General features: G+C 34.0%; 1 protein-coding gene, 1 long non-coding RNA gene and 1 pseudogene across 2 annotated transcripts; 2 read left to right on the top strand and 1 right to left on the bottom strand.

Annotated features, from left to right (window-relative positions):
* Positions 1-66,351: 66,351 nt before the first annotated feature.
* CA8 (carbonic anhydrase 8) lies at positions 66,352-219,026 on the bottom strand. The gene is made up of 9 exons (XM_074278741.1): positions 218,800-219,026; positions 216,663-216,854; positions 195,547-195,671; positions 139,147-139,242; positions 132,123-132,185; positions 130,666-130,714; positions 129,194-129,306; positions 111,824-111,993; positions 66,352-67,585 (listed from the first exon to the last, which is right to left on the bottom strand). The coding sequence occupies exons 1-8, from the start codon at positions 218,903-218,905 to the stop codon at positions 111,859-111,861; spliced, it is 879 nt and encodes a 292-aa protein (XP_074134842.1). The 5' UTR covers positions 218,906-219,026; the 3' UTR covers positions 66,352-67,585; positions 111,824-111,858.
* A 127-nt stretch (positions 219,027-219,153) lies between these two features.
* Positions 219,154-315,389, top strand: LOC141549317 (uncharacterized). Its single transcript, XR_012484322.1, has 3 exons — positions 219,154-219,284; positions 301,836-302,037; positions 313,008-315,389. It is a non-coding gene; the product is annotated as an uncharacterized LOC141549317 (long non-coding RNA).
* Positions 315,390-470,473: 155,084 nt separating this feature from the next.
* On the top strand, positions 470,474-471,944 carry LOC141549705 (peptidyl-prolyl cis-trans isomerase A pseudogene; annotated as a pseudogene).
* Positions 471,945-534,021: the final 62,077 nt, after the last annotated feature.

Consider the following 534,021-nt stretch of genomic DNA (forward strand, 5'->3'; position numbering starts at 1 on the left):
TTAGGTATTCCAACCCAGTCACCTCAGTTAGATTAACCCTATTCAAGACCCTCAAAATGAGAGTTTTAGGCTTCTCAGGAGTTCTAGAGACTGAAATATATTTACATTTAATGAAATAAAAAGGATTTTTAATATTTGGCTGAGATTTAAGCCCACAAGAGCCATGAAATGCAGAGTAAATATTCCCATGTTAATTGAAATTTTTATTGTCAAATATATTTCACGGTTTATTCATGCAGAGAAGTGCTTCTTGTCTTTGAACCATTCAGATGGCTTTGCTGAGATACCAGATGCTATTTGCCTTTAAATGCCAATTTTTGGGGTGCCAGTGTTTTTTTTTTTTTCTTGCATGTTAAAATACTGATTTCTCCTCTTGAGTTGAATATCATAAACTCACAGAATTCAGGCTAAAAAGAAATCCCAGTGATTATGTAAATTAAAATCCCTTTGGAAGACCCTGACAATTTTTTAAAGATTTCCTGTCTACTACCCATTACCTCCCAATGTATTCCACTGTACTTTTATTAATATCTCAAATTATAAGGAAATTTTTACTTCTATCAAGCCTAACTCTGTCTCTCTGAAATTTCTACTAGCTATTTTTAGGTCTGAGGCTGAGCAGAAGAAGTGTAAACATTTTTTTTCCACATAATGATCCTTCAAATACTTGAAAATAGTTATCTTACTCATTCCTTGATTCCTCTACTTTGTGATTCTATATAAATTATCCAAGACAGAATGAAAATAAAGACAGATCAATTCATTGCAACAAAGGAATTAGCTTGTTTAATTAAAACACATTCAAAAAGATTCAATTAAGAAAGTATTTAAATACTTGTCTATAACTTGATAAAATTATTGAAAATACTTTGACTTCAATACTTTAAGAAAATACTGTGTGTCATGTAAGTATCAACAGGATGACCTAAACTTCTTGCAAGGATATCTGTTCTTTATTCTTCTAGTGATTCCTAAGTGTGTAGCTTGTCCCCTTCTTCCTTTTCCACTGAACCAAACTGTATTTGCCTGTGTTTAGAAGAACTAAGGCAAGACTTTGGCTGATGAAGCTAGAATGATGAAAGTTCTGATTATTGTTTACTTAGATTGTTATTTTCTTTCTTCTGTGGCTAACCTTCTTCACATAGCATTCAATTCTGTTTACCTTCCACCCTTCAGCTTCTTTACCCTTATCTTTGGTATGGTCCAAAGGCTCAGTTGAACCAAACACAATGCTTGTAAAGCCAAATTTCTGAGTTAAGTTTCTGTATGAATCAATTATCTTGACTCTTTTATGTGGCTGTAGACTATACTCCCTAACTCCACAGTTTCCTTAAAAAGTTAATGTTGATTATGAGGAAAAAAATGTTCAAAATGTAAAAATTAATCAGTACTACTCAAAATGTGTATCTTACCAATTTGGGTTGTCGTCCATCTTTATACGTAAAGGATAGCACTATGTATATTACATACATTTTCCTTGAAATATCTCTTTCAGGTAAATAAAAGACAGGACAGTTATCTATATTTTAAACCCAAACAAGATTATAAATGTTAAGTAGTATTCCTAAGATGACATAACTATGCAGGAAAGACATACTTATTTTCAAGAACAGAATGCAAAAGTCACACAGTCTGAAACTCTCAAGTCTGTCAAATTATTTTCAATTAGAAACAATGAAACATGACCTCAATCCTCATCTATAAAACAAGAAGGCAATACCTTGCTGGTTGAATGATCCTATGACTATTGGAAAATCTTTGTCCCCTCAAGAAAACAACTCTCTGAGCTTTACTGCAATGGAATACACTATTTTAAAAATAATATTGGGTCCTACATTTAGTGAAAGAGTCAATAGAATACAGGTCTTCTGATTTTCCCCATCCAGGGTTTTATCTAAGTGAACTACTCTGTACAGAGACTACAGTGTACATATAAGAAAATAATCATGCAGACTAGAATAAGGGCACTTCAGATAGGCTCGTTCATGTTCCAGTTTGTGCTGACCAAATACAATTTCTTGATTTAAATGTTTTTACAAAGGCTTAGTAAAGGCTCATAAGGCTCCTTGGAGATCAAAGAGCTTTTTAAAGACAACATTTTGATGAGTCAAGTGTAAATAAATCAAAAACATTCAGATTAAATTTCCCTTGAAATATACAGGAGAAAATAAATTAAGGGGGAAAAAAGTGCTTAGGGCCAAATTCATTTGGGCCTCCATCAAACCCTAAACCATTTGGAAAAAAAAAAAAAAAAAAAAAAAAGTTTATTTTCCCAAACTCATCTGTTGTCACGTCCCAAATTGAAAACTTCTTCAACTTAGCAGATGACAGATTTCATTCAACTCCTTCTCTTGAGGTCTAGTTGTCTTAAAGATTTACCATATGCATAAAGACATTGAAGTTCTATCCAATATACACATAATCATAAATCACTTGAGACTAGTGATTTATTCTCATGGAGCCAGTCTTAGGTGGCATCATCTAATAGGCTCTTAGAGTTGACAGATTGTCAACAAAATTGTGAAATCTATTTTTTTTTTTTGCTTATTTATATTTAGCAATTGCATATTCAAGAATTGTGCTCTGGTCCTAACTACTAAAATATCACCTAGTTTTAACAGAGATCTTTCTTCTCCAACAGTTTAATATTTAGCCATTTAAGTGATTTTGCTATGGCACTAAATATACTTCTAATTAATGCTGAGATGGAATCAATTGACTGTCTAGCACTCCTGGTCATGAATAAAATCACTATTATTTTTCAGAATTTGTTAGTGAACAATAATATAATCAAAGTATTCATGACACTTTTCTCTTGTTGGAAAGTAGAACATGGAATCTGTGGATAATAAGTGAAATTTCTGCAATTCTCTACTTTTGAAAGTTTTTCCATATAATTCTCTTTCATTTCAGCAATATCAATAGTAATGCTTACATTTCTAACTCCCATGATGATTTGCTTGTCAGGATTCAGTATGGTGGAATTTTGGTTCATATCTAAATACTTTTCTTTGGTTTTTGTGTAGGGAGGAAAGGATTAGATTTTATACTCAAAAGACCTAGCTCAACCTGAGAACTGACCCCCTTATCTAATTGTTCTTTTGAGTATGTTTGTTTGTTTGTTTGTTTGTTTGTTTGTTTTTTAACCAGGTACAAAGAATATGAACCATTTAGGATATATGAATTAAGTAAGAAAAGTATTCAACAAAGTGGTAAAAACCATATAAAATCAGTCTGTAAGGAAGTTCCTTGTAGTCTTAAGAACTCTTTACCAGTACCTTTATATGCTTCTTTTCTGTAGTCATAATTAGGTCTCAGATTCATCTGCCTAGGGCAAAATTAATTCAAAATAACTCAGGTCACTTTACAATTTATTGGCTGATAATAGCCCCAATTGGTGATATAGGAATGAGGAGATTAACTCAATTTACCCCAATTCCATTAATGTCTTGTTTGCAAACAATGAAGGATCCATGAGCAAATCATTGACCTATAAAATGGAAGTAAAACTAAGCCTTTCTATCTTACAAAGTTATTGTAAAGGCAAGATGAATAACATATATAAAATATTTCATAAATGGAAAAGATCCACAAACATGTAAATTATTGCTGTGTTGGTGACTATGACTACAATTCTTTCATTCAGCAAATATTTATTACATACAGAAGATGAAGTACACAAAGAGCTCCAGTAGCTAGTGTCTTTCAGTGTATCATTCCTTCCTCTTATTGAAACCAAAAGACTTAACCATTGAGTCAAGGATTCCAGAGCTCTAGAAAAATTCTTCTCCTTGTTAATAGACAGCAGGCAAATTTCTTTGATTTAAATGAGACCACCTATTATGCCTTATAGCTAAAAATATACATTTTTCCTCCAAATATAATTTTTTATTATCACTTTTATTTTACAAATACCTTTCTTTGTTTCACACAATGTTATTCTCAGTAATATTTAGTTTATGAATGTTGTAAAAATCTGTATGTAAGAAGACTCAACTCATTGAATGGAGAGGGAAACTGTTCCCTTTACTGAAACTGTATTCCCTTTTGATCTGTGATCCCTTTTGGAGTCTGCCCCCAGATAAGTTATCTTTTGAGGATGCCAGACCCTTTGATTCAATTAGAAATCTTGGTCAAAAAGCACCCCTTTGAAGTGTTGTTAAATCCAATAGGAGATCTGGACCGGATACTTATAAGCATCTAGGCCTGGGAACTTTGGCTTTCTAAAATCTGAAACCTCAAGACCCCTTTTTCTTTTTCTGCAATTTCTCTTGCAGAAGGTCCAAAGCAGCCCATGAGAAGGCATTCTCTTCTCAGTGCCAGACTCCATTTCTCTAACAGAACTTTGACACTAAAGAAGTCAGTCTCTTAGCAAAACTGGCCTTCCTATCCAACAATAAATTTTCATTTTTGCCAGTTAATATCTTGGATTTCATGAATTCTTTAATGAAGAACCTGTGCCAACCATAAGGAGATTTTAACAACTTTCTAACTGCCACTAACTTCATCAAGATCATGTTCAGTATAGATTGTTCATTTTGCAATCTGCTTCTACCTGCTAGAATCAACAGCTACTTGCTTCATTCTTAATTGACTCCTTATTGCTATTTTGCAAGCCTGACCTCAAGAACTAGATTGGTAAGTGAGGACCCTTTGGGGTCCTTAAGAAATTTCACTATATTGCTTTACTAAGCTGAGTTCTATGAGAGGTACAAAGATGTACTAATGGATTCTGACCTTAAAAAGCTTATTATTCAATAGAGTTGTACATAATGATGATAGTAGCTTTGGTTTAGGGATCAGCAAAGGGTCATTAAATAATCACTAATGTCTCTTCCTAAACTTGAGAATTTTCAATAAGTATTTGTATGACTGTAAGACCAACACCAGCTGCACATTTTCCCCAGGAAGTAATTTTCCTAAAGAAGTATATCCAATACCATCCTTTGTGGATTGGCTTTCAGAATTTTTTCCAGTCTTACAATGTTACCTTCAAATTTAGTTCTAACGCAATAGTACTATTCATCTTAAAGAATGCTGTCATCTTCCTGAAGCACACTAAAATTATTACTACATGGAGCCTGTAAGAGTCCAGGGAAATAAGAAAGAATATCTAGAGAGTAGCAGCAAAGTTTAGATCTCTCTTGATCAGCCGTTTTCAAAGTGTGGTCTACTCAGCCATGGGAGTTCTCAAGGCTTTTTCAGGGATATGTATGAAAGCAAAACAGACTTCATAATAATAATAATGTCTACTAAATTCTTCCTTCATTTGCCAGCAATATATATACCTATATATAATTATATATGTATGTATGCATATAATGTGTGTGTGTTTGAACAAACTCCTCTTAGATTTACTTCATTTTTAGTTGATGGAATTCCTGCCTACATTAAAAGTTTTGCTAGGAAGAATTCACTTTGAAAGGTTTGGAGTCTATTTCCATTCAGTAAGATGAGCTTCATCACCTTCTTCAGGGGCCACAATATTGAATCAATTTGGTCCTGCCTATTTCCATTTTAGGAAATCTCTTTCCTGGGACTCATTAAACATCATTTCTATGCTGCCTTGTCCTAGGTGAACAAGAGGCCTGATTGCCAATCTATTGCCCAACTTTCCATTCAAACAACCAGATGCCAGAGATCAATCATAGCAGCCCCATTAAAGGTGGAGAGTTTAATATGTAGCTGTTAGTTGTAAGTTATTAATTTCAAAATTACCAAAGAAAGTAGACTAGGAACAGCTGATAACACTCCTCTCTATTGATACTTTGATGGTATACAACATCACATCCACCACATTACCAAGAATAACAAGTGATAAGGATAATGATAATAATTTGAAGATAGAGAAACAAGGCACAAAATAGAAAAGGAAAGAAAATTCAACATTTAGAATTAAGTAAAATGTATGAACCTTTTCTGGTAGAGGAAAACCTGAATGTTTTTCCAGATGAAATAGTTTCTAATTCTTCAAGGGACAACACTTTGGTTGCATAGGTAGTTACATGAGATAAAGATACAATATGCACAAGATGAATAAAAGTAGCAGCCAAAGATTGTCCTAGTGAGGGATATCAAAAGGATACAAATTATATGAAATCTTTTATAAATAGGAAGGACTGCCATCCTCCTAGATAACCCAGACCTTTAAATCTGATAACTATTGCTCACTTCTAGTGATTCATGTGGAGAGATAATATCACCATAAGGCATTGCTAAATATTATGAACTTATTAAAGAAACTCATGAAGAGTTATTGGTGGTTTTTTGATTACCACTATTGATTAAGGTAGAGATATAGAAGTAAAAAGCAGATTGTGAAGGTGAGAAATTAGCTGAGAAATTGGTGTCTAACAATGGAATAGGAATTTTGGGATTATGACTTAATAATACAGGAGCAATAGGGTCTTATCCAAGAATGGAAAACACTTATAAAGGACCAGTAAGAACGTATTTGCCTGAAATCTTCTTAATCTAATTCTGAAAGTTTTAAACTAAAATGGGAGGATAAGTGAAAAAGCAGCTTGATAAATCTTGTACTATGGAGAGTCAGGGGATACAACACAGGGGAAATAATAGCAAAAAAGACCAATAATTCCTAAGAGAACATATGCCCCCAAAATGATCCAACAATAAAACTTGTTGCTTCAGATACCTACATATAAATATATATATGGAAATATATATACATATATACATATGTATATATATATATTAAGTATAGGTAATAAAAGGTATAAAGTAGAGATATTGATATAAGAAAATAAATTTGACCTTATAAGCACCTCTGATGCCTAAGGAGATGAACCTTGTGATTAGAAATTTACTCTTGAAGGATCTACCTGATTCAAGAAAAACAAAATGAACAAAAGGGGTGAAAATATTAAGAATCTATACTTGAGTGAAAAATTTAGGAGCCATGACTAGAAACAGGAGACTGAGTATTTTAGTGAGGATGAATGAAGATAAAAATAAAAGCAATCTAATTCTAAGAATATATAGAAAAAAAAAGAATTAGGTAAGGAGTTTGAGGTACAGAACACAAACTGGGCATACAAACACTTTTTAGCAAAGTATTTCCACAATAACTGATAGTGCTGTTACTATACCAAAAGCAAAACAGATAAGGAATATGTGATTTGTATTAATGATATTTTCATTCTTCAAAAGTAAAACTACGACTAGGAAATGATCTTCTTACCCTCATTCTAATACAGAGAAATTTATTGTTCAAGAAGAAATTTCAAGAATCTTGAAAGAATCTTGACTATTCCATTATAAAGTTCATATTAGAGAGTAAATCCAGATATAGCCAGATGTACACCTAAATATTAGAAAAGCTAATTCTGACATGTTCAGAAAAAGGATAAATAGAATATGCATATCTGGTCTAATATTTTGAAAGAGAAGTTATCACAAAAGATACAGGAAAGTCTCAGGATTTAAATTCTAAGGCCAAAAATAAAATTAATTCTGATCAGAGAGAAAAAGATCAATCAAGAAATTGATCTTGATACACATGGAATCCATAAATTCAGATTTTAAAGATATTTGTAGATATGGGACCAAGGGCAAGTAAGCAAGTTGTCTTTGTGGGAATGCCAGAAATGCTAAAATCTACAATAGTATAAAACTTGTGAGGATGGTTTGGACAATAACAACAAAAACTTTAAGCTATGTTGAGGTTGGAGGGAAGGAAGAGAGAGAGGAAAGGAGGAAGGAAGGAAGGAAGGAAAGAAGGAATGAAGGAGGAAAAAATAAGTAAAAAGAAAGATTGTTGCTAGGTAGTGTAGTGGATGAAGAACTAGTCCTAGAGTCAAGAAGACTTGAGTATAAATCTGGCCTCAGACACAATAGTTATATGACCTAGGCAAGTCATTTAACTTTTTTGCCTCTGTTTCTTTCTCAACTGTAAAATAAGGATAATAATAGCATCTAACTTTCAGAGTTATTGTGAGGATCAAATGGAATAATTATAAAATGTTTAGCACAATGCCTTACACACAGGAAACACTATATAACTGTTAGCTATTATTATTAATATAATCAGGGATTTATTAAATGTTTACTATATACCATGCTGCATGCTAAATATTAGGAATTCAAATAATAGAAGCGACAGCTCCTCCTGTCTAAATGAATTTACATCCTAATAAAAGACAACACATAAAGAATAGATATATAGGGTGGGTAGTATATGGATACAAGAGCAAGAAATCATATCTGAGAAGTTTGAGGAAGACCTATCTCTAGAAAAGATAAGGCATTCTTTCTTCTATCAGCACCCCAGTGGTTCCATAGGAAGAATTCAAAGTTGAAAGGTAAAATGAGGATTAGAATTCAAGTTCAAGTATTATAATCTGGAAAAATAGGACTGATGTATTCAGGATAGCAATTCCTAGTTCCAAATGGTATGTTTCAGATTAAGCACAAAATGATGAGACTGATGTAGGCATCCCAGTTACATAATTCCCAATGGCCATTCTCTTTGGCAAAAAGTAAGTATATTTAGAAGAGGTCACAGACAAAATGAAGAGATTCAATAGACACCAGGAATGGTAAATATGAAATAAATTTGGGAAAGCATATAGCTAGCAAGGAAAGGAATTTTGACAATTAATGATGGAAAAGACAAGTTCCCAAGTGAAACTTACAATTAACCAGGAGAACAAAAAAATATTCCATGAGGTGGGAATGTGCCTTTAACTGACAGACTAAATCCATAGAGATATTTAGCATCATAAAAGAATAAGTTAGCTATAAGAAGAAGAAAGATACCATGAGACATGGTGGGGGAATGAAAGGAAAAATACCATGTGGCATGGGGGAAAGGGAAGGAGAAAGACATCAGGAGGCAAAGTACTGTGATAGACTGACCTAAAAGGGAATCATCAAAGATAGCATGACCTATAGAGAGATTTATAAGGGAAATTTAATCTCAGGAGTTTTACATAACTCAGATTTCTTACTGGACATAGCAAGTTGGAGATATCCACATCCTTTACAGAGAGTGAAACTATAAGGTTAAACTGATCCCTACCAGAAAGTAATTTTACCAGTACTTCTGGCTCTCTTTGCCAGTTTATGTCTCTTCAGGATAGAAGGCCCTGAAGTTACTCATTATTTCATTAGTCGTAGAGCAAAGGCTGAATAGGATGATCATAGCAAATGATGTTTTAAAAGTCTGGATCATGAACTATTAAAATCTACTATCTCTTGCTTTATTTTTTTCCTTATAGGAAAATAATCTTTATATGTAAACAATTGAACACAAATTCTTATTGGGAATAGAAATCCAAATTAAGTGATAAGATAGCTAAGAAACATTCAGTTTTCTTCTATGAGTTCAGCTCACCAGGACCAAATGAACCACATCATAGAATAAGAAAAGAATTGACAAATTCCCAGTAATCTTCAACAAACCTTAAAACATATGAATTGTGCTGCAAGGGAAATATCAAAATTTTCAAAAAGGGAAAAGAATGAACCCTTCAAATTATTATTCAATGAATTTGATTAAATCCTGAAAAAAATTCTAGAATACATTTTCAAGGGAATAGTTTGTGAACCTTTAGAAACAGAAACAATGATCACTGGAATCAAGCAGGGTTTATCTGGAATAGATTAGTTTAGCCTAAATAAATTTCCTTTATAGATAGAATAACTAGATGTGTGTATCAGGTGAATGCTATAGATATAGTATATTTTTATTTCAGTAAAACATTTAATGTCTTTCATGATGTATTTGTGGATTCAACATAGAAATGTGGGCTATGTGATAGTGTTCAATTGATTTGGGAATGTTCATTTAAACCAAAAGAGTAATCAATTAATTTCATTCAATTTCAAATTCAACTAATATTTTCATGTGTCTATTATGTATAAGGCTTTGTGTTTATAGGAGTCTTAGAGATATTAAAGACAAAAACCAAAAGAACTTATATTCTGTTAACTGACTTGGAGAGAAGTTTCCAGTAGAGTACCCCAAAGATCTGTTGTTGGCCAGTTGTTCAACATTTATGACTTCAGTTATATAATATTTATCAAATATACAATTATACAAAGCTTGGAGGGAGCAATTAATACTTTCAATGTAAGGGTTTGTATCTGAAAAGACCTTAACAGTCTAGAACAAGAAACTGGTGAAATAAAAAATGAAATTTTATCAGGACAAATTTCTATAGTTTGATTCCAAAACTCAATTTCACAAATAAAGGTAACACTTAAAATGAGCCTTAAAAGATGTATACAAATTAGAAAAGTAAAGCTAAAACAAAAGACTTGCAGACTAGAAGGTCAAGTTTAATTGTTAAATGTATTTTATTCAAATTCTCTGAAAATCAGTCTTTTATTGCATATAGAGTAAAACTCTTTCATTAATAAATATATCTGATTAATCAAATGCCCTATTCCTCGCTCATTTTATATTTCAGTCTGGCCAAAGATCTCGTCAATGTTGGAATTCCAGATTCAGAAACTCCCACAGCAACTCCTTAGCAAAAGATATTCTTTGGGAAGTTTTCAATGGTACTTGAAGGAGAAATGATTTGCCCTTGTTGTTGACAGTATATTGACAGAAGCAGGACTGGAACTCAGATCTTCCAGACTCTAGAGCTAATCCTGTTATGCCACAGTTCTCTTTTATTGTCCTGACTTAGTTTCCCTAATTATCCTGACTCAGTCTTGCCTCAGTTTCCCAGCTTCTCAGTTCTACAAAACGTCCCCTCCCTCTTTATCAGAACACTTGCTAAGGATAAAAGATCTTATGTTTTAGAATATCAGAATGCCTCTCCCCATCCTAAGTTATTAGAATATCAGATACTGTCTTATCAAGATGCCTCTTCCCTTGTTGGGGATGCCTCCCCTTGATTATGTCATCTCATCTCCAGTGCCTTTCCCCTATCCTGTCAGAGTGCTGTTCCTGCTCTCAGCACCCTGAATCCACTCCTTCCTCAGTCTTCCCCCTGCATCTGAGCCACATGTATATATATGTCTTTGAGAATTTACAACATTTGCTGGATTCTTGGAGACATAGTTTCATTCAGCCCTGGGACCAAATCATGGATCCATTGGGTTCCATTTTATCTCTCCAATTTAATATTAAATACTCTCTAATTTCTATCTTGCTCAGTTTCTCCAGCATTACAATACTCTACCCACTATGTTACACTGCTTTATTCCTTACCCTACGAGATATAAATTTATACATAAAATCATAGTTATCAAAAAGCTAATCTTAGACTCTGTTTTCTACCAAGATGTCCTGGCATCATTGACTTAAAATCAATCAATTATTCAACATTTATCAAATGCTCATTATGTATCAGGCACTATGCTAAGTGAGTGTAACTAGTACTTCTTTTGGCCAGAAGCTCTGAAGGTCTTCCCCTCCCAGACTAATGTTTTGTTTCTTTGCCTCCTTTCTTACCTGGCTTAAGGGGTGTTGCCTCAGTCCATCTGACACTTGTTAAAGACCTTACTTTAAAAAGACCAAGATCTCCCACTCCAGGGCAGTAGATCATCCTAATCTATATCTTGCTACTGGAGCCAGATAGCTCTGGAGAAGAAAGAGAGAGGCTTCTGATATTGCACAGCCCTCCCTCAATTAAATTCAATTCACTTGCTTGTTATGGCATTACTTCCTTGATGTTATAGTCATCTTCAAAAACAAAGGGCAAACTACAAGTACAGGGGATATAAAAAGAGGTAAAAGGCAGAGCCAGCCCTAGAAGAGTGAACAACAAACTATATGCAGAATGAATAGGAAATAATTAACATAAGGGAGGCACTAAGCTTAAGAGAGATTGATAAAGATATCCTGTAGAAGGTAAGATTTTAGTTGGGACTTGAAGGAATTCAAGGAAATTAGAAAGCAAAGACAAAGGAAAGAATTCCAAGAATGGGGACCAAAGAAAATTCCCAGAAACTAAGAGGCAGAAACTCTTGTTCATGGAACAGCCAGGAGATGTGTCATTGATTTGAGAAAATTATGCAAAATGCATTGTGAAATATTATTATATAGATGCTTTTAACTAATACGGTAAGGAAATTATTCCCTAAATTTTCCCTATCTGTAGTAACCTTTCTACTCCCCACATAGGCACAAATACATCCCTTCCCACTTGCCTTTATAATAATTTCTACTCATCATGACTTCAGAATCAGTGGGAAGAAAGAAAAGAGATTGGTCATGAGAAAAGATAATACAATATAATTGAAATAAAGAAAAGACTGCATAGCCTAGCATATCCCCAACCTGAAAGCTACAGAAACCATCTCTGATAACCCAGAGTGTAAATCCTTTATCTAGTAACTGACATCAATGTGAAAGCCAGTGAAACAGAGTAAAAAGACAAAAAGCAAGGCTTTGGAAGAGTTGTTAGTTTAAAAAAGTGAAATGTCTGACCTGGAGTTTTTGTAAACAATGGTGACAGACATATATAAATTACTAGCAAATAGAAAGAGGTCAAAGAAGGCTATATGAACTAATTCATTCTTATTAAAATTTATAAACCCTCATTCCTCCTCATATGACAGATGACTTTGAGTTTTGTTTTGTTTTTATTTGATTTTTAATTACAACTATTAAATCATGAAGTTGGAGAAGAGGAATGAGTGCTAAACTAGCCATCAAAAAATCTTGGTTTGAAATCAAGTACAGGCACTTATTGTATGACCATGAAAAGATCATTCAACTTCTGTAAGTCTGTTTGCTCATCTACAGAATGGAGATAACACTTGTTCTTTCTGTCACAAGAGTGTTTCTAGAAAAGGGTTTTGTAAATCAGTATGTAAATGCAAGTTATTTTATTAACAATTAAACCATCGAATAAGATGATTCACATTTGAAACCTTTTCTTTAGTCCTTTTAGGAATAAGAACTATTTTCTAAGGAGTAAGAACTTACTCTAACAAATTTTATTCCAATTAACTGGTAAATTTTCTAATACAAAATTATAGTTTTGAGCTGTGCATACCCTTTGATCCAGCAGTGTTACTACTGGGCTTATATCCCAAAGAGATGGAAAGGGACCCACATGTGCAAAAATGTTTGTGGCAGCCCTTTTTGTTTGGCTAAAATTGAAAACTGAATGGATGGATACCCATCAATTGGAGAATGGCTGAATAAATTGTGGTATATGAGTGTTATGGAATATTATTGTTCTGTAAGAAATGACCAACGGGATGATTTCAGAATGGCCTGGAGAGACTTATATGAATTGATGCTAAGTGAAATGAGCAGAACTAGGAGATCATTATACACAGCAACAACAAAATTATACGATAATCAGTTCTGATGGATGTGGCTCTCTTCAATAATGAGATAATTCAAACCAGTTCCAATTATTCAATAATGATGAGAGTCAGCTACACCCAGAGAGAGAACTATGGGAAATGATTGTGGACCACAATAATAGCACTTCCACTCTTTCTGTTGTTTGCTTGCATTTTTGTTTTCTTTCTCAGGTTTTTTTTTTTCTTTTCCTTTCTTTCTAGATCAGATTTTTCTTGTGCAGCAAGATAACTATAAATATGTATACATATATTGGATTAAACATATACTTTAACATCTTTAACATGTATTGGACTACCTACCATCTAGGGGAGGGGGTGAGGAGAAGGAGGGGAAATGTTGGAACAGAAGATTTTGCAAGGGTCAGTGTTGAAAAATTACCTATGCATATGTTTTATAAATAAAAGCTATAATAATAATAAAAAATTATAGTTTTGGGGGACACTTGAATGACACAGTGGAAAGAGCACCAGCCCAGTAGTCAGGAAGACCTAGCCTCAGAATTTACTAGATATATGATCCTAGGCAAGTCATTAAATCTTATTGCCTCAACACCAACAATAAAAATAAAATTTTTAAAAATTATTTTTAAGATAAATGATGAGACCACTTGGCTTCTCATTACCCACCTCATTAAAATTTCTCTTATAATAAAGAAAAAAATTAAACAAAGCCAATCTAAAATTGATCTCATCTGATATATGCAATATTCTTCACCTATAGATGTCTAATTCTCTACTAAAAAAAGGAGAATATGTCATCAATTGTTCTCTGCAACAAACACGACCATTGCAATTCATCTACATTTTATTGTTTTTTGGGGATCGTTTTAAGAAAAAGGATCATCTATATGTTAATTTTAATGATTATTAATATCAGGTTAGCTCACTATCACCTGGTGAGACAGAACCCTGATAGAGGTTTTAATGCCAAAGAAGAAAAACAGTTCCCTTTGAAGGGCAGTCCTAGATGGTACAATTCAGTGGACATCTTAGATGTTCCATGAAAACATTGAGTGCCTATTAAACTAGAGGCTTAGGGAGTGTAGTAACAAAGCATCAGGAATATGCCAAAGACAAATTTTCTCTATTTCACGGTTTTGCCTAAGATTGGCCCTGTCAACATCAGAACTGATAGCTTGTTGACATTAGTAAATAAAAGTAGATTACAATATATCTCTATTAAAACATATGTGAACCAGATTGAGCCCTAGGAATTTTTCTTTCACTTGGAAGGAAGTATCTGTCAATAAGAACAGTGACAAAGAACAGTGAGACATTGCATTTACAATAGAGATGGTGCATGATTACATATGCCCAATATTAACATCGAATCCAAAATTCACTAGAAAATATTTTCTTTGCAAATGAAACTAAAGCTAATTTAATACTCTATCGACACAGCAGGTAATAAGTTTTTAAATAGCCATATTTGCATAGGAATCTGACTAAATGTCCCAGCACCATAGCATCAATTACTTCTAACTAGCTAGAGATAACTTACCATTCAAGACACTTTCCATCTAGTAGGTACCAGTTTGCCTCCATATTTGTATTTGTTTATATTAAGAATCATATTTTATGTTGTTCCTAGAACCCAACTCAATAGATTAGATTCTTTTTTAATTGTGCCCAATTTAGGACTCAAATTCTATCTAACCATTCACAGAGGAAAACAATTCCTTTGTCTATATATAGTCCTGCTGAGTCATAGCTATCATTGATGATGCTTCTAGGACTATGATTTTTTAGGGATTACATTAAAGACAAAGACCTGCAAAATTTATCCATATCAGCTAAATAGTGAAGAGTTCTGGGATTTTTGCCCAGGCTATTCTATTGAAAGAAAAGGGTGGAGAGAGGGGGAGGAAGGAGGAAAACTTATTGAAATGAAACCCTGTAGAAAAGAGAGCTGTTTAATAGAAGGAAATATTGGCACCATAGCCTTGTGCTGATACTAGGCCCAGGCCTAGTCATAGAAAGAAACATGGAGTTTGCTCCCTTAATTTCCATTTAGCATCCTCTTCAGTTTGATTCTAACTCACTGAATACTCTATCTCTTGGTATCTGTCCAAAATCATGCTTTGTCCATAACTTACCAAGGTCCATTATCTTCCTATACTCTCTTATACTTCTCCCCAAAAACCTAGCCTTATTTCTTATCTCGTCTCTTCTTTCTCACTGTACTATTTCTTTAAAGCTATAAGAACTTATAAATTTATAAGTATTGATATTCTCTCTATCCTCACAAATCACAATCTATCTTTAAGATAGTCCTTAATTATTGCTGGACCTGAAAAATCACCCACTAGTCAACTCAGTTATAGGGATCTCCAAACCTAGCTTCTCTGGATTAATGACAACAAACATGTTATATCATTAGGCCCAGACTCAAAGTCTTTTCAGCTTACTAGTGAGGTCCTGGCAGTTTGAGCTTTGCTGAGATGCTCTTCAAGAATGGTTTAAATCCATGCCACAATGAGGCATCAGAATAGAATTTACAACAATAATAATAATTAGCATGGTTCATATTCACTTTATTAACATAGCACTTTAAGGCTTACAAAGTAACTTTCTTATTTTAACCTAAAACAATAGGTTATATCAATGCTATTACCTTCGTTTTTTTTCAGACAAGAAAGGAGAATTCAGAGAGTGATTGAACATGGGTTACACAGATTAATCAGTCTAAATACCTAGCTGTTAGTTCCTTTTCTCAGGATCAAGTTATCTCTACCTAAAATCTCATTTGGAAACTGAGCCTATGAAAATACATGAATGAAGTGGGGATGAATATAAGGAAATCCAGGTTCCTTCCCTTCTCTCACCATAACCCCATGTTTTCTTATCATGATCCAAGACATTTGTACTTGGATCAAATCCTTCTGGACATAATCAAATGCTTTTGTTGCTAATGAATGAGGCCATTTTGTGCCAGGTATTACCTGAGGAGAGAGAAGAAAAAAAAAAAGAGAGAGAGGTATTACCAGAGTAGGCCTACAGGGTAACATCTTTAAGCAGGATGGTATTTGTACTGTATGTCATGATAACCAAAATTTTGGATTTGGTGTCAGAAGACCTGGATCAAATCCTTAGGTTACTACTTACACCACTCATGTATTAGTAGGCAAGTCATTTCTCTGGGTCTCAGTTTCTTCATTTATAAAATTTTTAAAAATTGCCTAGGTCATCTTTAGGTTCTTCTCTAGCTCTTATTATCTCTGAATTTGTTCAAACCTTAGCTCAAACATGATTTTCCATAGAGGTCTTCCCCTAGTGCTTCCAGTAGAATTCTTATCTTTCAATGGTGTTTTATTTATATTATATGCACAGATTGTCTATCCCCATTAGGATGCAAGTTTTATGAAGGTTGAAACCAGTTGCCCTTTTTTTTGAGGGGACAGGAGGGCAGAGAGGATCCTGAGTACTTAACACAGTTCCTGGAAAACTGTAAATACTTAATAAATGCTTGTTGGTTGAATGTAAATTTAAAGCTCAAAAGGACTTACTTAGAGGCCATATCTTCCAACTTCAGGAAAATGAGGCCCAAGAAGGTTAAATGACTAATTTAAAGATGGAGCTTTCTAGCATCAGAAACAGGATTTGAACCTAGATTTTCTCCAGAGTTAATATTTTTTCTACTATGTGACACTACCACTAAGTTATATTAGGTATTAATCTGCTTTCATGTCCATCCTATTAGTTGAGATCTGTAGCCTTTATTAGAGCTAATTAATTAGTTACTTTTACTCCGAAAATTTTATCTGTTGGTATTATGCCAATTTCTATGAAACTATTCATTTCTATTGTGATAACCTTGTAAGAAGAAATAACCCTCACCTCTCAAAAGACAGAAAATCATTCCTATTTGTGTGTTATATCAAGATATTGGCTATTTTTCCTGTTTAATCTTGGAAAAGATGGGCTCTTAGTTCATCTATTCCAGTCTGATTTAAAACAGAAGAAAACATGAATACTTGTAGAGAATAGGAGATGGATCTTTGAAATTGTATTATATGCATTAGTACGTTGTGTTATACATATATGCTTTATTCCATGGGGCATCATCTCAAGCATTCTTGTAATGAGCCAAAACATTTAATGCAGAAAAAAATGAGGAAAAATAGGTGTCTTTTCTGCTAAACATGTATATCCTCTTGAGCTGACATAGGATTTGGCCATTAAGACATCTCTGACATCTGCTCTGATAGCAGCAGGACTAGCTCCAAGATCGCAGGTGTTCTTTCCTCTTTTCTCATGATATTTTTATAGCTCATTTTCCCTAGGATTGTGTGAAGCTTACCCCTCCTCCCCTTCTTTCCCTAGTTCTCCAGTCTAGGGAAAGTGGTACTACCCAGTTGATTTTTAGACCATCCTTCCCCCCCGCCTCTTCTTGTCCTTTTTCTTGCCAGTTTTGCCACAAACATCACAGCAAAAACACCAACTAAAATGGCTGCATCCCTCGCCAGGATCGGTGAGGGGAGTTGTCCTATGGAAGGACAATTTTAATCTTTCCTCTGTTAAAAGTATAAGCTGAGGCCTCCGGCTGATAGGACCTCAGAAAAGTCTGGCCTTCGCTAGGTTACGGGGAATCAGAAACAGTTAACTGCCTCGGACTTCTTGAAAGCCTGAAACCGCTACTGTAGCTCGCCCTGAGTTTTTCCACATCTTTAGGGTTCCGAGGTTGGCGACTGTGGGACTGCTGACAAAAAAGCGGACCAAGCCCGTCCTCTGGTGGCCGCAGTCCGCAATGACAGCCCGAGAAGCGCTTGCAGGAGCTCCCGATATCCTCGGATGCACTTGAAGGAGACATCATTCTCTAATGTTTGCAGAGCTTGGAGCCCTCTGTAGCAAACGCTTCCCTAAGAATGCCCACAGCCCCGGAGAAGAGACGCACTGTTTTTCAACTGAAGTGATTTTGCTATAAAGGCTCAGGACAGCTGATGGCACTGTCACACCACGAGTGTGACTTAACCCTCTGACACTGGGGTTCGCCTGCTCTACCCAACCTGGAAGTCCTCATATGTCTCAAGAAAATAAAGGAAGGCTAAAATCAGGGGAGATTCTTGTGAAAACTGAGTCTCTAGGAAGGTGTCTTTATGTGTTTCCCCTGGAGGAAGCCAAGCCTTTTATGAATTTGTTGTTGTTTTTAAAAAAAACCAGGAGTCTTCACAAGATCTGCCTAACTATGAGTTTGAGTATTTGAGTCTGGAAAGTGGCAGTCCCTCACCTGCTCATTGGGGTACTCAGGGTTTTCCTCAGAGCTGCCTCTCACAGCATAGGTAGCCTTCCAGAGTCAGTGCTAGAAATCGCTCAACAACAGTAACAGTATTGTGAGGAATGGGAGGGCTAAGGTGGCAATTATGAATTAATTAAGCTTATGTGCAAATAGAAAACTGTGAATTAGGTGTGAAGTAGCATCATTTTAAATTGGCACTTACTGAATGTCTCTGCTGCGTTATTGGAAATAACCTGCTTCCAGAATAGGATACTTGTTCATTATGTCTTGTTATGCATCATAGAAGGAATTAATACTAATGAGGATGACTTATGGTACTGATTTCTTTGATGATTTTGATTAATGTAGGGCTTAGAAGATGGACTATATAACTATCTGGTGAATGTCAATGTAATACCAACATTTTATAGGTCACTTGGCTGCAATAGGTTTCAGTCCAATTGGGAAAAATTATAAAAGGAGAGTAAAATTATTTGATAGGCGTTATTTACACATGATACACCGATTGTTCCATATGTCCATTGATTGCTGAATCTGAATGTCTTCATAGATATTATTCATACTTTTTATAGTATAAATTTGGTGACATTCTTATTCTTGGTTTTTTAAATATTAAAAGATTTTGATTATATTCTTAAATCTGCCATAATTATTGCCTGTCCTCCCTCCATAAAAGTGAAATTTAAAATTAGGTAAATATGAAAATAAGCTAATTCCTCTGGTAGGACAACATATATGCCACAATTGGCTGAAATAAAAAAATAATAGAAATACAGTAATAATGATGATGGGAAGGAAATAGTTATGCTTTTCTGGGATTATTCAGTCTAGCAATGACAGATGCAAATCATGTCTCCTGAATCACAGTTTCTCCAAGGGTTACATATCTTTTCAAAGTCACCAATCCATTGACTATTGAATTGTGTAGGTCTTCTTAGCCATATTTGGTTACAATTGAACTAATATTTGACTCCCAAAATATCCTCTAGCCACGTGGAATATGTGAGGCAGGTGTACAATACATCACTCTCCCTTCATTGGCTCAAAATAGCATAAAAGATTTATAAAAAGAGTGGCTGCCAGTGGGTTATAGATTGAGATGATGGTTTTCTATTATAAATAAGGAAGGAATCTTGATTCAAAATTGTTTTCTTCAACTTGTCATGTGGACTAGATTGAATTTTGTTGTTGATTTTCTAATAAGATTAGAGTTATCAGGCACATCAATTGATGAAAAAATTGCTAGATTCTCTGAAATATTCTTAAATTCTGGATGTTGAAGATCACCTCAATTTAAAAGTGACTTATTCCTTAGAAAAGAGAAGCCAAATTATTTGCTTTTTAGGGCTACCAAAGCTTGCAATGTAAATGATGAAATCGATTTCACTATCAGAAGAAAAGCTAAGCAGCAAGGCCTTTATCACAGCCATTGACATGACTTGGTGAAAAAGCAGGATGCTAGGGCATAGGTCTTCAGTTTTTTTTCTTGACTTTAGTCTTTCTTTTTTTTTTTTTTTTCTATTTATACAAGAAAACAGAAGCTTGATTTTGCTATTTTGACTTTGTTTTCTTTCCTCCTGAAAAGTAATCCATGAAAGTAGTCTTTTGTCTCTTTTAATTGCACACTTTCCTTGATCAGGTGGACAAGAGAGCTGAAGATTGTTGTCTTTGGTCTCTTCACAATAACATAGATACATTATTATTTCATTTTCCAGTTGAGGAAACTGAGGAAGACAGAGGTTAAGGTTAAGAGACTTGTCCAGCCTCATATAGCTTCTAAATACCTAAGACTGCATTGGAACTCAGGTCTTCTTGATCTTAAGTCCAGAGTTTCTGCTGGGCTAGGGATCTCTTATTATTGGGTAAAAGACTCCAACACCCCTTTGGGCAATGTGCAAAATCAGAAAACCAATCAGCCAAGTGGTGGTTTAATCTAAATGGTAAAAGACTCATGAGAAGGAATTAAATTTTTTCTGTATGAGAAGGAATTAAATTTTTTCTGTCTCTGTGTCTTTCTCTGTCTCTCTATCCTATTGCTCCTAAAATTCTCATTGTTTCTCTGTGTCTCTGCCTCTGTCTTTGTCTCTATCTCTGTCTCTCTCTGTATGTCTCTGTTTCTGTCTTTCTTTCTCTCTGTTTCTGTGTCTCTCTCCATCTCTAGCTCACTCTCTGTCTCTGTCTCTCTGTTTCTCTGTTTCTTTGTCTCTGTCTCTCTCAGTCTCTTTCTCATTCACACACACGCGCACACACACACACACACACACACACACACACACACATTTCCTTCTCTTCTTTTCCTAGGGCCAGGTGGAATATTCACTGCCTTTTCCATTTTAGTCACTTTCTCCTGTGACCATGTGACAAGTTCTATAAACTTAGGACAAGTTTCAGTTACTAATCCATAGTCAACTACTTTTCAAAACTCTTTCTTTGACATAATTCAAGATTATTGTTAAGGATGTTGTTACAAAGATGTCACTTTTGATAGAGTTGTATCTTTAAACTGAGTAGAAACTGCCCTGACTGGATAAAAACATTCATAGATAGCATGCTTAACAAATTTGCAAACAATGTCCAATGGGGACTGACTGATAGCATGTATGCTGACTGAGTCAGATTCCAAAATAAAAGATTAGAACATTGGGATAAATAAAATAAGATGAAATTTAAATGGAACAAGTCATATACTTGAATCTTAAATATTAGCTTCATATGTGCACAGGGGAAGTTATGGCTAGTCAGTCTGAAAAATACAAAATACCTAAACGCTAATTAGGCTGAATTAAGAAATATGTGGCGACAGGTTACATGTACCTTCGGAATCTAAAGTTTATTGTGCAACAAGAAAATGGTATTTACACACATGTATTGTACCTAGACTATATTGTAACACATGTAAAATGTATGGGATTGCCTGTCATCGGGGGGAGGGAATAGAGGGAGGGGAGGATAATTTGGAAAAATGAATACAAGGGATAATATTATAAAAAAAATATATATAATAAAAAATTTAAAAAAAAAAAAGAAATATGTGGCGAGATGACAGTCTTGATATACATGTTTCTGGTCTGAACACATCTAGAATATCATGTTTAGCTTTGGACAGAATAATTTATGAAGAACTAATGTTTCATTCTACATGACAATTGGTTGAATGAACTAGGGAGATAACCTAGGAATGAGAAAAGAGGAAGATAAGATACTGTGATTAAAAGGGTTATCACATGGGAAAGGAATTGGATTTGCTTCCTTCAAAGCTTACTTTAGGCACTATCTCCTATACAAAGGTTGTCTCCTGTTCCCACTGGTTGTACACTTTTTCTTTCTTCTGCTTATTTAAAATATTAGTATTCTATCCTCAGTAGAATACATCCTCCTTGAATACACGAACTGTTTCATTTTTATCTTTATAACCTCAGTCCCAAGCCCAGTGCTTTTCATATAGTAGAGGGAGGTAGGTGGCATATGTATATGAAATGTATTTATAGTCTTAAGTATACAGTGATGATGGGATGGGAAGAATGATGGGAAATGATCTAGGTATTAAACAATAGAAACGTAGATGGACACAGGTAAACATCTCCAATCATCCTGATCTATATCTGGCCATTGGACTCAGATGGCTCTGGAGGGAAAAGTGAGGCAGATGACCTTGCACAACCTTCCCTCACTTAAATCCAATGCACTCCCATGTAATGGCATCATTTCCCTGATATCAAGATCCTCCTCAAGAACAAAGGACCAATAACAACATCAATAATTACATGTAAGCACCTAGAAGGCATGAATATCATTTTATGTTATATATATTAAATCAGGTAATGTGTTTTTTGATGATACTCTTTTTACTCATATCAGAAAAAAATAGTTGTCTTTTATTCTTAAATTATCTATATGGATTCCATTACTGAGCATATGTAAAAACAAATAAACAGATAAAAGCAGGAAAAAAAGATCTTATATATGCTCAAAATATCCATAGTATCATGTTTTTGTGAAAGAAATGGATACAAAGTTGGTGCCCTATATAATGGAGAATGGTTGAGTAAATTATGGTAAATAGTTTTAATGGAATAATAGTATGCTGCTAAAAACTATGAAGAAAAAATGAATAACTTATGTGAGATGATATAAAGTAAAGTAAGTTGAACGAGGAAAGAATATATAAAATGACTACAGTTATACAAAGGAAAAGAATATTAAAATGTAAATAAACACTGTAATTGGAATGACCAATCTCTCTCCCAGAGAAGAGATAAGAAAATGCTTATCCTTTCTTTTATTAAAAAGATAGGGAACTATAGGCACAGAATATTACATTTTCAGGTGTGATTTCTGTGTCAAATTTCCTTAGGTTTTCCTTAGGATTTAAACAAATTTGTTATAAAGGAATGCTCATTGGGTAATAGAGGTAAAAGAAGAGTATAACTGTAAATAACTATGATGTAAACAAAAACTAAACATATCAGTAATTTTAAAATTTATGTAATTTCATATCTTCCTCTAAAAGTATAAGACAGCATCTCATAATTTTTATACTCAGATCATTGACAATATGTAGTATATTAAACTCACTAACTGAGAACTGTTATCAATTTTATTCCCTCTTAAAAATCAGTAATGAAACCATTAAATGATACCCTTTGAACATTCCATGGAAGCAGACCTGCTTTTTACCTTTATTCACTGTATTTCATCATTATTCAGTTCTCACGCTGCAGTCCTTCACAACTTCAAGGTCTGTGATTTTGATGAGGTGGGAACTCTCTCCACTCATGCAAATTCCAACTTTGCTATTATTTAAAGGATAGTATTTAATAGTGATGATGCCCTACAAATTCAGCAAGTCTGGTCTGAGAAAGGGTAGGGAGGAGAGAGAGAGAGAAAAAGAGAGACAGACACATAGACAGACAGGAAGAGAAAGAGAGTGAGACAGAGAGAGAGAGAGAAAGAAAATGTCACAGAGATATATTTAAAATCTTTCTATCTTGATTAAAATTGCAACAGCTTGTAGTCTATTGCTACAGTTTTTGAGAATCCACAATCATCTTCATACCATGATTGAAAGGAGGAATAAAAATGTAGTGAAAATCTTGCAAACTATGACAACTTAAAACAATTGCAAAAAGTTTGAATACCATTTTCTGAAACACTGGATGAAAACCATTGTGCTCTGGCTAACCATTTTGAAACTAATTTGACAACATTTTATGTTTGACTTTGGCCTTGTTTTGAATTCTGATATCACTCATGTTCAATTGACCTTTTTTCGAACAATAAACCTGTATGACTTGAGATTCTGGTCTTTTCCCAATATTATGGACATTCCTACATATGGTTGTTTTTGCACACACACACACACACACACACACACACACACACACACACACACACCCCAGAACATGTAAGAGATTGCATTTAATAAACCCAATCTCCCTAATTCAAAGTCCCATAAATACCACACTGACTCCTACTATTATTCTAATTTTATAACTCTTAACTTGAAATAGACTCCTTTCTATTCAATTCCATGGACTCCTTTCTAAGTATTCTCTTTTCCCATCACGAGACTACTGTGGCTCCAGACTTGGGTTAATTAGATATTTACATCCACCAGAGTTTGATCATATTACACATACATTCATACACATATATCTTGATCATTATTATTTCTGAGTAGTGATTCTAGAAGACAAAGCCATATGTGTCCAACTTTCCAGCCAAAAGTTGTCTTCCTGAGCCTGATGCTAGGAATTGTTCCCCATAAATCCTTCAATGAATCAGAGAGTAGGCACTTGGAAACCTTTCTTTCACTTTCCAGTACTTGATACTAATGCCATGTGCTCTAAGTTTTAGCTCATGCTCCATTCTCTCCTCATCCTTCTCAACACATCCAGGGTACTACATTCAGTGTTAAGTCACTGTGTTATCACCAACCAAGACCAGGAAAATAGTCTGATTCTCTCTTTGGTCTAAAAAATTCTTGATCATTACACTCAAGGTCAATATAAATTTAAAAAGAAAAACTTTGAATTTTTCGGCTCCCATTCACCCCAATTACTAGGGTTTAGTAATATCTAGTGCCAGAAAAGATGTGTTCAATTTAAAGTCATAGATCATATATGAGGTAGACAACTAGATATATCAACTAAATATTCCATTATTTTGGGATCTCACTTTGGAACCAGAAAACTGTTCATTTAATTTGATTCACAAGTATTTATTAAGTACTCATTATAAGCTAGATACAGGCTAAGGGTTGGGAATACAGTGACAATAACACTTAACTTCATTGCAGTGCCTTTTTGTACATTAGCTCTTTTGATCTCATCACAATCTTCATTTTTTTTTTTTTTTGTATTTTTATTATCTCCATTTTAGGGATGGGGAGATTGATGACTTCATTGATGTGAAGAATTTCCAGGTAAGGAAATCCCTTCTATAATCAATGCAGTGCTTTGTCAAACCTCTCACCAACTTATTCTCTTAGAGATTTTCCTGAGAGATAAAGTGATTTATCTGGGGTCACACAGGTAATATATGTCAGAGGCGGAGCTTAAATTCAGATATTCTTGAATTCAAGGTTAACTCTCTCTCCACTATACATATTTCCTCTCTCTATGTTACAGATGAGAAGACTCAAGAAGGTTGCAGTTTTTCCATCATTACTCAGGTAGGAAATGTCCTTGTTCCATTCTACAACATTACCTCTCTTCCAGTTCTATGACTATATCCAAATAGACCACTTTCCATTCCATTACTACATTTCCTTTCCTTTCTAACTTGTTATCCTATCAGGAAAAAAAAAAAAATAGGTTCAACTGACATTGATTTCTTCTTAATAAACTCATTCTGTTTATAGCTCAGTAAATCTGACTTGCAGTATTTTGAATAGACCATAAGAACAAATTTCTGGAGTTAATGAACTAAAAAATTACCATTAATTGAAATACAAGCATTTATTTCAATTAGTGGATGTCACAATATTTGGTTTACATCTCATAGCTACTTCCATAAATCTAATCAATGACATCATTTGGAGAAGAGAGCAATTTGAATAATTTAATACACTGTACTTAATGTTGGTCATTAGATGTGATTGCAAAATTATACTATTATAATTGCAATATGTGCAACATTTTTTCTTGTTTGTTTTCTGTGTTGCTTATTATGTGATAATATTAATGAATATAATATGAGAAAAGATTACTTTCTCCAACAGAAGTAAATTATATATAGCTTCTCAAACTTCCAAGCCAAAATTCACCTATTCACAACCCAATTGTAAGATTCTTAGAGACAAGGATCATATTATCTATTCCTTGGATATTCATCAATGCTTCCTCCTTACCACACAGAACCAAACATACTGATCCATCTATAATAAGGTTTCAACAAATGTTTGTCAGCTAACATTTGTCAGAAGTGTCAGAACTCAATCCATAATATTGTGGTCTCTTTTAAGTGGTGTTTATCTATTGGCTAGAAGGTTAGCCCTGGACCTATTGATAAATATATTTGTTATACATAGGATAAAAAGAAATATTGTCATAAACTCCCCCAATTGTAGCTGCTAAGGTTCTGCTGTCTTATGGTTCCACTTATACCTATCTGACAACTCTTTTTTCAGTTTTATTTGCTGCTGCCTCTACCAGGTCACATCCATTTACTATGGGTGTGTCTCAAGTCTAGTCTGATCTCTTATTTTTCCTTTACTCTATATCTTCATTGTGTCAAACATCCCACTGGATGTCTGATGTAGCCTATTTATTCCTTTCTCTGAATAGTATTTTTTGTCATTGAAGGAAATTCTAAATTGCAAGTTAGAGATTAATTAAAATAAGATGTATTATTTTTCCCACCCAAGTCCAGGGATCCTCTGGTATCTATCTACAGAATGCTTGAGGGTCAGTATATATTGGTTAAGAATCTTGTTCTATACTTTCTTATCTGATCTTGCTGGCTCCCATGAATTCAATTATTCTTTCCACAAATACTTCTCAGATCTATATGTCCAACCCTAGTCACTTTTCCAGTTCTAGTATCATGTCACTAACTGCCTTTTGGATATCTCAACTTGAGTGTACCAAAGGCATCTGAAGCTCAACATATCTAAAACTGAACCCTTTATCTTTCTCTACTCTACCTCTCTCTTCCCCTGAACTTCCCTATGACTGTTAAGGGCAGCACTATCTTCCCTATCAACTAAGGCTACAGTCTTAATGTCACTCTCATTCCTAATTCTCACTCATCCTACATATCTAATCTGTCACTTCTGCTGTTACAAAATCGCTTGTATAGATCTACTTTTCTTCACTCATATGACTGCAAATTTAGCTGTCTTTTATCCCCCTATTGCCTGCACTAATGCTTTTAACCAATCTCTCTGCCTCTTTCACTATCCTCTCTCAAGTATTCTAATCCACTCAACTTCCAAAGTAACACCCCTCCTAAAAAACGGGTGTAACCTTATCACAGACACCATTTCCCTCAATAATCCCTTAGTGCCATATAAGCTCTTTAGGGCAGGGTCTAACTTTAATTTTTGTTGCATATCCAATCTTTAATACAATGCCTGACACACTCTTAATAAATACTTGTTGACTGATTGACCACCAAGTGCTTTGTGAATCCCATAATGTTATCAGTTTCAATTCTTTAACTATAGTTTTTTTTTCCCCTAATATAATTCTGATCTTTAGCAAAAGCTTTAAGTAAATGTGAATCACTAATTATTTCTTGCCTGTATTTACAATAAAATCTTCATCCAGACTATGAGATCCAACTAAAAATAACCAATATATTAAAATTACATCAAGAATATGATATACAAAAAGTAAAATGAATGAGATGAGCTTCAAGAGATTAAATAGAAATGTTTTGTTTTACTGGTAGGGAAAGGAAATTAAAACCACAGCATGTCCTGAAAGATTTCAAGATGTTTGGGGACTTATTTATGTTGAAAAAACATTGGCTTGTACAACCTGGAATAAGTAAAAATAACTAAGTAAATGCTGTCTCTATTGTCCATATAAAGAGGCAAACTCATATATATATATATATATATATATATATTTTTTTTCATTGTACTGTTATGGAAATGCTTGTTTTAAATAAAATTTTAAAGATATTTTTATTTTAGTTGATTGACATACACAACACAATTAATCTCTTTTTATAAGTTGTTTACAAGTAAAAAGTAAACAGTAAACAGTAAAAAAAAATACAGGGTCATGAGGATTTTATTTCTCCTCAGAAGATTCACAGGATCTAAATTGCATAGCTTTCATTTGCTTGTTTTTTCAGTCATTAATAACATCCCATGGCCATGGTAGCTAATTTCTATTTGTGATTAGGGTTCTCAACTCTGCACCTTATTCTCTATGTAGTTAACTAGAATTTTTTTAATTATGAATTTTGAGGTGGAAACTCTATTCTTTATGACTTAATAGATAATTCTTAGGGAACAGCCAGAGATACAGAGATTTAAGTTACATAGCCTTGGGTTCAACACTGAGGTCTTCCTATCTCTTAGCTAGCATTCTACCTGCTATACCAAGGCGATTCTATTCAAAATTTTGAGACTTTGAATAATCTCCTCATTATTCTGAGACTGAGTTTCCACATCTGCAAAAAAAAAAAAAAAAAGAAAAGCTATGTTATTCTATTCATTTCAACAAATATGTATATATATATATGTGTGTATATATATATATATACATATATATTTCTATATATTTTTAATATTTGTGTGTTGTGACCTGCTTTTTACAGCCCCCAAGTTGGGGTGACAAAACATACCATGCTTTCTAGAGCCCTCATGCTGGAGTAGTAAAAATATATACCATCTTAGTGGAGGAATAATGAGGTGAGACTACTGAGGATGGTGAAAATATGGAGTCCCTTTATTCCAAGGTCTTCCCTTTTAATATACCCTAATACATATGCTTTCAGTATGTAGTGAGCACGTGGGACCACATAAACAACTTGCTATCATATGTAGATTTACACCTGGCATCACTCTGCTTCAATCACAACACAGGTTGTCACCCCCTCCCTCCGACTTTTCAGGAAAGCCAAGAGTCCTTGGGGAGAGGGGAGCCGAAACCACACATTGTGAGCAGGTTCCCTCTGGACTGAAGGGTCTTATACCTCACCCAGTGTTCCTCCACTGTCTGCAGCCCTCTACATTTGTGTGTATATACATACATACATGCATACATACATATATATATATTTGTTATTTATAGAATAACATAGTCTTTTTTGCATTCAACCAAGACCTCTACATTCATCTCAAAATTGGAGTTTTCATTCCACCTTGAAATATTACTAGGAAACTGTGAAAACCACTGGAGCTTGAGAGCCTACTATTATCCATTGGGTTGGCAGTATGTCTAGTAACAAAAACTAATATAGAGTTTTAATTAAAAGAAACTAAAAATTGACCTTTCTTTATGTTTTCCCTTATCCCAAATCTCATGGAGTCCTAGTTTTACAGAAATATAAAACTTTGAGAATCTTAAGAACAATCTGGAAAATACTGAGGTAAGGTAAAACAACTTCAATCCAATATACATACAAATAGTTTCAGAAAAACTAAGTGACTTGCTAATCAAAGTTAGATCAGAAACAAAGATGAGTTAGTATAAGAAATAGTGAAAAACATATTTCCCATCATTTTTGAATGATTGTCTATTGTAATGTTATCTATATTTGTGTTTTAACCCTATAACAATCTGGATAACTAAACTTCAAATCTTCTCCATCAGCAGCACAGAGTTCTGAACACAATAGGAATATAATAAATCTTTTTCAAATGAATGAATGTTGTTTACATGGAGCTGGCTTTTTTAATGTACTTAAGTTGGAAGGCCATGAAACCGAAAAAACAAAGAGAAAGAGGATTAGAATAGAGAGTTGATGGGGATTTTAAAATTATTTTTATTCCCTCATTTTTAGATTTTCCTTCAAAACAAAATAGTTCAAAGCCAAATTTTCCTTGAAGACAACATTATAAATGGAGAAGAGGAATGTTCCTGAATAACTAAATAAGACTTGACAGCAAGGTGTGGGGACTGAGCAGAGGCATCTTTTGAGCTGTAGCTTCACAAGCTTTTTGTTAGAATGAAGATTAGATTCAAAGAAGCTCAATTACCTGTAGACTTCTTGAATAGATATGAGATTAAAAGATTGATGATCCATGGTAGCTATGATTAATACATATAAATACCTTCAAAGTAACCTGTAAAATGCATTTATTTTATTTCTGGGCTCTTATGAGCTCCAAAATTGCATCATTTTGGTGCAGTCTGAAGACCTTTGTTTTAGAAATATCACAGACACAGAAACTCTATTGGATGTTGAAAAGTACCTGATGGACAAACTACATTGCGAAATTTCAATAGTATCACTTACAAAATGTGTTATCTTTTCTGTGGAAATATTTTAATTCTGTGTTCTAACCTAGTTGAGAATGCATATGGAAAGAATGGGAGGCATGTTAAACACTTTGGGGTAAAATCTTAGTTATAATGATATTCAGTAATCTCCCAAAAATAGTCATTTGGATTTATCATGCTGAATCTTTGTTGCTGAATTATTTCAAATGTCCAAATATTTCAAATTTATGACCCTCTTTGGGATTTTCTTGGCAAAGATACTGGAGTAGTTTTCCATTTCCTTCTCTAGCTCATTTTACATTTGAATAACTGGAGCAAAATGTGGCTTACTCAGAGTTACATAGCCATTAAGTATCTAAGGCTGGAATTTGAACTCATGAAGATGTCTTCCTGATTCCAAGTCTAGTGCTTTCTATCCACTGTACCATTTGGGTGTTCCTTCTAAAATTAGCATTAATCAAAAAAGATTAGTGCTACTCAAGGTCATATTTATGTAGTTTTACAACTTATGAAAAATTTTCATGATAATATCTCTGACATAGTTTAACCATTATTCTGTGAAGTACAGAGGAAAAAAACCAAGACTCAGAGAGGTGATAAGATTTAATTAATGTTGCTGAACTACTAAATTTAAGAAGAAGGCTACTGCAAAAAATACTCATCAGAAATGGTCAAAGTTTATGAACAAGTTTCAGACAAAGAAATTAAAGCCATTTCTACTCATATGAAAACAATGCTCTAAATTATTATTGATTAGAGAAATGCAAATTATGTCACCTCTGAGGTCCCACTCTCAGGTTGGCTAATATTACAGATAAAGATAATGATAAATATTGGAAGGAAAGTGGGAAAACTGGGACACTTATACATTGTTGGTAGAAATGACTCAACCATTCTGGAGAGCAAGTTGGAACTATGCCTATAGAGCTATAAAACTGAATTTTTCCAGCTTTGTCACTACTAGATCTGTATCCCGAAGAGATCACCAAAGAAGGAAAAGGACCTACATGTGCAAAAATATTTATAGTAGCCCTTTTTAGTGGCAAGGAAGTAGATATTGAAAGAATACTTATCAATTGAGAATTGCTGAAAAGGTTATGGTATATGAATGTAATGGAATATTATTGTTCTATAACAAATGATAAGGAGGATGATTTTACAAAAGCCTGGAAAGACTTACATATACTGATGCCGAGTTAAGTATGCAGAACCATGAGAACACTATACGTAGTAACAGCAAGATTATGTGATGGATTTAACTCTTTTCAACACTCAATTGATTTAAGTCAATTCCAATAGACATCCACATCCAAAAAGAAAACTTTGGAGATTAAATATGGATGGAAGCACAGTTTTTTCACATTTTTTTTTGTTTTCTTTCTAGTATTTATTTTTTCCTTTTGGTCTGATTTTTCCTGCACATGCCAAATATAAAAATGTTTAAAATAATTGCACATATTTAGTTTATATCCGATTGCTTGCTGTCTTGGAGAGGGAGGAAAAAAATGGAACAAAAGTCTTATAAAAACAAATGTTGAAAAATGTCTTTTCAAATGCTTGGATTATAAAATATTATTGAAAATTTTAAAAAAATATTGATCAGTATTCAAGTCTCAGCTTGGCAAATTATTAGCTATATGACCCTTTGCCAAGTTACTTAATATCCATGACCCTCATTTTCCTTACCATTAAAATTAAAACGTTTGATTAGATGTTCTTCAAGATGCCTTCCAACTCTGTTGGTTTATGATTCTTAGTTCAAAAACTGAAGCTCTTCATTTACATAGACTAAGTTCCGTCTTTTGAACATATCACTTAAATCATTCTTCTGTTCATGACCCTCCCTATGGTCTTCGTGATAATATTAGATTACAGCTAATTTATGAGTCTCAACCAAAAATATTAAAGGGTCATCAGCTTCCATGTAAGCTTTCAGGCTAACAACATATTGAATGTAGAACTTAACCTGACCTAAAGCCACAAAATACCAAAGATTCACATCAAAGTCTAAGAATTGTTAAAAACAAGTTTTCTTTTCTCTTAAAAAGGCCTGTGTTATTTTCAGGGACTAATAACAGAGTTGTGCTTCCACCAAAAGAAGAACACACTAGGGGACAGTAGAAATTCTACTTTTACCCAAGATCTACACATTTTACATTATACAAAGTAATGGTAGCCATCAAACTTTGCTTCTCCACATTGTGACTCTGTCCTGCACTGGTCCTGTTTGGTTCAGAAGTCTATCTATTTGGTCTAAAACAAAGTACAGTCTTACAACTTTTCCTTTTCCCTAGACTTTGTCTAAGAATTCATTCAAGTCTTATCTAAAATCTCACCTATAGGAATGAAATCATGGAAGTCAGAAGATAGAGGAGAGAAAGAGAATTCCAGGAATGTGGGACACCAATGAAAAGGTCCAGAGTCATGAGATCAAATATTTTGAGGAAAGAACAGCAAAGAGGTCAGTGTTATTGGACCATGAGGAGAATAAAATGTAAGAAGACTGAAAATATAAGATAAGATCAAGTAATGGACTTTTAAAAAGCTAAAAAGAAGATTTTATAAATTCTCTGATATTGTTTTCTCATTTATAAAATTTAAAATAACGTGCTAGTTTGATAACTCAAAAGGATGCTGTGAAGAATGCACTTTGTAAGAGATTTGTTTTGAAGAGGTTTATGTCTGGGACTTTGGAATTGGGGAGGAGATTTGTGAATGCATACTATGAATAAACATTCAAAAACTTTATAATACTAATTATTTTAAATAAATGGTGTCAATTATGAAATCTGATTCAAAAAAACACAAGGCACTGTGCTTTATTGATTATTTTAAATAATCAATAGAGTACAACTTATCTTATAAATATCCTATTGGTATATATTTATTCACATGTGGTCTCCTCCATTAAACTGTAAGCTTTGGGGGAGCATAGATTGTCTTTTACCTTTTCTTATCACAGTATCTGACATATTATAGATAATAAACACATGACTATTTGTTCTGAAAATTGAGTATATAAAGACAATAATAAATTAAACAATTATTGGCTTCAAGATCCTATGGTGGGATGTAGGAGGGAAGGTGAGGAGGAGTGATAACATAACATATATAACAAGTAAGTTAATGCAAAGTGCACACAAAATAATACAAAATGATTTCAAGATGTTGCTGAAAAAAAAACCCCAAAACAAACAAACAAAAAAAACCAAAACTCCCTTCATTATGCTAAGGGCAATAGAAGGATCAAAGATAAGTGAGGAGCTCTCTTTGGGTCAAGATGATAACAGATGGTAGAGAGAAGGCAGAATGCTAATTTGCTACTAGAAGAACTGTGAATTGGTTCAACCATTCTGAAAAACAATCTGGAATCGTGCAAGAAAAGTAACTAAATTTTTCATGTGCTTTGAACTCAGTGATTCTGGAAATAACCTACATGGGTTACTGAGAAAAAAAAAAAAGGCAAATCTATACCAAAACAAAACAAAACAAAAAACAAAAAAAAATCATTCATAATGGCATTATTTGGGTTAACACAAAAGAGAAAAAAGCACAAAGAGACAAACTATGTTCCCCAAAATTAGAGCATATTTTGACAAAATATTTATAACCTATGGTTTAGGATCTAACAATCTAGGCTTAGAAAGAGTCTTATTTTGTGTCTAGCCCCTAAAATAATTATTTTAGGCTTCCTTTGCTTCCAACTTGAGTTCCCTCTGGAAATAACTTAAATATAGTTCTTCCTTGAGCTCCACAGATGCATATAAAAAGATTCTCAGCTGCTATCCTCACTCAAGGTAACAATGAAAACAGGATACAGGATAGCCTTTGACCGCAAAGAAAAATGCAGCAAAAATATAAAGGACTTACAGTAGCCCATAATCAGCTACTATAATTCTCCATACTCTCTGATCAATCCCATATTTTTCCCAGTACCTTATACATTCACCTCTACACATAATGAACCTTGTACTTTCTAGGAAGATAATAGCATTTTTAAGCTGCTATATACATGCATGCACACACACACACACACACACACACACACACACACACACACACACTCTCACCACAGAAGGAAGGAGGGAGAGAGAGGAGGGGAGAAGGAGGGAAGAAGGTAGGGAAGGAAAGAAAGACACAGAGAGAGACAAGAGACACAAAGAGAGAGACAGAGAGACAGAAAGAGATTAAAATTCTGACATTCCACTGAATCTCATTTTCAACCCGAAATTTTCCCCTAAAAGTCTCCAACCTTGTAGTATAATGTTAAAGAGAGTCTGAGTGCCACTGAGAAGGAAAATGAACTTAGGTTAGTGGATGGACAAAACTCTTATCATTAGCTCTATACTCTCTCAATAATTCATGGTAATCACAGAGGACAAAATTCAGGAGTTAGGCTCTCCATATCATGACTAAGTTCCTCAATAAGTGCAAATTAACATCTCATTATTTGTTAAGAGTTTTAGTGAAAGAAAAGAAGAAAGAGAAGTAAAGAGGAAGAGAAGGAATGATAAAGAAAAGGAGAGTAAAAGAGAGGACAGGAGAGGAAAAGAGGAGAGGGAGGAAAGAAAGGAAGAAATCAAAATTACTGACAATAGTTTATATAGTAAGGTTTAGAAATGCCCAGTGACTTTAATTAAATATTTTACCCTCATTGGAATATTTTAGAGTTGTCAGTACTCAAAACAAATGGAGTATTTGTTTAGGAAATGTTATTTTTTTTTCCTCATAAGAATTGAATCTATTACATAATATCCTTAAGTAAAGGCCACTACTTCCTGGAGAGCATTCAATTATTTTTACCACATATGTAAAAATATTTTCCACCACAGATGAGGATTTCAAGTTCCACCAACTTCACTAGATAGCTTAAGCAAGTATATGGTGATAAGTCTCTTAACTTAGTTCTCTGAGAACCAAAATAATCCATCTCCTGGTCATACTTGAAATCATTGCAGTTTGGTTGAACCTACCAAATTTTTTACTCTATCAACAAGTTTAGAAATTAATTAAATAGGTAGTCATTAATTGGTCCGATGTCAACATAGAAAGCAGGTTTTGGTCAAAAAGCCAGGACCAATGATAGGATCCTTTACAATTGAAAATTGTTATCAATGACTTGTGTAAAGTTATAGATGACATGCTTATCATCAGGTTTCCAGTTGACAAATGTTAGAAGGGATAACTCATACAATGAATGAGTCAAAATTTGAATAATTTATGACAAGCTAGAACATTGGACCAAAAGTTAAAATTTCATATGATAAGCCAAAGTTTTATATTTGTATTTTAAAAATAAATTTCAGAAATACAATATGTGGTTCAGGAGCACAGAGCTAGGCAATCTTTCATTTCAAAAAGATGTAGAATTTCAGTGGACTTTTAGTTCATTTTGATTCTGTGATTTGCCACCCACAAAAGCTATTTTCTTTTAGAATTTAAAATTGAGAAGAATAATAACCAACGTGGAACAGTATATAGAGTGCTGGACTTGGTATCTCTTAGTCAATATCTATTTATTGAGTGCTATGTGCTAGATACTATGCTAAGGGCTGGGGATACAAAGAAAGGAAAAGACAGTCTTTGTCATTAAGTATTTCACAATGAAATGAGGGAGAAAACATGCAAACACACACACACACACACATACACACACACACACACACACACACACACACACACACATATATATATACAAATATACAAATCAATTCTATACAAGAAAAATAGGACATAACTAATAGACAGAAATACTACAATTAAGAGAGATTGGAAATACCTTGCTGTAGAAGATGGGATTTTAGCTGGGATTTGAAGAAAAACAGGAAATCCAAGAGGTAGAGAAAGGAGGGATAACATTACAAAAATGAGGGACTATCAGAGAAAATTCCTAGAACCAAGAGATGGAGTGTCACTGAAGAAAATAATACATAAGGAAATGTATAGTATAAGAAGACAAGATATAGAGGTGGGAGATAGATTATGGGGAAAAATGGGTTTTATATTTTTGATGCTGGAAGTGATAAGGAAACACTGTAGGTTATTGAGCAGCAAAAGAGTTTGAGGTAAGAGTGAAGGGTTGACATAGTCAGTTCAAATCCTTCTTCAGACACAGCTTTATTACCTTGGTCAAGTCATTTAATTAATCAATTTGCTTTTTTTTTTTTTTTTTTTTTTTTTTTTTTTGGCTGAGGAAATTGGGGTTAAGTGACTTGCTTCCTAGCTCACACAGGTAAGAAGTATTAAGGGTCTGAGGTCAGATTTGAACTCAAATCCTCCTGACTTCAAGACTGATGCTCTATCTACTGTGCCACCTAGCCATCCCAAGGCATTTAATTTAACATATGTATGCCTCAATTTTTTTCCTACCTATTAAAAGCAAATATAATTAATAATTCACTCTGGGTTAATAAAATCTGCCACACAAGTTTGCTGTGAGGATCAAGATAAAGTGTAAAATACATTGCAAACTTTAAAATGCTTTTGAAATGTTAGCTCTTATTAATATTATTGATTAGGGAAGTGATCATCCTTTTGTACATTTTTCTGGTAAGACCTCAATTGGAGTATTATGTCCAGTTCTGGGTGCTATATTTTAGGAAGAATATTGATAAATTGGACAACTAGGGAAAGAGGACAAAAATGTTAAAAAAAAAAAAAAAAACTTGAAATTATGTCACATAAGAATTAGCTGAAGAGATTGAAGAGATTGAGAATGTTTAATTTGAAGAAGGGGACATTTAGTGAGACATGATCCTGTTTTCAAATACTTGAATAGCTTTGTACTTGGCCCCAGAGGACAGCTCTATTATCAATGGGTGGTAGTTGTAAAGAAGCAAATTTTGATTCAATGTAAGGGAAAGTTTCCCTACAATGAGAGTGATCCAAATGTAGAGTGGGCTTCTTTAGAAGGTAATGCTGTCTCTTTTTTAGATGCCTTCAAGCAAAGTCCAGATGACCCCTAATCATAAATATCATAGAGGGGATTCTTGTTCAGCAACAATTTGGATAGGATTGATTTTCAGGTCCCTTTCCAATTTTGAGATTGAGTCAATTATATGGTAGTTTGTTATTATTTTTGTTGTTCATCCTTTGTTCTCCAAAAGGACCAATAACATCATCAAGATGATATTGACTTGCTCATAAACTAGATTCAACTTGATTTTGTGAATTCTGGATCTCTTCAAGACCAGGTTTTCCTCAGACCTACAATAAGATATTGGATATGCCATAACAAAGGCACTTAGTCAAATACTAAAGAATATTTTTTTTAAATCTAGATGATGAGAAATAGAAAAATTCAAAATGTTTAAGTTCTTTTGATTTAAATGTAGAAACATATGTTGTCTAAATGGATCTGATATTTGCTCTTCAAAGTCAAATTTGACAACAAGAGAATACTTTCATGTGACTTTTGTTTGTTTTGTTTTCTTCTGTTCTCTCCTTAAACAACTTTTCTACTATTACCTTCCATTCTGTCAAAAATATCTGCTTAGGATTATAAATTTTCAGCAATAAGTTTTATCAAATGGATAAAAAGGTACATTGTATTTGACATGCAGCCTACTACCTACATTTAAGAAATAATTTAAAAATTTAATCTGTGTTAGTCAAGAGGTTAAAGATTGGCAATTTCTGTTATAAAAATGACAATACATTACTTGTCACCTCCTGGATCTGAATCATTCATATCAGTCTGATAGCTGACATTTTTCAAAATAGATTCTTCTTTGTGATTTTTTTCTCTCAGATTTATTTTGCTGTGTCTGAGAAAACTGTCACAAAGAGGCAGTGAGTTCATCCTTTCAGTAACCAGACTGGGTAAATATTAATAGAACAGTTTGATTTAAGCATAGGCAGATGAGCATAGAGGTAAAAGGCAGGCACATAATAATAAAATTGGGAAAACAAAAAGGAAAAAAAAGTTCTACTATCAGTCCTCTGGAAGAAAAGAAGATTTTGCCTATGGAAATTTTTCAAAGGTGTAGCCTCATCTCATTTAATGTTGTTTAGTGAAAAGAGCCATTAGATATGACTTTGGGCGAGTTACTTCACTTGTGCTTAGAGGGAGGGGAGAAAAGGCCAGTGGAGAATGGAGCTCATTGAGTTTTCTACTGCTAAAATGAGAAAGTTGAACTAGAAACTAGGAAGACTGATTCAGAAGTGAGAAGAGCCAAGAGAATAATTTATATAATAATATTATATCAACAAAACACAGTGAAAATTTTAAGAACTCTAGTCAATGAAATAATCAATGATGATTATGGAGTCTGATACTGAAGCATGCTACCTATGGTCTCAGGTTGAAGACAAACATTTTTTAGACATAGCCAATGTGGCTTTGCTTGACCATGAAGATTTATTGGTAAGGATTTGGTTTTGTTCTTTCAAAGCAGGAAGGGGAAGAAGGAATAAGAGAAAATAGATTTTAAGTGAAAAAATTAAAATTATTATTATTTAAAAAAAACTCAGATCCTTAAGCTCAGAGGGATGATGTGGTCCAGTTTCTTATGGGGAAGATCAATTAAAAACTTCAGCTCAAGCCAGAAACTAGAAGCAAAAAGAAGTTCCCTAAATATCTGCCCAACTGAGCTGTAATTGGCAGCAAATAAAGGCCAGAAGATTAATACTATCCAAAACCAGTAATGAGCAAGACCCTATAGAGATTACATACCATACACCGATATCCCCAGAAGAGACTAGAAGTTGCATACTATGTGAAACCAGAATATAACAGACATAAAAGATACAACTATTACTCAGAAGAATCAAGGGCTCTGATGGCATTAAAGGAATAATTTGATTTTTACACATGTTCTCAGGGCATATATATTGGGTTTTCACTTCAGTGCCCTAAGCATATATTCTCTGCATGTGTCCATTTATGAAATATTGGGAACTGGGGTTCATAGGAAGAAATGTTTTACCACCCAATTCCTTCCTACATCCTCTGGATACTTAACAATTAGCTATAGATACATACAATGATAGCTTGTAAACTATTATTTTAATAAATGTGGGTTTGATGAATTCCTTAAACTTAGTATACCTTTTTTCTGGCAAACCTACATTTAAGTTTGCAAGAGGTGCTTCCTGATACAACACTTTAAAAATGGTAAACATAACTATTAAAAAAAATGGACATAATCACTGGATAATGCACTCAATTTTTTTTCCTTTCTTCCTTTGTTTTTCTTTCTTTGGGAAAAGAATGAAAAATTTTTATACTAAATATAACTAATTTATCATTAGTACATAAAGCATACCCTAATAATGACTTTCTGAATGTATTTTAATGCAATGGATTAATAAGCCAAGAAAAAAAATCTTCCATGTGCCATAATTAGCCTATGCAAGAATAAAATGAATAGAAATTAGAAATTAAAGTCACTTAAACAGTCAATTTAATTTTAATAAAGCTGATGGTGTCTTTTTCTTAGATATTCTTAATCCCCTAGTCAAGTACGATGTCAATGAATGCCATTAAAAGCAAGATGGCTTAAAAGAAATTATATTACACAGTATTTTCACCTTTGTTATTGCTGTTGTTTACTTGCTTTTTTTCTCTCAATTTTTCCCTTTTTGATCTGATTTTTCTTGTACAGTGTGATTAATTTGGAAACATGTTTAGAAGAATTGCACATGTTTAAACTACATCAGATTATTTCCTGTCTAGGGGAGAAGAAAAAGAGGGAAAGAGAAAAATATGGAACACAAGGTTTTTCAAGGAGGATGAAAACTGTCTTTGAATGTATTTTGAAAAATAAAAAGCTATTATAAAAGAATATATGTATATATTAAGTTCTAAAGTCAGTGTAAACATATTAGTATGTTTACAGATACTGTAAAATGCATGTTTTCTCTGGAAAGAAAAAATTTAAATAAAAAGAAAATACTGCTACCAAAAAAATGAAATTATATCTATATAAGGTACTCTTTATAAATATAAAAACTCCTTATTATATTTCCCTTTAGTTTTTTTTCCAATTCTTTGTAACTCTTCTTGGACATGAACATCACAGAGGAACCCTGATTAAGAAGGAACAGTCAGAGAGGAGGCAGAGCCAAGATGGTGGAGAGGACACATGTGTCTTTCTGACCTTCTCCTACAACCTTCAGACTAATTAGCAAACCCAGCCTCTGAATTAGTTCTGGACTGGAAGAATTCACAAATATTGGGAGTGCAACAAATTATCATCAGAAGATAATTTTGAAGATCACCAGAAAAGATATGTTTCAATCAGAAACGGAGGGAGGCAGGCCAGACACTGAGCACAGACACCAGCATAGGCAGTGCAGGGCTGGGGCAATGTGGACTCCACAGGGCAGTGCAGACTCTGTGTAGTAGAGAATCTATAAGGAAGAATCTATAGGAATCTACAGCAGTGTTGGCAATTCTGTCCTGGTTGCAAGCCAATAGATCAGCAGAGAAGTTACAAAACATCCAACACAAACACAAAAGGTAAATAGTGAACCATAAAATCCAGAATCTCACAGGACCTGGCCATCCCAACCCAGCACTGGGAGTGAGTCATCACTGAGCTAGCAGGAGCCAAGGCTGCTTCTAGAGGAAGCTGTAGAGGAAGCTTGAAAGACCTTCCCTGCCCTAAAAGCAGATCTTAAGCTTTTAAAAAATGAGTAAAGTAGTAAAGAGAACTCTTTTATGGTGAAAGAGAACAGATTTCAAACCCCAAGGAGACTAAAAGCAGATCATCTCCAGATGAAGCCCCAAAAGATGACCAGTCCCCATCACACAAGGCTCTCCTAGAAAAAATTAAAAAGGATTTTAAAAGAGAGCTAGAAGAAAAATGGGGAAAGGAAATTAAAATATTGCAAGAGGATTTGGAAAAGGCGTGTAACATTAAAAAGATAGATGTGATAAAATGGAAAAAGAAAACAATTCCCAGAAAAACAGAATTTGTGAAACAGAAAAAGAAAATAACTCCTTAAAAACAGAATTTATGAAATGGAAAAAAATTACATAGAAGAAAACAACTCATTTAAATATTCAATTGGACAAATACAAAAAGAAGTAAAAAATGGTAAATGAAGAAAATAATTTACTAAAAATTAAGAACTGATCAAATGAAAATGAATGACTCAATGAGACAACAAGAATCAGTCAAGCAAAACCAAAAAAAAAAAAAAATGTAAAATACCTAACTGGGAAAACAACTGACCTGGAAAATAGATCTAGGAGAGACAATCTCAGGATTACTGGACTCCCTGAAAACCATCATGAAAAAAAGAGCCTAGACACTATTCAGGAAATCATCAAACAGAACTTCTCAGATGTCATAGAATCAGAAGGTAATATAACCATTGAAAGAATTCACTGAACACTTCCTGAAAGAGACCCCAAAATTAAAATTCCAGGAATATTGTGGATAAATGTCAGAACTATTAGACCAAGGAAAAATATTACAAGCAGCCAGAAAAAAAAAAAACAATAAAATACCAAGGAGCCACAATAAGAATTATTCAGGACCATTCTGGAGAGCAATTTGGAACTATGCTCAAAAAGTTATCAAACTGTGTCACGTGTTGGGACAAGGGATTTACTTTGCAAACCTTAAAGTAATCTATGAGGTATTGAAATACTTTAAATGTGAGCTGTTCTTATAGGTGATATTAGAGGTGATATACTGAATCCCAGACACTTGAAAGGATTTATATTATATTATATTATATATATATATATATATATATATATATATATATATATATATATATATATATATATATATATATATATATATACATATTGCCTTTAATGTAAAAAAATTAAATGGAGGAATTGCTAGCTGACCCCTGAAGCCACTGCTAGCTGGAAAAGTCCATGAGTCTATGAATTACTTCAATTGGAGTTGCAAGGAGTTGAAAGGATCCAGTTGATATCTGACTGACTACAGCGAACTTGCATCTCTCCTTTAATAGATGAAGGCTACCTATGAATATTTGCTTAAATTTTTGCTAAATTTGCACAAGAAAGCAAGAGTAGAGCAGAAAAGGATTGCAACTAAATCATGCAGAGACAAATGACCAAAAAGAAAAACAAGTTTACATTGTATCTATGACTAATTAAAAAAAAATCCACTAGAAAAAGTACAATAATTAGGAAATAGTGAAATAATATACTAATGTAATGAATTATTCAAATAACAAATGAATACAAGAAATATAAAGAAATCAGAAAGATTAATGTAAATTAAACAAAATAAAATGCAATAGCCAATGTATATTTTTGTGGATTTGTGATCTCATTGTGGATTACCCTGGAAGCAATACAAGATGATATCTCATCTTCTTTGTCTCTTGTCCAGTAAGTCTTATTTTTTTTTTTTTTTTTTTTTTTTTGAGGCTGGGGTTAAGTGACTTGCCCAGGATCACACAGCTAGGAAGTGTTAAGTGTCTGAGACCAGATTTGAATTCAGGTCCTCCTGAATTCAAGGCTGGTGCTCTATCCACTGCGCCACCTAGCTGCCCCTGTCCATTAAGTCTTAATCAAAGGTCTATCCACTTTGCTTTGGCCATTCCTTAAGGTTTTTTTTTTGTTTTTTGTTTTTTGTTTTTTTTTTGACATTGTTTGGATACCAGTAGAACCCAGAACATTATCTATCAGTTATAGTATACCCACCTCTCACTGAATTCCCAATCTAACTTCTTTTCCAATCATACATCTCTTTAATTTTGGCATCCTTTATAGTTTACAGCTTTTCAAACTTCTTCCATTCATGACCTCCTTCTGCCCAAGAAATTTTTATGCAACCCTGGGTAGGTATATAACGTAGGTGTATGAATCAAACATTTACTGATAATAAATCACAATTTCATAACACTATGTTTAATTATGGTATACCATATAGAGTCACAAACTATAGTTTAAGAAGATGGGCTTTATGCTATAGCTCATAATTGTGGCAATTTTACCAATCCATTATCAAGACTACTTAAAAGCAAAAATGAATGCATAAATATTTGCTAATAAATGGACAAAAAGAAAATTACAGAACAGTAGTAATGACTAAGCTGTTTCATACATTAAAATTTATTTCTTTCAAAATAAATAGGCTTAAAAATGTTTTATTTATTTTGTGGATATTTGAAATTGTTAATAAAACTTAGTTTTTGGTTGTGGGATTTTTTGTTTGTTCTTAAAGAAGACAAAAGTTTAGTTACAATTAGTTTATAGGAGTTGCAAGGGTATAATTCGAGCAGGAAATGATTTTGCTTTTGTTTCTGTATCACAATATGTAGTAAAGACTTGAATATAATAAAGGAAAGGAAGACAAGGAAGAAATAAGTATTTTTATAGCAATCATTATCAATCAATAAATGTTGATTAAGCTTCTACTTTTTGCCAAGTACAATGCTAATCACTTTACAAATATTACCTTGTTTGATCTTCACAAGAATCCTATGAGGTAGAAGCTTAATAAATGCTTTTAAAACTACAATGAAAAGGTTCCTCATTCTTTTCTGTTTTTCAGAAAATTGGTCCAATTAGATAAAGTGATTGGATTTCTCAGCCACATATTTAAGATCTAAATATAGATTCCCAAGGTTAATATATATATATGTATGTATGTGTGTATGTGTGTATACACACACACACACACACACACACACACACACACACACACACACACACATATATATATATATATATATATATATATATATATATATATATATATATATATATATATATATACATGCTCAGATATATATAAAAAGAATATATAAACTCAAGATTTTTTGGGAAGCTTCAAAACTTTCTTTTGTTAATGAATATTACTTTTCCCCTTCCCAATTAGTTCTAATACTGTGTCATTGACTAAGAACATCTTAGAGAAAAATAACAATTATAGTTGATAGATACAACATTTTAAAATATTTAAAGTGCATCATCTCATTTGAATCTTATATCAGCCCTGCAACATAAATAATATAATTGTCTTTAGCCATATTTACAGTTGAGGAAACTGAGGTTCAGGATTTTACTCATGATAACATAGCTAATAAATAATAGAAACTGAATTTAACCTCAGGTCTTCTGGACTTCCAAGAGGAAGATGTTATATCCATTATAACATTCTGCCTTTAAGTAAAATTTAAGTAAAAAAAGTATTAGTTTGGAGACCAACTAAGAAACTAGATAGAGCCTGGAAGATCTGAAGTCTAGCCAAGTAACTTAACTTCTGTTTGCCTCATTTTCCTTAACTGTAAAACAGAGAGATAATACTAGTGTGTACCTTGCAAACTCATTCTGAAGATCAAACCAGGAAATATTTGAAAAATCTATGCCATAGTATGCAGAATATAGCAGATGTTACATAAATGTTTGTTGCCTTTCTCCCTTTTCTTTAGAACTTTAGAAAACTTTATTAATCATTGTTTCTCCATCCACTTCATCAGGTGACAACCATCAAGCAGTTTTTAATAACACCCATAAGAGCAATTCCTTCAATTCCCACTTGTAATGCTACATATGAGATTTGTAACTCATTGACTATAAGCAATAAAGGTTTGCTAACTCTTCTTCACATATATACTACAAATTTTGAACTTTCTGTTTTACTCATTCATTAAATACACCTCATTCCTAGTGATTGCAATGACAATTCACCTCGATAAGAAAGAGAGATTCTTCTCTTCTAAAAGCTAAATAGTACCATCAATGGGATATTATCTTCAGTGTAGAAAGCACAACTTCAAAGGGCTGGCCATGTTACTCAAATGCCAAATGTATACTTGTCAAAAAGACTATTTTAAGGAGAATTCATCCAGGGTAAGCACTCACTTGGTGGTCAGAAAAAATGATACAAGGACACTTTGAAGGTCTTTCTTAAGAACTTTGGAATTGAGTGTGTGTCATGGGAGATACTGCCATAGAACTACCAATATTCCATGCTCTCATCAGAGACAGTACTATGCTCTATGATGAAAGGAAAATTGAATTAGCTAGAAAAATGTGGTTTGAGCAAATTTAAAGAATCCACCCCAAATCTCCCATGTTATATGGTGAACTTTTTTTTTCTTCTTTCCATTACTTTCATTTTTTCTTTCTTTTTTTTCCTTCCCTTTTCTTTTTCACCAATAAGAAATAAAAGGGAAATATTAAAGGAAAGTAGTTTATGCAACTGGGATTTTGTTCCCTAGGAGTCATTTACAGCAAAATAGCTGACAAGAACAACTCAGTATATCTAGAAGCAGGGCTATTTCTCAGGACAGAGAGAATTACCCATGTATTACACAAGCTTATCAAGAAAATTCATGGTAATTTCACCTGTGCCTTCTTAACGAGGGGTAGGAATGAGGAGAAAGGGAGAAAATCTGGAACTCAAAAGTTTAAAAAAAAACAAATGCAAAAAATTGTTTTACATTTAACTGGGAGGCAGAATAAAAATATTAACTAAGAAAGTTCTTGGCGCAATAACCAGGAAATGTATTAAAGCATATCAAGACAAGAGAAGTGAGGAGGGTCATTAAAAGCTGCCAACTTCAGGAAATTTATCAAAATCAGTCTCTGGGGTTCATCTGAGAGGAATAGGGAGAGATGATTTTGTGTACTTCTTATATATTTTTTAAATATTTATTTAGTTTATTTTTAATTTATGGATTAAAACAAGCATTTCCATAACAGCGTATTTTTTTAAAAAGATGATTGCCCATGAAACTGCATATCTATTATGTATAACTTGCTATTCCTTTTAAATATATGATAAATCTATAATGTAAAATTATTTTTCCTCTTTATTTTTCCTTTCTCCCTCTACTACCCTAGAGATGGCTAACATTAGACATAAATATATGTTTTTACGTACACAAATGTTTGTGTATATATATATATATATGTAATCATTTTAATCATACTTCTTTTTATCTTTCTCTGGATGAAGATAGCATCTTCCTTTGTACCTAGGGTATCTAATTTGGGTATTTATAACAGTCAAAATGACTTATTCACTCAAAGTTGTTCTTAGAATAACATTGCTATAATTGTATACAATGTTCCCTTGGTTCTGCTCATTTCGCTCTTCATTATTTTATGCTTACATTCTAAAAAGGGACAAAAGTGGAAAGAAGTAATTGTTTGGTGGCATAAAGCCAGACAGTGAAGAATGGCTGGTTTGGGCTCTTCCTTAAGATGGAGCTTCCAAGAGGAAATCAACTGGAAAAGAAGACTGCAGGAGCAGAGGAAATAGGCAGCTGAGGCCTGGTGACAAAATCTAGAGAGATCAAATATGTAACTTTCATTAACATTATGGGAATTTTTTTTCCCACAGAGAAAATAACTTCTTTGTTTCTTATGGCTTAAGTGGGAAGTCACACTAAACTGGGGAGCATTTTTTTTTCTTTTTGTTTTATCCAATGTGTTATAGCTTATATCCACTGTTGCAATAATAGGATCACCAATCACAAGTATAGTTTGTCCTTTTTATAGTTTATCCTGTTCATAGTAATTTCAGAATTTTTGTGTGGAGAGAAAGACATCTTCGAAAAGCCATGGCTTATTGATGACTTTGACATAAAAGGAGAAATCATTTAAACACTAGGGCTATTGAAAGAAACTGCTATTGGAGATGTAGTGGGCAGGCACCCTGCTTTCCAAATGGGGAGATAATTATGTAAAGGAAAGTTAAGATAATTGAAGCACTGTTTGGGGCTTTCTCCTTTCTCTGGTGGATTTAAAGTGAGAGAAAGTAATAGTATCAGATCTTCGTTTCTAAAGGCTAATGGCTGCCCATGAAATGTGTGCCAACAACAAAATCAGGGGGACTTAGCTGTATTTCAGAACTGAAACAGGAGAAGTAATTTTTGTGTATTCACTCCTAAATGAGAAAAAAGTAATCTTCCCACTATGCTAAGAAAAGCAGAGTTTCACATTTGAAAGACCCATTCTACACATTAAGGTTTCATGATGGCTTTTAAAAGATGCATAAAGAAGAGGATTCTGTAGAGTATAACAATGTTTTTGTGATATTCTGAGGTTCAGAAGAAAACAAAAATGACTGGAATTAATTCAAAAAATAAACACTCACTAAGTTAGTTGCATTGAATAATGTATAGAGAACCTGATTTAATCCTTAGTGTAAAATTGACATATTTCTTATATTGCACTCCTCTGGAAGAATTTCCTAACTTTTAGAAAGAACTGTTTTTCTCAAAAGTAGTGATTCCAGTGATTCAATGCTGGAAAGATGGAAAGCATTACTTCTCTAGTATTCCCAAAATTCAAATTCCCCTTGATTTTAGCCCATAAAATCACCAACTCTAATCCTGGTTAGAAAAGTAATTAAACCCTTTCTCATCACCACTACCACCCTGACAATGGGTCAACAATGTGACATTCCTCACACTGGTCTTACATTTAAGGATCTACCTAACCATCATTCCATTCCCATCCTCAATCACGTTCCAAGTCTCCCTAATTTCAGAGTTTTCTTGGGAATGAAATCATACTTAGTTGGCAACTAAGTGACTACCAACTAAGATAATTGGCTAAGATAAAATCCTGCCTCAGATAATGGAACCATGGATAAATTAATTAACCTTCAGCCTCAGTTTCCTCAGCTGTAAAATAGAATTATAAATATCATCTAATTCACCAGTTTATTGTGAGGGATAAATGAGATTTTATATATATATATATATATATATATATATATATATATATATATATATATATATATATATATATATATATACATATATATAAAATGATTTGTAAATGTTAAAGTATTATATACATGTTAGTTAGTACATTATTACAATCATTATTATGAAATCTACAAAAGGAGTCTATTGAATTAATGTGGTATAAATGGTTACAGGATATTGATGATAATCTGAAAAGGTCAGTGAGCTTGTTATTCATAAATGACCTCTGTCTCTGACTTGACAAAACTTTTAAAAACAGAAATAATGTTATAAGCTGATAAGGCATCTGCTACACTCCCATCCTGTGTGTAGAGCTTAGACAACTGAGATTTCAGCAAGTTAAAGAACCAAAGAACTCTTTGTTGAATTTCTGATATATAAGCTTTCACCTTATCTTACCCTGAACTAAATCTCTATACCACATCTGTTGTCTTCTCAATTAAGACTGTAGGCTTAAGATCAGAGACTGCACTTTGCCTCTCTTTTATGCCCCCAGTACTTAGCAAAATACCTGGCACAAAATACGTTATTATGTTTATTGAACATAAACATGTTTATTGATTATGTTTATTCCTCAATGAGAATGTGAGTTCCTTAAAGGATGACTTTCTTACATATACTTATATCTCCAGGACTTATCAGAGTCCCAAATACAGACCATATATAGCTATCTATGTATCCATCCAGAATAACAATGAAAATCATCAGATTCATTTAATTTCTTTCCCAGAACATACCTTTTAAAAAATTATTCCTGTAATGAAATCATCAATGAAAGCAATGATTGCCTAGAAAAGATCAGGCTGGGGAAAAGTATCAATGATTTTCGGGAGCAGGAGATTTATAAATAGGAGTTGCTGAGTTTTTTTTCCCTTGCATTTATTTATATTATTGAACTTTTCTGTAATTTATCTTTCAGGAAAATTTGTCAACAAGAACACATCAAGAGTATTGTCTTAAGAGTGTGGTATTCCTATTTATCTACTCCCACTGAATCCTAAGTTACAACCTTTTGTTCCCTCTCTAGAAGTGAATTTTTTACTCAGCTTCCTGTCTCTGTGGAGAGCAATGGGGATTTCTATTTTTCCTTTTCCAAGCCTCCTCTGAAATTAATGTAAAATCCTTCTTTACTTTTTTAAAAATGATTTTCACTGATAATAATTCACTCCAAGAAAACATAGAGAAGATTAAATAGTATGACACAAAAACTTAACAATTAACACATTTCCAGAATAGGAAATATGGGATCCATTTTTTCCTGTCTCTGTCATCTTTGATTGAAGTACATGTGCGTGTACACACATATGCACACATACTTAGTTTGTTCATAGCCATTAGGCTCAGATATTGAGTTCCACATTAGTTACAAATTTCAAATCTCTAGGTCAGTGTAGCTCAATTTTGACAACTTTATCAATCTAACATGAATGAATGAAAGGTGGTTTCAAAAGGGATGATGTATTATATCCACTCTCTTCTCCACAAAATGATCCTACTCTCTGAATCTATTCATATGATCCAATTTGATTCAACCCTTGAGATCCTAGTTTCTGAGTAGAGGGGACGGATCCTTTTTTCTCACCTTGTATAGCATACTAAACCCCCTGTCACCTTGGAGAAAAAATATTTCAAATGTAGGTCTAGGACTCATAAAAAGTTTTCCTTCAAGTAAAGTGAAACTAGAGATTAAAAGGCATTCATTACACAATATCAACTCAAGTATAGGTAAAGCATTGATTTCTTATACATAAAATAAATATGAAATCACAATACATAAGTGTAATTTAATAGAATAACTTAAAATAGAATGCAGTACTTTAATTTATATTGCCTACAAACTATTGAGAACCTATTAAAAGACTATTGATAAGGTAGTTTGCATTTCATTTAGGTTCTGTACTATCTAACTCAAAGTTCTTATCTTCTGCAAACCAGGGCAAGAACTTGATTTTCTTTTATTGGCTGTCATCTTCTCCAATAGAGGAGATCTCCTCATCATCAGTTAGCTTCATTCAGGGGTCCCTGAACCTCTAAACCTCTTGAATACTTGAACTTGTTTCTAAATGAGCATCACTTATTCATTTAATCACTTAAGTAAAATAAATATTATTGTTGCTCGATTGCTTTGCAGTCATGTCCAATTCTTCATGACCTCATTTGGGGTTTTCTTAACAAAGATATTTTTGCAGTTTTCCATTCCTTCATTTCACAGATGAGGAAACTGAGGCAAACAGAACTAAATGATTTACCAAGGTCATACAACTAACCAAATTTGAACTCAGGTCTTCCTAGCTCCAGGCTCATCACTCTTTTCACCACATCACCTAGTTGTGCATTCAAATAAAGGGAATACAAAGTAAAAAAAAAAAAGCTGCCAGAGATTCAAGTTCAAGTCTGCCCATAAAGATCCTCTACTCTAGCTATTTTACAAAAGTTACCTCATGCTTCTGTTGTGGGGAAAACTCTGACTGTGATTCTTCACTGAAGGATAGAAAAAGAGAACTAGCTTCTTGCCTGATGTCCTTTTAACTAATACTTCATTCTATCTCCCTCCCATTGTCATGGGGTGAGAAAAATCTAAATGGTTTTCTATATCATAACAAAGCAATATGTCCTTTCAGCATTGGGCCACTGTGTAGTCAGAGGCAATTACTAATCTTGTCATCTCCAAAAGGTCCAAACATTAAGTAACCCTGTATCTGAAGTCTATGGAAATTTTTAGGGGAACTCTGGGAATGCATGCCATAGAAAGACTTCCTTATAGTCTATTTCAACCTCTTGTACTGTAATGTAGGACACCAATGCAATAATTTTCTTAATCAATTTGATGAGTTCAGAGAAAAGTGAGCCTTTTGAAGAGACTTTGATAGTATCTTCCTATAAGTCATATAGGTATGCCCATTCAAGACCTTAAAGAGAATGGTTCTCAGTAATCAGAAACAGATTGTTTATCTTTCTTTTGTTACTAGATAGGAGGAAGAGAGGAAGAGAGGAAAGGATCAAGGAAGGAAAAGAGGGAAAAGAGGGATGAAGGAAGGGGACGAGGGAGGGAAAGAAGGAAGGAAAAAAGGGAGGAGGGAGGGAGGGCAAGAGAGAGAGGGAGAAAGAAGGAAAAAGGGAGAGAGGGAGGAAAAAAGGCATAAATAGTTCTCAAGGAGCAGGAGATTAAATAAGTGGTATTAAAACAAAAGAAAATGGTAAGATTATAAAATACTAATAAGATATTATTCATATAGTACTTTCTATGTGATAAAAAAATTTGGCCTAGATTAACTCATCTATCAACACAACCATACTGTGAAGAGAACCAAAAGATTTGTGTGCCCTAAAAAAGTTCTGAAAATTCTTCCCTCTTTGAATGAAGGCTTTGCACTTTCCTGATTAAACATGAGTCTTGACTTGGCACAAAAATATTTTCCATATAAAATGAAATTCTTTGGCATTGAAATGTATATACTTTTTTAAAAGTAGCATTAAAGTATTTCTTGTTGTGTTTCCTTGATGGACCACATACTTGATTACAGTCTACCTTGCCTATCCCCTGGTTCTGGTTTTGTCAGTGTATCCATCTTTACATCTGAGGAAAATGAGGCTCAGAGAGTTTAATTAACTCACCCAAGTTCTCACACGTAGTAAATGTGGTGACTGGTGTTGACCCCCTATGAAAGTCTTAGGAATCGTCTTGTTCACATCATCACCTTTAGATTGAATTTTAATGCTACTTAATATCAACCTAGCTTTAGTGTTTCCAGTAAAATAGACCTAGTCTCATATTTTATATGGCAAGCTGAGTAATCAGCAATATGAATCCATTTCCCCTTTTGTGATTCCTTGCATTCAATCACATTCCTGGACCCTTTGTCAAAAAGAACATCCCAATTGAGAAAAAAAAGCTGACACTTGCTGACCAATATTTATGACTTTAGCCAAGATCAAGGGTGTTTACATCCTTCCCTATTCCCATGAGCCTGAGGCTCAGGGTATTTTGTAAAGAGGAAGACTCCAAGTTTAGATTTTGCTTCTGTCATTTACTGCTATTTAACCATGGACAACTCACTTGGACTTTTTGTAACTGTGTTCTTACTTGTAAAATGGGAGGGGGGGGATTGGATTTGATTTCCTTTGTTTCCTGGCAGCTGTAAATCTATGATACTATATTCTCTTTAGCAAAGCTATCCCTGTTACAAACTAAGGTCATATATGAATTAACTTATTTATGTAACTTATTAAATGTACTGATTTAAATAACAATATATATTATGGCAAGCTGAGTAACTAATAATATGGATCCATGTCCCCGTTCTGTGATTCCTTTCTATTCAGTCAGTTTCCTGGACACTTTGGTCAAAAGAACATCCCAAATGAGAAAGAGAAACTGACAGTTTCTGGTCAGAATGCTGACCAGTATTTATGATTTCAACCAGAAATAAATACACATCTTATAAATGTATGCATCTTTAAAGAACTTTTAATAAAATCTCCTTTCATAATCATCAATTATTTCACATAAGTACCATTGAGTTAATGAGATTTTGCCAGATGTTATATAATTCTCGCTATGAAATCACACTTTCATGAAATTGGATAGTCTAGCCTAGCTCATAGCCTACTACAAGGTCATAAAAATGTGTTCATATCCATCTCTTAGCCTTTCATGGCATGTATGCAAGGTCATATTGCAGTATTATAGCTTCATTTGGGACTTTCTTTAATTCTAGAACAATTGTTGTTCGTCATATGTCAATATATTTCTCAAAATTCATGATCCTTTCAAGGGGACAAGAATACTGGGCTATCATTTAAAATTGTCCTTTTTTAATTTCCAATACTCCAATAATTTTCTTATAATGCCTATGATAAGCATTACTTTTTATTTTAGTAATTGCTAATAGCTTTTTAAAAAATTATCTTTTATTCTTCCAACTTTAAGAAGCCTATGCTAAATTAAAGAGGAATTATTAACAACCCCTCCAGTCAGTCATTCAGTCAATGTATTAAGCAACTACCCACTATGTTCTAAAAACTCTAATGGTAGCCATCTCTGAGGTGGGGCAAAGATGTGGAGGAGGAAAGAAAAAAAAAGAAATTTACATGATAACTTTATTACATATTTTAAAAGAATAACTAGTTATACATAATAGATTTGCAGTTTCACATGCAATCATCTTTTTTATTAAACTATGTTTATTAGTTTTACTCCATAAATGAAAAAAATGTTCCTGATGTAAAGCAGCTTACAATCTACTGGAGCAGATAACATGCAAATAAAAATTTACAAATAATATATAGAGAGGATAAATTAAAAATAATCAATAGAGGAAAAATACTAGAATCAAGGGAGAACAGTGGAAACCTCCTATAAAAGGTGAGATTTTAGCTGGGGTTGGAAGGAATCCTGAAGGTAAAGATGAGGAGCATGAGTATTCCAGAGACAGCCTATGAAAATAACCAGTCCAGGGTAAAGTTTCCTATTCATGTAATAGTAAAAAAAAAAAAAAAAAAAAAAAAGTCAGTGTCGCTGGATCACAGGAAGGTAAAAGGGAAGGGAGATATAAAGGGGGAAGGAAGAGGAGGATCAGCCAGATTGTGAAAAGCTTTGAACACCAACAGAGTTACATATTTGGCCTGGTGACAATAAGGAGGTATTGGAGTTTAATTTAGCGAGGGATGAGAGGGGATAGTGACGTGATAAGATCTACAATTTAGAAAGATTATTTTGACTAATTGCATTGAAAATGGATTAGAGTGGGGAGAAAATTGAAGATCTGAATTGGATAGCAGAATCAGAGGAAAGAAAAAAGATGCTCAAGAGATGTACAAAGATGAGATCAACAAGTCCTGACATCAGATTGGATATGGGATGGCAGAGGAGATGAAGGACAAGAGAGAATGAGAAGCTGAGAATGACACCTAGCTTTTCAGTCTGGGTGAATGGGAGATTGGTTAGTAACTTCAGAGAAAGAGAGAGAGTAGTTTCAGTTGGATAATTTCAGAAGCTAGATTGGAACTGTCAACTCTTTCTGAGGGATCTTTGCTTATTTACTAGGGATTAATTAGGCTGTTTTAAAGGAATAACTTGTCAGTATTTGCTGTTATTTTTAATTTTTGATAACCCTAAATCTTGATCCTATTCACCATGGGCTTGAATTCCCAGAAACTGTTGTCTTCTCTATACCAACAAACACTGTGATGTTTCTTAAAAATTATTGAAATGAGCTCTTTAAAGGGATACATTTTTTGCACATTCATTTGACATAATATCGATTCTTAATAATCATGGAATTAAAAACATTAAAAGGGAATAAAGAAATCAGTTGGTTTGATATAAAATCTAGCATTGACAGAAAACTAAGTAAAATTAAGGAAACTAATTCATTCTGATTTCATCTAATAATGGTCAGATATTATGAGTCACTTGTACTAATAAAAACACATGCACGACCAAATATTGTCACAAAAGATCGCCACATTAAAATTTTTGCTTTGTTAAATAAATTGTGCACTATTACATTCAAACTTCAAACTTCTGATAGCTTACTCAGAAACTTCCAAAGATGTATATGTTTTTAGTCCATGTTTTTTAATCTGACATTTAGAACCCTTTTCAATCTCTTTCCTATTTGTTTTTCCACCCTTCCCTGTCACAAATTTCTTACAGCAGTGATTCTCAAATTTTTTTTGCTCTGTGACCCTTTTACACTCTAAAAATTATTGAGGACTGCAGAGAACCTTTGTTTATGTGAAGTATGTCTATCAATATTTATAATATTTGAAGTTAAAATAAATTTAAAAATATATATTCACTTAAAATATCAATGATAAATCTATTGTTAGAATAATATTTTATGAAAAATATTTCCGAACAAAATTTTTAGTAAGAGTAGCATCATTTAATATACTTTTGCAAGTTTTTTTAATGTCTAGCTTAACAGCAAATAGTTGAATTCTCATATCTGCTGGTGTTTTCAATTTCTTGTGACTTTTTTGTTTGCATGAAAAAAAAAAATCTATCCTCACAAAGATATGAAGCTGGAAAATGGAGCAATAATTTAATAACCAAACTGCACCTTAGCATCATTATGAAAATAGTTTACCTTATGGAATCTTATGGGAATTTGGATTATACTTTGAAAACTATTGTTTCTACCCTTACCTCCAAAATAGTTGGTCCATTCACTATCCCTCAAAATTTTGAAGCTAATATTAATATTACTGCATATATGTGAAAATTTCCTTCACTTACTTCCACTGATCAAAATTTTACCCATCCTTCAAAATCCAGATCAAGATGCCTTGATGTATAGCATTTACAGACGTGAGATCTCTTTTCTCTAAATTTATTATCCATCTCATCTACATGGCACTAACAAACTGCCATTTGTTTTCTCTTCTTTCCCCTAATAGTTTCAAAAGTTTTAAGCAAGAACATTGTCTAATAAATAACACACTTTTATATTCTCACATCACCTATCATAGTTGTCTTGTACATATTTGGAGCTCATTAATACTTCTTCAATGCATGAATTTTGTTGCTTTTGTACAAACTTGTGATTTCATCATCATATATTAAACTGCTTATGAGGAAACTCCCTTTACCAATGGAGATAAGCCTCTGGTTTGAAACCTAAAGTTTGAGAGGATTATCTATGGCACTGAAATATTTAGTAACTTGTTCTATGTCAATATATAAAGTCAACATATGTCAGAAGTAGAAATTCAACTCCTAAATGAGCTCTTTATAACCACTATGCCAGCTCCCTCTCAAATGGATGATTTGTCAATGACAAAAGGTAGCCCCAAATTCATCTCCACTAAAGATCACAACTAAAGAAGAAATTACAGAGACAAAAATTATATTTGAATCATAGAGTTGGGGGCAGCTAGAAGGGGTGATGGATAAACTGCTGGTCCTAGAATCAGGAAGACTCATCTTAATGTATTCAAAATTGACCTCAAACACAATAACTATATGACAGATCACTTAACTGTTTGCCTCGGTTTCTTCATCTGTAAAAAGAACCAAGGAAGGAAATGGTAAGTCCCCAGTATTTTTGCTGAGAAAATCTCAAATGGAATCATGTAAAATCAGACATGACTGAAAATGACTGAACAAAAACAAAAAGGAAGAGAGGAGTTGCCAAAGTAAGTCCCTGGCCTGACAGTTCTTCCCCCAGCATCACTCCTCCCTACCATGTAATATTTTCTCTATTAAAGAATACAGTGAGACATTCACTAGTGAGATAGAAAGATGTCTCACTATACTGAACCAAAGTGCAAATAATATATTTACCTATGATTTCAGAGATAGTGAAAGTGAGAAACTTGGAATACAAAGTTTTGCAAAGGTGAATGCTGAAAATTATCTTTGCAAGTATTTGGGAAAATGAAATACTATTAAACGTTTTTAAATGTTTAAAAAATAATATGTGCCTGGGACATGATATATAATTAATAAATGCTTTTTGATTGATTGATTAACTGGTCATAACAAAATGTATTGTAAAAACTGAGTGATGTAGTCATTGTAAACTTTCCTCATACTATTGAACCAATAGATCCTATCAAAGTAGAATTAGATATGAGTTTACCTTCAACCCAAGAACTTCTTTTTAAAAAAATAACTACTTTTCAAACATTTTATATGCAGGCAACAAGGTGGCTCAATGGGTAGAGCTTTGAGTCTAGATTCAGAAAAACTTGAAATTAAATCTTACCTCAGTTACTTACTAGCTGTGTGGCCCTTGGGTAAACCACTTATTCTCTGTTTGCTTTATTCCACCAGAGAAAGAAATTATAAACTATTCCAGTATTTTTACCAAGAAAATACCATGGATGTTACAGTGCATGAGGTCATAAAGAATTGGATACACCTGAACAATAATACTTTATATAAAAACCTCTCTTTAAGAGGTCACTTTGCAGCAGCAGCTTTAAATAGTGTATTTAGCATTTATTTTCATCTTGTAATAATTAATTTCAATTTCACAGTATTAAGTAGAGAAGGGGATATTTATCAAGCACTTCTAAGTATTGAGGATATACTGCAAGAAATATAATGGAAGTTACAAATCTTCAAAATTCTTTGGTCTGGGAGTGGAAATTGAAACAGAGTATATAAATGGTGATATATTAAATTGAATTTTAACTCTAATGAGAATTATCTTAACTAATACTAAAACTATGCCAAATAAGGGAGTGGTCAGAGGGTAAGGTGGGGCTAATCAGAGAACCCTAGGGACTTTTGGCTAGGAGGCCTGATTGTCCAGGATTCAAAGTGCTAAAGTTAACACCCACCCATATACTGAATCCCCTCGCATACACCAGCATCCTGTTCAAGAAGGCAAGGGTTTATTATGTAAGTTAATGAAGATTTTTAAGTCTCCAGTGACCTCCTCGGTCAATCCAGAATTAGCTCTATACTAAATTTGTTCTTCAGAAAAAGGCACACGCATTTCCTAATTATGCAACCCAATACCAGTATACCTTAACTATGAATGAAAGAGCCCTTTTAAAATCCAATTTAAATACAGCCACAAGCCCAATTTAAATGTACCATATCAAATTCTGTGGCCTGCTACAGCTAGCCCCCAAATCTATTCACAGGAGTGCGGATCTTATGTGTTTCATCTGTTTTTGATTCCTCCCTTGGATGTTTGCAAAAGAGGCACTTTGGACAGCTCTGTTAGAGTTGTATATTTATTTAGCAGCCTAGGGGCATCAATGGATTTACCTCTGTGAAAGATTAAGCAGTTTTTGTCTCTACCACACACCAAGATGAAGGAAATGAATTCAAGCACCGAGTTCTGCTTACATTCACTGCTCTGTTATTATAAAAGCTGTCTGATTGATAAATATAAGATGGGCAATTTAAGAGCCTGCTTTCATCATTCATCCAATCATAAAGGAAGCCTCATTAGTGTGGGGGATGAACAGATCTCAGATATGGTCTAAATTCTGACTCTTAAGTGTATTCAAAATAAGGAACTATATAGTCTTGAGTCAATTTGGGAATGAATGAATAGAATCCTCCAAGTTTTAATAATTCAATTTATCTTTTGGTGCTATTTCCAACTCTAACCTAACCTCCAAGGACTTAGCAAAGTCTTCCTTTCTAATATTTTGAAGATGGAAAAACCAAAAGTTTTTAAATATATGTGCACTTACATTACTTACCTGTGTGATTCCCTGTTGCCTTTTCCATCTGCATATCAGCTTTTATAGGCTCCTTTTATTCCTCTTGTGAATTTTTTATGTCTGGTTTCATCTCTGCACTTGTACTAGAGTCAACCTTTTCATTTATATCTCTTTCCATTTAGAGCTTGCTCAGCAATCAGCGATTGCTGAGATAGCTCAGCTAACAGCTAAACTGCTAGGCCAGGTTGCATTCCTCTTATGTCAAAGTGTTTTGTGAGGTTTTAAGAGCAAGAATTTCATTTCCTTTCCAAAAAGAGTTCATTTCCCCTCTTTTATTAAACAAACTGATATTTAGAGCATTCATTATCATCATCAATTCACTTTTCTTAAGGTCATTAAAGTACAGTGGATGGAGTCGCTGAACAACAAAAACAGACATTTACAGTATGCAAAATGTGGTAGGTATATGACCCTATTTGATTCTCACAAAAATCTCTATGATAGATTATAGATGAAGAAACTGCAGCTCAAAGAGATAAAGTGATCTGTCTGACATCATATGAGTATGGGTCTGAGAGCATTTGAACTCAATTCTTCTTGTCTCAAAATACACTGCTCACAAGGGTCTGCTCCTTCCACAAATTCAAGAGATAATTCTATAGTGTCTCAAAAGAGTCAATGCAAATTCAAAAACTGGATCACTTAACAGCTAGAGGAAACTTGGGTCAAAAAAAAGTCTTTTGCAGCATCTATAAAATGTGAGACTAGTGTTTACTGTAAATTCTATCACAGAAATCCTGTTAAATAACAAGTCTAGACCCCCAAGCATATATTTGTACCTACTTCCTACCCAGAAGTTGGGTAGACTTCCTAACTTGATAACTTGTGTAGCATATTATTCAATACTTTGATTAACAGAGGGGCAGAAAGTCCAGCCTCTATTTATTTTCACTTACTTCACAGGGTGGTTGTAAGGACTGCAGATGCTGTTGTATATATTTTAAGAGTCTGGTGCAACTAAATTATGAAGATACTTTAAGGAAAAAAATGGCCCTCTCCAGTCAAAAGAGAACATCATTTCTCCTTGGCTGTCTATGATGAAAAAGGAAAATTTGCTCAAGCTCCAATTCTATCATGAGAGCTTGTCTATCTGCCAAACTGTTCATCCAAATAAAAGAAGGTTTGGGTTTTTTGTTTGTTTGTTTGTTTGGGTTCAAATATGTCTTCTAAACCATCACATATTTAGTGGCTAAAGAAATAAATATTTCTTTGATGAGTGGTGGCAGCATGAAAAAGTCAAAAGTAGAATACCCATTCTTAGAAATTCAGAAGTGGAATCCAACTCTAAAAATGAACAGTAAGGTGCTAGTTGTTGGTAACTATGAAAAAGTTATCTAAATTAGGAAAGGATTCTACTGTTCTCTTTCAGGTAACCTCAAATCATTAACTATTAAGAGAAATGCTAATTAAAGTCTCTTTGATCATCTACATCACATTGATTAGGTTGGCAAAGATGATAAAAAGGAAAACTTTAATTGTAGAAAAAGTTATATGAAAACAGGAATGTTAATATTCTATAGAAAAAAGTCCAGGCATTTTGGAAAGTTTTATGTCACTATGCCTTAAAATTTATTAAGCTGTGCATAGTCTTTGACCCGATAATAGTACTACCAGATCTATACCCAAAAGAGATTAAAGAATGTGCAAACATATTTATGACAATTTTTTGTTGTGGTAAAGAAATAAAAATTAAAGGAGTACCCTTGTTACTATTGGAAAAGGAAATAATTATGGGGAGAAAGTAGATTTTTTTATTGAAAAAAGCATGATTTTGTAAAGAAATAACTTGAAACATAACAACAAGGCTAACCCCATTGAGAAAGGCATCATCATGAGAATTTCGGTGTATAAATAAATATCAAGAAATTCGTTTCTGTTATTTAGAAGCTAAAACAAATCTATAAAAATGCTTTGCAATATTTACATCTCACTTATCCTAGCAAAATAAGGTCAAAATGGATATATGACTTAGGCATAAAGGGTGATATCATAAGCAAATTGGGAGAGAAAGGGAGGGATTTATGGACAAAGAAGAACTATAGAACATTATGAAATGCAAAATAAATAATTCTGATTATATTAAATTTAAAAGATTTTGCACAAATAAAATCAAGGGAGTTAAAATTAGAAGGGAAGCAGAAAGATGGGGGTGGGAGGAGAACTTACAGCCAGTGTTTCCAATAAAGGTCTCATTTCTAAAATACATAGAGAATTGACACAACTTTATAATACAAGTCATTCCCCAATTGATAGTTAAAGGATATGAACAATTTTCAGATGAAGAATTAAAACCATCCATAGTCATATGAAACAATGTTCAAAATCACTATTGATTAGAAAAATGGAAATTAAAACAAAACTGAGGTACTTCTTTATACCTCTCAGATTAGCTAAAATGACAGGAAAAGTTAATGATTACTACTGGAGAGAAAATGGAAAAATCGGGACATGAGTGGATTATTGCTGGAGTTGTGAACTGACCCAACCATTCTGGAGAGCAATTTGGTACTATGCCCAGCGGGTTATATAACCTTGCAAACCCTTTGATAAGCATTGCCACTACTAGTTCTGTATCCCAAAGAAATCATAAAAAAGGGGAAAAGACCCACATGTGCAAAAATGTTTGTAACAATTCTTTTTGTGGTGGCAAGAAACTGTAAAATAAGTAGATGTCCATCAATTGGGGAATGGCTAAATAAGTTATGATATATGAAAGTGATATAACATTATTGTTCTTTTAAAAAAATGAGCAGGTTGATTTTAGAAAAGCCTGGAAAGATTTACATGAACTAACGCTGAGTGAAACAAGCAAAACCAGGAAAACATTGTACAGAGCATGAGCAGGATTGTGCAATGATCAACTATGAGAGGCTTGGTTCTTCTCAGCTGTTGAATGATCCAAGGCAATACTAATAAACTTTGGATAGAAAATGCCATTTGCATCCAGAGAGAAAACTATGGAGACTGCATATAAATCAACACATACTATTTTCCCCTTTTTCTTCCTCATGATTTTCTCCTTTTGTTCTGATTTTTCTCTCCCAACTTGATTCATATAGAAATATATAAAAATGAATATACATGTGTAACCAAAAAAAAGTGTTTTTATGTGTAACTGAAAAAATAAATAATAATTTTAAAATAAAAACAAATATTTTGCAAAAGTAACAAATGAAACAAAAAGTAAATAATGACAAATATTTTATGCAAGCCACATACTCTGCTTTTTGGAGACAGTTATTTATCCTGACCCTTTCCATCACATTTTCTCACATTTACACTCCTACTCTTCCTGTATCTGAGTACTGCTTAGGACACTTTCTCCCATTTACTATAGATGAGCTGGAGATTCCCCTGCAAGACTAGAAATATTAGTTTAACTCCATGAGGTAAGCTAGTTTATTCTTCTAGAAAAAGCAATTGACTTTGCCCCTTCCAGGGTTTAAAAAAGTAAACTTTTCTATTACTAAGAACAACAACAAAGTGTTAGATGTGCATTTAAGAGGCTTTGACCCATTACTTGCTTTGCTCCAAATTGTTTTCTATACTTGATTTGTGTGTTAAAATTGTTGTGAAAATCAGAAACTATGATGTATATAAATCACTTTGGGAACTTCCAATAACTTTAAAAATATGAAATTAATATATTCTTATTATGATAATAACATTGTCATTATATTGTTACTATGATTAATCTCATTCTTCTAATTGTTTTTAATGTAGTTCAGATAGAATAAGTCCTGGAACAAGTAACTATCCTGTTATTATTCTTTCACCTTTAACGTTCCATGGATTATTGATCAGGTGGATAAAAAACTGCCATTAGCAATTTAATAAAAGTATTGGGAATGAAATATTTATATCTATACTTACATGTATACAATATATATATATATATATATATATTCAAAGAAAATATGAAAACATCAAAACAAGTCTAGATGCAGACAACACAACAGATACTTCTACCCATAACTTTTTCACACTGTAATTTCACTCCTTCCCAGGTCTGTTTTCACCTTGAAAGATACTCCACCTTTTGACCCCTTACTATCATTTTGAGTTCCACTCAGAATCTCTGTTTCAAAGAACTTCTCCCTCCCAGTGATGTTTACTCCATCCCTGTCTAAACTTTATTCCTGACTTTTTCTATTTCTTTCTCCACCATGCCTTCACTTCTTCCCCTTGTCCTCCCCAACTTCCTTTTGTGTGTCATCTTCTCCATTAGACTATAAGCTCCTGGAAATTAGAAACTCTCTTTTTTTGCTTATATTTATATTTCAAGTTCTTAGCTGAGACATAGTGAGCTCTTACTAAATTTGTGTTGATTTGATGTGGAGTTATCTTGTACTCACATTTTTTAAAAATTAGGTCTCTATAGTTTGAAAACTTCACACATAGGTTGGTGATTATTGCTCTGTGAAGGGTTATGTCTATTAAATATCCAGATGGCTCTGGGCAAGTTTTGTCTGATGATAATCTAGTATGTCAGATTATTATCTGAATTTGCAGTAATAAACTGAGGTCTGTATTTGTTTTATAGAAGTGTAATCTGTTAGCTTATGAAAGTTCATGAGTTTCTAATATCTCCCTTTAACTACCTGTATCAAGTTATGCTTTTATAGATATTTGATAAATGCTAAATTTTTTGCAACTTGCATAAGTATGTTGCATAGTTTCTACGATTTCTTTGAATAATTTGCATTGCTCATTAATTACGGGCTTCTCAACAATCTTTGTGTGACTGTGAATACAATGACCTGATCCTGAAATATTATGATAATTACCTCCTTTTCATATATAAATTCAGATTATTCAGTCATTTGTTTAATTTTTCTTTCTCTATATATTCTGCTTGAGTTCCTATAGTAGCCTATAGAGTGCCACATTAATTTTGTCTATGATGTCAAGTGAGATTTATTAATGAAATATTTCCTATGAAACTAGGATAAGAAAGTTTCCATGAAATGGACAATATTTTCTTAGGATCCTAAATTCAGACCTGGAGGGAATTTTGTAAGTGATCTAGTCTAATACTCTTACTTTAAAAATGAAGAATCTGGAGTTCAGAGAAAGAAAGTATTTTTACAAGGCCCTACAGTCAATAAAGCAAATTTCTGGGGTGAGAAAAAAGATGCCAAATGTATATTCGTTTAATGTGTTACACTTTTTAAAATGAATACATTTTCTATAGTAGATGAGGCAGAAGGAAAAGGACATTATGGAGACTTATAAAGTTGTCTGATGATTCATTTTAGAAACATATTCTAACTCACAAAGTATCTTAAAGGGAAGTTATTAGACATGACTGCAATTTCAAAGAGTCACATTTAGTACCAGTCTTGTGCTATGATAAGACTAGAAGTTTCCCACATCTTATAAAATTTTATGTGACTAAGAGAAATCTCTTCTTTTTAATGTACTGACTTTGATCTGCATGTTAAAAAAAATCCCACTGGACCAGATTCTAATGTAATTCCACAGAAAAAATTCCCATTGAGGCCAAATGGATTTCAGTCTAACTCTAAAGCAATTAAAGCTTATCAAAGGAATTATCCTATAGAGTTATTCTGGGAATGAACCAGGCCCAATGGAACTAATGCAAGCAGATCAGGGCCTTTGTGGCATCTCTAGGAATTTTCTTCTTGAGTTTTGTTCAATAGTTAAAGCTCTACAGGGTTCCAGTGGGGAACCTGTGTGTTAAAAGAACTCAGCTTGAAGAGATTCATTCCATCTTCAGCAATAGAAACACAATCACCTCATTTCCAAATGAGCAATCACATATAAATTAGAAGAGTTAAAGTAGATTTTCTTAAAATCCGTATATTGTAAATTTAGACAAGTCAGAAGGAGAGCTCTAAAGATTAATTTCTTTTTTTTCCTTAAAGAAGTTGGCACTCAAACAATGTTTGAAGGGTCACATCTGATAACCTCACTACCTTCCTTATCCAGTGTAGCCAATTCTGACTGTATGCACAAAGTAACACAGGAAACTACTATAAACAAAGGAAGAGAACATAGGAAAAGGAAATAACGCTCTGTGTGTGTGTATTTTTATGAGTGACATTACATCACTTTCCCTGTCACACCTCATATTTTTCACAATGTGGTAGAATTCAAGAGATATATTTTATTTATATGTTTATATAGAATAAATAGCATTCACATTCCATCATAAGGTTAATATTGGATATATTACAACTATCCATAAAGTGGAGCGAGGGGAGAGAAATACACATTTCCTACTCTTCTATAGATACATATAGTGATTTGAGGGAATAAGCAATATTTAAACAATAACAATTTGAATAACAAGTTCTAATTAATATTTCAATAATATTTTTTCATTCCTAGAATACAATATAAGGTTCTTTCATCATGCATGATCTGAAAAGCATATAGTTGAAAGAATATAATTTTTATGGCTTGTTTAATAAAGAGACAATCAAATTTATTTTTATACTGTTAAAACAAAATGAATGTTCCATAAAATAAAAGATAAAGTTTCTCAGGGATAACTTGGAGGCTACTTACTATAGAAATAAACCACATTAATCATCAGCTAAATCATTACTACCTTTTTCCTAGAAGAGAAATAAAAATACAGACATTATTAAGAAAAATACTGATGAAATGAAAGTTGTCTCCTATAGATTTTCATTTTGAGAAATATTTTTAATTGGAGGTCCAAGCCTAGAACTAATAAGCAGAAAAAATTATATCTGATATTTAATTTTAATAAAAATAATCTTACTAATAATAGAAGAAACCCAAGATTTGATGTGTTTCACTTGCAAATACAGTAATACCTCAATAACCAAATAAATTTGAGGAACTTCCATTATAATGAATGTTAAACACATTTTTAGGATAAAAATCTTAAATCATGCAAAACAAAAAGGTCTATATAACAACTATCTAACAAAAATACCTCAGTGCATGCAAAGCATTTGTCATTTTCATTTGAATATAAACATGCCACATCTTAGGTAAAATTGTAAACTCTTCAATGTTAGTTTCTCTTTTAGAATGTGAGTTCCCCCACAATTTTTTTCACTGAGTTGGCCGCTTCTACAATTTAGTCATCTAATGCCATCCTGGTTACTTTACCCTAACATTACATTAAGGAAGGATTTGATCTTCATTTTTTTGTCTGACAAGTCTCAAATAAAACTTCATACCAAAAAATTACTTTGAAAGTGACATACCTGCTTTTTTAAGAGTTTCAAGAAGGCATTGGCAAGAAGGTAGGAAGAAAATGGCAGAAGGAAGAGAGCATAACTGAACTCATACTAGATTTATTTGGCTAGCATGAAAGTGAATTATGTTAATTATCTTATGAAGATGTTTGTGTTTGGAGTGGAGGCAAAAGGAATGAATAGAAGGGCTTCCAAAACGTATAATCCATAACCTCCTCTACCTATCACAGCAAACTCATCTTAGTTGAATTTACATTCAACTCTTTTGAAAGCAACTTTGATTTTATTTTTGTATTCCCAGAGACTAGCACAATCTTTTGCACAGTATAGATAATTAACAGCAGTTTGTTGGGTTGTTAAATTAGCTCAAGAGTGAACATAGCCATTTCTCTTTGCCATTATCTCTTCCAGGAAATGAAAGCTGCATAATCTTCAGTGGTTTACTGAAAAGCTAAAGATCCCTTCGGATCTTCTTCCCATGGCCACTTTCATGTTTGGATATAGCTCTGACCCTTTAGTTTCCAACACACACATACACATGCATGTGTGCATAGACATCTCACACCATACCACTCACCTAACCTCAACTCAATCCTCCGCTCTAAGAATTATAGATAGATATGTCATTGTTTCTAGAATATTCACCATCATCTTAATAATTTTCTTGTTTGTATCATAATATCCTTGTATCACATTCTAAAAAATATCATTTTTTAAAAAACTAAATTTTAGTGATTTTATTAGTATAGAGAGCTCGAGATCAGGTGTTCCTTCTACAAGTGCAGATCAACACCTTTTCTATAACTTAAATTTTAAAGATTTAAGTTTGAGCTTTCTTGTCAGTTAACAGACATTTATGAAATACTAAGTATTGGGCATTGTGCTACATGCTGGGGATTTCATGAGAGACAAAAATAAAACAAAACAAAATGCAAAAACCTATTCACATTCTGGAGAAACTCACAGTCTAAGGGATGAGACTGAAAATAATATACAAATAACTATAATACAAACAATGTTTATGTTGGATAAATTAAAATAATCACAGAAAGTAAGCATTAAAATTTAGGAGGACCAAGAAAAGCTCTCTGTAAAAGGTAAAATTGGAATGAGGCCAGATCAGCTAGTAGGAAGAGGGTAGTGTCATAATATAGCAAAATACATAGAGGGAAGTAATATGTAAAAAGACTAGAAAGATAAAAATGGGTGAGATAGTGAAGGATTTGGGATTTGTACAAGATCACAAAATGAGTTACATGTCAAAAATATGAATTGAGCTAGTACTCTTAACTGTTAAGCCAATGCTCTCTTTGATAAATCATGCTACCCATCAAAATGCATTCTTACATCTCTATTAGAATTTCTGTTTTTTAGTTTTGATATTTTGAACAAAGATATATTGCTTTGGAATTTATTTACTAATCCATACATTCTATGCATAAGGATACAAAAATTATCAATGTCATTTTGTGTCATAAATGCACACCAAAGCAGGATGATGCTACTATAACTCTGTTTTAATTTTACTAATTTTAACTGCTGTTTAGTAAAATTGTAAATTGTTAAATTTGTCAACTATTTCAAACTGCTATGTTCTGCCATGTGGGGGCTTTGATATGTTCCATGCAAACTGGAAATATGAGTATACTTATTTTAAAATTGAAACTCATTGATAGAAGTATAAAATCCTAGAAACAACAATAATAATTAAACAACTGCCTTAATAACTTTCCACTTTAATTTATGGAAATGAACATACATTTATAAATAGTATGTCCAGTATTATCTATAAAGTACACCTAGAATCTAAGTACATTTTTAAAAAATTCTCTTTCACATTCTATCTGCTCTGTCTTTTCTTATCTATTTATCTGTTCATTCCCAGAAAATTATATAGCATCTCAATCTCAAGTAGTTTCCGTCTTCTTAAAATATAAGAAATATATACACATGTATATTCTATCAGGTTGATAATTACAAAAAATTTTTCCATAGGCCATATGTACAAAGCTAACATTCCCATGTGTATGCCCTCCAGGTACTTTTAGTAGAGAGGTATAGAAATAGTGAGAGAAAATTACACATCATCTTTTTCTATACCACACTTTTATACCTCATTTTGAAGTTATATGCTTTTCTTGATTGAAATATTAATTTTAATATCATGAATTATACCATTTACTGAGTGAGTGGAATTTTCAGTTACAATCAGGAAATGAATTATTAATGTTTGGGGTCAACTTTTTCCAACAGTTTCTACAAAACTGATAAATGCTACATGTTCACATTTCCAACAAACCAGAAAAACTAGTATCATTCAAGTTGCACACAACTATAAAACGCTGAGAAGGAAAAATAGGAATACTTAAAGAATATTAACAGTAGTAACTTGAGAATATAAAATGGTTCTTTTCAACATATAGCCATTTCTAGAATTTCACTGGATTGTACGGACAGAGTAACTGTCACAGCTGTCTATCAAAGTGGAATTAGATGAAGGCAGACAATGCAGGCTTTGTTAATAAACTGAAGCAGCGGCTCCACGTTTTCCATTTCTTATCCGAGTGCACTGAGGGACCATTGTCTCCTCCTCCCTGCAAAAAGAATAGGACAATTATATTATAGAAATTCCTCCACAGCAGGTTTGAAAGTCTGTTTATGTCCAAATAAGAAGACAGTAAAAATAAAAAGCAGAAGCTTCATGACAGAAAAAGATAGAAATTTCAAAAAGTCCTTGACAGTCAGACATTATATCTATAATTACACACACCTAATCCAATAGAAATGTATTTACATATAAGATGATTCATTGGAATTTTTATGGTTTTCAACCATGGCTCAGAACTGCAACTCTAGACTTATAAGGATCTGATATAATACAAAAGACTTCAATAAAAACTCAGTAAGGGCTCAGTCCCTACCAAAAGGTACAGACACTGAAAACATTTGAACTTAACCTATTTCCAGTTCTCCACTGGGGGACTCTTTAGTTCCCCTGAAAACATTAGGCTAATAATATGCACTTAAGCCTATAATAGTTTATTATATGGCATTCAAAGAACAAAAAAAAAAAAACTTTCATTCAAACCTATAAATTATAATCCATCTTTCTAATAATCACTTTTCCTTTCCCCACTCTGCCTAGAGATTCAGTCATAGATCTCCCAAAACATATTATTGGCAAATGAAGTCCTTACAGCATGGGTAAGAATAAAGACCTTAATTAAGAATAATGTTTGTACTTCACCACTCACCAGCTTCCCTAAGAAATCTGCTCTCACCTTTGCTTCCACCTCTGCTACCATCAGGCTGGCTCCTGGCTAACATCATCATCTCTTAGGATAGTTTCAGAGTAATCACATGATTACTAATTCAACCCAGAACCTACTTTGAGTTTGCTTGCCAATTGTCAGTTCTACTGCTGCTGGCTTCCATATATACTGGCCATATAATAAGAAAGAGCCTTTTCTTCCCCTTTCATATGTTCCAGCCCTCTTTATACGGCTCAGCATTTACATATTCATTTACACTAAAATTGAATATCTAACATTATTACTTTTTTTACATCTTCATTTTAATGAATATTAAATCATATTCCAAATCAACATCTATTCCCAACCACAACTGAATAAAAATCTCCATACAACATCATTAATAAATACTCCTTCAGTCTCTATTTGAAGTCTTCTAATTATAGGTAATTCACTGCTTCCGAAGCCACTTCTTAACAACTCTCATCATTATCTTGTATTTTTTTACATGGAGTTAAAAATCTATCTCTCTGACTTCTATTTTTCCCAATTCTTGGTCCAAGAAAAAAAATTCAAGTTATCAAAGATACAGATTTTTCCCAATACATACTCATTTCTAAGTGAAACATTTCTAGTTCCAATCCAATAAACATTTATTATGGACCTATTATGTGCAAGACTATGGTAAGCTTTAGGAATATAATGAAAGAAAAAAAAATCTGTCTCTGTCCTCAAGGAGCTTACAATTTAAAAGAGAGACAGGAAAGGGAGGAGAGAATATAAGGAGCTCCCAGCACAGGAGTGTCTTGTTCCATGGAGTCAGAATTAGGCAGAAGAGCAAATGCCAAGTGGAAAAAGCAAAAAAATCAGTTTCTGTTCTCTACAAGGGAAAGAATTAGGAGGAGTTTGGTACTCTTTTCCTCTGACCTTCCAATAAGAAAGAAGAGGAGGCTGAACACAGTGGTTCATTAATCAAGGCTTCAGTTCACAGTATAATGATGAGATCAGAAGTGATGAATACACAACACTGGCCCTAAATTCAGGAAAACCTGAATTCAAATCCAGCCTCAAACACTTAAGACTTCCTAGCTATGTGATCCTAGGCAAATCATTTAATCCTGATTGCCTCAAAAAAAGTGATGAATATATCCTGGGAGACTTTGGGAGGGCTGTGGGGGAGATCTTGTTCTGTGGAGATACAAAGTGGAGTTCATTCAAATGATCATCATTTGGAAAAGATTCAAGGTCCCTTACTATCCTGGTCACTCTCAACCAATTTTTCTATAAGAAAACTTTGTTAAAGATGATGCCCCAAAATAAAAAATAATATTCCAGATGGTCTGATTAGAGCAGAATGTCAAATCTTCCACATTTTTCCTGCCACCTTACAAGGATATAATGTTTTTGGCTGCTACATCCAACTACTGTCCACTACCAAGTTCACAACTCATGAAAAACATCAGTTCTTTTGGTTTTGTACATTTCCCTTATCATAAATGGGTGTGTATAAGGTGGGGGAGAGGGAATTTGTGCCTGTCTCTGTGTGTTTAAACTTATCTGAGATGTCATATTTGCTATTTTATTAAACATTTCAAAGATCTGTTTCTGGGCAAGCAAATTTTGACATAATTTCCATAAGTCCTCACAACTGAAAGTACCAAAGGCCTTAGTCAGACCTGCAAATATTGTGTACTGGCATCTGCTACTGGCTTTTCTCCTAGAACTATCAGACAGCGAACACCATATCAACTGTTCCTTGATCCCTTCTGTAGCCACACTGGTTCTGAGATAGAAGACCATCTTCCAATTGAGGGATCAGGCTATATTAAGGAAGAATGGCAAGAATCTAACCAGCAATGACTAAGAGAGAGACCCCCTGTGATTGTCACAGGACGATCTAGTCTCTTTATCTTTAGAAATGAACAATGGAGCCATCCTTAAACTCTTGAAGGATAATCTCCTCTTGCCACATAACTCAGAAATATTGAATCATTTTTTATGAGCAATGGCTCTCTCACTTTGTAAATCTCAGCTGGAATAAAATCAGCACTAATCAATCACTAATCAATCTGGATCCATCAGTACTGAGAAGTTAAGATACAGGTCTTTGGAGCCATAGTCTTTATGGCTTCATATAAGTGCTTTGGACTTTTGCTATCAGCATGAAACTAAATTTCAACTGCCTTCCTACTGATCCAAGAATCCTGAATCTCTCTAAACTTTGCTTGTACTTGATTGTTGGTGAAATTAGAGACTACCTTCTTAGAGACTGATGAACTATCCTGGAATTATCCTGCTGGTATACCTTGTGGGGTTCTTTTTCTTTTAGCAGTTTCTGAATTTCCCTTTCATTTTCATCAAACCAGTCAATGTTTGTGAGTATTCTGAACCATATGAATAAATGTAATGATGTATACCAAATCTCTAAAGGCTACCCAATCATTTTCTACTCCTCCATTGCCAACTGTGTGCTGATTTAATTTTCCCTCTAAGTTAGCAATAAATCATTCCCACCCTGGAGAGAAGCACTCTAATCTATTGAGGTCCTTTTTCAAACTAATTTCAAACTCTACTTCAGAGACCATAATTCCATTGAACTGGCCACACTGCTAGATTATCAAATACATACTTGCCACGAAGACTATCTTATGGAGAACTCACACAGAACAAATGCTCAAATGGTGGTCAGAAAAAAGCAATACAAGGACATTCTCAAGGTCTTTCTTAAGAACTTTAGAATTGATTGCATGACATGGGAGACACTTGCATAGGACTGCCTAGCATGGCATGCCTTATCAGAGAAGGTACTATACTCTATGAGCAAAGCAGAACTGAAATAGCTCAAAAGAAATGTGAGATGCACAAAGTTAGAGAATCCAACTCAAATGTCCATATGGATTATTTGTACCCAAACTGTGGCAGAGCATTCCAAGTCCATATTGGTCTGATCAGTCATAGTGGGACATATCTTAACTTGATTCTAACATAATAATATCATTTTGGTCCTCTTCAAGAATGAATAACAACCCATCAAGGATCTATAATTTCATCCCTCCATTGTTGCGAATCATAATCCCCCTCTGACTTACAGATGGTTTTCAAGAACTACTACAATCAAAAACTTCATCATTCAGCATCTAAATTGGTGAGTACAGGAGTTATTCTGAATTAGGCTGATCTAAGGACACCTGACAATATTCCTTACTGGGTAATGATTGGGCATCTATTCTTATTTGAGTGTATTTGTTGCCCCAAACTAGAATAAAGTAGACTAACCAAGATAGGAATTGAATTCATGCCTCGAATTAACCAACCGCTGTTGTTTGAGAGAAAGTTTGTCTGGAAAACATGAATATATTACAGTTGGCGTGATATATAACAACAGTATAATTGATTAAAATTTATAATTTCATCACTAAAAGTAAAATACATTATAAAGCTTTACTATTCCATATCTACAAATTAATTTTTTCTTAAAATCAATGATTAAGCATTTCCAAGTCCATCTTTTCAGGTCAGACAATAAAATTTTTTTATGTTAAATTAATGCATTCCATTCTTCCTCAAAGGGGCCACATAAGCCATTTTTCAAACAATTCAATATAATCTCAACAATGGAAATCAAATTATTTATTATAGTAAAGTATAAAGAACATTAAACTTAATATCAAAGGAACTTGGTTCAAACTTTTTTCAACATATATATAGGATCTTTGATAAAGCATATAAACTCTCTGGACTTCATTTTTCTCACCTGAAAATAAATATTTGATTAGGCTAGACAATCTCTAACCTCAGACTTTTTTGTGTGTATAGATTAGTATAACTATATTAACTGTAGTCTGTTCTAACTGGTCAGATGTAATATTAAGTGCTTTTAATAGCATTTCATTTATTCATAGGTCATCTATCTATTGATAATAAGCAAGAAACTGGAAATAAAACCAAAAAGCTCCAGGGTAACAAAGACAAATTCAACTCATCAACTAATCAACAAACATTTATTAAAAGTCTATTATATTCAGGGCACTGTGATTCATGTTTGGAATAGAACAAAAAAATAAAAATAAATAGTCTCTCCCTTCAAAGAGTTTATATTAGACTATGAGAAACTGCATTTATAAACATATATATATATATATATTGATCATATATACAAAATAAATGCTAAGTACTTTCAAGAAGGAGATACTAACAACTTGGGGGGAAATTAGAAATAGAAGTCATATATGAATGTTTAAGGAACCTAAGATTTGTAAATGAGTGCATTCCAGGTGAGAGAGACAGGGAAAATTCATTGCCAAATCATGGAGGAAGGAGATGGAATGGCATGTGAGAAAGAGTTTGCTTGGACTATAGAGTATGCAAAGATCAATGTCTAAGTTTTAAGCATGGAATAGCAATTTCTATTGCGAAAATATTTGTTTGCAAATGGAGCCCTTATAAAGTTGTCATTTTAAAAGAAGCAGAATTAACAACGTTTGGCAAATGATTGCATATAATTAATGATGCAAAGTGAAGCAAAGAGTGAAGCTGAACACAACATTGAGTTTGCAAGCCTGATTAACTGGGAAAAAATGGGTGACATCTTTATCAGAAATATGTAAACAGAAATTAAAAAGGGGTAATTTTGAGGGAAATGACAAAGAAGACAGCCCCAGAGAAGACAGAAAAAGTAAATATATAGATCTGAGATTCATCACCATAGCGGATATTATAACTGACCAAAAGCTCAAGATAGTCTATATTTGGCAGATGATATACTTTCTCTCTCTAGCAAATGCCATGTCTGTTCTTTCATCCTCGTACCTTGCCTCATATTTCTCGTACGCTATATCGCACAACTACCACTAAAATACTACCCCAGTGTTCAGTAACCAAGATGCTGTCTTGGGATCTACAGTACACCCCCCAAAAAAACTGTCATCAGTACCATCCTTGTACCTGATATTCTATCCCACCCACACTGAATTTGCTCATAGGCATAATTTTAACTATATGTGGCTCTGCTAAGTAAACAAAATGGATCAATTAATCAGCATTAATTAAGTACCTACTATGCTTTATTTGGCACTAAAGTGCTTCCACTTGAGTGATAGGAAAGCTCCTGGAGCCTTTATGTGCAGCCAGTATAATCTGTTTTAAGGGGAAAAATGCAACCAAATTATTTATCTAGTATCCCAGTTCACAGCACAATTAATACAGTGAGCTAGAAGACCAAAAAGAGTTATTGTTAGATATGAATGAATCCACTGAAAGCAAAAAAAGAGGTGACAGCTATCAGCCTGATATGAAAGAAACTGAAAATATCTCAAAAGAAAAAGAGGAAATCATTTACTATAGGCATAATTGGCCCTCCACACCTTAAAAGACCCTTAAAGCCTCATTGTAATACTGAAAATTATAATAATTGAATGTTTCTAATGACAAACTGAGCCATCAAGAAAATAAGAACTTATACCTACTAATTTTGGTTTAAAAAGATAAGTGATTGGAATATATTTAATAATGATTACCATCAATAGTGATTGTAAAAAAAATTTTAAATCATCTTGACTGCTTAAAGCAACAAAATCTCACTTACCTAAATAATTCGTGTAAGTGGAATATCTCATGCCAGATTAATAATGCTATGTGTTACATCATTTGTAATGATATAACATTATATACATAATGGTAAGTAAAATAGAAATAGCTATTATATGATTCCCCCAGATACCAAAACACACTTTGTTTATAACTCTCATACATTTCTCATGTATGTTTTGTACTAATGGCTATTTGTATATGTCATATTTCCTAAACTCCTTGTGAAAAAGGATCCTATCTTAATTTTTTTGCCTGAACTTTGTATCTTTGATAGTACCTAGCATGATACTATACATGTGCTATATACTAGATAAATGTTCAAAACATTTATAAGTAATAATGGAATAGTTACTGATGCTATCATATTACTAACTTACATAGAGGTTTAAAGTTTACCAAAAATATTCATCACAGCAAGAATGAGTTAGATAGATTGTGCAACAATTATTGGCATTTTAAAGATAAGAAACCTAAGGCTTAAGTTGTTTTAGTGATTTATCCACAGTTGCAGTTAGTAAAAGTTGGAGCAAGGATTTAAGATGAAGTTTCCAAACAACAAGTGCAGTGTTCTTCCCAATAAGTGAAGGTTAATTTTTCCATCAAATATAACTTTAAAAATTAAACTAGTTCTTAAAATGAAAGATCATAACTTCAAACATTTATCTTGACTCTAGATAAAGCACCTTTGAAAGAATAAAGGTTTCTTTTGGAGATTCCTCTCTCATTTAGGAACAATTGAATAATATTTCTATTTTTACAGTTTTTAAATATTAATGAAATTCAAATAACAGGATGAAAAAGCTAAGATAGTTAGCAAAGATTGAGAACCCTCAATCTAACCCAACATACATACTTTCATGTACATCTGTAAGAAATGTTTATCATATAAACTATATAAAATACAAATGTTTAATGGTGTAAATGCTATCAAGAATTCATTACTAATAATATGGTACTTTAAAACTAAAAAAAGGATTATTTTCTATCATATTTTATATATAGTATATGTAAATCATCTATGTCCCAAAGGCATATTGTATTTGATATTTAATATTTACCATTAAAATTTTTTTAATTTTACCATTTAAAAAGTCAGAGTTTTCTAAATTGATAGATGGAATGAAGACTTAAATTTAAGATAAAACAAACAAAACTATGATAAATAATAAAAATAAAAAGCTCAAATAACAACAAAAACAAAGGGCAAGTATTCAAGCAACTGTGATCTTCTGAAGGTCGCTACTTGGATTTGAAATCATAAAGACTTATTTTCATAAGTTCAAACCTGGCCTCAGATACTTACTAGTTGTGTAACCCTGGGGAGATTACTTAGCCCTTGCCTAACTTCCTCACTTAAATGAATGGGAAAAGGAAATGGCAAACTACTCCATTGTCTCTGCCAAGAAAACCCCAAATGGGATTACAAAGAGAAGAAACAACTGAAAAATGGCTTCTGAACAAGAAAAAAACTTACTATTTAAAATTTTCAAATAATCCCATGTATAGGACATATGGTATGGTTAAAGGCAGTTAATGTGTTGAATAACAAAATTAATCCAAATTAATACTATTATAGAATTCACATTAGGGCATTGGTCATTTGGACATATCAATATCACTTTCACCAAGGAAGAAACTCTCCAATACTGAAAAAGAGATGTTTATCTTCAAATCCTAGGCACTCTGGTGATCATGTTTGCTATGGTTTTCTGTATTTGTTGCAGATGCTACATAACTAGATGACTAGATCATCATTCCAATCAAACTCTTTAGCAGAACTTGGAAAGTATTTTCCCAGAATTAAATAATAACCATGTTAACTCAAATATCTAGAACCTAGCACAATGACAGATACAATGTGTTTTGTTCAATTGATTTTTCAATAATGGAATGACATGCTAAATTTATTTTACTTAAATCCCCCATAATCAAGTAACTATATGGTGCATTTAGTGCTATCTAGACTCAGATAGTTTCTACTTTGTGTGACCTTAGGCAAATGATTTAACCTCCATCTTCCTCAATTTCCTTATCTCAAAAATGTAGGTCACAGACTTATTGTGAAGACAACATAATATTTGTAAGGCATCTCGAAAACCATCAAATGCTATGTAAATGCTAGCTCTTACTGTTATTATCACCCAGCACTAGGCTTTATATGTGGCAGCCATTCAATAAATACTTGCTGAATAAATTAAGTAAACTTATAGCACCTTATGTCAGATTTTCCTAGATAAAATAATTCCTGCATGTAGAATAAATCCATCAATGTGTGGTTTCCCTGAATTATAAAAATATCTAATCAAAAAATTAAAATAGCCAGAAATGGCATTATAGTGCTATATATACATTGATCAAGGATGCATAGTTGTCATCTTGAAGCTCCACAGGATTCTGAAACAACTGCTAAACCATCTAAGAAAGATTCACTTATTTCAACAGTTTTAAACTTTGAATTATCTTTTGTGAGGAGTCCCTTGGGATAGGGTGTGAATAAAGGAGGATTTCCTCAAATGCTACTGTCCAAGGTAGCCAAGTAAAACAAAAGCATATGTGCACACACTGGTCTGATTTCTCTATTGTCTCTACATGTCACAAAACTTACCCAACTTCAAGAAATATTTGGACCAGTTTCAGAGTTTGTAGATTAAGGCAGAAAAGTTGTATTTTTAAAAGGCCAGTATTAACATGAAAAAACTGAAAGACAAGATTCAAAAGCAAAATCATGTAGGAAAGCTCTCTCTTCACCCATTTACTTCTCCCTACAATATGGATTGTATTGTTATTTTTAGGTAAATGTTCATCCTTTTCATTAAATTAAAAAATATCAGTACTTTTGCCTATTTCTAAAAATTCTGAGATATCTGGCACACTGAATGACCTTACAATTAAGAAGATTAAGGTCCCAATCTTGCTTCTGATGCTTTCTAGTTATATGAACTTAAGCAAATCATAAAGCTGTCTGAGCCTTAAATTCTTTTTCTGCAAAATGGAAATAATAATTCCTAACTTACAGGGGCTTGTGAAAATCATGTGAGATAAATATGTAAAACATTTTGGAAAACGTAAATGGCTATTTACAAATGCTAATGCTAACTATAAGGAGGAGGACAGGGAAAAGGAGGGTGATAGTGCTGATGAAGTTGCATGAGTTATTCTAACCTTATATTCTGAAGGTGAGATCTGCTACATTTCACTCCCATCCTCAGAATTCTCTGGTATCTTGAGGTGGGTTAAAAATTCTCTTTCCTGCCATTAGCTTTATCCTCTATCAATTCTTTTCCCCCATTTTAGGAGCAGTGACAAGCACCCCCAATTCATTTTAACACTTACTAACCCATTAGTTTTTACAAGGAGATTTATTTCAAAGATATTAGAACAACTCTGCAAACATTTTCCCCAATACATAAGGGACATAATTAGCAGATTATTTACAACTTAACTCAGTTTTTACATGGCATTGATCCCATCAAATTCAAATCCAAAGCTTCACCAGATCAATGTGCCAAGGCTTTCTTGCTAGGCTGGATGGATCACCTGGCCTAAATTGTTTGATTCCCATATCCCCTTGTTTCAAAGTCAAAGACTCCATTCTTTCTACCTAGAACTAAAAAAAATGATAAATGAAAAGAGTCAAAACCTAAGGTCCATTTCTCAAGGCCACATAACACCAAGATTATAAACACAAGTTATTAGAATGAATGATAAAAAATCTTGATAGTAAAATGGAAATAAAGAGAGCTAATTTGGTCATGGAAAGATGAGTTAGATTTTAGACAAATTGAATTTGAGATTATGATCTGGAAGTAAAAAAAATCTGGATTCATTTTCTGCATCAGATACCTACTGACTTTGTGACTAAGTAAATCATTCTCTCAGTGCCTATGGATGAATCTTTCAGGTTATAATTGCAGAATAGATAGATACCAACTTGAATTTTGACAGAGAGATATACAGAGACCAAAAAACAGAGAAACAGACACAGAGAAAACTGTTGATGATTAGCAATAGGAATCATAAGAATAGTAAAAAATTAATTTCAAGTCTTAGCTTCTGTACCATTATAGAAATGTAAAAGTGATTGGATTAGTTTTTAATAAAATATATCTCAGTATTTGAATCTACTTTAGAAAGGATAAAAGGGTGAGCATTCTATAAAATTAGAAGTCTATAATTAAAAATATCAAATAGAACTTCTGTGAGCCCTGCTATCTCTTTTCATAAGTAAATAGTTGCACATAATAGGTATTTACTCTAACAAGTGGGTATTTTCTCCAATAATGTAAATCATACCTGATTCATATCTGACAATTATGTGCAACTTTTTAATCGATGTTCTAGAAATTTAAATTGGTATCCACCCACCATACTAGGTTCCTTCATTAAGTCCTTTGACATTGGGAAGATACTCATATAGCTATGTAGGTTGTCCCTAAGTGAGCCCTCACTCCTATTATATGACCAACTATCATGGTATATAGTTTATCATTCCATAGAATTTGAAATGGCATCTTTTATCCCACTTCACCTTCTTCATTCCTTCCTTAAGATATGCTGCAGCCTGCTCACAGTCACCTTGTACTTCTCCATTGCCCTCAATTTCCATTCTTCTGAGACTGCAGTATTCTATGACTTGCAGTTACATGATATAACTGAAAGAATATATTCATTTTTAAAAGGTAGGCTTTGGTTTCAAGGAAAAGGTGAGGTCATATATTAAAAGGAATAACAAGTTGTACACAATAAGTTTGCAATTTCATATACAGTCATTTTATTTTTTCTTTCTATTCTAATATGTTATGGAAATCCTTGTTTTATTTCTTAAGTTCAAAATAAAATACATAAAATAAAAATAAGTAAATGTTTATTGACTAATACATTAATGTTAAATAAGAACAATACCTATAGCACTTATCTAACAATTTTGTAAGGATTAAATGAGAAAACAGTTCATAAATTATTTTTGTAAATATTAAAACATTATATAATTGTCACTTATTATTGTCATGTTATTTGATTTGGGGATAGAAGGGATTATAGTAGAGCTTTTTACGCTACTGATTTAAAATGGTATTGTTCTCATAGTATGGAAAATTTTGTAAATATTTTCTCATTTTCACCACTGTTGCTTTATCAAACAAGAAGGGTTCATATTTCAAAGTGATAGTTTTAATGCAAAGGAAGAACCTTTTTATAACCTTTGTGATGCTGATAAGAAACTTATATTTTTATTTAAATATTCAACTCCTTTGCCACTTTGTACCTATTATGTTAATATAGTGCTTGATCCTCCTTTTATGCATTAATAATATTCTAAAGTAGATTAAGTCTTATTACTTCAAAGGAATTCTATATTCCTTAACTTGAAGGCCATTATAGTAGAGTGTTTTGAGCATAGAAGATGTTCAATGTTTAGAGGAAAAGAGAAAGAAAACAGGGGTTGTCGCTAAAAATTATGGAGTCCCCCAAAAAATCAGGTGAATGTCAGAGGTGAATAAGAAGGGAACAAAATATGGCAATATCAGAGAAGGAAATATTTTACATGATTTACCATTAAAGGTGGGATTGGCAGAATGAGGGAATAAGAGATAGGATTAAGAACCTTAAGGGTAACCATAAGAACAATCCAAACTTTAGGTTGGATAAGGAAGTATGGTTGCTGCAGTGGTACTGCAGGTCCCAGAATATGAGGAGCAGAGATAGCAACAATGGTACTATTACAGAAACCCAAGATATAGGCACCCAAGGGTTAAGGTTTATATATGCTATATGTATAGAAATGGGAAAGGGAGAAAAAGAGAAAAGAAAAAAAAAAAGAAAGGAAGAAGTAAGGAAGAAGGTAATATTTCAATCAGAGGCCAAAATTACATAAACGATTGTTATAGAAATTAGTCAGCAAGGTCCATATTACCCTGCACAAAAGTATCATAAAACTTAAAATTGTGTTTTTAAGGTTCATTTGAGGTAAACCTCTGTTATGAAGCTTTGACACTTTCTCAATCTCAATTAGCACTAAACTAATTAACAAAACTGTTTTATACACTACAGTGAATCACATTTTTCTTCTTCCTTGCCTAATCCCTTGTGTGTTGTAAGGGTGATTGAGTATCTAATTACTTCTTAATTGAATGCACATATTATACATTTTTCACTAGTTCAAGCTTAATGCTTTTGGTCTAGAAATCAAAGTCAATGAAATTAAGTTGAAATGGGATTTAGGCAACTATTGTAATGAGGAAAGGTTTGCATTAAGCCTAATTATAAGTAAATGTGAGTTTTCAATATTGTTTCCTATGAAAATATTTAAAATACAGAAATATGACAAAAAGGACTGCTTTAAATTATTAATAACATTATTATTCATGTTTACAACATTAATTCTATATTATAGACTTAAACCAGTTATAATATTATGGTGAGGATACCACCCAAAAAGTCTAAATGGACATTTACACCTGACAGAAATTATTTTTTTTCCTTTCAGCATGCCTTTGTAAAGAATCTAAAATGGATTTAAAATGATTAAGATGGAGATGGGATAAAGTCAGGAAAATTGTAAAATTAAGATTATAATAAATTAATAAAACTCTATTTATTTACTGCATGTTAGCCTACACTTCTCATTCTCTAAATTCTATGCAAACCTACACTTTCAACTTAATATTTTATGAAAATTATATTGTTATAATATTGCACAGAATGTTTAAAAATTGGAATGGTTTCATCCTGAGAGTTAGCAATGATTTTCATCAAAAATGTTAACAAAAAATTGGGGTCATTTGAGAACAATAATCTCAAATTCAAACAGAAATGAGGGCCATAAACTACCCTGCAGTTGTATATTGACCTAAAAGCCCATATGATTGTAGTTGTGTAATAGCATAGATAAATTTGAAGTAATAATAACCAGGAGGATTTGTTTCTTATGTACAGCAATTAATAAAAACTAAATAATAAGGATAGTCAAATTTATTGAATCATAGAAACTTTCCTGTCTTGTAGAAATCTAATTATCTTTGCCAATTTTCCTAGTTTTTATTTTAAAATTAGATTACAAAGAAAACCACTTAGTGAGTTCTATAAGCACTTTGAGGAGAGACCCTTTTTTTTTTCATTTTTATATCCCAGTTTCTAATATACTGTATTTCCTGTAGTAGATAATTTAAATTCTATTCAATTGGAATGGGGGAAAGATATCTCTGAGGCTCAATTTCTTTGTCTGTAAAATTAGGATTTTGAACTAGATTGTATCTAAGGTCCTCTCCAACTCTGAATCTATGAGCCTCTGATTATATAAAAGTTTCAACAAAGAGAGTATATATCAATAAATTAAGTATTTTATAGATTTGGATTTGATATATATATTTTTGTCAATCAACAAATCTTTATTTGAAATAGCTAGATGGTAAGTTGAACAGAATGCTGAATCTAGAGTCAGAAGCCCTCGGTTCAAAATCAGCTTCAGACACCTGCTAATATATGATTCTGAGCAAGTTAACATCTGTATGCCTCAGTTTCCTTATCTGTAAAATAAAGATAATAGTACCTATCTCCCAGGGATAATGTGAGGATAAAATGAACTAATATTTGTTTTTTAACTAATATTTTAAAGCATTTTGAAAAACATTAAAGTATTATATATGGTTTTATTGTTATTATTTAAATCATCCCCCCAAATCTTCTGACACATTGTGGAATGGAGACTATCAAGAGATCCATCTGTGATTCATTACTTTGCTCCATAGTATTGCTCTATGGTACATAATTTTACCTGTAGCACTTCAATAACTTTATTCTCAGTCTAGCATTTATAAAGTACCCACTGTGCTAAGCATTGGGAAAATAATTATCCCAAGGGGCTCATAGTCTACTAAAATGGACAGCATATAAACAACTATGTATAAACAAGTTATAAATAAGATATAATCAAGAAAAGAAATGCACCTACATTTTAAAAATTATTGGGAAAGACTTCTTGAAGAAGAAACTTTAGTTGAGATTTCTTTGTGTGTGTATGCAATTTCCTATTTATCATCAGATTTTCATTATACATATGAGATACAAGAATTTTTCCTCAAGTTACTCTTTATATTAGATGCATTGATTTTGCTTTCTATTTCACTTAAAAGTCTAGGATGCTCCTATTTTCTACAATGTTATCATTTTAGTTAGAAAAATATGAAAAAGCATACATTAAACTTTTTGAAGCTATCTCCATTTATATTGTAAGAGTCAACATGCATTCTATCCTTTAGACTATACTTTCTTCTTTCATCACTTCACAGACATTTTATATATTTTCTGAATTTCTCTGTATTATAATCTTTATAACAGTATCTACATATCTATATTACCTATAATATATGTATACACATCTCCATGTATACATGGGGAGAGAGAGAGAGAGGGAGAGAGAGAGAAAGAGACAATAATTAGTTTTTGCTTTTGTTAAAAGTGCCCCAAATATTGTTCTTCATTAACTTTGTTAAGGTTGAAGGGGTCCTTTGAAAGCTATTCCCTATGTATATAGGCTTCTGCAGAGTCCTCTAGAAACAAAACATAAGCCTGGTTCTTGGGTTATATACAGCATAGTCTTTGGAACTAGTGAAAGCTGAAAAAATAACAATCCAAGAAAGGAAACAAAATTTTCCCCATATATAAGAAATGTCAGCAATCTTCCTTTGAGATCTTTTTTTTTCCTGTGGAACTACACATCTCAGTTATTGGCATTTATCTCTGTTTCTATATCTTGGTATGAAATCAAGAAGTCAGTTAATTGCTAAAATTTCAGCACAGCAAATTCAGCTTCAATACTTGTTTTGTTCATAAGCTATCCTTCATCTCTTTATTGTGCCTATTAAGTTTTCATAAAATTATACCCTTTAGAAAGCATTTACTGCTAAATGGTGGGGAAAATAAAAATGAAATTCCTGTTCTAGCTGCAACAATGTTTTTTGACTTAATGCTTTTACTTTCAGGGCTGCTCTATAATATGAAATTTGTTGTATCAGATAAGTGATAAGCTTCAATGAAAGCTGTTTCATATTCAGAAATCTTCCTAGAATGAATTGTTTTGTTAGCTTTGTTTGTTAGATGAGATTTCAAAGAATCCAAGTAGTGGAGATAAGGAGGGAGAGAGCTTCAGGCACAGGGGGATAGCCTGTGGACCTGATTTGTCAGGAGATGGATTGTCTAGAACACAAAGAGCAATGAGACAAGTGTCCTATGGTGCAGGGTGGGGAGAAAGTGGGAAAAGTGTATAAAAGAAGGGTAAAATGTAAAAACACTAGAAAGGTAAGAAGGAGGCCAAATTAAAAAGAGCTTTTTAAGCCAAATCAAGGCAAGCATATTTTATCCTATTGCCCTTGGTGACACTGATTGAGTAAGGGTGTTAAGGTAGTCAAACTTAAGCTTTAGAAAGATCAATTGAATAGCTGACTTATAGATCATAACAAGATAAGAATAATTAATATGGAGATCCCAATAAAAATCCACACCTAAATGAATAGTTAATAATGATATAACAAATAATGAGTGAGTGAAAGAAGAAACCATAACTTCTGGTTTTAAATTCCTGACTAATTTTCAATATAACAATCCATTACTTACTCAAAATTTTTCCCTAAATTTCAGTACAAGAAGTTCAAGATATTTATCCCAAATGTCCACTCTTTATACCATAGAGACATAAAAATAAAATCATTAAGAATTTATTGATTAAAAACTGTTCATCAGCTATGGTAGATGCTATAGAGGACATAAATATAGATAACAACCTGGTCCCCGACTTCAAAGATATCATAGTCTGATTGAAGAGGTACAACATGATCATATGAATGGGCTTTAATTCATAGAAGTATTGTCCCAATTAAAATGGATAAACATATTTTGAAGTGAATGGCCCCAAGACATTTTCACAAACATTTTTATGAAGACTTTTTTGGTCTAATGATAGTCTAAAATAAATATCTGATTTAACAGAAGATACTGTGGATTTGCCTTTAATGTACCCTAGAGTTAACATAAAGTTGGACATTTGATGAAGCCTTTCTTGATGATCTTGTAGACATGATATAGAAATATTGGTTGGATTAATGGATTCATTGTTTGCTGAATTATTTCATTCAGGATGACAACTAATGGATCAATGTGCTAACGACATTAAATATTGTCCTGTCATATTTATGAATGAACTAGACAAATGTATAGTAGAAATTCTTATCAGATTTAAAGATGAAACAAAACTAGAATTGAGACCTAGTATGTTGTATTATGGAGTCAGAATTCAAAAAGGTTGCTGCTGCTTACCATCACTCTATCCCAACCTAAGAACCAATTAATTCATTTTTCTTTTTTCTTCTAATGCAGCAACCCTTCAAAATGTCCTATTTTTTTTCTTTAACATTTTTCACAAGTTTCCACTTCACACTGGGTTTTCACCTTCCTGATACCATTCTTTTTGTCCTGTTCTGCACTTGGATTAGTTCTTAGTTGCATGTCTTGGCTTCCATCTTGTACACACATACTTTAAAATAAAAGTAGTTCATGTTTGTAGAATTTTTTTATAATTTACAAAGCACTTTCTTCACAGTAAGATATGTAATATGAATATTATTTCCTTACTCTTGAAAAAGAAACTGAGACTCAGGGAAATTAAATGACTTGTCTATAGTCTATAGTTAGTAAATATCAGACTGGTACAATATTTCCTTTGTAATTATATTCAGATCCAAAGTAGCATTTCTTATTATATCCTCTACCTTTGAAAGATTAAATTATAAGTAAAATAATTCAAAATTTTACCAGATAATCTTACTGACACATAGAAAGACTATCAGCAATTTCAGGGCTTCTAAGACAACTACATCCTGTGTCTATGCCAGTTTTGCAATCAGTCAGAAATTTCACAATTCATTCTCCATTACACTATATACATATATATATATATATATACATATATATACATATATATATATAATTTTTTTTAAGAAGCTGTTTTCTTTGGTCAATTTCTATGCTATCTTTTCTGAGCTGTTGGTTTTTATCCCAAAATTTGTTGACATTTTTTTCTATAAATCTCCTATATAGCACTCATTTCTTTTTCCCAGTTTTTCTTCTATTTCTTAATTGATTTTTAAAATCCTTTTTGAGCTCTTCCAAGAGAATCCTTTGAGCTTGAGACCAATTTATATAGTTGAGACTTCCCCTGAAGGCATTTTGTCATTGCTGTACTTTTCTGGTTTTGTGTTCTGATTTTCCCTGTTGCTACAGTAGCTTTCTATGGTCAGTGCTATTTTTGCTTTTTTGCTCATTTTAAAAAGCTGAGCTCTGCTCCTAGGACACAAAAGAATTTGTTGCAAGGTTTTTTTGTTTTGTTTTTTGTTTTGTTTTGTTTTGTTTTTGCAGGTGGACAAGAGTCTCTCATTGACTTTCTGCACTGGGGTCAGTGGTGCAATTGGCTTTCCCACTGTGCTGGTTTGGCATGGCCTAATCCTGCCTATTATGCCAGGTTTGAGGGCTTACAATATGCATTCTGTGCTTTGCTGAGTGTCAAGAGAGGAGGACCAATGCTGCTTGTCCAAACTTTGGCTAATAGTCTCCCTTTTATATTCCTCACATTGCTCCTGTGCTGAGTCATGTTCTCTCTGCCCAGGTAAGAAAGATCCGAAGTTTTACCAAAATATTTCAAATTGGAAAATTATTTTACTCTGAGTGTTTGTGGGTTTTGCCACTTCAGAATCCATTCAGAAGCTTAATGTAGCATTGATTCCAAGGGAGATTGGGAAGAACTCAGACAAGGCTTCTCTTCAGCATCTTGAGTTCACTCTCACCATTCTCCATTCTCTACATCTGGTTGGTGGTCTGTCATATAATAATAAAACTGTAGTATAATAATACATGGTGATTTCACTTTGGTTTGTCCCTTCTTTATTCTAATCCAAAAAAATCTCCCTTATTTATCATTTCTCAGAATCATGGATTTACCTAAGGATGCTTATATTTAAAAGAAAAATCATCTGGTTCAACTGCCTTACTTTATTTTTTAAATATGTTTATTGATGCTACTTTTAAAAACATCACTCTCAACCCCTCATGACTTCTTCTCGCAACTCCAAAATAATCCTTCTTTGTATGTTTTCCTTTAATTATTGGACCTATTTTATAATTATTTTCCTGTTTCTGCTTACTTCAATCTGATCAGGTCATACAAATCTTCTCAAAGTTTTCTAATTTCTTTAATTTCTGACTCCTTCCTCCCTACTTTGCTATCATAACTTAAACACTCTCACCCTAGAAATTCCTTCTGCTTCTGGGAGCCTTCTCACACTGTAATTATCCTTCCACTATGTTGGTTCTCACTTATGCCATTGGAAAGTTATTTTAAGAGTCTCTATTTTGGGAATGGATTGATGCCAGCCATATTTCATTCCCCATCCTCATGGGCTTCTAATTCTATGGATTCTGCCATTATGCATCTATTTGGATACCTCTTCATTCTCCTATTTTATAATTCCTTTTTATGTGTTGCCTTCTCTCTAAAATATAAGATCCTTGAGGTCAGGGACTATCTTTTTTAATTGTATTTTTATTCCTATCATTTAGTACAGAGCCTGAAATCTGATAAGTACTTAATAAACTGTTATTTGCTTGACCTTGAGTTCATATCTTATTGACATATATACCCTTCCATTGAACAAAGTTTCAGGGATGCCTATGAAACTGTATTTCCTTATGGTAAGATCTCAAATTCATTTTATTATTCATATTGTACACATTGAGACACAGATATTTTTAGTGTGATTATACTATCTTTCCCTCTCTAGGGTTACTTCCTCCTTCTCTTGGATTCCACACTGATATTCTTCTTTCTGCCATCCTTGTTTTCTCATTGTGTCTGATATAGCAGATACTATTCTATCCCTTCACTTTTTTAGTTGTGAATGACTTGATCAGAACATCAAGTCTCCAGGAAAATACTCTTTCAGTTTTTCATTAGGAATGATATATTCCTGCTTAAAGGCTCGTCATTCTTGTATTTTATATTATCATCCAGAAATTCAAATTCCATTCTATCACAATATCTTCTATACAAGTTATTTATTTTCTCATTACCAAAAGGAATAATTAAAAATCTCACCTATGTACCCAGCTCATCTCTAGTCCTTTATTTTCCTTCTCAGATTTTTATAATCCTTACATATTCTTTGCAGGTCTTTTTGGATGGTTCTATTTATTCCCATAAATCACTAGTAATTTTGATATTTGTCTTGAATCATCTCAGGAGGCATTGTATTTTAGAAACAGAAGTGAAGAAAAAGACCAAAGTTGGGATATGAATAGAAGAAAAAGTTTCATAAAACCCTTAGTTTGATGAGAATGAAGAATATGACATTTTTGTATGCAATCTCAATAATAAAAAACAGTAAAATATTTGACAAGATAATGAAAGACAGAAATGAAAATGAAATAATAGTTTGTATGCTTCACTTCAGAAATTGAATTTGTAAGAAGTCATATCAAAAGGAATAGGTGTGGAAAAGCAATAAGTATCGAAATGAAAACTCAATTAAGTATTATTGAGAATGTGGCTTACTGTATATTCATGATGCATTTCACAACAAAATCTTCTTCCAAAGAGCTTTGAGATTTTGATCGTGCAGTATGCATTGACTTGAAAGTGATTTCGACAAAAGCTGATGTCTCTTAAAAGAGAAAACTCTAGAATAATAAATAATCTCTGGCTGAAACAAGAATAGTGATTAATGCTAATACTGAATAAGGGCAAAATTACCTCCTCTTCCACTATTTAGAAGACTCCTGCTTGGCCATTCTTGGCAATATTTTGAATTAATAGCTAGTCGAAATCTAACCATTTGAGATTAAGGGGAACAGATGTAGAGAGATTCATTCCATCTTTACTTGGCTTCATTCAACAAAGTGGGATCCTTTGAGTTATGTTGACTGGATTAAGAAAACTCCGTGCTATTATGAATATGGCCCTCAACAGATAATAGAAAGTGACAAGCTCAGTAAAATACAATGGAAAATTTAATCCATGGTAGCATTTTTCAAATTCAGAGGATTCTCTTTATTCTCTGACTTAGAAGAGTGAGAATGAGTGTTCAATATTGCATGGAAAATTAAGAAATTTGCTTTAGGCTCTAAAGTACACTAGGAAAAAGGAAAACTTCATTAAATTCTGAGGTTAGAAAGTGCTTTTCTTTTAAGTTTGCCACTGTCCACTTTTAAAGTTAACACTGAACTTTTTATCATGTACTATTGTAGTAGTTCAAAAGTAGTATCAACAGTATTAGTGAATGATTATTTTAGTAGGCAAGGGATATGTATTTTCCCATACTTGTCCATTTTTGAAGGATGTAAATTTAGGTAAAATGAACCTTTCTAACTATTTACTTCCTATTATAATTGAGATTTTATTTGGTTTTTTGTTTCTGATCTCCAAGAAAATTCAGGGACCCTTAACATTGTATTGTAACTCAAAAGAATTCAGGTTAAATATTTATATGAGAAAAAATAAATGAACTCTCATTGTCCAGATTATGTTATTTACTTAGATGAAAGAATCCTTGAGCTCGCCCATCAATACATAAAGTTTGAATAGGTAATGCAGGAAAAATATGAGCTAGGAAAAGAACTTAAAAGGATAAAGAGAGAAAGGTATGTTGGTATTTAAGGGGAAGAGTTCACAATAATTTCAACAATCCCAACATATTCTGTAAAATAAAAACCAATTCTTCTAACAATAATCTAATGATATTATATGGCCATGAATCATGGAACACTATAATTAGGAAAAAATCACAATTTAGAGACTTGTCTTAATATTCATCCTTCAAAAGAGAGAGGAATTTATGACAGCTTTTTTTCTGGATTTGATATTGATGGAAAAGCCAAAACTTGTTGCTGAGGTAGATTTAATGTTATTCATTACAGGAAGTGGGATGTGTATGACATTTTCTACTAAATCCATAGTGTACTATATATCCTAGATTTCTAGAGATCAGATTTCAAAGAATTTAAAGAAAAGATAAATAGGAACCTATAGCCTCAAATATTATGGAAGTGAATACAGGAGGAATATGCAGCTGTCAAAGAGAAAATTTTAAGACAAAGAGAAATGTTTTCATAAGGAGAAGAGAGATATATCTGAAGAGATTATGTGGCTACTCAGGCAGTTCATCAAACAATTCTGACTATAAAAGACACATACAGAAGGTAGAAACCAAGTCAGGCAATATATTCTAAATACAAGACTTGCTCCTACACTTTAAGAGCGTCAGAAATATTTCAAAAAATCTGAGACTATTGAGGAAATCTAAAGATAATATTAAAGAATGTCTGGGATTTTTAAAAACCAGTGCAGTGGGGCAAGAGTTCTGCTTTTTTGAGTGTAAGGAACAATAAATAATCTGAAGAGAAGGCAAAGCTATTTTATTATTTTTCTTCTGTTTAAAATGTCAAAGAGAATAACCTTTGAACTCAAAGTAGAGAACAAAAATAATTAATATTGAGTTAATGTACAAGATGAGTGGTGATATTGTTGCAGAACTCCTGCTTGCCCTTGAGTTTCAGTTACCTGGAACAGATGAACCAAATCCTGGAGAAATTCCATAAGTTCTAAAATAACTGGCAGTTGTTATTTTTGAACTATCAATGACTTTTGAATCATTGTGAATACTAGAAGATTTGAGATTCATGACCTATGATACATTGAATTGGTTGACTTTGGTTATTGGAAAAATCTTATAGTATGTTCTTAAAAGGATAGTAAAGATCTAAAAAGGGAAGTATTCATCACAAATAGTCAACATTATTTGTTATTTTGACAGGGTTATTTGGTCTAACAGATCAGGAAAATAATACAGATATAGCCAAAATTCCCAAACTGTGCACCCAGGGAGCCACAAAGAATTCAGACAGTGCTATAGGATGTTCTACACCATGTCTTTTTTATGAAGTTCTTGAGTTTTTGAGGCTTTTATATTTCTACTTTCAACTATGCCAGTAGCATCTCAAACTTTCTTGTTTGTAATGTCACATCTTATAAATGTATTTTGGTGATTGCTGTGATTAAAAGGCAAGATTTTTAACCGAAGCTGAAAAATCAATGTAGCAGTGTTCAAAGTGAACTTTTGATTCAAATGTCTGAGAAGTTGTGCAGTACCCAATAGGTGCATACATCCCATTAGTAAGAAAAAAAAATGAGATTATGGTTATTTAAGAATGAAATATTTTTTCTATCAAGCTATGGATAATATATTTTTCAATCATCTATTGAGTTAATGTTGTTTGGATCTAAATACTAAATTAATAGAACTATTGCATATTTCTTTTGATCTGAATATCATGAAAAAATTGCTGAAACACTAGTGTATGGTGAATTAAAAAATTGGAAACTTTTGAGATAACAATTTACTTCATGCGTATTGGAAAGAGGATATCTCATGGCATCTCAAACTCAATATGTTCAATGTGAAACTCATTACCTTTCCCCTTAAACTCATCCCTCTTTGGGGACTTCTCTATAATTTTTGAGGATATCACTATTGACTCTATCATCCAGGTTTTCAACCTTGGCTCTATCCTTAATTTCTCATTCAGATTATGACAACAATTACTAAATTTGTCAGTTACTGGCAATCAATTATTAAGTCCAGTCATTTATATTTTTACAACATCTGAAATATATGTTCCCTTTTTACACAGTTATTACCCTTGCTCAGACCCTCATTACCTGGACTATTGCAATAGCTTTCTAATTAGTCTCCTTGCCTCAATCAACACCTTCACATAGCTGCCAACAAACTCCAATAGCTCCCTATTACCTCCAAGATAAAGTTCTTTAAAATTAAAATTTAAAGGTCTTCACAACCTGTTCCCTATTAAGTTTACAGTCTTTCTATACTTTTGTCCCCTTTCCAGATGAACCTACTTGCTGTTCTGGATCTCCCAGCATCATGGCTTTACATTGGTTCACCATTGCTAAAATGATCCCCTTTTGAATTTCTACTCTTAAGAATATAACTTTCTTTAGGCTACAATTCAAAAGCCACTTTTTATAAGCAGCCTTTCCTGCTTCCTTCTCCCTTCCCCTCTCCCCAGAACTTTCCTAGGTTACCTCTATCTTCTATATATGGATTTTACAGGTATTTAATTATCTACATGTGAGTTCCTTGAAGGCAGGAACTTTTTAAAATCTTTCTTTGCATTATCAGCACTTAGAACAGTGCCTGGATCATAGTAAGCATATAATAAATAATTGATAATTGATTGGTTGATTAATTTTGGTAAAGCATGTTATAAATTCTTTTATCTTATTCTCATGTAAAAGATAGGAAAAATGTGGTAGACAATAATTGAATGAAGTAGATTTAGATTTGTAAAAATGGTATTCATGCCAGAAGATATTTATTAATAGTCAGTCAGCCAACAAGCATTTTGCTATATATCAGAGATACAAAGAAAGATAAAAAATAGCCTTTGCCTTCAAGGAGTTTAATGTCAATTTGGAAGGGGAATTTTGGATGTAGATTATAGATTTAGAATTGAAAGTGACTGGAAAAACTAAATGGAGCATTCAAATTTTATTGGTGAGGAAATTGAAGCTTAGTCATTTGCCAAGGACACATGGTTGAATAGGGTCCAAGGAAGGCTTTAAACTCAGTTCTTCTTATCTCTAGGATTATTGTTCTATCCATTACACTACCTAGTTCCTTATGTCTTGATCTTATTAACACTTTTATAAATGACTTGGATATAGTTAAAGGTAGGGAGGGAACCCATAGCTATGTACCAGAACAAATGATGTACTCAGATCTAGTTAGACATAGATGAGGGGAAAGACTAAGAATAGAAGGAAGCAATAGATATATGACACTAAACCTGGAGTCAAGTCAGAGTCAATCCACACAGATACACGCTGTGATTTGCAGTTGAATAACTAAAGAAAGGATGTCAGCCTCAAAAATTTTGTCACTCTGAACCTGAAAAATCAATAGTGAATGAGGACTGCCACCAGCAACATTCTACTAGAGCACCAAGAAGTTGACAAGCATACATTTATGTTGCTCAGACACAAACCAAGATGAGCAGTTTGCAAAGCTCAGATGAAAATCAAACTTTACCCTACATTAGAAAGTTTATGTGATCCTGAAAGTTTTTAAATTCCCTACCCTAGGCATCCTTGAGATCCTTGGGAAATAAAGCAGTCATTTCCCAGAGAAAGCAGCAGTAGGATCCCACATTATACAAATCATAACCAAACAGGACTTCTGTTATTTATTCTAGAAATACACAGTCTGACCCAATCATAAAATTCCAATTCAGAAAGAAAACCTATAAAATTGAGTAAATATGGAAAATCCCCATGACAATGACATATTTGGGGTGTTAGAAAAGAGAGAGGAAGAGAGAGAGAGAGAGACAGACAGACAGACAGACAGACAGACAGACAGAGACAGAGAAAGACAGGGAATAATTCCAAAGTATCTCCAAAAAAACTGTAAAAGAAAAACAAAGGTTGGCCTCAAGGTCAACTAGAATTTCTGTAAGAAATTAAAATGTTAAAAGAATTAGAAAAGAAAATGAGGGAGGGAATAATTGGCAGAAGAATTACATTAAGGATCCAATTAGTGTGGATATAAAGAATTCCCTGAAGTAATCATATTATTTGAATTCATTCTGCATATTTCCATTGGGTTGGAACTAATTACTATATTTTACATAATTATAATTTCAAATAGTGCACATTTGAATAGAGTTCTACTTCAGGAAATTTTTTATTTATATTATTCGGGACCTAGCTATAATAGTTTTAGAACAAAAGAGGTTCAAAATCATATCCAAGTAATAGACTCCTTGAAAATTATAATGTATGAATGGATGTATGGAATAGCATGTATTAACTACTCAAAATGTACCAACAACTTAGCTAAGCGTTTGAAATACAAATAGAAGCAAAAGTATGGAAAATATAATAATAATTAGTGTAGAAAGGAACCATAATTAGGATTATTTTCCTTACTTCAGTCAGAATAAATTCAGAAATTTATTTTCCTCCATTTGATCATACTAGCACTTCAAAGTCACTGTGATGCAATCTATCCAATTATGCAAATTACAATTTATCCACATTTTCTTACCTTGTTTCCCATAATTCTATAATCCCATTAAAGTTTTGTCCCCAGTATAAGAAGTCTTTCTCCCAGTATTATATGTACTTCAATATAACATCCCACTTATATATTGATTCTTCCTTGCTCTCTTTAAATAAGCTTCCCCAAAAAAGTAACTTAAATATATTTTGTTTATGGCAACATATCCATAAATTGTTTTCCCTAATGAGATTATAAATTCTTTGAGGACAAGGATAGTTTCATTTTTCCCTTTGTACTCTAGTGCTTAGCATAATGCCTGGCACAAAGTAACCATTTAGCTAGTCTCTTTTCTATTCATATTTTACTAGATGATATAATTCAGTCAATCAGTCAATAAACATTTATTAAGTGCTTACTCTGTGTCAGGCACTGTGCTGAGCACTAAGGAAAGAAAGAGAGGCAAAAGAACATCTCTCCTTATGCTAACAACTATGTTCAGACAAGATATATACAGAATAAATTGGAAAAAATCAGTAGAAGGAAGGCATTAGAATTAAGGAGAATGGGGAAATTCCAAGTACAGGCGACAATCAATGGAAATACCTGAAGTGAGTTTGTAATTTCTTGTTTAAAGAATAGGAATAAGGCCAGTGTCATTGTGTGGGATAGAGATTGGGGCAGGACAGGACAGTATATGTTTTAAAATGATTGGAAAGGTTGGGAGGGGAAAGGTTGTAAAGAACATTGAACATCAAACAGAGATTAGATATTTTATCCTGAAGGTGAAGTATATTAAGTCCCAGAGCGGGTGACATGATCAGTCATGGACATGAATTTGACAACTGAATGGAAAATGGACTAGAATGAAGATAGATTTAAAGCAGAAAGACTAATGAGCTACTATAATAGCTCAGGTGTCAGGTGATGAGGACCTACACCAGGCTGGTACCAGTAATCAGAGGAGAAAAGGAATATATGTGACAGATATTACAAAAGTAAAAATCAATGGATTTTGGCTATCATTTGGATATGGGAGGTATGATGGAGAATGCACATCAAGAATGTCACTTAGATTGTAATCATGGGTTACAGGGAGGAAGGTGGTACCCTCAGCAGAAATAGGGAAATTTAGAAGGTAGAGTGAAGTAGGACTGAGGGTGTGGGGCAAAAAAAGGGGAACTAGAAGGAAAAAGCAGTGAATTTAGGAAATAACATAAGTATTATAATAATATAATAACATGTTAATATATATTAATATATAATAATTAATAATGTATTAATTCTCATACATTCATTGAAAATATGCTACTACTTTCCTGAGCCTATTATATATCCTTCATACAATCTATGATTAACCAAATTGGCTTTCTCACTATCCCTTACATATGACATTCCAGATCCTGTCCTGGCATCAGTCTCTCCCCATATCTTTGTCTTTTAGAATTCCCAGTTTCCTTTAAAGTTTAGCTCTACTTCCTACTGAAAGCCCTTTCTGGTTTCCTCCCTTTTTCCTCCCACCAGCTACTAGTGCTACTATCCCCAGAAAATTGCTCTTATATTTACTTTATGTGTATTTTTGGAGATACTTTTATATGTTACCATCATCTCTCTCTGATAAAAAATGCAAATTCCTTGAGAGAAGAAGATATTTCATTTTTTGAATTATCTTCCCAGAACACAGCACAATATCTGGGCATAGTAATCACTTCATAAATTATCATTTGCTTATCAACATATTGATATGTCCCTCTACTTTTCTTTGTAGTCTTTGGAAATTCTGGTTTTCCATGATTCACAAGTATATATCATCATTGCAAGTATGCTGATATTTTAAAATATTTTATTCTATTTTTCATAGATAATTCCCTTTTTAATTTGCTTTTCACAAATATTTGTAAATATTCAACTCATATTTTCCTTCCTATAAATAAGGTCACAATTTAAAATCGCACCTTTTCATATAGAGTAAAAGTTCTCAGCTTTGTTTATGTCAAGTTCCATATTGGCAATGTGGCAAAGCCTATAGATTCCATCTCAGAACACTGTTTTTAGATGAAAAATAAAATAGGATTTCAAAAGGAACCAAATATACTGAAATATAGTTATGGAACTATTAAAAAACCAGTTCAGAAAACCCCTATTTTTTACCCAACTACTTCTCACTACATATTCATTATAGTGAATAGCTATTTAACCTTTTTTTCAAGATAATATAAACTGAAAGGCAGAGGAAAGAAAAGTACCATCAAACTCATTTCTTAACATAGACAAGCTAGCTTTTAAAGTGTACAGATTATTGAGTTAAATTGTCCAGAAATATTCCTGAGTCAATCCATTTACCATGGCTATATATTTGGCCAAAATTATAATTCAGTTCTAAAAATACCCAATTCCAGGTATAATTTCACCAAAATTTTATAGAAAGTTTTGTATCTTTGCTGTTATTTATTTTTTTATTGGCATTTGCATTATTGTAGCTCATACCACTGGAATTCAAGCAACTATTAGCCTCAGCCTTTGTAAAAAGAAAAAATTCCTAACTCCACAGATTAAGAACACAGGTAATCAACAATCTCATTCTAATTCCAGTCCTCATATACTCCTTTCTTAGTTTCTAAGTTTTTCAATGCAGTGTTTTATACTGTATTTTAATAATCACTAACATTTATAAAAATAAACTGCCAGCATTTTCCTTACTTTCAAGAATTACCTTTGTTAACCCTCAATTAAATACCAAATTTGAAGTTTTGGGGCAGGTAAGTGATGTAGTGGATAGAGCACCACATCTGAAGTCAGGAGGACCTGAGTTCAAATCTGAATTCAGACAATTGACTGTATTACCCTGGGCATGTTACTTACTCCAATTGCCTCAGGGGAAAAAATTGAAATTCTGAAAATAAAAGGCAAGTTTAATAAAACTGAAAATAATAAAACTATTGAATTAAGAAATAAAAGTAAGAATTGGTTTTATGAAAAAACCAAAAAAATAGATAAACCCTTAGTTAATTTGATTCGAAAAAAGGAAAGAAGAAAATCAAATTTGAAAATTGAAAATCTCAAAAATGAAAAGGAAGAGCCTTTCACCAATGAAGAGGAATATAGAACAATAATTAGGTGTTATTTTGCCCAACTATATGTCAATAAATTTGATAATCTAAGTGAAATGGAGAAATATCTACAGAAAGATAGATTATCTAGATTAACAGAAGAGGAAATAAAAGTTTAAATAATCCCATTTTAGAAAAAGAAATAGAACAAGCTATTAATCAATTTCTGATCAAAAAATCCCCAGGGCCAGATGGATTTACATGTGAATGCTACCAAACAATTTAAAAACAATTAATTCTAATAATATATAAACTATTTGAAAAAATAGGGAAAGAAGGACTCCTACCAAATTCCTTTCATGACACAGACATGGTGCTTATATCTAAATCTAGTAGGGTGAAAACAGAGAAAGAAAATTATAGACCAATTTCCTTAATGACTATTGATGCAAATATATTACATAAAATATTAGCAAACAGATTCCAGAAAATCATCCCCAAGATAATACACTATGACCAAGAAGGATTTATACCAGGAATTCAGGGCTGGTTCAATATTAGGAAACCTATTAGCATAATTGACTATATCAATAACCAAACTTTAAAAAATCATATGATTACCTGGATAAAGAAAAAGCATTTGATAAAATCCAACACCCATTCTTATTAAAAAAAAAAAAAAACCACTAGAGAATATAGTAATAAATGGATTTTTCCTTCAAGTGATCAGTAGCATCTATTTAAAACCATCAACATGCATCATACGCAATGGGGACAAACTAGAACCAATCACAATAAGATCAGGAGTGAAAAAAGGTTGCCTAGTATTTAATATAGTATTAGAAAGGTTAGCTTTGGCAAGAAGAGAAGAAAAAGAGATAAAAGGAATTAAAATAGGTCATAAGAAAACCAAATTATCACTCTTTGCAGATGATATGATGGTATTCTTAGAGAATCAATTAAAAAACTACTAGAAACAATTCACAACTTTAGCAAAGTTGCAGGACACAAAATAAATCATCATCATTTTTATATATTACCAACAAAGTCAGCAAGAGATACAAAGAGAAATTCCATCCAAAATAACTATCGAAGATATAAAATATTTGGGAACCTATCTGCCAAGGGAAAGTCAGGAACCATATGAACACAAATACAAAACACTTTCCACACAAATAAAGTCAGATCTAATAAGTTAGAAAAATATCAAGTGTTCATGGATAGGCCAAGCAAATATAACAAAAATGACAATACTACCTAAATTAAGCTACTTATTTAGTAACATACCAGTCAACTCCCAAGAAATTATTTTACATATCTAGAAAAAAATAATAACAAAATTCATCTGTAAGAACAAAAAGTCAAGAGGAGAACTAGAGATCATTATTGATCACAAAATAGAAGATTTTGATTACATTAAACTAAAAAGTTTCTGTACAAACAATACTAATGCAAACAAGATTAGAAGGGAAGTAACAAATTGGGAAAATATTTTTAAAGTTAAAGGTTCTGATAAAGGTCTCATTACCAAAATATATAGAGAAGTGATCCTAATTTATGAGAAATCAAACCATTCTCCAATTGATAAATGGTCAAAGGATATGAACAGACAATTCTCAGATAATGAAATTGAAATTATATCCACTCATATGAAGGAATGTTCCAAATCACTACTGATCAGAGAAATGCAAACTCTGAGATACCACTACACACCTGTTAGATTGGCTAAGATGACAGGAACAAATAATTTTGGTGGAGGGGATGTGGGAAAACTGGGACACTAATACATTGTTGGTTGAGTTGTGAAAGAATCCAGCCATTCTGGAGAGCAATTTGGAACTATGCCCCAAAAGTTATCAAACTGTGCATACCCTTTGATCCAGCATTGCTGCTATTGGGCTTATATCCCAAAGAAATACTAAAGAGGGGAAAGGGACCTGTATGTGCCAAAATGTTTGTGGCAGCTCTTTTCGTAGTAGCTAGAAACTGGAAGACAAATGGATGTCCATCAATTGGAGAATGGTTGGGTAAATTATGGTATATGAAGGTTATGGAATATTATTGCTCTGTAAGAAATGACCAGCAGGAGGAATACAGAGAGGCTTGGAGAGACTTACATCAACTTATGCTGAGTGAAATGAATAGAACCAGAAGATCGCTGTACACTTCAATGTTATATGAAGATGTATTCTGATGGAAGTGGCTATCTTCAACATAAAGAAGATCCAACTCACTTCCAGTTGATCAATGATGGACAGAAATAACTACACCCAGAGAAGGAACACTGGGAAGTGAATGTAAATTGTTAGCACTACTGTCTATCTACCCAGGTTACTTATACCTTCGGAATCTAATATTTAATGTGCAATAAGAAAATGGTATTTACACACATATATTGTATCTGGGTTATATTGTAACATATGTAAAATGTATGGGATTGCCTGTCATCAAGGGGAGGGAGTAGAGGAAGGGAGGGGATAATTTGGAAAAATGAATACAAGGGATAATATTATAAAAAAAATTACTCATGCATATATACTGTGAAAAAAAATATAAATAAAAAAAATAAAGTTCAAAAAAAAAAAAAAAAAAAAAAAAAAAGAAAGAAAGGTCAATAATCTCCAGGGAATTAATGAAAAAAAAAAACCAGTGAAGGCGGCCTAGCTGCAAACTAAAACTATATTATAAAGCAGCAGTTAACAAAACCATTTGGTACTGGCTAAGAAATAGAGTAGTTGATCAGTGGAATAAGTTAGATTCGTAGGACAAAATAATTAATGACTATAGTAACCTAGTGTTTGACAAACCCAAAGACCTGAGAAGAAAAAAACTCATTATTTGATTAAAAACTGTTGAAGTAATTGGACACTAGAATGGCAGAAACTAGGCATTGACCCACACCTAATACCATATACCAAGATGAAGTTTAAATGGATTCATGATTAGACATAAAGAGTAATATTATAAGCAAATTAGAAGAACATAGGATAGTTTACCTCTAGATCTGTGGAGAAAGAAGGAATTTGTGACCAAAGAAGAACTGGAACTTAAAATAAAACACCAAATAAATAATTTTGATTATATTAAGCTAAAAAGTTGTTATACAAATAAAACTAATGCAGACAAGGTTAGAAGGGAAGCAATAAATTGGGAAAACATTTTTACATTCAAAAGTTCTGATAAAGGCCTCATTTCTAAAATATGTAGAGAATTGACTCAAATTTATAAAAATTCAAGCCATTCTCCAATTGATAAATGGTCAAAGGATATGAACAGACAATTTTTCAGATGAAGAAATTAAAACCATTTCTAGTCACATTAAAATGTGCTCTAAATCACTACTGATTAGAGAAATGCAAATTAAGACAACTCTGAGATACTACTAGAAACCTCTCAGATTGGCTAAGATGACAGGAAAAGATGACAAATATTGGAGGAGATGATGCTCAAAAAGTCATCAAACTGCATACCCTTTTCTCCATTAGTGTTTCTGTTGGGCCTATATCCCCAAGAGATCTTAAATGAGGCAAAGGGACCCATATGTGCAAAAATGTTTGTGACATCCCTTTTCGAAAAGGAAAGAAACTGGAAACTGAGGGGATGCCCATCAATTGGAAAATGGCTAAATAAGTTATGGTATATGAATGTGATGGAATATTATTGTTCTATAAGAAATGATCAGCAGGATGATTTTAGAGAGGCCTGGAGAGACTTACATGAACTGATGCTAAGTGAAGTGAACAAAACCAGGAGATCATTGTACACAGAAACATTAATATTATATGACAATCAATTCTGATGGACATGATTCTTTCGAACAATTAGATGATTGAGGCCAGTTTCAATGTTATTGTGATGAAGAGTGCCATCTACACTCAGAGAGAGAGGACTGTGGGAGCTGAGTGTGGATTGTAACATAACATTCTCACTCTTTTTGTTGTTGTTCATTTGCATTGTTTCCTAAATAATTTTCTTTCCTTTTTGATCTGATCTTTCTAATGCAGCAAAATAATTGTAAAAATGTTTGCATATACTGAATGTATATGTATATGTATAACATATAATTGATTACTTGCCATCTAGGAGAGAAGGAGAGGCTATGGAGGGGAAAATTTGGAACCTATACAAGAATCAGTGTTGAAAAATTATCCGTGCATATATTTTGAAAATGAAAAATAAAAAAAATATTTTATTTTGATAAAAAAAATTACCTTTCTTACCTATTTTCTTTCAGAGAATTCAAAAAAAAAAAAACCCAAAACCTAGGATCAGATTAATCTAGTATCCTAAAGCAAATATCATTTTGAGGTCCTAAATTCAGGTGTTTACTGTTTCCAAATGTTTCTATCTAATTTCTATTTTTTACAAGCCATTTTTAAATACAAAATTTTTGGACTTATTTTTCTTGATAGATATTGGTTAAGTTGAAAGCTCAAAAGCTCATCCATAAAGAAGCATTTGTTTCATATTCCTCCTCATTTACCAGCAGGGCTATTTCTCCCCATTCTCCCTTTTCTGTGATATATATAGTTAATAAAGATTTAGGAAAGCATATTCATCATAGAGTCACAGAACTGTAGAATTACTGGATTCAAACAGACCTTGAGAGGTCGTCTAGTCCAAATGCTTATTTCTAGTGAGGTTTACTCCTCAACCTTTCCAGAAAATCTGAAAACAATAGTTTTTAATCTCTTCAAAGGAAATATCATGCCTTGCCTTGAAAACCCATACTAATATTTAACAGCTCTCTCTGTAAAGATAATTTTACTTAGAACTAATGTAGCTTCTTGCTGTAATTTAAATCCACTTTACTTTGTATGATCTGCTAATATTTGCTTCTGTGAATAATCCTCCAGTATATGTAGAAAATAAATAGTGTACAGAAGTACAGCTATTTCAATCAGGAAATCTTTGTTTCTATTAAATCTTATGGTCTTGAAAACATTTAAAAATATCATTAGTGAGTAATGAGAAAAATATCCATTATTTCAATCTAATAGAGACATTATGAGGATCTTTTAAATTATATCATGTTTCTAAAGACACTTTCAGATATCTATGATAAATAAGTTGATTCCACTTTGAATAATATTCAATAAGATAAAATAAATACAGGACATATAGATCCACATAACTTTCAATTTTCATTCTAATCCTGTATATCATATTAAAATATTAAAAAATGGTGAGTTCAAGTACCACTGAATGAAATTATAGGCATAACCCTTTCCATTTATACTGGAAGGATAATAGCTTTTACCCACTTGGTCATTCAGAATTTGACCTTTTCTCTTTTTCCTTATGGCTTTCTGAAATATTTTATACCTTTCTGTCCTATACCTTCTGGGTTATAAAAGAAAATTGATATGAAATTGATGCTGGCTATAGCTTTAGTAAAGCATAGGAAGACAACATTATTAATTACAAAAGCATGTATGGAGAAAGGTTCAGCACAGTCAAGGAGGACTTCAAGGACCAAGAAGGAGAAATGAAGACAGATCTGACACAAGTGATCATTCAGTAATACTAATGTTAGATGTACCCATTTTTATAGTTTTATTGCTCTTCCTTTTCTGGATTTAGATATATTCTTCTCATGAAAAATAAAGACCCTTAAAGGCCTATCATGACAATCTTTTTTGAAAAATTAATGTATTTTAATGACTGAAAATTGAAGAAAATGCAAAACTTGGAAACAGAAACTGATCCCACAAATACTAAGTACCCAGAATATCTAACTTTATTGAGTTTGCTTTGCCTTATGAAAAACTACTCAGGAAGAGAAAGAAGTTCCTAACAATAATAATAATAGTGATAACAACAATAACCTTCAATTCAGAAAAAGAAAGAGATCTTGTCTCAGATTCACCTTCTTTTCAGAGATAAGAGGCAACTATAAAATTTAGACATTTTAGTTGATTTTCTATTCTAAGGCATACAAACATAAGAATCAGTAATGTGAAGTCAAATTAATTGGGAGAAAATGGGATAATTTCAAGTAAATGATCAAAGCTGCATCTTGTAAGATCAGTAAGAAACGTCAGGATTCCACAGGTGACAGGTATAAGTAAAATTTTTTGATGGGAAAGAAATAAATTCATCTTGAGTTCAGTCACCAAGATCTATTCTGGTAGATCTGAACCAGAGGATTTATAGCAACTAGGTAAGTTAAGGACTAATCCTTCAAATAAAGACAAAACCAGGATTCTCATAGTGTACATGGTTTAAAAAAAACAAAAACAAAACACAAATCCTTTATGGAAATAATCAGCAAAGTCCTAGTTATCAGAGCCCCAGGATATCCAAAACTTTCATGTAAAATTCTGTCATCTTAGAGAAGAACCAGCAAGCTACCTTGAGTAAAGCATAGTTAAAATAGATCTAATTATTTAAACATTTTTTTTCAAGTACTGGCATGATTTTTTTCCTTGCCTTTTGAGTTCCAGATGCTTAAATGAAACATTCATGCTTTAAATTCAAAGTCATACTGTCAAATCTTTTCACTTTAATAAAATTTTGAATTACCTGCCTTAGGGCATTATTTAATATCAAATAAAAAAGTACACATTCATGAGTCTGATTTCCCAAAGTAATTTTTATATAGAACTAAGACTAGATTTGTATTACACATTGCAAGATTAAAGGAACAAAGTATGTAATCACAAAAGCCTAAGAAATGAGAGTTTGAGTTACTTTAGAAAGGACTCCTAAAATTATATATAGGATAGAGATTTATTCCTACTATTCTGAAGGATTCCAAGAGAAAACTACTATCTCAATAATCCCTGCCAACAGAGTAGAATATTTTGCTTCCTATACCGAGATTGAATTAGAATCTAAATTATATATAATTTAAATTTTAAAAAATTATATCATTCTTAAAATCCAATGTGATCACATGATCTAAAATATGTGAAATATATTGATATATAAATGTTTCCAATTCACTATACTACCATGATCTTTGTTTTTAATTAGTATAACTGATAGAACTACTAATACTGTTTAGAAAGAAGTGGTTACTGATCTAGGATTATATAGCAGCCAAACCCTCAGGTAAGATTTTTGTATAAAAATATAATTTATGACCACTGATAGTTATCCACCACATGAGACAGTTGATTATTTGTCCTGTCAACTCTAATCACATAAGTATATGCCCATGACTGCACAATCACAGAAATAACTTTATTCAATAATCAGCTGAGTAACAATGTCAAAAGGGGAAAAAACTAGAGCAATATATGCTTATTAATGGGATTCATTAGTTTCATGGAATATGCTATATTCAAATACTTAACTGAAAGATTTCATATATGCTCTTATTTGGTATGATATTGTTTGCATGAAAGTTTGAAAAATTACAAGAGCTTCACAATGCAATCTATGGTCACCCAAAAGAGATCAGCTCAGTCATCCACATCAGAAAAATGATCAGGGCATATTACCCTGATTGTGATATGCATTTGAGCAGACAGCCCACTGAGATTTTCCACTAATATGCATGTCTTTCACATCTACTCAAAGCAGAAATATTCCCCACCCTTTAAAAAAAACTTTTTTGTTGCCTTTAATTTTCTTTATTTCAATTTTAACATTTTAAACACTAGTTTTATAGGACTAAAGCAGATTCATATGCATCTTCTGTAACCTCAGATTGACTTCTGTACATTTATTTTCTAAATATGTTAGTTGTTGAGTTCTCTGTGCAGCCACATTGGTATCTTCAGACAAACACCAATTTTTTTTTGTTATTTTCATTGGTCTTGTTTCCCTTTATGAACTTGGAATTTCAATTCTTGAATATTTCCCAATAATCCTCAAACTGAATTTACCAGAATATTTAGACAATAGGGTCTTACCTATAGTTCCTTTGAAATCTGTTTTCTCAAAATGTAAGGATCATGTCAGTCTCCAGTTTTCCTTTCCTTTATCACAAACTCAAGAATAGAGTGATTATACTACCACCTCCATTTCCTTTGACAAAATCACTTCTATTTCTCCCTTTTTGATCTTCACCCAAATACTGCCCATCATGCTTCCCCCTTCTGCATCTTCAATATCCTTACATGATTATATCTGCTACTACCCAAATCCTCTTTTTCTTATACAATATCCTTTTAATAAGTTATTATAAATGCAAGGTCATGCTCCTGTCATCAGTTCATCTCATCAAATCATCTCACCAAGTCTCAATGATGCTTATGAGGTCAAATTTGCCTTCTTATGTTAGAACACCTAACAATATTTTCCATATATTACTTTAACTTTGGGCATTTCTGCTTAGGCACTTTAGTCTTTAAATTTTTGTTATTGATTCTTTGGGGGGGTATCTCCTGTGAATTTTTATGTCCTCTGATACCTTCTTTAGGAGATATACAAAGAAGGTCTTCCTCCCTTATTCTTTTTAAGTTAAAACCACCAGGATTGAATTTTGATTAAAGATATGTGAAAAATACTTTCTTACACACCTGTCAGTTTGGCTAATACACACCTGTCAGATTGGCTAAGATGACAGGAACAAATAATGATGAATGTTGGAGGGGATGTGGGAAAACTGGGACACTGATACGTTGTTGGTGGAGTTGTGAAAGAATCCAATCATTCTGGAGAGCAATTTGGAACTATGCCCAAAAAGTTATCAAACTGTGCATACCCTTTGATCCAGCATTGCTGTTATTGGGCTTATATCCCAAAAAAATACTAAAGAGGGGAAAGGGACCTGTATGTGCCAAAATGTTTGTGGCAGCTCTTTTCGTAGTAGCTAGAAACTGGAAGACAAATGGATGTCCATCAATTGGAGAATGGTTGGGTAAATTATGGTATATGAAGGTTATGGAATATTATTGCTCTGTAAGAAATGACCAGCAGGAGGAATACAGAGAGGCTTGGAGAGACTTACATCAACTTATGCTGAGTGAAATGAATAGAACCAGAAGATCTCTGTACACCTCAATGCTGTATGAAGATGTATTCTGATGGAAGTGGATATCTTCAACATAAAGAAGATCCAATTCACTTCCAGTTGATCAATGATGGACAGAAATAACTACACCCAGAGAAGGAACACTGGGAAGTGAATGTAAATTGTTAGCACTATTGTCTATCTACCCAGGTTACTTATACCTTCGGAATCTAATATTTAATGTGCAATAAGAAAATGGTATTTACACACATATATTGTATCTGGGTTATATTGTAACATATGTAAAATGTATGGGATTGCCTGTCATGGAGAGAGGGAGTAGAGGGAGGGGGGGATAATTTGGAAAAATGAATACAAGGGATAATATTATTTTAAAAATTACTCATGCATATATACTGTGGAAAAAAATTCTAAATAAAATTTAAAAATGAAAAAAAAGATACATGAAAAATGCTTTCTAACCAAACTTTTCCATCTCTGACCAGTAGTCTATCAATCCTTTATTAAAGCCATGATCCAGAAATACTAATCCTATTTTCAGACATTGCATTCTTAGTGAGTTGTCTACTTCCCAAATTAATTTTTCTTTTTTGCATCTCTTGATTAGGCAATAGGGGAAAAAACCCAACCTGAGTCTCTTTTAACTTTTAGTTTCTTGCCCAAAAAATTTCAAAATCATTGACAATTTTTGAGGTTCCTTCTGGCAGCATTTGGATTTACTTAAATCACTAAAAATGAATAGATATCATTCATTTATATGTCTTAAGAGATTATTTGTTATGAAACGGACATATGCACTCGGAAGACAAAAGACCTCTCTGTGGTTCTTATTGAATCAACAAATAGGTTTCTCAGGATCAATGAGTATGGAACACCCCACTATTATCACCTCCCAACCTGAATATTATTTGGCTTCCAAAAAATATATATATATTTTTAAAAGGTCATAGAAAGCCTTTGGTGAATTGATGTTATTTCATTAAATATTTATAGATAAAATGGTACCTTGATTCTATATAATCTGCTTCACCATTTTCAGTGTATTCTACGTATTCGAACTAAAAATTTTAGGTATTGAAATAATCTACATCTATCCACCATTAGAAGTCCTCTTTACTCACAAAATTAACTCCTTCACTCCTACTAACAAATTCTTAATTGGAAATAAGAAGATGGCATGAAATGGTGCAAAAATGTAGCAATCCTCTTTGTGGTCGCAAGAAACTGGAAACTTTGTGGATGCCCATCAGTTGGAGAATGGCTGAATATATTATGGTATATGAATGTTATGGAATATTACTATTCTATAAGAAACAATCAGCAAGATGATCGAAAGACTTACATGAATTGATACCAAGTGGAGTGAGTAGAAGCAAGAGAACATTATAGACAGCAACAACAAAATTATGATGATCAATTTTAATAGACATGGGTCTTTTCAACAGCGAGATGATTCGGGCCAGTTCCAATGATCTTATGATGGAGAGAGCCATCTGCACCCAGAGAGATAACTATGGGAACTGAATGTGGATCACAACTTAAAATTTTCACTTTTTGTTGTTGTTTGCTTGTATTTTGTTTTCTTTCTCATTTTTTTCCTTTTTAATCTAATTTTTCTTGTGCAGCATGATAATTGCTGCACAATAGAAGAATTGTACATGTTCAACATTTTGGATTATTTGCTGTCGAGGGGGAGGAGTGGAGGGAAGGGAGAAGGAAAAATTCTGAACACAAGGTCTTGCAAGGGTGAATGTTGAAAATTATCTATTGATAATTGAAAATAAAAAGCTTTGAAAAATGAAATTATGGTAAGAGTCTTCTACAAATTTGTTACTCAATTACAATTTGACTGTGATTATAATAATTCTTCTACTATCTAATGGATTCCTTATTCCATTCATCACAGAGGCTATTCCAAATGTTCACTTCTAAAGTCTCCAGTACCATTCCTTCTCCAACCCTCTCAGCTTAAGACCTCTTTTCATGCTTAAGCAAAAATAACAAAAACAATAAAAGCATTCACTTCAAGCTTCCTTTTTTCCTGTTCTGATCTCATATTCCTCTGATATTATCACCCATTTGCTGAAATCTTTTAAGAAAAGGTAAGCCTTCTCAGTACACATAACATCAATCCCATCTTTTCCATTATTTCCAGCAAATTGCTCCCAATATCCTACTTATATCTAATCTTCACTCATCCCCATCTGCAGGTTCTTTCTCTACTATCTACAAACGTGCCCAAATCTTTTCAATTCCTAAAAGTTCTCATTAGATCTTCTAATCTCTGTAATCATCCAAAGAAACTTCTTTTTCTCTTTTTCCTCATTCTTACTACTATAGGAAATGAAAAGTAAACTTTGTTAGCCAGAATATTAATTAAAAGATATCAAAGTAAGTATAGTAAGAAGTAAATTTGTAAGATAACTTTGTCTTTATTATCTAAGAAATTGTTAGAGTTTTTCACTTGTGAAGATCAGTGGCTTATCAATAACTTTGAAATATGAAAGTAGCTATGAGGTACCTTCTTTTAAAGAATCTCCAGCCTTAGAGGTTGTCTAATCCAAAGCTTCTTAAGCTGTGAGTTGTAAGTCCAAATGGGGTCATGTAACTAAATGTGGGTGTTGTGAAACTATGATTTATTATCAGTAAATGTTTGGATTGTATATCTATATACTCAGAGTCATGTAAGTTTCTTGAAAGGGAGACACAAGTAAAAAAAGTTTAAGAATCCATGAACTAAACCAACAGATAAGGCAAGGGAAATCGAGAGATGTCAAATGATTTGTCTAAAATTAGACATGTACTAAGCATGACAGGCAGAAGGTCATGAACTCAGGCTCCCCAGCTCCAGAACCACTATGTCATGATGTCTCTGAAAAAGAGAGAAAGGAACCAAGCTTCTCAAATAGGGGGAAATATTCCTTTTTCTTTTTGGAAAATACTCTTAAAAAATCTTCACAGATAAGTGTGATTATAGTGGAGTGATCATACCATTGTATAACTATGTCACCTTTTCTAGTTCTCTATGAAATGAGAGAGGAAACAAAGAAGTTTAAGTGAACCCTACAGAGCTGTTATAACTGCTCAGGAATGCTAGGGAGACTAAGGCCAAGCCTCTCACTAAGTCTATATCCTAGGAATAGTCTGTCTTTGGTTATAATAAAGGAATGATTCCAGAATCACACTCAGTGCATCAAAATGTTCACAATCTATGTAGCAGGTTTCTCAAATAGAAGAAAAGAGAAAACTTATTTAATTAGGCTTAAAAGTTGGCTCTATGTACCAGTTCTAACATCCTAGTTATGTGACTATGAATAAATCATCTCTCCATAAGTCTCAGTTTCCCCATCTGTGAAAAAGGAAAAAAAGTTCATACTATTTACATCATGGAGTTGTTTTAAGAAAGTTCTCTGCATACCATAAGTTGATTTGCATATGTGAATTATTATTAATCATCATTACAAACTCTATACATCTATATGAAGGCAATTTTCCAGTTAAAAATTCATTTTTATTGACTATTTTCTCTGTTCATCTTTCATATGTGCTAAATTATCATTTTTGTTTTAACGTTTAAACTATTAAAATCATAATTCTATATATCAATCAATCAATACGTATTTATTAAGCACCTACTCTGTGCTCGTGATTATGCTAAATGTAAAAGCTATGAGTTCAAAAAATGAAACAATTTCTACTAACAAGGAGCTTATTTTAAAATGGAAGAGACAAATAGGTATAAAAATATAGACAGCATAATATACACATTTTTGGTTTTGTTTTTATTATTCAGTTGTTTCAGTAATATTTATATTTTTGTGACCTCTTGGCAAAAATACTGCAATGGTTTGCTATTTCCTTCTCCTGCTCATTTTCTAGATGGGGCAACTGAGGAAAACAGGATTAAGTGATTTGCCATGGTTTTTTCTGTAATAGAACAGAAAGTTAAGGCTTATTTTGGATTTTTAGAGCAAAGAAAAATAGTGAGAGTAAAAGCTGTGATCTTCACTCATTGCACATGGCAGAAAGAGCTTGCAGAAAAATCTGTATAGCCAGTTTCTAAGAAGCGAGTTCTTTTGACCATGCCAGACATGCATAGGTGGCCAATCTTAGCCATGGTAGGAAAAAATAGACTGCTGTGTGACTCTGTTAATCAATCTGAACTCATGCAGGCAAACCCCTTATAAACTCTATAAATTAATTAAATAAAAGAGAGTTTGGAAGGGAAGACATTATCTGTTTGGGGGGAATCAGGAAGATGGTGATCATCTTAAAAGAAGAGACAGAATCTATGAGTTGGTGGTAAGAAAGTAATATATTCCAGGCTTGTGAGAGGGCAAGTGCTTAGGAGTGGAGACAAAAAAAAATGGAATATCATATAAGGAGTAGAGAAAAAACCAGTTTGCCAAGGTGAAGGGAGATACTATTCAGGGAGACTAAAAATATCTGTGGGGGCCAACTTGTGTAGGACAAGTGTTAAACAGTTAAACAGAGTTTAACTCTTTAAAAAAGTTAAACAGGATTTTCTATTTTATCCTAGAGGAAATAGGAAGCTGTTAGAGTTTATTGAATAGAAGAATCACCTGGTCACAAGGTTAGATCTGTGCTTAGAGAGAATTACTTTGGCAGCAGTGAGCAGGATGGACTAGAGTGTAAAAAGATTTGAGGCAGACATCAAATAGGAGACAGTTGCAATAATTTAGGCAAGAAGTAAGGAGGGCATGGCTTAAGACAGCAGCTATGTGAGAACAGAGAAGAGATCATACATGAGGGGCATTATCATCATTTAAAATATAGCAATATTTGACAACTAATTTGCTAAGTGGATTGAAGTTAAGTAAGAAGTCCATGTTATTTGAGATTATATAGCTAGTAGACTGGAAGAATAGTGGTACCTTCGAAAGAAATAAGGGAGTTTGGAAAAGTAAATGATTTATGGGAAAGGATAATCAATTTTACATATATGGAGCTCAAACTATCTCTGGAACATCCAGTTTTAAATGTCAATGGGTGATTGATGGTGCAGTACCAAAGCTCCAGAGCTTCAGACTAGATAAGGATAGATAGATAGATAGATAGATAGATAGATAGATAGATAGATAGATAATGATAGACAGAAATATAACTTACAGTCATCTGAGTAGATATGATAATTGAATTCATCAAACTGATGAGGGTCTAGTGAAGATTCAAAGACAGAAAATGTAGAGGAAAAATAAAAGACTTCAAAAAGAATCTTGGGAAACAACCATATTAGAATGATAAACTAGTAAAAGACAATGAAAAAGAGAGGTCAAACTAATAATAATAATAATAAATAATATTTATATAGCATCAGGCACTGTGCTAAGTGCTTTTCAATTATTTTCTAATTTGATCCTCATAATATCCCTGAGAGAGAGATGCTATTATTATTCTCATTTTACAGATGAGGAAACTAGGGCAGATTCACAGACCTAGCAAGTGTCTGTGGTCAAATTTTAACTTGGACTTTCCTGATGACTCCAAGTTCAGCATCCTATCCTCTTCACCATCCAAGCAGAACCTGAGTAAGGGATGTATTATAGTAAAAACCTTGCAGGAAAGAGTTTCCAGAATCAAATGCAGCCCATAATTCAGGAAGGATTAGAGCTAAGAAAAGATCATTAGATTTGGAAACTAAAAAGATAATTGGCATAATACTAATCATTAATATTTACAAATTGATTTAAGGGTTGCAAAACCTTCATACAAATCTCACTCAAACCCTACAACTATCCTAAGAGGTAGAAGCTATTATTATTCCTTTTTTACAAGTGAGGAAATTGAGGCTGACCAAGATTAATATATTTGGCCCAGGAAAAGAAACTTTTATGGTTTATCACTTTATTCACCATGCCACTTAGTGGACTTCAGCTGATGTCTTTGGAGAGAACATCTTCTATGGGGTATCCAAATCCAGAAAAGAGTTGAGGAGTGAGCAAAAGGAAAGTAAGTAAAATTGGCCAATGTAGCCATATCTTTTAATGAGTGTGACTGAAAAAGTGAGGGGAGATGTAGCACAACTGCTTGAGAAAATAATGGGCTCTAGTGGAGACTTAAGGATGGAAAGACATGGGTTTGTTGGATGAGAAAAAGAAAGGAAGATGTTCACAGTGATCTAATTCATATGTAGTGAAGTACTCAATGCATATAGATAATAAATACTTCTGAATAGACTGCTGGACAAATCAAGAAACACTTTCCTAATTTATATGTCTATTTTTCTAAATTATAAGCAGCAATTAGAGGCACTATATTGACCCCAACAGAAAATAAAAATTATTGTTGCCCCTAGCCATCTAGAACCCCCATAAACACACTGGCCATCACTTACTTGGAGAATGAGAGTGAAAATTCAAACTTTCAGACTACATTCATTTACCATTATCCATTAATAATACTTCCTTTGTTCTCTTTTATTTATACTTCTTATTCTTTGCATGATAAATACTGTAACTTCAGTGTAATTATAATAAATGATCAAGAAATCATTTCCCATTATTGTTGTCTTGCATACTTACATATATCATCACCAGTACCATTAGCCATCAAAGGAAAAAAAAACATACACATATGTATGTATATGTGTGTGTATATATATATATATATATATATATATATATATATATATATATATATTATGTGTGTGTGTGCACACATATGTTTATAAGAGAAAGAATTCAAAGAAAGGAAGAGATAAAGACTATTTTTTCCAATACAGAAAATATTAAAATAAACTTAGGACTTTTGTAATTAACAAGGTTCTAAAATGTCACAAGTTTTGTCAAAATGAAATACATTTATTTAACTGCTAAATTATATCAATTACCATGAGTAACTTACATTATTACATGCTTCATTTTCTTTAATGATCCCATACCTGGATGAAGATTAATTCATTCTTGGTCTCTTTGGCTATTGGAATGCAGCTCGGATTACTCTGTCACTAAGTGGCTGAGTGGGTCTAAAGTTGTCTCCTAAAATTCCATCACAGCCCTCTAAGAGTTCTGCACCTTTAACATGGGTCCTCAGTCTTCGAAATTCTTCAATCTAAAAATAAAACCCAACAAAATCAATTAATAGGTCATATAAAATGAAATAAATCAGGATTTATAAAGGCTTTTAAAGAAACATTATTTTTAACTGATTTTAAAAAAGAAAAAAATCCTATCCATCCTTACTGGCCCCAAATTAGCCAACTCCTTCCCATCTAAGAATACATACAAGGGGAAAAAAGCATATACCTATTAGCAGAACAAAGATAATATCAACACAAATAACAAAGCCCTCAGTCTATTCATCAGTCTTTAAACATTCCTAGCTTCTCTTTGTGCCTTACTTAACAACAGCTTAATGACACCTGTTATATTATTAAGAACATAAGATGTTTCCTATTTCCACAACTCATTAGATAAGTTTAATAACTATATTGTAAAAAAGGATAAGAATTTCTCCATTTCATATTAATAGATAAAATGAAAATTTAAATGTAACATCTATATGTCTAATGGAAAAACTTTAATTAATGAAAAGATATTATTAATGTATTATTAATCAATATTTAACAATTATACTATTTTTCATTTAAAAAAGCTTTTCTTTATCAATAGACATCTAGGATTTTTCACATTGCTTCTATAATCCTCAAAGGTCATATATCAAACATATTTTAATATCTCTAGCATTTTTTGATCAAAAACATTCATGTGATATAAACCTAAGTTAAAACCAATTAAATTTGTCTAATAAATTGGTTATACTTCTGAGATCAAATGTGGCTTTTAAAGGAAAAATTTGGAAATCAATTATTTTCTTTTCACAGGGTCAAAGACATATAACTTATTTTTCCCATTGAACTCTGCAATTTTGTGGGCACAGACTTAGTGTGAAAATATAGGAGAAAACTACTAGCTTCTTCTCTTGGATACTGTGTCTTGTAAAGTGGAATCATGAGAATCTAGTGACTTGATTTGTAGATGTGCCAAATTCTAATATTTTTCCAAGCATTTAATAAAGTAATCTGACCAAAGAATTCATTACCTAATAACCAATATACTGGTAGAAATTTTGCAAGCCTCAAACAAAGTCACTATAGAGATGAGAAATAGGTAAATACATAGAGACAGAGGCAGAGACTTAAAATTAATCAACTAAAAACTAACAGAGGACATATGCCAGGGTAATTTCAAAGTTATGTCAACTAATTGATTGGTGATGTTAAAAGTTAAAAAGTCTACCCCAAATTAGAAGAAAGGATAAAGATAATAAAACACTCTATACAATTACAATTATAATAATTAAAATCACCTATTGAAGTTTTTGCTTTAAAAATTACAAATAGATAAAATTAATTATCATAATTTCTTATAATAATACAAAAGCTACCACAATGAAAAGCCTAGGCTTTTCCTGGGTTCCTGAGCTCCCAAATATTTTATCACCTTGTTAGAAAGACAAGACAGGTTTCTAATGGGGATTAAATGAGATAAAATACATAAAGTGTTCACAAATCTTAAAGCATATATTTTTAACTTTTTTAAAAGTAGCATGTTACATCATATGAAACAATGAATTTAAGTTAGGCGACCAGAGTTTCAACTTTACCCTTAACATTTTCCTAGCTACATATCATGAGAAATTGAATTAATCTGTGTGAATCTCGGTCTCCTCTATAATGAGGGTGACAAAATACGCATTACCTTTGTCATAGAGCTGTTGAGAGAATAATGCTATGTTAATGTGAAGTTATCATTATTACCACAATAGACAAACACAAACTTAAAATAAAAATTTAGACATAAATTGTTACAGAAGAATTTTGCAAATGATTACAAAATGTCATCAACCAACCCCAAGAAGAAATGGAAAGAAAATAAGGTCTGAATTGAGTTAGTTAAGATAAGATAAAAACTAAGCCAGCCTCTCCCCAGAATGTTTATAATTGAAACTGGAAAAATTCAATTGATGTGCAAACAGATTTATCACAAGTACTATATCAATCTAGTTTCATAATCTGTGATAGAAAGAACTACCACATTTAAGAATCCTAGAGGAAAATCATTCTTTCTCAAAGGCAATGAAATAAAGTGACTAGAGAAAAAGTAATACTCAATGGGAATGACAGGGATGACTGGGAAGAAGTGACACCATATACACTAAGTAAGGAAAGGAATGTCAGAAGGGGAATAAGGAGCAATTACCTAGCTCTCCTCAGCTCAGTGTAGGAACAGCACCACTACTACAGTGGCACACTTATCAAACACCTAATGCACTTTGCAAAGTACTGAGGCTGCAGAGACAAAAACTAAGAGTCTCTAACCTCAGAGTTTACATTTTACTGGAAAGAGGATATAGTAGACACAGTATAATTGAAAATTGTGAGTGAAAAAGTCAAAGAAAAGATCAAAGTATCCTAGGAATATTTAAGGAAAGAAATACCTCTGGAAATTATCTGGGCAGAGATGATAACTTAACCTGTAGTACATAAAAGAGATGAGATCACTGAATGAAAAAAATATATAAAGAGAAAAGAGCACAGAACAAAGCCTTGGGTGACACCTATACAAAAGCACAAAAGCCCAGCAAAAGAGATTAATAAGTAGAAATCAGATGGCTTTAAGGAAAACCAGAGTTCTCATAGTTTTAATTTGGAAATGTAAGTATAAATACTGTCAAAAACATGAAATACAGAACAGTGGAATCTTGTTGTTTTTTCAAGAGATATTCCATTTGGACTGCCTGTTTTAAGGTTTGCTTTGAAGCTTCTTTTGAAAACAAGTTAATTTTATATTTTCTTAATCTAAATTCAAAATGAACCTTCAAGTTTCAGGACTCAGCCTCAGACAGTTTTCCTGAAACAAGTCTCTTCTATCAGAGAAGAACTGAATCGACAGACCGACAGTCCCAAGTCACTGTAGTCTGGGAGGAACTCTTTCACAAGAAACCCTTCTCTCTGATCATAGCAACACTTTGAAGGCTTTCAAACATCAACAGAGATTGAGGGGGTGCCTCTTTATGAAATGTCAATTTCTCTGAAATATCCACCCCTCAAAATCCTTTAGCAACTTCAAATGATTTCAAGTGCATGCTGAGTTATCCTAGTTCTAGTTTCCTGAATGTTACTGCAATGGAAAAAAAGATATAGTGATAATTGAACAGAACAATATGTCAGGATAAAAGTCTTCACTAAAATATAAATGTCAAGATAACACAAGAGACCGTTACTGTCACATACCTTTGTATATATGACTTTTCTATTCTGCCTCCCCCCAAAATTTTTTATCTAAAATTCAAAAATAGGATAGAAATTCAATCCTTCTATTGGAAATGCTCCTTCTCTGACAGGTAGTACTTAGACTGGCAGCAGCTCACTGTAACAGAGATAAAAAACTACATGCTAATTGGTATAAAATATTTGTTCCATGCTTCACTGACCCAAAAAAACAGATAATTCATAAAAGTTCCTTTTTAAAATTGCCTACAGTATACATGTGGAAGAGAGCTAGTTTGCAAGTGGCTGAGATTTGGTCTTAATTGGCTTCTGGGGTTTTTCTTTTTATCCATACATGTGCCATCTAGTAGTTAAAGAATGGTTTTCACTTTTATTTGGCATACTAAAATTTCAAGAAAATAGAGAGAAATCTATCAAAATACTTTTGTTTCATCTTTCTTATCTTTAAAAAGCTCTACCAATGAGAAAAATCAAAATGTTCTTTCAGTATGCTGTTCTATTATTCCTTATATGCGCTTTTTAATAAATTAAAGATGAACTGCAAATCTTCTGCATTTATGTATAAAGTTATTTTTAGATACACACTCACTTCTACACACACATATACACATATGTGCTTGTGTATATATGTGTGTATGTGTAAAGAAGACATAAATTTTTCTACCTACTCCTATATACTCCACTTCTGATGATTTTCTATTCCATAAGTCCATTGCTACCAAATATTATTTCTTGTTAGAAACTGAAAAATATAAATTCCCAGTACTTTCTTGCTATTCTCCCCAAATATGTCAGTACAGAAACATGTTTTTTCTCATTCTATCCTCCTTCTTGAAGTACCTTTAGTGACATATTTTGTCTTTCTCATCCTTTGATGACTTAAAACATCATGATACAGTGGAAAATAGCATGAACCATATCCTTAAGGCGGGCAGCAGTAACTTTAATGGACATCATAGTATATGATGTACATACAATGTTCCATAATGCAGCCATTGTTTTCTGAAGCTTATCAAATGAACAGATAAGCCAGTTCTCGAGTGGATAGATAGATTGTAGCTCACAGACCTGAAATTGAAAAGATCCTTAAAAATCACCTAATCAAAAACATATTTTTTTTAATTAAGGAATCTAATCCTAAGAGAAATTATGTTACTTGCCTAAGGTAACAAAGGTAAAAAGTCTGAGAGTTACATCAAGGATTTTGGGAAGAGAAGATAGGACTCAACCTGGATCCAGAGAATAGAATAATAGCTCTATGGCTTCTGAAATTGTTCTTTTTAAATCAAATGTACATATCTAAAATACAGATGATTTTAATATATGTTAATGCTGCAATGATACACTATCCAGCCAAATGAATACCTTAGATATCTGTTTTCAACTCCACAAATTTTACACTCCAGTTCTTCTTTTAAAATCCATGATTACATTTGGCATTGTTTATTTCCTCTATTTATATGTATTAAAGACCTCAAATCACTTGGTATGATCTTTGAGAGTTATTCTGATAGAGGGCACATATATAGCATAATGGTTAGATTACCAGCCCTGGAGTTAGGAGAACCTTAAATCAAATCTAATCTTGGATAGTTGACATTTACTAGCTGTGTGACCCTGGATAAGTCACTTAACTGCAGTTGTCTCCCCAAAAAGAAAAAAAAAAGTTACCCTAATAGAAAAAAAAATCATAATTCACCCATCCTGAGATCGAGCCTCTTCAAAAGACCTATCATATGTCACCTATACAGTGATATCTAATTATCATGTCTATGAAGTAGGAAAATGTTGCCATCTAAATTTCTGAGGCTACAAAATGCATCTGAACTATGTAGGCTAGCTGTATCCAGATTTCACAAGCCAATCAAGCCTAGAGTCCACTCTGGTATTGTATCAGATATTTGGGATATTATCTTGATTCCCACCCCACCCAAACTCCAACCTTAAAGTCTAAAGAAGAGAAGGTGTCATCAGGTGGAATGACAAAAACTCAAATTTCTGTTTCCAAGATTTTGATGAATATACACACAAGAATATGGAAATGTTAAGATGTGCTTTTCTCCTCTGTCCTATTTTCTTGATTCGTTAATGGAATGGAATGGAATGGAAAGTGAGAAGAGATGAAAAAAGAGGAAGAAATTAGGTAAATTATTGAATTTGAAATGTGAGATGAACAGAAAAATATATTAAGAGAAGAGCAAAAAAAAAAAAAAAAAAAACGAAAGAGAGGGCAAAAAGAAAAAAAAAAACTAACAAATAATGATAAGCCCTGTCTAAATAATTTATGGATAGAGAGATGTGATGAAAAATATATTCTGGTCTTGGAATCTCATTTGCCAATCAGCCAACATTCTTGCTGAAAAACAGTTTTTAATCTCAGCTTTCTAATTTTTAGGCCACTGTTTCATCTTAAAGTTATTTAATGGTTATGACCATAAATGACTTGGAAAGAAAGAATTATATTCTCATTCAAATTCTATATAGAACAAGTAATTCTTCCAATCTTTTTTCCCTTTTCTATGGCATTTTAACCAGTATTAATATAAAAAAATTTAGCTAAACAAGAACTTACAGTTCCATATTCTATCAATTCTTGATTCTACAGGAGATATAAACGTTCTGTAATGTACTTAATTGTCAATAGTACAGCAGAGTAGAAAATTGCTTCTTAAATCAAGCTGTTTTGCAGTTTCCACAGTGAAGCATCATGATGAATAATTTTTTTTTACCTTGGTAATACAGATGCTGACTCTTTCCCTTAACGATATCCTGCAGCAGACAATGCAACTGAATATGCTGACTATTTACCATAATAATATCCTGCAGCAGTAGTTACCTAAGTTAACCCTATGATGTATGAAGAAAAATATTTTCTTTTACTCAATTCAAATTTTTAATTTATCAGGTGCATCAGATTCCTTGGGAACATTGTCTGTCATTCTTGATTCCTTTTGTTATTTTATATATCAATTAATTCTCCTGCTCATCTTTTCTTTCCCCTCCAAACCAAATAATAGTAGTCTTCTCAGTTTTTTTTTTGTATGGAATCTCATCTTCTGCCAATGCCTCCTATCATTTTTATTGTGCTCTGGACCTTTATATTTTTGCTCTGCCTCTACTGAAATTACATAAGAAGCAATGAATGAAGAATTCAAGTCAAGGATATGCTGATTTATATGCTGCCATTATAATATTTTGTAGATTATCTTAAATTCTCTTCTTAATATAGATGAACATTTTATTTCCCTTTAAAAAATCCACACTGCTGCACTTTGAACAGATGTTTTCATGAAGCTGTATATTAACAGCACCTAAATCTTTATCCTGAGAGGTTATAGCTAACTTAGAAATCATCGATGTGCATGAATAGTTGAAATTAGTACTTCTAATAAACATTCCTTGGATTTGGCTTCCTTTATGAAGAAATAGTTTGTCCTTGGCAAAAGAAAAACATTACTTAGTGCTTTAGGGATGGATTTTGCCAATGGTCTCATTTCTCTGAAGTAAGTAAAAGCCAAATCCATAAAGACATAAATCTGGCCCTTAGTTATTTTATTATATCACTGAATAACATGATAACAAAATATAATATCTCATGTATATATAATACTTTATATATAATTTCACATTAATATTGAAAATGCCATGATACTAAGGAGTCCTTTAATGAGATTCTAAATGAGATGGGAAATTTTCTCTTCTGTAGCTCAGCAAATTAAATCATAGTGATTTGCCATAAACTGAAATCCATTGTGGCTACAGAGCCAAGACATTTGGCTTCTTCATCGAATTCTCTGCCTGAAGAAAAATGCTAAGCAAGTAAGAACAAGGTTTTTATTCCTATCTAAAATATATTAGCAGACATATATTGACTTGTGTCTATCCATAAAGGTAGCTACATGTCTATAGTGACTATGAAAAAGAAAAAGAAAATTAGAGCATGACATGGATTGTAATCCTGAATCAGGATGTTATTTTGAGAGGATATGGTTTAATTCATATATTAGTACAAGTTATGGGGTTTCATGTGACTAATATGGACCCAAACCATACCCCTTCATATGTTTATAATAGCATAAAAACAATAAGTTACATTTTTACAAAGTTTTAAAGTTCACAAAGCATTTTTCTCTCAATAACTTTGTGAGGTAAATAAAACATGCATTATTATTTAAAATTTGCAGAGATTTTATATTCCTGGCACCTATCAGTAAATAAAACAACACTATCTGACTCAAAATATAGTACTTTTTTGTCTTCTTTTACTATATCACTCAATTTTTTAAACCTGCACAAGTTATATCAAAAGACAAACTTTGATTGATTAAAAAGTCCCAAATTCAGTCCCAAAGAACAGATGATAAAACATCAGTAGTAAGGTGGGAGAGTAGAGCTCAATAAGTATAGAATGTAATTTTCAGTGTCAGATATGACCACAGTGATTTTATTTTATTATCTTTCTTTGTTACCAGAGACCATTGCTAGATGGATTCAGTATGTCAGGAAATAATTATTATGTAAAAATAATAGGCAATAATGAATTTTTTTCTAAAAGAGAAAATTTAATTGATTTCAGAATGCTATCAAATCCATGATAGCATAATAATAATCATAATAAACCTGTCAAGTAGAGTAGTATAATATCAATATTATTATCCCTCTTTTACAAATGAACTCAGGTTCAAGGAAGTTAAATAACTCTACAATTCAGGTTTTTGGACTCCAAGATTAAAATATGATTGGGAAATATTTAACAAAAATAAATAAAATACAATAGGACATAAATAATGCTATTATATGACATTTTAAAATCAATATTTGGCCTCCAGAGATCTTTATGTATGATTTTGTGGACCAGTTTCTATAATTTTGACACCATTGTTGTAGGCAACCCTCTTACTGTTGTTTTTCAGTTACAAGATCATTTGGGAGTTTTCTTGGCAGAGATACTGGAGTGATTACTCAGTTTTTCTTTGGATCATTTTACAGATGAGGAATTGAGGCAAGCATGATTAAGTGACTTATCCAGGATCACACATTTAGTGTCTGAGACCAAATTTGAATTGAGAAAGATAAGTGGTCCTGACTCCAGGCCTGGTACTCTATTCTATTGGTACTCCACTACATAGATGTTTTAAGCAACTCTCTAGATTGTGAATTATAGAAAAAATGCTGGACTTCATTGGTATTGGGACTTTTGTCAACCATAAGTTTTATGTACAGATGAAATCTCTGACACAGTCCCTCCACTAGGTACAGTTGATAACACAATGGACTAAAGTAGTGAACTTGGAGTAAGGAAAACTCCCCTTCAAATTCTACCAAAAACTTAGTAGCTGAGGGATCCAAAGGCTTGATCTCTCTCAATTTCCATTTCTTCATTTGTAAAATGGGGGTAATAATAGCACTTATTTCAAAGGCTGGTCATGAGGATCAAATGAAATCTGTTTTGAAAATATTACATTTCTACTAAATAAAGGAAAAATCTTTAAAGTTAGAAGACTAAATTCAATAGTTCTTTTTTTTTTGGCTGATGCAATTGGGGTTGAGTGACTTGTCCAGGGTCACACAGTTAGGAAGTATTAAGTGAGATCAGATTTGAACTAAGGTCCTCCTGACTTTAGGACTAGTTCTTTATCCACTGCATCACCTAGCTTCCCCTTAAAAATCAACAATTCTAAAAAGAAAGTATAATATTGAGATTAGAACAGAAATGAGATAAACAGTAGGAGCAAAAGCATAAAGTCAAAAGTTAACTGTTGTGAAAGCACTTTCCATCCAATGTTCACTGATGACAACAATCAACCTGTACCACAGTGTATGGTCAATCATCTAGGAAGATCAAGATGGAAGCTACTATTTATTGTATCATTTCTCCTTCCTTATACGACTATTATGAAAAACCAACTGCAGTTTTCTTCTGTACTAGTTATTGTCCATCTCATAAATCCCCTGTCCCTTCTTATGCCTTAATCAGCTATTTTTCCTTTCTGTGCACTGACTCATTGAACTGGCATATCCATCTGTCACCAAGTCTTGTTATTTCTGCATTCACAACATCTTTCCACAGGCCCTGGCACAGGCCCTCATGACATCATTCCTGAGTCTTTTGGTTGGTAACCCTAGCACGAGTACATCTTCTCTTCAGCTGTCAAAGTGATCCTCCTAAAGCACAGCTCAGCCCTTCACTTAATGAATTCCAGCATCTCCCTATTATTTCCAGGATCAAATCTAAAACCTTCTGGCTTTTAAAAGCCCTTTATAATCTGTCTCCTTCCTACCTTACCAATCTTCTTAGCAACATTCAACAATGGCCTCCTTGCTGTTCCTTGAATGCAATAAGCCATCTCCGGACTCCATGCCTTTCCTCTAGCCTTTCCACCATACAAAGATGAATGATCTCCCATTTCAGTTTTGTTTCCTATCTCCCTTACTTCATGACACAGCTCAAAAACCACCTTCTTTGTAAGACCTTTTCTGATGCACACACACTAACACACCACTTGTAAGACTTCCTTCCAGTCATACTGTATATCTTGTATATACATAATGAAATTCCATGAAGTTTTGTAGAGGCAACATTCATGGAGAATGATACGGACTTGAGAAATCTCTGCCGTAAGTGTGGGGTAGATGTCGCTATTTTTTTTTTAGCTATTTTGTGTTTTTATATCTACTTTAGGTTGTATCCAATTTGGACTGACTACAGGAATATGTGACCTGTGTTTTTGTTCCTAAGAAATTAGGAACCCCTCCTTTGATGCCCTACTATTTGTATTCCTAACAGGAATTATCCAAGAGACTAAGCAGTTGAGATTGGCAACTATTGAACATAAAATGTCCCCATACTAATCTAATAATTTTTCTGCATGTATTGTTCTAAAGACAATCAGGCTTTCCTTTCCCTAAATACTTCTTGTATCCATTCACAAAACCATATTCTCAAGGAATAATACAAAGGGGAAAAAGCACTACTCTTACTGGAAAGTTATGTATCTGTTCTCTGGAAGAGTACAGTTCCCATGGGGACCCTTTTGGCCTGCTTATACATAAAATATAGAAGTATGTCCACTTTGATAGTAAAATTAACCATTCTAAGCAGCCTATGAAAGTGTTACTATAGAATGGTGTCTAAAATAACTATTTCTCCTAGTTTTGTCCTGCAAGTTTTAAAGAGTAAAGAGGGAATTAAAACCTTTATTCACCAAATTAAATTCTACAGACTTTTCAAAGTACTTGTTGTTTATAAGACACAGTGCTAAATTCTGGTTATACAAATACATAAAGAAAACAGTCTCTGACCTCAAGAATACTAAACCTCATATGGACCTCAATAACTTGTTATCTCATTTGATTCTCACAAAAAACTATGAGGTAAGTGCTATTTTTATTCCCATTTTATAGATAAAATGAGACTACCAATATTTTAGATAATACTTTACATATGTTATTGTTCCTCAAAACAACCTTACATAAAATATATATAATATATTATTCCCATTTTATAGATGAGGAAATTGAGATATGTTAAGTGATTTGTCCAGCAGTGTCTATCTTATCCTAAAAGAAATTGTTCCAGTGTATATATAGATACTATTAAAAACTATAGGGAGAGATAATTATTTGCTCTTATTTCTCCCTATAGTTTTCAGTAGTACCTATATTATAAAGCAGAATTAGTTGAATGCATATTTTAAAAATTCTTATTCATAGTAGGACTAGAACAATGATTTGATTATTATAGCAATCCTGTTATAATAAGCTCCTTAAACTCTTATTGTATCTATAGAACTTAATGATTTTTTTTCACTAACTCACTTATTCATTCAATCATCATCCATAGACTGACTCTAGAATATTACAACAGGTTGGTCATCCTTAGTCTAGGGCACCATTAGATGAGGAGATGTCACTGAAGTTACAGAACTAGTTGCATATATATTATTAACACCATCTCTAATAATATAAAAGCTATATGTCACAGCACATAGGAAAAAGTAAGATATAAATTAGCTGAAAGGAAAGAAGAAGGAAGGAAGGAAAGAAGGAAGGGAGGGAGGGAGGGAGGGAGGGAGGAAGGAAGGAAGGAAGGAAGGAAGGAAGGAAGGAAGGAAGGAAGGAAGGAAGGAAGGAAGGAAGGAAGGAAGGAAGGAAGGAAGGAAGGAAGGAAGGAAGGGAGGGAGGGAGGGAGGGAGGGAGGGAGGGAGGGAGGGAGGGAGGGAGGGAGGGAGGGAGGGAGGAAGGAAGGAAGGAAGGGAGGGAGGGAGGGAGGGAGGGAGGGAGGGAGGGAGGGAGGGAGGGAGGAAGAAAGGAAGGAAGGAAGGGAGGGAGGGAGGGAGGAAGAAAGGAAGGAAGGAAGGAAGGAAGGAAGGAAGGAAGGAAGGAAGGAAGGAAGGAAGGAAGGAAGGAAGGAAGGAAGGAAGGAAGGAAGGAAGGAAGGAAGGAAGGAAGGAAGGAAGGAAGGAAGGAAGGAAGGAAGGAAGGAAGGAAGGAAGGAAGGGAGGGAGGGAAAAGAGAGGAGGAAACACCTTTAGAGTTATACAGTCTAATTTCAAATCATTTATTTTATATAATATCAAAGAGCAACTGTAACTATTAATACAGTAAACATCATAATGATTTAACATTCAATGTATATAAGTAATAATTCTTCAAAGATTCTCTACATATCCCTAATGCTCCAAATTAAACAGGGTCTTACAAAAATGCAGCCAACTTGACGAAATGTTGCATTGTGCATATATTTTCCTTTAGACAAACCAATTTTTCAACTACATATTCATTTATGTATAAGGAAGACAAGGTTTTCCAAACCTATTCCCCAGGTAGTTTAATTTTAAAATTTGTCATCTTAAATTTGTGCACAAGTACCATCTAGTGGCAAAGCTTGGCCACTGCAGGCTTATGAGCCTTTCCAAGCAAAGCTAAAGACTGATAATATTTTGTGAATAATTATTGTTTTTCTTAGTTACTTGCAAAGTCCTACATTGTATTATAATTCAAAAATTTTAATTGTTATTTTAGACAGTTTTATAATAGATTCTGAATCTTATAAGTGATTAATAAAATGTTAAGTCTCATGGAAATAAGAAGTTTAAAGTAGAAATGTATCAAAAAGTATAAGGAAAAGTCACCTTGTGAATTTTAAAGTAATAGTGGCAATAGATTTCCTACAAAAGTCCTATGGAAAATAGAGAAGTCTAGTTCAGCACTGCTCTCCACTGAATTAAAACATTAACAACACAGATAAATTCAAACATTATAGCTAAAGAAACTGAGAAATTTCCAATTCCTTAGATGAAATTCATTATGATTTCATTGAATTTTAAAAGTTAAGAGTGATGAAGACAGTCAAACTGAGAAAGAAGTTAAATATTAATTGAGAATAGGATAATTTCAGGCAAATAATTAATGAAAAGTTTATACCTTATTATAGTTGTAATAGAAGATGTTTGTATATTACATTTTAGGAAATTACTTTAACTCAATCTTTCCTCTGGCAAATATGATACATGCAAATGGACAATGACATCACCAGAAACTTCAGTAGCCATATGGGTAAAACAGAAAGGTAAGTACCAGGAAATGTCATTATATGCTAGTATTACATTTATGCGCATAAATATTTAATTAATTATCCTCCATTCCCTTATGTGGTAAAATGGTTTAGGGATTATGTCATCCTTATCTTTGCATTTTTAGTACCAAGTGAGTCTTGCACATAATAGACCCTTAAGAAATGTTTATTGTGATGAACTGAATTGAATGTAAATGAACTGAATTGATATTAGTACATCAGTAAGTCTGAATGTGATTATCTTTTTTCACTGAAGAGGATACCTTTAAATGTTAGACATTTCTGGCTACAGATAATATTGATAAATCATGGAACTATATTACTGAAAAGGTAATTCTTAGTTTGAAATAAACACATGACAAATTCACAATGGTCTTTTTCTTTAGCAAAAAGTAGATTAATTTAGGAGAAGAGGTTACAGACAAAATAAGATCTAAAATAGGCACCAGGAATGTCAAATGGGAAATAGATTTGGGAGAGCAATAGGGTTACCAAGGAAAGAGTTTGGAAGAATTCATTAAAGAAATATGCCATGTACACCATTGACTAGGATGTTAAATCTATAAAGGAATTTAGCAGATGAACCAGAATTAATTGTTAGGCCAAAATTAGCACAAACAACACAATAGTAATCAAGAAAGTAAAGAAATTATCTGCAAATAAATTGATATGTAGACACTAGTAACTGTAGAAAAGTCATAAAAATTATAATTAGATTATAAAATATTATAAATAATAATCATATTTTTCAAAAAATCTTGTTGAATTTGGGGGCAGTTAAATGATATACTGGATAGAATGCTGGGCCTATAATCAGGATGAGGTGTTTTCTTGAGTTCAAATCTGGCCTCAGATATTTATTAGTCTATGACACTGGACAAATCACTTAATCTTGTCTACATCATTTTCTTCATTTGTTAAAAAAAAAAAAATTCTGGAGAATAAAATGGCAAACTCCACTTTCTTTGCCAAGAAATTCCCAAATGAATTCATGGAGAAGTGGATAGAACTGAAAAAACAATTAGTATTCCTACAAAGATACAGTTGTCTATCTTTCTGTGTTGATGAAATGTTGAAATGTTGGAAGCAGAGAGATAGATAAGATAATCCATATCTCAAAGTTTCTTGACAGTATTTCCACTGTCAGAAAAAATAGGTAAAAATTATTCTAACCCTACTGATTATGAGAGATTCATGTTTCTAGTCCCTCACTTTGCCTTTTACATGGCAAATTTTTAAAAACAGTTAAAGAACAATTAAGATTAATTCAACACATTTAAACTGACACATGGAAAAAGTGATTTCCTATACAATGTGATTTATTGCTACTATATATGCAGATACATATCATTCATTATAAAAGACAAATAGTTTTATGAAAAAACTATAACCAACTTTTGGCATAGTGAAGAATTGAAAGTAATTTCCAACATGGTAAATAGCCCACAGGAAGTCTATAAATGGTTTTAAAGCCAATCTCCTGAAAATTCCAAGAAAAATACACTGTAAAGACCTCAAAAAGATAATGTGACCAAATAGAAACACTGACTGATTACCTAGCAAAGTCAAGGAAAGCTATTTGAGATGGAAGGGACATAAAGAAAAGAAAGGAAACATTTTAAGATATAGAAAGATTAAACAACTGAAGAAAAAAAGAAATCATTAGAATATACCAGATAAAACAATGTGAATTCTAAAGAAGCTCATTCTGTTCTCATGGTCCTATTCTGTTCCTATTATCAACCATAATCACACACAAATGGAGGTCAGTTTCTTTAGACTATCTAGTTAGTATATTTAAGACAGATTCAATTTTCTCATTGTAAGTCTGGTCACACACCAAGCAACTTGGACACAGGATGCATGGGAGTTTGTTCTGGATGAGGCCCTCTCCCTTAGACCACACTAGCTCCTCCCTAATTTCTTCCAAACTCCCTGCATTCTGCCCTTACTTCCCCCTCTCCTTCCTCTTGAGCTTTTAAAAGTCATTCCACTCAAAAGCATGTTGCAAATGTCATTTTTGGATTTTGTCTGTGACCTTTTCATGTGAATAAAAGGTATCATCTGGCTATGAGAACACCTCTGTTAGTTCTTCACATTTAAAACTGCTCTCCCACTTTTTGATACTTCTTGTTACTTCTTCATAAATACATACTAGACTTTGCACCATTCAAAATAAAAGAAAAAAGAAAGAACCTGAATAGCTCAAAGTCAATAATTTTTTTAAACCTTTTGAATATAGATTTCTGTAGTCTCCAAGGAATTTTAAATTGTGGGTCACTCAAAGTAAGACTGATAGTTATACAATAAATTGAGTAGAGTACAACCTAGTTAACCAGTAAAACAATATACAAAAGAAATGATATAATAGATATAATTAGAATACTATATGAGGAGAAAAGGAAATGAGCTTATCATGTAGCACTGTACATAGATTGATACCTATGTACCTTATACTATAGACTAATCTAGTATTCATAAAATTAGAGGAGCAATCCAAGTACATCAGGTGGACTGTATTAAGGATTGATTGAGGTTCATGGATAAAATCTACCCAATATAAGGAGGGAGAGAGGGGTTGTAAGCTTTAACTTTGATCACAAATGCAATGAAGTATTGCATTGTTAGAGAGCTCCTCAGGGAATACCTGAACACAATTGCTCAGCAGATGTTGCTGCTCTTTAATCTCTAAAACTGTGGTTTGCATTATTAGAGATGTCAAATATGTGCTCTATGAACTTCATAAGGCCCACAAAATTCTTGCATGTGGCCCATATCAGATTAAATTTGGATTAGGTAAATGAAGAGATTCTTTCCCTCAATCTCTACCTAACCTTATGAGTGTAGCCTCAGACAAACCAAGACCTGTTCAAGGCCACTGGAACCAGAAGGCTCTAGAGGAGAAAGTAATGCAGATGACCTTGTACAGTCCTTCCTCCCTTAAACCCAATACACTTGCATGTCATGGCATCATCTCCCTGATGTCCTGGTCCTCTTCAAGAAAAAAGGACCAAAAAAAAAAAAATCAGAAAGCAGGGCTGGGAGTCAGAAAGATCAATCTTCCTGAATTCAAATTTGTCTTCAGACACTTACTAGTTATGTGACTCTGGGAAATTCGCTTTAAAATTAAAAAAAACTATTAGCCTCAGTTTCCCCATCTATAAAATGATAAAATGAGTTGAAAAAGGAAATGGCAAAACACTCTACTTTCTTTGCCAAAAAAAAATACGCAATGGGGTCACAAAGAAGCAGACATAACTGAAAATGTTTGAAAAACAAAAATATGATTCTGATATAGTGATATGTTAATAAATATATATATATATGTATATATGTATGTATATATAACCCAGTATACATATATATATACACATATATATACATATACACAAGTTTGTAGGTTTTTTTTTTAATTAAACATGAGGCTTTGCATATGATTTAGTGGCTCTTGTTTCCATTAGATAAGCCAGGGGGCTTACAAGTCAACTTTATAATATCTGTGTCCCTTAGATATTATCGAAGAGGCACCCAGTTAGTTCAAAGGAAGAGCATTTAATGAGATGATATATATATATATATATATGTATATGTATATGTATATATACATATATACATATATAGTATGAAAAGTAGCAACAAAACATTTCTCCCCTTAACCTGGAGTGCAGCCTTTCACAAATACTCAAAATCAATAGGAAAAGTGGATACACACTGGGTAGTCAAATGTGGAGACATACACAGATAGCCCATTTGGGCAAGGCACATGCTTAGAGGAGAAATTTATGTCTCTAATATTAGATGTGCACTGGTGTCTTGTGATGGCATTATCACATTGTTCCTATTGACATTGGTCTTATGGTCTGTTTAATGGGCCTATTCTCTACTTCTCTCTTCACTAAACCCTATGTTTGGTTTCTATAGAGTGTGGTCCTATTGAGCAATCTCATATGATTCTCTGTTGCTCTCTGAAGAAAAGCACTCTGTTGAGTGTGAGTATCTATTTAGATACTATTAGTATCTATATTATCTATATATCATATCTATTAGATACTATTAGGCTATAGTCCTTCCTTCAACTTCTGATTCAGCTGAATTAGCAAAGTATCTGTCAGATAATAAGTATTTTTAAAAGTTTGCTATTTATTGAGAAATTGTTATGTTAAGTTTAAGATGCATTTATTTATTTTTATTGGCTTTTTTGCTTTTCTTTGCAGGAGGAGACATTTTAAATACAAATGATCAAAAATAAATTCATTTTTTTCTTCCCTCAAACTTGACCTTCAATTATTCTCATTGACTTAAAACACTAAACCTTTATTCGAAAAAGATATGTACTAATCTAATGGATCCTTTACAGAAAAACTGTGTCATTTTCTATAGAAAAAAACAATAACCTTTAACTCACAATTATATTTTATAATCAGTTGAAGTACAAAATTTACCTGTATCTGGGATATAGTTAAAGGGTATCGAAATAAGATCCAGGTAACACCTTCACTGCAAGGTGGGATAGTAAGGGAACCTTCATATACCCAATAATCACGCAGAAGAGGATCTGTTATTGTGGGTTAAAAAAAAAAGCATAGTAATGTGTTAAACAATAATAATTATAGCAAACATTTATATAGTGCTTCAACATATGCAAAGTGCTTTGCAAATATCATTTAATTTCATTCAATCCTCACAGGAGCCTTATGGGATAGATGTCTTTATGATCTTCATTTTACTTATAAGAAAACCAAGGCTGAGAGTTTAAATGACTTGTCCTGGTATGCACATCTAATATCTGAGTAAGATTTGAATTCAGTCTTCTTGCCTCCAAGACTAGCACTCCTTATTGCTACCTACTTAATAGAAAGACCAAATAAAATGCCAGTATAATAATCCAAGATTTTACAAAACAACTACTTTTAAAATATACTTGAGATTTTCAATAGAGTAATTCTAAAGTTTTTTTTTCATTCAAGTTACTAGTGATACTGATATAACTCATAGATACTTATTTCATTCTTCTAAACTTCCATCGAGAAAAACAAACAACAAAAACCTGTGATAGATATGCCATTTCTTTGAAATCAGTCAATTTATTAAGATGGATAACTAAGAAAGACATAATCCATTTCCCCAAGAGGGGAAAAAGGGAACAATGAAAAAGTGCTAAGTACTATTTCAACACATAGAAGAGATAGGAAAGTTGAATAAACTAGAAAAATATAGGTAGAGAGAGTCAAATTTCTTGAAAAATCCAGAAAATAAGGGTTTAAACTGTTAATACTTCTTTTTTTCTTATTTCTTTTCTTTTATATTCTAGAGGCAGCTAAATGGATCGATTTATTTGGTGCTTCTTTGTTGTGTATAACATTGCTGCTGATAGAGATTTCCTCACCTTTTCAGTGAATGGTTTGTAAATGCACTTATCATCTCTCACAATGTCAAATCAAACCTGGGATAGAATGGTCTCTAGGACTGGCAAAAGGTCATCACAAAAGAGAGTCTCTAATCTTAAACCTAGAATTGAGTAAAGTATAAGTGGTATTCCTGAAGTTGAAAGGAGTAACCTTTAATGGGGTATGTCCACTTGTGCTAGCTAACTCTCCCAGTCTTGTGAAGATTAAAATAATAAATATTTTATAACTAAGAGATATCTCATAACTATTACTGTTGCCATTATTATTTTCCTCATTATTCATGGAGCTAACAGATTCCCTAACCTATTGACAAATAGGATTGTCCCATGTTTGCAGCTACTAGAATTTAGCGGATACCTTCTCTACTCATAGATGCTATATGATGAAAACTTATAACAAAAGTTTTTGAAAATACAAAGGTATAATTTCAGGAGAAAGTAATGTCAACTTGTGTTTTTAGTTACAATTCATTTTACAAATGTCAAGTGTGTTAAGTTACCACTTACCTGGTAACAAAGTATTTGGATTAAAGCAGGGTATTATTTTAGTCTTTCCCTGGGGGGAAAAAAGAGTACTAATTTATTTAAGTCATGTTATTTTCAAATATGAGGCATGAAAAAACACAAAATAAAGTGGCTGAAAAAATTTTAAATGGCATTCCATTAGTCTAAAATACTTGAAACTTTCAAATAATTGTTTTCTGTTTTCTGGTCAGAAAAATAATTGAAAAATTGATCCAATTAATTCTATTATAAATCTGTTTATTTCTAGTTTTCCCAATATCTAATTATTTTTCTTCTTAATCACCTTGTGGGAAACTTTCTCCAAGAATAAAAGTTTATGGGGTCACTGGCCTAGATAGATATATGCCAGATAGAATATAAGGAAAAGATCTATCCCATTATTCAAAGTTTCACATTTGAGATTCCCAAATGATCTGTTCTGGTATTTATAATTAAAATTAAAATTAGTCCTCTACGTATCCCAAACTGAACTTTAAAATATTAATTCTTTACTCAAAGCTTAAATCTGCTAAACTGAGTTTGTCCACCTTCTGTAAGTTTCATTGAGATTATATATACCTCCAAGAAATTGAACACATATATACATGTGTGTATGTTATATATGTGAATTCAGATCATTATTTTTCAATAGCTAATAGCATAACAGCTGAAGCATAAACATGAGCCTCTATAGCATTACAATAAAATATAAAGCAGGATGAGAGTGGCTCTTCCCAACCCTAAATGTATACCTTTAGACTAAAATAGATCTGAAAATTTATTCTTGCTTAAGTGTATCCTATGAAATCCATTCTTAAAATGACTCCAGGCTAGCCAAAAGAACATCTTAAGAAGTTCTCTATGGTTGTACATTAGGAAAACTCTTTTTCTCTGAAAGATTCTAGATGAGACCAAGTTCCCACAACCTTACTCTAGAGATGAAGAGAAAACATTTTAGTCTCAAAATTAGTTGTTAAATAAACCTGATATCCCTGAGTCCTTTTAAACCAAATAGACATTGCAACCACACCTTCTATGGCAGCAATATAAGACTAAACTAACCTCTCCAGATCCATGTAACTCAATATAAAGGGGTTTGGGGGAGAGCTCAGACAAATCATTGACTTTTCTCTGAGTCTTAGATCTGCCTCTTCACATTGTTTTTTTTAAATGAATATTCTTCAAAAAAATGTAGTGACTGACATTTTCACCTTATGACATAGGCCTATAAGGTAATATGACCCGCTCAAAATTTGATTGCATAATACATTTAAGACTTATCATTTACCTGAGTAGCATCTTTCAGGTTAATACTCTTTTTTCTTAACATAATCACAGAAAGTGTGCCTCATTGTACTTATAAGGCAGTAATTTTTTGATACTTGCCTCACGATTTCTGTAATTTATACAATTCTCCTAAGGTTTGGTTTTGTTTTTCCCCTTTTTAAGTAACTACTCACCTTGTACTGAATATCCTGTAGAACATCAGTCACTGCCTTCAAGCCAATGTGTTCTTTTCCTATCTGAAACATAATGAACAAACAATCTAAAAATAAAGATTTACTTTTTGTACAGTATTATTATACAAAATATTATAAGTTAGTAACCTGTTATAAGTAGCATTTTTTGTTGAGAATAACTCAGTTACTTCCCAATTAGTAACTATGCCACAATAAAGTTACATCAAATAAGATTAAGTGGCTAAGTCTAAAAATGCCCTGAAAATAAACCTGGAGTCAGGAAGACTCATCTTTTTGAGTTCAAACCCAACTTAAACACTCACTAGTTTTGTGACTTTGTGCAAGTCACTTAAGCTTCATTGTTTCAGTTTCTTCATCGATAAAATGAGCTGGAGAACAAAATAGCAAACCACTTTAGTATATTTTCCAAGAAAACATCAAATAAGATCATGGAGAGTCATATATGACTGAAAATTGACTGAACAATAACAACAATACTTATATAAAATCAAAATTGTAGCCAAAACTGACACAGCAAAATAATTAGATATCAAATGAACAATATTCTAACTTCAATTTATTGTATGGAAGGGAAACAGTGTGCTTGTGACACATAAAATCATAATGTGAAAATATCAGTGACTACATTTTTAAATAAATATATTCATTACAAAAACAATGTGAAGGGGCAGAACCAAGACTCAGAGAAAAGTCAATGATTTGTCTGAGCTCTCCCCTAAACCACTCCAAATCTCTTTAAATAATGCTATAAAATAATTCCTGAGGCAGCAGAACCCATAAAATGATGGGGTGAAATAATTTTACAGCCAAAGACAACTTAGAAGGTCACCAGGAAAGGTCTGTCACACCTGAATGAAAGTAGAGCACAGACCAGCACAAACTGGGCCAGCACAGCCTGAACTCAGCACATCAGAAGTACATCTTAGGAGCAACAGGAAGCTGCTGTAACTGCTTCCAGAATTCTCAGCTCATGGTATGGTAAGGGAGTCAAAGAATTGATCATAAGGTCTCTTTGCTAGCACTGAGGCAAGCCTCTGATCTTTGGCCATACTCAGATCCAGATCTCAGTTCTAGTAAAAATTCAGAGCAGAAAAGAGTGCTTGTGGTTACAAATCAGAGCACAGGTGGGGAGAGTAGTAAAAACCTCTCTTTAGACCATACCATCTTGGAAGGAATGAAAATTTATAGGTCCCTAGAAGTAGCTCTAAAAACCGCTGCATAAAACCCTTGAAACTTAGGATAGTGTACACTCTTTACCCTGGAAGCAAAGGCTCACTTTAACAAAGTATTGGAAGTCAAGAAATAGGCTGAGCATCTGCATCCAGAAAGAGAACTATGATGAATGAATGTAAATAAAGATATGCCATGTTCACTTTTTTCCTTTATATTCTGTTTTTTTCTCTTGTGGTTTTCCCCTTTTTTCTGATTTTTCTTTTCATATGATTCATAAAATGTATATTAAAATTAATATATATAACCAAGGAAAAAGAAAGCAATAAAAAAGCAAACAAATGAAAATTCTGGGAAAATGAGCAAACAATAGAAAAAAATTCTTACCTATAAAAATCACTATGATGACAAGGAAGATCAAAAATATCAATAGAAGAAAGAAGAACAAGAACAAGAACAACAAAAACAAGAAGATGATAAAGAAAATAAAGTCAAAGTTCTTACATACAAAGCTTTAAAGAAAAATGTGAATTGGTCTTGAACTATGGAAGAGCTCAAAAAGGATTTTGAAAATCAAGTAAGAGAAGTAGAGGAAAAAATGAAAAGAAAATGAGAATAATGCAAGAAAATCATGAAAAAAAATGTTAACATCTTGGTAAGTGAACACACACAAAAATACTGAAGAAAATAACACCTTAAAAAACAAACTATGCCAAATGGTAAAAGAAGTACAAAAACCCAGCAAGGAGAATGCTTTGAAAAACAGAACAAGCCAAATGGAAAAGGAAGAACAAAAATTCAATGAAGAAAATAATTCCTTAAAAAGTAGAATTGGCCAAATGGGAAAAGAGGCACAAAAACTAACTAAAGAAAATAATTCCTTAAAAATTAGAATTGAGAAAATAAAAGCTAGTAAGTTGATGAGAAATCAAGAATCAATCAAATAAAACCAAAAGAATGGGGAAAAAAGAAGACAATGTGAAATATCTCATTGGAAAAAAAAAACTGACTGGAAAATAGACCCAGGAAAAGATGATTTTAAAGTTATTGGAATACCTGAAAGTCATGATCAAAAAACAAAACAAAAAATAATAATAATAAAATAAACTAGATATTATCTTTCAAGTAATTACCAAGGAAAACTACCCTGATATTCTAGAACCAGAGAATAAATGAAAGAATCTACCAATGACCTCCTGGAAAAGATTTCTAAATGAAAATTCCCAGGAATATTATAGTCAAATTCCAGAGCTCTCAGGACAAAGAGAAAATATTGCAAGTAGGAAGAAATAAACAATTTAAGTGTCATGGAGCCACAGTCAGGATAATACAAGATTTGGCAGCTTCTACATTAAAGAATCAGAGGGCTTGGAATCTGATATTCTAGAGGATGAAGGAGCTGGAATTTCAATCAAGAATCGCCTATTCAGCAGAAATCCTTCAGAGGGCATAATAGACATTCAATGAAAAAGAGGACTCTCAAATATTCTTTAAGAAAAAACTAAAACTGAATAAAAAATTTGACTTTCAAATAAATATAAATATAAGACTTAAGAGAAGCATAAAAATGAAAACAGGAAAGGGATATCATAAGGGGCTTAATAAGGTTAAACTGTTTACATTTCTACAAGGGAAAATGATACTTGTAACTCATAAGAACTTCCTCATTATTAGGGTAGTTAGAGCATATATAGACAGGGCATAGGTATGAGTTGAATATGAAGAGATGGTGTATTAAAATATATATAATTAAGAGGTGAAAGAGCAATGTCCTGGGAGAAAAGGAAAGAGAGAAAAAGGTAAATTATCTCACATCAAAAGGCAAGAAAATTTTTACAGTGGAGAGGAAAAGGCAGGTCAGAAAGAATGAGTGAACCTTACTCTCAGTCAGAATTGATTCAAAGAGTCAATAACATACATAATCAATTGGGTCTAAAATATATCTTATCCCCAGGAAAACAGGAGGGGAAAGAGATAAAATAATGTGTGGGGGGGGGAAGAGGGAGAGGAGAAGTATGATAGAAGGAAGAACAGCAGGTTGGGGAAGAAGTAAGAAACAAAACATTTTAGGACGGATAGGATGAAAGGAGAGGAAGAATAGAATAAATTGGGGAAAATGGAATGGTGGGAAATACATTTAGCATTAATAACTATGAAAATAATTTGAAGCAGGCTTTTCTAATAAAGAAGTATTCTCAAACATAGAATTGAGTCAAATTTATAGGTTTAAGAACCTTTCCCCAATTGATAAACGATCAAAAAATATGAACAGTTTTCAGATGAAATAATTAAAGCTATCTGTTATATTTTTAAAGTGTACCCTTTATTGTTTGGAAAAATGCAAATTAAAACAATTCCCAGGTACTACTTCACACCTATTAGATTCATTAAGAGGACAAAAAATGAAAATTACAAATAGTGGAGGGGATATGGGGGAAAATGAGACATTAATGAATTGTTGGTGGATTTGTGAACCAATTTAACCGTTCTATAGAGTAATTTGAAATTGTACCCAAAGGGCTAAAAAACCATATTATATCCCTTGACATACTAATACTAATATTGGGTCAGTGTACCAAAAGTGAATTTTAAAAAAGGGAAAGGACCTTTATGTATAAAAATATTTACAATAACTTTTCTGGTAGCAAAGAATTGGATATTGAAGCAATATCATGTGAGAAATGGTTGAATAAATTGTGGTATGTGATTATATGACATAGTATTATGCTATCACATTCAAATTGATATACAGGATACTCTCAAAAACAAGGAAAAAAACATAGAAAGACCTCATGAGCTGATACAAAGTGAAATGTTCTGAATACAAAATAATACAAATAATACCAATATTTTAGGATGATCAGCTATGAATGACTTAGCTATTCTCAGCAATACAATGGTCCAAGACAATTCTGAAAGACTTAGAATGAAAAATACTAAATCCCCAAAGAAAGAATTGATGGTATCTGAAAACAGATTGAAGAACACTTTTTTTCATTTCCTTTGTTTCTCTTGACTTTTTTTCTATGTTTTCTTTCATGATAACACACATTTAATCTATATGGAATTGCTTACTTTCTCAATGGGGGAGAGGGAGAAAGGGAAAGAATTTAGAACTTAAAGTTTAAAAACAAACCCTCCCACTCCAGCGACACAGACCTTTCCTGTCATGTCGATTGTACAGCATGGTATCTGAAGTTCTCTTTAAGTCTGAAATGTAATTCCTGAACCCATGGAAGACTCACAGAGGCAAAAATGAGGACATTCAAAGAATAGAAAGAGAAAGCTCAATCAGATGATCAAAGAACATAGATTTTAGAACTTGAAAGGACTTGAGAGATCATTCAATCAAAACCCTCTTCATTTTGCAGAGGACAAAACTAAGTCCCAATTCAGCAATAAACTTCCCTAACCACCCAGGGAAATAAAGAAGAGAAAGAAAAGCAACAAAAAGAACATATGCTGAAGCTTCATGACAGTTTTCAGATGAGTGAGATCCTGAAGTCCCCCCCACCCCTTACCAGGAAGCCCATAGCAGCTTGTCCTCTTTCTCCAGCACTAGCAAGTTTCAGAAAGATTATAATAAGTGGTATAAAGGAGAAAAAAGAATACATGAAAGGGAGGAAAAAGGACATGATGAAAAGAATAAAGTCTTTCATTTTTGGTAAAGCAATCCTTGAAACATTAATTATGTTACCATTATTATTGGAGAGAACCATGCAAATTTCTATAATCAGAGCAAAGTGGTCAGTAGAAGAAATGAGCACAATGCAAGTATGGATGATTTTGCTGTTTTCTATCTGAAAATATGGCGTCATTATATTCTGAACAATCAGGCTCCAACTGATTCACATTCGAATGATGGTCAACACTGGATACCATCTTATTTCTTTCTGATCCTTTTATTCAGCAACCACTGGACTGTGCTTCAATCAGATTCCAAACCCTCAAGTTTATCACCCTTTCCAGTGGAATCCATAATCCAGGGACAGCCCTATGCCCAACTTGGGCAAGAAGAAGTTTCAGAAGAAAAGACCTTCATCTCACAGCCCAAAAAATTTTGGTTCCCATTTGTTTGTCAGGGGAAATCATGGGGTAAGTAAGACCCCAGTAAAAGACCAATAACTCAGTTTCTAGGGGGCTCATAGGAAGAAGCATTGACAAGATTATTTTGCCCCTAAGTGGACCTTGGTTGAAATAATTTCTCACATTGACAGGATAATCTTGACATCCACAGTTACTGGATGGCTTGGCAAAAGGCCAAGCTAAAAAAGTGAAGACTGAGATTATTACCTTCTGAGGTAAGCATACCTTGCATTGAGTCCTTTCCCATAAAAGGTCCCACCTTCCCCCTTGTAAATTGTAAGTTCTGCTTAGGAATTTACCCCAATTTATGGCATCTTGCCCTTTGTGTATTGCAAATTCATTAGAAACTTTGCCCTCCTTATGGCATCAAAATCAAGTTTTTGTTTCTTGAATGAAAGTTGGCCTGAGCCTCCGAATTCTTTCTTGATGACTACCTATCTTTTCATAAATAAATATCAAAGCTATAGACACATTTTTAAGAACATGAATGAACACTTCCCTATCTATTCCAGCTAACATATTCCTGGACTTCTTTAATAGTTAGGAATCCATTATATAATTTGTCATATTTTGGTACCAAAATTGTTTGAAATATGTATGTCTTATTCTCCAACAAGACTGTAAGCTCCTTGAGAGCAAGGTCCATATTCTATTTATTTATACTCGTACCAAACATCCTAACTTAACATGCTTGCTTAATAAATTCTTCTTGATTGCTTGTAAAAGGTAATAATTTTAAGTAGGTGGATTATACATACAGAGCTTGCCAAAATCAATGAGATCACTAATCCATAAAAATAATAAAGATATTGTTTTAAAGCTAAATGGAAATATAGGGCATGAATTTATAAGATATTTATCACTTCATTCTAACCTAGAGTTTCTAAAAAGGAGTGACCTTTTCATCCAGATAAATAAATACAAACTTTACAGTTATATATAAAAAAGCAATAGCAAATTATTAATAATACTTTGAAAAAGTTGCTATAATTTAATCATTTTTAGCCAAGGGCAATTAGATGTGCTGTAAATTCAACAATGACATCCAAGTTAAAATTTTATTGCAGGTCTTCCCAGCCTAGAGAGAATTAGAACAAATTTAAAAGAACAAAAAATAAATAGATGATGAATTTTAAAACCCCAGTTGTTTAATTGACCAATCAGGTAAACTTAGTGGACCTTAGCTTGGTAATCGGTAAAAAAAACAAAGGGATCAGTTTCTAGGATTTCTTCAATCTTTACACATCCTAAAACTCTAACCAGATGAGCTGAAGTTACAACTATTCACTTTGTACACTAACTGGCTCACTGCTTTTAGCTTTAAAAGTGGGATTTATACTTTCTGGCTTTTCTCTAACTTAATCTAATTAACTAAGAAGTCCTAAGATTGATACTTCATAGATTCTATAGTTAGTCTGAGTCTAAGAACATTCCAAAGAACTCTTTCTCACAAAATAAATGAGTACTGTCTCAAGAACATTTTAACTAAATTCTCTCTTTCAAGATATCTGTAGATCCAGAAGAGTATTCTGCAGGAAGTATTATGAAGGAATTATTTATCTATCTAAAGGAAGTTAAGTCGTTTCTACTAAGGAATAAAATCTTTATGGTTCTTGATCGAAAAAAATACACTGGGGGGGGTGAGAAATTAACAAAACTACAAAAAAATCTAATTTCAAGCAAATTTTTAAAACATCATTTGGCATCTCTAAACCATAATGTATGGTCTTAATAGTAGAGCATTTACCTGAACAAATAAAGCAATAATTGCTATTCCATGTGTTTTCCCCACTGCCTCATCAATGCTGCTATAAAGGGTGGAATTCCAGTGGATAAGATGAAGCTGGAAAATAAATGACAAAGATAGAAGAGGTTAGTACCAGATAAAACTCATTTGTAATTTAGAAAAAGGAAAGAAAATTCTGGAATACTTTATACATTACATTTCATAAATTAGAAAAATCAAAGAATTTGAGAATTGAAAGGGACATTGATGTTCCATATAACACCAGCCTATATACAAAAGGATTCTCTACTATATAGAATGCTCAACAAATATTTGTCCAGACTCTCCTTAAAAACTTTCTTAGAGGGAAAATCTGTCATCTTTTGTGCTTGTGCATTCCATTTTTAATAGTTCAAATTATTAGGAAATTCTTCCTTACATCAAACTTAAATTTGCCTCATTGTAATTTCTGCCTATTGCTCCTAATTCTGCTTCCTGGAATCAAGCACAATAAGTCATTCTGTCTTCCATACTGCATCATACTTGAAGACAATTATCATATCATCCTAACACTTCTCATCTCCAGGATATTTCTATTTCCACTCCAGTTCTCAAATGACATGATCTTGATATCCTGTGCCATCTTGCTTGCCCTACTCTGGACACTCTCCACTTTAATCTTCCAAAAACATGGTTCTGACATACGAACATAATACTCCTGGTTTACATATGACATATGGACTTACAACTCCCTAGTGCTAGATATAATGGCACTCAATGCAATTCAGTTCAATTAATTAACACCATTTTAACACCAACCATGTGAAAGAGATTGTTCTGAAAATACAAAGGCAAAAATAAAAGTTATTATCACCAAAAATCACAGAGGTTACATTGATCTATGTCAAGACTGGAGGGGAAATAAAATGAATATAAATAAATTTAAAATTGACAAAGTAATTTCAGAGTAATCATTAATAACTGGGGAGATTTTGAAAAGCCTTGTACGGGAGGATAAGACTTGAACTGATTTTTAATTTTTATTTTCCCCAGTTACACAAAAAAAATTTTGGTTATACATGTATATTCACTTTTTTTACATATTTTCTTATGAATCATGTTGGGAGAGAAAAATTAGAACACAAGAAGGAAAACCACAAGAGAAAAAAAACAGAAGAAATAGAAAAAAATTGAACATAACATGTGTTGATTTACATTCAGTCTCTATAGTTCTCTCTCTGAATGTGGATGGCATTTTCCATCCAAAGTTTGTTGGTATTGCCTTGGATCACTGAATTGCCAAAAAGAACCAAGTCTATTTTAGTTTATCATCACACAATCTTACTGTTGCTCTGTGCACTATACTCTTGATTCTGCTTGTTTCATTCAGCATCATTTCATGTATATTTCTCCAAGACTTTCTAAAATCAACTTGTTCATAATTTTAATAGAACAATAATATTCCATTATATTCATAATAAATTGAACTTTGAAGGGAACTAAGGATTCCAAGAAGCACAAGGAGGGAGAATATTCAATATATGGGAAAAACCTATATAAAAGTTACAGAGATGAAAGATGAATCGATGTAAATAGAAACTGGTAATTGAAGTCAGTTTGGTCAGAATGTAGAGCACATAAGGGAAAGTAAATGAATTTAATTTGTATAGATTACTAAGCACTAGATTGGAAAGAACTTTAAATGTTAAACAGAGGAGCCCTTGTGTTTTCCTGATAAAACCAGGAAATAGCTAAAGCTTCTTGAGCATGGAAGAGACATGTTTAGACTTATTCTTTAGTAATGTCAATCTGTCTTTACTGTGAAGAATGGAAAATTGGGGAAGAGGAGATACTTGAGGAAGGAAGACCTTTTAGGAGGCTATTTAAAACATCCAGGTGAAAGATGATACAACTTAAAATTGTATTTTGATTTCTTGGATGTCATTTCATTGTAGTCCACTAAAATCCCCAGTAGTTTTCACACAAACTACTATCTAACTATATAATTCTTATCTTTAATTAATAAATCATTTTTGATTGGATCTAAATGGGAAGCAGATTAAACATTGAGAATTTGCTCAAATCAAAGAGATCCATCAAAGCACTGAAGATAGATATTCTTTTAGAATTAATTGAAAATGTACCAAATTTTTAAGGCATGAATTTTTAAGATATCAATTCCAATATAATCTAGAGTTAAATATTCCTTAAAAAAAGAATTCCAATTCTTGGATAATTTTCATTCATATAGAGACACAAATCTTAGAATTCTTAATAAAAAAAGAAATAGCAAATTATTAATACTTTCAAAAAAGTTACTGTAGTAATAAATTTTAGCTAAGTACAATTAGCTCTGCTGTAAATTCAATAATAGTAAAGTAAAATCATTTCATACTTTTTCAAGCCTGGTGGGAAAGAACTAAGGCTGATTTATTTTTGCATGGGAGGAGGGAGAAGAAAGAGGAACCTAGCTGTTTAATTGACCAATCCAAGTTAATTTTTTGAACTACATTCTAACTTAATAGATATCACAAAGTATTCTGGTCCATCATGATCTTTGTGAACCCTGATTATCATCTAAATATCACTCCTAGATCTATGTCTCTCATCAGCAATTTGATAAGAATACTACTTAGATCTGTATCTAACTCATGATTGAAATTATTAAATCACAGTGTCAGGGATAGATCTCTAAAGCATTAGTGGCTTCATTTGCAATTGATATTGACATAGTAATGAGTAGTCCTTGCATTCAATAAGTCTAAAAATGATTCAACTATTTGTTGCTATTGTTGTTCAGTCATTTCAGTCATGTCTAATACTTGGTGACCCCCAATTGGGTTTTCCTGGCAAAGATACTGGAATAGTTTGCCATTTCCTTCTCCAGCTCATTTTATAGGTAAGAAAACTGAAGCAAATAGATCTAAGTAACTTATCTAGGGTCACACAGCTAGTACTGAAACTAGGTTTGGATTCAGATTCCTGATTCCATCGTCTATACCACCTAAATGCCTAACTATGCTATTATTTAAATCATATATCCATTTTTTTCATAATAATTGCATGAGAGAAGTCATCACATGCTTTGCTAAAATCTAAGGAAACTATATACATAGCAATCCCTTGTCTATTTGTTCAGCAACCTTGTCAACAAATGAAATGCAGTTAATATGGCATGACCTGTTCTTTTTGAAGCACTTTGATTAGCTTTTTTTTTCCTTTTCTAGATGTTAACTATTCCATTAATATTATTAGAAGTTTGCAATGAACTGAATCACACTTACATACATTTTGCAAAGCCATTCTTTTCTTCTCCTATTCCTTTTTTAAACATCAGGATATTTGCTCTTCTTTAGTTCTATGACACTTCTCTTGTTGCCTATGATCTGTTAAACATTATTACAGTAGTATGCCAAATGCTATTTCTATTTTTAGTGCCCTAAAATGTAATTCATTTGGGTCTGATGACCTAAACTTATGCAGGGCAGGTAGGTGTTCTTTTACTATCATCTCATTATCAAGGTATCAATTCCATATTAGCTGTTTGATATTTCCTTTTTAACCTTGAGATCATTGTACCTGGCAGAGGAAAAAGCAAACAAAATGAGAGTTGAGCAGCTTTGCCATCTTCCTTTCATCATTAAACATCATCCCATCCATTCTGAACAGTGATCCTATTTCTTTTTCCTTAGAAAGCTTTGAAAACCACCGTCAGTTCTCATTAGCTTTTTTTGCCAACTTCATTTCATTCTGAATGTTAACATTCCTGGCACTGTCATTAGAGTATTATGTCACATTTTATATTTATGCCCCATTACCTGCCCTTGTTTCCATCTTCTATACCAATCTTTTAAAAATCTACTTTGGTAGCTGAGTTCCCTATGTATCCACTTCAGTCTCTTGAGACATCTCCTCCTTTTCCTTCTCAGCTGAATCTGTTTTCTGTGTGTCATTAGAACTCCATTACTGAGAGCTCTTCCAGCCTTTCTGAGCTGGATTCTCCTACAAAATTTCAGTCAATGTTTTCCTATCATTCCTTGCTCTTCTGAAACCAAGGGTACATTTTTAAACTAAGTATCACTCTCTTCTTTTTTTTCCTCTTCTCCTTTATCATAAATTCTTTCCCACATCTCTATACTTAGCAAATAGCTCCTCCTCATTGGTGAGAGTCAGATTCAGAATAGAATTTCCTCTTATTGATTCCACCACCCTTTGAAGAAAGGAATTATTATTAAGATAAGTTAATAACATATTAATTGCTTTGTATTTGGAAGAAAAATAAAGAGTTCTAGCAGATATCCAAGAGTGAAGTCCTTTATCATTACTATATATATTTTCTATGCAAGGTTTGTGATCTATTTCCTGAACTCTTCATCCAAATCTACTTCTCTTCTAATGCCTTCAGTTTGCCTTTGTAGTGAATATACTATCTTTACTCCCAAGGTTTTTAGTTTCTTGATCATAACTTTTTAATCTTTGGCAATACTTTCTTGATTCCTTAAAGCATATCCCTTATGGTAAAAGCATAATTGAAAAGTGAGGTCAAATTTGAATTCAAGTCTTCCTGATTCCAACCCAGTGCCCTATTCACTATGCCACTTAGTTGTATAGAGTACAATAATTGCTTTCAATTATGTTGTAATGATATAGTAATACTGAACATGGAGGATTGAGACAGACTGAAGATCTTCTTTGTCTCTTTGGTAATTTCTTATGCTCTCTCTACTCCCAATACATCTAGAAATCCCCAGTTCTCCCTGATATTCAATTCAAATACCACCTTCTAGAAAAGGCCTTTCCTTTTTCTAATATCTTCCTGTTAGGTTCTTACTAAGTGCGAATGAGATAATGAGATATTAAGTTCTTACTAAGTGCTAAATCGGTACTTGACAATTCTCTAGTTCTGGCCTCTACTGGGAGTTTTACTTGTGAATTCCTGGGGAAGAGCTTGCATGCTTAGGAGGAGCAAGTTCATTGGTTGAAGTAATTTTTCCCAGAAGCCCTTGGATTATCCCATGCCCATTCTCTGGGAGGATAAAAGAGGGCAGCTCTGGAGGAGAGACAGAGTTTAGACTGGACGAGACTTGAGGCTGCTCTCTGCAAGAAGGGAAGTCGGTTCTCTACAGGAAGAAGAATCTGTCCGAGAGATTTGAATTGACACAGCAGATCTCCTCCCAGAGAGCGATCGGCAGCTTCTGGAGACAACAGCACGTTACACTCTCCCAATTGGAGAAATGGAGGGGAGATGGGCCACTAAGGCTCCACTTTAAGGGCCATCAAAGCCAAGTCCCTGTAATATGGATATATGTTCTTATGACTGTCCATCTGTGTACAAACATGAATGTATATGTATGTCCTGTTATTATGAGCCAGAACTCTTGTATTTAAAACAAGGTGTTAAGTCAGTGGAATTGACTTAACAGTTCTCTAGTTCAATACATGTACTTAGTACTTAATATAGTTCCACAAGATTCACACCTATGATATGGAGTATATAACAGCCAGCAAAGACAGAGACAGATTAATTCAATCATCCACCTTTGTGTGTATTTGGAAAAATAAAATACTTCTTAAAAAAGAAAAGAAAAGAAAAGAAAGAGTTCATCCCCTTACCTTGCCCTCAGGACTTTCACATTTCCAAACATCCAGAAAGAAACAATTCAAGTATGTCCATAAAGGTATGTCCCTGTAATATGGACATCTTCCCATCTGAAATAACTTTATATTAGCCTTTGGCCTAAGAGCAGACTTCAACCTTTATAAATTAGCAAAAAAAACAAATAGAACTCAGACAGTAAATAGCTTTTATGGAGACAGGGAAGAACAGACTTCAAACCCTGAGGAAACTAAAAACAAAATGTCTCCAGATGAAGCCTCAAAGGGTGATGTGAGTTGGTTATTATCTCACAAGACTTTCTTAGAAGAATTCAAAATGGATCTTTTAAAAGAGAGTTAGAGAAAAAATGTGGAAGTAAATGAGAACTTTTCAGAAGAATATGGAAAAGGAAACAAAGCAATTATCTGAAGAAAACTCCTTAAAAATAGATTCAGCAAAGTGGAAAAAAAACATATAACTCCTTAAAATAGATTTGAAGAAATTGAAAAACAACTCCTTGAAAAACTGAATTTGTGAAATGGGAAAAAAGCTAATGAACAAAACAACTCACCTAAAAGTTCATTTGGCCAAACACAAAAGGTGATTAAAAAAAAAAAAAAAAGCTAATTGAAGAAAATAATTCACTAAAAATTAGAATTGAACAAATGTAAATGAATGATTCAATGAGACATCAAGAATCAGTCAAACAAAAGCAAAAATAAATGAAAAATTGAAGAAAATGTAAAATACCTCACTGGAAATACAACTGACCTAGAAAATAGATTCAGGAGAGACAATCTAAGAATTATTGGACTACCTGAAAACTATGATGAAACAAAAAGAGCCTAGACATGTTTCAAGAAATTATCAAGGAAAACTGTCCTGATGCAAGGGTAAAATAGCCATTGAAAGAATTCACTAATCACCTCCTGAAAGAGACCCCAAAATGAAAACTCCAAAGAATATTGTAGTCAAATTTCAGAATGATCAAAATTAAGAAGAAAATGTTGCAAGTGGCCAGAAGGAAATGATTCAAATATCAAGGAGCCAAAATCAGGATTACCCAGAATTTGGGTTGCAGCCAAGAATCAACTATCTAATCAAAATTAAGCATTATCTTGCAGGGGAAAAGATGAATATTCAATGAAATAAGTGAATTTCATTTATTTTTTATGAAAAGACCAGAGCTAAACTGAAATTTTGATCTTCAAATACAGAACTCAAAAAAAAGCATTAAAAGTTAAAAGAAAAGAAAAAACAAACTGTTTCTTTTAAAAGTGAAAAAGTATACATCCCTATACAGGAAGATGATATGTTTAATTCTTGAGAACTATATCTCTATTAGGGGTATACTTAGAGGGTGAAGTTATAATATGACTTTATTATGATGATATAAAATAGAAACTAGAGGTAGAAAAGAGATTGCACTGGAAGAAGAAAAAAGGGAGGTAAAATAGGGTAAATTATATCCCATGAAGAGGCAAAAAAAAAGGACCTATTACAATTGAGAAAAAGAAAAGAGAGAGAATAAACATTGTAGGAACCATAATATCATCAGATATGGATCAAAGGGAGAATTATCAGATATGTTTAGTTTCATAGAGTAACTTGTCTCATCCTAGAGGGAAGCAGAAGGGGAAAGAGGAAAGGAAAGGGGAATGTTAATAGAGGAGAGAACAGAAGTAAATGGGAAAAAGATAAAAAGGGGTCAGGTAGTGTAAAAGGAGAGGGCTGTTTGAGGGAGATAGTGGTCAGAAGAAAACACTGGGGAGCTGGGAACAGATGAAAGTAAAGAGAAGAGCGTAACTTGGAGAAAATAAGATAGTGGGAAATAAAGAATTAGTCATTTTAATTGTGAATGTGAATGGTATGAATTCTTCCATAAAATAGAAATGGATAGCTGATTGGATTAAAAGCCAGACTCCTACAATATGTTGTTTACAAGAATCACATTTAAAGCAGAGTGACATATACAGAGTAGAGGTAAAAGAGTAGAGCAGAATCTATTATGCTTCAGATGAAGTAAAAGAAAAGCAGGGGTAGTGATTCTGATCTCAGATCAAACAAAAGCAAAAAAAGATCAAGAATAAAACTACATCTTGCTAAAGGGTATCATAGATAATGAAGTACTTTCAAAACTAAATATATATACATCAAGTGGTATTGCATTCAAATTCCTACAAGAGAAGTTAAGAAAGTTTCAAAAAGAAATAGGCAGCAAAATTATACTTATAGGGAATGTCAACTTCCCCTTATAAGAATTAGATAGATCAAACCACAAAATAAGCTAGAAAGAAGTTAGAAGGTAAGTAGAATTTTAGAAAATTTAGGTATGATAGACCTTTGGAGAAAATTGAATGGGGACAGAAAGGAATATATTTTTCCTTAGCAGTACATGGCAGCTACACAAAAACTGACCATGTAGATGTGTGGAGAAGGAAAGAATTTGTGGTCAAAAAAAGAACTAGAGTATATTATAGAATGCAAGATGGTTAGTTTTGATTATTTTAAGTTTAAAAGTTTTTATACATACAAATCCAAAGCAGACAAGATTAGAAGAGAAGCAATAAACTGGGGAAGTTTTTTACATTCATGGGTTTTGATAAAGGCCTCATTTTTAAAAATATATAGAGAATTTTCCTCAAATTTTTAAGAATACCAGCCATTCTCCTATTGATAAATGATCGAAGGATATGAACAGACAATTTTCAGATGAAGAAATTAAAACCAATTCTAGGCATATAAAAAAATTCTCTAAATCATTATTGATCAGAGAAATGCAAATTAAGATAACTCTTAGATACCATTATATATCCCTCAGATCGGCTGAGATGGCAGAAAAAGGATAATGATGAATATTGGAGGGGATGTGGGAAAACTGTGACACTAATACATTGTTGGTAGAGTCATGAACTGATACTACCATTCTGAAGAGCAATATGGAATTATGCCTAAAGAGCTATCAAACTTCATACCCTTTCATCCAGCAATGTCTCTATTGGTCCTATATCCCAAAAAGATTATAAAAAAAGAGAAAAGACTCATATGTGAAAAAAATGTTTGTAGCAGCTCTAATAAAAGGAACTGGCAACTGAGTGGATGCTCATCAATTGGAGAATAGGTGAATAAGTTATAGTATATGAATGTTATGAAATATTATTGTTCTATAAGAAATAATCAGCAGGATGATTTCAGAAAGGCCGGGACATACTTGAACTGATGCTAAGTGAAGTGAGTAGAACCAAGAAAATATTGTATAAAACAACAACATTATTATATAATGATCAATTCTGATGGATGTGATTCTTTTCAACAGGGAGGTGAGTCAGGCCAGTTTCAATGGTCTTGTAATGGAAAGAGAGCCATCTGAACCCAGTGAGAGGACTATGAGGACTAGTGTGGATCAGAACATAGTATTTTCACTTTTTTGCTGTTGTTTGCTTGCATTTTTTTTTCATTCTCATTTTTCCCTTTCTGGTCTTATTTTTCTTGTGCAACATGATAATTGTGGAATATGTATTTAAAAATTGCATATGTTTAACTTATATTGGGTTACTTGCCATCTAGAGGAGAGGGTAGAAGGAAGGGAGACAGAGTAACAATTTGAAACACAAGGATTTGCAAGGGTGAATATTTAAAATTATCTATACATGTATTTTGAAAATAAAAAGCTTTATTTTTTAAAACTGAATTTTTTTGGAGATAAGAGGAAAAAAGAAATCAGTGCATACTTTTTCCCTCTCAAATATTCCTTCCAATTCCAATTATCACTTCCAGCAATTTTACAGCATGGATAACAAGCTATTAAACCAACAGCCATTTCTTTCTATATCTATACTGCTTTCAAATATGTACATATAATCAAGAATTATACAGTTATCCTGCTACAATATGATGGTTGGCTGCACAGTACCCCTGAAATCTGCAAAATCTGCATAAATATTTGGCCTTCCTTTTGTACCTGAGAAAAAGTCTGAATTATTATAGTATTAAAAATATAAAATATGTTGATATTATGCATTACTATACATATATTTTTATACATTTCTGAGATTCTAAACCTTTCTGTATCATCTGCTGGCTTTGACATGTTATTACAGCTTCCACAAAACTCCCCCAAATTTACCATTTACTCTCTTCTGCCAACATGTGATGAATCAGAAACACAATAGAGACAGTTACATAATGGAAGGGATAATTATACCTGTTTTTCTAATATAAAAATGTTGCTGAGAGCAAAGTTTAAGGTATAATATAACAAGGGGACAGAAATGTCAGTCTGGGTCTTTTGGAGCTTCTAAGTCTCACGAATATGTATCCATACACAGAGATACCATAATATATAGAGAAGATCTACTATTATCTAAGTAAGAATTCTAGTGCTCACATTCTAGTGAACTGGTAGTACAAGCCAAAGAGGTAATAAAATTCTGTTTAGTTGATATTTTTAAGTTTGTAGATTTTTTTTAAAATGACACCATGAAATAATGAATTCCAATGTAAATCTCCAAAAGAGGTTATTTCTAACATCTGTGATAAAATGTTATCTTTGAAGTGAAGATAGATAATACAATAGAGGATTTTTTTTCTCCCATAAGTATCACTGCTTTAAAATTTACCTAGGGGCTGCACCTGCTCATTCCACATTGATCAAACATCTACAAATGACTAGATTCATTTTACTGTTGTATAATCAAGTTGTAGCTACTCATTGCTTTGCAAAATTCTTATTATGTGAATATCAATCTTTTATTTAGAATGTTATTTTTACCATGCTAGTCTCCAACTATAGTTTCTTACAACTTGAGAATGCTAAACATTTCAAAATTCAAGTCCCAAAATTATGAATACAAATTCAACTATCATGGCCACTGAGGAGATTGAAAAAAAAAAAAAGTCAAAGAAAATAATTGTCAAAGATGTTATTTTAAAATGCTAATTCTAAGGTATTAATTCAACACTAGAGGGTGCTCTTGCAGTCCTCTTATCATCCTAAAATCTTATTAAAATAAACTAGCTCTATTAAGTCAGGCTATAGGCTGAGCCAAACCAGTAGAACTATAAAGTTCCAATGGATGTAATTATCAATGAATACAAACATCATGATTATGTCTTCAAGAAAAAATAGCCCATAATCTATCAATTCATACTCTGATCAATAACAAATCTCATCTTTTATTCCTGTGAATATAATAGTATAAGAATCATGTAAGAAAAGAATTAGAATTGGTTGCTTTAAATCAACAAGTCAATATTTCTAGAGACTAAAATGTTTTCAGGTAGTAGAAAATAAACTTAATTCTAAAAGCAAGGGAATAGGATGCTAGTTTTAAAGCAAAACATTACTTTTTATATTTAAACTGTTTCTAAAGTATAACCTTAGCTTCACCAAATTAAAGTATGATTACTCACAAGAAGCAGATCTTTTCAGGTCTGACACATTTTTAGAAGCACTTCATATTTGCTGATTAAAACTCTAAGCATTGTGAGAGAAATATGGTATTATTCTATACTGGACGATAGTCATGGAACAGAATGGTTTCTGGATCATCTCTATGTATCAATGAACTACAAGCTCTAGCAAATCCTACTAAAATGGCAAGATTTTGAGGATGGACACAAGGATGGATTATCTATGTATTATCTGAAGATGACTTAAATATATCTGTTGATCTGATATAGATATACACATATATCTGTATGTATATATGTATATGTAAAATCTCACTGATGGATGTAGACAGACAGATAAACATATAGATATATTAGTTATAAAACCTCCCAAAATATCTAGAGATTTAACAGGTAGATTTCTTCCTTAAGAACCATGCCTTATACCCTTTTCATAGTGGCAAGAAACTGGAAACTGGGTGGATGTCCATCAGTTGAAGAATGGCTAAATATATTATGGCATATTATTGTTGTTCTATAAGAAATAATTAGGAGGATGATTTTAGAGAGGCCTAGAGAGACTTATATGAACTGATGCTAAATGAAATGAGCAGAACCAAGAGATCATTATACACAACATCAATATTATTCAATGATCAATTCTGATGAATGTGACTCTCCAACAATGAGATAATTGATGCCAGTTCCAATGATCTTGTGATGGAGCCATCTACACCCAGAAAGAGGACTGTAGGTACTGAATATAAAACACAACATAACATTCTCACTTTTTTTGTTGTTGTTCACTTGCAATTTGTTTTCTTACTCATTTACTTTCTTTTTTTATGTGATTTCTCTTGTACAACAAGTGAATTGCATAAATATGTTTACACATATTGGATGTAACATATTTTAACATGTTTAACATATATTGGATTGCTTGCCATCCAGGGGTTGGGGAAAAAAAGGAGAAAATGAAACATAAGCCTATACAAGGGTCAATATTGTCAAATTATCCATGCATATATTTTGAAAATAAAAAACTTTATTAGAAAAAAAAAAAGGACTATGCCTTAAATCCAAATCACTCTACCTCTCGACTGACCAATAATAAGGTCCAACCTAAGTCTAATTTTAGGTCATTATTTGGGCCCTGATTGACTCAAGAGTTAATGCAAATTGCAATTGCTTCTTCTTTGATCAGAAACTCTAAGGATCTTCCCCTCCAGATTGGATTTATTTTCTTTTTACTGAAAAAGAAGTCATTCTTTGCCTCAGTTCCTACCTCAGCCTTAATCACTGAATGTACATCACTTCAGTCAAACCGAGACTTTTTAAGGGCCCTAGGTTATTAAGAGTCAAAATCTCTCACCACATACAGGGCCAAATCAGTCATCCTAATCTATATCTTGGCACTGGACCCAGATGGCTCCTAAAGAGAAAATTAAGCCGGGGACTTTGCAGAGCAGCCACCTTCCTTTAAATCCAACTCATTTGCATATCATGGCATCACCTTTCTAAAGTAATGGTATACTTCTAGAAGGAAGGACAAACAACAACAATACATATGATGAACAGATATATGTGTGTATACATATATATGTATATACCTATATAAAGATATTTATAGATATATATAGAGAGAGAGAGAGAAATAGCAGTGAGACCTAGATCTACATGAAAGATAATTATCTACTTGTCTTTGTAGACATGTATATATTCAATTTTATGAAATTCAGATTTTTGAGCCAGTGAATGCCTTTTAACTGGTTAGGTTCCTCAGTCCCCAAGACTACACATATGCTGAGATTTAAACTAAGTCAGAGACCACATATCCCCACCACCCAGCTGCTTTGATGATATTGCACAATTTGAGTTAAGTTTCCTGGCTCCCTACAGAAGTACACAGAACCTATTCCTAACATAGTCTAAAGTCAGGAAGCAATCAGGGGAATGGGCAAACAAGCTAACAAAAGGAATCCCACCGTAAGAAAAAAAAAAAAAAAGTTATTAGGGTGGTACAGTGAATAGAGCACCAGCCCTAAAGCCAGGAGGATCTGAGTTCAAATCTAATCTCAGACACTTAACACTTCCTAGCTATGTGACCCTAGGGGCAAGTCACTTAAACCCAGTTGCCTCAGGAAAAAACAAAGTTATTAGGGTGATAGGAATGTTCAAAACACAAATCCAGAAGAAAAGAATGGCTCCATAATATCTACAAGTATAACCTTCAAAACAACAAACAAAACCAAAGGTTGGGCACAAATTCACCTAAAATTCATGAAAGAAGTAAAACAAGAATTGAAATAAAAAAGTTTAAAAATGATTTTGTGAATTAAATGAGTACTAGAGAAAAATGGAAAAGAAATGATAACTATGGTAGGAAGAAATTTTTTTAAAAAAAACTAACAGCTTGTTATAAGCCATATGAAACCTTGTCCAAGCAATAAACTCCATGAAAATCAGAATGGGCTGTCTACATTGACTACATTAGACAACAAGAAATATTAAAACAAAGTCAAAAGCCTGAACTAAAAATGGAAGAAAATTGAAGATATTACTTTACAGCAAAAATAGCTTATCTGGAAAACAAATCAGAGAGGCCTTTATTCTATACTGATTTTACCACAATTTAATATTGATCATGAAAGATCATTTAAATTGGTAAAATGAGCTAGAGAAGGAGATGGCAAACCATTTTAGTATCTTTACCAAAAAAAAAACACCAAATTGGGGTCTCAAAAAGTTGGATGCACCTGAAAAATGATTGAACACATATAGATATGATTCCAATTAAATGGAAAATTACTCAAATTAAATGTTCTTATACAAGAAATTTTGATATACTCAAATATTCATTTTTCTTAAGATGCCCAATATAGCTGCCAATAAGGAGTGGGGGGGAGCAATGGAGGCAAAAGAAAGTTTTATTCCATTTAAAAGTTGGCATCATATTCATCCTGAGATGGCTCTTGTTTAACCTTTCTCTCATTGCATAGGTTTTGGCTTGCTTTACCCACTCTAGGACACTGAGGTCCATATTCTTTCCCTAAATTTCATCCCTAATTCAGTCCTCATTATGAACAAATGCTCAATAAAAAATAACAATGAAATTAACTCCATGTCTAGAATTGCCATTTGCTATTAATTTTTCTTAATATATCTGTCATTTTTTCAAATTAAACAATCTTATAACATCATTAAAATTTGCACATAAATCTTTTGAAGAAAGCCTTTTTTGACTGAAATATTGCTGTAGAGATTCAAAAATTGTGATTCCTTGCAGCTCATTAGGAAGACATATCATTAATACCTGACAGACATTAATCCTAATATGCTTAACTGAGAACAATGAACAAATTTCATAAAGTTATAAAAATGGAACTATACCTCTGGCCTTATAATCATTTATTTTTCACTAAAAAAATTAAGTCTGAGGATGGCATGTCAGCTTAACTTAGTTATCTTAAAGATTGATGAGAAGTTTCTTTATTAATATGAATAATACAATAGTAAAGCACCACAAGGAATGCTAGAAATATACCAAAATAAAAATGTCATTGACTTCATATCCTTGCTTCCAACTTTCTTCTTTCTTAAGCCTCAATTCTCTATTTCCAACTCCCCATTAGATATTTCAATTTTGACATGCACTATCATTTCAAGTTAAAACATACTTAAAAGCAAACTGAAATTTCCCTTTTTGATCACAGTTTCTTGCCTTTCTAATAAGTTTTGTATGCCATGAAAATCACTGAACCTTTTTTCTTCATACTTATCAACCCTTGACTCAACACCTCCCTGTGTTTCCAGTCTGCCCCCAATTTCTGCCTTCATTTACCTTCCTACCACCCTACAATTATCTACTTTAATGATACACTCACTTCCATACTACAGTCCCTTTCGATTGCCTTTTTCTTACTTGTACCCTGATAATTGTACTCCCATAAAAATGTTCCTACACTATATTCTTCCATATTCTTACTCTTGGGAAGAGTCCTAGAAAAGCAAGTCACAAAACTGTGCTAATCCAGACCACTACAAATTCATATGTAATATGGTTAATTATGACCTGGAAGACCAGGTCTATTACACTGTCATATTTCTCTCTCCAAGCTTCTCCATTAGCTGGCAATTGGTTTGAGTCCCCACTGTGTTCCCTTCTTTTTGATTAGTTTGTACAAAGAAATATTTACTTCAAACATATAGAAAGAATATCCAAATATTTCAACTCAACTTTTTGGGAGCACAATCCCCTGTACACATTAACTTGGTCTGTAGGAAAAGCATAGTTTAAGATTTGGAGTCAGTGTTGCATTTTTAATATTGTTTTTCAAATTTTTTTCAAATTCAAATTTCTATATGAAATTAGTTTCACTAAATTCAAGTCCAAAGTTATAGGGCTTCCTTGACAAATTGGTCCAATATCTACCCTCGAATCCTTGATGTCTCAAGTTCCTAAAAGGAGGCTCCACTCCTTACACCTAGAATGGAAAAGGACAAATGAGACAAGAAAACTTCAAGTATATTTCTCAGGGTCATGTGGCCTAAATAAAAGGAGTAGTGGCCATCACATACTGTGTATCAGATGCTGGGAATGGAGTTCTTCAGTCCTATTAGTCATAAATACCAGAAAAGAGACATACCACATTATCACATAACTTTAAAGTTGCAGACAGTTTCAACTACACAGTGAGTGGGAAAAGAGTTCTCCCAACTATTTAATAATCCAATGCAGAATGCCCATGTGTTTGGCCATTTTCCCATTTCCCAGAAGTAGTTCCTCAGCACCTCCCATGTGAACTACCCTATTTAGGTAATCTGAGAATGCACCAACCCCCCATTATACATTCTATCTAGTCTCAGCTGGGGTCTTTCTTCTGATTGGCAATCTTTTAGTTCAGCTACTTTTGCATTTCAAATATTTTCTACACTTCCAAAAGTTCCTAATCTCCCCAACTCCCTATATTTTTAGCACATCAATTTGACATCTATTACCCGAGAAGTCTAAGAAACATCTATTACCAGAGAAGACTGAGATTACTCTAAAATTATTGCTCTTATCTAGATCTATGCCCAAAGGGCTATAAAACTGTCAATACCCTTTGACCCAGAAATGTCTCTATTGGGCCCAAGGAGATCATAAAAAAAGGGAGAAAGGACCCACTTGTGCAAAAATGTTTGTAGCAGCTCTTTTTGTGGTAGCAAAGAATTGCAAAAAGGGTGGCTCCCCATCAATAGGGGAATGGTTAACAAATTGTAGTACATGAAGTTAATGGAATATTATTGTTCTATTAAAAATGATGAACAAGTTGATCATAGAAAGTCCTGAAAAGATTAACATGAACTGATGATAAACAAAACAAACAGAACCAGGAATACATTGTACACAATAACAGCAACACTGTGCGATGATCAACTATATAAAGCTTGATTCTTCTCAATAGTTCAATTCAAAGAAATCCCAGTAGACTTTGGACAGAAAATGCCATCTACAACCAGAAAAAGAACTAAGGAGACTAAATGTAAATCAACATATGCTATGCACACTTCTTTTTTCTGGTGTTTTTTTTTTCAATCTCTCCCATGGTTTTTCCCATTTGTTCTGATTTTTCTCTCCCAACATGATTCATAAAGTAATGTGTATTAAAAATAAATAAATGAATGAAATCAGTACTCTCTTTGCTTTTCCTTTTCTACTTTCCTTCTGTCTCGGAAAAGGAAATAGTTATCCTTCTTAACAAAGCTACTTAACAAACCCTTCCACCATGCCTTTGATTCTAATTCCCTATGCCTTCTTTGGGAATTTACTTAACTATTCCCTCTCTGCCTTGTATGTTTCCCTTCTCCTTCATATGCAACAACAAAGACCTTCTCTTGACCCCTTGAACTACAATGTTCTCTCTCCTCTAAATACTATTATATTTCTTTTTTTTTTTTTTTTTTTTAATTTTTTATTTTATTTTATAATTATAACATTTTTTGACAGTACATATGCATGGGTAATTTTTTACAACATTATCCCTTGCACTTACTTCTATTCAGATTTTTTCCCTTCCTCCCCCAACCCCCTCCCCCTGATGGCAAGCAGTCTTATATATGTTAAATATATTACAGTATAATTTAGATACAATATATGTGTGTAGAACCGAATTTTTTGTTGCACAGGAAGAATTGGATTCAGAAGGTAAAAATAACAGTTTACATTCATTTCCCAGTGTTCCTTTTCTGGATGTAGCTGGTTCTGTCCATCATTAATCAATTGGAATTGGATTAGCTCTTCTCTATGTTGAAGAAATCCACTTCCATCAGCGTACATCCTCACACAGTATCATTGTTGAAGTGTATAATGATCTTCTGGTTCTGCTCGTTTCACTCAGCATCAGTTGATGTAAGTCTCTCCAAGCCTCTCTGTATTTCTCCTGTTGGTCATTTCTTATAGAACAATAATATTCCATAACATTCATATACCATAGTTTACCCAACCATTCTCCAATTGATGGACATCCATTCATCTTCCAGCTTCTAGCCACTATGAAAAGGGCTGCCACAAACATTTTGGCACATACAGGTCCCTTTCCCTTCTTTAGTAGTTCCTTGGGGTATAAGCCCAGTAGTAGTATGGCTGGGTCAAAGGGTATGCACATTTTGATAACTTTTTGGGCATAATTCCAGATTGCTCTCCAGAATGGTTGGATTCTTTCACAACTCCACCAACAATGCATCAGTGTCCCAGTTTTCCCACAGCCCCTCCAACATTCATCGTTATTTGTTCCTGTCATCTTAGCCAATCTGACAGGTGTGTAATGATACCTCAGAGTTGTCTTAATTTGCATTTCTCTGATCAATAGTGATTTGGAACACTCTTTCATATGAGTGGAAATAGTTTTAATTTCATCATCTGAAAATTGTCTGTTCATATCCTTTGACCATTTATCAATTGGAGAATGGCTTGATTTCTTATAAATTAAAGTCAATTCTCTGTATATTTTGGAGATGAGGCCTTTATCAGAACCTTTAACTGTAAAAATTTTTTCCCAATTTGTTACTTCCCTTCTAATCTTGTTTGCATTAGTTTTGTTTGTGCAGAAACTTTTTAATTTGGTGTAATCAAAATGTTCTATTTTGTGATCAATAATGGTCTCTAGTTCTCCCTTGGACACAAACTCCTTCCTCCTCCACAAGTCTGAGAGGTGAACCATCCCCTGTTCCTCCAATTTATTTATGATTTCGTTCTTTATGCCTAAATCTTGGACCCATTTTGATCGTATCTTAGTATGTGGTGTTAAATGTGGGTCCATGCCTAGTTTCTGCCATACTAATTTCCAGTTTTCCCAGCAGTTTTTGTCAAATAATGAATTCTTATCCCAAAATTTGGGATCTTTGGGTTTGTCAAAGATTAGATTGCTATTTTTATTCACTATCTTGTCCTGTGAACCTAACCTATGCCACTGATCAACTAGTCTATTTCTTAGCCAATACCAAATGGTTTTGGTGACTGTTGCTTTATAATATAGCTTTAAATCAGGTACACTTAGACCACCTTCCTCTGACTTTTTTTTCATTAGTTCCCTTGCAATTCTCGACCTTTTATTCTTCCATATGAATTTTGTTGTTATTTTTTCTAGGTCATTAAAATAGTTTCTTGGGAGTCTGATTGGTATAGCACTAAATAAATAGATTAGTTTGGGGAGTATTGTCATCTTTATTATATTCGCTCGGCCTATCCAAGAACATTGAATGTCTTTCCAATTATTTAAATCTGACTTTATTTTTGTGGCAAGTGTTTTATAATTTTGCTCATATAATTCCTGACTCTCCTTTGGTAGATATATTCCCAAATATTTGATACTATCGACTGTTATTTTGAATGGAATTTCTCTTTGTATCTCTTGCTGTTGGATTGTGTTGTTAATGTATAAAAATGCTGAGGATTTATGTGGATTTATTTTGTATCCTGCGACTTTGCTAAAATTCTGAATTATTTCTAATAGCTTTTTAGCAGAGTCTTTGGGGTTCTCTAAGTATACCATCATGTCATCTGCGAAAAGTGACAATTTGATTTCTTCATTTCCTACTCTAATTCCTTGAATCTCTTTCTCGGCTCTTATTGTCAAGGCTAGAGTTTCTAGTACTATATTGAATAGTAATGGTGATAGTGGGCAACCTTGTTTCACTCCTGATCTTACAGGGAAAGGTTCTAGTTTATCACCATTACATATGATGTTTACTGAAGGTTTTAAATATATGCTCCTTATTATTTTAAGGAATAGTCCATTTATTCCTATACTCTCAAGCGTTTTTAGTAGGAATGGATGTTGGATTTTATCAAATGCCTTTTCTGCATCTATTGAGATGATCATATGGTTTTTATTAATTTGATTATTAATATGGTCAATTATACTAATAGTTTTCCTAATATTAAACCAGCCCTGCATTCCTGGTATAAATCCCACTTGGTCATAGTGTATTATCCTGGGGATGATTTTCTGAAGTCTATTTGCTAATATCTTATTTAAGATTTTAGCATCAATATTCATTAAGGAAATTGGTCTATAGTTTTCTTTCTCAGTTTTCGATCTACCTGGTTTAGGTATCAGTACCATGTCTGTGTCATAGAAGGAATTTCGTAGGACTCCTTCAATCCCTATTTTTTCAAATAGTTTACATAGCATTGGAGTTAGTTGTTCTTTAAATGTTTGGTAGAATTCACCTGTAAATCCATCTGGTCCTGGGGATTTTTTCTTAGGAAGTTGGTTAATAGCTTGGTCTATTTCTTTTTCTGAGATGGGACTATTTAAACTACTTACTTCTTCCTCTGTTAATCTGGGCAAGCTATATTTTTGAAGGTATTCTTCCATTTCATTTAAGTTATCGAATTTATCGGCATAAAGTTGAGCAAAGTAGCTCCTAACTATTGTTCTAATTTCCTCTTCATTAGTGGTGAGTTCACCCTTTTCATTTTCAAGACTATCAATTTGCTTTTTCTCTTTCCTTTTTTTAATCAGGTTTACTAAGGGTTTGTCTATTTTGTTGGTTTTTTCATAAAACCAACTCTTAGTTTTATTAATTAATTCAATAGTTTTTTTACTTTCAATTTTATTAATCTCACCTTTTATTTTTTGAATTTCAAGTTTTGTGTTTGTCTGGGGGTTTTTAATTTGTTCCTTTTCTAGCAATTTTAGTTGTAAACCTAATTCGTTGGCCCTCTCTTTCTCTATTTTATGCAGGTAGGCCTGTAGAGATATAAAACTTCCCCTAATTACTGCTTTGGCTGTATCCCACACATTTTGGTATGATGTCTCATTATTGTCATTTTCTTGGGTGAAGTTATTAATTATGTCTATGATTTGCTGTTTTACCCAATCATTCTTTAGTATAAGATTATTTAGTTTCCAATTATTTTTTGGTCTATTTTCCCCTGGCTTTTTATTAAATGTTATTTTGATTGCATTATGGTCTGAAAAGGATGCATTTACTATTTCTGCCTTACTGCATTTGATTTTGAGGTTTTTATGCCCTAGTATATGATCAATTTTTGTATAGGTTCCATGAACTGCTGAGAAGAAAGTATATTCCTTTCTGTCTCCATTTAGCTTTCGCCAAAGATCTATCATATCAAACTTTTCTAGTATTCTATTTACCTCTTTGACTTCTTTCTTATTTATTTTGTGGTTTGATTTATCTAATTCTGAGAGTGCAAGGTTGAGATCTCCCACTATTATAGTTTTGCTATCTATTTCCTCTTGCAGCTCTCTTAATTTCTCTTTTAAGAATTTAGATGCTGCACCACTTGGTGCATACATGTTTAATATTGATACTGCTTCACTATTGATGCTTCCCTTTAGCAGGATATAATGCCCTTCCTTATCTCTTTTAATTAGATCAATTTTTGTTTTTGCTTGATCTGAGATGAGGATGGCTACTCCTGCTTTTTTGGTTTTGCCTGAAGCATAATAGATTCTGCTCCACCCTTTTACTTTTAGTTTGAATGTCTCATCCTGTTTCAGGTGTGTTTCCTGTAAACAACATATAGTAGGATTCTGACTTTTAATCCAGTCTGCTAACTGCTTCCTCTTTATGAGGCAGTTTGCCCCATTCACATTTATGGTTAGAAGGACTAATTCTATATTGCTTGCCATCCTATTAACCCCTGCTTATGCTTTTCCCCTTTCCTTCCCTTTTACCCTCCTATCCAGTATTAAACTGGTAAACACCACTTGCTTTTCACAGCCCTCCCTTTTTAGGATCCCTCCCCCACCTTAAAGATCCTCCCCTTATTTTACCCCTTTTCCTCGAAATTACTGTATTCCCTTCCCCTTAGCTTACTCCTTCCCTTTCACTTTTCAATGAAGTGGAAGAAGTTTCACCATAAATCGAATATGTCTATTGATACACGCTATGTTCATCTCCCTCCTTTCTTTCTCTCAGATATAATAGGTTACCTTTGCCTCTTCATGAGATGTAGTACCACCACTTTGTACTTTTTTATGATATAATCTCCTTTCCACCTCTATTTTCTAAGACAAATTGTACATATGTTCTTTACATATTTTTTTGACAGAAGTATAGTTCTCAAGATTTCTTTTTACCTTTTTTAGAAGTCTCTTGAGTTCTGTATTTGAAGATCAAACCTCTTATGTAGGTCTGGTTTTTTCATCAAAAATAGATGGAATTCATTTATTTCGTTAAATGTCCATCTTCTTCCCTGGAAAACGATGCTCATTCTTGCTGGGTAAGTTATTCTTGGCTGCATACCAAGTTCCTTAGCCTTTCGGAATATCATGTTCCAGGCCCTGCGTTCTTTTAATGTGGACGCTGCTAGATCCTGTGTTATCCTTATTGTGGATCCTCCATATCTGAATTGTTTTTTTCTAGCAGCTTCCAATATCTTTTCCTTTGTCTGATGGTTCTTGAACTTGGCCACTATATTTCTTGGCGTTTTGATTTTAGGGTCCCTTTCAGTAGGTGATCGATGAATTTTCTCAATGTCTATTTTACCCTCTGTTTCCAAAACGTCTGGGCAGTTCTCTTTGATAATTTCCTCGAAAATGGTGTCCAAGCTCTTTTTTTCCTCCCATTTTTCAGGGAGTCCGATTATTCTCAAATTGTCTCTCCTGGATCTGTTTTCCAGGTCTGTTGTCTTTCTGGTAAGGTACTTGACAGTCTTTTCAATTGTTTCATTTCTCTGGTTTTGCTTGACTCCCTCTTGGTTTCTCCTTGAGTCATTCATTTCTACTTGTTCCAGTCTAATTTTCAATGATGTATTTTCTTCACTCACTTTTTTTATATCTCTTTGTAATTGTCCAATTGAGTTTTTATCATCTATGGAATTTTTTTCCATTTTATCCATTTTATTTTTTAGAGAGCTGATTTCTTTTTCCAGCTCACTAATCCTGTTTTCCTTGGAGTTGTTTACCTTTTCCAGCTCACTAATCTTGTTTCTCAATGATTTGATTTCTTTATCCATTCTGTCTTTGAATGCATGGGATGACTTCTCCAGGCTCTCTTGCCAAGCTTCCCTTTCCTTTTCCCATTTCTCTTCCAGCTCTCTTGTGAGAGCCTTTTTTATTTCCTCTATGAGGTTCTTTTGTATTGAGGAGCAGCTTATATCCCTCCCAGGGGATACATCTGGGGACATTCTGTTCCTAGTCTCCTCAGCATTTGAAGTCTGCTCCCTCTCCACACAAAAGCTGTCAATGGTTAGAGCCCTTTTGAATTTTTTATTCATTTTGTCAGAATCAAAGAAAACAAACTGACAAGAGAAGCAATTGGTCTGTTTTGCGGGGGATAGGGCTGGATGTTATTAATGGGCTTCCTCTACAGACTGGGGATAGGGCAGCAGAGAGCCACTAACAGAACAGCAATGACTGTACTGAGTCTGCGCTCTGAGGCTCCGAGAACGCACCGAGTCAGTCCAGGTGGGGATTGGGGGTGGCCGGGCTCTGAGAGACGCTGGCTTTCTGGGGTTTTAATCTTCACCTCCGGTGTTTACACCCTCTCTGCTGCTCCTGGCTTGTTGCCAAGACGGAGCATCCACACTGGGGCAAAAGCCCTTTCGCAGAAACTGCAGAGATCACACCCCTCCCCCTCCGGTCTGAGCTGTGTGAGCTGCCTGTCTTGCTCTGGCTGTCTGCCCTCAGTCTGCGCCCAGTCTGATTGACCCTCCCCCGAGCAAACACAGACCTTTTCTGGCGACTTTCAAGGATGTCTTCTCTTGGTGATAATTTGTGGATTTCTTTCTGGGTCAAGCATTAAGTCAGAGGCTTGTCATGAAGTAAGTTCTGAGAGAAAGCGAGGAGCTCAAGCAGCTGTCTGCCTCTACGCCGCCATCTTAGCCGGAAGTCTCTATTATATTTCTTGAAAACATAGTTTATATTCGTTGATTCTATTTCCTTATCACTAATTCCTCAATCCTTTTCAAACTGGTTTAAAAGATATCTTCCTATTTGAAGACAAAATTATAATCTGGAAAAACACATGGGTTTCATTTTTAAAAATTAAAAGCAAACAATAAATATCCCATGTAGTTCTGAGAACTTATTTTTTCATGCAAACTACAATCTTTAAGGACTTTCTTCTAGGATGGGACTTTGTATAGGATGAATACACAAGGAAATAAACTCATCAAGAAATCTTAATTTCTATGTTAGCTGTTTTTATAATATTTTTCCAATTATATGTAAAAATAATTTTTACATTCATTTTTTTAAAATTTTGAGTTCCAAATTTTCTCTTTCCCTTCTCCTCACCTCTCCACTCCCCCAAAGGGTAAGCAATCTTATAGATTATACATGTAAAATTATATGAAACATAAGTCTATGTTAGTCATGTTATGAAAGACGACACAGACCAAAAAAGTTAAAACAGTATGCTTCGCTCTACATTCAGACTCCATCAGTTCTTTCTCGGGATATGGATAACTTTTTCTAAATCATTCACAGTTTATTGCATAATAATCTGTTACTGTGTACAATGTTCTCATGCTTCTGCTAGTTTCATTTTGCATTAGTTTGTGTCTTTCCAAGTTTTTCTGAAATCATTCTGCTAATCATTTCTTATAGCATTGTAGTAGTATTCCTTCAAAATCATATACCATAATTTTTTCAAACATTCCCTTATTGATGAGCATCCCCTCTATTTTCACACACACAAAAAACAAAACTGTTTTGAAAACAAAATATGTTTGTACAAATAGGTCCCTTTCCCTCCTTTTTTGAAATCTCTTTGGAAATACAGATCTAGTAGCAATGTAGCCGGATCAAGGACTATGCAGAATTTATAGTCCTTTGGGAATAATTCCAAACTGGTTAGCTGTCTTAAAAAAAAAAAAAAAAAAAGAAAAAAAAAAGTGCCTTTCACATTAAACATAAAAAATTCAATTATAAAGAGTTGTTTCAAGTCCGGGACTTAATTTTGAGTAACAGAAGAAAAATGTCAAGTCCTATCCATGTCCCATGAAAAGCAGCATAGTCTAAGAGAAAGATCACTGGGCTTGGAAACTTAACCTTAGCTCAACAATTGCTTTCTCCACTTAACAGCTATGTAGCATTGGGCAATTCCTTTAACTATTCTGGACTTGGGTTCTTTGTCAATTCAATAGACATAGTAATATTTGCTCTACCCATTTCACATAGGTGTCAAGAGGCATTGTATTGTGAATGCATTTATAAAATGTGTTGTCTTTCACTGATGTGAATTCTTATTGGGCCTTCATATATCTTCTGGAAGAGCCTTTTATGAGAAAAAAAAAACTATAGCTAATTTTATAATTTAGTAATTAAGGGAAAGGACAAAAATAAGCCTCAAAAATTTAACAACAAATATTCAAGAGAAGGTGAAATACACATTGATAATTGTTTAAATGAACTGTTTAAGTAAGCAGATTAGGGGATTAAAGAATTAAATTGGCAATACAGAAGCCATCTGTCTCTCAGCAGATATGGTCCTAATTGCATACAGTAATTGGTCCATCTACATGCAGATAAACTAAAGGAATAATATATATGACTTAAGAAAGGTGTTAAATTTTAAAATTACTTTTTCAGTAAATCATATAAGTATGACTTTATAGAAGGACATTTAAGAAGCAGATATAATAGTAATAATGAATTATAATTATAAGACAAATTTTCTCATAGTCTAAGAATGGAATGGGATAATCAAGAATTTTATCTCCAGCCTGTCATCTAACTTGCTAAATCGCCTTAAGCAGGCATTAAACTTTTCTTTGCATTTTCTTACATGTAAATGGGAGACAATGATGCTTTCTATTAGGAACGTTTAACTCTTTTACATAATTAAAATATTAGTACTAAGGTCATGTTTATAGAGTTTTGAATATGACTCTCGGGACAAAAAGGCATTGGATATGCTTCATCTCTATAAAAATATAGCTCAAAGAAGGTTGTAACTTCCTTTTTCATATTCTTAATTTCCTTTTGTTATTATTTTCTGCACTCTTAGGATCAGGGCATGATATAATTTGAACTGAATAATCAACAAAAGATGTTTCTCTGGAAATTTCTGCCTTGATAAGTTAGAAGAAGGTTGTGAGAAGAAATCATCTAAATAAAACTGAAGATAAATTTTACTATTTCAAAACATTTTGTACTTGACAGGAAACCAATGGCATTCCATATTTATTGATTCGGAATTAATTTCTGCTTTTCTCAGCAACATCATTGCCTACCACAATAATAAGTCTGATCACTAATTCTGCCAACAAACTAATGTTATTATCTTTCTGTAACAAGTCAGAGAAGGGCAAACCCATACTTCCTAAGTTGATATAAACAAAGATTTAGTACATCCAGTTAAAAACTATATTCCACATGAAGTCAGAGGCCACAAGAGTTGAGGCTATTTGTAAGGGAGGAGAGAATGGAAATGAAAGAAGTTGTTGAATACTGTTAGGATTACTTAAGTTAGTTGTTGAATACTGTTAGGATTACTTAAGGATCTTGGCTAGAATCATAGATATTTTGTCCTGCTTAAAATATAGGAGAAATAGGATCTAGAAGTTGTGCCATATCTGTGAAGACCAGTTTCTAGAACAAAAATCACAACAGGATAGACTGCTGATTAACTGATAAAGAGAATATGAGCCAGCAGAGATGTGGAAATTGCTATAATCTGTGTTATTACAGCTTCAATCAAGGTTAAAATGATGACTACAGCCTATGGGTGCCAGAAAACAAGAATAAACAATATGATTAACAAAACATATATATATATATATATATATATATATATATATATATATATATATATATATATATATATATATATATATATATATATATATATATATATATATATATATGTATGTATATATATATACACACATACATATATATACTTACAGAGAGAGGAGGGGAGAGAAAGAGAGAGAAGAGGGGAAAGAGAAAGAGGAGGAGAGACAGAAAAAGAAAGAGACAGAGAGAGACAGAGACAGAGAGAGAGAGAGAGAGAGGAAAGACAGAGAGAGAGAGAGAGAGAGAGAGAGAGACAGAGACAGAGACAGAGACAGAGACAGAGACAGACAGAGAGAGAGACAGAGAGAGAGACAGAGAGAGAGAGAGAGAGAGAGAGAGAGAGAGAGAGAGAGAGAGAGAGAGAGAGAGGATCAAAAAGAGAGAGGAGAGACAGAGAGACAGAGACAGAGACAGTGACAGAGAGAGAGAGAGAGAGAGAGAGAGAGAGAGAGAGAGAGAGAGAGAGAGAGAGAGAGAGAGAGAGAGAGAGAGAGAGATGGAGAAAGGCTGCAGAGAATTACACTGATTTCTACAATTTAACAGGTGAAATCTGCCAAGAAATTTCCTTACACTGTTCTAGGGATGATAGGCATGAGGAGATAACCATTTTGAAGAATAGATCAAAAAACGTTTCTTTTATTTTTTGTTTCCATTTCTATTCCAATTAAATACTTTTACTACTCTGTTACTTTAGTTTCCATTAGCACAGTAGTAACTTGAGAAGTTCCCAGCCTCTGAGTAGAGTGAATCATGACAAAGAATTACTAAAACAAATTAAAGTAATGGAATAATAAAGTTATCAAAGGGCCTATGATCTGTGGTAGAAGATATGTACAAACATGGCTAGATAGATAGATAGATATACCTGTGTGTATACATACATATATACATATATATCTCCTTATCTCTATGTATATATATATGTCTCTATATTTAAGTATTGCTGTATATGTATATATATATATATGTATATGTATATATATATATGCAATATTTTAAGTGAGTATTGTATTCCCCCCAAAAAAAATAAGGCCAAAATATAACAGTCATTTAGCTTCATTATGTCTATAATTTTGATTTAAGTTTCATTATGTTTATAATTTTAATAGCAGAAATATATATATATATTTCCCAATACTGGCAATATTTCTCAATCAAAAAAATCAAATAAAAAAATCATATGGTTGTTTTTCTCTGCAGTTGTTTGGCCTTAAGTTAGACACATTGACATTTCCAGTCCAATGGCAGCTATTTAGTGTAGCATAAAAAATAATTAACACCTCTCTCTATAACATTAAAAACTATAACAGATTTAGATCATACATTATATTTTTAGATATCTATAATCATCAGAAGTGATCTTAAAGATCATCTATCTGTTACTATTATTACTATCTATTACTATTATTTTTCAGATATGGAAACCAAAGCCCTGATGGAGTTGTCTAAATGATCTGCCCAAATTAAGATTCAAAAACTCCTGTCCATTTAGTCCCAAAAGCCATATTCAAATTATAACATAATTTTAACCTTAAAAAATTTAATAGTTTAAAAATCCTTTTTATATTAAATTCTATTGCAGTTTTCACATTCAAAAATTTAATGTGCCCAGTAAAATGTGTCTACTTAACACAAAGGATAACAGAACACTTGATACAAGTTTCTAATTAAAGAACTTTTTTTACGATGGCTATACCATGCCAAAAATATTTCTATTAAATAGTTATATACGAAAAATATTTTTCTTATTATTCTGACCATTTGTGGGAAAGATTTTATACTATTATATATGTCATGATCTTCACTTTGTGAATTATAATTATATGCAGTTAAAATGAGAACTTTTTCAATTTACGCTTAAAATTGTACTTCTAAGAATTGCCACAAGAATTATTAGAGCTATAAGCTGTGGATAGAAAAAAAGTAGTGAGAACAAAAACATACTACACTTTGAAACAGTTGTGTGAAACTGATTTGAACAATCACAATTTCTAGAATATAAACAATATATATATATATATATATATATATATATATATATATATATATATATATATATATGTCAATATATTTTTAAAACACTAGTAAATAAAACCTAGGGAGGAAAAAGCCTTATTATGTAAACAAAATCAAACTGAAAAACTTCACCTGTGTTTTTCCCAAGAAGTCCTTCATTATTTATACAAGTTCTGTGATTTATTTTAAAACCATAATAGTCTAATCCAGTCCTCTTGTTGCCAAAGAGATGCACAAAGGATCATTTCTTTTACAATCCCACTATAAACCACTCCACTTATTTCAATGAAGAAGAGGATCCAAGCCCTTATCTTCCTTTGCATTACTCTGTGCCTGAGCTAAGGAATATTCTCCTGCTGACTTTAGTTCAAGATTACAAGAATCAGTGACTGATTCCATCAAATAAGATCTTATTAATGAAATCCAAAAACTGGATTTTATGCTGGTAGTGGAAAACACATATAAAAATGTGCCCCTGTTTTTCTTTCTTAGCCCTTGCCTATCTTTTAATGATCATTGGGTTTGATTTGTATTAGTAGTCAAAACATAAATGAATCAAGAATGAGAAGAAGTTTAGTAGATATGCTACAAGAAGAAATAATTAGAGAATCACACATGTTTGTGTTTTTAAAACCAGATACTTCAAAATATCATATAACTAAGATGAAAATAATACATTTCTGAAACAGGATTCATAAATATACTTGTTTGTATTCTAATATCAAAAAGTTCTTTGAAGAAACCTGTTTAACATACGTGCCATGTTAATAATTTTGTTTGTTTTAAAGTGGGCATAAAAATGAAAATATTGCCTTTAAAAAAATCAGGTGAAGAAAACTGGAACAGCTGGAGTATATACAGTAATGACTACATGCCTCCTCTTTAAAAAGCAGAGACACAAAGGAGATGGAAAAAAGAGAGAGACCAACAGGATATTTGAATAGCCAAGTATGAGAGCATGCATGGATACACTGAGAACTGAGACTCAAAGCCAGATGGCAGTAAAAGCAGAAAGCAGATGTAAAAGCTTAAAGCTAAGATTGAAGATGTGACCTATGCTGCAAGAACTTAGGAGCTTCTTGAACCTTTTAATGTTCAGAATAATCTTCACAGGGGTGCTGATGAATTACTTAACAATAATCTGGAAGCTACAATTTAAAAGTATATGAAGAAATAAATCAGAAGCATATATACTTGGAAGGTTTTTCTTTAGTCTTATATTTACTAAAGATAAGAGGTTTTTAGCCATTCTCTGTTTTTTGTTTGTGTGTGTGTGTGTGTGTGTATGTGTGTGTGTCTGTCTGTCTGTCTGTCTCTTTCTATCTCTGTCTGTGTGTGTATGTTTGTGTATGTGTGTGTGTTTTGTGGTGCTCTTTAATAATCTGGTGAAACCTATGAATGCCTCCTCAAAATAATGTTTTTAAATATACAAAATCAAGTACATAGGTTTATCAAAGAAACCAATTATGTTGAAATGATGATGCTTTTTTTTTCTTTATCTAAGTTCACAGACCCCCTCCAATATCTATCTATTGACCATAGAGTAAGGAAATGCTTTGCCTTCCTCATACTTGATATTAGCACAATAAGAAAAGAAAAGCTGTTTGTCAACAGAATTAAGATTAGAGCAAGTGAATTTTTTCAGGGTGTGAGAATTTCCAGCCATAGTCAACTAAATTCAGCCATGGTATTTAACTTAAAAGAAAATATACTAGGGGCAGCTAGTTGGTGCAGTGGATAGAGCACCAGCCCTGAAGTCAGGAGGACCTGAATTCAAATGTGGTCTCAGACACTTAACACTTCCTAGCTGTGTGACCCTCTGCAGGTCATTTAACCCCAAATGCCTCAGCAAAAAAAAAAAAAAAAAAAAAAAAGTAAGAAAGAAAGAAAATATACTAAATTTTCTGATGTTAAAAAAAATTACTATTGCTGAGTATTTAAATACAAGGAATGAAAGGACCAGAACTAGGAAATTATTTTAAGTTCAAATGAATACATTAAATAGGATGCCATTTTGTGGAAGTTTAGGCTTGGGGGTGTTACTGGGACTATATTATACTAATGAGCTGCACCTAATTTAGAAGCAACCACCAGGGGTAAAAACAAAGTCTATTTTGTTGTTTAGTTGTTTTCAGTCATGCCCAACTTGTGAACCAATATGGGGCTTTATTAGCAAAGATACGAAAGTGGCTTGTCATTTCTTTTCCTTACAGATGAGGAAACTGAAGCAAACAGGATGAAGTGACTTGTCCAGGGTTACACAGCAAGGCTGAATTTGAACTCAGATATTCCTGACTTCAGGCATGATGCTCTATCCACTGCACCATGTACAATTCCAAGGGTAAATTTTAAAAACCCTCCCAAGTCTTTCTCAGCTACATTTTTTTTCAATCATGGCAACCTCACATTAAAATTATTCTCTATAAAATATACCAGAAGACTCCTCAAACAAAAGAAAATTTCAATATCAAAGATTTCATATTGAAATTTGTCCAAAGGAAAAATAACTTTAAACTTAAAAATGAGGGGAAAAAATCCACTATTTCTTAATTTAAAAACTAGCAAGCAGAAAAATATTGAACTATAAATAATCTTTAATATTTAAAGCTAATCCTAAAAGAAAATTGTTCTTATTTAGATAGTTCTTGTTTCTCTGGATAATTCATTTTTAGGAAATATTTCAGGAAATAATAAGCATCTCCATTACCAGGATTTTTTTTTCTTTTAAATCACATCACATGTGAAAGGATATAATAAAGAGAACTTTATGCAGGTTAAAAATTAGGAGGAAAAGGAAAGCAATGGAAAGGAATAAGAGAAAAGAAAGGAAAAATGAGAGGGAGAAGAGAATAAACAACATTTTTCCTAATACTTTAAAAGTTCATTATTTGTTATATGGATAATTCCTAAAATAATGTGTTTCACAATGCTTCTACAACTTAGGACATGGTATTCTGAGGATCTTGAAGAATATAAATTTAGAAATTGAATATCTGGTTTCCATCCTTCTGGTTTATATAGTTCTATGAGTCCAAATAGGCTAGAAGATAGATACACAGACTGGCCCAGATGGCCCTGGAAGAGAAAGTAAGGCTGGTGACTTTGCACAGCCCACCCTCATTTAAATCCATTTCACTTGCATGTCATGACATCACTTCCCTGGTGTCATGATCTTCTTCTGAGAACAAAGAACAAACAACTTATTGAGTTAATCTGCCCAATTTGGGGTCCAACTGAAATGGTCAATTGAAAATGTTTACTATGCCTATATTATACTTTTCTAAACATTCTACCTTCTCAGTTTCTTCATCAGACCATGCATGAGCAATAACTAGAAAGGAGAGCTGATATGAAGAAAATGAGGTGACAATTCTAATGCTGTTTTAAAATAAAAAACAAACAACCCTGACGTTGAGATGAACAAAATCAGTCATTAAACACCATCATCACCTAGGTGCTCCCTTGGTGCCAGTGATTGTCTTCCTCTCACCCTTTCCAAAGTCCTCTCTCTCATGGTGACCTTTTATGACAATATTTTTTCCCTTTAACACTGTTCCTGATGTTGTTAGGAAGAAAGGATAGAAGTAGGAAGACCAAAACAGAGGAGGTAAACAAGTTAAAAGACTTTTCTTCTCCAGAACCCCACAATTAAAAGTTTTAATGATGTCTTCAAATATTTAGATGTTAAAATAGCTATTTTAAGAAACTAAAAAAGGGACAGCTAGATACACAGTGGATAGAACACCCCAGCTGTGGAGTCAGACACTTAATATTTCCTAATTGTGTGACCCTGTACAAGTCACTTAACCCTAACTGTGTCACTAAAAATATTTAAAGAACTTATTCTAAATGCCTTTTGCTATGGAGAATTTACTGAAATAAAAAAGGAAGCTTAAAGTACAAACTTTAAGGGAAAGTTTCTTTAAGAAACATGTAATATTAGCTTGGTCCTAAAAAATGAGAAAATATACAAATATATCTAACTCTGTAGAGGCAAAAGACTGCAGAAATGTGTTATTAATTATATTATCAAATTTAATAGCTACATTGGCTAGTTTTGTTGAAATGCACTTTTTTTTCTTTTTAAAAATATATGGTACAAGGATTGCTCACTGAAAAGGAAAGGGGAATGAATATATTCAGAAATAAAGATAAAGCAGAAAATATCAATTAAAATATTTTAATGTGATTTAAGCAAATAATTATTCTTCCTAAAGTCTAATAAGACAACTATCTTTAAGTAGTTTTTATACTTAGCATAGTTTTAGGTCAAACATATTAGAGATTATGGTTAAATTTTATTTATGTCAAAAATACACATTTTCTTTCTTAATTTTTATAAGAAAGTCACTCAACCTCTCTTTGGCCAGTTTTCTCATCTATAAAATGGCACCTACCTCCCAGACTTGTTGCAAAGATAAAATGAAATAAAAATTGTAAAGTGCTTACTTAGCACAGAGCCTGGTAAGCTCTCCACATATATTAAGATATTATTATTAGACATCTGTGTACAAAAACACTCTATATTTTAAAAGGGAAGGTAAGGTAAAACACAGAACCTACATAATTTGCACAGCTGACTTTTTAATGATTGGTTCTGGCCTCAAGTCAATTCAATTTTGATTAGTATTTAATATTAAATAAGTTCTGTCACAAAGCATTGCACTAGATACTAGAGGTACGAAGACAAATGACATAGCCTGCCTTTAAGAAGCTTACAATTGACTGAAACTCACATTCTACCAATTTAGCTTACACAAAATTAGTTGTCACCAATATCAGCTTTACTCTCTTAAAAAACATTTGTTTCTAAATAGAAAACAAAAAAATACACAAATACAAAAAATTGTAATCTATTTTAGTGAGACCTTATAGAGTTTGTCTTCCACTGAAATATCTTTCATAAACTCAAAGTTTTGATTTTGTTTTTATAATAGTATTTCTTATCCCAGTTAGTGGTTTTACTATTATAAAAACACGATCAAAAGAAATCACTAGCTATTGTTTCATCCACTGTATTTGTATCACCAGCATCTAATACAGTACACTGCACATAATAATCACTTAATAAATACTTTTTGGTTTATTGATTGAATGATTATGGTTTATATAAATTGTGAACTATAAATTATTATGCAATTAACAAAAACTTGTTAAGATTTTACCTTTTTTATTTTAAGAAGCCAAAAGAAGGAAAAAAGAATAAGGAACAAGAAATAGAAGGAAAAGGAGTCAAAATTAAAAGTTTTTGTAAAAAAGGACATTCTAAATATTTGCAAGAAAAGTGAATGATATTTGCACAAGGTATAGTACAATACAAAAATGGCCATTTCTTGTTCTGATAGTAAGTTCCTTTTTTCATATATGGAAAATCAATGTAACTACTAGTGTAGGCTTCAGTTTCTTCACCTAGAAAATGAAAGGATTGAATTAGATACCCTTTAAGATTCTTTTCAATTCTAAATCTCTGTTTTTGTGATTATATACTTCAACTTCTCAAATACATTCCTATATAGACAAAGTGGGAATTCGTCTAGCTTTCATTGATATGATACTTAGGCTGAACCTGAATTATGGTCACCACAGATTCAGTGATAGATACATATACACATACATGTAAGCATGCACTCACATATGCACATGCATATATAGCTAGTATCTGTATATGCATGTTAAAATTACATATATGTTACAGATACATAATTACAGATAAAGATATTTATATACATATATACACATATATGTATGTTTGTATATCTATTTCTATATACAGATACATATTTTATATGTCTGTATCTCTTTTTCCAAAAAACACCACTGCCCCCCCCAAAAAAAATCTACATGGCGTCAGGGAGCAATTCAAAATGGTAATACAATTCTATCCTGTCTATAAGAAGGTTTATTGTGTCATATCTTAAAGATCATAATCTCAATTTGCAGAACTTATTTTGAAAATTTTTTGCGTTTGTTCCTAGGTGAGACATTTCTCTAAAAATCTATATGTTTGTCCATATTAAATAACTTCCCCTTTCTTTTCTCTCCCTCTCTCCTGTCCTCACTGTAGAAGACATCTTAAAGGAAAGAGAGCACCTGCCTTCAAAAGATTTAATGAAAAAAAATCTACAAGGTCTTGACAACATTTCTAGTGGGGAAAAAAGGAAGGCATAGAGAGTTTTTTCAAAGAAGTATACTCTATAATACATTTCATTGCAACCTCTCAAGGGGTATCAGTGCTCTCATTTTTATCCCCACTACAAATCATATTGCATTTCATATTCTCAGGATCCTATCTTTAGTAGATAAATTCATTCTTGTGGTTGGGAGGCAACTTACAGTAATGGATTAAGTGTTCAAGTTGACTTCAGAAAGATCCATGTTTAAATACTGTATCAGACCCGTATATCTGAAAGTCTTAGGTAACTCAGAACCTTTCTTAACTTCAATTTCATAGGGAAAAGAATAGTATCTACTCTACAGGGTTATTGTGAGAATCAAATAAAAGTTTAGTATTTTAGGATGTTTTCTAAATCCTAAAGTATTTTATAGGTATTAGTTCTTACTATTGTTGCTATTGATTTTTGAGGAAATATTCTTCACTGAGAAAGAGATATGAGGAATCTTCCAGATTTTAAGTTCTTTTACTTCATAAAACACAAATTTCAATTACTAAGATATCTTGAACTATCTTAAATGTTATCTAAGGTCAGAGAGTGCCTTAAATACAGGGAAGTATATATGATGTAAAAATTTTTGGCTTCCTAGTTCTAATAAAAGAAACACTTTTGCTCTTCCTTACCATTTTATCCTACCCATCCACCTTTTCCCGTTCCTATTCCCATTATAATTTGATTATATCTTCAAACATTTTTCCAAATTGTTCAGCAGTGCCATTTGTTGAGTCTTGAGTTTATTCAATAGGTAAAGTAGAGGAAAGGATCATAAAAAAGTGACTATTCAGAATCAGAGTGTATGTTAAAATTTTTAATAAATTCTACCACAGAAGGAACCAGACACAGTCATACCACAGACATGCATTGCAACAAAGAAACTATTTGATATATTGATCCACATCTATTTGTCCATTTGCTTGGGAGTGATAGGTCATAGATTATAATAGCTGAATTCTAAACATTTTTTAATTTCCAAAATTTAGCTTTGAACTATAGTCTGTATTTGAGATAGCATATACTAGAAGCCCATGCTGATGAAAGATCTTCCTCAGAAAATAAGCTGCCTATGAAGGAAATGTCATTCTGAAGCATGGAATCAAGTAGTAAATTCTAAAAAAGACAATTTACCACCACAAGAATGGTATTTTCCCTACAGATTATGTCATTTTTAACAACCCACTGGATGTCATATTTATCTAGGTTTTGTCAAAGAGTTAAAGGAAATTCCATTTATTGTCCATTGACGTCTCAATACAGTAAGCTTCAAGCATACCCCTTAAATATAGTAGTGGTAATCTTATGTGTTTGTTCACTAATTGTATTGGTGAATTAAGTTCTTGTTTCTCCCTTTTCCTATCTGCCTAATAGAATAACATAGAAGCACATCAGCTTGATTTTTTAAGAATTATAGAATATATACCTTTTGAAGCAGCATTCTATCACATAACATAGTGATTTGTACATAACCGAGGTTTAAAAGACTTTTGTTCAATTGAATTAGTGGTATGCAAACAAGGACTTCAATATAGTTTTAACCAGGCCATCCTCAGTCAAGGTCCACTGATGTATTTTTTATCCTAGAACACTAGTGACCACCTAAAGGGTGAAACAAATATAACAATGCCCAATAGACATATTATCCACATAAAAATCTAGACTTCCTTAAAACTGACTAAAATTTTGTGGTCATTTAGGATCCTAATTGAATGTCTCATTCATTCTAAATAATGACCATAGGTCATCATTTAATCTGAGTCTCAGTTAATTCATCAGTAAAATGAGAGTAATAACATCTATAATACTCAGGACAGAGGGTTGCCTTGAGAATGTACACAGCCATTCAAACTTTAAAAGTGCTATATTAATGACATTATTATTGTTTATTATTATTATTATTATTATTATTGTTATTATTATTATTATTATGCCTAGTATATACAGGGCAGATTTAATAGCTAATAAGTTAATTCTCTGATGGCTATTAGCCATTATAGAATACTTCCTTTCCAGTCAAGTTAACTGACAAAGGTTTTATGCTACTAGGAAATGTAGAGCTTTTTGCTAATAATTCACTTTCTTCTGCTCCATATTCTAACACCTTTCAGAGGCCTCTACTTCCTCAAAGAGAGGGCAATTTGGTTTCAAATATCACAAGGACAAAGCCACAAAAACCCTCTTCATAGTAAAAAAAAAAATCTTCCTTTAGTTCAACAATACACTTATACAATGTTCCTTTCTATATATTAAACAGGTAAAGCTCCATTAGTTTTAGGAATCCTGAAATCTATGATAATAATAATAATTAATAGTTATATCACACATTAAAGTTTGCAAAGTTCTTTACATAGATGATTCCACTAGCCCAAATTACAGATGGAAAAATGAGGCACAATAAATTAAGTGACTCGTCCATTATCATACAGCTAGCATCAGACAGGATTTAAATTTGTCTTTATGATTTGAAGTCTATCCAATAATATATTGCCTTTCTTTGTTACTAGGAAACCCTCCAAGTCTTTGATTCCTGCCAGCAGTGCATGGCTTGTTCCCATTTGTAGCCATTCCAATTCAAACACAAAGTCCAAGTGAAAAATACACTTCTCAATCTTGCAACATAAATTGTGGCCAAGAAACTAACTGAGTACTTCTTGAAACTGTGACATGTTCCTGTTCATTCTGAGAAACAACTGGGATATTATTTAAATAAGACATAACCTATTTGGCAAGAAAATGTGCCAGAATCTCACTATTGTTATTGGAAAGTCACAAATACATTGGTTAACCCCAAAGAGAATGAACAGGTGCAGCCAGCTCAGCTGTGTTTCAAAATATGGGTTGCTAAAAATCACTATATGATGCAGAATCCTGAATTAAAACCATAGGGCTCATGGGTGATATGGAGTTAGAGCTGCAACTTCATCAGTGACATAAAAAAATTAAAACTAAATCGAAATGGTAGTACATTTATGTGCATGTTGAATGATTAAAAAATAAATATTACAATAAATAGTTGTAGTATCCCCTGCCACAGACTGTTATACAGCCTGTACCATGGTTGCCATAGGGTCAGGCTGGCAAAGTTTAGTAACTAGGGGGTTAGTGAGCAAAAATTCTGGAACACTTGGGACTGAAGCATTGATGGAAGAGGAAGAAAGGAGGAGGATCAAAACAGCCCATCTCTACCCACAGCTGCTTTTGTACCAGAAGATACACAACAAATATAGAACTTTACCTTGAAGAAAACCTGAAATTAATTTAAGGAAGTGGGCATTAGAAAGGCTGAAGCTTGTGAGTTATTATGAAGTTGTATAGTATTCTGTATGAAACTTTGAATAAGCAAACACACAAAACTGACATTATATGCTAATTGTTCCTTAAGAAGTCAATCACTTTGGAACATGTTTAAATTTTCCAAATAATTATTATAGCACAACTGACTATATTCATAATGTACAATAAATTGTCTAACAGGCTATATTGTATCTATCCCTATCACTAGGTTTAAGAAAATTATAAAATCTCTATAAATTCAAAATAATATTTATAAATACATATTTCTTAATGCTAAGAACTAACATTTATATACTGCTTTTAAGTTTGTGAAGTGCTTTACCTATAATTTCATCCTCACAATAACTCTCTGAGGAGATATTATTCCTCACTTTACAGATGAAGAAACTGAGGGAATTTAAGTAACTATCCTAAGATACTCCAACTAACATATCTAAGATTAATGAAAATAGCTGGTAGTTACAAATAGCTATTTGTTTAAGTCTTGGAAATTAGTGAAGTGGTGTAGCCTGCCTCTGTTTTAGAGAGAAATGGAGAAGGGGAGAGACAAACAGAGATAAAAAAAAGATAAAGTGATAAAAAGATCTTAGTAGTCAGCTTCAACTACCAAAGGAGAAATCAAAAGTCTAAGATCATACAATCATTTGATAGTAAAGTAGGTCCCAGCAGTATAAAGCACTAAGCTCAGTTCTCTTTCTCTTACATCCAGGCTGGTCTTTCCAACAATAATTAAAGAACAGAATTTACTATCATGAATTATTATTGAGGGGAATGGCTTAATAATTTTCAAAAATGGATTAGTTATTTATGGGAATAAGAATAGCATATGCTATTACTGTAGCCAAAATTATGCTTAAGGGCATGAAATAGTCATTAACTAGGATGAGAACAAATTTTCCCTGTAGGAAAGTATTGAATGATTAAGGTCACTCAAAAAAATTAAATATTCTCTAGCACTAAATACTGCTAGTGGCTGACTAGCAAAGTAAAATGTCATCTATAAACTTCTGATGTTAGCAGATTTGTTAAAAATTTTTAAAAAGCTACTTTGATTGTATTAAGTAATATATTTTAGGCAGTAGTCAATTTATAGTCCTTTAAATATTCATTATGATAGTGAAAGATTAGGAGTTAATTGAATCCACTTTAAGTGAATAATATGTGATATGAAAAACAAAAATACCTTCAAAAGTTATGAACTATCCAAAAAAAATCACTTCTACAAAAAGGAGAAGGAAGAACAAGAAAAGAAAGTAAAAGAATTTTCTAGTACATAATGTGTTATAATTTTTGCAAATTTGCTAAATATGGTTAATGATACATCCACACTCAGATCATAACCAGTTTATTTTTCTCAATATAAAAAGGAATGTTTTATAATGTAGCTCTTAAGTCACTTAGCAAAGAATAAATTTTTAAATGTCTCTTAATTGGAAAGTATTTACTTAAAATATTCTTTTTAAATATGGCCAAAAACTCAATGAAATAACTTTTCAAAGTTAGCTATTTTGTAACTTTCATGGGGTGATAAAATAAATTCCTAACCTCTAACTTTTCCAATTTATTAAATGTCAATAAAAAATTAATGTGTCATCATCTGTCTGTTATGATAACCAAAAAGTGAACTGGAGTTAGGAGATTTTAATCTTGCTTCTGACACTTAACTAGTTCTGTAATGTGTTTCCCCTAGTATTTCAGTTGGGACATAGTCTGATGACTCAGGACCCTCAATAATGAAGAATCAGGATGTCTAAACCCAGAACCATAGAGTAGGCATTTTAAATTACCTTTATTATTTTATCAAATTTTTTATTTTATGCATAAATATTTATAATAATAATATAAAGTATATAAATATATATTATAAATATAAATATTTATATTGATTTATAATTTTATTAATGTTACATCCAGATACTTCCATTACCTTTATTAAATTATCTCCAGGATCCAAATTCTTGAGGCCCACCTTACCCCAGTGTGTGCCTTTCTCCCTCTTCTTTCTGAGGGTTGCAGAAATAGGAAATGTTAACCTATTGAAGAGACATAGGTTAAATGGTCTGAGAAACAGGCCACCCCATCTTTTAGAATATTTGCATCTGGAATGGACTGTTCTCTCTACTCCACTCTCTATCTTTCTGAAAAGAATTTTTCCATAGCATTAGAATTCCTAGTTATAGCTCTAGTCCCTTTAGAAAATCAGACAAATACCTAATTCTAAAATATGTATAGCATGGGCAATTCTCAAATGTTCCCATGGATCTGTGATTTCATTAGAGTGAATATTCCCTCCAATAAGGCAACATGGATGAGTCACAACTCATTCTTGTCTGCCCATCATATGTAATTCTTATTCACATGTATCCAAATAAGGATTAACCCAAAGTACTGAAGGGAGGCCTACCTCGATTTCTCATGTTTGGAGAATAATAAGATACCCAGACTGCACAAGGTTTTTCCCAGTAAGAACCTCATCATTTTTTAAATTAAGAGACCAGATAATCTCAGATATTCAATAAAAGAAAGACCTGTCATAACTGCCAAAAATCCCTTTTCCCACCTGCAGAGAGTCTGAATATCACACAGGTACCAAACCTGAGCTTTTATAATATTCAGAAACAATAAATATATTGAGAGCTTGTAGCCAAGTTCTATAACATCCCATAGGCATCCCTTCCCCATCCCATCATGATTTACTACCAGCCCCAGCTAGACTACTAGCTCCTTCTACACTCCAAGTCTAGCTCTGTTTGATCCATATAAAAATACTCTAAAAACCCATCAGATTTTACTGGTTTAGACAAATCTATGCAAGATTCTGGGGCTTCATGCAAATGGTACAATATATCAAATGCAATTAGGAGCATCTGAAGAACTTCCACATCTTCAAAGGAAACTCTCATCAAATTGGATTCATTACTGGATAATTTCCACAAAAGCTTTGAGCACCTTTCAGTGTGTTTATTAATTCCTATCATGCTTCACCCAATAATTAACAATCAGCGGTTCATAAAACAAAGCTTTATTATATATTTCAAGGGATTTTTCATGGCTTTGACTTTTGCATGGGAGACATATTGTAGGACAGTCTTTAAGGCAGTGATTGCTCTATCAAATCAAATGCTTTTATAATATTCAGAAACAATAAACATATTGAGGACCTATAACCAAGTTCTATAAAATTTTAGCCAATTGTATGATGATAAAGATGTGATTTGTTGTGATTATTTACAAAAGCCTACCTTTTTCCTACTAACACTATCAAGGATGTTCTCCAAGAGTTCATAAAATTATGTGATATAAATAGTTGATATTCTCACTCACTTTTTTTTTCCACTGAAGCAATTGGGGTAAAATGACTTGCCCAGGGTAACAAGTTAGGAAGTTAGGAAGTGTTAAGTGCCTAAACCAGATTTGAACTCAGGTTCTTCTAATTTCAGGGCTGGTGCTCTATCCACTGAACCACCTAGTTGCTCCTAGGTCATTTTTTTTGTTGTTGTTATTAATAAGATACATTATATTTTTCATGCCACAAAGCCCACCCTTGTAAAGTATACTTCAAAGAATCTGAATGTATAAACAGAACTGTGGAAAGCATACTGAATTTGAAGTATAAAGAGGAGTTCTAATTCTAATTTTACTGCTTATTACACCAGGTCTGAAGTCAGGAAGACTCATTTCAAATCTAGCTTCAGACACTTATTGGCTATGTAATCTGGAGCAAGTCACTTCACCCTGCTTGCCTCAGTTTCTTCATCTGCAAAATGAACTGGAGAAGGAAATGACAAACCACTCTAGTAACTTTGCCAAGAAAACCCCAAATGGGGTTATGAAAAGTCAAACATGACTGAATGACTCAATAACAACAACAACAACCCTAACTATGATCTTTTAATATCCTATACTAATTTTCTTGCCATTTATCTTTCCAGGTTTAGTTAATTCAAAATAGTTAATGAACTTTCTAAATGTGAGCAATCTATTCCATGAATGAATTTAAGTCCATTGTTAACTGTCTTTAATTCTCAGATCCCTGAACCAATGACCTCATGCATACTATTTTCATATTTATTATGTTTATAGCTGGCTATCTATAAAATCTTAACCTTAATTCATAGCAAATTATAAAATACTGCATTAAATTAGTTTCTCCTATGCTACAATATTTATATTCTGAATATCCAATTATGCCTTCAAAGTGCTTAGGGGAATCATTTGAATGAAATATATGAAAGAACATAAATTTGTATTATACCGTGTTTTGTTTAATAATGATAATTTCCATTATCATCCTCTGAGCTCAATACATTTCTTAAATTGTCACAAATCCTAACGGCATTCCTCTAAAGGTGACTGGGATGAGTTTAGTATTATTATACAATAGGTACACATGAAGAAATTGAGGTTAAACAATTGAATGAAAGTCAAATAGCAAAACCCATGATGAACTGGGATTATAATGTAGCTCTTCCCTACTAATCTCTACCTACCAGACCAAGTTACCTCCTCAGGAAAAATGTTAATGCCAAAAATTAAACTTCCCATTGATTCATTTCAATTTTTATATCCAATTTGCCTTCATTCATAGAGCTTCATAATGACTCTGTTGTGAACTACCCTAGGGATTCAAATACAGAGATGGAGCAGCAAGAATACAATTACCTTCTTAATGTCACCATGCCTTTTTTGTTCCCTAATAAGAACTTATTTCTTAAGACTAAAATAATTCTTATACAATTTTATATATACACACATACATATATATGTATATATATGTATGTATATGTATGTGTTTCTTGTATGTAGCCAAATGTTAGATTGATAAGGTTTTAATAATTTGCTGACATTACTTTATTAAAATAGAAATGATAATACTGAGATGTACTTTGATTTTTTAAAATCAGATATTTCTGTTTTGTCATTACTATAAAAGAAGATGATACTTCTACCACATCATTATGTCTAATGATATTATACACATACACACATACAAGTAAGAGCAAATGGCTCCTCATTTATCTGTTATTACTATCTAGCTGTAGCTATACAAATTTGGATAAGTAGAGAATATAGATTCTACCATTTTATATGTTGAGTACCAAAAAGGAATTTTTTTTTTCCTTTTGATCCTATCTTAACCTGGAAGTACTCCTTATTCTGCACATTTCTCAACTTCTTCCCCTTTATCAAAAGACATTTATATTGTGCCATATATCCTTAGGTTCTGTCATGATGACTTAAATTACTCTGATAAACAAATTCAAAAGAATTACACCTAACATAGTTTCTAGCACAAAATAGGAGCTAAAAAAAATTATTGATTGACAACAGTTTACCTCTCCCAGAAATATAAATTAAATATTTTTATTCTAAAAAAAAAAAAAAAAAGAAAAGACATTAAAGCCTATTGACTCAAAGGAATGATTACATAGCTAAATGGCACAGGAGACAAAACACTAGATCTGGAATCAAAAAGACCTAAATTCAAATACTGATTATTGATTATTTCCCTCAGTTTGCTCAACTGTAAAACAAGGATAATAATAGCACTTTCCTCCCAGGTTGTTGTAAAGAACAAATAAGAGAATATTTGTAAAATGTGCCTGGGGCATAGTAGGTAAAAACAAATGCTTATTTCCTTCCTTCCTACTAACAGAATTTCAAGGACTATGACAAATAGAGGAGTTAAATTTGATCAGGAATTTCTCAATGCTGCTCATACCATATCACTTAGATAGAGATGGGAAACTGACAACCATAAGACCACCAATTGTGTTTTCTTCATTGTTGTCGATTCAAAGTAAGAAAAAATAGTTTGGGAAGTGAAAAGTTGGTTAAGAAAATGGTGGCTGAGAACAGAATCTGAACATCCAGGTCACAGATCATGATGAAGGAATGGCAGATTCTTGGCCAGAAACATAGTATACTTATTTAGTAAGAAAGTTTGTACTAAGTGCATGGGAGTGGAGAAAATTATATAGATAGACAGACAGGCAAACAAATGACAAACTCATGTAAAGAGCCACCCAGAAGTGAAATTAGATATTTCACAAAGCAGTGGCTTCTCATAGAGTAGGGATATGAAGGTTGTTTGCCCATTATGATGTAAAGGGAAACCCTCTTGAGATATAGATTAAAGCAGGTAGCTTTGAAGTCTTATTCAATTTGAGGATTTTGTGACATCCAAATAGAACAATATTTTGAAGTTTATATTAGTTGAACTAACTCAACAGATGAACCAACTAAGATTGAGGAAAAGGCCATAATTTTTTTTTCAGTTCTTTCCTCATTTCCTCTATGTTTAATAATTTTTGCTCTATAATATAAAAATGAAAAGAGAAAATGTGGCATGGTGAACACAAAGTTAGACTCAAATCCAGAAAGACTTGGGTTCAAGTCCCAGGTTTTCAAAGGCAATAGCAGATAGAATATTAGATCATCAGGAAGTCCTCATTTTGAGTCCTATCTTAGACACTAAGTGACCCTGAAGCATGATACTTGACTTATCAACACTCTAAGAAACTTTCTGAGACTATATATTACAGAGGAAGATGACATCCTGCATTGGTCATTGTCATTCATCCTTATCCTGGACTTCCTTATATCAATGAAATTATAAGAAATTCACAAATCTAGTTCCTATCTTTACCTTAGTTTATGTGCATGCCCAGGGTCACAAAGACAATATGCGTCAGAGGCTGGACTTGAAACCTAGTTCTTCCTGGCTTGGAAGTCAGCTTTTTAACTATTACATCTTTTGAAAGAAGAAGAGGAAAAATAGACATTTATTATGTGCCAAATATTGTGTTAACCATCGGGAATACAAGAGGTTGTCCCTGCCCACAAGGAACTCATTGTCTAATAGGGAATACAGCATGCAATCAAATCAAAAACAAACTATATACTAAATAAATAGAAGATAATTAACATAGGGAAAACTCTAGGATTAAGAAAGGTTGGGGACAGTAGAATGTGAGATCATATTTGGGACTTTAAGGAAATCAGGAAGGTCAATGGTCAGAGCAAAGAAGAGAGAATATGTTTTAGAAATAATTATTTTATTCCATGAATATATATCAATTTAATAAAAAATAAAGAGGAGGAAAATAGTAATAGTAGTCATGGTTATAATGTTTATATAATACTTTTTAAATGATTTTACACATATATAAATATTGTGTTCTAACAGTAGCCATCTCTAGGATATGTGTGCATTGTACAAAATAGATTGTACATAATTGATATGCAGTTTCATGTACTATCATCGTTTTTTGTTCTACTATGTTGTGGAAATGCTTGTTTTATTTAAATTCAGAATAAAAATTTTAGGAAAACCTTAAGCTTTTGAAAGTGCTTTCCTCACATCAACTCACTAGTATAAGTAACATGATTACCCTCTTATAAAAAATAAACTAAAGTCAAAATAGGTAAAATTGCCTACAGTCAGACTACTAGTGAGTAGCAGAGCCAAAACAAAATGTCATTACATTCTTCCCTGTAAGAGTTAATTATCTTTGCTCTATTGCATGAAAAACTTCACCCATAGCACCTGCCAGCCATCTGACAAAAGTATATCTTTAAATTTGGGGACTCAGGTGAGTGTATGGATGGTTCATTGCCAATCTATCACAAGTAATAGAAAAACCACTTACAACAGATAGTCTGCTGATAGTGGCTCAGTAGTATTACCTTTATATTTTGAGCACATCATAATTATTTAAAAATAGAATTATCAGATTCTTCCTAGAAATGTTACCACTTTCAGGGACAAATAACTCTTAAAGCCACTAGGTTACCAAAAGCAATAATTTACTAAAATAGCTTTAATGTTAGCTACTAAAATTTCTGAAATTGCTCATATGCCATATTTCTTACAATCTGTTAACTGTATAATGGTAGCTCTTCCTGTCATTTCAAATCCAGTTTCATATAAACAGCTCACTGTGACTCTGTTTCCTTGACACTTGCACCCCAGCTGGCAGCCCTGCCACCTGAGGGGACATGAATGAATAGAGTAGTATAGACTTCAGCTGAAGGGTTCAAAATCAGCATGAACAAGAATGTACAGGACCCTGCTAAAATGTTTTTTGGGAGGCTAAGCTGGGATACAAGCAAAAAAGAGTTGATCAGTTACTTCTCTTGTACTAGCAAGGTTGTAGACTGACTATATAATTAAAATGAATCTAGTCACTGGAAGATCTAGGAATTTGGATTTGTGTCTTTCAGACATTCTGACAGTGCTGACAAAATCCAGGAATTTAAAGAACACATATAGGATAGAAAGTGGATAGATTTACAAATGGCCAAAGCTTTAAAATGATAGGATACCTCCCTCCCCTGAAAAAGTATTTTGGAATAAATACATCTGAATAATTAATCAAAAAACATTTTGGAACATTTGATAAGACTGAGAATGTTGGATTTTCTATGCACAAAAAAGTGAATGAAAAAAAGATTCCATTTTATTATATATACAGATGAAGAACCATTTAATGAAATTATTAGAAAACAGATATCATCAAGTTGATTATGGGAAGTATAAAATTTAAAATTGCACAGCCCAAGAAATATGCAAGCAACAACAGAAAGGAAGGATGGGTATTACAGCTGGTGGACCATATGATATTACAGGTCAGGGTGAAGTCAACAAATCATGTATAGAAAAGCATCCCAAAGGAATGGTAATCAGTCAGCAAAACAATCATCATCTAGTTATACTAAGGGAAGCCTAAGAGAAAGCAGGTGCAGATACCACAGTAACCCATCTTACAGAATGACAACATTGAATGGAGAATCATCTGTTACTGATCTGAAATGACTATTTCATAAAGGACTTTGAGTGTAAAAGACACAACTCTGTCCAATATATAATGGCTCATTTAGTTTTCTTGTCTTTACTTTGTTCTTTATTATCAGAATTATAACATTTGGATTTGTTTATAAAATGTTATTTGAATAATTTCATGGTAAATGATTTTCAAAAAACAAAGTGCTTGTAAAAATAAATATGAGAGCATATGTGTGTGAATCTACACAGATATACAGTATCAAAAGGAGTTCTCTTCCATGTATCATTAGCCCTAAAAGTAATTATCAAAATCCTACTTGATCCCCACTGCTGCTTAGATACTTAATAGCTCGACAATCCTGGGTTACTCATTTATAAAATGGAGATAATAAAATCTATCTCATAGAGTTATGGTAATCACTAAAATATATAAAGCACTTTGTAAACTTCAAAGTGCTAAAATTTGTTGTCTAATACAGATCCTAGTGGTAATTAGATACCATCCCTCAGGGCATTCTTCCCTCTTTCTCAATGACTTTGGTTCTACCTCCTCTTCCTGCCCTCCCTCATACTAGGGCACTTCAACATTTTTGTTGCTGTTCCCTCAGACCCTAATCTCCCAGCTTTTAAATCTTCTCAACTCCTATGACTCCCTTAGATGGTTACCCACTTGATCTTGCTATCGTACGCAAGTGTTTCACTTTCCAAAACCAAGAATTCTGAAATTACTTTATCTAATCACAGTCTTCTATAATTTCCTCTCTCCTTATGCTTTGCTCCTCACAAACTTAGCTGTAGTCATAATCATAGCCTATCTCTCGTTTCCTCCCTACTCTCCAAATTTTATGAGGCCATTTCCTTTATTTCTGTCTATACTCTCCTCCTTTCTACTCACCCCTGAAAGAACCACTCAATCTCTACATTAATTTCTATTCTCTAATTTTTTGTTCTCAAACCCTAATTATGAATTATTGTCACTGTCATCCTAAATTTCTAATCACAAGCTATTGAACAGAGCTAAATAAATTCACAATTTCTACAACAAATTTTAATTTTAATTGTGCTATCACTAAAAGCAATTGATTTACTTCTTTGTAAATGATTATTTATCCCTACCTACCATAACAACAGTTCCAAATTTTCTCTTCCCTCCTTAATCTTCCCTCAGTACTCCTTTCAACTGAGGTTTTTGCCTCACATTTCACAAAAACAAACAAACAAAACAACAACAACCCCACCATGGTATTCACAAAAACTTCCTCTTCTCCCCTCCTCCTCATCTCACCTAGATATTATCTCTCCAATAGTATTTCTTTTACTCCTGTTTCTATATAAACTTTTATTCCAGCCTTCTACATAAACCTTGATCCTACCATCTTTTAACCAGCACTATCACTAACCCCTCTCTAATCTTTAGTTTTTCTATTCCTTTTCCAGTGCCTACAAAGATACTAAGGCTTACCCTCAGTCCAAAAGAATCCTCACTTTAACCCACTATTTCTGCTAATTACTATACACCCTTCAAGCCTAGGAATTTGAAAAAGCCATCTACATTTCTTTTCTTATCACTTCTTAACCTTCTATAGTCTGACTTTTAACCTCATCACTAAATTGAAAAAGCTCTCTCCTAAATTACCTCTTATATAAATTACCTAAATCAATCTCTATTTGACAGATCTAATAGCCTTTCCTCAGTACTTATCCTGATACTTCTTCATTTCTTAGATGAATTTGACACAGCTGATCACCCTATACTAAATACTCTCTCTTATCTGGGTTTTTGTATTACTATGCAAGACTTGCTTGGCTCTCCTTCTCCCTATCCAACCACTCCTCTGTCTTCTTTGCATCATCTATGTCTAACTTCCTCTGGGTGAATCCCCAAATCTTTGTTCTAGGTTCTTTCCTCTTCTCTTTATATTCTCTCACTTACGGACCTCATCAGTGTTCATAGGTTCAATTTTTTGTCTTCAGTAAGATGACTGAGCTCTGTAGCCCTAATCTCTCATCACTAACTACCTATTAGACTTTTTAAACTGGATATCTCTTCTATTATTTTTCTATTTTGGTTTTGTTTGATTCTTGATGTCTCATTGAGTCACTCACTTCCATTTATTCAATTCTAATTTGTAGTGAATTATTTTCTTCAGTTAGCTTTTTTACCTCCTTTTGCATTGGGCCAACTGAACTTTTAAATGAGTTGTTTTGTTCATTGGATTTTTTTTTCCCATTTCACAAATTCTGTTTTTCAATGAATTGCTTTTTTTTCTATTTTATAAGGAGTTATATACTTTTTCCATTTCATCATATCTATTTGTAAGGAGTTATATGAGCTTTTCCTTTTTTACTAAATCTATTTTTTGTTTTCTTCGGATAATTTGTGTTTCCTTTTCCAAACTCCTGCAAAGTTCTCATTTCCTTTCCCCATTTTTCTTTTAACTCTCTTTTAAGATCCTTTTTTGTATTATTCCAAGAAAACCTTGTGAGATGGAGACCAATATCATCCTTTGGGACTTCATCTGGAGATGATTTGCCATTAGTGTCCTCTGTTCTTCTCTGTCTCCATAAAAGCTATATGTGATCATAGTTCTTTTTGCTTTTTTTCCTTATTTTTAAAAGATTTATGTTTGTTCTTAGGGCAAAGGGGAGAATCCTCTACAAGTGACAGTGACAATGGCTTTACACTGCCCTGGGCTGGTACTGCTGACTTCCTTCAAGTACTGGGTAGGCATGGCCAAGTCCCATGATGACTCACAGTAATCTGCTGATCCATTGACTTCTGAACTAGGACAAAGTAGCCAAAGCTGCTATATTTTGGCTAAGAACCTCCCAGTAGATTACCCAGCCATAGGATGCTACACCATCCTGGATCCCTGTTAGGATTCTTACAAGGTGCTAAGTGGGTTGTCTAATTTAGCATGGTACTTAACAATTCTCTAGTTCAGAGTTCACACCTTTAACACCTTTAAGAGAAGCATACTTTTAAGGAACTCCCACAAGCCCAGGGAGTACCCACAAGCCCATTCTCTGGGAGGATATAACCCACAATCCTACACACTTGGAGGAGAGTCAGAGTCATTCCCACTTCGACGTTCATGCTGGCTGGAGACATTCTGACAAGAGCTCATTGGGGAACCAAGGGGAAAGATAGGCTTCTATTAAAGCTAGCACGACAACAGGAAAAGATTCAAGACTTTGAAGGACACAATAAAGGATCTGGATTTTAACTCCTGGATGGATTTGGGATTGAATTGAACTGAAACTAAGGCTTCCTCCAGAAGCTCCCCAAGAAACCTGCCCCCAAGAGAACAATCATAACTTAGAGAAACAGAACATTACAGGTCCTTATGCTATGCCTGCACTTATTCACCTCTTCCCCCTCCCCCATGCCTAGTTGGAGTATACCTTTTCTGAAGTTCTTCCAAATTTCTGCTGGAAATTTGTTATACTCCAAATATTTGTTGGTTGTGTCACTCCAAAACAAATTCAGAAGCTTGATCTGGCATTGATCTGAGGGACATCAGGAAGAGCTCAGATAAAGATGTATCTATTCTCTACCATCTTGTTTCCACCCCCTTTAAACTGGATTGGAATCTTAAACTTAATTAGTACAAAACAAAACTCATTATCCCACACACACCTAAATCCACTCTTCCAAACTTTTTTGTTATTACCAAAGGTATTATCATCCTTCAAGTTCACAACCTTGGTTTTACCTTCAAATCCGTATTTACTGACTTAAAATATAAAAATCATTCACCAATTACATTATTTTTACTTCCACAACATCTTTCAGACATTTCCTTCTCCACTCACTCATCTACCACCAAAGCTCAGGCCCGTGGTACTTCTCATCTGAACTACTGCAAAAGCCACATATTTTTATCTCCCTGTTTGAAGTGTTCCTAAAGTATAGGTTATAACAACATTACTATTCTATTCCCAAAAAAATCCAATGAATCCCTATTACCACTAAGAATAAATATAAACTCCTCTGTCAATTAAGACTCTTCAAAACCTGATCCCTTCCTACTTCCAGTCTTCTCATATATTATGTATACATGCTTTCTGAAATCCAGTCATACTGTCTACTCTCTATTACATACAAAATACTCAATACTTAATCTCTGAGATCTGTACCTTTGTACTCTCTGTCCCTTATTCTTGAATGTATTTCCTCCTCATCTCCACCTCTTGTAACCCAAATTTCCTCCAAGATTTGGTTGAAGAACTATTTTCTATATTAAACTTTTATTACTCTTTTCAGGGGCTAATACCCTTCCTCCCAAACTATCTTGTATTAATTTTATACATTATTTTACACTTCCCCATGTATGTATAGATTTTCTCCCACTGCAATGTAAACTCCAAGAATAGAAAGCATTCCACTTTTCTTTTTGTATCTATAGTGTTTATCACATATTAAGCACTTAAAAAATCTTATCTGTTTATTGATTGACCAATGTATAGAAGGCTGAGCCCAAGTGCTACTTGTTCAAATGAGACCTTGCCTAAGATATCCAACTTTTAGCAGTCTCCCCACACTCAAATAACTATATTTGTATGTATCTTCTTACATTTCCAATCCCCCCTCCCCAATATGTAACTTCCTGGAAGAGTTGCTATTTATTTTTTTCTTTATCTTTGTGTGTCCAATGCCTAGCACAATGCTTCATACTTACTTTCTTCTCTAAAATCCTATAGCCTGAAATACCCATGACCTAAATCTAATTTTTTTCTGTTCCACAAAATTCATTTTCTCAGTTACTTAGAATTCTATGGGGCTCTGGGTTTGAAGAAGTTCTATAAAAGTGAAAGCACAGGAGAGCTCCTTAAGCAGGTCAAACACCCTTGAAATAGCAATTCCTTCTCACAAATTCCACCAGGAATCTACTCACAGTGGTGAGACAAATTAATAAAAATAACCCTGTTTTGCCAGAAGAATATTTGAGTTGAAGGTCACAAAAAAAATGGATCATCTTTCTTTGGAGGTTATTGCAATATCACTCTAATGAGAGATACTACTATTCTAGTAAAAGGAAAAAAGAAAATATTTAGGATTTAGAAGCTAGTATACTATTTTTGCAAGCACAATGACCTAAATTCACTTAGTCACTGGGGAATTAGATCACAACACATGATGTAGTCCTTGTCCTTTGATTAAACAGGTGCTTAACTATTGGGACAAACACTTCACAAAGGGCCTCAGTTTCCTCATCTATAAGCAGGTGGCCTTTATGATTTCTAACATTAAGTAATTATGATAATCTCTAGCACTTCTGTTTACCCAGTTCACCTGACTCTTCACAAACAGCTGGTATACTGTATTAACAAGCCCTATTAGGATGTAAAATAATACCTTCATGAATACAGTGTAAATATAGATAAGGCTTTGGACTATAATACAGCAGACCCTCTCTCATGAAGATGATAACATTCTGCCTACAGAGCAGAATAAGAAGTCAAATCTATCATACAATATGCTAGCATATTAAAGAATACCAATAATTTAAGAACTAAGAATAATTTAAGAACTAAGAGTTAGGCTATCTCTTAGAATTTCATTTAATAAAATATAATTTCATAAGTTAAACAATATCTAGTTTTAAATTTACAACAGCAACATGCCATTCCAAAGCTGAACTTCATCATCTCTAGCTATTTTACTACTATGTTTGTGATAACCTTAGGCCTGGTGACTATCCCTAGAGAGCTAATGAGGCTTAGAAACGAACTACAATTATCCCAGAAAATTCAGGCCAAACTTAGATTAATGGAAGTTAATAAGATTAATCTAGACTGTCAGAGGTCCAAAGGATCCTACACCTGTAACTATTTGTATATCATTTCAAATACCATTCCTTCCATGTGGCAGGTCCCTTCTCTTTCTTAAAATCCCAATGTAAAACTAACTCTAAATAAATTTCCTGATTTGGATATTTCTTTTCCCAACTGCACGTACCCTCAGCACTTAGGTCCTGAATATTACAATGATCAATAGATACCAAGTACTGAATAAGTATCAATAATTATTTCCCTAAAATTACTAGAAAAGAATATAAGGAAAAATAAAACATTGTCCTTTAACTGCTTTGAAAAAAGATGATCAGTAATTCCATTATCCAAATTATAAACATTTTCACAGAAATATAATTTCAGTACTAAACTTTAATTTTCACTGAAAACAGATCATGTTAACAATGTTCACTGGACTAGAGTTATAAAGTAATAGCAAAGGACTACAAATGTATGAGTATCTGTAATAAAAATTCTATTCTGTGCTGAACATAAGCGGTTGAATTTTATATTCTAATTAAACCTTTCCAAAGTTATAAAAAGTTGTTTTCTGTGGCACAGGCAAATCACAGACATTTGTTCCATCCAGAGCTGATACATACCCAATTCCTCCTAATCTTCCTCCACATCTTAGAAAACAGAGATTAATAGTCTTCAATGTTAAGAGACAGCTAGTGATATAGCATTCAGTCAGAAAGAGTGAGTTCAAATCTAGCCTTAGACACTTAGTAGCGATATGATCTTGAGCAAGTAAATTTACTTTTGTCTCCCTCAGTTTCCACAAATGTAATATGGTTATAAAAGCGCCTGTTTCATAAGGTTGTTGTGAAGATCAACTGAAATAATTGTTGTAAATTATAGTGACTGACACAGTCGGCCCTTAATAAATGCTTATTTTCTGTAAGTTAAAATTTCTGAGGAATCACTACACACTTGTCAGATTGGCTAAGATCCCAGGAAAAAATAATGATAAATGTTGCAGGGGATGTGGAAAACTAGCATACTAATGCATTGTTGGTTAAGTTGTGAACTCATGCAACCATTCTGGAGAGCAATTAGGAACTAGTTCCAAAGGGTCATCAGGTTGTACATACCCTTTCATTAGGCAGTGTGTCTACTGGGCATATACCAAAGAGATCATTAAAAAGGGGGAAAGCACCCACATGTGAAAAAATGTTTTAGCATCCCTTTTTGTGGTGGCAAGGAATTGGAAACTGAGTGGATGCCCATCAGTTAGAGAATGGCTGAATAAGTTATGGTATATGAATGTTATGGAATATTATTGTTCTGTAAGAAATGATCAGGGGGATGATTTCAGAAATGTCTGAAGAGACTTGTATGAACTGATGGTAAGTGAAGTGAGTAGAACCAAGAGAACATTTTACATAGCAACAACAACATTATATGATGATCAATTCTGATGGACTTAGCGCTTTTCAACAATGAGGTAATTCAGGTCAATTACAATGAACATCTACATCCAGAGAGAGGACTATGGGGACTGAATGTGGTTACAACATGATATTTTCACTTTTTTGTTGTTGCCTGCTATTTTTTCTTTCTCATTTTTTTTTCCTTTTTGGTATGGTTTTTCTTGTGCAGCATGATAGATATGGAGTTATGTTTGGAGAAAATGCACATGTTTAACCTATATTGGATTGCTTGCTGTCTAGGGAAGGGAGAGATAGGGAGAAAGGAGGGAGAAAGATCTGAAACACGGAGTTTTGTAAGAGTGAATGTTAAGGCTATTTTTGCATGTATTTGAATATTAAAAGCTATTATTAAAAATAAAATAAAAAATAAATTTTGTATTTTACATTCAGTAGAAGGAAAATAAGAAAATCTCTCCACAATTGATAAAGGTACCCAAAAAGCAAATATATAGCAGTGATATCAAACTCATATACAAATAGGAGATCACAAAACCATACATAATCTTTGTAAGACATACATTGGCTTAGAAAAATCATATATTGATAGTATATATATTTTATTATATTTTTATTTAGTTAAATATTTCTCAATTATATTTCTTCAGGCCACATTTAAGAGTGGTATGGGTTGCAAGCAGCTTATAGGGTATATGTTTGACACTTTTGACATTTACCACATCATAGAGTTTCTACTATTCAATTTGTTCATCCTAAAATCCCTATATTATAAGACTGAGATTATTCTTCTCTTTATTGTGATGAGATTACTCATCTCTTTACTTTGTTTCCTTCCATCTCTTTCTCCATGCCTCTCTCATTCTCTTTCTCTTTTCTTTGTCTGTCTCTGTCTCTGTTTGTGTGTGTGTGTGTCTCTGTATATCTGTCTCTCTGTTTCTCTCTGTCTCTTTCTCTTTGTCTCTTTGAATCTCTCTGTCTCTCTCTCTCTCTGTCTCTCTCTCTCTGTCTCTCTCTCTCTCTGTCTCTCTCTCTCTTTCAAACCCTTGTTCTAGCTACCCAATATCCCTCCCCAAAAATGTTTGCATAGCAACATACCAGATTATTGTGGAAAAAGGAACAATTAAAACATCTCTAATATATGAGCCTATTGTGGAAGGAAACTATATTTTCCCACAAACCACTAAATATCAAACTTCTTATCTTATTTTGTATGTCATTTCTTTCTAATTACTATAGAATTGTAGATACATCCTAGAAGATTCAGAGTTTCAGAGACATTAAGTGATTTAGCCAAAATCACATAGTTTGTATGTGTCAAAGGCAGGATTTTGAATCTTAGTCTTTCTGACTCAGGTCCAATACTACTATTATACTATACTGCTAGAGCTTATATTATAAAATACCCATTTAAAATTTATGTCTCTCTTTAATATTGTCCTTGTTATAAAAAATTACATTACATGTTTTTTAAAAATTTGAATAAAATAAAATCACTGAATTTGAGTGTATGGAAATTAGGGAAATTAGGAAATAATCAGGTTTCTCTTTGGAATCTGATATATGTCTCTAAGTTTATCTAGACCCTCCTTAAAGAATTCAGTTTATATTTTCAGTTTCACAACAATCTCTTGAAGAAAGGTCATATTATGGCATATTTAAGCATTTTCAATACTTAGGCCCAACAAGAATAGACCTAAAGAGTGTGATGTGGTATGGGTTGTATCTCTTTGTGACTCCTAGACATATTTAAAGTTTTGTTTTTAATCTAAGTGGGGGAAAAAAACTCCCAAAAGGCTTCTGGGGAAAAAAACAACAACAACAAAAAAAAACCAAAAAAACCCATGGGAATTAAAGCCATCTTTTGAATTGGTGTCTAGCTCTACTCTAAAAGATAAAGCACGCATCATTTTAATAAAACTGGGCACTTCAGTAGTTTTCAGCAATAAATTCCATAACAGGCCAGCCTTGAGTAATTTAATATTTAATCAGACAGGCTTATAATTTGGAGAAGATGATTGAAAGCACCTCAAATCCTCTATCTCTAAATCCCCTTTGTAATACACACACACACACACACACACACACACACACACACACACACACATCCCTTCTATGAACTATCTCAAATTTCTATTCAGTTCATAAGGAAGTATAGCTTTATATGTAGCTTCATAAGGAAGATGTAAATGAGCTCCTGGAATTTCTGTGAGGCCTTGTCTCGACTCATGAGACAGCTCTATGAAAATCACCAAATATAGAATATCCTCACATTTTTAATGGCCTTAGGTGATTAAAATCAAGACCACCAATTTTAAACAGATTTAAACTAGACTTTTAATGACTATGGAAAGTCTTCTAGGAGCTATTTGTTTTCAGTTCATCATTTACTCAGAGTTTGTTAGAACAAAGTGGCTCACAGGATTTGCTGAAGTAGCAGAAATTTTAGAACACTAATAATATTAAGACAAAAGTTAATAGTGCTGTAGGTTAACTTTATGACCAATTATTCATGCAAGACTGAGCATACTCAAAACCTATTACTGTAAATGTGAAGAGCCATTTTCTTCCCCAAGCTCACATTTCATAATGGTACTTTTTATTTTAATGTGAATGAAGAAAATATAAGACCAATTGGGAAATCTTTTTAAAATAAACTCTTTTCAGTAAATTACTTAACATTTTGTAGTAACAACAAGTGCTTTGTTGGATACGATGTCATTCTTACCTCCATAGGGAAAGCTTTAAAGTTAACAGTATGTTCAGAACCACGCTGGTTTTCTCTTCCCCAGTGAAATCGGACTTCATATAGTTCAAATTCATGTCCTTGAGGTAATGGTCCTCCTGTAAGAACTGAGGGAAAAACATATATTTTCATTGATTATTAATTTTTTTATCAAATACATATATTTCTCAATACAGCACACTATCAACACGAGACATATTCCGAAAAATAGTTCTAGTTATATGGCTAGGATAAAGCAGTTAGACATTATATGGAGCAGCTAGGTAGGACAGTGACTAGTGTATCAAACCTGAAGTCAGAAAGACTCATCTTTCCAAGTTCAAATCTGGCCTCAGAAACATACTAGCTGTGTAACTTAACCCTGTTTGCCTCAGTTTCTCACTTATAAAGATGAGCTAGAGACAGAAATAGCAACTACACCAATTCTTTGCTAAGAAAACTCCAAATGGGGTCACAAATAAGTTGAAATTCACTGAAACAACTAAATAACAAAAAAGATGACTATGTCTAAGAGGCTTATGCATATATTCAACAAGCCAAAAATTCACAATGAATAAGCAATTTTTTTTTTCATTTTGCCAATACCCAGACTACTTTACAACAATTCTTCAACCTGCCCCACCATTGATACAGATTTCATCCCTCCATTTCTCAACTCAAATAGGTAAGCCCTTGTCCTATTTTTTTCAGGGATCAAGTCTCCAACTGTATCCCCTCTTTATACACCATTTATCCTCCCCTCCCCTTCCAGCTCCCCTTTATGTGTTATCTTCTCCTAGTAAAGTGTAAGCTCCTTGAGGACAAAGACAATCCACCTGCTTATATTTTTATCCTCAGTACTTTGCATAGGGTCTGGTGAATAATTAATAAATAATTTACCTATCTTTCTATCTAACAATAAAATTCAAAGCTGATAATGATAACAATGCAAAGAACACTGAACTTAAAAGTCCCAAGTCCTGAGTTTTAAATTCAGTTCTGTCAGTAAGGACTTGTGTAATCTTGGATAAGTCATTAAATTCTTTGGGACTCAGTTTTCACATCTATAAAATGAGTTATTTAAAGTTCCATTCCAACTTTAGCTTTCCAATTCTTAGTCAAAATAAAATATTTAAATATACTTAATATGCAAAAGTGACTTCAAAGTGAACACCATATTACCATCTATTTATTAACTATTATAAAGTCAAAAGGAAAGATAGAAATCATACTTGGTCATAAATACAGGAAACATTTTTTAACAATATATAGTCAAAAGGGAAACAATAGCTTCTAGATAAAATACTAAGGTATTATACCTAACACCAGAAATTAACATAAGGAAGGCTGAGGAGATATAACAAGTTAAGAAGAGATAAGTAATAGGAAAAAGAAGATAGGAGAAATGGGATAAGAGATAGAGGTTAAGGTGGTAGAGGAAAGAGACCAGATCTGTGATTTCATTGATATAAGGAATAACCAGATAAATGAACTCCTCTATCAATGCTAGTTAACCCATTTTGTACAATTTATAGAGTTCAAAAAATGTCCAGGGACACAGACCCTAAATGTGTAACAGAGGTAAAAATGTGAACCCAGGTCTTACTAATTTTATGGTCAACTCCTCATAAAATATTCCATGTTACCTATCAATATGCCAGATCAATAAACAAAACAATTTCCATTGAATATAGAATTCCATTTCTTAGTCAAGATAGCTATCTGAATACAGGCAAACTGTTCATTTCCCAAATACCTATTCCAGTGAAACTTACTTGAAATAGTAATTAAGAAATCCAGTGAGGAATGCAGACAATAACTTCTTCCACCACAGAAAAGTGCAACAAGTCAGTCAAACCCCAAAATCATTATAAGAATAAAGGCCAGGTCCTTTGAAAGCAAACAAGCATCTCAGCATGACCAGAGATAAACCTGAAAAATGTACAACCTGATATATGTAGATAGTAAAAGTAAAGATTTCCCTGAAAAAGACTCAGAGAAGTAAAAATTCCCAGGGTTGTCAAAAAGACCCAGGCAAGAGATCTTAAAATTCTCTGGGAAACAGCAACAATGGAGCAGAGTTCAACATTTAGTGATCTCAGGTATTCCACAAGGAAAAGGTACTCCCAGAAACCCAATGGATCCATTGTGAGATGAAGAGCTGATCTGTCATTCAGAAAAAATCTCAGGAAGAGATAATGCCTTAACCTGGTACAAAATTTTAATTCGGAAAATAAAACTAGTGAGATGAATGGATCAAAGAAAGCTCAAAACAGTATTTTTCTCAAATTATGAATTCAAAGAATTCTAAAAGGAGTACCTCCACAAGAACTACAATTTTTTTTTTTTTTACAAAATAATTAAGATAAAAAAATTAAAGTTCTGGAGGGAAAAATTGGAAATATTATAAATAACTTAAGAAAAAATATGGTAAATATCAAGTCAAATAGCAAATTATCTAAAAACCAGAATAGACATAATAAAATTAATGATTTCATAAGAAATATTGGAACTACATCAAGAAAAATAGGAGAAAATTTTGTAAGATATTTAATTTTTAAAAGCTAAAATGAAAAATAAACCAAGTAAAGATAATTTAAGAATCAATAGAATTCCTAAAATGATGGCTTTAAAATATTTTATTTTTTATTAGACATCATATGTCAATAACTTCTAAATGAAAACTACTTAAACTTAATAAAGCCAGAGAATAAAGTAAAAATAGAAAGAATATCTCCAAATACATTCTAAAATATAAATACACTAGGAAGATTATAAGCTCAAATCCAAAGCTCCCACATCAAAGAAAAAGTACTGCAAGCACCCAGAAAAAAAGCAATTCATATACCAAGAAACCCAAGCACCCAAAAAAAAAAAAAAAAAAAAAAAAAAAAGAAATTCATGTATTACTATATGACCACAGACAGGATCACACAGGGACTTGCAGTTTCATAAATGAAAGTAGATCTTAGAATACATTATATCAAAAAGAGCAAAGATATAGGCTTACAAGCAAGATTAACTTTGCCTTGAAAGCTAAGTATAAATCCTATGAGGGGAAAAACATATGGATTTTTAATGGAATAAAACACTTTCAAGCATTTCAGATAAAAAGACCAGACTGAGTAGAAAATGTTAAATACAAACAAAAGACTCCATAAAAATTTAGGTAAATTTACTTGAACAATTGAAAGGAATTTAGGAATAATACACTGCTAACATTTTAATAGGAGAGAAGAAACAAGTGTTTTCAGAATCTTAATGTTGACAAAGGATCTGTGGGATAGATTGATTCTATTCTGACTGTTTTTGTTTAAAGAGGGTAAAAGAAAGAATATACTAGTGTAGAAAAAAAGAAGAAAGAAGCAAAAGTGATATTTCTCATTATTTAGAAGTAAGAGAAAAATTCATAATGTGGGGAAAGGGGTAAGAAGAATAAGAATTAGATGAACTTCACTTTTATTTGAAAAAAATGAGAATTGAACACACTGGTTGTAGAAATACATAGAGCTCAACAGGAAACAAACAGGGAATGAGGGTAGGGGTAGAGGTGTTGGTGGGTTGGGAGAAATTAAGAGAAAGGATATAGGAAAGGAAATACCCTGAAGGCAAAATAAATCCTTTGTCCCTGAAAAAGAGATTAATAGGAGGGGAGGGAAAGGGAAAGGAGGGGAAGGGAAAGGAGAGGAGCCTTCATCTTTATAACAACAAATATTTGGAAGGAGATAGATGGATAGACAGACACAGACTTTTAAAGATAATTATATAAATTTTCATATAAAATATTAAATAAGAGTCTCTTGACATTTTTCATTTAAATAAAAATGCCATGCATAATTTATCATCTGTTCTCCTTATGTTTTACATTTTCTTACTGAAATTAAGATCAGATGCCATACTCAGATTAGTAACTGTTCTACAATATATACTTTAAAAGAGTTACCTAGGGGAATGAGCGATGAGTAATTTGAAGATGTTCACTTATTCAGTATGTGTCAGTGACAAAACTTGAAACCAGGTCTTTCTAGTTTCTGAAACTAGTTCTAGATTCAATATTTCATGCTACCACTTCATTTGATCTAATTTGTTGTTGGGTCATTTAAGTCATGTCTGCCTCTTCCTGACCCCATTTTAGAGGTATTCTTGGCAAAGATAATGGAGCGATTTATCATTTCCTTCTCCACTCATTTTACAGATGAGGAACAGAGGCAAACAGGGTTAAGTGACTTGGCCAGAGTTATACAACTAATCAGTGTCTGAATCTGGATTTGAACTTGAGTCATTCTGACTCCAGATCAAGCACTCTAACCACTACCATCATCTAACTGCCCCTCCTTTGGTCTAAAAAAATAGAAAAATTCTAAATCCATTGCAAATTATCCATCAAATTTCATGAAAATAAACATTTTAAAATTAAAGGTCCCTTTTTTATATATCAACTCAATTTTAAATTTGTAACTCCTAAGAATTTTAGCAACTTATTCTCTGAGGATGATAAGAATCTCTTGAGGATTGTAAATCAACTAGGCTGCACAGTGTGAAATTTATAGTCAGAAAGACCTGAGTTTGAATCCTGCCTCAGGTATATATATACAAGCTGTGAACCAAATAAAGAATTCTAATACTTATTTTTCTTATGACAACATTTATCTTGTTGACTCTAGAATGGAAAAACTAAAAGACTTACTTTGGCAGAAAACTAATCCTTGCCACTCAAGAAGTAGCAGTAACTAACTTTATAATTCTCAGAGATGATTTTTTATGTGTATAATATTTTGAAAAATTAAAAAAACCAGAAGAATGTTCTTTACTATGATTATAGAAAGACTTTGATCTTTTCAAGTAAATATATAATAATGGAATATTAATTTTAATTAACCTTTTATACCTGGAAAAGCTAGAGATAAGTTATTTATCTTGAAGATAGATGCATGCTAATGACTTAACCAAACTACAATTATGAGCTCAGAAAAGTACTACAAAGAAAAATGATGGCATGGTGCCCAATTTCATTGTCAAGACCTTCACAGCAGGTGAAGCATCACTTTAAGATGATGGTACAGGAATACAAAATTAAATAAAATTAAATGTCATTTTGTTAGTTTGTTATAATAATTTACAAATTCGCAAGTTTGAACTTGAGATCTTGAATGCCCTCAATTCTCATTACCAGTAAGGATGATTAATAATATTATCAATACTCAGAAAAAAACTAAATTAAGCTACAAAGATAGAAAGTGTTTCTGGATATTCAAAAGCTTAATATAGAATCATTCTATACACACTTTGCACAAATCTCAATTCTGTGGATTTGAAGAGTTTCTGATTTTTGATATTCAGATTTTTAAAATAGTCTACTATTGTCCCATATTCTCTTGTTAATCACATAGCCCTCAAGACTTGACCTTAAAGCAAATAAGAAACATTATTTACAGAGTGAATTCAATTCTCCCATCCAAGTTTGATAGAAAACAAGAAACAAGTCCTAGCAAATTTCTCTATTCTTTGGTCAGCTCAGCATTATATTTAAGAAGCTAGAGGATATTACCAAGGCAACCATTTGTTGTATTATGACTAGGTACTAACAGAAGAGCATGTATGCACATCTTTAAAGCAAGGCAATAAAAACTCTCCCTGGGTAACACAGCATGGTTGCTATGTAAGAGAAAACATGAGGGTTATAGTTATTGTGTCTGGAGAAAATAGAATGAAGAAAAGATAAGATTTTTTCCAACTCTACAATACAAATAGTCAAAGGGTTATCAATGGTCCAGATGTATGTCACTTCACTATAACCCCTCTGGAAGGGATTAAAAAAAGGTTAGCCTAAGGAATCACAGACAAACAGGATAGCTTTGAAAGTTACATTTTGAATTTATTATATATTTCTTATATATTTACAAAGAAAAACAATAGAGATTCTCAATTTCAGATATAATTCCCTTCTGTTCTATTTTATATGGAAATTTTCATTTGGTTTGATATTTGTTAAGTTCCAATTTTTAAAAAAGTTTAACAGTTTTTTTTTTTTTTTAAAGAGGAGGAAGAGGAAAAGAAGAAGAATGAGAAGAAGAGAAGGAGAAATAGGAAGAGGAGGAGGAGGAGGACGAGGAATAGGAGGAGGAGGAGAAACAAACAAAGAAACAAAGTGTTATTAATTATCCTGACTCAGTGTTTCTGATTCTCAAAGCTCAGGCCTGTAAAACTTCCCCTTCCTCTTTATCAGAATATTTGATAAGGATAAAAGATCTTATATTTTAGAATATCAGAATGCCTCTCTCCATCCCAAGCTACCTGAATGTCAGATACTGTCTTATCAAGATGCCTCTCCCCATGTCCTGGGTGCCTCCCCCTATTATGTCATCTCATCTCTGGAGGCTCACCCCACCCAGTCAGAGTCCAGTTCCCACTCTCAGCACCCTGACTCCACCCCTGCCTCAATCTATCCCCTGAGTCTGAGCCATGTGTATATAGGTCATTGAGAACTCACATTGTTTGCTGGATTCTTGGAGGCAATAATCTCATTCAGCCCTGGGACCAAAATATGGATCCATTTGGTCCCAGTAAATCTCTCCCATTAAATAAATTATTAAATACTCTCTAATCTCTATCTTGACTCAGTTTCTCCAGCATTACAAAAGAAACAAAGAAAAAAAAAGAAGAAGAAAAAGAAAATAACTAGCCTAAAGCTGCTATTAGCAAGATTTCGGGGGCTCCATAAGAGGGATCCCTCTGCCCCTTTCAAAATATTTTTTGTAATTTGTTTTTAATTTTTTAATTTAAATTATTGCTTTACACTTTAATTATCATTTACACTTTGGATTCCCTTACCAAAAAGGTAATCCTTTATTCCTTTATTGCAAGATAAAAATTAAAATTGAAAATCCAAGAAAAGATGACACATGGCTTTAAATTGGCAATGAGATATTCTTTAAATCCGAGGAAAATCACTAAGAAACTGGAAGAGGGAAAGAGGAATCCAAAGGAGAAACTAAATGGACACAAATTTTGCCTGAATCTAAATTGAGTAGAGATATGAAAGGGCACCAGACTCGGCAATATTTTCTATTTTCTCTAGAGGAATTAAATCACACTAACATCCAATAGTTCTACCAAGCCACATAAAAGAAAATCAAAATCTAGCATTGTATGAGATATGAGGTGTATGCTTACTACGTTTTCATTTCCTTAGAGTGAATGAGTTAATAGACTAAGAGCCAAGTGATCCTCTGATTCATTCACTTGACAATACCTATTTATGTGATGGTTCTGAATGATTATTTCTTAGAATCTCTGAATTGGAAAGAATCTCACAAATCATTTGGTCCAGACTATAATCTTCCCAACAAAAATGTTATCCAGGCTCTTGTTATTATCAATATACAACACTCCATTTACATTTCTTTGTTTCCCCAGTGATTAGCCAGTACCTGGTGTATAACATGCACTTAATAAATGTATATTGATTGCCTTAGTGAATAACCATCTCAAGTTTCCATGATTTTGCTTCTGTGATTATAATGCATCCCTTCTTATTCACCATCTATTCAAATCCCTGAAATTCCTTTCAAAGTTCACTCAAGTGCTACCTCTTCAAAAGGTCTTTGCTAACCTTTCTGGATTTTGGTCACCCAAGCATAGGCTATTTATTTTGACTATGCTAGATTATTTTACATGACTTATGATTTAAAGTATATGTATAAAGATATTTTAATTATGGAAACCAGGAATAGAGATCATCAAAGGTCTACTTTGAAGGAAAGTCTTAGATAAAAGGTTACCAAGAAAGGATATTCTTTCCCTTCAAATTTGACAAATTTTAATACCACATGGGTTAATGTTCTTCTTTTCTTCTTATTGACTTGAAAGAATCTAGTAACCTGAAGGGCTTATATCATTATGTATTAAGACTCACAAAATCTTGAATTTAAAAGAGACTTCAAAAGTTCTCTAGTCCAAGCCATCTCTAAACAGACTCCCCTCTACAACCTATAAAAGTCTTTGCTTGAAAACCTCTAATCAAGATGACCACATTATCTCTCAAGGTAGCCTATTCCACTTGTGGATACTTCTAATTATTAAAAAAGATTTTCCATCAAATAAGCTGGAAACACTAAATCTGCTTCTTTGAGACTTTTACTTATTGCTCTTAATTTTATCCTCCAGAACCAAAAAGAACAAATTTGATTCTTCCACCATGGAAGTCCTTCAAATATTTTAACACAGTTATCATTTTCCCCCTTAATCTTCTCTTCTCCATGTTTATTAAGTTCATATATATATGTATATATATATATATATATATATATATATATATATATATATATATATATATACATATATATATATGTATATATACATATATAAAGTTTATTCCTTAAAATGTGTATCTAATCCTGAATATAATATACCATATGTGGTCTAACAAGGTAGAACTCAGGAGTCTTGAATACTTAATTCAGTATAACATTGGAATCAATTTTTGTTTCTCCTTTGTTATTAATGGCCCTCATATAATTGACTTATATTGAGCTTGCAGCAAAATTTCTATAAAATACATTCATTACATAAAGGTTAATTAAAAAAAAAAAAAGGTTCTATACTTTTGAAATAATGTGCCTATAGTCTAATTGCATATTTTTTGCATATTTTGTTTGTAATTTAAAATTTGATAAACAAGTTAATCCTTTAAATATGTACTTTGAAATTTAAAGTTTTGAAATTTATGAAGAACATATATATATATCATATATTATATATAATATATATGCATAATATATTATTTTCCTGAAATAAAAATAATCAAATGTTTGATTTTGATATTGAATGTTCAATAATTGTTTTTAGGCCATCCAATTTGCTAAACTGATTTATTATATGTGAATAAATGATACATCTAATTAGACTACTAAAATAATGAGATTTTAAAAAACAAATAAGGTATTTTGCTTCTATCCAAGAGCTTTAAAAAAACAAGACTTTTTCAGTAGTATTGCTTTCTAGGCATGTCTACCCATCTTAGACTTTTTAAGTTGATTTTTTTGAACCTACATTAAGCTATATATTTATCCCAACTGATATTCATCTCATATAGAGTTAAATTTTCTAGCTTGTAGAAACCTTATGGGATCCATACTTGTTATTCCATGTTTACAATACTTTGTAAATGTGTGTCACCTAAAAATTTATTAAGAAAGCCGTTTTGTTTTTTTTTTTTTACTTTATTCAAAACATTGATAAGTTGTTATATGGAAAGGGGATTATACTTGTGTTGCTTGGTTCTGGAGGAAAGAAGCAGGATAAGGTAAAAGATTTAGGAATATTATAAGCAGGATAATTTCAGAAGGACTTGGAAAGACTTACATAAACTAATATAAAATGAAGTGAGCAAAACAGAATATTGAACGCAGCAACAGCAATGTTGTGTGATAAATGTTTATAAATGACTTAGCTATTTTCAGCAATACAATGATCTAAGACAATCCCAAAAGACTATGCAACTCCAGATAAAGGGCTAATAGTATCTGATATAGATATAAAATACTTTTTTTCACTTCCTTTCTTTCCTCCTTCTTTTATTTATTCCTATTTAGTTTGAATTTTCTTTTACAAAATAGTTGATATAGAAAGGTTTTACTTTTACATGATTGCACAAGTATAACTAATATCAGATTGCTTACATCTCAGGGAAACAGAGGGAAGGGAGAAAGGAATAGAATTTGTAACTCAAATTTTTTAATGAATGTTAAAAGTTATTTTTGCATGTAATAAGAAAAAAACCAAAATATTACAAAAAAATTTTAGGAAGGTTTAATATAAGAGAACACTTCTTACTAATTATAGTTGTCTAAAAGTGTGAGGGACTGCTTCAAGAAGTAGTTTGCTTTATTGGAGGCCTTCAAATAGAAACTGATGGTTATTATTATTTGGCAAGGATACTGTAAAAAGGTTTCTAGTTCAGGAATAGGTTAGATTCAATTTTCTCTGAGGTTCCTTCCCAATTTGAGATTTCTCTGATCTGTGCTCAATCTCTTTTGAAATTAATTCAATAATTAATCAATCAATCAACCAATAATCAGTTAATATCTACTATATGTCAAGGAACATGAAATCAAAATTTAAATAGTGCTTGTCCTCAAAGAGTTTACATTCTAATAGGGAAAGTATGTAAGTATATACAATATGTATATGTTACATATTATATAAGTATATACGAAAGAGATACAAATATATGTGATTACTCAACTCCATTCAAGACATAAAATGAATACAAGGTGGCTTGGGGAAGTAGAGCACAAGCAAATGCTGCTTCAGTAAGATTTCATGTGAAAGGTGGAGCTAAAGCTAATTTTAATAAAAATTCGAGAGTCTAAGAGGCAGAGATGAAAATGAAGTATAATCCCTACTCCCTAAATTAGAGTCCCTAAAGCATAATGCTAATTATATCTCCCCTTTGTTCAAAAATTTTTACATTAACCCAACACTGTCATCTGACATTCCAAAATTTCAAAATTTGTTTCCAAATTAATTGCACCACCTTATATACTATTATTTATGTATTATATAATCCAAACGATTCAATATTTCTTGTTCTTCAAATGTGTTACAAAGTTTCAGATAATTACACTGTCCATCTCCCTGCAATGAATGCCCTCTCCAAACTATCTACCCAACTATTACACATTCTTCAAGATAATTCTGTATTTTATTCTTAGTCATTAGCACCAAGTAAAAGACATTGACCTTTATTTGATTTTTCCTGCCTAATCAACAAGAAGATGAATTGACAGAGAGCATAGAGAAAGAGAAAATGAGCATTTATTAAGTACCTACTATGTGCTAGGCACTTTACTAAGTACTTTGTAAATATTATGTCATTTAATCCTCATAAGAACATGTGAGGTAGATATTAAGATGATGTCCATTTTGCTGAGTCAAGAGAAAGATAGAATGATTCTACCAGAGTAACACAGTTAATAAGTGTCTGAGTTAAGATTTGAATTTAGGTTCTCCTGACTCTAAGCCCAACTGCCTAACCATTGTACCATTGAACTATAGAAAAAGAGACTCAGAGAAAAGACCCAAAGATAGAGATAGAGACAGACTCTTCATTACATGGTCCCTAATCCATACTGAGAGTAGAACTTTAAATTCCTCTAAAGATCTCCATGCCCTCAACTTGGAAACTGTTTTCTCTAGTCTTCACTTAACTTCTCCATTCTTGTTCTGTTTTGCTTTGATAATGAAGTCATCTCCTCTTGATGAAGGTTAAGAGCTGTTACCAGGCTCCTGGGCTTCTGTGAATGAAGCAACCAACAGTCCTCATCAAAACATTCTCTGTCATCTCAAACAAATTCACTGTATACCTCTGCACTCAAGCTGATCCTGTTCCTAATTCTGCAGTCATTGAGAGTAGAATTGAACTGACAATTACTTCCTAAATAAGATTTTTGGAATGGGAGAAACTATATCCTTATTCACTTCATTTATGTGCCAAGTCATTGATCAACTTTGATCCCCACTTCCATTAGAATGGACATTCAGAATTATGTACTTTTTGCAATGTAGAAACAAAAACTTTCTCAGCAAATAGAAATATCAATATGCTCACATCATCCCTCAATAATTAAAGAGTTTAATTTTACCAGTCTGCTAGATAGCAATGAGCCCATAGTCCTTCAACTAATATATCTTTTTATTCTTTTTTCCAACTGTATTTTAACATAATGCTTTGTATTAAAGCTGTATGATAGAAAGTTTGTATCTTTCCTAGGAAAAGCAGGAACCATATTTATTTCTTCTTTATCTCCCACATAAAACCTTGTATGATATTTAATACTTAGTAGGTACTAATAAATATTTATGATTGAATTACAGAAAAATAGAAATTAATGTGATAATTTCTTTTTTTAAATATATTTTCTGTTTTGTTGTTGTTTAATCATTTTTAGTCTTGTTCAACTCTTTGGGACTCCATGGGGTATTCTTGGCAAAGTTACTTAGCATTTCTTTCTCCAGGTCATTTTATAGATGAGAAAACTGAGGTAAACAGTTAAATGATTTACGAAGGGCCATATGCCTAAGGCTGAATTTGAACTTCAGTCCTCCTGACCCCAGGCCCAGTGTTCTATTTACTGTGCCACCTTGCTGCCTTTTTAAAATATTCCATATACTAAATAAAAATATAAACTTATGATGCTATGTAAATTTAACAGGCCATATGCACATCTTCTGAAAAGGAATAAGAATTTATTTGCTGGCAACATTTTAAAATTTAAGCAAAATTGCTGAATGATACTGGGTGTCATATATCTATGTGAAGAGAAAAAATCCTGACCCTAAAATTAGTGTGGAGAATTACAAAATGCCCAGAAGTAAAAGTTTCCAATTAAGATTTCTATAATAAGTTGCAAGTAAAGGGCATAATGACCTATCCTCATTAGCACTTCCTTCTACACAAATAGTACATTTTTAAAAATTCATTATCTTTAATAAGTTTGTCTAATAGATGGAATATATAACCTTGAGAGATCTTCTATTTTGCTTCTTGAAAATGAAAGGGCACAAACCTAAAAATCTACATTTTTAAATTTTTACCTTTAAGTTCCTTTTTATATTGCCTTACAGCAATAAAATTAATTTCAGTTTTTTGCACATTTATAAATGTTTCATCCTAGGGTTACATGAACAAATTTAAGCTCCTTAGAGACAGTGATTAGTGTGTGTTACAGAAAAATTAAGTCATATACTTGTCCAGGCATTTGTACTAGTCAGACTGGAGAATGGAAGCAATGACTAGAAGTAAATAGAATCAATCATAGCTTATACTGGTTATATTTCTGGAGTTCTCCAAGAAAATCTGATAAAACCAATAATTCAGAAATTTCCCATAAGGTGTAGATTTCTCCAAGGTAATAAAAGTCTGGAAAGAGGAAAATTCTACCTCTTAGATGGAGTCTAAAAGAAATATAAAGCAGTATCTTGTAAGAACTGCTTTTTCATATAATATATTATTTTAATATAGTCTAAATGAAAAAATAAAACCTTGGGATAGTTTCTCTTCTTAAAAGTTCAACATGAGCATCTATCAATAATCCTAAAACCAATTAGCTTGTTCTAAACTAGATTAGGAGACCTGCTTTTAAGAAATTACTTAGTGTGGTATTTGAGGACCTCCAAATCAGTCCTAAATTTACATTTTCCACCTAATCTCAGATATTGTCCCCTCTTATCTTTCACATTAAACTACTCACTGTCCCCTGAGCCTATCTTTCCTACATTACTGCTTTCACTTGCACCATTTCAGGCTTTTCTCTATCCTTTCCATCTGTTTATCTTTCAAAATTCAAATGAATTCTTGATTTTTTCCATAATGGCTTCCCTGGTCTCCCTATCCTGAAATGATATTTCTTCAAACCCTCGAGTACTCATTTATCTATATTCTTCATTCATCATTTAATAACATACAAAACTTTTAATTGCTGAGAGAGCAAAAACTGTTTTAGTTTTATCTTTGTATTTCAAATGACTTGCTCACATAGGACTTAATAAATGAACTAAAGTCTTGCATGCTCTCCTATTTATATTTTATTTCCCCAAATATATTGTAAGTCCTTTGAAGTCAGAGACCAGGCTTATAGACTTCTTTGTATTCAATAATTCTTTACAGAAATGATTTGATTTGGGCAAATGTAATACCTTCATTACATTATTAATTTATATATTAAGTCCTTTTGAAATTTATAGCCTTCTTAAATATATTATTGGGATGGAGGAAAACACATTCTTTACAAGGATAACACCTAACATTGAAAAATTGCTAATTTGGTATTGATTAGGCAATCTGAGTTCAGTTCCTCTGAACCAACCTAATTTAATGATAAACTAAAAAGTTTAAATATTAACAGAGTACTGTTTCTTTTTTCTTAGCTCAAATGCCAATTACTACCTTCTTTAGCATCAATCTATGCTAAAAATCCATGATCCCTATCTCCAAAGATGTACAATTAATAAAGCTATTAGACAACTTTTCAAAGCAAACACTAGATATAACCAAAATACTTGAGATTTATAAACCAGTCAATTTCATTATAACCTACTTTGAAAAGTAGGAGCCGTTACTAAACTTGCAACTCCTTGACCTTCATCTAAAATCAGGACAGAAAAAATCAGAGCCTTCCTTGCCTAATCAGACTTCTCTAAGTATTCAACAATAACATTTAAATATCCTCTCTGCAGTTTTGAAATGCTCTAAATGTTGCCCTTTTTTGTTGCCAAATGTCCTTTACAAATCTACATTATTCACTGGCAGTTAAGAGTGAGCTCAGATTCTCATCAATTTTACAAATGTCAAAATAGACCCTATGTATCATTTGTTATATAGTCCAGTCAAGAAGCAAAGCATTAGGCTTAATTGAATATTCTAGTTAAAAGAAGTTATCATACAGACCAATTCAAGAATTGCTGATGTTGAGATGATTCAACTCAGATAAATCCATGATCCACAATTGTACCAAAAATAATAGAATATTTCACTGATGATTCACAAGACATTCCAATATCTATCTGTACCTCTGGGCAGAGCCAAGACAAAGAATAAGAAAGGCTGGCAGCTGCCTGAGGGTGAAAAATGTAAGCAGGGAAAAAGAGAAGCCCTCTCTTAAAATTTCCTTTTCATAAACTGAAATAACCATCTTCCACTTCACTCCTCAGACATTAGTTTTGGGTCAAGTCTACATAAATGTGAAGTTAATATTATTAACCATAAAAACTAGAGGGGAAATTTATTTGAAAAATAGAAAAAATAAGAAACAGTAGTCTGAAAAAATAAATGGCCTTTGTCTAAACTATCAGTTTGATATTCTGTCTCTTGAGACCATTCAATCCCCTGGAAATACCTTGGTACTTTCAATCCTTTTCTCAATGTCACAGATTCTGGGAATCAAAAAGAGTCACAGAAGTCATCTAAACTAATCCAGGAATGAATAAACCATTCCTTTTACAATATTCCTAATAAGAGATAATCTTGTAGATCTTCAATGAGGTGAAGTCTTTACTTCTTGAGGCAGCCCATTTCACTTTGAACAATTCCAATTGTTAGTAAGTTTTCTCCTTATATAACATATCTACAAGTCTCTATGAAATTTCTACTCTTTGTCCCTACTTTTGCCTTTTGGAGGAAAGCAACATAATTATAAACATCCTCTTCATGTGAACTACCTTGAAAGCAGCTCTATGGCCTTATCTAAGGCCAATCTAAATATCCTAAGTTCTTTCGAATGATCTCTAGATCCTTCACCAGGTTATATTTTACAGATGTTCTTCAAGTAATCAATGTTCTCCATCAAATGTGTTCTTAGAAATGAAAATAGTAATCTGGCAATAGTCTGAGTAGTACAGAGTAGAAAAGGACTTCTACCTCCCCAGGTCTGGGCACTCTGTTTTCAATGCAGCTTAATATTACATTACTTTTTTTTTTTTTTTTTTTTGACTGTTAGATCACCTTGGTGACTCTTAAATGAGACTGCAAACTACTAACATGGCCTGATATTTTCCAGATAAATTGATACATTTCCCACCTCTTATATTTTTAAATAGACTTTTTAATTCAAATGTAAAATTTGACATTTGTGTCAATTAGATTTTTTTCTTATCAAATTCAGATAATGCTAACTGCTCTCTAGGTTTTGGGGAAACTTTTTTCTCTTAGTTCTCCTCCTTTATGTCTGATTACTCCTCTTTCTACTTTGATAGTTCTCCATTCAGAGAACTACCATTCAGGTTACAACCCTAACATGAGTAAACCCCAAAGTTCTGTCCCAAACCCTATTCTCTTTCCATTTTATACTATCACAGTTGGTGATCTTATTGAGTTTCAAGAGTTCAGTTGTCATCTCAGTACAATTGACTCCCACATCTACTTAATCTAGCTTTAATCTCTTTCTTGAGTTCTTAGGTTAAATGCACTCTAAGCCAAGCATTTATTTTCTCTTTCAAAAAATTCTAAGATTGAACTGTCACTAACCTACCAACATTTCCATCAGTTCTATTTAAGTACTAGTTTTTAATTACTCCAAAACCCTTCATGTTCTACATTCTCTGTACCATTAGTTCTGGACCTGTGAACTTTTAATATAATTTGTTTCTTTTATAATTTCTGTGTTTGAGTTTGTTTTTAAAAACATTATTTTGAGATATTTATGTTTACCAGATGTCTAAAGGGCCTATAGTATTAAAAAAAGGTTAAAAACTCCTGTTCTAGCCCCTCCTGCTGTATTTGACATGAATATCCTCACATTTTTGCAATATCTTCATCTCTCTATTACTATAATATTACAGAATTCTAATTTCCCTTCTATTTATCCATTTCAGTTTTCATTGACTTCCCAGACACTCTACTTTTCTTAAATCTCATAATTCTAGGAATCTGATACTTTGCCCAATAATCTCTCCTTCTGTGAGTTCATTTATTCTTAACTTTTAATGACTTATAAATATCATTTCAAATCTCTCATTTGAAAAACTGAATAGTTTTCTGCCCCATATCCCTAACTGCTTTTGGAGACTAGCAGTTGGAATACCTACCATTCCTTCAAATTTATTATGACCACAGCTGAAATCATTAGAGAAAAACAGCATCCCAGATTTGAAAGGGAGTCCAGAGGTGATCTGATCCCACTTCTATGTAAACAAGAGGACCTTATATCACTGACAAGTACTTGTATATCTTCCATTGACTTCTGCTAGTTGGAATAAACCATTATCTCCCATATGGAAAGTCTTTCTTTAAATGAACCTAAATCTCCTTTTCTTCGTCTACTTAATTCTTACCCCTGGAGACAAGCAGAACAAATCTATTTCCTTTTTTATATAATAAATTGTTGTTTTATTCTAACTGCTATATTACTCCAGAGAAAGAATGAATGGATTGAAGCAAACTATTTTCACTTTATTTTTTTTTGGGGGGGGAGGAGTGTTGGTCTATTTCTTCTTTCACAATATGACTGATATGGTAATGTTTTACATGATTGCACATAAATAACCTATACCAAATTGCTTACCATCTTAGGAAAGGTTAGTGAGGGAGGAAGGCTGAAAATTTGGAACTCAAAAATTTTAAATCAAGGTTAAAATGTGTCATTACATATAATTATAAAAAATAAAATACTATAAAAATAAAAATTAAACTTTTTTAAATAAGTATTTTCTGTTAATATTTTCTCTCCCATAAAAAAGAAAATAGAAACTTGTGAACAATTTATTCTATAAAAACGTTATAAAATTGAACAACTCTGAAAGACTTGAGAATTTAATCCATACAATAACCAACCATATAACAACTTCAAATACTCAAATAAACCTGTCCTGTTCTGAAAGCTTTCCAGCTTAACAGTAACAACCATACATTATTTTTTCTCTTTTGCTGTTCTTTGATCATCTCTGAATGTCCATGGGGTTTTCTTGGCAAAGATACTAGAGAGTTTTGTCATTTCATTCTCTGGTGTTTCTCCATTCTTCAAATGAGGAATTGAGGCAAATGAGGTTTAAGTGACTTTCTAAGATGACACAATTATCTGAAGCTGTATTTGAATTCATATATTCTTAACTATTCTAGTTCATCAATATTCTTCCTAAAATATGAAACTCAGCACTATTCATAACAATTTAACACTGTACACAGCAACAAGATTATGTGACAATCAACATGATAGAGTTGGCTCTTTTCAACAATGAGGTGATTCAAGACAATTCCAAAAGAATTGTGATGGAAAATACCATCCACATCCAGAGAAAGATGGATACTGAATGTGGATTTGTATTTGTATTAACATTTGTACCTTTTTTGTTGCTGTTGTTTGCTTGCTTGTTTTTTTCTTTCTTATTTTTTCCTTTTGATATAATTTTTTTCTTGCACAGCATGACAAATATGGAAATGTGTTTAGAAGACTTGCACATATTTAATCTATATCAGATTGCTTGCTGTCTTGGGGGGAGGGAGAGAGGGAGAGAAATTTGGTACACAAAGTTTTTCAGGGGTGAATGATGAAAAAATTTTTACATAAATTTGGAAAAAATAAGTACTATAAAAAATTTAATACTCCCAATTTATTATGTCAGAGCAGAGTACAGTAGGTAAGAGATAATGTTGCATAGTGGAAAGAACAATTGATTTCAAGTCAAAGGACTTGGATTTAAATCCCACTTTTGTCATTTATTCACTATATTACCTTAGATAAGTCATTTAACCCTCCCTGAGCATCAGTTTTCTTACCTATAAAATATGTTTGACTATATGGCCTCTAAGGTTCTGTTTAGCACTAAATCTACAACATTATGATCCTATGAGTATCATCTTTACACGTAGTCATTTCTCTCCAGCCACCCTGATACTGTACTATAGACCAGAGAGCATTTTATTGTTGTTCAATACTGTTCAACGTTTTGTAAACTCATTTGGGATCTTTTTGGCAAAGATAGTTTGCCATTTCCTTCTCCAGCTCATTTTACAGATGGGGAAATTGAGACAAATAGGGTTATATGACTTGTCCAGCATCACATAGCTAGTAAGTGTCTGAGGCTCAATTTAAACTCAGGTCTTCCTAGATCCTGCTCTCCATTCACTGCATCACCTATCTCCTGGAGAATTTCATCTTCTCACTTCCAAATCCTGATTGATTGGTGCCTCATGTGGCTTAGGTAGGTAGCTTCAGTAGAACTTCTTCTTAAGATCTAAGTCATCCTCTCCCCGCCCACCCCAAGTGTCTTTCCTCCAGGTGTATACCTTGGTATACTTATCCTGTACCACCCACAGGATAAAGTAAAATTCCTTGCAGGGAAAGACCTTTTGATCTTCAAGTATTTTATTTTATACTATTTTGCATTTGTTTTCTAATTGCTTCAAGTGTGCAATTGGTGCTATTCACCATAACCATCACCATCACCACTTACAAGAGCTTGAAAATTACCTGAAGTCAGGGACAATGTCAAAAGTTTTTTGGGGAAGGTCACAGAGTGGAATTTCCTTTGGTATTTGGTATAGATAAATAAACAAATACATGTTGAATCATATTGGCCAATGAAGGCAAGGAAGCAAAGTGGCACAGCAAATAAATAGTCCCAGGACCTAGAAAGATTCATCTTTCTGAGTTCAAATCTGGCCTCAGATACTAACTGTGCAAACCTAGACAAGTCACATAACCCTGTTTGCCTCAGTTTCCTCATCTGTAAAATGCGTTGAAGAAGGAAATAGCAAACTATTCCAATATCTTTGTCAAGAAGACCCCAAATGAGGTCACAAGTCAGACAATTAAAACAAGTAAACAATAATGAAAAGGCATAACTTTAGAAACAGAAAAATTAATTGATCCCTGTCTTAATGTACAACCTTAATTCCAGTAATTTACCAATATTCAAGTATTTTTTTTATTTCTTAAAACAAATCTTCCACAAAATTCAATCCCATTCCAGTAAACTTGAAATGCCTATTCATGTCACAAGCAAAATAACTCTGATTATAGATTGAATTCAAAATTACATCTGAGATATGAGCAAGGTAATCAAACAGGATCTTTTGTTTAGCAAGCACAAAAATCTATATTATATTGGATATAATGCATGTACTTTGAGCAAACTTGAATAAGCATGAAAGAAAACATGAATCTACAATTCCCTGATGGAATATTAATTCTAGATTAAGGTTCAAAACCATCCATAATTAATGACTAATCTATAGTTAGAGATCGATGCTTGAACCCAGTAATGATAAATCTAAGGAATCTGTCATTTAAAATATCACATATATTGATTTTGAATTAATTTAACTACATTTAGGCAGTGTTTGTCAAACACCTTATGTAATTCAAATATATTCTGATTTGCCACCCTTCCCCAAGTGTTTTCTAGGAAAGGTCAGCTTGTTTTGGGGGTTGGAATGTGTGTGTGTGTGTGTGTGTGTGTGTGTGTGTGTGTGTGTGTGTGTGCGCGCGTGTGTGTGCCAACTTTTCTTGATATACTAAGGAATAGAAATACATTGTTATATGATGAATAGGAAGCCACAATTTCAAGACAGAAAAATGTGGTTCCAAATCCCATCTCTGATACATACTGTCTGTGTAACCACTTTATAGACAGATCACTTATCCTGACCATCCACTAGGCAAATTGTCTTAACATTATAATATTACCTATAGGAGTTGGTTTAACATTTTCAATAGTCCAAAGCAATTCTCAAGGGAATTATAAATTGAAGAGCAACAGTCGATCTGCATTAGCAGAGGAACTTTCCTCCCTAAGAATTTCCCATAAAATCAGAGGTCTGTACACTTCCCTAAAAAATAACTCTAGGGGCAGCTAGGTGACACAGTGACACACCAGCCCTGAAGTCAGAAGGACCTGAGTTCAAATCTGATCTCAGACACTTAAGATATATTATAGCCATTTCCAAACAAAATTAGCCTAGTGAGATAATAAAGGGTAATGGATGGAATTTGTAAATCTTTCCTAAGGGTCTTTGTATTGAATACGGTTGTATCACCAATTAGAGAAATGCTTTATTATACAGCATGGAACATGACATCATCCTATGTGTGGTATAATAGAAAGATTCTGGACTGAGCTGAATTCAAATTCCTGTTCTACTGCTTATTTCTTGTGTGACTTTAAGCAAGTCATAAAGCCTCTCTCTGATCTTCATCTGCGAAAGGAAGGAGCTGAATTATAGAGCCTCCAAGGTCTCTTCCAGTTCTAAACCTATCTATCTGATAATCTTATGATTCCTAGGACTCTCTTAAAGATTCTGGGGGGAAAAAAAATCACACACACACACACACACACACACACACACACGTGTATGTATATATTTGTGTGTATATATGTTTGTATACATACATACATAATTTCACTCTTGTACAAATAATAGTCTCTAACACAGCTTTTCAACTCAGGGTGGGGGAGAAGAAGGAAATATGATGTGTAAGATAAATTCATATATTTCCAGAAAATATAGAAATGTTACTCTGCTTCTTTACCACAAAAAATTTTCAATTCATATTTTGTAAGTCATAATAACAACAACTTGGTTTACATGAGGATAAGAGCAAGAATATAGAGTTTTAAAATACCTGATTTTGATTTAAGAACAATCTGAATTGTATGTCCATCATTAGTGACTTCACAATCACGACACACCACATAATTTGGAGACAGACGAATATCCAGCAATGAGGGATCATATCTGGCTTCTCTGGAATTCAAATTGATAGGAGACTGATATTCTCCATTAGCATCAGGAAACACTAAGCCCCACTCAACTCCTAAAAACAAAATAAATAATAACCAAGTTGAAATAAAGTGATCTTTTTTTAAAGGTTAGATACATAAAAGTGTGAAACAAAAATCATTATATTTTCTATTTAGGACACTTCCATCAATTAGATACAGCTTGTTTTATGGCTAGTTTCATGGCCATAAAACTCTACAGAGGTAAAAGAAAGATAATTTCATTATATTTTGAAGCAATGTTTTACTTTCTGAAAAAGCTACAGAACAAATATTCCATGTTATCCAAACCACTAATTTTAAACAAAAAAAAAAACAAAAAAAACAACCCCATAATATTTAATTGATTTATAAGGATACTTTTATTTCTTAACATAGAAATACAATTATATGATTTGTGACATTATAAAGGAAAGTTTTCTTAAAATGACAAAAAAAAATCACTACAATATTACAGATTGCTGGTAATAGCAATACTCAATGTGACACAAGTAGAATGACAATTGTCAAGTTAAAAAATAACACTTTTGAAGATAAATGGGAAATGATAACTGATATCAGTGAGTTAATATATAATGCATGTATGTATATGTACATATGTATAATGCATATGTATATAATCTGTTTATGAATATGAAAAAATAACACACAAATTCATTATATGCTTTTTTAAACTGACATAATTATACATTTCATAAGAGCATGAATATAAGCATTGTATATATTGGTATTCATTCAAAATGATATTAGCATTATATATATATTAGTTTGCATTCAAAATTATATTAGTAGCCCTAAATGGAGAGAAAGTTAGGATACTAAATTCCAAGAAAGCCTTCCTGCATTTCAGATTCTTTCAGTTTGAAATTGACATATAGAAAGAGCTGGTGTATTCATAATTCATCACTCATTCCTATTAGGAAGCTAGAAATGTGAAATTTCACTTAAGTAACAAATTCAAAATGCCCAATAAAAAGTTGCCCTGAAACTATTTTGAATAACCTGGAGCCATTAATTTTGTTAGGTTCCTATTTGGTTTTATGGTCCTAACTTTTAAAGGGATGTAAATCAGCAATTCATACTTGTAGAGTCATCTGGAGCAATGAGAGATTAAGTGATTTTCCTTGTGTGACAGCCCTGAATGAATGTCTGAGAAAGAATTTGAACACAAGTCTTAGGAGACCCAGTGTGGAATCATAAAGAGCCGGACTGGCACTCATTAAGATAATTTGTCTAAATTTGGTGAAACTAAGACGAACTACAGAATGTTTGTGTGCCTCCCTGGTTAGATTTAAATACACAAAAACATATATAGATCAAGTTTATACAGTGATACAGTATTGTACAATTATAAAGGGGGAGGGGAGGAGGAAATCCAAATAATGAAGTATCGGTTTGTTTTTTGTTTGTTTGTTTTGTTTTGTTTTTTTGTTTTTATATAGTGTATAAGGAGCCACTGGGGAAAAGAAAATTCAGGAAATTAGAAGAGGAATAGATAAAGAGCTCTTCTCGCAGGTGCAAAAGCTTTTTTACTTACAAAAAAGTCCTCGACAATTATATTAAATCTCAACTACAATAAAAATCAGTCCCTGCTGGAAAGCGAGCAGGGACTCCAGGAGTTAGCGGCAGTTTAGCCGGACCCGCGCCCTCTGGGCCTTCTCCCAGTTCCCAAGGGCAGGATCTCAGCGCTCAGCTGTCAGCCCAGAGCAAGCAAGAAAAGAAAGGAGCAGAGCTGAACTGTTGCCTCTAAGCTGCCCATCTCACCTCTCCTGTACCCTTCAATCCCCGCTAGACGTTGCAGGGCTGCCCGTGCCTACTCTCTTCGCCACCAGCCCTACCGACCCCCACTCCTCTGGTTTACATAAAAGATCCAAAACCACACTGAGGATTAACACTGCCCGGATTTTCGTAGCCTAGCCATTTGTCAGGAGATTTATTCCCCGCCACGATAACCCAACTCTTTACCGGGTCTTCTATTACCTTCCTCGTATCCCCACTCCACACCCTCCTCCTCCTCTTCCTCTTCATCATCTTCCTCCTTTCCAGTGTAGGGTTCAGAATCTTCAATGAAGCTCAAGTCAGCCATGGGCAGTTCGTCCGCACCTTCCTCTCTCCGGGCTGACTATCCTGACTTTACAGAAAGCTTGTTGTTCTCTGCCGACCAATTAGGCAATACTAACTTCCCCGGCTCTGAATGCGTGTGTGTGTGTGTGTGTGTGTGTGTGTGTGTGTGTGTGTGTGTGTGTGTGTGTGTATCTGTGTCTGTGTTCCCCTCGCGTTTGAGTGCTCCCAAGTCTGTGCCCGCGTTTATGTATATGTGCAGCTGCAAGACCCAGAGGTTTGTTTTGCAGAATGTGAGTGTGTGTCTAAAGTCCTACTTTATATAACTTAGAACCGTAAAGGTAGACAAGAGAAACAGTGAAAAGTACGAATTCACTAGGGGTGGAGCATGTGTTCCAAAAGAGGTAAGTCTTAATAAGTCTCTTTGCCTTGGGAATGGAAAAATTATCAAGAAACATCCCATGGGAGTAATAGTATAGTACTAACTAAAATGAAAGAATACACTAATGCTTGGGTGTTTTTTGTTTGTTTGTTTGTTTGTTTGTTTTTATCTTCGTCCTTTGTTATTTTTATTTTTTGAAATTCTTTCCCCACCCTTAAGATTCCTGGCTCACTCCCTCCTCTTCCTCCTTATCCCCTCACTCCCCTAATATTAAACTTCAGTCCAATTTTGAGAACAGCTAACAGGTGCTGTAGCACCTTAATGACTTAATAGGTGCTATTTATTTATTGAATAACTAAGAGAGAAATATCAATCACAGAATCATAGATTTTGAACTGAAAATGACCTAAGGGATCACTTAATCTCTGATTTTAGAAGAACCACTAATCACTGAATAAGCATTGCCTCCATCATGAAAACCTATTAATTAACTTAATTTTACAAAGCCAAGGTATCCCACTGCATCAGTCATCCTGATCTATATCTGGCCACTGGACCCAAATGGCTCCAGAGGAAAAAGGGAGGCTGGGGACATTGCAGCCTTCCCTCACTCAAATCTAATTCACTTTCACAACATGGCATCACCTCCCTGATGTCATGGTCCTTTTTCCAGAATGAAGGACAAACAGCAACTAAGCTCTTCAAGGTTAAATGATTTGTCCAAAGTAACATGCATTATTATTATTATTATTATTATTATAGCAACAAAATCAGAATTTGAATCCAATCCAACCTATCTCTTTTCCCCTTACCATGCTGCTTCCTGCTTCTCAGAAATAATCCCTAAAGAGGGAAGATAGGGGGAATAAGTGAATAGTCTAATATATCAGAAACTGCTTTGAATCTTTCTTGGTCATGTCAAAGAAAAAGAATACGGTTATTCTCAGACGCTAACCAAAATCCCCATGGTCTTTAGGAGAAGATAGGATAAACAAAAGAGATTTGTAACTGCATAAAAAGCAATTTGCACATAGTAACTAATTTTAAAATATTTGTTGAATTGAATTGTTTCTCACTTCAGAATTTCTATTACCTAGTGCTTCATTTTTATATGCTCAGTAGAAATTTTGGAAACAAAGTATAGCCAAGGACTTTGTGGATGGGTAAAAACAGCTTAGTGACTTTTAAAAAAATAAATTAAAATAGAAAATAGTCATTGTTCTTCACAGAAAACTCTGATACAAAGATATGAGTAATATAATTATTTTATTCTCAGAGGCTGACAGTGTTACAGTCAGGACTTGCTATGTACACAACTCCACAATCACCTAGTGAAATCATGTAAATAATGAAATGTACACATTGCATAACAAACAGGAACTTTCATGTTTCACAGTGGTCACATTATACCTCTTAGAATCTGTTTCAGAGCCTAGCCTCCTTTCCCACTAAAGAGCTCTTCAACAATCCTTATTCTAGCCAGCTACATTTTCATAAGAGGGTATACAGGAATAACAACCTTAGATTTCCATTGGTATGAATTTTATTGGTCTCGCATTAAAAAAAAAAAAGAGTATCCTTATGAATTCTTAAGTTTTGATTATTCAGAGCTTGGCTTAAGGGGTTTCAGCCTCCATACTCTCTTCTGCTATCCACTTCAAGATCACTTAATTAGTAATTAGGAAATTCTTTAATGAATGGATAAGACAAAGAAGCAGCAAAATCTAAACCAAATCCAATCCAAAATCCAAACCAAGGCAACTAAGTGGCACAGTGAATAAGAGTGTCAAGTCTGGAGTCAAGAAAACTCATCTTCCTGAATTCAAATATGGCCATGAGCATTTCCTATATGTGTAATCCTGGTCAAATCATTTAGCCCATTTTGCCTCAGTTTCCCCATCTACAAAAAGAGCTGGAATAGGAAATAACAAAACACTCCAATTTTTTGCCAAGAAAGCCTCAAATAGGCTCACAGAATTGGGCACAACTGAAATGACTGAACAAGACTGAAACATATGGTAGACTCAGACATAAACTGAATCCCAAATTCAATGAGGGGAAGAAATCAGAAAGCATTGCCCAAGAGAATTGCTCACAGAGTTGCAGAACATCTAATGTAAGAAGAGAAGGAAAGTATCATAGGCAATATAATCTTGAAATATAATCTTCTAGAAGAGAAGGGAAATGTCCTGAGCAGAACCAATCTTGGTGGTAGGCTCAATAGTATCTCTTCAAAGTTTACAGGTTCAGGGATCTCACTTTCTAGAAAGAGAAAGAATTTCTGAGGAGAAAGAAAACAATTATTCACTTGGCCTTCAGAAGTGGAAGAGTTTTAAAAGACAAAAGCCACAAAATGGATACATAAAAAAACCTGTGATTTGTTTCCTGCTGTTACTGTAAATTATTCAGACAATACAATTCTAATGAAAAAAAAAAAAAATCCTTTCCTGTCCACCAGCCCCAACATGTGCTTTGCCCTCTAGGAGGAAGCAAAATCATAATTTGGAATTTGGAAGAAATTCTATAAAAAGCTTTAGGAGAAAGGGATTCCACAGAAGTGTCAAAGTATTTCCTGGCAAACCCTTCCATTTCCTTCAAAAAAAAAAAAAAAAAAAAAAAAAAAAAAAAAAAGTTGATAAACTACTGAGTGCTTTTTTCTCTATATATGTTAATAAACTCATGTTAGTCCTTTTTGCATCTTTTGCATTTTCTATCATTAAAAATAAAGAATGGATGCTACTAATATGAGCATGATACCATTAGTTCTTAGAAATTTACATATAAGCACAATTTGTAGTTTCCCAGGAAAAAATTTTCAGTGAGGACAAATGAGCCAAAGAAAATATGACCTTTTGAGATCAATAGCAAATATCAGTCTCAACTCCATCAGAACCCAAGCTTTGGGAACCTCTAGGGCAGTGATCCTCAAACTTTTTAAATAGGGGGCCTAAGACTGTTGGAGGACAGGATTATAGTAAAAACAAAAACTCACACTCTGTCTCCACCCCTCAGCCCACTTGCCATAACCTGGTAGGTCACATAAAAGACCTCAGTGGTGGCATCTGGCCTGTGGGCCTTAGTTTGAGAACCCCTGCACTAGGGTAAGAGTCAGAATTATTTTTTAGATCAATATCAAGTGAAAGGGACATTTGAATCACCAAATATGCCATTATCATAGAGGATGTCATTTGAAATCCAAATAGATAAACATTTTTCAATAAAATTTTAGTATAGTTAGATTTAGTTTAGTTACATATCCAAATACTAAGAAACTTCCTCAATAAAAATCCATGGTTATTGAGAATCAGTTTTGGGTGTAAACAGAAAATCTAAGTGGCCAAAGAACACATATTGCTCATATTACGATGTCCATTTGATTTGTGAAGTACATTGAACTAGTGCATATTTATGTCTTGTAAAGACACGGTATAAAGAAAATAAGTTAGATTCAGACTTAAATAGGAAGAAATCTGAGCACATTTCATTGGAGGGGAAAATTGCATAATGCCCTCTGAAGCCATAACAATCATAACATTCTTCTAGTAATTTTAAATGGATCTCAATCATAGTACAACACACTGTGAAAGAATCAAAATTGCAGGTGACTCAAACAATCATGGGAAATACAAGGTAATTGTAAGTATACATCATATGGCTAAGAATGACTCTCATTTGAGAAGTCAATGAGAAATATAAGAAAAAGAAGTGTTCATCTATTTATTCCAGGTTCATAGGATTAAGTCCAAAAGTCAGAGAGTGATGAGGATTTCCTGCCCATCTCCCAACATTTAGTGACTCATACTCAATTAATGAATAGTTTTGTAGCAACAATCATCCCTTTGCCACACACAAAAAAAAGATTAAAGCAAAACTCAATATAAAATTCATACGTGTTCCAGTGAAATCTGTTGAAGGATATGAACTATTCCAGAGATGAGTTACAACCAGGCAGATTTCAAATGGGTAGTGAACATTTGAAATATGAACTCTACTCTATATCCTGTTGTGTTCTTCCAGTTGAAAAATACATTCTATCAATCCATATAGCCAAATCCATGTGAAGGTATAAGGTGTCATTGGCAATGATGTTATCTGAATTTAGGTTGTTTCTGCTTATCACAGAGCTACACTTGTGATGTTAATCCTTATAGTTAGTCCTCTCATTCTATTCTTGAGAAATGTCAAATGCTTAGCCTCCTGAGCCACAAACAGCACACATACTCCTGAGGGAAACTCAATTCAGATTAAAATGTAATTGGGAAATATTTAGCAAAAATAAATGAAAATACAATAAAACAAATAATATTAATTTGTGATCTCCTACATAAATATGCAGCCCAGAGGCATTGTTCTGTATTACTTAGTGACCCCCATATTGATCAAAATTTGACATTACTATTCTGAAGGCTATTTGAGATTATTCTTTTATAAAATTAGGAATTGGACTGGATCCCATTTATGATTATATTAATATCCAATCTCATTTTGTATCTATAATTGTATTCATATTACTTATTGGACAACTATAGTGGCTTCTTTGACTCCAGGATCAAATATAAAAATGCTCTGTTTAGTAATCAAAGACCTATATAACATAGTCCCCTCTTATCTTTCAAGTAACCTCTTCCAGTTTTTATGGCCTCCTAGCTATTCCACTAACAAGATACATTCCTTGGCTCCAAGAATTTTGACTGGCTGGATGTCCTCCAAGTTCAAAACCCACTTCCTCCTCTACTCTATCTACTTACTTCCTTGGATTTCTATAAGTCTCAACTAGAATCTCATTTTTTTACTGGAATCTCTCTCCCAACTTCTCTTAAACCAAAATTGTCCTGTTTATCTTTCTTGTCATATATTCTTCTATTGTTCTATCTAAAATCATTACTACCAATCCAGCTTTTTTAAAAATTGGAACAATTTTTTAAATCTCATTTTCATTTATAAATCTTTACATTTCAAATATGTTCCTTCTATGCTTTTTGCTTTCTACTTCATTTTACCATCTTTTTACAACATGGGAAGATTCATCCAAAAAACATGAAGTTCATTTTATCACCATAAGATTCTGTTATATTTCCCTATTTAAAAAGAAACTAGATATCTAAAGTTTATTTTGCTTAGAAATATCCAACCACAGTCTCCTTCAGTTTATCTGTCCTCCCTCATTGGGTATTACTCCACCACCACCCTATTTTGTCATAAACAGCCCTCTGTAGTTATAGTTCATTTTGTATGACACATTGATTTTTTAACCTCAAATTCAGACACTCCTCTTCCCCCTTCTAAAAGTCAGTACGGTCTATTGTTTGCTTTCTTTTATGTTTACTACCAAAATATATTTTTATCTTTACTTTCCCGAGCAAGATAAGTTGATGAATTCCCCTCCCTTTTCCATGTCCCACTTCTACATTTAAATTACTGTCACTTGTCAGGTTCCAATTTTAAGAAATGCCAAGTCCATTATTTTCTCTTCCTTATGTGTCTGGCACATAATAATGTCTTTAATAATTACTTATTCCCTTCCTTCCTTCTTTCCTCTTTTTGAATACACAAACCCAGGAGTAATCTCCTTTTATTGCTGTATTGTCTATAAGTAACTGAACTGAGTTCAAATCTAGCCTCATTTTATTATAGATATGACCCTAGGAAAATTTCTTAAACTCTGTATACCCCAGCTGTAAAATGGAGATAATAATAGCACCTACCTCATAGGATTATTGTGAGTTGAACGAGAAAATATTTGTAAAAAGCTTGACATATAGTAGGCTCTTAATAAATGTTTATTCCCTTCCCAATTGGAAATCTGACATAGAACTCTTACTTATATCAGACTTTCAATAGACAATAGTGATATAATGAAAAGGACATAGTTATTTGGAATTAGAAGAAATTAATTCAAATGCTCTGGTTCTATCACCTACTATTTCCTTGACATTGAAGAAGTTAAAAAAAAAAAAACAAACTCTGAGAGACTTAGTTCCTCTTTTGTCAAAGGTAAGATTATATCTTTTCTAATATCTTTCCCATCTTCCCTAATAGTTTTGTCTCCCTCTTTCTATATGTAAGCTGCAAGTCTAGCCCTTTTATACTATTTAAAGTTATTTCATTTGAATGCTGCATTTTCATTTTATAGATGGTTCTGTCATGGATTTTACAAAAGGAATGTGTGAAAGTCACTTTTCATTTAAAGTTCATTCTTTCCATAACATTATGCTCAATTTTTCTTTGTTTTTTTTATGTAACTGGCTCTCGTTTCATTTCTCATTATTTGCAACTAGTTCTAAGCAGTTTTGATCAGTGCTCCTGAATACATTGCTGCTTAAAATATTTTCTCTTTGACTTGACTGGTCTAGAGCAGGAATTGAAAAATTATGACTCATGGGCCACATTTAGTCTCCCACCTGTTTTTGTAAGGTCTACAAATTAGAACGGTTTTTGCTTTTTTTTAATGATTGAAGAGAGAAAAAATATTTCATGATGAAAAAAATGTGAAATTCAAATTTTATAGTCCATAAATAAAGTTTTATTGGAAAATAAATATGTTCATTTCTTTACATATTGTCTATGGGCACTTTCATGTTATAGAGGCAGAGCTGAGGAGTTGCAACAGACAGTATTGTGGCACTTCATCACTTTGCACTCCTGCTTGGTACACTATAAATCACTGTGATATAGTTATAATTCAGCAGCCTTTTGAGTTCAGTTCATAAAACCATAATACAACATTTTGGTTTGTTTTATTGTCAGTATACTCATCATGGTAAATCAAGAAAAGACATTTTGGAAGCTTTATGATTTTTTTCATCTCAGTACCAAGGATCAAAATTTTTCTAAATAATAACTGCCTCAACTTCTATTAATGAACACTGAATAGCTTGGGAAATTAACTTTTATTGAAAACTTGGTAATATTTTTAATGAATTCAACCTAAAATAACAAGAGAAGACCATGTTTATATACAAAAGTTATGCTACAATATATCAATTTAATGATAACTAACAGTGTTTGAATTACAAATAATGTTCAGCTACTTTATATATATCATGGGCTGACAGAAGTCAAAACAAGATGCAAGATCTCCATTCCTAGACAAATTTGCAGTGGATCTATAACTATAGTTATAGCAGTACTTTTCAGATATTAATGCAAGTGCAAAAGAAATTTCCATTTTTCTAAATCTGTTTAACTGTGCAATTGAAAAACTTATCCTAATCTTCAATTGGAAGTAATAAATCCGCAATCATGCTAAAAGGTAAATAACAAGAAAAGAATATGAGAGAATACTACAAATACCTTCTAAGCAATAAGTGTACTAAATCAAAACAATGTTCATAGATTGTCATCAGCATTTGACAGCTCCTAATTACGTGAAAGACATTTTCAAAGTTGAGATCTATAAAATCTCATCACAAATCATCATTAGCATATGTATATTTGCACTTAATTTTGATAATTAAGGATATCAACTTCAATCCTCAATTAGACAAAATGTTATCCCTAGTAAAAGACTAAAACAAAACTATTCTTTCTATTAGTAGAACCATATAACAATAAATTTTATTTTATTATTATTATCAACATTACTATTGATATCAATAAAATTTTCACAGAGATATATTGTATTTTTTCTCCTGGTATGTAGTTACATAATATCCTCAATTTTTTCTCTCGGCCCACAAAGACTAAAATACTATCTGGCCCTTTACAGAAAATTTGTCAACAGTCTAGATTTCAATACCTCAATTTCTCCTTTTACAAAAAAATTAGGGTATGAAAATCAGAAATCCAAACTCCAGAACTGTTAGGTAATTATTAAACAAATAACCACTTCCTGATATATATTCTACATATAAGAAATTAAAATTTGGGAAGTATATTTATTGATTGTCTACATAAATTAAAGTGAAGTCTCTGAATGAGGTGCTCAAACAATATTTAAGGAGAAAAACATCATATAAAAGATTAAGCCTAAAGACACTCATTACATTGAATTGATTCCTTTTCTGAAGAGCTTGGTGCTGGCAAAATTTCCTGCTTGAAAAATGGGATGTCTCAGGCTGAAACTGTGAACAAAAGTGGGTGTTTTCTGCTCCTGAAAGGACTTCTTTCTGCCTTTTCTATAAAGAGCTGGAGAAAATCTTTAGGATTTTAGCGAAGAAAGCTTGATGGTTAAGACAAATATTTCCTCTGAGCCAGAAACTGGAGGTGATAGAACTTATGTGTAGTCCATCAAAACAGCATCTGGTCAAGACTATGAGCAGTATAGAGCTACGTCCTCAAAAAGCAGTTTGCAGTGGAGACAATATGTCCAGTAGAGCAACATCTGCTAGAGACTTCCAACACTGGAAGGAAGCAATCCTATTGTGATAAATTTTGGTCAGGCCTGTACAAACCCAAATAAGCCCTTTAAATACCCTGAAAGTGATAGACATATTAAAATTGGGGAGCAAATGGCAGTAAGAAATATGGCTGAATAGAAAAAGAAGAAACAAGACTGTAAAGTATAAAATAGAATTGCTTTGACTCATTTATACTCTATTATGAAAATTGCCTAAACAACCCAACATTTGAGTTTAAAAGCAATAGCTATCTGTCTGCTGTGATTGGGTCCTAAGATGAGCCTCATGGTGAGGGGAATAGAGAGAGGCATGGGAGTCCAATAGTTGGCTGCAACCTTTATTAAGTTTGATTTTATATCACATATCCTTGCCTAGTATATGTATACTCTATCTATGTATACTCTAGGCAAGTTAGCCTATATTTTAATATTTCCTTTGCTTATATTGTGTCAATCACTTATAACATCTCAATGTCCTGGAACCTCCTACTCCACCCATCCTATAGGAATGAGACCAGGATCAGTAGTAGCAGCATGATGACATTATAATGTGGTAGGTATCACTGGTCTGTTTTGGATAAGCATAAGGGGACCCATGATAAGCGGCTCTTAACCACTTATGCTCTATCTTTAGCACCTTCTCTAACCACTTCCCAAAGTCCTCTTGAAATGACAGACTAAGTCTCCATAGGTAGTTGAAAAATTCTTCCCTGATTCTGCTTCCTTCATTCTCTTCTCATTTTTTTTATTAATTTTATAATTATAACTCTTTTTTTTGGCAGTACATATGCATGAGTAATTTTTTACAACCTTATCCCTTGCACTGACTTCTGTTCCGAATTTTCCCTCCTTCCCTCCACCCCCTACCCTAGATGGCAGGCAGTCCCATACATTTAAATATGTTATAGTATATCCTAGATACAATATATGTGTGCAGAACTGAATTTCTTGTAGCACAGGAAGAATAGGATTCAGAAAGTAAACATAACCTGGGACGAAAACCAAAAATGCAAACAGCTTACACTCATTTCCCAGTGTTCCTTCTGTGGGTGCAGCTGATTCTGTCCAACATTGATCAATAGGATCTGAATTAGATCTTCTGTTTATTAAAGATATCCAATGCCATCAGAATACATCCTCATATAATATTGTTGTTGAAGTGTATAATGATCTCCTGGTTCTGCTCATTTCACTCAAAATCAGTTCATGTAAGTCTCTCCAAGCCTCTCTGTATTCATCCTGCTGGTTCTTAGAGAACAATAATATTCCATAACATTCCTATACCTTAATTTACCCAACCATTCTCCAATTGATGGGCATCCATTCATTTTCCAGTTTCTAGCCATTAAAAAAGGGATGCCACAAACATTTTGGCACATACAGGTTCCTGTCCCTTCTTTAGTATTTCTTTGGGATATAAGCCCAGTAGAAGCACTGCTGGGTCAAAGGGTATGCACAGTTTGATAACTTTTGGGGCATAATTCCAGATTGCTCTCCAGAATGATTGGATTCTTTCACAACTCCACCAACAATACATCAGTGTCCCAGTTTTCCCACATCCCCTCCAACATTCATCATTATTTGTTCCTGTCATCTTAGGCAATCTGACAGGTATGTAGTGGTATCTCAGAGTTGTCTTAATTTGCATTTCTCTGATCAATAGTGATTTGGAACACTCTTTTATATGAGTGGAAACAGTTTCAATTTCATCATCTGAAAATTGTCTGTTCATATCCTTTGACCATTTATCAATTAGGAATGGCTTCATTTCTTATAAAGTAAAGTCAATTCTCTGTATATTTTGGAAATGAGGCCTTTATCAGACCCTTTAATTGTAAAAATGTTTTCCCAGTTTATTACTTCCCTTCTAATCTTATTTGCATTTGTTTTGTTTCTACAAAAGCTTTTTTAATTTGATGCAATCAAAATTTTCTATTTTGTGATCAATAATGATCTGTAGTTCTCCTTTGGTCACAAATTCCTTCCTCCTCCACAAGTCTGAGAGGTAAGCTATCCTATGTTCCTCTAATTTATTTATGATCTCCTTCTTTATGCCTAATTCATGGAACCATTTTGATCTTATCTTGGTATGTGGTGTTAAGTGTGGGCCCATGCCTAATTTCTGCTATACTAATTTCCAGTTTTCCCAATAGTTTTTGTCAAATAATGAATTCTTATCCCAAAAGTTGGGATCTTTGGGTTTGTCAAACATTAGATTGCTATAAGTTGTTCATTATTTTGTCCTGTGAACCTAACCTATTCCACTGATCAACTAGTATATTTCTTAGCCAATACCAATGATTTTGGTGACTGCTGCTTTATAATATAGTTTAGGTATCAGTACTATGACAGTGTTATAAAATGAATTTGGTAGGACTCCTTCAATCCCTATTTTTTCAAATAGTTTATATAACATTGGGGCTAATTGTTCTTTAAATGTTTGGTAGAATTCATATGTAAATCCATCTGGTCCTAGGGATTTTTTTTTAGGAGTTGGTTAATAGCTTGTTCTATTTCTTTTTCTGAAATGGGACTATTTAGACTACTTACTTCTTCCTCTGTTAATCTGGGCATACTTTTGAAGATGTTCTTCCATTTCCTTTAAGTTATCGAATTTATTGGCATAAAGTTGGGCAAAGTAACTCCTAATTATTGCTCTAATTTCCTCTTCATTAGTGGTTAGTTCTCCCTTTTCATTTTTAAGACTAACAATTTGATTTTCCTCTTTCCTTTTTTTCATCAGATTTACTAAATGTTTGTGTATTTTGTTGGTTTTTTTTTCCATAGAACCAACTCTTAGTTTTATTAATTAATTCAATAGTTTTTTTTTTACTTTCAATTTTATTAATCTCTCCTTTTATTTTTAGAATTTCAAGTTTAGTGTTTGTCTGGGGATTTTTAATTTGTTCCTTTTCTAGCATTTTTAGTTGCAAGTCCAATTAATTGACCTTCTCTTTCTCTATTTTATGCAACTAGGCCTTTAAAGATATAAAATTTCCCCTTATTACTGGTTTGGCTGCATCCCACACATTTTGGTATGACGTCTCATTATTGTCATTTTCTTGGATAAAGTTATTAATTATGTCTATGATTGCTGTTTCACCCAATCATTCTTTAATATGAGATTATTTAGTTTCCAATTAGTTCTTGGTCTATTTTCCCCTGGCTTTTTATTGAATGTAATTTTCAATGCATCGTGATCTGAAAAGGATGCATTTACTATTTCTGCCTTACTGCATTTGAGTTTGAAATTTTTATGTCCTAATATATGGTCAGTTTTTGTATAGGTTCCATGAACTGCTGAGAAGAAAGTGTACTCCTTTCTGTCTCCATTTAGTTTTTTCCAAAGATCTATCATATCAAACTTTTCTAGTATTCTATTTACCTCTTTGACTTCTTTCTTATTTATTTTGTGGTCTGATTTATCTAATTCTGAGAGTACAAGGTTAAGATCTCCCACTATTATAGTTTTGCTGTCTATTTCTTCTTACAGCTCTCTTGATTTCTCTTTTAAGAATTTAGATGCTGCACCACTTGGTTCATATATGTTTAATATTGATACTGCTTCTTATCTATGCTACCCTTTAGCAAGATATGGTGCCCTTCCTTATCTCTTTTAATTAGATCAGTTTTTGCTTTTACTTGATCTGAGATGAGGATGGCTACCCCTGCTTTTTTGGCTTCACCTGAAGCATAGTTGATTCTGCTCCAGCCTTTTACCTTTATTCTGTATGCATCACCCTGTTTCAGGTGTGTTTCCTATAAACAATATATTGTAGGATTCTGGCTTTTTATCTAGTCTTCTAACTACTTCCTCTTTATGGTGGAGTATACCCCATTCACATTTATGGTTAAAATGACTAATTCTGTATTACTTGCCATTTTATTAACCCCTGCTTATGCTTTTCTCCTTTTCTTCCCCCTTACCCTCCTCCTCAGTATTAAACTTGTGAGCACCACTTGCTTCTCACAGCCCTTCCTTTTTAGTATCCCTCCCCCTCTTTAGAGATCCTCCCCCTATTTTACCCCTTTTCCTCACAATTTCCGTATTCTTTCCACTTAGCTTACTCCTTCCTTTTTCACTTTTTCCCTCCCACTTTTCAATGAAGTGAAAGGAATTTCACCATAAATCGAATATGTCTATATTTTTTCTCTTTAAGCCAATTCTAATGAGAATATGATACACACTATGTTCACCCCCCTCCATTCTTTCTCTCAGATATAATAGGTTACCTTTGCCTCTTTGTGAGATGTAGTACCACCGCTTTACCCTTTTTCCTGGTATAATTTCCTTCCCATCTCTAGTTTCTAGAACAAATTATACATGTATTCTTTGTATATCTTTATGGCAGAAATATAGTTCTCAAGATTTCTTTTTACCTTTTTAGGACTCTCTTGAGTTCTATATTTGGAGATCAAACTTTTTGTTTAGATTCGGTTTTTTCATCAAGAATAGATGGAACTCATTTATTTCGTTGAATGTCCATCTTCTTCCCTGGTAAAAGATGCTCATTTTTTCTGGGTAAGTTATTCTTGGCTGCATATCAAGTTTCTTAGCCTTTTGGAATATCATATTCCAGGCCCTTTGATCCTTTAATGTGGATGCTGCTAGATCCTGGGTAATCCTTACTGTGGCTCCTCCTGTAAAGGGCTAGAACTGAGCAGATGCACTTAACCTAGATAACCCAGCATTTAAGGCTAATTACCAATTGGACAATACTCTATTAACATATGCTTGGAGGATAACCCTACTCAACTCTGTGCTGGCTCTATCTGTGGGTGAGGAGAAAGAAGGGGAGGAGGGTGGAAGAGGAGGGAAGCCAGATCATTCTTGGGCAGAGGAGAGAGAGGAAGGAGGTGTGTAGATTCCTAGATCTAATCCCCTGACAGTGACCCCAAAAGACCAAAAAATAAAGACTTTTGCTTATCCTGACTCCAGCTGATTCTAAGATATATAGGGTACTAACATGGGTGCAACACCTCCATATTTGAATTGATTTTTTTCTAGCATCTTGCAGTATTTTTTCCTTCATCTGATGGTTCTGAAATTTGGCCACTATATTTCTTGGTTTTGATTTTAGGGTCCCTTTCAGTAGGTGATCAATGAATTCTTTCAATGTCTATTTTACTCTCTGTTTCTAATACATCTGAGCAGTTCTCTTTGATAATTTCCTGGAAAATAGTTTCCAGGCTCTTTTTTTCATCATATTTTTCAGGAAGTCCAATTATTCTCAGATTGCCTCTCCTGGATCTATTTTCTAGGTCTGTTGTCTTCCCAAGAAGGTATTTGATGTTTTTTCCAATTATTTCATTTTTTTTGGTTTTGCTTGATTGATTCTTGGTGTCTCCTCAAGTCATTCAATTCTATTTGTTTGATTTTCAATGAAATATTTTCTTCACTCACTTTTTTAATATCTTTTTTCTAATTGTCCAATTGAGTTTTTAAGTGAGTTGTTTTGTTCTATGGATTTTTTTTCCATTTTACCAATTTTATTTTTAGAGAGCTATTTTCTTTTTCCAACTCACTAATTTTGTTTTTCAAGGATTTGATTTCTTTATCTATTCTATCTTTAAATGAGTGGAATGACCTATCCAGCCTCTCTTGCCAAGCTTCCCTTTCCTTTTCCTATTTTGCTTCTAGCTCTCTTGTAAGAGCCTTTTTGATTTCTTCTATGACTGTTTTATATTTTGAGGAGCAGATCATATCCCCCTTTGGGGATTTCTCTGGAGACAGTCTGTTTTTAGTCTCCTCAGGGTTTAAAGTCTGCTCCCTATCCATATAGAAGCTATCAATGGTTAGAGTCCTTTTAAATTTTTTGCTCATTTTGTCAGATAAGAATCAAAGAAAACAAATTAACAAGAAAAACAACTGCAGTCTGCTTTTGATGGGGAAGGCTGGATGGTATTACCGGGCTTCCTCTACAGACTTCAGGCAGTAGCAGCGAGACACTAGCAGGACAGCAATGGCTGTGCTGCATCTGCGCTCTGAGATTCTGAGGCTCTAAGAATGGGCTGAATCACTCCAGGTCAGATGGCAAGGTCCCGAGAGAAACTAGCTTTATAGTCTTTACCTCCTGTGTTTACAGCTTTTCTGCTGATCCTGGCTTGCTGCCAACACAGAATATCCACACTGTGGTAAAGGTTGTTCCACAGAAATGGCAGAGAACGAACCCCTCTTCTCTCTGGTCTGTGCAGTGTGAACTGCCTACCATACTCTCTCTAGCTGCTTGCCCTCAGTCTGCGCCCAATCTGTTAGTCCCTGCCCCTGAACAAAAACAGACATTTTCTGGTGAATTTCAAGGATGTCTTCTCCTGGTAATTATTTATGGGTTTTTTTTTTTTTTTTCCAGTCAAACACTAATTTCGAGGCTTGTCATGAAATAAATTCTGAGAGAAAACGTGGAGCTTAAGCAGATGTGTTTTCACCATCTTGGTCGGAAGTCCTGCTTACTTAATTTTCTATCAGTTCATACAAGTTTTCCCATTTTTTTCCAAAACTGTCTCTTCATTTATTACAATCTGAACTACATTCACATAGCATAATTTGTTCAGTCACTTCCCATTTGATGAACACCCCCTTAATTTGCAGTCATTTGCCTGCTCTGACTAGTTTTTAGAGATAAACACATTGGTATAACTTCATGAGTCATAATTTTAAAAGTGAAGACCCTCAGAATACCCTGAACTGGAGGAATCTATCTGCATGTGGACCTAAACTTCAATAAGTATTTGCATACTTATATCCTCAATTTCTTTGCTAGTTTTTCTGGGGGGATTTTATATTACAGAGTTTTTTCTTTCTCTTTTTTTCATGGTTGTTAGCATTTTATATGGTATGTTTTTTAAAATTTCAAAGTGTCCTACTAAAAACGCTTGAGAATATAGCAATAAATAGACTGTTCCTTAGAATAATCAGGAGCATATATTTACGACCGTCAGTAAGCATAATATGCAATGGAGATAAACTGGAACCTTTCCCAGTAAGATCAGGAGTGAAACAAGGTTGCCCACTATCACCATTACTATTCAATATAGTACTAGAAACGCTAGCCTTGGCAATAAGAGCCGAGAAAGAGATTCAAGGAATTAGGGTAGGAAATGAGGAAATCAAACTATCACTCTTTGCAGATGACATGATGGTATACTTAGAGAACCCCAAAGACTCTGCTAAAAAGCTATTAGAAATAATTCAGTATTTTAGCAAAGTTGCAGGATACAAAATAAATCCACATAAATCCTCAGCATTTTTATATATCACCAACAAAATGCAACAGCAAGAGATACAAAGGGAAATTCCATTCAAAAAATGGTCGATAGTATAAAATATTTGGGAATCCATCTACCAAAGAAAAGTCAGGAATTATATGAGCAAAATTACTAAACACTTGCCACAAAAATAAAGTCAGATTTAAATAATTGGAAAGACATTCAATGCTCTTGGATAGGCCAAGCGAATATAATAAAGATAACAATACTCCCCAAACTAATCTATTTATTTAGTGCTATACCAATCAGATTCCCAAGAAACTATTTTAATGACCTAGAAAAAATAACAACAAAATTCATATGGAAGAATAAAAGGTTGAGAATTGCAAGGGAACTAATGAAAAAAAGTCAGATGAAGGTGGTCTAGGTATACCTGATCTAAAGCTATATTATATAACAGCAGTCACCAAAACCATTTGGTATTGGCTAAGAAATAGACCAGTCGATCAGTGGAACAAATTAGGTACAAAGGACAAAAAAAGGGTACATCTATAGCACTCTAGTCTTTGACAAACCCAAAGATACCACATTAGGGATAAAAATTCATTATTTGAAAAAAACTGTTGGGAAAACTGGAAATTAGTATGGCAGAAATTAGATATGGATCCACACTTAACACCATATACCAAGATAAGATCAAAATGGGTCCATGATTTAGGCATAAAAAATGAGATCATAAATAGATTAGAGGAACAGAGAATAGTCTACCTCTCAGACCTGTGAAGGAGGAAGGAATTTATGACCAGAGGAGAACTAGAGATCATTATTGATCACAAAATAGAAGATTTTGATTACATCAAACTAAAAAGTTTCTGTACAAACAATACTAATGCAAACAAGATTAGAAGGGAAGTAACAAATTGGGAAAATATTTTTACAGTTAAAGGTTCTGATAAAGGCCTCATTTCCAAAATATATAGAGAACTGACCCTAATTTATAAGAAATCAAACCATTCTCCAACTGATAAATGGTCAAAGGATATGAACAAACAATTCTCAGATGATGAAATTGAAATTATATCCACTCATATGAAGGAGTGTTCCAAATCACTACTGATCAGAGAAATGCAAATTAAGACAACTCTGAGGTATTATTTAAAATTATGAATTATATATTTTTATCAGTTTATCTAATTTTATATTTTTTTCAAAAAGCTTTTATTCCTCTTCCCTCTTTTAAGTGGATATGTTGGTCTCGATATTAGTTTCACTTAGATATTTTGATGCAATCCTAAACCCATCCATTTTCTCTTCCCTCCTCCAATTTCCTGTCCTATTCCCTAACTAGGAATGAGATAAAACTGGTCTTCAGTATTTTGTGCATGACTTTGGTCTTTTGTGTAGTCTTTTCAATTTGGTAGTGAGGATGCTTTATTGTTTGCCATAGTTAGCAAACTGTCCCATTAGGACACAACTGTTTCTTTGTGCTAAGTATTGTTTAAGGAAATAATTGAGTTACTTAAGATAACAGTAGCTGAACCTGAGTGCATGCAGAGTTTCAGACTGAATATCAGAGATATTTAGATATTGAGACATTAAGGAAAGAGTTAGTTTAAGCAATTGGAAGTTAAGTTTTGAGCTCAAATAAGAAGCCAAAACTAAATAAAAAGAGAAAAAATGTGCAGGTTATCTGCATAGGAAATAAGTGAAGTCATAGGAATATATGAGATTACCAAGAGAGTATATAGAAAATGGGACAAAGGGACATGGATAGATTCTGGAAATTTCTTAAGACAAAATGAAGTCATGTAATCAGAATGGGAGAGAATGAATGGATTAAGGCTCCAAATGTAAGATTGGTACCCATGAAATATAAAAAAGAACAAAGAAATTGAAATATTACAAGGAAACATGAGCAATAATTACACAGAATAAGAAAATAGAGAATTGAGATTGTGATCTGCACCAGCAAACATTTATAAATGTTATGCCACAGTTCTTTTTTATTGTCCTGACTCAGTTTCCCTAATTATCCTGACCCAGTCCTAACTCAGTTTCTCTAATTGTTCTGTTTTAATTTATAATTATCAGCTCAAAGCTTAGTCCTGCAAAACCTCCCCTCCCTCTTTATCAGAATATTTGATAAGGATAAAAGATCTTATGTTTTAGAACATCAGAATACCTCTCCCCATCCCAAGCTACCTGAATGTCAGATACCATATTATCAAGATGCCTCCTCCCATCTCCTGTGGCTCACCCACCCTTCATAGTCCAATTCCCACTTTCAGCACCTGACTCCACCCCTGTCGCAGTCTACCCCCTGAGTTCGAGCTATATGTATATAGGTCATTGAGAGCTCACATTGTTTGCTGGATCTGTGGAGACACTGGTCTCATATAGCCCTAGGACCAAACTATGGATCCATTTGGTCCCAGTAAATCTCTCCCTTTTAAGTAAATTATTAAATACTTTCTAATCTCTATCTTGCCTCAGTTTCTCTGGCCTTACATAAAATCAAAGGATTAAAAAAATCCATGGTACAAGGATATTTATAATATGAATTGTCAAATGCTGAAGTCAAAGTCTATTGTTAATTCATCCATCCTGTCTCCAATCTAGTTAGAATCTTTAAAGATATTCACAACAACCTATGAGACAACTTTGATGGAACTTAGCTTTCCCAGACTGTCTGATTACCATAAATTAAGACAATTGTAAACTATGAAGTATATCGCATAGAAAAAGGAAGTTGGCTTTCCCAGACTATCTCAATTCACTAATCTTTAGACAGTTCTAGAATCTGGTCTTCTGGGTGCAGACCATCTATCCTCTCAGAACATTGTACACTTCAACAACAACACTGTATGAGGATATATTCTAATGGAAGTGGATATCTTCAACAAAGAGCAGATCTAATTCAATTCCAATTGATCAGTGATGGACAGAATCAGCTACACCCAGAAAAGGAACACTGGGAAATGAGTGTAAACTGTGAGCATTTTGTTTGTTTTTTTGTTTTTCTTCCCAGATTATTTTTATCTTCCGAATACAATTCTTCCTTTGCAACAACAACAACAACAAAATTTGGTTCTGCACATATATATTGTACCTAGGATATACTATAAGATATTTAATATGTATGGGAATGCCTCCCATCTAGAGAGGGGATGGAGGGAAGGAGGGGGAAAACAGAACAGAAGGGAGTACAAGGGATAATGTTGTAAAAAAAAAAAAAAGAAAAGAAAAAGAAAAAGAAAAATTACCTATGCATATGTACTGTCAAAAAAAGTTATAATTATAAAATTAATAAAATAAATAAATAAAATTTTAAAAATTAAAAAAATAATAATAGTGCCTTTCTTCTTACTTTAGCTAACTCTGTGGTCAGTCTAACCAGCCAGTCAATTGCATGCCTAGGTTTCATGTCATATTCCTCTAATAGAGTCTTCCAAAGGAATTTCTAACTATAAGGTTTCCCAACTTTATTTCATATTTGCCATTTCAAGTGTCTATTTTACCTCTTATTTTTGTCTATAAAATCTTCTAAATAATCCTTCTTTTTGGCAAAGAGAATGGCCACTGTGAATTTATCATGTGTTTATTTTGAATTAATGTATTGATACCTCAATCTCATCACTTGTACAAGACATTTTGTGGAAAAGTTCTAAAACTTCAAATTTTCTTTATTTCAAGAACAACTATTTTTAAAGTTTTATTGGTGTGTTTTATTTTTTACATTACAAAGTTTTACAGATAACTCCCATTTCATGAGAGGTTTCTTATAACAAAGGAAAACAGAAAAAGTAATGACATAGTGTACTCACTTTAAAATGTATGCATTTCACAATTATAGCAGCCTTCCACCTCTCATTTTTTAAATTAAGAGAATTCTATTTTCTCTCCCTTTACCTTATCAGCCAGTGAAAAAGAAAAGAAAATCAAATTAAATTTCTTGTAATAAATATACATAATCAAGCAAAACTTTTATATATGACTCAATCAGTCACCCTTCTGTTAGGGATAGTTAGGGATAGACTGGTCCTCTGAAATGGTGGATGATTATTTTACTCTTCATAATTCTTAAAGCTTTCAAAACTGTTTTCAGGAAGTTGTTGTCATAAAAATTTAAACTTCTATTAATACCTCCAAATGATTTCAACACCAGCATGTAAAATATTTTCTTAACTGTCTAAGAGCTGCATCTTATGTTGCAACAAGAAAGATCAGCTTCACAACTATTTCTCAAGAAGTTAAGTGAGTGAATGATAGAAGTAAACACTTATGAAATTTCACTTTGCATAAGAAATAACCAATTCATAAATCAAAACAAAGCAAAGTAAAATTTTCCTAAGAGGAAAATATTTCAATAATATGAAGATTTGAGATGATTTTTGAAATTATCTACTCTCCTGAATTCATTTTAATTTTCTTTTTAAAATCATATATTAAGCCAAGGTATCCCATTTTTATCTGCTTCTATCTCTGATCACTGGAAGCAGATGGCTCTGAAGGGGAAAGGGAGGCAGGTGACCTTGCACAGCCCTCCCTCAGTAAAATCCAATTCATTTGCACAGTGATGGCACCATCTTCCTGATGGCATGGTCCTCTTCTAGAACAAAGGACAAACAACAACAACAACAACAATGGTACATTGAAAATGTAACTATATTTGGAATTATTGGTCTTAGGTTTAAATCTTACCTCTCCCATTTTGTGCTTGGACAAGTTTCTCATCATCTTTAAAGCTCAAGTTCTTTGTATGTTAAGTTGTATATTAAGTATTTTAAATAACTTCTAAGGTTCCTTCCCACTTTAAATGTATAATCCTCTGCTTGGCCCAATTGTTTCACAATTGTAGGTAATAGGGAAGCAAACAGTAGAGAGGGAGAGACTGAAAATTAATGAGAAATTTGGGATGAGAGAGGGAGCAATCTGCTAGAAAGCTAACTAATTAGAGGTCACAGTGAAGATGAAGATGAAGAACAAGATTTAAAGTTCCAAGAAAGAAGGAAAGCTAAAATGATGTCAGATTATGATCAGAATAAGTAAGTCAAGAGTTCATTAACATGGAAGTGGTGCATTTGTGAGTGATGGCAAGATCCAGGATATGACCATTTCTGTCACCCAACCACTTATCTGAGATTGGGGTAGAGGAGGAAGTCATAGAAAATAAGTAACTTGAGGAATAAGGAAATTATGATATTTGAGTGAGTATGAATATTCATGCCAAAGTTTCCTAGTATAAGGGCAGGAATTGGGGAGCAGAGAAAAACTGAGTCAGGGTAAGTCAGGCACTGAATTCATTGAAGAAGCAAGAAGGCTATTCTAAAGGATCAGTAAACAATAACCACCAAAGTGTTAGTTGGGTCATAAATCTAGAGTGAGTGAAAATCAAAGTTTCCTGAATAATTTTGGTAGAGAGAGAAACTGGAAAAGGGAATGAGGAGCAAAATGGTGTGTGAATGAAAGTAGAGCAAGTATTAGAAAGGCATGGAAGTTTGTCGTCATAAAAGAACCAGATCCCAGTGCATATTAGGATAGAGAAGCAAGAAATGAAGGGTCATAAAAGTAAAACTTTTTAAGAGAAATATCACAGAATTCGGGTGTGTGGATGTTGGGATAAGGGAGTCGATGTGGGGTGGAGAATGGGATCTGAACAATGGCAAGCAAAGGTTCAGAATCACTAGTTTAGGGAGAGTATAATTCAAAGGAAGTTTGTTAAACATCAAGAAATGAATTCATCTAGATTATGATTATCATAAAATTCTTTTCCCCTATGGGTGGAGACTTCTGCAGCAGAAAGTAGAAAGTAGAAAGTTGAAAAAGGGATGAAGGTAATAAGATGATAAGTAACAGACTCAAGTAGATGGAGAACGTACAATGGCATGAATAAAGGTTATTCCTTCTTCTCTACAGGCCTACCTGCATAAAATAGAGAAAGAGAGGGCCAACGAATTGGGTTTACAACTAAAATTGCTAGAAAAGGAACAAATTAAAAACCCCCAGACAAACACAAAACTTGAAATTCAAAAAATAAAAGGTGAGATTAATAAAATTGAAAGTAAAAAAACTATTGAATTAATTAATAAAACTAAGAGTTGGTTTTATGAAAAAACCAACAAAATAGACAAACCCTTAGTAAACCTGATTAAAAAAAGGAAAGAGAAAAAGCAAATTGATAGTCTTGAAAATGAAAAGGGTGAACTCACCACTAATGAAGAGGAAATTAGAACAATAGTTAGGAGCTACTTTGCTCAACTTTATGCCGATAAATTCGATAACTTAAATGAAATGGAAGAATACCTTCAAAAATATAGCTTGCCCAGATTAACAGAGGAAGAAGTAAGTAGTTTAAATAGTCCCATCTCAGAAAAAGAAATAGACCAAGCTATTAACCAACTTCCTAAGAAAAAGTCCCCAGGACCAGATGGATTTACAGGTGAATTCTACCAAACATTTAAAGAACAACTAACTCCAATGCTATGTAAACTATTTGAAAAAATAGGGATTGAAGGAGTCCTACCAAATTCCTTCTATGACACAGACATGGTACTGATACCTAAACCAGGTAGATCGAAAACTGAGAAAGAAAACTATAGACCAATTTCCTTAATGAATATTGATGCTAAAATCTTAAATAAGATATTAGCAAATAGACTTCAGAAAATCATCCCCAGGATAATACACTATGACCAAGTGGGATTTATACCAGGAATGCAGGGATGGTTTAATATTAGGAAAACTATTAGTATAATTGACCATATTAATAATCAAATTAATAAAAACCATATGATCATCTCAATAGATGCAGAAAAGGCATTTGATAAAATCCAACATCCATTCCTACTAAAAACGCTTGAGAGTATAGGAATAAATGGACTATTCCTTAAAATAATAAGGAGCATATATTTAAAACCTTCAGTAAACATCATATGTAATGGTGATAAACTAGAACCTTTCCCTGTAAGATCAGGAGTGAAACAAGGTTGCCCACTATCACCATTACTATTCAATATAGTACTAGAAACTCTAGCCTTGGCAATAAGAGCCGAGAAAGAGATCCAAGGAATTAGAGTAGGAAATGAAGAAATCAAATTGTCACTTTTCGCAGATGACATGATGGTATACTTAGAGAACCCCAAAGACTCTGCTAAAAAGCTATTAGAAATAATTCAGAATTTTAGCAAAGTCGCAGGATACAAAATAAATCCACATAAATCCTCAGGATTTTTATACATTACCAACACAATCCAACAGCAAGAGATACAAAGAGAAATTCCATTCAAAATAACAGTCGATAGTATCAAATATTTGGGAATATATCTACCAAAGGAGAGTCAGGAATTATATGAGCAAAATTACAAAACACTTGCCACAAAAATAAAGTCAGATTTAAATAATTGGAAAGACATTCAATGTTCTTGGATAGGCCGAGCGAATATAATAAAGATGACAATACTCCCCAAACTAATCTATTTATTTAGTGCTATACCAATCAGACTCCCAAGAAACTATTTTAATGACCTAGAAAAAATAACAACAAAATTCATATGGAAGAATAAAAGGTCGAGAATTGCAAGGGAACTAATGAAAAAAAAGTCAGAGGAAGGTGGTCTAAGTGTACCTGATTTAAAGCTATATTATAAAGCAACAGTCACCAAAACCATTTGGTATTGGCTAAGAAATAGACTAGTTGATCAGTGGCATAGGTTAGGTTCACAGGACAAGATAGTGAATAAAAATAGCAATCTAATCTTTGACAAACCCAAAGATCCCAAATTTTGGGATAAGAATTCATTATTTAACAAAAACTGCTGGGAAAACTGGAAATTAGTATGGCAGAAACTAGGCATGGACCCACATTTAACACCACATACTAAGATTAGATCAAAATGGGTCCAAGATTTAGGCATAAAGAACGAAATCATAAATAAATTGGAGGAACATGGGATGGTTTACCTCTCAGACTTGTGGAGGAGGAAGGAGTTTGTGTCCAAGGGAGAACTAGAGACCATTATTGATCACAAAATAGAACATTTTGATTACACCAAATTAAAAAGTTTCTGCACAAACAAAACTAATGCAAACAAGATTAGAAGGGAAGTAACAAATTGGGAAAAAATTTTTACAGTTAAAGGTTCTGATAAAGGCCTCATCTCCAAAATATACAGAGAATTGACTTTAATTTATAAGAAATCAAGCCATTCTCCAATTGATAAATGGTCAAAGGATATGAACAGACAATTTTCAGATGATGAAATTAAAACTATTTCCACTCATATGAAAGAGTGTTCCAAATCACTATTGATCAGAGAAATGCAAATTAAGACAACTCTGAGGTATCATTACACACCTGTCAGATTGGCTAAAATGACAGGAACAAATAACGATGAATGTTGGAGGGGCTGTGGGAAAACTGGGACACTGATGCATTGTTGGTGGAGTTGTGAAAGAATCCAACCATTCTGGAGAGCAATCTGGAATTATGCCCAAAAAGTTATCAAAATGTGCATACCCTTTGACCCAGCCATACTACTACTGGGCTTATACCCCAAGGAACTACTAGAGAAGGGAAAGGGTCCTGTATGTGCCAAAATGTTTGTGGCAGCCCTTTTCATAGTGGCTAGAAGCTGGAAGATGAATGGGTGTCCATCAATTGGAGAATGGTTGGGTAAACTATGGTATATGAATGTTATAGAATATTACTGTTCTATAAGAAATGACCAACAGGAGAAATACAGAGAGGCTTGGAGAGACTTACATCAACTGATGCTGAGTGAAACGAGCAGAACCAGAAGATCATTATACACTTCAACAATGATACTGTACGAGGATGTATGCTGATGGAAGTGGATTTCTTCAACATAGAGAAGAGCTAATCCAATTCCAATTGATTAATGATGGACAGAACCAGCTACATCCAGAAAAGGACTGGGAAATGAATGTAAACTGTTATTTTTACCTTCTGAATCCAATTCTTCCTGTGCAACAAAAAATTCGGTTCTACACACATATATTGTATCTAAATTATACTGTAATATATTTAATATATATAAGAATGCTTGCCATCAGGGGGAGGGGGTTGGGGGAGGAAGGGAAAAAATCTGAATAGAAGTAAGTGCAAGGGATAATGTTGTAAAAAATTACCCATGCATATGTACTGTCAAAAAATGTTATAATTATAAAATAAAATAAAAAATTAAAAAAAAAAAAAAAAAAAAAAAAAAAAAAAAAGGTTATTCCTTCTTCATGCAGGGACTGGTAGAGGGAGTACAATAAAACATCTTCATGCAAGAATAGAACCAAAATTTTAGCCCAGTCTCTTGATTTTTCTTATGCCCTAGTTGCAATTTACTTGTGATCATATGTGCTAAAGTTAACACCATTAAATAATTTCCCAGTAGTCAGTGGGTTTATACTATCCATAACCAAGTTAACCAATAAAAGCAAATAGCCACCCATAGGTTATGATTTAAGAGTTTCTGATAGTTAAATAAGGCAAACTGAGGTTCTAGGCTCATGATTTTTAACTAGACAAACCAATATCCCCCAGCACCACAGAGAACTAACAAGATAGCTTAAGATATTTACATTTGGGGGGATATTGTTTGTCTTCTCATTGGGTAGAAAAGAGAATATGGAACCAATTTTTAATGGATGTTAAAAACAAATTAATTTTTAAAAGATAATCTAAATGTTTATCTAACTACATAAAACAGAAATGTTATGCATTTCCTTTTGGTCTAGGAGCTCTGTGAAAAAATTGCTAAGACACTAAAAGGTGTGAACTGAGCAAGTTAGGAAATCTTTGATCAGTCTCAGAGTTGATTGATGATGCTGAGAGTTTTAAGAGAAAAAAGCAATAGAAGGTGTGTGTTAATTCAGAAAGAAAGAATAAAGGAATAAAACTTGGTATTTATTATAATTGTGGTTCATGAGAAGAAAAATATATTAATATGGAGGAAATTAATCTCACTTTTTTTCTGAACCAAACAAAGGAGAGTTGGGGACACAATTACATTCTGAGCCATAAACAAAGAATTTGTAAACTCAATAGGAAAACAGGTAGAAATAGTGAAAAAGGTGTTAAAATGGGGGACAACACTAGGGAGGAATAGCTGCAAGCAAAATAAACTGTGATTTTAAGGAAGGGATCATAAAGAGAGTATTAAAAGAAGGGGGGAAGGGGATAAGAACCAATAATGAGATAGGGTGAGGAAAAGAGAGAAATGAAAATTATTCCACTTATAAACCAGTATTGTTAATTACATTTATTCTCTTTCACTAACTTCATCTTTGTGTAATGAGATTTGTGTGATCCCACTCCCTCAGGGCCAGGTCAAGTAGATTTTATTTACCACAAGATGTCTGTGATTAGTGTTTTACTTCCCTTTAACCACTTCTATTGACTACACTTAACAATAGGATATTCATTTCACAGGTATAACAAGAATAAGCATATAAACATTTCCCACAATATTTCAGGGATATAAATTTTTGCCCCTTATCTCTTTTTTTTGGGGGGGGAAGGATAGATTAGGCTCATCTTTACCTCTCAGGGCTAGAGCCATTTTCTTACATAACATTGATCCCAAGAAATTCATCTTCAAAGTCAACAGCAAGGACTTCTCCCAGTTTGAAGCCTTAGAATATATACTGTGCATTTCAGGACATTGCTGTGAGGGTAGCTGCAACATCTCATTTGGATTCCTGGATTACCAGATCCACTTTAGTTTGTGTTGTCAGGGCAGATAAAATATTCTACTCCCTATTGGAGAAGAAAAGAATGGAACTATTTCCCAGGACTACATGGCCAAAATGGGGGATGAGAGAGATGAAACTCAGGCCCTCCCTCTTTTTCATAGTGTCACCAGATATGAGTGAAGCAAATGTTAAAAAAAAAAAAAAAAAAAAAAAAAAAAAAAAAAAAAAGCTTCTTTTGTAGGCCTTAAGTTAAACCATTTTAAATATGTGACAGTTTTTCAGCCATAAAACCAATAGGAAAAGGCTACTCTCACCACCATTAGCATATCTTGTCTAGCACTCTCCAATCCTCTATTCTATTTGCATCTTCCACATCAATGATTCCTTCTTAAATAGCGTAGGCAAATGTCAGACCTCAATTATATTTTTAAAAACAGTTTTGGAGTATTTGGACAGGAAGAATGACCTCTATTGACAGGAACCCCGTTCATTTGCAGCTCTTTGCCACAACAAAAGTTGCTCTAAATTTTGTTTAGACACCTTTTTCCCTTTATTCTTTTTTTTTTATCTAGTTAATGTATAAGCCACACAATGATGTCATTATTAGTAGATAGGGTCAAATTGTATGTACTGCTTTAAGTGTAGTCTAAACTGCTTTCTGGAATAGTTGAAATAATTCACAGCTCCACCAATAGTACATGAGTGCACCTGTTTTCCAATCAATCATTTATCATCTACCTTTTTTGCTATCTTTGCCAATCTGATAGGTATATAAATAGACTCCAAGAGCATTTAAATTTTCATTTCTCTTTTAGTGATTTGGAGTTTGTTTTTTTTTTTTCAGCTTATTGATAGCTCACATTTCTACCCACTACACTACCTAGTTGTACTCCTATACCTGAATTGAGGCAGGCAGATAGATAGTGCTGAGGCTAGACTCAGGAAGATCTGAATTCAAATTTGTTCCCAGGCACCTAAAAGTTGTGTGATCCTGGGCAAGTCACTTAACTTCTTTCCACCTCAGTTTCCTCACCTATAAAATAGAGATTAAAAAATAGTCTCTACCTCTCACAGTTAAAATGAAATAATATTTGTAAAGCACTAAGCACAGTGCTTGGAACATAATAGGAACTATGTAAATGTTTATCCCTTTCCTTCTTTCCCATTCCCTTATTACCTCTACCTCACAGAATTCCTAGCATCTGTCGATTCTCAACTTAAGTGCTACCTCCTGCAGAGAGTACAATTCCAATTCTGTACATCTCAGTCATTAGTGTCCTCCTCCAGGAAATAGCTTTAGATACAATTCTTATTTAATTGTCCATACGCCTACTATCACCTCTCAAAAAAAATCCCTGAGGCCAAGAATCATTTTATTTTTGTCCCCAGCACATAGCACAGTGTCTATCATTAGCATACACTTAATGAATGCTTATTAAAACATTGATTTGAATTGAATTTCCAGTGGCACATAAGTCCCCCTTTAAACAATATATATTCTTGTTGAACTGAACTTTGCCTCAATCTCATCTTCTCTCCTGTCTTCTTGCATTTTCATGGTCCCTCGTGCATATAAGGAACTTCCCTTTTCCCCCACATCTATGTCTGCTAACACTCCTCCCTTATTTCAGTACCTCATGTAAATGCCAGTGGAAATCCTTTAGTGTGGTCCTTAACTTGTCCACAGATATTTATTTAGCCCCCAAAGTAGTTGTAGTGGCATTCGCAAAATACTGTAATTGCATTGCTAATGTAGAGTATTTTGAGGGTACTCATGGATAATTAACATTATTTCTATATATCCTGTTCTGCATAGAGGAAGAAGGAAATGTGGAAATACCCACAACGTATATGCTTATTGTTAATGTGATCAGTCACTAAGATGACTCGAAGGAATAAAGGAAGGCACTGCACATATCAAGTAAATCACTGCTTAGCTGAGGGCACTGAGAAAGCTGATGTTATTGAATGAACCAGGAAAGCTGATGCTTGTAAACATAGAAATATTTGTATGTGTTGTTAATCATTTCTGTGCTGTCCAATTCTTTGAGACCCTATTGAGGTTTTCTTGGCAAAGATACTGAAGAGATTTGCCATTTCCTTCTACAATTCATTTTACAGATAAGGAAATTGAGGCAAACATGATTAAATAACTTGCCCAGTGTAACATAGCTATTAAGTATCTTTGCCTAGAGTCACATAGCTACTAAGTATCTGAGGCCAAATTTGAACTCATAAAGATATTGCAATTTAAAAGAATGTTATCTGGGAAATTGCAAAGTGTAGTACTGGAGTTCCCTCAGATCATTTATTTGCTTTTTAATGAGATCTTCTTAGACTCTTTAGCATGATCTCATTCCCACTGGATATAATTATTCCAAATAATTTATAAAGAAGAATCTGGAAATACTATCCGAGTCCCTTTCAAAGTCCAAAGATTCTTAGGACCTGTTTACCAAATTTCCTAAAAAGATTACAGAAATACATTTTCTGATGCATTATAAGTATTAGCATTAACAATTTGACAATAGCTTTGAGATATAAACCATCTTTAGTTAATTCTACTTTTTCTTTCTATTTTTATAATACTTTTTTATTTTTCAAAATACATGCAAAGAGAGTTTTTTCCCTTACAAAACTTTGTGTTCCAAATTTTTCTCCCTCCCTTCCCATCTCTTCCATCCCCTGAACAGCAAATAATTCAATATAAGTAAAATATATGCAGTGAATTCTATTTTATAAAGTGTGAAGGATTAAAACTCTTGAGCCAATGCACTGGGGGAGACAGAGTGTGAGGCAATACCGAGGTGAGGCGAGTTCCCCAGCCGGTGTATGGTGTGGGAAAGGGAGAGAGATGCAGAAAACAGAACTGATGGCTAGCGGCCTTGTAAAGTAACGGAAGCCACCACAACAGACAGGTGCAAGGAATGTACAGTGCGTGCTGCACAAGCCACTGCAGGGGGAATATATGGGCTGTGTGGGCATAGTAACAGTTAGTACTACAAGTCCCAGCTTGACTCTATCGTTGTCATTATGCTGTGGACAATGTAACGGCTTCCTCTCTAGCACAGGTATTGTTGCTGCTATTGTTGCCAAGAGTGAGGCTCCTGGTACCAGGCCATGGTCCTATATCCATAGTGACCTCATGTCTGGCTGTTGTGGTCATCAGTTTTATCATTGTGTGTATGTTCTGTAGTTTCATAAAGAGATGGAACATTGCTAACATATGTCATCACCTTATAATCACTGGGAGTCTGATCTTAGTGCCCCCCCACTTATCCTGAGTATGAGGGGGTGCAGAGCTGGTGTACTGCTTCATCCCCCTCCAAATTCTTAAGGTCCCCATATACTTGTGCAGCTTCAAGTCACATTATGACTTTCCCTGGAAGCCCCAATGTACCATCTGTCACTGAAGCTCATTCTGCATATACAATATATTGCGCAGTTATATACATATATGCACAGTTTTGCCTGCAATTATGATAAATTACAAGTGCAGCTCGTATGATCATGCAGTGCTGGATCATGAGAATTGATCCCAGGATTCAGAGGAAGCCAGGGCATTTGGGAGGGTTGCCTGAGTGGTAACTCGTGTGCAGTAAAGTTCTGAAGCAGGAGAGAGAGAGTGTGGGAAATGGAGGCATCACAGTGCAGAGGCAGCTTGGAGGAAGCTGGGCATTATAGTCTGTATGTCTCTATGTGGGTAAAGTTATTGCTTGTATACTGTTTTTGTAGCAATATATATATATATATATATATATATATATATATATATATATATATATATATATATATTGGTATTTTACTAAGAGCAATTTGGAATCCCTTAGAAATAATGATGTCAAGAAAAAGAAAAATTGACTTGGAGTCTAGGATATTCAAAGAACAGTAGACTTATGATTACTTTTTCATGCAGTACAAGGAAAGAGCTGTATGTCTGATATGCCAGAATATAGTGTCTATGTTCAAAGAATATAATTTGCGTCAACACTATGAAACTCAACATAAAGATAAATATGATGGTTTGGTTGGAGAAGTGAGAAAAAATAAAATATTAAAACTGAAATACATTGACAACTTAGCAAAATATTTTGTGAAGCAGAAGCAGCTAAATATTTTATCACTGCAAGTAAGTTTTCAAGTTGCCAAGCTAATAGCACATACTGGCAGACCATTTGTGGAGGGAGAATTTGTTAAAGAATGCCTTCTTTCTGTTGCCAAAGAAATGTGTCCAGAGAAAGCCGATTTATTTAGTACAGTGAGTCTTTCAGGACCTACAATTACACAAAGGATTGAAGAAATGGGAGACAATCTGCATCAGCATTTGCAAAACTCCACAAAAAAAATTTCATATTTTTCTTTGGCACTTGACAAAAGCAATGATGTTCTTGAATCTGCACAACTTCTAATTTTTATTCGTGGGACGAATGATTATTTTGAAGTCATAGAAGAGCTTGTTGCACTGCAAAGCATCAAAGGAACAATGACAAAAGATGATATCTATGAAAAGGTTTGTCAAACTATGAATAGTTTGGAGCTGGACTGTACTAAACTAGCCAGCATGACAACTTATGGTGCCCCTAGCATGGTGGGGTCTAAGAAAGGAGTAATTGCTCACATTAACCAAGAGATGGACAAACATAACTATTCTCATCCAATAGCCATACGCTGCCTCATCCACCAACAAGCGCTGTGTAGTAAATCACTGAAGTGGGACTCTGTTATGAAAATTGTGGTATCTTAACTTCATTAGAGCTAATGCAATAAATCACAGACAATTTCAGGAATTTCTGTCTGAGCTAAATGTTGAGTATGAAGATGTTCTATATCACACAGAAGTCCATTGGCTGAGTTGAGGGAGAGTTTTGAAACGTTTCTGTGACTTACTTCCACAGATTACAACTTTTCTGCTTTCAAAAAACAAAGAAGTACAGAGCTCAATGATGCAGAATGGAAATGGCACCTTGCCTTTCTGACAGATGTAACAGAGCTACTCAACAATTTCAATATGCAACTTCAAGGAAAGGGGAAGCTCATCTGTGATATGCAATCACATGTCAAAGCATCTGAAGTAAAATTAGGCCTCCTCATCAAACAAGTGAAGTAGGAAAACTTCTGCCATCTCCCCAAAACTCAAAATCTGTTAGCAGAAAAACCGTTGATTGCATTCCCAAACAAAACATGTGTGGATTCATTGGAAAAATTGCAAAAGGAGTTCCAATTTAGATTTAAAGAGCTTCATCTCCATGAATAGGACATACAGCTTTTCCATCCCATTTTCTATTGACATTGAAAATGTGGATACAATTTACCAAATGGAACTGGCTGAACTGCAGAATTATGACTCTCTGAAAGATGCATTCAAGTCAAGCAGCCTTCATAATTTCTATTCATCTCTCCCCTCTGAGACATATCCTCATCTCAGGAACCATGCACTCAAAATGGCAACCATCTTTGGCAGCCCTTATGTCTGTGAACAGACTTTTTCTAGAATGAAACATTTGAAATCTCCAACCAGATCAAGACTAATGGATGGACATTTGCATCACTTGTTATGACTAGCAATGACAAATATGGAACCAGACATTGACCATCTCATTAGCCAAAAGCAGGCCCATTAGTTCCCATTGACATACTGGTAAATTTGTTGATTTAACTCTACTTCATTTTAAATATTGTATTTGTTCCCGTTTTGTTTCTTCACTTCAAAATAAGATATATGCAGTGTGCATAGGAATTTGTTCATAGTTTTTGTTTTCACTATAGTCTGGCCCTCCAACAGTCTGAGGGACAGTGAACTGACCCCCCCCCCTAATTAAAAAGCTTGAGGACTACTGCTCTATAAGAATATGCTTGGAAAATGGCCCTTCCCACTATCCTGTGCTGGCCCAATCATTTGATGTATATAGAGAATTGTGGGAGGGACTAGGAGGTGCAGTGAGACTAGCCAGGAGAGAGATGAAGAGGTGAGGTCACAGAGATCCTACGCATCCACTCTTTTCACTTCTACTGCTAAAAACCAAGAATAAAGACTTTTGCTTATCCTGACTCTGGCTAATTCTAAGGGATCCAGAGTACTAACGTGGTCACTACAATAGAGCCATAGAATTTAAAGTTGTAAGAGACTCCTGTTGCCAACTATTCTAACCCATACCTAACAATTATTCCCCCTGCTACATACCCAATTATACCCAGTTATTAAATCTCTGCTTGGAAACCTTCAAAGATGAGAGTCTCAACTACCCAAGGTGAGTTAAGCCATTTGGGGATGACTAGTCATTAGAAAGCTCTTCCTAAGATTAAAGCTAAATTTGTTTTTACAACCAGTTTCTGAAAAATATATATATAATATATAAAGAACTGGGTCAAATTTATAAGAATATGCCATTCCCCAATTGATAAATAGTCAAAGGATATGAAAAGAAAATTTTCAAATGATGAAATTAAAGTCATCTATAGTCATACAAAAAAAATTTTCTAAATCTATTGAGAAATAAAAATTAAAATAACTCTGAGATGTCACCTCAAACATCTCAAATTGGCTAAGATGACAGGAAAAGATAATGATAAATGTTGGAGGGGATGTAGAAAAACTGGAACACTAATGCATTATTGGTGGAGTTGTGAAATGATCCAACCATTCTGAAAAGCAATCTGGAACTATGCCCAAAAATCAAACTATGCATACCTTTTGATCCAGCATCTTTGGTTCTATAGCACAAAGAAATTATAAAGGGGGGAAAGGAACCAATTGTGCAAAAATGTTTATAGCAGTTCTTTTTGAGGTAGAAAAGAATTGGAAAAGGAGTAGATGGTCATCATTTGGTGAAATAAGTTATGTTATATTTTAGAAAGGCCTGAAAAGATTTACACAAACTGTGGGGAGCAAAACAAGCAGAACCAGGAATACAGTATACCCAATAGCAGTAAGATTGTGAATTGATCAACTATGAGAGAGTTGGTTTTTCTCAGCAGTTCAGTGATCCAAGGCAATCCCAATAAACTTTGTATAGAAAATATTATCCACATCCAGAGAGAGAACTATGGAGAATGATTGTAAATCAACATATACTAGGTTCCCTTTTTTTCCTTGTATTTTTTCTTCTCTTGTGATTTTTCTCTTTTGTTCTGATTTTTCTCTCCCAATATGATTCAAAAAGAAATGAATATTTTTTTAAATGTACGTTTATAACTAGAAGAAAGAAAAAATAATTTTAAAAAGCTATATTTGTCTCTTAGTAACTTCTACCTGTAAAACATACACTATACTCTCCTAGTCCTTACTGGCATTGAAAGTAAGGTTCCCAGAGTTAGGCTACTATGTCACCACCTTAGAATGTTAGGGGTAGCATTGAGGGTTCAAGAGATGAATTTGTAGTAGCTAATGACACACCCTCCTTTGAGCTTTCTCTAATGCTTACAAGTTTGTCTCATTTAATTTGCCAGATTTAATTAGCATATAGAAGCAAATATGGTGGTGATATAACTGGTCCAAAATATCTCCTCAAAAGTTCTCAAGGTATTTCCCTTAGATATAGTACAGTTCTTCTGCTAAATACCCTGTAGTGCCTTGAATCTACTTTTCCTTGTCACATCTACTCTTCTATTTCCACTATAGATACTATTATCAGCTTTTCCATGTTCATTACTTAGCTGCCAGTGTGAAATCCAAAAATTCTCTGGCCCCTTCAAAATTCACAAGGTCTTCCTCAGACCAGTGGAAGGAGAATAGAACAAAAGCTGAAGACAAGTTGCTTTTCTTCCCCTCATAATTCCTTCTCATGGATTTAACAGTTGTTTTCTGTCTTATCATTTCTTCATATCCTTAGATTTGGAATTGATCTACTGTTTGACACAAAGCCCACACCATAGATTCAAGTCTCTTTAAGAAATATGAACAGATTTTCTATGAAATGTACTTGAAATGTCTAGTCCACCTAGTTCATACATCTTTGATTGCTTGAGTTAACTGAAATGAATTCTCACCTAACAAAGATGTCAGGGTATAGTGTTAGTTATTTTAAGGGGGAAGGAGTGATTTGTGATTCAAATAAACCCCATTCTTAAACACCAACTACGCCTAGATTTCAATTTCCTTTCTTGTAAAGGGTATAATCTTCTTTATTACCACAATTCATACTGAGTTTTCTTATTTACTATGATATTTAAAGGTGATTAGACTCCCTGGGCTTTGGTTTCCTCATCAATAAAAATAAAGGAGTATAACAAGATGACCTCTTGAAGTCCCTCCCAGCTGGGAAGCGCACAAAAGTAGCAAGTAACAGAGGAAAGATTCAATCCAGGATCTCTGACTACAAAGCTGGTGTTCATTTTCAGATACCAAGTTGCCTTCTTGATCCAGAAGAATAAATCTAATTCCTCTTCCACATATAAATCCCTTCATATATTTAACTTTCATGTCTTTTTTTGAATCTTCTCTAGACTAACCACTCCTAACTCCTTCAATTAGTTCTCATGTGATATAAACTCCAGTCCCTTTAAACTCCAATCCCTTTACCATCTTGGTGGTCCTTCTTTGGACATTCTCATGTCACAAAAAGTCATCTTAGCAAAAATGATTCCAGTATGAATTCCAAACCTTTTTACTTTTAGGATTAAAAAAGACTTGAATTTTCTTTTCTATGAATTATTGCTACAACTTAAGAGTCTTTACTTCTTTAATAAGGGCCTGCATAGAACCTTTTGTTTGTGATTACTCAGCTCTATTTGGGGACTACTTGATGGAAACCTTTTGTCTCTTTTGATAACTGTGGGAACATTGACTTGGCTGTGCTTAGAGCCTTCTTAAGGAGAACTTTTTGTCTCTTGGCTACTTGCAAACAAAGACTAGTCTGTAGTCTGGGTCCCCTGACAAAAACCATTTGTCTCTTGGTGTATGCGGAACTCCAGGCCTGTCTGTTTGTTGTAAGTACCAGACCACAGCTTACTACTTTTTCTCAAAACTTCTTTACTTACTAATGGTTATTTCAGGATCCTGAATTTTTTTTCTTAACAAGAATGTAGTTTTTAATGAGCAGAAACTGAAAGGAGGTTTCTTTGATTAAATGTATGGTAGATACTAATTTAAGTTTCCTAGGAGATAACTGTGGAAAGAGTTTAAGGAGAGCAGAAAGAAACCAAATGGAACATAGTAATGTGTTTTAATGAAGTTCAAAGAGTATGGTAAACAAGAAAACTTAAGAATTGAGATAAGAAAAAGGAGTAAATAATCTAATAGTCAACGAGATACATGAGATGGTCTTCCTTATCTAAGAAAGCATAGTACAATGAAGACAAGGCCTTGTGTTTGAAATCATATAGTTAATAGAAGGGGGAAAAAAAGTTGCAGCCTTGGGTGGCTATTTTGATTAATATCTGTCATTGGTGACTTCAAAGCAAACCTCTATGGAGAATCAATTTCTCCCTACCTTACCAACATTAATTCTACAGTACAAGTGAATCTTCATTGAGAGCCTGTTGTGTGTAAGATTCTATATTAAGCATTCATATGGCATACATAGAAATAAGCTTCAGAAGGGAATTAAAGCGATCCAAACTATCAAAACCAGAAACATGAGTAGGAGTGGGGGAAGCAGAGAACCAGGTTAGTCATTGCTCAAAAACGAAAGACACAGTGTCTGTTCTTAAGGATTCATGGTGTAGTAGGGAATGTCATGTATATAAACAGCAACCATACTATAATGTAGAACGTGATTTAGATATATAAGATACAAAATTCTTTACAAGCATAAGATAGTACTTCTAGCTTCTGTCAATGAAGAAGAAAGAAGAGAATGATGCTGAGAATTAAAAACAAAGGTGGGCATAGTCAGGGCCTTGCACTGTACAAGGGAAATTCTCATGGACACTCTTATCCAGCTGCTATAAATAATAGAAACAGGAGGTGGTTGACTACAACAACATTTCTATTGCAGTATTAAGGGACAGAAGGGATATAATGAAAAGGAATTGGTGCATCTTAGAATAAACCTGCCTTCCCTACAAATATTTTTGTGAAAAGATGGCAAGAATTTCCAAAACAATAAACAAAAAGCCTGACTTCATTTTTTTCCTATTAGAGGGATTAGAAATTGAGTCTCCAAGGAAGAGGCCAAGAGAGTGAAACTTAAGAATCCAAGAGTTGGAACCAGGTTTTGCAACTGATGTAGCATTGATTTTCCCAAGAAATCTGGAATAATCTTCAAGAGACACCTTTGGGACCTAGTGCAAGTGAAGGATTTAACTAGCAACACTGTCAATGTTGAAAAATATGAATCTGATGGAACCAGTGCTATGTAGGAATTGAACTGTTATAAGACTCATCTCTCTCCTTAGATCCTGAGCTACTGGAGAAAAATCTACGCAATTATAATTTCTCTATTTTTGAAGAATATAACACTGTTAAAGCTACCCTGTATTGTATAGTTAAATGGAAGTGAAGTGAGATTTGGCCTCCTAAAAATAGGGAGAACACAACTGATAGAGGCCTAAGCTAATAGAACAGAAAACAGATCCCTATATACCACTCAATGTACTGGAGAACTCTTAAGAAGGAGATGTAATAGTCCAGATCCTAAAAGAGTGGGCCCAGAGCATACATGTTATATTTACATCTACAAAATTATCCATTTTATTTTATGTGACTCTATCTCTTATTTGATCATTAACTCTTCTCCTTTTCATAAATCTAAAAGGTAATATCTGCCTTATTCTGCTAATTTGATTATGATATCATATTTTAGCTCTAAATCAAATATTTCTTTGAAGATCATTTTTCTATATAGTGTAAAGAAATGACCTAAATCTATTTCTGCCAGACTGCCAACCACTATGATAATGAATTTATCAAACACATACTACTATATTTAGCTGTTTCTCTGTCATATAGCTCATCTGTTCTACCTCTCTATTTTCTAATTAGTACCAAATCATTTTAATTATTATTACTCTATAAAACAGTTTGAGATTTGGTACTAATGATCTAGTCAATGCTTAATGTAATAGAACTGGAGGAAAGACAAGAAGGACAAGTAACTAACTGAATGGAGGAACATTTATAAATGGAAAGGTTTGTTTAAAAAAAATTTAATTCATCAACAATTATTTATTTAGTGCTTACTATATACCAAACACTATGTTAAGTCAGTTCATTCTCCACCCTCACTAAAAGTCTTAGAGTTGCATGATTCTATGAAGGTCAAAAAAAAAAAAATCAGTTAGAACCTATCTCTTCTATTCATTAATGTAGAACCATTCCCCCACCCTTCCCATTATCACAGAGATGGGTAGGAACCACACAGAATTTTGTGTATCATGACAAAAGCATCAAGTTCTTTAGTGCTGGGTCATCCCATGGAAGGAGTCTGGAGAATATTTTGTCATCCCCAGAAACCCTCAGTGCTAAGCATGATTATGTGGGAGCTAATAAGCTATGGATTGAATAGATGATGGACTGAAAGTTTCTATAAACTCAAATATGAAAGTGGGATGCTGCATGTATTGAGATTCAAAAAAGCTAAGCTAAATGTATGGCTTACTAACTAAATAATACATTAAAAAGAGGAAACTTGACATTTTGAAGATCTATGTAACCTACCTAGATTATTATCATGGGCCCTACCACTATGCATCCGTTGATGTCAGTACTACTATAAGAGATATAATGTTGAGTTAACCAAACCAAGGCTCCAATCCAGTATGACAAGTCTTGTATATTTATTTGTATATATTAAAGATTTAATGATTTGGGGACATAAGATAAAAGCTTTATATCATATATATATATATATATTATATATATATACAAAAAGAAAGAAATAGAAATAGAAAGAAAAGAAGAGATAGACATTGAAAGAAACAAAGAAAGAAAGAGATTAAGCATAAAATACTAGGAGCACAAAGATAGAGTAGTACTTGAAAAAAGGCTTAAAAACAAACCAGAAGCAACTAAATTTGATCGTGAAAGTAGAAACTGTGCCCAATAGAAATTTAGTATTCTCTTCTCACTAAAGGGCATAAAAAGGGTCTGAAATGTATGCCCACATCTGGAAGGTACATTCTTCATTACAAAATTAATCTTCAGTAGGTATATCGGTTAAGAATTTTACTGCAGCCCTTTGCAAATAGCAGGTACTCAGAGAATGGTTGCCTGATTGCTGAATTTCTTTAATGGGCCATGCTGTATAAATAATACAATGATAATTTCAATTCTCTTCAAACTGTTTATTCAGTTTTATAATAGATATAGACAAAACCATAACTGTTAGTCATAGGCCTGTTCCTTCGAAAAAGAGAAAAAAATCACACTAAATGACAAGTATCTAAAGCCTCAACATCATCTCAGAGTAATTCTGAGGTAATTCTGAACTCTTTCCAAGAAAAATAAAGACCACTTAGAGAATGTCACAGGAGAAGTTGACATCTAGAGAGGAAGAGTAGGGAAGGGCAGCCAGCTGTTTGCAAATGACTAATTATTCAGGTTTCCTTCACCTTAACTTATTTTAATCTGATTCTCAACCTACAGGTGATGTCTTGAGTGGATAATAGCTTAAGAGCCACAAGGAATCTCAGAAGTCACCTAGCTCAGTCCCTTTATTTTAAAGATGAGGAAACTGAGGGACAGAGCAAGATGGCAGAGAAGATACAAGTGAGATTCTGAGCTCCTCTCATACCCTCATTACGAATTTTTAAAATCAGCCTCAAAAAAAGCTGTAGATTGATAAGGTTCATGAAGATTGGAAGTACAACAACTCACCAGCCAAAGATAATCAGGAATATTTCCAGAAAAGGTTTGCCCTGAGTGGCGGGAGCAGACTAATGTAGGGCAGGGATAGAATTGGGAGCTGGGGGCAGCCTCTGAGATTGGAAGGTTTACATAGAGCTCTTTGTCATACCCTGACTGCTTTGCTTTGGTCATAGAGTAGTGGACCAGAAGAGAAATTGGAGCCTAGGGTAGAGGGTACATTGAGGGATGCCAGAGACAAAGAGGATCTGGCTGCACCCACTCATTACCATAAGTGACTCAGCATAGACCATAACACAGTTCTTCGCAGCATTCTGCATCTAGAGGCTCTTGTTGGAGGGCAGTCACAAACCTGCATGTAAGGGGCACAGCCCAGGGCAGCCTCTCATCTGCACAGTGTGGGGCTGGGCCTGGGGTAGTGAAATTTCCCCAGCTCGACTGGGCAGAGACACTTCCCATGCAGTGAGAGGGTGACTGCTAATACTCAAAGCAGGAGCTTGGGGGGGGGGGGGGGCAGTGATACTTTTGCTGCTTAACTTCTAGCCCCAAGGCAGTCTCTAATCCTCACATTGGGGCTCCTCTCAGGGCACTTACAAAGCCCTGTCCTTGATACTCAGGCCTAGTCACTTCCATGTGGAGTTCTTCCCAGAGCACTCCCACAGCTTGGCCACGCCTTGCAGCCCATTGAGAGGACACCTACTGTCCATATATCCATCCATGCTCTGCAGAGTAAGCTGGTAACCTCCTTGCCCTGAAGGCTTTTTAAAAAATGAGTAAAAAAAAAAAAAAAAAAAATGAAGAGAATGATCAACAGCTTCTACACAGAAAGAGAGCAGGTTTCCAACCCCAAGGAAACTAATAGCAAATAGCCTCCAGACAATACTCCAAGAAGAGACTATTAAAAAAAAAATCTCAAAAGAGAGTTAGAAGAAAAATTGGGAAAGTAAAGAGAAGATATGCAAGAGAGTAACAACCTCCTGAAATGTGAATTAGAAAAGGCAAACAATTTCCTGAAATGTGAATTGGAAAAGGTAAAGAATTCACAGGAAGTGCAGGGAAACAGAATTAGGGAATTAGAAAAGGTAAAGAAATCACAGGAAAGTAGGATCTGTGAATTGGAAAAGATAAAGAATTCCCAAGAAAGTAGGATTTGTGAATTGGAAAAAGAAAATAACTCACTAAAAACAAATTTAGTGAAATGGAAAAAAAATTCCATAGAGTAAAACAACTCATTTAAAAACTTAATTGGACATATACAAAAAGAAGTAAAAAAAAAAAAAAAAAAAAAAAAAAAAAAAAAAAAAAAAAGCTAATGAAGAAAATAACTCATTAAAAATCAGAAATGAATAAATAGAAATGAATGATTTGTTGAGACACCAAGAATCAGTCAACAAAAGCCAAAAAATAAATAAATAAATAAATAGAAATCTGGAGAAAATGTCAAATATCTACTTGGCAAAATGACAGACCTGGAAAATAGATCTAGGAGAGATAATCTGAGGATTATTGGACTTCCCGAAAATTATGATGAAAAAAAGAGCCTAGATACTATTATATAGGAATTCATCAAAGAGAACTGCCCAGAGGTAATAGAACCAGAAGGTAAAATAGGCATTGAAAGAATTCATCGAACACCTTCTGAAAAAGACCCTAAAAAAAAAAAAAAAAAAACCTCCACAAAATATTGTGGTCAAATTTCTGAACTATCAGACTAAGGAAAAAAATATTACAAGCAGCCAGGAAAAAACAATTCAAATACCAAGGTACCACAATAAGGGTCACTCAAGATCTGGCTGCCTCTACATTAAAGGATCGAAGGGCCTGGAATCTGATATTCTGAAAGGCAAAAGAACTTGGAATGCAGCCAAGAATAAACTACCCAGCTAATGAAAGAAGATGGACATTTAATGAAACAAATGAATTCCATTTGTTTCTAAGGAAAAAAACAGATCTTAACAAAAAATTGGATCTCCAATCATAGGACTCAAGAGAAGCATAAAAAGGTAAAAGGAACTCTTGAGAACTGTATTTCTGTTGTGGATATACATTAAGACTACATGTATAATTTGATTTTACTGATATAACAAAAAAAAAGGGAAGTAGAAATGGAAAGGGGATAGTGTCAGAAAAAGGGAAAAGGGGAGATAAAAAGAGGGAAACTACATCCCACAAAGAGGCAAAGAAAACCTATCATGTCTGAGGGAAGTTAGAGAGGTAAAGGAACATTATGTGAATCTTACTCTCATGAGAATTGGCTCAAAGAGAAAATAATTGACATATTGGTTTTACAGAGAATTCTCTCTCACCTCATTAAAAAGGGGAGAGGAAAAAGGAAAAGGAAATGAGTAATAAGGGAAGGGTAAAAGAAAGGGAAAGGGATTTAAAGGGAGGAGGAAGGGATACTAAAGAGAGAGGGCTGCATGACATAAGTGGGGCTCATAAGTTTAATTCTTGGAAAGGGGTTCGGGGGCAAGATAAAAAAGCATAATCGGGGATAATATGATGGCAGGAAATACATAATTAGTAATTTTAACTGGAAATGTGAATGGGATGAACTCTCTCATTAAGTGGAGACAGATAGCAGACTGGATTAAAAGTCAGAACCCTACAATATGTTGTTTACAGGAAACACATTTAAAGCAGGGAGATACATACAGAGCAAAGGTAAAAGGCTGGAGCAGAATCTAATATGCTTCAAGTGAAGTCAAAAAAAGCAGGGGAAGCCATCCTTATCTCAGATCAAGCAAAAGCAAAAATTTATCTAATCAAGAGAGATAAGGAAGGAAACTATATCTTGCTAAAGAGTAGCATAGACAATGAAACCATATCAATACTAAATATATATGCACGAAGTGGTATAGCATCTAACTTCCTAAAGGAGAAGTTAAGAGAGTTGCAAGAAGAAATAGACAACAAAACTATAATAGTGGGAGATCTCAACCTTGCACTCTCAGAATTAGATAAATCAAACCACAAAACAAATAAGAAAGAAATTAAAGAGGTAAATAGAATATTAGGAAAATTAGGTATGATAGATATTTGGAGAAAACTGAATGGTGACAGAAAGGAGTACACTTTCTTCTCAGCAGTTCATGGAATAACCTATACAAAAACTGACCATATATTAGGACATAAAGATCTCAAAATTAAATGCAGGAAGGCAGAAATAGTAAAGGCTTTCTTTTCAGATCACAATGCAATAAAAACTACATTCAACAAAAAGTTAAGGGTAAATAGACCAAAAAGTAATTGGAAACTAAACAATCTCATCTTAAAGAATGATTGGGTGAAACAGAAAATTATAGACACAATTAATAATTTCACTCAAGATAATGACAACAATGAGACATCATATCAAAATTTGTGGAATGCAGCTAAAGTGGTAATAAGGGGAAATTTTATATCTTTAGAGACTTAGTTGAAAAAAATAGAGAAAGAGAAGATCAATGAATGGGGCTTACAACTTAAAAAGCTTTAAAAGACCAAATTAAAAATGCCCAATCAAATACTAAATCTAAAATTCTAAAATTAAAAAGAGAAATTAATAATATTGAAAGTAAAAAAAAAACTATTGAAGTAATAAATAAAACTAAGAGTTGGTTTTATGAAAAAACCAATAAAATAGATAAACCTTTGGTAAATCTGATTAGAAAAAGGAGAGAGGAAAATTGAATTGTTAGTCTTAAAAATTGTTAGTACAATGAAGAGGAAATTAGAGAAATAATGAGTTACTTTGCCCAACTTTATGCCAATAAATTTGATAATCTAAATGAAATGGATGACTACCTCCAAAAATATAGGCTTCCCAGATTAACAGAGGAGGAAGTAAATTGCTTAAATAGTCCCATTTCAGAAAAAGAAATAGAACAAGCTATTAATCAACTCCCTAAGAAAAAATCTCCAGGTCCAGATGGATTTACATGTGAATTCTACCAAACATTCAAAGAACAATTAGCCCCATTGCTATATAAACTATTTGAAAAAATAGGGAATGAAGGAGTCCTACCAGATTCCTTTTATGACACAAACATGGTACTGATACCCAAACTAGTTAGGTTGAAAATGGAGAAAGAAAACTGTAGACCAATTTCCCTGATGAATATTGATGCTAAAATCTTAAATAAGATATTAGCAAAAAGATTACAGAAAATCATCCCCAGGATAATACATCATGATCAAGTAGGATTTATACCAGGAATGCAGGGCTAGTTCAATATTAGGAAAACTATCAATATAATTGACCATATTAATAACCAAATTAACAAAAATGATATGATCATCTTGATAGATGCAGAAAAAGCATTTGATAAAATCCAACATCCATTCCTATTAAAAACACTTGAGAGTATAGGAATAAATGGACTTTTCCTTAAAATAATCAGTAGCATCTATTTAAAACCATCAGTAAGCATCATATGTAATGGGGATAAACTGCAACCATTCCCATTAAGATTAGAAGTGAAACAAGGTTGCCATTATCACCATTACTATTTAATATTGTATTAGAAATGCTAGCTTTGGCAATAAGGGTGGAGAAAGAGATTAAGGAATTAAGAGTAGGAAATGAAGAAACCGAATTATCACTCTTTGCTGATGATATGATGGTATACTTTTTTTTAATTATATAAGTTTTTATTTAAGTCAGTGATTAGTCAAAATCAGATTTTTCCCCTTAATTTTTTAATATTATCCCTTGTATTCATTTTTCCAAATTATCCCCCCCTCCCTCCACTCCCTCCCCCTAATGACAGGCAATCCCATATATTTTACATGTGTTACAATATAACCTAGATACAATATATGTGTGTAAATACCATTTTCTTGTTGCACATTAAGTACTAGATTCCGAAGGTATAAGTAACCTGGGTAGATAGACAGTAGTGCTAACAATTTACATTCACTTCCCAGTGTTCCTTCTCTGGGTGTAGTTATTTCTGTCCATCATTGATCAACTGGAAGTGAGTTGGATCTTCTTTATGTGGAAGATATCCACTTCCATATGATGGTATACTTAAAGAACCCCAAAGATTCTACTAAAAAGCTAATAGAAATAATCCACCTTTAGCAAAGTTGCAGGATACAAAATAAACCCACATAAATCATCAGCATTCTTATATGTCACTAACAAAATCCAACAGTTAGAGTTACAAAGAGAAATTCCATTTAAAGTAACTATGATAGTATAAAATATTTAGGATTCTATCTGCCAAGGGAAAATCGGAAACTATATGAGCAAAACTACAAAACACTTTCCACACAAATTTAGTCTGATTTAACTAATCAGAAAAATATTAAATGCTCTTGGATAGGGAGAGCAAATATAATAAAGTAATCTATTTATTTAGTACTATACCAATCAGATTCCCAAAAAACTATTTTAATGACCTAGAAAAAATAAAAACAAAGTTCATATGGAAAAACAAAAGGTCAAGAATTTGAAAGGAATTAATGAAAAAAAGATCAAATGAAGGTAGCATAGCTGTACCAGATCTAAAATTATATTATAAAGCAGCGGTTACCAAAACCATTTGGTATTGGCTAAGAAATCACTAGTTGATCATTGGAATAGGTTAGGTCCAAAGGACAAAATAATTAATAACTCTAATAACCTAGTGTTTGATAAATCCAAGGACCCCAGCTTTTGGGATAAGAACTCAATGTTTGACAAAAATTGCTGGGAAAATTGGAAATTAATATGGCAGAAACTAGGCATTGATCTTAACACTGTATACCAAGATTAGGTCAAAATGGGTTCATGACCTAGGAATAAAGAATGAGATTATAAATAAATTAGAGGAACAGAGGATAGTTTACCTCTCAGACCTGTGGAAGAGGAATGAAATTATGTCCAAAGAAGAACTAGAGATCATTATTGATCACAAAGTAGAAAACTTTGATTATATCAAATTGAAATCTTTTTATACAAACAAAACTAATGCAGATAAGATTAGAAGGGAAACAATAAACTGGGAAAACATTGTTATAGTCAAAGTTTCCAATAAAGGCCTCATTTCCAAAATATATAGAGAATTGACTCTAATTTATAAGAAATCAAGCCAATCTCCAATTGATAAATGGTCAAAGGATATGAATGGATAATTCTCAGATGAAGAAATTGAAACTATTTCTAGCCATATTAAAAGATGCTCCAAGTCATTATTAATCAGAGAAATGCAAATTAAGACAACTCTGAGATACCACTACACCTGTCAGATTGGCTAGAATGACAGGGAAAGATAATGTAGAATGTTGGAGGGGATGTGGGAAAACAGGGACACTGATACATTGTTGGTGGAATTGTGAATACATCCAGCCATTCTGGAGAGCAATTTGGAACCATGCTCAAAAAGTTATCCAACTGTGCATACTCTTTGACCCAGCAGTGTTACTACTGGGCTTATATCCCAAAGAGATCTTAAAGAAGGGAAAGGGACCTGTATGTGCAAGAATGTTTGTGGCAGCCCTCCTTGTAGTGGCCAGAAACTGGAAACTGAGTGGATGCACATCAATTGAAGAACGGCTAAATAAATTGTGGTATATGAATATTATGGAATATTATTGTTCTGTAAGAAATGACCAACAGAATGATTTCAGAAAGGCCTGGAGAGACTTACATGAACTGATGCTGAGTGAAATGAGTAAGACCAGGAGCTCGCTGTATACTTCAACAATACTATATGATGATCAATTCTGATGGATGTGGCCATTTTCGACAATGAGATGAACCAAATCAATTCCAATAGAGCAGTAATGAACAGAACCAGCTACACCCAGCAAAAGAACTCTGGGAAATATCTATGAACCACTACATAAAATTCCCAATCCCTCTATTTTTGCCTGTCTGCATTTTGGATTTCCTTCATAGGCTAATTGTACACTATTTCAAAGTCTGAATCTTTTTGTACAGCAAAACAACTGTTTGGACATGAATACATATATTGTATTTAATTAATACTTTAACTTATTAAACATGTATTGGTCAACCTGCCATCTGGGGGGAGAAGGAGGGGAAAAATTAGAACAAAAGATTTGGCAATTGTCAGTGTTGTAAAATTACCCATGCATATATCTGGTAAATAAAAACTACTAAAATTAAAAAAAAAATGAGGAAACTGAAATTCATGAAGATTAAATGACTTGCCCATCATCATCTCAGTAGTATGCAGCTAGGTGGAAAAGTAGATAAAATCTGTAGATTAGGAGTCAGAATGATCTGAAGGAAATTCTACTTCTAATACCTACTGTGTTTGTAACCCTGCATTACAGGGAGCCTCAGTCAGACTGAGACTTGTTGAAGACCTTAGCTTAAAAAGGCAAAGGTCTCCCATTGCATCTAGGGTCATCTCCAGTCATCCTGATCTATAATTGGTAACCAGACCCAGATGGTTCTGAAGGGAAAAGTGAGGCAGGTGACCTTGCACATTCCTCCTTCACTTAAATACAATTCATTTTCATGTTATGACAAGTTCTTCTTTGAGAATGAATAATAACAAGTGTAAAAATCTAGTAAATTCTCTAAACTGTACATTTCAAAGAAAATGTCAGTCTCCATTGATAGAGGAATTTTCTCCAACTGGAAGTTCCCTATACTTGTGAAATAAGGTGGATGGGGTGTTTAAGAAGGATTAGCACCTTTGGGGTGAGAGCTATGGCTCTTTCCAGTATGATTCATTCACCTTTGGTGTTCACCTGCCACCACACAACTCTTACCTGTCGCTCAATGTGTAAGCAGATGGGCTAAAAAACAGGTTGAGGATAACTAATGAACCTCACACCCATTGGTAAATTGAAGGGATGTCTATCGCAAATATATAAAGACTTTCCCCAGAGGAATGATCAGAGAAGAAAAATTTGTTCCAACAACCATGAAGATGGCTAAAGCATGCACTATGGGACACCTATAGCTTGGTCAGAAATCTACATCCTAGACCATTGCCAACAGTCCTGAGTTTTGCCACTGGAGTTTAATGACTCTGGAAGACAGAGTAAAACTGACAACTTTGTGCAACTCTGCCTCACTTGAATCCAATTCACAGTCAAGTCAAAACATCACACTGTGATGTCACTGATCCTCTTTGAAAATGAAGGATAAACAACAATGCTTGTGAAATCACAGTCCCAATTCCTCTCTCTATCAGTAGTAGTATCAATCTCTAATAATGATATAATAATAAAATATATTAAATAATAAAAAATTGGGAGAACCAAATAAGATCTTATGTAAAAACACTTTGCAATCCTAAAGTGCTATATAAATATTAGCTATTATTAGTAAATATCAGAGATAGAGTTTGAATACAAGTCATTTCTTTTTATTCTAGGGCCAGTGCATTTTCCCATTGTAATAGATTCTCCTTCTTATCCTTCAAGATTCAGCTCAAGTGCCATCACCTCTATGAAGTCTACTACAAATAGAAACAATCCTTCCTTTCTTGTGTCTCTCATGTCTCCTTATTTTCCTGTTCTAGGTTCTAAATTATATTCTCACTAGGATTATATTTATGAGTCCTTATCTTTATTTTTTTTGGACTACTAAACTCTAAGTTCCATGAAGATTGAGGTAGTAATGATATGTTTATTTTTGTATCACCTAGCACTGAGCTTTGTTCATACCATATACATAATAACTACTTGTTAAATTGAAGCAAATTGTAAAATATCCAAGCCAATTCCAATAGGTTTATGATGGAGAGAGCCATCTGCATCCAGAAAGAGAATTGGGGGGACTAAATATGGATCACAATATAGTATTTTCACCTTTTTTGTTGTTGTGCTTGCTTTTTTTCTTTCTCATTTTTTTCTTTTTGATTCGATTTTTCTTGTGCATCATAATAAATATAGAACTATACATAGAAGAATTGCATATGTTTAACATATTGGATTACTTGCTGTCTAGGGTTGGGGAAGTAAGGGAGAAAAATTTGGAGCACAAAAGTTTTGCAAGTGTGAATATTGAAAACTATCTTTGTGAGATGATCAACTATGAAAGACTTGGTTCTTCTCAGTGATTCAGTAATCCAAAGCAATCTCAATAAACTTTGGACAGAAAATGCCATCTGCATCCAGAAAAAGAACTAAGAAAACTAAATGAAAATTAACATATACTATGTTCACTTCTTTTTTTCTGTTTTTTTCTCTCCCATGATTTTTCCCTTTTGCTCTGATTTTTCTCTCCTAACATGATTTAAAAACAATATGTATTTTTTAAAATAAATAAATAATAAATTTTAAAAGAAATTTGAAACAGAAAAAAAACTTATCTTTGCATTTATTTTGAAATTAAAAACTTATTATTAAAAATGCAGAATATTCAGATTAGGCAAATAAAGAGGACAATGCATAGAACTAACAACTTGACATCAGCATTCTGACCCTCAGTATATCAGTATATTTTCTTTGCTTATTTCCTCATACATAAAATTGGGGTAAAAATAGGGCCTACTTCACAGGGTTGTTGTGAGGATCAAATGAATTAATAAATGTAAAGTGTTTTGCAAGGGATATATAGTGGTTTACTATATCACTTTACGTGATCTATAAATAGTAATTTTTTTCATTATTATTATTTCAGAATAAAGAAGCCTTCTGAAACAGGCAGATATATCGAAACTAAGGTTCATATTAAAGGACAATAAGATAGAACATGACCTCAGTCAGGGATATACTGGAGCTACCTCAGTTATAGAGACATTGTTAAACATTCAGTATAAGCATTTTCCCCTTGAGAACTAATAAACTCTACAGATCAGTACTTTAAATATTATTTTGCTGATTGTCTTGTCTTAAGAAAATGATGAAGAAAATTTCAATAATGCAAATTAAGCTTAAAAATTTGTCATGACTACATTTCCCATCTGGAAAACTGGTTGTTAAATATTTACTCACAAATTCCTGCCGTCAGCCCTCAGGGTACAACAGCCTTTCTTGTATAAATATTCTCTAGTCAGAAGTAAATTGTGGAGTGAACTAGACTGTTCGCATAGCTTCTTCCCTCTCTATTCTTTAATCTAGCGTTTTTTTTAATTTAGTTAAATTAAAATTTTAGTTTTAAAATGCAATCTTTTGTGTAATTAACTCTTTAGTAATCTGATGAAGCCAATCGAATCCTTTTCAGAATATTGTTTTTATATACATTAAATACAATATACAAAATTACAAAGGAAAGCGATTATTATATTGAAAAAGTGTCCCAATTTTTTTTTAATTAGTTCATGGACCTCAGGTTAGGAACCACTCTAAATTAAAAGAACAGAACAGACATGGCAGGAAAAAGACATGAAAGGGAAAAGAATTTATAAAAGGGTAACCTGCAGGAAAATATGTATAATATAGGAAAATCAGTAGATCCTTCCCCATTTGCAAGGAAGAGATTATAGTCTAATTATATAAATATGAGATTCAGGTCTTAAGCACCTTTTTTTGGTCTTTATCCAAGAGATGTCCAGATGCCAGAAGCCCAGAATTCCCCAAGCAATTGCCCTAATTTGCTTTCTCCCTAGGGACAGCCCTGCATAGTATTTATCGTCCTTCACATTAGAATGTTATGACACCAACTCAATATAAGTAGGGCATGAAGTTTGAATTGTTTCTTCAAAGAGCAGTGATAAGTTCATTCAATTTCCTACACTTCAACAAGATGGATCCTTGATCTCCATAGCCATTAATTAGAACCAAGCTTCCTGACTTCTGGCACTAAAACCAAAGCCAATTACCTCATCAACAATGTTTTAGTCCACTGATTGACCTTGCAGCACATAATGAATGTAGTGAAAATAGTTCATTCATGAACTCAATTGGAAAAATATTTAACATTTTCCCAGTACTTAGATATACCATCTTGGTTGATCTTGACCAGGCAATTCACACATACATGCAAAAACTCTTTTGCCTAGTTCACTTTACACCATGGAAGTTCTAATTTTCCTTATTTTTTTCTCTTCCTGCTTTTCTTCTTTCATTTTTCATATTTAGTAGAAAAGGCAGATTTCAGAAAAAAAAAAAAGGTTATTGGGGCTTGCTGACAGTCATATATCCCAAACAAAGCAAACTTCCTCCTCTAGGAAATATCCTGCCATGTCTTTGTTGACTATGGATGTTAGAATTAGGAGTCTCAGACATGAATGTCTCCACCCAAAATTATCTGGTCATGCATAACAGTATCTTCTCAGCTTTTACTGGAATTAAATAATTTTTCATCATTTCAGAAAAAAATATATATATATGTCTATTTCACATTATTGGGATTTCTGTTCCTATGTTATCATGGCAATAATAACAACTTAAATTGTAACAAATTTGCTAAACTGTCAGAGGCTCAGAGGTAGAGATTTTTTTTTTAGAGATTAGGAAAAGTTGATGCCTATTGATTGAGGAATGGCCTTACAAATTGTGACACATGAATATGATGGTATGATACTGTGTTGTAGGAAATGTCAAATATGAATACAGAGAAGTATAGAAAGACATAGAGGATCTAGTAAAAAGTGAAGTAAACAGAACCAAGAAAAGTATATACTCAACTATGGCTGCAAAAATGGAAAGAACAACCCCAAAACAATCAAAAAAAAGAATGATGCAAAATTACAAAGAATAAGCCTGTCTCCAAAGAAAAAAAATATGAAGCACTCCTTTGGAGAAGTAGAGAGTGGGAGTCCACAGTTTCACAATATTGCTTTTATGTCAGATTTCTTCAGAATGTTATCAATAAGTTTTTATATTCTGTAAAAAAAAAAAAGTCGTAAGAGATTACTTTCTGGGAAGGATTAGAAAGATGAAAGAGACATCTGAGTGATATAAAAATGAAAGATATCAACAAAAATCCATTAAAAAGGAAAATATTGAAAAATCAGAAATCAAGAGTCAGAATAGAGGTTTATTCTCAAAAAACCAGTTGATAAGTAGGGATACTCAAAGACATCATGATAGAGGAGTTTGTATGTAATCCAAAGGAGTCTCTCATTATTTTTTTTAAATGACCCAGATGTACTTCAAAGGATTTTTCAATTCTCTTGTTCTCTCTCTTCATAATCCTGACTCGGAAAGATAGACAGTCTATTACACTACCCATCAGCATACTGAGAGCAACTCCCCATTTGCAAGCATGACACAGAATAACATTTAATTAAAGGCAAGGAAGTAAAACAAAAACTATTGCAGAGAAAAAAGAGGAGGGAGGGAGGAAGAGAAAGAACAGAAGGAAGGAAGGGAGAGAAAAAGGAGGGAGAGAGAAAGAGAGGAATTTAATTTTTTGTATTGCATATGAAGGTTCTTCTGGAAAAGAGTTTTAACTTTGGTCTTTTCTTTCCTAACAATTCCCTAATGACTCTGACACTTAAAGAAGAGAGAATGAGGAAGAGGAGGAAGGGTATCTGATGTTATTTATGTCTCTATTTCTATCACCTCTTCTTTCTGCAATGCCTCCTGTTTCTATCAAGTTTTTAGGCCAGGCTAGAATAAGTTTTTAGAGTATCTTTCAATCTTTCAATAGCATTTACCAGATGCAAGAAAAGAAAAAAAATGCATTTCCAGAGTATTCTTTTTCTAAAATTACTATTTTCTTTCTCTTTTCTACTTTCATTTCATCTTCTTATCAGTTCTAACCCTTTACCATGAATATTCCTTACAATAAGGACATTTTTTTCTATTACCAAAATGGTCATGGATATAAATATAGAAGCCTTCTCAGATTTAAAGGAAGTAAAAAAAAAAATATATCACAGCCTTGCTCATTTAACCAAATTTTTTTTTAAAAAGTGTAATTTCAGTGGCTTTCCAATTTTTTTTTCACAGCAGGGGGGATGAAGTAATTTATCCCACAGATAGTAAGGACCAGAGACTGATTTTGAACTCAGATCTTCCTGACCCTAGAGCTAGTATTGATTCATTGCACCACCTACCTTTCCTTTTCTAATTTTTTTAAGTATAAAAAAGAAAAGTTATTCTCAAGCTGTTATTTCAAGTTTTACATAACATGGCTCCTTCCTACTCTTCTATTCTTATTCCCTATTAATTTCTTTCACAAATAATATGTTCCAACCAAATTGGACTACTTCAGATTCTGAATTTCCATTCCTGGAATGCATTCTCTCTTCATTTCTACCTTTTAAAAATATTGTCAGGGTAATAGATATATAGGATAATCTAGTTTGTGGCATCACACTGTAGCCCTTCACATTGTATATGAAATATCCCCCTCTCTTACTTCTCCTCTCTCTCTGTCTCTCTCTCTGTCTCTCTCTCTGTCTCTCTCTCTCTCTCTCTCTCTCTCTCTCTCTCTCTCTCTCTCTGTGCGTGTGTCTCTCTGACTCTGTGTCTCTGTCTCTGTCTCTCTGTCTCTTTCTTTCTTTCTTTTTCTCTCTCTTTCTCTCTTAAGTATTCTAACTCAACCAGCCCACAGTATATTGTGGACTTCCAAATGGGGATTTGATCTCAATGTATATTCAATAATTCAGATTTTCTCAGAGTGCTGTGGATAATTGCTATGGGAAATTATCTCTACACACCATTGTAGCTCTTGAGTCTAATCAGTGTGTGTCTACTTATACAAAGCCAACCAGTCACAAAGAAAACAACATCAGACAATAAATATAATCATTTACTTAATAATAAAACAAAGAGCAAAAAATCAATATGTCATAAATATTTAATAACAAATAATACAGCAACTTCAAAAATAACACATCATAGTCTATTCATAAAAATAAGTTGAACTTTCCCACCAATGCAGAATGTTGGAGGGGATATGGGAAAATTAGGATGCTGATACATTGTTGGTGGAATTGTGAATATATCCAGCCATTCTGGAGAGCAATTTGGAACTATGCTCAAAAAGTTATCCAACTGTGCATACTCTTTGATCCAGCAGTGTTACTACTGGGCTTATATCCCAAAGAGATTTTAAAGGGAAAGGGACCTTTATGTGCAATAATGTTTGTGACAGCCCTCTTTGTAGTGGCCAGAAACTGGAAACTGAGTGGATGCCCATCAATTGGAGATTGGCTGAATAAATTGTGGTATATGAATATTATGGAATATTATTGTTCTGTAAGAAATGACCAACAGAATGATTTCAGAAAGGCCTGGAGAGACTTACATGAACTGATGCTGAGTGAAATGAGCAGGACCAGGAGATAATTATATACTATACTATATGATGATCAATTCTGATGGACGAGGCCCTCTCCAACAATGAGATGAACCAAATCAGTTCCAATGGAGCAGTAATGAACTGAACCAGCTACACCCAGCAAAAGAACTCTAGGAGATGATTATGAACCACTACATAGAATTCCCAATACCTATATTTTTGTCTGCCTACATTTTTTATTTCCTTCACAGGCTAATTGTACACTGTTTCAAAGTCCAATTCTTTTTGTACATCAAAATAACTGTTTGGACATGTATATATGTATATATATATATATATATATATATATACATATATATATATATATGTGTGTGTGTGTGTATGTATATATATATATATATATATTTACATATATATAGAATTTAACTTCTACTTTAACATATTTAACATGTATTGGTCAACCTGCCATCTGGGGGAAGGAGGGGAAAAGTTGAAACAAAAGGTTTTGCAATTGTCAATGCTGGAAAATTACCTATGCATAATTTTTTTGTAAAAATTAATTAATTTAATTAACTAATTAATGTAAAATAAAAAAATTAAAATATTCACCAAAACACTTTTAAAAATATTGTTATTATATTGGCTAGTAGCTTTCTCTAAGCAAGAGAAACAAAAAACATCAAACCATTTTCCCCTATGAATTGAAAAAAGCTCACCTCTTCATTCACCAGAATTCCTTATTTTCCCAATATATAACAATTAACCAATCCAACAGCAAATGCACTGCAATGCCTCTTTTTCCTGCTTTGCACAATAGAGTAAAGCAAATAACAACAGGGACTTTTAAAAGATTTTAGTTCTCTCATTCTAGATGGTACTAAAGGCAGTAGCTATCTTTCAATGGAGATATATGGAGTATTCAAGGAAAACTAAGAACTCTGATGTGAGGGCTTGCTGAGCACTTTTCAGGGCTGTTCATCCACCTTTACAATTCACCTGCCACCACCCAAATCTCATCTGTGGCTCCAAAAAGCTGTACTTCAACAAATTATCTCAGCAGATTGATTAAACCAAGTTGAGGATAACCAATGAGCTTCAAAGGGGAATGTCTACCCTGAACGCATGAAGACATCCCTTGGAGGAATAAGATGAAAACAATTTGTTCCAATGGCCATGAAGGTTGAGGCAGGCACTGTGAAGTGCTTAGAGCTCAGTTAAACATTAAAGATAACAGTCATGCCCTGAATTGCATTGGTCTTGCCATTTGACTGATGACTCTGGAAGAGAGAGTAAAGTTAATAACTTTTTGAATGTCTGCCTTACTTAAAAATCTAATTCAAGTGCAAGTCAATGCATTACACTATGATGTCATTAGTACTTTTCTAAAATAAAACACAATACAACAATCTTTCAGTGAGTATCTATTCTTTCTCCAGCCATTCAATACCTAACAATAAAAAACTTCTTGTTATTTGATTAACTGTCCAGATTCCAGTTTCTTCACATAGCTCTGTCAGAAGCTACTAAATCCACATTTTTCCTGTTTAATTCTCTTCTGACTATTTTTGAACACTCCAACCAGGTTCTTCACCATCTTTTAATGATTCAAGTCAGTGATTCCTGGTACTCAATGGCTCAACTTTATGAGTTATATGAGTTAAAATACTTATGAACTCCCTTTTCTGTATGTTATAGAATCAAATCTTTATTTAATCAACCCATAGTATCCAAATAATTAAGTGATTTATCATTTTGTGAGTTCTAAATCTCTTAACTTAAAAAGCTATATGCAAATGAGCTGAGAAATCATAATACTTGAGCCAGTCTTCTAACATTAAATTTCTGAAAACTGTTTCGCCATGTTTCAGTTTTGTTTTTAATTGTACTGTCCCTGTCAACAATATTTCTCACCTATGAAAGAAGCATCACTTAACATTATTTAAAAAATTATTTAAGCCTTTTTATTTAAGCAATATGGCATAATAGAGAGATGGCCTTAGAATGTCAGCAGGGTGACTGAACGAGTCATTTAACCTTTATTTGCCTCAATTTCCTCATTTATAACATGGGTATAATATCACAGCATCTACCTTTCAGAGTTACTGTGATGTTCAAATAAGATAATAATTATAAAGCACTTAGCACAGTATCTAGCACATGGAAAGCACTCTATAAGTATTAACTCTTTATCTTGCTGCTATTGTTAATATAATTGTTAGTTCTCACCTTCAATTTATTTTGGACTATAATATTTTTGTGGTGTATGAACATACACTCAGAGGTTGTGTTTGTTGTTGTTGTTTTAATTTGTCCTTCATTCTGGAAGAAGACCATGATGTTAGGGAAGTGATGCCATGATGTGCAAGTGAATTAGATTTAAGAGAAGGAGGGCTGTGAAAGGTCACCTGTCTCACTTCCCCCCCCCCAGAGCCATCTGAATCCAGTGGCCAAATATAATTCAGTAGGACTGGAGATGGTCCCTTGGCAAAATGGGGCATCTGGGCCTTTCTAAGCTGAGGTCTTCAACAGGTCTCAGTTTGACTGAAGCCACACCCATTCAGTGATTAAAGCTAGGTAGAAATTGAGGCAAAGAATCTCCTCTTTTATCTAGTGGGAAAAAAAAAAAACTAAATAAATAAATGAATGAATCTCCAGGTTTCTGGCCAAAGCAAAATGACTATCATTTACGTTCAATTTGAGTTAATCAGGACTCCAATAATGATGGAATGGGACTTAACCTAGGACTTATTGGTGACCAATTAGAATCAGATTGGTTTTACTTTAAGGCCTGGTCCTTAAGAAAGAAATCTATCCAGTAAATTCCCTTCCTTGCTCCCATATACATATCCTTAGCAAAATGTAAGTTTCTTGAGCACTGGAATTATTTTGTCTCAGATTAGTGCTTTGCACAAGGTAGATATTTAATAATGTTTTCCTGAAATGAGCTCAACTGAATTAAATTAAAGTGAACTCTTCACACTCCATCATTTACTTCCTGTACTCCCAGAATTGAGCATACTATCCTATGCCAGTATGCAACTATGGAATGTTTGAATGATATCTTTATTCAAATTCCCCAATATATTCTGAACTATTAACCTAGATACAGACTAGCTAATCCAGTCAATTATGCTTCAGTTCAATTCGAGAAGCATATTTTAAAAGTTCCCTACATTCCCAAACACTGTGTTAGGTGCTAAGAAAACAAAGACAAAATGTGAAAATGATCCATGGTCTCAAGGAACTTACAATATACTAGGAAAAAATGTCACATTTACAACTGAATAAATATACTAATATGTGCTTTATAATTAAATACAAAGTAATTTCAATTCTTGGAATTGATAACTACTGAAGGAATCAGGAAAGACTATATATATAGAAGACACCACTCAACCTAAGTTTTGAATGGAGCTAGTTATTTTAAAAGGCAGAATTGAAGAAAGACTGTATTCTAAACATGAAAAAAATCCAGTGCAAAGCCTAAGAAATAGCATCTGGGATGAAAGTATGAATGAGGGCATCAAATAGTTCAATATGGCCAGAACAAAGATACATGAGATAAAATAATGTGAAATCAATCTGACATGGTACTTTGTAAAGGAATTTGCATTCTATCCTAGAGACAAAAGGGATCCACTAAAACTTTTTGAAAAGGAAGTGACATGATCAGACCTGTGCCATAGAAATATCAATTTAACAGCAATCTGTAAGATGAGCATGATAAACAGACACAGAAAGACAGACAGAAATTAATAAGGGGAAGAAGTAAAGAAGCTATTAAGATAGTCCAGACAAAAGATGATGAGACTCTGAAATAGATTTAGAGAGTGATTTTGATGAAAGGAAAGAAATACATGCAAGAGGAGGAGAGGTAGATTTGATTTGATTATGAAATTTGCTGGTGATAAGTAGTGATAGAAAGTACATACCTCATAAGGACCCCAACCTGAGTGACTGGTAGGATCATAACACTCTTAACAAATATAGAGAAATTTAGGAAGGAATTTAGGTTTTAAAAATATATATATATATATATTTCCATAATAGACTGTATTTGGGGTGACTAGGGGACATCCAGGGATAGCTATATATCACAGTGCAAAGAGTTTCTGGCCTGGAGTCAGAAAAATTCATCTTCCTGAGTTCAAATTCAGCCTCAGACATTTCCTAACTATTTGACTCAGGGAAAGTCAGTTAACCCTGTTTTCATCAGTTTCTTCAATTATAAAATGAGCTGGAGAAGGAAATGGCAAACCACTCTACTATCCCAGATGGCATCACAAAGAATCAGACATGACTGAACCACAATATCAAGGGGATATTCAGATAGAAATTTGAATCAGAAATTATTTAGTGATAAAAAACTAGAAAAAAGGAAAGAAATAAGGTTCAACGTAGAATTTTTGGCATCATCTGCACAGAAATTATCATTGAACCCTTGGAAGCTACTGAAGTCCCCAAGAGAAAATGCAGAGATTTGACTTGTAACTCCTTTGGTTTTTTCATCTCTATCATTTATGGAACAAAAGCTATAAGAATTCCCAGTACTAATGGAACTGGTAAAAAGTTGGCTACCTGAGTTTCCTATTTTCTGCCAAGGCAGTTTCCTATAGGTTGAGAAAACATTGAAGTTTGTATGGATTTCTTTGGATCCTCAGTGGATACCCTATGTATTATATTGCCTTATGCCCATTTCTTCCTCTAAGTGGAATACTGAAAGTAATTACATTCCTATCTGACAACTCTTCCCTTGCCTCTCTCATTTCACAAACTATATAGTTCACTAAATAACTCTAGTATCTTAGTTATTAAATTGACAGTTTCTCTTTTTCTCAACTAACTCCAACTTTGTTTCAATCACGTGAATTACAAATAACACCTAAAGGCTCTACAGAATTCCTCCAAGAAATCTGAATGGTACTCCACAATTTAATCCCAGATTCCAATTCTAATTTGGCCAGCTTGCTTCACAATTCAGGGAAAATTTAGAACATTTATAGCAGAGAAAATCTTCATAATACTTGAAAAGAGCATCTTGATTTTTAAAATGATTTTCATATAAAAACTGTTCGAAATGGTATTAGTGTGAAACTGGTAAAATATTTACATATTAACAAGAAAAAAAGGGCAATCTCATCACTGCACAAGCATCCTTCAATATAAGCATGCATAGTTCAGAAAATACTTCCTTTCATGGGTCAGTAATTTCATTGATATGGATATTCTACTGATCCAACTAAATCATAACCTGTGCATACCTTATCTTGCTGTGTGAATCTCATCCAAGTCCTTCCACAAATCCTTAGCCTCAGAAAAATTATGTAAAAAAAAAAAATCAACCAAATATTTCATTCTTGAAAGGTATGAATGATCTGTGCTAAAAGGAGTACTGGAGACCAAAAAAAAAAAAAAAAAAAAAAAAAAGGATAGAGAACACACAGAGGAGAGAAGGAATTTTGCTTTCTAATGGAACAATAGCAGTCTCAGCAATAGTGTTAACATCAACATGGCAATTTTCCTACTCAGACTCAGAAATCTAGAAGAGCAAAAGCTAAAAGATAAAAAGCAGCTTTTATTTTCCATCCTGTATGTAAATAATGTGGACTTGCTTTTCTTTTTGAGATATTGGAATATAATTTCTAATATCTCTAAACTATAAACAAAAGAAAACAATTGGAATAAGAACCTAGACCTTAGCTCCCATATACATATATATGCATATATATATATATATATATATATTTACACATATTTAAAAAAAAAGCTAAAGGGGCAAGTAAAAAGATTTGAAATTGTTATTTTTTACCATGGAGACTCACTTAGATGGTTGGAGTACTGGGGAAAAAAAAACCTCACTGCTTTACTTCAACTGCATATAATAATCATCTATTTCTAGGAAAATCCTTTTATTCCTTTAAAGACTGCATCTAATTAATCCAATCTTAAATCTAATCATAAACACCTGTGCTTTGCATTTCCTTATGCCCCATTGTTAGCAGAATGAGGTCACTGGAGAGTTCAGAGAGTCATATAAGAGAAAGTAACTTTTCCTGCACAGGGCCATGATACCAATTCCTTAGATTTTTCATTCCTTAACAGGGGGCATAACCACAAGCCACTACTATACTTCCAAGAATTACTATGAATTTGGATCTTCACAATCTTCCCCATAGCATTATGAGCCTATCCATATTGACATACAATGTTACACAACAGGTTATAGTTTTAGGAACCTTGGAAGTCACCCAGTCCAAGAACAATGCCTTTGTCCTTGTGGGAGGAACTGGCAGTAGTGCTAAGTGTTTCATAAGGAACTGTGAACTCTAAAAAACATTCTCAGCACCAGTGTTAGGCCTATACCCAAAAGAAATAGGGAAAATTGCTAGATATACAAAAATATTTATAGCAGGTTTTTGTGGTAGCAAAAAACCCAATAGCAACAAAAAGTAGAAATTAAAGAGATGCACATTACTATAGATTAGCTGAATAAATTGTGATATCTGAATGTGATAAAATACTCTTGTGCTATGAGAAATTAACAAATGGATAATTTCAAAGAGACATGGAAAGATTTGTATGAACAAATGCAGAGTAAAATGAACAGAACCAGAAAAATAATTTCTTTTTTTTTTTTTTTAGATTTTTTTATTTTATTTTATATATATATATATATATATATATATATATATATATATTTTATAATATTATCCCTTGTATTCATTTTTCCAAATTACCCCCCCTCCCTCTATTCCCTCCCCCCGACGACAGGCAATACCATACATTTTACATGTGTTACAATATAGTCTAGGTACAATACATGTGTGCGAATATCATTTTCTTGTTGCACAATAAACATTAGAATCCGAAGGTACATGCAACCTGGGCAGACAGATATTAGTGCTAACAATTTTCATTCCCCTCCCAGTGTTTCTTCTCTGGGTGCAGCTACCCCTGTCCATCATTGATCAACTGGAAGTGAGTTGGATCTTCTTTATGTTGAAGATTTCCACTTCCATCAGAATACATCCCCATACAGTATTGTTGTTGAAGTGTACAGTGATCTTCTGGTTCTGCTCATTTCACTCAGCATCAGTTGATTTAAGTCTCTCCAGGCCTCTCTATATTCTTCCTGCTGGTCATTTCTTACCGAGCAATAATATTCCATAACCTTCATATACCACAATTTACCCAACCATTCTCCAACTGATGGACATCCATTCATCCTCCAGTTTCTAGCTACAACAAAAAGAGCTGCCACAAACATTTTGGCACATATATGTCTCTTTCCGCTCTTTAGTATTTCTTTGGGATATAATCCCAGTAGTAGCGCTGCTGGGTCAAAGGGTATGCACAGTTTGATAACTTTTTGGGCATAATTCCAGATTGCTCTCCAGAATGGCTGGATTCTTTCACAACTCCACCAGCAATGTATTAGTGTCCCAATTTCCCCACATCCCCTCCAACATTTGTCATTATTTGTTCCTGTCATCTTAGCCAATCTGACAGGTGTGTAGTGGTATCTCAGAGTGGTCTTAATTTGCATTTCTCTGATCAGTAGTGATTTGGAACACTCTTTCATGTGAGTGGATATAGTTTCAATTTCTTCCTCTGAGAATTGTCTGTTCATATCCTTTGACCATTTATCAATTGGAGAATGGTTCGGTTTCTTATAAATTATGGTCAGTTCTCTATATATTTTGGAAATGAGACCTTTGTCAGAACCTTTGTTTTTAAAAATATTTTCCCAATTTGTTACTTCCCTTCTAATCTTGTTTGCATTAGTATTATTTGTACAGAAACTTTTTAGTTTGATGTAATCAAAATCTTCTATTTTGTGATCAATAATGATCTCTAGTTCTCCTCTGGTCATAAATTCCTTCCTCCTCCACAAGTCTGAGAGGTAGATTATCCTCTGTTCCTCTAATCTATTTATTATCTCCCTCTTTATGCCTAAATCATGGACCCATTTTGATCTTATCTTGGTATATGGTGTTAAGTGTGGATCCATATCTAATTTCTGCCATACTAATTTCCAGTTTTCCCAACAGTTTTTTCCGAATAATGAATTTTTATCCCTAATGTTGGAATCTTTGGGTTTGTCAAAGATTAGATTGCTATAGATGTACCCTTTTTTGTCCTTTGTATCTAATCTGTTCCACTGATCTACCGGTCTATTTCATAGCCAATACCAAATGGTTTTGGTGACCAGAAAAATAATTTCTATTAGTACATTAATATCCTAAAAATCAATTATTTTGAGGACTTCTATAAATTGATGAAAAAATGAAATGAGCAGGACCAGGAAAACAATTTATATAATAACAATGTAAAGAAAACTACTTTGAAAGGATATGGCAAGTCTACAGTGAAGCACTTTTCAGGTGCTTTTGTACTCATGTACATATACAGTTTCAGTTTTTATGTACTTATTTATCTTAAGCCTTTGAGAAATGGCCATCTCTCATCTCTAAAAATGGTGACATCCAAAATCACACAGTTTTGAACATAAGTCCTTATATTCCTCAATCTGGAGGAATTTGTTTCTAAGAATAAGCTTTACTCATTTCAAGTAAACCTTTAAATTAAAATAGAGTTTTAGTAATCATTTATGAAAGCATAACTTGTGTTGTGTCTACATCTTTATAAGTAAAAATACAGTACATCTTAAGTATACATATCTTTATGTAATATAAATTTTATGATCTTTCTAGTTTTACTGATACCATGCAAAAAGACCCACTCACACAGGAAAAACATGTTTTTATAATTTAAAAAATTCTTAGATGAGATTTTAAATCAAGTTGTTTATTCTTATTGTATTAGTTGGTATTGCTTAATAATAAACTACTTAGATTTTTTACATTTATTTCTAAAAAAAGAGCAAATACTTTGAAAACTCTATCTATTGTACATGTTAACTGAACATTTGGCTTTTCTTATATGGATACTTAAGCCAAAACTGTTATAAATCTAATTTAGCATGTTCTGTGATGATTCTAGGCTTGATGAAACCAGTAAAATGCCTTTGTCAAGCAGAAATATCTGAAGAATTTCACTTTCTATAGGGAATCCTTGTTCAATGCAAAGTTGAACTTTCTCTGCAATAATGACTAAAAAAATAAAGAAAGTCCTCTGGTATAGTTATATCTCAGTGTCTTAGGATTTACTAGGTAATAAAAAAAGGATTATTTCTATTTCATCTTTCAATAAACTTTCCTCAAATGTTATATATTCATGGAAGAAACTTTATTGAAAGGTATTTTGCTCTGCCTAATCAAATTCATTATATAATCAACAAACCTAATTTTTAGCATTTTGTGCCAATTGTATGAAAATAAAGATATGATCTACTGTGGAATATTATAGTCATCCCATCTATTTCACAAGGGTTAGAGACACAGAGACCTGGAAAATTCACATAAAATTTTTTGACCCTGCCTTTGTACCAGAGAAGAAATATACCTTTTTTTTCTTTTTTTCATTTATGGGATATTTACATTGCCTTATTATAAGATTTCAGTTAAGTATTTGGTCCAGCTTGTGGTTGGAATAACAAAGGGAAAAGTTGTAATGTAAAAGGATAATTGTACTTGCAAAAGACTGATAATCATTTCTAATAGTCTCATCAAATATATTCCCAAGTATATTGGTACAGGAATGTGTCTATTTTTTAAATATTGCATTTTAAAAAATTGATTATAACAATTTTTGACAGTACATATACATGGGTAATTTTTTACAACATTATCCCTTGCACTCACTTCTGTTCTGAATTTTCCCCTCCTTCCCTCCACCTCCTCCCCTAGATGACAGGCAGTCCCATACATGTTAAATGTGTTATAGTATATCTTAGATACAATATATGTGTGCAGAATTGAATTTTTTTGTTGCACAGGAAGAATTGGAATCAGAAGTTAAAAATAACCTGGGAAAAAAAAACAAAAAAAGGAAACAGTTTACACTCATTTCCCAGTGTTCCTTTTCTGGGTGTAGCTGATTCTGTCCATCATTGATCAATTGGAATTGAATTAGATCTTCTCTTTGTTGAAGATATCCACTTCCATTAGAATATATCCTCATACAGTATTGTTGTTGAAGTGTATAATGACCTCATGGTTCTGCTCATTTCACTCAGCATCAGTTCATGTAAGTCTCTCCAAGCCTCTCTGTATTCATCCTGCTGTTCATTTCTTACAGAACAATAATATTACATAACTTTCATATACCATAATTTATCAAACCATTCTCCAATTGATGGGCATCCATTCAGTTTCCAATTGCTAGCAATTACAAAAAGGGATGCCACAAACATTTTGGCACATACAGGTCCCTTTCCCTTATTTAGTATTTCTTTGGGATATAAGCCCAGTAGTAGCACTACTGGATCAAAGGGTATGCACAGTTTGATAACGTTTTGGGAATAATCCAGATTGCTCTCCAGAATTTTCACAACTCCACCAACAATGCATCAGTATCCCAGTTTTCCCACATCCCCTCCAACATTCTGCATTATCTTTGCCTGTCATTCTAGCCAATCTTACAGGTGTATAGTGGTATCTCAGAGTTGTCTTAATTTGCATTTCTCTGATCAACAGTGATTTGGAACACTTTCATATGAATGGAAATAATTTCAATTTCATCATCTGAAAATTGTCTGTTCATATGCTTTGACCATTTATCAATTAGAGAATGGCTTGATTTCTTATAAATTAGTGTCAATTCTCTATATATTTTGGAAATGAGGCCTTTATCAGAACCTTTAACTGTAAAAATGTTTTTCCAGTTTGTTACTTCCCTTCTAATCTTGTTTGCATTAGTTTTGTTTGTACAAAAGCTTTTTAATTTGATGTAATCAAAATTTTCTACTTTGGGATTAATGATCTCTAGTTCTCGTTTGGTCACAAATTCCTTCCTCCTCCACAAGTCTGAGAGGTAAACTATCCTATGTTCCTCTAATTTATTTATGATCTCATTCTTTATGCCTAAATCATGGACCCATTTTGATCTTATCTTGGTATGTGGTGTTAAGTGTGGGCCCATGCCTAATTTCTGCCATACTAATTTCCAGTTTTCCCAATAGTTTTTGTCAAATAATGAATTCTTATCCCAAAAGTTGGGATCTTTGGGTTTGCTATTGCTATAGTTATTCACCTATTCCACTGATCAACTAGTCTATTTCTTAGCCAATACCATATGGTTTTTGTGACTGCTGCTTTATAATATAGTTTTAGATCAGGTACAGCTAGGCCACCTACATTTGATTTTTTTTTCATTAATTCTCTTGAAATTCTTAACCTTTTGTTCTTCCATATAAATTTTGTTGTTATTTTTTCTAGGTCATTAAAATAGTTTCTTGGGAGTCTGATTGGTATAGCACTAAATAAATAGATTAGGGAGTATTGTCATCTTTATCATATTCGCTCGGCCTATCCCAGAGCACCTAATGTCTTTCCAATTATTTAAATCTGACTTTATTTTTGTGGCAAGTGTTTTGTAATTTTGCTCATATAATTCCTGACTTTTTTTTTGGTAGATAGATTCCCAAATATTTTATGCTATCAACAGTTATTTTGAATGGAATTTCTCTTTGTATCTCTTGCTGTTGGATTTTGTTGGTGATGTATAAAAATGCTGAGGATTTATGTGGATTTTTGTATCCTACAACTTTGCTAAAGCTATGAATTATTTCTAATAGCTTTTTAATAGAATCTCTGGGGTTCTCTAAATATGCCATCATATAATCTGCAAAGAGTGATAGTTTAGTTTCCTAATTACCTACTCTAATTCCTTTAATCTCTTTCTTGACTCTTATTGCTGAGGCCAGTGTTTCTAATACAATATTTAATAGTAATGGTGATAATGGGCAACCTTGTTTCACTCCTGGGAAAGGTTCCAGTTTATCCCCATTACATATGATGCTTATTGATGGTTTTGAATATATGCTCCTGATTGTTTTAAGGAATAGTCCATTCATTCCTATACTCTCAAGTGTTTTTAGTGGGAATGGATGTTGGATTTTGTCAAATGCTTTTTCTGCATCTATTGAGATGATCATATGGTTTTTGTTAATTTGGCTATTGATATAGTCAATTATGCTAATAGTTTCCTAAAATTGAACAAGCCCTGCATTCCTGGGAAAAATCCCATTTGGTCATAGTGTATTATCCTGGGGATGATTTTCTGTAATCTTTTTGCTATATATTTTTTAAGATTTTAGCATCAATATTCATTAGGGAGATTGGTCTATAATTTTCTTTCTCTGTTTTCAACCTACCTGATTTAGGTATCAGTACCATGTCTGTGTCATAAAAGGAATTTGGTAGGACTCCTTCAATCCCTATTTTTTTCAACTAGTTTATATAGCATTGGAGTTAATTGTACTTTAAATGTTTGGTAGAATTCACATGTAAATCCATCTGGTCCTGGGGATTTTTTCTTAGGGAGTTGGTTAATAGATTGTTCTGTTTCTTTTTCTAAAATGAGACTATTTAGACTATTTACTTCTTCCTCTGTTAATCTGGGCAAGCTATATTTTTTAAGGTATTCTTCAATTTCATTTAAGTTATCGAATTTATTGGCATAAAGTTGGGCAAAGTAATTCCAAATTATTGTTCTAATTTCCTCTTCATTAGTGGTGAGTTCTCCCTTTTCATTTTTTTTCATATTTTAATAGTTTTTATTTACCAGATATATGCATGGGTAATTTTACAACATTGATAATTGCCAAACCTTTTGTTCTAATTTTCCTCCTCCTTTTCCCCCCAGATGGCAGGTTGACCAATACATGTTAAATATGTTAAAGTATTAATTAAATGCAATATATGTATTCATGTCCAAACAGTTGTTTTGCTGTACAAAAAGAATCAGACTTTGAAATAGTGTACAATTAGCCTGTGAAGGAAATCCAAAATGCAGGCAGACAAAATTAGAGGATTTGGGAATTCTATGTAGTGGTTCATAATCATCTCCTAGAGTTCTTTTGCTGAGTGTAGCTGGTTCAGTTTATTACTGCTCTATTGGAACTGATTTGGTTCATCTCATTGTTGAAAATGGCCACATCCATCAGAACTGATCATCATATAGTATTGTTGTTGAAGTATACAACAGTCTCCTCATCCTGCTCATTTCACTCAGCATCAGTTCATGTAAGTTTCTCCAGGCCTTTCTGAAATCATTCTGTTGGTCATTTCTTATAGAACAATAATATTCCATAATATTCATATACCACAATTTATTTAGCCATTCTCCAATTGATGGGCATCCACTCAGTTTCCAGCTTCTGGCCACTACAAAGAGGGCTGCCACAAACATTCTTGCACATACAGGTCACTTTCCCTTCTTTAAGATCTCTTTGGCATATAAGCCCAGTAGTAACACTGCTGGATCAAAGGATATGTACAGTTTGATAACTTTTTGAGCATAGTTCCAAATTTCTCTCCAGAATGGATGGATTCTGTAGCGAGCTGTCGTCTCCAGAAGCTGCCGGATCACTCTCTGGGAAGAGATCTGCTGTGTCTTCTACTCAAATCTCTCCAACAGATTCTTCTTCCTGTAACGAACCGTTGTCTCCAGGCAGTTGCTGTTAACTCTTGTCCAGAGAAGTGACTTCCCTTCCTGCAGAGAGCCCCGTCAAGCCTGATGCAATGCAGAGAGTCTCTTTTTATCTCTGGGAGTCCTCTCTTTTATTCTCCCAGAGAATGGGCGTGGGATAATGCAAGGGCTTCTGGGAAGAACCACCTCAGCCAATGAGCCTGCTCCTTCCATCAAGTCAACCTGAGTTCTCACCTTGTAATTGTCCAACCTGAATTCTCACCTTGTCACTATCCAGACAACCTCAGTTCTCACTTAGTAATCCTAACATCTCCCCCTTTCTTTTGATTTAGAACATAGGACAGTCATGACCTTGAAACATAAATCCATCAATATGGGAAGTATTACAGATAATTACATAAATGACCTTGAAACATAAATCCATCAATATGGGAAGTATTACAGATAATTACATAAATGACCTTGAAACATAAATCCATCAATATGGGAAGTATTACAGATAATTACATAAATTACATAAGCACATAGTAACATAGTAACGTAACACATGCTAGAAGTATATAACATAATCATAAATTGAAAATTTATAAATGTCCATAAGTCCATTGTCCATTAGTCTCATCTTGTGTGAGGAAGTCCAATGATTCCTGCTGGTTTTAAAGTTCTTTAACAGTCTTCTTATTATCCATGCTCTTTCAGTGTCAGATGTTTCTTAGATCTTCTCCTTTATTTTGAGGTCTTTCTCTTTTTCTGTCTCTCTCTGATGGACAAGGCGAATATGACTCGTTGGCACCCATCTGATTCCTTCTCCTGCTGAAGAAATACAAGCAAACCCTCTCCCCCAGGCAGTTAACCTATCTGGTCCCTTCCATTCACCACTTTCTGGATCTCTCCACATCACCTGGCGATTATCTAAGGACAGTGGAGATGCTCGCACTGGACACTGCTTTGTAGGCACTCTCAGAAGGTGAAATGGTCAAGCCTACTGTGCCTGGAAGCAAAGGATCCATAGGCTCAACAGGAACAGATTTCACTTCTCCAGGGAGTATCTCAGTAGTCTCTACTGCACACAACTCTATTTTTCCTAATTTCAATCCCTTTCTTCCATCTGATTGCCTTTTGGCTGATTGATCATGTCTTAAAATTCTCTGGATGTAACCTCGGCTGCCATCATGCCCCACTTGGGGGGCTGAAGCTGGGCCCCACCTGTCATTTCCCTGGGTCAATCTACATTCGGAGGCCCAGTGGAGGCCCTTGTGACATTTTGGACATGGAGTTTTAGGTCTTCTCTCACCCTGTCTTCTCACTGTATCTCCATATCTACACTGAGCTCTTAGATGTCCAATTTTTCCACATTGAAAACATCGCCGAGTTTCTCTAGAAGTCCCTTGCCAGGAGGGACCCTGTCTTTCCACATTCATCATTGTCCGGGTGTAAAAAGCATTTGTTCCCATTGTAGCACAGCGTCTTATGATCTCCTCTAAAGGAGCATCTTTGTCTAATCCCCATATAATTCTTTTGCAAATCTCATTGGCATTTTCCTTAGCCAGATGTCTGGTCATTATTTCTGTAGCTGAATTTTCTCCAATAGTTCTTTTGACAGCAGTTTGCAAACGTCCCACAAAATCTGCAAAAGGTTCATTGGGACCTTGCTGTATTTTAGTGAAAGCCTCTCCCCGATCTTTCTGTCCAGGGAGGACACCCCAAGCTTTTATTGCAGCCTTAGCAATTTGCTCATATATTGTCATGGTATAATTAATCTGTTCTGAATTCTCTCCATACTGACCTTCACCAGCTAAGTGCTCAAAAGTGAATTTTGTGTTAACTCCTATTTCCAAATTGCATTTGACTTGAATTTTACATAATTCATGAAATTCCGCAAGCCATAGCAAATTTTCTCCAGGATCCAGACATGTCCTTGCTATGGATTTCCAATCATTTGGGGTTAGGACTTCATAAGACAAACCATCTAGTAACATTTTAACATAAGCTGATGTAGCCCCATAAAGGGTACAACCTTTTTTCAAATCTTTAATTTTATTCAAATCTAAAGGTGCATATCTTCTCCTTTTTTGACCTACAGAGTCAATATCTTCAATCACAGGATATTCATGTATAAAATCACTTATATCCTGTCCTTCTCTCTTAGCTTTAACCAATGCTTTTTCTAATCTTGTCATAGGCTTAGGCTGCTTCACAGGCAATTCTGTTTGTGTTTCTGCCTCTTCCTCTCCTCCTTCTTGCTCCACCCATGAAGGGTTAATTGAGGGAGGAGATGGGAGGTGCTCCTGTTGCTGTTGCTCAGAATTGTACTTAACTTCATTGTTATCTGATTCATCCTTTTCACCTAGTTTAGTTGACACTTCCCCATTTTGCTCCTTCATCTCTTCCTTTAGAATAACATTTTTTAAAGCCATTTGGATTAAATTGTAGGTATGAATTGTATCTTTGGAAACTGAGTTTGGTCTGGAACCAAAGGGTAAAATGTCACAAAGGTAATTGTAGTGTTCACCTAATTGCTCTCCTACTAATTTCCACTCATCTGGATCCAATTCTTCTTCCAGAGAAAAACAAGGACATATGACCTTCACAGTTCTTAAAAGTTCAGTAATCTCCTCTAAAATTATAATCAATCCTTGGCTTTTCATAACCTTGATGATGCTCTCTAAACATTTTCCTTGAACAGAAGGTGTTTGCCCCATTTCACTATAAGAGATTCCTGGTTTAGCCCTTAACAAGTTACGTTCCTTATTTATCTATTAGCACGCTCACTTAATCTTTAACAAAGTTTCCTCGTTACTCACGGTTCTGGGTCAGAGAGACTGAGATCTGGATGGGAGGCTTTTCCACTGGAATCAGGACCATGTCTGTCCCTGTTCAGGCGCCAAATTGCGAAGGTCTGGTCTAGCTCCTCTTGTCAGAATAAGCATAAGTCCTTGCCCCACGTTGGGCGCCAATTGTAGCGAGCTGTCGTCTCCAGAAGCTGCCGGATCACTCTCTGGGAAGAGATCTGCTGTGTCTTCTACTCAAATCTCTCCAACAGATTCTTCTTCCTGTAACGAACCGTTGTCTCCAGGCAGTTGCTGTTAACTCTTGTCCAGAGAAGTGACTTCCTTTCCTGCAGAGAGCCCCGTCAAGCCTGATGCAATGCAGAGAGTCTCTTTTTATCTCTGGGAGTCCTCTCTTTTATTCTCCCAGAGAATGGGCGTGGGATAATGCAAGGGCTTCTGGGAAGAACCACCTCAGCCAATGAGCCTGCTCCTTCCATCAAGTCAACCTGAGTTCTCACCTTGTAATTGTCCAACCTGAATTCTCACCTTGTCACTATCCAGACAACCTCAGTTCTCACTTAGTAATCCTAACAGGATTCTTTCACAACTCCACCAACAATCCATCAGTGTCCCACATCCCCTCCAACATTCTGCATTATCTTTCCCTGTCATTCTAGCCAATCTGACAGGTGTAGTGGTATCTCAGAGTTGTCTTAATTTGCATTTCTCTGATCAATAGTGATTTGGAACACTCTTTTATATGAGTGGAAATAGTTTCAATTTCATCATCTGAAAATTGTCTGTTCATATCCTTTGGCCATTTATCAATTGGAAATTGGCTTGATTTCTTATAAATTATAGTCAATTCTCTATATATTTTGGAAATGAGGCCTTTATTGGAAACTTTGACTATAACAGTGTTTTCCCAGTTTATTGTTTCTCTTCTAATCTTATCTGCATTAGTTTTGTTTGTATAAAAAGTTTTCAATTTGATATAATCAAAGTTTTCTACTTTGTGATTAATAATGATCTCTAGTTCTTCTTTGGACATACATTCATTCCTCTTTCCACAGGTCTGAGAGATAAACTATCCTCTGTTCCTCTAATTTATTTATAATCTCATTCTCTATTCCTAGGTCATGAACCCATTTTGACCTAATCTTGGTGTACAGTGTTAAGATCAATGCCTAGTTTCTGCCATATTAATTTCCAATTTTCCCAGCAATTTTTGTCAAACATTGAGTTCTTATCCCAAAAGCTGGGGTCCTTGGATTTATCAAACACTAGGTTATTAGAGTTATTAATTATTTTGTCCTTTGGACCTAACCTATTCCAATGATCAACTAGTGATTTCTTAGCCAATACCAAATGGTTTTGGTAACCACTGCTTTATAATATAATTTTAGATCTGGTACAGCTAGGTCACCTTCATTTGATTTTTTTTCATTAATTCCCTTGAAATTCTTGAATTTTTGTTTTTCCATATGAACCTTGTTGTTATTTTTTCTAGGTCATTAAAATTGTTTTTTGGGAGTCTGATTGGTATAGCGCTAAATAAATAGACTAATTTACGTAGTATTGTCATCTTTATTATATTTATTCACCCTATCCAAGAGCACTTAATATTTTTCCAATTAGTTAGATCAGACTTAATTTATGTGTTAAGTGTTTTGTAGTTTTGCTCATATAGTTTCTGATTTTTCCTTGGCAGATAAATTCCTAAATATTTTATACTAGTTACTTTAAATGGAATTTCTCTTTATAACTCTAACTGTTGGATTTTGTTAGTGACATATAAGAATGCTGATGATTTATGTGGGTTTATTTTGTATCCTGTAACTTTGCTAAAGATGTGGATTATTTCTAATAGCTTTTTAGTAGAATCTTTGGGGTTCTTTATGTATACCACCATATCATCAGCAAAGAGTGATAATTTGGTTTGCTCATTACCTACTCTAATTCCTTTAATCTCTTTCTCCACTCTTATTGCCAAAGCTAGCATATCTAATACAATATTGAATAGTAATGGTGATAGCAGACAACCTTGTTTCACCCCTGATCTTAATGGGAATGGTTGCAGTCTTTCTCCCTTTTCATTTTTAAGACTAACAATTTGATTTTCCTCTTTCCTTTTTTTAATCAGATTTACTAAGGGTTTGTCTATTTTGTTGTTTTTTTCATAGAACCAACTCTTAGTTTTATTAAATAATTCAATAGTTTTTTATTTCAATTTTATTAATCTCTCCTTTTATTTTTAGAATTTCAAGTTTTGTGTTTCTCTGGGGGGTTTTAATTTGTTCCTTTTCTAGCATTTTTAGTTGTAAGCCCAATTCTCTTTCTCTATTTTATGCAAGTAGGCCTCTACAGATATAAAATTCCCCCTCATTATTGCTTTGGCTGCATCCTACATATTTTGGTATGATATCTCATTATTGTCATTTTCTTGGGTGAAGTTATTAATTATGTCTATGATTTTCTGTTTCACCCAATCATTCTTTAGTATTAGATTATTTAGTTTCCAATTATTTTTTTGGTCTATTTTCCCCTACCTTTTTATTGAATCTAATTTTCATTGCATCGTGGTCTGAAAAGGATGCATTTACTATTTCTCCTAATTATATTTGAGTTTGAAGATTTTATGTCTTAATATATGGTCAATTTTTGTATAGGTTCCATGAGCTGCTGAGAAGAAAGTGTACTCCTTTCTGTCTCCATTTAATTTTCTCCAAAGATCTATCATATCAAACTTTTCTAGTATTCTATTTACCTCTTTGACTTCTTTCTTATTTATTTTGTGGTTTGATTTATCTAATTCTGAGAGTGCAAGGTTGAGATCTCCCACTATTATAGTTTTGCTGTCTATTTCTTTTTGCAACTCTCTTAATTTCTCTTTTAAGAATTTAGATGCTGCACCACTTGGTGTGTATATGTTTAATATTGATACTGCTTTTTTGTCTATGATACCCTTTAGCAAGATATAGTGCCCTTCCTTATCTCTTTTAATTAGATCAGTTTTTGCTTTTACTTGATCTGAGATGAGCATGGCAACCCCTGCTTTTTTGGCTTCACCTGAAGCATAGTAGATTCTGCTCTAACCTTTTACTTTTGGTTTGAATGTATCACCCTGTTTCAGGTGTGTTTCCTGTAAACAACATATTGTAGGATTCTGGCTTTTTATCCAGTCTGCTAACTGCTTCCTCTTTATGGGAGAGTTTGCCCCATTCACATTTGTGGTTGAAATTACTAATTCTGTATTACTTGCCATCATGTTAACCCCTGCTTATGCTTTTTTTCCTTTCCTTCCCCCTTACCTCCCTCCCCAGTATTAAACTTGTGAGCACCACTTGCTTCTCACAGCCCTCCCTTTTTAGTATCGTCCCCCCTCTTTAGAGGTCCTCCCCCTATTTTACCCCTTTTCCTCACAATTTCTGTATTGCCTTCCACTTAGCTTACTCCTTCCCTTTTTACTTTTCCCCTCCCACTTTTCAATGAAGTGGAAGGAGTTTCACCATAAATTGAATATGTCTGTATTTTTCTCTTTAAGCCAATTCTAATGAGAATATGATACACACTTTGTTCATCCCTCTCCATTCTTTCTCTCAGATATAATAGGTTTCCTTTGCCTCTTTGTGAGATGTAGTACCACCACTTTACCCTTTTTTCTGGTATAATTTCCTTTCCACCTCTATTTCTAGAACACTTTATACATGTGTTCTTCATATATCTTTATGGCAGAAATATAGTTCTCAAGATTTATTTTATCTTTTTAAAAATCTCTTGAATTCTGGATTTGGAGATCAAACTTTTTGTTTAGATCTGGTTTTTTCATCAAGAATAGATGGAATTCATTTATTTTGTTGAGTGTCCATCTTCTTCCCTGGAAAAAGATGCTCATTTTTGCTGTGTAAGTTATTCTTGGCTGCATCCAAGTTCCTTAGCCTTTTGGAATATGATATTCCAGGCCCTTGACATTTTTTTCCATTGTTTCATTTTTTTTTGTTGTTTTGCTTGACTGATTCTTTGTGTCTCCTGGAGTCATTCAATTCTATTTGTTTGATTCTGATTTTCAATTATGTATTTTCTTCATTCATTTTTTTATATCTTTTTCTAATTGTCCAAGTGAGTTTTTATGTGAGTTGTTTTGTTCTATGGAATATTTTTTCCATTTTGCCAATTTTATTTTTTAGAGAGCTGTTTTCTTTTTCCAACTCACTAATTTTGTTTTTGAAGTATTTGATTTCTTTATCCACTCTATCTTTAAATGCATAGGATGATTTATCCAGACTCTCTTGTCAGGTTTCCCTTTCTTTTTCCCATTTTTCTTCTAGCTCTATTGTGAGAGCCTTTTTGATTTCTTCTATGAAACTTTTGTGTATTGAGGAGCAGATCATATCTCCCTTTGGGGATTCATCTGGAGACAGTCTATTTTTAGTCTCCTCAGGGTTTAAAGTCTGCTCCCTATCCATATAGAAGCTATCAGTGGTTAGAGTCCATTTTAATTTTTTACTCATTTTGTCAGAGCCCAATCAAAGAAAACAAATTAACAAGAAAAACAAATGGTCTGCTTTTTTTGGGGGGGCAGGGATGGGGCTAGATGGTGTTACCCAGCTTCCTCTACAGACAGCGAGGGACAGCAGCGAGGCACTAGCAGGACAGCTGTTGTTTCTGTGCTCTGAGACTCTGAGGCTCTAAGAATGGGCTGAGTCACTCTGGGTAGGAGTGGCCAGGTCCTGAGAGATACTAGCTTTTCAGGATTATAGTCTTTACCTCCTGTATTTACAGCTTCTCTGCTGATCCTGGCTTGCTGCCAAAACAGAATATCCACATGGTGGTAAAGATCTTTCCGCAGAAACGGCAGAGATTGCACCCCTCCCCACTCCGGTCTTCCCAATGTGAGCTGCCTAACAAGCTCTCCCTGCTTGCCCTCAGCCTATACCTGATCTGGTCGTCTCCACTCCCGAGCAAAAACAGACCTTTTCTGGCAAATTTCAAGGATGTCTTCTCTTGGTAATTATTTGTGGGGGGTTTTCCGGTCAAGCACTAATTCCAAGGTTTGTCATGAAATAAATTTTTGAGAGAAAACACAGAGCTTAAGCAGATGTGTGCCTCCTCTCTGCCATCTTGGCCAGAAGTCTATGCCTAAATTTTTCAAACTTGTTCATATCTAGTTTATATTTTCAATTAATGATTGATTGAATGAATGCAACAATCTGGGCCTTCTAGGATTACATTAATAAGGAGGTCTGATAATTGATTAGGAGTCTAAAAAACCTACTCTAATATTAATAATAACTAATGTTTGCGTACTTTCTTAAGTTTGTAAAATACAATAGATGGGAGGAGGGAGGAAATGAGGGAAGGAAGGAGGGAGGGAAGATGGAAGAAAAGGAAGGAGGGAGAGAAGCAGACAGACATATACATATATATATATATATATATATATATATATATATATATATATATAGAGAGAGAGAGAGAGAGAGAGAGAGAGAGAGAGAGAGAGAGAGAGAGAGAGAGAGAGAGATACATATAGAGATATATCAGCTTGGTACAGAGAAAAGTACACTGACTTTGGATTCAAAAAATCTATGGTATTTATTATCTATGTGACTTTGGGATAAATCAATTAACCTTCCTATGCTTCATTTCCTTATCTATAAAATTAAGGGTATGAACTAGATAGTTGTGAAATCCCTTCTACCTGTAGATATATGATCCTATGATTTTTAAATTCAAATAGTTCATCATAGCTTTGTCCTGCTAATATGCATACAACAAATTCTCTTGGAGTAAAACACATAAAGCTGTATGAACAGCTTTATTAAGAGAATCAAAGATAATACAAAGAGTTTGGGATGTGATCAGAAATGCTGATTTAAATCTTGCCTCTAAAACTACTAACTAGGCAATCATAAACAACATACTTAATCTCTTCAAAACTCAGTTTCCTAATATGGATATAATAATATCTATAATGCAACTCTGTTCATATAATTTTAGAATTACTATCCAATAGCTATCTTGTTCAAATGATGCCTAAAAAGAATTTTCTCTAAAATAAATCCAACAAATGGTAATATAATTTTTGCTTAAAAATATTCAAATTAGGTAGAATCACACTCTCCTAAAGCAGTAGCTTTCAATTTTAAATAGCTCTAATTTTCAAGAAGTTTTTCTTTTTCTAAAGTTAAAATTCTTCTTATACCCAGAGCTCCTAGTTCTGGGGCCAAGTGGCAAAAGTCCAACACTACTTCTACATAGATTTGTGTACCTTCTTATTGTCAAAAAGGTTAATAGAAATATATTTTTCCCAACATAGAGAAGGACAAGACCAGGAAACTTTTGAATTCTACAGAAAGCAAAGGTGCCAAGATAGTGTGGACAGGTACCAGGACCAGCAATCAGAAGATTGAAATTGGAAACCCTGAAATGAATATAATCATGAATGGTTGAACACTAGTCTAGTTCACTGGATTACTTAAGGAATTATCTGTTTGGACAGAATTTTGAATTTTCCCTGACTGTTGGGGCTCATGGGAACTGGTGAATCTGTCCTCTCTCTATTTACTTCCCCACTGCTTCTTCAAGGCTGCCAGAAAAACTTGCCTTGCTTAACCTTGAGAATTTCTTGTTCACTTTGTAGTTTGCTTATATGTTCTTTTTTTAAAAATGGCTTTCATCTCCATATAAGGATAAACTGATTTTCATTGCATTCCAAGCAAACATTTGTTACAAAGTTATCTACCACAATAGAAAAGGATTAAGGTAGCCCATTAATTTATTATCCTAAGATCTCTGTCTTTGTCTCTCTTGCTCTGTTTCCCTGTCTCCCTGTTTCTTTTTCTGTGTTTCTGTCTTTCTCCCTGTTTCTCCCTCTCTTTCCTCCTCCTCACCTTGATATAGAAATGTGTTCCATTCTAAAACAGCTTTTATGTCTCCCTTAAGTCTTTTCTTCAGGCCCAATATCCCCAGCACTTTCAAATGGTCCTTACTTAGCATGAACTCTAAGCCCTATCTGCTCTCCTCTGAATATTTTCTAGCTTGGAAATGTTTTCCCTATAATGTGATTTACTGAAATGGGCACCATATTCTAGATGTGGTCAAATCAATACAATGCCTAGCAGGATAGTCATATCCTCATATCTAGGAGCTAATGAAATCCCAAATCACATAACTTCTTTTGGCTACCATATTGTACATGCTGTTATTTATAGTGAACATGGAGTTATCTAAAACTTGTAGATTCTTTTGGACAATCTGCAATCTTAAATTCCATCTTGTATTTGTATAATTTTTTTAACTAAGATAAGAAAGATTGTATTTATCCATATTAAATTTCAAAGCAGTGTTATAACTTATTAAGTTCTTTTTGTATCCTGTTGCTTCTATTCAGTGTTTTAACTAACCCTTTCAGCTTTGCAGCATTTTCAAATTTGATCATTATTCCACCTATCACTTTATCCAAGTTATTGGGGAAAGTTCAACAAAATAGGACCAAATACAAAGTCGTAAGGGATTGCATTGTAGACATTTTTTCAAGTCAATAGAAAACAATTTATGATCACTCTTTGGGTCTAACTATATCACTTGTTCTTGTTCAATGAGTTCCTATATCTCCCTATTACCTCCAAGATCTATCATAGAGATCTCTGTCCGGCATTTAAAACTCTTCATAATCTAGACCCTTCTTACTTTTTCATGCTTCTTATATTCTCCACACTTTCCAATAGGCCAATATAGTTATGTTGACCAAAGAGCAGTTTCTTGAGTATTATGATAACCTCTGTGAACTCTTTAGTATATTCAGAGTTAACAGCAGTTGTATAATTTCTATGCTCTTTGATCATTTATTTTCAGGGTTTGACAAGTGTGACACTCGCTCTCTCAGATCTCTATGTCTCTGTACTGGCTGACCTCCTCTCACCTTTTTCTTTTTGTTTGCTTGGATTTCTTCAAGACTCAGTCCAAATCCCACTTCATTTTAAATCACACTTAAGTTTTTCTTTTGGAAATTGTAGAGGTGATGTTCATACCTGTAACTATAATAGAGTTTTCATCTTCAGACTCAAACCCATTGTAAACAAAATTCTGCTCTTGAGAAAGGAGAAAAAAGCTATAGTTGTTATTTTAAGAAAAGCTCCTCTGCAAGTGATAGGGTGAAGGGCATGGCAGATTCTACAATGATAGCTTAGGTCCTGGAAGAGTTGTGTATTTTGCAAAGTAGCATGTCTTCCTTTTATTTAACCTCACCAGAATGTACTCTTAATACTTTGGACTTTCTCTTTCCCATAGAGACCCCTTGATCTGGAAGTTTATCTACCTCTGGCCTTCTCACATTAGAAAAAATCTTCCTCTGAGTGTCTGGGTACTCCCAGAACCTCAATTTTAAGACGGAGGCTCAAAACAACCATGTTTTCATTGCTCTGCTGATAATACTCATGTCTATCTAGATTCGCTTCTCCAATGCTTTTTACCTTCATTTTGTGTATTATGTTCCTGTGCTAGAATATACGCTTCTTGAAAGCAGGGACTATTTTTTCTGCTTGTATTTATATTTCTAACATTTAGCACGTATCTGAAACATACTAAACACTTAATAAATGCTTGTTTCCTGACCAAGTGACTGATTTGACCTCACAACATCCCTATACAATTTTCCATGACTCTAAATTGCAAAGAAGATACTGATTTACTCTTATAGAAATTCCCTACCCACGTCAATGAAGTCACAAATCCAGTCAAAACAAAAATATATTACATGATCAACCCTCAATTTAAGGAGATGACACCTATAAGCATATTTAATTATTAAAAATCACATTCCCTGTTTATTTAGTTATCTCCTAAACATACTGTTTCTATGGATAATTTAAATTCATCTCAAGCAGTAATATAAATGGAGATATATTTCCTAAAAATTAAAAACAGTATACTTTATTCTATTAATATCATCTATTCCACAATGGGTCAAAACACATGGAAAATCACAGCTATTTTTCTAATGATTCAAGATAGCCTTATATCTTTTTTAACAATTCAGGTCTGTTACTGCTGATGAGTACAGAAATGCATTTTCCTCCCATCTCTGCTTTCCAAATTGAATTGGTAACAAATATGAAATCCATTTTTTCAGTACCACTGCAGAGTACATGCAGAATGTTATCAAATATAGCCTATACTGCTATTAACTTTAAAGCAAAGAAACGGTTCTATCATATGGTTTCTTATCAAGAAAATTAAATAGAAGGACTGATTACCAGTGGATAATATTCTCTTGTGAGTCATTTTTTAAATGGGTCACATTGTTCTTTTCATTGGAAACTGAAAAATAGATGCTATATCAGCAGCGTTTTGGGGGGAAAATAGCACATTATCTGGAACTAACTTTGGAGGACATATTTCTTTGTAAATTGAGGGCTATGGTAGAATCATATAATGTTTAGACCTGAAAGGGATATATTCAGCAATTTCATTTTCAAGATGAGGAAACTAAAGCTTTTAAAGAAGTCAATCAAATTTTTCAAAGTCACACAGCTAGTTAATTTTGTAGAATTGTGATTAGAACCAATATTCATAATTTTGTTACAATTAAATATTTAAAATAGGAAAAATAACAAGCATTTTTTACATTATATACCTAGTAAGTACTAAAATCACATATTTAAGTGCCTGGCATATAGTAGAAGCTTAATAAATATTTGTTAATCAATATAAGCTCTTACATGAATGAATCTAAAATGTAGTTAGGGTTTCTAAGTCAAAAAAAATTTAAAAAAGGGGCAGCTAGGTGGCACAGTAGATAGAGCACCAGCCTTGAATTCAGGAGGATGGGAGTTCAAATGTGGTCTCAGACACTTAACACTTCCTAGCTGGTGGACCCTGGGCAAGTCACTTAACCCCAGCCTCAAAAAAGGAAAAAAAAATTTTTTTTAATGTTTTATTGGTTCCTTTTGTTTTTTACTATATGGAAATGCTATAATTAGCATTTCCATATATACAGTTTCTTCTCTTCCCAACCACCATCAAATTTATCTTTAACAATGAAAAACAATTAGGCAAAAAGCAACCTACTCAGTATCCTTGTCCCACAATGTATCCCAGATCATAATGCCCCTCCTTATCTTTTTTTAATGTAAACTTTCTCATTTGTCTAAACTTTATCTAAACTTTTTATTTAGATCTCCTTTATTCCAAAGTACATCTCTTTTACCTTTTCCTTCTCCAGATAGTCTTCTTTTATGGGAAATAGAGCTAGAGCTAGAGCTAGATAGAAATAGATTTTAGATAAATTGGTAGTAAATCCTCCCACTCCATCCCATGTTACATGGGCACGCTTCATCAACACACATTCTCAGGGTCTCTTTGATCATTGTTGCTTGTGAGACTTCTGTTGGGCATGAAACTTCCTTGCCATATGTGTTTCCTCTCCATTCAATGGGTCCCTGGCATTGTTCACAACCTTCTCACTTCATGTCTGATTTATTGGAATGACCTGATGGTGGATCTCCCTGCCTCATGTTATCATATCAACTTCTCCCCACCTCATATACTCAATAAATGCTAATGGTTTCCTATTGCCTAAGGATGAAATATAGACTTATTTTTTAATGAGGGCCATAGCATGAGGGTATCTATGGGCTCTTGCAATGCCTCATTTACAATTAAACCCAGATATTTACAATTAAACCCAGGACTCTAGAAGGGAACAGTAAAGGGAAGATACATTGTTAATCTCATTAATCACAAAACATTTTTTTAAATTCCAGGCACTGTATCAAGTGTTAAGGACTCAAAGACAAAAATATTCCCTGCCTTCAAGGATCTTATATATTAATAGGGAGATAATGTAATAAATATCTATGTCCAAAAGAGAAACATACAGTTTAAGAGGAAAGTAATCTAAAAAAAAAAAAGTTCTAGCGGTAAAAAAGATAGACTAAGGGTCACTCACCTTTGCCTTTATGGGAAACAGAAAGATTTGTATTTTATCCTAAAGTTTATTAAGGAGGGAAAAGTGTTACATGGTGACACATAGCAGGGAAACACACTAGGAGGTAAAATTTGAGCTGAGTTTTGAAGTTTTGAAGGAAACCAGAGACACTAAGAGACAGATATCCTACTTGTGTCTAAGGAACAATAAGAAAGCCAGTGTCACTGAACTCCTTGACCCTGAAGTTTTGTCTCCATGTTACAGAAATCTCTTAATTCTGAAAGTTCAGTTCTGAACTTCTCACAATGGAAGTATCCTATCCCCTGTGGCCTCTTCCTCCGATTGGCTGGTTTCTCCCAAAACATCCATTTTAAGAATGAACCTCATGCTAGCTGTGTCTTCCTTCCTAAATCTCCAGACTTTCTCTATCATGCTCCACAATTGTATTCCCTATACTCCACCACCATCTCACCACCTAACCATTTCCTATTTTTTTCTAACTTCTTTTTATATATTGTTTTCCCCCATTGGCTCCTTAAGGGCAGGAATGGGTCTTTCTGTTTGCATTCTATTTCCAGCATTAGAATAGTGCATAGTATAGAGTAAGCATTTAATAATAATGATGGTCCTAAAGAGGATTAAAAGGTTAGGAAAGAGTCAGATTCTGAAGAATCCTAAATGCCTCATTAAAAAAATAAGTCTATATTTCATCCTTAGGCAATAGGAAACCATTAGCATTTATTGAGTATATGAGGAGGGGGAGGAGTTGATATGATAACATGAGGCAAGGAGATCCACCATCAGGTCATTCCAATAAATCAGACATGAAGTGAGAAGGTTGAGAACAATGCCAGTATCCATGTGAATGGAGAGAAACACATAGGAAAGACATTGTGAAGTTAGAAAGGATAAGTGGTAGCAGTGTCTAGTTTCCGCTCAACATCCAAAAGAGAAAAGTCTAGCCCAACAATCAGAGAAGCTTGCTTACAACTCACCTCATAGTCTTTACTAAATATATTGCCCTCAATAAATTGGATTGCACCTGTTTCCTATTCTGAGAAAAGCAAAAACTAACATTTTATATCCTGTACATTCAGAACATGGAGATCAACCCATTTACTCAGTTTCTCATTTAAAATATTATTTTATATTCTTTCCCCCTGGTTCTGCTTTGAGGAAGAGGTGGAAAAAAAAGAAGAAAACTTTTAAAAGTCATAGAAAAATGAACAGCTAGATGGCTAAGTAATTACACTTCTTTTTCCTATATATTGTAGTTGGTTCTCTTATGTCTCAGCAGTCTGTAGCTCAAGGACATCCGGAGAGACTGAGCTCTGCTAAATTAGTTGCTAGCCAAAGTCCCTTGGTAAATAAGGAACACTGAATTAATACCAGAGTCCCATCAGGTGAGGCCTGAAGCACCTAATTGACAGAGATAACTTGAGATGACCCAGTTGTGACTATAGGTAAGAAATGAATAAGCTTTTGAGGAAGGAGGAGAGAAGGTTTTAAACTATTTACTAACAGACAAAACCAGTAGAGATTCATTCTTTTTCTCTGACTTAATTGTAGTGTAGCCATGGAAGCCTTATGTCTTAGTGTGGCATTCTTGGACCTTTTGAATTGAAAAAGAAAAATTCATAATCAAATTCAAATGACTGAGGAGATTCTGGGGTCATGGAATAAAGGTAGATTTGTGCGATTAAGCTAATAATTAACCCAACAAGAAAACTTCCAAAAGACAAAAATTCAAAAGATGTGTTAGTTACATAGTAAGAAAGAAGTAGATTAGAATAAACTGAAGTATAGAAAAAAATAACAAGAATAGAGACTTAGAGAAAATGGATGGAATAAAATAGACAGAAGTTCTTTAAGGGAGAAGGGAAACATACACACAGAGAGATAACTATTCTTGATTATAAATTATCATTGTTGAAAGCCAACATCAACTGAGATTTTTCTTTTCCAATTGCTACTTTCCAGAAAACAGAAGGGAAAGAATTCAAAATTCTATGTAAGATGATAAAAAACAAATTCATTGAAAGATATTGAATGGAAAAAATAGTCACCCCATTGAAACTGCTCTTTCATAGATTACTTGTAATTTTCCTAAGTGCCAAATTCTGTGATCTTTTCAATTCTCCTCCTTCCCCTCTTTAGCTTTTGGCACTATTACCTACTACCTCTTACTAGCTCTATCACCCCTGGACTATAGAAATAACGCATTATGCTCTTTTTTTTGCAGTGTAGGACTCACAAATCTGACTTCTTAAGGCAGAATTTTCCAAACCATGGATCTACTTGGGTGGAAAAAAATAAGACCTCACCAGAAAGGATGTAAAGCAATTTTTAAAATGGAAACAAAGTTCAAGTAAAAGTCAACAAAACCGGAACTAACTTGAAGAACTCATTCTAAAAAGTGAAGAGAGCCAACAAACACTTATTAAGTAAGTACCCCAGGTGCCAGGCACCATGCTAAGCATACTCTACCTTTCATTTCCCTCTGGCCCCAGATACCAAAGGTATACTGGCAAGGAACTACAAGGTTTCAAGGAGACACCTCCCATTTATACATTTCCCCTTTTTGCCTTTGGGAGGCAGTATGGTATGGCAGAATTGAAGCCAGATAATCTGGGTTCAAATCTTTTTTTTTTTTTTTTTTTTTTTTTTTATACACTATCTGCAAAACCTTAAACAAATCCTTTGATTATAGGGACATAGAGCTAGAGTTGAGAAAAAAACTTAGAAATCATTAAGTCTGACAGAATTGGAGCCAGATAATGTGGGTTCAAAACCTTTTTTCTGACATGTAACTATTTGCATGACTTATAAAAACAAATCCCTTAGTTATAGGAACATAGAACTAGAGTTAAGAAAAAACTTAGAAATCATTAAGTCTGACTTCATTTTAGTGACAAGGAAACTGAGTCCCAAGGTTGTGATTTGTTTGAGGTCACCATTATAGATGGTATTTTAGTCCAAGTTCTCTGATTCCAAAACCAAAACCAAACTACCCTTTTAACATCTCTGGGACTCAGTTTTCTTAACTATAAATATTAATGAATTGGATGATAATCTTAAAGAATTTCATTTCTAAATCTATGATCTCATCATGGTGATTATTTGTATTATTTAATATATCTTTACTTTTAAAATTTGTGAATTGTTATACAAATTATAATAAATTATGCATTTTGTTTGAATAAAGCACATGAGCTAAAAAAAATGTATAGATTGTTTTGTCAAAAATATCCATCTTTAAACTTGCAATGTGGGGACAAGTTGAGTACTTAGGCAAAAAAAGAACTATAAAGTAAGGAAAAGGATTTGCCCCCTTCTCCAAATAATGGGTTTAATCAAGGCCTTCATCATTCATCTTAATTGCAAAATCCAGCCTCTTCTATGGTCTTATGTTTCTGGACTTCTCTGTACCTTTTGATACCATTTACCACCACTCTTATTCTCCTCCTCAATATATTCTATTCCCTTATTTTCATTACACTTTTCTCTGGCTCCCTTTCTACCTGTCTGAATACTTCTCAGCCCCCTTTCCTGGTTATTTATGCATGTCTACATTCTTCTCTGCCTACATCTCCTCTTTATTCAATGTATGTAGATGGCTTCCAAATGCATATGTCCAGCACTCATCTCCAAGATGATCTTCAATCATCTTATTTGCTAAGATCTCATTATGTCAAAAGTTCAGTGATAATTACTGAAAAAGGTAGAAAAGGTCAGCATCCAAAGACCTATGAAGCTATATCTTAACATGTAAAGTACAGGTGAGTCAGACTGGAATGGGACATCTTGTTAGCATGAGGAATCCCAAATAAGCCTTTGAAGATACAGACAGTTTAACCTTTTACCTCGACCTCCTTAAGGATAAGAGGAGGAAAAAGAGTGCCTAAACTCATACAAACAGTAAGGTGATCACAAGAAGCTCCCAATGATATGCTCCTTTTTGCCACTGTCTGTCCCACACAAATGGTAGAGTCCTTCTTGCATGTCATCAGGGGTTATAGACACTGAATTCATGGATGGCTACTCATGACCTCACTAGCACCTTCATAGTAATTTTTTGTAGTGGGGTAAGATTGATCAGATCTGTGATTTTATTTGCACAAAGAATATCCAAAGAGGAAACTTCATCATTCTATGTAAATCTATAGCTGATCTGAATCTTTAAAAAAAGTGTTTACAACACTGAGAGATTGTACAATTTCTGAGAGATCACATCGAAGATGTATCAGAGAAAGAATTTGAACCCAAATTTTTCTGACTCCAATAACATTTTTCTATTCACTCTCTATTCTCAAATAGCAAGATTTGGAACCTATTTAATAGGTTCCAATTTATTGGAATCTATATTAAATAGAAACCTATTAACTTATCTCCTCTTTGTTGATCAAATTTTAAAAACAAGTTTTCTATACTATTATTTCTACTTTCTTGTCTCCCAGTCATTTCTCAACTGACAGCATGAAAGGAAGGCCTTAAGTACCCATTTCTTTCTCTTCAAAATGATAAAGAATGAGACCCTTCTCTAGGCAAAGGTTGCCAAGGATATAACTCAAGGTTATGGTGGGTATTATGGAAGTGAGAGTTTACACACAATTGGACTCCATCCAAGAAGATGTGTGTCCAAATGTTCTTATACCCATCACTTGTGTGAGGAAAGGTAATGAGAAAAAAGAAGAAGGGGAAGGGAGGAAGAGAGGAAGGAAGGAAGGAAGGAGGGAAGGAAGGAAGGAAAGAAGGAAGGAAAGAAGGAAGGAAGGAAGGAAGGAAGGAAGGAAGGAAGGAAGGAAGGAAGGAAGGAAGGAAGGAAGGAAGGAAGGAAGGAAGGAAGGAAGGAAAGAAGGAAGGAAGGAAGGAAGGAAGGAAGGAAGGATCTTCTCATGGGCTACACAGGGTCTTTCCACTTTACCACTACCTGAAAGTTGTTGCTTCAAGTTTGTCAAAGACTTCTTAATTGATAAATTCAATAACCTTTTCTTAGGCTTTATATCCAGCAGCTGTCAAACTTTCTCAATTCCTATTCTACAACATCTCCTACCATTTGTTCCTTTCTTACATAATTATAACTCCAGGTAAGGATTTCACCACCTTAATATGAATTGTTTTAACTTCCTAAAAGTTGTCTAATCTTATCTCCAATCTAACCTCTGAACAATAATCAAATACTCTTCCTAAAGCACAAATATGAGAATTCACTCCATAAAGACTCATTATGACTTTTAGGATAAAATACAAACTCTTCAGATTGGCATTTAAAGTCCCTTACAATTGAACTCCAGGCTTTCTGGCTTATTTAACATTATTCCCTTTCATGTATATTTTTTGTTTACATGTATGTTAGTCATTTTATTCATATCCAATTCTTTCATTCAACTCCAATTCTGGAGTTTCTTGACAAAGATACATAAGTGATTTACTATTTCCTTCTCCAGCTCATTTTATACATGAGGAACTAAAACAAACTGGGCCAAGTGACTTATCCAGAGTCACATAGCTAATATCAGGTTAGATTTTAACTCACAAATATAAATCTTTCTGACTTCAAACCCAGCACTCTATCCACTGCATTGTCTAGCTACCCTTCATATAAATACTACATTCCAGCTAAATTGACCTATTTGTTGAATTGCAATGGAGGATGCCCAAGTCAAAAGTGGGAAAGCTCTTGGCATGTTTGCTAAATCCAATATTAATTTGTTCAGCAAGCATTTTTAAGTACCCACTTCATACTAGCCACTAGGGATATAGAAACAAAAAGGAAACAGACCTTGTACTATATTCTACTGAAGGAACCAACATCTACACATTTGTCAATACAAACTACATATAATATAATACAAAGTCATTTAATGAGAAGGGCACTAACAGCTAGAGTGATCTGGAAAGATCTCAGGTAGAAGATGACATGAATCAAGCCTTTCTTACGAAGTTTCCTCTTTTAGGACACATTGACATAATTAGGGTTCATTGAAATATAGTAAATCATAAAAGAGAATGTAGTAAGACCTTGAGCCATGATTCTGGTTAAATAACTACATATGCTGAACATCAATCATTAGTATTTACACTGCTGTTACATAAAATAAAGCAAAAGTAAGGGCCAGAGATGGAAGTCTCTGAAAAACATGGCTAGATCTGCATTCTCCCTAAGCTGCCATATACAACCACAGAATGAGTAGAAGATTGTCAGGACCTGGAGCTTTCTTATTAAAAATAGTCAGGTAACTGGGGAGATGTTTTTCTCATGGTCAAAATTACACCAAATCCTGAAATTAATGGAAATTTTCTTCCCTATGGAAACATTATCTGTTGCAAAAGTTGAAAACTTCAGCTACATATTTAGAAAAGTCTTCACATTTGGTTTTTCTTATGACAGTTCTATTTTATTACAATTTTAAGGGTTTTTTGTTCTAAGTTATAAAAATAAATCATGTCAGTCAGCAGACATTGATCAAACATCTACTCCATGTCAGGCATTGTGCTACATACATACAAAGGTAAATACAGTCCCTGTTCTCAAGTTGTAATTTGTTTTAATATTTTTTATTTTTTAATTTTTTTTGTTGTAATCTCTTTTAGTAGATTAATTTTTTAAATTAATTAATTAATTAATGTTTTTAATTTTTTTTTGTTGTAATCTCTTTTAGTAGAAAAGAAGCCCATAGAAATGTGCCCTGTATGAAAGTGAGATCACGTATTTTGTACATTTCATGGCTTTTGTAGACATGAGTGTTCAGTAGCTATGCCAGATCATTCCATGCTTTGGGAACTTTCCAGATAATCTTTCCAAGCATTTCCTAATTCATTAATAACAGTCTAAACCATGGTTTGGGGAGACTGAACCAAGCTCTAACAACAATATGCCACTTATTTTCCAAAGGCAACTGAAAGATGGAAAAGAATATTGTTACAGTTGTTTGCCACAGGAAATCTAAAGCTACCTAAGAGAATATAAAGGTTTTTCCAAGGAAGAAAATGCTAATTCCAAGTATGATTGATCATAATTTAGAGGCAATAACATATTCTGAGAAAAGTTGAGAATTTTCCTTCTGAAATTCCTTAAAGGATCCCAGCTGAACAACTGGCATGGATACATTGCCATGAATAATTCCAGTTCTCTTTTGAAAGATCTAATTTGCCATTCAACAATTTACTGAATTACAGAGTACAATATGTACTAGCAGTATAGAAGAGATACCTTCACTATTTTGTAGTAACTTCTAATGTCATAAAAACGTTCATTTTTTTTCCTAAATATCAGTTTGCCAAAAGGAAAAAAAAATGCCTTCTCATGTGTTATGGGTATAGTATGTTTCAGAAATCTGCACATCAAATTTAATATCTTTTTCACATGAAAAATCTCAAATTAACTATAAATGATTGCTAACTCACTGTTAGAGATCTTTGAAGGTAGTAGCAGATATGATTGCTAACCCACTGTTAGAGATCTTTGAAAAATTGTGGAGGGTGGGAGAGATGCCTCAGGACTGTAGACAGACAAATGTTGGCCCAATTTTAAAAAAGAAAGAAAAAGGCAATATTTTTAAACCACAAGCTGGTAAGCTTGATGCAAATCCCTTTCAAAATTCTATAATAAATTATTAAAGAGATGAATTCTATGTCTAACAGTAGTGGAATGAGGAGGTACTGTAGGTCTCTTCACAAGAGCAGAACTCTCAGTCATCCCCATTTTTGTTTGAATTGGGTATCTCTTTCCTAGTTACTCTTTTCTTACCCCTTTGGATGGACTTTTTCTCCAGCTCCTTTCTCAGCAGCTATGCTCAGGAGATGTGATTTTTCTTTCAAATTTAGGCATACAAACAATAGGAAGGGAAGTAGCCAGTGCCCCACCTTCCCAAAGCAAGGCAGCTAGTAATAGTTTTACCCCAGCCAAATTTCTTTTTTGTTTAGAAAGGTCCAGATTAACTCTTCTCTTTGCCTCTTTTTTCTTTTTTCTCTGTATCTTTGTATGTGTGTGGCTTTTTGTGTCTCTCTCTATCTCTGTGTCTCTATCTCTCTCTGTCTCTCTGTGTCTGTGTCTGTATCTGTCTATTTATCTGTCTTTCTCTCTTTCTCTTGCTCTTATTCTTAATCTCTCTCTCCCTCTTCTTCTGGCTCTGGCTCTTTCTCTTCCCCCTGAAGTTATTAAATTGTTTAACAATAATTATCTTTGGTTTTATCTGAATCTCCAACCAGAAAATTTCTACTAAAATATTGCAATATTAAATTTGTCTTTCTCTTCTTTAAAGCTTTCTCTTATGGCACTTTTGTGTTACATTTCTGTAATGAAAGGCATTGTTCATCAATGCAATGGTTAACCATGTTTATCTTAAAACAAACTTTAAAGATAAGGTGAAAAGAAAGTTAAATAAGCTTTAAAGAAACAAAGATAAGTTTCTGGATCAGAGATATTCCCTCTTGGAAGAGATGGAAAAAAAAAAAAAGGAGGCAAGAAGTGAGAAAATAATAATTTTTCCTGTGTTGAAGCTAAATAGGATATACCTAGTCATGTCGCATGGCTCCAAAGCCTGACACTTATAGCTTCATTGCTGAAGTTTTTCTCATATTTGCATGGTGATTCTTCTTCCTCACTCCCCTCTAATGCCTTCACATCATATAGTTAGTATGACCTAATATAACAAGAACTGGCTGCTCCAATCCTTGGTCCAACTGCATTCCAATTAATCACCCATTTCCCCCTTCTGATTCTGCATTTTTGGTCTGCTTCACCTTTATTGTCTAGGTATCAGGGACTATAGAACTGAATATAATTGAAGGAAGGGGACATCTCAGATTGTGAGATAAATCTGAGGCTCACTTCTTTAGAGGCAGATTTAAACTCTTTAATAAAATCCCATTGTCTCGGGACTGTCTCAGTAGTTTTTCTTGCAGATTAGACAATTTTAGAAATCCCCACAATAAACTGGCTCCAGAAGTAATGAGTTCTTCATCAGTAGAAGTATTCAGGTTGAAAATGGGTGGACATTTATCACAAATATTGTAGAAAGGTGCTTGTTTTTCAGTTTAGGGTTGTTTCTTTCAGATATAAATGAGACTAGAAAATGACTTCTAATCTGTCTTCCAAATCTGAAATTCTTTGACTAAAATGATTTAGACTTTTTTTTTTACTGTGGGTCACTTTAATAGTTCTAAATATATGGCAAGACAAAATTTTAGAATCTCAAATCCCCAAAGCAGATTTATCCCAAATAAACAGGCTTTATCTGACTGCTAAATCTCTAGGCAATCCTTTAACTGGATCAAGGATTGTTTTTCCCAGTTGAAATTATTCTATTACCAAGAATAGATTTCTCAAAAGTTGTACTCTCATATTTATCATCCTGACAGACTGTGAACATTAGAAATTTATGTTCTTGTGTTCTTCCATAGTTATAGCATTGAGTTTTTACACAACTGTGTATGTCCTTGTAAAATGACATTTTATTTTCTCTAACACATTCTATTAGCGTGCTTCTTACAGCATTAATTGTTTTCCCATTATTGTAAGAGCCTGTGAATTAACAAGGGATTATTGACAAAGGATTATAGTTATGCTCTTGGGTTTCTTGATGGTTAATTATGGCTCTATATTTGATTTAAAAGGTTGAAGCAGCAAATCTCAAATGTTTTAATTTTTTGTTTATATGGGTTATATCTATCAATATTTATAATATTTGAAATTTAAAATAACTTTTAAAACTATGTACCTATTTATTTAAAGTAACTAAAAACACATTGCATATAATATAAATGTTTCTAAAAAAACAATGCTCTGAAAAATAATTTTCTAAAGCAAAAAAAATGTTATGAGGCAAGTGTTTTTATTTGTTTTACATGTTTTTGGAAATCTCTTCAAGCTCTGGCTTATAGAAGACAGCTGGATTCTCATATCTGTTTCTGCATTCAGTCTGTTGAAATATGTTATTTGGTTGAAGTATATGAAGAAAATCCAGTCTCACCCAGATATGTAGTTGGACAAGGAAGGAATATTTCAACAGGCAAATAGTATCTTAGTATTTCTGTGAAAAAAATAATCTCAACCTCAAAAACTCATGAAAGGGTCTCAGGCCTCTTAGTGTACTGTGGACCATGCTCTGAAAACTATGGGCTTATGAAGATATGGCTCTAAAGTAAAGAAAAAAAAGGATTAATTCATAGAGTTTTGTCTAATACAAATCCCTCATATAGTTTAACTTTCAATCTCCTCTTCTTTTCTAACCTGTGATCTTTCTTGAGTATCTATTGCCTTTAGCACTGAATCTTAGTGGGGGGGGGGGTTGTTATTAAAGCTTTTTATTTTCAAAATATATACATAGATAATTTTCAATATTCACCCTTACAAAACCTTGTATTTCAAAAGTTTTCCCTCCCTTCTCCCCATCTTCCCTAGAGGGCAAGCAATCTAATATATGTTAAACATATGCAATTCTTCTATACATATTTCCACAATTATTTTGCTATATAAAAAAAAAGAAAGAAAGAAATCAGGTCAAAAAGGGAAAGAATGAGAAAGAAGAAATGTAAGCAAATTACAACCAAAACAATGGATCACAACTCTATAGTGTGATCCACACTCAGTCCCCACAGTTCTCTCTCAGGGTGCAGATGGCTCTCTTCATCACAAAACCATTGGAACAGGCCTGAATCAACTCGCTGTTGAAAAATCACTTCCATCAAAATTGATCATTGTATAATCTTGCTGTTGCTGTGTACAATGTCCACCTAGTTTTATTCACCTCACTTAGCATCAGTTCATGTCCAAGCCTGTCTGAAATCATCCTGCTGATCATTTTTATACAACAATAATATTCCATAACATTCATATACCATCACTTATTCAGCAGTTCCTTGCCACTACAAAAAGGGCTGCTATATTTTTGCACATGTGGGTTCCTTTCCCTCCTTTATGATCTCTTTGGGATATAGGCCCAATAGAGATCAGAGGGTATGCAGAGTTTGATAGTTCTTTGGAGAATTGAATCTGTAAATTGAAATAATGGTTTTTCAGGCGAATTATTTACACAATTACAAAAATATTGTCAAAGTAAACAATTTGGAAAACCTTCAGGACTCTGAAAATTACAATACTAGTCACTACTACAGAAGATTTTTGAAGAAATATGCTTCTCACCTCTTAGCAAATAACTTCCCTCAACAGATTAAACAAAGTAAAACATAATTTGATACTACTTGTTATTTATTACCTACAAACAATCTTGTATCTCCCCCATTCATTAAAACCCCTAAAATTTAATTTTTTCCTTCCATTGACATTATCATCTTATGTTTCTTCTGCCTTTTTGTGGCTAACATCCTGAAAAAGGAGTAACCACTTTGTTTCCTCTCATTCTCTTCTTAACTCTATGACCAGGCTTCTGATCTCATAATTCCACGGAAACTAATCTCTTCAAAGTTACTAAAGATCTCTTAATGGCCAAGTCCAATGTTTTTTTTTTCTCAGTCCTTATGCTTCTTTAGCACTCTTACAACTTTTCATGCTTCCAATTAATCTTTTCTCCTTGATTCTAGGCTTTGGTTCTCCTCCTACCTATCAGACCACTCTTCAGTCTACTTTCCTGGATCCTCATCTAGTCCACCCACTCTAACCATAGGTTTCCCATATGTCTCTGTCTTAAATTCTCTTCTTTTCTCCTTCTGTACTACTTGGTAATCTCACAATTCCTTTGAATTCAATTACTGTCTCTATGCTGATAATTTTGAAATCTATCTACCCTGCCCTAATCTTTCTGCTGGCATCCAGTCTCACATCTTCAATTGTTTATCAGATATCTCAAATTGTAGGTCAAGTAGATGTCTTAAGCTTAACATGTCTAAAACTGAACTCATTTTTCCGTTCCCCTGAAATATTCCCTCTTTCCAAATTTTGTTCTTCAAAGTTACCTCCATCCTCCAGGCTTGAAAACTAGATGTTATCCTTCACTCCCCACTATCTCTCATGCCACCAGTACTCTGTATTCCTTCTATTGTTGAGGCCCATCATTTTACCTTTTTAATATCTTCTTAGTACTACCCTTTCATTGATACGAGCGGTCATCTCCTCACTCCTGGATTGTTACAATAGCTTGCTTGTTGATTTGCCTACCACAAGTCTCTTTCTATTCCAGCCATTCATTCAGCCACCCCACCTCAATAAACTCCACTGGTTCCCTATTTACCTCCAAGATAAAAAAAAACAAACTCCTCTGTGGTATTCAAAGCCTTTCATAACCTAACCTGTCCTCTTCTACTCCCCTTCTATTGGCTCCAGTCAACCCAGCTATCTCTACTAGATGTTTCTAGGGAGCTAGCTAGGAGGTGTTTGCAAGTCACATGGGTTAATTCCCAACCTGGGATCTTTCTTCAGATTTTTTCCTATTGTACTTTGAGGACCCCTGTTCTACCCCAAGTCTTCTTGATTTTTCACCAGTCTATGTTTCCTCTGAGATGCAAACTTATTGTATTTGTGGGGGAAATCTGGAGAACCACAATTATAATTTTTAAGAAATTGTTTTCTTCTGTGCTTGTTTACAATTAGTTTTTTTCATAATTTTCTTGATTTTCTTACATTATTCATTCTTTTTTTCTAATTTTTCTTTAATCTCTCTTACTTGATTTTTAAAGTTATTCCAGTAATCTTTTTCACACTTTTTTTCTTTGGAGTAGAAATAGCTGTTTTAACTTCACTATTTTAGTTTAGTTTAAACCTGAATCTTCTTGATTGCCATAGTAGCTATCCATGGTTCAGTTCTTTCCCTTTTTTTTCCTTACTCATTTTAGCAGTTTTATTTCACATCTGTTAATTTTGTGTTAGAATTAGGCTCTGGTCCTGAGACGTGGGAGATAATGTCTCAGGCTTCAGGGGTTTTTTGTTATTTTTTCTCAGTTCTATATGGGGGCCTGACTCTATCTGGGAAAAAATACCTGAGTACTCCTCTCCACCCCTGAGCCATGACCAAGGCCCCCCTCCCTTCTTACCTCTCCTCCACAATGCTATCACTGTTAATTCTTTTACTCCCTGTAGTTCCCTTCAAGATTGCAATCTTCAGTTTACCTCTCTGTCCTGGAATCAAAATCAAGGACTCTATTCTTCTTTGAGGGCTCACAGCCAGGAAAACCTCACCCCCTGTGCCCTCATGTGTGCTCATTCCAACCTAGCCTATAGTCAAGCCCAGGGACATGTTTGGTCAGTACACTGGGACCATGTCTAGCACCAGTGGAGGGCCATGGGGGAGGGAGCCTTTCAAGCTTTTTCTAATCAGCTGCCTAATCCATACCCTTGCCTGTAGGTTGAAGGCTCCTGAAGCGCAGGCTGCCTCAATACAGTTGCCCCACAGAACTTCTTGTTTGTTTATAGCTGTCCCTAGGATTTGTTGTTCATTAATTCTTTGATGTCTTCCAGGAGATTTCTCCACTTCAATCAGGCCAGACCAACAGCCTCGAGGTCAAGTCTTTCCAAAAGTCCTCCCATGGTGCAGTTGGACAACTACTTTACCTCAATTTTTAATTGTTTTTGCAGCTCCAAATTCACTTTAAGGATTTATTTTAAATTGTTTGTGGGGAAATTTGGGAGAGCCAAGTAATTTCCTGTCTTATTCCAGCATCTTCCCCTAATCTTCTATTACTATTTTTCAAATATACACCAATGCAATTGTAATTAATGAAACACAAATACACTTAAAAGCATTACTGCTATTTTAATAGCTTTGTGCCATCATGCATTTTCTCAATCAGGGAATACTAAAAATATAAATACTATCTTATAGTGGTCTATGAAGTCATTTTACATTTTATAGGGTCTTCAAACTCAAAAACTTTGGTAACTAATACTCTAATTCAGGAGTTCTCAAACCATGGCCCGCAGGCCAGATGCAGCCCGTTGCGTTATATCAAATGGGCGGAGGGGAGGAGACAGAGTGTGAGTTTTTGTTTTTACTATAGTCTGGCCCTCCAACAGTCTGAGGGACAGTGAACTGGCCCCCTATTTAAAAACTTTGAGGACCACTGCTCTAATTCATGTAGAGCAGGAGCTCTTCTTATCTGTCTTTTTGTCATAACTTCTTTAGCAGTCTGCGAAGCCTACAGACCCCTTCTCTGAATACTGTCTTTAAATAGATAAAATTAAATGCATAAGATTATAAAGTCTATTATTGTGAAATATGGTTTTCAAAAAAATTAATACATTCACAGACCACTAGCTAAGAAACCCTGATAATAGAGGTATGATGTAGCAGAAGTACAAGACCAGGAATAAGACCTGGGTTCTAGTCCTAGCTTTACCAGCTTTACCAGACTTTGTGTCTGATGTTGATAGGTGATGGTGGTGGTGATGATAATATATTTTGCATTTCTATAGTTCTTTAATGCTTTTGAATTACTTTATAAATATTGTCTCATTTTATCCTCACAACAACCCTAGGAGATCGATGCCATTATTCTCCTTATTTTACAGAGAAGAAAACTTAGGCAAAGGTTAAATAAATCCCTGAGTCCAGACCTAGCACTCTATCCTCTATATCAGATAGCTTCATTTATGAAATGAAATATTTGGAGGTAGAGATCTTTAAAGATTCTGCCAGTTCTAAACATTCCATGATTCCAGAAAACAGAAAAGAATATTGACATCTTCAGGATTCTCGCTTAAAAGATTAGTGTGGAGAAGTAAATAGTGAGGTAGTATGGAAAGGGAAAAAGAAGTACAAGAAAAACATTGAATGTTACTTGAAAAGTTCAATTAATCCTTCAGCTGCAGTCTAAGCAAAGAAGAAACTCTGACTGGTCTTGCCCTTGTCGTGTAATATTTATTGCTTCACCTGAACTCTAGCTGGTGAGATATGCAAGGTAAACAGAACCAAGGTTTCTAAGTCCCTTCCCTATTGTTTACCACTGAACTCTTTTTTCATATTGATGAATGGTTCTAATAGTCCCACCTCTGAAAAAATAAACTCCTGGAACTTAAGCATATAGTACATACATACACACAAACACACATATGTGTGTGTTTGTGTGTAATCATTTAGAATCAGTGATGAATAAAATTAAAAAGTTTATGTGCCATCTTTTCCTTCCATAGAATATAACAAGCAATCTATATTCCTTCCTTCTCCCTGCCCCAAAAGATAGAGAAAATAAATTGAACTCTTTGGGAAAATTCTAACCTAGAAGATTAAATCTCAAGATATGTAAAGTGCCTTCTGTCTATAGATGCCATTCTATCCTGCCACCAAAAGATAAAGGAAGATTACATTTAATAGAAACATGTAGAATAAAATTTAGGTGACAGAGGTAATAATAAAAACATTTGAAAAGATGCTATTCAAAGACAGACTCTCCAAGCTTTCTCTTGCATCTTGAGAATGACCATTGTAGACCCAAAAGGAAATTAAAATTTTCAAACAACAGTGTTAGTGAATGAATAGATGACCAGCCACTTCTATCAGATTTTATTAATTCCGAACCTTTCATATTCATTTGCAAAACAACAATGGTGTCAAATTAAATTAGACTGGACATAATTTTTTCAAACTTATATGAAGAATAATTGCCCTTATGAACTACACAAGCACTTATCCATGATAATAGGGCACAAAATCCCAAAATGAAACATCAAAACCACACTTATAAAAAAAAAATTTGAAGTTGTAGTAGATGAAGCTCTTTTACTACTATTAACACTCACAAAGGAGGAAAATAGGCAGACAGTGCTGATCACACAAAGATATCTGCTAATGAATACATCGATTATTTGATTCCTATTTGATTCCAAAAACAAACAAAAAAAAAACAGATTAAGAGATTCCTTTTAGTATATATCAAATAATTCTAAAGACTTATATTAACATGCAAATTGTAAGTTCCTTGAGGGAGAAAGCAATTATGGTTTTGGTTTTGTATCCATTAGTCCTACTTGGCACTGTTATTGAATTGTTTGTGTCTACCAACAATGTGTGAAATAAGATACTCAAATTTCTTTTCCCAGCATTGAGTTTTGTCTAGGAACCAAGTAAATATGTTTCTTTATGTTCTTAAAACTACAAATAGAAGCATATCATGGATCCTAAGCAAAGGGAATTTAGTATAACAGAGTGCTTTCATTTTATCATGCCAGGCATAATTTCATATTTCATAGGTCAATTTCTTAAACATGACATTGGTTAAATAAGATAAAAAGAAAACCTTATTACTCAAATCATGTGTAAGTTCAGTCCCAAAGCCCATTATTATGGGACTCTCTCCTTATGTGAAGAGGTCAATGCCCTGGGCCTACATGAGGTTGTGGGATGGAATTGATAAGAGAAGAGAGCTTTTGATTTCTTTTCAAATTTTCAAATTGCTTCATCTCTTTAGACTTTAGACTTACTTCTGGCTTCTAATTTTGAGAGATAAAAGCAGAAGATATCAACCCTCCTTCAGTTAGCTAAAGGAAAAAAAGAATTTAAGAATCTGACATGAGAGGAGCTGGAAATCTCCATCATGTTGTTATCCCCTATAGAGATTTTAGGAAAATTCCTCTTAGGTGAGATCTGTGACTCTGTCTCTGTTTCTGTCTTTGTCTTTCTCTCTCTCTCTCTCTCTCTCTCTCTCTCTCTCTCTCTCTCTCTCTCTCTCTCTCTCTCTCTCTCTCTTTCTTTCTCTCTCAGTGAGAGTTAACCTCACTCCCAATGGAAGCATATTGTCACATGTATACTTTACCATGTATTGTCATATGTATATTTTGGGGGGCTATCAAATTGGATAAATGGTTCATTTGCTAATTGAAATATGTATTCACTGTGAAACTGGCATTTGACTGGAAAGAGGTTAAGCCTTGGATATAAATCTGGGGGTTCTCTTTTCTCCAGTAATAAAACACCAATTGGGAGTTAAACTAAATCTGAAAATTACATCTGTTAGACTAATAATATTTAAAGTATATGGGTGGCAGGATGGGAGGAGAGGAGGTATTGGAGTCAATTTTTGCAACATATGGGTCCTCTCAACACATACATTTCTTGTGATCTTCTCACAAGATTATCTAATAATCTCTCATCTCTAAATTCAGGATCTCTAGTACCTCCCACCCCTTTGTAAGTGAAAAAGTCTTCAGAGAGATACATGGGGAAGAACATGCAGGAACATAATTCCAAGAACTATGTCATAATCTCCCAAATTGTCTTGAATTTTTCAAAAGTCATCCCTAGGAATTTGTTGCTTTTTTTGGTCTTTTTGTTTTTTTGTTTTGTTTGAGACTGGTCCTCCCTCTCTTGCCTAAGCTGGAAAAGCAGCAACCACTCACAAATGCAATTCCAATGCCAAATGGCATAGAAGTTTTAATCTGCTTTATTTTTCTAAGATGGGCTAATTCATACCTCCTTGGGCAGCCTAGTGGTCCTCTGTCCCCAGGGGCTCACCATATTAGTGGTTTTAGTCCAATTTTAGTCCAGCTTTAGTCCAACTACAACTCAGAACTTCTGAACTCAAATGATCTACCAGTTTCATCCTCCGTAGCAATAGGGATTAGTGTAGTACATTTCCTTCTCCCTGTGATCCTCTTTTAAAAGGTAAATATGTTTGATCAGGTCAAGTAAGTGACTCTATTTGGTAAAAATTTATTTGATCACTTTTCTCTGTGACAGGGCAACAAAGAGAACCATAATCCTGGAAGCAGAAAAAAGGATGGTGAAAAACAAAACAAAACAAACCAAACAAAAAAAAAAAAAAAAAAAACACGTAGGAACTAGAAGTCAACAGTAGGATCCACCAAAAATAAACTTTGCCTTCTTTTTGATTTTGCCATAACCTGTCTCTATACCTTCTTCACCTGCAATGTATTTGTGATCTGATTGTTAAATATTGCCTCCATGAAACACAGGAAAAAAATCCATTTGTGGCTTTTTCTCTTGTGTACCTATCCTATAGAACATCTGCCAGAGTGCTGGCAGCTTTTTACTAGGTATCTTTCACGTAGGCAAGATGGAATAATGAAAAGGGCACTGGATTTAGGGAGAGAAAAGCTGGATTCAATTCCCATATCTGCTATTTATTAAATGTATAACTTGCAACAAATGCTTTTACCCTTCCTAGAATTATTTACTGCTTTCTAACAGGAGGAAGATAAACTGGATGATCTCTCCTGGTCTTTTCAGGTCTAACTTCTATGTGGGCATGTATTCAGATTTCTTACTGAATAACATACCCAAGATCCATTGAGTAAGTTATTTTCATTGCCATTGGTAGGTAACCGTGCCACAGACAAATGAATGACCTGGCATTTGTCTTCATTGTAAACATGGTAAACATAAAAACGTGGTAAAAAAAAAAAACATGGAGAAACTAAATATGTGTATAATAAAAGCTATAGTGGGCAGCTATGCAGCACAGTGGATAGAATGCTGGGCCTGGTGTTAGGAAGACCTGAGTCCAAATCCAACCCCAGACATTTATAGCTATCTGACCCTAGGCAAATCATTTAACTCTGTCTTACTTTTCTCATCTCTGAAATGTGCTGGAAAAAAGAAAATGGCCAACCACTCCAGGATCTTTGCCAAGAAAGCCCCAAAAGGGGTCACAAAGACTGAGTGCCCAACAGTAAGCACAAAAAAAAAAAACTTTATTTGGTTAGGGTATTGGGGATAGGGAAAGTGTGACTATTTACTTCTATCTTCCCAAAGGACATTGAAGTCTTGGAAGATCAATCACTTATGGTATTATAGAAGAAAACAAATGTGTGCTTGAGGGAAGAAGGGGGAATGTTCTGACCTTTTCTCAGTTCCTTGAGGGATGAGCCCACAGTCATGGAAATGTAGCTGTTGTCAAAGAAGGTTTTTCAGTGCTGAAAAAAAGAGACTCTGACTCTAGAGAGGAGAATGATGACAGAACAATGTTCCAAAGGCTCATAGGAAAATGTATCAGGAGATATGAGGTAGAAGAGAGTGTATACAAAGAGGAAGAAAAGGCACCAGCATTGTATAATGGAAAGAGCAGTCACCTGGAAATCATATTATTTGAATTCAGATCCCAATTTTGCCACTTAAAAGCTCTCTAATGTTGAAAATAAGCCACTGGAATATAGTTTCCGCATCTGTAAAAGAAAAGACATGAAGAGCAAAACCAGGAAATCACTGTATATGGCAACAACAAGATTATAACTCTTTCCAACAATGAGATGATTGATGCCAGTTCCAATAATCTTGTGATGAAGAGAGCCACCTACACCCAGAGCGAGGAGTGTGGGAACTGAATGTGGATCACAACATAGCATTTTCACTCTTTTTGTTATTGTTTGCTTGTATTTTGTTTTCTTTCTCATTTTTTTCCCTTTTTGATCTGATTTTTCCTTGTGCAGCAAGATCATTATTTAAATATGCATACATATATTGGATTTACCATATATATGTGTATATATGTGCATGTATACATATATATATATGTATACACACACACACACACACACACACACACACACACACACACACATATATATATATATACACTTTTTTTTGCCGAGGCAGCTGGGGTTAAGTGACTTGCCCAAAGTCTCACAGCTAGGAAGTGTTAAGTGTCTGAGGCCAGATTTGAACTCAGGTCCTTCTGACTTCAGGGCTGGTGCTCTACCCACTGAGCCATCTAGCTGCCCTGTTTTAACATATATTTTTACATGTTTAACATATATTGGATTACTTGCCATCTTGGGGAGGGGATGGGAAGAAGAGGAGGAAAATTTAGAATACAAGAATTTGCAAGAATCAATGTTGAAAAATTATCCATGCATATATTTTGAAAATAAAAAGTTTGAATAAAAAAAAAGACATTGAATAGGTACTCTCTTCGGTCTTTTTCGGGCCTAAATACTCTGATTCTCAATTAGATGGAATGATTATTGCTCTTATCCTTCTCCGGAAAAGATTCCTAGATAACAGCAATATACCGCATCAAGCAGAGGTTTTCAATGACCTGATCCAGCAATACCTACTTTGTTGGATTTTAATGGCCTACATTAGCAATATTTTTCTAACCTTAAGAAGTTATCCTTAATTATCCCATATTAGTAGATTATAACCAATATTTGAAACACTTTACATTCACAAAAAGCACTAGTAGATTGTCACCTGGGATTCTGAAATATTGCATAAAAGGTAATTTCATCTAGATGCTATAGCCAAAGTTAGTTCCCTCTTCTATGTGTCTTGGTGGCAATATCTTCCTTTTCTAAGAGAGGGAAATAGTCGCTCCAGCTTTAATGCTAACTTGCTACAGGAGATGGTGCTGCTTATCCCTAAGCACCCAAAGAATCTGAACCTGGCAGCTACTGTATCTGCATGAGTGTTTTTTCTAAGGACTGCAGCAATTCTAAAATGATTATTCATGGGATCCTGACCAATTGAAAGAAGGAAGCATTTTCCAAGAAGGAAATGAGCAAGAATAATGATAACCATTTAGCTTAATAGAACCTATCCAAACTCTTGCATATTTTCTATACTTGTTCATTCTTATTTAGGTTCCTAATATCAAAAATAATGAGTATGTTCATTTTTGAATTCTTAAAGAATCATTTAGAGATTTGAAGAGATAGATAAATGGACAGATATAATTATCTTGTTGGAAAATTATCAGTGCATGATAGGCTTAAAGTTATACAATAAGAATATGACATTGGAAGTCATTGGAAAAAAATACAGCTTATAATACCCTTGGAATAATAATGAATAATAACATGTAGCTAGTGCTTTAAGGATTGCAAAATATTTTATATATTACCTCATTTGATCTTCATAACAACCCTGAAAGGTGGAGATTATTAATAACTTTTTATTATGGAAAATAAGGGTATAAGAGGTATTATGGCCCAGCATCCCCCAATTGTTGAGTATCTTGAGGTTAGATTAGAATTCAGGACTTCCTTCCTTTTTCCACTTCCTGCACTCAATTCACCTTACTAACTAATTCACCTTACCAACCAACTATAAGAGGGGTTGTTGTAGTTTTGTTTTGGTTGTTTTGTTTGTGTTTGGTGGGGGAGAGGCAGGGGTGCAGTATTTCTATTCTAGCAGTCTCTATGGAGTGAATATCAAGTTAAATTCCTGCCAAGATATCCTGAACTCTATTTCACCAACAGCTTTGGGCAATGTCAAGAGCCATTAGAGATAGCTAGGTGGTAGAATGAATAAACTGGCAGGCCTGGCAGAAACTTATGAGTTCAATCCCAAATTTAGATAAATCCTAGCTTTATGAAAGAAAAGCTAGTAAGAAATGTAGGAATATATTAGAAGAGGAGTTGAAGATTTCTTCAATACTTCACTTGTTATTAACTCTAACAACATCATATATGATCTGCCCACAGGATGAAAATAAATTGTGGGCAAGATGGCAAATATAATTGTTAATAATGTGTATCATTGACCTAGAGAGCCTCCCACTAAGAACTATGCTTAAGTTTCCATGTAGAGATTGGAAATTTCAGCCACAAAGAAAAAGAAATCTTTTGTTTTTTAACACAATAAATATTTATTTTACATTTTGGCAAGAATGAATGCCTAGGTAAGTAGACTCCAAAAGCAGCATTTTATTTCCTTTCCTGAAGCACAAGTCCCTCCCCTGATTCCCCATTAGATAGTTGTTACAGAACATGAATCTCCACCCCTCATTACATAGCCAGTCTCTGCCCCAAAAGAGCTTACATTCTAGAAGGAGGAAGAGTAACAGAGGAGGTCTAAGGACAAAGAATAAAAGATTCTTTTCAAATGTCAGGTCACCACCCCTGATTATAAAAGTCAATCTCTGCCCCCAAGGAGCTTACTTCTTTGGGGGGAAGATAAACCTCCACAAAGAGAAAGAAATGTTAAGGATTATAAATTTATAATTTATAATAAAGATTTATAAGTTTATATTAGATTACAAGTTATAAAAATGTAGTGTCAGGTTTTCTTATTCATTGTGAGCAATGGAAAAAACATTGTATTTGAATTCAAAAGATCTGAGTTCCAATCCCAAATCTGCCACAAATTAGCTGCATAATCTTGGGCCTTTCAGCTTCTCTAAACCTGTTTGATCATTTGTAAAATCAAACTCCAAGTTTTAGAGCTATAAGAGACCTTAGAAATCATCAAGTCCTACAATTTAGAAGATAAAAAAACTTGAGGCCCAAAAAGTTGAGTTGTCCAAGGTTATCCAATGTGGGGACAGAGAAAAAAGGAGTGAAGAAGCATTTATTAAGTGACTATCATGTCACAGGCTCAGTGTTAAGCACTTTACAAATATTGTCTCATTTGATCCTTACAACCACGAGAGTCAGGTACTAATTTAGTCTTCATTTTACAGGTTAAGAAACTGAGGCAGGCAGTGATTTTTTTTTAAAGAGAACTTGCCTACTAATGATAGGTTAGTAGGTATGTAAGGCCAAATTTGAATTTTGATCTTCCTGACTCTAATCCCTGTACTTTGTCCATTGTACCATCCAGCTGCCCTAATAGCAAGTTAAAGTTGGATTTGGACCCAACTCCACTGACTCCATAAAAGCATCAAACTGTGATTTAAAAGAGCTTTTGTGACTCTAGAATTAGCATAGATCCAAGATGAAAAGAAATTATCTCAGAGGGAAAGAGGAGGTTGGCATCCACAGGACTTCCTTTATAGATTGGTCCTAACAAATACCAATTAAACTTAACAAAGATGGTCATGATGATAATGACAACAGTAATGATGATACAGGCCTGTAATGTGGATATGATTTTATTCTTGGCCACTACTCCTTTCAGCTGAGCTTAATAAAACATTAAAACTGCTAACATAAATGGATTTCCCTTGCCTGATCTATGGAAGTTATTTTACCTCCTCTAGAGAATTGGAGTTTGAGAAGAGTCAAGGAGTGATACTTATTGTGTGTATTGGAAAATATTCCTCTCACTGCCCCACGAGAGAGAACTAATTAATCCTAACCAAACAAAAAAAGCACTGATACTTCCTCAAGAAAACATTAATATGGCACAATGGAATATGGGTTTGTTTTTTGTTGTTGTTTTTTAATTTATGAGAAACCTTATTCAAAAAAAGTAATCACGCCAGTTATCAGAGCAGAATTAAGGAATGGTCTTCCATTGCAATGAGGAGCTTGGATAAGAGGCAGCTATTTGAATTGCTATGTAGTGCTTTTCAGTTAAGTTCAAGAAGAACTTAAGAACTTCAAAGGTTTTCTATTATAGATATATACATATATACACACATTATATATGAGTACATATACATATATACACTGTGAGAATTGGATTTCACAGTGTTATGAAACTTAAATTAAAGAAATACAGAGAAATGAAACAAATCAAAGAAATGAAACTGAAACCTAAGAAATGAAATATAAAGGTTACAAAATTTATGGAAGAAAACTATAAATTAGAAGAATTATGTTATAATATGTAATCAGGGGTGGTGACTCACACTCATGGTGGGATGGGGGGAGAAGGGGAAAGAAGAAGATATAATAATGTAGTTAGGTGTGGAGACTCATATCAGGGGAATTAGATTCTCCAGATAGGCTGTAACCTTCCCTATTACCTAGTCAATAGGGAAGCAGAGGAAGATCTAAACTATGTCCAAATAAGATGAATGCCAAGGGGGGGATGTAATCACATGAGGGAATTAGATGCTCTGGATAGATTCTAATCTCTGTAGTATCCAGTTAATGGAGAATCAGGGGAGCGACTTGCATTTCAAGTGAGAGGTATAAAAAGACATTTATGTCTACTGATTCCAAATATGCCTATTTTGTAGAACACTTGCTGCTGCAGTTGAGTAATAATAGGAACTTTTAGCTTCACCCCTCCCAAATCCAATGAGGCTATTTCTCACACATACATATATACATATATTTGTAATCAGTTATAAGATATATGAGGGAAAGAAACTGAAAAAATGGTCTGATACATAGAAGAAACAAGAGAAAATGATGTCTTAAAAACAGAGATGAAAGAATTAACAACAAGAAGAAAATAACCAATAGTGGCAAAGACTGTAGGTGAAAATGAATGAAGATTGAGAAAAGGCCATTGGACTTGTCTAATAATTAATAACCTAAAAGAGAGCAGATTTGGTGGAACCATATTATAAAGATTAAGGAGTGAGATGAAGATAAGTAGAAGCACCTATTACAGAGAGCCTTTTCAAGGAGTTTCACCATAAAGGGTAGAAGAAATATTAAATGATATTTATCAGAGATGAAAGGATCAAGTGAGAGTTTTGAAGGTGAAGGAAATATGGAATGTTTTTAGACAGGGAGGAAGGAAAAAGTACAAAGAAAGATTTTAAAGATTAGGATCAGAAAGAAAAGATAATGATAAAAGTTGGAGGGATGTAGGAAAACAGGAACACTAATACATTTTTGGTGGAACTGTGAGCTGATCCAATGATTCTGGAAAGCAATTTGGAAATATGCCCAATGGGATATAAAACTGCATACCTTTTGATCTAGTAGTGTCTCTACTGGGTTTGTATCCCAAAGAGATCATTAAAAAAGGGAAAAGAATCATTTTGTGCAAAATATTTGTAACAGCTCTTTTTGTAGTAAATAAGAAACTGGAAACTGAATGAATGCTTACCAGTTGGGGAATGGCTAAATAAGTTATGGTATATGAATGTAATGAAATATTATTGTTCTATGCAAAACGGCAAGCAGGCTATTTTTACAGAAGCCTGGAAAGACTTATATGAACTATTGCAATAATAAGATTATGTGATGATCATATTTGATAGACTTGGCTCTTTTCAACAATGAGATGATATATGTCAATTATAATAGACGCAAAGGAAAAAGTTATCTGCATCCAAAGAGAAGACTATGAAAACTGAATGTGAATCACAGCAAAGTATTTTTACCTTTTTGTTGTTGTCAACTTGCTTGTTTTTTTTATCTTTCTCATTTTTCCCTTTTGATCTGATTTTTCTTGCAATGCATGAGTTTTGCAATGGAAATATTTTTAGAAGAATTGCACATGTCTAACCTATATTGGATTACTTGCTGTCCAAGGGAGGGAGAGATTGGGAGGAAGGGAGAAAATTTGGAACACAAGGTTTTGTGTTGAAAACACAGTACTGAAAACTATCTTTGCATATATTTAAAAAACAAAAATATTATTTTTAAAAAGATTAGAGTCACTGGGAATGAAAGAGGGGACAATCTGTTGAAAAAGATAGGATAGAATGGAATCACTTGTGTAAGTAGAGAATAGGCCTTGATAAGGAATGAGGCCACCATATCATGTGAAACATGAGTGAAAGAAAATGTAGTGGTAAAATGCATCTGAGTGATATGAGATGAAAAGTGGAGAAGAGGAAATCCATAACAATGGTCTCATTTTTTTTCTATAAAATATGAGACAAGATTGTCAGCTAAATGGGTAGGAGGAAAGGGAACTAGAAAACAGAGACCTAAGAAACTAGTTGAAAAGCAAAGTTCATTGAAGTGTCATTCTTCATTTTTACTGCCAACAGTTTGCTTATTTTACATAAATTCTGTATTTAGATTTAAAGAGTGTGAGAGTATGTTTCTGCTTCATAGTTCAGAAAGTCAAAGTTGGGACCACAATTCATAGTTTCTCTGTGAGCATCAGCATTGCCATTCCAACTGAGAAAGTGACAGAGTCCTAAAATGTTAAAGGCTAAGGAATTTAGAGACCTAGTCCAATCTCTTCCTTTTGCAGATAATAAAACTTAAGCTCTCAGAAGTTAAGTGACTTGTCCAAAGATATACAACTAAATTAGTGTCAGGATTTGAAACCAAATCTCCCACCTCCAAGTCAGCTGGTATGTTTTCAGAAATTAGACACAGATAACATATAAAACTCTAACATAGAGTTGAAAAGTACCTTAAAAATCACATAGTACCAATCATATTTTTATAGATATGGAAAACTGAAATTCAGAGGATATTAATGGCTTGATTATGATTAGTTAGTAAAGGGTATATGATTAGTTAGTAAAGGGAAGAAAGGTAGGTCATAACTATTAGTGGTAGAGCTAAGCCTGAGGCCAAAAATAGCAGTCACTTTCCAAAAGATAATGGCAGAGTTTAAAACTTAGCCATTTTTAACCCTAACCCTAAACCTTTTTATTCCCTCCCACAACATTATGGGTAAAATCTATTGTGATTTAGTCTGATGAGTTCTTTAAAGTGCTGCTATTTTTAATTACCAGAGGTATTATAGAATAAATATGATAATAATAAATAATATAATAATGTGATAACAACTCATATTTATGTGGTGCTTTAAGGTGTACAAAGAATTATGAACAAGGAACTGAAATATTTTCCCCCTTGTCTTTATATTCCTGCTTATTAGTTCATGCAAACAACTAAGAGGCTTCTCTATCTAGATAAATATACCTGTTCTACCTACTTCACAGGGTTATCTGGGGAATTAAATGTTGCTGCTATATGTTGGATATATGTGGAACTTATAAATGACTATACAAATGTATACTACTTGGGAGTTGAAACTTATTTCATCAGTATAGAAAATTCTCAGTGAGGAAACTCCCTCAATGGAGATCATCACCTGCTTTGAAATCTTAATCTTAAAGTAGCCTGAGACATTGATAAATTAAATAACTTTTCGGGGACTTGAACACATATTCCTAATTCTAAGATCAGAATGCTATCCATTATGCCACAGTGCCTTTCATATAATATTATTGCTAAAATTTGATGCACAAAATATTAGTGAATATAAATGACCATCATCAACCTATTGTCATGTGATAGCTAAATATGTATTACAAATCTTTTTCAAACACTTCTGTCCTTAACATCAATAATTTCCATAACTTTGCTATATGACTCATATTGCTTCAGGATGTCACATTTTCTTGCCCATAGTTGTCACATCTGTACTCTTATGAATTATCTGTTTTTGTAATACATATCCTACCATGTGATTTATTAAAAGCAATAGACATAAGATCTCTGAATTTAATCCATGAGAGACAGCAAGATGGTGCAATAAATAAAGCACCAGCCCTGACCTGAGTTCAAATCCAGCCTCAGACATTTAATACTTCCTAGCTATGTGATCTTGGGCAAATCACTTAACCCTAATTGCCTCAGCAAAAATAAAACAAAAGAACAACAACAACAAAAAAAAAAAAAGAATTTAATTCATGAATCTAAATCTTACACTCTTGTGGGGAATCTTCTGGGAAGATTCAGTGGCAAAAAAAAAAAAAATAAAGAGATACTTACCTGAAAATTACAAATTTAGAGCAAGAAAGAATGCTGAATTATCATGTAAGTCAACACATTCATTTAAAACCCAAAAATTGAAACCAAAAGATAGATATACCAAGTTGCTAGCCCAAAGATATTAAATAAAGCACAGAATGATAAGACAGACTTAAAGCTGGAAAAATCTAGATTCCTCAGATTAGATAAGTGATTTGTCCAAGATCACAAAGGGAACAAATAGTATCAAAGTATGACATTTAGGAGACCTCTCTCCTTTCCTTCATCCATTAAGACCTATTCCATCTCCCCATTGGCATATAGAAGGGATCCTAGCATAGAAAGTGTTCCTTAAAGAAATAAAGAACAACTTGAAGAGCTAGAGTATTATTGAGTGAACATACTAGGCTGTGTGAATTTAATAAAAATAACAATTCTAGCAAAGGTAATTTATAGCTTTAACATTATATCAATCAAATTACCAAGGAGATATTTTGCAGCAGAGATACCAAACTCAAATAGAACACAAATTAATGCCATCTATGTCATATTGTGTTTGTATTTATTTTGTTAAACATTTTCCAATTACATTTTCATCTGGTTCCACTGCAGACAATAGAAGTATTGTTGGCCATTTATTATCTGAGAGCTATGAGTATTCTTTCTCTGCTTTATAGAACTTGGTAAAATAATTATGAATTTCATTTGGGAAAAACAAAAGATCTAGAATATCAAGGGAAATGATGAAAAGAACTAAGCCCAAAAGAGAAATAGCCTTTGTAGACCTCATATTATTTTAAGAAAGCAGCAATCATCAAATCCATATGGAATTGGTCAAATAATAGAGAGAAATCAATGGAGTAGACTAAACAAGGGAAATTAAGAAACAATAGAACTCAATAACCCAGTAATAAAGTGGAAAATATAAATTATTTAGGAAAATACTCATTTGATTTTTTCTAAAACTGCTTAGAAAACCAGAAAAATATTCTGGCATAAATTAGGCTAAAACCAACATCTTGCATCATAATCAATGAATTCCAAATGGATATTGTGACTGTAATATTAAAGATCATACTACTTAAAAATAATAGACAAGTAAATCATGTACCTCTCACATGTACAGATAGGAAATATACTCCTAAACAAAGAAGTGCTTGCAAAAGATAAAATAGATAAAAATTTGATATATGAAACTGAAAAACTTTTCCACAAGCACCTTAACACACCAGAACAAGAAAGGAAGCAGTGAAATGGGGCAGTGGGGATGGAAGGATCTTTGCATCAAATTTCACTGATTAAGTTTTGATATCCAAGATATATAAGCAATGTAGATATATGTGAAGATACAGAAATATAGAGACTAATAGCCATTCTTCAACATATAAGTGGTAAAAGAGAGAGATCAATAAACAGTTCTCAAAAGAATTGTAAAGTATTCACAACCACATGAAAGAATGTTTCAAAATCAAAATTACTTGGTGTTTCATTTCACATTTTGCAAATTATAAAAGTTGACAAAAATAGCAATAGTCAATACTGGAGTGTTATACTATGATAAGCATCCTAATATATTATCTGTGGAGCAATTTTGAATTATGCAAATATAGTGATTAAAATACCCATACCCTTTGAACCAGAGACTCAGTTACTGGGCTGATACCCTGAGGATGTCATTGATAAGAAGAAAGTCCACCCGTAGGCCAAAATATTTATTGCAGCTTTTTTATAATAACAAAGAATTGGAAGCAAAGCAGATGTCTATTGATTATGCAATCAGCATATTATTATAATGGAATATTATGGTGATAAATTATGAATATTATGAATAAGAGAAACTTGGGAAGATCTACTAGAAAGATGGACTGATGCAAAATAAAGTAAGCAGAGCCAAGAGAACAATATGTAATAATATCGAGATCAATGAAAATCGAAAGCACCACACCAAGACAAAAAATCGAAAGTGAAACATGACTAAAATCAGGAGATATGAGAGAAATGCCTAATCCACTCTTTCTTAGAGCTAGGATGTCCACAGGTGTTACACATTACACATGTTCAGACTCTTTCAAAGTATTATTCTGTAAGAGGACTTGCCAACCCTCCGCCAGCCTTGGACATCACACAGGGCACAGCTCAGGTAAACTGAGGGTAGCCTTGTAAGGGTAAATAAGATGGCGTTGGGAGGAAGGGGTCCCACCGAAGAAGTAATGTGGCAGTTCCCAGGAGAGGTTCCATGCCAGACCTTTAAGGGAGGGAAATACCTCTATTAAGAAAGGAATGTTCACATTATAGTTACATATAGCTTCTTGTAGAGAATCATGTATTTACTATAAGTTAGGATGTGCTTACATATAATATAGGAACTAGAAGCAGGCACCAAGAAGATAAAAGGACTTGCAGCCTTTGTAAAAATCAGAGTCTCACACCACTCTGGCTCTCATCCTTCCTTACTCATAGTCTTCGCTATTCAAATGGACAGGCAGTGCTGGTCACATAAGGCCTGTTCCATTTGGGAGTTGAGGCCGAGACCTCCAACATTGTTCTGATTTTTTCTTTTTCTTTTTATAAAAAAATACAATTTGCTAAATGAGATGACTATATAGAAGGAGGAAGAGAAAGGATATGGGATATCTCATTTTTCTCATATACCTATTAAAAATGTTGGTCTTGTTCTTGCATAGTTCAGACATTAGAGGTAATTGAGCAGCATTTCATTAGTTATAATTCTTTATAAAACTTGAACTTTTTTTATTAAATACATATGTAAGAAAACCAGCATGGATGTGAAGGGAAGAAAACAGAAAAACAGAATGGAAGTTCCAGTCCTTCACTCAAATACTTCCCATGATTTAAGTTTCAAATCAAATAAAACCTTTTTTAAAAAATACCCATTTTTCTTAACAGCTAAAAGAGAAGAGCAAGGCCTTGACATTTGAACCCATTTTACCCATCATTTAAATCACTCAGAACTTATTTCATTCACTGTCAAATTCACCAAAATTTACATCACTTATAGTGTTAGAAACCTGATCATAGAATGATGGAAAGTTTTTAATTTGGAATAATTTATGCACATTGGTAAAAAACACATAAGACCTTTCCTCTTTCCTTCTCTCAGAAGGATGTCCCTTGAACCTTGCAGCACAAGACAGTCCCCCTCCCTAGATACTCTTACTTTAAGAACTTCTAGTAAAAATCCTAATATGTTGATAAAAGGTCACCGATTTGTTTGAAAGAGATTCTTCAGGATTTGAGATATAATTAGGAAGAACTAAAATACTTTTTCAACTTCTGAAAAGGTGGTCAATATTCTTTCCAGTGGAAAATGATCCTTCATGGTATCAGAAGGAGAAAGAACATCAAAATATGCAGTTATGGAGGAAAAGGAATGTGATATAGTAGAAAGAGCACTAGTTCTAGAGACTACAAATAAAGATTCATTTTCCACCTTTGATACTCCCTCTGTGATTAGTAAAGTAATTTACTTTCTCTGGTGCTAGTCTTATAAAACAAAGGATTTAGATTAAGGGGCCTCCCTTTGAGTTCTAGATTAATGGAGATGGTGGCACATGGTACAGTGAGTACAGCACCAGGCCTAAAGTCAGGAAGCGTCACCTTCCTGATTTAAATCCAGCCACACTAACTAACTATGTGACGCTGGGCAAGTTATTTAACCCTGTTGCCTCAGTTTCCTCATCTGTAAAATAAACTGGAAAAGGAAAAGGCAAATCACTCCAATATCTTTCTCAAGAAAACCCCAAATGGAGTCACAAAGAGTCAAACAAAACTAAATAACAGAAACTGGGACTTTTTTTAAAATGGAAAACTACAATGGAAAGTTTTCTGGTACTTGTATAAGCTTCTACAAGGCCAGAGGTTCTTGAAGTAGCGTCACAAGCAAATAGCTTCAATAAGATGGACTCTAGTCTGACCTTTCATCACAAAAGCTATAATGAAAAGATGTTGGCCACTTTAAACTTTAGGGACCTTCATCATTTCAGTGTCAAGACTATAGTAAGAAGAGCACATATAATGGTAGAAGATGTCAAATAAAGATTTGAGGATTGACCTACAGAAGAACCCACTTGAGAAAGTAATACTTAAAGCTACCTATGAGGAAGTACAAGAGGAGCCATACCTTGTTAACAGTTGCTGGGAGGAAGAAGAGGAAAATCTGCTTGTTTATTCCTTATCAACTTTTTTAGAAACAGTTACTCATTGATGGATATATGTAAATTGTCTAAGATTTGACTATGAATTCTATTTTTTAACATTTCAATGAAATGTCTTAGAATTAATTTTGTAACTTCAATAATTGCTATCAGGAAGAAGTTTTCAGCATTCTAGTAGCTATCTGACAGAAATTGTCCCAAGTTTTCAATATAGGAGCTATATTCCAAGAGAGTGAAAAAATATATGAATGGCTATTTATAAGATCCTTCTTTCCATGAAAGGCCCTCACCCTTTGTCATAAGAGTTACATTGGCAAACAAAGGAATAAAACTTTTCACAAGGAAAGCCTCTTTCATTTCTTTGAATAAATTATGATATATACACAAATCTAAAACATACTTCTCAACAATTGCATAAGAAAATATATTCATCCTAGCTAGTTTTGTAATTGCTGTCTAAAATCTTTTATATTTTGGTATGGCTATTAGCACAGATTGGTTACATATGAAATTTAAAATCTTATGCCCTGCATAAAAGTCACATGAATTGATTTTCACTTTCAATTACTGTTGTTATGTTGAACACTTTCATTTAAAAAGACAATGGGGCTTCCATTTCAGATGTGGAGTTTAAGCAATTTTACCCAAAAAAGTATAAATATGCTTGAAAAGCATTTATCTTTGAGTGGAAATGGAGACTTTACTGTCAGACCTCTGAATGTTTGAATTCTAACAATAACACATATTTACGTATATGTATATGTATACATGTGAATTCACCAAAAAGATTTCAAGGCTATATCTCAAAGAGAATTTGTCTCCTTTTTAGTTAATAAAAGATTATTGGAAATTCAATAATAGCATAGTTTAAATATGACATTCCAGACCAGGTAGTTTTTTTCTCCTTTTCATTGGCTGCAAATGTTGTTTGCTATAAATTGCTACTCTATAACAACTGAGTATATGTATCAGAATAGGAACAGAGTGCTATGGGTTGTTTCATGTTCTTCTAATAACAATTTGTTGTTATTGTTGAATCATTTCAGTCCTGTGTGAGTCTTTGTTACACCATTTGGGGCTTTCTTAGGCGAGTTATTAGTGTGGTTTGCTATTTCCTTCTCCTCATTATTTTGCAGATAAGGAAATTGTGTTAAAGAGTTAGTTAGCTTAGATCATGTAGGTAGTAAGTGTCTAAGGTTAGATTTGAACTCAAGAAAAGAGGTCTTCTTGACTCCAGGTCAACCACTGCACCACCTATCTGCCCCACTATATGCCAACAATAAAAAATGATAAAATAATCATTTCCTGCTTTTAAATTTTAGGTCAATTTTACCCTCAGTTTGACTGTATTACATTTTCTATGATCTGTGCATTAGAATGGATGAATTTAGTTGTTTTTTACATACATTTTAAAAATCTCTTTTGAAATGTTTTGTTGATGCTTTTTTGCATTATTCATTTCCTGATATACCTTAATTTTGCCTTGTAATAAAAATTATGAAGTTGGGTCTGGTTTGGTTTTTTTGTTTGTTTTAAGTAAAGCAAAATCAACTTCCACAATTATTACATCTGACAATGAATGTGACATTCTGTTCTCCAGTCTCACAATTCCTCACCAAAGAGAAACCAATCTTACATTTGTTTTACAGTAAGGAAATTGGTCATTGCAATCATTCTAAATTCAGCTATCTTTTAATATTGTTTCCAATTATTGTATTACTATTTCCTTTTAATATTGTTTAATAGTGATTAATCATTGTAATTATAGTGTACATTTTCAAGTTTCTGCCTTCTTTACCACATACTTATTTTTAAATCAGGATTCAGAGATCTTGGAACATTAAGTTAGAATAAAAATCATTTGATATGTAATAATGAATTATAATGTTTTTCATCGCTTTAAGTTATGAGATACCTTTTGAGCAAAAAGACTAAATATTTGCAAGATAAGCAATGATCTCTGGTTTTGTTGAGTTTTTTAATAGTTATCTATTTATAATTCATAGCATACATTTGTCTGATTTATTTATATTTGTGTTTTAATGCTGTGGAGAAAATTCTGACATGCATGCTAAGTAATATTTTTCTTCAAAACCAGGCACATTGCATGTTTATATGAACCAGTTTCTTTAAGTTAAATATATCCTAAAATACACGAGAGAAGTAGAATAGATGAAATAAGAGGATCACAGTGCAATGGGAAGAGAACTGAATTAGGGCCACAGAAAAGATAAGTTTGAGGTTTGACCCTGACTCTTGTACAAATCACCAAGCCCCTCAATGCCTATTCCCTCATCTGTAAAATGGGACCAATAAAACTTGAAATAGCTGTTTCATTGGGTCATTGAGAGACCAAATAAATATAATACATACAAAGCATTGTGCTAGTTATTTTACATAACTAGTCCCAAAGTAGAAAATGTCAGGTTTTGATGTTGACAGGCAATAAACTAAGATGCAATAGTTTGCTCAGCTTAGAGAATTCTCTCCTTACAACAGCAATTGCTATTTCAAAGGATAAAAAATGGGAGATGGGAAATTAGAGAGGAAAAGCAGAATAAGGTAGAGGAATATGTGATGGGAAATATATCAAGTAAATGTTATGTCACAAATATGCTGATACTACTCATCTCAAAAAAGTGAAGAACATACAAGTTTCAAAAAATAAAAACAGTACAAATTGCCTCAATTTCTCACATTTTTCATAGTGATTCTGATTTTTTTGCATATGCATATTTTATTCCTTAACCTGAAATTAACTTTCATTTCCTCCTTGTTACTCTGTGAATATATTCATGCTAGCTAGTTTTTTATCTTCATTCATTAACTTAATAACACTAAACAATACATGTTGAAAGAACTACAGAAATTAAACTCACATTCTTTACTTGTCACTCTTCATTTCTTCCCTTTTTGTAATCTCTTCTCTGCTAATTCACTTCTATTTTCCTTTCAATAACAGGTTCTATGTAGTTATGAAGAGATTGTTTACTTTGTGGTTAAATCAATTTATATTTGTTAATCTTCTTTCTTTAAATTAAACAAGTACATTTAGAAAGAAAGACAAGTCCAAGACAGATATTCAAACAAGGAAGTGGTTAAAGCCACAGACTGTGAATTAAGAAGAGTTTTTCACTACACAATCAGTAGAAAGTCATTCTATCTTTCTGTATCATACTTGTCCATCTATAAAATAACTATGGTACTTGTCATGTGTATGTTTGAGAATTATACCAGGGACAAGTTAAAGCTTCTAAAATTCTCTAACACTGTTGAGGAACCTAGTTTTCACCCCATTAACCCAATAAAGAGTAAGAAAAATTGTAGTTGTCAATTTGCTTCCAAAGCTAGCATGAAGGATAGAGAAGTATTAAATCACATTGGGGTTCAGGGTTGTTTTGTTTGGTCCAGACCTATAATTTCTTCAATATGTTGAATTCCCTGTAAGGATATCTATTTATCAATGTAGATCTTGTTCTTCAACTTAGAGAGCTAAGTCATTGAGAGGTTTGAGTATCTTGACTATAGACATATTTTTGTCAAAGTAAGATATGAAATTCACTCTTCCTGATTCCAAATGTTATCTATCCTTTATTCCAGAGGTTCTCAAAATATGATCCAAGATTTCCTAGGAGTTTCTCAAATCCTTTTTGCTTGGGAGGTCTATGAGGTCAAAACTAATTTATTACTTTGACATTTTAATTTGTTGTTGCTGTTGCTGCTGTTTAATCATTTGAATCATGTCCAACACTTTGTTACCTCATTTTGGCAAAGATATTGCAGTGACTTGCCATTTCCTTCCCCAACTCATATTACAGATGAGAAAACTGAGGCAGAGTTAAGTGGGTTGCCCAAGGTCACATAAATAGTAAGTATCTAAGGCCAGATTTTTAACTCAAAAAGATGAGTCTTCCTGACTTCAGGACTAGCACTAATCTATTAAATACACCAGTTAGCTGCCCAAACATTTTAATACTATACATCAATACCATACTCATTGTTCAGTAACTTCAGTTCTCTCCAATTCTTGATGACCCCATTTGGGGTATTCTTGGTAAAGATACTGGAATGATTTGCCATTTCCTTCTCTAGCTCATTTTGCAGATGAGGAACTGAGGCTGACTTGCCCAGGACATATAAATACTAGGACGGAAAATGAGTCTTCCTGATTCCAAGACCAGTGCACCAATAGCATTTTAACTTCTAATATGTTAAATGCCAATAGATATAATCCACCTAAAGCTTTTTGGAGTTGGCAATAAAGTGCAAAGAGGTTCTAAGATCAAATTTTTCAGAACTACAACTCTATACCATCTTGCCTCACACAATGTTATTAGGTGAAGAAAAATAAATAAAAGAAAAGCATAAGTTACATATGCATTTCACCAGTTTAGATAGACTAGCAGCTCTTGCTGCAAATATTGCTATTCATTTTGCTTCTATGTGTAAATCAAACAAAATCTGACAATTCGATTTCTTCTTGAGAAAATTCATTGCCCTCTTGTAAACACATTAAACATTTAACTGACCTGTTTGAGGCAGCAATAACACAGCGTCTTGTATATATTATTATCACATAAGAAATGAGGACAGGAGCTAGCCCAGTTGACTTGTCAGTTGCAGACATTTTATTTTATATTAGGCCAACACAACAAAGGAAACAACATTCACTGCATTACAACAGCAGGGGGAAAAAAAAGAATGTCTGATTTGCCCTGTTGAAAGATGTGCTCCTAGATTTATTTTCCTATAATCTAAAAATGTGTTCAACAAATTACAACCTTAACACTAGACTTTCCAGATTTTGTTATTTCCTTTTATTCATGTTTGTTCAGTGAATTATTTCATTAATCCAGTTCTCCCAGTTCTCTCAGTTGCTATGTACCAATAACACTAGCTCCTTCTTCAAATAAATAATAGCAAAGAGATTGATGGAGAGAGGAGGGAGACTTGTTTTTTAACCTTGAAAATAGTTTTATCAAAATCTTAATTTCGTACATTCCTCCTCACAGCTAAGGAGAAAGTAGAAGAAAAACTTCTGGGGCAGAATGTAGCCTACATACATTGTCATATCTAGTCACTATACTGGGTGTTTTGACTTGGTTGTTTTTCTTTGTTGCTAAGGACATTTCAATCTGCAAGAACTTTCTTTTAAAAAATCAATGAAGTATCAATTAAGCATTTTTTTTAATATTAATTTCTTTTTTTTCCCCTGAGGCTGGGGTTAAGTGACTTGCCCAGGGTCACACAGCTAGGAAGTGTTAAGTCTCTGAGACCAGATTTGAACTCGGGTCCTCCTGAATTTAAGGCTGGTGCTCTATCCACTGCACCACCTAGCTGCCCCCTAAAATATTAATTTCAAAATTCTTGCTTCTGTGGTTCTGTTATATTTAGAGAGGCTGAGAAACAGAAAAAAAAAACTCACCACAACCATTCAATTATAAGGTTTATTAATTATAGATACATATACATATATGCATCTATAATATATATGTGTGTGAATTTACTTATGAAAATACAAGAGGTACTCCATTTTATTGTTAATCCCAGGTCCCCACTTTAATGTGATACAGGGAAATGTACCTGTACATTTGGAAAGTTGAATTCAACTAGTTCTGGGTGGCCTATCAGTGCTAGATGTTGTAGGATTTTATACACCAATTCTATGGTAAGCAGGAAAATTTAAATACATTGGTTAGCAGGATTCCATTAGAATCAGGAACTGCACAAGGAAGTGAGGAGATACGAATGGGCTGAGAGAGCTTGGAGGACAGCTAATGAAAGTGCTCAGAATCAAGAGATATATTGTTCAAACAATAGCAAAGCCAATGTCCCTGGGTTTCATAGTATATGCTAGGAAAGAAAAGTACAAGAATACTAAAAAGGTAGTAAGAGGTCATTATAAACAAGACCCCAGACTCAATTTCAAAGTCTGTGATATTTTATTGAAAGAGTAAGAGAGACTGAAGGACTCAGCCTTCAAATCTCATGAGAAGTGGACACACCTCCCTGAGAGTACATCGTTACAGAAACAAAAGGAAGCTTTTCTAGATTACCATTTTATTTAATCTTTGATTGGCTAGAGGAACAGTTCTTGGTACACCTTAGTGTAATGTCCAGACTAGTTCTCTGGAGGACCTCAGGATCAGCCCAAGTCCTTGGTTTTAGTGGAGGAGTTCCAGAGGCAGAAGATTCAGTACCATCCCCCTCCTCCTGCTCTTTCTCCTCACACTTCTTTGTCTGGCTGTTCACCTTAAAACTTTTCTTTTTTTTAGAACTTGTAGGATTCTTTAAAGCCAATTGTATTATATTGTACATGAGGAATGTTTCCTTGGGAATTGAATCAGTACCCATACCTTGGTAATGTTCAATTAGTTGCTCTCCTACTATTTCCCACATATCTGGCTCTATTTTTTCCTTCCTTAGAGATCCAAGGAGCCATGCATTCTAATATATTTAAGAGTCCAGTGATTTGCTACCAAATTATCAACAAACCTTGCTTCTTTATTAACCTAACTATGCATTCTATACACTTCCCTTGGAATGGGGGAGACTCTTTCCTTAGTATTTGTCCCACTTCAGCTAGAAAACAAAAGTGACTAGTTTATCCCTTACCAAAATTTCCTGCTTGTCTATTTTTATACTCAGTTTGTTTCCAGGTCACAGGGACTTCTCCACTGAGCTTACAATCATATCAGTTGAACTGCTGACTGTAGGTCCTTACATCCAGAGCTTTAAAATGTAGTGTGCTTCTTTCAGTGTTCCATGTTTGGCAGCCAAAATGTAATGTAATCTGGACTAGCTCTCTGGAGGACCTCAGGATCAGCCTGAATCTTGGTCTTAGTGAAGGAGTGAAGGAAGCAGTAGACTCAGTATCATCACCCTTCTCCTGCTCTTTCTCCTGACAAGCAGCTGAGAAGCACGGAGATTTGGACAAGAAAGGAGTTAAGTACATCGTTGATGAATCTAAGGAGTGTGGCTCTTCTTGCTTTCACAGTTCAGTTGTACCCAAGCAGGTACCATTAGGGCATTTCCCATCTCCTGACTGTCCTCCCTCAATTTCGCCATCACTGGAGGAAGGAGGGGGAGGAAGGAAGGGCAGTGATACCATCAGCACCACCCATGAAGCAACTTTGTCCACCCCCTATGACATAATTACAAAAGGCACTAATTAAAATTAAAGAGGAAGGATAAGATACATCTGATTTGACAATAGAAACGTATGCTGTGATTGAAGAGTTTGATTCTTCAAGTCAAGAAAAAAGAAGATACTCTCCTTTTAATCTGGAAAATATCAAAGATCTGAAAAAGGGTTGCACTCTTTATGGGTCTACATTGTCTTATGTTAAGATGGTATTAGAAAATTTGATTTATGAAATTTTAACCCCTAGTGATTGGAAATCTATAGCAAAGACATATCTAGATCTGAATAAAACTTGTGGCTTTTTGAGTATAGTGACCTCTATAAGATACAAATCCAATGAAATAGGCAACCTGGAGTTAATATACCAGTCACCTTTGAGCAATTATCAGGTTTAGGTCTTTATGCAGACACTTTCGTGCATATTAATTACCCTTGGACAGTATATGAGCAAATTGCTGCTGCTGCTATCAAAGCATGGGGCACCCTCCCAGAAAAACAAGATAGAGGGGAAGCCTTCACGAAAATAGCGCAAGGTCTAAATTAACTCTTTGCTGATTTTGTGGGATTTCTGCAGACAGTTGTCATACAAACTATTGGTGAAAAGGTAGCAACAGAAATTATGATACCACAACTTGGTAAAGAAAATGCTAATGAGGTTTATAGAAGAATTATACTAGGACTATACAAGGATGCTCCTTTAGAGGAGATCATAAGATGCTGTGCCACAGTGGGTACAAATACATTTTATATCCAGGCTATGATGCAGAACATGGAAACACAGCCCTAGGCAAAAAATACTTGGGGCATGATGGCAGCCAAGGTTACACCCAGATAATTTTTAGAAGTTCAGCACTCCAACATGATCAATCAGCAGAGAGGTATAAAGGGATTAAAATGGGGAGAATAGAGTTGTATGCAGCTGGGACTACTGAGATATCCCCTGGAGAGGTGTTCCTCTCCCACCTATGGATCCCTTACCTCCAGGCCCGTAGGCTTCATCATTTCACCTCCTGAGAGTACTTACAAAACAGTGTTCATCCATACATTGATATGGGAAACTGGGGGATGTGTAGATAGTATCCCAGTCATTAATACAAGTAGACAATGTGTGACTTATCACATAGGAGAAGTAGTAGCATCAGGTTTACTGATACACACCCCTAATAGGCAATTTGGTGATATTTGCCAGATTTTGACTCCCAGCAACAGAATCCAGTAATATTCTGGACAGTAGCTATTAACAGCTGACTGACCTATGCTCACTATCTATATAAATGGTACACCATTGGAAAGGTTGGTAGATATGGGTGCAGTCATTAGAGGTGACAATGTGCCTAGTCATTGGCCAAAGATTAAGGCAGACACCTATATATCTGGCGTAGGAGGATCAATAGCAGCTGAAGTTAGTGCTATCCATCTCAAAGGGATATTTAAAGGTGTAATAGGAGTTTTTTCTCCTTGTTTTGTTGAAAAATCCCCATCAATCTATGGGGAAGAGACATCTTACAACAGTTAGGATTACAATTGAGTATTTTGGCTTTTTTAGGCAGAGCCTGTCTCACTCTCACCTGTTCAATAGAAAACTGATACACCAGTGTGGGTAGAACAGTGGCCCTTAACAAGTGAAAAAATTCAGACCTTATTAGATAGAGTACAGGTGCAACTTGACCAAGGACACTTACAACCTTCTCTAAGTCCTTGGAATTCCCCTGTATTTGTTGTAAAAAAAGAAATATGGAAAATGGAGGATGTTGACTGATTTAAGAAAAGTAAATAAACAGATGGAAACTATGGGAACTTTTCAGCCTGGACTTCCATCTTCTACTCAATCGCCTAGGAATGGCCTCTTTGGGTTATAGACATTAAGGATTGTTTCTATTCTATCCCTCTAGATAAGGAGGATATGAAAATATTTGCCTTTTCAGTGCCCAGTGTTAACTTAGCTGAGCCTTAAAAAAGATATGAATGGATGATTTTGCCATAGGGAATGAAAAACAGCCCTACTATGTGTTAAATGTATGTGGCTGCTGCCAAAAATTATGTTGTTACATTACATTGATAATATCTTGGGGTGTGCATCTGAGAAGCAAATGTTTGAAGCATGTCTACAAAAGACTGTAGAAACACTAAGGAATTACAAATTGATATACCTCCAGAAAAAATTCAAAGGCATGCTCCTTTTCAATATTTAGGAAATGAAGGATATCCTAATGTACTTAAAGTACAAAAGCTTTCTTTAAGAACAGAGTAGTTGAACACCTTAAATGACTTTCAGAAATTAATAGGAGATATCCAATGGATGTGTCCAGTGTTAGGCTTAACTACCTATCACTTGCAATCATTATATGGCATTTTAAGGGTAGACACTGTTTTAAACTCACAATTACAAAAAGCTCAACAGACTTTGAGATAGGTTGAGATAGGTTTTGTCTAATGTGGTTGAAAGAGTCACTCAAAAACCCTTGGAAATATCAGTTTTTGCTACAAAAGAGGCACCCACAGCAGTCCTTCATCAAGGAGACAATGTGATAGAGTGGGTGAACCTCCCAGCACAACCAGAACAAAGCCTTACTCCTTACCCAGTACTTGTGGGTAGAATTTTATTAAAGGCCATTAAGCAAGCAGTACAATTATCTGGGATAAGACCTGACAAGATATATACCTTTTATACCAATGCACAAATTAATGTGTGCTGTGAAACTATCCCAAAGTGGCAAGTTTTATTGGCCACAGCTCCAAATTTTACACATGGGTCTTTATTTATATTACATTTTTGGTAATGGATTTTTGAAGAACAGGTTTCTAAGTTTCCTCTTAAAGGACCAAGTATCTTTACAGATTCATCTAAACATAATATTTGTGCTGTATACTCTCATGACTTAATTATAAAGAGAAGAGACAGAACTCCTTTTCAGTCCACTCAGCAGAATGAATTGTATATAATCATGCTAGCTCTTACTTATTATCCAGCAGATGTAAATGTAATATCTAATTTGGCCTATTCAGTAGATGTGGTGCAAAGAATTGCCACAGCCCAAATAAAAGGAACTTCAAGAGTAGATGAGAAAACATTCAGATAAGATTTATTCTCTTGCATGTTCACTCTCATAGTGAACTTCCAGGTCCTATTTTTTATGGAAAATCAAAGTTAGATAGCCTTCTAACTATGTTAGCCAATACTCCTTTACTTCAGGCAGCCCAGGAATCTTATCCTAAATATCATCAGACTGCTCAAACTTTATGTTTGCAATTTGGGATAACAAAAGAGGAAGTTACCAGCATAGTAAAAGCCTGTACAGCTTACCTTCCTTTCCATGCTCCTATGCTCCCTCCAGGAAAAAACCCTCGTGGTTTGAGTCCCAATGAAATTTGGCAAATGAATGTGACCTTGTAAATCTTCTGGTTGTCTGTCTTTTATCCATGTTGTAGTAGGCACCTTTTCAGGATTTACTTTCTCAATACCAGAGCAAAAGAGACAAGTACTCCCTGAATTCCTTATACAAGCTTTTGCAATTATTATGGGTGTGCCACAAGCAATAAAAACAGTTAATGGACTTTCATATACTTCTAAACATTTTGCACATTTTTGTGCACAGTATCAGATTTTACACACCACTAGCATACCTTTTAATCCTCAAGGTCAGGCAATAGTAGAGAGGAGAAAAAGATACATCAAGATACTCCTCCAAAAACAAAAGAAAGGGGGAGCTACAGGTAATCCTAGAGAACTTTTAAATTTAGCTCTTTATATTATTATTTTTTTTTTTGATAAAAATGCACTGTCTCTGGCAGACAGATTTCATAATCTGCTGGAAGGGCAGTGTCCAGTGCAAGCAGATCCGCTATCTTTAGATAATTGCCAGGGGATGTGAAGAGATCCAGGATGTGATGAATGGAAGAGACCAGACAGGTTAACTGCTTGGGGAAGAGGATTTGCTTGTATCTCTATAGATGGGTGCCAATGAGCCGTATTCATCTTGTCCAACAGAAAGAAATGGAGAAGACGTTTGAAATGAAGAAGAAGACCCAAGAAACATCTGGTGATTCCATATCTAACAACATGTGCCACTGAAAAAAGCCTGACAGTTAACCTTATGTGTGTGGCAATTGACTCATGATCATAAAAAATTATTGATGAGACTGCTGCAGGACTTCAAAACCAACAGGAATCACTGGATTCCCTGAGACATGATGAGACTGTTGTAGGATTTCAAAATCTGCAAGAATCATTGGATTCCTTGACACTTGAAGTAATGGACAATAGATTTGTTTTGGACTATCTCTTGGCTGCTGAAGGAGGTGTATATGTAATTGTTATTTATATACCCTCTTTCTAGGATATGCATATGTATATGTATACTTATGGATATGTATACTTCCTCATGTTGATTCATGTTGTTTGTTACATCACTACTAGCCTATGTTATATTGCTATGTGCTTGTATAATACCTCCCATGCTGATGGATTTATGTATACCTGTTTCAAGTAAGACCCTTCAGCCCAAAGGAAATTTGCTAACAATATCTGATTTGATTCTCCATTTCCCTTTAGTCTTCTCCTTCCTTCTTTAAAAGTCAGGGTGGGTGTGACCACATGTGTTCTAAAACAAAAGAAAGTGGGAGATGTAGAGGAAAAAGGTATACTTGAATCAAGGACAACAGGGTGCTTATACCCTATTCAGTGTGAGAAAATGGTTCTCTAAAACATATACTTAATGTGATATGGTGATGTAATAGTAGCACATGGTCAATTGCTGTAGTGATGTAATTGTACTGAAGTGTTTAAGGACAGGGAAGACTGGGAAGGAGTCTCTCAGCCACAGACACAGACACAAAGTCTCCGGACTCCATCTTTGACCAGCCTTGTAGTGGCCCTCCTGTCTTCATCACTTCTTCACCTAAAAACCAAGGCCCTTCCAGAGATCCTCCAGAAAGCTAGCTTGGACATTACACCCTAAGAATGCCTACTTTCCCACCCCACTATGTCTAGATTTGTGTTATTATCCCTTCTCTTCTCTCCCCTCCAAGGTATCTACATAAGTCTCATTAAGTAAGCAATAAAGAAAAGATTCCTCCCCATTATTGACCCCTACCAGTTTAAGCTAGTTTCTATCCTAGATCCCCTTACCAGAATTCAGTAGTCAAATCACTTTCTCCTTCTGAAAGCTCATTGTTCATTGACATTTATTATCTTGCTTTACCTTGAATCATGCCACATTCTGTGGAAATTTAGCTTTTTAATATTTCTCATTGCTCAAAATTTCTGAGGAACTGAATTTTAACTGTTCTGTGGAAACTTAACTCTAGTTTGTTTTTCACAGGGTCAAATTATAAAGTACTTTAAAAATCAAATTATGAATTGTATAGTTTATCCTAGATAAATCAGGGAATTAGTGGAGTTTATTGAAAGCTTTATCTTCTCTGTTGGCATTCCACCTGCTCCCATCACCATCCATCTATCTTATCTACCTTATTCTTGGTTTCTCCTTTTCCTATCCTGTTTTTTTTTTGTTTTTTGTTTTTTGAAAAGCATACCCAACCAAATCTATGGCCCATTCATGGGTTTCATTCCACAAAAACTCAATGATATCTATAAGATTAAATCTATAAGATTTCTCATTTATGCCCAAATTCTGGTCACTTACGCATAGATTTTCAGGCTATAGATTTTACTACTGGCTTTTCACTGAACTTTGTTTCCTTTGAACTTCTGAGTATCTAAACTACTATTTTTCTTTCTTCTTTTCAGTTATTTTCTATATAATATAACTTGATTTTTGCACATCTTCCTTTCTCTAGTCTTTCTGGCTTTGGCATCAAGAAGAACTGTATTAAAGTTCTTTCTCTGACACCTACTATATAACTTTAATCTTCCAACTCTCCAGGCACCATTTAAGACTATGAACAGAAGCTAATTTGCATTGATAGAGAAATTTTCATCATTGAGAGTTCCCTTTACCAATAAAGTCGAATATCCTGTTTCATTCACACACACACACACACACACACACACCACATACCAAAGAAATGTAATGAGCCCAATCAATTATTAAACCATGCTTTATTTGGTATTACCTGGATCAAGAAATATTTAGCAATTACTTTGGATACTGAAGGAAAAATATCTTTAGTACCATGTGTTCACATAAAAGTCACAAAAACATGTTAGATGAAACATGAATATTTCTAGCAAATATGTCAAAGTTCTTACATCAATAATCCATATGGACCTAATACATAAGATTGTCAGTACACATTCCTCAGGTGAATCAATGATGAGAAGATCTATTTCTCCTCCAATCTATCTGACTACCTGATCTTTCTCAGGCTCTTGCTGAATCTTCATCTATTTATACATCATAACCATAGGTGTCCCACAAAGCTCTGACCTTCTGGTCAGAAAAAAAAAAAGAGTGCCACTGAAAGAGCCTGACAGTTAACCCTATATGTATGGCAATTGACTCAAGAACATAAAAAATTGTTGATGAGAGTGCTGCAGGACTTCAAAACCAGAAGGAATCACTGGATTCCCTGAGACATGATGAGACTGTTGTAAGCCTCTTTTATCTACTCAGTTCCCATGTGATCTCATCAATTTTTTTAGTTTTATCATTACTATTCAGATATTTTACAAGTCTATAAACCTAGCTTTATTTTTTCCTACTAAACTCCAATTCTATATCACCAAATGGATGTTGGACATCTCCCAAATGGAAATTCCATTTCATTTCAAATTCCAATTCAAAAATTAGACTCAAAATTGAACTAATGTCCCCTTCCTACAAACTTGTAAGTTTCAAGGTACTGAGGACACCATCATCTTTCTATTTCCATAGATTTTCAACTTCAGAGTCAATTTGTATCTCTTCTTCCCCTCCCTACTCCTGAGTCAATCAGTTGACAAATCTTATTCATTCTGCTCCATCATATCCCTCATATCTATTGATTCCTCTTTGATCATAGCACCACCACTCTGACCATAGCTGATATAAACATTTTGATTAAAATATGGAAACTTGAAAGAGAATTCACAAAATAAATTAGACCTTTTAATCCATAAATTCCAACAATAGGACTTTATCCCCAAAATATTATATAAAGAAAAAAGTACATGCTTCCCTCAAACGTCTTTATACCTTTATCATACTTGAAAAATAATACTTGGGAATGACCAATATCCAATAAAGTTGAAAAATAATACTTAGGAATGGCTAATATATCCATAAATTGAAGAGTGACTGAATAAAATGTAGTATGTTGACTTCCAAATTTATTGATTGAATCTCCTTTCTGCAAAGTTACAATGATTTCTTACTGGACTAATCTGATTATCTTTTTTTAGTGCTCATCTTTTTCTACCTATTTGCTCCATTTAACACTGTGGACCACCTTTTCTTTGATAAAAGTTCTCTTTGAATTTTTATGATACTTTCTCCTATGTATCTAACAACATGTTCTCAGCCATTTTACTTGTTCATCATTCAATCAATCAATAAACATTTATTAAGCACCTGCTATGTGCCAACAACTAGTCTAAATTCTGTGGACACAAACAAAGTCAAAAGACAGTCCCTACATATATACAAAGAGAACTGATAGAACATAACAGAGAAAAAACACTAACATTTTCTAACATTTTATTTCAAGAAAAGCATCCTCAATGAAGGTGAAATTTTTGCTGAAACTTAAAGCAAGCTAGAAGGTAGAGAAGAGAGAAATTATTCTAGGCAAGAGAGACAGTCAGTGAAAATACCTAGAGTTGAGCAGAGTCAAGTTGATAAATTAGCAGAGTTCATTCTAATTGTTTTTATAAAACAAACAAACAAACAAAAAAACAAAAAACCTCCATCCCAAAGATCTAGAAAATGCATTAGATCTCCTCATTCTTACAACCCACAAAATGGAGAACTAGATATTTTCTCTGATCCCCACAATCTCTCAAATTTTGCTATACAGAAATAACATACCAAACAAAAACAACTTTAACTTTCTCCATGATCTAGGAAACCCAGAATCTGAAAGAATGTTAAAAAAAATAATAATAATAATAATAACCATGAACCAACTACCTTGAGCTCACTCAACACTCTCTTTTTTCCTTTTTCTACCATGCTCACTAGCATGAAGACTGAACTAATCAATCTAAGAACCCAAGAACCAGGCTTACAACAAAACCCTCTTTCCTAGATCCAACTCTAGCTTACAACAGATGGCCGACATTATGGCAGCACTCCACACTGCAGAAGCTGGCTGGAGCCTTGACAAATAGACAGTACCATGATGGCACTTCTCTTTGCCATGCAGAACTCTATAGGAAAGTGGAAAAAAGAGAGCCCAATACCATACCATAAACATCCCTCCTCCCACAACTTCAAAGACACAAACTATCAGAACGGATCCCAAAGCACAAATGTGCCGCTCTCTAAACTTCTAATACTGAGCAAGAGAACTTAGGAATAGAGGAATAGGACAGGCACTGAGACAGAACATGGTGGTGGGTCTGGGGACTGGGAAAGTTATATAGCCCTTCACTAAGCTTGAGGAAAAGAGCCCAGCACTCAGAACCTAGTAAGTTCTCTTCCTCTACCTCCCAAATGACCAAAAAAAAAAAAAAAAAAAAAAAAAAAAGTCACCTTGCGCAAAGACAAGGCTACTGATCATTCAGTATGGAAAAAGATTGAGACACTTCAAGTTTCAATTCTCCAGGAAAACCTCTGTCAGAAAGGAGAGATTCAGAAAATGAACAATAGGAGAAAATAAGGGGGACAGCATTTGAAAATTTCCAGAAGAAAACGCAAAGGCTACTTTATTACATCTAGGGAGAGAAATTTATGAAGTTTTAATAAGTGGGGGGAGATTGAAATTCTAGATAAGGTTTCTATTTCCTGCTCTTACCTATGATCTTACTTATAATCTTGATCATATTTTTTTTTTCATCTATCAAAGCTTATAAATTTCAGTCCCAGGGTTCAGGCAAGTAAAGTGGTTAGCAGATCCACACAAACTTGTCTATGGCAAATCTAGCTCAAATTTTACTTCCTCATTAAAGTGTCTCTCTATGGCTATATATTATAAATAATCAGTTTGGACTTCTCCATGGTTCTTATGACATACCTTCATATTATTTTTATTTTTTTTATTTTATTATAAGTACTTAAGTAAAGCTAACTTCACTACTAAGGAGAAACACCATAAATTAGCTTTATTCAATAGACATTTAGTAGATACTTAATAGCTGTGTCCAAAACACCATGCTAGATACTTTTTTTCCAAAATAGGTAAGTTTTAATAAGTTGGGGGAGGGACTGAAATTCTAGATAAGGTGATAAGATTTCTATTTCCTTCTCTTACCTATGATCTTACTTATAAGGGAATAGGAAATAAGCATTTATTGAGCACTTTGCTGTGTACCAGGCACTATGCTAAACATTTTACAAATATTATCTCATTTGAATCTCACAACAGCCCTGTGAGATAGATGATAAACAAGCAAGGTTAAGTGACTTACCCAACATCACACAGCAAGGAGGTTAGTTTTGAATTCAGGTCCTCCTGACTCCAGGCACAGGGCTCTATTTCAATGTTATCTGATTTTCTAACTGGCAATCATGGCAGTTTAGCTGTTAAGCTTCTTATTTCTTTCACAGATGCATTCATTCAGAATGAAAGCCAGGGTTGGATATCTCAGATACTCTAGATTCCCTGTCCCTACACTATGATATGAGGAAATCCAAGGTCAGACATTTCCTCCCCAAGATTGAACTAGAAGGGAATACAGGAATGTGAATGATATTCATCTATAACCATCCCACTGAGGATAAGCTAGGATCTAGAGAAGGGACTGGGGAATATAGGACCCACTTCTAAGTATCAGACTTCTTGAATGTCTATCATTGTGCTCTTTCAGGACTCAGCCTGCTTAGATTTCCCCATACTCTGATAGAGAACCTGTATGTCAGACCCCATTTGTCTCTCATGAATTACTGCAACATTGTCCTAATTTGTCTCCCAGATTTCTAGACTTTCCCTCTTTAAAGTATACAGCTACAAAAATAATTTCCCATATCTGACCATATCATTTCTCTATTCAAGAACTTTCAATAGTTTCCTAGGATTCTAGGAAAAAAAAATAGAAACTTGGCATTTAAAACTCCTCACCATCTGATTCCAGCTTACTTTTCCAAATCTATTTTACATTTCTCTTCATCAAATCATCCTTCATATTTCAAACAAACTGGCCTAATTGTTGATCTCTGAATGCAACATTTCACTTATTACCCCATTGTCTTTATGTAGACTACTCCAAATGCCTGAAATGCTCACTTCTTAGACTTCTAAGATCCCTTCAAGATTCCGCTTATGTGTTATATCTATAGGATTTAGGCATAGAAAACCTCTTTAGATCCCCTAATTGTTTCTGTTGTCACCCTCATAAACTGGTCACATAAATACTTACCTCTACATATATTGTATCCCATCCTTCTACTTCCCCTTCTCAATATAGTGATAACGTTTTGGCAAAATACACAAGGACTATTTTTCATTTCAATTTTGTATATCCAGAGCTTTACACATAATGGTGGTTTAATAGATGCTAATTGGATTAGCTTGGATTGAAATTTTCCCAGTGATCCTTCCTAATTCCACTTTCCCACCCCATCCTGCAGCTTCAAGATTTCCATTTCTTCCACCTCTCCTCCTCCCTTTCACTACTTGGCTTGTCCTATGAAAATTCCCAAATGTAACTCTGACAGTACTATTCAAAAGAAGGAAATCAATCAATAAAAATGTTTTCCAAAGGAAATAATTATTCTAAAACTTTGCATAGATATGTCAACTGAGATAGTTTGCCACTATATCCTTGTACCTTGGAACATTATTATGTGAACACACTCCACACACACACATATACACCCCTAGAAATTCTGTTTATTGCAACTGCTTCCCAGGAGTTCAAGTTTGGTTTTCAAAGAGAAGTGTTTATTAGGAAGTGCTTTGAAATGTCATATCATTCTTCCTCACATTTTACACAAATCTCAGAAACTGGAAATTACTATATATAATTTTAAGGATTTTGAAGATTTGTTTAAATTCTACCAAAGAAGCTCTTAACCTGTTTTGTGTGTTATAGACCCCTTTGGAAGTCAGTCTGGTGAAGCCCAGGGACCCCTTCTCAGAAAAATGTTTTAAATGCATAAGGTACATAAGATTAAAATAGAAACCAATTTTATTGAAATGCATGATAAAAATATTTTTAAAAAAATTCATAGACCTTAGATTAAAAGCCCTTGACAAAAGTTCAATTTTTGAATTAAAACTAGAATGGATTTTTTTTAATCTCTCTCATTCCATATAGCTTCGTTTTGAAGAGTCAACACAGAGATAAGACTCCTCCTAAAAAGGTCAAATTGTTTGCATGTGAGAGTAAAAGTAAAATATGGAAATTCATTTTGCATGATTTCACATGTATAACAAATATCATAGTGCTTGCCTTCTCAAAGGACAAAGCAGGAGGAAGAGAATTTGGAACTCAACTTTTTCTTTAAATAAATGTTTAAAAAATTAATGTAATTAGAAAATATTTAATGAAATAAATGAAAATGTATTTTAAAAGAGTAAAAGCAAATTAAGATTTGTGATACTCGAAGCCATTTTGTTTGTAGCCAATTAATAGAATTGTACTTAAGTTATAGAGAGTGGAAAGAATCTCAATTCATAACTATGGCCTCACATCCTTGCTTTTCTACTTTACTCTTTACATGACCTTTCATTACTTAATTCTTCTGCATCTCAGTTTCCTTCATATGCAAAAGGGTGATGATTTCTCAGAGGGTCTTCATGTCCACATCCTATGACCAAGCTATATAGAAAAAAAAGAATTAGGACATGTAGTTGTTGGTTTTGTTGTTGTTGTTGTTTTTTATAGTAGAAAGAGAACTGAACTTGAAGACAGCAGATTAAAAAAAATGGACTAGCATAAAAAGAAATGAGAAAAAAAAACAAAAAGATGGGTTATATTTCTCATACAACTGCTACACTTTGGGAGGAGAGGAAAATTGATGGTGTCTATCTTCCAGATGCCTTTCACCATGTGAGCAAGTGCAATAGATATTGTCTTAAAGATTCATTCCTTTATATACATTTTTCTCAGGTTAAGTTCCTTTTTTTGTGCTTGACTTTATGTAAGCCATCATGTTGGTAGTTGGAAGTTGTTCCCTTGCCTGGAGAAATATGTTGCCTGGGGAATATAGTGAATCAGTAGACTGTTGCACATAACTGAAGGCACTGGTGTATTTAGTCTAGAGAAGAGAAAGCCCAGGGGAGAATATTATATCTGTATTCAAGTATTTAAAAAGTTGTCACATGAAGGGAGGATTAGACTTGTTCTCTTTGGTACCAAAAGACAGAATCAAAAATGTTACATGGATGTTACATTTTTTAGGCATGATGTCAGGAAAAACTTCCTAACAGTCAAAGCTGTCCAAAAATCCTCAAGAAATGGTGAGTTCCCACTTATTGAAGATCTCCAACCAGAGTATGTATGGCCACTTGGGGAATAGGGATTCCTTTCATATATTGGTGGTACCATGTGACCACTGAGGTCCCATTCTTTTCTCAAATTATGTGATTCCATGATTCCTTAATTCCTTAAGAGCTCAATCCTTAAAAATTTCCCACTCAGAGACGTACAACTTACTTCAGAAAAGAAGGCTACTGGCCCATTAATTATGCTTTAGTTCTAATCTCTATAGCTGTCCTTCTTTATGGTATGACCAAGAAAAATATCTATCTAACCACCTAACTATGATTGGCACCATATATAATGTCCTTTGAATTACAATATTTAATTAGTCATGCTTTATTATTCTGGTTTCATCTCTCCCAGAGAGAATATGAGCCTCAACAAGACTAATATCATCCACATGCCCCATTGAGTTTTGACAATCATAGCATCATATGCTATGATTAAGTATAAATATGTGATTTAGTATCAGTTGTACTTAATTTTATCTCCTTAGAAGGAGATTAAAACCAATTTTCCATATCTTAGAATTTATCTTTAAAAGAAGGAGGAGAAAGGAAGGGGGGTGAAAGGAGAGAAGGAAATTGGAAGGGAAGGGGGAGAGATAAAGAGAGAGACACAGAAAAAGAGGGAAGAGAGAGAGAGAGAGAGAGAGAGAGAGAGAGAAGAGGAGAAGAAGAAGAAGAAGAAGAAGAAGAAGAAGAAGAAGAAGAAGAAGAAGAAGAAGAAGAAGAAGAAGAAGAAGAAGAAGAAGAAGAAGAAGAAGAAGAAGAAGAAGAAGAAGAAGAAGAAGAAGAAGAAGAAGAAGAAGAAGAAGAAGAAGAAGAAAAAGAGAGGGAGAGGGAGAGAGACAAATAGGCAGAGAGACAGAGTCAGAGGAGAAGCAAAGAGAGACACAGGGAGAGACTGAGAGAGGGGAAAGACAGAGACAGAGAGAAACAGAGACAGAGAGAGGCAGAGAAAGAGAAGAGGGAAAGAGACAAGGCAGAGACAGAGAGATAGAAACAAAGGCAGAGACAAACAGAGTGAGAGATGAGGGAAAGAGACAGAGACAGATAAAGAGACAGACATACAGATGGAAAGGAGAGGAGAGAGTTTTCTCTCAAACTGGAGCTCTGGTAACTAAAAGAGTTGAGAAAAACCCCTGCCTTCTTCCTGCTGAATGTGATAAGGGCCCATTTTTTAAATTTTATTTTGTTAGAGGCTGCATTTAATGGCTCAAGCCTTATTTCTTATAAATACTTATAGTTGACCCTGTACTTACATTTTTTTGCTGTCCCTTTGTTCATGGCAAAAGAGTAAAAAGCAGCTATGGGAGCCACAGAGGTCAGAATGACCTTTCCTAGAATAGAATTGGAAACCCAACCCCTCTCTAACCCATTTTTGCTCTCTAATGGGGCACATCTTCATGAGACATTTCATAAGTCCAACACTGCCAAGGGCAGAATTACTATGAACTTGAGTAATTTTAAAAATATCTACCTGATAGATATAGCCTAATGGTGACCAAGGTTACACTTTGTTGTTTTTAATGAGATTTGTGTCTTTGAAGGAAAAGTCACAATAGCATTTAGAATTTCTGACAACTGGATAGCTGTAACTAGGAGTGTTCATGTCATAACAATGATTTTTAAAACATCTCTTCTGTCCTTCCCTTCCCAGGTAAGTGGAATTGTTATTGACTACTAAAAGGTTCTTGTTCCAAGCCATATATTTCATTACTAGAACAACTTGCTTAAGTTGGATGTGCCCAGATTTATTCCCCAGGGGTTCCTGGAAGAAATGCCAGTTCTTTTTACAACCATTCACAGAAAACATTTATTTTTTTTAATGCTATGTATAGCTCTGCTGTGTATGTGTGTATATGTTTTAATACAGATAACTAGGCTAGGATTATTTTCTCAAGAAAAAAAAAAAAAAAAAAAAAAGCATGATTAGCCTGTAGCCTCAGGGACATCTTGATAGTAGCTTATCACATAGCTTTGCAATTAAAAACCTTCTGAGTTTTATTCCTGTATAGAAATCAGGGTCTGATCTGTTAAGAAAATGAGACTAAGAAGTAAGAAACATAAAGATTAGTTGTTGTATTCTCCTGCCAGAATACCCCGTCATCATAAGGAAGGAACCCTGGACCCTTAAAGTATTTGCCAACAGATTTGGTCCTACTAAACTGGAAATGTTTCAAATATTAGATAAGAGATGTTAAGAAGTAATATATTTTTTAAATCTCTTAAGATGGTGTGGGAGAGGCCTATTTTTGTTTCTCCTCCTGCCTAAAATGACTCATTCAGAAAAGTCTCTTTCAAATTATCCCATTCAGAGAAAATCTCCAAGAAATTCTTTTTAAAATCCATTCCCATTTGTTTCACAATCAGCTATATTTCAAGGAAATATGTGATGCTATTTTATGGGTAGTAGTAACAAATGGAATAATTTTGTGCCTAAGTTAGCAAAATGGCATACAAAAGTAAAGGAAGATGAAGCAATCAACAGACCTTTATTAATTACCATTCTTCATTCCCCTCCCTGCTATATTTCCACTTCTACAGATTTTGATACAATTTTTTGCGTATTGTCTTTCCCCATTAGAATATAAGCCACTTGGAGACAGGATCTATTTCTTTCAGCATGCATTTATTCCTGCAGCACTTAACACAGGGCCTGGCATAAAGTGTAAGAAAAAAATCTGTGTTGCTTACTAACCTAAAAATAAAAATGCAAAAGTGAGATCATCACTGCCTTAGGGATCTCATGTTTAAGGGGACACAATGTATATACAGACAAGTAAATACAAAATATATTTATGCCACTCCCACTTCTGCTAATGGGTACCAGAGAGAAACTAAAAATGAGAAAATTGGGGAAATCCTCTTGATAGAGGTACACAGAGACTTGAAGGGGTTATAAATGGCAAAGATAAGAAGTATAGGACTGAGGGAAGAAAAAAAAAGACATGTAGAAGTAAAGGAAGAAGAGTACAGAACTAAAGTCCCATTATATTATCTGAGATAACTTAAATAGGCTCTCTTTCTTTCCCTAGTTTGATCCTTTGATGAACCCATTCAATTCTACACTCATGTACTTTTGAATTTCTTGCCTTCTTTTTCTATCATTGATTAGTTACCAAACCCCAACTATCTGCCTCCTTCACTCCTATTGACATAATGCTGAACAAAGAAAAAATTGCTAAACCATGCTAAATCATAAACTTATGTTTTATAACTTCAACTGGGCCCTTACTGCAGCAAGGCAACTCTTTTGGAACTTCATAATAAATTGAAGCTTTCACTCACTATTCAAAACCTTTTTATCCCCCATTAATTAAACCTCTCATCTTATTTTTTTCCCTACTCTCTCAACTAAAAATTTCTCTGACTGCTTTTATCATTCTCCATCTCTAATCTTCAAATTCTGCCTATCTCCTGAATCCTTTCCTGCTGCCTACAAAAAAGCCTATGTTGCTTTTTTGAATTCAGTAGGACCTGAATTCAAATATGACCTCATACATTTAACACTTCCTGGCTGTGTGAACTTGAGCAAGTTACTTAACCCTAACTGCCTCAGGAGAAAGAGAAAGAGAGAAAGAGAGAGAGAGACAGAGGCAGAGACAGACAGACAGACAGACAGACAGACAGAGAAAGAGGGAGGGAAGAAAATCTCTCCCTTAATTTAATCATCCCCGCTAACTATTATATACCACCTCTCCTCTTTCCCTTAGCTAAACTCCTTTAGAAAGACATCTAGACTTTACCACTTTCTCTCCCTCTTCTCTGCAGCTTGGGTTCCAGGTTCTCCATTTAACTGAAACTATTCTCACAGCAATTAGCACTGATCTTTTAATTGATAAATCTAATGGCTTTCTTTCAGTTTTTATATTTCTTGAACTCTCTGTTGCCTTTGACATTGTTAATCATCATCTCCTCTCAGATACTCTCTTCTCTCTGGGTTTTCATGACACTGTTGTCTCCTAGTTTTCCTGCAGTTTGTCTAACAGTTCCTATTCCTTCTTAGTTTTGTTTGCTGGGTTTTCATCTGTATTATAGTCCTTTTAGACTGCCTTTTAGACATCTCAAACTGGAAGTCCCATAAACATCTCAAATTTAACATAACGTGAAAGAGAAGAGAGAAAGAAAAAACAGAGAAAAGAATTAATGTGGCCAATGTTTGCTAATAGTCTGGTGGTCAGAGATAATGAGCATCTCTGAATTTAGCTAGGCTAGTCTTTGAGTGTGTGAGAGCTACCAGAATTTACCCATTGGCATAGCCTCTAAGAAACCTGTCTACAATACTACAATAGTATATGTTACAATGCTACAATTCTCCATATTAATAGATAATTATTCACATGTAGTATTTTTTAATTTTTAATGTTATTTATGCTTTATGCTTTTTACCATTTTCATTTCTCTATATATCCTTCCCCTTTCCTACCTACAGAACCATCCTTTGAGACAAAATATAAAAAGAAAGAGAAGAAAAAAGTTAGTTTAGCAAACTTAACCAGAAAATCACACAACATTCCATACCCAAAGAGAGGAGAAAGGCATTCTTTTTCAACTCTGAGTCTAGGACAACCTTATTCATTAAAATTCCTTGGCCTTAATTTTCAGGCCTGTTGTTGTTCTGCTCCATTTATGTTATTATAGACACCATGTAAATTGTTCATGATTTTATTTCCATCATTCTAGATCTGTTCATGTAAATTTTCTCAAGCTTCTCTAAAGTCTTTGTATTCATCATTTCATCATTCAGTGTAGTAATATTCCATTATATTCATGTGCCCTAATTTTTAATCACTCCCCTATTGGTTATCCTTTTTGTTTCTAACTCTTTGCTACCATAAATAAATTCTATTATGACTATTTCTTTCTCTTTAAACACATTGAGGTAGATTGCATTAGAACCACACAACAACCTTGTATGTGATTTCATTATGCCCATTCCATCAAAAAAAATTTGATCAAAGTCACAGAGTAAGAGTCAGAGAAGAAGGAGACTTGGATTCAGATCCAATTCCCAGCTTTTATCTCCCATCACCACTAAGTACCATTTCACCTTTTCCTTCCCAGAAAGGAAACACTGGATCTGGCACAGGGGAATATATATACTGAATTTTGAATTAGATTTCCTAGATTTATCTCTGGATTCTGCCACTTAACTAACAAGTCAATACCTCTGAGCTCCAGTATTCTCTATATAAAATGGGATGCTTGAATTAAACAGTTTTCAAAATCTATTATACTATGATCTAATATCAAATTTTCAACATATTGAATGACATAAAAACCATGTTTTAATGTATCTGTGTGTGGTCTAGGAAGGTCATGCGAGCCCCATTCAAATGGAAGTTTTAGACTAAAGAACTGGGAGGTGTATAGTTTAGATTAGAAGGAATATTCATAAAGAAAAGGGGGAAGGTGAAAAGACAGAAAATAAAGAAAAAAGGAAAAAGTATGGAAGTACATCAACTTAAAATAATGGTATTCTGACAACTGAATGCAGAATTTAGTTATATTTTGTCTCAGACTCCCAGGAGTTTTGTGCATACAACTTGAAATCCCACAAGTTCAGGCATTGCATATTTTACTACATTACCCAAATATGGATTTTTTACTCAAGACTAACTAACAATGAGTGCACATATCTATAAAACATGCAGTGCATGAGATGAGTTATAGCTTTTTTTTTAATCTCATCTATGATTCTCATTAAATTTTTAGTAACTCCATTCTTTTTTTTTTCTATGGAAGGCAATAACAGTCTCAAGCACGGGGTTGACAACCCTGACCAATCAACCTGCTGACTGGTTATTTCAGGCTCCTACAGAGCAGGGTGGGATCCATTTAAAACATCAAAGAGACATCTGCCCATCAGTCAACCAGGATCACTAGAGCATGCTGTCATTTGGCTGCCAAGCATTAACAGATGACAAACAAATAACTAGCCAACCTAATTAAATAAAATATGTTTGAACACGTTTAAGCTGTGATAGAAAATAAAACTTTTAAGATACAAGACTGGAGCAAAGTGAACAAGAGAAGAATGCTGACATTATGAAGATTCCCACCTTCATTTTTAACAATAATGCCCTTTTTTTAATGTAATGGGATGATATCTGCCTATGATAAGAGAGTCTAACTAGAAATGACTGTGGCCCTTTGGAAACATGGAGATCAGGAGTCTTGATGACCCAAGTAGCCCAGATAATCATAAGTTGCAAAGATGCTACCAATCCAAAATTAATTGCCAACTGCACACATAATATACAGAATGTTTTGTTGGATGTCACAATCAGTAAATCCTTAAAGATATATTTTGTTTACTTTCTGTTACTACATTTGCAGAATAAGCTTGGCATGGGATGGAAGTAGGAACCCAGAAAGACTATATAGGTCAGTGATGAAGGATGTTCAACCTGATGACTTCATCTACACTAGAGAAAAGCTTTCTTTATTTGCAGAAACACAGTGTTGCTAGGGGGCAGGACTAATACTCTTATTACAGGACAACTGTGTTATGTCAGGTCACTGTTGTTTGTAGTTATTTTGGATCAGAACAACTCCTAGCTCCCTCACTAATCTTCCTTTTCTGCTGCATCTGAGGATCAAGATCACTTAGGTCTAGAATTGCAAGGGATCTTAGAGACATGTTCTTAACCAAGATTCCAAAACTTGTTTTTTATAAAATATTTTCAGAAATATATTTAAATGTAATTAATTGCTCTTATAATCCTTTGTATTTTTATACATATAAAAACATTATTCATATTGCCAAAGAGATTCATGACAAAAAAAATTGGTTAAAAATCCACTAATAAAAAACTCACTTGGAATAATCACTTTTATACATGTGGAGTGGACAAACTGATAAACTTGGAGTCAGGAAAAGTCTGATATCAAATTCTGCATCATATACTTATTGTATGACCCTGAACAACTCACTTGATCTGTCTCAGTTTCATCATCTGTAAAACAGGGATAATTATTACATCTAAACCTCAGAGGACGGTTGTGAGGATCAAGTGTTTTGCAAGCACTAATGTGTCATATAAATGCTAGCCTTTTTAGTCTTTATACTACTGTTCCTCTCCCCACGTACTCTGAAATTCAGTGGTACTCATCTGTTTGTTCTTCCTCAACCAAGTATTCCAACCTCTATCTCCCTAAATTTTTATTAGCCAGTTTCCTATGGCTTCTCTGTACATTGCCGTTTGTATGTTATCTACCATTAAAGCTCTTTGACAGCAAGGACTTTTTGTCTTTCTTTATATCCTCATCATGTAGCATATTATCTAGCACTGGTAGGTGCTTAATAAATGCTAGTTGACCAGCTGTTGTTACTATCATTAATACTAATAATTGAGAACTTCCAGAAGCTAAGCCAAGGTAGCAGAACAGAAGAGGCATTCAACTTAGGTCTCTCAACATTCCCCTCCAAACAATTTTAAAATAGCTCCTCAAGAATGACAGAACCAACAAAAAATCAAGGAGAAATGTTATCCCAGTCCAAGACAACATAGGAGGTCAGAAAGAGTAATGTGTGACAAGGGGGTAGAGGCTAGCCCAAAGTCCACATAGATGAAACACCAAGAATGGTGGTGAGAAAAACAGAAGCAGCTTTAAGAGCTCAAAAGCCAGAAATAGTAAACAAATCTGGCAAGTGATCATTACAGTGAACCCCTGTGCTAGCATTGTTAGGTGACTCCATTGCCTATACCTACTCCAGAATTACAGTTCAGAGGCACAGATTAATAATAATAATAATAACTTATTGATGAGAAATCTGTTATCCTGAGAGTTTGATTGCCCAAGCAGTGAGATTCACCCAATGAAAATAGGACTCAATCCCAGGTCTTCTTACTCTAAGTATCATACTCTTTTTATTATATGAAATTTTGTAGATCTAAAGTTGTCTTTTTTTAAAGAAAGCAGAACCATGGCATTTTCCAATTGTTAAATAAATGTCTTTTTCTGCCATTCTGATGCCTATGCTTGAAAATCCCCCTCTATTCTTGAGATCAGGCCATTGCCTACCATTCTTCTTTAGCAATCTAAACTCAAACTGTGAGTTTCTTGATAACAGCTTCCTAGTGGCCTTTTGACACATTAATCATTGTTAAAAATAACCAAGACCATCACTGTTGATCATCACTTAATTTTGTCCTTACTGAGAACAATGTTCACTTGGTTCTGTTTACTTCACTCAGCATCAGTTCATGTAAGTCACTCCAGGCCTTTCTGAAATCATCCTGCTGGTCATTTCTTATAGAACAATAATATTCCATAACATCCATAACTATAACTTATTTAACCATTCACCATTTGAGGGCATACAATTTCCAGTTCCTTTCCAGGGGAAGGAACCAATTGGTTCCTTCTTTGGGGCCAATTGTATTGATCTGGGTCCCAACTATGGAAACTTTAGGCAAGAAAAATATTCAAGCAGTTTTTAGGACTATAACAGAGAGTATCCTTGTGAATCTCTTTGCCATGTATTTTTATCTGTATTTAATCTTCCTGAATTCCTTTTCACCACTGTTGAAATTACTCTCACTTGAGGACATTAGAATTTATTTTGATAAAAAAGCTTTCCGTTTCAACTTTCAGGTGCATGAAATTGCTAATAGCAATATCTTATGTCCATATTAGACTCTAAGTTTCTCAAGGGTAGGGACTATGTCTTATGTATGTATACTCTGTATATCTCACAAAGCCATAGTAGATAGTACACATAGTAGATATTTAATTATTGTTTGCAATTAATTGATTAATTGCGAGTTGGAAAAAATTGGAAGAAATGCCACTGAAAGGGAACTCAACTCTTAATAGGTTCCAACAGTATTGATCAGGTCCAGATTGATATTTTAAACCATACCTTCTTACACTTTTTTCATGTTTCACCCAAGAAATTTTTATGCAACCCTAGGTATATAGGTATATAAAATATGTATTTACTGATAACAAATCATAATTTCACAGTCCCCCACATTCAGATATACAACCCCCATGTGGAGTTACAACCCACAGTTTAAGAAGCTTTGTCTAAGACAAAAATGTCATCTTCTAGTCTATGGAAGTCTGGGCTACATACAAGTATCATTGGTAGGCAGAATAGTCTTCCAGAAGAAACTGAGGCATTCTCTCCAACACAAACACAAAAAAGAGAACACAGCAAGTGACCAATGTTTATTGCTTTTCTCTTGGAAGAAAGGTCAATAAGATGACAAGGTTACTTCCATCCATTATACACTGTATTGGATCTATTAAAATAGAGATACAGGGTACTTTAACTTCTGCAGATTATTATCAAGTGAATATCAACAATTAAAATAAATGTAAAAGGAGACTTCTTTTCTGAATAGTTAGATTCTCTCAACTGTTTAGAGCACACATGGGTAACATAGCTCATTGTGAACTAAAAAGTAGTATGTAAATGTAAGTTATGATTATTATTCTATCAATTATCATAAGAATCCTCTTCTGCTCAATACCATACATAGTAATTTTATTTTTTTAATTTAAAAGATTTCCTTTAAAAATCTATCAAGTCTTTTCCACCATAACAAGAAATAAGTGATCTCTATTGAAGAAATACAAGTATATTGAGTCAATCACAGTCCTGGGCTACAAGAAGAACAGATCTTTTCAGTCTAATAAATCCCATTGCCTTGTCTCTGTTTTCAAGATGCTGAAGTAAATATTACTCAAACTGCAGAATATGGCAGACAGGGAAGAAAATCTTCCACATAACATTCATGGTCCATATTCAAACTGGTTTCATGTTAGGGCCAATCTAAGATGCAGACAGAACAGTCATTCTTTGGGGCAATGTTGGAAATGCCACTTTGACCTCCTACAAGAAGTTATATTTATGCCATTTTAAAGTCATTCTTCTTAGTGATAATTTTAGTCTAATTGATGAGGTCCTGAGGAACTAGGTAGGGTGGACAGAAAAAGACTGAAGTACTGATAATATTACTCCCTGAAGGAGGCAGGAAAGGGCACAGATGAAGATCAGTAAAACCTAATAGCCCCACCTGTGTAGAGGCTGTGGGTAGCCCCACTCTGCTGTGTCCCATCAGAAATCTAAGTCTCCCACCAATACCCCTCCCCCATATCTCCTGGTGTCTTCCCTCTCATCCCCCCATCATGCTTCTTGATGTCTTTTTCCTTCTTGTAGCTAACTAACTCTTCAGTGCTTAACCACTCTGTGGATTTGGTCTGCCAGTAAAAGGCATACCCCTCCTTCATGGCATATTCCTTTAATGGATTCTTCCAAACGTCTCTCCTTCTCTACCAATTCTATTTCATATTTACCAGTCCCGTATCTGTTGTACCTCTGCATTTTCTCTGAAACCTCTTCTCCTTAATAAGACTACTTTTTGCCAAAGAGAACGGACATTGTGAATTCTTCTCACGACCAAAGCCTAACATTTTGTGCCAATTGCTGTACATCAGTCTCATCATTTGGTGCTAAACCTCAATCAATCAACAAGCATTTGTGAAGTTCCTACTAGTTGCCAAACACTGCTAAACATGGGGTATGTGAAGGAAAAAATTAAATAATCCCTGTTTTCAAGAAGCTTTCAGCCTGTTAAAATGCCAATGCTTCTAGAATGTCACATATTAGGACATAGTCTATATTCAATTATCCATAGTTTGGGAGATTTATTCTAGCTGACTCCAACTAACGAAAATATGAAGGAGGGAGGGAATTTACAAGAGGATGGATTAATTTTAAGGCCTGGACAAAGGGATGGAAGAAAAATCTGAATTGAGTCCACTATAGTGAAGAACTCTATACTATTTGGGATATTTTATTGAATGGGTACTGTACTGAATGTTTACTAAATTCCTACTAGAAGAAATAGGGAAAAGGTAAAACACTGAAAATGATGATCAACCAATATGCAGAATTAAATCATTTTTGAGCTTGGGAATTTGTTTTATTTGACTATTCATAGTTATTCCAATGAATTTGTTTTCCTTTTTTTTCCCAATGAGAAAGGAAAGAAGACAGAAGGGAGAAAGAAGATAGAATTCCAAACAAAAAAGAAAAGGAGAGTCATTGGAGTATACAAAAAAAAAAAGAAGAAAGAAAGAAAAAAGATCAGAAAGAATCACAAACTCTCAAGATAACTTTGAAAGTTACATGTTATGATTGTATCTATGCAACCTATATCAGATGACTTACTGTTTCAGGGAAGAGGAGAGGGAAGGAGAAAGAGAAAAAACTTTGAACTCAAAGCTTTCCCCAAAAGAGTTAAAAATATATATATATTTTTATATACAGTTGGGGGGGATAAGATATTATTTTTAAAAAGGAAGTTACATGTTGATATTACTATATTAGACAAGCAAGATGAATAATACACTGCAGACATTGGTAGTTTCATTTAAAATTCTCGTTTTTGAAAAGAAAAACTATACATGAAGAAGCTCAAAGAAATATTGGGTATACAAATGGAATAATACAAGATAAAATATGACAAATGAATAACATACAATTGAGAAACTGAAAGAAGAATAATGATTAATGGCCATAAAAACTAAGGCTCATTCCTATTTATGGAAAAATAATTCTTTATTTGTTTCACTAAGTAAATTATAAATTTATTTGTAAGAAACTATTACCAAAGACATTTTAACCAGAAAGAACTAATCTTAAAGTTTTAGTAGTTTTTGCTTAACAAAGTCAATATTTGGGTGTGGAATATGTTTTGAAAATAGAAAGATTTTTAATTGGCAGCATTATATAACAGAACAATCACTTGTTAAAGACATTTATTAAATGCCTTTTTATCCCAGATCCAGTAGTAAGCACTGGGAAATTTTTTAAAAATGTAAAATAAAAGTATTCTGTGTTTTCAATGATCTTACATTCCACTGGGTTATATCTATAGCTACATCTAAATCTATATCTATATAGATGAAGAGTAATAACTATCTATAGATATATAGATCTATAACTGTCTATATATTTACATTTATATCAAATGAACATGTGAATATATACAGGTTGTCTGACTTAAAACTGCACTAATGCTTTTGGATACTCTGTGTGTGTGTGTGTGTGTGTGTGTGTGTGTGTGTGTGTGTGTGTGTGTGTACAGATACATATGCATCCATCAGCATATGTACATCTATACACAGAATTTATATTCCACATATATGGATTTGTTTAAAAAATATATAAACTGTAAATGCAAAACAAAATAAAACAGAACTCACTTTTCCTGTTCTACTATGCATATAAATGTACATTTTATTTTGTATTTAAATTCAGAATAAAAATAAAAGATAAGGTCAGAGAATAATGAAGACGATTTCTTTTATAGTTATACTGCCTCCTAGTGTTAATTCTGTTGTATGACTTGAGTGACCAGATGCCCTGCATGAGGTGTAATTGTCCTAGTTCTACATCTTGCTTCCTTAATAAAAAAAAAAAAAAAAAAAATTAATCCCATAAAATATCTTAAACTGACTTTCACCACTCTCCACTAACTTTCTTTTTCCTTTTTTGATTATTCTGTCTTTCTCTCATCTTTTTCTTTGTCCCTATCATGAAGCCCTTCCAGAGCTTCATAAAAAGTGTTGCAGGAGTCAGAGTAAAAATTATTCTTTCTTGTGGGGTTAGAGGTAGAGAATTGCATAAGGGATTCTCCCTGTCAAAATCCTAGCTCCATTCCCTTTCCAAGTTATACTAGCTTACTATTCTCTCCTTCTCTTTGTTCATCCTGGTCTTCAGCCCAAGATTGCCCAGATTTGCCTCTGCATTCTACAATGGTTTATCCAAAATATTGTTTTAATGGCATTCTCTTCCATAATAATGGATATATTGAAGTCCTTATATAGGATCTAGCCTGAAAGATGAATTTACCTTCAGATGGTAAATTCCTGTTCAGTCTCAGAAAGCACTTAGAACCATTCTAAAGTCAACAAGCTATCTATTTGTGATGCAAATGTGAAATTACCTGCACATGAATTTAGCACAAAGAACTGAAAACTCATTTGAAGAATAATTACTAGGGATTCAAATTTTCAGAACTTGGCTCTTAAAAAAACAAAGAACTTCCCACTAAGCAGAGAGCAGTTTACTTAGCTTAGTTTAGTTACAGCCAGAACCAACTATGCTAATGTTATAGATTTTGAATAGGGCAAATGGACATGCCTATCAGCAAAAGGACCAGCTTCCACATATGAAATGCAATAAACCAGTTGATGCATGATGATGATGGAAAATTTAAAACAGAAAAACCTTATCTATGGATTTCAAAGCCTTGGTGTTTCAATTTCTTCCCATGATTCCACTTATCTATCTTTATAGGCATTAAAAGATCAAGGAATGGGGATGGAGACTATCAGATATAGAATGTACCTGATATCTCTAAATTCTTTCATTAGTTTTAATTCTAGAGTCAAATTTTCATTCATCAAACATAGTTTTAACCATTACCTCAATATCATTTATTATGACTAATAAATATGCTCAAAGTCTCAGCTGTTGGGGATTGTGAAATCTTATTTTTATAACCAAACTATTTCTACATTATTTTTAGATTATAGCTACAGTGCACAAAGTAACCTAAAATTTTGTTCAACCCATTAATATTTGTAGAAGCCAAGGCCACTAAGGAAAAGCAGATATTTTCCTGATCTTATTTTGCTTCCATATCCTCTCATCCTCCCCCCATATAGGTATATCAAATATTTTCTTTATTTAAAAAAGAAATTAATAATACAAGACCCTATAAACAAAGAAGAAATAGATTTCCCATTTAACTTAAGTGTAGAAATTTCTAGGTCTCAAGATCAAAAAGAGGGAAGACTAAACATTTTCTCCACCTTACAACTTCTCAAATCTTTCTAAAATAAGGATTATGACATCCAGCCATTCTGGAGAGCAATTCAGAACTATGCTCAAAAAGTTACCAAAATGTGCATATCCTTTGATCCATCAGTGTTACTACTGGGCTTATATCCCAAAGAGATTTTTAAAAAAGGAAAGGGACCTTTATGTGCAAGAATGTTTGTGGCAGCCCTCTTTTTATTGGCCAAAAACTGGAAACTGAGTGGATACCCATCAATTGGAGAATGGCTGAATAAATTGTTGTATATGAATATTATGGAATATTACTATTCTGTAAGAAATGACCAACAGGATGACTTCAGAAAGGCCTGGAGAGGCTTACATGAACTGATGCTTAGTGAAATGAACAGACCAGGAGATCATTATACACTTCAACAACAATACTGTATGATGATCAATTCTGATGAACGTGGCCCTCTTCAACAATGAGATGAACCAAATCAGCTCCAATAGAGCAGTAATGAATTGAATCAGCTACCCCCAGCAAAAGAACTCTAGGAGATGACTATGAACCACTACATAGAATTCCCAATCCCTCTATTTTTGTCCGCCTAAATTTTTGATTTCCTTCACAGGCTAATTGTACACTCTTTCAAAGTCTGATTCTTTTTGTGCATACATTGTATTTAATTTATACTTTAACATATTTAACATGTATTGGTCAACCTGCCATCTGAGGGAAGGGGTGGGGGGAAGGAGGAGAAAAAATGGAACAAAAGGTTTGGCAATTGGTCAATGCTGTAAAATTACCCATGCATATATCTGGTAAATAAAAAGCCATATTAAAAAAAATAAGAATTATGCTAGAGATAAAGCATACTCTTTACTCAATCTAAGACATCAAGAATCTGAAGAAGACAGAGTATAGGCAACAACCCAGCTGAATTCTCTCAACATTTCCTTTCAAACAACTTTAAATGATTCCTCAAATCAAAGTTTGGAGCAGCAGGGACCACAAAATATCAAAATGAGAAATTGTTCCAGCCTGAGCCAAGTTAAGAGGTTTGATAGAAGAGATCTGCAATACCAAGATGGGGACTGGTTTATAGCACAGTAAAAGCACAAGCAGCTGGCATTAGAGGTGACTGAAATATCAGCAGAAGAAGCTTCAGAAGCTCTCAAACAAGAGGGTCAAACAACTGGGCTGGGAGAAATTACAGGTGACTTTTGCTGGCACAGGGTGCAACTGATGCTAATTATTCATTCACTTGCCCATAAATTATTGCAGGGCCAAGAGAAGTGCTTGCAGTCAGTAACGAGGGATCAGGGTCCCTAGGCAAAAAGGATTACTAATGGCAGCTGCAGGAGAACCTGAACCCTTCCTGGGTAAATAGCAGAGCAAACATCAAGAGAACAGTGACTACTTCTCTCCTCCAAATCACACCACTTTAGAAGTGCCAAAAGTTTGCAGGCACCCAGCATCAACTCTGAAAAGAGCAACATGAAAAAGCCTGAAGTTTGGGAGAGTGCCTCTCCACCTTCCCCAGATGAGCAAAGCTCAAATTGCATAAAGTTTAAAGTCAAGAAATACACTGGGGAAATGAGAGAGGGGGAGTAAAAGAGAGACAGAGAAACTGACCATGAAAAACTACCACATTGACAGGAAAAACCAAGATACAAAGAAGACAACAATATGAAAACAACTACTAGCAAAGCCAAAAAGAAAAATACTAATTAGCCACAAGCCAAACAAGAATTTTTAAAGCATTAAAGAGACAAGTGATAGAAGAATTGGACAAAGGAATGAGAGTCATGCAAGACAATTATGAAAAGCTTGGTAAAAGAGGCTCAATAAATACTGATGAAAATAACACCTAAAAAAATTGGCCTAATAGTAAGAGACACCATAATCTCCTAAAATAAATGGTTCCTTAAGAATTACCCAAATGGAAAAAAAGAGGTACAAAGCTCACTGAAGAAAATAATTCCTTAACAATTAGAATTAGGCAAGTGGAAGCTAATGACTTCTTAAGACATCAAGAAACAGTAAAAAAAAAAAAAAAAAGTCAAAGGAATAAAAAAATAGGAGGAAATGTGAAATATCTCATAAGAAAAAAACAACTGCCTTAAAAATTTGTCAAAATTTTTGGAATACTTAAAATCCATGATGAGAGAGAGAGGGAGGAAAGGAGGGAGGGAAAGGAAGAAGAGGGAGAGAGAGACAGAAACAGAGACACAGAGGGCCTATAAATGATTTTTTAAAGAAATTATGAAGGAAAATTGTCCCTATATCTTAGAAGCAGAAGGTAAATTAGAAATTAAAAGAATCTACATTAACAAATTTAACATGTATTGGTTTACCTGCCATCTAGAGGAGAGAGTGGGATGAAGGAGGGGAAAAGTTGGAACAGAAGATTTTGCAAGGATCAATGCTGAAAAATTACCCATGCATATGTCTTGTAAATAAAAAGCTATAATAATAAAAAAAAAAGAATCTACTAATCTCCTAAAAGAGATCCCAAAATAAAAACAATAATTCCAGAGATCTCAGGTTAAGTCAGAAAGAAACAATTCAAATATCATGGAGCCATAGTATCAAACAAGATTTAGCAGTATTAAAGAAGCAGAAATCTTAGAATAGAATATTCTGGAAAGCAAAGGAGCTAGTATTACAACTAACAATAACATGCCCAGCAAAACTAATTATAATCACTCAGGGGGGGAAATAGATATTTAATAAAATAGAGGATTTTTAGACTTCCTGATGCAATGACCAGCACTAAATAGAAAATCACAAAAATCTGACATTCAAACACAAGACTCAAGAGATTCATAAAAAGGTAAACACAAAAGAGTAATCATAAGAAATTCAATAAAGATGAGCTGTTTACATTATTACATGGGCAGTTGATACATGTAAAAAAATTTATTATTATTGGGACAGTTAGATAGAGATCCACAGAGGGCCTGAGTGTGTCGATTATGTTGGCATAATCTCAAAAGAAAATGAAAAATGAAAAAGAGGGATACACTGTGGGAGAAGAGGGAAAGAAGAAGTAGAATGGGGAAAATTTTCACACATAAAAGAAGTATGCAAAGAGTTTTATAGTGGGGAGAAAGAAAGAAAGGGAACAATACTCAAACCTCACTCTCATCAGAATTGGTTCAAAGAGGGAAGACCATATATGTATACTTAGTTGGGTATAGAAATCTACTTTATACAACAGAGAAATGGGAATGGAAGGGGATAAGAAACATGGGGAGGAGGTGATAAGAGATAATTGATTAAGAAAGGCAATGGTCAAAAGCAACCAGTCTTTTAAGGAGAAGGCAGGATAAAAAGAGAGATAAAGAAGGATAAACCAAAGGAAATATGATGGAAGGAAATACATAGCAATTATAAGTGGGAGTGGAAAGAACTCATCCATAAAATAGAAGCAAATAGCATAATGGATTAAAAAACAGGATCCAACAATATGTTGTTTACAAGAAACAGAAAGACATAGAGTTAAAATAAGAGGCTTTAGCAGAATCAGTTATATTTCAACTGAAGTAAAAAAAAAAAAAAAAGTAGGGGTAGCGATCATGATCTCAGAAAAAGCAAAAATAGACCTAAATAAAAAAGATCATTATGGATAATAGTTAAAAAGGTACCATAGACAAAGAAACTATATTAAAAAAAAGTATAGTACTTTTCTCTAATAAAGGCCTTACTTCTCATATATGTAAAGAACTGAGAAAAATTTACAAAATAAGAACCATTCCCCAATTGATAAATGGCCAAAGCATATAAACAGTTTACAAAAGAAGAAATCAAAGTTGCCTAAATTCATATTTTGAGTGCTTTAAATAATTATTGATTAGAGAAATGAAAATTAAAACAACTCTGAGGTACCACCTCACACCTATCAGAAATGACAAATGCTAGAGAGATGAGGTGAAATAGATACACTAATAAACTGTTGGCAGAGTTGTGAATTGATCCAACCATTCTGGAAAACAATTTGGAACTATGCCCAAAAGGCTATAAAACTGTGGGTACCCTTTAATTCAACAATGTCACTACTAGATCTGTATCTCTAAGAGATCAAAGAAAAAGAAAAATGTACAAAAATATTTATAGCAGCTCTTTTTGTGGTAGCAAAGAATTGGAAATTGAGGGGATGTTCATCCATCAGGAATAGCTGAACAAATTGTGACATAATATTGTGATGCTTAACTAATGCTTTAAGAAATATTAAAGTTTCAGGGAAAACATGACAAGACCTTTATGAACTGATGCAAAGTGAAGTGAGAACTGAGAGATCACTGTGAACAATATCAGCAATATTACAATGATGATAAATTGTGAAAGACTTGGCTATTCTGATCAATACAATGAATCAAGAAAAATTCCAAAGGACTAAAGATGAAAAAAATTTATATCCACTTCCAGAGAGAGAATTGACAAACTCTAAGTGCAAATTGAAGTAAGATTTTCTCATGTAGCATCCCCTTTTTCTCACTGTCTATCACTCTCTAGAAGCATGGTAGGTTCAGAGGATGGTTATTGGTAGTACTTTCTCCTAGGAGAAATAAAATCTAGCCTATATTTAATATATTATTACCCTAATTTCTCTTATAAAGGGCAAAAGACACTTTTATTTTATTCTATATGCCTAGATACTTCAAAAACAACAAGAGAAAGGAACAATTTCTTGTTTATTTGTTTTTCTTTTTTTAATGGTACTGGAAAAACAATAGCATAGAAAGAATTATCCTTTATTTAAGAAATAAGGATCTTAAAGAGCAATAGACAGAAAAAAAGAAAAAGAGGAAGGAACATATACTTCTAATCCCACCCTGCCCTTGATAGGTCAAAAGCAGAAAGTAGACATAAAACTTGGGGGTAGAAGTTCTAAAGAGAAATCTTCATTTCCAGGATTATAAAATGACTTTAGAGATTTGTAACTTATGGTTCCTTTTTTAATGGCTTCTCTGATTTTTTTTTCTTTAATATTCTTCTGTAATGGAATTGAGGAAATTATAAAATTTATGTTGTTTGATGTTATACTTATGGTTTGATATAATGATAGGGTTCCAAGATGGAGTTATTTAAGCTAAGTAGTCTTAAAGTCCCTAAAAGTTTATAGGCTAAGATAGACAATTTTTAACTTTTGTATTTAATTTTGAGTCAAGAACTACTGGCATGACAGCTTTTGACCAGATGGAACTCTTAGGTAATGCAACCTCTTGTATCATTCTCTTAATGCTGCCTTAGATAGCTAAAAAAAAAAAATCATCCCATTCATTTTGTGATCCCAATAAAGAAATTACCCCTACTCAAGCCTACTATTAGTATAGTATCTCCAAGAAGTTTTCTACCACACCTGGGTCTTAGTAGCAATGCCCTCTCATATCTGGCACCAATTAAATGTTCTCAATCAGCCCCATTATAAAAAAAATATTTTTCTAAATAATATGGCTTTTTTCCAATTACATGTAAAGGTTGTTTTCAACATTCATTTTTTATGAAATTTTGAGTTTCTATTTTCCTCCCATCCCTCTCAGCCATTCTCCAATTGATGGGCATCCTCTCAATTTCTAGTTCTTTGACATCAAATAAAGAGCTGCTATAAATATATTAATACATATATTTCTTTTCCCCTTTTAAAAATATTTTTGAATTACAGACCTAATGGTAGTATTGTTGGATCAAAGGATAGGGTATACAGTTGGATTGCCCTTTAGGCATAGCTCTAAATTGTTCTCCAGAATGGTTGGATAGGGTCACAACACCATCAACAATACATTAGTGAAGCAATTTTCCCACATCTCTTCCAATATTTATCATTTTCTTTTTCAATGATATCAGCCAATTTAATAGGTGTGGAATAGCACCTTGGAGTTGTTTTAATTTGCATTTCTCTAATCAATAGTTATTTAGAGCATTTTTCATATTTCTATAGATAACCTTAATTTCTTATCTGAAAACTACCTGTTCATATCTTTTGACCATTTATCAACTGGGGAATGACTTATATTCTTATAAATTTGACTGTTTTCTATATATTTGAGAAATGAGGCCTTCATCAGAAAAATGTAAAAATTATTCCTGTTAAAAAATTATTTCCCATATTTCTACTTTCTTTCTAAATTTAGTTGTATGGGGGGTTATACAAAATATTTTTAATTTAATGTAATCAAAATTATTCATTTTGCATTTCATAGTGTTCTCTATCTCATTTTGTTATAAATACTTCCTTTCTCCATAGGTCTGACAGGTAAACTATTCCTTACTCTTCCAATTTGCTTCTGATATCACTCTTTATGACTAAATCAAGTACCCATTTTGATCTTATTTTGATGTATGTTGTGAATGTTGGTCTATGCCTAATTTCTGCCATACTATTTTCTAATTTTCCTAGAAGTTTTTATCAAATAATGAATTCTTAATCCAGAAGAATGAGTCTTTGGGTTTATCAAACAGTAGGTTACAATAATCATTTCCTACTGTGTCTTGTGTACCTAATCTATTCCACTGATCCACTATTCTAATTCTTAGCCAGTATCAAATAGTTTTGATGATCGCTGCTTTAAAATACAGTGGCACCTCAACACTCAATTGCCTGAAAACTAGTCGAATTCAATATTTGATGCATTTCAACAGAAAAAAATATTTCCACAGAGAGAATAATGTGCTCAGGAAAAAAAGAAGCAGGAGAAGAAATCGTGGTGACATGAGCAGCAACTGCAGAAACCCAGCATTTGCAACAACAGAGCATCCCAGGATTATGGCAACTTCGAGTTCTGGGCAGCAGTCAGAGCCCTAGGCAATGGGCACTGGACCATAGTTTCCACCTCCCCATTCATGGTGCCCTTCCCACACACACCCCCCAAAAAAAACTTGGACAGTATCGGATGAGGAGAAAGTATAAAGGTCACAGTTTATCTCAGAACGTGAATTGGGTGAGGAAGGGAGAACTTGGCTTGTTTCTTCCCAGCTGGAAGCTGCCTTCTGCAACCAATTAATAATGAGTTACCAATGAGTAAAGATGAGATATAGTTTTATATGTGGTAAAGCCAGGGCCACCTTCCTTTGCATTTTTTCCATTAATCTCTTTGATATTATTAATCTTTTGTTCTTCCAGATGATTTTTATTATTTTTTCTGATTCTATAAAATAATTTTTGGTAATTTGATTAGAATGGCACTGAAAAATAAATTAATTGAGGTAGAACTATCATTTTTATTATATTAGCTCAGCATACTCATGAGCACTTGCTATTTTTCCAGTTGTTTAGATCTGATTTAATTTGTGTGAAAAGTGTTTTGTAATTATGTTTCTATAGCTTCTGGGTATCTCTGGTAAGTAGATTTCCACATGTTTCATATTATCTAGACTAGAGTTATTTTAAATAGAATTTTTCTTTCTATCTCTTGCTTTTGGGCTTTGTTGGTCACATAAAGAAATGCTCATGATTTAAATGAGTTTATTTTATATCCTTGAACTTTGCTAAAGTTGTTAATTATTTCAAGTAGTTTTATACTTGATATCTAGCATTCTCTAGGTATACTTAATATCATTTCCAAAGAGTGATAGTTTGTTTCCTCATTGTCTACTCTTTTTATGAGTATTTTTTATTAAAGCTTTTTATTTTTTTAAATATATGCATGGACAATTCTTCAACATTAGCCTTGCAAAACCCTTTGTTCCAATTTTCCCTCCCTTTCCCCTTGCCCTCCTCTAGATGGCAACTAGTCCAATATATGCTAAAGATGATAGAATTATATGTTAAATCCAATATATGTATACATATTTATACAATTGTTGCGCTGCACAAGAAAAAAAAGAGAAGCAAAATAAAATGCAAGTAAACAACAACAAAAAAGAGTGAGCATGCTGTTATGCTCCCCACTCAGTCCCTACAGTCCTCTAGTTGTAGATGGCTTTCTTCATCACTGAACAATTGGAACTTGTGGAAGAGAGCCACATCCATCAGAGTTGATCATCATATAACCTTGTTGTTGCCATGTATAATGATCTCCTGGTTCTGCTTGTTTCACTTATCATCAGTTCATGTAAATCTCTCCAGGCCTCTCTGAAATAATCCTTCTGGTCATTTCTTAAGGAAAAATAATATTCCATAATATTCATATACCACAATTTATTCAGCCATTCTCCAATTGATGGGCATCCACGTAGTTTCCAGTTTCTGGCCACTACAAAGAGGGATGCCACAAACATTCTTGCACATACAGGTCTCTTTCCCTCCTTTAAGATCTCTTTGGGATATAAGCCCAGTAGAAACACTGCTGGATCAAAGGCTATGCATAGTTTGATAATTTTTTGATCATAGTTCCAAATTGCTCTCCAGAATGGCTGGATGTATTCACAATTCCACCAACAAGGCATCAGTGTTCCAGTTTTCCCACATCCCCTCCAACATCCATCATTATCTTTTCCTGTCATCTTAGCCAATCCAATAGAAGTGTAGTGGTATCTCAGAGTTAATTTGCATTTCTCTTATCAATAGTGATATGAAAAGCACCTTTTTCATATGACTAGAAATAGTTTCAATTTCTTCATCTGAAAATTGTCTGTTCATATCCTTTGACCATTTATCAATTGGAGAATGGCTTGAATTCTTATAAATTTGAGTCAATTCTCTAATATTTTAGAAATGAGGCCTTTATCAGAACCTTTGAATGTAAAAATGTTTTCCCAATTTATTGCTTCCCTTCTAATCTTGTCTGCATTAGTTTTGTTTGTACAAAAACTTTAACTTAATATAATCAAAATTATCTATTTTGTGATCAATAATGATCTCCAGTTCTTCTTTGGTTATAAATTCCTTCCTCCTCCACTGATTTGAGAAGCAAACTATCCTATGTTTTTTCTAATTTGTTTATAATATCATTCTTTATGTTTAAATCATGAACCTATTTTGACCTTATCTTGTTAAATGGTGTTGTGTGGATCAACTACTAGTTTCTGCCATCCTCCTTGTCTATTCTAATTCCTTCAGTTTCTTTTTCTTCTCACATTGCTATAGCTCACATTTGAATAATAGTGGTGGTGATGAACATCCTTCTTTCACCCTAATCTTATTAGAAAGGCCTCTAGCTTTTCCCCATTACAGAAAATGCTAATCAAGCCCATTCTTTAGGTATAAAATTTGGCCATTTAAGCCTCAAGTGTGTTGACTCCCTGGTATGTCTCTTTCCTCCTCACACTAGATGAATTTGTTACATGAATAGGGATAAATCTCTTGTCTATTTATATTGTCATATGGTATAAATGGGTATATATTTCTTTTCGCCTGTTTGCTTCATCAGATAAAAATAAACTTAATTGTATCACCTTCCTAGAAATTTTCTAGAAATTCCAGAACCCAAGTTTTTGTTTTCACACAAGCCATGAGGCTATATCAAGCATGAAATGCTCTCTGTATTCTGGGACATGGTAGCCCACAGAACACCTGGATTCAAATAGTAGAAACATCCATATGTTGACAGCCACAACAGGGTACCATAAAGAACTTTTGTTGAAAGAGAAAAGCTAACATTTCCAGCAGCATGATGAAGCCCCAGTAATGACCTTGCAAAACTACAGCAAATCCAGGAACTTTCTGGCATCACTAAATTGATCCAGATGGAAGCTTCCAAGAGACTAATTACAGTAATTATTTTTATTCAGACCACCCTCAGAGAGTCAGTGTGTCTCTGGGCCAATACAAATAAGGGGATTAATAGAGCACCAGTCCTGAAGTCAGGAGGACCTAAGTTCAAATGTAGACTTAATTACTTAAAACTTCTTAGCTTCGTGACCCTGGGCAAGTCACTTAACCCCAGTTGTCTCAGCAAAAAAAAAAAAAAAAAAAAGGGGGGGGGGGGGAATTCACCTGGTCAGATTCAGGCTACTATCTGGCTGAGCAGGTATTGCAAAAAATATATAATTTTGGTCAGGAGTAAACAGCAATCCTTGATGTAACTATAACCAACAGATACTTTTGTTCACTCTGATTTTCCATATGAAGTCCCTGGCAAATTACCTGTCTCCTTCAGGTACCATATGTATAAAAAAGTGGCAGAGTTTTACATATCTAAAGCAATATAAATAATAGAAGGCATTTTTTGACTAGTTGGAGATCCTTGAACCAGTTGAGCTTCAGAAACAGCTGGTGATTTTTTTTTTTAAGAATCTCCAGTTTTGCAATTGTCAATGCTGAAAAATTACCCATGAATATATCTTGTAAATAAAAAGCTATAATAAAAAAAAAGATTTAAAAAAATAATCTCCAAATCATTGTTCTACAAAGTATCTCCAGTTCTGATTAATACCTGTTGATCATCCCAGCAGTATCTTGAACCTAGAAAGATCTTGGTGAAAAGAAAATAAAGGAAAAGGTTTTCTCTCTAGATAATTCCACAGCATTCCCCTCCCTAACCCAGCTCCAGCCCCTAAAACCAGCAAAATCAGACAGCAGCTACTCAGTAGCCAGGGCTAGATGTTACAAAGACCCCACCAATTTGTTTGGAAGTATAGCATTTCCCACAGAGATAAGAGCACCACATTTCCAATCCTGTCCCACAATCACACCTATGGATAATCTGAGATGGTCCTGACAGTTTGAGAATGACTTCCAAGGGGATTCTTGGTTTAAAGAGTCATCCCTTCACCTTCTTTATCTTCCCACTGTTTACTTTAGTAAGCCTACAACAGTATAATCTGGAATCTCCCTATGAATAATTTGTTGATCCCTCTAAGCCTTGTTCAATATCTTGCTGCAGTTATCTTTTTTAGCCTCTACTTGAAGTAAGTATTTATTCAAGTGGCTGCACCCATTTCCTTCTCCACATCCTGACCTCTGTTTTCCAGTCCATTTCCTATAACTTGAGTCATGCACTGGGCAAGGCCAATCCATCAATAACTGTCTGCTCATGGCCATTTTGGGAGAAAAGTTATCATTCAAGTTTCAAAATGCAGTTAATAAGACTCATTCTGAATCCCATTCTGCCTTTAATTCTGTCTCTCCTTCATTTCCTAACCCCAAGGCCTCCCTTTCTGACCTCATATAAAATGTGGTCTTGACCACTGCGGTCAATATTAGATACCTAAGGTTCCAAAATGTCTCTACCTACTAAAAAGTTCAAGGAAAGAGGAAAAGGACTTATGATACAAAAGTACTAATAGCATCTCTTTTGCGGTGGTAAAGAACTGGAAACTGAGGGGGTATCCATTATTAAGTGAATAGATGAACAAATTATGGTACATCAGTAGAATAGAATACTACTATGCTTTTTTAAATGATCAAAAAGATGGTTTCAGAGAAACTTGGAAAGATTTGTATGATTTTTTTTCAGAATAATTTAGAGAGCAATTTATTCATTAACAATAAAATTATAAAGAAAAAATTTTGAAAAACTTAAGAACTCTCATCAAGGTAAAGACCAACCATGGCTCTAGAAAACCAATGATGAAGCAGATAGCAGAGAAGTGATAGATTAAAGATTCAGAATAAGACACATAATTTTGGACATAGCAATGTAGGTATTTGTTTTGCTTCCCTATACATATTTGCCACACAGATTTGTTTTTTTATATTTTCAATGGAAGAGAGTAGGAGGGACACTTATAAACTGCTATAGTCTATCTTTCTACATAAATTCTTCCCAAAATTCCCTTCTTCCCAAAATTCTCTTCTTCAGAGATATCAAGCACACATGTCCCAAGTTTTTGTTGGAGAAGGAAGAGTGAAAATAGTTCTGATCCAAGGAAACAAGATAACTCTTGAGTGTACTTCTACTCATGCCATGAAACTAGTGTAGATGGCTACAGAGAGATAAAAGCTCTCAGTTCTGACCACAATAAACTACTAATAAGCTAGAGAGTATCTGCAGAAGAATGGTTTTGATAGTGAGGCATCACAATATTAAATATGTATATTTATGTATGTTTTTATTTCTATTATAATAAGCATAATATAATTTATGTTAATAATTTTATTATTTTTGTGAGTAGGTGAGAGGTTTTTGGTCAAGTCCAAACCACAACTGAAAGGCCATTTATTTGATCTGTTGCAGAGAGGAGTATTATTCAAGTACATGATGAACTACATGGTATCTGAGATCCCTTTGTTCCCCCCATTTCCCACACAGCTGTGCTCCTCTGAACTTCTCCTTCATGCCTCAAGAGCTTCTTCTTCCTGAAAAATCACCTTAGTCCTGGAAATCAGGTCTCATCAATATGTTCTGCCTTTGCTGTTCCTTCTCTAATTAGGTGAAGAACTTCTACCCGAATATGCATTTAAGAAAGAACCATCTAATGTCTTCATCATGCCCCTGTAATTGGTACCTTTTATTCCCATTCTACCCCTTTTCAGCTTTCTTTTGTGTGTTCTCTATCCCCATTTAAACAAAAGCTCCTTGAAGATGAGAATTGTCTTTTGCCTTTCTTTGTATCCCCAGAACTTAGTTCAATGACTGGCACATGAGTATGCCTTTAGTGTTTATTGACTAACTTCCCCATCTAATATTCAAAGACTGACAAATTAAGGCTTATTTTTTGAACAAGTATAGAAACAATAAGGAAGGGTATTAAAATGTGCTTTCCTGTGATTCTTTATTCCTAACAGTTGCATTTCTTCAGCTTATATGTCATCCCTTAAGTGTGTAGGGAGAGGGGAAAGGAAAGGAGCATGGGAGAAAAGAAAAACAAAGTGGCAGACCAGTGAAGCAGTGTTCTGATTGATCAGACTCAGTGCTTCCTGCTGAACAAAGGTCTTCATTAGCACTTTCAAGATGAAGCCATAAAAAGTAAAATAGAAGAGACCCCAAATTTTTCTGAATCATTTTAATAAATTAGATTACATTAATGTAAATGAATTTCTAACTCTGCTTCCAAGGAGTAAAGTTCTGAATATTGAGAAGAGAATGAAAATTTTCCATTTTGCAATTCTGAACAACTCAAAAGCAATAACAATCTTCATTACAAACAAGATTGCCAAAATCTCCAACGGGTCCTAAAACTCACCCAGCTCAGAGCTAAATAATTACTTTAAGTTGAAAGTTCAAATTGCTTCTACTCTGAAAAAATTTCAAGAAAAATCCATTAGGATATTTTCATATCAGTATCTGGCACAGTATTTTGTACACAGTAAGCACTTAAAGAATGTGTTGAATTCAATTGACATAGTTTCTGAGTTACCAAAATGAAATAAATGGTTCTGTTATTTAGATAGATCTGCTATCAAATAAAAGAGGGGTCCTCCTCTGGTAATTAGTCCCAATTTGCCCTATGCACAGGGTCATGCTATAGTCTAACAACAAATAAAAAGATAGTGTGTCGTTGTGCATAGGTGGATGGTCTTGGAGTCAGAAAAAAAAAAAAAAAAACTCTGTTCAAATCTTGCCTCTTACAAATACTGGTGGTATTATTATGTACAAATCATTTGTCCAGTGCTCTTACAGAAACAACTCTATAAGACTGAAATCAAGTTGTCTATCTGAATTTTTATATAAATGAAAGTAGTTTCTATACTGATGTCAATGAAATATTCATTTTCCCCAAAATAAAATAAGACAACATTTGGTACCAAAAACATGTAGTTCTCAATTCAAGAATTAGCAAAGTTTCTTGCTTGAAAAATAAAGCACAGAGGTGATTATATAGCACAGTATAGCACCATCCCTGGAGTCAGGAGGACCTAAGTTCAAATTCAGCCTCAGACACTTAGCACTAGATATGTGATCTTGAGCAAGTCAGTTAAACTTGATTGCCAAGAAAGGAAGGAAGAAAAGAAGGAAAACAGAAAGGGAGGGATGGAGGGAGAGAGAGAGGGAGGAAGGAAGGAAGAAAAGAAAGAAGGAAAAAAGGAAGGAAAGAGAGGGGGAGGAAAGAAGGAAGGAAGGAGGAAAGGAAGGAAGGAAGGAAGGAAGGAAGGAAGGAAGGAAGGAAGGAAGGAAGGAAGGAAGGAAGGAAGGAAGGAAGGAAGGAAGGAAGGAAGGAAGGAAGGAAGGAAGGAAGGAAGGAAGGAAGGAAGGAAGGAAGGAAGGGAGAGTGGGAGGGAAGAAGAAAGGGAGTGGGAAGGAAGAAGGAGGGAGGGAGGGAAAATAAAGCTCAGGTTCCTTAACATGATACTTTAGTGCTTCAACAACCTGGTAATTCCCTATTTGTACTTCATATTCCTCTCTATTTATTTACTTTTTTCTGTAGCTAAAGTTGACTACTTATATTCTTCATGACTGTTCTGTTTTGCATGGAGTTTTTCTGTTTATTGACATTACAATTTTGCAACACTTTGGAGATAGTATAGTATAGTACAATATAGTATAAAGAGTGCTGGTTTTGGAGTAAGAGATTCTAAATATAAATTCTAGATTCGCCATCACTACTTTTATGACCTTGCTGTTCTCACTATTTAAGTAGAGTTCCTGATAGAAGGAAGAGTGGCAAAGCAAAAAAGATAAGGATGATTATCTTCCATATCCAAAACATCACAAAGCTACTAACCTCCTCAGTACCAGAATTGTATTTCTCTAATAATTGGACATTTTATTCAATGGTCTTCCCTCACTGTCATTTTCTATGGGGGAAAAAGAGAAAGGAGTAATAGACTTTTTGCTCTTAAATACTTGGCCTGAAAAACCAAGTGTCATGAGAATTTTCTTGGCTTCTGTTATTAATGCTATTCATCTTTATTGTGAACAAAGAAAACCATAAAACTATTAAATTATAAAATCATAGAATCTCAAAATTGAAAGAGATTTTGAAAGTCAACTTGTCCAAACTATACCTGATTAGGAATGGCCTCTATAACAATAATAATAAGTGGTCATCCAGTTTTTACTTTAATATGTCTAGTGATGGGGAGCTCACAGCTTTTCAAAGAAATTATTCTGAGTTAGAAAACTCTAAATGTTAAAAGTCTGTCCTTTTCATTGGCTTGAATTTATCTGCATAAAGTAAGTCAGGAATTGAGTTAAGCAAGAAAAAAACCACTAAACTTTAGCTTGTCAATTCATCTACATGAGAGAAGAGAAGAATTTCATTGTGGGGAAACTGGGAGATGAATGGCAGCTATTGGCAATTGTTATTTCGCTTAGAATCTAAGCCTTCAGAGATTAAAGTTCAGAGGCAAATGGAATCCTTATGACAAAGGAGGGTAATATTTTTGCCCTTAGATCAGAAAGAAGAGTTAAAAAAAAAAAAAAAAGATTAAATACAAGGGCATTAGGTAGCTGAGAGGAACCTATTCTTGTTCTAAAAAACTTGTCATCTGGGACTAAGAATATCCTACCAGGAAGATAAAAGACCTCAAAGACAAAATTCTCTTCTAAAAGAAGATCAGAAGAAAACAAGGGGAAAAAAATCTTCCCGATGCCTAGCAAGAGTTTCTGCCTTTTTCCTAAGAGTCATAGCCAAAATAAATAAATAAAAGCCTATGGTTTTTACATTAAGGGAGCATGACAATTACTGCTCTTACCTTAAGAGAGCTAGCCAAGGATTTTGGCTAATTCAGAAGCTGAACACAGAGCAACTTCCAGTGAATAGCACTCAGTAACAGCATTGGATAAAGACTGAGCAGCAGGGGCAAGTAGGTGGCACAGTGGATAGAGCACCAGCCCGAAGTCAGGAGGACACTTAACACTTCCTACCTGTGTGACCTTGAGCAAGTCACTTAACCCCAATTGCCTCAGCAAAAAAAAAAAAAAAAAAGACTGACCAGTATTCAGCACGGCATCATTCATATGACAAAAACTGAGCATAGACTGCAAGATCACTAGGGAACAGGATCAATATGGGCAACATGATAACATCACCAGAATTCATAAACATCTGTAAAACTATTTATTAGAAGCATGAATTATTCCTCCATATATATGTGTACCTGATTACATATGTTCCTTATATGAGCAACCCTCCAAGTTTGTGTTCTAATTGTATAAGTTTTATACATATATATGTATAGGGGATATTGTGTGTATATATATGTATATGTATATATGTATATGTATATATATGTGTGTGTATATGTATACTTTCCACATCTTCACTCTAAACACATGCTCTTTGTAAGTGTATCCCTTCACACATATTCACAACATGTACCAACTTTTCCTCTGATATTAGTGTATATTTATGGGAGATTATACTCCTCGTTAATCTAGATTTATCAGTTCAATAAACCCAAAAAGCCTACTACTGAGCTAAGTATTCACTGACCAAAAAAAATGCTCAGAAAATTGGAAAAAACAATCTGGCATAATTAGGTTCTGACTAATACCTCATACCATAAACCAAGATAAGCTCCAAATCTATACTTATAAAAATTCACATCATTAATGTGTGTATGTGTGTGTATAAAATTTCTTAAGGACATAAGTTGTCTTTTGCCCCTTTCTATATCTGATAAATAATCAAAGAATATGAACAGATAATTGTTAAGGGAAGATAATCATGCGATCTATAGCCATGTAAAAATTTTCAAATTACTAATAGATAGAAAAATGCAAATCATGACAATACTGATAACTATAAGATTGGCAAAATCTGCAAAAGGAGGAAATGGCAAGTATTGAAGCAGCTACTGTTGGTGGACATATGAAATCACTCAGCCATTTGGGAAAAAAATTGGAACTATACTCACAAAGTCATCAAACTGTGCACACCCTTTGAACAAGCTATACCATTACTGTGCTAACACCACAAAATGGTAAAAATAAAGGGGGAAATTCCATTCTTTTATAAAAGAATGCAAAACATTTATAGCAACTCTTGGTATAGTGGTGAAGAACCAGAAATAAGAAAGTATTCATCAGTTGTATAATGGCTTGCAAAAAATGGCATATGCATATATTAGAATACTATTTTTCCAAAAGAAATGTTGTAAGAGAATCCAGGGAAAATATGTGAATCATTGCAAAGTGGAATGAGAAGAACTAGTAGAATATTTTATAATAACAACATTCTAAAGGCAAACAACTTTAAAAGATCTAAGGATTCTGATCAATTCAATAGCCATGCATGATTCTAGATAACTATCCTGTCCATTTCATGACACAAAGATGATAAAAGATGAAGAATGAGACATAATATTTTTTAATATGGCCAATATGTAAAACTTTTGTTAGATGACTGTATTTGTTCCCAAGGGTTTTCTTTTTCTTTTTCCTTTTCAATTGAGGGGAAAATGTGCAAAATGCTTATTAATTTCAGAATTTTTTTAAATCATTGCTAACCTTTATCTCTATTAGCTTCAAAATATTTTAATAATTTGTCATCAACTGAAAGATAATATAGAGTAATAGAAAATCTCTTAGGCTTAGCATAAGGATTCTTAACCTGGGATCTGTGAACTTGGATAGTATGATAGGATCAATATCTACAGAGTTCCCTTTTCCCTTTTCCAACAGGAATTAGTTTCCCTAAAAAGGTTAATTTAAAATGTCCCCAGGTCTTCATTGATACTTGTCTCCCTTGAAGAAACTTCTTTATTACCAAAAGCCATTAAAAAGTCCCATCCACATGTAGTCAAGACCTCTCAACTTGGTAGATGCTTAAAAACTATAAATCATCATATTCTGCCCTGCTAATCAGCTCGGTTTCCATTTAGAGATGAGAGGAGCCATATATAGAGAAGCCAGGTACCACTTTATTCTTATTGGATATCCTCAATATATTATAGCTAAGTAAATTTCCTTTTGTTAATGGTTCAATGACTTACAAGTGTTCTATTTAATCCCAAAATCAAACTTGAACCAACAGAAACTATTATCATACCCCTAATAGAGGAGAGAGAAGATAGGCATCTTTATTTTCATTACCCCCTAATTAACTTTAAGACTTTCTTCAAGTTTAAATACATATATGTGAAAACACAGTAGCATTGGGCTTCACCAGGCTTCACTAGCTAAATGGATCCACACCAACAGATTAGATAGACAGACAAATAGATAGACAGACAGATAGATAGATAGATGAAATAAGAACCTCTAGCTTGCAGTTAGAAGAAATAGGAATTTGAATCTTGCCTTGGATATTTAGTAGCTATATGAGTATGGACCAATCATTTAATCTGTATCAATTTCCTGATCGGAAAATAGAAATGAAAACATCCATGCTACTTAATCTACAGTTTTATTGTGAGAGCCAAAGGAAATAAAATATGCAAAGTGCTTTACAAATTATATAGTGTTAAATTAATATCACATATTATTTTATAATATTCACAGTATAAAGAAATATTTACACTGCTAGAAATTTTGTAGAAGAAATAATTAAACACAATATTGTCTTATTTATCTAAAAGTTATTTTAGGTGATTTATTTTGACATTTTCAACACACAAATTCCAGTAATAAATCTTTATTTCATTTTTAAAACATTTGAGGAAGTACAATTTTGCTACACTTTAAATCAACTTAAAAAATAAAAATACTTAAAAAAGTTATTCCCACAGTATGAAAGGGTGATGTGACTCTATTGTGTGATTTAAGAACACACTGAGTGAACTGTTTACATTTTTATTTTTCTTCCCAGGTTATTTTTACCTTCTGAATCCAATTCTTCTTGTGCAACAAAAGAACTGGATAGTTTTGCACACATATATTGTATCTAGGATATACTATCACATATTTAACATATGATATACTATAATATATTTAACATTATATAAGACTGACTGCCATCTAGGGGAGGGGATGGAGGGAGGGAAGGGAAAAGTTGGAACAGAAGTGAGTGCAAGGGATAAAGTTGTAAAAAAATTACCCACGTATATGTTCTGTCGATAAAAAGTTATAATTTTTAAAATTCCCATTTTATAGATGAAAAAAAGAACACACTGAAGCTAAAAGAATGGGGGTAGTAGTTTAGTTATTTTCTTCATCACCATCCCCATTTCCACCTCATCTAAAGACTTGAAAATATTAGGATATGATAGTGAGAAAGGAATTACCCTTGCATCAGCAGACAATCAGTAAGCCAGCGTTGAGCAGTGTGTCTAGCTCTTTAACAGATTATTCCTTGATGTTTTCATGGATCAGCAATTTTTATCAGTAAGAATGCTCCTTCTAATGAAGTAGACCATAATACTTCCATGTCTTCTCATCCTAAGCAATTCTTATACAAGTTTTCCCATAAATCTTCCATTGGAAAATCCATTCAATACACTAGAGGGCTTTCTTTTCTTTTAACCTCTTTGATGAACCAAGATACTAATTGGACTATCCATCTGTTATCTCTCACTCTCACTATGTGACTGATGTGTCTTTTCCTCTCATAAAGCCAGTTTGTGAGTTCTTTTATGGCATCTTTGACTTCATGTGGCCATTAGTAAATATTGTAGTCTTCTTAATTCCTCATATGGCTTTTTTTCCATTGGCCTTTTAAAATTTGTCATTTTAGTTCTCTTAATTGATGTGCCATGATTTGTAGCAACAGAGGATCAATGGACAAATATGTCTGCTAAAAAGATGGCCTTTTGTAGCAGTAAGAAATTAGAAATAAAAGAAAAGTCATAGCAGTTTTTAATTCAAAGCTAAGAAATTAAAGGCGAAGTAGGTTTTAGTGAAAAAAGGAAAAGATTTAGTCTTTGACCTCAAAAAAATCATAATCTAATTGAGAGACTCTCAGAAGAATGTTCCACAAGCTTAATAATAACTAGCACATTTAAAGAACTTCAAGGTTTCCAAAGTAAACATATAAATGTGTATTATTTCAGTTAAACGTCACAACAACCCTGAAAGGGAAGTGCTATTATTTTCCCTATATTACAAATTAGGAAATTGAGGCAGAGAGATTAAATGACATACAGCTAATAATATTTAAAGGAGAATTTAGACTCAGATCTTACTAAAACCAAGTCCAACTCTTTGTCATCAATATTACCTAGCTGGCTTGTTAATAAATTTATTAATATAATTAGGAATTCAAAGACAAAAAATTATATGGTGGATATATTATAGAAGATATAATTTCAAGAGAGCAGTTGGACTAAAGGACCTCTGAGGTCATTCCAAGAATGAAATTTTTGTAACTTTAATTCCTGTGGAGCAATGAAATTGTAATCAGAAAACTCAAGTTCACCTATGTTTCTACTTACTAGTTTTGTTACTTTGACAACTATAAAGTGGTATAGTAACATATCACTCAGCTCACATGATCAGTAGGAAGAATATGCATTGTAAGTTACTGTGACATTGCTTTTCACTGCAATCTAAGTCCATTTTCTCTAGTTTAAATAAAACTTTATGGTAAAAGGGAAAGTTTAAAGCATTCATAACTCCACTTATAATAAATTAAGCAAATATTACAATTTCATTTTTATTTTAAGCATCTCAATTAATCATAAATATATAATCCAGACTCTTAATAAAAAGGACCTATAATAACCTCTAGCAGATGGATGGTTTGGTCACGTGGAGCAGTCTTTAAGAGAAAAGTTACTCAAATTCACCCTAATTTATCAATTTGAGTCACTAAATCAACTTGAACATTATTACTTTAAGTTCAACAACAAGGACAGATCCATCTCTGGAAGAGTGTTGTTGCTGTGGTTGTTGTTCTTATTTTTGTTGTTGCTGTTGCTATTATTATTGTTTGTCCTTCATATTTGAAGAGGACCAAAATGACATTACAATATCAGGGTCAATGTATATAGTATGTCCAGCTGGCTGATTATCCCAATACAAGCTTGGAAAACTCTATCAGAGGTTGGGTACAAACAGTTCATAAGAACATTTGGAGTGGAGCTATCTCTAAATTTGAGCATCTCACATTTCTTTTGAGCTACTGCGATTCTGTTTTGCTCATAAAGCAAGGTACCTTCTTTGATGCAGGTACACCATGCTGGGCAGTCTTATCCCAGTGTTTCCCACATCTCACAATTGACACCAAAGTTTTTCAAAGAGATCTTGAGAGTATCATTTTATGACTTCTTCTGATCACCATGTGAGCACCTGCCTCATGTGAGTTCTCCATAAAATATTTTTTTAGGAAAATTAACATTTGGCATTTCAACAATGTGTCCAATCCATTAGCTGTGCTCACTGCAAAAGAGTTGGACTGCTTGAAAGTTCAGCTTGAGAAAAGACCTCAGTGTCTGATATCTTAACAGTCTAGGTTATCTTCAGAATTTTCTTAAGACAATTCAAATAGAAGTGGTTCAATTTTCTAGCAAAGTAAACATAGCTCTAGGCCCACAGGAAAAGAAACTTCCTCTTTTGTCCAGAGTTCTGGGACTTGATATGCTATAGAAGTATCTTTATGAACATTTTCAATCCATAAAAAACAATGGGAACTGTAATTACCCTCTTGAGATTTAAATGAATTTCTTCCACAGAGTTTTAATGAAAATCTCTACAAGCAATTATTTAATTTGTAACAATTTATTTGTAACAATTTGTAACAATTCCTCTTAAATTGTCTGGTGGTTTGCCTCTTTCTTAGCAATTTCCATCATCTGACACAAGTAGAGAAAAGAGGGCTGATTGTCAAGGTTATCCTAATAACAAAGCAGAAAGGTAAAAAGTTTTATCTCCTAATGACAAATTTGTATTTATCACTGTGTGTGCTCCAAACTATAGGCAGCAACTGCTGCTGCTGCTTCTCTTCCTCTCTCCTCTTATTCTTTTCCTTTTCTCCTTCTTTTCCTTTTCTCCTCCTCCTTCTTCTTTTCATTTTCTTCTTCAAATTCTTTTCCTTTTCTCCCTCTTCTTTTCCTTTTCTCCTTTTTCTTCTTTTTCTTTTCTCCTCCTCCTTTTCCTTTTCTTCTTTAGATTCTTCTTTCCCTTTTTTCCTTCTTCTTTTCTTTTTCTTTGCCTTTTCTTTTTCTTCTTCTCCCTCTCCTCCTCTTCCTTCTTCTTCTCATTCTTCTTCTTCTCTTTAAATATTAAATGTATTTTAAGAAAACAAAACAAAACCAAAAAAAACACCACCAAAATACTACTACCAATCTACCTCAGGACCTTTTCTTTCATCCAATGGCAATAAGTAGATCAGAAGGAAAAGGAAAGTACAAAACCTTCAAATTATACTAGGTAATTCACTCATTTCCTGAACTAGTCCTATCCCACCCCACCTCTGCACCTTTGCTAATGCTGTCCCTTCTTTCAAGAATACCCCATCATTTGGAAGCAACTAAATGTTACTGTGAACAGAGCATGTAATCACAAAAACAGGACTTCAGACTCTACCTCAGTTACTTACTTGCTTTGTGATGCTGGACAAGTCATATAACCTCTGAGTTTCTCAACTATAAAATGTTGATAATTATAATATCTACCTCCAAGTTGTTGTAGGGGTCAAATGAGATAATATTGGTTTAAAATACTTAATGCCTCATATAATAGGTACAATATAAATACTTATTCCCCTTTTCCTTATCCCTAACTCTCTCCATCAAAATATTATCCATCCTTTAAGACCAGCTCAGAGATACATCTTGCATAAAGTTTTCTCCAATTTACCTCTAATTTGGTATGATTCTCATCTCCCTCCAGAACTAATAGGACTTTTTGCCTCTCTTATGGCATGTAATATTCTGACTCATGAGAATTATGATGTTTGTGATGTATCTATAAATTCTTTGAAAGCCAAGATTCCATATCTTTTTCCAGGACTATGCCAACATGTGGTTTTCAGCCTTTCTAGATGTATTTTATTTTTGCTTCTTTACCCGGTATACACTTTCATTCAACCAAACTGGACAGTCTCTGTTCCTTGAACATCTTCTATACTTTCTCTTTTCTTTTGTTCATATCATTGTTTCTGTCTCATGTACTCTATGCTCTTCATATTCACCATGAAGTCTTCCCTAATCTCCCTTAGACCTCCCTATTCTGATCCAACATTGCACTTTGGTTTGCAACTCTTTATTAACTTGTGTATGTAGGAAATGCAGCTTTTTTTGGTTGCTGAAGAAATCAGAAAAAAATTCACAAGTTCCTTTTATTCTTCTCTATAAATATCCCAAGACTGGCATTTATGAGAGCTATAAGAAATTTTGTTACTCTAAGTAAAATAAAAGTTTGGTCTGACACTGCTCTTTCCCCAATTCATCAGAAAAAGGGGAGTTCAAAAAGCAGCTTAAATACCTAATGGCTTTTTTCTTCAGATTCCTGGATATGACTGGCTGGGGTCTGCAGCTCAAAAGAACTGAAATTGTCTGAGACTATATGCTTTTCAGAGCTGAAACCTAAGAATTATCAAGGCAGCTAAGGAAAACCAGAATCTGACTGTAGAAAGAAGCAACAATTCAGTATATATATATATATATATATATATATATATATATATATATATATATATATATATATATATATATATATATATATATATATATATATATATATATATATATCCATCCAAAAGTAGACCATAATGGTATCATCAGAGAACACTGGGCAATTCTACAAGACTGAAAGGGGTTGTACCAGACATACTTTGGTAGTGCAGAAGGAGAGAGAATGATTGAGGTGAAAACAATACCACAAAGGGATAACAATCAATCAAATTCACAAAGGGAGGAGGAGAGCAGAAGAAGGAAGTTTCAGAGTGTGACCCCCATGGTCCTTAATCCAAGGACTTTAGATATCCAATTAAAATGGTATTAACACTCTAAAGACCCGTAACCTTTCAAGGTTTAAATGTATAGAGTTTTAGACAAAGTGCCAATTGCTAGTAGGCTAATTATCCTGTCATATAACCTAGTAGCATAGAGGACCAGTGAAAGAGAATATTTCCCAATTTGCCTAATGAGTGAGAAATTAGAATCAGGGAAGGTAGGAAGTAATTCCTAATCTCCACATCTTACATGCATCCTGGATAGGCAGGGAGGAAGAGATGCTAAGGACATACCAATCAAATTGGTTTTCACTAGCACAATTATGCTTTTTAGTCATGTGTTACATGACTATCCATTAAATTCTTCAGAGGACAAGAAAATGTATAATGGAAAAGCTAAACTCATCTAAGGAAGAATATCCTCCTGTAGGTAAGAGGGATCTTTCTTTTCACTTATTCTGCTATGCCATTGGAGAAAATGTCCTTTGACATTTGTCCTCTGAATGACAATAAAAATATACACTATTGAATGCTACAGAGCTTCAGGAAAAAAATATCCTAACCTCTTTTCATTATTTTCTATATATCTTCCATGATTAGCTTTTGTGGGAGTTAAAGAAATTTTGTTACTCTAAGTAAAAAATCATGACTCTTTTTCTCTACTCCATTTCAGCAAGGAAAGAGGAATTCCTGGGTTTTTTCCAGGAGCTGCATTTGAGAAGATACCCCACATGCTGTACTTTTTATTATTTATTATTGTCACATGTCCATGTGCCTTAGGTTCCTTGCTAGTTGTTATCTCCATGAAGACAAATTATCTCACATCTCAACTTTGTATATTTACTAGAACCTGGCCTAGAACCTTTATCTTAATTAATGTTTATCAAATTGAAATTATTTGTCTTTGCACAACAGAGAAACTACTTAGAATAATGCTTTCAGAAAGTTTTAATTGAATTGAACTGAGGAAAGTCCTTAAATTTCCACCAATCTAATTCCTTTGCAAAAAAAAAGTTTTGGATTTCCCAGTAACAAAGAATCATTCTGTAGGCTGAGCTATTTTCTTAAATTAATTACTAATTCTTGTTTTCTGTGGAAGTCCATACTTCCTTTATAGGCATGAAAAAGTTTAGTCTATAGTTTAATTCTTCATGAGGAACAGAAATTTACAAGAGAAAAGAGAAAATGTATGATTTATGAACACTGATTATTATTCTTTCCATGTCTTGTCTTCAGTAGCAGAAGACAAAAATAAAAAAGTATTCTGACATTTGAATATAATACTATAGGCATATCATAGTCAAGATCCTATTTCTAAAATAAATTAATAATATAGGATGACTCAATCTTCCTTCAGCTGCAGAACCTTAGGACTTCTAAGAGAAAGTTTAAAAGTCTAGTCAAATTGATGGTCTGGGGTTTCTCTGGATAACCAAAGACAAAACCACATAAATTCCTGAATGCTTAAATACCTTTGGAAAAGGGGATACTCTTGACAAGTGAAAATCAACCCTGATTGGTAAACAATTAATGAGGAGATAGCTATATTAAGGAGGAAATGAGCTAACAATCTTCACCTTCTCCCACTGAGAACATGGTTTGATCATAAGACTCAGCTGTCTTCAGAAATCTCGATGAAGGAATCCATCTCTAACCAGATCACTCTGATTAGTTTTCTCCTTTATGAGCTGTGTTCCCCTGGATTCCAATGGAAAGATGGAAAGGCATGGACTTAATGCTTGAAGGATGGAATTCACCTAGGTTAGATTCTGTTTATACTATAAATAAAAATAAGATCTCTTAGTTGGATAGGATCCTATCCAAGATAATAGAACAAGTACTCCAAGGATTAAGCCAATTTCATCTATCAGCCTTGTTCCTCAGAGACTGGCTGATGACCCACAGGGATTAGTCCCTGAATAAGGAAGTAGAAAAGAAAAACCTCAATCCTAATTTAGTAATTTGTTATTAATATAACAGAAAAATAATCACTTCTCTCCTATTAGAATGTTATATGTATATATATATATATGCATATATATATGTATGTATAACACTTGACATTTGAGAAAATAGCCTGAAAAAAATTATAGGAAGGAAATGACTTGCTTATCAGACAGTTTAGCCAACATTCCCTAGTTCTGCCTCTATGGATAATGTCAAAAATAAATTCTATACATACTTTATGTATAACTTTCACATTTTTACTTATATTTATATATAAGTGTGGCCTTATATTTATAGGATCATAGATTTGGAGCTTCAAATCTTAGAGATCTCCAAGTCCAATCCCCTAATTTTAAAGATGAGGAAACAAAGGCACAGAGTGGTTATGTGAACTGTTTAGGGGCATAAAGCTAGTATCTGAGGCAGCATTTGAATTCAGCTCTTCTTAATTCCGAGTCCAGTACCCATTCACTATACTATACTATTTACAAAACAAACTGCTAAATGTATACTGACAAAAAAAAAAAACATAACAAATACTTAAATATCCAAAAGATATTTATTATCTATATATTTCCTGATTTTTTGCTTGCAATTACATCCAGATTAAGTGTATGTTTGTGTGTGAGAGAGAGACAGACAGACAGAGACAGAAAAAGACACAGGGAGAGAGAGGTCTGCCTCTCAAATGTCAGAGAGAGCGAAGTTCAGTTGAGCCCCATCATTCTCAGGCAGAAAGAGATGCACTGATCGGAACAGAGGTCATGTGTTGTACTGGGTTAAGGGGCTGCCACTTGTATTTTCCTTCTTTATGAATATTGTTTCCTGCTATTCTGTTTCTAGTTAAACACTACAACAGCATTTATAACATTTGTTCTCTGTTCATTAGTCGCAGCTGTTGTTCCATAATGCTTTCCTTAGTATAATTAATGTGCTAATTTGGGGTCCTTATACCCTAGGGCACTTGTATGAAGGATACTATTTTAAAAGCCAAACAAGCAAGCCTTTTGAAGACGAGTAACATGGTCTATTCCTCTCTTTTCCATCAAGAATTCTGCAGACCTCCTAACATTGGTAAGGCAAGGGGCCTTGCTCTGCCTTTTCCCAGCCTTTCCCCCAAAATTTGAAATATACTTCTTCCTTATTTCTGCCTCTTAAAATTCTTCCAAATTTCCTTCAAAATCCAACTCAAACACTAACTTCTACATAAGGCTCTTCAAAATCCCCCTACCCCAGAAGCTGACATCCTTCTTGATGTTATATTTATTATAGACATACTTGTATGTGTACACATTCTTCTCCTATGCAATGTTAGTTCTTTGAGGGCAGGGATTATTTCATTTTCATTTTATTTCTCCAGTGCCTAGTATAGTACCCAGCACGTAATAGGTGTTTAATAAAATGCTTGTTGATTAATTTTTTTCTTCTCGAAAAGACAGTACTAATTAAATGAAAGTAGCAGGCTTCAGTTAGTGAGTGTTCAGGGAACACCACCTAAAGCAAAAGACAAACAAATTTGTATGTGGATTTTGTCCAAAAAAGAAAGAAAAAGTATAACTAGAAAAGTAAATTTACTAGGCTGTAGAATCATATATTAGAAAGCCAATATATGATTGTCTATAGCTAAGATATCACCAAAGGATCCTGATTTTAGAATCCCTAAATCCATCATACATATCACTTCTTAAACTTACAGTGATCTTGATCAAATGAATCAGCCTGTTGATAGAAGATCTATTAAGTATTCTGTTTATTTTTTTTAAATGGAAAATTAGCACAAAAACCCTGTCCATCAGACTGAATATTTAGCCCACTTAAGAAAATTAATTCCTAATATTATCTTTAAAACCAACTTAGCAACAGCACACTAATTATTGTTGCTTATTTTTGTTTTTTGTTTTTTGAAGAGGACCAGTGACATGACAGGGTAACTTCTTAACTCCTACATAAATTGGATCTGTGAATCAGAACTGTACAACATAGACAGCCTCATTCTCTCTTCCAGAGTCATCCATGTCAGTGAAAAAACAAAAGTCAAAGGGATTGGTGATGATCCAGCATGCAAATCTTTGATGTCTGGCCAAGCTCTAATCACTTCACAACCACCTTCATGGCCTTTGGAACAAATTGTTCTCATCCATCCATTCCACCAGGAGAAATTTTCACATGTTTGGGGTATTTGAGTCAATATCACTTACCCTGAACCTGGTTTAGTCCATCTGCTCAGTTGGTTTCACTGGAGTGTGGCCTGTAAGTATGCTATAGCTTCTTAGAACCACAGGTAAAAATTGGGTAGCAGATGGACACCAAGTTCTAAAAAGGGTTAGAAATTCTCACATCAGAAGTGCTAGTCATCTCTGTGTACCCTATATACCCCTAATTATAAATGGTACTGAGTTATAGAATCATAGCATGTTAGAACTAGAATGAATTTCAGTGTTATTCTATAAAAAAAGTATATATCTATAAGGAAATTAGAAGAGCAAAGGATAGCTTGCCTATCAGGTCTTTGGAGAAGGGAGGAATTTATAGTCAAAGAAGAACTAGAAATCATCATGAAGTGCAAAATGGGCAATTTGGGTTACATTAAATTTTAAAAGATTTTGCATAAACAAAATCAACACATCCAAGATTAGAAGGGAAACAGAAAGCTGGGGGGGGGGGGAATTTACAGCCACTGTTTCTGATAAAAGCCTCATTTTTAAAATATATAAAGAACTGTGTCAAATTTGTGAGGATACAAGTCATTCCCCAATTGATAAATGGTCAAAGAATCTGAACAGACAATTTTCAGATGAGGAAATTAAAGCAATCTATAATCATATGAAAAAATGCTCTAAATCACTATTGATTATAGAAATACAAATTACAACAACTCTGAGGTACCATCTCACACCTCTCAGATTGGCTAAAATGACAGGAAAAGAGAATGATAAATGTTGGAGGGGATGTGGGAAAACTGGGACATTTATTCATTGTTGGTAGAGTTGTGAACTGATCCAACCATTCGGGAGACCATTTTGGAACTATGTCCAAAGGGCTATAAAACTACATACTTTTTGATCCAGCAGTGCCACTACTGGGTCTGTATCCAAAAGAAATGATAAAAGAAGGATAAGGACCCACATGTTCAAAAATGTCTATTGCAGCTCTTTTTGAGCTGCTAAAGAATTAGGAAATGAGTAGATAGATGACCATCAATTGGAGAATGGCTGAATAAGTAAAGTAATGAAATATTATTATTCTGTAAAATGAACAGGCTGATTTTAGAAAGGCCTGGATTTATATGAACTGATGCTAAATGAAACAGGCAGAACCAGGAAAACATTGTAATCAGCAATAGCAAGATTGTGTGATGATCAATTATGACAGACTTGTTTCTCAGCAATTCAGTGATCCAAGGAAATTCCAATAAACTTTGGATGGAAAACTCTATTCACATCCAGAGAGAGAACTATGGAGACTGAATGTAAATCAACACATGCTATGTTCATTTTTTTCCCCGTCTGTTTTTTTTTCTCTCATGATTTTTTTTTTATTTTTTACATATAACTGAAGAAAATTTTTTAAATTTTAGAAAGTATATGTCTTAGAATCAGAAGAACAGTATACATACTTGGCTCTGGAATTTAATAAGCTATGAGACCAGCAAAAGTCAATTAACTTCTCTGTACGACACTTTTCTCAAAGGATTAGATGAAGATAACACTACTTTATATTACTTGTCTTATAAAATTGTCATGAGGAACTTAAAAATGTTAAAGCAACTCACACATTTTACAGATGAATAAGTGAGACTTATTCATGTTTATACACAGTCAGTGATGGAGGGAGGGAGGGAGGAAAGAAGGAAGGGAGGAAGGAAGGGAGGAAGGAGAGAAGGAAGGGAGGAAGGAAGGAAGGGAGGGAGGAAGGGAGGAAGGAAGGGAGGAAGGGAGGGAGGAAGGGAGGAAGGAAGGGAGGAAGGGAGGGAGGAAGGAAGGGAGGAAGGGAGGAAAGAAGGGAGGAAGGGAGGGAGGAAGGGAGGAAGGGAGGGAGGAAGGAAGGAAGGAAGGGAGGAAAGAAGGGAGGAAGGAAGGGAGGAAGGAAGGAAGGAAGGAAGGAAGGAAGGAAGGAAGGAAGGAAGGAAGGAAGGAAGGAAGGAAGGAAGGAAGGAAGGAAGGAAGGAAGGAAGGAAGGAAGGAAGGAAGGGAGGAGGAAAGATTTATGTGTTTAAGTGATAACAGTGGTTTGCTCATTTAAAAAAAAAGTAATTTGAAATAAAAATCAGCCCTGATAGCAATCTCGAACATTTTATATGATGACAGTAGAGCCAGTCCCAGAATTACATGTAGAAAAATCTGCACTTTTCTGCAGGACAAAACATCACAAAAGTCAGAGAGATTTTATTCTTGTAAAGTAATAAAACAGAGATAATATGGTAATACAAAGGATAACATGAAGTTCAACCTGCTCTATTTAGCCTTTTGTTCTCAATCCTGGATTCATCTGCCTACCAATACAGAGAATTATAGGAACAAAGGGAATTCTCATAACTCCAATCTCCACACTGTTGTTATGGTGTTCGGTTGTGTAGAAGGGCAGCTAGATAGGCCAATGGATAGAGTATGGGGCCTGAAGCCAGGAAGCCTCATCTTCCTGAGTTCCTAAAATGTAAAATGAATTATCAGATCTTTTTGGTAATTCTTAGCCCTATTTAAAGATCTATTTCTGGAAAAATACTACAGTTTTAAACTTTTCTCTGTTCTCCATTATTGTCTAGTAGCCCCACACCCAGAATTTGAGAAATAACACCTAAAGGACTCATGTCAGTAGTTTATTTACAATTGCTATGATGTAAATGTTTACACAAAGAAAAGTAAATAAAGTTTAAAGAAGCAAGGTAAGATTACCACCTGTGGAGGTTCAAAGATGTAGACTGTTCTACATGTCTATATAGAGTCACCAGACTCCATTAACAATCTAAAGAGGATTTTCAGCTATTAAAAAATTGGCCAGAAATATTTACTTACATAGACTCAGTAAAGGAATTTGGGGGTGATCATCTTATAATAGCTCCTCCAACACAGTTTCCAGTTTCTAGATTTGGGGAGTATAATCCTAGTCCCAAAACCCATTTTTATGGGACTCTCTCCTTTATTGGTGGGGATGAAAACTATCCCCTACAAGGGGAGTCAGGGAGAAGGTGAGAGGTGAGAGCTTCAGTTTTCCCATCAGTCCCCAAGATGAGGTGCTAGGTCATTAGGTAGGATTGGCAGAGAAGGCCTAAAGTACTGATAAGATTATTCCCTGAGGCAAGCAGGGAAGGTATTTATGGGGATCAACTCAATGTTTCAGTCCCATTACCTGTGATGATTGTAGGTAACTTCACTTTACTGGATCTAATCAGAAAGCCAAATTGTCTCAATCCCTGATGAGGAAACTGAGGCAGGAAAAGATGAAATGCCTAAATGCCTAAGACTAGATTTAAACTCATATTTTCCTAACTCTTTATCCAACACTCTCAGGATTATGGAAACAGAAACATCATAAATATATAGCTAGAAGGCACCACAGTAATCCAATTCCTTTATTTTACATATAAGAATAATGAAACACAAAAAGCTTAATGGACTTGTCAAAGTTTACACACACACACATACACACACACACACACACACACACACAGAGTAATAGGCTGAATGTGAAATTAGGTTCAATAACTCCCTAGTCAACACCTTTCCCTCTGTACCAATCTGCCTGAGAAAAAAACTAAAGATTATAATAAAAGAGGAGATTTCAGGAAGTGTCACAGTTTGAGGCAATTTTGATACCAAGTCATGGCTACCGCTCCTGGATAGCTACAGATTCGCTGTCCTATCCATTATATCACAACACAATATTAACCTGAAATAGAAAAACTCTGGAGAAAAGTCCTTTATTATGCATTTTTAAAAATAATCTCTTTCTTTAATGTCATCCCAGCATGCTACTGAGTATATAGTCTACTCAGCAAATCCTCTTTTTCTTTATTGCTACCAAATGGTAAAATTTGAGAGGAGACATTGAGAGGCAGAGATGAAATAATATTGATTGTGATGTGTCTTTACACTATGAAAATAAGCCTAAAATTGGCAATGGATTAGTCTAATTTTTTTTTAATTGTGATTATCCTATAGTTATCAAGATATAACTATTTCAGAGCAGCTAGTTAGCTCAGTGGATAGAACACCAGCCCTGAAGTCAAGAGGATCTGAGTTCAAATGTGATCTCACTCACTTAACACTTCCTAGCTGTGTGACCCTGGGCAAGTCACTTAACCCCAATTGCCTCAGGGGGAAAAATGTAACTATTTGTCAGATACCATCTAACATAACAGAAAAGAAAAGTGACAAAGGCTGAAGGGATGTTTTTAAAAATTGGTATATTAATCCTTTATTAGTGGAGTTGTGAACAGATCTAACCATTCTGGAGAACAATTTGAAAGTATAGCCAAAGGGCAATAAAATTGTGCATATTCTTTGTTCTAGCACTACTACTGCCCAGTCTGTATCCCAAAGTGATCAAAAAGCAAAGGAGAAAGGACCTATTTGTACAAAAATATTTATAGCAGCTCTTTTTGTAGAAGCAAAGAACTGGACATTGAGGGGATACCCATCAAGTGGGGAATGGCTGAACAAGTTGGAATATATGATTGTGGTGGAATACTATTGCACTATAAGAAATGATCAGCTAATTGATTTCAGAAAAACTTGGGCAAAGTGAAATGAGAAGAACCAATATAGTGTTGCACTTAGGCACAGCAATATTGTAATGATCAATTATGAAAGACTTCAATCCTCTAATCAAGACAATTCCAAAGCACCCAGATGAAAAATGCTTCACTTTCCAGAAAGAAAACTTATGAACTCTCAGTGCTAATTGAAACACATTTTTTAAACTTTATTTTTCTTATTTGTATGTGTTTTCTTTTGCAATAAAGTTAACATGAAAATATATATCATATGAATTCATATGTGTATTGATATTATCTTGCTTGCCTTCTCAAGAAATGGGGGAAGAGTGAGACAGGAGAGAATTTGGGACTCAAAATTTTTTTAAATCAACTTGAAATTATAAACTAAAATTAAAATAAGTTTAAAATTAATAAAAATTAAAATTATTTAAGTGAGTTTTAAAATTTTAACATATCTATAGAAATACCTAATGAATAATATTTTTAAATATATATCTACCTGCATAAGTAGAGGGAATTTCCTCATATGGGAGTCCCTATACCAAAACAATCAGAGGCCTGATCGCTATTTTGTCTGTCTTTTAATAATAATAACAGCAGTTAAGATTTATAAAGTGTTTTAAAGTTTGAAAAGAGTTTAACACATATTATCTCATTTGATGCTCATGAAAATCTGGGGGAAGGGGGAGGGAAGGAATATATTTTATAGATTAAGTAACTATAGTTCAAACAGATTAAATGATTCATTCATAGTCTCACAATTAATCTTTCCTCCCTCCAATTCCAGTACTCCATCCGCTATGTGATCTAGCTTCCTCAATGGTTGAAGGCCCTAAGGCCTAGAAAGGTTAAATTACTTGTCTGTTGTCCCATAGCTTTGTAAGTGCCAGAGGTGAATCCAAGTCTTCCAGACTTCAAATGCAGTACCAGATCTAGTATTCCAAAGACTGCTTAACAAATGCAAGGCCCTTGAAGCCAGTAGGGATGAGCTGCAACAGTTAGAAGCACAACTAAGGGGCTTGCAAAGGCAGTGACTATGATGAAGAACTCAGGAGTGATTCTTGAAGTGTATAAAAAGATGTCTGTCTCTCAATAAATGATGAGAACCCCGTTATTTGAAATATGGACTCATTTCTATTATTACAGCTGACACACAAAAATTATTGCCTCCATTAGAGAGCAAGAAAGTTAGAAAGATTTCTCCAAGTAAGGATTCAAGAATGAATCTCAGATTTAAACAAAATAGTATGATAGGATTGCTTCTGACTGAATGTTCTTTATCTTCAAATGCTCCTTCAAGATTTCCTGAAAATGGAACAAAGGGTAAGTAGTCCTAGAACAATTCAAACCTGTTCTAATAGCTCTGAATAAGGTGCATACTATTTCTGCTTCAAAAATAGATCCAAGTTTCTTGAGAAGAAAAAATAAAGACAGTTGTTTATGGCATCCCTTTCTAGGAGGTAAAAGAAGAATTGACCTTGATTTTTTCTAGTTAATGGATGCAAGTTAATTATTTTTATCCCTGAGCCATTCATTACTATGAGTTACTAACATGAAAACCAGGGGAGTCCTGGCTGTAAGAGAGCTGGGAGACCTTGTTGTATATCCCAAACTTGTTGCTGCCACACTTGATTCTGGCTTCAGGGACAAACCTTTCATTTCTAACAATGCTCACATCTGGGAAAACTGGGAGATAACCACCAACAGTTCTAATAACTGAGACAACTTTCAATTGAATCTTTGCTCTCTGGTGACTTTGTTATCTGCCCACTCACTATTGTTCATTTGAAAAAGAAAAAGAAATCAGCATTTCTGAATGGATAAATCAAGCAACTTAGGATGCTTCCTATAGAATTCCTATTTGCTTTGAGCTGACTATTATCTACTCACTCTTTTGTTCATTTAAAAATCATTAGTTCTTTAGGGGAATACAGCTATTAGCAGTGTAACAGGATGGACACTGGGAAATGTTGAATGCACCATTTGTAGCCACATTCCCTCTGGATAGCAACCTAATTAGGTTAAATTTTCAAATTCATAGCGAGGAATAATTTCATTAGCCCTAGTTGCTCATGTTTGCCAACAGCAACATAAAAATCTTGCTCCTTATCAGTGGGTACATCATATACACCATCACTATTTCCCTCCAGAGCCACAAAGTAGCCACATTCCAATCACAAATTCTTGTTTGTGCTAGTCAAGGCAAGATAAATTCATTAGTAATTTTTAAGTAACATGCATTTGGAGCTCCATGATGCTGTGCTCTGCAAAAGAGGTTAGCTGCTTCAGAAATGTAAGAAACTAGTTCAATCTTGCCTTGCATCTTTTTAAATTGCCTTATGGGAAAGTGGAGTTTTTATATGTGTTTGTGTTTGTGTGTGTGTAATCTCCTGCTTAATCTACCCCAGCATCCTACTGGACATGTAGTCACTTTACTCAGTAAATACAATTTTTGTTGATTGCTACTAAATGTGCTTTGTTCTATCCTGGTTCACCTAGGTTCACCAGATCTCCATTGTGACCAAATATACAAATTTGTGAAATAAGATTGCTACCAGGGTTACATGCTGCCTGTGATCCATGGCCATATACTTAACTAGAATATTTCATAAATACTCAGGTAAGAAATCTCACCTTGAAGAAACCCAACCAGAATCCAGATGGGAAGAAAGGCTCACTTTTACCCAGCTCTCAGCTAGCTGTAGTGAGAATAATAATACCTACTTCCCAGGGTTATGTGAACATAAAAAGAGTTAATATTTGTAAAGCATTTTTAAATTCAAAGTGCTATAAATGCTATATATTATTTTCTTTGTCTACTAAAGTTATTCAATCATTTACATATGATGGAATATAGCTTCTAGGAGAGATAGCAATAATTGTAAGGGTTTCTGACCTTAGAGTACTCCTGTTCTAACGATCTGTCAGTGATTCTAAAGTCTTCTGGCTTTGGAATCTGTGATCCTGAGGTCTCCCCCACCCCAACCTTGGAGTACTATTATTCTGGCAATCTGTCTGTCAACGATTTTAAGTCCTCTGGCCTAGAAATATAATATTTCTTCCCTTAGACTTTAGGGAAGATATATTAGTGATCCAGAGACTCTATAAGCTTAGAATACTATTGTTCTGATGATTTGTCAATGATTCTAAAGTCTTCTGGCCTTAGGATGATCCTAGACCTGCAGATCAGTGATAACCAAATTCCTGAGAGCACTCCTCAGTTCTACCTCTAGGCCATAAAATGAAGAACTAGATATATATGTCTCCTAAATATAGGTTCTTTGCTAAATTCTTTTCTAATTTAGCCCACTTCAATTGGCGTTACAATTACGATAAACTTTGCCCCTTGACTTGGAGTTCAAGCCTGCAAATTCTTTTGAGACACCTCATGACACCAGTGTATGACTCCTAATTCTTTGGAGTACCTTCCCAATCTCAATACATAGATTATAGCTTTGGCAATGACAAGAATCCCTGAAGTCACCTTCTCTAAACTCCTTATTTTGCAGATGAGAATCCTGAGGCCCAGAAAGGTTAAATGACATAAAAGCACAGGATCAGAGCCAGAAGGGACCTTACAAGTTGTTAAGTCCACCCACCTTAATATTAAGTTAGTTTTAAATATTTTGCCCTCTGAGACTTACTAGCTGTATGATCAAAGGTAAAATCCTCTTCTACAGAGGAAAATAAGAGTCAGATGGTACAGTGGCTAGAGTGTTGTTTCTGGGATCAGGAATTGGCTTCAAACTTGGCTTCAGGCAAATACTAACTGTGTGATCCTAGGCAAGTCCTTTACTTTATTTTTGCCTGGTTTTTCATCTGTAAAACAGAGACAATAACAGCATCTACCTTATTGGGTTGTGGTAAGTCTCTATTGAAACTATTTGTAAAAGTACTCAATATAGTGCACCTAGGAGGTGCTACATAAATGCTTATTCATTTCCCTACTGAAGTAACAGAAAATCCCATTCTTAATTTTAAAGGAGTACTTGCAAAAAGGAACTAACAAAGTATTTGGTGATTTGCAGCAAAGATCATTTACAATTCAACTGTAAAACTCATTTGACACTTAACCTCTTACTTAAAGCATTACAGTTTAACAAGCTAATCACAGGAAAAATTGTAACTTTATATCATGTTATCAGCCATATAATATCTGAAAAGCTTAAATACTAAAATACTAAAAAATGTTCTAAAAGGATTTCATTTTAATCTAGAGCTCAGAATTTCATAGTGGATGAGAAAAAAAAAAAACAAAACTTTAGCTTCCCCGAGTTTAACAATTTCAGTAGCATATTTGATGCAAGTTCACCACCTAGTGGACTCTTTAAAAAAATTGGCAGAATTAAATCTAATGTCCAGGAAATTTAGGGCTTCTTGAGACCTCTGAGGCAATTCATGCCATTTCACCACATAAATATTTTTCCTGTTTCTATCTCTCTCTTTCTAAGTACTAAGTACTAACTACTCAGTACTAAAACCCACTGATACTGATTGGCAAATTTAATTTCCAACCTCATTGAAAATAAAAGTTTAGGTTATTACATTTTCCTAGGTTTGAGAACAGCTCTGCCTTATTGTCAAGCAGGAAGATTGAGTGCTCTGTGCATATCCAGGAGTTATCCAAGCCTTTTGTGTGTAGAAATAGAAATGGCAGAAGGTCAAGGGAAAAAAATTGAGTAAAGGAGATGTTATTATTGAAGTAACTGCACAATGGGTTAAGGCTGGGTAGGGAAAAAAAGCTAAAATGGACTTGATAGAGAGAACAGAGAGGAATAAAGGAACTAAAGGTTATAATAAGGTCAAAGAACAGATAAGAGAGCAGAAAAAGTGGAAGGGCAAAATATTGTCATTCAGGGAATATTTCACTGTTTAGAATCTTGTCTGTAGAGTAGTTTTAAGTGATGATGAATGTGATCATAGAATTTTAGAGTTGGTCTTTTAATCTAATCCAAAAGAATCCCTGCTTTGTTGTTACTAAAGTAGAATGGAAGTGGAAAGAATAAGGAGACTTTTAAAAACTATGAGTGAAGAATCATAAGGGTTATCACTGAAAAAAATAGAGAGAGAGGTGAGTAATTATATGTAATTTCATCATTATGGAGATTTATTCAGCTTTAATACTCAAACTCTTCGCATCTTCCTCCATTGGCTCTCCCCTCTGTTTACAGAGATGAAAGGCAAATCAATATACTACCCCCAAAACCTCCCTTTATTGAGGGTTAGATCTTTCCAGATAATTTCATTTCCCATTAGCTGCTCTACTTGATTTTGACTCCAAAACATCATTCCCCTGTACCATGTACCTCTGACAGCCTCCTCTCTCCCACTTCTCAGTTCCTTTTTATATATTGTCTGCTGTCAAGAGATTATAAGCCCCTTGAGGGAAGGAACTCTGTTTCTTATTTACATACCAATGCTTAGCACAGTGTCTGACATATAGTAAGTGCTTAATAAAAGTTTATGAATTATTGACTACTTTGTTACAAGAGAGTCCTCACAGCCTAGTTAATCTGAAAATGTTCTAAAACATATCAATAAAACTTTTAAAAAGAATTCCTGACATATTTCTTTCTTTTTATAAGCTTTTACTACCAATATTCCTAGAAGGAGCAGAAGCTACTTCCCCTTCTTCACTAATTACTTAATGTTCAACTTTTTTGCAATCTAGCTTCTGTCATTATTTTGTTGTTCAATCATGTCTGTCTCTTCATGATTCCATGTGAGGTTTTTCTTGACAAAAAGCCATCAGAATGGCTTTTCATTTTCTTCTCTAGAGCATTTCACAGATGAGGAAACTGAGGCAAATAGAGTTAAGTGACTTGCCCATGGTCCCACAACTAGTAAGTATCTGAAATCAGATTTGAATGCAGGGAGATGAGTCTTCCTGACTCCAGGCCCCATATGCTCTCCACTGTGCCATCTAGCTGTCCATTTTAACTACTGAACTACTGAAAATATTCTTTACAAAGTCATTATTTTCCTACTCACAGGGATGAAGTCTGTAAAGTAATCACTCTGAAACTGCCCCCTTTGATTTGTAAAAGAAGGGAGATTCGGGGTCTCCCAGGGAGGGGGCATATTTTCTAGACGGGTCTTTTTCTAAGATAAGCGGCTCATTCAATTGGAGATCTTGGGCAAATCACCCCCATTGATCATTTGGGTATCTGGATCCCCATTCAAGAAACTCCAAATTCTGGAAGTAATTCAGAGTAATGTCATTCAATTGGGAGATCTTGGTCTGATAATCAGCTCAAACTGCCCCCAGCCCGCCAAGATATGCTCATAAAATAGGTTTCTGTTAACACATTCTTTGCAAATCTCCTCATTAAGAGATTTGTCCACTAAGAGAGAGCTTCTTAGTGAAAAATAAAACTTCCTTTTTTGCCACTAAGATTTCGAGTTCCTGAATTCTGCCTGAGACCAGAGAGGATTCTCACATTAATTCTCACACCTGAATTCTCTACAGATAGAACCCCATCACTACCATTCTAAATCCTTCATCAACTGAAACTGATACTGAGCTATGAATTTCCCCTGTGGCTACAATATTCAGTCTGATGAATTGGACCATCTTTCCCATTGTCTCATTCCTAAATCCATTCATTGTGTCCTCTGAAACCTCAATCTCTCCCTTTTCTCCCACTCTATCACCCCTTAACTGAATTCCTTTCCTTCCCTTCCCTTTAAAGTCTTGAACCTATGTCCAGCTATTTTAATAATATGATTTCCTCTATAATATTATTATCCTCATCTATCTCCTTATCTTTCCATTACCAATTGTCAGCAGTACCAATTGTCAGCAGTGGGTAGTGCTCATGTCCACCTTCTTTGTTACATGAACCCATTCTTCCTGAGTTCACTATATTTTTGTGTTGTGTTTTCCCTTGCACTGAATGGTGAAGCAAATAACATAACTGGGAGTTAGGAAGAGCTAAATTTAATCCCTGTATTAAATATTTACTAAGTAATTGAGTGAGTCAGGACAAGTCATTTAATCTCTCACAATTTGTTTTCTCTATAAAATGGGGATAATAAGTACTTATAAGGATCCAATAAGTTAATTTATTTAAAGGACTTTGCAAATTTTAAAGCATTGTATAAATGTGAGTTCTTATTGTACCAAACTGTCTTCTATTTTTCTCAAATTCCCATGTCTATTTTCAATACTCTCTCCCATGAAAGCTGACTTCTCCTACCTTATTGGGGAGGGAAGAGAATCCTGAAGAAGAGTAGAGTACAATTAATTCCATTTCCTCCCCCAACAAGTCTCCTTGCATGCTTCCCAAGGTTAAAGTCCTCCAGACTGTGATTGAAATTTTCTAGAAAAGAAATTCATATAAACACAACCCTTAACACTATTGTTTATCCCACCACTCATACCTATCTCTCTCTCATCCAGGGATTCATATATTATAATGCTTTTTCAAAGTTTTAGGTCAGCCCCTGATACCAAAGACATTTTGCCATTTTTGTTGACTGAATTGATTACCTTCAGATGAATTGCCATCCCCTTCCCTCCCTTCCCCAGCCCCACCAATTTGTACAATCTTCCACACTGTGGCTGAGATTCCACTTCATTCTCTGATGAGCTCTTCTTCCCCCTGGTGACTTATAGTGCCCTATTGGCTTATAGAGTAAGTCAAAGTATGAAGGTTACTCCTAAAAGGAATTTTTTACCTTGGGGCTACTAGAGTTATCCTTCTTCTCAATCTTATTTGCATAGTCTGAATAACTGATGGTAGTTGTGGAGGGCAAAGTTTAAGGACAAGAGTCACATAAGGTGACAAGAGTCACATCTGAGGAAGTCCACACAGCCATAATAACATCACAGACTCATCAATATAGAAATTTTTATGGTTCCAAGAGGGGCATTTTTATTATCTCCCTGCTCAGACTATCATTAATCATTTAGAAATAACTGTTAATATAATGAGAATTCTTTTGGTTTCTTATATGTGCGAATATCTATAATATTCTTAAGTAATAATTCTAGGATCCAAGCAGTCTCATGTTTTCTCCCTTCTCTCCTTAGTATCAAAATCTGATCTCTGGAAATATTCTGTTGAACTCTTTCATTATTAGGCCTAAATGGAAGACAAGATTTAACATGATGTCATCCCCAGGAGGCATTTTTACTTAGCAAGATAATAGGTTTAAACTAAATGAAGAAACTCCACTTTGTGAGTCAATGAGCAATTGGAAAAAACAGAGTCAGTCCCCTTGTAATACTGGAGAAACTGAGGCAAGATAGAGATTAGAGAGTTTTTAATATTTTATTTGAAAAGGAGAGATTGTGCTGGGGGCATGCTGCACCCAAAGCTGATGTCCAAAGTATCCAGCAGCTAATGTGTGCTTCCCATGAAGTATATATACATATGGCTCAACTACAGGGGTAGACTGAGGCAGGGGTAGAGTCAGAGCACTGGGAGTGGGAACAGACTATCAATCTGGTTCTGACAGGGCAGGAGGTAGGACCATAGATTCTTGATTACTTAAGAGAAGTTAGGAGCCAGGAAGTCTGAACTCCCCCTTATCTTAAGTTTTCACATTGACAATTTATAACCTTAGAGTAAGTAGCCCTGAGTTATATCAGTCTTAATGAATAGGAGAGGGGGGTTTGCAACTAAGAGGATTGAAGCAGAACAATTTAGGGAAACTAAGGCAAAACCATTTATGGAAACTGAGGCAAAACAATTTAGGTAAACTGAGATAGGACCATTACGGAAACTGAGGCAGGACAATAAAAGGGAACTGTAGCACAGTACCCTAACATACAGTCCCACATAAAATCAATCCTGAGAATGCCTGAACAAATTGTAGTATGTGATTATGATGGAATACTATTGTGATGAAATGATGAGCAGGATGCTCTCAGAAAAACCTAGAAAAACTTACATGAGTTGATACAAAGTGAAATGTACTGTGTACAAATCAATAGCATAATTGTAAGGTGGTCAGCTGTGAATGACTTAGATATTCCCAATGACATAATGATACAATTCAACTCTGAAGAATTTATGATGAAAAATACTATTTATCCCCCAGAGAAAGAATTGGTGATGTCTGAATACAAATTGAAACATACTTTTCTAAACTTTTATTTTCTTGGGGCTTTTTAAATATATGTTTTCTTTCACAACATTACTAATATGGACATATTTTATAACTATCAAAGTTCTAGCCTTTTCAGTGAGAAGGGTGAGAAGGGAAGAATGGGGATAATTCGAACTCAGAGTTTTAAAAGCCATGATGGTGGAAAGGAACCAACACATATATTTAAGCTCCTTCTTAATCTCAGAATATTTTATTTCATGACAAGGCCTCGGAATTGGGCTTGACTGAAAAAACCATAAATAATTACCAATAGAAATTACCCTCAAAATTCGCCAGAAAAAGAATGTTTTTGCTTGTGGAAGGAATGGTTAGATCAGGTGCAGACTGAAGGCAGGCAGTGAGAGCATGGCAGAGAGTTCATACTGAGCAGACCTGAGGGGAAAGGCATTTGATCTCAACTGTTTCTCCAGAGAAAACTTTACTACAGTGTGACTACTTTGCCCTGGCAGCAAGCCAGTAGATCAGCAGAGAAGCTATAAACACAGGGGATAAAGACCATAACCCCAAAATGCTAGGGCCTCTCAGGACCTGTCCACACCCATCTGGATTGTCTCAGCATGTTCTCAGAGTGCAGGCGCAGCACAGTCATTGCTGTCCTGCTAGTGCCTCGATGCTGCCTCCTGCAGTCTGTAGAAAAAGCTTGGTAATGCCATCCAGCCCACCTCCCCTCCAAAAAAAGCAGAATGCATTTGTTTTTTGTTTTTTGTTAGTTTGTTTTCTTTGATTTTTCTGTGACAAAATGAGGAAAAAAAAAAAGTAAACTCTAACTATAGATAGCTTCTATATGGATAGAGAGCAGACTTTAAACCCTGGGAGACTAAAAACAGACTGTCTCCATATGACTCCCCAAAGGGGAATATGATCTGGTCCCCAACACACAAGGCTATCATAGAAGAAATTAAAAAGGCTCTCACAAGAGAGCTAGAAGAAAGATGAGAAAAGGAAAGGGAAGCTTGGCAAGAGGGTCTGGATAAGTCATCCCACTCATTTAAAGATAGAGTGGATAAAGAAATCAAATCCCAGAAAAACAGAATTAGTGAACTGGAAAAAGAAAATAGCTCTCTAAAAAAAAAAAAAAAAAAATTGGAGAAATGGAAAAAAAAATCCATAGTACAAAACAACTCACTTAAAAACTCAATTGGACAATTAGAAAAAGAAATTTTAAAAGTAAGTGAAGAAAATAATTCATTAAAAATCAGAATTGGGCAAATGGAATTGAATAACTCGAGAAGACACCAAGAATCAGTCAAACAAAACCAAAAAAATGAAACAATGGGGAAAATGTCAAATACCTTCTTGAGAAAACAACAGACCTGGAAAATAGATCTAGGAGAGATAATCTGAGAATTATTTGGACTCCCTGAAAAATGTGATGAAAAAAAGAGCCTGGACACTATTTTCCAGGAAATTATCAAAGAGAACTGCCCAGATGTTATAGAAACAGAGGGTAAAATAGATATTGAAAGAATTCATTGCTCGACTACTGAAAGGGACCCTAAAATCAAAACTCCTAAATTTGAGAACTACCAGAACAAGGAAAAAATACTACAATTTGCTAGAAAAAATCAATTCAAATATAGAGGAGCCATCATAAGGATTACCCAGGATCTAGCAGCGTCTACATTAAAGGATTGAAGAGCCTGGAATATGATATTCTGAAAGGCTAAGGAACTTGGTATGCAGCAAAAAATAACTTACCCAGCCAAAATGAGCATCTTTTTTCAAGGAAGAGTATGAACATTCAATGAAATAGGTGAATTTCATCTATTTCTGATGAAAAACCAGAACTAAACAAAAAGTTTGATCTCCAAATATAGGACTCAAGAGAAACCTAAAAAAGGTAAAAAGAAATCTTGGGAACTATATTTCTGTTATAAAGGTACATAAAGAATACATGTATAATTTATTCTAGAAACTAAAGGTAGAAAGAAAATTGTACCAGAAAAAAGGGTAAAGTGGGGGTACCACATCTCACAAAGAGGCAAAGGAAACCAATAATATCTGAGAGAAAGAAGGGAGGGGATGAACATAGTGTGTATCTTACTCTCATAAAACTTGGCTTAAAGAGAAAAATATTAGACATATTTGATTTACAGAGAAACTTCTCCCACCTCATTGAAAAGTGAGAGGGGAAAAGTGAAAAGGGAAGGAGTAAGCTAAGCTGAAGGGAATACAGAAATTGTGAGGGAAAAGGGTAAGAAAGGGGGAGGAACTTTAAAGTGGGAGGAGGGATCCTAAAAAGGGAGGGCTGTGAGAAGCAAGTGGTGCTCACAAGTATAATACTGGGGAGAGGGGTAAGGGAAAAGGAAAGGAGAAAAGCATAAGCAAGGGTTAACAAAATGGCAAGTAATACAGAATTAGTCATTTTAACCATAAATGTGAATGGGGTAAACTCCCCCATAAAGAGGAATCGGATAGCAGACTGGATTAAAAGCCAGAATCCTACAATGTATTGTTTACAGGAAACACACTTGAAGTAGGATGATATATACAGAGTAAAGGTAAAAGGTTGGAGCAGAATCTACTATGCTTCAGGTGAATTCAAAAAAGCAGGAGTAGCCATCCTGATCTCAGATCAAGCAAAAGCAAAAATTGATCTAATTAAAAGAGATAAGGAAGGGCACTATATCTTGCATAGCATAGCATAGATAATGAAGCAATATCAGTATTAAACATATATGCATTAAGTGGTGGAGCATCTAAATTCTTAAAAGAAAAATTAAGAGAGCTACAAGAAAAAGTAGACAGCAAAACTATAATAGTGGGAGATCTCAACCTTGCACTCTCAGAATTAGATAAATGAAACCACAAAATAAATAAGAAAGAAGTAAATAGAATACTAGAAAAGTTTAACATGATAGATCTTTGGGGAAAACTAAATGGAGACAGAAAGGAGTACACTTTCTTCTCAGCAGTTCATGGAACCCAAGGTAAAAAAAAAATCCTTTTGGCAGCAACCCTAAAAGAAGACTACTTATAATTTTTAGTGGGTTCTACAGATCACTAGGAGAGAGAAGAGCTCACCAAAGTGGAATGCTAGCCACATGGTATTGCTGTATATATGGAATACTATAGGTTAGTGGAGGGAGATAGGATAGGAAACTCATCTAAAAGTGATTAGCAGATTCTTTTTTCAATTTTTTCATGTAAAGGTTCAAGGAGAGATCTAATCACTAGTCTACTTTCCAGTCTTTACCTCATAAGTACTATTGCTCCCTCATAACTGCTCCTCTTCACCCTAGAACTATAATCTGGAACTGGATAATAACAAGGGTGATGTCAAATAGCACTAATCCTTTACCTAGTATTAGTGCAGGGATCCTATGAAATCTCTTCTGGATCAATTGTTCTGTTCCCTTGCCATCCCAATGCATTGGATGCACCCAATGCTCCTGATGCTCTTGATTAAGCTGCTGCCTCCAAAATGCACCAACGGGTATCACTTTTACTGTTCTTCACACTCTATGCTCCCCTCCAACTCCCACTTCAGTGTCTACAGACCTTTCTTTTCCCTAAGAAACTTTGGGCTGCAAAAAGTTATCAAACTGTGCATACCCTTTGATCCAGCAGTGCTACTACTGGGCTTATCCCAAGGAAATACTACAGAAGGGAAATGGACCTGTATGTGCCAAAATGTTTGTGGCAGCCCTTTTTGTAGTGGCTAGAAACTGGAAAATGAATAGATGTCCATCAATTGGAGAATGGTTGGGTAAATTATGGTATGTGAATGTTATGGAATATTACTGTTCTGTAAGAAATAACCAGCAAGATTAATACAGAGAGGCTTGGAGAGACTTACATCAACTGATGCTGAGTGAAATGAGCAGAACTAGGAGATCATTATACATTTCAACAACAATACTGTATGTGGATGTATTCTGATGGAAGTGGATATCTTCAACATAGAGAAGATCTAATCCAGTTCCAATTGATCAATGATGGACAGAATCAGCTATACCCAGAGAAGGAACACTGGGAAATGAGTATAAACTGTTTGCATTTTTTGTTTTTCTTCCCAAGTTATTTTTATTTTTATCCAATTCTTCCTTTGCAACAACAACAATAAAAAAAAATTTGGTTCTGCACACATATATTGTATCTAGGATATACAATAACATATTTAATATTTTTGGGAATGTCTGCCATCTAGGGGAGGGGGAGAGGGAAGGAGGGGAAAATTCGGAACAGAAGGGAGTAAAAGGGATAATGTTGTAAAAAAAAATTTACCTATGCATATGTACTGACAAAAATGTTATAATTATAAAATTAATTTAAAAAAAAGAAACTTTGAGCTGGAAAAATAACTCATTGTAACTTTTTGCTGGCTTTCCTATTCAGAATTCAATTTGGTGCTTCCTGTAATCATTTTATAGAAGATATTTTGGGGAAAATTCAGAGTCGTTACCTTTCAGTCAGCCCTCCTGGACATATTGGTCCAATGAGTTGACTCGGTACCAAATATAAAGTTCCTTCTTATCAGAACCTAAAACTTTAGGATAACCCTATAATACACAGATTCTTGGAGGAGAGAGAGGAGCTCAGGAGTTGGGAGCAGGAAGAGTAGGATAAGAAGGAGCAGGGATAGGATGCACAAGGCAACATGAAGGAGTATGTCTTTGGCAACATAAATGAATTTCTTTTCTAGGGAAGTCTCAATCATAGGCTGGTACTATAAATCTAGAGGATTATATACCTAGAATGGGAAGTTCAAGTTGGGAAGAAATTGATATGAAGAGAGAAAGGAAGTTATTCTCAACTCTTGTGAGAATAATTTTGATACCCTATTCAATTTTATCAGTATTTATTCATTTCATTGTGATTTATAGGTACCAGTGACTGTCTATATAAAGATAAACAGGATAGAATTAAGTTTGATTGTTAAACTAAGAGCTATGTCGGTTGGAATTAATTAACCTAATATGTATGAATGATAATATCCATGTATTAATGATTATTTTGCTTTTAATATGGATTTATGTTATAGTTTGTTATTTAAGTCTATATGAATTTCTGTATGGGATAGAGAAAGAAACTTGCTTTACTACCTCCTACTCCTATAAATATATTCTGGAAGTTGCTATGTTCTAGAAAACCATAGAAAAAATCATAGAAGACTTTTTTTTTTAATACCTGATATATATAACATATTTGTGGAAAGTCCCAGAATTCTATTGCCTAGTCACTGATTAAACACATGGTTAATGAGGTATGGAAAGTCTGATTACTAATCTCTAGTGACTGGTGGACATTTCCCTTGGCCAATCAGGTGAATTTTCCCTTTTTTGGAATGAACCAATAAAAGAATTGTACCACTTTTTTTTTGTGTGTGTGTGATCTTTTAATTTGTATAAATATTCCCTCAAAACTAAGAAAAAAGGTCCCCAACTACAGAGGAAAATCTTGGATCCAATTTCTTAGGGATCACCAGTTTAATAAATTTAAACTGCTCAGAGTTCCTCAGTAGTTTTTGTTATCTGCTGCCAGATTGGAATTTGAGGATCATAACTTTAGAGGCACTTATAAATATCTTGTGGTTGTGAATCTTTTTCATTGTTTTCTTTGAGGTAAGCAAAAGCTATCCTAAAATGTATTCTTCACTTTTATGTTTGCACAGGAGCTGAGATAACTTTTGTCCACATCTGTGAAAAGCAAAACATGAGCTATCTTCAGAAGATACCTGAGAAGGGAGGGTGCTGTACAAAATAAAACTGAATTAAATCTTGAATTTCTGGGTGTATAAACTAAAAAAAAGTGATCCCAGTCTTTATAATCCCAGTGCTAAAAAACAGGTAACAATTTCTTCAAAAATATGAAGTAATGAAGATCTGTACTAAAGTCAAGGCTCTGAAATGGAGAAGTAAGAATGAAAATAAGAGACATTTAGAAGAATTTATGATGATTGCTGAGAGATTAGATGGGAAGGGGTGGGGGAAGACTTCTAGTACTCTCCCAGGTTGAATGAAAAAATGACAGCATCAATGATGAAAGTTTAAAAATAAGTAAAAGAAGTCAATTTGAGATTTCTGATGACAAATTCTTTTTTATACATGTTAATTGAAAAGTGATGGGTAGACATCCAAGTGGAAACGTATAGGGTCAATTTGACTTAGGATTTGAGGTAATTTATGAAATTAAACATACTGAATTATAAAATGGAACAATTAAGGATAAAGGCAGAAGGAATATTCAACAGACATTTTGGATACATGATAGAACTAAACTCAGGGAAAGGTGATTTTTAGGACAGTAAATAAAACAACCATAAGGATAGAGTTGATGCTTAAAGCTTTGACACTAGGGAATTTTCTGAGGGAAAGAAAAGGGGAAAATGTGCTAATAAAGAACAGTTACATGGATCAATTCCACAGACAATTCTTTAAAATCCATATTTTATATATCCTCCCTTCTGCCAAATATTTTAGCTAAAAAAAAATTGACTTGTTTCACTTCTATTCATTCTCCCTGTCCATCAATTCATTTAGATTCAATAAGCATGAAGTATTTGCTCAGCCTAGAGGAAAATATTAATAGGGAACAGTTAACATTCCTCTCAGAAAAGAGGAGAAAGAGCAAAGGACTTAGATAATTTACAAATTGTATAATCCATCTGCCACATTTGTTGTCATTTAATAAAATATTGGGGAGGAGGATCCAGTTCAAAGTCAATAAAACCACAACGAAAAAAAAACATTCTGAGAGGTAGCAAGTGTCTTCAAACTTGTTAAAAGGTGATTTCCTACTTATAACAAAGTGACAGGGGTCATTTTGCTTAAAAATTATCTGAGCCCTTCCAACTCCTAACAACTATTCATCATTTCAACACCATAAAGGTTTTGTTTTACTCATTCATCAGAAATTCTGAATTCCCACTATGACTAGGTGGGAGAAATAAATACACGAGAAACCTATCATCCCTGCCCTCAGAAGTTTTTAATCTAGTTGTTCTTGAGTCTTTTAGTGATGTCTTTAGTAATGTTTTAGTCATGTCCAATTCTTTATGATCCCATAAGAGGTTTTTTTTGGGAAACATTTTGCCATTTTCTTCTCTAATGGATCAATATAAAGACAGGTTATGACTTTTCCAGAGTCCCAACTAATAAGTAGCTGAGGCCAGATCTTTCTGACTCTGGGCCCAGAGCTCTATCCACTGGGTCATCCAGCCACCTTTTTTAATTTAGTAGGGAGGTTGAAAATGCAAAGCCAGAAATTACTGAAACACATGGCAGATGACAAAGAGCAACTGAAGCAACTTGGGGAAGGAGAGAGATGATAAAATTACATACAGCTGGTGAGATTACAGACAGCTGCAAGAAAGAGGTGACAACTGTGCAGGATTTTTTTTTCTTCCCAAACCCTATGTGGAAGAGAACAAGTAGCAAAACTGGGCCCCATGCATGGAATGTTTTCCCTTCTCAAAGCCACCTCCCAGCTTTCCTAGAATCCTTCCAGTATCAGCTAAAAAATCCTATCTTCCACAGGAAGTCTTTGCCAACTCCTTTCAATTCTAGTGTCTTCCCTTGTTGATTACTATCAATTTATCCTTTATATAACTTTTTTACAGTTATTGGCAAATTATCTCCTGTTTTTTATCTTTCTCTGTACCCTCAACACTTAGCACAATGCCTAGTATATAGTAGGCACTTAGTAAATTTTTAAGAACTGATTGATTGAATTTTGGGAAGACGCATGAGAGGCTAAGGGGACCAAAAGAAACTAGGATGGTACAAGTTGTTCGGAAGACAGGAGCTAGTAAAAAGATAAACACATAGTGGGCAACTAGGTGGCAACTAGGTGGCACAGTGGATAGAGCACCAGTCCTGAAATCAGGAGGACCTGAGTTCAAATCTGATCTCAAACACTTAACACTTCCTAGCTCTGTGACTCTGGGCAAGTCACTTAACCCCAAATGCCTCAGCCAGCAAAAAAAAAAAAAAAAAAAAAAAAAGAAAGAAAAGAAAATAGATAAGCACAAAAGCACAATCTTAAATAGCCTGAGAGAAGAGAATAGTCATTCCAAAAATTGCCATGTGGCAGGGCTTAACAAAACAAAAAGAGAGTCATATAAGTAGATACTAAGGAGAGAAAAACAGGATGATGAAAATCAAGACAACTTATGGCATTCACACTATAGGTCTGGAAGGAAAGGATATTTATCATCTAGCAAGAAATAAATACAGTCAATATGGTGTCAGAGGGAGAAAGTTCTAGTTATCCCATTTGTAATTTTAAAAAGAGTAGGATGTATTTTGTTGTCCTAATTGGTAGTCCAACCCCAATTATGACCATTTAAAAATGCCATTTTCTATGCCATACAAAACTATGAATTGGGGGAAGAAAGGGAACTGGTATGGAGTTCAGAGGGTCATGAAGAGACAGAGTTCCATTGGCATCAACAAATTCAGTAGTCAAGGCAAGAGGCAGGGATAAGACATCAGAGTAATAATCAAAGGTAGGAAAGTCGGGGTCAACATAGTCCAGAACATAAGCGTCAGAACAATACCAAGAATCATCAAATGACAGCTTATCTCAGCCAAAGTCTTTTTTATGGTGTCAAGGTGTAACCCACACCCTCTCCTCACTCAGGAGCCAGACAATTGCATAACAAATCAAAGTCTATTCCTAATAGTCATGTCATAAATATCAAAGGTGGAATTTCTCCATTCAACACATGCCTTTGTTCTCTGCCCTCTGCCTGGCTATTTGTGATGTCAAGTGAAAAAGTTCATTATAAGAACTTTGCACTGATTTCTAAAACCTCAGTCATAGATTTGAAATTAGAAAGAGCCTAAGAAATCATTTAGTTCACCCAATCATTATAGAAATGCCCAGATCTACACAGCTAATAAGTATCTGAATCAGGATCCAACCTCTGGTCTTCTTTAGTCCAAGTCCATTATTCTAATTATTATATCACACTTCCTTTTCTAAAGTTTTGCCTGAATCTTCAGAGGCTAGTGGGTCTAAGTCGTTTAACATTTGGCCATTCAACTTCTAAAGAAGAGTTCAGTGTTGCATATATGTAAAGAGACATTGTCAACAGGACCGCCTACTGTTGGCACCAAACAGATCTCCTTTTTTTGGGCAACCAGAGAATGTGAAGCAATCTCTGGCATGCCTCCATCATGACTCATTTGGGTCAGGCAGCTTATTAATGATACACAAAATATGTTTCAAAATAGGAGAGTTGAAAAGTCCCCTATAAAACATGGGGTGATTGGATGAAGCAGCGTTTGAAACTTGAAATAAATGGCAAACACTCAAGCATAAGAAATCTATTATCGTTTTTTCCCAACAGGTTGGACATAGTTACAAAGTTAAAACAAATTTTAAGTACCCAGATTATTGTGTGAGACATTATATTTCTCCCTTAGTAAGTTTTAGACTGAACTTGCTTTCATCTCCAAGTTGTGGGCTACTTTGCAACTACTTTGCAGCTAATAATCCCTGATGACAAGGACATTTTCCTAATGTTCTGAGTGAGTCCTGCCTAAAGACCATTAGCAGAGAGAAGCCAACTCTGGGGCAGCCACAAAGTATTCCCAGCTGAAAGCAATTTGAGGCAGACTGCTACTGTACTCTATAATAAAAAGACAGGAAGCCTCACTTCATTAGGAAATTAGAGACATATTGAGTGGAGAAAGAAATTGTCCCAAAGACAAAGTGTAAGGATTAAAACATCTGGCCAAAGAAGTAAATAGGGAGTATGCTTCTTCATGCATATTTGTAGAAGAAATTCTAATCTTCCTCCTTAACTGCTCACTATTTACTTGTCAAACAATAAAATGTTTAGTTCCCATGTGCTTAAAAATAGCAGGATATAAAATAAATTCACATAAATCATAAGCATTCCTGTATGTTACACAAAATTCTGCAAGAAGAAATGATTTAGAAAATTCTCATTTAAAATACTCTAAATAATACAAAATACCTGAGAGTACACCTGCCAAAACAAACCCTGGAACTAAATAAATAAAATTAGAGAGGAAAAAAAAAACTTTATACAAACAAAGTCATTTAGATAATTGGAGAAATATTAGTTGTTCATGGGTAGGCAGGACCAATATAGTAGTCATATGCTACTTATTCATGTTTTGGATCAAGAGTAGACTGTTAGACTAATTTCAAATTCTACAAATGATGAATTCTATAATTAAGGAAAAACTTTTATTCTGATTTTTATTTCACTGAAAAAAAAAAAGAAAAAGAAAAAAATAGGTTCTAAGGTAGCACAGTATAGTGGAGAGAGTATTGGATTTGGAGTCAGGAAGATCTAAGTTTGAATCCTGTCTCAAATATTTACTAGATGTGCAAACATGGACTTCTTTTTCCTTATCTGTTAAAGAACTGAATCTGTAAATTAATGTTCTCTAAACATCCTCTTATACACAGAAATAGCAAGATTGTGTGATTATTACAAGCCTTGATTCTTCTCAACTGTTTAGTGATCCAAGGCAAATCCAATAAATTTTGGGTAGAAAATGCCATCTGCATCCAGATTAAATGTAAATCAATATGTTATATTCACTTTTTTTTTGTTTTTTTCTCTTAGTTTTTCCTTTTTGTCCTACTTTTCCCCCCCAATATGATTCATAATGAAATGTGTATTTAAAAAGTTAATATGCATGTATAACCAGAAAAAAAACAATTAATTTAAATAAATAAACTTCCTCCTAGTTTTAAGTCTATGATCATATGGACTAGCTGCAAAGCAATGTTGTAAAGGAAACAAAGTTTGGCTTTAGGGTGGCTAACTTCTCCCTTTCCATACCTTCCCAAATACTATGCCCATTACCAGAAATGGAACCAGTATGAGCAACCAGTTTCATCCCAGGTACCAACAGTAGTAGAGTGATGCCTTTGCCTGGTCTTTAGAATGCTACCTTCAAGGATTCTGTTGACTATCATTCTTCTTCCAGGGGCTACTGCCCTAGTATGCCTTTTGACTAAGGATTTAGACCACTGAGGAATGATGGAGATCAGAATATGGATCATCCTAAAGGGAGAGGGAGAGAGTTATGTTAATCCTTTCCCCATAGTAAATTAAATCCTAGTCTTACTAAGAGTCTCTCTCTCTCTCTCCTCCTCTGCTTTTCCTTTCCACTCTATCTTCTAGAATCCTTCTATACTATAGCAATCTCAAACCTTTTTGGTTGTACATCCCATTAGTAAAATAAAAAAATAAAATAAAAGAAATTAACTATTTGCCACCAATAGGAGGGGTCAATAGAGGTTTGATGCTGAGACAAGGTGGAGCCCTCATTAAATAGTTTACAAAAGAAAATTTACTCAACTCTAATATACCAAGATATTCAACTAGGAAATAACACTTGCCTTCCACAGACACACTCTGTCCCCCTCTCTTCTATGTTTCTATGAAAATGCTTCTGAGCTCTAGGGTAGGCTGTGCTAAGTGGTCTCTCAGAATATATATCACATCTGTAAGGTAATGGCCCCATGTAGGTGGGACTTTTATGCCATTAGAGAACCAGTAAGCCTCCTTAATACAGCCAGAGACTACCAAGTAGCTGAAGTCAAATTTGGCACAGCTTGAGACTTATCCCAACCCTGGGCCAATTAAGTTCTGCCTTTGTCATCATTCAGTGAAAAATCTAGGAACCATCCATGGGGTCGCCCTGGTAGATACTGACCCTATTACTTATATTTACTCATATATAAATTACATACATTAGTATTACATTAATAATTATATTCTGAGGGCAGCTAGATGGTACAGTAAATAAAGCATTGCTTCTGAAGGCAGGAGGACCTGAATTCAAATCCAGACTCAGATACTTAATACTTACTGTGTGACTCTGGGAAAGTCATTTAACCCCAATTACCCTGCAAAAACAAAAGGAAATATAGTCTAAAACTTGCAAAAATATATGAACTAAAGCTGAAATAATATTTTTATAAATGCTACAAAAAGCCTTTTTGTTCTTACTTATCAAAAATATCATTAATGATGATATTTTAAGTAGAATATAATTTCATGTTTTGTTATATTTTTAAATATTAGTTTAACAAGTCGTGATATAATGATTTGAAAATTGGCTATAAATTTAGCTTATATCCATGCTTGGTTTTGATGACTGTCATAGCTGAAAAAGATCCCTCACAAAGATATATAAATCCAAACACAAGAAATAAACCAGCCCCATCCACCTATCATACAAAGGTTTTCCTTGAACTTTGACCAGGAAATTTCTAGCTTTCTTAGTGTCAACCAATTGTTCTTTCAAAGTAATCAAAAAAGTTAGATTTTTAATCTAACAAAATCTGCTGAAACTCTTCATTTGCAAAGAATTTTTAGCCTTCTATTATATAAATATAGTATACCTTTATTTGTAACTAGTTATTTGCATTTTTCTCTCCCATTCAAATGTAACTTCATTGCAATCAGGAACTCTTTTTTGCCTATCTCTATATTCCCAGGACTTAGTGCAGCTTTTAATAAATGTTTGTTGACTGAATAAACAAGTTAGAAAATTCTGTTTTTAAGTAGGGAGATATGAGTGTTTTAATTGGGCAAATTTCTCAATAGTTTCCAACAATCCAGAGAGGAGACTATATTAGTGGAGAGTAAATAACAGTGTCAAATGCTGGAGAGGTTGAAAAGAATGAGGATTGAGAAAAGAATATTAAATTTGACAGAAAATCACTGGTATATCTGAAAAGAACAGTTTCAGTTGAGTGAAGAGTCAAGCATCACAAAAACTGGTACTACCAGGGAACCTGAGAGGCAAAAGGATTGGTAGTATAATGATAGAAAGCCAGAACTCTGAAGAAAGATATTAACTCAGTGGAATTGAGAAGACAATAGTTATCTAGTTTAGCTTGGTGATTAATAGTTCTCTAATTCAGTGTGACTGATTTAATCTTACAACAAATAATGATTCCCTAGTGATATGATTGGATTATATTCAGTATATTGTATTGATGAAATTGTAATAGAGTATATAAACTGGGAACAAACTCAGCCAGAAACAGAGAAGACTTGACCAGCCTCCTGGTCTGACTGAGGAGATAATAAAGACTTTAGACTTTATCCCTGGCTATTCTCCTGATGATTATTCTGCTGAGACCAAGGCTGGTCTGAAGGCCCTCCAGAAAGCTAACCAGAACATTACATGGTAGTACCTTGAGGGGGGAAGGGAAAATTCAAAAGGATAGATTTGGAGAGAAGTGGAGAGATAGTATAATGAAATTTACACATTGTAGTCCATCTATTTTGGTTTATCTTGTGCTATTCATTTTCCCCTTCCCCCCCCCCGCCCCCAAAAAGAGGATGGAGATTTCTTAACCTTTGGATTACAGAGCTTTTACAGAGGTTCATCATGGCAGTCACAAAATGATGGCAGTGAAAGAGTGCCATGGCATAGAAACATAGGCATCAGTGAATGATGCAGGGATATCTGTTCAACTTGCCCAAGTTGGACCAAAAGAAATACAGCTCAGGAAGGCACCTGGAATAATACTGCACTAAATGGGTGAAGGAAATTGTGTAGTTTTGTTCAATAAGAGACAATTGTTGTCTATCCTGGGTAAGATGTGAGTCAACCTACTTTCTACTCTCCAATTGGTTGATTACCCACCAGTTGGGGTGAGGCAATAATACCCTTTTCTGTTTTCTTTTTGTTGTTTTTCATTTATCAAACACTAAGTAATGGTGTTTTCCATTTCCATTTCCAATGGACATTTCCATATATTATAGAATGTGAATTCTAGAGGCAGGGACCATGTTTAGTGGTTTAGGGCTTAGAATAGTACCTGGGGCATAATAAGCCTTTAATAGACTTGCTGACTAGATGATTTATAGTTATTGTTTAATCATGTTTGACTGTTCATGACTCTGTGGATCATAATGTCCATGGTATTTTCCTGGCACAGATATTAGAGTGATTTGCCATTTCCTTCTCCAGGGGATTAAAACAAAAGGTTAAGTCAATTTTCCTAATCACACAGCTAGTGTCTGAGACTAGATTTGAATTTGAGTCTTCCTGACTCCAAAGCCCACAGTCTATCCATTGAGCCATTTAGTTGTCTCCAATGATTACATTGTAGCCTAGAAAAAGAGAATTGTTCTTGATATTATGAATCTCTATTATGTAAAATTTGCTCTTAAGTATGCAATAAATTAAACATGTGATTCAAATCTATCCTGCTTTTTGTGATTCGTTCTGGTCTGTTTTCTGTGAATTTTTTAAAATGCTTCAAAAATTCTTTACTCTTTCTTGCTTCTTTTTTGACTGCCCTATACCTAGACCCTCTCCCCTCTCAGGTACCCACCCCACAATTAAAAAAGAAAATTCTTATGACGAATGTGGACATTAGGACAACCCCTATTTTGGAGATCATTACTTTATTGTAGAAATTCCCTTCAGTGAAATTAAAGACACCAAAATCTTTAGCCCCCTCCAAGGTTGTTTGCTTCTTCCATAAAACCCCCTGCAAATGGGGCCAAGAAAGGAAGTTGGCATCCAATCTTTCAGAACCTCCCTCTGTTACCATATTCACCAACAATATGTCTTCCATTAGCATTTTACTATCATGTCCAAATTCTTGTAAATAACATCTATGTGCCTCCAATTCACTCTACCTTCTCCCAAAAATGTTCAATTCCTGTTTCACTTTTCTTTCTTGACTTCAACCCTTTTCCCTTTTTAACCCCTACCCTCCCAATACTTCAGACTATACAATTCTCATGTCCTCTGCCTCCAGTATATCTCAACCACACACTGCAGTTTCTTAAGTCTGATCCTCCCCCAATTTCCTCCCAGGAGTCAGAATTTCTTGTTATGGTTCTATCCATTTCATTCACATTTCCTATAACTATTCAGCAGCTGTTCAGTATCCTGAACCTTAACATTTGCATGTTTTCTCCAGGAAGAACATCTTTTTAGTGGATCTTTGTCTCTGCCTTTTCCTATCAGATTTTATTAGGTTTATCAATGGAAATGCTTCTGACAAGAATGCACTGCCATCTATTTTGCTTCAGTATATCATAAGGCCCATTGGGCTTTCCCATGACACAGAGGTGAAACTCAATGTATGGTCTTCCCATAAGTCTCTCCTTATTAGAATATAAGATCCTTGAGAGCAGGGGCTGTCTTGATTTTCTATTTCTATCCCCACTGCTTAGGATAGTGCCTTGCACATAGTAAGCACTTAATTTTTTTTTTCCCACTCATTCCTGGTGACTTGTTATTCTATTTATTTGTCAATCTGTTATAAATTAATTCATGTAAAAGTGCTATTGGTTGATTCCATGTTAAAGTCTGACAGTGTATATAAAAAGCTTTGCAAACTTTATGGGTTTATAGAAATGTCAGTTTTATGTAATTAATAATTTAGTCTCTTTTTAAGAGGTATCTTTAACTTAAAAGAATAAACTCTGAATGGTGAGATAGGGGAAATTTCAATCACCATAACAAGTCCGGGTAGAGATCATCTGATTTAAACCTCCCTGAAGAGCTTGGTGCCCTTTAGTTGTGAATCTGACACAAAGAAATTTAGAATTGAAAATAACTACTTGATAGGTGGCACTCAACATGAGATAGAGTAACTGGTGCTGGTTAAACTTTCCTAAGTTGAGACCATAAGAATGAATAAAAAAGCATTTGTTGATCCAAAGAAATCCCAATAAACTTTGGACAGAAAATTCCATCTTCATCCAGAAAAAGAATTATGGAGATTGAGTGTAAATCAACCCACACTATGTTCACTTCTTTTTTCCTGTTTTTGGGGGGTTTTTTCTTGCTCATGATTTTTCCCTTTTGTTCTGTTTTTTTTCTCCCAACATGATTCAAAAAGCAATATATATTAAAATAAATAAAAATTAAAAAAAACATTTGTTGGAGCATCCCCCACCTCACCCCACCACAGCACACAATGTCTCTCTCTCTCTCTCTCTCTCTCTCTCTCTCTCTCTCTCTCTCTCTCTCTCTTTGTCTATCTCTGTCTCTTTCCCTGTCTGTGTTTATCTCTCTGTCTTTGGCTCTCTGGCTATTTCTCTCCCTCTCTCTTTCCTCATCTGTGCCTGTGTCTTTCTGTCTGTATCTTTGTGTGTACCTATCTCTCTCTTTCTTTCCCTGTTTCTCTCACTTTCCTTGTCTGTGGATGCCTCTGTCTCTCTGTCTCTTTCTCTTTCCCTGTATATTTCTGTCTCCCTCTGTCTCTTTCCCTCCCATCTCTGTCTTTGTCTCTCTGTCTCTGTCTGCCTCTCTCTCTCTCTCTCTCTCTCTCTCTCTCTCTCTCTCTCTCTCTCTCTCTCTGCACGTCTGTCCCTCTCCCCCTTCCTCTTCCTCCTCCCCCCCTTTCCATCTTTCCTCCCTCCCCTCCCAGCCAAGAAAGGTATCTTCTTATGGCTGGGATACAATCCATCTTTTAGGATCCTTGCTGAGTATCTTTCTGAAGAGCTAAGTCCAATTTTATCTGTTGAACAAGAACATCTGAACTTATCTTTAATATGTGGACAACTTTGTTGGGGATATATTGAAGAGTGTGAGGAACACAGCCAGTCTATTCTGAAGATATCTTGGAAAAAATAAGGCACAATTGTACTCAGATAAAGTATGATTTGGTGCTAGAAGATTGCCCTTACAGATAGAAACAACTGACAGGCTTTAGAATATCGTGCCAATGTTTTACTGTGATTATTGAGTTATGTTACCTCACTCAGGATCTCCATCTCCCACACTGTAGTGGAAGGAAACACAAAGAAAATGTGAGATATTATCAAAAATGTATAGAAAAACAAACCCAGAGTCTGAGTGATAAAACAAACATCACATTTCAGCAAGGAAGAATTCTTGCCAATCTATTCTCGGCTTCTCCACTAGGAGGGCCTATTATTCCACCTTCTTACCCTAGCATAATGGGCACCCCATTCCTGGAATAGTGGCTGTGAGGCCTCCTTCTGGCCATCCTCCAGGATGACCACAGGAGTCCACATGCCTTTGATATCTGGCCCTTCAATAATGAGACACCTTTCCCCATCCCATGATGATGCCCAAACCAGGAAAAAAAAATTATATACATATATATAATTTTTATATATGCATATATATAACTTATATATAAAAAATATATAATAGTAACGTTGTGCAATGATTATAATAGACTTAGCTCTTCTCAGTAATACAGTGATTAAAGACAATTCCAAAAGACTTGCAATGGAAAATGCTATCCACAGCCAGAGAAATATGGAGTCTGAATGCAGATCAAAGCATAAATTTTTCATTTTAACTTTTTTTGTTTTTTCTTTATTGTGGTTCTTTCTTTTTGTTTTGATTCTTCTTTCACAATATAACTAATATGGAATTATGTTTAACATGATTGTACATATATAACTTGTATCATAGTGTTTGCTGTTTTGGAAAGGGGAAAAAGAAGAGAGAGAGGGAGAAAAATTTAGAACTCAAAATCTTATAAAAATCAATGGTGAAAAGTCTTTATGTGTAATTGGAAAAAATACAATACTATTAAGTGCAAAAAAAGAAACAATTTAAAAAGTAAGAGTGGGAGCAGAAATGGAGCTTATATTTGTATTGTGATATATAGAAAGTAAAGACTTTTCACACTTAAAAAAATAAAAACTATTTGTTAAATGCTTGTTCTGGGCAAAGTACTTTGCTAAAAACTAGAATACAAATAGAAACATAAGACAGACCTTTCTCTCAAAGAACTTCCTTTCTAATAGGGGTAATAACACCAACAGAAGGTCCCAGCTGAAAGTCAGTTTGAATGACTCCTTGGTTCTTAGAATTCAGTATCAACTCAGGATATTATATATCTTATTTACTGTCATTTCCTCTTATGTGTTCATTTATGAGAATACCAAGGATTTGGATGGAAAGAACTTGCTTTTCTGGATTTTCAGAAGCTATGGCTACAAGGTCTACAAAAACCTGAAGAAGCAGTTATCTAGTCCACAAGAACTGATTCCCTGTATGACAGTTGCTAGGCAGCCCAGCTAATTCCTGGGACTCTTGGGCTCAGAATCTTGAATTGTCACTGATGAGATATAAAAGGAAGAGGCCAAAGTGACAAATGCCTTCTCTTAACTCTCTTTATCCCAGGGTTCCTTATTTCCCTGGATAAGGACTGAGTGCTCAGCTGGAAGCAGGACCAGTCTCCTAGGGAAGGAAGCACTGAATTTACAGAAGTAGTTGTCAGGTCCATCTCCAGGACAATGTCTATGGGAGGCTGAGTTGCAAGATGGACTGGATGCTGATAATTCTAGAGCCCCTAGGTTTACAAAGAGTTGGCATTTGGTCATTGGTTGGTATTGGTAATGTCAAGATGGCAGGTCCATTCCACACAGTAGTTGTTCCTCTTAATGACAGCTGAGGAGGGGAAAAAAACAGGACTGATGGTCTGAGTGATTTTGCTATTTCTAGGGCTCTGGAGATCAGAACTTAGCTTCATCAGGGTCTGAGGGGAAGTGATTATCAAAGGTGATGGCAGAGGTTTGACATCTCTGGCCCATGCCTAGATCTCTCACAGGGTTTCTCGATGCTTCAGCTAAACTAGACTGCTTGATGTGAACTCATTTACTAAACAGCTTAATTTTTGTTGAAATCATTTGAATTATTTCACTGAAAGAAGGGGAAAGTGCTTCAAGTCATAGAAGCAGGGATATGTTTCTAGAATAAAACTAAATTTGGTAATAATATAGTATCCATTTGTGCATCAGAGAAAAAAAAGACAAAGAAGGGTAAATGGACAGAAAGAGAGAGACAAAGAGAGCACACACTGATTCTGGAACTACTGGTTCACAGATTTAGAATAGGAAGGCATCTCAGGACACAATGGTTACAGCATCAACTCTGGAATGAGGAGGACTTAAATTCAAATATGGCTTCAGTTACTTGATGCTGGCTGTGTGACCTTGGGCAAGTCATTTAACTCAACTTGCTTCAAGGAAGAAAAAAAAAAAAAAAAAAAAGGAAAGTGAAATCCAGGAGATTTAAGTACATAGGAAACAAGATTTGGTCCCCAGTATACTCTAGAGACAATATCTCACTAAAAACATTTATTACTGAGTAATCTGGAATACATAAAACATAACAATATAATATATATAATGTAACATGATATAATGTATAATGTGATTAATATAATATAATGTAATACACAACTTTTGTGGACCTCTGTTATCTCCATTGACAAATCAGGGAGTTGAATGAACCACCCTCTGAGGTCCCATTCAGTTCTTGAGCTCTGAAGCTATAATCCTTAGATTGTTTTTTCCTGACCATTTCCTTGCAATGATCAGTAACATGACCAGACTACAAGTAATCTGCCAGTGGGTGGCAATTGATTTGTAGTGGGTGTGAATGGCTTGCCCTTTCTACCAAAGGTTCCTTGCTTCTCTGGATGAGGGATATGAGTCCTGGGCTGGAAGCAAGACCAGTGGCCTAGGAAAGGGTCCATATAATCTCCAGAAGGTAACCATTTACTCTAAGTCAGGAGTTCTTAACCTGGGATCCTGAAATTAAAAAAAAAAAGATAACTTCAATATAATGGGTTTGCATTGTAATACTATGTATTTTATTTTATGCCTTTAAAAACATTATTCTGAGATTCTCCTCAGAAATCCATAGGCTTCACCATGCCAAAGGGATCCATGACAGAAAAAAAAAAAAGGACAAGAACCCCTCTTCTAAGAGGTGCAATTTGTGGGGGGAGGGGGGGAGAAACAGGGAAAGAAGAGGGGGAAGAAAGAAAGGGAGGAGGGAGGGGGAGAGAAAGAAAGAAACCCCTTTTAAATTACAGCTGTTGGAAATGGAAGATAATCAGTTCCGGATTATAGGGATTTCTTTACGATGGAAGTAATAAATCACAGACTGCTCTTAAAACCTCAGCATTAATTACACTCAGGCATGTGTGTTGGCCTGGGATGTGCTGCTGTGCAGAGCTCCAACAGAGACTGTCATTGGAGCTGGCAAGGTTATGCCAGGAATCACGACGTTGCCACCTGTGTCCTTACTCAGACAAGGAGCCTGCCAGGAAAGCCACAGAAGGGCTTCTGAGTCTTTTTTGTCCTCTAATAGGTGTAACTTGTGATTATACTCTACTGCTAATCTGCTCCTAGGCCTAGCTAAGTTATTACCATCCTCCCTGTGCTCTGGTCTGACAGCTGGCAACACCTACTTTCCTCTACCTGGTTGTTAACAATACTTAAGGAGTTTTGATTTCATCAAGTACTTGGAAATCCTCAAGAGAAAATTGCTACCCAATATGAGTAAAAACCTTTATAATTATTGACCCTAGAGCCACAAATGAGATTACTTTTCAGCATCACATAGTAATAGGATCATAATATCTGACATTTATATAATCCAGTTCAATTCAGGAGCATTGGACTTAGAGTTTGGAGGCTCCAGCTTTGCATACTGACATTGAGACTTAAAAAGTGAGATACTGGACAATTCATTTAACTTTTCTGTGCCTCAGTGTCTTCATCTATAAAAAATAGGAGTTTGGACTTAATTGATCTCTAAAGCTCCTTCGGAGCAGCTAGGTGGTATGGTATAGGAAAACTCATCTTCCCCAGTTGAAATGCAGCCTCAGATACTTACTAGCTGTAACCATATTTGCCTCGGATTCCTCATTTGCAAAATGATAAAGAAAAGAAAATGGCAAGTCCGTCCAATATCTTTGCCATGAAAATGCCTAAATGGGGTCACCAAGAGAAGATATGAAAGAACAAAAAAGGTCCCTTCTATTCTAATAATCCATAATTAAACAGCATTTATTAAGGGAGTAGGACAGCAGTGTACCACATTAGGTCCCAGGGATATAAATATTGATATATAAATTTTTGTATTGATATATAAATTTTTGTCAAGAGTTCACAGTAAAATAAAGGCATTTCAATTCATTACATTCAGGTTCTCATATTATGCAGCAGGATCATAGGGATCAGAGCTGATCCTGTGATTTCAATGGTAGAGGCAACTCCGTGGGACAGGAAGAATCAACACCTTCTCTAAAGTTTATAGTATTAAAAAATTGTCGGAGACAACCAAGAATTTAAACATCTTGCCCAAGTTAACACAATATTTATCAGTGGCAAGACATAAACCGAGGTCTCCCTGGCTTTAAAGCCAGCTCTTTATCCCAGTTGCCATTTGGTCTCTTGGCAAGATCAAATCTATATGAAATAAATCTCTGATCCTCCATTCCTTCTAAACTTCTTCCTTGTGAACAGCCACTATATGTTAATTAAATATTGTCATGTTTTAGTAGGGCAAAGGACAATTTATTTGAAATAGGAACAAGGGACAAAAATCGTAAAAGTATAACAAGTGCTCTCAAAATTTCAAAAACCAAATAGCCTGCCAACACCCCAGGCCAAAGGTTAAAGGTCCAGCCTAGTCCTAGCTCTTCACTGCTGATCTTAGACTGATGTCCACTAATGCAGCAGCTCCTAGTGAGTTAACAACTTGACCTTTGAATGACCAAGGTCACTATTGCTGCTTGACATAAAAACACTGAGCTTTCAGGAATCTATTTACCACAGGAATGCTGTCTTCAGAATCTGAAACAGTTGCAGCTATCACGTCTGAGAGTTGCCCAGTGTGAAGTCTGTCTAAGGCAGGCATTAAGCCACTACATCAAGACCACAGTCTTTCATCACAGAAAGGAAAACGGAAACCTTAATGTCTATAAAGTGTAAGATCTGAATTAAGATTTTTTTCGGTCCCGGCATACAAAATGACCAAGAAGAGGACAAACGACAGGCAGACCAAGAAGGGTCATGGCCATGTGCAGCCCATCCGCTGAACCAACTGCACCCACTGCGTGCCCAAGGACAAGGCCATCAAGAAGTTCAGGATCCACAACATCTTGGAAGCCGTAGCCATCAGGAACAACTCAGAGACCAGTGGTTTTTGACTCCTACCTGTCACTCAAACTGTACAAGAAACTATATTACTGTGTGAGCTGAACCATCCACAGCAAGGTAGTGAGGAATCAGTCCTGGGAGGCACAAAAGGATGGCACTCCAACCCCACTTCAGACCTTCTGGTACTGCCCCAGACCCCTTCCAAATCCCATGAAAAGAGCTATCTGCCCATCAACATTCCTGAGCCAATGAGAGGAAAATAAAATGGCTGATGAGAGAGAGAGACAGAGAAAGAGAGAGAAGAGAAAGACAGAGACAGAGAGAAAGAGACACAGAGAGAGAGACGAGGAGGGAAGGAGGAAGAAGGGAGGGAGGAGGGAAGAAGGAAGAGAGAGAAAGGGAGAGAGGAAGGAAGGGAAGGAATGAGAGAATGAGACAGGGAGACAAGAAAAGGAGAAAGAAGAGAGATGGGGGAGGAGGAAGGAAGGTAGGGAAAGAAAAAGAAAGGTAAATCTGTTCAGACTAGGGCTTATGGAAAACCACTGAGCTAGTTGAAATAAAAAATCTGAATGGTTGGTGGAAAGGAAAGAAACACCTCTCCCTGAGAAGAAATCAATGAAAGGAGGAGAGAATTTCAGCCTCAGTCTACACTTTTTCTTCCCTCTTTGGGCCAGAGGACTGGGATTTTTTCATCAGCATCCCAGCAGCAGCTGGTGGAAATTTTTGTATTGGTAATTAGGCACAGATTGATACAGAAAGATAATTTCAAGTCTGTCCAAGGAGAGCCCACAGAAGCACTACACTGTGCCTGAACTTCATGAGTTCCAACTGAACTACCCCTTTGCCATATGTGCTAAGTTTGAGCCCACTTCCCCTAACCACTATACGTTCTTATAGGGAAGTGTGCCACAGAATTTTAGGGGGATATTTGTACCAACTGTACTTACATGCAATTTTAGTAAATATAATCTTATAAATGCTAATTAAATCTGGCTAACAAATTGATAATTAGCCCATGATAATGGAGAGAAGCTCGTTGATAAGGTCTCATAAGCTATAGCATTAGTATAATACCCTAACCTCAGAGCTGTCCTTAAAACCATATATATATATATCCATACTTTCCAGATCCAATATACTAGTTCAAAAAGACTCTAGTTCAGTCAGCATATGCCTACAAATAATTCTGATATGAGAAGTGAGGAAAGCTCTAAGGAGACTACTTTGAAGAAATTTGAAAAGAGAAAAATCATTTTTATCTTGGTAAAGGTGGGGAAGTTGTGAGAGGTATGACAAAGTGTACTTTGAAAGTAGAAATGGAGAAACAAGCTGGAAAATCCTTATGGGAATAACAGAGGAATACGGTGTGAGCAAGAGATAGAAACAAAAGAGGAAAGAACAATATGGTGCTGGAGGTTGGGAAAAGATGACCTGTAAAGTCTCATCTATCTGTAAGTATAGTCTCCTTTGCTCTAAAGGAAACAGAGAACAGTCTAATGTGTTTAGAATATAGGACATATAAAAAAATGAATAGGTTGAAATAATGATGAAATGGTTGATTGGATCCATATTATAGAGAGCCTTGAAAATCATGATCAGGAGATTAAATGTTATCTTTAGATTCCATTTGAAAGCTCAAACTGGGGAGTCCAATGACTCCATTTTGAAAAAGGAAGTTGTTATTGTAATCCTTTCCTAGAAAAGGTAATGTGGTGATGTGTAATGAGTTACATTAATGAGTTATTCTAATAACCTTGGCTACAGATGGCCAGAGCTAGCCCCTCATCTCTCAGTTCATTAAACAGTCTTCCCTTTGACCAACAGACTTCCCATTGTAAGGCAGTCCTGGTCTCTGCTGATGTCAAAAGGCCTATTCTCTTCCTGGCTGAATTGCTCTCATAAATGATGTACAAACACATTTTGCTCCTGATAGTGACCGGGGCTAACAGCTCCGCAGATGTCACTGCTGCTGTCACTTTTCCCTGTCCCATGAGCTAGGGTATCTTTCCAGAAATTCATACAAAGACTAATTCATAGCTTGCCTTTGACTAATGCACACTTGGTCTGCAGATGGATGGAGGTGAAAAAGAAGTCCTAGTGTTTTCCTCAAATGCTTGGGAAAGCTTGGGAATTTCTGGCCTCTTTACCAGCTCAAGCTCAAGAATGAAAGGCAGATCAGAAAGCTGCCAATATTTTCATTCAGACTACAAATCAGGGTTAATGCAACACTGTGAGCAAGAACTTCAATGCACAAAAGTCAGGAAATGAGAAGATGCTATTCCCACAGTCACCTTTGGACACAATGCTCTAAGAAGACCTATTTTTTTTATCCCATGTTAGGCAGCCAAATGCAATCTTTTTCTTTTTCTTTTTTTTTTAATGGGGAGTAGAGTATGACCACAGAATTCATACAGTGGGGGAATTTTTCTAACTCAAATTATACAACTAAGAAAAGATTTAGTGTACTCATTATAGGACTTTAGGGAAGAAAATACTCTTCTTCAAGAAGTTGTTCATCTGTTCCCAGGATAAGCATCAATATCAAACACATTTTTGTAGGATTTTCTCATACCTAATAATGGAGCTGATATTTATTTAGTGTTTTATGGTTTACAAGGCACTTTACACATGATATTTCATTTGACCCTGTGAGGCAAACAATCCAGGCTTCATTATCACCATTTTATGGATGTGGAAACCTTTTAGTCAAAGGCACAGTCTAACATGTCTCCTTCCTTTAGGCTTCCCACAAGCAGAAAGAGCTTGATGGGACCAAATAGTCAACCAGATCTTTCTGGTGGGACATATGTAATCCCTATGATTTGTAGCCCTTTCAGCTTCTACCCCCTGTAAGGGGAATGCACTTAGGGTTGCTGAAAAGCTGAGCAATCCTCCCCTCCAGAAACCACCTACCTCTCCAAACACCCAGCATACTAGCCAGATCTATAGTCAATAAGAACTAACATTTATTCAGTGCTTGCTATGTTTGAGGCACTGTACTAAGCATTTTATGAGTATTATTTTGTTTGATCTTCACAACTCTGGGGGAGGTAAGTGCTATTAGTATCCCTATTTTACACATGAGGAAACTAAGTCAAATTGAGATTAAATGCCTCACCAAAAACATCTGAGAAAAGATTTTAATTTAGATCTTCCTGTCTCTATCCATTGTATTACCTTGCTCTATCTTGAATGAGTCCTTCCACCCTACAAAGGGAGAGTAATGGAGAATGATGAGAGAAAGTTAATGCATCCTCCACTAGATCCCTAAGCTCTCCATAACTTATAGTACCTGTGAAGGGGAGAATACATGTTCATTCTTCCAATTCTTGGTTCAATAAGTTCAATGAGGTTCTTGACTTGGTCCACGAACTTCTGTGATACTCTGATTCTATCACAGGCTGCTGGCCTATATTCCTGAAGTTCCTTGATTTGCCAAGTAATTCCTCATCGCTCTTCCACTGCCTCCATGCATCCCTCAGGCAAAGTGATTCCTCAGAGGGGTTGCATTACTGGGCAAACTTCCCTCCAGGAAACAAAATGCTTAGGTGTCTGAAAATTTTCCCTCTGTCTATAGTCTTTTAGAATATGTCTATAGTTGTTTTTAAAAGACCAATCCAAGTGTGGTTAGAGTGTAAAAACCTTGCATAACTTAATAATCAGTCATCTGTGAATTTAAAAAGGAAATAAGTATCAAAGGCAAGACAAAAAAGCCCACACATTTACATGGAGTTTTCCTTGTTAAGGGAATTTTCAAACTTTTTTTTAACATTTAAAAAAAGATTTTTTTCTCATATATTTTATAGCATCCAAATGATCCAAACTGTCTCTTCCTCTCCCCTATCTGAAGAACAATACTTTATGAACAAGAATTTTTTAAAGATCAGGGAGAGAGTTCAATAAAATTACTAATATCTCAATTAAATCCAATATTGTTGGAGTATTCTCTACCCAAAGAGTCCTACGTCTACAGAAAAGAGTTTGTATTCCCATATCTCTTGAAGCAAAACTTGGTCATTACAATTTTGCAACATTCAGCATTAATTGTTTCCATTTACATTATTATAGTCACTAGGAATGTTGTTTTCTTGTTTCTATTTGCTTTACTTTGCCATGCTTCTTTGAATTCTTCGTATTCCATGCTAAATTTATATAACACAACTTTATCAACTACTCAGATGAAGGCTATCTGCTTTATTTCAGTTCTCTGATCCTAAAAAAAGGGGCTATTATGAATATATTTTTTTTGCACATGAGACCTTTTTAATCATTGATTCCTTTAGTGTATAAGTCAAGCAGTGAGATCTCTGTATCAAAGGACATGGATATTTTAGTCACTTAGTCTAATTCCAAATTGCTTTCCAGAATGGTTGGAGCAACTCACAGCTCAACCAATACTTCATTAGTGGTCCTGTCTGTCTATAAGGTCTCCAACATTGATTATAAACTTTTGTCATCTTTGCCAATTTATGAAATGAATTCAACACCTTCTTAAGGGTTTATCACCAATGCTAAAATAAAACCTCATCCATGGATTAACAAGAGTTAACAGTTGAACAGGGATACAGACAATGTGTTGGACAGATCCATTATAATTACATGAATAAAAATAGGGTAGAAATGACAGAGATAGGCAGTACACTGGCCAATTCTTCTATTTATTTGTTGGGCAAATCTCTCTTTTAACAGGCAAAAATAAAGAGAATAAAGAGACATGAAGAAGAAATTAGTAGAAATAGGAGGAAAAGGAGGCTAAGATAAAGGTTAATTCTCAATACTTTTGCCTAAAGAGGCCCTAGCACACATCATGTCTTTATCTCTTTTGCTGATTTAGCCAATGAAAATTAGAGACTGAGGATTTTTGGTTTAAAAATTTTTTGGCTAGAAATCAAGAATCCCTTTCTCCTCCACCCTTTCCTACTCATCCTCAAGTAGATAACGGATTCTTTGTGTAATGTCCAAAAATGCATAAAGTCTAGAAATTCTACTCCCTCACTGAATAATGGCTGTCAAAACAAAATCTGTCTTTTCAGACACGGCATTCTCTCAGGCAACTGGCCCAGAATTACTTGCACAGTTTGACATTTCATATGGTACTATACCCCCTCTGCCTTCCATCCTAGAAACAGAAGATGGAGGGAATAGGATGTTTAAGATATCAGAAAAAAATGGAGAGGAAGGAGAGAAAGAAAAGAGTTACTACCTACTTCAGTTTTTCCTTAAGTCAAACCTATTTCCTACAATATTACTCCTACCAAAAACAAACAGGAGTATAAGGAAATATAAGACATAGTAAGGAACACAAAATCTGGAATCTAAAGACCTGACTCTGCCACTTACTACCAATGCATTGGTCAAGTCAATATCTCTTTGGCCCTAGCTTTCTTACTCTATACGATGAATCTAAACTAGATGAATTAGACCTTCACATTTCCTTTTAGTACTAAAGCTACAAATCTATAAGACCAAAGGATGCTATCTCATGGAAACTAAGTCATGGAAGAGGATGGGAAAGTTTTCCTGGGCTCCTAAGCGACTAATGGTCCAATGATATTCATGTGTCTTTCACACTAGTGAATGAAAAATGTTGTGTTTGAGGGATAGTTCAGAAATTTCTCTTTCAGTTAAGGCAATATATTTCTCCCCAGAGCCATATTTCTGGCTATCCTAATTAATCCTAATTAATAATCTATTTGAAATAGATGCTTCTGTTTGACTAGAAGTAATCAAACAATTTTATAACTGGAAGCATTGTTTGTATTTTTAAATAATAGCTGGAAATATTATCCACAGATAAAATCCTCCATGATAAACTTGGTTATTAGTTATAAATTGCCTAGGTCAAAACCAACAATTGTTATCACTCATTTAAAGTGGTTTGAAAGAAGTAGAGGGGAAAGTAAAGTATTGGATTTCAGTTTGAATTGATTATCAAAGTGGTTCAATGAAGTCCTCAATGGGTGGTCCTTCCTGTTGGCTATTTAAAACTGAATACAATATTACCAGTCATAAAATTCCTTTTTGTTTTTGACTTGATGGATCAATCTGTATTAATCAGGGAAAATAAATTTAAAGGGAGCCAGAGAGCAGGATGGCTTGTTACCTGCAAAGAGAATATAATACAAGAAACACTGGGTGCCCTAAGTTTAGTAATTTGGTAGAGACTATATTTATATGACAGTTGTCTTAAGCTATTTCTCCATTCCTAGATACTATGGCTCCTCTCTTGGTGCCTTATTGTTTGAATGATATCTTTACCTACATTAATAACAGCTGAACATTTGGCAGCATTTTACATAGACCAACTCTCCAGAACATCATAACTCAATGAAAAGTAGTATAAATACTATCATTCCACACATGAGGAAACTGACACTCAGAGAGGGTCAGTGATGGGTCTAAGACACATAGCTTTTAATGGATAAAGCTGAGATTTGAACTCAGGTCATATTTTCCTGACTAGAAGCTTCACACTCTATCCAATATGCCATCAGCTTCCCATAAAGAACTTAGTAGGTACTCTATAAATGATTATTCCTTTCCCCACTCCTGCCTGACTTCAGAGTCAGGAAGAGTTGAGTTCAAATCTCAACTCAATCATATACTGAATATGTGATACTGAACAAGTCCTGTAACCTCTCAGCATTCCCAGGAACCTCTCTGAGACTGTAAGTTGCAAAGAAAGTACTGATCTGAATTGATAAAGCAAATTCCAAGAACTTGCTACACTCAATAAAATTATAGGTTTATATATATATATATATGGTACTCTGATAGGAACTGGAATATAAAAATAAAAGCAGCTTATTCTCAAGCCTATTCTCAAGCAGGTTAGCTTCCATTTGGAGGATATAACATGTATCCAGATAAATAAATATAAGGTAATTTGAGAAAAAAGAGCTTTAACAATTGATCAAAAAAGACTTTATGTAAGAGGTAGTACTCCCAAGCTGAGCTTTGAAGAAAGCTAGGATTTCAAAAAGGCAGGGATGAAGAGAGCATTCAAGGCAAGGCCAACAGCCTGAGCAAAGGTACAGAGATGGGCAAAGAAAGGGAACATCAGGTTCAAGGCATAACTAGTCAAAAAGTTTAGCTGAAATGTAGAGTCTATGAAAGTCTATTAAATAAATCTAGAAAATCTATTAAGTCTATTAAATAAATCTAGAAAATCAGAGGGAGCCTGATGCTGATTTTGACAAATGCTAATCTAAGGACTTCTTATTTCATTCCATTCAATAAATATTTAATTATCTACTGTGAGACCCTGTGGTAAGTATCATTAGTAATAAGGGAATTAGGATGTTGTGTTTTAATTTTTTTATTGGTAATTTTTAAGGTAATCTAGAGCCTTACTTTGTATTTTACATGTTAAGAATCTAAGACAAAGAGATTAAATAAACTGTTAGTGACCTAAGCAATCAAGGTAAAACTATAATCCCAATCCTTTTTTTTCCAAACTTCCTCCCATTTTGGAGTTGGACAGTAAGGTAAAATAAAAAGAGAAATGAAACATGGTCCCTGATCTCAAGGTACTTATAATATAGTAGTGACAATAAACTCAAAATACATAATACATAAAATATAATGCAAACTAGAATTGGATAAATTCATAAGTTCAAAGATCAGATAAAGAAAAGATCACCAAAGAATAAGAGAAGGCTACATGGAGAAATTTAGTCAGGTTGGTGGTACAGTGGACAGACTGCTGGGCCTGGTAGCAAGAAAACCTGAGTTCAAATCCTACCTTTGACTAATAAAAAAAAAAAAAAAACTAACATTAACATAGCATTCCCTATGTGTCAGGCACTGAACTAAGCACTTTATGATGATTGTTTCATATGATCTTCACAACAACCTTGGAGAGTAGCTGCCACTATCATTATCCTTATCTTACAGAAGAGAAATTGAATCAGAAATTAAATGCCTTGTGCCCAATGCTATGCAGTTAGTAAATGTCTGAAGACAAATTTGAATTTAAGTCTTCCTGACTCCTATCTATTGTGCCATTTAGTTGCTTAAATACCAATAGTGTGATGTCAGGCAGTTCACTTAACCACTCAATGCCCAAGCAACTAAAATTTTAAATAACAGACTAGTGGGTGATCTGACATAGCTTTTCCACACTGGCAAGTTCATCCCAAAGGGTTGCTAAGTGGCACAGAGAAAAGAGTTTCAATCCTGGAGTCAAGAAGACTTTCCTCCCTAAATTCAAATCTGGCCTCAGATATTTAATAGCTATGTGCACCTGGGCAAGTCACTTAACTCTATTTGCCTCATCTGTAAAATGAGCTAGAAAAGGATACTGAAAACCATTCTAGTGTCTCTGACAAGAAAATCCCAAATGGGTCACAAAGAATAAGACACAACTCAACAACAACAAAAGTTCCCTCATAGATAAAATCCCAGGTCAGAATTAAAACACACATACGACAAAACCAGCAAATATAATTTCCTTTATTGAAATATTTAAAATAATTATTTTCCTTATGAACATTATATTATCTTTGACAATACTTTTTTCTTCTTTAGTCTATCTTTACTACTTCATGATAGTTTTCAGGCTTCAGCATTTCTTAATGGGAAGCCACTCATTGCATTGCTGTAAGATTAAGAGAGCATTATGTATATAGAAGGTATAGTGGAACAGAACACCACCAGGGGGCAGGATAGATCCGATGTGCTCCATGACTGGGAACAGCTTTTGGTTTCATACTTTTGAAGTATTCCAAGTTATCTTTTTATTCCCCCCCTTGGGGTATGGAGCAGGAAGGTTGGGAGGAAGAGGCAGAGTATCACTTTCCCTCTTTCCCTATATATCCTGAATGTAAACCTATTCCTGGAGTACACCAAAACTCGGGCTGGAAGAGCCCCTTCAACTGAAAAGGGAAATGAATACTAAAAAGTTCTTGCCCACTGAAAGATGGGGGAAAGGAAAGCAAATAGTTTTTTTAAATTTTTAAACAATTTAATTTTTTAAAAAAGAAATAAGATTTTTACCCTACATCGAACTGTGTCTACAACACAGACATGGAACATGAGTTATTTTAACATATAAAAGTTAGTGAAATGACTTCTGCAAAATTCATGAGGAGCTAAAGAGCCCTTGGCTTGATTATTACAATATGTATTCAAGGCAAAGACAGAATGATATAGTAATGTGGGTCACTGGTGCTTTGAAAGCAGATTTTTGGCTGTACTCCCGGGAATCTAAGCTTATAAAAATTTACATGATTTCTAGTAGTAGCCAGACATATTCAGGAAGAAACCTGTTGCCCATTAACATTTCAAATCACCTTCTATCATCACTTCTCAGGGTGATTTGGAGTAAATAGGCCATATACCAGAACAGGGTGTCAGAACTCCAAATAGTCAGTCAAGATCCTGAATCAATTCTTCATGATTCTTTTCTCCTCATGGGAAATGGCATATTTAGGGATCAGGCTTTGAGTAAGAATAGGAAGGGAGACGAACATCAAGAACTAGTAGACATCAAAATAACCACATATGAATCAGAATATGAGTTGGAATAATCAATTATTCCAATATTATATTATATATGTATATATATATGTATTATAGCTATAATACTAATTATATATATATGTATTATAGCAATAATACTAATAACAGCTCATATTATTATAGCACTTTACAAGAACTTAGGGCAAATTGCTCCAGATCACACAGATTGTAAACAGAAGAACTGGTGGAGTAAGGGAGAGGATAAGAGAGGGAGACAGATTAAGAGCTGGGTCTAGAATAAGAAAATTGGAATGTAAACTGATAGGTGAAAGACATTGAATTCACTAAGTTCCTATTCTGTTCTTGAATACTATACCAATAAATTGCCACTAAAAGGAGGGGGTTCACTAAGAAGGTCCCATACCTTGTCAGTAAGTAATTCAGGAGACTAGCTCAAAAGGAAGAAGGCTAAGGAATCTTAATCCTGTGATTTTTTTTTTTTTTTAATCAATGTTATTAGTAACAGTTTCAAAAAGGAACTTGGCATTTTCCTTTTTTTTTCCTCTTATGTAACCACTAGGGGATGCTATCTCAGCTAGTAGTCTGGTAAAGTAGAATTTTTTTAGATTTTGAAAGTATCAACCTCACATAAATTCTGTCATTTGAATTATAGTTAGGAAGCACATAAATGGTTCATGATGATGCCCTCAGTTAAAGAGCAAAACCCTGTAAGAACGGACTTGATCATTCAGCAAAATAATTGTTTGGACATGTATACATATATTTATTGTATTTAATTTAACATATGTAATATGTATTGGTCAACCTGCCATCTGGGGGAAGAGGGTGGGGGGGAAGGAGAGGAAAAATTGGAACAAAAGGCTTGGCAATTGTCAATGCAGTAAAATTACCCATACATATATTTGGTAAATAAAAAGCTATTAAAAAAAAAAAAAAAAAAAAAAAAAAAAAAAAAAAAAAAAGAATGGACTTGAAAGTTGAAATCCTAATCCTGCCACAGTTAAGGTCCCTCTCTTCTGTTGATTACCAGAGCTATTTAGGGCCCTCATGCCTTGTACAAAAGAATTCAAGAAATTCAAGAACATGCAAATATGAGCAAACAATGCTTATGAGAAATAAGACTAAATCAATAAAATATAGTCTTTAGTTTTAGAAATATGTGTCAACACATCCAGATGAAGTAAGGTAGGTGTAGAGGTAAGGACCACCAGTTTCTCGGAGTCTAATGTTTGTTTGTTTTTTTTTTTTCAATACTATGGTCACCTGATTGAACACCCTTGCATTTAATCCATTTAGCTGTCTCCTACATTTGAGGTTGATGTCTCTGCTGCTGCCATGGTTACTCTGCTGCTCCATGGGTGGAGAAAAGCCCTTCCACCTCCCTCCTCTCTGTGTTCACTCTTCTTCCTCTCAAGAGAAATCTTCAAAACCTCTTTCTAGTCCTGCTCTCCCATTAGCTTCCTCTCTTTTCCAGCTCAAATATAACTCCTAAGGTTTTAGAATCCTAGATCTTCCCTTGTAAGAAAGCTAGTTTAAATCTTGTCAGAAAGATTGCTCAATTTATTTTTTTAATGAAATGTTAACTTTTCACTCTATTTTACACATGAAGAAATAGACAAAAGAATTCAATAATTTAGGTAGAGATGCAAAGCCAGGCAATGACACTGGGGATAAGACTGGAATGCCAAACTATCTCATCCTAAACTTCTTCATGTACATTAAGGCTGCACATCCTGAGCCATTCATTGTCTCATAATGATTAGTTTAAAACAAAATTAGGTGTTGGAACCAAGATACAGTTGGAAGAAGGCGAGGACATGATGTGAGACAAGGAACATTCACTTGGCATTTTTCACCATTGGGGAGATATTCAGACGAGGTATCTTGGGAGCTATGTACTCATAATTTATCTGGTGCCTAGAATAACCTATTCTATAAACACAAGATGGTGGGCAATCAGTAGCTAAGAAAACATCATCTCAGGGACAGATGTGACAAGGTTAGAAGGGGGAGAGATTACATAGCCCTCTCTGACTCCTCCTCCAATTCCCACACACGGAACTCACATTCACAGCCATGTGATTGATGCTCCTGGAAACCTCCTTGCAGTGCTGTGTGTGAGCTAATTATAGGGAATGACCTGCAGTCAGTTAGTCAGGAGTGAGGGAGAGGATCATTAGGTGAGACAGCTGATAGTTGCTTATTCAAGAGAGGACTGCTTTTGAAGGGAGCAAAGTAAAAAACCTTGGCAGAAACTCAACACCTCTTAGAAGAAAAGATTAGTCAAAAGGAAGAAAAGGAGGAAGCATTGTGGACGTCTTAAAGAAGCAGACAAAGATGCCTGTGTTTGGGATTGCTCAGCTGCCTCCAGAAAATGTCCATTTATTTTCTTTACACCCATTTTACATTTTAAGTGGAATCTCGTGAATGTGCCTTTTCAGGGATCCCAATTTCACCGGCTTCACCACACCTCGCGTTGCCATTTTAATGAAGCATCGTTTTCTCCAGGGGGTGTGGGAACAAAACTTATTTAATGGCTCCTTAGAGCAAATACTGAGCTCTTCAAACATTCTCTCAGATTCAATCAACCACCGTACAACTTACTTCCTTTTAACAAAGTTGGTTGTTTACCAAACCCTATTAGCCAACAAACAGGATTTTCTTTTACCTCCAAAGCTATAGGTCCTTTGTATAACACCTGCAGGATGCTTAGCATACCCGGAAACCTGGGATCAAATATCCCTCTCAAGCTGACTTCGATAGGGTTCTCCTTGAATCATGATACCATATCCTGCAATTACCAAATCTCGTTGATGGCTGGAAAGCCATTGGGAAATCACAAATTTATAGAATTTTGAAAGAAAAAGGACTGCAGAAATCAATCTAGTCCATTCCTCATCATTTTCAAGAAAAGGAAATTAAGAGAGTTCAAGTGACTCATCCAAAATTATGGAGAATTAACTAAAGCAGCAAAAATGCGTGTCATAACTGAAAATCTCACACAATAAGAAGAGATGTAGATTTATAAGCTATTCAAGATGAAAGACACTTAAGAATTCATTGGGTAACTGCTTCCAATAGCATGAAGTTCATGAAGAGCAAGAACTGTATTTCATTTTGTCTTTGCATCCTATTTCTCATCTACCTCAACCAATTCTAGCTCAGTGGCTTGCACATACTCAAATGCTCAAATAAAGGTGTTGTTTTTTTTCATTGATTCAGGATTTTGAATGATTCAAATTTCAACTCATCCTTCCCTACCCACCCAAGGTCTCTGAAAAATTCTTCCCAAGGTGACTACTAAATATTCTACAAACTTTCCTTGATTTCTCTTGGCATAACAGGAATACCAGTGAAACTCTGGTTGTACACCTGCCCTTCCTCATTCTTGCTATATCACCCAGTCCATCTTCTCTTCCTGCCATGCAATTTCTTGATGACATTCTTTGCTCCCATTCTTCTTCAGTTCTTCATTGGCTGTATTTTGCAGCTTTTTTCACACCCATTGTCTATCTCTTTTCTATGTGATAATTATATTTAGTTCTTAGGGATGCATATGGGTTTCAAATCTCAGTGACTTATAGCAATGGTAATGAAAATGTTAGTATTGAAAAGAGGGACCTTTGATTTCATGGGAAGGTTAGGGTGTCCATAAGACAGCTTTGAAATTTCCCAAAAGTAATACATCCCATTCTCCTCTTCAACTTGAAGCCCTGCTTATTATCCATCTATATTTATCTCTGATATATATAAAATTGAGGAAGCTTGTTCAAATAAATGCTGAAATATGAGCAATAAGTTTTCTGTTTTCCTGAGACAATTGGGGTTAAGTGATTTGCCCAGCATCACATAGCTAGTAAGTATTAAGTGTCAGAGGTCAGATTTGAACTCAGATCGGCCTGACTTCAAGGCTGGTGCTCTATCCACTGCACTATCTAGCTGCCTCTGGGCAATAAGTTTTGATCTACTTGTCTTTTTGTATGGATGGACAGGTCAAATTCCTTTGAATGATTAGATTCCTTTCAGGAGGCTCTGCAATGTGATGGAGTTTGACTCTATCATCAAAATGTTATCAAAACAAGGCCATCTGAAGGACCTTACCATCCACCAGCAGCAATTCCTCCACAACCTGGACTCTAACCAATTTGGGGCCTTTGGAGATCAAATAACTTGACCAGGAAGGCAAAGCTAATATGTGTCAGAAATAAGATTTTAACCTAGACCTTCCCAACTCCAAGGGCAGCTCTTTATCCACCATACCATAAAAAATTTTATAATGTTCCATAAGAAACATGTTTCTTAATTATCACCTTTGGGAATGAGGAAATAAACTCTACCATTGTTCCAGGAAGCTACAAGAAGCAACATCATGTTTGACAGTATGCTGGATTCAAAGACAGATCTAAGTTTGAATCTTGGTTTTGCTGCTTATGACCTTACCTGTATTCACTTAACCTTTCCAAGACTCAGTAATAAAATGATTCACTGTTAAAATGATCTCTAAGTCCTTTCCATCTTTAAATCTATGATCCTGTGAACTTTTTTCTTTTGGTTTAATTTTTCATAAGAGATTTAATATGGATGTGGGTCAGTTTTTCCAATAGTAAATTAATTCACTGGATAACTGAACAAAGATTTCACAGCATATCAACAGCTAAATGAATAAGGTATATGTTATCCCTATAAAGTTATGTGTTTCTATGTGGGTTGTCTAAATTTAGCTCATTAAAGGCATTGATATATATATCTAGAATGTTGTATGCCCCTCTCTAATGAAGACTATAATTTCTGCCTTGAGGGGAAATAGGAAAAGGATTTGAAGGTTGGCCATTCTGTTCTCATGTCTGAAAGGGATATGAACTAGAATTACATCAATTTACCATGTCCCCCAAATATTGATGATTCAAGGACATAATTTTACCTCACAACCAAAAAAAAAAAAAAAACTTTTCTGTAAAGGACTAGAACTGAGCAATGCACTTGGATAATGAAGCACGTGAGACTAATTGCCAATTGGACAGTTACCTATTAACTTGTTGACCCTCCCCAGCTGTTCTGTGCTGACTTGATTGGTGGGACAAAGAGGGGGAAGTGACGTGTGTGGAAGGAGTAGGAAGAGGAAGAGGAATTGAGATGCAGACATGGGGTCAGTCTCTCCTGGCGTTTGAGGGAGGAAGGTGTGTGTGAGATTGCTAGGCCTAATCCCCTGACCTTGACTGTAAAAGATCAAGAATAAAGACATTTAGTGATTCTGACTCCGGCTGATTTCTGGGAAGACAGAGTTCCAGCAGTTTTCCTAATATTACATTCAAATTCAATTACAGTAGAAAGAAAGAAAGAAAAAGAAAGAGGTCTAACAGTATTAACTCTTTTAATTACCTCTACTTTAAATTGGCAAAATGGTCAATTTTAGCAAATGTCACTTACTCAAATCTAGAAGAAGTCAGCAAGGATAAGATGTCCAGTTTTCCATTTGCAAATATGTTATACAGTAAACATTTACATGATGTAAACAAGCTAAAAATAACTAAATAATGCCATGTACCCATTTTTTATGTAGTATAATGATAAACTTCCATTTTAATAAGGTGTGGATATGTCCTAGTCAGCCTTTTAAAATAGGATTGTATCTGAATACAAGCTAGATACTAATATACAGATGAATATATTTTAACAAATTCAAATAACAAAGTCTTCAAAATTAGTATCATCGAGATTCAAATATAGTTATTCTATTATCTATTATGAAGAAATACTTCACTCCCCAGTTTGGTTCTAAATTTAATAACAACTAAAAATGTTATATAGCTTTTGAAAATGTTATTATTATAAAGAGAACAATATTATATCATATAATTTAGGAATTAAGGAGAAATACTAGGTGGGAAGTATAAATAAGAATAAAAATAGAAGAAAGAATTGAGAATTGCTGTTTGTTTTGGGTTTTGGTTTTGGGTTTCAGGATTTGGTTTTTGTTTTGTTTTGGAACAGAACTGGAGAGCGAATAAGGAGAACCAAATTTAGAAGAGTATGAATTTCGGAATTTAACTCTTGTATATAGCCCAAATGGAAAAGCCTCCTTTCAAAGATGGCAAAATTTCTTTTAATGGATCTTATCTGAGCTGTGTGACAGTAGAATCAGTATATTAGGGCTTCAAGAAGTGAACATCAATCTTATGAATTTATAAAGTGGATGGGAGAAATACAACTAGATTTGTAAAGGTAAGATTTGTAGAGGTAAATCATTTGCCTTGAGAGGTATTCCATTGTGCCAGATGGTGAAGCAACTGGAGAAACTGAGACAGAGGAATGGAAAACTTTGCTTTAGGAAAAAAACAGTTTAACATAAGAATATAAATAACATGGGAGGTAAAGTAAGAAGATAAAGGAGAAGAGATTTGGAATAGTGCTAAAGGAAGTGTAATCCAGAATCAATCCAACAAGAATTTTTTTTTAATACCTTACCATAAATAGCATAAGTAGAGGATCAAACATAGTAATATCTAATCAATTTTATGAACTTAAAAAGTGAGGCCCTCCAGTAGGAAAAGGTGTGTAGATTAATGGATAAAAGATAAGGTGGAGTACGGAAAAGTGTATAGATTAATGGAGAGGGATATAAGTGGGGAATGGGCAGCATAAAATAAAGTTGGGGTATAGACGGGTGTTTAGATTAATGGGAGTGGGATAAGGTGTGTAGATTAATGGGAATGGAAAAAGAGGGAAGGAAAGGGTAGGAGGAGAAGATAAGAAAAGGACCAGTGGATGGGGGGGGAGATTAAGTAATAGCAAGGCAAATTAAGGAACAAAATTAAAATAAAAGTTATCAGGGATAGGACAAGAAATAAACACTGCAAGGATCAGGAGTAGAATTTACTAGAAAAAGAAAAATAGGGGTAGTAATTATTTATCTTAGACAAAGTTAAACAAAGATTCAATCAAGAAAAATCTACATTATATACCTTCTATATTATTGTTTTAGATACATATTTACAGATGGGTAAATGCATATGCATATATATGTGAGTATGTATAGGTATGTATGTAGGCATATGTATGTATGTATGTATATAGACATGTATATTATATAAGTAGGTGTGAATGTGTATATACACACAAACAATATTAAAAATATCTGTGCTTAATTGTAGCCTGCTAGGGGGATGGGGAGGGGAGAATGAAAGGGGAAAAAAGATTGCAGTAAAAGGTGTTCACAAGAATAACCTATAAGGAAGTGAAGAAAAGATGGACATGAAATGGAAATTTATTGTTATATATTTTGAATCTTCCCCATTGCTCTGCTGGGCACATGACAATGTTTTGTTTTGTTATATTTTTCTTTTCTGTCTTTCTTTTTTTGTATTCTATTTTTTTTTTTTTTGTATTTAAATAAATATAAGAGCAAGGTACATGTGTGTGACTTTGCACCTGGATCCTATGGAAACTTAGACTATGCTACATAGTTTAGTTTCTTCAGAGCTCCCTCCTGCCTCTAGGATGAAGTCCTCAGTTTGACATGGAAAGCCCAAAACAATCTGGATCCAGGCAATTTGAACAAGCTTATTACACATAACGTCCCTTCATGTGCTCTAATTTCATAGGATCATAAATCCACAGGCAAAAAGGACCTCAGAGGCAATTGCTATAAACTCTTCACTTTATAGATGAAGAAATTGACAAAATGGCCTTCCTTCTGTTTCTTATATACAACCTTTCATCTCCCATCTCTGTGCCTTTACATAGGCTACTTCCCCCACTGCCTGCCCCCAGATGACCACAGATGAAATGCACTCGTTTTTCACTTCCATGTTTTAGAAACTTACCCATCTTCAAAGAACAGCTCATATATACTCTTTTTTTCTTTTTCTTTTTTTGCTGAGGCAATTGGGGTTAAGTGACTTGCCCAAGATCACATAGCTAGGAAGTGTTAAGTGTCTGAGGTCACATTTGAACTCAGATCTTCCTGACTTCGGGGCTGGCACTCTATCCTTTTAGTTTTTTTGTTTGTTTGGTTTTTTAACGTATACTCTTGTAAATAAAGACGTTCCTGATGCCCCTAGTAGTTGATCTTTTTCTACTCATTCTCTTCTATACCTCTGAATTATGAGCTCTTGTCTGGCGTTATCAACTTAACAATGAAAACTAAATTATTCATGTATAGCCTCTACTCAGTTCTTATCCTTTTAACTTTTCTATAACATTGATGATCCCCTTCTCCTCTTGGATAGTCTTTCTGAATTTTTTAATGACACTGCTTCCTCCTTATTATTTTGCCTGAATGGCCTGTACCCTGCAGGAACAAGATAAAGAAAGACCTCACCTTTCATCTGGTGTAGACCCATCTCTTATCTGACCTCCAATTTGCCAAAGGAAGCAGAGAGTCAAGTGGGGAACTTTCAGAGTTATATGTATCTTCTGTAGAAAGAGAAGAGCCAGCTTTCCATCTCGTAGCACCTTCTCCTTTCTGATCTTGACTATCTGACAGGAATATAAAGTAGGGCTTCTAGAGAAAACAGAAGAAGACAAACAGGAGAGCAACTACTTCTTGCTTTGTGAATCTTATGTCTGATCTCCAACCTACATATGAAAAGGAGAGATTCCTTTAATTTAATGATTAACAAACTCCCACCTGGCCATAACCCATGCATGCTAGTGATTTTGAGCATCTGTAAATCATCATTCAGACTATTCCCTATCCCCCATTACCTTATTCCTTATTCCTGTCCTCATCAATCTTACTACCTATTTCTTTATTCCCATATTCCCCAACCTATCCACCCAATAATTCTAACCAAATACCACCTACTCTTTCCTTACCCATCTCACAACTATACCCTCTGGAATGCCTACTTTGTAAGAAATGATTTTGCTTTCATCTTAAACTTTTTCCTTTTTCACTCCTTCCATCTTTTGATAATCACTAAGACAACTCAACTTTAATGGACCGGCCTTCTTGATTACCCTTTAAGCAATGACTGCATTTTCACTCATTCCCTTTGGCTGACTGGAAATGGGGAAGTTACAACACTCTGTGCTTTTTCATTGTCATTTGCAAGTTCTCCCTATGCCACCATTACTCAATAACCTCTTTTATTTTGAGCTCCATACAACCCCCCCCAAAAAAAATCACAGTAGTGTGTCCACAGAGTTCCACCACACTACCCTTCTTTCCTCCATAAGTTTAGTACTAGTGCATAATCTTTTTCTCCTCTCTGATTCCTGTCCCCATTATTAGGGTCAACATACATATTTGATATTCCCTCAAATACCTTAACCTTCCAAGTTCCCCAACCTATTCATTTCCTAATACCTATTCTTAAAACTCAATTCAGCCTCACACAAAGACATTCATACCCTTGATTTTGCCATCACCTATAAATTCACTACCTCCAAATTTAAAAACTCTAAAATTCTATTATCTTACTAAAATTATTGGCTCCTTCCTACTTTGCCTTCCCATATCAAAGCCTACTTTTTGTCCACACCCTGACTTCTAATCCATGGATTTCTGAGTTCTCTCTGCATCATCCTTCACTAGTCCACTTTTGTTCCTTTCCCCAAGGTACCCCATGGGCAAATCAGTTCAATTGTAAGCCAACATCTTCTGCATTTGTTTCTATGTATATTGTACAAATGCTGCGAAAACAGGAAGTGAAAAAAATTACACAACAATTCTGACTGATTCCACTACAAATGTCTGTTATGTATAAACTCAACTGGGCCCTCACTGCAACAAAGCAATCCTATATTTCCCTTATCTGCTCAATATACTACTCTCCACAATATTCTAACTTTTTTCATTCCTCTTCAAATATTCAATGGGAGTACCTCCCCCTACCCTTTCAGCTGCGAATCTTGCCTCATATTTCACTGGAAAAAAAAAATGAGGTCATTCAAAGAAAATTCCATCTTCTCACCTATTTCTCATATGAAAACACTCAGATGCTTTCTATTTTCTTTTCCTTCATCCCATCTCACATAATGATGTAGTCCTTCTTGCCAAGACAAACCCCTCTACATATACAATGATTCCATTCCATCCTTATCTTCTCTATCTTCAGCTCCTTCTTTCATTCCCCTCTCTCATTTATCTATAATTTCTTCCTTTCTATTGATTGCTTCCTTTCTGACTACAAAATTCCCATGTCTACCCTATCCTGAAAAAGCCTTCAGTTGATCTTTCCATCTCTATCATCCTATAGTTCTTCTACCTTTTGTGGCTAAAATCCTTAAAAAGGCTGTTTACAATAAATGCCTCCTCTCCTTCTCTTCTTAGTTCTTTAAAATATGGCTTCTGATACCACCATTCAACAGAAACTTCCATCTCCAAAATTACAGTTGGCTCTTATTTACTAAATTCAATGATCTTTTCTTATTCCTCTTCTTTCTTGACCTCTCTGCATTGACATTTCAACACTGTCACCCTCTTCTTGATACTCTCTTTGCTCTTGGTTTTTGGGACACCACTCTCTCCTGTTTCTCCTCTTAACTATTTGACTACTTCTTTTTGATCTCTTTTGCTGGATCTTCATCCAAGTCACCACTAAGGGTGGATGCCCCACTGAGCTCTATCCCAGGCTCCCTGCCCCTCTGCCTCTAAATGACCACTTGGAAATCTCATCAGCTCCTATGGATTCAATTATCATCTCCATGCTAATGATCCACATATCTACTTAAACAGTCCTAACCTCTATGCTGACCTCCTGACTCACATTTTTTGGATACTTTGAACCAAATGTCCAGTGAACATTTGAAACTCTACATGTTCAAAACTGAATTCATTATCTTTCTCCCCAAAGCCTCCTCCCTTTAAACTTCCTTATTATTGCGGAAAGCACCACAATTCTTCCAGATTCACAATCTGGCTTTCATCCTCAATTCTTCACTGTTTCTCATTGCCCTGAAATAAGTCCAGTCTGTTGCTAAGACAGGTTCCCCTTTACAAGCATCTCTCAAATATATACCCTTCTCTTTTCTAAGAGGAGCCTTCATCTTCTCATGCTTTGACTTTAAGAGTAATCTGCTGGTGGGTCTGCCTGCCTCAAATCTCTCTCCATTCTGGTCTATTCATCATTCAGCCACTAAAGTAATTTTCTTCACATTCATTTCTATACAGTCTTCAATTTAGCTAGCTTCTTTGCTTTTCACCAAAAAAGACATGTCTCATCTCCAGGCCTTTACTTTGGCTTTCTCCTATCCCTGAAATTTTTTTAAGCTTTTTATTTACAAAACATATGCATGGGTAATTTTTCAACATTGACCCTTGCAAAACCTTCTGTTCTAAATTGTCCCCTCCTTCCTCACACTCCCTCCCCTGGATGGCAAGTAGTCCAATACATGTTAAATATGTTAAATTAAATATATGTGTACATATTTATACAGTTATCTTGTTGCACAAGAAAAACCAGATCAAGAAGGGGGGAAAAAACTGAGAAAGAAAACAAAATGCAAGCAAACAACAATAGAAAGAGTGAGAATGCTATGTTGTGATCCATACTCAGTTCCCATAGTCCTCTCTCTGGTTGTAGATGGCTCTCTTCATCACTGAACAATTGGAACTGGTTTGAATCATCTCATTGTTGAAGAGAGCCACATCCATCAAAACTGATCATCATATAGTCTTGCTGTTACTGTGTACAATGATCTCCTGGTTCTGCTTGTTTCACTCAGCATCAATTCATGTAAGTCTCTCCAAGCCTCTCTGTATTTATCCTGCTGGTCATTTCTTACAGAACAATAATATTCCATAACATTCACATACCATAATTCATTCAGCAGTTCTCCAATTGATGGACATCCATTCAGTTTTCAGTTTCTTGTCATTACAAAAAGGGCCACTATAAACATTTTTGCACATGAGTGTCCCTGGAATTCTCTCTCTTTTCATCTCTGCCTACTGGTTCTGTAACTTCCTTCAATCCCTGACTGAAGTGTAACCTTCTAAAGGAAGCCTTTCCCAATCCCTTTTAATTATAGTGAAATTAATGGGGGAAAAAAGCAAATGAAGGTGGACTAACTGTACCAGATCTAAAATTATATTATAAAGCAGTGGTCATCAAAACCATTTGGTACTGACTAAGAAATAGAACAGTTGATCAGTGGAATAGGTTAGGTTCACAGGACAAAATAGTCAATGACTATAGTAATCTAGTGTTTGACAAACCCAAAGACCCCAGCTTTTGGAATAAGAACTCACTATTTGACAAAAACAGCTGAGAAAATTGGAAACTAGGGGGGCAGCTAGGTGGTGCAGTGGATAAAGCACCAGTCTTGAATTCAGGAGGACCTGAGTTCAAATCTGATCTCAGACACTTAACACTTGCTAGCTGTGTGACCCTGGGCAAGTCTCTTAACCCCAGCCTCAAAAAAAAAAAAAAAATTTGGAAACTAGGCATTGACCCACACCTAACACCATATACAAAGATAAGGTTGAAATGGGTTCATGATTTAGACATAAAGAATGATATTATAAATAAATTATGCAATTGTCGATGCTGAAAAATTACCCATGCATATATCTTGTAAATAAAAAGCTATAATTTAAAAAAAATCCAAAACATAAATAAATAAATAAATTAGAAGAACATAGGATAGTTCATTTCTCAGATCTGTGGAAGAAAGGAATTTGTGACCAAAGAAGAATTAAAGATCATTATTATTCACAAAATAGATAATTTTGATTATATTAAGTTAAAAAGTTTTTGCAAAAGTAATGCAGACAAGATTAGAAGGAAAGCAATAAACCGAGAAAACATTTTTACATTCAAAGGTTCGGATAGAGGCTTATTTTCTAAAATATAGAAAGAATTGACTCAAATTTATAAGAATTCAAGCCATTCTCCAATTAATAAATGGTCAAAGGATATGAACAGACAATTTTCAAATGAAGAAATTGAAACTATTTCTAGTCATATGAAAAGGTGCTTTTCATATCACCATTGATCAGAGAAATGCAAATTAAGACAACTCTGAGACACCACTATACTCTGTTGGATTGACTAAGATGACAAGAAAAGATAATGCTGAATGTTGGAGGGGATGTGGGAAAACTGAAACACTGGTACATTGTTGGTGGAACTGTGAACAGATCCAGCCATTCTGGAGAGCAGTTTGGAACTATGCTCAAAAAGTTATCAAACTGTGCATACCCTTTGACTCAGCAGTGTTACTATTGGGCTTATATCCCAAAGAGATCTTAAAGGAGGGAAAGAGATCTGCATATGCTAAAATGTTTGTGGCAGCCCTCTTTGTAGTGGCCAGAAACTAGAAACTGAGTGGATGCCCCTCAATTAGAGAATGGCTGAATAAATTGTGGTATATGAATGTTATGGAATATTATTGTTCTGTAAGAAATGACCAGCAGGATGATTTCAGAGAGTCCTGGAGAGACTTACATGAACTGATGCTGAGTGAAATGAGCAGGACCAGGAGATCATTATATATTTCAACAACAATACTATATGATGATCAATTCTGATGGAAGAGGCCCTCTTCAACAATGAGATGAACCAAATCAGTTCCAATAGAGCAGTAATGAACTGAACCAGCTACACCCAGCGAAAGAACTCTGGGAAATGAGTATGAACCACTACCTAAAATTCCCAGTCCCTCTATTTTTGTCCGCCTGCATTTTTTATTTCCTTCTCAGGCTAATTGTACACTATTTCAAAGTCCAATTCTTTTTGTACAGCAAAATAACTGTATGGACGTGTATACATATATTGTTTTTAATTTATACTTTCACATATTTAACATGTATTGGTCAACCTGCCATCTAGGGGGAAGGAGGGGAAAAACTGGAACAAAAGGTTTTGCAATTATCAATGCTGAAAAATTACTATGCATACATCTTGTAAATAAAAAGCTATAATAATAATAATAATAAAAAGAAACAACCAACAGGATGATTTCAGAGAGACCTGGAGAGACTTACATGAACTGATGCTGAGTGAAATGAACAGAACTAATTGTTCAGTGGTGAAGAAAGCCATATACCCTCAGAGAGAGGCCTGTGGAAACTGAGTATGGACTACAATATAGCATTTTCATGCTTTCTGTTGATGTTTGCTTGCATTTTTGTTTTCCTTCTTGTAGCGAGCTGTCGTCTCCAGAAGCTGCTGGATCGCTCTCTGGGAAGAGATCTGCTGTGTCTATTCAAATCTCTCAGACAGATTCTTCTTCCTGTAGTGAACTGTTGTCTCCAGGCAGTTGCTGTTAACTCTTGTCCAGAGAAATGACTTCCCTTCCTGCAGAGAGCCGACTTCCCTTCCTGCAGAGAGCTGCGTCAAGCCAGATGTAGTGCAGAGTCTTCTCCTCTTCCTGGAGTGCTGTCCTCTTTTATCCTCCCAGAGAATGGGCATGAGATAATGCAAGGGCTTCTGGGAAGAACCACGTCAGCCAATGAGCTTGCTCCTTCTATCAAATCAACCTGAGTTCTCACCTTGTAATTGTCCAGACAACCTGAATTCTCACCTTGTCACTGTCCAGACAACCTGAGTTCTCACCTAGTAATCCTAACACCTTCTCAGGTTTTTTCTTTCTATATCCAATTTTTCTTGTGCAATAAGATAACTGTATAAATATGCATATTAAATTTCCTCTATAAATTTTAACATATTTAACATGTAATAGACTAACTGCCATCTAGAGGAGGGATGTGGGGGAAGGAGGCAAAAATCTGGAACAGGAAGTTTTGCAAGAGTTAATGTTGAAAAATTACCTATGCATAAGTTTTGTAAATAAAAAGCTATGATAATTGTTGGTGGAACTGTGAACAGATCCAACCATTCTGGAGAGCAATTTGGAACTATGCTCAAAAAGTTAACCAAACTGTGCATACCCTTTGACCCAGCAGTGTTACTACTTAGCTTATATCCCAGAGATCTTAAAGGAAGGAAAGGGATCCACATGTGCTAAAATGTTTGTGGCAGTCCTCTTCTCTTTTGACTGTTTCCTTTTTGTGCCGCTTGTATATATTTGTTTCTATGTTATCTCCCCCATCAAATTGTGACTTCTTTAAAGTCAGGGACTATCATTTGTTCTTTGTATCTCTAGCACTTAGCAGTGCCTGATAGATAGATTCTTAATAAATGTATACTGAGTGATTTGTGTACATATTCTCTCTCCTCAGTTCCCATACCATTGGTGCAGTTATGCCAGGAGGAAATACCCACCCCCAGATAACCCACACTCTCACCTCTTTGGTAGTTGTGGGGAAAGACAGGGAGAAGAGCAGAATCCTAAAGATAGTGCCAGAGTGACTATGTCCCTTGCTTCTAGAGAACCCTAAGTGAGATGAAAGGACAGGAAAAGGAAAATAATATACAAGTCATCTCCCTTCCCCATAAGAAATGAAGAGCTACTACAAACACCAAGTGTGAAAAATATGAAATAGATTTGAGAGAGCATGTAGTTAGATACCATGACACATGGTAGGGGGGGAGGGAAAAGAGATAAATATGAGGCATAGGGAAGGAAGGTGATAAAAGGCATCATATAACCCAAAAGGGATTAAGCAAAAATGGTGTGGACCATGAACAGATTTATAGAGGAAATTTAATCTGAGGGGTTTGACGTAACTTGGATTTCTGAGTGGACCCAGCAAGGAGGAGATACCCAAGACTACTATAGAAGGTAGGACTATAAAGTTGAACTGATCCCCATCAGTGACTTGTTTCAAGAAGTAATCTTATCAATACTTCAGGCTTTCTCTGACAACACCACCTAGTTACCCAGGATTTCATCATTGTGTTCAGGCTCAGGCACCACAGTTTTTGGAAGAGCATTGACAAATTGGAATATGGCTTTTAAAAGTCCAATCTGGATCTTTGAGAGAAATTAAAACTATACCATACCAGAACCTATTAAAAAAAAAAAAAAAAACTGAGAAAGGGGTAGCTAGATGGTGCAGTGGATAGCACATCAGCCCTGAAGTCAGGAGGACCTGGGTTCAAATTTGATCTCAGGTACTTAACACTTCCTAGCTGTGTGACCCTGGGTGAGTTACTTAACCCCAATTGCCTCAGCAAAACAAAACAAAAATACAAAACAAAACAAAACAAAAAACACAACAAGAGAAGGACTTAAAACCTTTTTTTTGTGTCATGGTAGTCTGGAGAAGTCTATGGACCCCTTCATGAATAAGGATTTTGGATTTCAAATAAAATATTAAAAATGCTCTAATCTCTATCTTGCCTCAGTTTCTCCAGCATTACACTATACTCAAGGATTTGAAAACTTTAGATTTATTCTTCCTGGCCTCAGAGAACAAACACATTTAGAAATGATAAAGGAAGAGCAGAGATTCAGGGTTACTATACAGAAAAACATCCTAATCCAAAGTATCTCAAGGATGAAAATTCTGTCTACCTCAGGAAGTAGTAGTTGCCTTCCCATTCATGGAGGTTTTCTAGCAAAGAATGGATGACAATTTGTCTGGGATAGTATAGAGAGGAATAGAACAGTCCCACCTCTTTGTCATAGCAAATAAGAAGAGGCGCAAAATCATTCCAGGAAATTGTTCTTGAGAAGAACTCAGTTTCACATCAAAGAGATAGTTCAGGAGCCCCTTGTTGTGAATTATTAGAAGTCCTCAGAAGAGCAAAAAGCAGCAAAATGAGCCAGTTCCCCTGCCTGGAAAGGTATATGCTAGATCACCATTTAACAAGGTAATAAAGCAGCTGCAGTATCTGAGAACCAGGAATGGTAGGAATTGCTTTAGGAACTCCTGACTTTTATGGAGTTTCATGAGGAATGATAAAGTAACATCACAGAATCATAATTAGAGGAAGAATTTAGTTTCATAGAGGTTTATTCCAAAAAAGATCACGTAGATAAAGCCAAAGGAATTCATTCACACTTATAGGATATTGCTTTTTATTCGAACCCCAGCCCTCCAGACCAATACACATGCAAGAATGTCAGGAATGCATTCACCCTCTCCAGATGAGGTGAGCATCTGTTTACTGCTAAACGTGGTGGAAAACTTGTTGGTTTGATCCTTATCAACTGATGAGATAAAACACTGTATAGAATCCATATGTTTCTCTTTTTAGGTGTCTTTAGAATTAGTTATATAAAAGGAATTAATGAATTATAAAGGCTTAAGTAAAGCATTAAGCAATCACTTTTCCTTAGTCCAAAACAAAAATGAATAAAATAACTATTGTTCTCTAGCAGACTGTGTAAAATATAGTTATAATTTTTAAATGTTTCTTATTTTTTTAATTGCTGAAAATATCATAAAGCAAACAATTATGTATACTACATACTGCCATTAAATAAAATTGCAATATATTAACTTGATGAAAAATAAGTTTGCTGAATTAAATGATCTTTAGGCCTATCAGACAAGACCAAATCATCTGAGGTTTAGCCTTTAAACATAAACACCATACATGGTTTCCCCCATATGTTCTCTCTACTAACATATGGCATACTACATTAACTTCACTAAAAGGCTGCTTACAAAAAGCAAGAAAGTGGGTGCTAGAACATGGAAATTTCTCCAAAATCTAAGAGACTCCTTCTGTTCCTGCTGATAAAACATATTTTGTGGATTCAAAATGTATATATGAAATGAAATCTGAATCTCCATTTTCTATGACTGGGTCACTCAGCATGCCAAAGATTTTTTTTTTCCATATTGCTCATTTTAGTAAACTACTTTTTTCTTCTTTTTTCTAATTCTCTTGGAATGACACTATCTGTTCCTGTATTTCCCTAATAAAAGTATCCTGCTATGTTACTCAGGTAATACCACCCACTTTATAACATCATAAAATAGGGGCAGTCCCCTCATTACCAAGACAACAAAATTCTTGTTCAGATTTAAAGTCAATTGCTTTTCTCTCAGAACTACCATCTATCATTTAAAAATTAGGCCAAATCAGAGGCAGGTAGGTGGTACAGTAGGTAGAGCACAAGCCCTAAAGTCAGGAGGACCTAAGTTCAAATCTACCCTCATATACTTAACACTTCCCAGCTGTGTGACCCTGGGCAAGTCACTTAACCCCAAATGCCTCAGAAAAAAAATAAAATTAAGCCAACTTTCTAGCTACATCCAGGAAGATCAAGCACCACAAGGAGCAGGTATGCTCAGGAAACAAATACACCATTCTATCCTCAAACTTGCATTATTCTCTATATGCCTCAGGCAGAGAGGAATACTATCCTGGAGTACTAAACTTCTTTATGTTTATCTGATGACTCCTTCCTCAAGCAGTCTTTTATTAAGCACTAACAACGTGCCAAACACTTTTCCATGCACTAGCAGTAAAAAGACAAAAATGAAACAATCCTTAACTCTCAGAGCTTACATTCTATCAGAAGACATGTTCACATAAAAATGTCACAATGTAACGGAGAATAAAGCAGTTGGGTGGTGAAGTGGAAAGGATGCAGGGCCTGGAGACTCATCTCCCTAAGTTCAAATCAGACATTAACTGCGAGATGCTGGGCACATCACTTAACCCTTGCAATTGATATTTTTCTACTCATTTAGATCTGACTATATTTGTGTAATAAATGTTTTGTAATTGTGTTCCTTTCTTTATCTTGGCAGTAAAACGCCCAAATATTTTATTTTGTCTGTCATTAATTTTTTTGCTGAAACAGTTGGGGTTAAGTGATTTGCCCAGGGTCATACAGCTAGGAAATGTTAAGTGTCTGAAGCCAAATTTGAACTCAGGTTCTCCTGACTTCAGGGCTGGTGCTCTATCCACTGTGTCACTTAGCTGCCCCAGTCTAGTATTATTTTAAACAGAATTTCTCTTTCTATCTCTTGCTGCTGGACTTTGTTAGTAATATGTAGAAATGCAGATGATCTGTGTGGATTTATTTTCTATCCTGCAACTTTGCTAATGCTATTAATTGTTTCCAGGAGGTTTTTGAATGATTTTCTAGGATTCTCTAAGTATATCATCATGTCATCTGCAAAATATTATATTTTCATCTACTCATTGCCTTTTCTAATTTCTTTTATTTTTTTTCTTTTCTTATTACTAAAGCCAACATTTCTAGTACAATATTGAATAATACTGGTGATGATGGACATCCTTATTTCATCCCTGATCTTAATGGGAAGGTGCCCAGCTTCTCTCCATTACAAATAACACTTGCTGTAGGTTTTATATAGATATTGCTTATTATTTTAATGAGAACTCCATTTGTCCCTATGCTCTCTAGGGTTTTTAATAGGATTGGGTACTATATTTTGTCAAAAGCTTTTTCTGCATCTATTGAGATCATCATATGATTTCTGATGGTTTTGTTATTGATATGATCAATTAGGAAATAATTTTCCTGATACCAGTTCCACATTCCTGATATAAATACCATTTAGTCATAATACATGACCTGCTGATAAATTAGCTAATATTTTATTCAAATTTTTTGCATTAATATTCATTTGGGAGATTGGTCTATAATTTTCTTTCTCAGTTTTGTTGCTTCCTAGTTTAGATATCAGTGCCATATTTGTTCATAGAAGAAATTTGGCAGAGATCTCTCTTTGCCTATTTTTCCAAGTAGTTTATATAGCATTAGAATTAATTGTTCTTTAGATGTTTGGTTGAATTTGCTTATTAATTCCTGTAGCCCTGGAGCTTTTTTTTTAGGAAGTTCATTGATGGTTTGTTTAATTTCTTTTTCTAGAATGAGACTAAGTAAATTATTTCCTTTTCTATTAATCTGTGCAATTTATATTTTTGTAGATATTCATCCATTTTTTATTAGATTGTCAGACTTGTTGGCATATAGTTGGCAACATAGCTCCTAGTTATTGCTTTAATTTCTTTTTCATTGGTGATAAATTCACCCTTTTCATTTTTAATGAAGGTAATTTGGTTTTCTTTTATTTTCTTTTCTAATCATTTTTCTTTTCTTTTTCTAATCAAATTAACTAAAGGCTTATATATTTTGTTGATTTTTTTAATAAAACTAATTAGTTTTATTAATTAATTCAATATTTTTCTTAGTTTCAATTTTATTAATCTTTCCTTTGAGTTTCAGAATTTCTAACATGATATTCAATTGGGGAAGGGCATTAATGTCTTCTTTTTCTAGAGTTTTTAACTGTATGCCCAGTTCACTGATCTCCTCTTTTTTTGTTTTATTCTTGTAACTATTTCTAGCTCTTTTTTTGTCATGGCCTTCAGGTAGACCAAAGATTCTAAAACTGGATCTATTTTCCAGGTCAGCTATTTTTCCAATGAAGTATTTTACATTTTTTTCCATCTTTTCCATTGTTTTTAGTTAGTTTGATTGATTCTTGATGTCTCATAGAGTCATTACCTTCCATTTGCCCAGTTCTAGCTTTTTTATGTGTGATTTTCTTCTTTCTCTTTTCCTATTGATTAATTCTACTTTTCAGGATGTTGGATTTTTTTTTTCTTTTTTGCATTTTGTCAATTGTATTTTTAAAAGAATTTGCCTTTCTTTTCCAAGATGTTGACTCTCTTGTATATCTCTCATTTCTTTTCTCATTTTTTCTTCTACCTCTCTTATTTTCCTTTTAATGTCTTTTATGAGCACTTCCAAGAAGCTTCTTTGGGCTTGAGACCAATTCATATCACTCTGATATTTCCCCCATTTCCTATGGGGACATTTTGTCCTCATCTGAGTTGTTTTAGTCTTCTCTGTCACCACAATAGCATTCTATGATCATGCTTCTTTTCTGTTTCTTGGTCTTTTTTTTTTCCATTTCCCCTTTTTTTATTTTTATGTTGGAGTTCTGCTCCTGGAGCAAAAGGGATGCTGTCCTAAGCATCCATTGCAGTTCTGAGCCTTGTGTTTAAATACAAGGGTCCCTTGTGTTTGCAGGGGCTAGCTTTGCCTGCTCTTTCCAGGAAATAGTCTGGTTTCCAAGAGTTTGCCTTCAGACCTGGGACTGGAGGCTACTCCATCACTGGTCTGCTTCACTACCAAGCTCCACTACTGTAATCACAGCAGTTGCTGATCTGCTGTGATTAAGATCCTCTTTTCCAGATTCTGTGTGAGCTGAACACTCCTTTTCACTTCAGTGAAATTAACCTTTCTTGAAGTTTTTCCAATCTTTCTTGAGTTGGACAGTGTATTCATTCAGTTGGACTCTATTAGAAGGCTTGGTTCCATATGGTTTTCAAGGGAAATTGGGAGAGCTTGAACAACTTACTGGCTTCACTTCGCCATCTTGGTTCCACCCCCAGAAGCCCTCTCTCGACTTTTGTAAACTATTCTCTCCAGATTCACCTTATGTGTATAATCACTCCACCCCACTCTCCTCTACTAGATCTTCTTTCAGGTCACATTCACTAACCATGGATGTTTCCCAAGAATCTGATTTCAGCTCTCTTCACTTCTCCCTCAATAATCTTACTGGTGATCTCATCAGCTTTCCAGCATTCAACTGGCATTTTTATGAAGGTAGTTATGAGGTCTATCTAGTTCTAATCTCTCTCCTAACCTTCAGCCTCAACAACTACCTCTAAATCTTTAGAATTGGATGTCACATATGCATCTCAGACTTAACATATACTAAATACAATTCATTATTCTTCCATCTCCCAAATTCTATCTTCTTCAAAACATTTCTATTACTGTCAAGTCACCATCTTTCCAATTAGCCAGTCTCATACCTTAGCTGTAATCTTTGACTCCTTAATCAAACTCAATTTTCACATATCAAATCTGTTACTAAACTTTGTCTTTTCTTATAGTTTGGGGTTTTTTCAAATTTTTGAAGTCATTCCTCTATTTCTTTTTTTGTTTTCATTTTTGTTAGCATATAACTGAGTACAATATGTGCTAATTATCTTTTAAATTTTAATCTAGTTTTCACTTGATTTCATCTTGTTTATTTGCTACTTTATTTTATTTTTCAGTCTTTTTGTTTATTATCAAATAAGCTAAAAGTTTATCAATTTCATTAATCTTTTTTTAGCTTTATCATTGTGGGAGATTTTGTTTCCCATTTATTGGCTTCTCTAATTTCTATTGCCTCTTTTATATTAATTTTATATTTGTTTACTTTTTAATTTTTAAAATACATTTTCAGTTTACTAATACTTTCTTTTTTCTATTTTGTTTAAATATGTTTACAAAAATACTATTCTCTTATGAGAATTTCTTTAGCTGCATCTGAGAAATCTTGATATGATTTATTCTTTATTTTCTTTCACATAATTATTATTTCTGTAATTTCTTCTTTGATCCACTCATTAATGAACAGATTTCATTGTTAAGTTTCTACTTGGATCTGTATCTTTTTTTATCATATCTGAACCAATGGCTATTTTCACTTCTGCTATGATCTGTAAAAATTATACTTACTACATCTATCTTTTAAATTTTGTTTGCAATATTTTGATGGCCTGAGATATATGTATATTCATTTTCATTTCCATTTAGGAAATACGGTAAGTTTTTCAATTATAGTTTCTTGAGTAATTTGTTCAGCTCCAAATTTCCCCTTCTGTTTATCTATTACACATCCAAAACTGATAGAAAATAAAGTCTTCTGACACAATTGTATTGTTGTTGTTGTCCTTCATTCTCAAAGAGGACCATGACATCAAAAAGATAATGTTATGACATGCTAGTGAATTGAATTTAAGTGAGGAAGGGCTGTGCAAGGTCACCTGTATCACTTTCCCCCCCTAAGGACATCTTGTCCAGTGGCAAGTTATAGATCAAGATGACTAGAATTGGCACTGTATGAAATGAGAAACTTTGGTCATTTTAAGTTAAGTTCTTTAACAGGTCTCATTTTGACTGAAGCCACACTCATTCAGTGATTAAGGTTAGGTAGCAACTGAGGCAAAGAATCTCCTCTTTCATGTAGCCTAAAAATATAAATAAATAAATAGATAAATAAATAAATGGGAGGAAGAATCTAGGAGGGGATATGTTCCTTGTTTTTTTATAACTCTGGTACTGTTTCCTTTATGAACTTGGATGCTAAGAAATTTGTAAGTTTATTATTAACATTGGTCTGTTGTCAATGGTTCATTTGACCATAATATCGTTCCTTTGTTTATTTATTTTTTAGAATTTTTTTGCTTTTGGGGTTTACTTGATGATAATTTTTCCCCATTCCTTCAGCTTTCTTGTGTATATGTCTTTGTTTTTTAAATATGTTTCTTGTGAGCAACAGATTGTACAATTTTGTTTTCTTATCCAATCTGTCAGTCTTTTCTTTTTATGGAATTGTTTTAGAGGTTGTTCCTATTCCCACTATCTCTCTTCTTCTCAATCTCCCTCCCATTGTTTTGCTTATTTCTATTTTCTGGCCTGCTTTTATTTTATTTAAATGCTTCCCCCTTTTTTTCCTCTCAATCACAAGATTGTGCCTTCTTTTCCTCCCCTTTACTAGTTCTGTACATTAATGTTTTAAATTCCATTTTTAAAGCCCTTTCTCAAGAAGATTTCAGTCATGTCCAACTCTTCATGACCTTTTATGAGGTTTTCTTGGCAAAAACACTGAAGCAATTTACCATTTTCTTCTCCAGAAGATTAAGGCAAAACAAAATGTAAGTGACTGCCCAAAGTCACACAGTTAATACGTAAAGAGGCCAGATATAAACTCAAATCTTCATAGCTCCAGGTCCAGTGTGCTTTTCACTGAATCATGTAGCTGCCTTGAGCCAACTAACTGGTCCTCTCTATTTCTGCATTCCTCATGAAACCAAAACCTCTGAGCTATCCATTCTGGGCTATCCCCTTTAAACAGTTTCTACCACTACCTTGAAGAACTTGTCCCATTGTGCCTCACCAAAAATAAAATAAAATAAAATAAAATAAAATAAAATAAAATAAAATAAAATAAAATAAAATAAAATAAAACAAAGCAAAAAACTTCTAAAGGAGACAGAAAGAACACTATCCCATGGCAAGACTCCCACATGACCATATCTCTGATTATGCAGTCTATTTATGTTCTTCACCCTTTTCCTGGTCATTTTCATTCATTATTTGCTTTAATATCTCCTTCAAGGGTCTATTCCCATTGATATCCAGATACCAGATGTTCCCAGAAATTCCAGTTATTCCCATCTGCCAAGGAAAGGCAAGTAGTGTTTTAAAGCACCACATCCTGTAGATCATACCCAGAACAAAGTTCTCATCTCCTTTTATGTTTCTCTTCACTATAAAGCATTCATCAGTGGGATACTCTTCTATCACCAAAATCAAGACCCTTTCCTTTTTCAATTTTCCACCTCCATTCTCTCCCCTACAGGCTCTTCTCTTCCTGACACCACAGAAGTTACCTTTCATTCATTACTAGTCCTTGATTTGACCTGGACACATCACATACTTCTCCCATGAAATTCTGTCCATAATGTCCCAAGCTTGTCTCTCTATCATTTCCTCACCTGACTTCTACCTTTACACTTGTATCTTTATATACATTTAGAAAAAAGTCACTTACTAATCTCTGTGTGTGTGTGTGTGTGTGTGTGTGTGTGTAATTATAGTATGATCTTTAACATTTAGGTCAGATTCCACTAAGAAAATAGTATGGAATTTTATATAAAATGTTGATCTAGGACAGAAACAACTATACCCAGAGAAGGAACACTGGGAAGTGAATGTAAATTGTTAGCACTACTGTCTATCTATCCAGGTTACTTATACCTTCGGAATCTAATACTTAAAGTGCAACAAGAAAATTGGATTTACATATTTACATACACATATATTGTATCTAGGTTATACTGTAACACATGTAAAATGTATGCAATTGCCTGTCATTTAGGGGAGGGAATAGAGGGAGGGAGGGGAAAATTTGGAAAAATGAATACAAGGGATAATGTTGTTTTAAAAAATTACTAATACATATATACTGTCAAAAAATTTTATAATTATAAAATTTTTTAAAAGAATTTAAAAAAAGAAAATAAATAAATAAATAAAATGTTGATCTAAGCCTAATGTAAATTGTATTTTTAGTTTATCACTGGGATATTGAATCCCAATGGTTCTGATTTTCCCTTGTCTAGTTTATTCCATTAATCTAATTCTCTATTTTTTAAACTAAAGTTTGAGTTAGAGAACTATTTCCTCTTTGTTCATACCTCTTTTAATTAGTTCTTTTGATATTCTAACATTTTTAATTTTTGAAACAAATTTTTTTATTATTTTAACAAGTTTTGGAAAGTATCGGGCAGTGGATAGCCTTGAATTCAGGAGGACTCTAGTTCAAATCTGGTCTCAGACACTTAACACTTCCTAGCTGTGTCACCCTGGGCAAGTCACTTAACCCCAGCCTCAAAAAAAAAAAAAAAAAAAAAACCTGTGTATTAGCTTCAGTAATATTTTCATTTTTATTATTTGGCATAGCCCAGTCACGATTATTATTTCAACTGTTTAAGCTCTTTGTTGTTTCCTTATTAGGAGCACTCTGTAATTTAATCTATACAAGCAATTTGTGTGATTTGGTAGCTTGATCCCTAGATATTTTATACATTTTGTATAATTTTGATTTGGATTTTTAGAAGGCTTGCTAAAATAATTTAGGCACAAAGAGAAGCAGAGATATAGGATGATAGCTAACGGATTAAATTAGTTGTTTTATGGATATAAATATCATAAGCATATTTGTAGGCAATAGGAAAGAAACAAGCAAATTGGAGGAAATTGAAGATAAAACAGTAGGAGTCTTAGGACAATTTTCTAGAAAAGAATTGAGGGTGCATGTAGAGGAATTTGCATTAGCAAATTCTTCATCTAAAAACAAAGTGAAGGAGGAGATAGTGAGGGTAAAATGTCTGAATGATATGCAATTAGGAGGGAGAAATCAGTATGTATTCTCAAGAAATGTCCTCAATATCTTTGGTTAAGTATGTTGCAGGATCCTCAGCTGAAATGGTAGAAGATGTCATGAGAGGCTTCAAGAGAGAGAAGATTTAGTACAGTCACAATGGAAAGTAAAATTGCAAATCAGGGAAGATAAAACATTTGCCTATCTACAGTGAGGGCATGGTTAAGATTAGTTTAACATGAATTAGGGGAAAAGGAAAGTTCTCATGGACTTTCTTATTAAATAAAATTTTCTTGATATTTTATTTTTGCACCATTTAAATTTCCCCTTTTATTTGCCCGATATTATCTTCTTCATTACATTGTAGGTTCTTGAAGACAGTACTGTTATCTCTCTGCATCCCCCAATTCTCAGCACAGGTTCTGGCAGAAAGTAGGCACTTAATAAATGTTTATTGATTGATTGGTTTGGTTTTTATTTCTCTTTCACTGTGAGTCCTGAGGCTGGGTGAAGAGCTTTTTAAATGATTCTTATTACTTTAGAATGATAAGTTTCTAAAACTTGCTGGTATATATATCAATAGATTGCTTTATATCCTAGTACACTGCCAACTTCCTATAATCCCTAACAACCCAACTAGTTAGCATAGTTTTGTGCAAGTGGAGTAAAGAAGATGAATGCTGGAAGCAATTTAGGATTAGGTTTTAGCTTGGAATATATAGAACAAGGGTGCATTTGCAGGTAAAGGATAGTGCAGAGTTTAGATAGCCTCACCCAGGTATAGAAAGAAGGAATGGAAAATAATTGTAGCCAGTGCATGGGGTAATGTCTATAGGGATTTGAAGTCAACAAAGGGAGAGGTCATACAGACAAGGAAAAAAAATTATGATCAGATAAAATAAATTTCAGAAATCATGAAAAAGGAAGGAAAACATGACAAATTGCAAAGTCAAGGGTTATGAACATCTCTCTGCATAGCTGAGATGCAGTAGAAAAGCACATCATAGGAAATAAATAAATTGAAGAATTAAGAAATTACAATTGTGATGTTAAAGTCCTCTACTAGGAAAACAGGAGGAGGAGAGTTGAGACTATGACCTAGACATTAAGAAGGAAGAAGAATATCAGTGGGGAGAGAGGGAAGAGATTATAACAGACACCAGACTGTAATAGGTGATAAATATGCGTAATATGAGCTACAAAGAAAGAGATGTTGCTTAGTAAGATAGCTGAAGAAGCCTGATAGAAATTGAAGTGTATTCTGATTCCCTCATCGCCATTAGTAAGTTAAGAATATGAAAGTATAGCCAGCATTGTAAAGGGTGGAAAGTAAAGTGGTATTGTAGAGTTCATGTTGGATCATGACTCTGGCTAGCTTGTGAAAATTACTAGCAAAACATTTTCTAAAATCACTAACATAAATATATTTAGACTTGCTGAGCCCACAGATGGAACACTTCCTCAGTAAACTGTTCCTTGAGTTCAGGTACCCAAGTTACTGTTTTAACTATTTTAAATACACGTTGTGGCTAGGCTATTATCTGAAAAAGATTCTGGTTTTAGCAACCTTATCATTCCTAACATGGTTTATAATTCTGCTTCTAAACTTTCTTCCCCTGACCCCAATAGCCAACTAGTTACCCAGGCTATTTGGCTTGCCAAGCTTTTGCAAAAATAAAGCTTTGACTTAAAGAGAATCCAGTGGGTACTCTCACTCTGTCTCCAAACCAAACACTTTCCCACAACAGCATATTCAAGAAAGTAGCATTTTTCAGTAAGGACCAGAAGATAGAAGTGAGAAAGAAAAAAATGGTATACGACAAAATAAAGTTGGTGTCTCATCAATCAAATTCCAGAGAAGATAATGAAGGACAAATCAAAAGTGGAGCATTGATGGTGTAGGGTTGAGATAGATAGGCATGAGAGAAAGGTAAGTAAAAAGATACAGTGGCAGCCAGATTTTTGCATCATTGAAATGGGGCAGAAAAAAAGGGAATAGGAGTATGCAAACTACTAAGTCTAAAAAGAGTAACAGTGTTGGAAAGAAAATCTGTGAAGTAGGTATAGGAGAGGAAGACGAGTATAGAAAAAGAGAGGAAGAGGAAAAGGAGAAGGAGAAGGAAAAGGAGAAGGAGAAGGAAAATGAAGAACAAAATGGTGGAGGAGAAAAAAGAAGTGAAGGAGGAATTACAACAAAGTAGATGACTGAAATTCTAGCTTCCCTGCAAAATAAGAAAGCAGTAGCTCTAGATCAGATCCATAGTTACTAGCTCAAATGCTTCACAGTGCTATGTGAATTATTAACAGGGTACCTTGACATCTTTTTCTCTGATGCAAGCCTGATCTCATATTTTTCACAGAAAGAATCACATATTTATTGCCAAAAGATGAGAATACCAGTTAACACTAAATATAGGCCAATATTTGTGTGTTTTATACTCACAATCTTTATTATTTATATATATAAACATATAAAATACAAATGTTTCTTACATAATACATACATTCTTATAAATAAGATATATAAATATATAACATAAATATCATGTCATAAAAATTCATATAAATAGGAAACATATTATTTGAAACAAAAAGGATGTACCAAAAAATATCAAAGAAATAAAGTCTGAACTTCTTTAAACTTGGCAATTATTGAACAACCTACCAAAAGCATCATAACATTTATATTGTTTTTATTATCATAAAACTTCTGGCTTTTTCACACCTATGGCTTTGTCAGATATTGTGCTGTATCTATATTGCCCTTTGATGCAAAACAGATAGTATGCCTCATTATTTCTCTGAATCTGGGATCTTTTATTTATGAGTGTTCTCTCTAATTGTATAGATTCCAATCCAGTCAATCCTTACCTTCTTTCATAGGCATGCTACCCAAGATTCTGGGTATCCTTCTCTAGTCCTCTGGACCTTAAGTGAATCAAAATTGAACATGTGGACTGCTTCCTCACATTATATACCTGACACACCTCCTCTTCTGCTCATTCATCTCTCTTTTACATAATTTTTCCTGCATAACTCCTAATAATATCGCAGCATACTCCTACCCACTGTATGTCTTCTCATTGTCAACTTTAATTCTTTATTGATTTTGGAATTCTATGAACTGCAGTCTTATTAAACTAGTATCATCAATAGAAGACTTGCTAATTTTGGAAATGGGTCTTGATTTTAAGGAAAAGTTTGGCAGTCATCAAAAGAATTATATAAAACAGGTAGCTTTCCTTTTTCCTGTTCAACTGTAAACCCAGCTCACTGTCAATTCATAGCACTGTGAAAGATTATATATAGATTAAATAGATTTATAGGTTGATCATCCAACTGATTATCATTGCATGGAAAGTAGGTATTATTAATCCACTTAGTTTTTCTATGTAGATAACTATGCCCTATTCTTTTGAAAGATTATGGTCCTCATTAGCAGTCTCAATGATGTCTTACATCTTGATAGATTCAGCAAAAGACCATCTACAAATAGGATTGTTTGGAAGATCTTAGTAACTACCATTCATATTGAATATTGTTTGACTTGGACTCTATTCTAGATTCCTCCATGATAGTACTGAACACATTTGACCATTATAACCCTTATTTAATATTAATTATCAAACAAAATTTCTCTCTTCTTATGTCTTTTTAAAAACCTTTCCTTTTCCTCCCCCATATTCATGGAATACACCTGGCTGGCATCTTCAGGGAAGAATTTTACTTTTCCAGATTAAATACTTTTTAAAAAAAATACTAAATATATATTAAGTACACTAGGATTTATATTTTTCTATACCTTTTGTTAATTGTGTAACAATAAAAATGTGATCTGCTATAGAATCAAGGATGCCCTTAATGTATATTTACATTATTTCAAAAATATTTTGTAGAGACAGGACAGAAGGCATATAGCTTCGTAGTTATTAATATGTTCTCTGTGACTTTTTTTTATAAGATCAGAAAGTTTTTTTCCCCAAACCTTTGGTATCTTCCCATTTTCCAGATGTCTGGAAAATCAATCCCTCAGTTCCTTTAAAATTTTGTCACCTCCAGCACAAACTTCCTCTGTATATTCTTGTTCTGGTCTAACTCCTCTTCCCATCTCTATAGGGGGTTTAACCTGAAGAAAAATCCTGCTATACATAATGTTGATCAGAGTACATCTGTTTCTGGGCTTCATAACCTAATGCTTGTAAGGAACTTAGTGACTATTTAGAGTAAAACCACAAAACTAATTAAATCATTGGAAATATAATCTATTGGGAAAGGATAAAGGAAATCAGATATTTAGCCTAGAGAAGAGAAGGTTGAGAAATGACCTAATTACAGGTTTAAAGTACATGAGCCACAGATGGTAACCAGCTGCCTTCCATTTCTACAGTCTACTACAGTAGAAGAGAAAATTGGCAAAAACTTTAATGTAAAGGATTTGAGTCCTACAAAATCAAAAATATTGATATTAAGAGTTTCAGAAACCTTTTTTAAAGGATATATTACCATTCATGGGGTTTGGTTTTGTTGATATATTATTATTTCCCAGTCTACCACGTTAGTAAGGCTTATTGTTTTTGAAATATTTGCCCTTTCATTTTATTATCTTTGAAACTCATTTTTATTATCAACAACAGGCATTCATCATGTTAAATTATGTCATATACAGTCTAAAAAAACCTACAAGTTTCAATTTAATTTTAGATTCCAATTTAATTTGTTTGGATTTTTAATTTGAGGCACATGCATTTGGGAATAAAAAACAAAGTTCCATTTTAATAATTCAATTATCAGTGTGAATACTCCCACCACTCCTGCAGATTTTAACTCTTTTTCTAAGTACACAGCCTTTCTGAATGATTGCAGTCAAAACTTTTTCAACCTGCAGTTAACTTTGTGATGAACCTCTCTAAAATACATTCAAAAGTTAGGTTGATATTCTGGAGAAGAATGACAGTTTGTGTTCCAGTGTTGATTAATTTCATGAGGAAAAAATATACGTATGCTTATATGTATACATGTGTACATAAATACACACTTAATGTATGTAGGGCATTAAAGTTTGTGCTTTCACTTCATATATGTTGTTTTCATCCAATAGAATGTGAGCTTTTGCAAAGAAGAACTATTTCCATTTTTTCTCCACAACCTCAATAACTAGCAGAATGCCTTTCTTGCATATAAGACACACTTAACAAATTCTTCTTGGATTCTTTTTGGCTCTAACAGGAATAAGTTCTAGAAAGAATCACAAAAAGGAATGCAATTTTTGGACATGAAGGAAATAGGTTGGGATTCAGAGTACAAATATCTATTGGAGAGAAAAAGAAAGTGGAAGATTATAGATGGATTTAAGGATGGATCTGTCCCAGTTTTTCAAGCAGAATGGCAGCGTACTCTATCACAGGACTCCTCATCCGCTCCTTCTACATTAGTTTTTTTCTGTCTTATTCTTCCTCTCTTCATGGGCAAAGGTCATTATAATTTGAGGTCAGGGCACAAAAACCTATCTCATGCACCAATAGAGTGTTTTAATGATTCAAAGCTTTTAGAGTCTATCACACAGTGAGTTTGAGAGGCAATATTTGAACTCAATTCTCCTCTCTGTGTTTTTAGTACCTTATATTTCCTCCCAAGTAAGCAGCCTATTAAAAAGAAAAGCCATTTGAAAAAGAGGTGAAAAGGATGACCTGCTCAATTATTGTAATCATAGATTTAGAGCTAGAAAATAACTAGTTCTTCTAGTCAGACTCTCTCATTTTGAAGATGAGGAAGTGGAGAGTCTAAGAATTTAAATGGATTTCCCAAAGCCCTAAGCAGTTAGTCTTTGCCCTAGGGTTTGAATTCTCTACCTCTAGTTTCAAATACTTTGCTTCACCATCTTACTTTGTTTTTACTTCGCTTTGACTTTCTCTGGCAAAGATTATATTGGATTTTGGTTTGGTTTTTTGGGTTTTTTTTTAACTATAAAAGATAACATATAAAATGGTCAATAGCAAGCAGATAAGGAAGATGAGTATAGTAATAAGAGAATGCCGAGATTCCTTCAATGAAATTAAATTACCTAATCCAGAAAACTATGTCAGTGTAACCCAGCTTTTGAGCATACCCTATTTACCTAATGTGGAGCATGCTGCCTTTCTTACTACCTAGGGTAAGGGTACTCCCCTTTAACTGTCTGCCTGAATCTTTAAAACTCATGAGATTCAGCTAATTCCTCTTCTTCTTCCACCTTTATGCTGCACCTTTTTCAGGGACTCCTATATGCTGGGCCTAGCATGGATGCCATGAATTGAACTGTTAAAAGGGATGAGACTTGCCTTCCCCTACTTACCTCTTTTTTGCTTATTCTAAAAATTGTGCCTGTAAGGTGTTTGTTTCTTTTCTGTGTTAGTCTTCCTCACTCAAGTACTGCTTTTTTATAAGACTTTTCAGGAAATTTCACCCCTTGGAAAAATGTCAAGAATCCCAACTTTTGGGATAAGAATGTACTATTTGACAAAAACTGCTGGGAAAATTGGAAATTAATATGGCAGAAACTAGGCATTGACCCACACTTAACACCGTACACCAAGATAAGATCAAAATGGGTTCATGATCTAGGCATAAAGAATGAGATTATAAATAAGTTAGAGGCATATAGGGTAGTTTACCTCTCAGATCTGTGGAGGAGGAAGGAATTTATGACCAAAGAAGAACTAGAAATCATTATTGATCACAAAATAGAAAATTTTGATTATATCAAATTGAAAAGTTTTTGTACAAACAAAACTAATGCAGACAAGATTAGAAGGGAACCAATAAACTGGGAAAACTTTACAATTAAAGGTTCTGATAAAGGCCTCATTTCCAAAATATACAGAGAATTGACTCAAATTTATAAGAAATCAAGCCATTCTTCAATTGATAAATGGTCAAAGGATATGAACAGACAATTTTCAGATGATGAAATTGAAACTATTTCTATCCATATGAAAAGGTGTTCCAAATCATTATTGAAAAGAGAAATGCAAATTAAGACAACTCTGAGATAACACTACACACCTCTCAGATTGGCTAAGATGACAGGAAAAGATGTTGGAGGGGATGTGGGGAAACTAGGACATTGATGCATTGTTGGTGGAGTTGTGAACAGATCCATCCATTCTGGAGAGCAATTTGGAACTATGCTCAAAAAGTTGTCAAGCTGTGCATACCCTTTTATCTAGCAGTGTTATACTGGGCTTATATCCCAAAGAGATATTAAAGAAGGGAAAGGGATCTGTATGTACAATAATGTATGTGGCAGCCCTTTTCATAGTGGCTAGAAACTAGAAATTAAATGGATGCCCATCAATTGGAGAATGGCTAAGTAAATTGTGATATAAATGTTTTTGCAAAGTTCAATGTTAAAAAATTACCCATGCATATGTTTTGTCAATAAAAAGGTATAATAATAATAAAAAAAGAATTAATCCAAGGATGTCTGAGATTTGTTTTGATCTCCATAATTACTAAATTCTAGAAAACCTTAGAGATCAAGCTCTATATGGACCTGAATGACAATCTGTCAATTAAATAATATGCAAGTGCCTATTGCCAAGCAATCTGCAAGTTACCCTTCCTGGGTATAGTATTTTTAATTTTAATATGAAACTAATGCCTCACTCCAACAAAGTTTTTGCAAATAAGCTGAAATTCAAAATCCAAACTGTGGTCCAGCATCAGAAGGTCAACATCAAGAGTATAAAGTTCAACTTTTTCTTGGCTGAAGAATGGATGAAATGAAACAAGAAATATAATCAGCTTTGATTGGAGTTTGGTTTTGCCATATCCAAAATGGAGGCCAAGATCCAAAAAAAGTTGAAGCATCTGAAAATTCTTGAGATAATAAGGAGGTCCCACTCTTGGTTACCTCAACAATAATAAAATTATAAATTTAAAAAACCACACACTTTGTGTTTTTAAAAGAGTAGATCATAATACATGATAGTTTCAAAAAATCCCTCTAAAACCCAGGAATTCTTATATGAACTAATAAAGCAATAAAAATCAAGAGAATGCTTTATATAATAACAGCATTATAAAGAAAGACAACTTTGAAATCACTAGAACAACAAAGCTGGATTCAACAACAACAAAGTGATCAAATAAGCTAAGCTTCTTGTGACAAATGAACTTAAGGTATAAAACAGTATATATATATATTTCAGACATGGCCAATGTAAGCTTTTATTTTGTTTGAAAATGCATATTTAATATAGATGTATGTTTTAAATGATTGTATATGTATAACTTATATCAGAATGCAAGGCAACTAGCCTTGGGGACAGAGAAGGTAAGGAAGGAAGACAGAAAAAATTTGGAATTCAAATCTTACAAAAATGAATGTTGAAAACTATCTTTACATGTAATTAGAAAAATAAAATATTATTGTGAAAAACAAACAAATTTAGCCGCTTTGCATTTGCTGCTACTGGAAGTCCTCATCTTTGTCCCAAATGCCAAACATCGATCCCAACAGCCTCTGCCTCCTCCGTCGCGCCCAGCCCAGGCATCCATAGCCTTGGCCAACCCCAGCTTGTATTTCAACATCGCCATTGATAATGAGCCCCTGGGCTAGATTACTTTCAAGTTGTTTGCAAATAAGGTTCCAAAGACAGCAGAAAATTTCCATACCCTGAGCACTGGAGAGAAGGGATTTGGTTACAAGAGATCCTGCTTCCACAGAATCATTCCTGGGTTCATGTGCCAGGGTGGTGACTTCACACACCATAATGATGCTGGTGGCAAGTCTATCTATGGGGAGAAATTTGCTGATAAGAACTTCATCCTGAAGCATACTGGTCCTGGCATCTTGTCCATGGCAAATGCTGGATCTAACACAAATAGTTCCCGGTTTTTCATCTGTACTGCTAAGACTGATTGGTTGGATGGCAATTATGTGGTCTTAGGCCAAGTGAAAGAAGGCATGAACATTATGCAAGCCATGGAGCATTTTGGTTCTGCAGATGGCAAGACCAGCAAGAAGATCATCATTGTTGACTGTGGACAACTCATAAGTTTTTTTGTTTTGTTTTTTGTCTTAACCATCAAACCATTCCTCTGTAGCTGGAGAGAACACCCCTGAACCTCATCTGCTCTTACATCCGATAATCCTTGTGCTCTCACTTGTTACAATTCTCTTTGAATTTCATTTCCTTCTCCTTCCATAAGTCTGGTTAGACAACAGAGTTAAATTTATGATTATGAAATAAAACCAAACAATAATATATATATATATGTAATATATATATAAATTTTATTTTCACTTATTTTTCCACTACCTTATACTTTATTTTCATAGCCTAATTTTTATTAGGAAAAAGGCAATAACTAAGACATTGACAAAACAATCCAAATACTCAAAAAAGAAAGAAAGAAAATGTATATTTGATACAAAGATGTAATTTAGCTTTCAGAAGAGGGAGTTATAGAAAAAAAAACTAAAAAAAATGAGGATCAAAGAGGCATTTTTAAAAATTTATAGCAAAAAAGAGAAAGAAGTTCAGTAAGAAACACAAAGAAGATATCTTTGAAAATAACATATTGAATCCATTATATAATTTTAAAAGAAAACCAAGTTTTCATAATATAGATTTGTAAGGGGCCTTTAAATGGGTGCCACAGCGCATCGGGAGATTGAGGCCCGGAAGTAATTTCTGTGGATATTAGGACTGCCCTTGGGCGGGATCCTGGCCATATTGAGATAGCTTCGAAATGGGTGACTCTCTCGCTGATTGGCTGTGTGTGTGACCTCACAGGCCCTATGTAAGCCCACTGCAGGCAGCAAGCGCCCTCTTTAACCTGGCGTTCTTCACCTTGGCTTCCTAGCCTGGGTGGCCAAGCCAAGATGGGTAGCCAAAAGAGGTAAGGGTTTTGGTAGTGAACACATGGGTCTTCTGACCAGGTGTTCACTCGGGAACCAACAAGTCAGGGCATCAGTTAAGGCATTATGTGAGTAGGTATAATAAAGGCTTTTAAAATTACACGTGGTTGTTCTTGAGTGCGCTACCGGTTATTAAGCTATAGATTCAAGAGATTGTGGTCAGAGACCTTTGAAGGCCTCAGAGAAGGCGAGCCGGGTAGAGTTCACACTGCAGAGGACAGTGGTCAAAGGTACTCTGGTGGGTCTAGGACAGACTAGTAATTGTAACTGCCAGGAGAGCACGTTACATAGATTCATCTTTATGTAAAGGTCTTTTAACTGTTCTACTTTGTATATTAAAATATTCACCTTATTTGGTATTGGTTAAGTTAAAATTTTTTGAAAAAACCAATAAGAGGATTGGGAAAGATTAGTAATTGTTCATGATAGGGATGCAAAGAAAAAGCATCAATAAACCATTTTGTTTTAAACAAGATCATGAGAAACAAAAGAAGTACAAGATTCAAGAAAAGCAAAGTGCAAATAGAGTTACAAAGTACAGAAGAAGCAGAAGTTGTCCTGATTTTTTAAAAAGTGAAGAGAACAAAATGGTGCAAATTTTAGGACAATAAACTTGACTTCAAGTCCTGTGAAAATTCTGGAATGGGTCATTAAAGACATGTTTGATAACATGTAGGAGAAGAAATGGTTATTACAAAGAAACAGCTTGCCTTTATTAGGATTACATCTCTGGACTCTAATCAGTAAGTCTTCACTTTATTTTTCCCAGCTACTATACTGTTATTGAGTTATTTCAGTCATATTCAACTCTTCATGACAGGTTTCTTGATAAAGATATTGTAGCAATTTGCCATTTCTTTCTCCAACTCATTTTACAGATGAGGAAACTGAGGCAGACAGGACTAAGTGACTTATCCAGAGTCATACAGCTATAAGTATTTGAGGCTGGATTTGAACTCATTCCAAGCCCAGTGCTCCATTCACTGTGTCACCAGCCATCATACTACTTAAAGATCATTTCATTCAGCTAGTTTACCTTTAACCAAACTTCCTTTTCAAGTTTAGCTCTTCTATATGTCCTATTGTAGTTTATTAATAGGTCTATTTTGCTCACTTGTATTTGTTTTCTCAGGACTTAGCATAGTGCCTAGTACATCATATGTAACAAATGCTTTTTTCTCTACACTTAATTTTTTTTTTAATTTTTTAAATGTAATGAGAGAGGGAGGGGAATTTTTCTTTCCTCTCTCCTCATCAGCAATGTTGTCTTGCAGCAGAAGCATGTATGTAGAATATAAGATGGCAGCATATAGTAAATATAAGGGTTAGCTTAATTTAGCAATAGGCATAGAAAAGAGAAATCCAGATGTCTAATGTTGGGACATTTCTGCTTTGGAAAAGAAGAGTAGAACCCAATGAAATAGAACTGGTATGAGGGGAGGTCTTCTGCTGATATTGGGATAGAGTTCTGGCTCTATTGTAAAGTGTACAGCAGTAGTTTTGGCCAGGATTTCAGCTTGAACTTGTTGCAGGTGGTAGAAACTGTGGCCAATCAGTGGAGTAGGATTGGGAGACAGATGATATTACAGCCAAACACCTGCTAATTCTAAGGGATATGTTCTATTCTATACCCTCAAAATCTGTAGTCTTCTATTTTGGCCATTTCTCTTCTCAGCTGGTAAAGTTGTTCCTCAGAAATAACCTAGTCCCCTAAAAGGGCATGATTTACCCTCTTAGCTAATTACTAGATATGTAGTGTCAATTGTTTTCATATAATCAATACCATCCTATCATCTAATCAGGTTAGTTTAAAAAAAAAAGCAAACAAACTTTTTCACTTTCTTGTTATGTTGCAGAAAAGATTCCTTAATGCCTCTCTTGAACCATCTGTACTTAAATATCAGCAAAGCCTCTGATGAAATCTTGTGCTATCTTTATGTATTAGATGACAAGATATGCTTTTCCCCCACATGAGTCCTTTCCATTCGTGACCCTTTTCCTAAGAGTCCAGGTATATAGGTATATAAAATAGGTATAACAAATCAAACATTTTCTGATAATAAATCATAAAGAAATTTATTTTAAAATAATTCTTTGCCATATATGTAATTTTGCATTTTATTAAAGATGAAAGTAAATTCACATACTAATGAGATGAGTATGCTTGCTTATTTTTATTTAAAGAATTAAATCTTGGTGGAATAGTTGACATCTTTTACTGTTGCAAAATTTTTCACAATGCCCACATTCAATTATGTGGCCCCATGTGGGGTTTTGACCCACAGTTTAAGAAGCTTTGTACTAGATTATACAAGCTTGAGTCTGTGGTCTTAAAAGGAAAGCTGAGTGACTGTTCCACCCAAAAGCAACATTCCCTTTACTTATGTCCTTGAGGAAAGGTGAAAGATGAGGATGAGTGTTGATGTTGCTGTCCACAGGAGAAAAAAGTTCTTACTGTTCTTTACCCTGTCAAGCAATGTAACTTCAGTGTTGATTTTAGTGACTGAATGGAACCCAGTATTCTTGTGGAAATAAAAGATTTTTCAAAAAGTGTGAGGGGGGTGTAGATTTAGAACTAGTTTAATGAACAGACTCAGAGTTAATAATGGCTTAGGGTAAATTTGAAGAGAGAACTGAGAGAAATAATTCATTTTGGACTCCGTTGACAAAGCAGACCATAAGAGAGGATTCAATATAAAATCCCCACTTTAATCAGTATTAATCATAGAGTCATATCAAAATTCTGTATGTAAGGCCCCCAAACTATGAGCTGCAGATCTTATGTTCACTTGCTTAACAAAGAAGTTAACTAAAGGCCCCCTATTTTTGTTTTGCCTTTTCACTGTGACCAAGCCCACTGTAGCAGAGATCACAACTACATGGAAAGTCCCCAAAATATTTTTGTAACTCCAGACCGATCACTTGTCCTAAAGGAGATGACCATCTCATGACCACTTAAGTCATTGAATGTAATAGCTGGTACCCTACCCAAATTAAGGAGAAGACTGTCCATCTTATGTGGAAATATTCCTTGCTTAACCCAACTTGTGACTCAGCTGACATATTATTTTGCTTCTTCATTGGAATTATTCTGTATGTGGTGTAACTGTTCTGGAATGCTGGACATCTAGCCCTATAAAAATAAGGTCCTGAAAGGAGGTGGCATTTCAAATAATGAGGAAGATCTAAGGTCCACTTCATTGGAGGGGACCACAGATATAATAAAGTGCCTTTGGCTCAGACCTCTCCTTCAATCTTTCTTATTATAGGGGAGATGATTTTAATCTCCATAGAATTCTAGTAGAGAACTTCACACACACACACACACACACACACATATCTTAGCCCTGTACTAAGTAGACATTTTAATCAATCCCTTGAATGAGGACATTCACCACTTCATCTGAAAATTGACTTCACATCTTTTGAATAAGTGCATGTCACTCCTTATTTAATAATTCCATTGACTTCCTATCATTTCCAAGATAAAATAAAAAAAAACCTCAGTTTGACTTTTAATTCCCTTCATAACCTTATCCTTTCTTAGGTTTCCAGTTTTCTTATGTACTACTTTCCTCTACATATTCTACAATCCAATGAAACTGACTTCCTTGTGGTTCCTTATATAACACACCCCATCTCATGACACCATATATTTTCATTCATGCCTGAAATTCTTGCCCTCTTCATCTCTGCCTTCTGACATCCCTGGCTTCCTTCAAGTCTTAATTAAAATCCCATCTTCTGCAATCTCCTTTCCCAATCTCCTTTAATGCTGGGGCCTCCTCTTACTTGATTATCACCAATTTATCCCATATGTTCAATTTATCCTTGTTTGTCCATCATTGTATACATGTTATATTCCACATTGGCCTTTAACTCCTTGAGAGCAGGGGCAGTTTCCCCCTTTTATTACATTTTCAGCACAGTTTTTGGCTCATAGTAGGTGCTTACCAGATGAATGTTGACTTGATTTATCTTAGTATTTTCCACTTGGGAAATAGCTCTCTATACTGATAGACCCATGTCACACTAACACAGATGTGCATCATTTCACACTAGTTCTTTTTACTTCCCTGGGATTGGGCATGGAGGAAAAACTAGGCTGATATAATCCAGATGAGTTGTGCAATCTTGAATTTGCTCCCATGCTGGCATAGCCTGTATTTGTGGGTTCATTACTACATAATCATGACTCCAGTCAAACAACACCATAAAGCCTTACACACCTACCACAGTAAACACTCAAAATGAGGGAGTCCAAAGCTATAAATGTCTTCCAATTCTTCCCTACCAAGGGCTTCTTTCATTCTTCATATGATCTACTGACATAAAATGATACATTGTGAATGTTTTTGACTTTCCTATGATTCCCTGACACTAACTGTCTCTCTGTACATCAATGTCAGACTCAGTCATCTTATTTTCCATGCACCATAATTATGCCTAAATATTTCTACAGAATTTCTCCCTTTCTCAACTGCTCTGACCACTGGAAAAAACTATGAAAATAATTTTTTTTCTCCAGAATGACAGCACTTATATACCTCTATATAACCTGGCATTAAATTGTCCTAATTTCCTAACACATGGTCATAGTCTGTCTTAGAGAACAGTTGTGGACTGTACTTAGCCAAGAAAAAGGAAGTCCTTTTGCCCTGCAGACAAGATATGTAATGGAGAGTAAATGTAGTAGAAGTCACACCTGCCTTAGAAGCACAAACATTATAAGCACAGTAGCCATTAAACACAAGGATGATAAACTTGTCTCAGAATTCACACCTGCCCCCAAAAGATTAAGAAGCAGCAGCTGTGGCAATACAGAAAAGGGCACATGCCTCCTCTTCCCACCCACCCCCCCAGCTGATGACTCTCAGCTAAACGCTTGTCAACCTATAAAAGCCATCTGATGTAGTACGTTTACTGCTGTAGTCTGGTCTAGACAAGTGTTTGTAGCAGAGAAACAAAGCTGCATGACTTTGTGGGTGAAATGTCTTTCAAGTCTGAAGTTCCTGGAGAACTATTCACATGGTATAGTTGGGGAGTCCTCCTACCTGGTGTATATTTCTTTCCCAGGGGTTCTAAATTTCTCTATTTGTTGGAGGGAGTCGCCAGGAATTAATTGTGGAGTTGAACTAGAAGAGTTTAATTTGAATCTCAGAGAGAGACACAGGGAATGTAATGTTATCATGATTATTGTCCTAATTCTAGAACTAATGCATACCTATGAGGGGTCAACTGTCATGGTGTTCCTTGAGTCCTATTCTCACAAACTGAACATAAGCCAATCAATCTTCAGAAGTGATACTAGTGCCCAGGGAACTGTTCACTTAGTGGAAAATAATGTTCCCCAGTATTTGTCATCTGCCCAGAAAACAATTCCTATCTTAATATAAATGAAAAAAAAAAAAAGTTGTTAAACTATTGCCTGGAAATTGAGGCTTACCTAAAATGCTAAAAATAATTATTATTTTTAAATAATTATTGAATTCAATGAAAAAGTTCTCAAAGACTACCCAGAAAAAAATCCAATATGGTTCAAAATCCTGAGTTCAAGAATCTGCTGGTTAATGTGATGGAGTCAGAATGAAAGAATAGGTAAGATGTGTTTAAATGAGATAGAAAATCAGTTTGATAAGCCCTTCCTTTTTAATTAAGGAATTCTGCAAGCCTACCTTGAATTAACTATTGCTCTGAATCTTACCAATCTGCAATCACTGCCTAGAGTGGAACCTGCCACATCGTAAGAGCTTAATAAATGTTTATTGACTATTGAAGAGAAAAAGAACTTGATAAAATAGAGACAAAGAACAGTGAAACACGTTCAATCCTAGAAGACCAGCCTGTAGTGAGAAGGGTTAAGTAGCTTAAAGCACAACCTGGTGCCTCTGAATAAAGTGAATTTAAAGTTTAGTTCTGAGATCATATCTATATTCTCCCTCAAAATGGAGGATAAAAGAAACTGAATGTATAATATGAATCAGATAAAAATATAATTATCATAATCACTCACTTGATTAAACAAATAATATTCAATAATAACTTATGTTATACTCTAAGAAAATTAACACATACTTCATATAAATGTAAGGCACACTGTGGAAAGATCAAATTGACATTTTACATTTCACTTGGCTCCGCACTGTATTCTTCATAATAATATCTTCTGGAAAGCTGGATCAGGCCTTGGGTTCATCTTATATTGTTAGTAAATATGAACCTCTTTATTTTATAAGTTAACTTTGAAGCCTGCACCATATCCATCTTAAGATTGATAATTCATCTACCTAAGATCAGGAAAAAACAAAACAGATAACCCAAAACAGAATCAGTCTTAGGCAGGATAGGTTTTAGCTCTTATGGGCTCAGCATTATGCCAGTTCTGTTGAGATAGACCTTGTCTCCATTATCATGGGAGAAGAGTTCAAGCAAAAGAGGGACTGGAGTAGAATCACACTCTTTTTTTTTTTTTTAAGGTCTATTAAGTCATTAGCTCCTCTTGCTTAGTGACCATGAAGGATATTTCCTTGTCATCTCAAACCACCAAACCCCCTCAAACAGGAATTCCTATACATGAACTGATAGAAATCAGATTTTTTCACCATGTCCAAAGTATCCAAGTTGGAAAACCAGTACTAATAATTCTTTAGATTCAGGAAAGGTGAGCAGTTCTATGCAAATTTCATTGGATGATTATTAAAGTAGCATTTTATAGATGTTTGAGAACTTATCCATAATCAGACTACACATTGAGGGCATTTTGAAAACTTATCTCCTGGTCTAATAAGGCACTATTTGGTGAAAAAACAGGCATTCATACAACTGAGATTTCCTTCCTAAAAGTAACTTCACCCTTTGCATAACTTTTTTCCCTCTTCCAAAAACAAATCTGAACAAGGAAACAGTACATCTAGGACAAACAAATATCTAAATGCCATTGGAAAAGCAAGCTTCTCACCCTGAAATGGAGTAGTCATGTACACTATTTAAAACAAATAAAAATAACTTTCCAAGGAAGACTTGACATATCTTCCCTCCTCAGTGAGTGTTGGGTGCTAGAGATGAAATAGTTGATTCATTGGGTGGTCAGATGAGGATACAAAGAGATAGAAGTATGAAAGAGGGGAGGAGAAAAGCTGATGTCAAATCAGGAGAGATAACAAAGCTCCTTCCAAGAGCTAAGGTGAGGATTCATTTGGTAGAATGGAGAGTGGACGCTGTCACACCAATAGAGATAACTAAAGGAAACTGAGAGGTTCAATCCAGGTCAGAATAAAGAGAATGGCAGCATCAGTAACAAATGGAGCATATTGGGAGCACTAATCTTAGTTTGGCATCCTCCTATAAAGGGTTGGTATACGCCAACTTACCCCCACTGCAAAGCTGTGCACACAGAATTTCCAAATTTCCTCTGGGGGAAAAAACATGCTTGGGATATATGAAATGAATGCGCTAAGCTTCATTTGGAGAGTACTATATTTCATGGTTGCTTCCTCTACTTCTAGACATAGTAGGACCATCAAAGCATGATTTCGAAACCTGCCTACTTCCAATGGATCACAAATGCTAGCTTCTAGTTTGGCTACTTTGGGAACAATGAAAACTCAGATGTTTCAATCAGCCTATGTATGGGCTATCTTCCAGCTTAGATACTTTGGTAACAATGAAAACTCAAATTGTTTCTATCAATCTATGTGTGGGACTTGGTGATTATGGGGGCTTGATGCTTTGAGATAACAAGGCAGTCCTCTTCATGGTAACTGAACAAAAGAACCTGATGACTCAGTAGGCCTTTTAAAAAGGGTATTTACCTCAGAACCTCTTTTTCTTCGGACTCGCCATCTGAATACCCATCTTCCATGACAGGTGGGGACAAGAACTACTTCAGCAGAAATGGTAAGTTGCTGAGCACACAGCAGCTAAAACCCGTGTCCTGCCTAGAAAAGTCTCATTCTATGTTCAGAGGCTCACCACAAGAGAATGCTTACCAAATTAACAGGGATTATTTGCTCCCAGAAATCTAACCAATTCAGGACCTATCTTTGCATCCTTTCAGTCCCAGATACACAGACAGTGACCATTGACTGTTTTATGAACATAAAAATTTCCCCCATCATTTTACAGAGAAAGCTTCAAAACAAAATCGTGTATGTAGAAGCAGTAATGGAACTTGGAAATGATGGATAATGCTGTTCTTGGGATTTATAACAGGATATCGCTTAGCATGTTGGCCTAGAAGAAAACACACAATGACACAATTCCAGAAGAAAGAAAGCTTGGCCAACAAATATTTTAACCAGAAAGGTTTTTCAGTATCAATAGAATCACTAACTCTCTAATACGTCTCCCTTAGAGAGACATATCTTTGAAAAACCTCTGGTACGCTAGCTGATAGCACATTCTACAAGTAGAGCATTTCATGCTAGGTTTTATAGAAGTCATTGCAGCTCTATGTCTAGATGGGTGGGATCTTTCCCTCATAATGTAACTGCTGAACAGACTTTCCTAAGCTCCATTCCTGTTTCCAGACATTCCATGATTTCTGTGGTTATCCAGATATTGGTTATAGTTGTGACAGATCCAACTATATAACTTTCCCTTCATTTTCCTTTTTCTCAACCAGTCTTAAGTCATTATCTCAGCTAATTATGTCCTATTTTTTCTTATAATTATCTGAGTCTTTTTTCTCTACATTCTTAACATATGCATACAAATATGGGAAGTTTCAGCAACTAAGCATGGTAGATACGTGTATTTGAATCACCAAGTAGCCTAAAGTAAATGGTGGAAACATAGGTTCCTCTTTTTATTTAAAGAGTTATGAGGGGCAGTTAGGTGGCACAATGGATAGAGAACCAGCCTGGAAGTCAGGAGAACCTGAGTTCAAATCTGGCCTCAGACACTTAATACTTTATAGCTGTGTGACCCTGGGCAAGTCACTTAACCCCAATTGCCTCAGGGGAAAAAAAGTTATGCTGGAAGCTGATATTTATCATATCTTTAATAACTCTGACTCCATTTTAAATCTAGCAGTCCTTTTATGTTATTTTTTTAGTTTTGTTCAGCAAAATATTTCAAAACAGCTTTTACTTAAATTGTACAGTATGACAATGGTAGCAGATATGAGCCTTATCCTATCTACCTAAGAAACTATTCAAGAACATAGTTAACTAAGAAAATGTTTTCTAGGGAAATTACCTGGTATCACTAACATTAAAAAAAAAATCTCTAACACAAATGTATTTTGAACAAGAATGTTCTGTCAACAGATGCCATTTCTGTTGACAACAATGGATGTAGGGCATAGTTTTCCCCATTTGGAAGCTTGAGTTCTGACATCACACTTACACCATGTAAACACTAATAAATGAATTTAGAAGAGCTAAAATAAAACTATGGCAAAACATTGAGCAGGTATCACTTATTGAATGAGCAATCCAATAATTAAGCATGTACAAGCTAAATAGATTGGATTGTACTATACACAAAATACTACTATATCTGATAACTCTTCAACTTCAGCATAAAACCCTGTTTTGTTTCCTTTTAGTATAAGAAATTAACTTCACCGTTTTTTATACAAGCAGACTTACTCTGTTTCCATGTAACTTGTGTCTCAGAATGTAAATAATTTATGCCCAGGATGAGTAGATGAACCTCAGTAGGGATATTCAGAATTAGAATTAAGCATATTTCAAAGAAAAGAGAAATAGAAGACACAGGCTTCTATTTTGAAATGATGGAGTTTCAGAACCACAAAATCCCAGGGCTGGCAGGCACCTTAGAAAGAAGTCAATCCAACTTAAGGGCTCTCACCAGTTGTCTTGAGTTATGGACTGTAATTACTCTGGAAGAGAGAGTCTGATAACTTAAAGATCTGTCTCACTTAAATCCAATTCACTCACAAGTCAAGACATAGCCCTTGAGGTATTGTTGTCCTCTTCCAGAATAATTCCCAATGCTTAGTGCAATGACTGAAGCATAATAAGTGCTTAATTAATGCTTGTCGAATGACCAACTAAGGTTTTTGACTCTTGATAAAGCATAAAATTCACACTGAGAGAACTTACCCACAGCTGTAACATTTCTTTGTTTCTGACAATACTAAAGACAAAGGGTATATAGCAATAAAATAAGAAAAAGAAATTGAAAGAATAAGAGTACCAATGAGAAAACAATTCATTTTTTGTAAATGTGATTACATATCTAGAGAATCAGCTAAAAACTAGTTGAAAAAATAGTACTTTAAGCAAAGCTATAAGATTTAATATAAATTATCATCATTTACATATACTACAAACAAAACTCTATAGGAGGAGATAGAAAAATTTCTTTTGAAGTTATTGTGGACAGTACAAAATATTTAAGAGTCTACCTGCCAAAACAAGGTTTATATGGAAACAACTACAAAAAACATGTCATACAAACACAGATGTAAACAATTGAAGAAATATTAATTTCTCATGAATGGGTCATGTCAAGAAGATAAATCCAAAGATGCAAGCTTTGGGGATAAGAACTCAATGTTTGATAAAAATTCCTCGGAAAATTGGAAAACAGTTTAGCAGAGATTAGGCATAAACCAACATCTCATACCATATACTAAGATAAAGTTCAAGTGGATAAATGATTTAGACATAAAAGGTAAGACAAGGAAAGCATGAGGAAAATGTGCCTGTTAAATTTGTGAGTGAGGGAAAAGTTTATGACCAAGCAAAAAAGATAACATTACAAGAAACAAAATCGTTTTTGATTACATGAAACTAGAAAACTTTTGCACAAATAAAACTAATGCAGTCAGAATTAAAAGGAAAGTAGGAGAAAAAAATTTTAAGCAAGTTTCTCTGATAAAGACCTCATTTCTCAAATATACTAAGGCAAATTTATTAAAAATAGCAATTCCCCAGTTGATAAATGATCAAAGGATATGAAAAGGCAATTTTCAGAAAAAGAAATCAAAATTATCAATAATAAAAAAATTCTCTAAACACTGATGAGAGAAATGAAAATTAAAACAGAGAATTAGAACACTAATGTATTGTTGATAGAGTTGTGAACTAGTCCAAAAATTGGGGGGAGGAGGGGAGAGAAGAAGAAATTAGAAAATTAGAACTATATCCTGAAGGCTACAAATCTATGCATGCCCATTTAACCCAGTAATCCCACTAATAGTTCTGCATTTCATTTTTTTTCCTATTTAATTAATTAATTAATTTTAATTCATATTGCTTTATGAATCATTTTAGGAGAGAAAATCAGAAAAAAAAAGGAAAAAAAAGAAGTGAACATAGCATATATTGATTTACATTCAATCTGTATAGTTCTTTTTCTGGATGCATATAGTGTTTTCTATCCAAAATTTATTGGGATTTCATCAGATCACTGAACCACTGAGAAGAACCAGCTCTTTCATAGTTGATCATTGCACATTCTGGCTGATTCTGCATACTGCTTGTTCCTCTCAGCATCAGTTCATGTAAATCTTTCTAAAATCAGTTTGTCCATCACTTTTTGTAGAACAATATTCCATTACCTTCATATACCACAGCTTATTCAGCCATTATCCAATAGATGAGTATCTACTCATTTTCCAATTCTTTGCTATCATAAAAAAGCTGCTACAAACTTTTTGCATATGTGGGTCCTTTTCCCTCCTTTATGATTTCCTTAAAATACAGCTGCAGTAGTAATACTGCTGGATCAAAGAATATGTAAAGTTTTATAGGCCTTTGGGCATAGTTCCAAATTGCTCTCCAAAATGGCTGGATCATTTTACAACTCCACCAACAATAAATACATTAGCATACCATTTTTCCCACATACCCTCTAGCATCTTTTCCTATCTTCTTAAATAATCTGAGAAATGTAAGATGGTACCTTATAATTGTTTTAATTTTCATTCCTCTAATCAAGAATACACTTTATCAGAATACACTTTATCAGAATACACTTTATCAGAAACACTGGCTGTAAAAATTTTTTTCCACAGCTTTGTACTCCCCTTTTAATCTTGTTTCTATTGGTCAAAATAATTAACTTTACCAAAGTTGCAGGATATAAAACAAACCCACACAAATCAACAGCATTTCTATATATTACTGACAAAGCCCAGTAGTAAGAGATAAAAAGACAAATTCCATTAAAAAAAACTGTAGACAAAATAAAATATTTGGATGTCTACATGCCAAGATAAAGTCAGGAACTATATGAACACATTTACAAAACACTTTTTACACAAATGCTTCCCTGTATAGTTTCTAATAAAGGTATCATTTCTAAAATATATAAATTTCTAGGAATTTCTAGGAATACAAGTCATCCCCCAATTAATAAATGTTCAAAGGATATGAACAGACAATTTTCAGATAATGAAGTTAAAGTCATCTATAGTCATATGAAAAAGTGCTCTATATCATTACTAATTAAAGAATGCAAGTTAAAAAAATTCTGAGGTACTACTTCATACCTTCAGCTTGTCTAAGATGACAGAAAAAGATAATGATAAATGCTGGAGGGGATGTAGGAAAATTGCGATATTAGTATGTATTGTTGGTGGAATGATCCAACCATTCTGGAGACCAAATCTGGACCTGTCCCCAAAGGACTATCAAACTGTGCAAACCCTTTGACCCAGCAGTGCCACTACTATGTCTATATCCCAAGGAAATAAGACAGCAAGGGAAAGGATCACATTTGCAAAAAGTTCCAATTCTTTGGAAAATGAATAGATATCCATCAATTGAGAAATAAGTTATGAAGGTAATGGAATATAGTTGGTCTATAAAAAAATGAATAAGAGGGGGCAGCTAGGTGGCACAGTGGATAGAGCACCAGCCCTGAATTCAGGAGGACCCAAGTTCAAATCTGGTCTCAGACACTTAACACTTCCTAGCTGTGTAACCCTGGGCAAGTCACTTAACCCCAGACTCAGGAAAAAAAAGTGAATAAGCTAATTTTAGAAAGGCCTGGAAAGATTTACATGAATTGATATTGAGTGAAACAAGCAGAATCAGCAATACATTGTACATAATAACAGCAAGAATATGTGATGATCAACTATGAAAGAGTTAGTTTGTAGTGGTTCAGTGATCCAAAGCAATCCCTATAGACTTTGGACAGAAAATGCCATCTCCATCCAGTAAAAGAACTAAGGAGACCAAATGTAAATCAACACATGCTATGTTCACTTTTTTATGTTTTTTTTTTCTTCTCCCATGGTTTTTCCCTTTTGTTCTGATTTTTTCCTCCCAACATGATTCTTAAAACAATGTGTATTAAAATAAATAAATAATTTTAAAAGTTAATTATTTTGAGTAATCTTTGGTTCATTCTCTAAGTATATCAAATCATCTACAAAGAGTGATAGTTTTATTTCCCCGTTCGTTACCTACTCTAATCCATTAATAGGAACTATGTCCAAAGGCCTATAAATCATGCCCTTTTGACCCTGCAATACCATCAACAGATCTATATTACAAAAAAAGATCAAAGAAAGGGGGAAAGGATCTATTGGTACAAAAATATTTATAACAGCTTTATGGTGGCAAAAAGTTGGATATTGAGGGCATAGCCTTGGATTGGAGAATAGCTGAACAAGTTGTGGCATGTGATTGTGATGGAATACTAATGTGTTTTAAGAAATGATGAGCAGTATTTATATCATTCTGACACAAGCTAATTTAGAAGGGCACACTCTACTTTTCATGACCAAGGGTCTTGGAAACCCATCTAAGTTACTGAGCATGTGTTCTGTATAAGGCTGGGTTGGCTCCTAAATGACTTAGCCATGTTATTTTTAAATCACTGTGACCCTTCATTTTAAAATGTAAGCCAAGAGAAAAGGAAGCTTGGCTAAGAGTTAGTGGGTGGATGATTCCTTGAGCATGTACCCACAGTGTCTAGACCCTCAGTAGCCTAACATGACAGCTGCTGACTATACTGATTTTTTAACTCAACAAGTTTCTATTTGGATTTTACTTTTTTGTATCTGCACTAATAGTTTCCAATTTTACTTAGCAAGTCATTTTTTTATTTGGAATTCTTGACTGCAATTTGAAATCAGAAGTTTGAATTCAGGTTTGAGATTCTAAAAGCATTTTGGAATTTGAAGAAAGAGCTGTAACAAATGTTGGATGTAACTTTGAGTAAATAAAGCCAGGATCAGTGCCTCTTGTGTAACACCTAGGACTGTATTGTTTTGTTTCGGGGGGGTTTTGGTTTGGTTGGTATATGTGTGTGTCTTTTTTTTGTTTAGCATGTTTCTGTATTCCAAAGGGTCAGGAAGACTGGAAAAGGACTAGAACTGCCTTCCCCTTGTTGGGGTAGGTCTTGACCCAAGTCTTGACTGAAATCCTTGCATGACCTTCAGGGGCGAACCTTGAGCCTTGGACCACAGTGACTCATTAAGAATTGAGTGCAAATCACCCAAATGTGTTGAGATTTTTTTTTAAGCAAAATCACTGCTGATTTTAATCTCTTCTGAACAATAAAAATCAACTGAAAATTATTGTAAAAAAAAAAAAGAAAAGAAATGATGAACAGGATGGTTTCAGAAAAATCTGGGAAGACTTATATGAACTCATACAAAGAGAAGTGAATAGAACCAAGAGAACTCTGTACATAGCAGTAGCAATATTGTAAGACGATCAACTGTGAAAGACTTAGCTACTCTGATCAAGATAGGGACCCAACAAGAAAATGAATGGATGCCCATCAATTGGAGGATGAATGGATAAGTTATGGTATATGAGTGCTATAGAATATTATTCTGTAAGAAACGAACAGCAGGATGATTTCAGGGAATCCTGGAGAGAATCATGTGAACTGATGCTAAATGAAATGAGCAGGACCAAGAGACCATTATACACAGCAACAACAAAACTATACAATGATCAATGCTGACGGATGTGGCCCTCTTCAACAATGAGATGATTCAAACCAATTCCAATTGTTCAGTGATAAAAAGAGCCATCTACACCCAAACAGAAGACCAGGAGCTGAGTGTGGACTATAATCTAGCATTCTCACTCTTTCTGTTATTGTTTGACTGCATTTTGTTTTCTTTCCCAGTTTTTTTTTCTTCTTGATCCGATTTTTCTTGTGCAGCAAGATAACTGTATAAATATGTATGCATATATTGGATTTAACATATATTTTAAGATATTTAACATATATTGAACTACCTGCTATCTAGGGGAGAGGGTGGGGGAAGGGAGGGGATAATTTGGAACAGAAAGCTTTGCAAGGATCAATGTTGAAAAATTATCCATGTATATGGTTTGTAAATAAAAAGCTTTGATTATATATAAATATATATATGACCCAAGACAATTCTGAAGAACCCATTATGAAAAATGTTATCCACCTCCAAAGTGAGAACTGATAAACTCTGAATGCATATTGAACCATGGTTTTAATTTTTTTTCTTGTCTTCTTTTGCAACATGGCAATGTGTTTTGTATGACTAAATATTTTATCCAATTGCCTTCTCAAGAATTAGGAAGAGGAGGAAAGAAAGGGAAAAATATTGTCATTAAATTTTTTTAAATGATTGTTTAAAAAATGACATGTAACTGGGAAATATTTAGTGAAATAAATAAAAATAATTTTTAAAAAAGAAAATAAATTGTAGGCATAGGTCAATCTACTATATAACTTCTTTAAGGTGAAATGACATGATATACAATATTCACCTGATGGACTCGATACCTTTCTCATCCTATTGATAATTTCTTCTAGCATCAATTGCTGTGGCCACATGGAAGTCATATCATTCTTGCCATGTCGAAATAATTGGAAAAACCACAAGAATAGGCTCAAGCTTATTGGGGGGAAGGGATGAATTTCTCAGTATTATAGTTATAGCAACTGAAATACTCATGAGGAGCCAAAAAGATGGACTTTTCCTCACCAGTTTTCATAAATAAAGCAATTTATGTTGCAAAACTTTAAACATATAAGTGGACCAAAAATAAACAAGGCAATAAACTGTCTTTTTTGTTGAGATAACTTTTGAAATTATGGAAAACACCTAAACAGCATCCTTCTAACATTCTTCTCCACCAACAATTATCAAAGGATAATTTATTTTACAAATTTTTAAGCAGAAAAAAGTAAGGTCTCTTTGGTTTTTGGTTTGTTTGTTTGTTTGTTTTTAGCCTATAGAAAAGAGGATCTCTTAAGAAGGGGGAAAAAAAAGGCCAGAGAAACAACTTCTATTACTACCCAGAAAAAAAAAAAAAGAGAGAATTGTGAATCTCATCCAAATTCCTTCTTGAGTACATGAGGTTTAAGATTCATTTATCCATTACAAAACAAATATTTGTTATGCACCTACTATGGGCAATGAACTTGTAGTTGTTGTTTTTTTCCCCAATTATCTAGTCATGGCAAGAATGATAGGACTACCATGTACCTATATGGATAAAGATTGAAGTAAATTTCCTGTACTGAAGGATACTATACATAGTAAACTAGCTAATATGCTACATACATTTATTTTATTCAGCCAGTACCAGATACAGTACTGGGAAGACAAAGAAAGGCAAAAGACAATCCTTACCCTCAAGTACCTTAACAAGGTACACATAATCTAATGGAGCAGATAGCAAGCAAATTTTTTTTTAAAAAATCAACTTATAGAGAATAAATAGGAAGCTGGGAAAGGTTTCCTGTAGAAGATGGGATTTTATTTGGGACTTTCAGAGGCACAGATGGAAGAGACCATTCTAGGTATGGGACAGTTAATGAAATTATATCCAGAGATGCAGTGTCTTGTTCAAGGAACAGCAAGGAAGCTAATATCACTGGACCAAAGAATGTGTGTATGTTAGAAAAAGGGAAGCAGGGAACTGGCTGGCTATGAAAGGCTTTGAACGTCAAACAAGATTTTCTATTTGATTCTGAAAGTGATAGAAAAACACTTATGTTTTGGAGGAATGAACATTTGCAGTGTCTACTATATGCCAGACACTGTGCTAAGCACTTTTAACAAATATCTTCTCATTTGATTTGGCAGCTAATAAGAAAATGGGTTGGAGTAGGGAGAGATATGTTAGGTAGACCTACTAGCAGACTATTGCAGTAGTTTAAGCATGAGATGATAAGAATTTGTACCAGCATAGTAATAGGGTCTGAGGAGAAAAAAGGGTGTTTCCTAGATGTTGCAAAGGTAGAATCAACAGGTCTTAGATATGGGTTGGGGGAAGAGGAGGTTGGACATGGAGATACTGAGGAGCTAAAGGGGATAACAAATAGGTTGCAAGTCTAGTAGACTAAAGAGATGGTGGTACCCTCAATACTAAAAGAAAAGTTTGGAAAGAGAGGGTTTAAAGGGAAAGTAATGAGTTCACTTTTGGACTTTAGCTTATTTAATTCAACTATATGATCTAGACCTGTACTAATCTTCCTAGATCCCTGTTATCCAACACATTAATTATCCCTCAAAGCTTCATGTCATCTATGATTTGGGCAAGCATGCCTTTTACAATTTCATCCAATTAGCTAATTACAATGATGAATGACATAAGACTAAATACAGACTTATGAGAAGATCCACTGCAAATCTCTTTTAAAGTTGACACTAGGCCATTACTGATTACTCTTGGAATTTGACCATGCCATAAAATCCAAATCCTCTCACTATCATCTTTCTCATGGTCCTTGATCTTTTCTACAATGAGCTTTCAAAAACACTCTTATTGGGGGAGCGGAGAGACCGCCCCCCAAAGGGGCCTAGATGAATTTTTCATTCATTTAATTTACATATATTAAAAGGTCTTGATGATACATATAAATAAGATATTAAATACTTAAATTAATATAGCTATCAATTTTAAGTTTTACATAAGTGAAATCAAAAAAGCTTCACTCAGTGAACTATCAAAAAAGGGACAAAGATAGGAAAAAGACAAAGTACCAATGGTTAGTACTTTTAGTTCAGAAGCAACTGGTGACACAGTATATAGAATGTTGTTCCTGGGATCAGGAGGGATCAAAGTTCAAATCTTTCTCAAGTACTTGCTACCTTGGACAAGTCATTTAACTTCTGTTTGCCTCAGTTTCCTCAATTGTAAAATGTGGGTAATAATGGCATCCACCTCCCAAGGTTGTTGTAAGGATAAAATGAAATGTTTGTTTTAAAAAACAAACAAACAAAACCTTTGGCACAGTACCCCATACATAGTAGACATTATATAACTGGTTATTTCCTGTACTTTTTAACTGTTTATCTGATGGCATTATTGTAAGGCTCAGCTGAGGCTACAATATTTTGCAAAATTTAATATATTTGTAAACTATTGTTAAATGAGAGATTGCCACAAACACAAAATAACTGAAGACAATTATTGTGGCAGGAACTTTCTAATTATGAATCAAACAATTGAATGTTCTCTGGAGAAAAAGCAAGTCCAGAAACCCAGGTAATAAAAGCTCTTGCAGGCCTCAGCAACACCGAATTTGATACAACAAACAGGCCAAAATTGCTACAACTGTTATAACAGAGAATCAAGAATAGCAATTCCCTCAAGTATGAACTAAGCATTAATCTTCAGAGTTTGTTTTTTGTGTAAAGAGCCCAATGACTATAAGTTCACAAGCTATAATAATCCTCATTGTAGCTTATCCTTGGCAATTTGCATTAAAAATTTTATTATCATATTAGAACTTCAAAAAGAATAATATATTTTTTGATAATTTGTAATGATTTTGTCTAATGGGTTTGTTGAGAATAGAATTTTGGGGAAATGCAACAGTATTTTAAGAAATCTGCTATATTTATTTGATAGAAGTATAATAGGTTCCCAAAGAGAAATGTTCATTCTCTGTCAAACATAATATGAACTTTGTTTTCTCTTTCTTTTTTAATCTTTGTTACAAGAAATGGCTCACTGACAGAGGGAGGAATATATTTGGAAATGAATGTGATGTTTATAAGGCATCAGAATTTTTTTCCAAAGAAATGCTTATTCTCTTTCTGGAAGCATGCTAATAATACTCTTCTTGGCCTTGAAAAGCTGAATTTCTTCCCCTCCTCTCCCTCCAAAATCTATTTTTATATTTTTCTCTAAATCTTGCCTTAGGGAAGAATGAGTACCTGAATAATGATTCAAGTACTCCTTTTTATACAAGAAAAAATATAGATCTAAAAGATTTAATTGATTTGCCCAAGGTCACACTAATAGCAAGTAGCAAACCAAATTCTCTGACACCAGTCCAATGTTTTTTCGATGTGTTATGATGCCTCTCCTATCATTAATCTATATTATTCTTTGTTTGCTATAATTTCAAGTCATACCCTAATTAAAAATAGACAAGAAGAATATTTCAATTTTCCCCATCTTCCTTCCTAAACTCCCTCCCAAATATGGGCTCGATGTGAAGCAAGTTTAAAAAGAAAGAAAAATCAACTGTCCTTTGATAGATTGTGTAAGATGGTACTACATATAAATCCAGTGTCCAAGAAGAGATGAAGAATTAAACATCATTAGTAATCTGGACCACTCTGTAATTTCTTCATCAGCTGAAGCTTAAAGCATAGTCAGTGATGAATGACTAGAAAATTATTTCTGATAGACTAGTCGATCAGTGGAACAGATTAGGTACAAAGGACAAAAAAGGGTACAACTATAGCAATCTAGTGTTTGACAAACCCAAAGATACCAATATTTGGGATAAAAATTCATTATTTGAAAAAAAAACTGTTGGGAAAACTGGAAATTAGTATGGCAGAAATTAGATATGGATCCACACTTAACACCATATACCAAGATAAGATCAAAATGGGTCCATGATTTAGCATGAAGAATGAGATCATAAATAGTTTAGAGGAACAGAGGATGGTCTACTTCTCAGACCTATGGAGGAAGAAGGAATTTATGACCAGAGGAGAACTAGAGATCATTATTGTCACAAAATAGAAGATTTTGATTACATCAAACTAAAAAGTTTCTATACAAACAAAACCAATGCAAACAAGATTAGAAGGGAAGTAACAAATTGGGAAAATATTTTAACAGTTAAAGGTTCTGATAAAGGCCTCATTTCCAAAATATATAGAGAACTGACCCTAATTTATAAGAAATCAAACCATTCTCCAATTGACAAATGATCAAAAGATATGAACAGACAATTCTCAGATGATGAAATTGAAACTATATCCACTCATATGAAAGAGTTTTCCAAATCACTACTGATTAGAGAAATGCAAATTAAGACAACTTTGAGATACCACTACACACTTGTCAGATTGGCTAAGATAACAGGAACAAATAATGATGAATGTTGGAGGGGATGTGGGAAAACTGGGACACTGATACATTGTTGGTGGAGTTGTGAAAGAATCCAGCCATTCTGGAGTGCAATTTGGAACTATGCCCAAAAAGTTATCAAACGGTGCATACCCTTTGATCCAGCATTGCTGCTATTGGGCTTATATCCCAAAGAAATACTAAGGAGGGGAAAGGGACCTGTATGTGCCAAAATGTTTGTGGCAGCTCTTTCCGTACTGGCTAGAAACTGGAAGATGAATGGATGTCTATCAATTGGAGAATGGTTGGGTAAATTATGGTATATGAAAGTTATGGAATATTATTGCTCTGTAAGAAATGACCAGCAGGATGAATACAGAGAGGTTTGGAGAGACTTATATGAACTGATTCTGAGTGAAATGAGCAGAACCAGAAGATCACTATACACTTCAACAACAATATTGTATGAAGATATATTCTGATGGAAGTGGATATCTTCAACATAAAGAAGATCCAACTCACTTCCAGTTAATCAATGATGGACAGAAACAACTACACCCAGAGAAGGAACACTGGGAATTGAATGTAAACTGTTAGCACTACTGTCTATCTACCCAGGTTACTTATACCTTTGGAATCCAATTCTTAACGTGCAATAAGAAAATTGGATTTACACACATATATTGTATCTAGGTTATACTGTAACACATGTAAAATGTATGGGATTGCCTGTCATCTAGGGGAGGGAGTAGAGGGAGGGAGGGGAAAATTTGGAAAAATGAATACAAGGGACAATGTTATAAAAAAAAATTACTCATGCATATGTACTGTCAAAAAATTTTTATAATTATAAAATTAATTTTAAAAAAAGAAAGAAAATTATTTCTGAGACTCAGAGTTCAAACTCTGCCTGCAACCTCTTGACCTTAGCCAAAACTAGAGGTCCACAAGTTTGCTCTCAGATATTGCCTGAATCCAATCTTCACTATTTTGTTCTATGATTATCACATCACAGCTTAAAGTCTATGATGGATCCCCAGAGCATCATATCCAATTTAAGTTCAGATGTAAATAGAAATGCTATTAAGGTAGCTAAAATGTCTAGGCTAACAATAGGAAAACAATCCCTTGCCCTGATAAAGTGATGATTGACAGGTAAAAGGACTATATACAATGAAAGCCATACTTACCTTCTAAGTATGCTCAGCAGTCAGGTGTTGTTTAATACTGGAAATGGAAAATTACAAATGTACAAGGATATGATAGAAAATAAAAATAAATATTAGTTAAGGTCAAATACCTCTCATGTGTTCCCATCAACTGATTTCCCTTCTTTTCATTCCCATACCCCAACTTTGAAAGGACTGATTTTGTCCTTTCTTTCTTTCTTCCTTCTTCTCTCCCTCCTTCCATGCCTTCCTTCCTTCCTTTCTTCCTCCTTTTTTCTTCCTTCTTTCTTTTCTTTTTCTCTTTCCTTCTTTCTTTCTGTTTCTTTTTAAAATTGTCTCAGTACTTAGCAAAGTGGTTGGAACATAGCACACACTTTGAGTACTTGGCACTTGAATGATTAGTGTTTAGGATGCACTAATGCTGGTGAACTGCATAAGTCTGGCCCTACAATTTGTTCTGTGTTAAGTTCTTGTAGTAGAATTTTGCATAGTTTTCATAGACACCAAGTAGTAACAGGACTATGAGGCTCTGAGAATTTGACCTGCAATGTTTTATGATGCTATTCTGTGTGACTCTGAATACCCCTATTAAGATCTGCTTCATGGGGACTGGCTCAATGCTATGTGTTTTCATGTGTCTAAGATTTGTAGGAGACCAGAACCTCTGTCTTTATGTTGTTAACAGGAAGGAGCTGGGGAACTAGCCGGAGTGGGTCACAATTGGAGTAATAGAAGAAGGGATGATTTGATGTTCTAAATAACTGACCTTAGTAAAAGGGACCTCAACTCTAACTGATAATATAGTTCTTAGGCTGTTCCTAATGATTGATTTTCAGGGAATTAGGAAGTATTTTCACTATTATATTCCACAGTCAAAATAAATTTTCTGCTAATGTACTTTAAATTATTGATGAGAAGTTGCCCCTCTAGTTTTGTGTATATGGCAGTAAAAATAAGACTTAGTACAATTTGGTGTTGCATTCCATAATTTGTCTATGGTGAGGGTTTGTCTTCTCAATGAGAAGAAATTAAATGATGATTTACTGGTGTTACTCTCATGGGAAAAGAGAAATGTCTTTTCTGAAACTTAACATCTTAAATAGAGAAAAACAGATGTCCTGGATGGGTTTAAGATGTAAATTTAGTTCTGTTTTGAGGGGTTTAAGAGGGAAAAGAGGGAAGGAAGGCCAAAGGGGGGGGAAAAAGAAGAATACATCAGTGTTAAAAGAAGAAAGGGGTAGAAATTACTATTTGTCTGTAAGAACATACAAATATGGAGGAAAGGATAGAAGAGGAGTAGGCATTAGATGAATTTTAGCTGAAAACAAGGAAAGTTGGACACATAGAAAAGTCAGATTCAACCGGAAAACAAGCAGATATGAGGTGTGGGTTGGAGGTAAGGAGGGAATGTTAAGGGGAGGAAGGTAAGAATGTCAATTCCAGGAAGGAAATACAAGCAAAACAAGTACATAATCCTAAAGGAAGCATTAAAGATGGGGTTGAGAAAATCAAGGAATCAGAATCAAAGGGGGTATCTTATTTGGCTTCTTAGACAATTGGGGAATACCTGAACAAATTATGGTTAATAAATATAATGGAATATTATTGTACCACAGAAATTATAAAAAAGAATCTCAGATAATCCTGAGTAATATAACAGAATGAAATGAGAAGATCTGATACAGGGAAACAATTTCCAAAAAAAACATTGTAAGGAAAACAAATATTGTAAAGAAAAACAATTTTGAGAGGCAGCTAGGTGGTGCAGTGGATAAAGTAGCAACCCTGAAATCAGAAGGACCTGAGTTCAAATGTGATCTCAGACCTTTAACACTTCTTCAATGTGTGATCCCAGGCAAGTCACTTAACCCCAATTGCCTCAGCCAAAAAAAAAAATAAATTAAAAGACAAGTACTTTGTTCAAACTTAACTGTCTTTAAAGACTTGATGATGAAGCACATTACTACCTTCTTACAAGTGATAGACATACATTTTCAGACATCATCACTATATCAATTCATTTTGCATGACTGCTTATTTGTTACAAGAGATTATCCTCCTCCTACTGTTGGGGAAGGGGTTTTTTTTTCCTCTAGGGAAGGGCAGCAGTAGTGATACCAAAAAATATATAGTGTCATTGTAACACTTTTTGTTAAGTACACAGATGAAAATAGAAATTCAAAAAAAAGCAAAGACATGCAGGACAATTTTTAAAGTAATGTGTAAATTTTGTATATTTTGCTTTTTAAAAAAATTTTTCCCCAAGTTATAATCAAACTTTTTTTAGGTTATGCATGTACATCCATTTTTAAACATATTTTCATATTAATCATATTGGGAGAAAAATTAGAGCAAAAGGGAAAATTACTAGGGGAAAAAAGGTGAAAATTGAACGTGTTGATCTACATTTAGTCTCTTTAGTTCTCTCTCTCTGGATGCAAATAGCATTTTCCATCCTAAGTTTATTGGGATTAACTTAGATCACTGAATCACTGAGAAGATTCAAAACTATCATAGTTGATCATCATATAATCTTCTTGTTATGTATAATGTTTTCCTAATTTTTCTTGCTTTACTTAGTATTAGTTCATGCAAATCTTTCCAAGCCTTTTTAAAAATCATCCTATTCATAATTTTGTATAAAACAATAATATTCCATTACCTCCATATACTATAACTTACTCAGTCATCCCCCATTGATGAGCATCTACTCATTTTCCAATTCTTTGCCACCACAAAAAGAGCTGCTACAAACATTTTTGTACATATGGGTCCTTTTCTCTCTATTATTTCCTTGAAAAGCATCCAGTAGTGGCACTGCTGAATCAAAGGGTATGCACAGTTTTTAGCCCTTTGGGCATAGTTCCCCATTGCTTTCTAGAATGAATGGATCATTTCATAACTCCACCAACAATGCATTAGTGAACCTCCCTGATTTCTTTCTTGTTTATTTTGTTTTTAGATTTATCTAATTCTGTGAGGTGAAGGTAGTCTCCTACTAATACAATTTTGTTGTCTTTTTTTCCCCTGTAATTGGCTTAACTTCTTTAAGAATTTGGTTGCTGTACCATTTGGTGCATATATGTTTAGAAGTGGTATTTATACCACTTCATTGTCTATGGTATTCTTTAACGAGATGTAGCTTCTTTCCTTATACCTTTTGATTAGATTTAATTTTGCTTTTGCTTTGTCTGACATCAGGACTACTATGTGTGTGTATCTCTGTGTTTCAAATGTGTCTCTTGTAAAAGACATATGGTAGGATTCTGGTTTTTAATCCACTCTACTATCTGCTTCTCTTTTTTGGGAGAGTTCATCCCATTCACATTTGTAGTTATAACTGTGTATTTCTCTCCAAGCTATTTTCTCCTCTCTATATACTTTCTCCCCTCCTTCCCCCCTCTGCCCTTAATGATTTTGTTTCTGACCAACTCTTCCCTCAACCTTTCTTGCCTTCTAAAACCTCTCCTCCCTTCTCTTAATTCTTTCTCCTAGTGTTTCTGCCCTCCCTTCTACCCAATGTCTACCTTTTCTTTCTCTACTTTTTTCTCCTACTTCCCTATAGGGTAAAATAAATTTCTATACCCAACTGAGTATGTTATCCCCTATCTGTGCCAAAACAGATGAGCTTAAAACAGATGAGCTTAAATAGATGAGACAAAGATCATGCTACTCCTTTATTTCTCTTTTCTCAAATGGAAAAGGAAATATAATTTTTTTATTGTAATAGGATTTTTATGCCTCTTCATGTGATCTAATTTACTTCATTTTACCTCCCCTTTTCTCTTGTCTCTTACAATCCTTTTCCCATTCCTTAATGTCTTTTTTCTTTAATATTATCACATGAGAATCAATTTATACCCACACCCTCTATTATGACCTCTGTAACCACCCTGATAAAAGAAACAATTCTCAAGAGTTACAAGTATCATTTTTTCATGTAGGGACATAAATAGTTTAACCTTTATATATTTTTTCTTTCCTATTTACCTGTTTATGCTTCTCTTAAGTCCTGTGTTTACAGATTAAATATTCTGTTTAGTTCTGGGTCTTTTCAATAGAGATGATTGAAAATCCCCTACTTCACTGAAGTTCTATCTTCCTTCCCTGAAAAATGATGCTCAGTATCTCTGGGTAGTTGATTCTTGGTTATAATTCCAAGTCCTTTGCCTTCAGAAATATGGTATTCCAGATATTCCTATGATTTTCTATTGTAGAAGTTTCCAAATCCTGATTAATCCTAACTGTGGCATCTCAATACTTGAATTTTTGTTTTCTGGCAATCTGCAGTATTTTTTCCAATTTTGAAACAATGTTTCTTAGAGGTTTCCTGGTGGGATCTCTTTCTGGAGGTGATCAATGGATTCTTTCAATGACTACTTTGCCTTCTGATAGTATATCAGGGAAGTATTTCTTGATGATCTTTTGAAGAATGCTATCCAGGCAATTTTTTTGATTGTGGTCTTCAGGCAGTCCAGTAATTTTTAAATTCTCTCCTGGATCTATTTTCCAAGTAACTGTATTTCCAATGAGCATTTTATGTTTTTTCCCCATTTTTTCATTCTTTTTAGTTTGATTAATTCTTGATATCATATAGAATTATTAGCTTCCATTTTCCCAGTTCTAATTTTTAATGTATAATTTTCTTCAATTAGCTTTTGTATTTCCTTTTCCATTTGATTAATTCTACTTTTAATAGTATAGTTTTCTTCAGATGATTTATTTATTTATTTGTTTGTTTGAATTTGGCCAATTGTATTTTTTAGGGACTTGATTTTTTCATTGAACTTCTTTTGCATTTGGTCAATTGTATATTTTAAGGAATTGTTTTCTTTGGGCAAGTTTGTCCTTCCTATTCCAAGTTGTTGACTCTCTCTAGAGTACCCTTTTTCTCAATTTTTCTTCTACTTCTATTATTTGATTTTTAAAATCCTTTGTGGATTGAGAAGATACCCATCAACTGAAGAATAGCTGAATAAGTTATGGCATATGAATGTAATGGAATATTATTGCTCTATAAAAAATCTTCAGTTGGATGATTTCAGAAAGGCCTGAAGAGACTTATATGAACTGATGCTAAGTGAAATGAATAGAACCAAAAGAACATTATACACAGCAACAAGATTATTTATGATCAACTCTGATGGACTTGGCTCTTTTTAACAATGAGGTGATTCAGGCTAATTCCAATAGACTTGTGATGAAAAGAACAATCTGCATTTAGAAGGAGGATTATAGGGACTGAATATGAATCACAACATAGTATTTTCACTTTTTTTGTTGTTTGCTTGCTTTTTTTCTTATTTTTTTTTTCCTTTTTGAGCTGATTTTTCTTGTGTAGTATGATAAATGTAGAAGTATATTCAGAAGAATTGCACATGTTAAACCTATTTTGGATTATTTGTCTAGGAGAGGGGGTGGAGGGAAAGGGAAGGAGAAAAATCTGGAACATAAGGTTTTGGAAAGGTGAATGTTGAAAACTATCTTTACATATATTTTGAAAATAAAAAGCTATTATTTTTAAAAATCCTTTATTAACTCTTTCAGGAAGATGCTTTGGGCTTGAGACCAATTCATATCCCCTTTTGAAGTTTCACTTCAAGGCATTTTTCCTCTTCTCAGTGTTTCAATCTCCTCTGTCACCATAGTAACTTTCTATGGTCAAGGTTATTTTCTTTCTTTAGTCTCCCTCCCACCCCCTCCAATTGTTCCAAGCTTCTTGTGTAGCTTTGAGCCTTGGCTTTGAGGACAGAGGCCCCTTGTATATTGTGTTTGATGTCTTTCTCACAATGTTGGGGGTAGCCTGACAAAGTCTTGTGCCTGGTTTCCCAGGCTAGCAATTTGCCTTCTGTATTGCCTCAGTTAACCTACTCCACTGGATTGATTTGCTACTGGTTCACTGAGACAGAACTGAGAGTCTCAGTTGCTGCTCCACTGTGATTAAAACATTCCCACTGGCTTTCCTGGATATCATCTGAGCTGAGTTGCATATTCTTTTCACTTTAATGAGGGTGACCTTTCTTGAAGTCCTTTCAATCTATCTTGAGCTGGAAAACTATTTCATTTTTGTCTCTTCATAGGCTCTGTCATTCCAGATTGTTCAAAGACTTGGTTTCATATGGTTTTTGAGGAAAATGAGAGTTCATGCAGTTTCCTGGCTTCAGTTTGCCATCTTGGCTCCACCCTTGGAACTCTATTATATACTTTTAAAAGTTATTTGCTACAATTTTTTTTCTTCAAGTGAAATGGAGATTCATTGTCTAATGTAGAATCACAATTTGTTTTTTGTTTTGTGTATGAATGGAGATCAGTCCTTTTTTTTGGTCTTTAAGTTAAGAATTTTTTTAATTTAAAGATTTGATTGTGATATTATGTTTTTTTAAAAGTCATTTGTAATGATTTCATAAAAATTTTTGAAATATATTGATGATAGACAAAGATTACCACTTAAATAGAATTGATTTCTGAGAATGTTCTTCAAGAGCAAAAGGAAGGGTGAGGGAAAAAACATTTATTAAGTGCCTCCTATATGCCAGGCACTATACTAAGTACTTTAAAAATATTATCTCATTTAATGTCTCTGGATCCTACTTTAGCTCTCCATAAAACCTAGTAGAAGACTTCACAAATAATCCCTTATGGAAGTCTGTATTTGTTCGCTATACTCTCACACCCTTTATTTTTCATTATTTAGAATTGGATTATTTAATTTCCAATTGGTTTTTAGTCTCTTTCCTTGGGCCTTTATTGAATATAATTTTTCTTTTATTGTGGTCTGAAAAGGAACCATTTACTATTTCTGCCTTTTTGCATTTGAATGTGACGTTTTTATGCCCTAATACATGGCCAATTTTTATGTAGGTGCCATGTACTGCCAAGAAAAATATATATTCTTTTCTGTTCCTATTCAGTTTTCTCCAGAGGTCTATCATATCTAGGTTTTCTAGGATTCTAGTTACCTCCCTAGTATCTTGGTTTTTTTGTGCTTGGATTTGTCTGATTCTGAGAGAGCCTCTCTACAAAAGGCTGAGCCCATACCTAAACCGAGCTGATATAGAGGGTGTAAATGAGAGTATAGTATCAAACTCCTGGGATTGGGCTTATTGGCACAAGTGTTGGGGGAAGGGTGGAGGAAGAGAAGAATTTGTGATTTGAAAATTAAACTGGGAAGGAGAGATATAGTGGCTTAGTATACCAAGTCATAATAGGTTTCAGCCAGTCTTAAGGGAAGGAAGAGTGTAGTACAGAACTGTAATAGTTCTGGATAGTTGGGTCTTCTGTATTTATTTATTTTTTTTATCATGTCAATTACCTGGAGGGTGTTTTTCTTTGAACAACACTTTGAAAATTATTTTAAGATAATGAGGGGGAGAGTACATTTAAAAGTCATGGCTCACTCCACTAGAGCTTTTTAAAAATAGTCAACAAACAATGAGCACAGAGCAGAATTTTATATTCTCTCATCTTTCAGTCAATTTTATGTATGTAAAGATATGGCCTGCTGTAGAATATCATGTGAGAAAGTCTACCAGTTACCTGGGGGAGGGGAGGAGAAGAATAAAGAATATCAGCAGATAATAATCTATAGACTTTTTTTCATAATAGCATTTGACTTTTCTGCCCTAGCAAATCTTTGTTGATTGATTAGCATATAATAGGGGGGAGAAGTGATAGAGAAAAAAAGTTTAGCAAAACTAACCAACACATTTCAAATGTAAGACATCATATGCAATACTCATAGTCCTTCACCTCTACAAAGAAACGGAGAGGGGCAAGGTGTTATACCTTCTTATATCTGTTAAAATATTAGTTTTCCCGAGCTAAGTCCCGAGCTTCCCATAACAACAATCCTTTGTACTTACCCTCTGGATGGTCTCAGCTATAGAAGTCTTGCTATGAATCAAACTTGTCACATTGTTACTGTTACCTCTCATTGTCATTGCTACAGCTTACTGTGTAGCCATAAGTATTGAGAATTCCCCACATAACTTCAGGCCCCCTCAATTAGGAACCAGGTTTTACCACATATGTCCTTGCTTGCAAACCTTCACTTTGAAATTAAAGTTCTGTTTGATTCCTGACCCTCCTGTCTCTGGTCTGTTTTGTTCAGCTCTGGTCACCTAAAGATGAGAGACTGCTATCTCTCCAGCTGACATTTAAATTGGTGTCAGAAGTGGAATTGGGCTCAGAAATGGCCCAAGTGCACTTTCTGCTGCTACCAGTGGGAGTGGACAAGGCATCAAGTCTCCACAATATGACACTGTCACCTCCCTATCCACCTTCCATCTGCAATCTGATGAGTCCACTGCCTTTTCCTTGCCCCACACCTAGACCCATGCCTTAGTTGAGTTTATAAGGTATGGAAAATTATATAACCCTCCATTGACCTGTCTCACTTCTGTTACCCTGGTAAAGATATATTTTTAAAATTACACATCCTGTTCATTGGCTCCTTTATATATCACTGTAAATTTTCTGTGTGTATCTCCAGTTGTTTTTTTCTATACCCATCAGGGCTCTGTGCCTTAGGAACCAGTTAAAAGTAGATTCTGTTAATTGTATGCTTTGTTAGAATTGTGCTATGATCTAGATTCTGTTACCTTGAAATGTAGCCAGTCAGAAAAACTTTTAAGGGTTATAGACAGAGAGCTCAGAACCCTGGGAAAGATTAATGAACAAAGCAAAAATCCAGATAAATAGGACTAACTCCTACTTTAGGCTTTAAAAAAAAAAAAAAAAGCCCACTATGTAAAACATTCTTTTCTGTCATTCCAACATTGACTAGTTGAAATTACAGATACACAACAAATTTTGCAAAACCACTAAAAACATTTTAGCAGATTCTGCGGGGTTAGAGATTAATCCTTAAAGAATTTAATCATTTTAAGCTAACACAAGAAAATTCCAAGAATTCGCTCCCTTCAGAGATATCTTAGCAAGTTTTGGGGTACTACTCTGTCAAATTTGTTTTAAGGAAATATAAGGACAAAAGCTTTATAAAAGTTTTGAAAGTAAATGGCAAGGTTAATAGCTTCAGTGTTCTAGATCAATGAAGAAAGGCAATGGAGAAAGGAGAGAAAGGTAAACTGATTGCCTTTTAGAGCAACCACTTGTTAACCCTTCATTGACTTTATAGTTTTTATCCTAGTTTGTTAATAATCTTCACCATATCAAAATAAATTAAGCTAATTATTTCTAATTGGCAACATTTTGACTTTGAGTTCCTCCTTGAGACTGTAGCATGGCTGACAGTCACTCTAACAGAGGAGGATGAAATTAGTAAGAAAGAACTTAGAAATGCTACAAAGAAAAATTTTCAATGTAACAGCCCAATAGTAGGAAAGTACAGTTGCTTTAATCAACAAGTGCTGCAAGCTAGGAGTCTTCCTACTACGGTATTAATTTTTTTTAAACCCCTAGCCACTGGAAAACAGTCCACAATGAAAAAGGGAAAGCATCCCAAAAAGCATTAAGGGACCCTGCCCACAATGCTAATCACTCAGTATGATAGAGCTCCAGAGAGGATTAGCAGGAAAGGTGGCACAAGGTAGAGGATATTTAGGCTATGCATGTTATTCCCATGACTCTTGCTGGAGATAACTCCTTGCTCATACAGGGGCAAAAGGTGTCTGCCCTTGTTGACAGCAATAAATCATTCTTGGTTTTAAACCCTTCTGCTTTCCCCACTTCCCTCTGCTGGAGTCATAAGCATATCCCGGTTGTGAGAATTGCTAACAAGAACATTATAGCCCATGTCTCAGAGTCTCTTCCTCTTTTTATTGAAAGGATTAATACTTTTCATCTCTTTGTCCTGAGGTCCCTTGTTATTTACGAGGGCATGCTCTGTTTCATAAATTATAGACCACTGTTTCATTTGATCTAAAGGAAATCCCCTTTAATATGCCTTTTGTCTCCATCATCCTGAACTTCTTAAAAATGTCCTCTCTGACTCCCCAAGTACAGAAACTCTCTCCCTCTCTTTGTTAACCACTCTCATTTCAAATCAGGTTCTCAGATAAAGGTGTTGAAAAAAATGCTGAAAATTGTAGGAAAACTGGAATTAGATTCTGCTCCATCTAATGAAGGGAGATAGCAGCTGCAACAGAGTCCCTACCACTAAGAGTGGTCCCAATGGCCCTGTGTCCTTGGGCATCCTGCAGCCAGATCCTCTAGACAAGCATGGGAGAAGAAGAGGCATCACCCAGGTCAAGTACATCCTGCCTCCCCTACTCTAGAAACACCTGGCTCAAAAGCTGCACTTATTGGAAGAGGGGGTTCAGGCCCCAAGGAGCCAGCATTTGCTTTGTCCTGTCACCAGCAAATACTACCAATAGGAATGTCCTGGCAACAGCCATTCTTGCCTATAGGATTCTGCAGCAGTTCCAGGTCACCCTCAGTAGGCTTATCCAGGTGCTCCTGGAAAAAGTGTGGTATTCCTGGCAGCATCTAGAATGGCAGTCATAATGTGCAGGATCAGGGGAGAAGGAGGTAGTCTCTGCCATTGCTGAATTCATCTTTCTCTGTTCTGATCGTAGAAACTCATTAGCTATGTAATCTTAAGCAAGTTATTTTATCTCTATTTCCCCTCTTTCCTGATCCAGAAAGAAGAAAACAATGGTGCTCACTTTCAGCATTATTGTGAAATAAAAGTGATATGATTGTAAAGTGCTTAACACAATGACTTGCATATACTAAACACTACAATATTCTATTAACTGAATATAAGTATTCCATGTCTGATAAGTCTAATGTGGTTTTTAAATACACAGAGCAATAAAATCAATGATTTTTATATGGGATAATTTGGAAATGTTTGTTATTAACTTTCTAAATTCTTTTATATTGTAAAATCTGGGAGACCATTGTAACAAAAATGTTAGACAAAACTTTTTAAATCTGGATGCTATTAGATTATAAATGGGGCTTTTAGAAGGATATGATTAAATAAATAGGTATTTGGAAATTGGTAAATATTTAATGAGGTATATTTTGTTACAAAACATAATAATAACAACAATAATAATGAGTTTACTGTAATAATGTATAACGTCTGAGCTAGCTTTCTAGAGGATCTCTGGATGGGCCTTGGTCTTTAGGTGGAGAAGTGATGAAGGCAGGACAGCCATCACAAGCCTGGTCAAAAATGGAGTTCAGTATCCTCTGTGTCTATGACTTTCTTAAATACCTCAGTACAACACACTGAGTATGCGCAACCATTATGTTTAGAGAACCATTATTTCACACTGAGCAGGTGCTTAACTATAAGTGCTCTGCTGTCCTTGATTCAAGTACACCTTTTTAGAGTTCTGGTCCTCTACAATAGTGAATTTTCCTTTGAAAATTATTTGCTATAAAATGTTTGTTGCAGCCCTCTTTGTGGTGGCCAGAAACTGGAAACTATACGGATGTCCATCAATTGAAGATTGGCTGAATAAATTGTGGTATATGAATATTATGGTGTAATGTGCTGTTGTCTCCAGAAACTGCTGATTGTTCTCTGGGAGGAGATCTGCTGTTTCAACTGCCGCCAAGTCTGACCTCGTGTAGAGACTCTTCTTCCTCCAGAGAGCCGCCTCAGGTCTGGCCCAGACAAGACTCTCTCTCCTCCAGAGAACGGCTCCAACTCTGACCTAGAGCAGAGACTCTTCTCTATCTCTTGAGTGCCGGTTGTTAAGTACCAACTTAGCACTTAGTAAAAATCAAGCATTATGGAATATTATTGATCTGTAAAAAGTGACCAACAGGATGATTTCAGAAAGGCCTAGAGAGACTTACATGAACTGATGCTGAGTGAAATGAGCAGGACCAGGAGATCGTTGTATACTTCAACAACAATACTAGATGATGATCAATTCTGATGGATGTGGCCATTTTCAACAATGAGATGAGTCAAATCAGTTCCAATGGAGCAGTGGTGAACTGAGCCAGCTACACCCAGTGAAGGAACTCTAGGGGATGATTATGAACCACTACATAGAATTCCCAATCCCTCTAATTTTATCCACCTGCATTTTGGATTTCCTTCACAGGCTAATTGTGCACTATTTCAAAGTCCAGTTCTTTTTGTACAGCAAAACAACTGTTTGGACATGTATACATATATTGTATTTAATTTACACTTTAATATATTTAACATGTATTGGTCAACCTGCCATCTGAGGAGGGGTGGGGGAAAGGGGAAAGAGGGGAAAAATTGGAACAAGGGGTTTGGCAATTGTCAATGTTGTAAAATTACCCATGCATATATCTGGTAAATAAAAACTATTAAAATATTAAAAAAAATAAAGAAAATTATTTGCTATTATGAAAGTATACTGTGTGGGGTTGGATTAAGCTGCTGTCCCTTGCTCTTGAAGAGGACCAGAATGACATCACTATGTTAGTCAAGTTTTAGTGTGGCCCAAAAATAAAGTCAGATTTAAATAATTGGAAAGACATTCAGTGCTCTTGGATAGGCCGAGTGAATATAATTAAGATGACAATACTCCCTAAACTAATCTATTTATTTAGTGCTATACCAATCAGACTTCCAAGAAACTATTTTAATAACCTAGAAAAAATAACAACAGAATTCATATGGAACAACAAAAGGTCGAGAATTTCAAGGGAAGTAATGAAAAAAAATTAAGTGAAGGTGGTCTAGCTGTACCTGATCTAGAACTATATTATAAAGCAACAGTCACCAAAACCATTTGGTATTGGCTAAGAAATAGACTGGTTGATTAGTGGCATAGGTTAGGTTCACAGGGCAAGATAGTGAATAAAAATAGCAATCTAGTGTTTGACAAACACAAAGATCCCAAATTTTGGGATAAGAATTCATTATTTGACAAAAACGGCTGGGAAAACTGGAAATTAGTATGGCAGAAACTAGGCATGGACCCACATTTAACACCACATACTAAGATTAGATCAAAATGAGTCCAAGATTTAGGCATAAAGAACGAAATCATAAATAAATTGGAGGAACATGGGATGGTTTACCTCTCAGACTTGTGGAGGAGGAAGGAGTTTGTGTCCAAGGGAGAACTACAGACCATTATTGATCACAAAATAGAAAATTTTGATAACACCAAATTAAAAAGTTTCTGCACAAACAAAACTAATGCAAACAAGATTAGAAGGGAAGTAACAAATGGGAAAACATTTTTACAGTTAAAGGTTCTGATAAAGGCCTCATCTCCAAAATATACAGAGAATTGACTTTAATTTATAAGAAATCAAGCCATTCTCCAATTGATAAATGGTCAAAGGATATGAACAGACAATTTTCAGATGATGAAATTAAAACTATTTCCACTCATATGAAAGAGTGTTCCAAATCACTATTGATCAGAGAAATGCAAATTAAGACAACTTTGAGATACTACTACACACTGTCAGATTGGCTAAGATGACAAGAACAAATAATGATGAATGTTGGAGGGGATGTGGGAAAACTGGGACACTGATACATTGTTGGTGGAGTTGTGAAAGAATCCGGCCATTCTGGAGTGCAATTTGGAACTATGCCCAAAAAGTTATCAAAATGTGCATACCCTTTGACCCAGCCATACTACTACTGGGCTTATATCCCAAGGAAATACTAAAGAAGGGAAAGGGACCTGTATGTGCCAAAATGTTTGTGGCAGCCCTTTTCATAGTGGCTAGAAGCTGGAAGATGAATGGATGTCCATCAATTGGAAAATGGTTGGGTAAACTATGGTATATGAATGTTATGGAATATTATTGTTCTATAAGAAATGACCAACAGGAGAAATACAGAGAGGCTTGGAGAGACTTACATCAACTGATGCTGAGTGAATCCAGCAGAACCAGAAGATCATTATATACTTCAACAATGATACTGTATGAGGATGTATTCTGATGGAAGTGGATATCTTCAACATAGAGAAGAGCTAATCCAATTCCAATTGATCAGTGATGGACAGAATCAGCTACATCCAGAAAAGGAACACTGGAAAATGAGTGTAAACTGTTATTTTTACCTTCTGAATCCAATTCTTCCTGTGCAACAAAAAATTTGGTTCTACACAAATATATTGTATCTAGAATATATTATAATATATTTAACATGTATAAGACTACCTGCCATCTGGGGGAGGGGGTTAGGGGAGGAAGGGAAAAAATCTGAACAGAAGTAAGTGCAAGGGATAATGTTGTAAAAAATTACCCATGCATATGTACTGTCAAAAAAAAGTTATAATTATAAAATAAAATAAAAAACCAAACAAACAAACAAAAAAAAAGTTTTAGTGTGGCCAACTATGGCTGATCAAACCAATACAAGCTTGGAATGCTCCACCACAAGTCAGACATAAATAGTCATTTGGGGTAGATTTTCTAACTTTGTGCATGTTGCATGTCTTCCAAGTTACTTCAATTTTGCTTTTGCTCATAGAGCACAGCATCTTTTCTGATGTGGGCACAGGATGCTGGGTGGTTCTGTGTCAGTACTTCCCATGTCTGAAGCCCTTGAATATGGATAGTTTTAATTTATAAGTAAATGATTAACAACATGTTAGCTGTTATGTAAACACCAGGATAGCCCTAAATTATACTTAGTGAAATTTTGCTTTTCAAGGCAAAAATTCCTGGGATTGTAATTTGCTATTATTTTGAAGTTTGATTACAGGAATAATAATCTAAATTGTCATGAAACTAATAGTTGAAAATGGCATGTGCTGCAGTCTGGGAATTGTGTCTGTGCCTGAGAAAAGTTTTAAGAGAGATAGCCTAGATAGGATCTTCTTGAAGTTATTTCCCCATTGTACTATTTCCTTTTTGAAAAGGAAAATTTCAGGGCAGCTAGGTGGTGCAGTGGATAGAGCACCAGCCCTGAATTCAGGAGGACCCAAGTTCAAATCTGGTCTCAGACACTTAACACTTCCTAGCTGTGTGACCCTAGGCAAGTCACTTAGCCCCAACTTCAGAAAAAAATAAAAATAAAAAACAAAAAAAGAAGTATAGAAGAAGAGGAAGATTTCTACCTGGTTAATGCTGAGCATTGTTTTTGACACTCTTGATTACATATTTGGCTATCAGATATGACTCATGCTTGGAATTAAACAGAACTAAGAGAAATTTTCCTCCTGTTATGATATAACATTTTTCCTTTGATGCCAAATTTTTATAATCAAGAAGTTTCCTAAGTATGGTACTAAATCTATTAAATAAGAGTGATACTGGAATACCTCTGAACTACTATAATAGGATGTAAATATGAACATTTTACAATTTTAACCTATATCTGTAATCAAATTATAATATAGATATGATATCCTTCTAAAAGGAGAAATGATTAGACAAAGTAGTAAAACAAAATATGATATAAAACTTTTCTAATTAAATGGAATGGTAAATTTTGAGAAAAACAGCAAGATGAGACTGTTTTCTCAAAACTATATATGGATGTATTTGACTGGTTTCTAAAATTTATCTACCATGGAAATTCAGGCTTTGACCATGTTTTAGTAATAAATTTTCAGAATTGGATTAAGGATTTGTTAAGAAATTACACAAATTATATTGATAATGGTGGAAAAAGTCAGATTATTTATTTCCCCATGTTTAAAGTCTCTGATCATTTTAAAAGGCAGAACAACCCATAAATGAGCTTCCTAAGAAAAAACTCCTAAGACTAGACAGATTTACAAATGAATTCTATAAAACATTTAAAGATTAATTAATTCCAATATTAAATAAACTATTTGGAACAATAGGCAAAGAAGGAGTCCTACCAAACTCTTTTTGTGAAACAAATATAAAACTGACTTCTAAAACCAGGAAGAGTAAAAACAGAAAGCAAAGTATAGATCAATTTCATTAATGAATATAGATATCAAGAATCTAAATGAAATAGAAACTAAAAGATTACAAAAATATATTACAAAGATTATACATTATGACCAAGTGGGATTTATACCAGAAATGCAGGGATGATTTAACACAAGAAAACTGTTAACATCATTGATTATGATAAATGGGTTTTCTCCTTAAATCAATAAAAAAGCATATTTGTGTCAAAAATCATCAGCAAACATTATTTGTAAAAGGGATCAGGTGTGAAACAAGGATGCTTATTTTCACCAGCATTTCAAACAAAACCCTGCAAGAAGAAATGGCAAGAGAGGCCCCATTTAAAATAACTCTAAACATATAAAGTACCTGGAAGTACATCTGCCAAAACAAACCCAAAAACTACAGATTTAAATAATTAAAATATATAAATTATTCATGGTAGGCAGGGCTAAAATAATAAAAATGAACAAAAAGTCACAAGTATTAAAAGAATTTTAAAATATAAAACAAGAAAGTTTGGCAGTATGAGATCTTTACATATTTTATAAATCAGTATTTATCAAAACTATATGATAGTAACTAAGAAATAGAAAAGTAGTTCATAAATTTTTAAAAAGAGATTCTTCTATCAGGGAGAGAGAGGAGTTAGGTAAGGAATAGAAATAGCAAATTATATAAAAATTGAAATTCTCTAAAGTTTTAAAATTGAATAACCATATTTTTTGAAAGTTTTTTATTTTCAAACATATGCATAGATCATTTTCCAGCACTGACTCTTGCATAGCCTTGTGTTCCAAATTTTCCTTTCCTCCCTACTTCCTTCCCTAGATGGCAAGCAATCTAATATATGTTATACATGTTTAAATATATGTTAAATCCGATATATGTAAACACATTTATACAATTATCTTACTACATAAGAAAAATCAGATCAAAAAGGAAAGAGAAAACAAAATGCAAACAAATGATAACAAAAAGAGTGAGAATGTTATGTTGTGATCCACACTCAGTTCCCACAGTCCTCTCTCTGGGTGTAGATAGCTCTCTTTCATCACAAGATCATTGGAACTAGCCTTAATCACCTTAATCCTAGAAAGAGTTACATCCATAAGAATTGATTGTTACATAATATACAGCTATTGCTGTGTACATTGATCTCCTGGAAGAACCAAATTTAAATGATATTTTCAGCAGAATTACCTGGGTACTTCTAGATTTGGAACCAGAGAAGCAGAGCTCCTTTTAGAGCTATCCTGAGAATAGGTATGTTGCCCAAGAAAAGACATCAAAGAACTAGTTAACTACATGAGACAACTGAGACTCAAAATGTGATAATTAACTGGAGGTTGGGAATGGGCTACTAGGACACAAAGAATTGATGTTAATTAATACTGATAATTATTCTATTGTTTTGGTTTTTTAAGAATGTTTATGTTTTAAGTTTTTTTTGGTTACCTTGTAGCCTATAAATCCTTCTTAAAACTAGTCTTTTGTGAGCTCTCTAAAGAGTTTAATCTACCACCTGATTTGATGAAATTATGATTGTAAATGTATGAAAAACTTTCTAGATTGGTTTATTATGGATTGAGGGGATTAGGACAACAAATAACTAATTGTGGAAATTGAAAGAGCCATATTGACTCCATCTTATTGACGAATTCCTGGAACTAGCTTAGTACCTATTCAATTATGGATCTAGACCAACCTCTGTCTTGTAAGAAAGATTTAATCAATAGTGGAAATTCAGAAAAAAAAAAAAAAAAAAAAAAAAAAAAAACTTTACTGCATTGTTTGAGCCTATCTCTGCATGGCTGGGAAACTGGACCATTTTCTGTGTTCTGTAGATACTTAATGAAGGACCTACATTATACTGACTAGAAACTCAGACCCTTTTGTAAGAACCCCTACCAGGTCCTTCTGACTATTTCCATAATTGCCAGACTTTTGGATGTATACTGCTATATCTGCTGAAGAAAGCCCCTATTCCTTAGTGGATAGCAGAACCCTCCAGGGACTTCAAGATTCACCTAGTATAGACTAAGAAGCTAATATCTAAAAGAGACAGGTGTCTCAAAATTCAGGATGGGGGCAGAGTACACCATTCTAGTTTTTTTTGTTTTTTTTTTTTCCTCCCCTCTTCTTAGTGCCCAATCACCAAGACTCCGATTCAAGTGTGTGTTGACATTTTCTTTCTTTACATTCCTGCCCTGCCCCCTCCCCTTTCAGCTTTCAGCAAACACTGGTTAGCAATGATCTCTGGGATACCTTTGCTAATAGGTTTCCTCAAGGAACTAACCTTCTGGACAACATTTGGTTCTGCTCTAACTGACCTCTAGTGGCATCTTGGCTTATGCCTGCCTCTTCTTTGTTGTTTATAGGGGTAGAGGTCTTTTCAGACCCCACCCTCTCACTTTGGCCAAAAGAAAGAAATGTCAAGATATAAGGAGATACCTTGTTTTGCAGAGCTAAGGCCCAGCAAGCAGGCTGCCTGAGTTTGGCATAACAATCCTTTGCAACCATCCTCTAGATGATCTCAGCCATCGCAAATTCTTAGAATTGTTTCTGGTCCTGAAGCTCTGCTTTCAACCAAACTTGTCACATTGTTACTGTTACTCATCATTGTCAGGGTTATAGCTCACTGTACAGCCATAGCTAAAATATTGAGAATTTTCCACACTGCCTCAACTCCCCCCACCCTCCAACCGGGGGCACAGTTCTGCCATATGTGTTTTGTTTTCCTCACTTTGAAATTAAATTCTGATCCAGACACTTCTTTCTCTGGTCTGCTTTGTTAAGCTCTCTCTGGTTACCCAAAGATTAGAGACCAGTTCCAGTCCGGTTGGCATATCTCATGTTGGAACCAAATTTCAGAATTATAAGTTTAACAATATTCAGTTTTGAATGTTTTGGTAATGTCATTTTAAAATTTTGTATTATAATCATTGTGCATGATTTTTAGGGGGCTTTATTTTAATTTTAGCAGTTCACGAAAGATTATTTCTCTGCATTCATCATAATACTGAAGGCAGCTAAGTAGCTCAATAGTTGGAGCATGGGCTTTTTGGAATAGGGAAGAATTGGGTTCAAACTCTGTCAAACATTTATTAGTTATCTGATCCTGGGCAAGGCACTTATCTTCTCTGTGTCTTAGTTTTTTCATATGTAAAATAGAGATGATAGTATCATCTACCTCACAAGATTGTGAAATCAAATGAGGCAAGATATATAAAGCACTTTATAAACCTTAAGGAGCTTTATAAATGTGAAATATTATCTTGTTTATAACAGTCAGTGCCATTAATATTCATGTGCCACAATGTTTAGCCTTTCCTCAATGGGCATTTATTCTATTGCCAGTTTTTTGCTGCAAGTGCTTATATAAATATCTTGTAGTATATGAGGACTTTATTTTTTTCATTGATCTCTTTGACCACATAGCAAAGGAGAGCTGGAGTCAGCTTGAACTGACTTTCAATTATTAAAATTTCAGTATGAGCATTTATACTATGGCAATTAGATATTGCTATAAATTATGGTTTGATTTGTTATTTTGTAGACTTATTACACTTAAAAAAATTGATGGAGAAAATGTTAATGAAGATTAAACTTAAAAGTATGTCATGTGTACATTTTTTCCAGACAATCAGTAGTTAAACATTATCAGCATGTCCTTAGTTATATGTCTAAAGGTAGATTCTCTAGGTCAGAGAGTGCAGTCATTTTAGTTGTTAAATATTTCAAATTGCTTTTCAGAATAATTGAATCATTTCACACCTCCACCAACAATTCATCAGTGTACCTACCACCTTTCCATAATATCTTCAATATTGATTCTTGCCATTAATTGTTATTTGCACTAATATCTTGAATGTGGGAGATAGAATATGAACCTTGTTTTGATTTGTACTTTCTTGGGAGAGGGATATGGCTCTTGACTCAGAGTCAATGTTGGAACTAATTGAAGGCACTTGTTGATAATTCAACAGTTAACAAGAAGAGATTAATTTATGCCATGGCATAGAATGGATATTTAACAAGTATACTCCAGCACTTTGCTCAGGTAAATACACTCCCCATATAGAAACACCTTTGGTCATCAGGGCAGTATGTGGTGACCCTCAAGGTCTTGGGATATCTACTAAGTCTGACAGGCCCTGATTTCATGTGGTTGGGTCTTTTTTTTCTCTAAGTGTTCAGGGAAGATTAGCAATTTTCCACATTTTGTGTCTACCGCTCACCTATTTTTCATTGATGATTTCAAGAAGGTATAGCATATATACTAGACACATCCTGGTAACAAACATCTTAGGCAGATGGGCTAAATCAGGTTGAGGGAACTGACATGCCTCAAATCCTTAATAAGTTGGGGTGGGGAGGGAAGAATGTCTGCCCTGAACTTGTGAAGATTTCCCCTGGTGGAATGGATAGATGTAAACAATTATTCCAGTAGCCCTGAAGACAGCTGACAAAAGTGTTATGAGTGTTTAGAGCTTGGTCAGACATTGAAAACACCAAGATGATCTAATGCATCCTGGGACATCATCAATTGCCCTTACTTTTACCTCCTACTAGACTTTGATAACTCTATAACAGAAAGTAAGGCTGATGACTTTGTATAACTTTGTCTCACTTAAATCCAATTCAGGCACAAAGCAGGATATCAACCTATGATATCATTGATCCTCTTTGAAAACAAAGGAGGAACAAGAAGTAACCAAGAAGCCATATTAAAATGGCTAAAGGAAACAAGGAAATTAAATGAAGTGAAGTCCAGCCTAAAACTTAACACTCTGAAGTAATCAAGTCCTGGGAAAAGTTTCATCATTATTGAGGAAACACTAACCTCATGTATAATATAAAGGAACTCTGGAAGATAGTGATGAATCAGGGCATCTATCATATTGATGATTTGTCACATTTTTTCACTTGGTTATTAATAGTACAGAGTTTGATCTTTTGAGGAATGTTTATTAATATCCTTTTGATGAGGTATAGATTTTGGGGTTCCCTTTAGTAGGGAACCAAATGATAAGGTCTAGATTTAGGGAACCAAAATGAGATTAGGGTTTCTGATGGTCAGGGAGTTAAATGATAAATTCTAGTGGCAGGTTTGGGGGTTCAGGGAACCAAATGGAGAGGTTAAGCTCCCCTGTACCCCCTGGGATTCAGTACAAGGATAGGGAGTTTTGGGGAACCCCCTTCTGAGCAGAGATTCTCTGTAAAGGAATTTACAGACCCGAAAACCTAGATTGATAAAAGAAGTTTATTATGGGGATTGGAAGTAAGATTAGAAATTCTGAAAGAGAAGTATAAAGTCTTGTTGGGGAAATAGGTGAGGATAAAGAGAGGGTGGCACTGGAAAAGAATATTATTCCAGTGGACAGAGGCTTCCTTGGCATGGCATGTTTAGAACCTCTGCAAAGAAAGGATTTCAGATTGGCTCTTTTATAATAGGAGCTTTGGCTACAAGCTGAAGAGTGTTAGTGGGTGGCTAGATGAGCCTAGTTGGCTCATCTACGAGCTGGGTTTCAGCTTGAGCTAGGGTGGGGGCCCTCACTGAAGCAGAGTTGAGGATTTTCTCCTTCAAGGAGTTTTAGAGTTTTAAAGTCCCTTCTTCATTTTGACTACATATCTATTAGGCAATGTCTTTTTATCATGTCTTTTTGTAGTTATCTAGATACCTTGGATAGTAGACACTACGAAACATACGTGAAACACAGATTCTCCCTATTTGATTATTGCCTTTCTCATCCTAGTTGCATTAATTTTGTTTATATGCTACTTTTTTTAGCTACATGTAATAAAAATATCAATTTTATTTTTTGTAATTGTCTCTATCCTCTTTTGATTAAGAATTTACTTCGTTTTCATAGTGGTAAAAAGTATAAGATATATTTCTCTTCATTTTTTCATATTATTGTCTTTGATATTTAGGTCATATATCTATTTTTAATTTATCATTAGATATAATGTAATTATTAGAAACCTCTGTCAGATTGTTTTTCAATTATCACAGCAATTCTTGTCAAATTCTCTCCTTGCTCATTTCTGTTTAGAATTTAATCAAACAATGAAGTTATTGAAAATAATTACTTCAAAAAAAAACATTTATTAAGAACTTATTATATGCTAAACACTATGCTAAGTGCTGGGGATACAAATGGAAAAAATCATGAGGGTCACTGCTCTTAAGCAGCTCACACTATGTATATATATTTTTAATCTTAATCCAACTGCATTTTAGCTATGATATGCTTTCAAAATCAAAAGTTAGGAAATTATTTTGACACTGGAATCTTCTAAAGTAGACAAAATAAAATGCATTACTTAAGAGTTATTTACAATAATGAAGAAAATACACCAGAAAATTTTAAAAATACTAATTTATACTAATATTTTTAAACTACTAACAAAAATAATTTCTTAAAATAAATGTTTTCTATAATTATACAAATTATAAAGGTATCCTAGTATTCTCATCTACTCTTAAAGGAAGTATTTGAAAATGGTTAACCAAACTGAGTCAAAAACATACTATAATAAGTAAGAAAACATTGCTTTTGAGGGTATTGTCTAATCTTGTACCACTTTCTTATTATCTTTTGGCTTGAAGTGGTGAGACCAGCTTTTCCATCTAACTACTAAAATACATTCATTTTTTCTATAGAGTACAATCACTTCTAATTCTTTTTTTGTCTGTTCTGTTTCAGTGATCTATGTTTTTTTTCAGCCAACTCTAAGTAGTTTTCATAATTACTGCTTTATAGTTTAAAGTCTGGAAAGGCCATTCTCCTTTCACTCCTATCTTCTCCTTGCCCCTTATTTCCCTTCATATTCTAAATTGTTTATGCTTTCAAATGAAATTTGTCTCTCTACAATAGAGATGCTATATCTACATATTATAAAGAAATTATATATTTCCTACATGTAAAGTATCTCTAGTAATTTTACTAGTATAAAATTAAAACTGTAAATTAATTATGGCAACATTACCATTGTGATTTAGCCCAGTGATAAGCAACAAATATTCCTCTAGTTATTTAAGGTATTCTTTATTTCTTTAAGGATTGTTTCATAATCATATTTCTACAGGTAGTGCTTCTACATAGAAATAATAAAACCCATTCAAAATAATGGCAAAATGCACAAAATATCTGAAAATAAAAAAAAAACACATAAAATACCTGTAGAAATATGATTACTGAATCAGCTAGGTGGTATTGGGCTCTGGAGTCAAGAGGATCTGAATTTAAATCCAATCTCATATATTTACAAGCTAAGCAATGCTGGACAAATCATTTGACCTTTGTTTTCCTTAATCCACTGGAGAAGGAAATGGAAACTACTCCCATATCTTTGCCAAGAAAACCAATGGCCAGCAGTGGCTATCTATACTCCACAGCATCACTGAGGGGGACACAATTGAATAACAATTACTTTATTGAAGTGATTAACTGTCTGATTTAGTATCTTTGCTAATTCCCTAGAATTTTCTAAATAAATCATCATGCCCTTGGGAAACAGCAAACAATCTGATAAAGGTTAAATATGTGCAATCCTTTTAAACATATTTCTGTATTTGCCATTTTGTGCAAGAAAAATCAGCTTGTTGACTCCTTGGGCAAAACACTGAATAAAGTTAGGGACCTGACTATAGAGAAAGTAGAATCCTGATGGAAAGGACAGAATGACATAAAGAAAGGATAAGGTCCCAATAAAATGCTTATGTAGAGCTTCATCAATCTTTGGTTTCCATGGTAGATAGCTATTTGCTTGGAATTATGGGGGAGGGGGGAAATCAACATTTTTTGGAGTTTCCACTGAGTGCTTTGAACAGTACCAGATGCTATGGTGTTTACATAATTTGTGTGAGAAAATAACTCTGTCCACAAAGAATCTATAATCTAAGAATGCTCAGAGAGAGGAGCTTATAAAATAATGTTGAACATAAAGATTTATATGTAGGATAAATGAGTGTATGTATGTGTGCATATGTGTATATGCAGATAAGTAGTTTACATATAAAAATTAGAAAAATTCACAATGTGAAGTTACATTAATGTTGAAAATAACCTCATTTTCCAAATACCATGAAATTTCTTTATATAGAAGATTAAATATATATATATATATATATATATGTATATAAAGTAATAAAATTAGTTATGTGCATGTATCTATGTGTGAAGGAGACATAAAGAGCGATTATAAAAAGTAAGTTTTACTTGAATATAAACAGTTAAAAAAAAACAACCAAGGAAATTTGAGGTAAGTATGGGAAGAGCACTAAATTTGGGAATAAAGGAAAAATTATTAGATTTAGGGCCAGAGAACAAGGATTCAAATTCTGTTATTGACACTTACTATGCTTCTTTGGACAAATTGTTTAGCCTCTGTAAGTCTCATTTTCTCATCTTTTAAAAAAGAAGGGATTGGACTACATGTCCTCTAACATTTCTAAGTATATATAGACTGCTACATTTAGAGTCAAGAAGACCTAATTTTAAATCCTTCCTCAGCTGTGTGATTCTAGGCAAATCATTTAACTTTTATCTGCCTCACTTTCCTCATTGATAAAATCAAGATTATACAACTCACCTATCTCACCTTCTGATTAAATAAGATAATACATATAAAGTACTTCGTAAATCTTAAAATGCTATATGCATGCTAACTATTATTATTTTCCCAAGTCTTGACAGATTAAACATGTTATTAGAAAAGGAATCTGAAAGATTTATCAAACAAATCTGAAAAAGCCAAGTCAGATGCATCAAATTATTAGTAAATATTAGTAATCACTGTAATAGTGATAATAGCAACATTACCAATGGATTTTATTTTATAACCTGTAATTTGTATGATTTATAAACTCATGGGGAAAAGAAGATATATTCTCTAAATTTCTCATTTTGATTGGCATACAATAAATATTAAACTCAGAAATTATGACTATAATATAATGTATTACTTACCTTATTGAACGTTCTTATCTCCAGACTAAATCTCCAGATTAAATTTCCAAACAGGCCTCCCACCCCTACCTGCTATAGCAGTTTTTTTTTTTTTAAGAAGCTGTATTGTTCACTTTAAACAGTGGTTTAGATGGTTTCTACATCATATTCTTTTATTATTATTATTATTTATTATAGCTTTTTATTGACAAAACATATGCATGGCTAATTTTTCAACAATGTACCTTGCAAAAACTTCTGTTCCAACTTTTCCCCTCCTTCCCTCCACCCCCTCCCCTAGATAGCAGATAGTCCCATACATGTTAAATATGTTAAAGTCATATGTTAAATACAATATATGTATACATATTTATACAGTTGTCTTGCTACACAAGAAAAATCAGATTTAGAAAGAATGTAAAAATAACCTGGGAAGAAAAACAAAAATGCGAGCAAACAATACAGAAAGAGTGTCTACATCATATTCTAATATATTATATATAATATATATATATATGAGATAGCTTTTGTCATTTTGGAGGAGACAGGTTTTATTTGATTTTCTCCTACACATTGTTTTTGGGGTTTTGTTTGTTTGTTGTTTTTTTTTTTGTGGATTTTCTTTCATATTTAGAATAATAAGGAGAAACAAGTCTTTTTGATTTAGATGTTTTTCTCTTTATTTTATTTAGTTAGCAGAATAACCTTGATCTTTCCAATTTACATCATTTCTGGTTCTCATAAATACTAAATAGCAGGATATTCTATGGTGTAGAAGTGTTCTTAAGAGTAACCAGTATAATATAAATTTATTAATGTAATGATAGAAAAGTATCCCTCATCCACAATCCCTTCCAGGCTTATCACTACCCCTGATCTCCAGAAGCTGGCAGTTAAAGAAGATCATTAATCATAAGGAAAATATAATAGTGCACCTAGTAGGAGGCAGAACATATGGGCAATGAAGCTGTAAGAGTTGGAAATAAATAGCAAGTTTGCTGAAATTTTAACATATTCTGAAACCATGGTAAACCAAAGCCATAGGTGAGGAAAAAGATATTTGGCTATCATTGCAGTAAAACACCCAGTGACATTATTTTTAGTATTCCCATGGGAGTCTGTTCACTAATTCTTATGTGAAGAACTAATTCACAATTTAATCCACTGTTTTATAAATCCTTGAATTCACTAATATTTAAATGTTATTTTGTTTAGAAACAAGATTTATAATATGAAGTGTTTTCTTACTAGAAAAATTAAAGTACTCATAAATTACCATAAATTCAAAGAAAGAAAAATAAGATAATTCAGATTTTTCAGCCTTTTTAAAGGCAAAAATTTAGTCACATTCTTCTGATTCACCTTACTATTTTACTCTCACTAATAGATATAGGCCACATAATTTATCCTGAGGTAAATAATATGACTTAGAGTTGAAAGATAACTAAGAGATCAAGTAGTCTAACCTCCTAATTTTGCATATGAAAAAACAGACTTTTTGGTTTAAGTAACTTGCCATAGTCAAAGAAGCAAAAGTAGGATTTAAATCCATGTTCCCTGATTCCAAATCTAGGATTTTTCTCATTTTTCTTTATAATAGTGTCTGAGAAAGAAGGAAAAACAAGAGAGCAAGATACAGACACACCTACTATTACTGATATTTGGGACAAAGTAGGGTTAACATTGCTGCAGGAAGAAGCAATTTGTTCTAATTTGTTCCTTACAAACAGTAATAAGTCTAAGAATATGGTTTAAAAAAAAAAAAAAAAAAAAAAAAGAGTCAAAAAATGATCCCAATCTAATAGCATCCTATTTTCTCCCCATTCTCTTTCACTCTTTTATTTGCTACGTAATAATTGTTTCACACCTATACTCATCTTTAAAATGTGGCTCTATTCATCAGATCATAGATTTAGTGTTGGAAAGGGCATCTTAGATCATCTAATTCAACCCCCATAATATTTTTCAAACAAATTTATATTTTAAACTAATAAGGTTCTTTGCTGCTATCTCTCCTCTGATCAAGTATATTGAATTTTAGGTTTTTAATATAGCTTTTAAGTTTTTTCACTTCCTCCCTAAGGTAATTTGTTTACATTGAAACATGAGAATGTTGTAATCATTGTTGATGTCCCTTTCTCCATCCTTCTCTCATTTTTTGGCATAATTAATTTTTTTTTTAATTTGGACAAGTTGGAGTTATTTTAATTGTACAATTCTACATAGACAGATAATTTAGAAATGATCCTAGTATTAGTAATGAGTCATGATCTATGTGTTGATAAATAGTCAATTTCTCTCTCCTTTTTTTTTTTTTTCTTTTGGAGGAGGTTCAGGGATGATGTTTTTCCAAGCTCACCATAACCAGAACTTTACATCTTTTTCTCAAAAAAAGTATTCATGATGTATAAGCATACAGATTCTATAAAGTCTACAAATCCTTCTCTTCTTTCTTTCCTTACTCCTGAATGATATTTTCTTTTTTATGTATTTTTAAAAATTTTATTTTCCCATTATATGTTAAAAAAAAAACATTTTTAGTTATATATGTACATTCATTTGTTTGCACATTTTCTTATGAATCAGAACAAAGAAAAAAAAACACAGAAGGAAAAAGAGAAAGTGAACATAACATATTTCAACCTATATTCAGTCTCCATAGTTCTCTCTCTGGATGCAAATGGCATTTACCATCCAAAGTTTATTGGGATTGCCTTGGATTGCTGAAACTGCTGAGAAGAACCAAGTCTGTAATAGCTGATCATTGCACAAATTTGTTGTTGCTTGTACAACGTATTCTTGATTCACTCAGTATCAGTTTGTGTAAATCTTTCCAGGCCTTTCTAAAATCAGCTTGTTCATCATTTTTTATAGGACAATAATATTCCATTTCTTTCATATGCCATAATTTATTCAGCCATTCCCCAACTGATGGATATTTATTCATTTTCCAATTTTTTTTGCCACCACAAAAAGTACTATTACAAACATTTTTACACCTGTGGGCCCTTTTCCCTCTTTTTATGATTTCTTTGGGATACAAATGCATTAGTGGCGCTGCTAGATCAAAGTGTATGCACAGTTTTATAGCACTTTGGGAGTACTGACCTATGTTTTCGAGCATATTTTTCACCATCCTGACATATGTCCATTGAGGAATCTTCATGACATTCCTCCAACTCTTAATTCTCTCCAACAAATATTAGTGTATGAGATATAATTTCCCCCCAATGTTTTCCCCCCCAAATCCTCATTAGTAATACTCTGAATATGATTGTGTCCATTAAATGATGTTTCTTGTTTCATTTGGACATAAAATAAAACCAATTCCACCAATTTCCATATTTTTCTCCAAGATGAACCTATGAACCATTTTTTCTTATTAGCTACAACTTCTTTTTGTCTTCTGGATTGTTTATAGTAAGAATATTAAGACTGATATGATTCAGTATCAGTAGCATGTTCATTAAGTTATCAATGGAGAAGGACCTCACATATAAGCATAAACTCCTAAATTAGTGATATTCAGTTTTAAATCTCTATGCTTTTCATGTAAAAAGGTTCAACTGATTTATAGGACATCAACCTATGCAGTTACCATGCTAAGTTCCCGTTACCACATGGAAATTTTGAGGCATACTTCTAGGATTTATTAAAGGATTTGTGTTTTGAGATGATGAAAACATTAAAAAAAAAATTGATGATTTAGGTATGTGACGACTGGCATTTTTCTTCCTTTCTGGCTGTGAATCATGTTTTGAGGTGGGATAAAGGGAAGGGGTGGTTTGATTTTTATTAATAGAACAAATGCAATTTAGCAAAGCTTACTGTAAATTAACTTCTTTTAACTTACATTATGAACAGGAAGTGTAATAAAATTTAGTAAAACAAATTTTATTTGTTTTAGGAAATTGACAAATTTTAAATCATATTTAGAAAAAATAAATTATTTTCTCAAATATTAATAATAATCAAATATTAGCAATTTATAATTAAAATGAAAACAACAAAAGCAAAAACATAGAAAATGCTGACAAAGCTCAATATTATGACTATATGCCTTTACTCTCACACAGTTTTCAACTATGTTCTGCATACTATTCATTGCATACATCATCAACTCATCCATAAATAAATTTTTAAAAATTTCTGTGGAGAAGATGTAAGTTATTTCCACCAACTGTTAACCACTAGACACACACAGGGCAGACAAGTCAGCCTACCTGAAGTAGCAAGGCACTCTGAGGAATAAAGGCAAGGGAGCATGTCTTTATGTACACATGCAGGCAAATAGACCACCATACCATTTTAACTACCATTTCTTCTTAGATCATGTAGAAGACAGCTCAGGGCCTTGAGCCCAACAGCTTTAGAGATAACATGCCCTCAAACATCTAACTCTGCTTCCAACTCAGTCCCTACAACCCGTCATCAAAGGGAGACATCAATGTGGAAAGCACTTTGTCATCACTATGAGTAACAACCACTGATCAGCTGCTACCAACAGTCAGGTAGGCACAGGAATCCTGAGAATGACATCTTTAGACCACTGATCCTTTTTTTAGCTCAGTCCACACAGTTATCCAGAGAAACAACTCTATGGAGGAGTCAGCCCTTCCCAATAACTGCAACCCACAGGAAAGGCAAGCTATTCTACCTGATGTTAAGACATGCTCAGGGTGAAATAGAAGGTAGCATATATCAGGTAAGTCAGACTATCACTATCACCATCTTTCAGCATTTCCACCAACACTCTGATGGAGACAAATGAGGGTCCTGAATTCAAGAGCCTAAGGAATAATTCAGTGCCCTCAGCTACCATCCTGACAAACAACCTCTGTGAAAATTCCCCCTGGCAACTGCTCTTGCAGTGTGCCATATCAACAACTCAGAAAAGAAAATCTTTTCCACCTAAGTCTTCAGTACTATCAAATTGGCAAAAACAAAACAAAACACCACCCAATTCATATCCCCCCCAATGGAAATTACATCAAAAGCAGGTATTAATATCACCTTGCTGCTGTATCATAAGGACTATGGGATGTTTCTATCTAATTTGCAACTGAAATCTTCCTTATGTGTCATTTCCTCCATTGAAATGTGAACTTCTTGAAAGCAGTGTTATTTTTAATTTGTATTATTATTAATACTTAGTAATAATCATCTTAAGCATTTGATAAATCCTTAGTTAATTTATTTATTCATATCTCTCCCTTTGGAATCTTACCTCTATCCTTGGAACCACCCTGGGCTCTCAAAGGTGAGTTTTCAATTCATCTTTTCCATAACCAGAATTATACATTACTTTTGGATTCCAAGTCTAAATTATGCCCCTTTCTTTTCAATTATTTTTTATGTTAGTTTTCCCTAGTTAGAATATAACTTCCTAGAGGATAGGACTATTATTATCCTTTCTTCTATTGGTATCCTCAGTTTTTTGCCATAGAGCCAAGTATATAGGAAGATCTTAAATGTTTTATTTCTTATGTATTCTTTATAATTTTAAACTTTTATTTTTTAACCATTTAGATATTTCATTTACTTTAAGAGGTATAATTTCTTTCTTTTTTTATTTTTTTAATGTTATAATTATAAGAAATAATTTTGACATTATAAATGCATGAGTAATTTTTTTATAACATTATCCCTTGTATTCATTTTTCCAAATTATCCCCTCCCTCCCTCTACTCCCTCCTCTAAATGACAGGCAATCCCATACATTTTACATATGTTACAGTATAACCTAGATACAATATATGTGTGTAAATCCAATTTTCTTGTTGCATGTTAAATATTAGATTCCAAAGGTATAAGTAGCCTGGGTAGATAGACAGTAGTGCTAACAATTTACATTCACTTCCCAGTGTTCCTTCTCTGGGTGTAGTTGTTTCTGTCCAACATTGATCAACTGGAAGTGAGCTGGATCTTCTTTATGTTGAAGATAACCACTTCATCAGAATACATCTTCATACAGCATTGTTGCTGAAGTGTACAGCGATCTTCTGGTTCTGTTCATTTCACTCAGCATCAGTTCATGTAAGTCTCTCCAAACCTTTCTGAATTCATCCTGCTGGTCATTTTTTACAGAGCAATAATATTCCAAGATATATAATTTCTTACTCAATGTAATTTTCTTGTTGCTTTTATACTTTTCCTCTTTATGGGCAAATTTACAAAGTAACACATACAAACACAACCTACTAAGACTGTTGATTTGCAGAAAATATGATATTAGGGAAAACAGTGTTGCAAGTACAGTTATTTTCATGGTAACACTGTTATAAACAGAAGGTATACCTGCATGATTTTTTTTTCATACCCTACACAATAACTGTTCTCAACCTCCCTTCTTCTCAAGCTAGACAACACTATCTCTGACGATGTTGTCACCTACATTTCTGAGGCCATCTATTGTGAATTCCTTCATTTTTCCCTCTTCCATTTTTAAAAACTGTCTAAATCTTCATTCATTTGACATGAATGTATTAAATACTATGTGCATTAGTAGTGCACTTGGATGGAATACAAAAATTAAATAAAATAAACCTCCTGCTTATTTATAAGAATTTGTAGTTTACTAGGAGGAAAAGAGACAAATCCTAAAAATGATAATACACAATATTTCATGATAAAAGCTTTAGAGTTCCAAAGCAACAGGTATTGGGGATAGAGAAGGGAAGTTGACTAGAACAGCAAAAGAAAGCTTCATGAAAAAGTTAATATTTGAATGTTGGAAATGTCAATCTTTGCCCCAATGTAAGAGAGTAGTAGATTACCCCTAGCATTTTTTTCTTGTGGTATCCTACTTCCCTTAATTGCTTCTTTGGGTGTCTTCACCTAAGCCGTGTACCCTTTCCTACATGCTCAAAACAGAGAACTATTGTTCATATGATTCTTCAGTGAATTTACTTTAGACCTAGAATTCTGATACAGTTTTAAGGTAGTGGATCACAAGTGTGATTTTTTTGGGGGAAAACAATCCACACATTCTATTGGTAAAATGTGATGGGGGCTCAATGAAGGTTCTCAGCATGTTGGGTGATATTTTGGGGGAGGGAGAATCTTTGGGAGAAAAGAGTATAGGATCAAAGATTTAGAATTGCATTGTAGATGAAGAAAGGTTGAGACTTAGCCCAAAGTAAATTAGTAAATAATGGAGCCTCTCCAAAACCACCACACATTCCATAATATCATGCTATTTTCCCTATACCAATGAAATGGACAAGTGTTGTCAGAATAAGACTTGGATGAATAACAATTTGTATTATTAATGCAGGGATTATTCACTTCAATAAGATAAAATTTTATCTTTTTGATTCTAGTCCATTGATCTTTGTTTTATTATCTTGGATCTTGCCTCCATTATTTAATTTGTTAGCTATCTTCCCAGATTTCTATCATCTATAAATTTGATGAACATCAATCTAGTCTGTCAAATGAGTTAACAAATATAAAGCACTTTGCAAATCTTAAAACAGCAGATAAATGCTAACTGCCATTATTGATAATTATTATCATGCCTTTATTTTTTACTTACAAGGAAGCATTGGAGACTTTGTGTAAGTAGTAATATGAAAAAAACTATTCAAAAATTAGTTTGGTATAAAAGATGGATTAAGTTGAAGAGGAATTAAAGGTACGATTACTGCAGTCAAAGTGAATGAAAAAAGAAAGCCTGTATCAGGCTACTTGCTGGCTGTAATAGAGAAGAAAAGATAAATTTAGGAAATTTTGTGGAATAAAAAGGAATTGGCACTTGATTGGCTATGAAAGGTAAAGAAGAAGAAAGACTCAAAGAAAATACCAAGGATTTTGTTTTTGTTTGTTTGTTTGTTTTTTTCATCTGGAAAGCTATGCCACATGCGGAAAGGGGAAGTCAAAAACAGTAAGATATTTACACATGTAAAATTTGAAATTTCTGTGACAATGTTCTGCAGGCAGTTGGAGGTCTAAGTCTGAAACTCAGAAGCCAGTTTCTTTTGCAGTCATCTACATGAAAGTGGATAGTTGAAGTCTTATGAATGAATGAGATTGCCAAGAAAGAGAGTAGAACATGGAGGAAGAGAGTTAAGGACAGCCCTTGAGCAGCACCTCTTCTCTCCCCCCCCCACCCTCATAATCTAGATGAGTCAGAGAGAAGATAAAAACTTAAGGAAAGAGATTGAAGAGTAGTTAGAACAATTAGAGTACAGAATCATAGAACCAAGTGAGAAGAGAGTATTGGAAATCATGGTAAGTAATCATAAACCAAGTTTGGAATAGTCCATTAGAAGGTGGTGGACTTCAGAGAGAACAGTTTCTGTAGACTGATGGATAGAAGTCCTGCAAAGTGTTTGTGAGTGTTGGACACTGAGAAGTAATGGCTGTGGGTACAGAAAAATTTTTCTCTTTCTTTTTTTTTTATTTTTTTATTAAGGCTTTTTATTGACAAAACATATGCATGGGTAATTTTTCAACATTGACCTTTGCAAAAACTTTTGTTCCAACTTTTCCCCTCCTTCCCTCCACTCTCTCCCCTAGATAGAACATAATCCCATATGTTAAATATGTTAAAGTACATGTTAAATACAATATATATATGCATATTTATACAGTTGTCTTGTTATACAAGAAAAATCAGATTTAGAAAAAAGGTAAACATAACCTGGGAAGAAAAACAAAAATGCAAGCAAATAATAACAAAAAGAGTATAAATGCTATGTTGGGGTCCACACTCATTTCCCAGTGTTCTTTCACTGGGTGTAGCTGGTTCTGTTCTTTACTGATCAATTGGAATTGATTTGGTTCCTTAAAGAGAAATTTTTCAAGAAGTGAATTGGTTCAGAAGAAGAAAAACCTGAGAAAGAACAGTTGCTAGATGAAACTGAAAAATTAAGAGTAATAATTTTTTTCAATAAAAGTTTAGGAAGCTCAGAACATATTTATAAGTAAATGGGAAGGAACTACTGGAAAGGGAGAGAGAACAGATAATTGCTACTACATAATTCTGAAGAAGGTAAATGTAATCAATGGCAAAAGATTATAGTTAAGTTTCCCTTCATATCTCTTCTTGTGATATAGTTGAAGGAGCAATCAATCAATAGCAATACTTTGATATCAGTAAAGATACATGCTAAGCACTGTGCTAAATGATGCAAATACAAAAAATAAGCAAAAACAGTCCCTGCCCCAAAAGTGTTTATAGTCAAATGGGGGAGAAAAACTGCAAACATATATATAAACCCCATAAGACAAATAAGGAGTAAACAGAGGGAAGGCACTGAAATTAAGAGGGGTTAATAATAGGTTTCCTGTAGAAGGTGGGATTTTATTTGAAAGTTCATAGATTCCAGAGAGGTTAATAGTTGGATCAGAGGAGGGAGAGGATTCTAGGCATGATAATTCTAGCTAGAGAATTCTAGTATTTTAAAGATAGCCAAAGAAAATGCCTAGATTTGAGAGATGGAGTATCTTATTCATGAAACAACTGGGAGGCCAATGTCACTGTACCAAAAACTATGTGTCCAGGAGGAAGGTGCAAAAAAGACTGGAAAGGTAGAAGGGGGATAGGTTATAAAGGGTTTTGAATGCCAAACAGAACACTTTGTGTTTGTATTTGCTTTGAGCAATGACAAAGCCACTGGAGTTTATTTGAATATATGGACTGGGGAAAGGGGAAGGGAAAGGGTGAGTGTAACATGATCAGACCTGTACATTAGGAAAATCACTTTAGTCACTGAATGCTGAGCTAAGAGGATATTAGATGATTGTTAATGCTAAGAAGTTTTAAAGGATTAAGAACAGTTAATGGAGCTTATGCTTAATGTTTTAATTTTTCTTGGAGAAGCAGTCTAGTTCACATACTAGAACTTGGGGTTGGATTGAGGATAAGAAAAAAAATCTTTAATTTATTCATTGCTGATGTCCTAAAAAATTAGTTGTAATAAGCTTCAAAATACTACATGATTTCAATATTAAAAAACCATCATAAAAAATGAGGGAAACTACAGTAAGATACTATGGCTAGAGGAAAGACAATCAAAGGTTATAAGAGATCATGAATAATAAAATATTATCTGAATTAATTAAAGTAAAACATTTTAAAACCAACATAGCTAAAATGAAAAGCTATTTTCTGAGAAAAAAATCTTTGCTGAGATTTGCTGAGAAATTATCCCTGGTATCAAAGTTTCATATCCAATATATGTAAACAATTGATACACATATGGTTGTTATTGTTTAGCCATTTTTAAATCACGTCTGACTCTTCATGACCACACTTGAGGTTTTCTTGGCAAAGATATTGGAATTGTTTGTCATTTCCTTCTCTGGTTTAGTTTACAGATGAGAAATCTGAGGCAAACAGGGTCAAGTGACTTGCCTAGTGTTCCACAGCTAGTAAATATCTGAGATTCAATTTGAACTCAGGAAGATTAGTCTTCTTAAACGTCAGGTCAGGCACACTTATCAACTGGGCCACTTAGCTGTTCTTACACATATAAAAGCTATGACATTCTCTTATAATAGACAAATGGTTTGTGGATATGAAAAGGTAGTTTTCAAAAGAAGAAAAAATTATCAGCAACCAAATGAAAGAATCTTATAAGTCACTAATAATGAGAAAAAATGCAAATCAAAACAATCCTGAAATTTTAGTTCATACACTGCAAATTGGGAAATAGATCTAAATTATGGTAAAAGCAAACATCTAAAAATCATAGGGAAGTCTAAAATCATAGGGAAGACAAGACATTTGGCTGCTGCAACAGTAAGATATACAGTGATATTATCTTTAGGATTCCACTAACTTTTAAAGTAAAGAACTAATTCAAAATTAATACATGGGTATTAAAATGTCAATTCACTAATATGTATAGTGTGTTTTTTAGACAGTAATGAAAAATAAAGTCTTTTTAAACTTAATTATTTTACTCTTGATTTTTAATTTATCTAGAAGAATGACTTTGGTTTTTCCAACTTCCATCTAGTTTCTCATTTTTACAGTATAAACACTAAATAAAAGATATTTTGTAGTATGGTAGAATGGAAAGGTTCTTAACAGGAGCTGGAATATAGCAGAGATAAGAAAGTATCCCTCCTACACAATCCCTTCCAGGCTTATCAGTACCCATGATCCCCAGAAGCTGGCAGTTAGGGAAGATCATTAATCATAAGAAAACTGTAATAGTGCACCTGGTAGGAGGTAGAGCATATGGGCAATGAAGCTGTAAAAGTTGGGAATTGAACAGTAGTTCAGCTGAAAAATTAGCATTTTTAGAAATTATAAGATGCAAAAGGTTTATTCAAAGAATGCAAAATGAATAAATAGTACAAAGTTTTCAATTCTACTCAAAACAAAAATTTAGTAATATTAGGTTCTATTCTACCTGTCCTACTCTACAAGGCTCATGATTGGTAAAGAAAAAGCCTGAGTAAAGATATATTGTACAGTATTAGCTATAGATCACAGACAATTTGGGATTAATCATATTATTTAGAGTGGGAAGAAATCTAAGAGAGCATCTAGTCCAAACTCAGTTTTGCAAATGAAGAAACTGAGGCTCAAAGAGATTGTGATTTGCTTAAAATAATCCTGGTAGTTAATAGCAAAGATAAGATTTACAGGAATGCTTCAAATGCTTTTCTTTTATTGAATATTCATTCACCTTTTTTCCTGATGATTAGGTTTGCAAGGTATGTAATTTCACTTTAATCTTGAGCTTTTTTTGCTTTTCAGAATATTTTACTTTATTTCATTTTACAGTGTTCTGATGGGTGAAGAATATTCTTGTATTATTTAAATTAGAAAAGAAATTATCATTTACAAAATTTATTCTTTTCATTAGAATTTTCAAATCTAACCATTATGTCTTGGAGTTTGAAGCATGTTTTTTTTGTTTGTTTGTTTTTCCTTTTTTTGTTTGTTTTGTTTCTGGAGGTTATATGTGAATTCTTTGAATTAGTGACTTTTTTTTTTTTTTTTTTTGGTATGCTTAAGTTTTCCCTACACTTTACTTGGAGATCAATAAGGTTTTTATAGAAAATTTTTAATATTATCCTTTCTTTTTAGCTTCCTTTCTTTCAGGCTGTCCTTCACTTTTGTCTATTTGTATTCCTAATCTGTTTTCTCTTTTGCTTATTTGGAGAAATTTGCCACCATATAGTCAAGTTTTTCTAATATGGACATTGTTTTTTCTGTACAGATCATTTCTACCATTTATCCCCTTCTAACTTCTTTCAGAAATGTGATTTCTTCTTTGAACCATCTTGGAAAATCCCACTGCAGTTTCATGGTCCCTTTGATTCCATGGGTTTCTTTGTTTTGGCAGATGTTGATTCAATTTCCTTTGTCTCACAATACTTTTTTAAAAAGAGGTTTGTGATTTTTGGATTGTTTTATTTGACTCCTTTTTAAGATTTTTGGTGCTTTTAACCTTTTTACATTTTACTGTTGTTCACTTTCAAACTTCTCCATCTTTGGTAATGGGTTTACCCCAGGAGCTAGATCTCAAAACACTTTTATTCTTCTCTATTTGATAGGCCTTGTTTAAGTTTCCTCTAATTAGCTCTTTGGTTATGTTCAGTCAATATATGCACCTTTTTGTACGATTGGGAAAAAGGTTATTTGGGTGTTCTAGACAGATCCTCTTAAATTCTGAAATTATTTAACCTGGGTAGAGGCAGAGATACTCCAGATAGGACATTTTAATTATTTTATTTCCCCTTCCAAGCATGACTGAGCAGAATTGAGATCTTTTATTGTTTACTACAACATGACTGGAAGGGAGGGTGGGGAAGGGGGTAAATGGTATATCTTGGATTTTTTATGCTCAACTTTTGGTAGAACCTTTCTATCTCATATTGATCTGATCAGCCACAGTTGGACACACTGTACAATGAACTTGGCATTGTGGTTATTTCAGCATGTTATAGCAGGGAAATCCTTAAGTAAATACCAAAGCATAGGATAATGAGTTTGTTTTATGACACTTTGGAGCATGGAAAGTGATGGGGAAAAGGGTACTGAGGACCTTAAACTTTGATTCTCCACAATTAATTAATCAGGCTATTATTTTGTAGAGTTTCTTATTTTACTTCTCTATAGCAATGGCTGAAATTGTTTTGCTCCAGTAGAGTATAGAATTTTTTTTTTTTTTTTTTTTGAGATAGTGAAACCTGAAGCAATGTCTCTATATATAGCAGTCATGGGACCTTCACAAAATATTCAGTGAACCCAAGTCCTTTGACTCTGAATCCAATGCTTTTCCCTTTATACCTTCTTATCACTGTTGATTTCTGAGAGAGTAATCATTACTGATACATGGGGTGCAGTGACATTAAAATTGATGAACATTGAAAGAAACAGTGACTTCTGGGTCCTACCCTGCAAACAAGAAAAAATTAGGAACATAGTTTGGTAAAGGGCAAAAAAATAAAAAAGGACATTAGGATCTTATTCTTTCCCTCTTTTTTTCTCTTTAAATTAGTTCAAAGAAAGTCATATAATACTAGTTGAATCACAGATGTAAATTTAAACAAGGTTTCTTTTATATAGTAAAAAAAAAAAAAGTCTCTTTTATATACTAGGTGCTTAATAAATAAATGAATATCAGATTGTACTCTCTAAGAGAGTGATACAGGGAGTAAAGTGTCTCTTGTTACAAAGTGAGCTGAAATAGCCAGGAAAGAAAAAAAACCTTGAAAAAATTTAAATTAGGAATTTTAAAGGATGTATAAAATACTACTTTGAGATATTTAAATACTTATTCATGTTTTCAGTTTCAAAAAATAATTTCTAAAAACAATGAAAATATTCTTATTTCTGTATAGTGCAGAGAAGCAGTATGATACAATTTGAATTAAAAGGAAATTCAAGAGGGCAGCTAGGTGGCGCAGTGGATAGAGCACCAGCCCTGAAGTCAGGAGGACCTGAGTTCAAATTTGATCTGACACTTAACACTTTTGAGCTGTGTAACCCTGAACAAATCACTTAACCCCAATTGCTTCAGTTAAAAAAAAATAAAGAGGCAATTCAATAAGGCCCCTTCTTATTTATTTGTTCTCTGGGATAGTTGTTCCTTCTGCATTCTTTAAAAGTACCAATGACATGAACAGGAAGGTGTTTTGACTTTGTTGTGAATTGGTTTCAAATGAAGCTTCATTCCATCCTCCAGAGTCATCAAAGTTCAGTAGCAAGATGAAAGTCACGATGATTAGTTCTGGCTCCAGTTGCACTGGGTATCCTTGGCCTTTCTAAATTAAGGTCTTTCCCAGGCCTCAGTTTGTCTGAGGTTGACTTTCAATGCTATTTAATAAATTTAATGACACCCTCTCAATAACTAAGGGCTAGATAAGAACTGAGACATTAATTGTCTAATTTAACATCACAAAAATACCAATCTGGGTGGAGATAGGTGGTATGCTCTCCTAATCTGTAATGACTGTTTGAATTAAATTTTCATATTTCAAAACATAATTTTGTGAGCAAAGTTGCACATTTTCATATTCCTAAAGCAATTTTAAATCTATGAGATTCTTAACTCAGTTTGACAAATATGTAAAAGCATTGGGAATAAAAATATAACAAACCAGTTTCTATCCTTACAGAATTTCTATTCAATTAGGAGATTACAATATGTGCTGATATAAATAAACAGGAAGGAGAAATTATTTGAGCATCCCACTGATGAGTAAAAGCTCAAATATAGGATGATACTTAAACTTGTCCTAAATAAAACTAAGGAATCTAAGAAATGGAGTTAGGAAGTGAATTCATTTTAAGTATGAAAGGCAATCCATAAGAAAGCATGCCTAGATTCAATTAGAGAACAGATATTAGGAATGAAGAGTACAGGAAAAGAAGTGGAATGACATATTTGGAAAGGGATAAGGGAACCAGATTGTGGAGGGTTATAAATGGGCAGCCATATTTTATAAATAGAAGCTGGGAGAATCTCTAGAGTGCTTTTGCAAAGTCAATTTGTGCATGACTAATGTGGAAATATGTATAATGTGATTGTACCTGTATAATCAATATCAAATTGCTTGTTGTCTTGGGAATGTGGGAGGAATGGAGGGAGGGAGAAAAAATGGAAATCAAAATCTGATAAAAACAAATGCTGAAAAG

This window comes from Sminthopsis crassicaudata, chromosome 1 (assembly GCF_048593235.1).
Source record: "Sminthopsis crassicaudata isolate SCR6 chromosome 1, ASM4859323v1, whole genome shotgun sequence".
Classification (NCBI taxonomy): domain Eukaryota; kingdom Metazoa; phylum Chordata; class Mammalia; order Dasyuromorphia; family Dasyuridae; genus Sminthopsis; species Sminthopsis crassicaudata.

Excerpts from the sequence above, each read along its gene's own strand:
- CA8 (XM_074278741.1), bottom strand. The coding sequence starts at position 218,905 with ATGGCTGACTTGAGCTTCATTGAAGATTCTGAACCCTACACTGGAAAG. Across the intron at positions 139,243-195,546 it reads TTAAAGCTTTCCCTATGGAG|CTTCATCTTATCCACTGGAA; the intron begins GTAAGAATGACA and ends TTTATTTTCCAG. Across the intron at positions 129,307-130,665 it reads TCCAAATACTTTGTTACCAG|ATCCTCTTCTGCGTGATTAT; the intron begins GTAAGTGGTAAC and ends CCACAATAACAG.